The sequence below is a fragment of the Dromaius novaehollandiae genome, chromosome 2, assembly GCF_036370855.1.
Source record: "Dromaius novaehollandiae isolate bDroNov1 chromosome 2, bDroNov1.hap1, whole genome shotgun sequence".
Classification (NCBI taxonomy): domain Eukaryota; kingdom Metazoa; phylum Chordata; class Aves; order Casuariiformes; family Dromaiidae; genus Dromaius; species Dromaius novaehollandiae.
The window spans coordinates 91,548,678-91,971,280 of record NC_088099.1 but is presented as its reverse complement, the minus strand read 5'-3'; the positions used below and the strand labels follow the sequence as shown (position 1 = coordinate 91,971,280).

The following is a 422,603-nucleotide window of genomic DNA, read 5'->3' as shown; positions in this document are numbered from 1 at the left end:
TTTGCAAGCTGTGTAAATGCTTCAGACTATGTATGTGAGAGTGCGCTGAGACAAGCAGGACTGGTACACTGTGAGACTGTTGCTGTAAGACAGTTGCTTTTAGCCGACCTCAGTGCAGACTGCTGCCTCTGGCTGCTCTCCTGCTGTCTCTTGTGCCAGCAGTAACGGTTGAGCAGGCTGAGCAGTAAACCAGATCAAGTAATTGATCCAGTTGAACGTGAACCTGATGAAAGAATAGTAAGACAGTGTTCAGACAGACCGTTTCCCTGGGCCAGCTCATGGGTGAGTGCAGGCAGGAGGGCAGGGACTGATTGTGTCAGTGGCAGCTGAGAGGTAGATCAGCATAAACAGGTCATGAAACTGAGACCAGAGTGGGTGGTTTGCATAGAGTGATACCCATGCTGCCACTCAGAGGCTTTTCCTTTTGTTAACATTTGTGTTCTGCTCCTGATTGCAAGTGTCAGCCTGTGTAATGGCTGTGCTGTGAGACAAACACAAATCTCCAGGTTCTGTGTGAATTACGAGTGAGGGCAGAGAGCGCTGTGACACCTATAGGCTCTGCTGCTGTGGATGCTTTTGGGGACCCAGTAACTGTAAATACATTGTATGAGGCTCTGAGATAGCCTTGCAACTTCATAGCCTCTCCAAGGGCAAGTGTCAGCTTCCCTACCAATAGCCCAAAATCTGCAGAGTGGGTGCAGCACAAACTGTAGCACGTACTTGTGGTTCAATGCTTCATTGCTCCTGAAGTCATCTGTTTTTAAAAATTAAGCAAAAATTGTATCTCCTGCTCACCAGGAGCCCTGCACAGAGCTACCTATCCTGCCTTTAAAACAGGTTTTTGCATTCACACTATCAGTTAGAAGAGCCTTTGAAGTGGATTGTTTTGCTCAGTGAAGAAAGTGAGTCAAAAAACCACTTTTTTCACTCTTCACCATGTGTGATGGCATCATTGACAAATCATGCTAAGTCCCATGTCACACTCCATCTTCTAGCCAGTCCTTCCTATCCAAGAGCTGTTAAGTACAGTGCATGGTGCTGGCAGCCAAGGCTAGACATTCGTCATGAGGGCAGCTCCAATACTCGGTTTCCAGCCATCTGGCATTTGGTTGTGGTCACACGGCTGTTTAATGCTCTGGAAACCAGTCATCCCTGCCGGAAATTTGGCTGTGAGAAACAGTCACAAACCTCCATCTGCTTGTTGAGTGCTGGTAAACATTGCATTATGGGCCTACAGTCACCCATGCGACCTCAGAGTGCCTCTTGTGAGCATCTGATCACTGGAGAAGGAGTCATTCTTCCACTAGGTAGTGGGCTGGTGACCCTTGTGAGCATGTTGGTAGCACAGCTAGCCACAGTCACAGAAGATGTTGCATGTATAGCCTGTAACAAATGTGAAGACTTGCGTTGGAAGGTGGGCACATGCCAACTGCTGATAGTTGTGCTATACAAGGAGCAACCATGAGCAGGTAGAAAGCTGAGGCCACAGCAAAGACTATGTCTAGGCATAGCAATCTACTGAACACGTTCTCCGCAGCTCCAGTGAGCCCTCACTGTGGAGAACTGTCCTCAGCTCGGTCCTATGCTATGTGGCCCCAAGCTATAAAGGTACTGAACCATCAGCTTTGTGTGACCTAACTGATCTCTGGATGACCTCTGTCCACAGCTCTGTTACTTCAGCGCACCCAGCTATAGGCAGCTGTACCACTGAGCATCCCAGCCTCTGTCGCCAGGGTGATGCTCTTTGCAAAGCTGCTGTTTGTAGAGCAAATTCACTGATGGGAGCAGCTGAACAGCTGCCTTTGCTTTATGTGACATGAAGGAACTGACTCAAAAAGTAGGAATGTAGGACCCACAGGGCTGCTGCCCTGAAGGCAGATCTTCTGCACACGTGTCAAAAATGCTAGTTATCTATGACAGGGCCAAGTGGATGTACTACCTATCAAATGAAAACGCTGGAGGTACGTACTGTCTATTGCTGTAGGCTCCCTGGGAGAATGCACAGAAGCTGAAGCCCGATGTTGTCTTCTATTGCCATAGGGGGCTGGTAATAAAACGTTGGCTAACCCTGCTGTATATGGTGCTGCTAATATATGATAGTAGGAATAATCAATGTACTCTGTCATACAGGCAAGTGAAAGTGGCTGTCCAAAATAGGAACCCACAACAATTATCCTTTCTGCTTATGGCTTCCATAGCGTTTCCTTCCACAAAGTAGGTTCTGTTTTTTGCATCCATTCCTGTAAGAACAAAAGCAGGATGATAAGCATGGGGAGCCATCACAACATGCATATCAGTTTTTCACCAGTGCTTCTGTGAAAGAACCTGTTCTTGTTTGCCATTTGCCCTGACTGGGCTGTAGCGGTAGCAGCCTTAGCTGACCTTTTCCCTTCCCCTGCCAATCCCTTGTATCTCTGCGCTGTTTGCAAATGCTGTTCCTAGCATGCGCCACAGGAGTCTTGGAGAGCAGCTCTTGCAGAAAGGCCGATTGGCTGTGCTATTCCTGTATCTCCCCAGGGGAGGCTCTTGCTGGAGTCTTGGCCTGCACATTTGGGTTTACTCCAGCACAGGGAGGTGTCAAAAATTCTCCCTCTTGGCTACTTTTTACAGCCCAATGGGCTATGTGGCAAAGTAGACGCTTCCCTCCTACTGATGTGTGTTCCCTTCCTTCCCAGGAACAAATGTCATCTGCAATAAAAAGTCCTCCACAACCTTAAAAGCTAAGGTAGCTAATAAAATGTACTCAGCTGATTTTAGGCTTTCTGTTGTTCTACTTGTGAATCTAAAGCATCATCCCTCTTCATGAGCGGGGCTCTGGGCACATAAGCAGGGATGCAGGACAGTGCAGGTATCAGGTAGCTCTTGTGTTTTCTCCTAAGGGTATGAAGGCATAATTACCCCAAGCCCTCCTACCTTCCTTCTTTCACCTGCAGCAGAGTTTCAGACTCTCTGACTCCTACAGCTGGGGAGGCTCCAGACAGTGAAAACCTCAAGCAGGGAAATGCAGGTAGATTGACATCATTATCTTTGCCTGGGGCTACACTCTTCTTTTTTTAAAAAAAAAAACAAAAAGTCTATTAGTAGCATAAAAAAACACTGCAAAGCTTAAATTTGCTAGCTTTCAGACCCATGGATCCCTGAAGATATAGCCATAAACCTGGAGTACCCACCAGGAGTTGCAAGGCAAGAGAAGCTGTGCTGAAGAGCCAGTGTTATAAAGATCTTGTATTCACCTGTTCTAGAAACTGTTCTCTGCTATTGTATTTTCAAGACTGTTGATATAATTCCAGGGAGTGAGCTGTTTCTTCAGAGATGATGAAGCTTAGATTGTATCAAGGTCTCTCATGACTCAAGCTAAGTGACTTCCCCCTTCCTCCCCACAGAATAAATCAGATTTTACAAGCTTTGGCAATTTCAATGTATGCCATAGCTGTTTGTTGTAAATGCAGCTACAGCCTTCATATTCTTGAATGAGAATGAGGATATGAATGAACTTTCACAGTTTTACTAAAACCTTGCTCTCTAGCATCACCCTTGAACTCCACTGTCTGGTTTGGCCAAGCTGTGCTACAAGTGTGATTTCAGCTCCTATCTCCTAATCTGCAAGGGCTTATTGGCAAAAAGATGGGTTATGGATGGTTCTTTAAAATTTTCTGTCCACCTGAATCCTGTGGTCCCTTTTTCTGTGCCTTCCCCTTTGGGGTCATGAGGGTTACTTCTCTTGAAAGGCTTTGGGAAAGAGGATGGGTGTATGGAGGCTGAATGGGGTGCTGGGAACAGGAGACAGCTGGGCAACATATCTCAGGAAGCTACAGTAGTGGTGGGGAAGGTAGAAAGTCTGTCTCGCACCTGTCCTGGGCTGTGCTCTCTATCATTGTGGCTGGGAAGCTCTGGGCACTGCTCTGTCTCCATCCTGACAGGTCTTCATTCAGCCTTAAGGCAAGGGACTTTGCCTTTTTTCCCTTGTGCCCTCTGACTGCCTTAGAGCAGCTGCCCTGTGAATTGCTGTGGCCAGGGGAGGCTGGGTAACACATCTCGTTAATGGGAAAGTGCTTGCGGCAAGCTGTGGCCTGGGTGCTCGGGACTGACCATGACAGCTACTGGTAGTCACCATACTGATTATAGAGATGCTGCTGTTGCAGCTATCTCCTCAGAGAGAAGAGTCTTAGTGTCTGGTTACATCAGTAGGGATGGGTTGAATCCAGTTCACCTGTTAAAAAGTCCTGAATTCAGCTGCTTTCCGTGAGGGCTCCTCTCTTGGACCCTGGGGCAGGGCTCAGTGTTTGAGCTCCCAGCCCACAAAGAGGAGGGCTGAAAAGTGGAAGGAAAAAGCTGCAAGTGCGGTGCTTGCCCTGTTCCCATAACCTTTGAAATCAAGCTGGTCGATACGTTCTTCATTTGTTTATTTATTGACTTGTGTTTGGCAGCAAGCTTCCTAACTTTCTAACTCTCAACATGGATAACATCAAGCAGAAATAAAACACACCTTATTTGCTTGCATTTTATTTTCCAGGCAAGCTGTAACAGCAAATGTGTGGGGGGTTTTTTCCCCTTTAACATTATATAAGGTGAAGCTGACATAGATTTAGCTTTCACTTGGATCATTACTACTGACAGACCTGTTAATGGCTGGATATCACCCAGTGAATTAAGAGAGAGAGAGAGGAAAAAAACAGGAGACAAGCAGTGACGGAGCTCCCATTCCGCTCTGAATTTCTTGCCCTCTGCAGCTCTGCCTCTCAGGGGTCACCTCCCCCCAGATGAGGTGGTCCTGGCCTGGGTTATCCTGCGAGCCTCCTGTAACAGGCTGCCAAGTTCTGCATCCCGGTGCGCCAGCGAGTGGTTAAGCAAGGGAAGGATGATGGAGAATTAAGCCTTGGGACCTGAAATTTAAATCACTCCCAAATGCAAGCATAACTGGGTCCAACATTTCAGCCCCATAGCAAGGCAGGAGGATAAACATGGGGAAGTTGTGCATCACTAGCACAGCTCTTCTCTGTTCTTGCCACCTCCTCTGGGGTTTGCGGCTTTGCTCCAGTGGTACCTGCTCAAGTCCGCCTCCAAGTTTCAGCAACTGTGAGCTGAGTGAAAGAATGTGTGTTTGGTAATAAATGTTGCAAAACTGACATTTAGGTCTGGGGAAATATCTGACCGAGACCTAAACTCCTCTAATTAAACTTGGCTTATTGCTCTTGCACAAACACTAAAGGACAAAGCATTCTGAGTGCAGTTCTCATATTGACTTTCTGTGAAATAACCTTTATATATCTCCCCAGACATGGCCTTTTTGTGCTGGAGATTGTTTTTCTGCCTTTTGGTGTGTGAGATAGTCTAAGAAAAAACTGCAGAGTAATTTCAGCCTCGGCTTTGTGGTGTGAGTCCCAGTGAGCACATGGGGAGAGATGGGCTTCAGAAATATTGCTATTCTATTTTTGTATCAATTTCCATATTAAGTTAAGAGACACTAGGACTTACTGTACAAAACATTGCTATCTGGAGTTATATTTAGCTACTTGCGTGTTTGTATCTCCATCTCACCAGATCTCCAAAAATGAGTGGATATTTTCCATCATGGGCTTTGAAGAGGAAGCCTGTTATATCTGACCTACTGTGAAAGGAAAATATCCATATAGCCACCATGCATTTTTTATACAAGCAGTCTCTTGCTGCTTCTCCTCTAGCCTATATTAAGACATTATAGTTCACCTAAAATGTAACAAATTTACTTACTTTAATATAACTTTAACATATAATTGACAGGCATTTGCTGCAGCAGGTAGAAAATAAATGTTCATGATCTTTTGAAAAAATTAAATAATGAAAGAAAACCTGCTTGGTTCCATGCAATAATTACTTTTTGCATGTGTTTTTTTCGGGGATGAGAGCCAAACCTTTCTCTGTGACCTAAATTGAACACAAGATTTCTAAAACGTCCCAAACTCCTCTCTTTCCAGGGACTTTATTTCACCACCAAGTCCCAAACCACGATGCAGTGAACTCTGCCTCATCTTCTTCCCTGCATGGTGGCTTCCCTCGAGGGTCTCGCCTGCCTGTGCTCTCTCCTGGCATAATTCCCGGCGCTCTGCCTCTGCGTGGGGCTGCGCTGCGGGGCCCCGCTGCCAGCCTGGCTCGGCAGCAGATGCTCGGGAGCTTAGACCATTTAGCTGAACCCCGCACGGGTCAGGAGACGGGGTTTGTCCTCTTGGGGCAGATAATTATGGCAACTAGTCTGTCACAGTGGAGTGTGTTTGTTTGGTTTGGCTCTTATGTTTGTTTGCTTTAGGATTTTTTTTTTTAATGATTCATAAAGCATGTTTTTTTCAATTAGTGAAAGGAAGACCAGCTAGGCAGCGTTAATTCATTTTAACATGACTCAATAATGAGGAGTGCTCTAACTTCCTCGTAGTGGCTGAATGCATTTTTTTCAGGCAGTTCGCTTGACAGAAAATACAATTTTACAAAAATTGTTCTACAGAGCAGGAGAGCAGCTTTTGTCATTTTCCCTTCCTGGTACTCCTTTCTTGCAGAAATACATGACATTTGGGGAACAGCAGCCTTTTCATTAGTGGATGCATGGAAGGCCCCACAGGCATGAACACAGAATAACCAGATCTGCAGTCTACGGAAGTGCCACTGATTGTATTTTAAGGGTCTGTATTTCAGCAGAGCACTAGTGCTACCTATCATTCAAATATTGCAACAGAATGGCAGTAACAATATTTTCTCTCTTCGTGGCAATTTGAATTCCTTGTGAAAAAGGAGTCATGGGAGTTGAGAGCTCTCTGAATAGGAAGTGACCCAGCTAAGGCAAGTGGAGATGACCTTCCCCCACAGTCCACAGCAACTAACCTCAGCAAGAGGGAAAAAATGTTAAAATGGCCACTTCTGTTTGTGAAAATTATTTTAAGATACCTTGCAAATACCCTTGCTGTAGGCCATTGTTTAACTTAATCTGTGCCACAGTTGGGCAAACATGCTCATCAAGAGACAGCTTGTTCCCGTTCCTCCTCTTTGAGTTGTGGTGGGTATAAGATGAATAGCTTTACATGCTTGTAAAGGGAAAATGGGTGATACTTGTAAGATTAGTTCTAAATAGCATTATTTATTTGGATGTTTATTTTGCAAGTCTGTGAACGCGCTTCACTATTAAGAATAGGAACACAGTAATGATCCTATTTAATTAACAGAGAAGGAACTTTCTTGCCCGTTCTAACTGCTGTTTGATCTATGTGAAATGTCACAAGACTGGCGAACTCTTGTAAAAGGCTGAGAAAGCATTATTTGTGTTTGGTGCATGGAGCTTTATGAAAGCAATTTACATATTTGCACACTGAAGCATAGCTAACAGAACATAAGCAGGGTGAGAAATGATTAACTCTAAAAGATTGACACTTTGGGCAAAAATCCAGCAAAGCACTTAAGCATGTGCTTAACTTCAAGCAACCTGGCTCTGTTGCCTGCAGTGGACCAGAGTCAGGTCCTTTCTTAAGTTGAAGAAACTGCTCATGCACTTTAAATTAAACATGTGCTCAAGTGACCTGGAGAACCAAGGCTCTGGCTAAAAGATCTTATAATATGGAAACATTTTCCCTTCTAACCCTTAAATCAGGATGGCAGCAGTAAGTAGGACTGTAAATAGATCAAAGCTTGCCATGGATGGAGCATCCACAGCTGCTATTGATAAAGTGGGAGTTGTCGGTTGTCTAATTTTTCTCAGATTTAAGACAAAAAGTAGAGGTATTTCAGTAAAAGATTAATCTAGTCTGTCTGTTTCAGTACGGTGTTTTATTTTATCTTAATTTAGGGAACACAAACATACTGAACATTTTATTGCTGTTCAGTGAAAATCTCATTTCGCTTTGGCCAAATATTGCATTCACTGAATGGCTTAATTGGAAATGGAACTTGGCCAAACGTAAAAAAAAAAAAAAAATCCCTGTTTTCAAATTGCAGTAACTAGAACTTTTTCCCCACCATTCATCCTGCATCGGCCTCACACTACCTACCAGTAGTAGCTTTGCTACCAGTAGTAGCTTTGCTTGGTCACAAGCCACTTTCTTTCAGTGTAGCTGGAAATTTGTGAAGCTGGAGGAGGAAGGAGCTGCTCTGAGCTAGAAGTGTTAAGCAAAAGCTGACGTTCCAAACTCCGCTGGGATTCACAGGGTTGTTCTGGTAAAGCTGTTTTTGGACTCTGTGTGACAAACGTTCTTCAAGCTCTGCAGGAATGATTTCATGTGCCAAAATGAACTAGAACTACAACTGAAGTCCATCACTTTCTGCTTTTAACCCTTTTGAAGGGGAATATTTGGGCTGATATCGCTGTCAGAAACACCTTGCTCCTCAGGTTACTACTTTCATCTCCAGCAGATGTCTGAAAGACATGGATACTCTATATTCATCAGGCATTCATTCAGCTTGTCAGCAATGATGAAGTCTTTCATTCAGGAGACATGCAAGAAGCTAATAATCTCCTTTCTTGGAATAAAAATGGAATGAATAGATTCATTGCCCAAAACTTAGGCCCTGAGTGTGATTAACCAGAAACAGAAAAAGGTGGTGAAAGGATTTTTCTGGGGCCTGAATTCAGACCTAAGCAATAAAATAGTTTCTGGAGTGTATATGTCCAGAGTAGCCAGGAAACAGGTAGAAAAAAAGGAGTTAGAAAGCCCTGGGGACAGGCAGAAAAAAGTTAGATATATGATCCTGAAAGAATGGCTGACAAGTCTCTTTATAGGCCTGAGTGCTGGCTAGAAATTAATAAAGAAATTATCTTTGATTTGATTCCTACTATCTTCAAAGCTTTTGTACTTTTTTTTTTTTTGAGATCAACAGGATTGCACAAACATACCTGATTCCATCAGCAATTTCTCCTGCTAATGGAAACAGCTTGAAAGACAGTGAACGCTGATCAAACAGCACAGCACAGAACTACTTATGAAAGTAGTTATGTTTTTGTAGTCAGGAAAGGAGACGGCAGGGAGATGAGAACTTTCTCCATATCCACTTCATAGCACGAAAATAGACATTATGCTCCGGTAATATTTGGACCATAGAGAAAAGTTAACAACCACCAAAGTCAGTAGAAATTTCCCAAAGCCTATGAAGTCAACATATCATGTCCCAAGAGTTTAACTTACAGGTTGATTGTTACAGAATTCAAGCACTGTAGTATCCAAACCATATTTTTCATAAGCCTATTATCATTTCTTTTTAAGCAAGATTTGATATACTGGACAGATATGCAGGTTAGCGCTTCCTGATGTACAGGGAATATGCATGTAGTGTTACAGGTGCTACGCTGTCATAACTTTTCCGTGGTCTCAGATTCGAAATACTGAGCTTCATTCAAAACTCTTTGTGTATTGATGAAGCCTTGTAGGAAGAGCGATGCCTGATGAGCTGTGAAGAGGGAAAAATCTCTAGCATTAATTTGCTTAATCAATCCTGATTCTTTGTGCTGAGGCCTAACTTGGGGTGGGTTATATCACCAGTAAATTAATTTGGGAGTGAATGAGGGGGTTTGGAAGAGGAACTCACAACTCTTCCATTAGCATTATGGAAAGGTTTGATTTTGCCTCTGTTACTAACAGAAACAATAAATATATATCTACTTTTCTGGACTCTGACATTTCAGAAATCAGTAAATTAGATGAAATCATACCAGGAGAGGGAGGTTTTATTTTTATTTATTTATTTTTTAATCAGTTCCTATATGTTTAGTCTTGCCTGCAAAATCTTTCTTGCTTCCAAAACGCAAGATAACGTAGGCAGGCAGGCAGCATTTCTAATGTAAGCCAAAAAAGAGGTAATGATAAATGTTTAACTATGGTTCTCCATTTCTTATGCTGAAAATAAGAAAAGGAAAAAGGTAGACATGTTAATGATGTCCTATCACAATCATATCCTCTTCAGGTAACATGGGAGGAAGATGTATAATTACCTGGACAGAGACTAAGTATATTGACTTCAGCTATTCCTCAGCTGAAGCTGTTTCTCGGCATGTGAGTGCAAAAAGCTTTAAGGAATAATGCATACAGATGCTATCGTCTTTGGAGAAAGCAATATTCAGTTGGCCTGGCCATTATGTAGGTGAAAGCATGATGTGAACCAAGAATGTGGAGTACCTTTGCATGAGATTAGTTAAATCATCTAAGCAAAATGTCCCCCCTATCTGTTTCGCCCTATGCTCAGATGTTGTGAAGCTTGAAAGAAAAAGTATCAATGAAAATGCAACACTGCATGAGCAATTACATTATTTTTCTGGTAAAAGAAGATGCACAAAAAGGTGGAAGGAGGCTGATTAGTCCTCAGAAACACTGGTCTGGAAACTGGCAGCCTAGGCCTCAGTTCTGGGCTCTGTCACACCATGCAACCTTGAACAAATTGATTAAGTGTCCAGGACCACTTTTTTGCACTTGATTTGATCTTGAATAATACTTCATGGCAGCAAAATTCCCATGGAAATCTATAGTATTAAGTAGAAGGAACAACATACTTTAGTTCTTTACCTGTGATTTGGGAATCATTTTACACAATGACCCACATTTAGCCCTTCTCTGAAAGGTTAATAGCCTAACTAGACAGCAGTGGCAATTTCCTAATGTTATTTTTGTACTGTATGCAGTAGGATCCTCATCTTGATTGAGATCTCTGGGAACTGCAGTAAACCAAATAATTACCTGCACAGCATCAGCTAAATGCCATTTCCCTGGTTTTGATTGCCTGGTGCTGATACAGTGTAATGGTATTTGGTGGAACTGAGACTGGCATTGGCCTTTCCAGCATAGCACTAGTACACGCTTGCCAGGATGGATGGGGTCTTTTTGTGGGCTGGTTTTGTGTTGTTCCAAAGCCTTGATAGGCAATTTAGAGAATATGTCCCCAGGACATTGTGCTTTGGAAAACAGGCATAGGGATTGGGGTGTGTTAGCTCAGCTGCAATTTTATTGGCAATATGGGACATGAAATAACACAAAGTTTTCATCTGGCCATACAAATGACTAAACAGAAGTACTTTATGACTTTGGGAATGTTATGTTTTTGTCATGTTTCAGTATTTGCAGATACAACAGATGAAGTAAATTAAATTATGCATGCACTAAAGGAACACATTGTTAGCCAGAGTCTTCATTAACTTGGCTGCAGAGAAATGAATACAAATAACTAGAAGATATATCCTGTAGAGCTGGTGAATTGTTGGGCTTTTTTGCTGTGTATGTATATGCATGCGTGCGTGTGTGTGTGTGTGTGTGTTGGTGTGTATCTATGGGTTGCCTGTCAGCCATTCCTGCTGCACTTGTTACCTGGTGGGTCTCACGATGTAGGAGAAGCCGCAGGGCTGCACATCCCTCATTGGCATTCCAGCTGCATACAGCTTTGGCGATTTGTTTATGCAACTAAATATATGCAATCATCAATAATACAGTGTGCAATAAGTTCCAATTAATGTTGCCACAGGAACCTTCCTTCATGTTTGTGCTCACTTCTATAGATTTAAATGCTCAACCTTAATGATGCATTAACGTTGTTTCCTGAGATTTTTTTTTTAACGCTATGTTTGCAGTATAAGGTCCGCAATTTATTTTGTTCTGTTTGCCCAGCAGGCATGCTTTTCCACTGACTGTTTATTAAGAAGCCTTCATGAGTACGAAAGCCATTTATCTTTATTAGTTGTATATTTTTGCTCATCACCTCTCTCACATTTATGAATTAAATATTTATTGGGTTTTTTTGCAAAGAAAAATGCTCCATTGCTCAGTAAGAATAAAAGAAATTAGCACAACCTATGTACAGGAACAAGAACTGTACGCAAAACAAACAAGTTACTTCTGTAAGTTAAGTCAGAAATGACAGGAAGATGGGGTTGTCTTCTACTGGAGAACCTTATTTGCTGTTTTTGAAGGAATCTGTAAAGTGCGCTATGAAAGAAGGACTTGCATCCTTTTCCTTGCTGTTTTCCTTTTCTCCCTTTTCATGTTTGCTTTGTGATGCATAGAAGACAGGTAGAGGAATTTTTGTTCTCTTCTCTCCTTTTTGCTTGTAATCTCATCTATAGACTAAGATAACTGATGAACATACAAGTATCTGTCTGATACCATGTGAAGCCTAGTTAATTAGAACTGAAAGTAATTAATTTATCCACATTTTTTGATGAACTGATTTTAAGGCCCAAAGGACCTGCGTGGTCATCTAGCAGGTATTCCTGCATCAAGCCCATAGCTCTAATTGGAAGTCAGTGAAGAAAGACATGCTACCCTGAGCAAAATACTTTGCGTCATGTAGAATATCAGCACCTCTGATAAATTACAATCACCTCTGAAAATATGTACCTTATTTTCAATATAAATTATGTATCTTCAAATTGCAGCTATGGAATTTGATTTTATTTTGAGTCTGCATCTACAGTGTGGAAACCCCTTGCCCAGCCCCCAGGTCATGTCTGTCACTTTGGTATCTCACATGAACTACCAATGTGCTTAAGTGTATGTGTATAAATATAGGACTGGCTCCTGAAGTTTCATTTCTGAACGGCTGTTCAGAAAACAGACAAAGAAAAAATTAAAAAAAACTGTTTCCCCTCCCCAGGATTATTCTGTTCAGTTTGACATTATCCTGCCAGGTATTATATTGTTGTAAGATCAGTTTTTCTTTTTCTTCCCTCTATGCATAATTCAAAGGCAATCCTATATGCTTCAAGTTTGACATATATGGTCTGTGAATGTTATCTTTTATTTCTTTAATTGCCAAAGGTACCTCAACAAAATGCTTTGGTTCACCACATCCTGTCAGGGTTGATGCTTTCACACTCACTAGTATCTAGTCTAATCCTTTTTCCTCTCTGTAATGTGGAGAAGAAAGAGCTACCTGGGCTCACAGCATTTCCTGTTGAGGTTGGACGCATTACACAGACTGTTGTATTCATCGGGGGAAATGGCTCAGTGCAAAGACATTTCACCCTTAGATGGATGGCCAGGGAAAAGGTGGATGCTGTGATTCATTTTCGTTGTGAGAGTGCCTGGCAGCCTGGTCTTGGCTGCCTGCTTTTCCCTGGAACGCTAACAGGGATCTCTTATTCTCTCTGCTGCTATTTCTTATCGAGCTCATAGGAGTTCAGTTATTTTTGAGACTTATCCCTCTGAGACTCTGTTGAATTTAGTTGAAGTTGGCCAGTAGCTTCAAGAAGTACTTAGGAAGAGAGGCAGAGTGTGAGTGAATAAATCTTTTCCCCTTAGGACATGGGATAAAAATTCTGGCCTCTCTCTACCCATCTTTCCCCCTCCCTCCCTTACAGCAGCTCTTGGTAGTCAGTCAGAGATTAAAGAATTCATGCCCACTAATAGAAATCATCTGTGCGGATCGACTGTTTTTCAGGCAGACGCTGTCCCTGTGGATGCAGTACTCTGAACCTTGATCAAATGGGCCAAAACTAAGCTGATCCCTCTATTCATTAATGGCCTCCTTGAAGTTGGCAGGATGCCCTGAAGACCTTGACTTCAGCGTGTATTTTCAGGACTGAGAGAGCTTGAAAAAGAAATGGAGTTTCTCTCCCCTGGAGGCTTGACTGCTGTGAGAGGTTCCTCCAGCTGGACTGAGTGAACCGCTTTGAACTCAGTTCATCACAGGGAAGGTGCTACCCCTATATGTATAGCTCCTGAATGCTCAGTTATAATTATTATTTTCTTTAAGGAAGTCATGATTAATAGTTCTTAGGTGTGGATGACTGCCAATGGCACCTTCTATGGGATGATTTCTCTGCCCATGAAGACGAAAGCGTGGGCCTTCAGCAGCAATGCAGGACCTTCCTCTAAAAATTTTGCCTCAAAGGTAGGAAATAAATTTTTCCTTTTTAATTGGGTAGCAATAAATTCTGCAAGAAGGACATTGACTGAACACAGCTGGGCTGATGCAACAAATGAAGGGTGATCACCCTAAGGAAGGACAGAGAGGAAAATGCAGGAAAAAAGGCCTTTTTACCCAGTGATATCTTGTGTTGCTGGATAGCTTTGTTGAGGGACACCTCAGCTGTAATGCTTGAAGAGCAAGCAAGTTCAACAGGCTTCATGGTGGATGCATGTTTCAGTAGGCTGCTATGAAAAACACCTTTTGCCCATGGTTTGGGGTTTGTTTTGGTTTTAGAGAAACAGAAAAGCAAGGAGGAGAAATCTTTCCTCAGCTGCCCTGTTTACACATTTGCAGTTCTCATTATCTGCACTTTTTCTCTGTAACAGCAATAATGTCACCTCCCTCTGACCTCTCTGGGCACTTCTGACACGTCAGTCAAATGCCCACAGCAAGTTCATCATGAAATGTCTTTTGACAGGAATGGCAGCTTGTGGCCCATGGCTATGAAGGCTGTTACGAAGATCATCATGAGGACAGTACATGGAGTAAATGCTGAGGTAACGTCAGACATCAGGGCTTACATAATATTCTTCAGAATACTCATTAATCAGCTCTTCTTGTGGGACTTCTCCAGCTTCAGTCCTGATGTATGAATTTTTCCTTGGGGTTTGCAGCTGTGTTTTTGCTGTTCTCTCTCTCCTGTGAAACACCTCTGTAATGATCATTTGCTCATCACTGGAGACATGCTTCTTGGGAAACTATAAGGTAGAAACTTTGGGATTTTCTGTGTGTCCTGGTAGATAAGCCTGGGTTAACTCTTTCTTTCCAGACACAGGCCATCCAAAGCTCTGATTAGTCATACTGCTGTATTTAAGCTTTACACAATGGAAAGGAGTAAACTGATATTTCATCTACATTTCATTGTTTCTATGGCATGTAACCACTTTCTTTATCATATACTTTCCTCTAGTTCAGAGTAGGTAATGCTCCATGGAGGTGAGCAGCTGCTGGGAGACACACTCATGAGGGATGGGAAAGCCTTTGGAGCCAGCAGAGCCCAGCACCATCTCCAAGGAGTAGGGTCCAGCCGCAATCCCTGTTGGATAAATCTCTCCAAACTGAGCTGCTCTGGGTACATGTCCAGCTGGAAGCTTGTATGATATGGTATGGTGAGTGATACTGTAACAGAGAGGCTGACAGAGTTGTGTCAGCTCTTGCATAAATATGCATGACCTTTCTCTCTGTCCTACCCCACTGGATTTTCTAGTACAACTAATTGCAATGGCAAGATCCAGTCCTTTAGCTGCCAGGATGCTGCAATGCACTGAAGTACAGGGAGGATGGAGGAGTCCATGGCTGTGTGCTTTGCTGCTACGCTCCCCCAGGCAAAAACACTGATGTGCTCCAGGAGCAGCTTGGTCCCCACCTGGCCAGGGAGCAGGGCAGGGCTCTGCAGCAAGTTTGTTGCTGCTGGCTGGAAATGGCCCTGCTCAGTGTGAAGGTCAGTGATATATTCTCCTGCGGCTTGGTATCAGTCAAGTCACAGCCTCACCGGTGTCAGATCTGCAATGAAAGATATTCTCCTTTGCCTTCTCCTCCTTCTCCCTGGGTTTAATTCTTTGAAAACTGTAGCTGGTTTTCAGATGGTGGCAGTTAAAAGAGATAACAATGTGCCTGTCATGGAAACTAGCTGTCTTGAATGAGCTCACAAGAAAATTGAATCTAACCTGTCTGTCTGAGCAGTATTTATAAAATACTCTACTGTCCATGGATTAGGCTGCCCAGCCCAGCTGCATTGATGTAGTCAATGAAAGCAGCTGTTCATATTTTGAACTTTCTGATGTAATGGGATTTTACTGGCCTTATAAAAAGTCACAGGGTCACACCACTACTGGTTTTTGTTTGTTTGTTTGTTTGTTTGTTTTGGCAAAGCCGCTAGAGGAGCAAGTGGTACTTCAAAATGCTGCTGCCTCCATTTATTTAAACGTTTTAGGATGTTGTTTGTGTCTGCCCCCCATCCCAAACCTCAGGAAATATTGAGATTTCTCTTTTGAGCTTCAAAGGAAATTGGGATTAATTTTATGGACCAGAGCCTTGCCAGATGTAAATCCCTATAGCTGCACCAGTGTCAGGGAGGCTAAGCTGATTTACACCAGCTGATGAGCTTTAACTGGAAGGGGAAGTCACCACTTCACAGCCGCTCACATGTCAGAGCAGGGACTGGAGCCCTGCTCCAAGCGCCCTGCAAATACTGGCCTCCAACGTGTGTGGCAAGCCAAGTGAGACACTGAAGTGCCTGCTAGCATGGTGGGAGTTAAGCAGTCCCACTGGTTTCCCTGGATCTGCTTTACAGTTCTTGAAAGTAGGAGAGTGAAAACTCCATGTGCTTAACAGGACCCATGCAGAAATCCCTGGGGTTGCTCCTCATGGGAATAAAACAAAGCATGCACAAAGCTGTGCATAAGACTGGGACTTTAAATCAGGCTGGCCAAAATATGGCTGTAGTAATGCTCAGGGTCATGAGCAGTTCAAATGAGGTGCCCCTGGGCTATGGGATTCAGGTGATCTATTTAGGCACAGGGGTTGGAGGATGATGGGAGGCAGCTGGAGGATGAGGGTTTGCCTCAGACCTAGCTTTATGCCAAGCCCAGGGGGTGATTGCTGAGGGTGCCTCTTGGGACTCTCTTCATCCATGGCTGCAGGTGTTCCTCATTGCATCCTGGGCTCCTGAGGTACATTCCTTGGGCTCTTGCTGTGTGGAGATTTTGATATGTGGCTTTTATTGTGAGTCAGAGAGGCATTAAAAGTACTTTTGTTTGCTGGAGGCCATCTGGGCTTGGGGATGGTCCTGCTATCTTGCTGCAGGACAGAGGGCCTCCTGTGCCCAGCTGACCATTAGAGGACAATTATTCCTCTCAGCAGTAGCAGAGCAGCTAAGTGGAGGTCCATGCTGCTACTTGCATGCTAAACTGGGAATATTTTTTTCAGCTTATGTTTATTGGAAAAGCATGCTAATCCTCTGATTCCACCCTGGGAGGAATGGAAATCGTTGTTGTTTCATGTTACTGAAGAGTCAGCTTCATCACTAGATGAGCTTGAAGGATAAAAGGGTGTTCACTTAGGAATGTAGACTTATGATACTTCAATAAAGTTAATAGAAGATAAGAGAAAATGACTATTAAGATTGTAGTTTATTTTTTTGGTTACTCCTTCAACACAGCTAGTTTTTGAGGGCAGTTCCCCCTAGAGGTGGCATATTCTGAAGTGTTTTCTGCTGCCTCTTCCTTTGCTCTTACAGTTGGCTGCTGGAGAAACTGCTCCGGTCGCCCTGTTTTTTCTGTCCTCTGTGTGGGATAACTTTGTTTTCTTCCTGTTTGATTGCCCTGTGGTGCCTTTGACTTATCCCTGGGACCTTATATGGCTGTGTAAGGGCTTGTATCACTTCTGTCTCCCCTCCCCTTTCAGGTTACTGGATTTACATTTCTACTGTATAACTTAATTACCTCATTTCTGGCTTCAGGTGGCATCCTTTTGCTTATGCAAATGTTGTGGTATGACTCTATAAATGATATATTATGAGAAATGTTAACAGTGCAAACTCCTTTTATGATTTATAATTGATAACTTGCCACGGACTTTGCATACAGCCTAAATGCATAAACACAACAAAAGGGTGATCTGAGGAAGTGGTTGTCAACACAGTGTGACTCTTGGCTTCCACTTTATTAGATTTCTGGACTTCATTCCAACCAGCTATGGAAGAGATCCTGGCATACCCATAGCCAATAACACAAATCCCATACCCATTGCCATGCCCTCTGTAGTAGATTGCTGCTTTTGCAGGGCTTTTTTACATCATTACCTTTGGCAGATGCATATCCACAGAAGTGAAGGACCTCCAGCACCAGCTGGTGCTTGAAGCATTGAGAAGAGGAGGGGCTTCTCTAGTCCTGCAGCCTTTTTGGACCCAGTGGTCCCTGCTTCCTGCAAAGATGGTGTTTTTCTGCTGTTTTAGAGAGAGCATGGGCTGATGGTGCCTCCTGAGGCAGCTGGAGCTTGCCGTGTTTGCCAAGACTACCTCTTGGGCTTTGAATACAGATAGGTGGGAAAATTCGCATCGACTCTCTTCTTCCCTCTCTCTCATGCACACAGCAGGATCTGCAGCATCTGCATAGGTGCTCTGAATGGTCTTATGGATGTGCCAGCTTCTCTCCGCTGAGGCCACAGAGAATTACTGTTTCCAACTTTATTGCTTTGAATAATCCCTTACACTAGATGGGAGATGCCTACAGGCATCTTCCTTATTTCCTATGCTGCCCCCTGTGAAACCAAGTAGCAAAGTGCTGCTTACGATCAAAAAAACCCATGAGTTGCAAAAATCACATTGAAACAACTGAGATCAGATCTGGGCTCCAAACAGATGAATAAAAGTAGTAGTTTTAGTAACTTAAAGCATGTCTTTTTCAAAAACACTTTTAAGGAATGTAAAGAACATATAAACTAATCATTTTCCCCCCTCCTCCCCCAACCTATTTTGGATTAGAAAAGAGATGGCCGTGAAGGTGGTAGAAGTGCAAGGGGCTTTTCCTTGAGAAGTTTTCTTACGCACTTCTTTGTTTAAAAACAAATCAAATAAAGAGACTTGCCCCTCCCCAAAAGTTCAACCTTTCCAGATTTCCCTTTCTCATTTTTAAAAAGTTATTTTGGAAAAACCTTTTTAATGGAAAAGCAAGGCTAAAGAGAAAATGTTTTACTGAAAAGTGATTTATATCTTAAAAGGTAGCTCTCCTCTGCTTAGTTTCTATATTTACATTTTTAACAGAGAAAAAGCTATTTTTGGAGGGAAGATTCAGTGCGAAAATCTGTGGATTAGTTCTGTGCAGGAGTCAAAATTTCAACAGAGAGTAATTCTTCACTGAGTTGTAGTTCAAAACATGCCACCAGTTAATTTCCTTTAAACTTAAAATACTCTCCTTGGCTTGCAGAGTGCACCTGGCAAATTTCAGGGTAACAGTTCTCTACAGCAAAGCTGTACTGGGGCTACAGTAGGGCTTTACACTGGAAGGTGACCCTCTGCTCATTTTCTACTGCATCCTTATAATGAACACAAATCCCTCAGATTAGTTATGAAGCTGGATATGAAGGACTCAGCATTTGTCCTGTTCCTAAATATATTGATGTTTGCTCTTCTCAAGTAGATGTGATATTTGTAATTTGCAGCCAAAATTTCATTCACAGGTGACAATACTGCACTGAAATGTGCATGTTTTCCTGACCTAATCCTTCTAAAAATAATTCACCAGATTAAAAATCTGCATCAGAAAGCCAATAAAATGGTAAAGTTAATAATCTCTGCCAGAGCCCCAGGCATAGGTTGGTTTTGTGGACCTTTAGGAGCAGCAGCCTACTGTACAACTCATGGGTTAGTAAGACCATGATGCAAGGTAGCCGCACTTTCCTTTGTGAGGGTAATCCTACTTTTCTTTTTCTATTTTATAATTAACAAGCAAATTTCCATTAGAAATCACACAGCACTCCTTCCCCATAATCTCAAGGCTGAAAATGCACTTTCTTCACCCTATAAAATGAAGGCTTTCAAATGGATCTGTGTGTTCTGGAGCAGTGAGAAAGGCCCGTCCTGGGCATAGACTAGGTCCTTCGTAAGAGTTGACTGCTTTCCTGGTCATTATAAATTAGATGGGTTTGAGGGCTGCAAGAAGGTCCAGGCCTCCCACACACTCCCTGTGAGATCCAAGTCACAGCAAAAGAAGGGCTGCAAAGTCTCTCTAGATTTACTGTTTCCCTGTTGGGCACAAACTGGACCAATGGTAGTAGCTGACCCCTGACTGCTGACAGTCTGAGTGCTGCTGGTGCGTGGGCTGTGTCACCTCTGCAGTGAGGGAGTGAGCGTGCTGACAGTCCTCATGTAGCATGCCCTGGCGTTTCTGTAGCCGTGATTTGGGGATCAGGCTGGGCAACCATCACAGATCAGACTTCTTCACACAAGATAGCAGAGGCTGAGCTTGCATGGGAAAGCTGGGAAGAAGGAGAAGAGCTACCAGTCATGATAAATGTGGTCAGATGTGGGAAAGGAACAGCTGTGGCTGGGAGCAGGGCAAGTTCTTACAGATGGTGGGGGAACCAGCTGTGATTTCAGTAGCTGGTAGCCATTTCAGCCTACTAACATGGACTAACATGTTTCCCACCAAGGCCTGCTCCAAAGCCCTCTCACAGCTCACTGGGAAGGAAGTGTAGACCAGAGCATGAAGGACCTTGTGATGTGACCCCAGACACCTCACCTGTGTACTCTGTGGAGAATGGTGCTGGAGAGGGGGACGTGATAATCCAACCATGATTTTCCTGCATAATTGCTCAGATCCAGAATAGATAACAAGACTGCTTGGATCAGCTCGAAGGCACTATTATAGGCATCCTGGAGTCAAAGAGAAGGAGCCAGAGCAGGTCTGGGAGTCTTGACTGAGGACGGCACAGTGGAGGTCTAACTGGCAGGCTGCTGTAAAGGTGGGACTGCAGCAAATTAGACCCATTTCTAGCTCTTGTCATTTTTGTTGGCACTGGGGATAGCCTGCATTTGGAAGGGTGCAAAGATAAAGTATAAAACCCCTTTCCCTCCTGGAAGTCCAGTAGAAAAACTGAATGTTCATCTTGCAGAATGCTCTGAGAGGGAATTTTCTTGTCCTCTCTCTTGATCAAAGAGTTTCCTTCTTTGATCCAGTTGCTGGATGATAGCATTAGAAATAAATTGTTGCCCCTTTCATCCTCACAGGTCAAAGTCTTTTAAATCTAACACAATCTGCTGCCTGGTAGGAAGCATGTTTTATTATAGCAGTTCTTACAGGTCTTTTCAGAAACATCAGCTCCATGGATATCTGTCTATTTGAGGTTTTAAAATATTCTTAAACCAAAAAAGACCAAACGAACAGGCCTTAAACCTGCTGTAAGTTCAGAAGAAAAATGAAAATAGGAAAATGCATTCAAAACCTTTGTATTGCAACATATTTCTTGATTCTTAGTATTAAGAAAACAAATGGAATTCACAGTTTTTGCTGCTGTGATTTGGGGGGAATAACTCCTGGAAAAGCTGGGAGAAGGGACCTGAAGGAAGGTTTTGATTTTAGTTGTTCACCTGCTGTTCATCTAGCACCAGGTCTGCAGCTGAAGAAGCAGTATGCAGTCTGTAATCTTCTGGTCTGTTGTTTTTTTTTGCTGGGGAAACAGTCTTAATAAAGGGTCAGATTTATTATAACACTTAAACAAATGCTAAGAATCATCAGTGTCCTGTGATGCTCCATCTTAATGCAAACATGAAAACACAAAGGCTTTTTGTGCTGGGCTTGACTGCTCTAGACTATTTTCTCTCTCCTCCTCCCCCCACTTCTCTCCCAGAATCACTGATGCATCTCTAATAGGAAAAATACAAAGTGTGCAAGTTGTCTTGGCACTGTGGCTCAACATCTTGTCATGTTGCACTATTATGTTGACTATTCTACACAGAGAGAGTGCATGAAAAAAATCCCAGAAGCACTATTCTGGTTCAGGCAACTGCAAAAGCAACTCCCCTTTTTTGTTGGCAGTGGGAAAAGAGATTCTATGGAGATGGGCATCTCAGAGCTAATCAGCTAGTTTGACTCAAAGGGAACCGTATGAAGGAAAGCCAGTGGCATATTGCAGACCTAACTATGCACAGACTTAGCTATTGTTTCTCTGGCCCGCTTTTTGGATGAAGACAGAAAAGAGAAGAAGCTGCAGAATTCTGCTTCCAAAAACTGAATATATTCATTGACCATAATTATCTTATAAAATAGGAGAGGATGAATTGGGGAGACTGGACACAATTATTTTCAAGACTTCTGAGCGAAGAATTTAATTATTTCAATATATTGTGGTTATGCCCATTGAAGTATGAAGTCCTTCAGCTACATGTGTCTGTCCATGTGTTTTTATTTAAGATATTTATAGAGCTCCACTACTGTGGTATCTTTGTCTTTCACAATCCCTAATTGAGAACATCACTCTGAAATAAGATTGGCGATGAAGACACTTTGCAGTTGGGGAACTAAGGCAAAGAAGGTGTGTGCATTTGTTTTCTTCCCCATTTAAAGCAGCAGATTTGTTTTAGTAAATCTTTCATTATTATATTTAATCTATTTAGCCAAGTCTTGAAGAATCTTGACACAACAATCTCAAACAGTAAACTCTGTCCCAGATGACTGAGCTGATGCTCTCGTGCTTGTACTTCACACCTACCTCATACTCAGGTAACACAGCCTCAAGTGCAGGCTGCGGTAGTAAAGAAATGGGACCCAGTCCTTTCCAGAAGCAAGGACTCTTCAGCAAAAGGAGAGAGAAAGGCTCAGCAATAAAGCAAACACCTTCATCCCCCTCTTTTATTTGCTTACAGAAGGGGTTACAGGGTGTGGGCAGACCTCAGGCCGAACTCTCTGATCAGAACCAAGACTTCCTAACGCTTTCTTGTTGGCTGTTTTTTGTAGCAGCGCTTTACAAAAACAAGGGTGCTCTCTCCGTTCTGCTTAAAGAGTGGCAGCAACTCATGAGCTTGTTAAATTGTTGGTTTGCTCACATGTTCTTTACCTACTGAAAATGCTACCTCAGGTCAAAATAAAACTGAACAATAAACCATCTATTAGAGAATCATATGACTACTAATGGAGAGAAAGGGCATGAAGAGCAATGCAGTAGCATATCAGAAAACAATTATTATAGGCTTGACTGGAAAAGTATTGCAGTTAACGGCAATATCACCTTCAGCAAGTTTTAGATCAGGCTCTTGCAGAAAAGCATTCAGGTTCATTACATGGTTGCTTCATACATAACAAAAGAGGTCTGTGATCTGATGATTGTGGTGGAGAGCTGCCTGATAGGGTTTTACATTACTTACTTTTGCATGCAGAGAAGTCTAGCTCTGGCAGTATGAAGCCCTGTTTCAAAGCAAGGGCCTGGGACGATGAACTCGTGCAGTTTCCTTTCTTTTGCTCTGAAATCTTGCTTCAGCAGTTCTGGTACTGCAGTGATTAGATTTACTTAGAAATTTGTATAGTTAGAGTTGTTTTAAGCCTTGATGTTGACATAGTTATTTCACTACAAGGGTTTGTACTGGAGCAATTGGCCCTCCTTTATCTGAAAGGTGTACCAGGTAATGAAAGGATCTAGATAATTTAGAAACAGGATCTAAGGGTACCCAGCCCTTTTCCATGACTTGGGCATCTCTGCAATAAGTTGATTATATGGAGATTTTGATGACTGGCTCTAATGATCAGGCAGAAAAGTCTTCAAAGCCATTCTTACATATTTGCTGGAAACCATTTGGGTTCAGGTGTGCTACCATTATTGTGGTGGTGGAAGCCTCATGTTAGCAGGCTTCCCATGCCTGGCTGGTTATTAGAGGTGAATCCTTCCTCCCAGAGCCTTGCAGTAGCGTCTCTTGGTCCAGGTGAGAGTGTCAGCTCTGGGCACAGCTCTTGATCACAGCTCAGCACCACACACAGGGTCCCTTTGAGATCTACTGCGCTTAGGAGTGCAGCGCATAGGCACCCGAGGGGCTCTGCTAAAGTGCCTGTGGGTCCAGTCAGACCTACTATGTTGTTGGGCACAGGCTGGCTCTGTGCATAGCCATCCTGTGTACATGATACTCCTCATCTGCCCAGCAGTGGGAAAGTGGAGGGAAATAACCCCTTTATCTCTGCTTAGGGTCAGGTTGGCTGACTAGCTCAGGCTCCCTGCTACACAAAAGTGGGCAAATTCCTTCTGGAGCTGAGCTACCTTGGAGCCTATCTTAGCTATGTGCCTGCATCAGGGCAGATAAGTATCTAGGCTCGAGCTGAGTTTTCATAGTGCCATCTTTGCATTCAGAGTAGCATTAATTTGCTACTGAGATAAGCCATCCCTGGATAACCGAATATTGTCTCTAGATATGTATACCCAGCTATGACAATACATGCATTTTAGTACTGATGTGACAGTGTCCACATGAGCATGTTCTCCCACTTACTGCATATTGCCTTACAACATTGCTGGTTTAGCAGTACATAAGCTAGGAGTGGCTGGTCCTTCACTTCATGTCCTTTGCCTGTACTTCGGAAAGATGGATGAGGTAGTGTATTCAATTTTCAGTGAAGAAAAAATAAGAACTAGCTTAATGTTCATATTGTTAGCTGAGATCACTTTGCTTCTGCTAGGGTCACACCGAGACCTGTCTTGAAGTAGCATACTTCTTTTGCAGTGAAAACAGAGCTTCTGTGGCATTTTGAGTCCTCATACTGCAGCACCTCATAACTCCTCTCCATTCCGTTCTCATTTTGTAAGTGGGAAATTCTACCCCATAAAGTCTGGTAGCTGTTCCTCTGAAATATTTAATTCCCCAGTGGGTTAAACTTGTCCCTTTAGAGGCAGCCATTAAATCTAGATAACATGACTTTTGTGATGCTGAGGTGATATACAAGCCTTTTGCTGGCTGACAGTACAAAGGTAGATTACACCCTAGTGTTAGCAAAGCATTTAGAAATTCTCTGAGGAAGGCACTTTAGATGCATAATTCAATTTAAGAATTTAAGGCCAGAAGGGCCATAGATCATTAGATCATGTTAGATCATCTAGTCTGACCTGCATAATGCAAGTCATAGCGTTTTGCTGAATAATTTCTGCTTCAGTCCTGGAACTTCTGTTTCAGCTATGGTGTACCTTATAGAGGAACATCTAGCATTAATTAAATAAATCCAAAAATGAAGATTTCACTTTATTCAGTGGTAGTTTAGTCTAGCAGTTAATTGCTTTTAATATTTTTTGAGGAATAAATTGTATCTTGTTTCTAAGCTAAATTTCCAGACATTAGATCTCACTACACTTTCACCTCCTAGAATAAAGATCCATCTACTATCAGAAATATCTTTTTAATGTTTTAGCCCTTTTTAATGTGTAGGTTTTAGTTATTAATTAAAAAATCCTGAAGTTCAGTGTCTTGATCACTTCATCTGGACACTTAATGAAAAAAGAGAAATGCTGTGCTCCTTAGATGGATCATGCTTTTTTCCATACGTTTATTATGCCTATAGAAGGGACTTGGCATTTGTTAAAATTAATGAAGCAAATCCCTTCTAATACATTAGCAAATACAGCTTAAAGTCTGTACTTCAGTCAGGTGGAGGAATCAACTCCTGCCTTGGAGAAGACTCAGCTGAAACAAAAATTGGTATTAGTGCTATGCAAAGCATTTCATCAGACCTCAGACTCACTTGAACTTAGCCTACATAACTATTTGGGAGTTTAAATTTCCTGTAACAGATGGTTAGATGGTATCTTCTCAGATAGCTTTCCATTTCTGCCACGTGCCCTAATTTCCCTTTTATTTTTGAAATTCTTCAGCTATGTCTATATTGGAGAAACATGCTCTGATAGATTTGTTTCTGCAGTGTATAGTACAATAGTAAGCTGGTCAGGAGTGAAGCACCTGTGTGTTATTGGGATAATACCAATAGTGCATCTTCAGTCTGCCATGTCCTACTGTTCCCGTTCCATGAGGCCAAAGGGATGGTGAGAGATCTGTTTAAAAACATACCCTTTAGTTAGCATGCTGCTGGCCCTAGAGTAGAGGAGCCTTCGGCAGCTCTTTTGAACATAACCAGTGCTCTCCCAACTGAAGTGCCATTAGCAGATTAGTCCCCATCTGCAGCCCTCGAATAGCACAATTTCTTCTTCTTTTGATCCAGCCTAACTAGCCCTTCTGAGAGAAATAAAATCAAATAAAAGCTGGAGAGAAGGGAAGTTACATGTACATGATATTGGAGTTCATAGAAGTGTTATAAGGTAGAAGGGAAAGTGAATAGCAGGCTTGGCTGAAAATAAAAACCTTAAGCCATAGTTTCACAAACAGCCAGCATAAAGGAAATACGCTTCTCTTCCCTGGCCCTTGTTCCTGTGCCCTTCTTCATTTTGGCACAAAAGATGATGCAGCTGCAGGTTAGGGAGCTGATTTCACGGTTGCACTGAAAATAAATACAGCAAACCAAAAATGGCTTAGAATTTTGTGAAGGAGGTGGGGGAAGGAAGGTGAGCTTGGATTGCTATGTATTTATGAGGTTTAACAGAGTTGAGAAGCAGCATTTTGCTAAGCTGTCTGCAAGCTGTGAGCAATCTGAAGAGAGCTTATTAAGAAGGTGCAAAACCCAGTGTCAAATCTGGGAGTGAAGAACAGTTGTTACCTATCCCTCTGGCCACATTTCTTTCCCTGGTGACTATGTGCAGGAAAGCAAACTAAGCTATTGAGTCCATAAATGTTTTGATAAACCAGATGGATCCCTTGCAAGGCCATTTGATTTTTTTTGGTTTTATTTCCACATTTATTTTACAGCCAATTGCTATTGCATGTCTAATGCATGGTACTGCTACTATCTGCATTCGTAATTGTCTTTCCCTGCACATTGACTGGCATGTTGGCAGATGATCAATGGCCTCAGGCTGCTGTGTAAAAGACCCAACAGTGGCAATGCTTGCAGGACTGTAGCAGATGCTTTGATGTTGCTAGCATGAAGTGCTGGGTTAACGTTAGACTGTAATGCACACAAATATAAGTGGCTTTGATTTCACCGAGATAGCTGGCCTGTAGTCATCACTCAGGTTTGAATGCTTCATAGCATTACATCAGGCCTTTCCTTTATCCCGCTTGTAACAATTTCTTTGCAATGCAGAGTGCTAGCCTGCGCAGCACTTGCAAAAGGGTGTTTTATATGGATATTTGTTTTCCATAAGTATATAAAGAGATATCTATCTAGATGTATAATAAACACCCCATAAAACAGCTTGACTTTGCATGGAGATTTGCAGCTGTGTTTACGTGGCTTGACACAGCAATATACATACATCATCTCTTCCTCAAGGAAGTCTTGTTTCTTTTATCTCCTCTTGCCTTTTAAAGACTCTGAGTGAAAATTTGCTTTGCTTCCACATGACCAAAGTTTACCATCACCCCATTGCGTCTGCTTCTTAGCAGATGTTATGGAAAAATGACAGCATAATAAAATGTCATGCTAACTTGATCCAAATGCACTTGGAAGAGGTACACTTGAACTTCAGCACCACTGGTGGGAATGTGACTTGAATTAATGAACATCTAGGTCAGGTTCAGACCTCATTTTCCTCACACCAGCAGGCTGCTGATCTCACAGTCTTCTTGGCTGGAACCATGCTTATACGAGATCATTAACATGCTCTTCCCCATACCTCTCCAAAGATGCTAACAGATTAACAAAAGCATTGTTCTTTTGTGCTTTACCTTGTTATCAAGGAATGGATTCCACAAAATTTATCAGTGGAAAATAATTCCTTGTCTCTGCAGGTGGCTCAACACTGAAGGTGCAGAGCTTAGACCTTGCGAAGGAATTCCCACCTTCTAATTTGATTAGCAAGTATTTGACTTGCTGGGGCTTTCTGAATGCACTCCAAGAACTTAGCTAGGCAGATCTGCCTTATTACTCTGTCCTGCTCTCTTGTGTGAGGTCTAAGTAGGGTTTAATTTGTTCCTTTCTAGAAATCACACAGAGCCCGTAGAGCCTGTCATTGTAGTTGTCTCTAGAAATACCTATAGAAATAACACAATGTAGAAATAATATAATAGTTTTATTTAACACTATTGGACTGCACATACATGTGTGTGTATGCATGCACATACACAGAAACACATACATATGTGCACACAGACACACTGCTCTAATATTAGAAGGTTCTTGTAGGTGGTAGGAAAATCTACAGCTAAGTTTACTGCTCATTATTACAATTCGTGGTGCAGTAGCAGTTAGGTAGAAGCTCTCATCTTCTTGTGCTGGGCAATTTATACACTTGATGGCCTAAACAATTATTTTGCAAAGAGCTGGTGTGGAATTTCTTCAACAGTGATTTTGGAAGGTCATCTTATTTCCATGTTGTTTTTAGGAAGTAGCACTGCTCCCTATTTTCAGAGCTGCACTGAGGCAGAAGCGACACACAGGCTGAGGGAGGAACACCAGTATAGGTTTGCTGGGTCTACAGCTCCTTTCTCCTCTTTTGGCAGCTTGTTTCTGCTTGGATTTCAGTTGTCTGGAGATCAGTGACTTCAGTTTCACCGCACATCACTTTGAGATGGTCCTGGAGAGGGCAACCTGAGCCACAGAAGAGGATTTACTGCTGGTTTAGCTAGTGATCATTTCCAGAAAATCTACATGGAGTGCGTTACAGAGAGCAGGTTCTGTACTCTGCTTCCCAGCCACCATCCCTGCGAGCTGTGAAACCCTGGGTCACACATGGGGCTCACAGACAAGAAAGCAATCGAGCTGCTTCTTGGTGTGCCTGATTTTCCTATCCTTTGCATTGCACGTTCAAACTTGATACACAGGCCTAAAGCTTTGAATGAGTCACGATAGAAAAGCCAAGCTTATTTGCTGACAATTCTCTGGTGCAGGGTTACACTGTATGCTTCATCTAGACATCTCAAAATATTTTACAAATCTTATTAGCCTCATTTTCACAGACAGAGATGCTGCAGTGAGGGAGGGGACACTTCCCTCACAGGTGGATAAAACAACATCAAGGACTGTCCAAAAAGAGAGGGCTGTTTGCTGAGATTTAAATCCTCAGCAATGTTATACAGACTGAAAGCATAAACTTGCTATTAGCCTAATGTAAATAGCTCTTCCATATGTTTGGTCTACTCATCGGCATGTTTTAAGTTACGCCCGTCATGCTGCTAATGCTTGGAAATGTTTGCAAAGAAAGCTCAGAAGAAAAACAGTGCTTCCCTCCTCAATCAGGCCAAAGACTTTTCTTTCACATTCCTCAGAATTGCTCATAGACTTTTATGAATTTAACTTTGATTCTTCATCCTGTTCAGGAAATGCCCTGTTTGGAACTATAAGATGGATTGTCTGGCAAAAATGGTTTATACCCCATGGTACAAGTCACAAGGGTCCTCTCTCAAATTGTTTTATTCCAGATGTTCAGGTCTGACTTCCTGATAAACTTGTATTTGATAGTAGTTCCCAGTGTGCCCTGCAGGTGAAGGTGAAGGTTTCTGGGTCAGCTGCAGAGCAGAATTATGAAAAAGAACCACAGTCAGGAGGTAGCTTCCACTGCAGTATAGCTAGTCGCCGTAGGCTGTCACTGCTGTTAATATGGGGTCATGTTCAAATTAGTGAAGTTTTAACAGTGGTATTTTGCAATGTGGACAGGATGCCTCAGTAATTCTGGGCAATGAACTACTCTCAAATCTCTGTATGACTATCAGAGTCTATCAGTGTGCATAGTGCTCAGATTTCATGTTCTTTCTCTTCCTTGCTGAGGCTTTATAGGATAGTTGCCCTCATTTTACCAGAAAGCATCCTTTGAAAGACAGTTGGGCATTATGCAAGTTATGAAAAATGTTGTAGAAAATTTCCACTGAGAATTCCCAGCAAAATCCTTCTTCTGTGTTTGCTCTCTAACTATAGATCCAATTGTCAGCATAAGAACAATTTTAAAGCTTTTTTTCTAATGGCTTTCCACCACTTGTTTTAAACCAGATGCTCTTGTGACCATTTATATACATGCTTTCAGTGCATGGCAGACAGGGCTCTAATGTCATTTGCTACTTGCAAAACAGAGGTGTATGCCTGTTATGCTGCTTTCAGTAACAGAAGGGTGATCTTTGTTTGCGTTGATCTGACGGGGATTCTCTCATCACTATTTGTGGTGTGCTCTTCCTTCCTCCCCTTCTCCCATCTCCTCAGCAGACCTGTGTGACTCCTGCTTCACACTATACTATACTAAACTGTACTGCAGCTGCCGACCGACCGGCTAATCGCCCTGAACTTGCTTGCACAGCTAGGACCTGACTTGCAAATTCCAACTGACTTTGCTTGAGCAATGGCAGGCTGGCAGCTCTCCAGTCTTCCTACTGGATCTGCTCCAGCTATTTATTGTGAAACTTCTGCTCCTCTTGGACTTTGCAGCAATTTTCATCCCCCTGGGTGACTTGCCTGGTACTGTGTAGAGAAATCCAATAGAAAGCTCTGGGAATTTGTTCTGTGCTCAGCAACATGTAGATGCTTCTGACCTGAGTTCTGTTTCTTCTATAGCAATATACAAGAGTCTGTAAAACCAATAAAAGCTACTTTTACCTGTGACTACAAATATTTTGGTGGGATTGTGTGGCAGGAAAAAAATCCTTCATATGCTGGGAATTGAGCCAGGGTCCAGATCTGAGCATCAGTAAGAAACCTTAGAAGACATGCAAAGGAGCATTGATTTTACTCTCTGCTTCACTTTTGGAGCAAGACTGAACTTTTTTGTTTCCCATGCATTGCTAGGACTCTTCCTCTTTATATATATCTATTTAAACAAACCAAACAAGCTAAGTTTCTCTGTAGTTCACACTATAGGTGTGACTCTCCACTGCTGCACAGTATGCACATCCTGCCTAAACAGAATGGGGCCATGTTGCATGTTCTTTGCATACTCTTTGTGTTGGTGCAAATGATTTCAGAGGGGTTCCTCAGTGACTAATCCCCAAGGCGATGATAGCCAGCAGTCTAGACGCATGTCAGTTAAATAAGTGCCATACACCAGGTTACAGAAGCCATTGTTTTCTTCACACAAGGGAGAAACATCCATCTTAATATAGCTGTTCTGACAGAAGAAGCAAGAGTGTGTATGAGGTAGTTCTGCTAATGGAAATGGAAACTGCTGCTGCTGATCTATGTCACCTCCCACACAAGCCACCACTTGCTCATATATATTTCAATGCAGAAAGTGGGAAATCAATCAGAGACTGAGGTAAAATGCAAACCTCTGAAGGCAGCAGGTCAGCTGGAAAAACAGCTGTCTCCTACATTCCTCAATTGCCATTTAAGGTGGATAGCTACAGCGGGGAAGGTAGACAGCCCAGCAACTTCACAGCACTAACCACTCACCCTTGCAAACCTGCATTCATTTGTAGGTTGGAAACAACGATTCACCTGATTGCCACAGCTCTGTATATTTAGGCCTGTGGCTGAGCAGTTTGGCAGGTTTGGGGGTGCTGCTTGACCTCCTGTTTAATAGACACCAAAGATCAACACTAAGGAGTAATGTCTGCTGCAGAGCTATCCTGAATTCTAAGCAAGAGGTTTGCTGAGAGCCCTTCCTCCTCTCTTCATCCCACGGCTTTGGCATGGTACCTCCTGCTTGCTTACCGGCAGCTTGGCACTGAGGCCACTCCTGCAGCAGGGCCCCCTTGCCAGGAGCAGCCGCTCAGCTAGGCCTGATGTGTAGGGTCCCAAGTGGGGAGAATCCCCAGTATTGTGTTCCCTCTTGTGCCAACTGGTAGTGCTTCAGGCAGCCTTCTGCACTGCACAGCATGGGCCCCATCAGATGTGCATGATGGGGCTGGGGCTCCTGAGGGCTGCTGTGCCTGCTCTCACTGGGTGTGCAAAGTAAGTGCTGCTGCAAATGTTCAGATTTGTTGGGCAACATCTCTCTCTGGGCTGCTCTGGGCAGGAATATGAGGACAGCCGTGCTCGAAGGCACAGTCCCCTGCCGCAGCTTTGCACTGCAAGCATTGGGGTAGGTCTTCATAAAGTTTTGGCATTTGTAGTGTCAAAGAAGCATGACGGTGTTTGGCTGTTGACTCCTCTTGTGAAGCACTAATTTGGAATTTTTAAGGCATCCTATGGCACCTCAGTCTCATTGAGCTTCCACAGTAAGGAGTAGCAAATTTGCTGCTACTTCTTATTGTGACTGTATTTCCACTCTAACCCTGAAAGCTGCTTGCAGGGGAAAGAGTTCCTGAACCTCTGTTGGTTTTGCACCTGTAGTGTAGTTGTGAGATTTCATAAGGGACAGAGCACTATCACTTAAGAAGGAGAGCTGGGAATCATTGCAGTGCTGTCCTTCTTGATCATATTATGCCATGACCTCTGATGAAGTCATGAAATGAAAGGTAGTAATTACTACTTCCATTATACTTGATAATCTTTTACTAGCAATTGCTGTGATCACCTATAATTGCCTGTGTTAATAGTGTGCTGTGACTGGGAAGGTTCAGTGTAAGGCTGATTTCTGCTTTGTAGAATTATTTGTGGGGCGAAAAAAGGCTGTTTAGTTTGTCACTGCCATCTTTCATAATAATGTATTTCAAGTTAACTAAAGCTACTGCTTAGGACAAGTTAGTTGCATTTAGGATATTGGACTAAATTTGCCTCTCTGAATAAGGTTTAATGTCTCTTTTAAGCCAATTCCAGGCTACAGAGAACTTCAAGAGGTATTTGGGACCTCCAGGGAGTACGTGCTGCATTATTCAGGCATCCTTTGAAGAAATGAATTGTGTCCAAGAACATGCCCATCACTAGCTGTGAGCTGAATTCAGTAATAGCCAAGAATTAGAAAACTTGCCTCACCTGCACAGAGAAACAGTTGGTTCCTTGTTCCTTCTTCTGCTTGACATTTTAATAGAAACAGCCACAATGTCATTCTAAACTAGGATTTTCTCTTTCAGAAAGCCTAGACACAGATAGGGCAACCATGCAACTGGAGTGGCTGTTTATTACAGTGCAGGATAGAAGAACCTCCGTTGCAAAAGGAGACTCCATGAATTGGTTCTCTGAAAGAAAACATTGTCTCCCCAAGACCCCCAAACATTATGAGAATTGAAAAAGTTGCTACGCAAATATTTGCTAGAGGTATTTCTGGATCAAAACCCTGTGTCTAGCTCCCACAGCCTCCCTTGAGCTCAAGAAGTTTCAGATTCAGGCTTTGGTTCTCACCCTTGCATTTCTCAGCCAGGCTGAACCTTGTACTTCAATACTGCTGGAGGGTTGTGGATGTTGGAAGGAGTTTTTGGGAGATGAACATAAAAGCTGTGTGGGAAAGGAGTGTGAAAAATTGCATAGATACTGATGTGATTTACGACATACCTCTCCAGTTCATCACTTTGGTCCATATTACTTCCCTTATGTAGATCGAATCTAGGACTTTGTAATAATTCAGCATGTATGATGGATGTGTACGCAATATATGCTACTTCAGAATATCCTTTCACAGTCTGATGGGCACTTTTACTGTATGCAAACCCATGTGCCTTTCAAAGCTCTGCAGATTTTCCTCCCAGGTTATTGGAATAGGGGACCTCTGCAGTTACTAATGGGAGGTGGGTGATCTGCTTACTAATGGGATCCACAGGTGAAGCCAACATGCTGTCAAATGTGAGAGTGGGACCTGGGCTAACTAGTTTAAAGATGCATTGATGGGAGCTTTTATTTTCTGCCTGATCTGATGCAGAGATTTGGGAACAGTCTCTACCAGTTCTATGTAGTCTGGTGTATGCTGACATTAATAGCTATATCCTGTCTTACTGAAGACTGGAGGCAACACAAAGCTATTCTTTCAGGAAATGGCCTTGTGAAGCCAGGTATAAACACCACAATGCACATTATTTTGGAACAGATACCACTGGCTTAAAATATTTTTTTTAATCTTTTTCCTGTGTTTTTAGAAGTGTCATGGCTTATTGCAAATGAAGAAATTGTGGGAGAGTTGAATTTTTTGTGTATGTATTCGCTGGTCGTCTTATATGTTTGCTTTTAATTCGTTTTGGGGTTATTCAATGAAGTGTGGCTTCCCTTTGCTTTCGACCCATTCTGTAGCTCGCTTCACTTTTAGGCACGAGGGCAGCAAGGTGAATTTTAAAATATTTCCCTTTATACTGTTTCTTGGGGATTGAGAAAAGAACCCAAAGCAGAGATATTAGGGATATTTTTGCTTTTATGTATACTTGTGTATATATCTGTTGTTTGTAAAATATTTATTTTACCAACCAAGTTTGCATCTCTAGTGTCTCTTTCATCCTCGTCAGTCAAATCCTTTTGTTCTGGATTCTTCATATGTATGTGAAAAAAAAATCCCTGTAGCTGGACACCTATACCACAATTTCACATGCCTTTGGGTCCTTCTGTGATAATGGGCTAAGTCAAAGACACTGTAAAGGAGGTCTAGTAATTTGAAAATGTGCTGAGAATCCTCTCTTTGAAAAGCAGGCCACTTACATAAAGATGGGTCAGATCTGATGCTCAGGAACTAATGAGTCCCTCCTGCTGTAGATCTCAAAAACTCTGGCTTTCCATCCATGATGTGCTCACCCCTAATGACAGAGAGATGAAACCTGAGTTAATGACATAGGAGCCAATTAAGGTTACAAACTTGTGTGTTTTATTTAGATAATTGTAGAAGATACAATATGCTTGCTAAGAAATGCAAAGGTTAGATTTACAGGCGTGCTTTACATTCATCTAAAGAAAAAATCTTGGGGTATGATGTTTAGTTTCCTGAGAATGAGCACATGGGAGCTGGGAGCTTGATCATCTCAGTAGCTCATGCAGGATCTCGAAAGGGAAAACAAGTGCCCTAAGGAACAAATATCCCATATATATCTCTCTCATTTTTTTCTTCAGTATTGCTTTTATTTAAGTCTGTCTTTGGATTCTAGCTTCTTCGTTCAGCAACTCTGGGGTAGATTTTAAATTGATACTCTCTTATGATAATGTCCACCTTAACATTACTCAGAGCAATTAAAATATATATATATATCCCCTGGTGTTCTTTGATGTATAAAGCACCAGCCTTTTGGGTAACGTTTCTCCCTCAGTGCAGCAGAAGACAAAGAAAGCAGTAAGAAAGCCTTTGGCTTAAAACAGCTCTCCAAATCCAGGGCGGCAAAGCCCGTATCGCCCAACCTTTGGCCAGCACAGCATGGCTCCTGAGGCAGTCTTGCCCCCAGGAGGGGGAGAGCGTCCTGCGGTGATTTAAAAATAAAAATAAAAAATAAACCTGCTCCACTGCCCCTGCCATGTGATTTTTTTCCCCCCGTTTCCTGGGTTCCTAGTGAGCTGCTGGGTTTGGGCGATGCCTGAGGCATCGCGGAGGCGGCTCCAGTGTCAGGCTCGATGGAGCCTTTCCAGGCCAGGGTGCCATCCTGCCACCTCTCTGTGCTCCAAGTGTTTCCCCCACTCTCTTAAACTCAACCTGCTGCCCTGCCATGGCTCCCCTCATCCCAGGCGCTACCGGTGCTGTGTTAGGTGACGGCAGTGAAATCGCTTAGTGGTGTTATGTCATGGGAGCAAGGGCGCGTTACTGCTGTTGCACCGGTGACCGGTGCTGGCCCTGCTTCCCCCGCAGACCTAAAATGGCCTCTGCACTGCCATTTCCCCAGGCAGCCAACATCAGGGCCATTCTGCTGCCCGGTGTCTATCATGCTGGCACAGCACGTGAGCCAGCTCCCACTGAGGTATGGCACGTGCTGCAAGTAGCTGCGAGCCCGGGTTTATCAAGGTTAATAAGCTAATTGTGCAGTTGTTAGCTGCTGTTCGGAGCTCTGCCCTGCCGCCCGTGTGGGGGTGTGACACGGTGGGCGTGATGGCAGCCACACGGCCTTGTGGCACGTGGCAAACACCATGCACACCGGTCTCAGCGTGTCCTGCCCCTGGACACCACCGGTATCCATGCAAGGAAGACTTTGGCCCTTACGTTTGAGCCAGGTCCTTAGCTGAAGAAAAACGGAGTTGTTCCTCGGTGCTGAGGGCTGATGGGGGAGGGGAGGGAACAGTCCTTATCCCCACTAGTAAATTCAGGGTTGGGTGGAAAGCTTACTGTTCTTAGTGCTGTCTCCCTTGATGTCCTGAGTTTTAAGGGAGTCAGACCAAATAGTAATTATAGAAAGTATCAAAAATTACTTCTTCCAACAGCAGAGCAAGGGGACGTTCCTTTCTCAGGCGGACATGAGGATGGCAAGTCACCTTCTTGCAGTGTGCTCCAGCCTAGACTAAACTGCTGCACGTATTTTCCTGGTCATCTTACCAAGGCCCTCAGATAACACTGACTCTTTCAGCAAGAATAATAATAAATAGCTTTGTTGTTGCTGGACATCTTATCAATCTCTTCAGCAAGCTCTTTCCGAGACAATAATAGCATTATTATTATTTTTTTAAGCCTTCTTCTGTAACGTATTTGGAGCTGTAGCTTTGGTTCAGAGCATTACAGAAGGAAGCAGTCACTAAAAGTGGGGCCAGATAAAAATGGAAATGCTACCTTTTCATGTAGAATTTGTAGGTAAAGAAATTATGAGAATAAGCTGAGACCCTGTCATTGGGACAGAGCGTTATGAGCCCGGGCCTCATAAATACTCTGCCTTTGACACTCTTTTTGGCCTTGGGCAAGTCATTTATCCTTTTTGGCTCTGCCTCCTATCTCTAAAGAGATAGCATAATAACACCTTACTTACCTCACAGGCCTTTGTGTGGGCTCATTAGTTAGTGTCTATAAAATACCTTGTAGATGAAAAATGCGATTGACAGCAAAGGCCAAATTCCCTTCTCATTTATACCAGCCCAACCCCTATTAAAGTGAATTGAAGTTGAGCCAGCGAAACCTGAAGGAGAATTTTTGGCCATAGATGTAAAGTAAAACTATCGATTTGTCTGTGCGGAGTTGTCTGAGGCAGCTCCACCCCGAGCTCTCTGTGCTGGGCTGGGACTGAAGCCCAGTCCTTGTTTTATTTTGCTGCCACTTCTTTTTTAAATTAGCTACAGAGGACCCGGTATCACTCCTGCAGAAGCCAAGAGAAGCCGACTATGGCTTGGGCTGGTTTGGTGAATTATAGGTAACTCAGACGGAGGCAGCTCTTTCTGAAGCGTTCCTGTTTTTGAATGGCAGATTCTTCGGTGCAGCAGACGTTGCTTGGGGGCAGGTGATGCAAAAGTGGCTGGGAGCCATGCGCAGCGCACCCAAACTGAAGGGAGGGATTAGCTTGTGAAAACAAGCCCCCCCAAAGCCCTATGAGGCTCTGAGGGCCAGGACTGGGTGCTGAGCACATCAGGCTCAAGTGCCCCTCTCTCTATATACCCACTGCATGGATTTAGGTTCAGGTGTCCGAAATCCCAAGGGAGTCATAAAAGGGAGCACGCTCCTTCGGAGGGGTGAAGGATGACCTTTGAGGCTATCCTCCCACTGCTTTGGTGATGGTGGCACTGGGTCAGACAAGGCAAGGGAAGGAGCCTTGTGCTCTGGCCAGCCAGAAGGGTCTGCAGGGACCTTGCAGCGACAAGCCACAAGCGGCTAGGCCACGCAGCTATAGTGACAGCGGAGTTGAAAGTATGCCAGGCAGGCCCCACCTCCATTTTTGTGAATACTTGACACAGCCAAAAGGCTGCCAGAACTGCAGAGAAGAAAAGCTTGCTCTAGGTTAAATTGCTATTTGAGTTGTGAAATGGTTCGAATAAACGGCATCTCAGGGAGGTGCTTTATTTGGCTGATCCTGAATAGGGTAATATCCTACAACATGCCCCCATCTGAGCATAAGCCATACTGAATCAGCCTCATTACATGGCAATGCTTATCCAGAGTTTATTGAAGTTTGATGGGTGGAGCCCAGATGCTCTTTGCTGCTAGAGCACCTGTGTTCCTTGATTTCCTTTTCTCCCACTTCAAATGCAGCCTGATGCTTCCTGTAACATATTCCTTAATTGCAAGCAAGAGCTTGAAACTTTCTTATGATCAAAGACTACATTTTGACAGTGTAGGTGGAATTAAATGTGAGTATCGAGTAGTGTGTCTGCAATTTAATATTAAATCCATGCTCTACTGTGGGCATAAAACTAGGGCCACAGCACCTTCTTGAAGACCGAGTACTTAGATATCTAAATGGGTGCACTTGCAGACAACAGTAGGTTGTGCTTAAGTTATTGCAGGCTTGGATGAAGCCCAGCCAGAAACGTCTTTAATCGTGGACCAGATATAAAGCAGCCAGAAAGCTACTGGCATAAAAGTAGTTTTGAATCAAGAACATTTGCAGTATCCTCCTTATTTACACTTAAAGGCTTTTCTCAGAACAAAATACCTGCCTGAGCACAGAAAAGCAAGACCACAAGTAACACATCTAGCGGGATCTAGACAAGATGACTACCAGAAACCTCCTTAAACATTTCTAAGGTAGAGAAGGAAAGTACGGGAAAAGTAGCTGTTCTCTAATATCCCAAACTCTGGAAAAAAAATCCCTCTCAGCCTCTCTTCTTCTTTAATTAGAGATGTTGAGGGCTCTTTAGCATGCTCAACTGCAAAAGCCAGAACTGCTGAAAACTCCTTGAATCCAGGTTCATTATTTCTATGGGTTTTAGATGGGAAGTACTTGGACACTAGAGTGACAGCTAAGGTTCCCTCTGAAAGAAATACTCAGTCTGCTCCAAGGCCATCCACTGTTGTCCCTACTTGTCTCCCATCAGAAAATAATAATTTGTACTTTTCTCTTGTGGAAGTAATGAAAATCTTTCCTGTTTTGCTGCCATCTCTTTTATTGCTGGATCAATGAGTATTACGGACACTACTGATGTATCATCTGAGGCTAAAACTCAATAACAAGCTCAAATTAGATTTAAGGAAATGAGTCAATAAGCAGAACAGGAAGGAAACAGACCAATTTAAGCCTAGAAAACCACATACCATAGTGCAAGAGTTTAATGCCTTTGTTTTTACTATGAAACTGGGGATGTGAACTTTCAGCTGCTGTGTCTGTGTGGAGTGACATTCCTACTCTTTCTCAGGTCAAAACATATTAATTACAAACAAAAAAATCAATTGGCACAAGTCATTTGCTTTTGATGAGGCAAAACAAGTGTTAAAACACCCCAAGAAAACCTGAATGAAAAATGTTCTGAGAACATTCTGCAAAGACCAGAGAAAAAAAGTGAAGAAAAGATTTAATCAGGACTGAGAGCCTTTTGGAGACCCTGCACAGATTGAAATGCCAACCCTGCTTAGAGACCGCTCACTGGATGAATACAGGGAAGCTGGCATGAGTTTGGTCCAGCATTGGAAGTTTTCATCTGAAGTTAAAAAGAATAGTGTGTGCTGGAAGGTATTAAATACAAATTCCTGTTCAGTGTGTTGCCCAAGCAGTGAGACACTGCCTATAAATATTGAAACATAAATTGCCTGGATGGGCCGGCTGAATTGCTGTTGCCTGAGTACTGTGAGCAATGTATTTGTCAACATTATTGCAGGGTAAAGTAAGCCAATCTAACAGCAACTGCCCAGAAATAGACCAAAAAGGTATACTTGCCCATATGTGTCAGCAGCTGACTCAAGGCAAGGTCCTGTCAGGATGTGAAGGGAAATGTGTCCAAAGGCAGGACAGTCGCCCTGACCAAGCCTTCATTTCCTGTTCTTAGTATTTTATTGCATTTACATTTAGCCAAGCACAGAGGGATAGTTATAGTCCATTTCTTCATGGAACAAGGAGGAAGACAAAACTGCTGGAAAAAATCTGTAACTTTGATTGTAGGCCTGGAAGCCACTCCATCTTCTTAAGGTCTCAGAATCAGCCATGGAAGCAGAGGGAAGCCTCACTGTACGTCGCACCTCAGCAGTGCCTTCAACTCAGGGGTCAAAAAAATTTTAAAAGACTATAATCAGGTTTTAGAATGTGCCAGGAGGTAGCTTTTATTCACTCTGGTTTGCCTGTTGTGAAACTGGGCCACTGAAAAGCTGATTTTCACAGTTTCCTGATGTTTGACACCTGCATGAGAAGGTCTGAGTTTCAGAAGTGCAATAGGGACATGAGAGGAACCAAGGGGAACTGTTCTTTCTCACAACTTTGAATAGCAGCCACTTCTTTACTGAATTTCCTAGCATGCAAATGCTGGTGAAAGTCAGCACTGAAGTTGACATCCGCGTTTTGAGTACCTTTCCTCTAAGTGCTAGATAATACTTCTCATCATCACTGTGGTTTTACCCTGCGCAGTGATTACTACACTAGGAATAAATCAATGACATGCAATCTGGCACAACTTTTGGCAAACGCAATTGCCCATGAAATTTGTATCGTTTTTTTCTTTCTGCCTAACCTGCCAACTTCAACAATCTTCCTCTTTCCCTAAAGAAACTGATCCTATCCTTAGTTTAGAGAGTCATTTGCAGTTTTGGTAAATGGCTCAAAAGAAGCATTATGGATAAAGATGACTAAAAAGGCCAATTTCATCCCTCGGTCTATGAATAGGAGCTTTAGTTCTTGGGAATCAGATCCCTGTTATCTGCACAGCTTGGTGTTCTTCTGTCCCACGAAGGCTCTGGGTGAGATAAAGCAGTGCTTCTTTGACAAGTGGGCATGTTGCAATAAAAAACTACGAAAGGCTAGGGCCAGACATATCCCAGATATAATTTAAGAGTTGGAGCCACAGCTACTGAGAAGCCGATGGTATGGAATTTCACCTAATGTATCTGGTAACATTTTAGAACCAAGGGCCCAAATTCAATTATATAAACTGTTATGGACTTCTTACATAAACATACATCGCTCTCTCTAATTTTTGGATAGCTGCATTACACTGTGCACTGCCGCTGTAACTTTGACAGTGTTAGCTCAGTGAAACTGCTAAATGCACTTGAAGTGCTGAAGATAATAAAGCCATATGTGTAACTGTGTATTTCATAAATGAAATGGCATCACCATAAGCTGTGAAAATAATGCAGCTGTATGAAATTACAGTGACGAATGTGCACTTCTATTAGTAAAAGCCAATGCATGACAATGCCGGCACCAAACCATTCCCTCAGAAACATGAGCATTAAAATGCTTTGTAGGAGGCAATTGCTTAACATGTCCTTTGTTTATGTGCAGAATACAACACTGGCATTTTCTTTTCCTCCTAGTCCTTGTAGATATCCTTGGGTTTTGGTGAGAATAGGAATGTTAACTACAGACATTTATGTTAGGATGCTTACCATTCAAGGTCGGTAGGCTTGGCTTCAGCTTTGGAGAAAATCATCAATTCTGGCCTTTGACCAGCTGCTGTGGTGTGGAGGAAAGACAAGAAATGGGACAAAGCAGAGTACAGTAATGGAGAGTGCTGTCTGCACTGTATTGTTCCCTACTTCTCTCTAAGGCCAGAGAAAACTCTCAGCTTAGCAGGTCATCATGATCAGTGCGTATCTGCATGCAGCTCCCCAGGAAATTCCCCAACTCAGATTGGGAAAACAAAGGACAAGTTAGAACAAGGGACCAAACAAAAACTTAAGCCATTAAGAGTTGATGGTGAAAGACAAGGAACAGGATTACAGCCAAAAGACACTCAAATAAGGAGATGAAGGACAGTGAGTAAATCCCAATGACTCATAGAGGATGGAGAGACAAAGACCATAATTGTTATCAGCTCCTAAATGATACAAAAAGCACATCCTAAACCCTCGCATGGGTACACCCAGAGAAGAGGCCAGGACAGCTGCTGAGGACTGGTTAGTGAGTGTCCCTTGTCCTCCTCATGATCACAGGGAAACCTAGACTGCTAGGACACACACGTCTTGATTAGCTGGGAAAAACAGTGTTGGTGTGAGCAAGTGAAGTCAGTTTTGTTATAAAATAAAATCATCTGCAGCTGCTACAACATTGCAACACCAAAGATGAAGGTTTAGAAGCAATTAAATCTCTTTCAGTCAGTCTGACTACACTGCTGGATGTTTCCTGAAAGAAACACCCTGGGATAAGAGTAGTTGAGCCATCAGCAGATAAGCCAAAATTTGGAAGCTTCCACATCCTGAGCAATTGGTGTGCAGGTGTGTGTGCATCACCCGGAAGTGACTGTTGCTGTTCGTTGATCTTGATAAGTATGCAGAAACCTTTGTGGAGAAATAGCAGCCATGCCTCTTATCACCAGGGCCATAAACTGAGCCTCTCCTTTGAACTCACTCACTCACTCAAAAAAAATCCTAAAAGGGATTGTCAGTGTGTGAAGTACCTGTAGAAAATACTACTGGGTAAATGGTCAGCTGTATATCTTAGGTAGCTCATTGCTCTTACCTAATGAACTACAAGCAGCTGAATGAGATGAGACAGTGCCTTACATGTACACAGCAGATGAAGTCCACACCTCATAGTGACAGCCAAAATAACCCAACTCTCTTAACATGCACTGTTCTTCCTTCCATTTTTCAGCTGTTGTGGCAAGACCATGCCCCCCAAAATCCCATAAAACACAGTGCCAACAAGAACTAACCCACTGGTGAGGCTGCGATGGTGCTTCAGCTGCAGACAGGACTACACAGCATGAGCTCTAGAGAGAGGTTTGTCATGCTGCCATCAGCACTTGTTAAATGGGATGTCTGGACAGGTAGAAATATAAGGCTCTGGCAAGCAGCAACTTGCAACCGTAGCTGTTTTTGCAGCTCAGAAATAATCCAGTGTGAGGCAAAGATTGGCTACTCAGAGCAGCAGGAGCGAGGGACCAGAGGTGAGTTCCCTCCTCACCTCAGATTTACAGTTTGGTCCTCCTTTGTTTTATCGTTTCCCCCCAGCTGCCTAGCAGCCTCCTGGAGCCACTGTCACACCTCAGAGAAGTTTTTCTCATAAAGTAAAGGATAGAGCAAGCCAACTAGGGCTAGATCTGGCTGGAGCAGGGTGCTGTATTTATAACACATTGAAGATGAAGAAGGTGGTTACAAGAAGTCAGGTCAAATAATATACTTCATAGCAGGGAAGGAATTATTGGGCATGAGGTGAAAAGATAAAAAATCCTGGTATCGTAAAAGGTGTTGCTTGATCTGACTCTGATAAAGCAATGGCTGCACAAGATCAAAACTCCCTGGGCCAGTGAGCCTCTCAATGAGACCAGCTGGATTTGCTCAAGACATCTACGGTGCATAGGAAAGGTAAAATCCAGAGCAGAGTAAGGGTTTTGTGGAGCTGGTCTTTATCTCATGACTATGTTTGGTCATTTACCTAAAATATGCTGATCTGGAGTTCAGAGCCTGCTGACTATTGGATTTTTCCAGGCCTGTCATAGATTATCATGTAGGGTAGAAAAATCTGTGTCTTCTGTTATCTGTCATTAGCAAGAACACAAAAATCAACGTAAAACCACATTAAGACAAACACAACCCTCATGACTTCAAGATGCCACGTTTAAGTGAATCCTGCTTTGGAATGCTCTACCCGCAAAAGTCCTCTTCATATTCATTTGCCATATTTTCCTTAGGGACCTGAGTCACATAATTCAAAAGGGCCAGAGTCTACAGACTTCATCCAGGCTCATAGTCCAAGACCTTTAGCAACGAGTTTCCTAATGTGCATTGAATACTACAGTTGTAAATTAGCCAGTAATATCCTTAGTCACTACAACTTTGGACACATCTGATCTAAGCATGGAGGTGATTTTTTTCCCTTTCCTCCTAGAGGACCTTCACCACAAAGATACATCTCTCCTTAGCTGGATTCCTTTCCTTGGGTCTGTGGTAAGCAGCTGGCGACTTCCAGAAAAGGTTAGCTACAGTTGTGAAACCTGAGTGTAAGCAGTCGTTTGGAGTCAAAGGCTTCTCTTTGTTAAAAGTTGGGAAGATGGCAATGAAAGGAAACACTGAGTGAGAAGAGAAGAAGATAAAAGAGGCTCCAGGGGTCCACAAAGTATTGTGGAGATATGTAGATAAGATGGTTTTAAAAGAAGTCTGAAAGAGAGACAGAGTAGAAAAATAGGCAATGGAGAGGGAAGAAGTGTGAATAAGATGAAAACTGAAGCCTAGGACCTAGGAGAAGAGAGTCAGGGAGAGAATAACCTCAAGAAAAAGTAAAAAAAAAAAAAAAAAAAGAAAGACAATGGAATATGTTGAGAACAAGTGAATGCACCATGGAAAAGAAAGAATTGGAGGACAGGGAATGCTGCTCTTTAAAGAAGAAGGGAGGAGAGAAATATGAAAGAGAAAAGATAATAAAAGGAACAGGGAAGGCTGTAGGCAGAAGCTGGCAGAGAGAGTGAAAGTGGTTGGAAGAGAAATTAAATGTTAGAGGGAGAGCATGAAGAAAGGTGTGTAATATTAAGACTAACAAAATGAATCTTACTTATTCATGTTCCTTCTGGATTATTTTTCCCTGGCAGCTTCTGAGGCGAGGGTCCAGCTGCCATGCATTCCCCTCCCTCCATGGAGAGCAGCCAAGCACTTCTCTTTGAGGATGATGAATGTGCAAAACATTCTTGAGCACTTCAACTTCAAAGTGCTCTTTCGAAAGCCCCCCTTCTGCCTTGGGCAGCATCCTGCACAGCCACCCTGGTGGAAAATTGGAAGCTTTGTTAAAACCCACATGTAGACTCCCATGAGCTCCTTTTGCAGGATTGTCTGTTATTAATGTTGAAATATGTATTTTGGGGTAAAATAACTGGAATCAGGCTGACCTTCCATACAAAGGGATGTAGTCTACTCCCTCCTCCCCATCTTTCCTTGTCATTGGTGTGCATGGTAAGTGCACACTCCTTACACACAGATGGGCTGTACTGTCTGCCTGTAGCAATTTATTTAGCAACTTATTTATGGCACAGTCCAAATACTATTGCATTCAATGGAAGTTCTTCCGCTAGTTTAAATGGGAATTGGTGTGGCCCTGTAAGGCCCACACCTGTGAGACTCACACCCAGCCATACCCTTCGGACGGACTGCTCTTAGGAGTTGATTTATTGAGCAATTTAATCAGTGTGAAAGTTGGGAAGTTTAGAAAGGCAAGATAAGGTCCTTAATCCTTTTCTTTCTTCCCCTGAAGGAAGAAATGCCTTTTCCCAACTGCTTTAAATCACCTTTTCCAACCCTGAAGTGATGTTTAAAAGAAAAGCCTTTCTTACAGGTAATTTTTATTTGTCCAGAGAGTGACACAGTAATTTTTTCAAAAGCTTGCTAGTGATTTAAGGGTGTAAGTCCCATTTGACTTCAGAAGTGAGGCTTGGGCTCTTTTTTCAGCCCTGTCTTCCTTGTTTTCAGCCAGATCTTTAAGGAAGTGCCCTCCTTTGAGGAAGGAATGAACAAGATATTTTAAACAACTCTTTATATCAGAGACATGTATAAGAGCTGTCACATCACAATATTGACATTAGACACATGGAAGGTGCTTAAACCAGGTAGGTCTCAAGGCCCAGGGCTCTAAACTAGGACCTTCTGTACCCATTTTCCAGCAGCAATGTTAAATGTGATAAAAGTGGCACTATGTTAGAAAACATGTACAAACTTGAGTGGCGTATATGAGCTCTAGGAGAGTATTAATGAGATGGATCTATTAGCTTAATAAAAAGCTTATTCCCTCTTGGACCATACGCAGGTTGTTTGGAAGAATGTGTATTAACCAAGTGAGGCTGGGAAGACAGAGTATTTTAGAGAACCACCACTGCAGAACAGAAACAGCTCTGCTGGGTTAGTGGTGCCTCTAATGGTAGGACCCCTGTCAGAGGGTATCTGCACTGGTACAGCAGCAATGTCTTTACTGGTGAGGTTTGAAATGCTGTCAGCATTGTCTTGTTTTGACCATGTTCAGGAGATAGAAAAAACATAAAGACATACAGCAATACTGCAGGCAACCATACTCTGTACAGGCTGGCATAGGTCTGAATGCTTCTGTGTTGCTCAATGTGATCCTGAAGGCTTTCTGCTCACACAAGCAGTCCTGTTGTCTTCAAAGAAGACACCACTGAAATTCCTCAAGCTTCTTCCAGGGGTGAAGGGATTGTAGGATTTGGCCCTGAATGAAAGATTGCTGTGCAAGAATTGCCCCAGCCAGAAAAGTCTCATCAGACCTCTCTTACACGGCCAGGATTTTCTGTAATGTACTTCCTTAACACAAGCAGTGTCATCTCCTATGCTGATACATGTGCTAGGTTCTCTCATTTTCAGAAGCCCCAGTTAAAAAAAAAAATTACTTCATATTCAGGTAGGTAATTAGTCTTACTGTCTATCCCAGGGAATCAATGTGACTTCCTAAAGAGCCTTGTTATTTAATGCACTTTAAATCAGAAGTTGGTGGTGAATTTGCAGCTGTAGTGTTAATTATAAATGATGTCATATGCAGGAAGTGTCAGAGTGAAGAACATTCTCTGCCATGATAGTGCTGAGCACATAAACATCCCAGCATGCTTGTTTTTCTTTGCATGCTTCAGACTTTGACATCAAAATCCCAGCCCTTGGTCCCGATCCTGTTAACACGGAACTGTAAGTAAAGTGACTCAACTGAGTATACTTGACTGTAGGTACTCATACATGTAAGACCTGGCAAGATGAAACAATAGCTTGCAAGTGTGTAGGGTGAACAAATCGAGGGAAGCAACTGCATAAACATACTGACTGTCACACCTCATTTTCTTTTCCCTGCTGAACTATGCTGTGGGACCAGTCTTATTCCCTTGAAAATCACTGCAGTTTTATTGCTGGACATGAGCCGGGTCTTGTACGTGCAGTAGCCATAGATTTTATGACACCAATCAAGGTGTATAAAACACCCTAAGCTAACTGGATTGTTTGGTCATAATGAACTATGTTTAGAGTGTTTGCACACAGTGAATTCATCTTCTCAAGGCCTGTAATGTGAACTGTGGACTCATACTACCCTACGGGTTATATATGTGGTACTCGTATTAGGGTAGAGAAAATAACCTTTCTCCTTCTCAGTTTGCTTTAATTAAAGGCTGAGGTGAGTTGCACCACTTTTTGCACAATCTCTAACTTGTTTAAACTTTAACCTTTTGGGCTAACATTTTCTGTGCCGGATGTCTACCTCAGTCTGATAGTGCAGGAATGTTTTTAAGCTGTTCAGCTCTTTCTAGGAAATTCTTTCCCAGAGCATTTTCTTGTAGAAGATGTAGCATCATTCATTGTACTTTGGAAAAGGAAAACTGAGATCTGGTAGCGATAAGGTTATGTGGAAAATCTATTTTCAAGGGTGTGCCTTTTTGCCTCCTGTGAAATATATCCAGATTTGGCCAAGTTATAAGCTCTTGGAGAACTGCAGCTTGCACACACCAGGTAGAGGCATGTAAGTTTGGCAGCGACATTCTTTGATGTTTCTGTCTGCCCAGAATGTGCTCCAGTCTATGGCTGCAGGGACTGAATGCAATGTTTCTGGCAACAATCTTCTTAATGCCTCTTAGCACAGGCATGGAAGCTTGTGCTCAGCATCGTTTAACTCCGGGACCCCAAAAGGGAGGTGAAAGGGTCCAGGCCTTTAGAAAGGCAGTGTAAACAGGAGGCCTAAAGCAGCCTAGAGAGGAAGCTCAGGGTTGGGGACTTGGGGTGGGGAAGATACTGGGCCTGGCTGTAAGAAACCTGGTCTGGGAGCTGGGTTGGGGAACTGGAGCTGGAGAGTGAGGGGTTGATTTTACCAAAGAGTGGGAAAGGTCCAGCAGGGCTCGATACCAGGGTGTGAGGGCACAGGAAGCCAGGGACAAGAAGTCAGGGTGGTGGCATAGGGGTGGCACACAGAGAGGTGACAGGGGAGCTGGGCTGAAGGGGTTATGCTGCCTACACCCCAAGCAGCTTGCGGTGAGCCTAGCATCACGTGAAAAACAGCATGTGTTCACGTAACTGAAGAGTATTCCAGGATGAATATGCCATGGGAGGCTTGCAGAATCAACCTTAATTTGGGCACTTCCTAATTTTGAATGCTTGCTTTCACAGCCTTAATGTTCTTTTTAATTGAACTTTTTGTCAGCAATAGGACTATATATATGTAGTTATATACTATATAGGACTATATACATATTAGTTATTTGGTAGTGAGTTTGTGCCAAAGGACAATCATAATGCTATAGTCTGCAAGTCATGAACAGTGAGTGAAGCAGTTGTTGCATTTAGTAAATTATCATGAAATATTTCCATGTCGTTTATGTGTGCTGTGTTTGTGTATGAGGATTGTAAATCCATTAAACCTCAGCTACCTCAGAGGAGGACAGTGCATTAACATGGATGAATGAGAAGTTGTCTAACTAATGGACTTCCAATAGACCTCATGCCCGGCAAGAAATTCAACATTGCTTTGAATAACGGAAAAGGTTTGTTTGTTTTTTTTAAATAATCAAGCTTTGGTAATTGAAATTCATTGACGTGAGAATATTTTTCACATAGATATGTACTCTTTTGTTTAATATACAGTGCAGTATTAATTATCAAAAGCATAGTTATGACTATTGATGTTCAGTAAAAAATGAAAGATCAAGATTTGATTCATGTCAGTATATTTTTCTAAACCTCATCTAGTGACGGTGTAATGGGAAATGAGAATGCAGCTCTGCAGATAATTGCTAGTGCTCTTAAGATTTTTTTTTTTCATTTCCTGACAACTGCAGCAGGGACAATATCCCGAACTGTACAGAAAGTAGCTACTTCCATAGCACCACTGGTGTGTTTATCCAGCACTGGGCACTGGCAGCAAAAAATCCTACCTATTGCCTTACCTATGGACTCACATTACGTGTAGCAATTGGATTTGGTGGATGTGAGTGGTTTAGGGCTGCCTCAATAAAGTGCCTGCAGCGTGGAGTTTCCCAAATGCCGTCCTCACATGGGCAGCAGTGACCACATGATGGGGTAAGGTTGGCTCCATGGCCTTGTGCAGACTTTCTGCACTGAGGGTGAATTTTAATAGTGCTGCTGGAGCCAGGAAACTCCCTCACTGGGAGTTTCCACAAGAAGGCTCAGATTCACTGGGGTGCTTGGACATGGCTCATCCTTGCAGCACGTGAACAGGGTGTACTTACGCTATCGGGAAGGGGCAGCCCCAATATTACGCTCCGGACTTGACTTACCCTCACCCTGAGCTGGCAAGAGCAGCCTGGCAGGGGAAGCTCTTTACATGCACAGGGACCATTTAAACATAAGAAAAAGCCTTTTTATGGTGAGGGTAGTCAAGCACTGAAACAGGTTGCCCTGAGAGGTTGTAGAGTCTCCAACCTTGGAGATATTCAAAACCCAACTGGACACGGCCCTGAGCAACATGCACTAGCTGACCCTGCTTTAGCAGGGGTTGGACTAGATGATCTCCAGAGGTCCTGTCCAAACCCAACTATTCTGCGATTCTGTGGGGTGCAGTTCCCCTGGTGTGCCAGGGAGGCACATTGGCCCGCATGTCCGCACAGGCCGCCCAGAAGTGGGACCTAGGGTTGGAGTGACACAGAGTTTGTGGCCACTCCAAGGCAGCTCGCTCAAATTAGTTTGGACAGGGCCATCGCTTTCAAGGAGACAACTGATGTATTACCACTCCCGAGTGCTCTCCTTGATTGGGAGCCTAAGGGGGCTATTTATGCTGCCTATCTTTTAGCACTAAAATTCAGTTCAGGAAGCATTTTTTCCCTATCTTGTCAGTGGAAAGAGATAAGCCCAGACAGAGGTGACTCAGCGTATCTAAGCCGGACTCTTGCTCTGAATCACCTACTGGAGCATCCCTCCTGTGATTACAGAGGCAGCTGGGAACACCGAAGCAGTAATTTCCCTGACTAAATTTTGTACCTAAACACACTTGCCCAGAGAGGTTGTAGAGTCTCCATCCTTGGAGATACTCAAAATGTCAATGCACCTTTGTTTTTAAGGATATAGATAACAGATCAGTATTTACAAGCTCCAGCACAAGAGAAGAGTATTGGTCAAATTTCTGAACCTAGCCCAAGAACAAAAAGTGAGTTGAACAGGATACAGGTGAACACAGAATACATATTTGTTGCCTTTCTATGATAAGCAGATGAACCATTTTCTCCAGCTTTAAGCCTTTAATGTTAGTGGAGTGAAGAAGGCTCTCCAGTCAATTGCTGAGAAGTTTCTTTTCTTTTTTTTTTTTTTTTTTTACTTTTTTTGTGAGGGAGAGGGGGGTAAGCAATTCTTTAAGCTGAGTTTCATGTGGCCTTTTTACATGCCCATTTTCAGGTTAGCAGTCTGTAAGAATAGTCATTCTGCCGAATATTTTAAAGCATGCAATAAAACAGTGTTTTATGTAAGAGAACAAGGGAATGTGTATGAGCCTGTCAGACTTTAATGAGCCAAAACGTTCATCATAATTTCATCACAGGGCATCAATATGAGGAGTGACAATTACATGTAACCAGTGGGGCCTGCACCTCCTTTCATGGATAGAAGACTTTTTATTCTCCATGGACTGTATTTTTGCTGCACAATTTTAGGCAATGGCCCTCAGTAAAGCTTTCGTGCAAGGCATGAGGCTTGACAGGCCCTGATTCAGTAATGGTTTTATGGCGAATATAAGGTTTTTTCCATTGGCCCCAGAGTTCTGTGACCATAAAAACCTTAATTTTTCCATGAAAAGATGTTGTTATTTGAGCAGTGAATATTACGAAGTTTGGTTACTTAATTGCTAACAAAGGCACAGGCACTCCCTAGCTGCCAGCTGGAATGGAAAACAGCTGAATTCTCTCTGGCTTTTGCTCAGGAGATTCAAACAGGTTTCTTTCCTCTGCCCTGTTGGTGATTAAAAAAAAATGTAGGGACATTATTAACCCTGATTTCTCTGTCTCTGTCAGATTGGCCAATGGGTTTAAAAGCTGCTGGAGGAAAAAAGGAAGATATATGGACAATGTGATGATACAAACCTTGTTTCTCTAGGAAACTAGGGTTAAAAAAACCAAAAGTTTCTAGGCCTCTTAGTAACAGACTAAAGCTTGGGAATATGATTTAAGTCTATCCTGAGGGCTCAAAAATTAGAATGAATGAATCCCATATGTACTGATTATTGTTAAGATGCTTGTAAACTAAAATTTGGTTTTATGATTATTTGGTAAATTGCTCCTGGAGCTGAAAGTTTGACACTGAGGTCTTACTGGCAGTATATGACTTACTAGAGGTCCCTCAGGTGATCACTGACACAGGGATCAGGAGTGGTTATCTTTGTAAGTGGATCCCAGCACTTCTGGGGATGACTCGTATTATTATTCCTGTGAATAATATTTTCTCAGGACCCCAGCTTACCAGTATGTGCTGTGCTTGAGCGAACAAGTCCAAGTGCCATTTTCTAGAATTTATTATTATACATAATATGTTTAAAAAAATTGCTAGAAATATCTAAATGAAAAATAAGAGAGGGCCCTCAACCCAACCAAAATGGTGAGAATATTAAACAACAGCAGAACACAACTATCATCATGTGGCACAATACAGGACCATGACCACTTTCAATCTGTCCTTTCACACCCACTGCTGATGATCCTTTTTGTGCAGTTTTGTATTTGGTACACACTGAATGCACACCCTTGCATTGCTAAAAAACTTGCCACCTTTTAAGAACCTGAATATTTGTGAACAAAGTTTTAGAAAAATAAACGATAGGGAGCAATCTAAACCTGAAATCTCTTTCCTTTCCTTTATTCTAAGCCTATTGCTGGGAACTTTTCAAGATTTCTTCCCTGGAGATTTAAAAACTCTTATTCTCATAACAGGTGCAGCCTGGGGGATGACAACAGCAATGCACGAATCCTCCTGGGAGTAATTATACTTCCTTTCTCCTTTCGTTTGTCTGTTGTATCTGTTTGGCAGTGCTTCTGCGAGGGGTTACGCATGTACGCACCTTTAATGCCTGCGTATTTCCATTCAGCAGAGGGAGTCAGATGCTAAATCTAAGCATGCAGACTAGCCGCGCCAGGATCAGGACCCTCATGTTTTCATGTAGGAGCAGAAATATTTATTTCCTTGCTGCGTGCTTAAGCCCCATGGGAGTGTATGCTGGACTATCTACGCTCTGCTGCAATGATACAACCACAACAGCAACAATAGTAATATAACTAACAAAGTCATGGTAGCAACAATGCCTTGCAGGATACTTCTCTGCTAGCAGTTTATCTTTCTCTACATGTGTATAATCCCCGGCCTCGTTGGTGGACATTGTTTGCAACAGTGCTGGCCAGTGCTTAGTGGGAAAGAGATTGTTTCCATTTTTGTAATTTCCATTTGTTCTGTTCTTCCTCTGTTGTGTCCATGGAGATATGGTACTGTAGTACTGCTTGTGGGCATTAGCTACCACTTGGTTTCTAAAGAGGGAAGGGGGAACTGACTGAAGGAATGATACGGACTCAGTGCACGAGGGGATGTGAAGTGTGCCTCCCAGACTTGAATGCGTTTTAAAAACAGGATGTTACACAAATACTTGATGTGAATTCCGTGTAAGGACCTCCTTAAATTGTAAAAACAAAACCCGCCTGATACTCAAGGGCTTTTCCTGAACAAAGCCTGGGGAGCCTTGACGGCCTGGGGTGGGAATCCTTGGGTCCCGCTGGGAGCGGGGCCGACCCTGAGAACAAAAGGAGGAGGCGGCTCCCGGCCCCCAGCTAAAGGACGTCTCCTGAGAAGCAAGCCTCCACAGCAGCAACCTGAATGGAGCAGCACTTTCCCTGCTGTGGGAGCAAAAGACTGCTGTGCCCAGAGTTAGCCATATCATTTTTGGTAGACTTGCCAGCAAGACCACTTTCAGCCAAGGCCTTAGTTGTGTGTTCACGCTGTTAAAACACAGGCTGGAGGGCAGCTTCCCTCCTCATTCGCACTGTTTGCACTCAGACATGCGCTTAGGGGGAGATGAGCGGGGAAAGGCTGACCACACTCAGTGCCACGGTCCGGAACCGAGCCTCCTTCCCGTGGGCTGGGTGAACGCAGGCAGGTATGAGGGCACACAGAAAGTACATGTGTCATGGGGCTCGGTGAGCTTCTGCAAGTCCACTTTTATATAACCTTTTTTTGTAAAAAACACTTCTTGTGCTCACAGGCCCAAGTGATCGCCACCCTGCACCATGTGTCCGGCGTCCAAGGTGGTTTCATGCAGCCAAGTGAAAGGACTTGTGTGTTTGCTCTTAAGCAGATTAAGCAGCTGCAATGTGAGGGAGAAGGGGGGAGAACAGTGAAACATTTTGCACAGTCCTTCTAGCTTCTCAGTGGAGAAATGAAAGTCTGTATGTGTTAAAATGATGTTTGTGGTATCATAAAATATGTCATAAGAAGTTGAGACTAATCTGTTGGAGGTAGACACGACGCAGGAACCAGACCCAAACTGGTGGATGAATTCAGCCTGCTGTACGTCAGCCTTTTCTCAATTACTTTGTTAAAAAGCTTCAAACAAAGAAATGCTCTAGGACCCAAAAATCTGCTTTGAATGTTCATTCTGAGGGTGGTAATTGAGTTTTAAATATTTATGGCAAAACGTTAACCTGTACTAGTGAAGGCACTATAGACTTTGTCTAGTAAAAGCGACAAGCCTGGCTTGTTTGAGTCCTCGCTCTGCAATTAGCCCGTTGCAGAGGAGAGGGGGGAGAAGGAAGGGGAAGAAACGGAGCAGACTTCTGTGCGAATGACTCATTTTGCTGATTATTAAGGTTTTAGTCCTCCACAGCCAATGCCTTCAGTGTGGAGCTGTAGGAGCTGGGGATGAGACAAAACCCAACACCCAGGTAATCTGCAGATCTGCTTTCACAGCACTTTTGTGTGGTTTGCCCCAAAACAGCACTGGCTCTGGAGAAAGCCTGTAGCCCATGGCAATGAGGGCCTTCAGCAGGCAGTGGGGAGACGCTTGTCTGCTGTTTCTGGTAGCTTTTTCTGTTTTGCTTTTACTGATCCCATGTGAGACACTAGGAGGTATATATGTGTTTGTTTTGTACTGCTGATGTAAATAGGATCGTTTTCTCTGCAAGCAGTGTGGGAATGAGTCCGTGGTCCCATGCTATGTAGCAGGCACAGGCCTTGGCGCAGAAAATGAAATGGAAGCCTTATTCCCTTGCCCAGATCTGGGTCTGGTATGATAAGAACCTGTCCCTGCCTATATGTATCAATTACTTAGATTAGTGTCCATCAGTAATACATGTCTAAGCCTCAAACTGGGGTTGAATGTCTTCAAGGCTAAAGGCAGTAGTCACTGGAGGGTGGGAACCTTCTTTGCGGGAGGTGTTTGACAGATGCACACACCTTGTGGATCCACTATCGGAGGGAGCACGGGACATAACTGTAGGCTACACCAATATTTAAGTGCAGTGACCCTTCCCCAGGCAGTAAAAGGCGAAACAAACTGCGTTTTAAAATCACAGAGCATTTCCCAACCGCTCCAGGGCCCCCCGCGGTGCTTCCTGCTCGTTCTCCTCCCTCCCACCGTGCCCGGGCCGAGCGGGGCAGAGCGTCCCGGGCCGGCCAGGGGCTCCCGAGCGGCCGCCGGGGCTCCCGGCTGCGCGGCGGCCCTGCGGCGGCCCGGCCCCCGCGCCCCGGGCGGCCGGCGGAGCGCGGCAGCGTGGGAACCCCGCGTTCGCAGCCGCCTCCGCGCCGCCCCGGGCGGCGGCTCCGCCCGCCCCCTGCGCGCCCCCCGCTGCCGCCGCCGCTACTCGCGGCGGTCGCAGCAGTGAGACTAGTGACAGCCACTGCTGATAATAAAGGCAGATGTTGGCAAGGTCAGTGGTCCGCGCTCTGCGATACGGCCCCCCCGCTGCAGCACCCGGAGTGCCCCCTGCACCGAGCCTCCAGCGTGGCTGCTTTTTTCTTCCTTCCCCCTCCCTTTTTTTTTAAATTTTAATTCATTTTCGGCTTTCGCGCTTGCAGGCCCCGGGCGGCCGCGCTAGCTGCGGAGCTGCGCGGGGGGCGCGGCGCGGGGCGGAGCGGCGCGGAGCAGCGCGGGCGGCGGCGGGCGCGGAGGCAGGGCGGGCGCCGCCGCCTGTGTGCGCGGGGGCGGCTGCGGGAGCGTGTGGCCCCCCCGGGCCGGGGGAGCTCTGCGTTTCGTAACGCGCTGCCCGCCCAGCGCCGGCTGCGCGGTCTCACTGCGGGCAGAGCAGAGCTCGGCGGCGGCTGCGCTCGCCGGACGCCTGCAGCCCCCGCGGTATCGTCGCCGAGGAGGGAGCCAGGTAAAATCCAGCGAAATAGGCGGGGGTTGGTGGCTCTCGCTCCCGGCTCCGGAGGGTTGCGGTGCACAAAGAGTACTTCGGGAGCTGGCGGGGTCGTGTCTGCAGCCGCATCAGCGCTGTTGGAGTGGAGTACGCTCGTCCGTGTAGTTTCCTAGCAAGTAAATCCAGATAACTTGTAGACTGGGTGGGTTTTTCTTTCCTTCTTATGCTGGCAGTTAGAGGAGAAGATGTCCAGCAACTCTGATAGTATCACGTTGCGCTAGACATCTTGCTAGGCTTTTTAGGAAATGTTTCATTTTCTTAAATAGACAGGAGGGGAGTAAACTACTCTATGTAGGTATGTTCCAGCTCTGCAGAGTGACAGAACTGTGAGTTTGTGGTAGCTTTGGATGCTGGATGCTGGCTGGGGTCGCGCCGCAAAAATATGTGGTTTACAAACGTTACCAGCATCTATCACCGAAGTGCTTTGTTTCAGCATGCCGTCTGGTGGAGCGACTTCGGAAGCAGTACTGTGTTCGCCTTTTTTAAAATGTGGACAGGATTAAGATGTGTGCACGAAGTTGTTAGCTGGGGAGGCACGAAGGGTGTGTGTATGTGTAATATACGTCTGAAAGAGAAAGAACAAAGAAAACAGTCTTCTGATAACGTCCCATTAATTCAACTATAAACACTGTAATTCCTCAGTTCTTGTTTACTCAGTAAAACTCTTTTCCTCCTTCTCACAGATATGGCCCATGATTTGTTTGTTTTTTATACTCCCTTTTGTAGATCTCATCTTCTGATACGGATTTGCTCAGGTTTTGGTTCTGAGTGAGGCTGCTTGGAAAATATTTGTAGCCTTCTAACTTCTGATGCATATGAAGGTCTTCTCTTTAGCCTTTTTGCATCCAGGCTGAGGTCACAGGCCTTTCAGAAAGGCCCGCTGAGTCTGAAGTAATGCAGAACTCACGGGATGATAATAGTAATTTAGATTGTTAAAAAAACCTTCCAAAAATGCTATTATTGGCCGTGTAACAATGCGTGATTGGATTTGAGCTTCTTGTTGATTGAATGAAAGGTAAAATGTAAGAACCATGGCCGAGGACTCCAGAGTTAGAACAATTTTGTGCTGTTGCTGTGTCTGTGGCACTGGCGCGTCGTCAGCACAGGCTTTTGCAGAAAATTCCCTACGTGCTCACGCTTTTGTTGGCAGTACAGTTAAAAAGCCCAGATCTCTGGTTCAGACCTGTAATGTCTGTCTGCCGGAGGTTTTGGACAGCTTGCCAGGTATGAGAAGACAAAGGAGAAAGGTGTTTGTTTTCTGCTTCTTGTCTGGGGGAAAGTTGGTTGGGCCACACCTGATCAAAGTTTTGTGTGCGTGTTATGAAGTCTCCCTGGAAGCACTGGCCAGTGCTGTGGGGTATCCAGATAAAAAGGCCAGTAGGACAAGAAGTATTCAGCCTTAATGTAGCGTGTTTAAATTATACATGTGAATGCGATAACTCAGAAGGAGTTGCTCATCCTAAGAGCTGCTGTGGCTTAGTGGGGTGCGCAGGGGCCTGGCAGGTAGAGCCCTCTGGGTACTGGTCTTCATCCTGCAACTGACTCACTTGGGCATCCCGCTCTGCCAAAATCCCTGTGTGTTTTTTCCCTATGCCTGTCTCTGCTTTCAGTTCTGGCTTCTCACCTTGACCCTCTGATGAAGTGGAACAGGAGCTCCATCAGCCGCAGTCAGACGGAGGCTTCATCACCGTTTTAACTTTAGTCTCACGTGTTGCCCCAGTGAAATCAGAGGGATACACACAAGCAAGCGCTCGAGCAAGGGCTTTAAGGTCAAGGCTTCTTATTGTAAGCTTTCTACAGTGTGAACTGCACTTCTTTTTCACTTGTGTAGTGCTTAGAACAAATGCCATATTGTGTTCAGGTTCAGCCTGAAAGAACTGACCTTACTCGGGGACCAATACCTACGAAAATATGAGCAGTGGTGCTTCTCTGCCAGAGTTTTCTGGAGAATTAGTTTGCACTTGGGATCTGAAGTCTTGCTGGAAGCTGATGATATTTAGACTCTTAAATTCTCCAGTCATCTTTTCAAGTGGAGTTTAGTTTTCTAAGTCACATACTTTTCAGAATATGACCCCAGTCAGTTGGTACATGGAGAATATGGGTCTAAAGTCTTCCTCGTGGCCTAGATGATGCCCCGCTCAGCTGGTGTGACTCTATCAAAGGCCTGGGAGCTGCTGGGTGATTTGTGTTTCTGACCATATGGCCATTGACTTTGGGCTCTAATGTTAGGGCACTGACCTTTTAAAATGGTGGGTTTGTGTTGCCTTCTGTATATTTGTATTTATTTGTCAGCCAGTTCTGCAGCTCTTCTATGCCTCAAGTAGCAGTTACTCAACGCAAGTAGTTCCACTGGCCTGAGTGTGGTTATTCAGCTGAGTAAATGATGTGTGGTCTGACTAAAAGGTGGTAGATTTGGGGCACGAGTGCTCTCTTTTTGTGGAGAATGTAGGGAATGAATTCCAAAAACCTGGGATCCCAGCATACCTTAAATTCTGGCCTGTTCTTATGCTTTGCCTCCAGCTCCTGGGTGGGCTGGAAGTGAGCTTTGAGCCTGGTCTTTTCCTCCCCTTTGCAGTATGTGGGTCTTCTAGAGAAATTCCACAGCTGTTTCTGAGTCTGTCCAGAGTTGCCTGCTTGCTTTGCTGATGCAATTTTCTACACAAATAGCTTTGCTGCTGCTGTGCTGGGTTCTGTGGAGGGAGCAGAGAAGCCCTTGAAACTAATGCAGCTCTGTAGCGCAGTCTGTCAGGATAAACAGTGTTAGAGGAAACCCTTCCAGCTCTCATCTCTGCAAGTTAATTGCGCAAAATCTCCCCGAGTCCTGAGCAGGCAAGGGCTTTGCCCCCTTCCTTTCAGCATTTGCTATTCTCACTGCAGCACAGTTGACCCCTGTTTCAAAGGCACCTGCTTGCTGCATGTCACTGAAAGCCAGTGGTAGCCATCCTAGGGACTGAAAACCCCACCGGATGCCTTGGAGCAGGCCTGAACCATCCCAGGGGAGGTGGGCAGAAACCTTGACATTTCCCTCTCCTGGCCAAACACCTCTTTGGGAATTAATTCAGTGGTGTTTCCTCTGAGTCCCTGTCGGTGAAGTAAGGGCGATGAGGCCAGCTGGCACAGCATGGGGCGAGGCTCCATAAATCCCGACCAGGAAGCAGCAGAGGAGAGAGGAGCTGAAATCTCTGGGATGAGATCAGCTTCATGCCTGGAACTTCTGAGGAACTGACAGTAATGAAAATGGTTGTGAAGGAGACAGGAGCCCTAGCAGCTTCAACAGTTAAACTTCAGTAATAGTCCCCCAGCCCTGACAAGGCACTTCACCCCTTTCAGATGCAAAAGACTTTACCATCTTTCTCTCTCTCTTCCTGCTGCAAAAATTACCTCTTGCAAGTAACCTTAAAATGTAAATGATTTTGTAATTTGCCCCTTACTGCTCCAGATGCATAAAATCTGGGAAGTTACAGAGCTGACTGCAATATATGCTGTGCAGCTCAGATGCTTGATTAGGCAAGAGTGTGTTAAAGTCCTGTTTCCTGGGATGTAACAGAACATGGAATTGTCACTAATCAAATGGACCATAGGTTTTTTTCTTCTTCTTTTTTTTTTATTTAACCTAGTTTCCTGAGGAAATGAGTACTATCTGTCTCCTGCCGTTTACATTTGGCCAGTTTCATTCAGATTTGACCAACGGGTGGCAGTCTTGAGGATCATTAGTTTCCCACGTGTTTTTCTTAAGATTAGTGGCTGGATAGATGGGAAATCTTGAAGTAGCGCTGTCTTTAGTTGTTATTTGTTCTGCCTGATAGCAGTTGACTGGCCAGTCATCACATGGGTAGTGCTTGAACATCCAGCACATTCGTAGCCCTGGCAAGTCACAAGGTGTGTGTGGTCTCCAGCATAGTGGTTGATGTGAAAACAACTTTGGTAGGAGCTGCAGTTGCTGTGATGGAGAGGCAGGAGGGTAGGTGCAGATGACCTGCATCTGTAGCAGACTAGGTCTATTTGTTACACTTCTTACAGCGTAGCTACTCTTATTTTTAAAGCTAAAGCAACTTGAGATTTAGGGAGAATGGCAGGCTGACAGTCATAGCTTGGAGCCTGCTTTTCTTGTCCTCCAGGACACCTTGGGCCTGAATGGAGGTGAAGATTGGAACAAAAAGGAACGTGCAGTGTTGGTGGGACTTATGCAGAGGTTTGTGTGTGCACAAACACACATGTGCGATTGCGGTGTGATTATCTGGGTGATCACATACATCTTCCCTGTGGAATTCAGTGGTAGTTTGTGTGCTGAAAAGATGAGATTCAGTGCTGTACGTTTCTCCCAAAATATAATCTGTGAGAGAATACAGTCTTAAATGCCCATGCAGCCCCCTCCCTGGAGTTACGGTAAGCCAGGTGTGCTTCAGCTGATGCAATGCTGTGAGATTTCAGCCACACATTTCTGCATGGCTAAGAGCCCCGGTGTAGATGCGGCTATTCTGATGTAGGTCTCTTAGGTGATCTGTCTTGGGAATCTGATGAAAACAATACTAGGGAAAGCAGTCTTACCCCGATCCAGGTTGTGCCTGTTCTGGAAGGATTTTCAGTATACCTGTGCTGGACACAGTGGGCAAATCTTTTGTAGACCTGGGCTAAGTAAAAAGTGAGGCATCTTTTCAGACAGAGGCATAAGAAACAGAGATGTCGAGATGTCATGAATAAATACACATATTTTGTCAGCCTGTGCATGTTATGCTACCCTCTCTGTTGCTGCTGATCTTGAGAGAATATCTGTCTACCTGTTGTCCTCAAGCACAGTGTGGGGCTTTTTCAGAGCTCTTCAGTGTCAATCTCTAGTGTCAAAATAGTAAGCGTCACCATCTAGGACTGAGCTGAATCTGAAACACCCATGTGTCACTTGTCACTCCTCTTAAGACAGCTTGTGAAGCAACTAAGAACAAATACATCTGTCAAGGTGATATGAAGGGAGAAACTGTGTGGCTGGTCCCCCCATCACAGGATAGAGCATGTGGCACACCAAGCTGTGCAAACAGGGTAAAGGGGGCTGCTGTTCCCTCTTTGCCTTTGCAAAATCTGCCCATTAGCGACTGGGTTGGAGACCTCTGGAAGTAAAAGCATGAGTAAAAGAACCAGGTTCTTGGGCAGAGGCTGTGCTACCCTTATTTTCTGGGTCTTGAGTGTGGTCAGGGTAGCTTGATTCACACTGGCTGTTGGGACGCATGTGTTAGAGCCACGGCACTTATAAAGGAGGATTTTGCTGTCCTTGCTTTCCTTCCCATGTGTACCAACCACTACCACTGGTAGTGCAGCACGGTAGCTTATTGTGGTGGTTAGAAACGGCCTCTTGGGCTCGGACCAGACATCTTAAGCAGTTTGCTCTCTGATAGTGCCGTATGCTGGAGCCTCAGAGAAGGGTGCGAGAAATACTGAAAGAGGCAGTTTTGGAGTAATCTGCTTAGAGAGCGCCGATTCCTTACCCCCTCCCTGGGAGAGGTGGCTCTGTTACCAGAGGCAGAAAGACTCCTTCTGAACTCCAGCTTTAATAAAAGAAACAAAACATTGCTGCAGTAATGTTCCTGCCTGTTCTTGCTAGCCATATATGGCTAACACGATACAGCTAGCACTGTGCATTTAGTGCTGGTAGTACCATATTGCTCTACTATGTTTTGAAGGAAACGGAGTGACTTGCATGCCGAAAGCCAAAGATTACAATGCTATCATCAAGGCAGACTTTTCCGCAATGGAGCTTTTATGAAATAGGTGACCTGGAGAGAGATGCTGTGGTTAGAGTGCTTGGGACGCTCTGCAGGCTCTGACTGGTGGAACCTGAGGGACTTGGTAGCTCCGGGTTTTGCAGGCTGTGCTCTTTGGTGATGGGGAAGGATGGAAGTGAAACTTGTTCCATTAGGAAGGAGACAGTGTGTAAAGCTTGTGACAGTAGCTGCCAGCAGCTGTTAAACAAGGTAAAAGTACTGCTTAAAAAAAGAAGGGGGAGGGGTTACAAATGGGGACATACAAAGACCAATAGACTTTTTTTTTTTAAGCGTAAAAAAGCCTATACAGTGAGTACACCATCAGGCACAGCGCCTCTTGCCAGCTAATATCTGGCAATATCTAATAAATAAAGCAAGTCAGGTTGTTGCTGTTGCAGCTGCTTTCCCTCATGAGGTAGGGTGAGCCAGACTCATCTGACTCTGAGAAACATGTTGGCAATTTGCCTGAAGTCCGCGGCGCACAGGGTAATTTACTTAAAAAAACCCAATATAACAATTATCTTTCAGAATGTACACATACAACCATAACATTTGCTTGCAGTTTTATTTTCTATGACACACTCTTAGAAGTTGCTTGTTGGCTGCCTTCGCCAGCAAACGCAGCCTGGAGGTGATTGGCTTCATCCCTGACCTGCAGTTAACAGCAATAATTATGCTTTAAACAAGTTTTGATATGGGAGGTAGGAGGGATTCAGTGGCTTGGACTGCCGGTTGGGTTATCTGGGATCCAGGCCGTGGGAGCTTTCATTCTGACCTTGGGCAAAGCTCATCATCTGCTCTGTGCCTCTGCTTTTAAAATCTGATCTGTTACAATTCACTTCAGAGTAATTAATATTGGTCCTGGTTTCCTCATCTGAAACAACCCAAAATTCCCCAAATCTTTGTACATGAAATTGAAGCTCAAATATAAAATCTCCCTCTCTCCTCCCTGCTCCTTACCTCTGATAAAGGTGGAAGAAAAAGAGAATCATTCGTAGCCATCTGCTGGAGGCATCAATCACACTGGGAGCAGAGTCTGCTGGTTGTTCCGCGCATTATTAATGATGAAAAGATACAAACATATGAGCTCATAATTATGTTGCATTTAAATTACTTACAAAATAATGACATTAGGAGAACAATGAGGTTACAAAATCAAGCAGACAGAACCAAGAGAGTGCCAGAACTAACATTGCATAGCTCCCCTTTGCATCTGCATTATGATACAATCTTTAATTCTATAATTGCATCATTTTTTCCCTTTCAGAGAGCCCCTTTTTCAGTGGATAGGTGATTACTGAATAATTCATTTTCTCTTCGCCATTTACTTTCCCTGTGTGCCTCCCCAAACCCCGCCTAAACCTTGAACTGAGCGGTGGTGTTAGTTCCTTCCCAGGGGCTTTGCAAATGGGGAAGTTTTTATTCTTGCAACGTCTCAGATGCAGTACTGTATTCATTTTCGTAGCTGAGGAATGGAGGCAAAGAGCAAATACAGCTCACACTGTTGAAATCCCTTCAATTTTGGCTGCCTAAAAGAGATAATTGGGGATGATTTTATTTTTCACTCGCCCCAGAATACCCAGCATGATATAGCAGTTCCTATCGGAAGCACGAGGACGACTGGCCTGAGCTGTAAGCCTCAGCACTGCTGCAGGTTAGTCCTGGATGTCCTAGATTTGCAGAGAGTGGGGACTGCACTATTAGGGGTCACCTGAGGAAAAGCTGATTTCAGTGATTGCTGGACATCTTACAAAGACTGGAGCAGAGAGAGAGGGAACTCCGTTCTGCAGGTGGTACGTCCCACTTCCTTAGGGGATGTGGTTGTCTCTTTTTCTTTCTATGTTGCCTCATTCACTGCTCATCTTTCTGATCTCCGCTGAATGAGGCAGCAGGGTCTGAGACAACCTGTCTCATTCCTGAAGCAATTGATTTCCGCGGCACGAAGGATTTGTGATGATCGAGTTGGAGACAGAATCAGTGCAGATGCATGGGGGAGCTGGATGAATGTTGTTCAGGCAGTCTTCATTATGGTACCTCTTTAATTTTGAGTACTCCCATTTGCAGTCTTTGTACTAGAAATTAAACATAGCTGGGTTTTAATGTAATTTTCTAACTATACAAATGGAAGAGGGGGGAGATAAATACAAATTACTCCTGTCACATGAAACTGTAGTGATTTGGGTCATCCCCGGCTTTAGACCTTTGAGCTGCAGCATGAATTGCTATCCCGAGAGCGAGCGGCCTGGCTAGTAGCAGTAGTAGGCTGTGGTTGCCAGAGATGTTGCCAGAGCAGGGTGACATGTGTCCTTAACTTTGGTAGGGAATTTCACAACCTGGAGCCAGTGTCGTGGGGAACTTTAGGTCCCCATCCAGGGTGGGGAGGGAAGTGCTCTCTGGTGGGTCCCGATGCCTGTGCAAGTCACTGGTGTTGGTGGTACTCTTCTCTCCATTGCAGGCAAGTTTTCCCCTTAAGCTCACCCTGCGCGGTTCTGAATCCATTCCCTCTGCCCCTGTGCACCTCTGATAGTACCATCTGCTTCTTCCCTGGCTTTCTGGTACTATCGCTCTGACCGATGCCCTTCTGTTGGTACTGCCAGCACCACCTATAAATTTTCAGAGGTACCAGATCTAGACATCCTGTTAGCTTTGTGTGGAAGCTTGATTCAAATTTAGATCTAAAAGTTTTGCTTCTTCAAACTGAGGATAAAGGCCAGCCCAGTACCTTTGAATTAAGCATCTTTGGGGGTCATCTTCCTTACTTTTAGTTGAGAGCCTTTATTGTATGCGTTCTCTGAGCTCAGGGAATGGGTAAATGGCTGCTTTAGACCAACTCTATAAAAATGGTTTACACCTAAAGAACATGCTGTGTTCTGCCCTGTTTCTCAATGTTTCTTTTTGTGCTTGATCCCGCTTACCTTGTTCTACAGTTAAGTCTAGGTGGACATACCATTTTAGGGGGCTGAATGTGAGATTTAAATTACGCAAGTTCATAGAAAAGTGGGGCAGACTGGCCACTCATGTTCTTTTGGGTTTGGGGTATGAATTAAAACATTACAGTGCTACCAAAGGTATGCAGGTTCTGGAGACTGGGCTTCCCACCAAAATGCAAACTGGTGCAATTCTGCTGCTTCCTTGAGAAATAATGTGTGTCATTCCAAGCGAGCATTCAGATGCGCTCTGCCTGCACTTCAATTTTCTGACCAATTTATGGTGAGTTTCTTCCTAAAGCCCCATTAGCCCAAAGGAGAGGAGGGGAAGGAAAGTTAATACTAGACCCACACTACAGTAAGAGGGAAAGGGGCAGAAATTTCTGATTATGCTCAAATAAGCATACCAGTTGGCTTTTTTAAAATGCTTTGTACTTTTTTGTTTCATTAAAATACATAAGGAAAAGTGGATGATACAAGCTGGAGAAAACAGAGTTGCCAGCAAAACCTGATCTTGGAACAGACCAGACTGACCTGCAACAAAGTGATCGGCATGAAAATGATTTTAAACTCAGACTTGTTCTCGGGAATTTGTGATATAAATCAGGGCCTTGATGGATATAAATCATGTCAAATTAGAATCATAAAATCATGACAGAATGAAGTGTCTTAATGTTTTGGATGACTCAACAAATTGTACACCTTTATAAAATAAATAATAAGCCACATACTAAAAACTTGCATCAACCAATTCTCACTGCATTATCACAGTGTATGAATAAGTCCAGGGGCTAGTACTTAACTACTGAACTCCATGTATTTTTAAAGGAGAGAGTTACCAAGAGGAACATGGGACTGGTTTTCAGCTCTGATCTGTAGGTGCTTGAGGGGCCAAGAACATTGTCTAATGGATCTGTGAAGGGTAACTGGGAAAAATGAATTGTATCAGTATAGAGATCTACACTTTTTTTTGGGGGGGGGGGGGAACGGTTCTGTGAATCAAAAAAGATTGTGTATTGCTGACCTAGTCAACTCTAGCTGGGAAGCCAGCAGTAAGTCTGTTTACCTAGGATTTGGGCTGAGTTTGGATAAGGGTTGTGTTTTGGCTTCAGTTAATCTCTGATACACACTTTTTCTGTATAGTCTGTGTGCGTGTTTTTCTTTTGAGGTAAACTTATTTAGGCAGATCTTCAGGCACTGTAAGCTGTCATAGTGCCCCAGGGACAGAATCTGCTCCTTGGTAGGGTGGCTCCAGTGCTGCCCCCAGCGCTGCACTGGCATCTCTCCATCTTCATCAGTTCTGCCTCCCCCTCTCTTCTTCCTCTCAGCATCTGTGGTTGGACACTGAAAGGCAGGGACAGGACTTAGAAAAAGCTGGCTCAGCAGAAGAGGTGGAGAGCCAGCTGATGCCAGTATTAATATTCTTTCAAAATTGATGGATGAGACGATTATAAAATTGCAGAGGGAAGTGAAACTTAACAGAATCCATGTTTTAATTGTATTCTGGATTTTTTTCATCACCCAGCTTCTAAGGTGCAAGACAGATTGAGCAATTTTTAGAGATGTTCATGTAGACTGTACAATGTATTATTTAAAAAAAAATATCTCAGGCCAGTCTTTTTCTACACTTTGCTCTCTGTCTTGTTCAGTTGCACTGTGTGGTAGTATGCTGTATGTAGACAGTAAATCAGATCTAAAATACTACGCTAATGCAGCTAGAGGAAAGAGGAATATATCACAAGCAGCTCCAGCTTTACCCATGGTGTTAAAATGCCCAAGCCTGCGAGGTCTACCAGGGTTTGGACTTTGAATTTCCACTGTATGCCCTTCATCTCTGCTGAGAGGACTGAGGACGTCGGAGCTATCAGTCTTCCAGTCATACAGCTTGAGATATCTTGTATCCTCCTCTCTGCATGCCTGCCATCTAGCACTCACACCGGCTTGCCTCTAACCTAGAGAAGATCCCTATTCAGCTGACAAGCCTGTGGCTCAGTCTGTGAGTAGCACTTCTGAATTGATGGCTCCCCTCCCCTCCCCTCCCCTCCCCTCCCCTCCCTCCACTTCGTGGAGTCTTAATGGCCACTGCGCCAATGTTTTGCTCTAAGCGGAAGAAGTATATTTAGATGGTCTAAACAGAAAATGGGATGGCTGTAATCCCAGGAAAATGATGATCATCATTACCAATGTTGCTGAACTGGAGGCAGTAGAAAACTAATTTCTGCATTTTATTTTGAAAATGTGATTCAGATAGTTGTGTCTTGCCTAAAGTTTTCTAAGGGACAGGAGTTTGGCTGGAGTATACTTCATTTATAACTAGACTGAAACCTTCTCCATTCAAATCTGATTTTCTTCAAGCTCTAACAAAAACAGTATTTTCTTAGTAGTAATTTTTCCTAGCAGTAATTTTTCCTAGCCCTTTTTACCTCTTTGGCTGAAAACTTTCCTGTGTAATCTCCTCAGCCCAAACATGATTTGCCCTAACCGCGCTTATTTTTAAAAAGCACATGTGTAGGTGTTTTGGTTAAGAGGAGTAATCATCAGTTTTTTCTCTTGCCTCTTTCTGCCTTCTCCCAAGTCAAAAGCTGAGAAGGAGACACCTTTCAAGATATTCCTGTTTAGGAGTGGTCTCTTAGTTAAAGTCCCAGTCTTACAAAGTGCTGACATCTTCAGCAATGTGCCTTTTGCTCCCATCGGCTGCAGGTGGAGTTGCATAGGAGGTATGCTCAGGTGCATGGAGGACTGCTCTGTTTCTGAAAGTGAGTAATTTTGGGTGGAGACAGTCTTCTCTAAGTGTGTTAGAGTGCCCATTTCCAAGCTTAGTGCCCTCTACCTCTCTCAGTTTTTTGGAAGGACTTCTGGGGTCTGACCAAGGTGTAACAAGCTCCCCCTTTTTCCCTTGCTTATCTCCCTGGGGCAGTTGCTCATAATCCAAGTGGTGAGAATAGATCGTCTCCCTATATAATTTTAGTTCCTCTTTCTGTGTTTCCTGTTCTAATGTTTGTTGGTTATTTTAATGTCTTCAAGCTAAAACTGGAGAAAATAATACACTGAGGAAACTGACTGCTTCGAGAGGAAGAGTTTCTTATAGAAGAGTTTCTTATATTCTCAAAGCTGGTGTATTCACGTTTAATAAAAATGGCCGTGTAATGTGATTGTGATTGGAGTTACAGAAGCTTCTAGCTGAATAAGCACTAAGTCCTGAAGGTGAGTGGCCGTTTGCTGTGGCCTTCTGACATCCTAAATGATGAAAATCTTTGTGTTGTTTACTCTGAAAATATTCTCTCTGTCTCTCCAGAAGTGTACTGTTTACACACACACAAACGTTAAGATTTTGCTGTGCACTTGCGGTTGCTGTGCTTTGGGCACAGCTGGTAACGCTGATAGGAGGATTTCTATTATACAAACACTTGCTGCTTAGAAAGTAAAAATTTGCTGATAGTGGCGTTTGAAGTCCAGTAATTATCCCATCAGCTAAGAAAGGAAATGCTCGCAGGTGATCTATGCTAGGAAATGTGTACGCGTATGGCAGCCATTCTTGCTTACAGCAGGATAAGGGATGGTGTAGTGTTCATGTTGTTACTTGGAATATTTAAATTCTTCAAGCTTAGTTTCCTAATAATACTTTCTAAATATAATTATTTAAAAATAAACCTCATTATGCTGTTTTCTAGACACTTGGAAGCGTATTTTCTTCATTCCACCACAGTAGATCTGTTAACGTCAGTGACTACAGCTACAAATTGCTTGTCCTCTTGTAGCTTGTCTTGGCTTTTGTGGGATCAAGGACTACTCATTATTTTGTCCTGATTCTCACAGGACTTTCCTTTCATTTGCTACACTGGTCTGTCTACCAGTTTTCCCATAACTTTCATGAGACTTGGCAATATGGAACTGATGTCAAGGGTAAGGGGCTAACCTAGATATAATTTATATGTCTGATGTTTCTTTTTACCTTGGAAGATCTTGTGATCTTCACTAACACAGCAATAATAATGCTTCATGAAACACAATGCTGTTTTCAGCATTTGATCTCAAAGCACACTAAGAGAAGGTTAGATCGTGATACCTGTCTGTAACATGGGAAATCTGGAGAGTGAAAATCACACACACACACTCACATACGAGCTGTATTGGAGAGCAGCAGGAGCGGTGCTGGGCTGCTCCATGAGGGACGGTGAGCAGGGAGCCAAGGGTGGCCCCAGTGTGGGCAGTACCCTCACTGCTAGGTACTGTCCCATGGGGTCCAACCATGGCAGGCAGAGCTGGAGGCGGGTAACGGGGACCATCGAGGGCCCCAGGCATGGTGAGGGGTGACCAGGTCCAGGGCCCATCGAGGGGGCCTAGTTGGGAGCAGCAGGAGACAAGGCCAGAGCCTGGGCTGGAGACACAGCTACAATGAGGGCCTTGTCCATCCGGGAGATGGGGCTGGAGCCAGCACCACTTGGTGTCGTGGAGTGGGGACTGATGGCCCCAGGCTGGGCTGAAATGGGGGCCTGGGGCTGATTGAGGCCAATGGGGTAGGCAGGGACTGGTGGGGCTGGAGGCGCCCCCAGGGACCTCACAGGCACAGAGCAAAACTAGGGATAGAAACCTTTTTTCTTCTTTGTTTTTATGTGCCAACCCATGACTTTATTCATCATGCGATGCTGCTTATTCAGCATTTATTTTTAGGAGGCCCGAAGGTACTTTGTTATAGCTGAACATTGCCTCAGCCATGAGCTCGCTGCATTTCCAGTATCTGGCTGTCTTTTGTTTGCTTAGCTAGGGACAGAGGGCTTGGGAAGTGCTCGTGAGCTGTTATGGTAGCTGGCGATCTCTTAGGCTTAAAATATGTGGCTGTATTCAGTAGACTGCTGTCAGCTGCCACAAAGCATGAAATACACAGTGTTATCACACTGAGCTAATTTCGGAGGGTCACGGCAGCTTTTGCACATAGGGCTTTGCAATCTAAAGGCTCATTGTTTAAGTCTTAGAGATACTTGATGAGAGGCCAAGATGGTTATTTGCATTAGTGATGAGATGATTAGTAGACTGTTCATGTTTCTCATTAGAGACCTATGGAAGATTGTGATCAAACAAAAGATTTTTTTTGTGTGTAATTTATGAGACTTGCTGATCAAACCTTCATTAATACTCTCATTTATTATCTTCAAAACTGGCAGTGGGGAAGGAAAACTGGAAAATGCTAATTGTATTTTGCGCTGTCAAATAGAAACAAAGACGGCTATTGCATCAGGGTAATTTCACTTCCCATAGAGCCTCAGATGCTCCTGAATGCTGGTGTCAGTGTTGATCAGTACGGTACCATAGAGCTAGTGTGATGGAAGATGGCACAGGGATCAGATTTTTGTATCTGAATATATCCTCTGAACAGCTATTCAGAGCTGATGGTTTGTAAATGGCATCTTTATTTTTACAGGTGAAATCAAAGGGTCCAAAACTGTCTGTTCTCGATGTTTGTCACATGTTCAGTTGAATGAATTATTTCAAATGGAAAATGGCTTTTCCAAGACCAGAGACCCTTTCCAAAAAGCTTTTAATTCACCTTTTTTTTTTTTTTTAATTTTAAAAGCAAAGTGTGAGAAGACCCCTCTTGTCTGCTACTTCTCTCACTCCTCTTTCTCCTTCTATGTTTCTCTCAATGGTAAAATGAGAACAGTGGAAGGTTGAAGAAAGTTTTGTGTGTACACTCATGCACATATTTATGGAGGGAAAATGAAATAATAATAAAAAAGAATGTTTTTGGCTTACCAGGAAACTGTCAGAGAGAATCAGTGATTTGTGAAAACCTACTTTTATGGGAAAAGGCACTCTTTTAGCAACTTAAAATAGCTTTGTAAGTTATTCTGCCATGTAGCCTGGTGGTGTATAAATGTGGGCTTCATTCTCCACTTTTTTGCCTTAACTTACTCTTTTCTACCCACAGCACAGTTGTATTGGTTTAAAACTACTCTAGGGTATTGGATAGCCACGGCCAATTCTTCTTCTAAAGCCAAATGTTCACTTTTTAAAAATACCGTATAGTACCACAGGTGGTAGCAACTCCTAGCTCTGTACTGTGCTGTGCACCTCTTTGAGCGAATTGCCTGCTGTGTAGCTGTCCCTGGGTGACAGTCTGGGAGTCTCTTTTCTTCCTTTCTTTAATGTTGCACAGGTCTGAGCAAAAGCCAACCACAGCTATCGAAGAGTCTGAAGTATATCACTGGTGTGATGATACTAGGTACTCTCGAGATGTAGCAGGTTCCCTCTTTCACAAAATCAAACAGGGTTGCATGCAGTAACGTTAGCTGGGCACGGCTTGCTTATGCAGTGGAGAGGACACTGGAAAATGCATGCAAGCATTTAGGTTGATAAAACCACCTTTGAATGTTCCGCTATGTTAAACACAACAGAAAAGCTGGACTTCTGTGTTAAATAAATGCACCTTTCCCAAGAGAGAAAATCCCTGATAGTACTTATAAAAGCTATTGGGAAATTGTGGATTAAACAACTACATCTATGACCACACTAACGTTTATTTTCTGTTCTTGCCACTTCTCTGATTTTGCCATTGCAGTGCAGGGAAGAAGCACAAAAGGGGTGAGAGGAGGGAATGGTTAGTTTGTTCAGGTTTTTGTTTGTTGTACTTCTTTAACGCATCTTTCTCGTCTGCCTCTGATTCCTGGCAGTGTTTTATGGCCTCCTCTCTGCAGGACGCTGGTGATAAAAAGTGATCCAAACCAGTGAATCCCATCAGTACCCTCTGTTGAGAAGTTCCTGAGCGCGGAGGAGCCTGCAAGCCGGTGTCCTGAAAGCCCTGACCTGCATGAAGGCAACAGCATGTTCAATCAACTCTTGCTCTTTTCTCTCATGCTGGTGAACATAGGAGGGAACTGTTTAAACCAGCGGACTGGTGCTATTGTATAAACAAAAACAAAAGTTCAACCCTTATTAAAAGAAGTAATATAAATGGTTACAAAAAAGGATTGAGCACTACTGTTCTTCCTCAGGAAACTCCTACTTGCATAGTTGGCATTATTTTAATAACTTTTTTAAACTTATTGAAGACTAGCTTCATCTGAAAAGAGTACTGTAACTTGGTGTCGTGTACCTGGGAAGTGTGGATTATTCTCTTGTGTCCGATTATATTTGCTTAGACTCTTTGGAGCTTGAGCGAATACTCTTGAAGTGAAAACTGGAAGCATTTAAACACTAGTTGAGGAGGAAAACATCTTAGGCCACTGAAGGACTGCAAAAATCATAAGCAGAAGAAATACAAGTTGCAGTTCTTTAGTGCTACATAGTAGGAAACTACTAACCATGTTTCCTTGGTAAGCAAACAAATATTTGTGAACTGTATTCTATTATTACTTTTATAAATTTCGCCATGTCATCGGCTCTTGTTCTCAGGTAGATTGCTGGCACCCTTTGCATCTAAAAAGCTAGAAGAAACTACTTTGTGGGAGTAGCAATTTCAGGAGATTGCTTAGAATCTCAAACTTGTTTATTAGATTTCTTTGAATTACTGGGTGATTTATTTAGTACCTGGTATTTTTTTCAGAAGTACATAATGTAAATAAATTTGATTAGACAAGTGCTTGTATACTTTCCCTCAGTCTTTTGGCTGGATTTCTCTAGCCTGTGAAAGCACCAAACTCCAGGTAGCATTGGCAAGTTCTCTTCCTGTGAATACCCTTCCAGTGGAAAGCTGGTGTGGAAAAGCAGAAGGATAGACTAGTAGGTGTGCTGCACCTCCCAAATCTGTACAGGTCTGCGTGCCGTTTTGAGAATGTGTGCATGTGATGCAGCCGTCCCAGCATCACAGGTCAAGGAGCGTCCTTTTACTATGCCTCGGTCACAACTATATGGCCTGCTTATGAACCTCGCACCGGTACAGGCAGGTAAATGTAGCATCTGCCTGCCCTTACCTGTTCAGAAAAGCTGCTTGGTATCTGGGAGACATAGACATTGCCTTGCAATGTGTCCTCTCCCTAGGAAGCTGATGCAAGTCAGAAAGAACTAGAGAAACAGGGTCTTAAAATCATTGTTGTCTTCCTAAGTGTTCAGAGTGCCGTGGATGTTCAGAAGCAATGAAAGCAGATGGCCATGTGCCCAATGCAAGAAATGATTAACTCCACTGCATTTATTTTTATAGTGGAATTGCATTTTCACATCTCCACAAGGGATTCTTTACCAGAATACTAACCCGGCAAAGCTTTTTTTTTTTTTTTTCTTTTTTTTTTTTTGGTGGGCATAGTGATTTTGGCACAGATGTTCTAAAACCACCTACTCTTTTGATGAAAACACACTCAGTTGGTAAAACTGCAATTTTGCAAGTATAACTGAATCCTCTCTAAGGAAATTTGGCAATGTAACCATAGCGGTTTGAGGTCATATTTCTTCATGCTCCAGGTTGACGCTGCTGTGCAAGAAAAGGTATGTTATGCATAGCTTTAGCCAAGTTAAATGATGGTGTTTTTAGAGCCCAACATAGGATTAGTAACTACCTGGAGCATTATTTGATGGAAATGTGATTTCACTTTTCAGTGATTCAGTACTGTGAATATTTGAGACTTATGACTCATGTTTTCAAAGGTGTTTTAACAGGACTTTCAAAGTTACAGGTACATTTTATTGCATTGAACTTTATATACATGTACAAGCTTGTGAGAACTAAATCTGTTTGTGCTTGTGAATTGGACAGTTACTTGCTTCGCCACCTGCAGTTTGTATTTGCATGCAAAATAATTTGCATTAGCAGTAGAACATTACATGTGCATATAGCATATGTTATAACAAATCTGCATGCAGGTGAAGTAGACCTGGGAAATATAAGTAGAGGCCACGTAGGAAAGACTGGATCTTTGCGGGAGGTTGCCAGACTGTGCCTTGTCTTAAAAACTAAAGGAGGGAAGGGAAAAAAAAACAACAAAAAACCCCAGCAGAGGGTGGGGATTACCTGGTTATTAGGATCCAGCCTACTTCAATCAGTGCAGTGCACCCTTGATGTCAGAGGATTATGCAGGGCTCTATTTCAACGGGTTTCCAAAATGACTCAATATAAGAACAGACAATGAGGTCGTGGATTTTTTTTAAAGGACCTGTTGTACTAATTAAGGTATGTTATGTGGCTTCGTATTAGTTAAGCATGCCCGGAGTTATTGGTAAGGGTTCAACCTTTAATTTTGTGCTGGAAGCAATTTCCCTTCAAGTTTCAGAGATGTACAGCAGTTGTCATTAAAGATTGTAACATATTAAACCCCAAAGCACTATGTAAATAGTGGGGGAGGAGAGTAGCTGCAGAAAGCAGGAAGGAGAATTAATTGCATAATGGGGGCCATACTGAACGAGTGGACTGTTTAATACTCAGTGTCACAGAAAGAAGATATGTCATATTGGTGTTTAATACCTACTTATGTTGAGTCTGTTCGTGTGCATATAACATATATAAATAAGTGGCTTCCACGATTACATATAATGGCTTGTTATGTAATTGTTTGAGTGAGGCAACAAAGGAAGACATACTTCCAGACCGTATTTCTTTTGCTGTTGCAAACAGAAGTTCTTCCTGCTCCAGCTTCAGGCACTCCAGACTGCTCACATTCATTTTTTTTTAATCTTTGTTTGCCCTTACTTCCTGCTGCTTCTCTCCCCACTGCCACTCGGTTTCCTCTTGCTCCTGCCTTGGCCTTCAGCTCCTGTAGTGAGTCTAGTGTCTTTGCTTGTGCTGCTTTCTGCATCCTGTCTGTACTCTCCCTAATCTTCAGATTGTAAATCAGACAGACTGTTTTCCCCTTAATTTCTGTAGCAAATACGAAAAAAAAAATCTTTTAAAAACATCTTTGTTCAGTGTTAGTCTTCAGATACTGTAAAGGATGGATGGAGACCTTAGGAAAAGAATATTGCTACAGTGGAGGTAAGTTAAACTCTTTATCCATAAAAATCTCACCGAAATTCACATGGCTGAAAAAATCTTTGTCCCCTGATCTCTAATTCCAATGAGGTAACTGACAAAGTTCAGACTCAAGGTTTTATATCCTAGGAAGTTTGTTTCCACTAAAGCCACACTGTTGGCTGTTTGACATCCAGACGTGAAATTCAAGCCTCTAAGTGAGGCCTTGTGCCTGTGGGAGAGTTAGGCCACAGCTCTTTCTCTACCAATACCAGGGCTTTGTACTGCCGGATTGGGTGGCTGTATGACCACATTCAGGCTGAATTAGCCAGAACATGCAATGTAGTATTTGTACTGGTTTTCTGCTGATTGTGAGAGGAGAGGGGACTACCTGATTGGGTGCACAGTCTGCTGGGCAAATGCATTTTACCAGTGAAATGAGCTTGAAGAGATGTCGTGTGGCATGTCTGTGGCATTTCTGAATGGGTGGTGGGAACCTCGGGACCAGCTTTGTTTTCTTGTGACGTGATGGCCTCACATTGGCAAAAATTAAGGGGTGGCATTGGCAAGTCCAGTTGTCTCAGCATCACATTTGGCCTAGTGTTGTTCTTCCAATACAAGCCAATTGGCTTGTTTTTCTGGGTGGTTTTTATCCAGGCCAGGTACGTCCATCATCAATGAGTAAGTATAACATGCATGTCCTAGAGGACACATCCCATGAACATAACATACCCTGCTTATCAGTGGTTGCCATGAAGCTGTCAAATTTGGGTTCTTTCCGTTCGAGCTGTGTCTGATGTTGGCACAGTCTAAGCTAAACTTAAGCCATTTGGATACCGCTTTAGCTACCTTGTTATTCTTTGGGACTACTCATTCTTCCCAGTCCAGGCAAACCTTGCTCCGTTCCCCCTCCCCAAAGGCTGCCGTTACCCATTGCTTTCTGTTGCAGGACGAACAACTCTGTGGCACCTCCAGTAATGCTTCATTGCCATGCAAAAGGAAGAAAGCACTTTGTCAGCAGCCTAATTCAGGCAGAGAAATTTGTATCAGTGAGAAGCATATGTAGAGAACGCCAATTACTCAGATCATCAATATTTATACAACAGATAATAGTCATCACAGACAAGATGAATATTGACACAACAGCAGTAGCTGCTGTGGGGGGGAATACAAAATATAATTGCTAGGTTTCTTTAAACAGGATAATTATTTAACTTCTAAGTGATTGGTGCAAACAGCTTAGGGGTTGAATTAAATTTTCAGCAGGGGCTCACCTTCTAGATTCCAGAAATTAATAGAAATGCCCCTCCTTTCTCTCTAGCCTTGTGTCCCACAGCAAAAACTGCCTGGGAAATCATCCTTTACGCGTGGCTTTTGCTGAAGCTGGTGAGGGTGTGAGTCACTGAACAAAGAATCATAAACTGCCCACCCCCCAAAAAAACAAAACCTAAGCAACTTGTTTTGAAAATGAGTGTTTTGTCCATCATCTACGGACAGGCACATGTTTGTGGATGAGATGGAGTCACGGCTGCACATGCTTTGTTTTCAAACGATGTAATCCAGTGTCCAGGAAAGGCGGCCTGGCCTGCCTTTGGGCAGCCGTTTTACTAGGGCTTTGTAGCAGCGTTGCCTCGGCTTCCTCACCGCCTGCGGCTGCCGCTGCCATCGCCTGGGCCGTGCTGGGCTGCACGGTGGCTGGGGCAGAGCGACTCCCCTTCCCGAGGCTGCTCAGCCAGGCGGAGGGAAAGTCTGGGTGGTGGCTTCCTGTTTGCCTATGAAATGCAATTCTGATTTCTCTAGAGAGAACAGTTCCTTCCACCCACCCTTTTTAACCTTTTTGTGGCGACGTGATTATTCAAAGGACGCATCTGCAGTGACAACAAACTGCTAAGTTGTTATGTTTTAAAAAAAGCATTAAACCTGAAACTACCCCGCACGTGAGCCATTTGCAACAGATAATTTACTTGCTGATGTTTTTTTGTCCTGCTTATGAAGTGCCTGCGAATAGTTCAGTTTCCTTGTATTTGTTGACACTTCAAATCTATTTGAGCCTTTTAACCCTGCCTCCCCACCAAAAGAAGAAAAAAATCCTTTCCAATTCATTGGGAACAGTATGCTTTAGTGTGCCATACTCGGTATTGAGGATTTGAGCTCTGCTGGGTTGGTTGTCATTTGTAAGATAAATCACACAGCCTGAAGTTTTTGAGACACTGAAGTAATTCAAGCACATTTTCAACAGAGTAGATCCACAAAAGACCTTAAGTACTGCAGTATCAAGCACCCAGGTGCCTTGTCCTATGGGATACGGATAATGAGGCTCCCTGTGCACTGCCAGGAGAAAAGTAGGCCAAAGAATGGTGTTTGCAAAAGCTGAGATCTCAAAGATGAAACCACATAATCTGCCTATAACAAGGCAGGATCAAGAACTGGTCTTTTAAGTCTGCTGCCCTTTTTGTTGCAGGGAAACAGGTGGAACAGCTCGCTTTGTTTATTCCTGCCTGGAATTAGGTACCTTCTTCTGAGATGTAAGCAGCAGTGGAGCTAGTGGTTGCTCTCTATGACTTAGGCCTGATACTCACCCCGGAGAAGGCTAGGATTGTGCTCCTTTCTTTGTCTGAGGAATTTGATCATGGATCTTCCTCTTTGTAGGTAAACCCATTAGATTGCTTGGATTCCAGCCCTTTTGTAAATGAATTTTTAATATAAAATAATTAAACATTCATTGGAGCAGGGGCAGGCACCCAGGTCTTTGCCTTCTGCTCATAGTCACTTTTCCTTTCTGACCTGAATATTGAATTATGTACTTCAAACTAGAATAGTTTCAGCCAGAGGGACTGGCAGAGCTCTGCTGAGCTACTGAAATTACTGGTACTTAAAGCATTCATCTTGGAGATGGGAAAAGAACATTATTATTTTGTCACATTCACCCTTAGCGAATGAACATTTTCTTCTGCAGTGATTATACCCAGGTTCTTATGTGAGTTCACTGAATTTGTCTGTGGTATGTGGTTTGGAGGAGTCTTGACCGTTGCTGCATGAAGATTAACTTGGACTGAATGCATGTCTGAAGCTAAATTGTTCAGTTTAGATTTTGCTGGTGCCGGTGAAACTGAAATAACAGCAGTGTTAGTGCTGAAGATGATTGTCACCAGACTGCAGATGCTTTCTAAATTAGAGATCACAGACCCAGTATTGTACCTGTGTCTTTCAACTTTTTCTTAGGTAGTGACCCCTAACTTTTTTACTGATGTGGTATGATCTTTACACAGAACTTAAGCTTGCTGACAGATTTACTTAATCGCCTTCCCCAGATCCTGTTGAGGCAGTCACTGCATGAAGAGATCATTACTATTAAGACTGTTGCAGGATTATCTGCAAAGGCGTTAATCCAAGCGTTGATTGCTCCTGTTGGGGAACTTGGTACTGGTGTCCAGTCAGGAAGGGCAGCAGGACAAATACCTTCCCAGATTCCTCTGGGCAAGGAAGACTAAGCTGAAGGGGAGATTGGTGCTGTTGAAGGGTGCAGTTGTGTTCTGCTTGAGGTCCTGCAAGTACTGGTCACCTCACGGAGAGATGGCTGTGATTTATAAGCCTGCCCCTTAAGTGAGAGAGCCAGCCCTGAGACAGACCCGTGCTCGACACTGATTGCTCCATCAGTTATATTGAAGCTCTAGATAGCTTTTTGTTTTTCAGAGTAAGGAAAAGAACAAGGGACCATTGAAGAGAGCTGCGAGTCAGCACTACTGATATTCCAGATTATTGAATTGTGTTGAAATAATGAGGTTTCTCATTAGGCAAGATTGTTTGCACATAATTTTCTGAATCTTCTTTTCATTATGGATGGTTGTACTAGGATCTGGAGAGTATGAAAGGGATCATTTCTCTTTCCACTCCCCTCACTCATTTAATAGGGTATTGTTTGGTCTTCTTGTCTCCTGTCTAAACCCTGACCCATTTATATTTCGTGATTCCAGAAGGAGATACAAACAATGAGAAGAAACGGGCTGCTTACAGCGTCCAGAACCCCCAAGCCCCTCTAAATCTGCTCCTCTTCAATGCCAAGCACTGGAGCACCACTGTAAAGACGGTAGATCAAAATAATTCTGCCGTGCTGGTGCGACCTAGCTAAAGCCTTCAGGGGTTTTGATGCATACGAATTTAAAGATTCCGTCCTATCTAGCAGTGTTCTTTTTAAACTAGATGTGGGAAGAATTGTATGGCAAAGGATGAAGTCAGGGATATGTTGCTATGTAGTTTAGATATGCTCCGGAGCAGAGAAAAAAACACCTTCTTTGTTCCTGAACTGTGAAAAGGTGAAGCTGTTTGCCTCTTTAGTTGGTTTTATAGCTGGCTTGAAAAGTCATCCTGCATTTCCTTCTGGCAGTTTTTTCTGGATCCCAATTTTGTCGAAGAATTCAGTGGGATTTTTTTGTTAGGTGTCATGGAGGGCAAAAAAAAAGTCTCCTTTCGCTGAAAAGTCAAAATGAACAGTTAGGTTTAGGAATGCTAGCACAATCTCCTGTGGGAACTGTGCTTAGCATACTTTGTTTTCCCGTTCTTCCCTTGGGGCTTGACTTTATGGCTGACTCACATCTCTTCTTTTCATGTTGAGTTGCTGTTGTGGTTATGGGAGATGTAATCTAGCTGGGAAATCCAATCTGGGTTGGTGAATGGGAACATGGGTCAGCTTATATGTAAGTACCTCAAGTTAGCATGGGCGGTATTTCAAGACTCTAAAATTAGGCTGCCAAATTCCCAGTTTTTGATAAAAAGGCGACACTTCCCTTAGCACAGGCAACATAGCTGTGTAAGGTGTTCATTTGAAAACCCAAATTTCAACTGAAGTACAGTTTTGATTAATTTAATTTTAAATCAGCATCTTGGCTTAATTTGACAAGAATAAAATACCAGGTTTTTAGGGGCTTGGCTTGCAATAATTGAGTGAGTCTAGGGTGTTGGAATTTGTTGGAATTTATTGGAAGGCCAGAGTGCAGGAAGGAGGAAATGGTGATTTGAGTTGCATGAAGAGATCTCTCTTGCTTGTCTGGAGTAAGTATTTCTGAAGTGGAGAATGGAACTAGACTGGGAAAGGAAATGGGCATAAAATTCACTTCAGACTTCAGATTTTACTTTTTTAATCAGATTAACTTGTTAAAATAGAAATCAACAGAAATGTTGGGATTGTATTGACTGAGGCAGACTGATTACATAGTCAGACTGTTGGGGGAGGAAACATGCCAGTTGATGAAGTTAAAGTATGTCTAGAAATAAAAGCTATTCAGAAATAGCAAGTTGGTGAGAATTAGTGAAGTAGCATTGCTCTCAAATTAGAATTTAATGAGCAATCAGCTATTTTTATGAAGACATTGTTGCTGCTGTTACAGTTGGCTAATTAGCAACCCCCCTTCAGAAAAAAACTGACCTTCTCAAAAGTCTTCAGTTGTACAGAAGCTCATTCCTTTTATTCTCTCAGTTTCACTTGGTCTTCTCTCTTTCTCTGTCTTTTTGTTTATGACCTCTTGGAAGCTGCCACTCTCTGTATTTGTGTGACTTCCACAGAAAACATAAGTAACAGCAGTTGAAAGGGAATTTTAAAATAGATCAGAAAATCTAGGGCATGTCAGGATGATTTTGAGGTGGTCTTAAAAAAATCCAGCGGCTGCTGTTTTTGAAAGGTTTTGCTGAATAATTTGAGACTTAGCCTCCATCTTTATCCAGTGGTCAGGAAGAGTGAGGCTTTCTTCTCTCTCAAACAGTGTATTGCCTACATTTACATTTGCAGCGAGTGGGACTGCGTGTGGAATGACCTGACCTATTCCTCACTGGAAGGATTTGTGGGGATAATCTGGCTGAAATCCACTTGTGAAAACAATTATCATGAAAGAGGCTTCACCCAGCTCAATGAAACTGCTTCACGTAGGAATCACTGATGCAAAGAAATACTGGAAGGCCTGGACCCAAGTTGTCTTTGAGGCCTCAAAGCAATGAGTCTTTAAAGAAATTGTTTATCCATCTGCAAAGTCCACATGGTTATTTGTCATATAGAAATTTCTAATTATTTTCATATGTAAAATAAACAAATTCATGCTATCATACTGGTGCTCCTCAGTGTCCTTGCAAAAGGGCAGCAGATGCTGGTGGGAAGCATTTTGATAAGGAAATGTGGATTTTAGGAGAATATTATGCTCATGGTCAAAAATAGTTTGGGGAAAAAACTCACACTTTGATTTCCATCTCAGAGTCCTGATCTGCAGTCCTGGTATTCTCTCTTCTGATGCAGCCAGATCTGTGACACAAGAAGCTGTGAGAGCTAGAAGGCTGTTTATGGTCTCATCTTGGTAATGAACAGTTATTTAAATGAAATTTGCAGTTTATGACATGTTTGCTTTCTTCCATATGTCCAGTCGTTTGGAACCAGCACGACACAAAAATGAGTGCTGGTGTTTGGTGAACGGCAATGGAAATATGTCTCCTCTGCTACAGGAACTGTTGGAGAATCCTGTTATAGTTCAATTGGCTGCCATCATCATGATTTCTGTGTTTTTCTTTCCTCCCCGCCCCCCTGCCCCCAAGCCTGTGTGTCCATAATCATAAGATTCTGCAAGAACCTCAGATCGTTTTATAAGACAAAACTTAAATTCTAAGCATCAAGATTGTGGAGAAAATTTTGAAAACATGACTGCTGAAAAATCAGCAAGAGGATTTAGCCCCCCCCCTTTAAAAAAGCTCCCTCCCTACCAGTCATATTTTGAGGAATCTGACTCTTTTCCAATGCTTAGGTTTTCGTTCCTGCACTGCCACCTTCTCTGCTGGCTGAAATTCCTCTCTGTGGTCCATGGGAGAAATTCTTATCTTTTTACCTTAATGGGTGATTATGAAACATGAACAAAAGAAATTAAAGATCATGTGCTGGCAATTTAATGAAATGATAAGAATCTACAGCTTTGTCCTTTAAACATTAAGATGATAAAACTGTTGCATTTTCAAATGGAGAGATAGAGAGGTGACAGTAACCTCTACAGGTACGATTTTAAATCAGACAGTGAATCAGAGCTGGAATTTTCAGTTCACTTCTTCAGAGGTCTTATTTTCTGGCACTTGTGCTCATTTCTTTGGTGTAATTTTTAAACAATTTACAACAGCATTTTTTCATCTGCGTAGGCCTGTGCGTTTCCATGACCTTTACTGCATTCTTTAGAGGGGTTATGCAGTCAGATGTAAGGGAATGAAAATACTTAATGGTGTGTTTTTAGAAAAAAAGTCTTTGGTTTATGCCCATGTAGAATATGGTTGTATTACTCACATTTAAGCACCTGTGTTTTGCACCTGCACTCTTATTTTGAGGAGCCTGAAAGTCCACTTGCAAAAGCTGAGCTAATTTTTGAAAATCAAACTAAAAAAAGAATATAGGTAGATAAAATGATCGACTTTAAAGAAGGAAGCTTTCATTCTAATATTCCATCACTTTTTGGTCTCACACCCCCATTTAATATATGATTTTTTTTCTCTTTGTAAGTACAGAATTCAAGTTTAGATCAACTCTTTTTATCTGGGCAGAGCAGTTGATGGCAGAGAATTTTGTGTGTTTTTGTGAATCCACTTACCAGCACTGGCCTACGTTTTGCTGCTTGGGAGCGGGAGTCCACATTAATTGCAGTCTCCTGTATCAAGAGGGGTTGCTTGTTGGAGAAGTAAATTTGTTTTACTAAACAGAGATAGGAGAATATTGAAGTCTCTACACCCATTAGTTCTGTTTCTGTGTGCGGTAGATGGAATATCAAGCAGAGTATGTATCTGTTAAGGGAGATCCATGGAAACGGGAAATTCAAATAGTTTTTACACCAGCAGCTGCATAACCTGCTAACTTGGAAATATTTCTGATGTCTCATGATAATCACCATTTACACACTTCATTGCTGCTCAGTGTTAAAATTGGTATGGGTTACAGTTATGCCTCATGACTTGCTTTTCCACATATGAATTTTTTATGAACCAAATCCACATTGGGGCAGCTGCTAAAAAGGCAGAGTAAGCGGGAACAATTGCCCCATTCCTGTTTCCGTGCCATCAGCCCATTTTGTGTACTAAAAGATATTTACTCTGAAAATGTGTGTTGAACAAACATTCTTCTGCGCAGCGTGTGTCGTGCAGTAACCTTCAGCTGAACTGTGCTCCTTTCAGTAGGTAATGGTGGAGGGTCATCAAGAAAAAAGGTACGTGTCCATTGCTTGTTAGGAAATGAGTTTTGAATTCCAGATATAAGCGTATTTTCTAAAAAAAAAAAAAAAAAAAAAACCCCAAAAAACAACGAATATCATGTGGCAGTCATTGTTAACCCCCTTCTCCAAGAGGGGCATGTTGCTTTGCCTCATTTTGTTTAGGTTGTGTGTGTTGTTCATATCCATGGAGATGACCTCAGTCTTTTCCAAATTTGTGTCTATTTGTGTGTGGTGTCAATTAGGAGGGAAAATAATGCAGGTGATATACTGAAGGATACATGAGTGGAAAGGTAATTACTTTCTGACGTATCTTTTCTGGTAGTTCCACGTCAGCAGGTATCCCATGGTACGGGTTTGCCTCTGAGGAGAGTTTAAGCAGTAAATACTTCTGCTTGTTTGCAAGAGGGATGGTTATTTTCAGTATTTGTGTGGTTTTTAGGTAATTCATAAGGACTTATGATAAAAATGCACTTTTTTTTTCCCAATCAGTTATATGACCTTTAACGTTTCAAGCTGCGAACTTTTCCGGGAGAGAATAGCACAGGATTATCATTTTTGTCAGCTGAGCTGATTCGTTACCTCTCTAAATGTTTGATGGCTGTGCTTAGAATCGAGAGTTGGACAAAACAACTGACCTCCATAGCTCATCTTTAAAATTTCACTTTCTAAGAAAACAGCACAATCTTCCTAGATAAAAGGTGGCCTCCTCCTATCTCCCCCAAGCTGCACGGTGTTTTAAAGCACTTTGTTTTGGAGACAAAGGGACTGGGAGGTTTTCAAACAGGAGCATAACAAGAAATTGCTGTTACAGTTAGATAAGAGTTGCAAAGAGTAGGTGAGCCACAGCTCTTAGAGTTAGATTTATTTCTTCTGGCTGATGTAGAGGTTTTCCTGACGGTCAGTGTTTAGCTGGGAGATGTGTCAGTTTGACTGAACCTGAAAGCTTTGGGGTGAGGCAAGAAGCTTCGGAAGAAGGTGGGAAACTCCACCATGGCTTCGATAAACAGACAGTAGTGATGCTTTGTAACTGTGCGAGCGAGTGCTGTACTTTTTTATGAACATATAGGGTATTGCTAAAAATAGAAGGGAAACTGGTTTCTTAATCTTTAGGGCGTGTTTTTCGTTGCTGTTGTTTTAAAGCAGTACAAGGCAGCATTATTACAGCTTTATCCCAGCCCGCTCCTTGTTTGGAGAAGCATAGGAGAATGGAGGGAGGCAGTGAAACGCTGCCATCTCTCCATGCAAAATGTGGAAGGTAACTCTACCTGCCCTGCAGGAGCTCTCCCCTTAGTCAGGAAGCGAATCACGAGCTAAGCGCTTTGGGATGCAGTCAACAGACCTGCTAGTGCCCTGTTCTCTTTTAGAAATACCTGAGCAAGGTGCATCTCACCTTGCTGGTGCATCTCATTTGGCATCAACATAGCATTATGGTGATAAAAGGTAGGACTGGTAGCTTCTGTCCCTACTGTGGGAAAGTGGAGACAGTTGTCTTAAACCAAACCAAACCTCCCGAGGGGTGCTAATGCAAGGTAGTGGCACGGCACAAGTTGAACGAGCTTTATTGGTCCTGCAAGCCTTGGTGCTTAATGCGTTATATTCTGGAGTGCCACCTGCTGGCACTTGCTCTATTAGCTCTCTCCTTTCCAGAGAAGATGAGAGTTCAAACCAAAGCTCATAGATGTTAGTAATAATAATATTAATAAAAATAGTATTATTAATAATATTAACAATTTTATTGATCATTACATTATTTTTTATTGTCATAGCACGTAAGTGCCCTGTTCATTGACAGAATTCGCTCTGGCAGGTGGTCTGCAACTCGGTGTGAAAGAAACTGTCACAAGCTTCATATCTTTAAAAATATAGAGCACAGTATGAAGGAATGGTTTAAAGTATAGAAAAGTTTTTTTTTTCCAATCTATGCTGTCTTTTGGCAAAATATAAAATATTGTCTTGACTTCATAAAATATTTTGGATTATTTCTGTGGTTGACAAAAAATGAAATCACCTTTCAAAAAAAGGGGTTTTGTTTGCTTGCTTTTTAAGTGGTAGTAGTTCACCTGACAGTGAAGTCACTTAGACAAAAATTAGTAAAACATTGACCCAACTCTAAATAGTAACAATGATGTCTGTAAAAAAATATTTCTGAAAACTTTTTGGCTAGAAAGCACTGGGTGTTGTAGTTTGTGGCACAATGAAAATCTGGTTCCAGAGCTGAGACACTCATCCTAATCGAGAACTTGTTTTGGTGGTAATGAAGAGGTGTATTTCGAATCTGTCTTGTCACGTTTATTTTCTATTTGTGGGCCAAATCCTCAATGGCTGGAAGTCAGTAAGTATGGTTCCTTTGGCATGAGTTTGGCTGGATGCATTGATACTTGCTGTGTCCAGTGCACTACTGTAAGGCACACAAATATTACTGCAACAAAAATGGAATAAAGATCTTGACTTGCTAGAATCTGATTAAGTCCTACATAGATACTGAAAGCTACCTAAACCCCATGTCGTCTTAGATGGTATCTTCCAGTCCAACAGTTTCTAGATTTGCAGCACAGACTTTTTTTTCCCTTCCTTTCCTTTGTAAAACACCTTTTTGATTCATAACTGCTATTTTGTGTGATGCTGCATGTAATATAATTGGAAATAGGTGATGAACCTCATATGAAGTTAAGTCTTCAGAAGTTACTATTGACTTTGGGGATGTACTCTTGAGATCCTAGGGATGAGGGTGATTTTTCAGAAAGTACTAAACTACTTGTCCTTTCAAAATAAGATTCTATACATGCTTAGCAAGAAGCACCTCTGAAAACTCAGAATCACATCAACCACATAGTCCTTTTCAGGCTTTGATCACACCATGGGATTTGACTTCTCCAATGAAAATTTCACAGCAATCAAAGGGGCTGAGAGATTGTCTTTGTAAAAGTGCTGGTATGAATCTGTTGCTGATAATTTTGGTGTATTTATCTCATTTGCTTTCGCTAGGCTGGGAAAGAAAAAGTGATGTATTGCTAGATCCAAGCATTACAAATTCAGCAGTAGAGCCATGTAAGTAAGAGATACTTCTGGCTTAGTCAATGGCTGACCAAATCAGAAAAAAAATTATTCCAGAATTGGTACAAAAAGCTTTGCACTTTGCTTTACCTTTTTATAAATTTCTCCTGAAAATAAATAGTTAAATTGAAATGCAAGTTGAAATGACTTGAAATTTTAATGCAGATGACCATTTTTGCCTAGGGAGAAACTATTTCCTTCATTTGGTCTGAAATTGGTAGTGAATTTTATCCCCTCAAAACTACATTACTTTAGTTAGAGCTAACTCAGAGATTCAGAGTTGCAAGAAATCATGACACTGGCTTGCAAATTAGAGGCTAAAAATTACAGTGTTATATCCAACTGTGGGATTTGAGGCTTCTGAGATTTCATGTTTTCAAGCTTTTCTGCTGAAAAATGGGGCTAGAAGCTGTTTTTAATGAATACTGAATTGATTCTTCATAAGCACGTGAGCTTAGGATCCACCGTGGCCATATACGATCAGGATTGTGATGAAATCTGGAGCATTAGCAATCCTGTGTTAGTCATTTTTTATAAGTTAGTTCTGCTGTTACATTGCAAGGACTGCAGGATCAGGCCCAAAATTAAGCGGTAAGGCAGTTTGCTTCGTTTTGAGCTCTTGCTTGAATGTAGTATAGCACAGTCCTCTCCCAGCATTTGCACTCCCTCATACAGCAAAAATGCTATAGGCTTTGGGTAAGTGCTGACAAGTGAAGGATATTTAACATGAGGATGTTTCAAAACCAGCCAGGTTTTGACTGGCAGAAGTATGATGGGTGATGTCTGACCTAAATTTTGAAATGCACCGTAAAGAATGAAATACAACTTCACAAATCTTGGCAGGTCTGATAAACTCCTTGTAGCTACAGAAGGTGAATGGCTCTTGGAAGTGAATACAGTCTCCGTGAAGGAAAAAAAACATAGATTTCAAGTAATGAGGACAAAAATAGTTTATCTTCCCATGCCTAAGCGTTTGAGCGGCCGATTGCGTGGCAGCCAGAGCAGAGAGGCTATCGGCCAGCAGCTTTGAGCTCAGTTTCGGGGGCTGTAATTTGTCTCAGCCTACCAGAGAGAGTTGTGGTGATGTGCCCCAGCAGGCCCAGTTGTTAACCCTGGGTTGTGGCTGCCAGCCATGAGAACACTATTGCTTAGCTGCGAGATGACATTGGTCTGCCAACTGTGCTGGTTCGTTTGAGGAAAAGAGAGACTTGATGAAAATTCCCTCACCCTTTTCTACGCTTCGTTTGAAGACCACCGAAGCTAATGGGAATTGTTGCGTTGCCCTCTGCTCCATGGACTGACAATGAGAGTTGAGGACCCCTCCTTACATCAAGTTGTTTGTTGCCTCTCTACTAGTATGAAATGTCTCCCAGCGATGCAGGGGCTTCCAGTCCCGATGTGCAGCCCGTCGGGGTAGTTGCAGCTGTGTTGGGAAGGTTGGGTTGCGTTCCGCAGGGCGCGTGTTTTCAGGGTGGCGCAGGGGGAGCAAAGGGGAGCTTGTCTGCAACTACTGACTTGCTTGATCTGCCCGTGGCTGTTGTGATCAGGTTCTGCATTAGTTGTATTGATTGATAGTGTTTTAAGTATGTAAATGTGCAACCAACTTCACGAGTGTGTGTTGTGCCATTAACTTCAATGGCTGATGTCAGGCCACGTGCTTAATTCCATTTGACTGAACTGGGACCTCATGGAATGTTTATCATCATGGGTAGAAACATAAGCTTTGGAAAAGTGTTGGAAGAAGTTATTTATTCAGTACAGTCTAAGTCTTTTTAAAGGATTTTACTGCTGTAAAAACAGTGGTATAAATCAGGACAACTGATCACTTAGAAATAGGAAATCATCAATATGTATGCAGTTCAGGCTTGGTTTAACTCTGCTTGTGATCCATATTTGCAGCGGGAGTTGGACTGTTCCCAAAATATCCAGGAAGCAAGCGTGGTATTAATATTACTAGCTGCCAGAGGTATTACAAGGTGAATGATTACTTTCCAATAAGAAAGGAGCTTTTGGGTCAGTGCCAGTTCCTTTTGGGGTTGTCTGCAAACCAGCATGACCAGTGCTGTGACCTGGAGCAGCTGTAGTGCTTATCAGGGACTGAAAATGCACGAAGATCACGATTTGTCTGCATTAGGAAATGACATAGTTAGCAGTTGAGCTTGAAGAGCTGTATTATTTGGCTATTTGCTGCTCTCTTGTGAAGATAAGCTCTTGGAAGTGGTTCTTGTGTGTTATGGCATCAGTTACACTTTTTCTCTTGACGAACAGGGGACTTTAATCTATTGTGCTGCCCATTTAGAAAATTTCATGAGAAAGGTAAAAAAGATCAAAACGCTTCCCCCCCCCCCCCCTTCTTACTCAACTTCCTTATGGTCCAGGAAAGAAGAGCATTTCTTTATTTATTATTATGAGGCCTCTAATATAATACTTTCTACTTTCTTAATACCATCTAATTCAATGTAAAATGGATGTTTTACTTTGGTTTCCTGAGGTTTGTTGCTTTTTTTTTTTTTTAAGGAGCTGAAACAAAAAGAAACAACCCCTCCCCACACCCAAACAAAACAAAACCCAAACCAGCCCAGCCCTTGATGTCAATGCTGTGAGTGTAGCTGCTTAGTGATGTGGGTCTCAGCATCGCTTCCTCAGGAAGTCGTGTTTTGTGAGAGCAGAGCAAGTTGAGCAGGCTGCTTGTCTGAGACAGGAAAACAGAACACAGTCGCAACCATTAAAACCCTGATTTGAGGGATTCCTGTTTCCTGCGGTAAGTGTGCAATTGAATTTTCAGTTTGTGGATTATATAGGCAATATATGAAATGTGTTACTATTGATTCCTTTCTCCCTTCCTCTGTTTGGGCTTAATGCAGGTAGAATTTGACCTAGTTTTATCAAAAACCATTCCATGACCCCAGAGAGCTGTAGTATTCTCTCTTGTAATAGACTGGCTGTCTTAATACAGTAATTCAAGCTGATTCCCACTCAGTCACCCACTGACCTATATTAGTGAGAAGCTTCTGCATTTGAGATGTATTTAAAATTAGTGGGTTTTTTTTTTTTTTTTTTTGATGGTGGTATTTTGTAAGTCTAATACCAGATTCTCAGGGAAGGGAGGGAAGAATCTTTTAATTAAGTTTCTTTTCAGGTATCAGGCAAATTCCGTCAGTGGCAGATTAAGCATAAAGCTCTAATGGAAGAGCAAAATTTGTCATTTAACTGATAAGGTGCTTCATGTCACCTCAGTCAAAAAGGGAGAGAATTTTCTCCTTCTCTCTCTCTCAGCATTTTCAATAACATAAAATTCTGTTATATTGCGGTAAATGAAAATCTATTTTGCAAAGAAGATGCTGCATTGCAATTAAAAGCTCTTACTGTGCAAGTCTAATGACCAAAACTTTTATTCTGTGCACAGGCAAAGCTCCTCCTGTATGTAAGGTTGCACGATTTTGGCCTTACTAATTTGAGACGTCAGTTTAATTAGGCAAGCAACTTCTAAATCTGTCCCTTTGCCATTCACCTGCTCCTTATGTTCTGATCAGGAATGACTACTGGTGCTGCTTATTTTTAGCATATGAGAGGTAGACTTCTTCATCTCCTCTCCCCTCCGCCCCCACCTTGTTCCCCTGGATAGGAACTTGAATAGCAAATGGCTTTTTTACATGGTAGTGGAGAGACCTGTGCTTTTTTAATTCTTCTCACTCTGGAGTTTAGGAGCGAGTCAGGCGTAATTAAGAGCAGCCAACAAAATGGAAGAAATGCCAATGGTACTGTAAGAGTTCTACTTTTGTACTTAGAGCAGGTTGTAAAAATGAGCATTGTCCCTTGGGATGTTCTGAACACCGGAGATCTTATTTCCAAGCTGGAAGGGAGCCTTGGAGTTTCATTAGAGGGGAAATGTTCAAATTTGGGAATATCTTAGCACTATTGTCAAGTCTCTCATCCTGTCAGGGCACCCCTTATTCAGAAAGAGAAACTCTGGGGCTTACGGACAACACGGAAATGGTACCTTCTGACTCATAACAGGCCAAGACCGGGACATGGGGTCCCTTGTAACCTGCCAGGTTGCTATGAGCCTGGGAGCCTGAAAGATTCAGACACGTCTAGCTCCAGGGCACCTTGGCAAGTGAACTGTAAAAAAAGTCGGGCCGGTAAGGAGCAGGGTCAGGGCTTCCAAACCCTGGGCTCCATGTTCACCTGCACAGAGGGCTGTCGAGGGGCTGAGCAGGCAGATTAGCAGGAAAGCTGTCTGCTTTCTGTCTCGATCTGATTGAAATTGGCACATTTCTGTGGAATATTTTGATTTCAAATAGCATTTCCCACTGGTGAAGCATGCCACATGAAACTTTCTGATGAGATGTAGTTTTACTGTTTTGACTCAGCAGTAAGAAACTGAATCAGTCGTTTGCTCTTTATGGGTGATTAGTAGTGTTTGCTGTTGGAACAAAGTGCAGCTGATCCTGATCATGTATTTGACCAAAATAAGTTCTTTGGAACTGGGGAATGTGGATGTGTCAAAATTTGCACATAAAAGGAAGGAACAACACAGCTGGTGAGGAGAAATGGAACAACATGCAGCATGTGAGTGTCTCTCTCTGTTTTCTATAAACACCTAAGTTTGGTGTTTGCACCTGAGCTATTTTTTCAGTCCAAAAATGTAAATTTTTTTACATTCGGTTACATTCTTAGGCCTCCCTTTATCCATCTGGCTCTTGTTGCTAGGGCTGGTGGGTGACAATTTCTAATGTACATGCTCTGGGTTAATACGTTGCAACCAGACTCCCTTCTCATGATCACACCTCGGATTGCTAGGCTGCCAAAGCAGCAGGAGAGAGACCACCTTCTGTCTCATTTGATCTGTGCAGCTGAGATCTTCCAGAGCTGATTCGCCAACCGCCCATCAGCATGGTTCCTCTGGCTGTGGTTCGTAGGATGTTTTAGGCTCATATATTACAATTTCACTCGGCTTTATTTTCCATGGCTTTATGCTTCCGCGGGTGTGTACACCTGGTTCTCATCTTGGCAAATGCTTGACTGAAGGTGAAGGAACAGTGCCAGCTTGCACTGGCTAAGGAGCTGGCCAACTCAAAATGCTTTTGTTTTGCAATATTTTTGTGCAAATGTGGATAACTTTATGGGGAAGGTGTAGGCTGACTGGCCTAGAGGAAGGTGCCTGGCAAATATATAAGTTCAGAGAGAGGAATGGATTACCTTTACTGTCTTATTGTTAGCTTTATGTCCCTGAAAATGCATAGCATCTCTCAGTTGTAGTCTGATGGATGGACTATGTCCATTGAGATATTTTGTTAAGCTCTGGATCCCAGGCTCTCACGGCTTTCATGGCTGAGGGAAAAGGTAATGTGTGCAATGAAAGCCACAGAAGATCTCAGTCATACCATGGAGATCCTGTCACCTGGGAGAGATGAGGAGAAATGCGTGGTTTTCTGTCCTTTGTTGATTCTCTGTTGGAAATAAGAATCTGTCCAGAAACTTTCACCCCTGCCTGGTAGCTCATGAGATGAAAAGTAGAGTTTTGCTGAAGTAATTGTCCAGGAGCTTTGAGGGACTCTGGATGGTGCTTGCATGACCTTGGACCAACTATTTCATCTTTCAGCGCTTCTTTTCTTAGATGATGAAAGGATGTAATGATAATACTTCTCTCTTAACAAGAGTGTTGCAGTGAATAAATTAATTAATCTTTGTGCTGTTCTCAGTTACTATGGTAATTAGTGCTACAGAACAGCCTAAAAATAAATAGGATCATTTAGTGAAGGATATTCAGGGTGGCACATCAGGTGGCACATCCTGGGCATTTGCAACAACCCCAATACGTTGTTTTTCAAGCATAAATTTGTTGGAAACATGCATGGATACTGAATTTCATAGTGGAAATGCTTCCAAATATTTAATATATTCCTTATTCCTTGCTATCAATTTGAAGCAACTCTTGCAGGCATTTCCTTTCATATCTGCGGGCAGATGATTCTTGCAATTAGTTCCCCTTTTGAGAACAGTCGTCTCTTTCCCCTCATATCTCCTTTCCAGCCTAAGGGCACCCAAAACGAATGGATCTTTCTCCATCATAAATCATATATACTCTGTAACACTGTCAAAGAATGCTTAATGTGTTTGGGGAGTTTATGTAATGAACCTTCCTTTAGAAAGGTGACGTATCATCAGTGCACTGCCTTGCTAAAAGTTATTAACCTTGCCATAACAGCAAGTACAGCATAAGTATATACATAAGCCTCTGCAAAGTTTTTGAAGTTTTCAATGATCTGCTGACTACATCAGCCTACCCCTAAGCCAGCCTCTAAAAATGTGGTATGATATTTAGTCTTCTGTGAATTGTATTAAATTCCACAAGCATCATTAAAAATAAATTTTGGAGACTTCAACATTGTTATAGTTTTGGACCCTACTAAGTTAGGAAGTATGTGTGAAGATCACTCTTAGTTCTGCAGTGGAGGCAGAACCCCTTGAAGTCTGTGGTTTCCACTGCTTAGGATCACTGGGGCTATCCTTATGTAGCAGAATGATTTGTTAATAGGCAATGATTTGCCATTATTCTGGTCCCGGACTTGTTGTCCAGCTCTCATCACTCATCCATGGATGTTTAATGTCTGTCTTTCTGCTGTACTGACACGATTCTATTTTTTCTGACCTGGCCAATTTGGGACCACTTTATAGTTACGGTTTGTGCAGAGCTTTCTCTGAAGCAAACCTAATTTCAATCTAACTCCTTTGCTTTCTTCTTCCTCTTAGTGTCGGTGTTATACTAGCTGCAGCAACCCTCTTCTGTTCACCTCAGGCAGCATCTTCCTGCACTGGACTGTGCTGGGAAGCTAGGAATTGCAAGAGAGCAAGAAATACCATTTCCCCTTTCTCTTTGCCTGGGAATAGGAAGCTGCCACCTTGGCGTGCCGAGCCTCGTGCTCACCCCAAGAGTGAAGCTGGAAGCCCTGCCGAGGCCTCTGGCAAGGTGCTTGCAGCGCAGGTAGCATGACTAACTGTTGAAATACCTGGTTTATTCCTCACAGAGATTTGTGTCTTTCACTGCTCTTGAATCACACAGTCAGAGAGCAGGCCAAGTGCACCAGGAGGAACTCTGTCATGCTCTCGGTCATCTGGCTTTACCGTGATGTCCCTCCCGCTGCAGGATTCATCCGCTGTGCGTGTTGCTCTCTGGCTCTGCTCTCCCGAGAGCTGCCCCGTCTCCTCCAGTGAATCTCTTGTTCCACTCACTAACCACGGCGGGGTAACTGGTGTGCGAGCCGCAGTGAGTGGAAGGGGCTGCGGTGAGGGGAAGGGAGGCAGAGAGGTTTCCTGGTGCTTCCTTGGCAGATCTGTCCCTTCTCGCTTCCTTTGCTGCTGCAGCACCTTTCTGACACTTGTGTTTTGTAGCTTGTGGATTTTCATACCCTGTTAGTTTTTATTAATATTACTAGTTAGATCTCAGCCCTGAAGAGCTTTCAGATGCTGTCAGATTTATGCCAAGCAGAGTTATTAATCACAATTTCAGATGCTTCTGTCTGTGTATGGTTTCATTGTCATGTTCCCCAGCCCTCCCTTCCATGTGCATGCACATATCCACACTCATGCTGTCTCTCCTACAGAGTCCTAAAGATATCCCTGACTGTCTTTTGTTTCTTTTTTTCTCTCTTTTCTTTTTTTTCTCCCTGTCAACAATCCCCCCCCCCCCCCAGCTGCCACTGGCTGATGAGCACAAATAATAACAAAACAATGTTTTCGACTGATGCTGAAGTCAGCAGTGCCCGCCTGTGCAGCCTGGCTGCCTCCTGGTCTTTGCGCTCTGTGCGCTAAGAGTCCGGTTTAATTCTGCTTTGAACGCATGTTTGTCCGTGATAGCTTAGTCCCTTCTGCTGGTGTGGGAGGTGCGTTGGGTCACAAACTCTTCGAGAGTGCAATCTCCTGTCAAAGATGTTGTCTGCTGGAGCATGAACTCTCAACATAGCTATTAAACTAAAGTGCTAGCAAAATGCCATGAGAACTCCTGTGATTTTTGTTTTCTTCCAAACTATGTACAACGAAATGAATTAAACAGATATTGTGCAGTTAAATTCTAACAGTAGCTGACAGATTTCCCCCCCCACCCCCTTCTTCCCTTCTTTCTTTCAATGGAGGCATGTTGTAGGGCTTTCAATATGGTTGGAAGTAAAATTATATTGCAGCCATAAACCTAGGTACCGAACCTTTGAACCAGGCAAGCTCATCATTGTCAGTAAAGGCCGAGCGGTTAGTGGCTGTGGCTACTCTTTAACTTGTCCTTTGATATATTCTGAAGGAACCATACTAGCCCTTCTGCTTACAGGATGTTACCACTGCTCTGTCAAAATACATCTCCAATTGTAATTTGAGGCCTTTTGGGAAAGTAAGAAATGTTGCAATTTGGTATAGGTATATGAACAATGCACCCTTGTTATTCTAAATAATGTATGTAGCTGTTCTTTAAAACAAGGAAAGAAAAAAAGTCACTTCAAGATGCACAGCTGGAAAGGACAGTTTTGAGGATTCAGCACCAAAATAAGACTGTCACTAGAACAGCCTCTGCGCTAGCCTGAACACTGTATGTCATGCATGTGATAAGTCTCATCATGCCTTGGCAAACGTTTTAATTTGGCTCCATAAGTAAATAAATCTGGCTCTCTCTTCCTTTTTCTTCCCTTAGATTACATTAGCACTGTAAAAACATCAGCTTGTTGGAGAAGTACTTCAGAGACCTATATAGCATTCAGACCAGCTGAGATCACCTTGTTGTGATCAATTTTTTCTTTCTCCTAGCACTGATCTACTGTAAGGCTGTCACTGCGTCAGGGATGAGGGGCTTGATAGCCACCTGTGTGTGACTCCTGAACAAGGATATGAGGTCAGAAAAATGAGCTTGATCCCGATCACATTCACATTGATACAAATTGCTTTAACTTTAGCACTGTACGTGGAGAGAGAGGGTTATAAATGACAACTAAATGAGGTCAGAGAACTTCACCAGTCACCGGCATTCAAAATGCAGAGGCAGACCTTCCATGCAGAGATACTGATTTATACTGACTCAAGGACTACCTCCACTCTGTTTTTAAACTTACGCCTCATCTTTTGAATTTCCAGCCATTGGGGCTTTTCCTGATAATTATACTGCAATATTGTTGTACCTATATATATATATTTTTAAATAGGTGTGCAGAAACCTATGACCATCTGTAGCAAGTCAGAGTTGCATCTTTTAATGTGTGAGCTGGGGGGCATGCATGGGGGGGATGCATGGCTGTGAAGCAGGTGTTGTATGAATATTTCTGTGCAAAACATAAGATTCCTTGATTGCATGTGGTTGATGACTGGCAACTGAATCTGATTACTTGAATGATCCCTTCCTGAGTTCCTATAACTCATTTCTAATCTGGCCTGTGTCTTGAATATTTTTTAGCCGGGAGTTGCATTGCTTGTGGATAGCTCTTTCTTCCATTTTTCTCTCTGTTGAACACCAGTCTTTCAGTGATCCTTTCTGTCAGTTGTCTTTGCGCTTGACTATCGCAGAGATGTGAAGATGGTAATAGGAAGGAGAAGATAAGGGGAAGATAAAACCTTTCCTCATTTTCTGCTGCTTTCCCTTGTGTGGCCTGTGCACAGGCTGTGAATGTAGACCCCCCTCCGCAGCAGCGTTAGACTCCGTCCACAAGCGGAGTGTGCGTGTTCCCTCATGCTTCCTAAAATACAAAGTTGGTGCCTCAGCGCCATGCCCCAGCACCCTGTGCAGAGGACGTGCCACACAGACCCAGGCAGGGTTCCCGCTGGCAGGGTCTCTCTTGGTTGCGGCCACTGCGCTGTGTTTAGACGCAGCAGCCCCAATGTCCTGTTCTACGGCTGCAACATGCCCTTTCCTTCTACAGCGATCACCATGTTTCACGGGCTCCCACTTTCCTAACTTCTGCTCCTGCTTAGTTCAGAGTCGGTATTGTCACTGTGTGCTTGTTGAAAAGCCCTGCGAGCTGAAATCTGCTGCTCTTACAAAATCAGCAGCAAAGCCTGTTCTGCCAAAGTCAGTGATATCAGTCATTAACATCTGAAGAACTGATGTGTATTTTGTTTTCCTTACACAAATATTGGTAACTGCCAGAAGCAGAGTATGGGACAGTGTGGTCCAGAGGCCTCTCTGCATTGCAGACCCCACATCTGTGCCTGCCTTTTCTTCTTGAGCCACGCTTTTTCTGTTCTACTAACCTCACCTATTCATTAGCGTGTTGCAGCCTAGTTGCTGTGATCTGGGAAGGAGAGCAAGAAATAATTCTATGGAAATGAAGAAGTCTTCCAACAGCTACAGCCTTCAGGTGTTAGCTCTGTTTTGGGAATAACATTACTATAAGAGAAATTCAAAGGTCATCATGCAAATATTTTGGGTTGTCTTTATTGTATTGTTTGGAGACAAATTGGGACTGCTACTTCTTCAAATATACCATGGAACACAAAGTGGAAAGTTGTGAAAATATTTCACCCCTTCGAATTTATTGTGCACTGGAGTGGCAAAATCAAACAGAGCTAAACACCCCCCATGGAAGCAAATACAACTGCCTTTTTGCATAGCTATAAGAAATCAGTGGGTAAATGTGAAGAATCTTCTTATGACTAGCATGGAATAGGATTAGTAACAGTCTGCCTTTAATTCTGTGCATTAATAGTTGTTTCTCATGGTGTTCTGCGGTCCTAGGTCTAAGTAGTGTCTTTTATCTTGGATGAGACTTCCACCGATGACAGAGTTTATGTTTCAGAGAGCCATGTCCATAAATGGCATAATGAGGCAAACAGTTAATTTTATTGGAAAACATGCCATCCCTTTTCATTGTGTACAAATGTGGGTTTTTCAGTATAGTTACTTGGTTGCCCATTCATGCACGTATTTACAGGCATAACTTCAGGAACCTGTGGAAATGCATCTTTTTTTCTTTTTTCTTTCTTTTTTCCCCCCCCTACCTTGCACACATGCACACGGACTTAGTGGTTGAGCCAAATAGCTAAAAATCCTTAGGGGTTTAAAGGATTAAATGAGAACAATTGCTAAGGTGCAGAAAGGGTTGAAAAGCTCTGAAAATATGACAAGAGGTAGATACTGAGGGACCTGCTTCATGAACTGTAGCCTCTGATTTTATGGGTATAAACAACTGCAGGTGGAAGACAGGTGATGTTAGTGATTTTGTAACTGCAAAAAAGAAGAGAGATCTAGTGAAGGCTGCTGTGAAAGTTTGACACTAAATAATTTTGCAATGCTAGTAGAGTAATGCATACTTGTGAGTTGCAAATGTAATCTTTCGGCTACATTATGAAGACAATTCTAGCTTTTATTTCCTATCAGCTAGACTTTTATTTTCTTTAGTTCCTTTAAGTAACCTGTTCACTTATATTTTTCTGTTCATCTCAGATACTGGAAGATTGAAGTCAGAGGTTTTCCTGAAGTTTTCCTAACCGTTGCCCTTCTCTGGTGGGGGAAGTAGTTGTGGAAAGAAGAGAGCTGCCCCCCAGATTCTGGGCCCCGTGGTGAAACTTGTTGCAAGGCTTGGGGTGTCTGCCTGCACGGGCCGCAATGGAGACGCTGTCACAGGACTCTCTGCTGGAATGTCAGATCTGTTTCAATTATTACAGCCCCCGCCGGCGGCCCAAGTTGCTGGACTGCAAGCACACCTGCTGCTCAGTGTGCCTGCAGCAGATGAGGACCAGCCAGAAGGACCTGCGATGTCCCTGGTGCCGCGGGATCACGAAGCTGCCACCGGGGTATTCTGTGTCGCAGCTGCCTGATGATCCCGAGGTCATTGCTGTAATTGCAATCCCCCACACCTCAGAGCACACGCCGGTCTTCATCAAACTCCCGAGCAATGGGTGCTACATGTTGCCCTTGCCCCTCTCCAAGGAGAGAGCGCTCTTGCCAGGAGACATTGGTTGCCGCCTCCTGCCCGGCAGCCAGCAGAAGTCCCTGACGGTGGTGACAATCCCAGCAGAGCAGCAGCCCCTGCAGGGCGACATCCCCCCGGAGGTCGGTGCTGAGGAGCAAGACAGGAGAGGCGTTGTGAAAAGCTCCACCTGGTCAGGGGTGTGCACTGTGATCCTGGTGGCCTGCGTCTTGGTCTTTCTCCTGGGCATCGTCCTCCACAACATGTCGTGCATTTCCAAGCGCTTCACAGTGATTTCGTGCGGCTGAGGAGGGGCTGCTCTCAGAGTACTCTTCGTGGGCCAATCCAGGGGTTGGGTAGGTGATGGTGGTGAGATCAAGTGAGACAATTCGCTGCAGCTTTGACCAATTACTACAGAACGCTTGACACAGGGACAGCTCTTTGTTAGTCCAGTGGCAATCCCAAAAGGTGGAATGTGAGGCCTCTCAGCAATGTGTGGAGAAAATCGTGTCGGGTGTCTGATGGTAACAGCACTGAGGAGGACTATATGCATCACCATAATCATTTATCAAAGGGACTGTAATTTACAATGATTTTTGTCATATTACAAAATTAAAGACATCTATGTAGCTGGTTATACTGTAAAGTATATGGTATGAGCTCTTCTCTAAACACAGTAGATTAAAATCAAAATTGCTCTATGTAGAATTAAAGAGAGAATTGGTGTGTGACTCAGTAAAAGGTGTTCAGTAGCAATCCACACGGACACTATTTTTTAATGGGGGGGAGGGAGACTTGTAAAAACAAGAAATCATTTAGTTGGTAAGGGATTTTATATGTTTTAAATTGCATATTAATTAGACTAAGTTAGAAAGTTGTACAATAGTTTTTAAAAGGAAATACTTTACAAGCAATCATTTTGTTCCGTGGTGTGTTTTTGCCTTTCTCTGTCTCTCTCTGTTTTCTTTTTTCCATTTTTTTCTCACCTATAGGGAAGCGGCACTTCCAAATTGTTTTATTTGATGGAGGATCGAAGCAGGGAAGCAAAGTGAGCTAGGAGGAACACCTAAAAATGCAGCCAAAACATTTCTGCCTACCTGGCTTCGCATGAAGGATGCCTTTGAATGGTAAACGTTGGACATGCTGTTTTACCTCTGATCTGTCAGCAGGCCTTCCCAAGGATCTGGCCTTCACAGGGATTAGTGAAGATGTGGGTCATGAGAAGTCCTAGGATTCCTTCCTGCGAGGACGTGATAGCAAATTGTTCTTCATTTTCTTTTCTTTCCAGAGGTCGATTTTGTTTTGTTTTAAGAACTTCAGACCTGTTTTACCTCCCTCTCTCCTAAGAGGTGCAACTGTGTACCCATGGATGGTGTAAAAGAGAGGTTACCCTGAGGAAGGCTCACCATCTGGACAGAGACCGAGGTCTGTTCTGTGCCATCATTTAATAGCAGGTGGTGACAAAGCTGGGAGCAGAGGCCAGGCCAACCTAAGCCTCTCCTTGGGTTGTGCTACCCCTCCTAAATCACTGTGGCTGTCCTGGTGTCAAAATGTGTACGTGAGCATAACTGAGCCCTTTTCACATTTCAGTGATGTAAATCTTGGGATGTATGGACAGATATGCACATATGGACTGATGTGAAAGAGGACAGCAAAATATTCCCCTTCACCTGTGAATGCCAATAAGCCCTCAGTAATTTGCAGTTCATTGCTTGGAAAGAGCCAAATTCCTGTACTTCAGTTCAGTAGCGCCTCATGCCATAAGCAGTCCCACTAGCTTTCGTAGAACTGCTTGTGAAGTAAAGTAGAGCTCAATGTGAATTTGACTATCTGGCAAGTCTGAAAGCTCAAATTTGTGAGATTTAAGGATCAGATCAAGGGGCACATGACACAGATCTTTAATGAGGCAGAAAAAGCTACTGATTTGCACTGATTCTTTTGCAAGTACAAAGTGTGAATAGTTGCTTGGGCATAACCTGCCTGAAGAATGTTCTCTTTTCTGCTGCTAGTGCTCCTTCTGAATTGATTTGAGATTGCTCAATGCCATGTTATAACACCAGGAAACAATTTTGACCGTACAGTGTCCAAGTTAGTCCTGTAGAAGTTGGTGGTTTTGTGATTATGTCACCAAATCAAATTTTTGGTTCACAATAAACATTATTCTCAACTAGAACTCCCTGTTGAGAACATACCTCTTCCTTAGTGCTAGATTTCTCCTCCTCCTTCTGCGAAACCACCATTTTCTTCCTTGTTTTCTGTTAACTGAAGAATAGCATATATGGTGCTTAATCCTCATGGGGTATGTAAGGTCATGTATGGAGAGGAAATTAAGTACATTATGCTGATTTTTATCTACTGTCATTTGTATGCATAGCACAGCAAAAAAACCAACTATCCTCAGATAACATATGTTCAATGCCTTTTTCGTGTAAGGCCCATGTGCAGTATGCCTTGAACCTGACTTATAAGTATTGTAATACACTGACACCTCTCAGCAGCATGTTTGATTTGGTTGCGGTAGGGAACAACAGTAATTCCAAAAGCGTGTGTTTTGACCTTGTTAATCTCTTGTCACCACTAGGTAGCCAGATTTCTGTTGACATCCATACTACACTGCTTGTTGTATAAAGGAAGGCCAGTTCACGAAAAAATCTTGCCTTTATAAGACTCTTAAGACAAGTGACCAGGTACAGGATTCAACCCTCTACTGCCTTATCCCCTAGTGGTAACTTGTACCAGGAGGGTGGAGCATAGCTGAAAGATGCTCTGAGAACAACACTGAAGCATTTTACACCAACTTCTGCATTTGTCAGAGTCGTGAATGACTGCAGGAAAATGCAAGGCGGTCAAAGAGCAGGTCCCAGGAGTACAGTATTAATTGCGTTAACCTCATCCTGGCTGTGCAATGCCTGCCGTGAGCTCTTGAGGTGGAGGGTTCCCTTTGGTGTCGCAGAGAATGGCTGTCCGGAAGGCTGCTGCTGTCTGTGCCTATGCGGAGAGGGCAGTACGAAAGAGAAATCAGAAATTAGGTTAAAATACCACACTGCATAATGTATTACGCAACAGGCAGACCTGGAGTTTATCTGGTATTAATGACATAAGTATTATATTAGCAGAATACCATCCTGTATTACGTAGCAGAGTGCATTGTTTTGTTAGTATGAATATCCTGTACTTTTAGTGCCTGCTGAAATGCATGTTTGACCTAATTTCTGATCCAGACACTTGCCTGCTCACAGACTTGTGTAAGAGCAATAAGTAAAACCTCAAGATTTTCGCCTGTGTGGGCGCGTGTGCGTGCGTGTATGTTAAATTCCTTTTTAATAGGAGTTCTGGAGATGTTTTTGTTTTTGCTTTAGACTGTGACTCTCATTTTAAATTTGCAACTGCCATGTCATGTGGGATCACCTCGCTTTTTGCTGACTTGTGTAGAAGTGAGCTAAATAGTTTGTTGTAATGTACAGTGTTAAAATGTTTCTCAAGTATGTTGATTGTCATGCTACTTTAAAAATGCAGTGCAGTCTATCCCATTCCTCAGTCTAGTACCTGGCATTAAAAAGTGATACTGCTGTATACGCATCTAACTTTTTTTTAAACCCTTGTCTGTGTAGTTTTTCCCAGGACAAAATCTGAACCTGAAGGAAATCCCAGGTGTACACCGCGTGTACACCAGTTCTGTATCAAAATCATCACGTCCTGGGGTAGCTTTTGTTCCCTGGTGTCTAATAGGCAATCACAACCCAGTTCTACCAAAAAAACAAGGAAACTTACTGTGACTCTGTACTGTTTGAGCAACCAAAACTTATGCTAAATACTGTTGTGGGAAATTAATAATGCACCTGCATTTTTAGAACAAATTTACTCTGTATGAATGTGTATTTATTTGCTTGTTTAATGGGAAGGGTGTGTGTGTAGGGGTCCAGGGTTTTTTTCCTTTTTTTTCTTTTTTTTTTTTTTTTTTTTTTTCCTTTGGAAGATCCCAGCTTCCATTTTTCTGCTTGTGCTTTCCTGGCAAACAGACTTTAGGATTCACTTTGTGAAATTTTGTTTAGTGAATTTTAAAAATTCAAAATATGCAATTTGGGTATGCAGGATTTTTTTAGGAAATTGTGTGTTCAGTGATTGTTCATGCTTAACCAAGATGTAAAGGAACCTGGATGTTTTGTAAACATGGAGCAATCATGAGTCCAAAGTTTCATCTTTATTAATGAAACTCAATCTGAATAAAACATTAGCAGGAAAAGAATGCTATGAAGTGAATTATGGTACCTGTGTTACTTTGCCATGAAATGAAGAGCATGGAAGGGAATTCAGCAGAATTGGTCTGTATTTTTCGAGGGGGTGACTGAAATTTGACTGATAGTGTTTTAAGGCAAAGTGTAAGTGGGGGTTGTGGTAAATCTTGAAAGGTTTTTCATGGTTTAACTGCCTTGGTATACAGAATTACAGCTGATGACTACTGAGCCACACAGCAGATTTTTTTCTTCTTTTTTTAATCAGGCTATTTAAAAGTTTTAAGTGAACATTTTGCTTATGGAAGTGGGGGATTATTGGCCTTGGTTTAAGCATGTGTTGTACAGACTGGCACACTGCCTCCCCCTTCCCCCTTGAGCCCCTCCTCCCAGTCTGTTAGGTATGTTGAAGCCCGGGGCAGCCAGTCTCCGTGATTTTACAAGCACTTTTTTGGAGCAGAGATGGGTGACCTTGCACTGGGTTTGTTACATCCACCACAGGGCTAAAATGCAACCAAACAATTCAGATGTGATTTGCGTTCTGCTGTAGGTGTCCAGGCAGAAAAAGCTCCTGGCACCGATCTACTGCATGAGCTGCTTCAAGCCTCTCTGTTCTCTGGGTCTTTTCACATAAATGCTGACGAGCTGAGGACGTTGCCTCCTCCCAGCCATGGAAAAGGGCCCTACCTGCCACCCACAGCTAAAGGCCCCCAGGAGCATGGCCTGCCTGCACACAAGACACTTGTGTGAGTTCTGCAGGAGACATTCACGTGTTAAGTGAACACATCTCCAGTTGGGTTTGAAATGCTTCCTTATCGCAGTTGCACCAAAAGCCTGGCTTGAAATTTTTTTATTTTTCAGGCTTTTTTAGGGGTAGAGGCGAAGGGAGGGAGAAGGTGCATGGCAGCAGATGAGTCCCAGCAGCACCCAGGAGGCTGTTGAACGGATCTGCTGGCCCTGAAAATGTAGGCTCTTGTGTGAGGCCCTCAGTAGGGCAAGGTTGTATTGAGATGCTGCCATGGATTTACAGCTTGCTGATGACCTTTCCGATGCAGTACGCTGTCCGTAGGCCTGACAGCTGGGACCGTTTTGTTCTCTTTGTCACTTTACCTCTTGCATGCTCATGTCAACAAACAAAGCTGCTTGCTTCATCATGGTGAGCAGTTTTGCAGACATTTCTTGTCCTGGGCATCTGTCATTGAAAGCTCTTACCTTCTAAGTTCAGTAAAATTTAATGCTTAATACGTGTTCAGAAAATGCATTTTTTTCTTCAAGCATTTCCTTATTCTTCAATAAATTTTATTTTAGTTCTAAGGAATTCCGATAATTTTTGTGCTAAGCACGTTCCTGAACATCAGAGGCAGTTCTGAGGGATTAGGTAAGAACCACAGCCAGAAGAAAATATTTCCTACCTCCTGTCCATTCCGCAGTGCCCTTCAGACGTACACAAGCCTGTGCTTATTCCCCTCAGCTATACCACGCTGGAGCACCTATGCATGGGGGTGAAATGGGGATGCGTGGGTATGCATGGAGCTCCTACGTGTGTGAGCACAGAGGTGTTTCCACATGCACACAACGCAGTCTCATGTGTAGCAGAGTGATGCTGACAGGCTTAGTACGAGGGCCCCGGGCTGTTATATCTCAGGAAGGTGGCAGGCTGTCTGGCTCCGAGAGGCGTGCTAAGGCAGCTTTGGAGCATGAAGCCTGCATTTCCCATGTGATGAGTTGCCCCTCTCCCTCTCTGAGCTACCCTCTGCAACCCGGATCGAGACCAACTCCTGGCAATGCTGCACAGGATGGACTGCTCCAGGGTTGACACCTTGTCTGAGTTCAGGTGAGGAGCCGTTATGTTGCCATGTGCCTCCAGCTGGGGATGTCTGCCCCACAGGAGAACAGCTGGATGCCCGGGCTTTCAGCGGATCGGGGGTTTGTATAAGTTCAAGTGAAGGTCTTTTGACACAGAGCTATATAAAGTGCTCCTGAAAGCCAAACCAACTGGGACTGAGCTGGTTTGAGAGAGTGAAGAAAGGGTGCGGAGGGGGAAGGACAACCAGAAATGAGCAGGTGATTAGGCAGTAGCCTAGAATTTGAGCTCTGTGATATGTGAAAACATCTATCGGCCATGTTTTGCAGTGATCTGCATTTGTCATTTCTGTCCAATTGTATCTCAAGAATACCTTGGCTGTGGAACTTGAGATTTTGTTTTTCCTTCCAACTCCTTTGAGCTGGGAAGCTGCCTGTTTCAAAAGAGCAGTTTTCCGCCTAACTGAAAAAGAACTGTTTGGGAATGTTTTAGGATGCTAAAGCATCACAGAAGCTCAGGACTTGTAAGAGATACAAGCTGAACAGAAGCTCAGCAGGAAGAAGTTGTTTGGATTAAAAAAAAACTTATTGAACTCTCTGTGTGTGCAGATGTGTCACGTTTAAAATAAAAACTTGTTTTATTTGCATACATATTGACTGAACATACAAAAAGCAGGTGGCCATCTCCTAGGATAAATAATGAAAGTGACTGCCAAAGCTGGTGGTGACGCCAAACAGCTAAAGACAAGATTTGTTGAGCTTACTAGATCTGAGAGGCTGGGGTGGGGTGAGGGAGGTTGGTTATTTAGTACAGATATTGTATTTAGTTTACAAGAAATAAAACAGTAGGATTAAAATAAGGGTCTGTAGCTTTCTGGTATGGTTTTCAAGGTGGAGTAAATGGAAGAACTGAGGAATCTGGGCAGTTTGATGCTCAAGGTTATTTGTTTGTCCATCTTGAGGCTTATGAAAAGTTGCGTTTGCTGTCACTGTACTGATCAGTCTTGGAAACATTGACCTGTAGGCCCCTGCTGGCACTGACTAGATCTGAATTGCTGTGGTTTGTATCTGTTTAAGAGAAATCTGAATCTGCCTCAAGATCTGAAAAAATCGTCACCCTGCAAGACTGTTGGAATTCAGGTTGACATTTTGTATCCGAGTTCCCCCATCTGACCTGCCTAGCCTCTAGTAGTTGAATGGTCTGTTGCTATGAATAACCCTATTCTATTCATTTCATCTCTCTGAAATCATAGTTTTCAGTAATATTCAAATATTTTAGCTAGTTCTTTTTTAACCTGAAATGAGACTAAAGACTATCAGCTGTTACTTATTGTAAAGTATGTGATCTCACTCTAAAGCGTATAAGTAAGGTGGTAGGTCTTACAACACTTTCAAAGCAGTTTGTCACGTGGTAGAAGCATGTGGCTGACTGAGAATAAGAGGAAGCTCAGTTCCCAAGCATGGCCAGTTTGCTAACTGAACTGCAAATTAATAATTTCTTGCTTAAATTATTTGGAAGAAAGGTCACAGATGTTTCTCAAAGGTTTGCTTAAGAAATATGTTTAAGTATTTGGGACATGATCCAGGAAAATATGCTAACTGAGAAAGCACTTAAGCATTAGCTGTCTAAGAAAGCTGAAGGGATTTGGCTGTACATGATTAGATACTTATTCAAATAGAGATGGACTTTACACTTAGATGTTCATTTCTAGATATGTGGCTAGTCTGCATGATTCTTAAAGCACATGTGAAATAATAAGCTTTGCTTTGGGAAAGATTTTATATTGCAATTTGAAAACAGATCAACTAGGAGATGCTCTGTAATCTCCCAAGACAGCTGTTTTCAAGTATTTGAATGTAGAAATTCGGTATTTCTATAACTCCTATTTTTAATTGCTCATTGCACATAGCTGAGAATTCTTAACTCATGGCCGGGGGGGAGGTGTGCAGTCCAAATCCACACCAAGCATACTCTGAGAGTCCAGAATGATAATGATTTAAAAAAACTCAGGAGAAATAAATTGAATTCTATTCGCCTTTTCTTTCCGTGTTGAAATGCCGAGGGATTTGCTAAACCTACAGGTTGATATAACTGAATCCCTGGTTAATGATTATATTTGCTGAACTGGCTAGCTGCAACGGATACATACACTGTTCTTTCTTTTTCTTCCTCCCCTCATCTGGTTTAGAGAAGACAAGATTTGGACAGTTGTAGCTGGATTGAACGGAGTGATAAGAGTTGTAAAATGTTACCAGCAGGAAGTGTAGTTTTGTGATAAACAAGGAATTGCAACACTGAATGTCTTTGGGCAGCCATCCAGGCAGAACAAGCAGGCAGCAACTCCAGCAGACCCATGGGATCTAGAGAAACCTTGTCAAGAGTAGTGGATACATGGGGATATTTTTTAATACCCTAGGTACTCTCTGTGTTTGCTGTTGCTGGTGCCTGACATCTTTGGGTTTGGGTTCTTTCTTCCGTCCTCTATAACAAGAAGGAACAAAGCCTAAAAAGCCCTTTGTATTGTTCCCTTACTGGGGTGCCATCTCCTGTTCCCTTTTCTTCTGCCCGTTATTTAGCTGTTCTATCTCCTGCAGATTTGCGTAAGTCAGAAGAAACTATCTTTGTACAAATGAGCAATTACAAATTTCTGCTACATTTTCATTGATGAATATGCTTATAAGTTTCTACAGAATAAGGAACATCTCTAGGCCTCCATGCAAAGTCTGATTTGCAATATCCCTTTGTCTGCTGTCATTACTGTCAGTCTTTTTAAAATATATGCTGGGTTATTATACCTTTCAAAATATTATAGCCCTAACATTTTTGAAAAGGGCAGAAGCAAAACAAACTGGAGACTAGAAATTATTTCTGCAATTTATTGTAGTGTATCAGTGACATTAATTCTGTGATTCCGTTTTCTTTGGGAGGAGGGAGAGAAGGAAGAAGAAAATCCATATTCATGGTTTGGATTAGGTCTGCTGAGTTTCAATATGTATGTATGTGCTTCTGTTTTGTAATACCTCGTAAACCTTCTAACAGCTGAAAACTGCAATAGCACCAAAATCTTAATGAAATGTCACATGCTGCCTATTAGATTTAAAATGCCTGCTGAAATGTGCAAAGCCTGGACTTTCTGGATTTTGAGCACACAGAGTACTATACGTGGCATTAGTTTTGATTGTCACTTCTCCGAGATCAAAATCAGGTCTTATGCTTTATTTAAAGCAGTTAGTGGACTCAGCCTATGAGGATCTTTGTGACATGTACTACATGCAGTGGCAGCTCTCGTTTCATAAATCTGCAACAAGTAGCCTTTGATAAAGAGAGATTTACTAATTTTTGAGGGTAAATCATCTGTCTCCTTAAGAGAGTGTTAAATCTTTGCCTTGAGTTAGTGACTTGCATTTTGCTAAAGGAAGACAGAATTTGGTTAAATAACATCTGCACAGTATGGCCCCAACATTCGCTTACATGGCCCAAGGGGAGGAGTTGCTCTGGGGCAGGTGTTGAACTGCCTGAAAAACAAATATGACCTACTGCAAATTTTTCAGCTCTGTTGGAGCAGTGACTTTATAAGGACACACTGTAAACGTCCTTGTGGCTGCAATAGTCAGACATGACATCTCCAGTTAGAGCTTGGAGTCTTGTGATTTCTTTGCTATAAATATGATCCCAAGGAAACATTTAAAAGAAATGTGAGAACCTTCCTATAAGATTCCTTCAGCTTTCTAAGTCATCGCAAATGTAGAGCTTTCCTGCTGTTCTGTACTTTTATTCAGCTTCATGTAAAAAGGTAGTCCAAAAGGAGGCTGTCTCATGCAGGCTGCTGCTTCTGTTGCTTATCTGAGGTTTGTCATACTGCTTAGATATTCTTTTGTGGCAGGCTCTAAGAAGTGCTTCTGATCCCCCCCCCCCCCCTTTATCTTCCTTATAATTGTTTCGGAAGAACAAAACCAGGCACTAGGAAAAAACAAAATGAAGAGTAAAGCTGTTCTTAATTCAGGCCACGTTTACACCATCTGTTCTGTATCTATTTAAACACTGTCAGGAGAAAGCAGAGGTGCCCCTGAAATTCAGCTGTCCTCCAAATGACTCCAAGTAGGCTTCCTGTTGTGGAGGCTAAACCTTGCTAAGTAGAGGGGCTTTGAGAACAAAAATATTTTTAAGCCCTGGGAGTAAGGAGATGAGATCCGTAGCTGCTAGAAATGTAGAGGGATCAGTTGCATAACTTCCACTGAAGAGTTTCTCCTTTCTGTAGTCCCAGGTGGTCCCTGTGGGCTGGTGTGTATGGGACTGCAATGGGGAGGGTAGGACTGCCTGTGCACACACACATGTTCTCCAGGGGAGCTGCTTGTCACCTTCCCAACATGTATTTCAAGCTCCTTGCAGTTGATATTAGTTTCTATTACTTCAGCCATAGTATTTCTAATTGCTCCAAAAGCATTGCCAGTGAGCTATAACTTAAAGCAGATCTAAAAAGTCCCTGCCAAAGGGTCTATCTTTGCACTCTGAACAAACTCTAGTAAAGGCTGCTGTATTACTGATGGACATAGGAAGGAGTGGGAATGGCTTTTCTGGTGAAGGCAAATAAACTTTGACAGGTGTTAAAAAGGAAAAGGAAAAATACTGAATACTCTTTATGTCATCTGAAGAGTTCTTGGTTCAACTTTGAAGTGAGAGCTAGTTCTCTGTCTCAGTGCCGATGTGAAGATGTGTGTATGTAGTCATACACGCAGTACATTAATTAAAACAGGAGATGATGGAGGGCTTGGCTTTTGCTTTAAGAATCAAAGGCAGAAATGCCTATTTTTATGTCAGTAGCGCCGATGTCCTCTTCCCTCCCCCTCTGGACCTTCAGGCTTGTTAATAGCTCCACCAGAAGCTGTGAAGGTTGAGTTAAGCCTCAGGCACACAGGTGTTACATGGCTCTCTTACAACTCCACCACCCTCTCTGCTCCTTGGCATACACTCATGTTCGACATGTTCCCGTGCCCTCTGCAGGCTCCCTCCCCACCCCTCGTTAATTATATTCTAGCCAAGCAAGCTGGCACTGTTCAGGGACTGCAAACTGAAGTCCTTGACGTTTCAGAAGCAAGAACGTACATAACTTAGTTTTAGGGGCGTTATCTTTCTTCTTTTCTTATAAAGCGCTAACTAGCCTGTACAGATACTTGAGCTGCTGGGCTGTTGTGTCAAAATGTTGCCAAATATTGACTTTATAAAGGTGAAATCAAAGTGCTGTTGATAAATCTGAATGCCCGTTGAAGCATTCTTTGTTTGCTTTGTCTGCCCTAGAAGACGTCTAAACCCTCGCACAGTTTCTACCTTCCCCCTTACACTGCCTCTTCTCCCCATTTTAATATACAGTATTTTTGTAGGCCAGTCTCTGGAGTCTTGTCCTCTGTATATGTGGAAGTGCTGATTTTATGAGAAATGTGTGGATGTATTTGCTATGATTAAAATTCTTTAAAATGATTTTCAATAGACTAGTGTGTGCTTTTCTTTTTTAATACAAGAAAATAAAATTGGCTGGGACATTCACTCATCGGTTCCACTGAGAGCTTTAATCGAGTTGTGCAGTAATAAAGGAAAACTGAGATCCTCAGCCAAGTTTCAGATGTGTGGAGGTGACTTTCAAGTGGTCCGTCAGAAAGCTACTTTTATGCGCTTGTGAAAAAGATGGAAAAAAACATCTTTTGAATGGGCTGCGCTTCCCTTCTTTTCTGGGTGGTTCTGCCTCTACAAGTTTGGTACCGCTTTGGCCTTGTCTGACTTGGATGCAAATTCCAGCAGCTGTTCCTCTGCAACAGGTGCTGTTATGACATCTCCCTGTGCAAGGTCTGTAATACTTGAGCATACATGTGCTCGTACGCATGCATGCCCACATTGATGTGTGCATGCAGAGACACTGCTTTACCTCCTAAATGGGCACCCACCCTTATAATCATGAGGTTAAAGGTATAAAGAGTCTTGGTATAAATGAATGTAAATCTGATGACTTCAGAGGAGCTCTGAGGATTTACAACACAACACCCAGGGTGAGGACCTATATGTACGTATAGATAACTTCTGATGTTCAGCAATCTTCAGTGTTTCACATGAATCTATTCCCTGTGCAAAACTGCAGCTAATTTTTCTTGTAAATCTTTCATTTTAAGCCTGCTTTCCTATGAACAAGAGACGTGCACACTCATGCTCTGTGTCTGTGTGTTCCTTGCTGCTGACCTTTCAAACCAAATTTAACACAGTGATAGCCAACTAAAAGATAATTAAATTTCTGTTTTGATGACATGTGGATAGGAGAAGAGGGAACAGAGAGAGAGAGAGAGAGAGAGAGAGAGAGAGAGACTATGTAAGTGCCAAACCTGTGAAAAAGTTACAGTGTGGACTTGCATCTTATTAGAAATTAGATTCCACATGGGATGCACTCCCTATTAAATGACTCAACCAAAGGAAAAACTTAAACTGGAGCTTGCAGTCAACAGTGAGACAACCACCCATAGGCAATTAGATTTTATTAACACCTCTCTGTGGATTTCCTTTTCTTTTGAAATGCAGCCTGTTTCAGCATTTTGTATATATGTATTTCAGTCTTGAGTGATGAATTATGATGATACATAGCCAGTACATAGCCTACGGTAAGCTGAGTTGTGCAATCACAAGGTAAGAGGTTGAATCCCTTCTTTAGCAGTGCCATGACACAACTTTTATGATGCCACTTTACATCTAGTGACTTTGTACAATTAAGCTTGGATTGCCAAATTTCACCATGATGGGGCAAACACTAATTGACAGAAGTGTAAAGGAGCATCATAAAGGAAGGGAAATACCTGATGATGGTGTGTGTTTTTTTCTTTCTTTCTCTCTCTCTCTCTTTTTTTTTAATATCAATAGCAAAGCAAAAAAAAGGTAGTGCTCTGTCACTTATGATTGCTTAGTAAGTATGGTTGTTTCAGCTGGGATGAGCTGAGAGTATAAATTAGATTTGTCGGCTGAGGTAAGACGTTTTATTAGATGGAGTGATAAGCTGAGGGAAAATCACAAATTTTTGTGCCCACAAGCCCTTCTTTTTCAAGCCTAAAATCGAATCAGCCCACATGAAAGCTAAATACAGGCCGATGACAATTGTCCTGAATTTAGCTTAGTTATGCCACTTGCTTGGAGTATTTGAGAGAATAAGGCAGTTGTTCCCTGTAGAAGAGAGAAGATGTTTCACTAAGAGAAGAGGCAGGAAAACTTTTAGGTGAACTGACCAGGCAGAGAATGAAAGAGATAATTTCATCAGTGAAAAAATCAGGAGGTTAAGGGATAGAAGACCTGAAGGAGATTTATAATGTGGCATGAAGTAATTATATGCAGTAGATCCCAGTCTAATGGATGAGGAAATGTCAGGACCCAGTACAGCTGTTAATTCCCAGCGTAGGTGGAAACATTCTTAAATGGCAACGTGTCTCTTTCCCTCTGCCATCAGCAGGCAGTCGTAAGGATATTTGGAGTGTCTTTAAGCTCAGTGGAGCCAAATAGGGCTCCTGAGGAAGGCTAAGAAAGAGAATTGATGCCTTTTAATGGTATAAATCCTACATAAATGAGGTTTACTCAAAGACTTTGCTCAAGACTTTGCTTCAGTGAGTAGAAGCCTTTCACACGCTACTGTGCTGACTGGAATAGCTTAAAGAGTGCTAAGCACTGAAAATACGTGTCAGGAGAGCAAAGTTGTGTTTCAGCAGATGTAACTTCAAACAGATGGAGAATGAGAAGAGAAAGAGAAGTGAAAAGACTTAGCTAGGCTGACCTGGGGGTCAGAGAACCCTTAGGAAATCCAGATTCCCCTGACTCCTGCGCTTGTGCCTGCCCTAGGCCATATTGCTGTGATCAAGAGAAAAGGAGCTGCACCCATCACGGGAGAGCCATCTAGGGCACCCAAAGATATGAAAGATACTGTCTCTTCTAAACCACCCCTTCACCAATAACTGAAGGCATTGTAAAATGTTGCTGGTAGCTGCAGTTGTTTAGAGGAAGAGGTGCTAAATTGCCACGGGGCTCCTTGTGGCCTCCTGGCAATGAACCTCTGAAGCAGTGAAGTGAGTTGCTGCTTTCACCATGGGGAATTCATCGCTGCAGCCAAGTTAATGACTGTTTTTGGAAGTTTCTCCTGCTACCTGAAGGACTGCTTTGCAGCCTGCTGTTTGTTATCTGTGGCATTTTAAAGCTTCACCCAGGTGAGTGTGGTGCTTTGTGTGTTTAACACTTGGATATGGTGTTACTAACCTTTCTGCTGTCCATTGCTTTTCTCTCTTCTTTTGCTGGGTGTGATGATGATATTTTAACAACTTACTTAGCTAAAGCCTATTATTTATTTCTGTTGAGGCTATGCTAGAGAGCTCCCTTTGCTCCTTTGAGGGGGCATGCTTGCAAGTAGACCTTGTGGTAGAAGCAGTGGGATGGCAGCATTTCATTGGTATTTTAGGCTGTGCAGTCACCATTTTAAGATGTAATGTGAGGTTTTGTATGGTGCCAGAGTACTGGGGCAGGGCGAAGAGAGGAATGAAGCAAACAGGACAGAGAGGCTTTAAATGAGTTTGCAAAGCTGTAACTGCAAGGCGTAGGTATATTTGCTTTGCTGTCAGTGTTGTGCGAATACACACCCTCACCTGGGTTTAGTCAATACAAATTATTGCCAATGCTATGCTGATCTAAGGTTATTGCTTAAAAATTTTTTTCTATGGGCTTCCATGGCCTGTAATGAATTGAGAGCTATGGAGCAACAATGAGAAGGCTAGTAGCTATGGGAATGGGCTGATTACAAAATGTAATAGGATAAATTAATCCTTGAGGAAATCTCACTGACAGGAGGGTGCTGGTTTGGCTTGGTACTTCCCCAGCACATCTGAAAAAGGCAGTTAGAATAAATACACTGGCATGTCCGACAATGAATACGTAATGTTTTTCACCTTGACACTATCTTTTACTTCAGAGCCTCAAGTCTCCTACCTAATATGAATTAATTTAAGCCTTCTGTCATTATATACATGTTTTGCTGCTGGGGCTTCTGAACACTCAGTGCTGACTTCCGGTTTGGTGTAGACCAGATAGACCAGAATCGCCAGATGTCAATGAATTAGACATCCTTAAATTCCAGGTTTCAGAGTCAGCTGGTCAGTTCTGTGTCTTACTTTTATTTTGGAGGAAATAAAAAAAATGAAAAGCTGTGATTTAGGATGTATTCGGGGGAATCAAAACACAAATAACAACAACAACAACAAAAATCAATGTTTTTATTAATTGCTGCACTGGTTAGAAGGCCGCTACAATTGTCTGCAGCATGCAAACAGCTCCCAAGCCGCTGTTCAGCTCAGCGGTGTCCCCAGCCTAATTAATTGGTCACAGGTGCAGACAGACACATTAATTGCGACAATGCATCACTTGTGACCAGTCCCAGTCAAGCCTATCTAACAGGAACAATGCGACGCGCACAGCCTTTTGTGGTGGCTGTACCGAGAGGTGGATAAATCATGACGGCCCAGTTCTGCCACCTTGACTCTCCTGGAGCGAGATCCCTCGTGAGGAGAGCTGTTCAAACCACCAGGACTAATGGCGAGTAAAACACCCTCAGTGTGTGTGAGTGTTACCGATTGGCAGATTAACACACGAGGCCAAGCACTTATCTAAAATTAAGTGTTTTCCTCTACTAATGCCCTGAGATTCTTGTCTCCGATTATGTTTGTTTTGTTTGTTTTCTCTTGTTTCTGGGTGTATTCAAGTATCGATAAGAGTAAAATCCACACAGAGACCAAGGGATGGATAAAGCCCGTGTAGCATGGTAAAATAAAAACACCTTGGGTGGAGCTCATCCGTTAAATCTTAAGGCAGTACTTAACATATTATTCTCTTCATCTGGGTTTGAAGTATTAATGTAGCTAGGCAAGGAAGCAGATTTACAATGAGTTAGTTAGGAGTTACCTCTCCAGAAAGAGCTCCAGTAAGCAAAATGTCATCTGAAACAAGGCCAGATTGCCCTGGGAGTATTGAAAGGGGCCTTGTGGAAATTAAAACACCTGTGTGTTACTAAATTAACACAGCTCCCCTTTGGCTTGGGGTTGCTGAAGCTAGCCCCCAGACAGCCACAGGGTCCCAGCATGCATGACAACACACCATGCAGAGGAGGCTCTAATTTACCTTTCCTTCCAAAACTGGGAAGGGCTGTGTCTGCTGGCCATGTGCTTGAATTAAAGAAGCAGAGCAGGAACTTTGGGAATGCTGCAGGCTAGGAGGTGCCACTGCAGTACCTCTTACCAAAACTTCCTCTTCCTCCTTAGCAGCCAGCTGGGTTTTCCAGGCATCTGGTGGGAGCAAAGCAAGAAACAGAGTTGTAGGTGTTCTGCTCTAACTGACAATCCGCTGCCCTAAAAAACTGATTACTTTGCCTATGCTGAGAGCTAGCCCTGAGGAGAGGGTAAAGATTTCAGCTCCCTTAGTTGACCTATTTGGAGGTCAGGAGGTGGCTTCACTGGTGTGTGCAGGCACTTGCACGTGGTAGGGATGATGAGATTGTAGATCTGCTCTTTTGACCTCAATGATAAATGCATGGGATATTTTAGCACTTGTGGACAGGATATTGACTGAGCAGTGTCATGCTCACTGCTGGCACAGGCAGTCCTCTGAGATGCCTCATGACAATGTCCTGCTCATATGCTTCGGGCCATGCTAATCACCACACTGGAGGTCAGTGAGAAAATCTCCCTCCAGTCTCAGCTGGGTGTTTCAGCTTTTTCCAAATTACAGAGTGGTTAAAGAGCTGGGGTCACCTGCACGTGTCTGCCAAACTGAGGCTTGGACAACAGAGTGCCCTGAGGCAGTGCTAATCCTTCCTGCTCTTTGGAAGTGCCCCATAATTTGGCTTTTGGAGGACTGATACATACCTGTAGCATCAAGATATTTGGATGAAACTGTGAAATGAGATGGGGTAAGACTAGATGCTCTAATGATCCCTGCTAGCTTTAAGGTCTGTAATGCTGTACCTTTTGAGATGTAGCAGACCACATCTGCAAGTCTGAAAGAAAAAATCTACCAACCCTCTAGATTAGACCTCTTGCAGATCTTGTACAGCAACCATCCTAAAATATCTTTTTAAAAATATGTTCAGGTCTTGTTTTTAAATGAAGGCTCTGACCTTGATCATTTGAGAATACATGGCTGAATTCAAAATGAACTGCTTAACACTGTTTAAAATATTCCCATGCATTATTTAATGCAGAGAGACATTTCAGGATATGGTTTATATGAAAAGCGCTATGAAATTGAATTGTATATTAATGTATCAAAATCAAAACTGTATATTAATGTAATTAAAACAAGCATCTCATTGCTTTGGAAATTATCTAATGCTTGATGAGATCAAAGACAAACCAAAGCAAAAAAGTCAGGCAAACGATGATTTTGCCATTTCCTTTGGTAATGCAGGTGTCAGTGTTAATGAACTGTTTCTCTTGTATGCCCGTGTGGTTTTAGATTGACAGGAAGTATGATGGAGGCATCATGTCAGAATCAGATAAGCTTGTTATGAACAATTATCCCTCAAAAATTTATGTGTGGAATTAAAAAATAGGCACAGTCAGTTGTTCCTTCACATTTACTGATAACCCATGTGTAAACTGAGAACAAGTACAGCAAGCTGAAGCCTGTTTTATAAATGTATGTATATACATGTGTACATATACATGTGTACAACTGTATGTATTTGTATATATACATACATATACATATGTGTGTGTGTTTATATATTAATATATATGCTGTAAAATTCCACATGGCATTTCCTGAGAAGCTTCAAGAGCATAGAATATATTTTGGTGAGGATACAGAAAGCTCATTGGGAAAACCTTGCAAAAATCTTTCATCTAAAATAATAATAAGGTTGGAGATTTTACTCTTCAGTGCAACTCACCTCAACACAAAGCTTTTCAGTTTTTCAAGAAATGTTCTCTTTCTGCTCTTTCTCTTTCATACACACACGCATATAGAAACCCTTTCTCATATGCTGAGGCTCTAAATTACTAGATAACAGTACTATACTTTTAAAAGACTATCTCTTTATCTCTTTCATCTTGCAAATAATTTAATATGAATGTGATATGCAAATTCATTTGTATTATACACTGACGTAACATATGCATTTGAAAAATTGGAGGAATGCTTCACAACAAGAAATGGATGGGCATTTCAGCATTCTAGAAATTGTCTGTGAGCACCCCAAGGTTTTTTCAACTGTGCTTTTTGTATAGCAGTCATAAGGAGATTATTCAGGGGTAAGTGAAAGCCAAAAGTATGTTGTGCTCTGGATCGAAAGGCGATCATATGAATCTAGTTCCTTTTGTTGACTGAGTTTGAATTCAAAATAAAGAATGCATTTGCTGCAACTGCACTCCTGAAATGGTTGCTTATGCAACTATTCGTTTCATTAAATATTTGAGAAAAGCAAACACAAATAGACACTCCTGAACTCACTATACAGTTAACAAAGCACCTGTGGGATTTTTTTTTCCAATGTGTTTTCACTGCCAGCTGAATTCTTACCCATCACTGGTTATCCCATAGATCAGTGTGACCTTCCAGTTTTGCTGCAACACTTCTTGGATATTTTTCTCTCAGGCTTATCCAAAGTGCTGCTGCTGCTAGAGCACCATATTTTCACATTTATAATACATTACTTTAAGAGAACTGGAAATGAATAATTTGTGCGCTCAGATAACTTGCGTAACTTGAGCGGGATCTTGAGAAGTGCAAAATGGCCTGTGGGAGATGAAATGCTGGGGGTCCTACCAGGGAAAAGAATTTGGTTGTGGGCCTCAGAGGCAGGGATGCTGTTGGGGGAAAGGACAGTGGAATAAATGTCCATTGCATTACCCGCATGTGCGCGTACCCTATACTAATGCTGAACTGCTGGGATTTCTTACAGACTAGCACGTTATGTGTCATAACTTTCCTCTTCTACTTCTCTGACCATGCCATTCCTTCACTGTCCCATCTGTGGGTCTTTCAATATTTTTTTCCTCACCTGCAACACTGCAGTTCATTTTTCTATGCTTACGGTTGCCACCTCATGCAGCTGTGGCTGAGAAGGAAACATGTCATTGCCAGTGTAATCCTGCCCATGGAGTTTCAGCATCTGTGCTGAATGGTCCAGGTCCAGGCTGAAAGACATCCCTAAGCTGAAGATGAGCTTCCTTGCATTGCTGTTTCCCAGAACAGAGGACATCATTTGGGAAAAGAAGTTCCTCAGGAAGGAACCTGAAGCATTCAGGGGCATGGGAAGGGAGAGGTGGTGGGAACGAACGTTGGGCTTCTCAAAAGTGCCACGGTGCCCCAGGGCTTATTTTGTCTGTGTTTGTGGTCTACATGGTTTCTCCCAGTGCCAGCCTGAGCTTGGTGCTGGAGGCAGCACAGGTTGTTTTCAGCCACAGGTATCAAAGCTCTGTTGCTTCTGTAGTTTGCACAAACTGAGCTATGCTAACAGCCTGTCCGGAAAGCCCAAGGATCAGATAACATCTCTCATTCTGGACTTGTAAATCATCGAGGAAAGATAACGTTTACTTCCAGATTTAAGAACTGTTCTTATTACAGTGTCTGCAGATCAGACTGACTGCAAAAATAAGCTGAATTTGGAAAAAAACAAAGACACTCCTCTGGTCTTTTAAAGCAGCAGAGAAGCTGCCACCTAGAAACCATTGGGGATGTGCACTTTTCTCTCCTGTTTCAAGCCGAAGGGCAGTTACTTTCCTATTAGCTCTTTCGTGAGCTTTCTGTGTATTGATTTTATCATCTTTCAAACACTGTCAGTCTTCTGCACCGACAGCTTTATGAGGATCAGTTGTATGGTCAGATCTCAGAAAATCTTTGTGTCTTTTGTTCTTTTAAAGTCAGATGCATTCACAAAATCCTCTGGGTTGGATGCTGACGTCATTTCTTACCTCCAACAGCACTGTACTTCGCAGGTCAAATCCATGCGGCTGCTCAGAGAACCTGAAGAATTCAGGACCTCAGAATTTAGTGTCCAGTTCTGCTCTCAGTGAAGTTACTGGGAAAATCTTACAGAGTTGCAGTAGCTACTTGTGTGCACACATTCACTTGTGCATACGTGTACTGCAAATCTGACCTTATGTCACTAATGTTGAATTTTGCATCTAAAAATAGCTTTCTTTGCGGAAGCGAATGTTTGCTTTGCCCATGTTTGTTGTCCCTGATTGATTGTTTCTGTGTGTCAGCAGCAATAAAGCCTTATTGTTCTGGTGCTTTGTCTGAGACACATTAAATGGATCTTATTTTCAGAAAGTGCTGAGCATCCAAGCCTTTGAACCATCTGCCCATTAGAGTCTCTCATGGTGGATAGCCCAGAATGGAGGGAGTTCGTTACACCCTCCCACATAATAATATTGGACTGGATTGCAGCTTTCCACAGTTTAATAATTTAAGCTCACCCAGTTTGTGATTGTCAGGTAAGTAGAGATAGCAGGCAGCTCTTTAGAAGTTCATCTTGGTTTTTTTTTTGTAGAAAATAATGCCACTTCTTTGCCAAGTGATCTCTTACTTCTGTTTGTTTTCCTTCTGCTGACCATTCATTCTCCACTCACCAGGCTTGCAAACAACCTCATTTTTCATACCTACTTCTCCATTTGTTGACACTTCAGGATCCTGCCCATTGCTTTCCCTCAGTAACAAGCTCATTCACATTCCATATTCAAAGCCCACAACATGATTCATTGAACAAAAAAGTGCTTTTGCTTTGCACCGTTTGTTTGAGACCGACCTGGAGGATGACATTATAAATGAGCTTCTATATCTGAATAGCTTTGTCCTGCTTCGCTAAGTCAATAGAAAATGGCAGGGAGCTTTTGGTTCTGAGGGGGATTGGCTGCTGCCCCAAAGGAACTTTTCTCGCTGAGCTTATCTCTTTCCTCCCCTCTCTTATATAGAGGTACCAGTTTCAGCTTTTACGTTCATGAAGGAGATTTTGGGAAGGAGGGTTTACTACAGTGTGAACAAAAGAAATAAAGGGTGGTCCTGAGATATGAAAAGAGAGGAATGAACTGGTTGAACTACAGTCATGACTCATATGGCAATAAACTTTTCTCTGTTTTTGAAGGTCAAAGTGTGGTTAACTTTTCAAATGTCTTGTACCAGTTTTGCTTGCTTCAGCTGCATTGGAGTGCTGAAATGGTGTATCACTAGAAAGGCTGTTGTCGAAGTATCTCCAGCCTGGCTAGACACAGGAAGTGTTAAAAGTCACGAGAAGCCTACCACTCTTATTTTGTTGATTCAAGAAGTTCCAAATAATGCATTATTCAGGTATTTTAAATTAATGGGAAAATTTGCTTCTCAGTGGTGGAGAATTGGACTTATAAACTTTTCATAATTATCTAATGTCTTTGTTTTTCATTCAGATCAAAATTCCAAATCCAGAGATGTCATTGGCTTTTACCCACCTCATCAAATGGGACCAATTTAAGGTGAGTCTGATTTTTGTCATCCAAATGTTAATACAAAGATAGTGTCCCAATATGCTATCCATTTTTTCCGATTTTACTTGTCTCTCTTTTAAGTCCACTCATATTCTATATCCACTTAATCAAAGTTTGAGTCAAACTCATTGACTGCTGCTGATGTGAATATCAAGATTTATAGAGTTGGAAAATACTGTTATCAAGAGTAAAGCTTTATTTTGAGGCATAATGAGTTTCAATATTTATTGTAACAGAGTTTATCATGAACTTTTATTACATACATTAGTTATTCTAGTCCTTCAGAATATCGCAGCTTGTGACATAAAAATGACATTTCTTAACCTATCCTTAACATATTATTCAGGGAAAGCAGATTAAATTAGAGATGTAGAAGAAAACTGTTGTCCTCAGATGTGTGATCCTGGCTTTCTTAGCATCCAGCATAGTTCATTAGCACAAGGTTGTTCTGCATGTGTTGATGAGGAGGTGGTTTTCTGTATGCCCAGCACCACTCAGCTTGCAGCGAGTCAGCACTGCAGCTTACTCGCCAGTCAGGAGGGAGAGTTTTTCATGCAAACAGCCATAATAATTGTTTCTTATGGTGTGGCTGACAGCGTATAGAGAGCTAAAAGGTGTATGTGGTTAAAATGAACAAGAATGTTCTGGAACAGCAATTTAGGACGGCTTTCTAAATATATTAAAAAATGACTTAATTTAAGATATGTTTAAGATTTGTGGCCTGAAGTAATTAAATGCTGTTCTCATTTATACCAATGCAAGTCTAGAAAAAAGCTATTGGTAGAGAAGGAATAAAAATTGGTCTGCTATAGAGAAAGGTCACAGATGGGAGTGGAAGTGGCTAACAAACACAAATGTACGTGAAGCAGGTATCAAACTTCTGGTGTCTTAACACTGTTGAAAATCAGGAGTTCCCTTTTTGTTTTTGCTAAGTTACAGTTACAGGTATAAACAGGCTTTGGTGAAGTGGACTACTAGTCTCAAAATGTCCACTGGGGTTCAGAAATTAGAACTATGTTTTAAAGCAAGAGGAAAGAGAGAGAAACAAGACTACTAAAGAATAAAGAGTGTTTTTTCTTTAGGAGTGGTGAAATAGATAATAGGTGTGACTAATTTACTGGTTTGGTAATAGTTTGTGACTTATGCTGTATATGGCCATAATGAAATTGTTACATATTCTTCTGGTGTCTGCCTTTAAAAAAAAAAAAAGTTGGAAAGTTGAAGAGGAAAGACAAAGAAAGTGAGAGTGATTTTCAAGTGCTTGAGAACCTGATGTTGAAACAAGAGTTAAGTACCTCAGCTTATTTTATCAGAAATGAGAATCAAGAGGTGACAGGTTTATAGAGCTTAAGTTCTTTCAAGGAGAGAGAGTAGTAAGGTCTAGAGAAGTGTGTGACATGATCCTGTAGCTGGAAGCTGAAACTGCACTAGCTGAAACAGAAAAAAAGGCACAGATTTTCAACGAGGAGTTCTGCATAACAATATAACAAAGAAAAGCAATGTATTCTCCATCTCCTAATGAACAGGTTACTTCTCTGGAAAGCATGCTTTAACTAATGCAACATACTGGTTCCAATACAAGACTAGGTGGGTGAGCATTAATCACTTTTAAAATACGGAGAGCCTTACTGGATTGATTAATTAATGTTTCTTTATGGCCTTAAGCTCTGTGAATCTGTTACACTCAGTCCTATCAATCATAGAAGTATTCAGAGATCAGGAATATTTTGTATTATTTGTTCAGATGTAATATCCTTCCTCTGTGTGATGATCGTAGGATATAAAAGTGATAGATAACCTCCTGGTTCTTTTAGCATGCAGGTCCTTCTCCCATAAGCTCAGAGTTTAGCACTGAGATTGCGGGCGCTGCTTTGTCATGCAGTCTATAACTTCTGCTGCCGTCTTACTGCTGAAATGTAGGATTTCAGTTTCAGATGTGGATGTTATCATAGGATTTGGACATAATGCCATCATTGCTGTCATGCAGACACAGGCTGCATGTTAAATAATGCTTAACTTAGTGTGGTCTTTCTCATGGCTTGCACATTTTCTCTCACCCAAACTGTAAACTCCTAGACCTTCAGGCATCATTGTCCTGTAGTTAATGAATATAATGTGGTCGTTTCTGTCATGAGTCACACTCCATACAACACAGCCTGATTTCTATATTACAGTTTCTCTTAAAGGAGAAAAAAGGATCTCAGTTCAGTTTAGTTTACTGTTATTTGCTGCAGAACCGTCTTCATCCATAGGTATTCTTTACTTGTTTATGAGGAGCAATACGGTGAAGACTGTGAAAAATTGTTTGAAATCCCAAATATAAGGTAACAAGAAACAAACAGAGGCTAAAATTATAAAAGGAGCACAAAGCAGATATTACACACATTTAGCTGCTCTTTGGTCTTGGCATCTGAAGTGGAGTCTAGGAAGTTTTTCTCATAGATGAATTTGGGATGGAGCTGCTCTTTCCCTGGCTATGTAGGAAGTAGATCATAGGGTCAAAGGTGTCCTAGGCTCAGGCTTGGTTGCTTATCACAGAATCTACCTATGAAATGCCCCAAGGCGAAAACCAGTAATTTCATCCTGGTAGAGGAGGATGCTGAGGAATTAGTGGAGCAGGGTTACTAACAGGGATGCCACTGGGGAAGCCTTGGCCAGAGGCAGGTAGAGCAAAATGAGGTATTTTGGCAGGGAAACAAGATTCAGCTGTGTAGAGAAAGACAAGTAAGGAAGGAAGGTAGAAGTGGGGAAGGCCGATTGGGAGAGGTGAGGATGTTTCTCATGATGCTTCCTTTTGCCTGCTAGGCTGAACCTGATGGCTGGCTGTGTACAGAAGGTAAAGGGCTGCAAAGGCCATGGGAGTAGTGTCTGCATGAGGAAGGTGGCCAGGCTGCGCGGCCGTTGGGCTCTCAGTGGCTGCTCGCAGTGGGAGGTGCAGGCAGGCTCAGACTGCTGGGGTCTGGCCCCTGGACTGGAAGTGTAGGGAAAGAGTGGGCAGAGACATCCTGGCTGCGTGGGCTGAGCCAGCCCCAGGCAGGGTGCAGGGCAGCTGTGTGACCAGGGTGGCACCTGAGCTCGCAAAGCCCACTGCATCAGCAAAGCCCCCAGCACTCTTAATTCTGTCCTTTGCTGTTTTACAGCCTAACAGCAGTTCTTTTAAGACAAGTTTGTCTATGTGGGATACACATGGTTTCTCCAGTTCTATGTGCCCTTTTCCCAGAAAATAGTTATCTTTTACTGTATGGCACTATACTGCTTGAGTCAGATCACTTCCATCTCCATACTTTAAAACTGGAAGCTACAGTGACAGCTGGAACAACACTGATATGTTTTTCCTTAGAGATTTCTGATGTACTGGGGAGGAGGTGGCAATTTCTGCACGTGTCCTGATATAAAGCCATTTGAAACCCAAAGGAAAGATTTCCATTGATTATACCACAATCCAAATCTGGTCTGGAATGCTTACTAAACAAATCATGTTGTGATCCTTTGCAGTTATCACTGTTATATAAATCCAGGGGAATTATTCCTATTTATTATCCTTTCTATTTAAACCTTTTGGGGATAGAAATGCATTCAGTTTTAGTGATAAAGCAAATACCGAGATTAATGGCTTTGGAAAACTGCTAGAAAAAAGAGTTTGCATACAGGCTTGACTCAGCTCCTCTCCTGCTGACTGGCTATTGTGGAACAGGAGTAATTTACAGAAAAGTTGTGGAGAAAAACAGATCACAGCAAGCTGTTGGCATTTTGTAGCTATATCACGGAGAAAAAGGTTTAAAAAAAGACAGTGATGTTAGAGGCTTTGTATACCTGGTAGGATTTTCCTCACTAGAAACTCAATTTCAATGTGAACATAATTATCTGTGATAGACCCTTCGGGGGAGTAGAGGGACAAATCCTTTTGTGTATAAACTGTCCCATGTGCGGCTTTGGGGAGATGTTACTCTAGAAAGTTAGAGGATATTTTCACAGATGTTTTCAAAATGGGTGTCTAAAGAAAGGTAACTGTGCTATATCTGTGGCTGAAGCTTCTTTTTTCTTCAAGCCTAGATTTTATTTTCTCCAGTAAGACTATGATATACGTGAGGCTGGTACTCTGCAGGCTCATTCCTCATTGGCATCTTGATTGCCTTAAACTGCCTCCAACATTTGAATAAAGAAACACAGGAACAAATCACATAGCAGAGTTTCTCATATCTTATATGTTTATTTTTAGTATACACTACTATCTGAAAGTGTGTTACTCGTAGAAATGTACATTGTGTTACAGATACTGCCCGGTATAGTTACAAAAACAAACTAACCTGCATATTTCAGAACAGAGGAATCATCTTATGGTATGCAGGCCTTGGTCATTTGTCCTCAGTCTTGCAGGATAGCTTGGGTGTAGATGACCAACTGAACTTTTTTTTCAAATAGTATTGTTTGAAACCCAGAGGAGTTTGAAATACTGAGATTACTGCGGTCAGCCTCTCTATCTGGGCCTCACAGCCACAGTAGCTAAACACTGTGTGTTTTTTCCCAAGAAGTCTGTTTGCTCTTTGTGACAGACCTGGAACTGCCTGCTCACCCTCGTGGAGATGGGGGTACCCTGTGCAAGTCAGCCTAGAAACTCCCAGGCAAACCTACTGTCCCTGGGCTACCCTTTCTCTCTCCACTGGCTAAATGCAGACTTGTATCTTGATTTTTTGCTCCAAAATAGAGTAGAAAGCATGCTCTGGATAGATATTTGTTTTTTGGGGACAGTAGGAATACACTTCTCAGCAGGCAGAAGTGTCCTACTGTGTTTTCTGAATTCAATGTACAGAAAGTGCCTCCCAGTTCAGTAGCAGCCTGGATCAGCTCCACCAAGCCCTGGGAGTCAGCGCAGTTAGGGAGGCAACCAGCACTTTCGCTAATGCAAACAAACCCTTCTGACACATGGAAAGATAGCACTGCAGCTAATTTTTTGGTAGGTTCATTAAAAATGATTTCATTATTTTACATATACACATACAGTCTGTAAATCATAAGTCTTTTTTTTTTTTTTAGCATAAACATATATAATTGGGAGGGGAGTGGGTGAACAAGCACCTTTTCTTTCCTTTAAGTGGCTGCTTCCTAATTTCTCTGTGGATAAAGGCGAAAATATCTGTGCTCACACACACTGACCACATCTGGTAGATACCTCCTTTTGGCCGCTCAGAGATTGCCTTGAGGGGACACCACAGCTAATTCTGGTGGTGAGTGGGAGAGGGTTTTAAATCTGTCCTGGGTTGTGGTGTGGCTGAATGACTGTGGTGTGGCTGAATGTACGACTCTGTCGTACAAACCATCTGCCCGCAGACAAATCCACTGTCCTCAGCAGACACTGTTTACTGTTGCAAGTGATTATGTTTTAAAGGTCTTCCATGAAAGCAGCAACCCCACATTGCTAGTGTGCGAACACTCCTTAAAAATTACCTTCCAAAACAAAGTTTGAAAATGGTACTATGGTGAAGAAGAGTCTTACAACCAGGGTGAAGTTTGTATTCTGACTATAGAGACTCCACTCAGTGTGCAGATACATCCCTCAAATCACCTTGCTTACGCCTTGCTCAGAAACCTCCTGATATTCATACCTCAGAGTTGCACTGACTCACTGTATCCCAGGCCTTTACTGCCTGAGGGGTGGGCAATATTTTACCATTACAACCCAATCTTGAAAACTTCAAGGCAGAACTAAGGCAAAATATTTTATTTTGCCTGACTAAGGGACCAGGACCTTAATATAAGCAATCTTTTAAGATGGCTCAGGCTTTAATACTCGCAGAACTGAAGTGCCTTATGAATTACAGGCTGACATCTCCTTTATCAAATGAAATGACTAAGTTGGAGTCATTCATGGAATGTTTCCCAGCACAAAACTCACTCTGCTTTATACTTCCTTCAAGAGAGATCCACAGTATTATGATTCATACTCACTGGTAGCCATTTCACTCTTTCGGTAATAAAAACTTTACATGTTGCCATGTGTGGCTCAGTAGAAACATTCTTCCCTGGGCTACAGTGATAGCTTTAAGACAAATAATAGTATTTTCAAAATGCTTTATTTTTGTTGATAGCTTCATCTACCACTTCAGCAGTAATTCACAGTGCTTTAAGAAACATAAAATTATCTTTAGGTTCCTGGAGGCAGAAATATCGAGAATACTTAGAAAACTCATTTGACAGGCAGATTTACTAGTGGCAAGAAAGTAAAGCTGATAAAAACTGTCATAAGAAAATCCAGCCTTCCATTAAGGAGGTTCATCTTTCAAACCCTTTTGACAAATCATTGCATAGACCTTCAGTCAAAATTCCACTGGTATAAGTTATCATCTTTCTATTGATACCCAAGGAGATGCACCATTTTATACCAACTTTATTCCCAGATATCAGTTGCATAGTCTTTCTTCAGTGCATGCATATGTAATTCCATTAACTTCGGAGAGCAACACTTGCAGCTCCTCATCAGAAATAACATCTCCAAATCTTGATCAGAAATATGGCTCATCAGGAGCAAATGGGGTTCAATGTGGTACCTCTCTCCAGTTCATCAAAGGTCATTGAACTCTGAGCCCTTCCCAATTACCAAATAAATATATTAGCCTGCAACACTCCTAGATGCATACAGATCTCATCTGAACTAGACCTGACTTGGAACCAAAATGTCCATAAGATTTCACCACATTTTAATTTCCAGGATTTTATGCATAACATAACTAATCTCAGTGCTCATTTGAAGAAAAAAGTTCCTTGCTTTTTGGCTTTTGACTGCTACTAAAAGTACAGCCTTCTTTGAACCAAAGAAAAATTTGTCATCGTGGTTCTTGTTTAAAGTCACTTTCTGTAACTCCTAGAGCTAGCCAGGAAAAGGTTTGTGAAACCTATGCCTATCAGTCCCTCACTTTTTCGAAGGCCTCCGAAGAAATCCCAGATTGTGGAATCAGTGGATACAGTCAATGGCATAAAAAATTTGCTGTACAAGTGCCAGTGAGGAAGGGGCCTGGTAGTTCAGAGCTGTGTTTCAGCTCCCCCTCAGCAGCTCATACATTTTTTTTCCCGTATTTGGGCTCAGACATTTTGGGAAGGGTTCTGTTCAGCTTGTCTGAATCCCAGGAACTCATACCCAAACAAAGAAAATAACCTTCCTTTCAATGTCTTTTCCCACCTGCACCTCAGAATTTTTTTCATTGCAGGCAAAGATATAACTCAAATTTGCAAGAGCAATTTTTTTCCATGCTTGGTCTGTTTTGTGACAATAAGAGCCAGAAACAGAAGGCACTGATGGGCTGAACACAATCTCCTGCCAGTCCAGCACCTGCAGCCAATAATTCCAACCACAAGTTTTTCAATTTCCACAGCAGACCATTAAGAGATAAATCCTTAAGTAAATTGGTTCAGCAGGTAGGCATTGAAAATGGAAAATTGTCTTAATCCAGTAGCTCCAGTTCAATTACAGTGTGAATTGCTGAGATACTTTCATATGATTATGAAAAATCTCACTAACAATGAAACAAAGCATAGGATTACTCATAAAAGTCACATGGCTGTATTTTGCCTTGTGAATGCTGGACTACACTGTAATCAGAAGTATTTTTAAAGCAAATAAAAATGTTTCTTCTGCAAACATAGAAGCCCAAATATTAATCAGAGCTCTACTGCAGCCCTGCTGAAAAACCTAATGATTTTCTAGCTGTCACTCACTGTAATTCTGACAGTAGTAATGAAATGCTGGTATCAACTGCTCTCACCAGTGACTCAGGAGACTGCAGCAGGTGTTGCTCCCTTTTAAAGATGACTTACACACTGTCAACCAAATTCTTCCCATCTGGAAGCGTGGAGAGCCATATGTAAGTGCAAAGAGCAAGATGCAAAGAGCAAGATACAAAGAGCCAACATGACCTATGCTTTGCTGGCACTGCCTGTAACCCCTGCTCTCCTTCTGCTCAAGAAAGCCACTAGAAATGCTGCAGTGGGGTCTAAAGCTGCCTCTCAAAGCCACAGCCACAGCTGTAAGAGCCTAGTTTGAGAATATCTAATTTCTGAACTCTGGGATTTTCTCTTGCAGCTAAATGGAGGGGTCACAGAATACAACTACTCTGGATAGGAAGTGTATATTTTCTGCAGTTAAATGACATTTGAATGTAATAGATTCTGCAGCTCACCTAGAGTTATTGCAAAGTGTACAAACCATTTTTTAGCCCTGAAACCTTATCTAGAGATCATTTTAAAGACTTGCCAGAGATGAGCAGCTCCCTGAAGCTGTTTGCTTTTTCCATTTTCCCTTCTTTCCTCCAGAAGTATCAGCAGTGGTTCAGCCCTCTATGCAGCCCTGTGCCCCATTTCTCCACTTTTCCTCCCCTTCTCTCCCACCACCCAGGAGAAGCCCTTGCCCCTCCACTTTCCCGTGCAAGCAAGGGCAGGCCCCTGCCCAAAGCCCTGCTAGCCCCTCTCCTTCCCTCTCACCCTGTGCAAATCTCCACTAACTCCCATTCCCTTTTAGTTCCTCGTTACCTGCTAGTTTCACCCTCTGCCACCCACCCTGTCACCTCTCCTCCAGTTACAGCTGAGAAGCTCACGCTGCCACCAGCTGAGGAGCTTTTACTGAGCTCTGGCTTAAAGCATAGGACAATTGGTATAATGAGAAACAAGGCAAGAAGATTTTTTCACGCCATTCAGAGCCTTCACTCACACTGCATTTAACAGTCTCTTCAGAAAACCCCTTTGGTTGGATGCTGAGAAATGTTGAGGGCCAGCAAAAAGCTGTTTCTTTTCCTTTCAGAAAACTCTACCTAGAAATTGATGCAGAAAATGAACTTTCAGTAACACTTTAGTTATTGAAATTAAGAGTTTTTAATTTTTGTAGGAGTGTGAAAGGTGTCATCTATAATTTAGTTAGCACATGGATTCTATGTTTTAATGTATTTATGAAATATGAAATAATGTTTGAAACAACAAATTAAGTTAATGCAAATGTACATAGGGCTGCAGATGGAGCTGAACTGCAGACTAAGGTATATTTGTGCATTTTTTTGTCTGTTAATATAGCTCTAAAATGTGCAGAAAAATGAAATCTTGAAATTAGAATTAATATATTGTTATTCTGTAAAGAAGACGATATAAACTTGAGGATCAGAAATGGTATACAGGCATACTGGAACTATGAAAGAAATACATATTTCTATGGAAAGAAACTTTGGAAAATAAATACGGCATGACTATATATTTTAATTTTAATGCACTAACAATATTATGTTCAGGAACAGAAATTATCTTGGATATATGTTCAAGTTTAACAATAAACACCTGCCTTAGGAATTATAATTTGCTGATATTTTAACATCTTGTATAAAGCAAGTTTATTTGAAATACTTGTTAGTTATACATGTACTATAAAGTACATATAAAGATTATATGCTTTATTAGTTACAGAAAATGTTTTCCCTACTCAATCTGAGAGAAATTGTGCCAAATAAAAATCTTTCTATTTTCAATTAAACCTGAAAGTTCAAATTTTTTTCAATGCCATATTTCAGAAAACAGAGTAAAACAGATTTTTCTGAGTAACCTGATTCTTCTTGCCTCTGCCCTGCCCCACTTTTCAGATCTCTGTGAGGTGAGAGGTATCATGGTTGCACCAAGAAGATGATGCTCAAGATGAGAAAATAAGGGGCTCAGATGAGGCTGGTATTGCTGGGGGAGAGGTGGAAAGCCTTAGCAGATAGGGAGCTGAGCACACCTTGATTTGCTGAAGCTGACTGGTAGGGATCATTCCTCTGGTCCCTGTGGGTTGTGGTGAATATGGATTTCCCCATGGAAAGACCAGGACCAATAATGGTGTGTTACCCAAATCTGGGAATGGTAGAGTCTGAGGCAATGCTTGAAGGTGTGTTGGTTAACATGGGGCTCCATCTCTGGACCTCCTGGCTTATGAACAGCACTATTAAGCTTTTCAGAACGAGAGGGGTAAAAAGTCTTTTAGCTTTACCACCATGGATGTTCACCATTTACTAGTCACTGCCACGGGTAGTACTTCCTTTGAGCTTCGTGGAAAGTGTAGCCCTGAGTCTCCGATCTTGAGCTTTCAGAAAAGGGGAGAAATCCTCAGGGCTTCCTTCTTGAGGGGGAAGCAGAAGCACAAGTGGTCAGGCTGTGGGGCAGTGTGAGCAGGCTGTTGCAACATGGAGAGGGAGATGGTCTCAAAATCCAGATTTGATCCTCAGGACTGCAGATTTGATGCATACTGGCTTTGTAGCACTGTTAGCAGGAAGAGGAAAGGAGGAGCACGGCCTGTTACTTGCGTGGCCTTCTCCAAGCTGGGAGTAGAGGTGTGGAAAGTCCTGAGGCATTTCTTAGCAATACCATGAACTCCCAACAGCCTTGTGCTGAGGTGGAGCCTCATCAGAAAGCTGAGGTGCTGCAAAACCGGTTGTCTCGTGCAGGGGAGGCCTGGAGTCATGGATGAGTGGTGGAAAGAGAAGAGTCAGGAAAAACCACGGATACACCTTGAGGTAGGTGGTTGCCTGAGAATGGGGCATTTTTCACCATCTCCATGTGCTGGATGGTCTCTGCTTCTGCCCCGCATGCTCCCTGCCTCAGCTGGGGTGTGAGAGACAGGGCAGCAGTGGGGAGGGGAAAGCACCTCTTTGCTCTTTGTGTGGGAGCTCTGTCGTCGCCACAAAAGTGACTTCCACATACTCTGCAAAGAAAACGTGAGCCAGATCTGGTGGGACCCGCTGGCTAGACTACTGAGCTAAGCCTCCCTTCACGTATATAAAATAGCTGCCATTTTCAAAAAATAAAAGTTTTGTAGTCTTTTTTATTATTTGAGATTAGGGAAAGAAAACAATAACAAAAGCAGGGATGCACTGAAGATTTCAATGAGAGAGAAGACAGTTTGTCTCCCAACTATGTGTTCTGCTCTTTCGTGAGTGCTTCACTGCTGTTTCAGAAGACAGGCTGAGTTCTTAGATTTAAAGAGAAGGAGTACAAGAAGGAGGCTGATAGCTTCATTTCTTAGGCAGTATCGTATTTTTGGACAATGACAGGTTTTAACATGAAGTATTGTCATCTAAATTCACTGGTGGTTTGAATTGTTTTGCCCACCCCAAATGTCCCTTAAAGGTACTTGTTACACAAGATTCTTCACCCAGCACCAGTATGATAACAAAATCTCTGTCATGCCCTATTTGTTTGCGGTTAAGACTTGGTACTGCTGTTAGTTATCAGTTTGGCTTTTGCATAGCTTTTGGTATGCTCAGGAAGGAGTTTTCCCAAGGTGCACCTGAGCCAAGAAATACAACAATGAGAAATATTGTTACATATATCAATTGCCTACCTGCACTGGGGAAGTGATTGCAATGCTCTTGCATCATATTAGTCAATATTTATCTACAGAGACAGTCAAAACAAAACAGAAAAGCCTCACGTTTTTTAATCAGGCTATTTTTTCTGTTGTTCTGCCTTTTGGCTATTTTTGTTTGTGTGGATTGACCGTGCTTTATCATAGATCTGTTTGAAATACTGCTAAGACATCTGAGTTTTATTTTAGAAATAGCATTTCCTTTTAATGTGAGATCTGTCCTTTGGTGCTGACAGACTGCTGCTCTAACTTGCCAGCATTCTGTTTGGTGAAAGTAGGAGGCAAATCAGACCAGATCTGTCTGGCTTGCCATTTTCTGCTGGATGAGCTTTTCTTTTGTGTGTTTGCTTAGTATTAAAGTGGTGTTTAGCTTAAATCAGATGAGATGGGAGTGGTGATTTTGTTTAAGAGTCTGTTGTGGTGTGTGCCATTTGCAGGAAGATATTTCTTTGCAAAAGGGACATGACTAAATAATTCATTAAATGATGATTAATTTTTTTTCAGGCAGCTGGAGAAGCAGTTCAGTAGGGTAAACACTCAGAGTAGTTCTCATTAATTCAGAATTCACTTTTGTGAGAACAATAAAGAAATTGTTTGTCAGAAGATAATCCAAAGTTAGCTAGGCCTTGAAGCTGTAGTGACGGATTTGCAGCCTCTGGTGGTTTATATTATGTCTTTAGACTAGCAGGGTTTTCTTTAAAGTTTGGTCTTGGAGTTTGATCATGTAAGAATTAAACTTTAAAAACAAAGAAGCAGCTTTTGAATTCTAGAGAAGAACTTGAAATTGTCGCCTGAGCCAATTGTGATTTAGATGAGGTTACTTTGTAGGGGAATTGAAGGGGCCTAAGGAGAATTTGTAGCATAGATAATCCGCTGTAGACTGCTGGTAGCGATCCACGTAGGCATGCAGATGCTTGGCGCAACCAGCATTTGAACATACAAGAGGTGCTGCAGCATGAACAAAGGCGCCGTCTGCACCCAAATTGTTGCCCTTGTTGCCTGATGATTCCGCTGTCCTCACGCCCCTGTTGTGTTGCCTTTGTGCTGTTAGATGGCAGAAACCTGTATGCTGAAAAATAATGGGCGGGTTTATGTGTGGACACGAGTTGTATTATATTAAATTAGCTCTGTATTTAACCTGGTGGGAAGACGTTACAACCCTTTTTCTGTGTTATTGACCATAAATGATAGCATGTTCTCCATCTGTTACTCTGATTTGTTTGCTGTTGCCCTGTGAGAAGTCTGCCTGGACACTGGAACTGCAAACTTTGATATTAGCTTTGTTGCTAAAGAGGTCAATTTTTTTTCCCAGTGGATAGCTAACATGGGATATTTATCATGCTATAAAAGCCTAGTTGAAACAAGACCTCTGTATTTCTTACCCTGTGGTAGCAAGATGAGCTCAGCACCTTATCCCATACCTGTGGCTAAAACTTCTACCTCACCTAGAAGTGAAAACTACAGGAGCTTTGTCGCCACTAAAATTTTACTGAGGATAGCAAATGCTAGATTTTAAAGTGAATCTTCTTTAGCGTTGAAGGTAATACCAGTCTTTCAGTATTATCTTGATACCCTACATATTCTTTTGCTCTGTGGTGACCATATCCTTCCCTAAGCAGCTCTGTGGTAAGTCAGTGCTCCTATGCTAGTACCACCAGTAAGAAAGACAGTACTTATCTTAAGACCACACCACAGTGTGAGAAAGGGGGGAAACTTATATCCTTGAGGAAACTAGGAGAATTCATGTCTGTGTAGGAATTCGTTGAAGAATTTACATCACTGCTAGCATGTGAAAGTAGGGAAGGGGAGTAAAGGCGGGGAATTCCTCTCACAATGGGAAGCAATTCACAGCAGAAACAGGGATTTGCAATATGTGCCTAATGAGAATAGCAAAAAAAGTTATGAGAAACACTGCCTGACAGGGAACATCTTCCCTCTCATTTGAGGAGGTTTTTAGAATAAACAAAGGCAAGGTGCATCCATGAACATTATCATTTCTCAAGTGGGGATGTAGTGAGTAGGGGGGAAAGGGGATAGAAAATGGAGGGCTGTGAGAATCTAGGGTTCCACTGAGATTGGGAGTTTTCTACCCAGATGCCCTGTTGCTCCCTGCTAATTATGTACACTTGACTTTATAATTCTAAAATACCTTTACCTCTGTGGTAAGAAATTTCAGTCAGTCTCTGCCTTTCCAAGCAGGGCTTTAATTCAATCCCCAAATATGCAAATAAAAAGTCATATCCACTCCCACTAAGAGGTAGAACTTGTGGTTATCTGCTTCTTATGGTTTCCCTCATATGACTATGAACAAAATAACAAACAAAGACAAATATTTAGGCAGTGAGTTAAAAAAGCATAAAAAGATAAACTAACAGTTACTTTGAAAATGGATATTTATAGTTAGATTAATCTCTGGCCTATGCCGATTGCACGCCATGGAATTCAGTGCAATTATACTCTCTCATAGCAGTGGTGAATATGACCTAAGAGCAAAAAGAACAGAAATAAAAACATTTCTCACATCTTTGAATCAGGTTTATTTTGGTGATGAGTTCTTGCTCAGCTGTGCACAACAAAACAAAGCTATTGTTATGCTCTCAGCGAGAGTTGTATTTATACGCCATGACACTACCAGTACTGAATCTTGGTGTTCTTCCATCTCTCCCAAAAACAACAGTGTGCCTAAAGGTATTTAAGAAAATACAGCTATTATTGTTTTCTTACATGTATTCATACACTGAATATGGGAAGACCAAAAACACAGCCAGAGTCTTGCTGACATTTTTTGTTTTCATACAAGTAAAATTTACTGTAATTTGCTTCGAAAACAGGGTCACTCTCCCATCACAGAATATCAGAGGCATCTCGGGAATATTAGAAGAAAATAAGATTTCTACTCTTGTCATCAGTTGGTGGTTTGAGGGGGTTTTGGGCTTGCTTGGAAAGATATTCAAGACTGTGATTTGCTATCTGCTTCTCACAGTAAAACAGTTAGCAGCGTGCTGTGTTCCCTGCAGGGCTTTCACTGAGTTCCGCCTCCACCAGAGACATCTCTGGATGCTTTCCTCACTGCTTTCATGTGACCTTATAGCTTTCCTGATCCATCAGAACTTATTTCATGTCAAGAGACCACTTTCTCTGGCATCTAGCCTGTGTTGGAATAACTCCTCTCAAGGCCTTGTCAGAGTACTTTAGGGATATGACATTTTTGTTTGTGACCTCTCTTTGGATATATATGCATCTCTGTATTTTAGTCAACTAAAGGCTGTTCTTTAAATCTGTCCTTTCTTCTGCCTGTATCTGCTTCCCCAGTAGATGTGCAAGCCCCATGGCTCCCTCCCCCATTAGTCCAAAGATGCATTTTAACCATCCTCTGGCAAAGTAGTTGAGGTCCCTCTCCCCTTCTCTTCCTGGACTTCATTGCTTACAAAGCAGAATTATGCCATTGATGATCTCAACCACTAGTCTGGATCCAGCTTCCGCTGTAGTGGTGCAGGCATTACACAGAAGGGTCTGATTTTTGCACTGTATGCTTTTGTCAAAGTCTCCTGTTTCCTATCCATTTTAATGGCTCAGAGTGCAGCATGGAACATCTGTTTGCTGTGCTGGCTGATGGCCTGTACTGATGATCATCCTGAGGTGTAATAGGTAGCTCTACCCACCAACATTTCAGATACAATTTCTCTCTACCTTTCAGAGGAAGCTTGCTGTACTTTGAGACCGATGTGAACTGGTGGTGTTTAGAGGTGCTGAATCAAAGCAACAGCTGGGTAGCAAAAAAGTCCAGCTATAAGCTTGCAGTGGGTGGTTAGTATTAAGTCCTCACCTGCGCTGACCATTGGTATATGCAGACAGAGCTTTGTAACCGGTTAACAGGCCAGAAGAGATTGTTTTGGAGAAAACATGAGCAAATGTGCAGTGGTGAGTGAGGGTGAAATAACTCTGTGGGCTACAATGCAGTGTATAAATCACTGGACAAAGGTTGTGAGGCATGTCTGCTCAGTGGGAAACTGCTCGGACACCACAGATACTCTGACTGCTGCTACCAGACAAGGATGCCACAGCAACATACTGAGAAGAATACCTATAGGGACAATATCAGCTCCAGCTAATGAGGTGCTAATCATTGTTAATATATGATTTATATTCTGAAGAACTGAAGGTAGTGGCAAGAGCTTCTGTGGCTTGTTCTTTGAAGCCAGATAATTTAAGACAGCTGTTGTTCTGGGGGTGGGATGCGGTATATAGCAGAGAAGATTCACAGAATGTGTAACCCATGGGTTTCACTTTTAAATAGTAATAGTGACTGGGGAAGTGGAACAGTTCACTCTCTAAGTGTGAAAGCTAGAAGCCATCTTTCCCATTTGTTCATCCTTCTTTGATGAGAAGAGATTGACTTTTTGTCACAGCTAACTCAGCAGCTCAGTCTTGCTGTGCTTTGCATAAAACAATCTTGTTTTATTGAACTTTATAAGTGGAGGCAGATGTTTCCATCTCTTGTGGGATCTCTCTGGCCCCTCGCTTGTACACGGTGGCAAGCGACTTATTTTGGGGGCATTAAGAAAGCAGCAGCTGTCCCGATCCAATATCGGGAGGGTTTCATTACGATCCCAAGGACGAGATTAAGACGCTAAAACCGGTCAAATATCGTACAACCTTTTAAATTTATTTTCCACAGAGTGGGGAGAAAAGGTGGGGAAAGGCAAAGGGGAGGAGAGAGAGAAAGAGATACCACCATCCCTGGATCCAGCGGTGTCCCGTTGGTCCTCTTCACCCTGGGTGTAAATTTTAGCGATGTGCGTGCAGTAATTACAACTCGAGCAGGGTCCGACCCTAGGTTCCCGCTGAAAAGTTCGGAGCCAAATCAAGGCAAATTAAATAAATAAATTGTAATGACACGCGTGCAATAGTTACAGCTCGAGTTGGGTGCCTCCAAAGAGGGACCCTGAACAAAGAAATCCCTGGGCAATTATAGCTTTTTCAAATTAACTTTCCCACCCCTCACGCGGTAGTTCAGACCAATAGTAATTTTTGGGTCTGGGGTCTCCTGCTCCCTATTGGGTCTCATCGTTGTTCCCAGGCAGGCTGCTTTTCTCCCTTATCTTTACTGTTGCGGTTTCTGCTGACAAATGTGTTTTGATTCCTCGGGTTCTGCCCTTCTTTCTCAGGGCCCTGACCAACAGGTGTTGTTCCAGCAATTAGCACTGCCCCAGCAGTGACAGTAGGTGTTATCTTCCAAGGTCCCGACGAAGAGGATATAATCCAGACCCCCCCTAATTAACACTGTTTCAGCAGTGAGGGGAGGCTTTGTTTCCCAGGGTCCTGGCGCCCAAGCAGGCCTTATTTCAAAGCCTTGACATCCTCCCTCCCGGAGTGTGAAGCATAGGGATGCAAACTGCTTGTAACTCCCTTATCTTTCCAGCCTGCACCAGCTCTGGGGCCCTTTCTCACTGCCTAAGGCTTTAGCAAATTTAGCTACTCATGCTAAGCAAGTTTTATAAAAGTTGTGCTAAGCGGCAATAATTTACAGTCCAGGTCCCAAAGTCTCTGCCCGATCGTGCCCTGTTTTGGCGCAGGCTCAGTGTGTCCCAGGTGGTCGCAGGGAGACCATTTCAGGGGTCGCAGCAGCTCAGTCCTGTTTCTGCCGGGAACAGATGGCTTGTTCGGGGTTATGGTGTGCTTGCACCTTATGTACCAAGAAATGTTTAAGGCAAAAGTTCACTAATCTGTCCACCACAGCAGCCCAAGTCTAGGCTTTCAGATTTATTCTCTGTGTGAAGGGGAGAGCAACTTGCCCCACTGAGATCCACAGAATGGGCTCATATTGTACATCTTTCCTGCAGATATTGATGTACTGATGACATTTATGTATAACTCACTCTACTCTCCTTCAGAAGGCATTTTTTGACTGAAGAGAGGAAGTGTTGAGATGTATGTCAGAGATTTTGAATCCATTCATGCTGGCACAGGAAGGAGTGTTTTAGCAGGAAAACACAGAGCCTGTCAGCAATGTGTTTTGCTCAAGTGTTTCTGACAAGAAAGTAATAGAAACTAAAGCAGAAAATCCCCTAGCATAAGGGTCAGCCCAGTCCCATGAGCCTGTCTCTGGAGCTTGACCTTCCCAGCAGCACTCTCCTACCACTTGGTTACTCCATTAGCTCATCTGAACACAATACAAGTGGAAGGGATATCAGGGCTATATTTAACCCTTTGTTCCTGGCTGAGCATATATGCGATCACAAGCTATTATTGCTGTGTCGGTCTTGGGTTTTGTGGCTTGGCAGCTCTGTGTTGTAATATAGAGCTCTCAAATTCCTTTCCAGTCCCTGCAGCTTAAACCACCCAGGATCACAGGCTACTCCTCCTGGCCCAGGCTATCAAGTCCTGCTTTTGGGTGCAAACACATCATACAGTCCCTTCCATAGTCTAATCAATTTCCATTTAAAAGTAGTTAGATCTTCCTGCTCTCTTTCCTCTGTCTCCTATTAGAAGACTGGTGTAGAATCAGATTGTATCAACAGGCCTAATTTGCAGTCTAAGTTTATTCATTTATACTGTTTACACCCTTTGGCTCTTGAGTTGTTCTTTGGCTCAAATAGTTCTTTTCCCTATCTTGTGCTCAAGCCATTTCATGTATTCATAAAAAACAGCCCTGAGCCCCACCAACTTTTTTTTTTCTTCTCTTCTGTGCTTAATAAGTCAGTCTTGGTCTTCTCTGGTAAAGTAGTCTTCCACTTTCACTGATAATTTTGGTAGCCCACCTCTGAATGTCTATCTTGTACATCACTGCTGCTTGGTTCCTTAACTTGCCATATATTTAGCTCAGAATTCACCAGCCTCAGATCCTGTTCCTGACCACATTCATCCAGCTGTGTTCAGGGACTGTCTAAGGACAGTTTAACACTGTACAGAAAGCTGGCTTTTGCTGAGTAGTACTACAGGTACTGTGAATTAAAAAAGTTGTTCTCTCTTTTGATGGTAAGGTTATTGGATGTCATCCAAAATCATAGCCTCCGAAGAGCAATGTCAGTTTTGGTACTGATGGCTAAACATGACTATGGGTAATACAACAGACCAGCACAAATAGCTTAATTTATGTCAGCCAAAGAGCTATTAAAAAGCTGTTAAAGAGTCTTCAGATGTGTCAAGCATAGAGACACTGTTCACAAAGAATTTCTGTTACTTGTGTGGGTAATCAGATGCAATTTGTAGGCTGACATCTGAAAGTGTGCATGTGGAAATGCTAATTTGGAAGAAAGTGTGCATGTGGAAATGCTAATTTGGAAGCATTAAGCCTTGCATGATAGTCAGTAAAATGACCTGTGGGCTCTCCACACATGATTACTACTAGTCTGTGTGCATGCTGAAGCCTGCTATGTGAGACATAGATCTCAGGTGGTATCTCTTTGAAGTTAGATTAAATCTCAAGGGGAGGGACTTTCTCCTTTATTTGTGTGTAAAGTGTTATACATATTTTTGACACCTTGTAAATAATATATCAGAGCTCTGCTTGTTTTCTTCCATGCTTATATATTAACAGTCTCTGTCACAGCAATAGCCAAGGATGAACTCAACAGTATGTGAAGACCGGATGTGGGAAATTGGATATGGGAGGGGTTGTCTGATTCAGGCCTTTTATTCTGAGAAATCCCTGAGCTGGGGCTTGGAGGTGAAGCAGCTATTCTGCACTCTGAAAATGCTTCCCTGCTTTTATTTGTTATTCTCACCCACAAGAAGTCATATAAAAGAAGATGGTAGATGGAACACACACACACGCTAAAACACACACACACTAAAAAACCCCACAGCTACCTGAGAAAATACAGATGAATCTTGTTCAGGGTGGAGGAAAAGATACTGAATGATAATTGGAGTGTTATCTTTGAAGGCCAATTGCTTTCTCATTGCAGGGCCAGCTCTCCAAGCATTCTTCCTACACTGTAGTGCCCGATGGCTGGAGACATAAATCTTTCTGTGGAGCTCTTGCTGTTCTTCTTAGCTTTTTCCATTGATAAGGACTGAGTAGCCTACCAACCTTTATTACTCACCCTAGGAATACTGACTATGGCATTATAGAAATCCTCAAGAAACAGAATTTTAGGGCCCCTGCGACCTGTTTTCTTCTCTAGTGGATTTGACCCTTGGGGTAGTTATGATGTATGACGCTGATGTACTGGGCACAGCTGTTACCTCAGCATGTTGTTAGCTACACTCTGTGAGGAGTTTAAGATTTTCTCTTATCTGCAGTGTCAGATTGTGTCTTCTCTTCTAATTTCATGGCATTTAGGTTTTTTATCAACCATGGACCTGTGGCTGAATAAACCAATTGCGCGAGGACAAGGGTGCTTCTCTCTGCCTCTTTCAACTGGTGATCCTCAACTAGCGTGGTGCGATGAGTTGCTGTGCTCCAGCACTTTTAACTGCAGAACTGCTGGTTATAGGGGAGTGCTTAACATCTGACTGGTCTTCTTTTGTGTCATTTACATTGATTTTGCTTTTAACCTGTTTTATTCTTTCTTGTATACTGTAGCAGAAGTAAAAACCAGGATAGAGAAAAAAACCTATGAATGTAAAGGACCTAGTCTGTCAGGCAGGATATAGCGTTGTCTCCATTGCTGCCCCAACTTCATGAAGTTTATTTCCATTCGGATGAAATGCAGAGACTCTCTGTCAGAATGAACCAACCTCATCAGAGGGTGCTGTGGGAAGGGCAGGGGAGAGAGTGCCACCATTTGTTATAACACTGGGAGCAGCTGTGTTGAATCAGAAGAAAAGTCCACATGGTCAGTGTCTGGCAGTGGCCAGTGGCGGATTCTCAGGGAAGGATTGTAAAAAATAGGGCAGGCGCAGAGGAATACCTCCATAAGAAGGCTGCCCTGCTTCCGGCCTTAGGAACTTGCGAGTTGGAGCTGATACTGGCCTCTGTGTTTTATAAATGACTGAGATGCACCAATTTTAAACACAGCAAGAGCTGTCACAGATTCTGCTGTCAGATTACAAAGGGGTTTTGAACTGGAGCCTCCTGCTTTTTCTATGTCTTGTCTCCTGCTTCTCGGCTCTGCAGCAGTTACATGTACTGTCTGTAGGGGTTCCCCCAGCTTCAAGATCTGACTTCTACTGTCTAACAGATAAAGTACTGCCTGTGCCAGGCATGCAAGCTATGCTGGCACATTTGCAACACTAACCACACATCAGATGCTGTCCTTAGGGGGTTGTGGGAGGGGGAATTCATTAGAGAGACTGGAAGTCTGCAGCAAAGATCAGTGGAAACCTTTTCCAGCAGCTTTAAGCTTCCCTTAGGTGAACCTTGTCTTCATGGTCTCTGTTGCCATGTCTCTGTTAGCAGTGGTACTGATGGTACAAGTGCAGGGGAGATAAAAATAAGGATGGAAGAAGAAATGATAGATTGATTGGCCCTTGGTCAGCCATTTATCTTCATTGGCATGAAGATATTTCCCTCCTAAGTAAAATGAGATGCTTTTAAAAGGGTCATTTGATCTCAGTGTATCTTCAGTGACGAAAGCAATCCAACCACTGATTACCTAGATTCTGCTGCCTTTCCATAACCCCAAACTGCTAATCTGTAAATTGCATGGACATGCACAGTAAGCCACACTCTTCATGTGTCGGGTGCAAGGCAGAATAGCACCTCTACTTTAGCATTTAATCAGGACCAGTGACCTAGCACAGCAACTTAGTTGTTCTTATGTAAGTGAGTCAGGTCATCACAAAGTAGTACCTGATATCTGGCTGCTTCCTATACAGAAATGTGCTCTGGCTAGGATTTTTATGAACTGCTGCTAAAATGAAATCCAAGAGAGGGATCCTGGCTAATGCTGTGCTGTAGTTCCTCTTTTTCTTTAGCATATTTAAGATACTCCTTCCCACCTACTGCTTTTTCCCATCAAGATCTGTCACATGATAAATCTACCAAAAGTCTTGCATTAATCATGCCTTTGTGAATTATCCAGCAACGTATTTCCTCTGTCAGTCAGCCTCCCATTTGAAATGATAAAGCCTGCTAGCTTGTGACTACTGTGTTATCACCAGTTGCCTTCTTACTGGCTTTAGTGGTAGAATAAATGGATTTAGAATGATTTATTTGTAAATCCACAGCATTTATCTCCTCCTTTCTGTAATTCTTGAAACTTGGAAGTCCAGATGAAGCACAGGCAAAATTTTCCAAGAACTAATTTAGAAAAGGCTGTTTTTGGCTGTAGTTCTGCAGCAGTGTCCTGCTCTCAGGATCACTCAGGATCCAGAGGAAGTTCAGCCTTACAGTGTGATGTTCGTACTATAATATTCTTACTAAAGAATCACAGAGATGGTGTTTTGAGAAAACTGTTCCCAACTGTTTTTCATTGGAGAAATAACACACCAGCTGTGTTGCATGTGCAGGAAATTCAGCTGTTAGCTCAATTAGTTTGCCTTTATAAAGAAAAAGTGGAATGCATAGCCTTTAAGTGAAGAAGAAATATGATAAGGATAAAGAGGAAAAGAAAAAAAGTCAGGAAATAGAGTATTTTCATGAAAATGCTGTTTTGTATGTGGATGGAGGCAGTAATTTAGGTTCTCGGATACCCTGGTGCATGATGCCAGATTAAAAAAATCACATTTCTGTCTGCATGTCTGTGCCTAATAATGTTACAGACTATCCATGAGATTGAAAATCCCTTTTTTTTATTACATTACTTTTGTGTATTTTAAAGCAGTTTTGCATGAAGTAATTTCACTCTTTCCCTAGCATACTGTCAACCATTTCCCTTGTTGCTTATGTGGATCTTTCCCAGAGCAGTGAAGGAAGAAAAGATCTTTAAAGGCAAATGTAATTCTGAAAACCATAGACATTGCCAGGGGATCTGGGGTGAGGGCAGTCCTACAGTCTTCTCTTTGATGGACTGAAGATGATAAGTGCCTTTACTATCCCATTACAAATCTCTCTCCTCTCCCTCTTCTCTCCATCAAAGTAGGAAATACTTCTATCCACCTTAGAAAAAAGAGCTATACCTAAAGTTTAACTTCTGAAAGAACACTCAAATACAGCTATGAGAAGTAATCTATATTTTCCTATATATGGGATTGATGCATACTCTCTGGAAGTGAAAGGTCTCCTGTTTCCTTCAAAGGCCAATGCCCTACAAGTGCTAGTCATGGGCCTGTCTCTGAACACAGTCAGCCTGAGAGAGTGGAAGAAAACCTAGGTCACCTGGTGGTGAGTTGTGCAGAAATACTGAATACCATGAAGTATTTAGAAGGCAATGTCCTTGGACTCTGACAAGTGCATTAGCTTTTTCAAATACTGAGAGGTTTCTGTTTAGAAGGTGTAAGAAATGAAACCTCATAAGAGTCAGCCAGCAATACAGCTGCAGAAAAAAAATCAAAGTTTTGTTTGTCTGCTTGGGACTCTGTCATTTAGTGGATGGCACTATAAAATTTCTAATAGTTTTTGCTCTCACTGAGATCAGATGGAGAGGAGTACCTTGTAGAAGTCCACAGTACCTGGAAGCACTGAACTTCACTATGAAAAAACATTTAAGAAACGAGTTCACAGTGAAAGCCAGTGGATACAAGCCCAGATTCATCTTTAGCAATACCATATATTGTTTTCAATTGCTTCTGCTTCATATTTCTGAGATACCCTGCCATAGTGATACTAGATGAGAGGTTACTTTCTGCTAGTCATGTATATTTTTCAAAGCCTGAAATGGAAAGCGTAGTAATAATGACCTGACACTCTGCTTAATTATTTTCACATTGATCTTAGAACTAAAAGAGAACATTTATTCCCCTCACCACTGCCTTGCTAATAGCAAGCTACTGTTTTCTCTTATTCAATTCATTCTCATAAAAATTTTGATACCACAGATCAGGATTTTTTCTGACATTCCATTTGCTTGTGCACTGTGCCAAATTTTGAAACTAGTAAATATGCCTTTTGCTTCTAAATGGACAGCTCAATCATCTTCTGTTACTCTGCTCTCACTGCTTTGTAGAAAGCTTTTCACTTCAGTAGCAGTACCATTAGCAGACTTCTTGTCCACACTGGACACAAACTACTACCGTTTCAATCTGATTATGATCTGCCATAGTTCTTATTTCTTTTTCCAAATCCTGATCCTTGCCTTGATTCTTTTGTTACTCTAAGTGTAGTTTCATAGTGCTGTGGGAATTTTCTTTTTTCTTGATTTTGCGTGTTTTCACTAAGCTGTGTGTGACCTTTGTTTTTCAGTTTCATTTTGAGTTGTATCTTGTTATTTCTGTCAGGTCCATAGTGTCAAACCATTGTCCATGTTCTCTAAGCTTCAGTTTGGTTTGGTTGAGGTCCTTTGTTTTGACAATTCCAATAGCCCTAGCACAGATTCATTTTGACTCTTCCAGAAGTTCATTTCCACATGCAATTTTTTGAGAGGCAAGCACAACCCAAAGTCCTGTCAGGAATTCAGTCTCTTAAAATTGCTCTTCATCTTTGCATTAGAATGTGCACAAAGCTTTCTGTCATTTGGTTTCAAAGCATCTCTGCCAGGTATTTTATACGGTTTGCAGGCCTTCTCCAACTTTTATAATTGCATTTCATAACCTCTTGGACCTGAAATAACTAAAAGCTCTTTAAAATGTCAAATGACCAGAGTCAAAGACTGTTGGGAAGATAGCTTGTCAGAGACAAAGCTATCTTCTGATTGCCCTCCACTTTGCTGGCACCTATTTCTTGTTGGTACGGAATGAAGCTCTGTTTAAATCCTTGGTGGTAGCCTCCTATCTTTCTTTCCATTTCCCATGAGTTTCAGCTCTGGCTAGAATTTGAACTGCTCCATTCTCTTAAGTATTTTCCAGTTTGTTTTACCCGCAGAACCATGCATTCCTCAGTAATCTCTTACAGCTGAGGAGGCCAACAAACAGTCTGCTTTATTCAGGGTGTGAATTTATTATCACAAGCTTGTAAATGACTTAACACCTCCTGCTGGCTGCCTTATTCCAGAGCATGCTAAACATACTGTTCCTCACAGTCTGACTGCTTCTGCTGAAGAAGACAGGTGGTTATCAGAAATGTCACCTATAGGATCTGCTAAGAGTAGGTTGACCTTTAACTCTTTCATTTACCTGTGCATATAAGTTACTTCTGTATCATTCCAGCAGCTCATTTCTCTTTCTATTGCTTAAAAACAAAAATTCATCTTATCTTTCTTGCTTCCTTGGCCTTGGTTTTCTAAGTAACACCAGTTTTACGCCAGTGCAATTTCTTTGCTGGTTTTACATGTGAGTTTACACAGGTGAAGATAAGATGCGAATCTGACTTAAGAGTGCCTTCCCATAAGTTTCTCTACACCTCTGGGAAAGTAATTTCTGGGTCACTCTGAGCATGAAACCCTTTCTTTATGCCTCTGATAAAAGCAAGAGGCAGCTTGAGCTCTACAAGATCAAATAAGAGATAACACCCACTATCAATCATTTTCCTTTTCCAAGAAATAACAAATCATCTAACCCACCTAGGGCTTTCTAAAAGTCATAAAGGTTGTGAGGAACAGACCCAGCTTCTGTCCAAATCCCAAGAAAAACTACACATGATGCTGATAAACGTTTCAAAACTTGGTGTCTCATTCAGGATTGCTCTATTGGCTGTTCCTGTGTAGTGTGATAATATGTACATCTTTGCAATATTTTGACTGGGACTTTTTATTGTAAGAAATTTCGTGCCCTTTGCAAGCCAAAATTTTTGGAGGGCCTGTGTCCTGCTAGTCAGCACTGCCCTCTTCAGGGAATGACAGCAGGCCTTTTCAGTGGGAATGGTAGTCTTTCTCAAGCATCACCTTCATCTAGGACCTGTCCCTGAGTAAGCAAACTACTTATGCAACTTGTATATGTAATGTAAAGCATGTGAGTAGTTTTTCTAGTTAGGTTCTTAAAGTCATCAACACATCAAATGGAAAACATAATAATCTGACATTATGGAAATATTCATGTCTATAAAATCACATGTTTATAGCTTACTGAACTGAGGCTCTGAATCTTAAGTGCCGGGAGCAGCTTCTCAGTGGATGGACTCTGCAAGAGGGTCAAGATTTCATTAATCTGCCATAATTTGCCCACACTGAGCATTTGCTCTTCAGTTGCCTTATACTCACACCACCTCAAATCAAAAAGTGCCTATAAATGTTTCATAAACCTTACTTCTTCCTGGCAGAGGTCCTTTTCACTGATGGGAAAATGAACTTATGGCTGCTAGACAAGAAGGCTATGAATCTTGGCGCAGGTGGCCACAGTGTCTATGCCTGTTACATGTGGGATGGACACACACTGTAAGGGGCTTGAGTGTCCTGGCCTCTCAGCTGCTCCCACGAGGAGCAGGGTGTGCCTGGGATGTGCATGTGGACCTGACAGCCATTGGGAAGTGCTGCAAGTTGCACAGTCAAATGCACGGCCAATACTTTCTGTAAGCTGTGCTCGTGAAGGCCTTGAATTCCTAAGTTACCAATCAAATTGCATAGGCTTTCTGAGGGCATAGTTTATCTTATGGGTTTTGATGTGCTCAAGTGGTTGTAAAGGCTGAGAAGCAGAGCTAGATTAACTTTATGACTGTCACCAAGCCCAGATTTCACTTTAAATATTTTATGTGGTGCATTTGCAGCCCGGAGAAGTTGGTACCTTCCTGACTGTGCTGAGTTCCCTGGAAAATGTGATGTAAGGAATGGAAAAGGAAACCCCAAACCAAAACTCAGTCAAGTGAAATGAAAAGTACAGTGCTTTGTCACTCTATAGCAATTTCAGCCAAGAATTAGAAAGTGCTTTTGAAGACTCAATAACAAATGATTTAGAAAATCCTTGCAACATCTTTTGTATTTTGTAATGACACAGCCATGCTAAGTGACTTACATAGAGTCATTTAGCACTTCATCAGGATACTTGATGTCCAATTGTATCAGACAATATGGTTGTTTTTGGTATGATTGTCTATCAGAATTACTAACCAAATCTGAACTAAATTTTGTTGGTGTTCAATAGCTTTTGAATTAGATATTTTGCATCCTTTCTTTCTGTGAACTTTCTAAATTTAGTCATGACAAGAAGCAAAAAAAAAAAAAAAAAAAATTTGAGTGGACTGATTGATGTTATTATGCCACTGGCATAGGAAAATCTCCTGACAAAGACTTTCTCTGTGAGCTTTCCTTCCTGATTTGTAACATTTGAGAATTCTGAGGAGTTATACAAAAAGTTGAGAGTGGATATTTATCTGCACCATGATTCCATGTTCTGCACATTTCAGTTGCTTTCACTAATGATCGCTAACTCTTTGTCAAACAAGACCTTGGCATTGGTATATTTTGATCTTTTCCATTTGAGTTGGCCACATTTTTCGAAGAGAAGGATATCTCACAATATGTTTCAGAAATATTCAGCCTGATGTGATTGCCCTTTTGATTTTCCCACAACCAACAAATGTTGATTTGTATTTTTGCTTATCTCTTGTGTGAAAAGACATGCAGAAGGCTTCTCACATTCAGCCACAGAAATCTCTTATGCCAGTTTAAATTAGGAGTAACTCAGTCAAAAGCTATGCCTAGTGTGAAACTGCTCTGAAGAACTGATTCAAGGGCAATTGGAGTTAATGAGAAACTTCCCATTGCCTTCCATGTGCTTTGAAGTATGTTGTATGTAGTATACGACTTAGGCTTGTAGGTTGAAGGCAGTGGTGAGGAGTAAGGGAGTGTAGAGAGGAAATTCTCAGAGGTTAATTTTAGCACAGGAAGGGTGGTTATCCTTAGTCTTCCTGTAGAGTCACTGGCGAGATGGTGGTTTCTCCTCTGAACTGCTCTACAGAATAATCTCATTTTAGATGCCCTGAATCAATACTGCATGTTGCTCCCTTGCCTTATACACTCATTGAGCAGTTTCTCTGGATATGTCATTTAAAGTCCTGAAATAAAACTGCTGCTACATTAGTTGCTCAGTTATTCTCTGTTCTGCTGTTAGGTTTTTTTCCTTGAACACACAAACCTTTCTGAAACAGCCAAGGAGATCTCTGTGCTCTGTCTTGTCTGGAAGGATGGGTCTGGCAGATCTTCTTTGCCAGAGCTCTTTGGTTCGCTCATTTACATTCACTTCTGCTCCAGTCCTACCTGTTCGATGCCTTCAAAACTCCATTGTATCAGTAATTCCCCACCCTTATTAGAGTGTTGATCAGTTTGAATCATGGCTTTTGCTGGGAATAGTTTAACTGAAATGACTGAAAATCCCATATGAATAGTACCGAAGTATGTTTCATCTAGAAATGGTCATAACTAGATGAGATGGTCTAATCAAGCATGCATTTCTTACAGTAGAGTCAACAATATTTTCAGTAGAATTTTCAGTATTTAGGGGTTTGAAAATGCTATAAACATGCACAAGGATTTGAGGACAATCTTTCAGAGCACATAGACTTTTCTTGCTGAGATACCTGCAAAAGCAATAGATTTTGAAAGAAAATAAGGTCTCTCGGGATTGGAGGCCCCTTTTTTTACCTTTGCTCAACAATAGTCAGTCTGGAAAAGTCTCTAACAAGCTTCAGCCATAAAATGGCTGCTCAACTCCACAATAAGGGGGACTTCTTGGAAAAAAAAGGATGTGACGATGCATCATGGAGTCTGTGTTTTGCAGCTCTGCTCTGCTTTAGCAGGTTTTTGTGTTGTGATTTGTCATTCTGCATCTTTCTTTTCAATTGACAGAATAACGTTAATTTGTCCTGCAGTACCGTGTTGGAAGATTAAAAGTTTTTCGGCTACTGTGCAGGCTGTTATAATATAGGCAAAAGCTCTGCAGGTTTTTAAAATTATCTTTGGCCTTCATTATGTCAAGATTTCATCGTGTTTCATAGAGATTTTATAATATTTCTGTAGTTATTACAAGCAGGAAATTACTATGGAAATTATAGACTGTGCTTGAATGTTTGGAGTGAGAAATTATAGTTAATTTCTGGTATGCTGGTCCAGTTTCTATGGTAATCTGAATAAGTGTGAATTAATTGGCTGTTGTTGCCATGGTTCTTTATGGTATTTTCAGACTGTTAATGTTTGAAATATACCAGGTTACATTTTATTCATGTCTTTAGTACTTGTTAACATGCCTCTTAGGACATTCCAAAGATTACTGTCATCTCATTTCCCCTATTTTTGACTTTCTGAGGATGTTAACATGAGGAGCTGGAAGATAATTTTCTTTAAGAAAATCCCTCTAGCCAGATTGGCTCTTTCTTTACGACCCAATCAGAAGACTATTACGGCTGATTTCCATCGCTCCTGTAGCCTCTGGATGGGGCCCACTGTCTTTCCTGTTCAGCAGTGATGGGCAGACTGTTGTTCTTTACTCATCTTTGTCTCCTGCTGTTAACAGATGAAACCATTACTAGCTCTAAAACAGAGACCTATGTCTTGAGCAAATTAATGACCAGTCTCTGCAAAAGCAAAATTCAGACTCTTCTAAACAGGAATTTGCAGAAAAATGAAAACACCAAGGAATCAGAAGACATTCATGCCAAAAAGAAATTTATTTTGCTACCAGTGTCTGGTGGATTTATTTTGCTACCAGTATCTGACCTCATGGCTTGTGGATAAATCCTGGTGGATGATGGTAAAGAATGACTGCATCATGAACTCAGTCATAGCTGTGAAAAATTGCAACGCTCTCTTAGAGGGCAATCACAGCATCCAACACAAGAATTCATGGGGAGTGCAGGGTATCATCAAGGGGTGGAATCTGTATTCCTTTTTGCATTTTGAAGTGTGTTGGGTAGGTATGTGCTACTGTGTAAATTACAGCAACACATAGACTACTATCCAACATATCATAAACTCCAAGGCCTGTGGGCTTCAAACCAGACTCACTCTCACCTCTATTTGTTATTCAGATGAAATTATGTGAAAAACTTGGCTATCTAGGCATTTTTCTCTTCGACCTCCTCTCCTTAGATGATTACAGTTTTGTCATATTAGTCATCATTAGTTGCATACAACCCCTAAATTAATTAATGTTATTCAGATTGCAAAGTCAAGTGCTCAGGAAATGCCTGTTGAGTGTGTAAATGACACAATTAAGGTATTTGCCTTTTCAGGCTTAACTCAGTCCTCTTGTGCATGAGCTTTGTGATCCAGCCTTGATTACATGATCACATACTGTTTTTCCCACATTCAGTGCCAGGATGGCCAGTGCTGTCTTTATAAGCCAGCTAGTTGATATTTTGCACTCATACTTTCTTAGTAGGTGGTGCCAGGATTATTTTGATATTCCAGTCAAACACCGTGGACATGTTAAATTTCCTATTACCTACAAAAAAGTGAGGATACTTACCCCAGCACATTTTCAGAAAAATGACATTTAGTGGAACAAAAAGAAATTGGAAATTTCAGAATTTCACTACAGTCTTATCTTCCAAATCTCTGATATTCTGAAAAATGCAGAGCAAGGGGAAATTAAAAAATGTTAAAATATCCCATTTCAGCATTCTGCAAATACTGAAACAGATTGGTCTAACATTTCAAAACAAACTTTTTAATCATTTCGTTTGAAAATTCTTCAAAGAATGTCTTAAAAACAACCAAAAAACCCCCAAACTCAGAAAAACATTGAAATAGTTAAATAACATACACACACACACACGCTTAAAAATTGCACCAAAAGGTTATCATGGATTCAACAAAATGGTTCGGTTAACCTTAAATAAAATGTGTTGATGCTTTTGATTGCCTCGAAAATATCTGTTTTGACTACATCTGAAAAACTTTTTCATTGACTTCCCTGTTTTAGCTTGTGTGTTTAAAAAATCCCTTATTTTTGCAGTAAAATGTGAGAGTAACTGATAGCAGTAGTAGCTTCTCTATTAAACAAAAAGAATTTGCAAAGTGATCTTATCAGTAGGCGTAGGTACTTATACATTGGAAATAGCTCATCTCAGGGTGGGAGAGCTTTTCAACTTTGCTAACAACGGTGTAAATAGATCCAAAGCCTGGAAGATGAAATTAGGTAAGTTCTGTCTTGAAGTAAAAGACAAATTGCTTAGCAGTGAGCCTTAGAAAATATAAAAGCTCTCAAGGGAAGTGGTGGATTCACTATTTCTTGTGGCTCTTCAAAGTGAAGCTGTGGTTTTTTTAAACATCATTTAATGACATTCAGGGAAAAAAAAATATCTGGCTAGTACACGTATTTGGGGAGAGTGCTGGGGTGGCTGGATGCAGGGGTCCTGGCTGGCTTTACAGTTTGCAAATCTCCCATATTCACTCTTTTCTTCTTGTGTTTGGGGGAGAACATGATGCCTGCATTATCTTAAACATAGTCCTAACACTTGCAGGTCTCCTCCGAGGCTCTGATTCCAATCACTTTTCATGTTTCATTGATGCAGTTTTTCACCTGCATTGGTCAGGAAGGATTTCTGTCTTCCCTGTGCATAGCCAGGCAGCTCTCTCCTTTCCTTTTGAATCAGTAGGAAGATTGGGTAGGCTGGCACAGAGCACTTCTTCCCTAAGCTATCTGGTTAATGTGTCTTGCTTGCATACTTGGGGTCATAGTTTGCTGTGTTTTGGGCAAGACAAATTGCTCTGTGTCAGGTGGTTTGAGAACTTGGGGGTTTTAATCTCTCCCCAACGTGCTTGGTTAGACAGGATCATCTCATAGAAGCCTCAAGCACATTTAGTACTTTAACTTGCTAGTAGCAGTAAACTTGGTCTCCAGGGGAGGCATAAATGCACCAGTGATCACTGACTGATCCCTTCTTCTGTCTTCTTGCTCCTTTTCCTCAAATTTGTCCTAAAGAAGAGCCAACTAGTGCTTGATACAATAAGCAGAATCAAAGGACCAAGCTCTGGGAGTGATCTGTGTATCTGTGATCTGTGACAGTCTCCAGGCATCCTGTGGGGAAACTTTGGGGTCTGCATAGCAGCTTTCTGGATCCTCAGGTCATAAAGATGTGGAGGTCTCTGACTTCCGTAGCCTGAGGTGTTATCTTGTGTGACCACTACTACAACAAGACCTCTCCTGTACTTCCTTGGCTCTGTCTGATGTTTGGTTCATAAAGGAAACAAGAATTTAAAATTATTGTCACCTGAGGGATTTTCCCAAACAAGATGTATGCTTACAGCCAGCATCACACAATTCAAGTTCTGTTGTGTTTCTTCACACTTCCTTAGCTTTGGGTGTTTTAATCTGAAAATAGGGATCCATTAAACATGTTGTACTAAAAAAATGCTCTTAATTTCTTCTTTGTTTCTTATCCCCTATGTCTTCTCTAAGTTTTTCTCTGTCAGCCATCTTAAAAGATAACACAAATTAATAGGATGTTTTCAGATTATGATGTCTCATCACATGACACATTAAGTTATTATGACAGCTTACAACATGTCATGTCATTATGTATCATTTCTCCTGACATAATAGAATAAAGACAAAGTAATAAAAGTGAAATTAAGCTGTACAGAGAAATAACACAGTATTTTGAAATTCTGTAGCACAAACAGGAAAAAAAATCTTCAGAAAATAAAATCAATAGGAAATGATAAAATGATAAAAATGATATCATAATGGAAAAGCACTTGTAAAAAATATTCTAGCAGTCCTGCTCAGGTCTTAGGTGGCCAGGGTAGGGATCCTCAGAGAGTCAGGGCTGAAGGATCATATTAGAAGGCCTACTGCAGGACAGGACTCATCACAGAGAGGATGAACTGGCTTTTAGCAGCCAAATCCAGCTCTGCTTATCTCTGAGGCTTGCCCACGGTGAGACTAAAGAATTGCCCCACTTCTATGGGACAAAAAAGAAGAGTGAGGAAAAGAGGTGGAGGCGAAAGGGAGCAAAGGAAAAAAACAGGAGCTCTCCAAATGGTATTGGTGACTCTGAAAGGAAAAGGCCAGAAGGAAATGAACCATTCCCAGTTTCACCCAGTATTTTTTGTGCCCAAAGACCTACTGGTGGCTGAAGAATGCAATCAGCAGTTTCCAAACCTCCACTGAAGCTCATATATTCTGTGTGGTGGAAGCCTGTTCTCTACCAAAATCCATCCCTGTAAACAGGTAGGCTCCTGGGAGACATCTTTGCTGATCTGCTGTGTGAATTCGCAAGGGCTGCAAATCTGTTGAGGAAAGCTCATGACAAGGAGGTGTGTAACAAGGTCACAGCTGCCTCTGGGATTTCTTCTGTTCTGGGCTTCTGGCCTCTGTGTATCATCTGCGGCCCTCTCTCAGGCTACCAAGTACCAACCACATTTTCCAATAGGGTGAGATTCTGCAAAAAGATGTTTGTTGAAGTCCTTGCTACACCCACCTCTCCCTTGCAAGAGAAATGTCCTCACTCTGGCTGCTTTTTTTGATTTTTCAAGCCAATAATATACAGTTAACTAACACGCATAGTCCTTAAAGTCATCTAGTCCTGATAATTTTGAGAGAAAAATCAAATGTTTTCTTGCCATCATTATAAAACAGCAACAACAACAAATCTTGTACCTAATTTCTTGTTTAAATTTGTTTGTCTTCAGCTTCTGGCCATAATTTTGCCTTTCTATTCTCCTTTGAGGGTTAGCCAATACTTTCTTTTTGGGAGGCCTCTCCTACATGATAGCAATTACTTCTCAATCTGTTATTAAAGAGATTGAGCTCATTACCTTTGTTCCTGGGCAGCCCTCAGATTTTTTCATAATTTTTATTTTTTGCGCCCCTTTTTCAGCATTCTTCAAGAAAACTGGCCAACAGAGCTGCATGTATTTGTCTGGGATTAGCTTCAAGTGCCTGAAATACAGAGACAACGTCACCTCCTTTTTCTACGAATGACTATATTTTCTGTGGGTCCAGGCACCTCATCAAATCCTTTTATTACAGCATGAGAGTCTACATGGAATTGTTTGTTCACTGTGGCCATGAGGGCATTTTTTTTTTAATGGTTCTTCCGTTGCATGAAGCTAGCCTATCTCCTGTGTGCCTACGCATGTGACATTGCTTTTGACAATATTAAAATACAGTTTGCTGAAACATGCCCAGATATTGCATCTACATAGATTGCTCAGAAAGAATTCCTTGCCTTTGTTGTACTTTATTTTATTGTGCCACTCACCAAATTTTATACTCAGCAACTGTTTTATATTTATTTCTGGATAATTGAAAAAAGTCTTTGTGAGTGAAGATGGTTCCTAAGAGGACACTGAGACTGCAAGTACTACAAATATTGCAGATTCTTCATTGCAGGTTGGGAAAGGCCTGCTCTCCTGTGCATCTGCAGCTCAGAAGGTGTGTACACTCAGGAACTCTGTTAGTCTGGGGATCTAAGCTGTGTCTAAAACCTTGCAAATTCATTTCAAATTTGCAGTGTAAACAGTCACCATATCACTATATTGCATTGCTCTGTCCTCTGAAATAGAGAAAATAAGTTTAGCTTTGATGATTTCTATTTTATATTTCATATCAAGGGGAAACTGAATCCAATAAAAATAGAGTGACTTGAAAACATTCTTACAGTGGCACAGTGCCAAAGCCATGAGAAGTGCAGGCCTTTTGAGTTCTAATCCCAGGAACCATTGCCTGGTCTTCCTTTCCTCAATTTTCTACCTTCAGACACAATTCAGCTAGAAATTTCTGCCTTTCCTTTCATCTCCTGTCATCAAAGGGAGAATTTTCTGCGATCTGCTGCCTGTGACGTTTGTCACAGTCTGTCTGAGCCTCCCTAGTGGATGGTCACCAGATTGTGCTATTTGGACCCAATGTTTAAGTTCTGTAGCATCCAAGCTGTCTTCTTCAAGTTGAATTCACTCCTCTCTTCATGATGTGGAGCTCCTCAAATGCTCTTTCCGGGACACATCTTTTTCCTAGTCCCTTTCCTGCATCTCCAAGATAGTGTTGAAACACCCTAAACTGTGTACGTCCTGGCTGGTGATTTAACCCCTTTTGGAGCTTCATGGCAGTTGAAACAAGGAACACAAGCTTTGCAAAGGAACTTTTCAAGCACACAGACACAACTTGAAACAGCATGGGAGAGCTACAGCGCCAGGTGAATCAATAGCTATCTGGATGCAGCTCTCTTCAGCCTCCTGGAAAATTTCTCCTGACAATCAGTAGATTAAATCAGTGTCCTTAAGATCTTTGTCTGAGACTTCACTTTCCTTAGTGAGTTACTTTTAACAGTTAGTGCTACCTTTTCTCTTTCTCAGCATTTTCTGGAGATTTTTTTTCATGCCTCAAATCACTGTGGGATTACTATAGCAAAAAGTCATTAAAAGTCAATGATTTTGTCACAACAGCTTGCTATCTGATAGGCTAATACTGTTCCAGTCTGATGACCCCACGAGGACCCTGCAGTTTTCTGGACACAGTTTATTCTGATCACAAAACTGAGTCTAAATGACACTGAAGGTTGAAATCATAAAATTACTGTATTTACTTGAAAAAATCCTCATTCCAGGAATGGCCATACCCATGGACTGTTAGCAAGTGGTAGATTTACCTCAGTTATGAATAGCTAATTTTGAAGGAAAATCCAGAAAAGAAATTCCGGGTTATTGTTTGAATAGAGTCAATACATGAAAGTCATAATCATAATCTGATGTATATTCTGCAATCTGACACAGATGTTTTTCCTAGACATGCTATAGTTCAATCAAATGTTATATGCTCAACTGAGAAATGACATCTTCCTCCTTTTCTGCAGCCCAGCAGTCACAAAGGGCTCAGTGGAGTCTTCCCATTCTTGTGACCTTACAATCACTTAGATGATGTATATCTGAGGCGTTTTAGCTCAGACTTATCAGAGAGTTATATATTTGGCTGCAGAACAGCAACAAATAATCCTGAAAAAACATTCCACTCTTACTAAAAGACAAACAAGTAAATAAACCTGCACTCCCATCAAACTAAACAAATTGCAGTATTAAACCAGCAAAACCTCCCCAGGGTGGTGGAGAGCTTGTGAGCCATACACTGCAGTCAGTTTGCTGCAGATTCCCGCTGACACTAATGGGAATTGTGTGTCTGGCAGGAGGGCAGATGTGTGGTCCTAACAAATAACTCTTAGAACAAGATACTATTCTTGAGCATACTATTCTTTGCTTTGCTGTGCAAAGTTATATTGTGGTTTGGGAGACGGAAGAAAGCATCAGAGAGGTTGTATAGAAGTGGAAGATGAGAAACAAAGAATGGTCCTAATGGTCATGATGAAGGTGAAAACAAGAAAATCTTTTAATAACTTTTGTCAGGAGAGAAAAGAGATGTTCAGTAATGCTTGCCTCACCATGTATACAGCCCTGAAAAATACCACTATTCTGGAACCAGAAATGAAGGTGCCTATGAAAGAAAACTCCCTGCTTCTCTTCAGAGGGTGAGCAAAAGCTGAGAGGTTTTTTTGGTCAAAGTAGGTAGATTCTGAAACTCCTTAGCAGCAGTATCTGATTGATCTGACTGACCCTATGCAGCACAAGCCCTGATGGGTGCTATCGTGGCATCCGTGAGTAGTTCTGCATTGTCCATTCTCAGGATTTCCTCTGTAACTGGATAATTTCAATGATATTCATGGTGTAGGTTCATGGCTCAAAACAGGGAGGGGCTGGGAGCATAAGGATGACTGAGAGGAAAAAGATCATCAGTCTCCACCACACCTTAAGACGATCTGCTCAGAAGCTAACCCAGCTAATACAGGGGTTTCTGGGGGCAGTCACTCCCAGAAGAGTGAGTATTCTTAGCATGGTACTGTGGCGTGGCAGGAACACGAGAAATGTCATGTCATAAACACTGATAGAGGGGTACACAAAATGGGAGAATTCATTGTAGCAAAGTTAATTATTTGTCCCCATAAAGACAGAGAAGGACAATGACTAACTGCTGTTCCTCTCATAAAAACTGGAATATCTTGTTTTTCTGTTTCGGATATTCAGATGTGACATTACAGATTTTAAATACCATCCAAGGATGAAAGTGGAACTGAGTCACCAGCACTTTACTTTTAAACCAAAAATGTTGTTACAGAAAGTGATTGCTCACCTTTGATTTTTCAAGATTTATGCTTTCTTTAGACTGCTCTGTTTTTTTTTTTTAATGAGATTACCTCAAAAATTTAGATTAGAAGTAGTTAAAGACCTCTGTTGTTGGCATATGGATGATGGTTACGGTGGCATAAAGACTAAGAACAAATTGATTAGTGGAAAGCTTGCTGATGCTGAAAAATGCCTAATGAGAGACAGGATGGGAAACTATAGACTGAGCATAATTTTTTTGAGCAAATAGTCTTTCCTAAAATCGTTTTTGCATTTAATCTGTGGATGCTGGCACAGAATTGTTGCTGCCGTTTTACTTGTGTGAGAACATGTGTAACATATCACTGACATTTGTGCTTCTCTGGGAGGAAGCTGGGCAAGTTCTACAGAAACCAGCGGAGAATATTTGGCCCCAAATAAATGGATGAAAGAAGCAATGCAAACTGGGCCACTCTGAAAAGAAGGTGGGTCTGCAGGGATAGTGTGCACTCCTAGTGCCTGTGCTGTAACGAATAATGACAGTTCAGGCTTCTGATCACGCTGCGCTGTCAAGTTATTAGAGCTTCTTTCCTTCTGAATACTCTTTCAAGCTGATCAGTGGTTTGAAAGTGTTTCCTTTAGGGTACCAGGGACCAGCAAGAATGAGGATGAGAGGCCAGCAATAGCTTCTTTCTTCCTTCTCTGGACAGCATTCGTAGGTAGTTAGAAGGAAGTCCTGCCAATTCATCTGAGCTTTTCGTAGAGATTTACCTCTTGGACAGCTGGGAAGAGGCAGCTTCAAATACCTATCTGCTTATTCCCAGGAGTCCTCAAAGACGATTTGCCATTTTCAGTTAAAGGAGGGAACGGGTGCATCCAGACCTCTGTTAGTTCTCTATAGGACAAGACAACCGAAATGAAAAGAAAGCCAAGCTTCCCAAATGCTGGAATGGGCAGGGTGCCTCAGAGCCCTCTTCTAACTCCACACTGTGGCAGAGCTAATTAACACAGCTGAGTCAGCACAGGAAGATCCAGCCACTTTGAAGCAGGTGATAAGTTTCTCATCCTGCAGCAGAGTTTTAACCTCTGCTAACCATGTTTGATTTTTTGGCTATTCGCTCCAGCCACCCTTTCACCTGTTCGAATGAACATGATAGAGTGGTCTATACGGGCTTCCTTGAAGAAGGAGAAAAAAAGCATTTGAATTATGTCATTGTTAGCCTTTTTTATTTTGTCACTACACTATATTCTGCATTAAAGTGACAGGATACTTATTTGCTGTGAGCAAAAGAACATCTCTGGGATAAAATAATCCGTAATCCCTGGTAGATCAGACTATAGCTGAATGACATGAAATGATTTTAAAAAGATAGCATTAAAGATACAAAGTCAAATACACAGAAGCTAGGAAATTCTGGAATTCGTGCTCAGGTGAAGCCTTAATTTATTCCCTTTCCAGATAGTATGCCTTTCCACCACTATTTGATCATGGTGTTTCCACAGACCTCCTGTCTCGCTGAGCATACAGGATATTTGGTGCTCATTTGCTAATCATCTTCTAAAATATTTCTTTTCCATCCTTCCTCAGTATGGGCTCCTATACTCTCCCCTAAACACAGACGACTTCATTTACTCTTGGGCTTTTCTATGGGGCTTGTACTGGGTTAACCTACTCATTTTAAATACTAAGGAGTTCACAACATGGACCTTTTCAAGTAGAGAGAATAATATTTTACATATTTTGCTAACTGCAGACTGAGACATGAAAATTAAAGCCAGTAGGAGAGGACTGGGTATTATTTTCCAGGTTGACTTTCAGTTTCCTTAGTTGTGAAATCTTTTTGCTCCTCCTCCAATTTCCTGCCTCCCTCAGTGTTAAACCTGCCAATGTCATTAACAGATGCAAGGGAGTCTTACAAACAGCCTTTCCACCACAGAATCCCAGTTCGTCCCCAGAACATGTTCAGTCTGCAAAATGAACAGAAAAAATAGTTGATGATTAAATATCTAAAGTCTTTTATAATACATAGGCATATATACAGGCATAATAGATATTGCCTAATGTAGACACATAATGTACATGCAGATATATACTGTATATCTAATGCAGATATATACAGTATATCTATGTATCTATTTGCATAATATGCACCACTAATATACATCCAGACCTGGGCATTAAATTTGCACAGGTCACTTATTTCTGACTTCTAATCTGAACTTTTCTTAACACAGATTTAAAGAAGTATTTTCCTCCCTACTCACCCCCTTCACAAAATAAAAACTAGAAAACATTATCCATCACGTAGCCTCTCCTTGACTTCCCAAATGACTCACAGGTAGCATTAGCTGCACAGTGCAGTTTTCAATCACCTGAAGCAATAGTGAGTTGTACCCCTGTGTGGCTCAGTTTTTAGTACTGGTACATACAAATGTTAATGGTCTCATAGCTACTTGTGTACAGCAAAATAACATCGATGCTTGGAAATAAATGGACTAGTTCTAAACTTTACTTTTAAAATGGAATGGAAAAAAGATTTCTTCAAACTTTCTTACAGAAAGGAAAAGAGGGCTTTTTTTCCTCCGGCTTTTTATATCACAGTAAAGCCCTTGTCTTGTTTTCTTAAAGAAAGTCTCCCTGGCAGGCTGGGAATGGGAGAATAGGACTTCGGGGAGGGGAAATGTCCCTGTAGGTGGAAGATGCGGAGGAACCAGACAGCCGGAGCAGGCTGTCGGCCCCCTCCCCGTCTCCTGTGGAGTTTTTGTTGAAATCATCAAATTCTTGTGGAATGGGAGCAAATCAGTGTTTTGTCATGGAAAGTGTTCTGTCAGCTCTTGCTGCTACCCGGAGTGTTGCTTTAATGGCTGAGCCTGTGCTGCCAGCTTCCCACTCTCCTTTGGTTTCAGGGCCTGGCAGAGTTTTAGAAGCAAGGACGAGTGCGGGAAATGGCTTGAGGAACAGTTCTGTGCCCCAAAGAAGAAAATGGATAGCAACATCAATGACCTGGCACCTAGGGAAACATGTGGTTGGTTGCTGCGCAGATAAGCATTTAAAAGGAAAGCTAAAATTTGTTGCTCTTGAAATCCAAGACAGGTTTTGATAGAAGTGGGTGGAAACAGTAACTGAATCTGTGAGCCTCATAGAATATTGGTCACTGCACTGGTAGATACCTGTAATTTATATAATATTCTCTCATATTTGAAATAAAATATTTGACACCTATGTCCATTGGGAAAGGAACAGTGATATACAGAAATGAACAAATAAAAAATTTGAATGTGAATGCAAAGGCAGTGTAGTGAATTAACAGGCTCTGAGGACCTTATCTAGAAGTAGCTGACAAAATGATTCTTCTTTAGGTTTTTTACAGTGTTTTATTCTGTGCTCAAAATGTAGGTTTTCTTCTCTGATGTTGCTGAGGCCTGAAGTCCCCTTTTCCACAGGTGTGCTCCTACTGTTGACAATATGGGATTTGCACACGACTGACTCTAGCTGGCTGATGTCTCAGAGCAATGAGAGGTGTCAGTCTTCACAAAAACACAGTGAGCAGATGTAGATTCCCCAAGGACTCCACCATCCCAATGTGGGTCAAGGTGGTTATATGAGGAATTACTGATCAGGTAAATGGGAAACAGGAAATAGCAGTTAAGGTGAAAGTACAGTCATAAGGAAAAATAAGAGAACAATCCTGGCAATCATAAGAAAAGAGGAAGAAGTAAAGCTCAACTTGGAAGTAGATGTAGAAATAGAGACACTGGAGGTGTAGCATTGAAGAAAGCGAATTGTGAAGGTGATAGCCAAAGAAGGTTCCAACTAGCCACTGCCGAGTTTGGAAACCCTGTGGGATGTGGGATGCTGCAGATCTTTTGGAAATTAGCAACTAGCGCATTTGAGAGAAATGTCGTGTCATGGCCCTCACATGACCTGGTGGCTCCAGAATGAGGAAAACCAATGAAGGCAAGATAAAATCTGTAGAAATGAGGTGATTAGCTGGAACAGTGAGAGCTTCAAAACTGCAGAAAATCTCTGAGTAGGACCTGAAAAGGAAATGGCTAGTATGAGGTCATTAGGGGATATTCAAGAAGGACTGCTGGGATGGCTTAGCTGTGTATCAGGAATGGACCCAGAAAAGAGAGCCATGATATATGTCCAAATAGAAGCAGTGAAAAGCAAAGGAAATCCTAAGGATGTATTAGTGAAAACTGGTATGAAGCAGAGAAGCTTAAAGATGTAAAAAGCTGTGAAGTGACCACAAGACAGAAAGCAGCTGACCTACTTCCTTTCAAAGCTGGAAACAGAATTAAGCAATTCCATGGGAAGATCAGGCATGCAAGGCTTCTGCAGCCCCTTTGTATAAGCCTGGAGCTGGGGGTAGCGCAGTGTGCTAGGACAGACTGTAAGTTCTCAAACACTTTGAAATTTATCTGTGGCAAGAAAATTAAAATGGGTTTAATGGTCTTGCAGGTCTTTGCAGTCATCTGAGAGGTATAGATTTCTCTGTAAATGTCATGGGAGTAGAAACCTTCTGTTTCCGAAGGTGGAAACAAGAGCTCTCCACATTAAGGGATAGGGAATGGCAGTCCCCTTCTACCATGATGCCTCATCTCCACCTCCATGTTACAACAAAGTGGATAGGGAAAAAGAAACAAATGCTAGATTTCCAGGTGACCTGCACAATAGGAAAGCAAATTGCAGAAAATTTACAAATATATGTATGATTTTCCCTTCCCACTGTCCCTTTCTCTCCAAGCTAAATAGGTTGAGCAAATCAATACTTCAAGAAGACTTTTCAGGCTTCAGATCCTTTGCTATCCATGGACACCAAAGCTCTATATTTGGTTATCGCCTGTTAGGGTGAGCTCTCAGAGCCTTTCTGATGTGAAGTTTAGCTCAGCATAGCTTCTTGACAGAGCGCAAAACCTATTAATGAAAACTGCTTCTAAAACACAGCCTTCAATCTGAAACCTCTTCTTTACTGTCACACACACAGGCACACACATCCATCCTACAAGCATACATGTAACTATTTGGGTATGGTATGCTTCTAACTCTTTAAGAATATTCAGAACACGTTAGTAGCTTTTGCAGTTGGTTACTATGTTTTTGTAGGTCACCTTGTAATGAAATGCTGTAAAACCATTTGCTTCATTTTCTTATCATTGGATTACAGAATTGCAGTTCAGCTGAGCCTTAACCATTTTAAGGACAATATATAGCACTAGCCAAAAGCCATATAACCAGCTGCCTTTTAGTACATAGATAGGTGTAATGTTCTGAAACACTGCCATCTTTTGGTAGCTTGGAAATGTAGTGTACAAATCATTTTAGATTCCTCACAGGTGATCGCGAAGAGAGAGAGGTGTTTATAGGCCTCTGATGATTTTATCCCATGCAGCAGTGCATTACATTACAGAAGCCCATGGAATCACAGCTCCATATTTTGATGGGAATTTCATTATTTGGAAAGTGCTGTATTATTTTCCTTCCCACTCCTATATGTAAGTGCAGGAAATGCACATACAACTCTCCCCATAGGCAAAAGCATGAACTACACATGGCAAAACTGTTTACTGTTCTGCTGAAAAAATGCTAATGTAGTCCATTAATGATGGTTTTATGAGCCCCTATACAGAACAGAACATGGGTATTGAGATCCTTTAGGACGTGAAGCTGAGGTAAACATGCTCTGAACATCGCAATCTAGAACATAAATCATTAGGAAATGCAGTCTCTAATTCCCTCTTTGAAGTTACCCAAACCCTTTAATCCAGAAGATTTCCCTGTTTCTTCTATTTATTGTACATTTATGAAGAGTTGTGGGGCCTGCTTAGCTTTCTGTCCAAAATATTTTTCAGTACTGCTAGGGATCTTTGACTTTGCTTTAGACTGGGCAGTTTAGGAATGAAACCTTGGAAACAGGGAGACTGGAGAGGGAAGCTCCAGCTCTATCACAGGCAACAGGTCCTTGGTGTGCTAAGACCAGGCAACAGAATTTGCAGACCGCCCTCTCCATGCAGGTGTGGGTGAATACCCTCGTTAGGGCTTTGCTGTGTATTTACCTGGCTGCCTTACCTGATAATTGTGATGTTTTGGGGGATGAGTAAGGTGATTATAAAATGGGATTGTAATCAGGAAAAAAGAGATAAGGTATCAGAGGTTAGATTCACTAGGCTTGACTCTCTTTTCCTGTATGAAGCTTTTGTCTGGGTTTAACTCTATTACTGAAGCATTACATTAGTGCAAGGAAAAGAAGAATTAGTCTCACTCTCTCTCTCTCTGGTGCAGATGCCAAATAATTCAATAGCACTGCTTCAGTACAAGACTGGAATAAGTGAAAGAAGAATTAGATGCCCAGACTTACTACTAATAGATGCTTATTGATACGTGATTGTATGAGAATACAAGTTGGTACAATTGGCAGAGAGCCAGAAGAAATTGTCACATTAAATTAGGAGGATCTATTTTAATTTTCTCCTTCTGACTTCCTGCTATTGATTTTGTCCAAGTGCTTTTATTCAATAATTCTACTAAATGAATAACAAGCAGTCTAGCTGCTTAAATAGCATTTATTTATCAATACAGGCTTTAAGATACAAAATTTCAGTCCATTAGAACCCAGCTTATTTAGGAAAGTGTGTGATTAAAAAAAAGAAAAAAATACAGAAGTGTACTTTATCAGGTAGCCTAAGCAGCGATTAGCTGTAGCACAGAAACCTTCTGTTCTCAGGACCAGCCAGATTGCAGCTCTTCAGTAACGGTACTGTCAGACATACATCAGCTTTCAGACAGCACCTACCTACTTGACTATTTGGTATAAAAGAAATAAAATAAATAGACATTATATAGCATCAGGGGACTGTTACTCTATGACAACATTCTAGTCTGATGGCATTGTCACTTAACCACATAAATAATTAGAAATGAAGTGGTCATTTGTGAAATTGTTTGGAGGCACCATGTCAAGAAAATTGAGTGACATGAATAATTTCTGAGTGGCTTGACATCATGTCTAAATCTGCTGTGGTGCAGGAAAGTTTTATCTGATATTCTCTTTGAGGATTGATTGCAACATCAGCAAAGCTTTTGTATGTCTGTTTTATTGCTCTTTGTTAGTAGATTGGGAAAATACAATTGTGAATTTAATATCTTCTTTGTAGGAGAAGCAAAACTGAAGTCCTGATAATCTGTGCCACTGAGTTTCTGGAGAAGGTAAGAGTGGGAGGTTAATCCTCCTCCCAACCTGGTCAAATTCTGTTTTGTGGAATAACATTGTATCTGCTTCAACTCCTCTGATATAGCCAATGGTCAATGGCACTTTTGTTCACTTTTTGGTATTATGGTATGGCTTTTGTTACTTTTCTCTCCTTGCACAGTTTGTAAAAGCAGTGGAAAAAGCATTTCAGGGCTTGCTGTATCTATGTGTATGTAAACATAATTATTTTTCTTATCACAGAGCCTTGTGGAATTGGAAATAAATTCATTCAGCTTGCTCACACTGCATCAGTTTTGCTGGTTCAGTTTCTTTGCCCCTGTAGAAAAGAATTGGTGCAAATATACATGGCATATATGTGAATGTATAATAATTACTGCTGGGCCTGAGGTTTGTGGAAGTTTGTCTAATCAATGAATAATTTAAGTGGTACAATATTGATACTATCCAGAAAGCTGGCCATTAAGTATTCATCATTAAGCTGCCTAGTATACAGAGATGTGCATGTGGAAAGGAATTTTTCTATGAAAATATGGAACAATAAAGTGAAACACTAGCAGAGTTCAAAGAAATGTGCTCTCTTTTGTCTAGTTCAGATACTTTCTTGCACAAACATTATTCTGTCCAACTGACTTCAGAAGAAAACCTCTAGCTTGGCCAGCTAGACACCAGAAGACATTGTGTGAGGAACTTAACGATGAAGTTGAAGACTAACTAGCTCTTCTGTTACCTTAGTAGTGCTAATTCATTTGAATGGGTATGAGGAAATACCATTTGATCAAGCAAGGATCAGAGAGAGGCAGTCATTGATGACGTCTGATGCGGGGAGAAGACGTCAGATTTGTTCTTTTCTCCCCCCACCCTGTTCCTGATGGCTCTCTGAGAATTACTGTGAGTAACAACATCAGGTGTCAGAAGCGCCTTGCTGCAGTAGCTAACTTATGGTCCTGATTAATTTTCTATAACTCAGTAAATTGTAAATTGTAAATAAAGGGATTAAAGAGTCATTTGATCTTCAAGAAGAGGTTTAAAGTGGCTTTGATGACTAAGTACCTGGAGGAATACAATGGATTATCATGGATAATGGATTAAAGAAGAAAGGACATTAGACTGATGTATATGTAAATAAATATAATGTACAGTTTGTGCATGTGATTTATGTGTTTGTATGTGCATGTGTAAATGCAGACACATAAATGAGACAGTAGAGTGGGTGCATATAAGAATACATGTTGCTATTTATTTATTATGTGTGCTTTCTAGGTAGGAAATGAAAGATGAGATGCTATGCGGTTAAACATTAGCTGTATTTGGAGATATTTTTATCAGACACGCTAACATATTGAAGCTGCCTGAATGTAAAGGGCAGGACCATGACTATTAGCATAAGTGAGCTGAAGTGTTCAGTCTTGTTTGAGAGAGTGGAAGAGTGCTGTAAGTGTTGTGGAAATACCTTAGAAATAGTCTCCCCATAGTTAAGAGCACCAGCCAGGATGTTTGCTCATGCTGCCTTCCCCAGTGTGTCTCGGTGTAGATACCATCAACTGTTTCTGGGGAGACTATGTGCCTAAAAAAGGAAAGTTTAAAAACATGTGGGACAAACAGTAAGGGGATGAAAAGATCAAGGAACTGTGCCCTCCAGATTTCTTGATGAAAGAACCTGAAGACTTGTCTCAGCTTTTAAAAGATGATATTTTAAAGTCAGAGGTACCCAGAAATGAAAATAATGTAAGGTAACCCTTGGTGACTAGTTTTATGACCTCTTCAGACTAAACAATTGGCTCCCCTACTTTGTAAACTGGATTTCAGTCTGGAGTATGTTAAGTCAGCAGAGCTGTATAAACCCGCTAAAAATAAGAAGTGAAATGGAAACAACAGTTCAGCCTTGACCTTATCTCTGTGAAGGCCGGGTTACAGGGACTTAAGTAAATGTATATATTATTTGCTCTTGATTTCTCTCTTTCTCTTGGATGAAATATGTTTAATTTTTACAGATTTCCTTTCCTTTCCCTTCATTTTAGTAAGGGCTTTGATGGATAGGGAAGGGTGAATTTGTCTTGAGAAGATGAAGAGGGAGGTATTATTTTTACCTTGGGGCAGTTTTTTTGTTGTAGTATTATGACCTTTTTAGCTTTAACAATTTTGTAGTTTAAATGACGACTTTACAGATAATACAGAAGCAGAATGATATAAAACAATCCATTTCTTGCTTTTGCTCCTCTCCCCCATATATTTCCTGCCCAACTGTAGTTGCTTTTTAAAATTAAGTGGAGAGAGAAGGATTTATTTTGCACTGGGGCTTTGGGAAATCTAGAAAGCAGCTGTTCACTTCCACTAGAGCAACAGAGACGGCACAGACTGTCCTCTGGGAACTGACATAGAGCATAGTACTGCATTATAAATACCATTTCCTAAATACAGACTAGGCTCCCTGCAGCTGATGAATAGACCCATGCTGTCTTTGTACTGGGAGTTAAAGAACAACATTTTCTTCGCTCACTTTCAGAGCAGGGGGAGGTGTCTCTCAGCATTTCTTTTACTCCACTGATTGTGTTTGCGGTTGGATGGACCTTTAACAATCATTTATGGACTGACCTTCGCATTGGCTCTGGCATCTTCATCTCCCACTGAAGTGAAATGCATTTAGGGGTGCGAAACCCTTCTGAACAGAGCATTATTAAAGAACAATTGTTAGAGTGAGAAAAGAGCTGAGAGTTAGGACCTGTCTGCGCTTACCTATAGGCTCAGCTGCTGATCTGATGTGTAGCCTTTGGTAAATGGCTTCATGATGTCTTTGTATTTCGTTGCTGATTTGTGAACTGGAGCCTAAACTTTCTCATAGTACTGTAGGGATGTTTAGATATTTAGTCCATTCATGGTTCTTCAAATAAGCCGCACTAAATGTCTGTAAGCCTCACTGAGTGCCTACCTTTTCTTACTCATCTGAAATAACTTTCTACCGTCATTAGGAAAGTTAAATGCCTCTCATGTAATATGAAGGAATTAACTTTGTTTGAATAACGCAGTCTGAAAGAGACACTGAGCAACTGGATAATGTTCCCATTGAATAACAGCTGGAGAACTGTCCCAATAGAAGCTGCTCCTCATTATCTAATGCCCATCTTTTTGGGGACATTCTCTTCTATGCATGAAGATGTGCCCCTGCCTATATTTCATATTACCATGCTCCTTTCAGCCACAAGGTGTTCTCTGCAGAGACAAGGAAATGAAGCAGAAAGCGATCTGCAGCACCCTACAGCAGCTGTTAAGAGAGTCTCCTATGAAATATAATTGTATACAGACATCCTCTCTTCCTTAAAGAAAGCAGTCTACAAAATGACTATTCTTGTAGGCAACAGACAAGCTACAGTGAGGCTTGATTTTTTTTGAATACTTCTTCAGTGAGTGTTTACTGCTCTGAGGGCTTCTTAATTAATCACCACAGCTTCAATGACAGTCAGCACTCAGTATGCTCGGTTGCATATGATCATTTTGTCTCTTAATAATTGAAATTGCAGTAGCTGCTAATGTCTTAACCCCCATTGGAGCTAAACTGCAACCTCCTTAAGAACCTGCTGTCAACATAACTTCCACACTGTGACACCACCCGGCTTCCAAAGAGAGGGCCAGAGTCAACCATTCACAGTGGTGATACTAGTGGCAGTATGTCACAAATAAGGGGGAATTCTGATTTGCCATGGCATGAAAACGAAAGGTAGCTGGAACATGTAAATACGTTTTTCACAGGATGGAATGGGAAGGAAGGAAGACATTGTTTTGGAAATGGAAGAAGACTTTCATGTTCTCTTGATACATTCCCTCGGTTAAAGCTCAACAAACAAATGCTCAGAGTTCATTCTCTTTATCTTATTTTTCAGTCAGTTGCCTAGTTATCAAAAAAACAGTACCTAGCAGCTGCTATTGAAGTCAATGAAAGCATTCATGGTGCTTGCTTTTTATTAATTGCTTCTTCGCAGGGGATTCTCCCCTGTGAATCTGTCACTTTGTTTTTGATTAGAAAACCAGATATTTAGAGCAGTGCTATTTGCACATACTGTAGGAACGAGCCAACCAAGTTAAACTTGTGTTTAAAAGATGATTCCTAACACTGAGGAAACTGTAGTGTAGATGAAACATTGGTAGGAAACAGCTGGAAAATGGATGAGGTTTTTCTCACAGAGAATTTAAATAATTTTTAATAATTTGTCAAAATGTTCAGCAGAAAATCTCAGCTTTTCATCGAAAAAGTGAGTAGTTCAGTTTTTCCAATCAAGACAAAACAGTATTCAAGGAAAGAAGACACCTTCTTTAATGATAACATTGTAATAATGATAATAATAATACTAGCATTTTCAGCTGAAGTGGGATGCAGAAGAGGCTGAAGGAGGAGTCAATGCAAAATTGCTGGGCAGCTTTGTGCGTGGAGGTGACAAGGGCCCGTGTTGCCAGGTTGTGCTGCCACCCCACGCATGGGGCACAGCATGCTCGGTCACTTCTCATTAGGGAGGGACCCCAAACTGAATGCAAATTGCTATTCTTTTTCAGGTCAATGTAAAGATACATGAAACTGCAGCAAATTTCTGGAGTCACACCGTATTCACTGTGGCTGGGTAGTTGTGCTCCCCCAAACCTGCATAACTGCTCTTAGACAGTAAGGAGGACTTTTCTTTGGCTAGGTATTAAGCTGTGAAGTGTAAATGTCAGGATAAAGAAGTACTCTACTATGTAGTGATTAAATTTGGGAAAGCTCTATTTTTTTCATTCTTTGTTTTTTAATTAAAAGAACCACAGAACTTTGCCCTTTTCTCTTTCCTTCATTTGCAGATGATGCCTCTTCTCACTGTGTACAACCAGGCTTCTTATGCTCTCTGATTAGTAAACTAGTTATTCTAGGGTATCAATACCATGCTTTCCTTCCGAGTGTAGTCAGCTGAGCTAATGCAAAACAAAACTAGCTGTATGTCTAGATCCAGTAAGGTCACTTGAACTGTTATTGAACATGAATTTTTCAGGTACTAGTATCCATGTTCCCTGTATGAGTGTGTTGTGTTTAATGCATTGTAGCCATTTGCCTTGGAAATAAAACCAGAAATCATGATTCACACAAATGAGAATCTATGTTTAAAAAATACTGGTTGCGTATTTGTGTATTTGCTTTCCTACTTCCCTTGAGTGCAGGTAGAGCTGAGTTCTTGACTTAGTGGATTGTGGCACAGACATATCACACAGCATGAGCTATGACTTGCCCCAAGGCAAATTACAGGCAAGGAAGCCTGAGTGCTGAATTTCCTCTCTTGTGTGTGCCCTGTCTCTTTAGAGCAAAAGTATTTCTGGTGTAATAATGACACCAAATGAAAGTAAACAGCACTGATGGTCAACTTGGAAAGAGTTTAGCTCAGCTAAGCATTTCAGTGTTGTTGCTTGTTAATTATTGAGGGCAGCAGTGCACTTGAAATGGTTCAATACACAGAAGATAGCACGAACCAGAGAACACACTTTATTGTGTTAAGCCACTTTATTGTTCTTCTTCTAAATACATTTTCCTGGGGGAGGAGAAACAGTTTTAGAGTCATTCTACCTGTGGGTCAATCATGTGTACACATGGTGACTTTTGGGAGTGTCCAGGGCATACACTTAGGATCAATTCTTACATCAAAAAACATGTGCTTTCCTACCCTGGGTAACATCTGCCTGTCAGCCGGCATGGAGAACTACATGTTCATCCCGGCTCCTCCTATGCCCAGTCCACCTGCTGTTAGTAGTGCTCTTGATAATTTGCTGAAGGAAAATTTGTTCTAAATTATATTGTTTTCCAGTCCATTCTAGCACAAAGCCCAGAGTGTGAGAAATAGATATTTAGGACTGGGCCATGCCATCCTTTCTCATAGGGACTATTGAGATCTATTGGGTAGGAATAACTAGTTGCTAAGCTGAATAAGATTCCAGCTGATGACTTAAAAGGGAAAAGCATATAGGTCATTGGCAATCTCATGTGGCAGCAAGCACTTTAAGCGCCTGTCAGAATGAATCTTTTAAGGATTTTTGTTGGGAAAGCAGGGGATGAAATCAACCTTTCTTTCTTAGGTGAGTCAAAAATCTTATTGCAGACCTGTTTCATCTGGACTAAAAATTGCCTTAGGACAAAATCAGGGCATATGATGCAAAATTACACATCCAGCAGCATGCAAATGTGCTCTACTAAATTGCACTTGAAAAGACGTTTAAAAGGAGGAGACTGGTACCCAGTTCCCAAAGCAGAGAGATCTTAGTGCCATTTTAGATGCCTTCCATCTCCTAGACTCAGCTGCTACTCCAGAAAAACGTGGATTTGCAGTCTCGTGTCATATCTGTCAGTCCCATGTGGATGTCAGGCATATGTTATGGCACCTAAAATGGCACTTGATACCTATGTTCAGGCAACCAATTCCCCTTTGAATGACTTTTCTAGAAAGTACTTGGGTGGATTTGTGGGGCCTGATCCTGCTTTTTGCTCTGTAATAGTGAGTCCTATTGACATTTGGTCATTCTTTGTCACTGTCGAGAGTTAAAATGAAGTGACAGTGGCATTTATCATGGGGTATTGTATACTCTTTTCTGCCACACTGTGGGGCAGAGGTAGAAGCAGTAACCTCTCCTAGCTGGTGTTCAAAACGTGAATGATACTATGACCAAACTAAAAGCAGATGTTTTTACTCTCTGATTAAACCACTGATTAGAACTTTTGTCTGAATCAAAGGATAATGTCATTTATTTTGCTAAACTAGGCTTCGGAAAGATCCAAAAGTGAATGCTCCACGATGAACATAGTATTTTCAATGATTAAAATCTTGTCCAGATAGTTAAAAAAAAGCTGTATTAACTAGCTGCGTACAAATTAGTAGCTACCTAAAACATAGAACTCTTTAATGTTGCCAGAAACCCTTGATAATTCTTGCACTTTAATCTGAGTACTGAAACATGCACATACTATACTTACAAGGTCCCATTCTCTCTGTCTTTTTCTTTTCTTCACAAGACAATAAATTCAGTTCCTTGAGAACTGTTCCACTGCTTTTCTTCCAGAACTGTCCAGGTTCCTGTCTGGGAATAACAATTGCTTTTTAAAGCAGTTGTGTGTGCAATGGAAAGCAATACTTTGTGTTTGGAGAATCCAAGGCTTTCAAATAATTATTTGAAATCTAATAGAATGTAATTAGGTTGAGAGAGGGATATTGTCTTTTTTCCATGTCTGTAAAGCAGCCAGCACATAGTTATTCTATTCTATACAGGGTCTTATGTCATTTTGGCATCCGAGTGCCTTCTGATACTCTGTTAAGCAGTGTGGTTAGTATTTTGTGGTCTCTAAATTCCTCTAGACCAAAAGCAGAACCAGAGACTGCATTTCCTTTGTTTTCCCAGTTATGCTAGGGAGCAGTGAGCACACTTTGTATTTGATACTAGCACCTGACCTTGGAAACATCAGAGTGATAAAAACTTCTTTACGTTGGCTTTACAGTACTCTGTGTTTCCTTGAAGCCGAAACAATCCCAATTTTGCAAATGATTTGGATGCACTCTGAGATTTTAATGTAATTTAGCTTTCCCTGTAACAAAGTAACGATATCTTCCGGGTGTTTTAAGGACTCCTTCTTCCAGCTAGATGAGCTAATCTAATAATGCCTGTGTGGCTAGTGTTTGCTGGTGATCCAAAATTTGCAGGTTTACGTACAGAACTATCTGTTTGCTGAGGGAGCTAGTGTATCTTGAGCTGTGAGAGCTGCCAGCTAGTCTCTGTATCTTTCACTTGTGCAGCTGAAAGATGAATTCCTCCTTTTAGATTGTGAACAGTTCCATGGGAATCTTTTCTTTTTAATATGTGTGAAGTAGTGTCCACAAAATAATAGAAAATACCCTAATATCACAGTGCAAGCACTTTGGGGTAGGAAAACAATGGCCTTCACACTTGTATTTCTTTCAACCAGCCCTGGTGCAGCATCAAAAATGTTATTGAGGACTGTCTTTTGAATTCTTGAAATGTCCCTGTACTCTGTTAAACTGCAGCAGTGATGAATCAAATGAAACTTGGCCCTGTGCACCATGCTTTGCAGTGCTTTGTGAAAGGCAGGCCTACGAGTCTTGTCATGCTTTGACTATTTGGAGAGAAGAAAGAGCTTCTGCAAAGATTGCTTGTACCATAAGTCGTCATACTGATGTTCTTATGAGGGCATGTTGCCAGGGCAAGAAGGCACTTCAGAGATCTCCAATTAACAAGTTACAATGTGTGGATAGCATGTTTTGCTCAGTTTTCCTGAGCCTTCTTGTGAAAAAGTTTCAATGAAGCAGCTGTCATTTTTGGTCTCTTCAGCCAGCCAGCTTCAGCATGATGTATCTGCTGCTGTATCTCTAGCTGGCTCTCCTTCTGTATTAGTCCTTGTAGGTCCTCTTACGTCCCAATGAAAGCTGAGACTGGAACATGACACCTCCCAGAAAAGCGTCACTGCCCCATTTACAGTGGTCACTGAGGGGACATTTGATAGCTCAAGTAGTTTGCTATATCTGCCTGCTGCTGTCTAAAACCTGTGGAGTCTGCTTTTCAATTCGATAGCATTCGTCTGTGTCTTTGACATCAGATGTTGGGAATACATCTGCAGTATTTCTTCCTTTGTTAAGCTTTGATAGTAATAACTCTTTAAAACTTTTAGTTTGCTGAGGCTGTACAAGCCCAGCTTGTCCATGATTACCATGTTGATTACTGCCACTTGCCTTCTCCATGCCTTCTTCATTTTGTTTACTTTGTTGTTTCTACTGTTTTCTCTTAGCACTCAGTAGGCATGTGCTGTACTGGCCGAATTGTTTTTATGTATGTGATCTTCTAGGATATCGTCGTTATTTAAAAACATCAGTTTTGCTTTAGGGGTTCCTGTACTGCAGGCAGCCCTGGATAGGTGCTTTCCAGTATTCTTAGTTTCTTATTTCATTTACCTGCAGGGCATGATTGCCTTCTGGCATGCTGTTCAGCTTTCAAGAATAAAAAGAGGTAAAGAGAAGACAGTATAACATCCAGGCTTTTTATTCTTTATGCCCATATATTATTCTCTGTTACTAACTCTTCCAGAAAGCAGATCTCTCTTAATTCCTGGCTATGATCATACTGTAGCGTTCCCCCTACATGAGAGCTCACTTTGTAATCTAGATCACCTTAATTTTTCCTCATTCTCTGAACATAACCTATGAAAATCATTCTTTTTTTTCCTCCCTAATTTGTGAATCCCAATTATAATTTGTGGGAGGGTCATGATCAAAGTGTACAGAATACAAGATGTCGCGTTACTAAGGTTTTACTGACACCCATTTAGGGTGACCTACATAAGTCACTGGTGGCGTCATGCCTTAGAAAATTAGAAAGAATTAATTCATAAATGAAATTAATGGAAAAATGACCATGAATTTTAATAGAAGTGTAATATTAACAAAAATGGAACTCATTAAACTTTGAAATATGAGGCAGCTTCTTCATCCACTAGACTCCACAGCTGTGATTATAACTGATGGGGATTCAGGGGTATTAAATTGGTTGCATGAGGGCTTTCTAATTGGCCCATGAATAGCATAAGAATATGGGGGGGGGGGAGGGAAGAAGAAGAACAGCAGGGGAACAGCAAAGAAGATAAAGAGTGAGGGCAAAAGCCATCCAATTTATACCATGCCTACTCTCCAGTTCATGGTGACGTACAAAGTTCATCAGCTGAGCCATCTGGGGACTGTTCCAGTAGGAAAGTTGGAATATTTTTTTCTTACCTCTTGCATCCTTGCTTGTGTGTGATTTCCAGTTACAAGCATTTTTCTGCTCTGAGGGTGTTCTCTATTCCTCTCCTGCTCATAAGCAGCAGCATCTGTGTGACCTGACGCTGCAAATGCAGCTCTGTGAGCATGAGGAAGAAATGATGGACCCTGTTCCAAATGCTTACCCATGATGAGTGTCCTTCACAGTCACACATACCTACGGAAGCCCTGCTGGCATCGGTGCTCTTGGTCACCTGCCCTTCATGAAGCTGGTGATACAAGATCCCTTTAATCACATTTATATCGTGAGTGATCTCACATCATGTGGCAAGGGCTCTTTGGTAAATCTCAGAGTCCTGCACAGTCACTGGCTTTGTATGAGCTTTATAGCCTCCACCCTTCACACCCCCAGAGCTCTAGACTCTCAGCCCAGCCCTTGCTACAACACTCATCTCTGACTACAAAGGATTCACATCACTGAGAGCAGATACAGAAGATACTAAACTCTTTTCAAAATTTTGATTGCTTCAGACTGAAACACAGGTCTGTCCCTTGTCTCTCTCGCTTTCTCTCCATTTCCTTCCTGCCAGGCAATGCAAATGTGTCCCATTAGTTCCAGATTACTTTCCAAATATGTTCTCCTAGGTAAAAAAGCATTTTTCTGTTGGTCGATGCTACTTTATACAGGCAACTGAAAGGTGTGTGCATTTGTTGTCTGTCTGCCTATCTATCTAGTCATTATTAATTCTCTTGATCTTTGGAAAATTAAAGCTCATTGACTTTGGCCAATTCCTCTGGCTTGATATCTAAAGTTAATTTCTTTTCTGCCTGTGTTTTTCTTGTATAGCTGATTGGTGTTTAGTTCTGGTTCATTTAATATGCATTTATACACCTTACTTTTCAATTGAACTTTTAGCTGTCATGGGCTGAGAGGCAAGTTATATTGCCAGGCCTTAGTTAATTACTAGTGCCATTAATTTTTTATTTGTGGTGCCTGAGTGAGCAGGAAAACAGCAGGTTAAGTCACATTTGCAAAGAGATCATGACTCTATTAGTGTTTCTGAATTAAAAAAAAGATGAAAAAAATTAAGGGTATGGCAGTAACAGTCTTATATGCCTGCTCAAATGCTAAAGAACCTGCTCAAAATAGAAACCTGATAAAAGAACTAAGCATTAGAAAGGATGTTTATAAAACCTGAATGCAACAGGAAATTTATCTGCGAGACTCCTCACACAGAGGAGTTAGAGTCAGAGGAGTTAGAGTCAGAGGAGTTTATTAGAGCAGGACACAAAATCTTGGCTCTGGCTTTGCAAAATCCATGAACCCAAATGACTTGGTTTGGAGGATTTGCTATGTGGCTAGTTTAATTTTGTTTTTTGGAGGGGAAAAAAAGCACCAGACATTCAAGATTGTCCCTGTCCAGTACAATCAGAAAGGCACAAAGTGTTAAAGATTCACTTCTAAGCTCTGCTCCCTCACTAGGAAAGTTGTTATTCCCTTTAGATTCAGCTATGCATCTCTTCCTCCAGCAATTTACTATTATTATTATATAATTATTATATTTAATTATTATAGAATTATATATAATTGTAATTATATAATTATATTTAATTATTAGTCATACTAATTCACACAATTGTTAACTACTTGCCTCAAATAATGCTAAAATGCCCAAATAATGCTCAAGGACTGAATGGACCACTGCATGGGATTTGCCCCTCTTACTTCCTGAACATGTTCTTCACTGGATGTACTTTTTATAAGCTTGTGGTGCTGACAGTCCAGACTGTGATAGAAAACTAACTAGGAGCAAAGAGGTGTAGCTCCCACTGAAGTGGAAGAGCTACAGCAGTTTAAGCTAGCTGAAGAGATACCTAATTGGATTGAGTGCCTGAGAACAAACTGAGGAACATATTGTGTGCTGTATTTGTTAGCTGTGTGAAACATTTCTGAAAAAGTGGCAGTTGAAGGATTATTTTAAGCAATCCTGGAGAAAAGATGTAGTACACAGAAGCAGGGGTATTCAATGAAAGCTTCTCTTTTCTCTGCTGCTATGAGAGTCAAAATCCTCTAGTTTTATAGCTTTTAAAATTTAGGGTCCAAACTTGTGCCATTGAAGCCAGTATGTTGATTTCAGCAGGAGCTGGGGCATCATCCCATCCCCTCAGGGCACTTGGTTACTGTGTCTTACAGTCTTTAAGAGACCCAAGTAAAGTCCTTGCCTTGCTGGGCTTACAAGGCCTTCCAATAAAGAAAGAATCCCTCCAAAACTGCAGTCCTCTTTGTCCACTGAACATGCTGCTCTGGCTTGTTCTTGACTTCTGAGCTGGGAAGAAGCAGCCCCACTGGCTGCAGCTTGCTCCTTCTTACACTACGTATTTGTCTTCCAAGTCCGTCATTGTCACTCATAGGGACAATCTCCCCCTTTGCTCAATGTACAGCTGGTCTGCTTGCCTTTCCTATGGGCTGCTTTCCAGGAAGATGAGATGTCCTAGCACAAAGGGAATCCAGCCACTCTCAAAGCTGGATGCCTTTGGCTCACTTAGTTGTGACATTGCTTTACCTTTCCTTCTTAGTTTTTTTTAAAAACCTCTGTACAACCCCTGTGATATGACTCTGGGCAATCAGGCTGGCAGCAATACACTGTTGGACAGGGAAGCTGAGCTGCACATCCAGAGCAGTAAAAAATAATACTGGCCTCACCCCAGTTTCTGGCAAAGGCTAGATGGTCATTTCTTTTAAGCGTGGATACATTACAGTGACAGATCATCACAGAAAGCAGATGATAGTGAATATGGTTTTTTTGTTGAATGACAGATCCACTCAATGATAAGCCCCTAGAGGGAGTTAATTCTGCAGTGGGGAATGGCCACTCTGCTACTGCCATTTGAATATATAATTGCCAGTGTGGCATATTTTTACCTCGCAATGCCATGGTAGTATGCCTAGGCTAGCTCATTTAGCTAGCTTACTTACCGGAAGGAGTACAGCTCGGCATAGTGGTGTTGTGCCCTAGCACTGCTATAAAGCAGGGGTCCCTATTTTGAGCAAAGTGGCATTTTAATGCATGTAGACTGCAGCTTATTAGTATGTGGGCCATTTGTATGGGACATAAGTACCAAGCAACCTATGGGGCCTCTGAAAGCATGTGCCTGGGAAAGATTCCCAAATAACTCTTTTTTTGGGGAGGGAGTGGTATCGTGAGAAGAGAAGTAAAACAGCGTGTATGTCTTTTCAAATATTTTAAAGTTGCTGAATCTGGAAAACTAGCTAGGAAGCATGTTCATTCACCGGGCCTGCGACCCTCCTGCAGGGGCCACGTGAGCTCTGGCCATTCTTAACCAGCTGAGTGCTGAGGTGGCTGCATTCAGTGCAGACATCTCATGCAGAGCTGAACAGGCCTGAGGGTTTCATTACATTTGCTTTTCTTATAGAAACGTTGGCATCAATCTCTCCCCTGACGGATAAAACAGACGTTGACTAGCCATACACAGAATTTGCCTTTGTTCAATGTAGGACAAATGCTAGAAGGTAGTGTATTTTCTAAAGGGCAGTGTCCTGAGTGAGTGGGGAATGAGTGTGATCTTTCCTCTGGTATGTATGTTAATAGATGAGGAAAAAGAATTTTGTTTAGTGTATGAAGGAACTACAATGCAGAGTCCTCTAGCAAGAGTGCTGGAAAGTGTGCCTTACCTCATAGTTTGTTCCTTTAAGTGAGCAGCAGGGTGTTCCTATGCCTCCTAGGTCTTCTTTGATAGAGAAAAAGTCTTAAAATTAAAGAGAAAAGGAAGAGTATTAGTTTCCTAGAGTGATGGTATGCATGGTAGAGGGCCCTGTCAGAAAAGTTCACTCACAGAAATCAGGTAATGAGGTGGCAGACACTGCTTTGCCCATTACTCCAGAAGAGCAGGAATCTGTTGACCTTCAGAGTCAGGTTGTCACGTTATTTGTGCTCCTTTGCCCTTGGGATGCAGGTTAAGAGCTTGGAGATTTATGTCTTCAAGGGACTAGGTAGGTTAGCTAGCTTTTGTTACTTGTATGAGAGGTTGTACCAAGGGCGTGTTCATGACCAGAACATTAGGGGTTAATAGAGGACTAAGAGATGTTTTAATATACGGTTAATTAATTTTCATGCTGGCTGATTGATTGCCTATCTCTTAAGTCTTCTGTTGATGGACTTAGAACATGTATTACTCATCTGTAAAATGGTTATAATACCTATAAATCATTTATGAATCCTTATAATTCATTTATAAACTTACTTTTTAGAGTAAAGTGGGATTGATCTTCATCTTCTTGCCTTGTTTTTTTTTGTTACACATATGACGATAGCATCTCACAAGAGCATGTCTGCATGTTTGGGCAATTGAATAGAAATGGTCCCATGAGCTTCTGTGTGGTTGCTTTTTTTCTTCTCCAAGTTTTGGTCCTTGTCTTTGGGATAGCGGTTTCCCTGCTTTTTAAGATGATCCACAAGATTTGTTGCAAAATATTATAAATCTGTTGGAGCTGACTGAAACCCAGCCACTTCCTTAATCTGTGGGAAGTACTGTGTTTTGGGCCTTTACCCCATCATGAGAACCAAAGAGTGTCTGCTGAACCTAGGTTTGCCTTTCCAATGGAAGCTGGTGGGCTTCTCAATGACTCACAAGGAATAATGTAAGCCCTTGGCCAGTGTTGTTTAGGCTTGGTCATGGTCATGGGTAGACTGGTTTAACCTGGTAGCACTTTAGAGCATTTCAGAACATACCTGTGGCACTGAGGAACTGCTCCAGGGAGTGTGGAAACTTGGGAGTGCAATTCATTCCCAAACCCACTTTTTCCCAATAAAATTCTGTCTGTCTGATTGTGTGAGGGATGTTCTCACTTTGGGACATCCAGAAATTTCCTTGCTTTTGTAGAAACCCTTTGGAGAATTTGCAGAGCCTTTCACCTGACTTAGAAGGTGCATGGCTGGGCTAATGGTACAACTCAGGCTATTTTTACAGCCGCAGCTTCTGACACAATTTAGTGCTTCATGCATGCACTGAGAACATTAATCTCTACCAGAGTTATCACATGTTGAACATCATGTAGTCACAGAGTAAACACAAGAGGGTTTTCTCTTGGATTACCTATCCACAGCTCTCTCAGTAAGTGCTGCTTTTTTTCCCCCTCCAAATTTACTACTGTTCTGTGTGTGGCTTTAGCAATTTGGGTGAGGCAGTGGAGCAGTGCGTTGGCTCTTGCCTGCTCAGAACAGCCACTGCGGAAAACTCCATCATTAACCTAAGAACTGATGCTCTGGGCACCACTGAAACCATATGGTGGCATTCTTCAAAGCTAATTCACCATGGATTTTTTTTTTTTTTTTTTTTTAAACATCCCCACAATACTGTCTTACCAGCTTGCACAAATAAAGATGCGTTAGTTACCTGGTGCTCTATAAATGCATTGCTGGTGAAAGCCTGAAGAAATGATTCACCAATGTAAGCCACTCTGCTGGCAGGATGAGTGTCGGTTCCCTCCTATTTATTTCAGTGGCAAGTCTGCAAGCACCATGCGGCAACCTCCCTTGGGCTAACTGCCCCTACCCTTAGTCCAGGACCTGACATCTAGAAATGAGGCTGACTGGCCACTAGGTGCCAGTGTGGCTTAGTAAGAATCATATTTAAAACACACATACCTGGCATTTCAAAAATGCGCTGCGATCTGAAGCTTGGCCGTGAATACAGATGGCTCCACAGTGACAGTTTTGGGTAATCGAGCACAATTTAAACTTGCTGAGGATTTTTTCCCCCCTGATTCAGCTACACATGTGTTATGCAGCTGACCTCTGCTGCTGGGAAGAGACTGCCACAGCATCTTTTAAAATGAAATTTTAAAGCATTTCCCTTCCACCCTCCTTACTTTTTATATCGGCCTTTTGGAAATGTGAAAGTGAAATCTGTTTCCTCCTTGAGTTTTTTTTCTCTCCCTTACATTGCTTGTGCATTTGACAGCTGCTCTTTAAAGGCAGCCTCTAAGTTCACTAAACCAAACAATACTGTATAGAGAGGGAGAGGACTCTAAATACTAACACAGTTTGTGGAAGGGTTGTGCAGATTTGAGACACAGCGAGGAAAGGGAGGATGCTATAGGTGACATTAGCATGGACTGCATCCCACAAATACCTGTGCTGCTATAGCACAGATGCAGGTAGCCTATAAGCCCTTGGCCAGATGCCTGTGTCTGTAGCCCCTGTATAATTCCATGGAAGCTGCTATGCTGTGTGAAGAGGGAGATATTTATAGACACTGGAGAGCCTAATGTCCAGTGTGTCTTTCAGGAGGTGATTCACCGGTCTGTTCTGCGTCCTGCAGACCTCGCTTGCGTGCAGCACAATTAAAGAGTCCCAGCGGAAACATGTCTCATTACGGCAAATACTACCTTCTGCCTCTGGGCATGTCTGGGAAGCTGAACCTCAGACCCCTGGTCCTGTAAATGATGCCAATTCCTCTCTGTATCATGACTGCACGGTGCGGTGTGATGTCATGCAGCCGTCCAGAGGTGACATGGGCTCCTCCTCGGCTCCCTGGCACAATTCGCAGTGGGAGCTCCTGGTTTGCAGGGATGCACCTGTACTGCAAAGTGGACAAGGAGCCTGTGGCTCTTGGTCTGCTTCCACGGGCTCTTCTCTCCTATGAAGGGATTTACTTTAGGTGTAAAAATTTCTTTTCTAATAAAAGCCTTTACTGTAGGAGTCCTGGCAAGGGTGTTGCTGGCTTTGGGGATTTAATCATAAAATTCAAGCAATTTGAGTGTTTTCATGAAAAAACAGTCTTCTGAGAGTGAAGTTTGTCTTTTCATTTATTTATAGAGGCGAAGTTTTCATGACTGGCCAACCTTTGGGACCTGAGCCCCAAAGTTGCCAATGTTGGAGGCAAATTGTTAAAAACTCAATTTGAGGCATTTGTTAAAAAGAGAATCATCTTATGATGAGGCATAGAAAATTTCATAGTTTGGGGGTATCTGACTTGTGTTTTTTGCATATTTGTAATTGATATAGCTTCTCCTCCCCTCTCCAATGCCAGTCGTAAGAGGTGCAGCAGAATTAACTGCCCTTGCCATATCACCTTCTAATTCCAGCAGTGACTGACTTACCTTTCAGCTGGATACTTTGCATTAGTGGCACTAAAAGTATAAATGAAGGATTTTTTTGTTCTTGTTGTCATGCAGCTTTTAGCTTTACTATTGAGAAGGGCTCCTAGAAATGTTCAAATTAGCAAGTACAGACAAAAGTGTAGTGCCTGGGCTGTCACCCTCCCCATGTGCAACCAGCACGTGGAGGCCTATGCACCGGAGCACAGCTACTGGGAGAGGCTGGTTGCGTCTGATGACAGTCTGGGGTACGCACGGCCCCCATGGGGTTAGCGGCCAGCCACCTCCGATGTCCATGTTTCTAGATGTAGCCCACCCACTCCAGCGCAAGCCTGAGGAATTAATTACCCTTTGCCAGAGCTATTATGAATGCAAACTAGTTATTATTCACAGTGAACTCTGCCTTGCCTGGCTCCTGCACAGCATGGTCCCCTTATCAGTCATGCTTGAAACAGCTCAGCAGTGAGGAAAAGCCGGAGCACACTTAAAACAAACAAACGAGACCTGAAGGCAGGAGCTTCCAGCCACAAAAGGCTTCAGTTATAAACTCATCTCATCCAAATACCTTAAAAATGTCACCAGGCTGCACAAACACTGCTGCACTGTGCCAACTCTGCTCATTGCAGGGAAAGCAGGGCTTTTTCCATTTTCAGAGTGGTGCCATCTGAGCTGTTATAGTATCAGTGCAGACTTCATCAGCTATGCAGAGCACCAGGGAAGTCAAAGGGGATGAGGGGAACAGGACGCTGGTGTGTGCAACGGTGCAGTCGGCAGGCAAGAAGTTGCAGCTTTAGAGCCTGACTGTGCTGTGGCTTCTGATCCATTGCCTCATTTTCAGCTAAGGGAGATGCTCCAGCTGTTACAGTGTATTGATTAGCATGGAAAATAATGTGTGTGGTGATACTGTCTGTGGTATCTCTCCATGAAACTTTCCAGCCAAAACTAGGTCAGATTGAAAAACTTAATGTGGGCACTGAAGCACAAAGGCAGCACAAGAGATGCCTTGTTTCCAATAATGATATCTTCAACAAAAGGAAAAGCTGGCATTCTGTTTGTTTAATGGCTGCAAGCTGATCAGATATTTCATTACAGCTATGTTTTGCTTTTAGATGCTATCACAGTATTTACTTGCAGAGACAGGACAATGAGTTGCAGTAAGGCTCTCAGGAACAATGTTACAGCAAAAGTAGCTAAATAACGTAATTTTTATTTTTATAATTCTGATATTTTGCAGAAGCCATTATCCACACACAAAATGAAAGATGCTCCCCTGGCCTTACCCGCAGCATGGCTAACCTGGAGGAGACCATTGTCTCTCTTTTGTAGACGGGGATCTGATATGAACAGAATGAATGACTTGTCCCAGGTCTAAAGAAAGTCTTTACCACAACTCTGCATCAAGCCAATGCCATATTCTTGCATCCTATTTGAAGTACAAAGCATCTTTATTTTAAAAGGGAGGTTGGCCAACTTGTTTTCACCACATGTCACCATGAGTAGACATGGTGGTAATTTGTGATGACAGTGAGTGTATCCATAGGCAGTGTCAGGTCTCACCTCTGTTCTGGACTGTACACCCCTATGCAGTAGCATTTGTAGCATTACTGGTACCCAACCCAACAATTTGAGGTTCTACTCTCTAAGATTTTACTCTCCACTAATGTCCCTTGCACTGACGTATGCATGAAACCCCTCTTCAACCCTGTGGGAGACGTGCAGCAAGAGGTCAGGCTGTCACAGCAGTCCTTGCATAGCCACAGGAGGGAGAAACGCTCCTCCAGGGACCACCTTTGCCTCTCCTGAGATGGGTGTCTGAGACAGGTGGGGTGACTTGCTTGCCGGGGAACCTTGTCTTTCTCTATTGTTTAGACACTCATTTTTAGATCCTATTTTCCTTTTTTCTGGAAAAGCTGGAGCTGGTCTGTTATTGGTCTGAAATCCTGCTGGGTCGCAGGATTTTTCTTTAGCAATCCTATCAACTGATATTACTCTCCAAGGGTTGCTGATAGCAGACTTACCATACATATCAGAGGGATGTTGCGTTGCTTCAATAATTCAAATTTACCACGTGCTTTGAGGTTCTTGGAAGGAAGGTTTGACAAAAAAGCAAAATATTAGGACTACAGCTGATAAAATGAGACAAAAGGAATAGGAACTGGCTTGCTACTGTATTTTGCTGTAGATCAGCTCTAGGGGGACCTGCATTGCTACAATCTCCGAGTGCCTTCCAGTAGTGTGTTAAGAGATGCTACCAACATCTGCTGCTTGTGAGTCATTCTTCTTTTATCTTTTTCCCAAGGCTAAAGGATATATGCTATTTGAAAAGAAATATGCAGCTTTATATCCTATCTAGCATATGACCGGGGTCCTAAAAATGCTTAGCAGTCTGCTTCAATAAATAACAACACTCTTCACATTGGTTCACTACTTTAAAGGGGGTAGCAAAGATGGTTATGCCTGTGATATGCCAGGTGGGGAGCCAAGGCACAGAGATGCTGTGTAGATTTGCTGCAGTCACACAGAGGGTCAACGGCAGAGTCAAAACCAGACACCAAGTCTCCTGGTGCCTCAGCGCTGGCCAGTGCCTGCTGGTTCGCAACGAGCTGGTAACACACATTTGGCAATATGTGGCTGATATAGGGGTTATGGCTGTTTGCCAGGGTGTTGGTTGGAGACGCCTTGCTTTCAGTGAGCTTGTAAATAAAAATATGATACTGGGGTCCGTATGGAAGGTTTCCAGCCTTTTCTTCTCAGAGCTCCAGCCAGCCAGATTACTGGGTTGGCTGCAGTGCTGGTTTATGCAATTTAACTTGCTCTGTGGCATGGAGACTTTTTTCTTGCTGACATTAGTTTTTCTTGTGCCAGCCTGAAAATTAAGTCAAAGCTGGCAAGGAACTGGCTCTAATCCTCGTTGGAAAATGCTGACAGAAAAATGCTTGTTTTACTTGCTCTTCTTCTAAGCAAAGTCAATAGTTTACTGCATCTTTGAATGTGCTGTTCATTTATAAAACAGATCCATGAGTTGGCTGAAATTTTTAAGGGAAGATGAAGGAGGCTCAGCGTCTTATACATTGGTCAGTTTGGAGCTCTCACTATGAGTGATGGTTCTAAAACACTACCATCAACTCTAATTTCTCAAAATTACACATAATTTAAGTTGTGGTTGTTCACTACTCCATCAGTTTAGGAAAACACTTTACAATTAACTCTGGATGATAAGATTTAATAAGAACTGTCACACATTTTTATCCAGCTCATCTGTTTTGGGTTATAAATGCAACATTGACTTTTGATTTCTTTAGTGGTTGGACAGCTGGCTGAATACTAGTTAAGAGGTTCAGATGTACAGCAATCACTGAAATGAAGTTTCCTGGGATCAATAGTAAAGTTAATTTTCTGCCATAGGATTATATTTCTTATTTTAGCCATAGACATTTACTTTACTAGTTAAAAAATAGCTATGCATTTCAGCTATAGCTCATTGCCTACCTGCCACCTATGCTATTGACATACTTTACTAAAGTGATATGAGGAGGTATCCTTAATTAGATCAACAGACTATTAGGACTGGTTACCATTTCAATGATTTCCTCTGAAATCTTAAGCAATTTTTTGAACTTCACTTCCATTTACTTGCCTGTAAAAATATATGATTATTCCATACCAGATATTATGGTCTTACTTAACTGAGATTTGCAAAACACTTGGCAATCCCAGGACAAGAACATACAATCTAAATGCAACATATGAGCATTTTTCCTTACTCCTGGTGAGCATCTCAAATGCAAGACACTTCTCCATGGTCAGAGAGCACAAGACCAAGTCTGTCAAAAGTAATCGGGTGCCTCAGCTCATGAGTTCTCATCTTGAGAACTTGGCTCTAAATCAAAAGTAAACAAGAACTTTCTAAAAGATGCTCTGCGGTTGCAAGGGCTCATATGCAGGCTGGGACTCTGCGTCTGTTGCCACTGGAAGGTTACTTGATGGCTTGGAACCTCCTTTTTTCTGCCTTTCCCATCTGTGCCACTTACGGCTTTACAGAATAGGGTGAGGTCCTTCAGAAAGAGCACTGCTGGGCAGGGTGGATTTGGAGCGAGTTTGCAGATTGTCTCTCTCCAAGTGTTATGAAAGAATCCATGCAAAAAGAAAAAAACAAACCCAGATGACCCATCCTGTGTTAGCACTACTGTTTGGGAGAAGAGGAATAGCTTTTCTTCTCTGGGCTCTGAAACACTTTTGCTGTAGGTGCATGGCTATGCATGTTATCTGTCAAGAAGGCAACATGAAGGTTATGAGGCTGTAGAAATTCTCCTGTTGTGAATTGCATCACAGGCTGCCCAGGGGCAAATGCCCACACAATTTTAGGAAGAAGGGGATTCATGCTGCTCTCCTTTTTGCTAACTGATTAGGATAAGGACCAAATTAAGACAATCTGGGGCATTTAGAGCATTAGGGACCAGCACTGGCTCTGACAGTGTCTGAAGTGATCATGACAGTAAACCCTCTTCCCATCATAAAGGGGGAGCAAGACAGGCAAGGAGGTCTTGCTGTACCTGTAAAAGTGGCAGCAGAGTGGGAGCAAGAGGGAGGACATGCTCCCTTGGCCATGGGTTATCTTATCTTCATTACTGGCTTCAAGGGAGACAGGATTTCATCCCTCTTTCCTGGAACACTGTTTCCCATCTAAGAGGGGCTCTTTGTCTGGTGCTAGTGGAGCCCCAGAGCACTAAGCCTCGATGGTATCACTGCACTGTGCACACTGCTCCAGGGTCTCTGCACAAGTAGCACAGTGTGCATCTGAATGACATTTTCAAGGTTGTTTTTTTCCTGGACTTGGTGGAAAAGGTGAAATCCCCTATTTTACGCTCATCATGGGACTCAGGAAGCTGAAGTCCTAGCTAAAGGCTTATAATTTCCAGGCTTTCATCCTGCCAAGCAGACATGGGTAAGTCAGAATACAGTGTGATCTTCCTCCAGTTGGTTGTTCCCAAATCACAGTATGCAACATACTGGAACTCTCACCATTACCACAAAACTGGAACAAAAGCTGAACCTCAGTAAAGACAGACATGTGGAGGACTGGCTTGAGGGCAGAGGTCATGTGAAGATTGAACAACTAAAGGAAGCAGAACTAAGTGCATATCGCACACAGTTGATGTGAACCAAGTCCCGTATGAGAGTAAAAACAGCTAGAGCCAAGGACACATTGTCCTTGGCTCCAAGGTGTTATCAATGATTAGTCCTGGGAACTTGCGGGTGATGTAATGCAGAAGTTGCTGGGTAAACCAAATTGCTGTTACCAATAAGGAGCTCAGCTTTTGCAATATGTATGAGCCTGATTAGTCCTATGCTATATAAAGAAAGACCACACCTAATAAAGTTGAAGTACACTGATCACTCATATTGAGCGTCTGGGTCTTCCCTCTGTCGGCTCCTCCCGTGCAAGTTTCCAACACAGACATTGTCATTATTATTATTATTATTATTTTATATGTCATGACAAGCACTTCTGCCTCTACTATTAAATGTTTTAGCTCATGCACCTTTCAGAAAAAATTATATGATCAGTCATTGTGGGACTGGCCTATAGCTATTAAGAAGCTATTTTGAAAATTCATATTCCCCAAGAGGCCCATTTAATGGTGGGCCTAATGACAAAGGAAGTCTGCAAATGGTATTCTGACAATGTGCTTGCTTCTACATTAGCTCTTGAAAAAAACTTACATGATTTTTTAAAGTAAGTCATTGTAAAGTGACTTTCTTCCACCTCCTCCACCATATTACTTTAGTGTCTCTTGGGAAACAGAGTACGAGCATCACACTGCTTTTCTTGCTCAGAACCAGTGCGTGCAAGTGGCCTGATTCTGCCACCACTGAGGCCAAAAGTACAATGTTCTTGCATTTCAGTGGGGGTAGGATCTTTAGAGGGTTGATAAAAGAAAGCAAAAGTGAGAATCTGCCTCTAAAGCCTTGGTTCGGCAGGGAAACTCTCCAGTCTTTACTGCCTTCTTTGGTCCATAGCTCAGACTCCACTCCAGATTCATTGCTGTCCTGACTAATTTTCCTCTGTGTGTCTATAGAGAATGCATTGGTCCAGATTATTACTGTATTAGAGTCCAAATGAGAGGCAATTCACGCCTGACCTCTGTGCATGAGAATGAATCCCTTACGTGATGCAGCTGTTTGGTAGCAGTGGCTCTCTTGGATGGAGCACTCTGATGGCATATGCAGTGCCCTAAGGGAGACAAAGCTCTACAGAGCGAAAGATAGCTCCTCCTCTTCTGAATGTTGCAAGTCTCAGCAGGTATAAATTAGGTTGTCTTGGACAAACCTGCTCCCTGCTTACATCAGCTAAAAGTGGGGCGAATGCATGAAGGGCTATTTCTTGAGCAGTGTGCAATGAACTGCCTCACATCCTGATGGACAGGAGCAAGGAGAGAGCAGCAACATACTTATCTTACAGCAGTATGGAGTGCCTCACATGTTATCCTTGCTCATTACTGATCCAGTCATCTCTCCTGGGGAGCAGCAAACTCTCCTGGGTTTGATCTAACTGGTAGCTAAGCTAGCAGAAACCAAAGGGATGCAGCATTTCAGTAATAAAGTTCTGGCAGCATGAAGCCAGAAGCAACTGAATCTCCCCAACTTTGAATTTGTCCAGGTCAGCACTTATCTGGAGTCTCTCGATATTACTTGAACCTCTCTTAAATGCTTCTTTTCTTTTATGAACAGCCACCATAGGTATAATGTGGTGTGTATAGCTGACAGATCTCTGGGATCTGTCCCCTGTGGGTTTAACGGACTCTTTGCATGCATACTTGAGCTCTGCATTTTTCTTGGGAAAGATCTGGGATCTTGACAGACAGCTTAAAGAAAGCTTCTACTCAGTGCTTAGATGTGATGATCAATCATCACCATAATCGCAGCATAAGAGATGGAAAGTCATGCAATCCACATAGACAAGGCAGAGATGAGTGGGAGGATGGAATAAAGGAAAACATGACATGAAGTGTCCACCCATGGTCACTTACAAAGCCAATGTAGAGTAGAGGGCTTAAAAATGCCATGCCTGGCACCACACTCTGAACTGCAAGTGTAAATCCCCACATGACAGACCATTTACTGAGAGAAAAATATTGTCCGAAGGCAGGCCATTGCATTGTAAGGATGTTCAAGATGGGGAGAATGAATCATTCTTTGTCTAGTCCTGTTGGTTAGAAGGAGAGCTTAGATGGATTGCTTAGGCCATATGTTCCACTTTAAGGTGGCTGGAATTGGTAAAATGGCTTATACCTTTTGTTATTTCTTTCCCTGAATGATTTGTTTTCAGCCACAGCTGAGACTAGGCAATTGTTCCTAGACAGTATTTCCTTTTTTTTTTTCCCCCCAGGAAACTGCCTGGTGTGGAAAAAAATGTCATCAAGACTAAAGGAACAAAATTACACCAAGAGTGGTATAAGCTTTACGCACTCAGACCAGTCTTCAAGCAGCAGAGGGCTGGGGATGCTGGTTATGGGATGTGAAATCTTGTCCTGGCCCTCTGACATTTCTGCCCTCACACCAGAGCAGTGGGTAGAGTGCGGGTCCAATGCAGGACTGTGGCTATCACTTGGAGGTCTCTGCTAGCGAGGAAGCTGAGCCTGGCCCAAAGTAGAAGAATGGAGAAGACCCGCAGCCCAGAGGCCAGGCCCATTGATCACTGATGTGTCCATAAATGGATCCTTTCTATATCTCACCAGTAAATACAGAGAGTCCTTCAGATTTGTTTGTAGGCAGATGCAAGCGTTGATGGTATGCACAGAGATTTCACACTCTGCAAACAGTGCACTATGTCACCTGTTTCATAGAAGGGGAAAAAAAAAGAAACAGGCTGCCAAATGTCTACAAAACACCATCTGGTAAGTGTCACAGCATCAAACTGTGGAAGTATTGATTGGGCTCACAAGTTTAGGCAAAACAAAGGGATGATGATATAGCCTAACTGACGTGCAGCTTAGGAAGCCAGGTTCAGAGCCCAGTGTCCCTGTGGGCTCCTTACATGTGAGACCAAGCGTGTAACAGAAGTGCCATTAGTGCTTCCCTACAGTGTGACACACAACCCAGGAAGCTGGTCTGAGTCATTCGCTGGCCTCTCCAGCACAGGCCACTGCCAACAACTTCTGTGGGGCAAAAATAGACCTTTGAGCAGCTATTCCTGTGAACCTCCCTCAGTACCTGTGGTAAATGTCTTGTAGTGCAAGGCATACATGATGTTGGACTGCATTTCCACTCTCCTTCCTCTCACTCTGCTGTACAACGGGAGAATTAAATCATTCTGGTATCAGGAAATGAAGAATTATCCAGCGACCTGTTGTTACTGTAAGATGTGACTGAAAGGAGAGTCACTGATGGCCTGTAAATACCTAAATATGGCTATATATATAGAGAGAAACATCTATATTCATTGTGGGATTGCATGGCAAGAAGGGATTATATTCTGCGATTCCTGTGGTGTCAGGAGACGAAGATCACAAAAGTCTCTTAACAGTGTTCATAAACATATGGAGGCATTCTACTAGTCCCTCAAATGAATATTGTACCTAATCAGGAATGTCTTGTCTCTGCAGGGATGCAGGCTGGGACCAAGTGCATCACTGGGACTATGTATGCATGTAACAGCTTGAACCAAAGATCTCTCCACTTCATTCCTCTGTCACAAATTTCTCAATTAAAATGAATACACTGTATGTATTTAGAGTAACAAAATCATTATCTTAGCATGGAAACAGGTCTTCCCTGAAACTCCTTGCAAAACCAGTCCCTGAAGCCATACAGGGGCCAGTAGCAGATGCTTACAAAAGAATATAAGCACTGAGGCAAGCTTATAGTGATATTTTCTCGAATACTCTCCCAGCTTCCAGGAATCTCAGCTCAGAGACACCCTGAGATCCTGAGAAGTTTGATAGCTCCTGATGGATTTTTCTTCCATAAACTTTTGTAGTCACTTTTTGAACCCATGGAAGCTTAGCATCCACAGGAGAGCCTGTCCTGATTCTCAGAGAAGAGCAGGAGAGGCCAAGCATTACAGCCATGAGGGAGAGTTTTGCCTGTGAACTTTATTTACCACTACTCAAATATGCAAAGGCAGACAAGAACAACAACATCCCTTTAAAGATTTTAAAGTATCTGAATTCTTGAATCTGTTGGTGAATTTGAAGCTGCTTCAGATTCTGAATTATCCTTCTGCAGTGTAAACATGCATGTAATGTGTTAAACACATGTAACATGTTAAATCAGTTTTATGCAAGCAGATAGAGATGGGGGTAGGGAGTGAAGAGGTGCAGGGGCTTTAGTTTGTCTAGTAGCCCCTGCCTCCTGCTTCAGCAGAGCATCCCTAGCGACCCAGGCATTTCCAGCCCAGCGCGCTGGCCCCTGAACCCCATACGGTAGATGCAGCAGCCTGCTTCGCTCAGATTCACTGGCCAGTTGCAGGGGCTTCCAGTGCCAGAGGGAATTCTGGGAAAGGAACCGTTGCTCTCTGCAGCTGTACTGCTGGCTTGTGGCATGTGAGCCTTAGTGGGGAAACGAGGCTGGGAGCCCAGTCCTCCCACTTCACACCAGGGCTGTGTTTGTCCCCAGCGAGTGGCTCTGCCCCATTTACCAAGGCAAGAAACTGATACAAAACCACCATAACACACCTGAGCATTTTTTGCATCATATATTTTTCAGCACTCTTTCTCCAATGGTGCAGAGCTCTGGTTCAAGTGATAAACAGAACCCATGGCATATACATTTACTAAAGTTCAGATTTGTATCACAACAGAGGAGCAAATGTTTGAGAAGTCACCAAAACTCTTTTCCTTGCTGGCTACCTGCCTCTGCAGGATTGCATGACTTTGCATGAGTCACTGGAAACAAGGCTCCTGTCTTCAGTTGGTGCAGTCTAAGATTAGGCAAAATACAGGCAAAGGGGTGTGCATATCTGCAACAGAAACTGAACACAATAGGCACGTGGAAGAAGTGTGGTAGCTGGGTGCTTGTGTCTGCGCATGTGCTTTCTGGGCAATTTTAGAAGGGGAGAGTCTTTAGCTAAAAACAAACCTGCAAATGTCATTGCAGTCAGCTTTCAGAAGCTTTTTCCCATCTTCAGTGATGGGAAGTGTAATTTTCTTGGCACCTCCCCGTTTTACACATGCAAATGAGATACGACTCAAAACGTTGCTTGCAGTGTAAAATTGACCACAAATGGATATTGCAGCTTGTACATATCATGTTTTTGAAGACACGAGATTCTGTCAGCGCTGTGTAACAGTTTTTCAAACTTCTGAATGCCTCAGCTGCAATGTTTCAAAATGATTAATCGAGACTTTCTTTTGACTTCAACACAGTTGGAACAGAGAAGTAATTCTATTCTGATGGACTGTACACGGATTTACTGCTAAGGATAATGTCCAAATGAACACAGATTAAAGAAGCAGAAAATCTGCTTGAACCTGCAGACTGAAGGCTTGTCTCCTTGGCGCAGTGCTGATTAACCATTTCTTCTGATGCCCAAGGCATGTGGCAATAAAGCCATAGCTAAGCACTAACTGTTGTGTGCATCATAACCAATAAATTGTCATCAGACTTTCCCTTCCATTTAACTTTTATTAAAAGAGGTGCTAAGGTACTGTACTGTATGCAGTACATCATATTTATTACCAAAATTAACAAATATACAAAACTTATACATGTAATTTTCTTACATCCATTTATTGGTCTATAATACTGCATTTGTTCAAGTAGGTTATCTACAGTATGTAAACATCCCTTGGATTGACCTCACACAGATTAAGAAAGCCCATCTAACCCATGTAGTTACCAAATACAGCTTTTTCTTTTTTAAAAATTTTATTTGGCTTTCATTGGTAGAATCTAATCTTCACATTTGGCACGTGGAAGAGACATCTACAGTGCAAAAGAGGCAGATTTTCTGGTTTTGTTCTGAGCAGTTTAGCAGTGTCATGGTTTTAAAGAGCTGAGAGGACAATAAATTTACACTAACTTGGTAGGAGATGGATTAGTATTAACGTCAATGGCTCATAGATCAGCCATTAAACTAAGGCAGAAATTCAAAGCCTCTTCCCCAGTCCTCTCTGCGAGGTGGAAAAAAACTCAGCCTTGTTTCTAAAGGATTAAAAAAGGACTCTGTTAGCAACAGAGAAAGGAGGTTTAGTTTATGAAGAGCCCTCTCAGATTCCAGTTTCAATTTTCTGTTTGGTGTTTTCTCTCTTTTATTATCAAACAATTTTTTTTCTTTCTAACGGGGCAAAAGTAACCAGTTGGGAACCACTTTTTTTGTGCTGGCAATTTCTCAGTGAGTTGGAGACTGCAATTGGAGTTTACAGATCTTTGTACCCGGATGTATAGAACTCAGTAAGCTGCCATGTATAAAAGGGAGAGAAAGCGAGAGAGACAGAGAGAGAGAGAGAGTAATGTCATTATATTCCAGGAATGGAGCTTTCAAATTTTGCCGCAAAAACCAGGAAAAATGTTCTTCCTTTTGTTTCTCCTTGTTTCAAAATGTGACTTAATTTAACTGAGTAAAGCTGATCCACAGAGACCTTCTTTCACAGCCTTCTTCCCATTCTCATTCAAGCACCATATTGCTATTTTAGGAAGCCTCACCAATGTCCATGGAAGCATCTGATGAGAATGGACCTAATTGGGCATTCTTTCTCATAGAAACCCCGCTATAATTCCTTGTTTGTTACCACAGAGCCCCACTGCTGTCTGTGGCACCGTACATCTCAGCCAGCTTTTTAAAGCGTGGCCCCCAGTCTGTCAGGTAGTCGTAGCTCTGGTCCGAGTCTGTTGTGACCGACTGTAGGGAACTGAGCGACTCTGCCACTGACCCATTCCCTTCAAACATGTACGTCTGAAGGGAGTCGAAGGGAGGAGCCCAGAGGTCCATGTCAGCTTCATACAGCTTGGCAAGCACATAGTTGTGGACGTTGTTGTCCATCATGCATGTCTGAGGCACGTATCTGGAGAGGCTCTCTATTTCAGGGAGCATGTCCTGCCTGTTTTTCACCATGAGCTGGGCCTCTCGTGGGTTCCACATGGCAGCGATATCGAAGGCCTCCGTGTCCTCTTCCCCACCACCTTCGTCATCATACCTGACGACGTTCTCGTGGATATTCTCCTCCTCATCGATGATGTATGGCTGCTTCCGGTGCCGCCTCATGGAGAGGATGAGGAGCACCAGCACTGTGGGAGGAAACCAAGACACAAGATCATTCGTGAGAGGGCAGATCTTGCTCTGCTCAGTGAAGCGGGATGGGGCTACCAGAATGCACTCTAGCAATGGGTTTAAACTGTCTGCTGCTCTGTTTTCCCCTGGTGAGCCCCTTGGATTTGAAGAGCTGTGGTGTTCGCAGGGGAAGGGATGTAGAAATCTAGACTCCTCCAAGCTAAAATTAGTACCTTGAGGTCCTGCTGATCTGTCCCTTTTCTCACCATAATTCTTAAATCCTGGTGACACTTAGGACATGTCTAGCCAGGATTGCTTGCTGTGAACTGTAGAGATACTTGAACTACTTTTAAACCAGACAGATCAGGTATCAGTAGGAATTTATCTACAGTGGCACACAGCTCTATAGAGGTCATTATTTTCCTGCTTTGTAGCTGGCTTTTGCAGCCTGCTTTGGGAATGTGTCTTGCACTGGGCGCTGCACCTGGAGGAATGCTGAGATGGTGATGGATGGTGCCTAGGCATCATGGTGATAGGTCTGTCTACACTGCAAAATGCAAAGCTAGCTCCTTTAACTGCTCCAAAGCAGTTCTTGTTTATCTGCAAGGCACTGCCTTGGGATGAGTAGACCTACTGCCAGTTGCTCAGCACTATCAAGATGAAGATGCTTAGCATGCAAAGAACTGATCATACAGATACCAAGAAGCCTTTACTATTGGAAATGTAAAGTCACCTGGTGACTGTATATTCAGGGCTAGAACTCAGCAAGAGTTTTAAATGCTGAAATTTTGGACTGAGGTATCTAAGCTTCTTCATTGAGCCAGAATTGAGGTACTTTTAAAGCAATTATTCTCCACTGCTCCTGAAACTGGATCCTCTGAAATTTAAGGGAATGTGTCTTTTGAAATAATATCTCATGAATCAAGAGTGTGAACAAAGGAGCTGAGGTTCTTTTGATACTGACAGCTATCAGAGAAAATAGAAGGTATGGGAAAGGAAAGGATGAGATATATTTGAGGAGAAGGAACACCTGCAAGATGCTCAGCTCCTCTGATATTTTTGAAAATAAGAATGATGATATATTATGGAGATGGGACCATATAATGAACTAGATAATACAAATGTGAATAAAACAATGGAACTGGGAGAGTTCAATAACACCCATAAGGGAACTTGTAAATTAAGCTCCAGAGCAACTGAATTCAAGAACTTTGAAGAGTTTTGCTCCAATTTGTGTTTGTGTCAAAAACCCAACCAACAGAAAGCCCTCTTGTGCCCCACAGTACAAAGTTTCCTTCTTCCTCCTCTAAAGAAAGTCAGGGAAAATGTAGGATTCAATAAAGAAAAGGGTCCATATAAGGCAAACTCAGAGAGGTTTGCCTTTAGTTCTGTCTGGTGTTGATTTCCTGCAAACACTTTTAGAAGGTATCATTTAAATGTATTTTCTCAAGCAAAAAAAGACGGGGGGGGGGGGGGGGGAGTGTATATCTCTTGCCAAAAGGAGTCAAGAGGGAGAACAGGATTTACCATTGCTGTTTCCTGTGAGAGGGTAGGGTCAGAAAGTGCTGCTTGTGAGAGGGTAACCTGTCCCCAGAAATAGCTCTCAATAGCTTTCATTGCCTCCTCCCAACATACCCCTTCCCAGACAGCACTGCTGCACCGTGTGGCTTTGCACTTCAGGGCTCTGGCAGAAATATTTGCAAATCATATTTGTCACCCCTTCCCATGTCCCACAGTCTGAAGTCATTGGCAGCTGACTACCTCCTCTGTTCCTTGGTCTGGTCCTGTATGTATGTGTGTGTCTATATACACATATGCATATATTTATGCATATGTGTGTGTGTATATATATATTTATGTATATGTATACACACACACACATATATATATACATACACACGTGTATGCACAGCCTTCACCTTCTGTGGATCAGAAAAGTCCTGGCCCAAATAGAAGAGGTTGTCCCCTCTTGAGAAGAAGACAGGGGTTTACCTAACAGCACAAAGATGCAGGCAAGGATTGCAATGAGTGCCCCTCTGCTAAGACTGACAGGGAGGACATAGGCTTCGGCAGTGCAGGACATCACCATGCCATCGTCATCACAGCTGCACACGTGCACGGTCAGCGTGCCTGTACTGCTCAGCATGGGGCGGCCGTTGTCGCTAATCAGGATGGGGAGGTAAAATGTGTTCTGCTCATGTTGTCTGAAGCCAGATCGCCTTGTTAAAATCCACGCCGTATTGTCTAGGGGTGGAAAATAAATAGAGAGACTAGCTTATTTACAGGGTAAATACATTCAGCAGAAAAGGAAGGTCAAAAAAATCAGCCCTAGACCCACATCCATTTGTCCTCTCTCTTTTTTCCTTTGCTTTTCATCATTTTGTCACTAACCAGCATTTTGCCTCTGCCTCCCCTGTTCCAATATCTTCTCAAGCCATAGCTGTGAGACCTGCAAGGCATACACACCTTATGAGTTGCCTTTAGCCTTTGTGACATAAAGTACCCAGAGCAAACTCACACCCTTCAGATTTAGCTAAAATAGCTTTCAGAAGGCAAGACAGGAATTAACAATTAAAGGCAACTTGTCCCTGTTTGTTCCTGCTCAGCAGCTTTTCTAGACCTCACTCTTAAGTGCTGCCACTATTTTGGAGATGTTTGTGTATAACCCTTGGGGACATGTTAAGGTTCTCTTTATGTTTTTTGATGCCTGGCTTGTTTTTACCATGTTCATGAAGGCAGGCTGACCAGATCTTTCTGAGCCCATCTGCTTGAGGCAACAAGAAGACAAAGAAAATAATCAGCTTGTTATCTTAAAACAGCAGCGAGTTGAAAATCTGCAACTAAACGTTTTTCAGTCCAACACATGCAATTTCACTGGCCATTTTGCCACTGAAAAAGTCAGAATGCTTCATTCCATTATTGTCAGAATTATTCTGCTTGGATTTGACCATTCCACTTCATTTAGTGTGGCCATCTGTTTAACATAAGAACGTGAACCAAAATGATTCAAAACAGTGCTGCTGAAACAAAGTATTAAGAGAGTAACCAAACAACAAATTACTTTGAAATTTCATTTCAAAGGAAACTCCTACCTTTGGGGCTTTTCCTCCATGATCAACATGTGTTTTTAAATGCCAGAATTCCCTAGTGGCATCTAAATTCCTGTCTACCCACTCCCTCAAACTCCTCAGTGCAGACTAGGCACTGAGTTTCCCAATTAGAAAAAAGTTGGATTTAGGAATTTGTTCTCCTCAATTTTCATCTCATAAATGCCAGGAAAAATCCTTTGGAGATCAGTGACAATTTTACCAGTGCTGACTTTCAAGCTTTGTGGCCTCAGAGACTTTTAGAAGGTGCAAGGTTGAAATAGAAACATAAGGCTGAATGTCTCCTATGTGATCTGTGCCACTAGTGGTAAGAAGGAGCCTTAAGGAATGTGCACAAAAGTTGGCCTTCCTCACAGACATTTTTGCAGGTCTTGGGACAGCAAAGATAAATGGGAAACAAAGGTGATTTTTTTCTCTTTGGCGGACCTACAAGCTCTGATCCTGTGCAGTGATGCTCTGGGATTTTTGTGAGTTGAACTTCATGGAGTTTCTTTTACTACTTAATTTTGTTTCCTGTTTTCTTGGTTCAAAAGAGGTCACAGTCTGGCCACCTGCACCTTCAGGTTCTTAAGAATGTGCATTTACTGTGCTTAGGAATGCAGGAAAACATCAGCTACTCCTGGGTGGTGTGGCACAATGGAGCTGCTACCTGGAAATGGCAAGAAACCTGATCACAAGTAGATCATGAAAAAAACCCCAAATAATTGCAAGGAATCATTCCATTTTCCATAATATTTCCATGTCAGTTCACTGCTAAAATTTAGAACCTAAGTGAGTTTCTTCAGTGCAGAGACTCAGGCTGCTTGCAGGGTGAATCAGCTTTATTAGTTGCTGTAGTCTGAACATCAGAAAATATTTGATGGCCTTTAGGAGTGAAATGGTCAGGAATGTTATATACGGCCAGCTATGGAATATATGCAAAGACAAGCTAGACTTGCTAGACTTGCCTGCTAGACTTAAATTATGCTGCAAGTTCCACACTTCTCGATGCAAATCTTATGGCATCAGACAGTACTGGCACTTGTAAGTACTGAGATATCAATCTACACAATTCATGAGATTGGTTTGAATTTGTGACATGATTTTTTTAAAGCAATCTCAGGCTCTTTTCTTTCTTGCACTTAGATGAGATTTCAAGCTTTTACTCTGAAAGCATAAAATTCTGAAGTGAGTATCTGTGTCTATATGAGAATATATAATGATATTGTAGCATTTCATCAAGTCATGTGATCCCAGAAGCTAGGGCTTTGAGGAAAACCAGATAACACCAGATGCAGGATGAGATCCCCACGTTTGATTAAAACTGATTATGTGTCAGTGTTTACTGATTTCATCACCCTCTGATATACCATGCAGCTCTGAAAATGTGCAGCAGGGGTAGACAGAAGTAGGTGATTTTCATGAACAGGTCCCAAGACCCACTGGAGAAAAACCCTTTTGGGCTCTCCATGGGTCCTGGGTGTGCTGCAGACGCGGAGCCCTTGCCTCCTGCAAATGCCCCCTCTCCTCTCTTCTGTGCACCCACAAGTCCATTCTCACCTGCAGGCTACTTACATGCCTTCTAGTCTGTGCTCCTTAGCAATTAAAACCACATCTTTTCAGTGCTGGGCCTGTTTTAGCACATGAAAAAGCAGCCCAAAGGGCAGGAAATAGCAAAGTGGCTGGATTTATGCTGTGTCAATGGAAATGTCTGAGTCACCTTGTCCAAAAGGTAAACCATGAGGTAGTTTGATTGCATTTCTCTTTCCTGGGTGAAAAAACTCTCTCTCTTTAAACTGATTTATAATAAAAGCCACAAATTCCATTCAGGTGTCAGAAAACCTTCATTTTATGTGAAATTGCTCTTTATGAGGGAAAAAGTCTTCATTATTCTGAGCTGGTCATACTTTGCTTGTAAAAGAAGTCACAGGCAGTGAATCTGACTGAAGTTGTGCGAAATCAGTTAGTAGGAAATCTCAAGTGTTTTTAACCTTAATTCTTCTTTAGGCTGAAGTTTCTATAATAAAATGTTGGATGTTTTCTTTTTTTTCTGTGATGGGCTGACAATATCACCCAAATCTTAACTCTTCTTGCTGATACAATTCGCCCTGGTGGCTCTTGGCATTACATTTCCACTCCTTCGTTTTTGTTTTGCTTTGTCCTAGGCAGGCATCCAAATTATCCCTAAACAATGACTCTATCTGTTACTCTGCCACTGCAATATGTTGCTGCCAAATCTTCTTGTGTGACTCTTCAAAAGCCAATGAGATTTGATGTAGTACTGCAGTGCAAGGGACATGCTGGAATGTGATGAGGCATGGCAGAAACCTGGACACACAATTTCTTCCAGACTTGATATCTTGATATCTGCTAAGCCCCAGCCATCAAGAGAGGAGGGCTTGTGAGCATGTGAGAGCCCTATTACATAAGAATACACAATATTTTTGCATCATAGATTTCCATGCAGTGTCTTTGGGTCACAGAGGAGGAGATGGTAGCCTTCAGCTACAGCGCTGAGCAGAGACACTAAGGACCCATGGTGGCTGGTCCTACACCCCTGTGGTCAGAAGGAGCGTGAAAGCCAAACTTCCCCTTGGCATGCAGGCTGATGTGTTCATGTGGTTGGGAGAGGAAGCCATGGAGCATCTCCTTCCTGCCATTTTCTGCCCCGTTGGAAGTGATTTGCCTCTCTGGAGAGGTCGGGGAAGTAATCACTGTGTAGGTTGAAATGCAGAGAAAAGAGCTAACCTATGCTTCTGCCAAAAGAAAGGTTTTGTTTCTTTTGCATTAGTCTATACAAGAATTGGTGATGATATTTCGCACAACTTCTGTTAGCTTTTTAAAATCAATTGTAATAATTATGATTAATAGAAAGCAATATTTTACCAGAAGTGGGAGAAAGGGTACAGGGAAGCAGACATTCCAGACACCACCAGCTTGAGGAAGGGAATTTATTTTTTCTTAGAGATTATCAGCTCATTATTTTTGTTCTCTGTCATGTCAAAGTGCGAGGTAGACCTCAGTTTAAAGAAAAGGAAGAAATAACTAACAATTTTTGTAGGAGAAATTTAAATACAATAGGAAAAACCACCAGGGAGTTGCAATGATATGCCTGACAGTGATATGACACTGACATTTGCACCCATTAATATAGCCACACTTTCCACTTACTCTTTTTCCCCAAAGATGGAGGCCAGCAGTTTAGGGGTCAGCAGAAGATCAGGTCAGAATTTATTTTGGAAATGCCGTAAGTTTAGCTTGTTGTTCATCCCATTCTTACAGAAAAACTGTTGTGCCAATTCTTTCCCAGCAAAATCTCACCTGGATTTAGAAGGGGGAGAAGGCAGCTCTGCCAAAGCCTAGATCAGCAACCTAAGAGCTGGGAGACCCCAGCTCATATCCCATATGGCCTTGGGAAGTCATTTAGCCCCAGATCTTTGCAGCTACTTTCATGTTTATCTTCCACTGATTTTACTGAACTCAGAGGGAATCAGGGATCTAAGTAGCTTAATTTCTCCTTTCCCCATGTTCTCATCTATAAAGTGGAGACAATAGGATTTCTCTGTCTGCCACAGATATGGGGAGAATGAATAGACTAAAGAAGTTTTCAGAGACTATAATGACAAGGGCCAAAGAAATATGTAAAACAGCTCATCAGAATGCAAACTGTGATCTATCTGTTGCTTAGTATAAATCAAGGTTTTAATTGCTGCCAGGAAGGCTGCATGTCTTGCAGTTTCTCTTACTGCTGTATTGGGCAACCAAGTAACCAGCATGATTGCTAATCTTAACAGTGCCTTCCCACAATTTGGGAAACATTGCTTTCTCGTGTTCAGATGCACAAGCTGTGACTAGCAAGGTGGGTTCTGTTCCCTGTCTTGCCATCCTGTGGCATTTGATATATATCTATCCCCTCTGTGGCTAACTCTTGTAATTTATATAGTACTTAGTGGTCCCTAGATGAAAATATAAACATAAATTATTGTTACTGAACTGACTACTGCACTCCAAATTGCTAAGGCAGTAAAATAATCCTTAATGTCTATATTTCAAATAGTCGGTGGTTTGATACTTAACATTTCTGTTTCAGATTTGTAACCAACAGTACCCTAAGCTTCTTGTGATATATTTCTCTGGAAAACTGGTATTTTAGAGAGAGTGGGAGGCACAGCCATTCAGTCACTGCTGTCACTATAAATTATAGCAAGTATGGCCTTAGACAGAAAAAGTGCATCTGATGCTGGAAATTTTGTGAGCTGCTTTTTTTAGTGCAATGCCTTGAGGATGAAATGAGCCCAGTTTGCCAAATGTTTTAGCAATGGTTGCATTTTATTTGTTTATGTATTTAGGCTATATATATATTTATATACATATATAAAGAGAATGAGGATGAGAGAAAGATAAAATCACAAGAAATTGTGTGGGGAGACTTCAGAAGCCCTATGCAAAAAATTGCTTCGGGATGATTAAGCAATAGCATGCTGTGGAAGAGACTCCAGGCTCTGCAAGTGGCATCTTTTAAGACACTTGGTTAGTGAAGGTAAGGTCTTCTGTATTAGCCTATATGCTGTTCTCTCATATGGGCGCAGAGGCATGGATAGGGGATCATGGCAGCAAGTGCAGCAGGCAGGCACGTGTGTTTACGTGGGACCATGGTAGGCACTCCACGTAGAGGCTGGCCACAGATATTCTTCCCGTTTATTCCAGATTAGCGGTACTTCACATTCTGGAATAAAGTCCTACTGAAATACTACCCCTTTATATTGACTTTCATAAATGAAGCAGTTCAGCCAAGGTCCTCCCTCTTTCCCACTGAAGGCTGTTGCAGATCTGACCTCAGCATCGTCATCTGCCCACAGTGACCCTCTATCGGCAGCCATCATGTCTGCCAACAGAGAGGCTTTCGTGCAGGCTCTAAAACCACCAAAGCTTCCCCAAAAGAAGTAAATTACACAGATTAGGATACTCAAAGGCCAACACTTTGCTGCGAGTCTCCCCACTGGTATTTCAGTTTCTGCTTAGCCCATCTTACGTGGACTTTTAGCTGTACATCATGTTACTCCCTAAGGCTTTATAAACTATCCCCTGCATCTTCTCCCTGTCTCCCTCCTTCCCTCCCTTTCCTAGGCAATAAATGAGGATACGTAAAGAGGAAGAAGAAAAGAGTTTTGAGAAAAATATTGGAACAATACAGGAATCTTCCCTTCTGTGCTTGGAAGGAAACACGAAGGGTACATAGAAGAGCAATGTAATTCCCCTCAGATTTGTCTCCTACTTCCAGTTTCTATCCTACCTTTAAGCAAGCATCTCCTTTTGAATGAATGCAATTTCCACTCTGGTAATCTGAGATGCCTGCAGCATGACCACAAGAACTGAATTTGCACGAAGCACTGGCATATTTCCTTGAAGAAGAAAAATGGGCCTATTTCTAGAGAATATTTATAGCAAAGCAAATATCATATAACCTTCAAGTGTATTAAGTAATATGTCATTTTATCACTGCCTTTAAGGAGCAGGTGTCACTTGGTATTATTTGAAATGGCAGTCTTATCACACACTGTAAGTTGGAACCTCTCAAGACCAACTGAGGCACTAGAAATTAGAGTAGCTAACTGTCTGTGTCCATTTGGATTACCTTGATTGTCCCTTAGTGTAAAGTTGGGGTTGTTGGCTGCCTCGGGAGCCAGGCTGTAGTAGAAGTGCTGACCCTCCTGTGGGTCATCCCGGTCGGTGGCGCTCACTGTCTGAATCAGCTGCAGAATGCGAGAACAAAGCAGAAGCAGATGAGTAGCAATCCCAACACTGCCCAACAATTGAGCTTTATATATAAGTATATACAGAAGCAGCTGCAGCATTTGAACAAAGTTGTCTTACAGAAGGACAAGAAGTGACTCCAGAACAGGCTCAAAACCTTCTAGGCTTCATTTTATTTTGCCGTGATCATGCAAATCACTTTTAAACAAAGCAGGACATAGTTTCATTAAAATAACAACACTTTTCTCCCATGCGTCTCCATCTCCTCTCACATATTTTTCTTTTCTTTTGAGGCCCCAGGGTGTTCAGAAAAGAAAATGTGTACTGGAGAGCTTGTATGAAAGCCCATACTTATTTTCAGCTTCATTTTGTAGGTAGAAAAGGACTCCACATTGATTTTTTTATCACTCTCTTAATTTTAAATCAATTAAGCTATTCCTAAGAAGTCAGTGGAAACAAAGAAAGAAAACACAACCAAGCAAACACTCCCCATATGCAACAAATAACACTGTGGAAAGAAACTAAGACAATACTAAATCCAGAAAGAGATTTGTCACCTCACTAAGGAGGTTTAGCAAAGTAGGTCTAATGACTTCAGCCACAGTGAGCTATAGCTCTGTCTGAGTAAACATTCTGATACATTTTTAGACAAGAAATAAATCTTCACCTGTATTTTTTCATTCAAAGTTATTTTTGGATTGAGCAGCAATAGACCCATAAAGTCTGATTTAGCAAATTAAAACTGACTTCAGAACTTTTCAAGATGTGGCAACAGTATTGGCTTTCTTCAGCAAAAGAAGCAGTCCAAATTAGTGTGCATTTCTTGAAAAGCTTAGTATTTAGAACATGTTCCCTTCAAAACCTGAAAAAAACAGACAATGATTTCTTTTCCATGTACTGTTAAGGCACTCCTTCAATTAGTGGGATGAAATTATCCTGTATATGAATGATCTCAGGACAGCTGTGCCAGCAGTGAATTTGCTATTTCGTTCTGCTTCACAGCAAGCCTGGAGAAGCTTCAGTGAAGTCAGGAGCTGGACCGTGATATTGCTAGTATAGTTTTTCCTTCTCAAATCATGAGTTGTGCACCTGCCTGTTTAAGCTATGCTAGCCAACTGTATGTTTGGAGACCAAGTCCGCACTGTGGACGCTGGGTGGCGAAGTGCCAGGTTGGGTCCCCGCCAAGCGATCAGTGATAGAGCTCCCACTGACTTCATTGAGGCAGAGCTCATGTCTGTCTGTGGCAGAGGCAGACCTTATCCAAGGGCTTTTATGGGGCTTTGGAAGAGAGAGGAGCACAGAGGCACTGATTTACAGTATGTGAAGCTGGAAGTCCTGTGTTATCTATGACTCTGTAATCCTTGGTTCACATCCCAGCAGAACAGATTCAGCTCGTCACCCGTTTGAAGCTGCTGTAGTATGTTATGTCCAGCTCCCATAAGTCAGGGGTGTTTAAAGCACTTATAAATAGGGTCTTTTAAAAGTAAACCTTGTCTGTCACACATGGACCCAAATGACTCCATGGCACTTCTTGAAACATTTTTCTTCTCTTTGTTGCTGCTACAGAACGTACTGGGTGTTTGCCTGCTGGCACCTTCCCAAAGGAGGGCTTTTTTTCAGCAATGGTGTGCATTGTACAGTGAGTTTGGAAACTGCTGTGGGAGAAAAAAAGGTGCTATATATGATAATACTGGCACGATGTGCTTGCCTCTGCAAAGCAGCACAGGCCTCAGAAGGGGCATTCACAGGCAGCTGCTGAAGAGAGTCCAGATGAAATGTTTGGTTAGCCGAGTCCTGTTTCAAATGCTCGCCCTTTCCAAAGCAGTATCTCCATATAAGACAACATTCACCCCTCACGCGCGCATTACCAGCATTTCTCACCTGGCCAGCTTTTGCATTTTCACAAACAAAAGCTTCATAGAACCTCACAAACTCTGGCGCGTTGTCGTTCACGTCTAGGACTTTCACCGTCACTGAGACTCTGCCCACCTGCGAGGGATTGTCTAGAAGGAAGAGCAAAGTAAAGAAAGGGAATTTCTGACAAGGGCAAGGGGCTGCTCTTCACTCTACTGAAGAGGTAAAGCAGCTTTATTGCTACTGACTCGCATTAAATGACATTCTTTCACCTGGAACTGCGGTCCTTTGCAGATAGTATGACTGAGAATTACATCCCAAATGCCCTCCTATCTACCCTTGCTTTCCATCTTTCGGAAACAAATTCCTTCAGATATGAATGTCTTCAGCCTGGTTTAGTCCAATGAGTTTATTTCTGTAACAAAGGTTTTAGACAGTGCCCCACAGTTACAGCTTGATTGGGACATATTGTTTGTTGAGCCTTGGTATTGGCAGGAGTTAGGAACAGACTCTTTCTAAGGATAGATTTGCTATCTAGAGCTTGCTGAAAATGATACTTCTGCAGTTTAGATATATTTTTCCTCAGATTTTATATACCTTGAATATAAAAATATTGTTTTCAGCTCTTTAATACTTTATACAGGGGGTTAAAACATAAGAACACATGAAATTGCTCAGAAAAGCTTTCATTGAAGCTTAAAATTGCAAGGAAAATTTTACATTCTGCATGACATTTGTGATATTCTGTCCTACTGGTTCATCATTAGCTCTCTCCTCCAGTAAATCCAGACATCATTTTACGTATCTTCACAATTTCTAATCTTAGTGTTCACTGAATAAATACAATTCTTTTTTCTATCTATGTTTATCTGCCCCAGAACTCCTTTCTCCCTCATAAATGATAAAATGAAGCTCTAAGCACAAAGAAAAAAAAAAAGAAATTCATGATTAGGAGGTCAGAAAAGTATTGAAAATCCAGAAAATTCTTAAAAATTAAGCTTTTCCTCTTCTCTTTAGCAATACCACCTTGGGCATTTATCCCAAAATACATCTCTCTTTATAGCAAGAAATGATATGTTCATATGAACAATAGAGAGTTTTCTTACACCCTGGATTTCTCTTAAAGGCTTAATTTGCTGTATCAAAGCATGTATCATGCTGTATCACTGAGATACTTACTCTTAAACTTTATTGTTTCTCACTAACTAATAATTTAATCCTTCATTTTCCCACACATGCACACATATCTTGCTAAGGCACTTGTCACTGTGGCATATGAATGCCTACGTTTATACTTTTAGTAGTATTGATCTAACTTCTGAAACTAAAAGCTTTATTCAAGAATGCACTATGCAACTATGGCATTTAAAAAAATTCACTAAATTAAAATATTGTACTGTACATGTACAAAGCAAAACTGACTGAGGATTGATGGAGGATGAGTCAATGAATGGCATGTATGAATATATGCCTTCATATTGCTCTCACCCTGGAGTGCTGCTACAGGGATAGCTTTTACACACTCAGCATATGCAAAGACACATACAGTTGCAATGACTCTTCATGGCTGAAAATAAAACTAGCATCAAAACAGATGGGGTTAGATTATACCATGTCATGAACACCTTTCACTCCTGAAAAGGGGGCAGGAAGGCTCTTCATGCTGGAACAGTCTACACATAGGTGGCAGATCACCTGCACGCTTGAGGTATGTTCCCCCTGCTAACTTCAAGTTGGCTGACTGGGTTTTGGGCAAGCGTCCCGAAAAATCTTTCCCTTGAAAGTACAAGTGTGTGTTCCACAGTTCAGCACTGCAGATTTTCAATGCGGCGGCGATGAGAAGTAGTACTACGTATGAAGTTCTTCTGTAGCACTTTTAGTCTGGGTACAAAGCTTCTTCAAACTGCCCCATATCTCTGGTACAACCTGGGTGTCTAGCAAGCTCCCTCCGATGTGGAGGATTGCTCAGCTACTGGCAGCAAGCTCCTGAAAAGCTGCTGCCCCTCAGCAGATGAACCGAGATCCTGAACAAAACTGTGAGGAACAAAGAGATTTCAGGTGAAGCTCGGGTGAACTTTTTATTTTATTTGCTCATATATCCTGAGCTCCTTTATGAAGCTCACGTTTGTTAGTATTTCAAACTCTGATAAATTTTTCATAGCTTCACCATGAAATGATCAGCATCTCCCTGATCTCATAGCCTTAGTAAATATCTGGCATAGATGAACCGAGCTGCAGTGAAACCTGAAAGCCTAACAAATTTCAGTTGCTTTGGGCTTTTCATGCAAGCGGATCCCAAAGCACCCTGGCCCAAATCATTTCTGCAGCAAGCAGATGATGACAACATTCACTCATTACTGATGCAGACCAGATTTAAACAGGAGACCTAGGAATGAAAGGCTCTTTGCCGCCTGTCATTCCCTGAGCTATGTAACTCTCCCAGGTAGTGCTGGCTACCCTGGCAGCTGTGCGGCCTTTGCAGTGTCTGCTTTTGTTGCCTAGTTCTTCTGGAGAGATAGAGCTCCTGCTGAAACATATTTCAGGAAGAGTTTTAAAGAAATCCCTGGAATACTAATGAACTGAAAAAGCAGCACTCTGCATTTAATTGCCAGCCTCTACTCCTCCCACTACCCTGCAAGCAGGAGCATAAAAAATAAATAAAATGCAGTATTTGCTTGTTCATATCAGAAGACTAATTCAGTTAATATGACTTCCCACTCAGTGCATAAGAACATGTGAATTGCTGAATTCAGGTCTCTTGGTCCGCTTTGTCTATTATATCTCTTTAATCGATCTACAGTCTGCATTCTCCTTACTCAGCTCCATGGCCAGCACAGTGATATTGTGCCAAGAAACGTCTTCCCGGTCAAGAGGTCTTGCAGTCATCAGTGCTCCTGATGTAATGTCGACATAAAAGAAACGCCCTGGATCACTGCTCCTGTCAATTGAGTATCTGCAAAAGCACATATTAAAAATATTATGCAACCCTTGTGAAAACTGTGTGTTATAGCCAATAAAGTACTCCAGCAATGGGAATACTGTCGTATACAGCAGATCCATATTCATCCACAAAACCTAGTTGTGTGCTCTATTCACTTCTGTAGGTACAGAACAAGGAGCTTGAAAATCTGGGAGTTCACATGCCTGTGAGCACTACTCAGATGGAAGATGGAAAGATTTAAAGCAAGAAGCCTCCAAGCAAGGCAGGGCTCAGCCCAGGAACATCTGCTTTACAGAAGAAAGTCTGTCAGTGAGGAGTGCAATTTCTTTTTCTAAGCAAAATAATTATACCCTTTCCTTGGGCACAATTCAGACACTATGAAAATGACTTTACATCAGCTCATTCTCTCTGCACTTAGGCTGATGAGGAGGAACTGTTCCCTTCCTTGTGCTTTTTGCGTTCCCTCTTCTTTTACAGGAATAAAGTCCACCTGCATCCTGGACTGCTCCACCGATAAAGCAGTGCCCACACAGTGGGGCGAGGCACAGATTTCTCTTACCATCCAGCCAGAAAAAGCACTTTCCTCTCTGAGGCTGATTCATCTTAATTACTGAACCTGCCTGGCCAATACTGTGTCAATTTAACGCTGGGAGCAAGCTTGCACCTGTGAGCAGGGGAGCGTGGCATTACCTGCAGGCCAGAAAGCTCAGGCAGGCAGGCAGTGGATGGAGGGCTGCCAGCACTGTGCTCCTCGGCCAGAGGGTCACCTTGCCCAGCGCCAGTGCTGCTTGCTGGGTGGTGGCAAGGAGAGGGTCCCAGAAAGGGGCTGCTGCCAGTTTTGCCCCTGCTTTTTCCCAAAGGAAAGAAGCAATTTGAGCTGTGCGTGTTACCTGAAAGTCCAAACTCTGCCTGCCAGCGACACAGCTGGACTTTCTGCTGCCAGTGCTGCCCCGCAAGATGGGAGATGTCTCGTTATTGCTGGGAGGGCTGCCCTGTGCAGCGGCGGGTCCCTCGCCGCCCCTCCCTCCCACAGCAAGCCGGGTGCGCCAGGGTTGAATATGATCCTCACTGTCTAACTAAATATAGTCCTCACTGCTGAGAAGCCTCAAGTCATCCCTGAGACTCCTTATTTACATGAAAAAAGGTTAAGCATGCTCATACTTAGTTCATAGGAGGGGTGAATTCCCTTTTAAGCTCCCCTGTGTGAGATCCAGCCATTGCCACTTGCAGGAAAAGCTGCAGACTAAGTTGGACCACAGACTGGGGCTGGAGGTGAGCAAGCACTGCCCCAGCTCGCAGGGCTCCTGCAGGCACTTTGCTTCTGCCCTGAGCCTCCTTCACATGCTGAACCAAATCTGACTGCATTTTATATCTCCCTATTTTTCCTGTCTAATCCCTAATGGACTCCTAGTTTCAGCGGTGATGTCCTGCAGAAGAGAGTTTCACTCATTCCATATGTGCTGTGTTTGCCACTGGAAGGGTGTGGATGTGTTTCTTGCATCTGATATGTCATAAATGCTCTCAGTTTTCATATCAATCAACAGCTTGCACAAACCATGTTCATTCATTTTTTTTCCTCAGCAGGTGGCTAGATCAGTGGCATATGCACTTTTTGCAGGGATCAAATACTCAATACCCTTCATATGCATCACCTTGCTCTGAACAGCAATTTGTACAAATTCCCTTCCTAGCTAGTCACCTTAGCATGGGAAGAGATCCTCTGGCAAAAGTCACACATGTGCTAATGTAAATACCACAGCTTAGAACAGAGCTCGGACTTTCTCTCATTTTTGTTGGTTCTTTCTTCAAAGTTGATGGGAATTTAGGGCATGAGTCACAACAGATGCTGAACAAGGCATATTGTTCTGAATTTTCTCCTTTCAGCACAAAAGCACTCACTCAAACAAGCATGCCAGCCTGATCTTTATATAGGGACATATTAAACTGGGGATATAAAATACTATTGAGCTATGTCATGGGGAAACAAACAACACTCTTTTACACATTTTTTAAGAGACATGAAAGAAGGTGGAAAGGCAGGTTTGCTTCCCTTCCCCTCTCAATCCCTCTCATCTCTTCATAAATAAAGAGATTTCTGAGGCATTTGATTTATTTAGGAAATTAGTACGAGTGTTACTATATTTTGCTATAATAATTATTCTTGTATGAGGGCTGTAAAAAGAATTTCTCTCTGACAGTTTAAGGCCAACGAGTATCTGAAATTGAATATGGCCTTGTGATTAGTGGTGCAGTATTAATCACTGGTGTCAAGAGGCACAGGTGGAGTCTTTGTCTGGATTCTCCACATACTTTCTCCTGTTAATAATATCTGCTCCTTCACCCTCATTTCCACTGTACTGTTTAGCTGATCTTCCTTAGTCACTTAACAGTAATGCAGGTATATTTCCTGCAATCAGAATTTCACAGTGTAGGGGTCCAGCTACCCGGAGCTGAGGAAATAAGGATTTGAGAGTTCCCCTGTGTTTAGTGAGTCCTTCTGAAGTGTGTTCTGGCTTTCCATACTTGAAAAAAAAAAAAAGTCAAAAGGCAGGATCAGACCACAGTTTTAATTTCAGATGGAATTCATCTTGGATAACAAAATATATGGGATTTTATTTTTTTTGTCTTGCCTTGCCCTGTGTACCTGTGCAAAGTGAATGCAGAACAAATCTAAAACATTGCCAGACTGATGCTGCACAGGGTTGGCATGGATGAAGGTGACCATGTAAGAGGCAGAGTAGAAGAACCAATGCTTAACATTTGTATTTTAGTTAGTATTACAAATAGTATTTATTCTTTTTTTTTTCCTTTACCCTAATCATGTATAATATATGTGTACAATGTGCAGGAAGAGGAGGGAGGGAAGGAAGAAAGGAAGAAATGTGAGAAGGAAGGACTATGGGAGAGAGGGGAAGAAGGCAGGAAGGAGCAAAATTACAAAGAAATTTGTGCATATTCATAACTGCTTCCTTATTAAAATATAACTGCAGTGATACATTTCATGCTTTCTAAAGTGCTGTTTCATCAAGAGTAGTCAGTGGAAAGCTCTGAAGAAAACTAAGAAAGACCTCATTATAAATAGTAATGAACACTTCTACCCTCTGATAGTCCACAGAATTATTTTCATACTATTTTAAGCAGAATAATACAAAGCTGTTTGCTTTGCATCCAAAACTGCTGTGTTTGGATGATGCTAGACAGCAACCAGCAAAATAAGATGCTAGTAGAAAAAACTTTAGGATAATGAAATTGTGATGAAGACACAGTGTAATAGTTAAGTTTGGTTGAACAATTGGAGATAACACCATGAAAAGTATGATAACATTATAATGTAGGTAGAAAAGGTAGCTATGTTAAGATAGGAGAGAGAGAAAAAAAAATAGAGCAGTTACACAGAAAGCAACAGCATTAAGAAGAATAGGAATTACGTCTGCTCAGATGTCCTAGCTGAAGCCCACAGAGCTGCTCGTATAGATTTCCCTCTCTTCAAAACTCAGTGTTTTGACTCCTCCCATATGTCTCAGTGCTGGTCCTGAACCCAGACAATTCAGAAGCCGGACTGACGCAAGCTTAGGAAAACAGCAGGACAACAACTTGTGTTTCACAGGTGAAAGAAACTTTTTAACAGCTGACCTGTTGGGGTTATTACCTTGCAGTTACCCAGAGCTTCTGCAAGTTGTGAAAATTAGTATGTGGGATGGCCTCAGAGAAAAACAGCCTTCTCTGGTAAACCGGGCTGACTTGGCAGCTGCTGTGGAAATGAGCGCTGCGATCACACAAATCTGCTCCTTTGGCTCCTGGCTGAGTTGCAGCTACGAAGCTCCCATGACTGTAAATGCACCTCTTACCTTTCTTAACTCCTTATGGGAATATCTAGCTCTGCAGCTTTGACCAGACACTATATAATTTAGCAGTTCATGCATATTTATTAGCATGCACTCAGTCTCCTCCAAACATAGTTGTGTACCTGAGCTGTTGACAAAGACAGGTCACACAAAACTATCTCTTTGAAAAAGAAGGGGGAAAGAGGAGAAGCAAGCTGATTGCCTTCCCCTCGGTACTACAGCAGGTTCTCAGTAAAGCCAGCAACACCTTCGGGTTGTGCCAGCCAAGGCTCCTAGGTCACCTCACTGGCCCACCTGCCACACATACCAGAAAACACTCTGGAGGACCACATGAAGACAGGACAGACCTGATTGAGTTGTTGGTCAAATCCGGGTCCTTGGCAGAAATTATCTGTATGGTGGTCCCAATCTCCACGTCCTCAGGCACTTCCACAAAATAAAAGCTGGGCTCAAACACAGGAGGTTCGTCCACATCTTCCACACTGATGTGGACGGTGGTGGTGTCTCGGAAGGGACCCAGGTTCAGGAACCTCATTTCCAGATGTGGGTTAGCACCCTCTACTTTCAAAGTATAGCTTTTCTTGCTTTCAAAACTTAAAGGCTGAGGAGAAAAAATAGATCTAGCATTATGGACAGTGAGACATATGCTTTAAGCCCTTTCCTTCTAATTTTCAGAAGTAAAAGATGTGCTCTACTACAAACTGATTCTTCTTTTCTTAAACAAATCTCTACTACCATTTTTAAGTATAAGGGTATATATTTATCATAACATAAACATTTGCAGATGGAAGCAAAGCACAGAGCTGTGGCAGTATTAGGAATGACACTGTCTACCTTTTTTTTTAATTTGACAGCTGAACTGAAAAAACAGGGAGATATATTTGCAGATCACACCAAAATACATATTCTTTCATCCTTCTTGCTGAAATGAAAATAAAAGCAGCCATATCATCATTGTGCTGTGATTCATACAGCATGTTTTATTCCACTCGGGGCGGGGTGGGGGAAGGAAGGAAACATTTCACTTACACTTTGGGAGCACCTGAAAAGAAGGTGAAGATATGAAGAGCTGCTTCCTCAAAACTGGCCATGGTGGCAGTGGTAGGCCAGTAACGAGGCATTCACACATGAGGTGGAGATCCCAAATAGGATCCCTTTTTCTCCCTGATGAGATCTGAGTGCGTATCTCGAGAAAGCCCTGTCTACCCAGCCACTAAATGGCTCGAATGGATGTAAGGGGACATGGCCGACCTCTCTTGAGGGATGCTGCTCCAGCATAAGTAATTCATCCTTTTTGGAAGTGGGACCTTTCACTTCCTCAGTAAGTGTCCTAAACACAGGTTCGAAATGCAGGTGTGGTCTGCCTAGAGAATATTTTAACTTCAGAGTGTTATGCGCTATCCCTGACCTCTTGCTGTTGAAGCTCTCCCACTTCATATGAAATATTTAAGTATTATTTGAAACAGGAAGTGGGAATGGCTCTGTTTATTACTGGGCTAATGGATAAATAGGGACCAGTTTCCTCTGCTAGCAGCTTCATGAATTCATTTTTCTACCTAGATAAAGCTATTTATTTGGTGAACAAGGATTTACATTTGTAAATGGGGATTGTAAATGGGGATGTAATTTGGGGATGCCAACACTGAACTTTTCAATAAACAAATCTCTGCCCCCTTCTTTTCACAGATCTCTGAAGAAAACAGAGCCTTTCCAAAAGCTGCTGAGATCTGAATGTAAAATTCCATATTTAATGTGCAATTTACCAATCTTAATAGGAGATAACAAAAAAGATCTGACAACCAGACTGACAGTATAGAAGGCTCAGCCTGAAACACGTGATAGTCTTTCACCAAATCAAATATATCTTACAGGGGACACAGTCATACTTTCCAAGTTGCAGTTAGATGTTATAAGCAATCCTGCTGCATCTCTTAGCATTGTAACAGTTAAGTGTTCACAACTCTTTACTTCTACAGTCTGGGGAGTTTTAATGCTAAAAACCAGCACAACTGGATCCCATGAACTGGCACAGATCCTGAGGCAAGGCAAATGTTGTACCATAAAAGAAATGGTCCAGTTCTCAGAGGTGTAGGGTGGGCTAGGAGATATTTCTTTTTATTACATAAATGGCTTTTAAAATGTGTGGATTTGTATATACGGATTTGAGCATGCTGTATAGAACTGCCATGTACCAACTCTGAGTGCATTCATTCTCCTATAAGACCACCGTTGTCTCCATCCTACAGCTCTGTTATTCCTATTCAGCTGATTCTTTTTGAAGACTTACTGCCAGACAGGGGGAAGCAGATGGGCAGGAGGATGGAGAAGAGGGAAGGTGGTGAGGCAAGTGGAAGATATGCGTGCAAAGCTCATTACTGCAGCACTGAAGTCCTCCTTGGCCAATCATAACCCATCTCTTTCCACTCCTGAGCAATGGTGCAGCTGGGCATTTCTGCACCCATTAGAAGTACATTAGTTTGATGAACAAAGCAAGTTTCATGTGCTCAGGCATTGCAGGAATATATACTACGGGCCTCAAAACGTCCCCTGAATTTAGTGGAGGCTTCAGTTCTTGTCTCCTGCCACAGCAGCTTCTTTCTTTAGAGGTGGAAACATGTCAGTAACATACAAAGGCTCATGTTTTCTCAGTAAAATTACCAGTACTAGGAGGTTCTCTGTGTGAAGGCCTGACCAAAGAACTAAATCTGGGACTAAAACTCTTTCGGTATTTAATACATGGGGGTGAGAAATGAAGACTGGAATGGGAACTGCTTTTTTTTTGTGTTGGGGCTCAGGCAGGTCCAACATAACTGAAGAATCCGTGCAGCGACACAGCATCAACTGTGCAACTGGTGGCAGCAGGTACAAAGGACCTGAAGCTTGCTCTTTCTCCCCTTTGTTCCACCTGGTAAATCAGTGACTACTGCATGCACTGTACTTGTCAGCAAGGATTTAACTAGCTCTACAAATATATTACACATTACTACAAAGTCATTATGGTCTACCAGTTGCATATTTACGCATTGTAAAAAATAGCAATAAAATATATTCACAAGACCAAGCAATAGTTATTATCTATCTAGTAAGGAGAGTGCAATACAAAGCTGCTTAAACATATAGTAAGAAAAAAGACCATTATATCTCCCGGAACACTGCACATATAAAAAGAGCAGTTAAATCACAGAAACACTTAATAGCTGTAAGAACCAACTATGTTAGGAAATGACTTAATCACTTAAAATACTTAAGCTGGAAAAAGGAGAAAATCAAACAAGTGTGATAGGCCTTCACACTTGTGATGCTCTTGGGCTCAGACACCCTCAGTTTGCTTGGACTCCTTCCTCTTTGAGCGTGGCTCCCTTTCTACTATTTGCTTCCCCTCCCAATCCTTTCATGTGCTGTGCCTCAACACCACTTTTGTGCTCATCAGATTTCTCCTCTGCTGCTGCATTCAAACCTCTTTTCAACACTAGCCCCATGAGGAGGTCAAGGAGGCTGCCCTTCTGCAAATGGAGCATGCTGCAGGTCATGGCTGAGAGATGGGCATGGCAGAAAGCACCAGGCACCCCGCAAAACTCCTCCTCCTCTCAACCAGACCCCCGGGGCCAAGAAGGGACCAAGAGATGTACCGAGCAGGCGCGATTTTGGAGGAGCCGCTGGGAGAGAGGGTTTCACCAGGCAGCCATGCAAAAGGAGGCAGGTGTGGAGCGCTCTCCTGGGCAGCAGGGTGCTGCCTCATGTATAACCCATCATTTCCTATGGGCGGCGTGAAAACAAGGGCAGGGAGAAGTAAGCAGCAATCACTAGTGTGAGTAAAACAGCCTCACAGATAGCGAGTTTTAAAGGAACTGTTACTCCTTAGGTAAGGATAGCGAGTTTTAAAGGAACTGTTACTCCTTAGGAGGTACTCAGCATTTTGCAGGATTGTTTTGCTGAAATAACCACATTTAAAGAACTGGCAATTTTATCTGTAACTGTAAATTCCAACTTATAGATGTCCATGAGAGAAGCAGGATTAGCAATAGCTATTGTATCTGGGAAATCTCTCTAGAAAAATAAAAGGGAAAGTTTTTCTTTCAGAGAAGATTTCATTATGGTTTTAGAAATGCGTATATACACATATTTGCATTTTCACCGTCATATGCTTTTCTATCAATTTAATTAAACAGGTTTTTTGGCTAAATGAAACTGAAATCTGGATCTAAGGACAATTTTCCTAATGTTTGGCTACTGATAATAATAACACTACAATAAGTCACAGTCATATAGAGAATTTTACAAACATTAATATACAGTAGCTGGATTGAGCAGTGTCACTGCTCAACTGATGTCAGTAAATATCTCTTATGATCAATGCCAGATATATTTTTAATCTCCTCCACCTGACATACATGAACATCTACTAAAACTGTATTTACAGTAAGCAAAGGTAAGCTTATTGACATTTTTGCTGCAAAGAAATGATTTCTTTTCCTCAATAAATGAGTGAAAAATTATATCAAAGTTTTCATTCAACATCAGTTTCATTCCACCAAAGCACTTAGGCACATGCTTTACTTTAGAGAGTAGTGCCCATAAACAAGAATTGGAGAGAGCTGATCATAAATACATGCTTAAATGCTTTGCTGTAGGGCATAGAGACTTGCAGGGTCAAATCTATCCCACGTGTTGTTCCATTTTAGTAGTTAATTTTGTCTCAGGCCTATTTAAATGGAGAATATATTTCCGTATGAGTACACTAGATACACCTAGGCAGAAATACAATTACAGTTTCAAAACCTAGAAAGAGGTTTCAACTTCCAGCATTTATGTAAGACTGTAGAATAAATATCTTATAGCAGGCAGCCTAAGCAAAATATTCTATCCCTTTCTGCATAGCCTGTGGTACAAAGTATTAGGAGTTTCACAGCTGCCATTTTAGAGACAACTTCTTCTAGCCTAATTAGCATTTATGAAGCTTCAAGCAGCAATTAAAAAAAAAACTGCCTGGGTTTTATTGGTTTATAAATAATTCTAAGGCTTGCTTTGGCATTGTTTGTGGGACACTGGAGTGAAAAAGTATATGGAGTGAACTGTGTACAGTTCAAATGCAAATATTGATCTAATTTCTTCCATTGTGGGATAATGAAGCTACAGAGAATATTTAAATAGATAAATAGTGAATCAGAACATTCCTCTGGTGGGAAGGACATGTTTATGATAATGCTGTGCCTACTTTTTAGGGCTGCTCCTAAGAACACAGTCTGTTTTCATATTTCAGCAATGAATGTTAAAGAAATTGTGTTTTATAGCAGGAAAGGAGCTACTGTCATGCAATGGGAACCAAGCTGCTGTAGCCATAAGGGAATATGGCACATATAAAACATAAGAGGATGGTTAGCCATATAAATTACTATAAAAAGGAAACTTTACTACCTTTCTCACAGTTATGATGCCAACTTGGTAATTAGGATCAGTGTTAATATCAAAGACGTCCAGTCCATCTCCATCCACAAGGCTGTATTTCATCTCTGCGTTAATGCCTTCATCCAGGTCTTTAGCAACCACGCGGCCCACAGTGGAGCTGACGGGAGCAGACTCCAGCACGCTCATCTGATAGTGTTCTGGCACAAGCAGCAGAGAGAGAAAGGGGAGCAAAAAACAAGCAATGAAAAGGAACCAAAAAGTGCCCAACAATTCAAAGAGCAGGTCAGGGCAGGCCATAAATAATACTGCATAGTCTACAGGGAATCTCAAGCACCTTTCTGAAGGTGGAAACAGCAGTGTTATTTCCATTTAAAAGCCAAAGCCCACACCAAATTACCTGGGAAAGTTCTATTTAGATATCTGTCATATGAACAGGTTTCTTTTCTAAACAGCAATATACATGAAAATGGTAACTTCAGCTGGAAAAAGAGGGCAATTAGCATTAGAGTTGTTGCAGCCTTGGTGCAAGCCAGGATGTGAAGCAGATTTAACAGGATAGGTGTCTTTTAGTAGATTAGCTTGTATGGTTGGAATAAACATACAAGTTTTGAAGCACCACAAATCCTTCCTCAGGTCTGTACAAGCTTCTTTTTCAGGCTAGAACAAAGCTTTGTGAGCTCAGAAGCTTGCCTGTTTCTTCCAAATTTACCAGTTTCTCTATTAAAATGTACTACCTCTCCCTACAAACCTTATCCTGAGCACAACTGGTGCATCACTAATTTGCTGAGTGGCAAGCCAGGGGAAAGAGAGAGCTGCTATTTAAAAATATGTTTTTTTAAAACATGCATGCTCTATCTGTAATACTTTCTGCCATCATGCTTTATGTTCAGATCTTCCTTGGTGCACTCACTCTGTTAATTCTGCCATTAATTTAACTTCACATGGCAGAACAACATCAAGGATAAGGTTTGATCTGTTACCAATTTTTCGTAATTCAGAGATTGATATCAAACACTTACAATTCACGCAACTTTAAAAACAGGATTGGCAATGATACATTCAACAAGTTGCTTTGAAAGGAGAAGAAAAACAGAAGTTAATGCTTCTTGCTGATTTTAGTGCACTGCTTTGATTTAGCAATACAGCATGCAGAAACAGATAGAGAAGACGACTAGCAACAGAAAGAATTGTAGAAGTTTTCAGTTCTCTGCCAGGTGAAAAAGATGGCAAAACAAAATTTGCTTGAGATTGATCTGTACCAGTAAAGTTTGGCTTTCTTTTTTTTTAAAAAAGTAGAGCCTTGAAAGATACAGTTCCATCAAATCAGAGATGTGTTGCTTTCCAATTTTTAATGGTAACATAGTAGCATGATAACATGTAGGCAAATACGATCTACACAATTTGCAAAAGAAAAGGCAAAACATTGCATATCTTGTATTGAGATACACTTCTGAATACACAACGTAATTTTTCTGATACCAGTGGAGATACTTGTTTTTATATTGCTTACTTAGGTTTGAACTGCTATTGCCAAGGTATAGATGAACCTTTACTGGAGAGGAGTTGGTACGACGAGGTACTCTACCCTGACAGCACAGCTACCAGATGCTACCCTGCAGCAGCCTGGCTGCAGTGTTGGCTGAATTATCTGTCATCTTCCAGCACTGCCACGTGTCCCTTATTTGACAGACATCCTTTTTGTGACAGGATGAAAAGAGAAATAGGGCAGCAATTAGCAACCAAAGGCAATGGCCACTAGCTGCCTAGGAACACAAAGCATCTCCTGCTTTCCTTTTTCTGTAAATTAATTTCCCACACTTTAAAAAAGCATCTCTTTTGATGACTTTGATGCTCAGAAACCTTTTCTGAAAGACAAGCTGTTGAATGACCCATTTTGACATTTTTGAAGGAAAGTTCCCTTCTTTGATCCAAAATTTTGCCTGTCTCTAGGCATCAGTAGAATCAGTTGGAAAATGGCTGTAATTAGAGCAAACAGCAGTTGTGCAACTAGGCCACCCGTTTTTGCCCATCCAGTAACGCCCTGATGCAGCAGATACTCACTCTGTGGAAATCTGGGTGGATTGTCATTGACATCAGACAGGGTGATGTTGACTGTGGTTGTTCCAGCTAATCCTCCCAGCTGTCCACCCATATCCTTGGCTTGGATAATCACTTCGTAATATTCTTTTGCTTCTCTGTCCATGTTCATTAGCGCTGTCCTAATTAAGCCTGTGACATTGATGGGGGAAAGGGGTTTCAGAAACAAAAGAAAAGAGCACGCAAAACAAGGCAGAGCTGTCTTATTACTGTACCGTGCTCCCAGTGTAGGGAATGAGATCAGCCTCTGCATTCAGTCTCACCTTTGCTGGCATAGAGAAACTCACCCAGACTAAAACTAGATTAACAGAAGGTGTGAATTTTAAAGGAGCCCAGTTAAAATGCATCAGCTGTGGGGCAGGCTGTTCTGTTCAAAATCAAAATGTTGTCTTCCAAGGGAACTGGAAAAGTACTTCAGGAACAGTGTGCTAAAATGAATTAAGGTGCCCCACCCAAGGCTAAAAACATCTGTGCAAAATCTGGGTGAAATATGACTAGTCAAAAAAAAAAAAAATCCAGATGAGTTTTCCAGAGTGTCCCCAAACACGTAGTCCTGGAGGCAACCTGAATGAAGCTCACGGGCTTTGCTGAGGTCCTTGGGGACATACGCTGGAGTCAGCAAGAGAAGAATTTGGGGTGAGCTGTGAAAGACAGGTAGTTTGTGCAGATTGTTCCTGCAAGCCAGGAAAGAGAGCGAGGAGGGGAGGGGGTGGGGGGGATAGCTACCTCACTACCCCTGCTACCTTCCACTCTGCGCAGATGACCCTTACTTTTGGGGTAACACTACTGCAAGAGGACATGAGGTGGCAGCAGCACTTCTCTTATGAAAGCTGCAAAGAGCTGGCCAAGGTGAGTGCCAGCTTTGCTGACTCATGAAAGCAGGCTCTTGCTTTTGGTTAGAAGCAGAAATTTGGAGAGCCAAAGCTGCCCAGACTCCTTGGTGGTCCTTCCTCCTCTCTCTCTGCATCTGCAGCCCCTGGGGTCCTGGCTGGGTTGCTGAGCTCTCCTTATTCAAGCTTCTTGCATGCCTGTCTCAGAACATGCAACTTGGATGCTTTCTTTTTCTTTGGCAGTTGGTCTGTTGGCTAATGCACTCATTTCCTCTCCTTTCCACTCAGCTGCCCTCTTGAATCCTACCCTTCCCCATGTTTGGCTGCTGGGATGGAGGGACATAGGCATATGTTTACAGAGCTGGCAGACCTCAAGTGCTCCAAGTGCGGTTCGTTCCTCAGGCTCTGCGTGCATCCTTGCCCGCTGCATGCTGGCAACTTGTGGCTTTGCAGCATGGGGCCTCTGCTTCTCCCCGGCTCCGTGTGCCCCTCATGGCTGCTCAACAGGCTGCCAGGCTGCACAAGGGTCCCCGAGCAGGGAAGAAGCAGCAGTGCAGTGATACAACCCAGGGACATGCTCTGAAGGGACAATTTCTTTTGTGGCAGCCAGGCAGTAGGGGACCTCTCTGAACACAGGCTGTGATGCATTTGGAGTGTCTCATTACATGGACTCCTGTCGGGGGAAAACATGTCACACCCCCAGGCACCTGTCCGAGTCACATGGCTCAACAGGCAATATTTGTGCACCAGGACTCTACAAACTTGTGCGATCTGCATTTAGTCTTTATTTTTAGCAGACACACAATGTATGGGTTTCATAAATGAGCAGTAAAAAGGTATTGCTTTTGCAATTATCACTGTATGCAAAAGGAAAGAAATAGTGACCAGTACTGAACAGTTCACAGTGCACTATTTTATTCTTGCTACCTGCAGCCCTTAAGAGTCTCATCCTGCAAAGTGCTGAGCAACTCCCAGGGAGTGCCATGGCTCCAAAAATCCCGTGTATATAAATAAAATATAAAAGGACTTACCATTTTGGGAAATATTTTCTCCATACGAATAACTTGTAAGGAATTTCCCCTCTTGGCTTGTCCTTAATACGGTATGAGCTAAATCTAACAAAAGATACCAGTGCCTAATAGCCAGGCTCTGCCATGCCTACATTTGGGCCCTAAAGGAGGGCCAGTGAATGGTCCCAGAGCAGCTGCCACACTAAGCAGGGAGCCTCCTATGCTGGTACACACAGCAGGTCAGCAAAGAAATGCTGAGAATGGTGATGGCCTTAAAACCCTCCTTAGGGCTGTGGCGAAGGAGCAGATCCTCTTATCTTCTGAAATTAGGTGCTGGTGCCATTTCTTTTACCAAACTGAATGAGGCTCACTCTCTTTTAAAAACAAATAATAGCAAAGACCAGAGGTGATGCTCCTTTTCCAAAACATCCAGATAGTTTCTGAGGAAGTGGAAGCTGCAGAGGCCATTCCCTATTCCTCCTGAGGATATTTAAATCCACCTTTTTTTAACTTCTAGGAGAATGAGATCATGGACAGGTTGTAAAAGTATTCTGGGGAAAGGGAAGAGCCAGTTCTCCACCCTTCCTGTGAAATTATTCCTTTATGCATACATTAATTTAGGATTTGTGAGGCAAGAGAGAACAAGACCAGTAACATGATTCTGTAGCTAAAAGGTTATGTTGGGAGGTAAAAATTTTCCAGCAGAAGAGTGTTTTGAAATGGGTTGTCCACTCTTGAGTGCTTTAATCACCAGCCACTGTTACAAAGGAGTTGGCAAGCAGTTATGCTCTGGCTCTGTTTTAAAGGAATGTGACAGCCGCAACTGCATTTTGTGTATTACCAGATCCTGCAGGTGGGTTTGTGCTGAGAAAGCTGGTTAGAGTCCTGGGCTTGTGATGGAGAAACAGTTACCAGATCACAACTGCACTTAGCCTAAATGGGTGCCCAGCTGCCAATTGTGAAGGCTGATGCTGCTCTGGACACATTCAGGGATGCAATTACAAGCAACTGGGAGAACTCTTCATGGAGAAAGATGACCTTTTCTGGGTTACACAGCAATCAAGTACAGGATCACCAGTTTGGACTTAGGGGCTTGTATTCTGCCTAAGTTGTACTTTAGTGGTTAAATCTGTACTGGATCTGGCCGTGAATATTGGCTCCTTGCTGCCTTAGGAAACATTAGCAAAACTATGACTATGCCCTTAATTAGTCTGTGGTTGATAACCTTATTACAAAATGAACAGTTCTGTTCTGCTTATTTTGTGCAGAGCTGAGGAAATAACAACCTGCACCCAAGTTTCTACCTGGATAATGCATGTATTCCATAAACTGGTAACTTTCAGAAGTGGATTATGCAGCATTTCATTCTATTTTGTCCCTCTAGGGTTCAGCAGTAACTATCCTCTCATGAGTTTCTGACCTTAACACTAGAGATGCCCTTTAGAAACTGTCAAAACCTGTCAGATTCCTCTTTTGGATATATGCATTGGATATATACAGAAAAAAAGAGAGAGAGAGAAAGCAAAACAGAGAGGATGTCCTGTAGAGAAACTGAAGGTTATTAACAAGTACACCCTTAGGGACTGCATCCTTTTACTTGTACTTTCCAGTCCTGGTTGGTTCGTATGTACATATATGTATTTTTTTCTCATTAAGCCTTGTGACCAACTAGAGCCCCTGAAGACATCATTGAAATGATAGACGCCAATAAGAATATTTACAGTACCAAATAAACCTGACTCCCCAACTGCAGCATTTGGTCATTCAAATGAATATATTACTGCTGAGGGCACGTCCTTTCTCTGGAGTGCATTACTATAGTATTGCTTTAGCCCTCACATAGTGCTGCTGTCTTGGCTCTTAGACATCGAAACAGGTTTCTATGATCACAGTCGTGATGCACTACCTTTTCTTTCTGCTTGAAACTGTTTCTTTCAGTGTTCACACTGTCTGATCCCCTGATGAAGTAACATACCTGTCCTAGAGTCCACGGAGAAATATGGTTGTCCTTGGAGAATACTGTAGACTACTCTTGCGCTATTCCCATAAGTTGGGTCATCAGCATCTGTAGCTGTCACCTGGATAACAGAAGTGCCTGACAAAAAAAGACATCAGGTAAGACCTTGTGGGATTAAGAGCTCAGAGGAAAAGTATATTGTTCCAACCAGATTGAAATGCCTAACAAGAACTCTCTCACACTGTACTTCTCCATTTCATGCTGGTAGTGCTTGTACTTACTACTCATACTTGTATCTCATTAGCACTGAAGGAACTAATAGGCATAAATTCATCATGCCTCTGTAAGAAGATATAAAACAGCAAGTACTCCATGGACCACGGTTACAGTATTGCCAATCTAACAGTGCATTCATGGTGGTAGTCATATGTTGCTGGCTTCTTTTCCACATTCCTTGCTCTTAAATGTTATTTAAAGGCAGCTAAAATAACACCTACAAATACACAGATATAAATCAAGAATTGCTGCAGCAGGCCTGTGGATACTAAATGATGACTAAGGGATGGAAACTGTACACAAACTGTAAGCAGGAAGGGAGGTATCTATGAGATAATATCTCAGTGACATTACAGTTTACATTGCATGGCCTAGAGATTATATCCCACTGAAGTGCTTTTTGTAACCTGCACAGATCCATATACATTTCTTTTCCTCAATTAGTTTTCACTTCCTCTGAAGCTAATTATGGCTTGTAGATGATGCAGTTTATCAAGAACAAGGAGAAGGTAAAACATAACTGTTTGAAATGTACGTGAGTTTTGACTCCTTAAAATATCAGACAATGCCTTTATGAATGCATCTAGCCTTCTATATAATGTTTTGTGTTCCAAAACAAATCTGCTGTTAATAAATATTGCCTGGTAAATAAATCTGAGTTCAAGTTACCCACTACCATTAAGAAACATTTTTTCTCAATGGAACTTTTGTATCTGATGCTTCTCTCTAGCTTTATGTCGACATTATGTTGAAGAACGAGAAGCTGAAGTATATCTGTAAATTTGCAACATGTGATTTAGCTGGAAGTATCTCTCTTATAATGTCACAGAGCCAAAAAGCAATCAGTTTCTCCAAAAGAAATAAAAAAACCCATAAAAATAGTATTTTATGTGGTTATTGGAAGTTTTAGGTGGAAATAGTTTCTCCTGACTTGTGGAAGAAGGCTGCTATTTGCCTTCTGCCTGCACTGCAAGAACAGCACTGTTTTTGACACGATCCCACTTTCTAAAAGTGTGGAACAAATGAAATCAGATCTTTGGGATCAGCTGCACTGTGCTCAGTGCAGACTTAAAGGGATTAGAAGGAGTGAATTCGCTAAAAATCGTCACGTTTCCATGATTTCAAGGGCTCCTGGACAGCATTTCAGCTCTCAGCATGAACCACAATAGGTTCCTAGGATTGTTTTAACCTTTTCTGGCTTGTAATGGATGTCTGATTGTCATTACCACCACTACCATCTGAGGGCAGGGGAGAAGGGATGCTACATTATTGCAAGCTGTATGAGGATGGCATGTTCAAATTACACCTTTTTTCAGCTCTCTTTCTTCTTTGATATGCTCTTTTTTGGAGGAGGCGAGCCACCAGTGGTGTAAAGTCTACTATCCTTCTTCTGCAGCAGCCAGGCACACCCTAGGAACCTCTCCCACCCTACTGAATTGCTCCTGGAGCACAAGGGGAAAAAACTAAGTCCAAGGAATCAGGGAATTTATGTTTTGGTGACCATCTCTAATTTGCTGAGAGGGTAAAAGACTTTGCAAAGTCTGCCTTACCCACAGGTGACATTTCTGGAACTGAGGCTACATAAGGTCCATCCAGGAACTTGGGTTCATTGTCATTGATGTCTTGTATCTTAATGATGAACTCCGACTCTGGTTCCATCGGTCTGCCTGTTCGCCTGTCTAGAGCCTGTGCCCTCAGAGTATACTGGGACCTTTCTTCTCGGTCCAGCCTCTGAATGGCATGAATGTCCCCCGTGGTATCATCAATAGTAAATACAATGCCAGCTCCTTCTCCCGACAGGATGTATTTGATCGAACCATCTCCTCTATCCATGTCAGAATGGAGCTGTAAAATGGAACAGGATTCAATTAGACCAAGAACTGGGCAAACAGCTGGTGAGCACATTACTGTTCTGAGCATTTTGGTCTCATTGTTGGGACTCACAAGCTGGTTTTAATGAACTTATTTTACTGAAACAGGCAAATATTCATTAAAGTCTGTAAGAAAGAAGGAGGTGCAATTAAAAACTCTCTCCTGTCTTCCCATTTCTGTACCCACAGCTGTGCCAGACAGGAAAAGGCAGCAACACCCAAACAAGAATAGGGTCTGTGACTTTTTTAGATCTCGATGATGAAAAGAATTATCTTTTGACTGGTTGCAACAGCCATTGAGAAGGACTCACTGCCAGGCTTGGGATAAGGTGAGGTCAGCAAAAGTGCAGAATGACTGTGCTTGCTCATGTGGTTTAAGATGTATTAGATATTCAAAGGGTAGCACAGTGCCAGAGTACATGAAGTAAATCTGTTTAAGATCAAGGGGAAGGAAGGATGGAAGAGCTACTTAGTAGCTTTTATGATTAAGAAATCTTTTTAAAATTTCTGCCTGAAAATTTTAGCAAGAAAAATTAGGCTAGACCATTACTTCATCAGGAAAAAAACTGTTGTCAAATAGGAGGTGAGGCAAGCAGTGAGGAACATTTGATTGTGTCCATGGCAGGCTATACAGATGAGAGACATCCCAGGATTTCCTAGGGAATTAGCAAATGGATTTACCGCATGACTGCTAATTAGTTCTGAGAAACCACAGATAGCCGGAAATGTAACAGAACATAGAAGAAAAGTAAATGCAGTGCTAATTATCATCTAAAATAGAGAAACAAATCATTCTGGGGACTACCATTCTGTTAAACACCTGGTTCCTGTGAAATATTGGAATGACTATCAAAAGACAAACAAATCACTTAATTTCATTGAGACTACCAAGATGCTTAACAATGTGCTCATACTGTCATGCTTTTGAGGAACAGAGCTTAATGGCCTTATCAATAACCAGAAAGGCAGTGCATGGTACTGATTCAGTCTTAAAGGACAGGAAGGTAATAGAATTGGGCTGCAATAATCAAAATGGGATGGTAAAGAATGCTTCCCATGTGAATTCTGTTTCTCAGTGTGATTATGATATTGGGGGATGAATAAGTAATGAATAAAAAAACCAGTGGTCAAAATGGCCCAGATTCAGTTAAGCACATTTTAAAATGTATATATGAGCAATTATCTTAAAAGATATATTCAGATTTAAATGTGCGTTTAATACTTTGATGAGTTCATGGGACATATGGGAAAATTGTGGAGGAGGGGGCCAAAACATAGCTAAATATTCATACTAGAGAGGAAAGCCTTAGAATAGTAAACTGGATATATGAATACAGGATTGGTAGGATTTGGCTAAGAAACAGATAATTTATCTAGAAAAGCAGAAGTCAAACCTGATGCATTTGGTTATGGGATATTCTCTCAAGGAATAAAGAAATGTCATCTCTGGGTTATTTAAAAACACACAGAAAGCTATGTAACAAATTTATCATATAGGAAAAATGGTTTTAGGGAGGTGGAGAAATTGTCTTATGTGACCTAAGCATTTCTAATGCCAGAGGACAGATGTTCAGCTCTTGCAGGGCATGTGGTCCCGTTGACTTGGTAGTTGAAAGTCTGTTTCCCCCTGTGGGGGGACTGGCTTGAAGTGGCTCATTCCTTGGAGGTCGTTTTGCTTACTCTGAGTGTCAGAGGACAGCACATGACCTACACAAAACTTCAGTCTACTCCTGATTTTAGGGTCGAACTGATTTCAGCTAAGATGGGCTCTACATTGTTTTCTACAGCAGGACTCCTGTGGTGGCATGTGGAGAAGTGACACTGACATCCCCTCAGGCAGGCTGGACCTAGGTGGCCCTTCAATTCTAACCACCAATCACTGTGACAAAGGAGTGTTAAAGGCATGTAACCAGCTCTTGCAGTAACAACACAAAATGGCTGCAAGAGCTAAAGGTACAGATTGTGACAATTAACTTGTCAGGTAACTTGTATTTCATTTCGTCTCTTGGCTACTGGTCTCTGCAGTGGCTACCGTGTCTAGGGAACACTCGTCCTTCAGATCAATGCTGGCAGCTCTCAGGTGATATCAGCTAAATGGGGGAAGAACAGACCCAGATTAATTTGGCAGTGGCAAACAGTTAAATTTAAATGATTGCCATGTGTATTAATTTACACAGAGGTGCCAGGACTCCAGACTGGTGTATCTTCAGGAAACAGCATCTTGTGATTAATTTACAAAAAGACACTGGTTGTCATCATTTGCCCTAAACACCCATAACTCAGAGATTATCATTGTAGGAGCTAGTAAACAGAATGCTTCCAGAAGGAGGACACTATTGTAGCTTTGCGAATTGATTCAGAACCACTAAGCTACATCTTGGGCATTTGCTCTAGTGCATCAGTGAGAGGATGCAGCTGCTCAGCTAGATACAGATGTTAGACCTGACTGGGGAATTAGAGCTGGGCCTGAAGATGGAAAATGTGTATCAACAAGTCTTCATTAAATAGGAAAAATGAAAGGAAATGAAAGAAAAAGGCAAAGGCAAAGAAAAGGAAAAGGAAAAGGAAAAAGAAAAGAGAAAGGAAAAAGGAAAAAGAAACAGGAAAGAGAGCATATTTTAAAACAGCAGAAGGTGTTCTGGAAAATTCAAAAGACTTAGAAGAAGATACTGAGTCAAACTCATGGGTTAAATTACACCTTCTGTCCACAGCCCTATTTGGAATGAATGCAGTTGTGTAAGGAGCAAACAAGGAATGAACGTGGCACACTAATAGGAATTTTGGAGTACAAAAGGATCTCTGTCTAACTGTGATTTGTTAAAAGCATTGGACCTCAACCAAGCCGAGGTAGTAAGGAATGCTAACAACACTTTTGCAGTTTCTCCCATAGCCTGCTCTTTCCAGACAAAGCAATGAAGAGCATAAAAGGTTTTATAATTCCAATCTATAATAAATCTGAAAGAAGTTGGTATCCAAAGAGACTGAAGCTCACACCATTGCAATGACAAACCAAGTATGAGGATGTTGCAGGTTGGGGTATATGTAGGATTCACTGTAAAGTTTTCTGCTGTACTGGAAAGGTGATCCAGATTCAAGCTGGCTTTGTTTTATGGGTGAGGCAATAAATTGTGCTGCCTTGTGGCTTACTCAGAAGTAGGAGGAACTCACTTGTACTTTTCTCTCCCTAGTAAAGGATAGACTACGGGAGGAATGAGGCAGATAACCCCAGAGAAATTAACTACGCCAATCTGGGTTGCTTCTTTTGATGAGGATAGGATGAAAGATTAAGAAGGCTATATCTGCATCTGAATGACACATTTCATGGAAAGGGGCGCTTGGAAGAGAGCAGTACTGCTGGCAGGCAGCTCACTGAAGGAGTCATGCAGCTTCACTAAATTTAGCTGTGACTCCATCCTCAGCTTGCTCTCCCGTCTCTCCAAGAAGGTAGCACCTGCAGGGGATTTTGCGAGGCTGCATGAGCCTGTTTGGTTGATCTGCAGTGATAGCCTGTAGAAAGGCTGCATTTTATTTACTCATTCAGCTGCTGTGGTTAAAATGCCCCCTTCCTTTGAAACAGGATTAGGGAGTTTCAGACACTGAAAAGTGGGGAGGTGTCTCTGGTTCAAACACCGAAGCAGTTTAGGCTGCTGGATGAATGTGGAAAACACCTGCTGCAGCAAATGTGGGGGCTTTGATTTCCCTAGCTCATCCTCTCAGCCAATAATGGGTACCTCTAAGAAGGTTGAAGCCTAGCATTTACAGGACCAGGGAACCCTCTGAAGCTAAAACGCTCTAAATTGGATTTGTGAGCAGTGGATAAAAGCAGAAATTGTACTGACTTCATCTCAGGAAGCTCCTTTTCCTTCCCCTGTACAGAAGTTATTTTGCCCCATGCTTTACAGTTATGTGGAAAAGTACATTTTACTTTTCATAGCAGCCTTGAAAATCCTACTATGCAAGGCTGGATACATGGTTCAAGTCACAGTTATTTTGGGGTTGTTCCAGTATTATACAGCTGGCCTAAAACAGCTGTAAAAGAAAGTCCCTTCTCTTATGGAAAGTATAATGTAACTATAACTGAATCGACACTATGTACTCTTCCTCCTTCTGGAACAGGATTCAACAATGCAGATGAATAAAAGCAAGGCCTGGGTGGCAAGATGTTTCAGGGTCTTGGGGATGGTGTCAGTCAGAGAGGCTCTACCCAAGCATGGAACCCAGGACTGATTCAAGGGCTGGTGCTAGGGCTGAGGCAGAAGACTTGGAGGCTGCATTTCCACATAGCTCTGTGCAGGAGGTTCCAGTGCTATTTCTGAGTAAGCCTGCAGTGATTTGGATTGAAAAATTTCTGGCCTGCCAGAACAATTAATTCAGCCCACAACCTATTCCCGGCTGACCCCTTTCCTAAGGATCCCTAAGATAGAGACAGCACAAACACAGCTTGGATGAAGAAATTGTGGCAGGCTGCTACTTTTTCTGAGTGCCTCAGGACAAGGTGGGAAGTTCTTCTCTCTCATGTCAGCTGCCAGTGCTTTCATCACCCTACTTGGATGGCTGCTCTGCACCCAGTTTGGGAATGGGAAAAGATGAACTCTTTGACCTTCAGAGACCCACTTTGGCAGAAGATTTCCCCAGTGTTTGGTGCCCATGGAGCACTGCAGAGTTAGCAGGTCCTCAGAGCAATCTAGCCATGTCAGCTAAGCAGTGTGTGGGGCTAATTGGTGCTGTTAACAGTGAGAGCTAATTAGCCCTTGCACACCCCTGTGCTGACATAGCCATAACACACACGATCCTGGAGGTAGCTCTCTAAGCATGAGCTGAGGGATCTTGGCAGCTTGGGCCATGGTGCGGTGAACACAGACCACAAACAAAGACCATCTCTGCTTTTCCCCTTTCAGCTGAGCTGAGCGAGCTGGAGAGCCCTGTTGACCACTCCAACTTTTTGTGCTCCCAGTGACACAATCAAGTCCAAACCAAAGATGAGCCGGTTTCTTGCAGTACTTGTTTTAGCTAAAATTCAGCTCACAGTGCAAGCTTGGAATCATTTCAAGTGCAATTGAGTACGTGTAATAATACGTCTGGGCCCTTGTGCCAAAGCTGGGAATTGCATGAAAATAAATACTAATTTCTTTAATCAATAGAGATATAAAGAACTGAAGTGTTAGGTGTAGAGATGAATCAAGACTAATGAGGTCTCATTTGATGGCAATCACTAGTAATGCCACTGCTGTGGGAGGAAGGAGGGACTGCACATCTTGCTGTCAATAACACAGGGATAAATCAGGAAGAAGTCCTTTGAAACCAATAGATTCATTTTGATTTATACTAGTGTGACTGAGGGCTCAGTTTAGCTCTATGGAGTTGTAGAGTGATAAATAAAAGTCCAAAAGGGGCTTCTGGATTTATGATTTTTTTTTTTCTGCAGATGGATAGATTGGAAGGAAAGAATGAACCAGAGCAGCACAGTTTTCAATAGGTCCCTAAAAAGAGCATTTCTAACTTGACCATATAAAAAGGTAGTCTGATCTAAATAAATGAAATCTGATGGAATTTTTTTCTGACATCCTTTCTTAATTTGTTCTTAATTTGTCATATCTACCTTTATGTATTCTGTGCTCATCACTGTCGTGTCTGGTCATCTAGATGTGTAAAACTTTAACTGTATCACTCAAACACTTAAACACACTGCCTCTCCCCCATTCATCCCCTTGGTGGTGGTTACACAGTTTAATTACAGTTGCAATTGGTGTAGACTAGAAGCAAACCTATTGCTGCCCACAAGCCTTTGAATAGCAGTGTCAATATGTTAAAATTCTAGAGTCTTAAAAAAAAAAGTGGGAAAATAGCATATGAAGGATGGGTATCGAGGGATAAAAGGTAGACTGTGATGGCAGACATCACCAATCTGATTTCCCATCAGCTTGTTCCTCAAGAAGGTACAGAAAAGTGAATGGAAAATACTACCAGGTAAATGGGGTAAGCTTAGCAATCCACTTTACACTTATTTGTACTGGTGTGTAGGTTCTTGGGGTGTAAGGGATCTGAGAATAGGACCCTGCATGTTGAATTTAATGAGCCATCCTTCTACTCTTCTAGATTTGGAGCAACTTCTCTGCAGTCCACAGAATTAAACTGGGGTCAAACTGTGGTAAGTAAGAAGAAACTCTGACCCTTGAGATTTACAGAAAACAAAAAATGAAATGTCAGTTTTCAAAGGATACTGGTTATTTCATTTGATTGTGAACTTCAACTTTCATCTGACTTGATCACAGACAGAAGTATGATCACAAGCTCTGCCTTTCTTTCCTAATCCTCATATATCAATATAACCTTGCTTTGCTTTGACATTGAAGGAGTCCCTGGAAAGATCACTGCAGATTTTCTAACACTACCCCAATTACAGCTGATGATTGTAACAGCAGATCTCTTTGAAACAGGAAAATATATTGACAGCCCCTTGAAACAGAAATTCTTCCCAACTCAAGGTGGCACTGGTCAAAAGCTCTTGGGAGCTGAAGTGAAATTAATGTAGATAGATTCACTGCCAGAAATAAGGTAGAGAAAAGGCACTTAGAGAAACTTCCTGTGTTTTGCCATGGTCTGTAGGTACACAGACGCATGTGTTCTGCTGGACATCTCTCTCCTCTCCCCTCCTGCTGCGGTTCTTACCTTGCCGACGTACAGCGGGTCAGTCCCAGTGTATTCCTCCAGGACAAAAAACTGGTTCCATACCCAGCTCCTCTTCATACGCTGGTGCTGCTTGTCTGACAGATGATAATCTTGCCTTTCAGAGAGGGGACCAGCACTCCCCGACAGTACACTTGTAGTAAGGTCCATCAGTCCCCAAAAATACAAGGACACACCAAGTCCAAGCAAGTTCTTTGCATTGCTCATTCTACCTGCAGTCCACATCCGTATACTAGGGCTGACTTAAAAGTCAAAACATAGTATCTTAGGTCCGTTGAGAAGAAAAAAGGTCCAGTGAACGGTCCTTTGAAGTGTCCGATAGAGATCCTGGCTTTGAGAATGAGAGTCTCCTGTAAAGTTAAAGGAAATTCATAATAGAGAGTTCTGGGTTTTGTTTTTCTCAAGATAAAAGAGTTTTCTTAACAGGTAAATATGCTATAAACTATTCAATCATCTGTATAAAAAGAAAACAACAGGATGCATATGACCTGGAACTAGGAATACTATTACTTTATAAGCTGCAGCATTGAAGCCTTAAATAAAAGCACCATCAGTGTTTAGTCAATAACCAAGAGTTCTCTACTTTGCTAATCTAGCTGGCGAGTTGCTTTATGGTATTGATTGGCATGAGTTAAGTGCATATGGTTTAGAAATATTTATGACCAGAAATCCTTAGAGAACATTTAAATAACAGTTCACCTTGGAGAGCTGTAATAACTGGTGAACACTTTTTGGCAAGTATTTTTCTCCTTCTGTTTGGAAACCATGTTATTGTCATTACACATACATGTGTGCACACAGGTCTACATAAATACAGATATTGTTATTGCTATATTACAAACCTTAAATTTCATTTCTAGCAGCTGCAAGTTATTTCTCTTTTTAATTATTCTTTCAATCTCCCCCTGTTGCTTGAATTCAGGTTTCACACTCTGCTGCCTCCTCTCTGAGGAGCTGATTGCTGCTACAGATGTGACATTTCTAGAATTTGAATGGTCAGTTAATCATTATATAATCCACAAAAGGTCTCAGAATGCTGATGGTAACATGCTATTGTGGGATATGTCCAAGCAAGTCAAGCTAATATATTTTTCTTCCACAAGCCTGAAAGACCCGTTTAGACAGAGGAATGCTGACCTCTATCAGAGGACACTTTCTCATCAGTCTAGCATCTTTTGTTGTCATGAAGTCAGATTAGCTGGTGACCTCCCTCCAGGCTATGGATTGTAGCAACCTTTTCTTTCACTGTCTTTCTAGGTTTAATGATGTGGTGCAGCACTCAAGTTGCTCTGTCAAAACACTCCATACATCCTTTGTGGGCTTAATATTTTTGCTGTTCTTTTTGAGAACTCTACTTTCTCTTCTCTTCAGGACAAACGGACTCATTAGCAAAGGCACATTGGGCTCTGAGGTTTAAGCAAGTGCTACAAATTTCATTTTACTGCTGTTCTATGGGTCTTTAGGCTTACTTAATTATTTTATCCTGTGGAAATAAAAAGAAGCAGGAGATATCTCTCAAATATTCCTAATTGAAATCCCTCAAAGATTTCAAAATCTTAAAAAATATTTTGCACAGTTCCATGGTAATGTTTTGAAGCAAGGACTGAGACAATGAAATGTTTTCAACAGTGAAGAAGAGAATTTGAAAATCCCCCAGCGTCTAAGCTGGTATAACTGAAGGCCTGTGAACACTTACAAATCTACCAAAATAGCAATTCAGAATTCAAATCAAAAGTTAGCTGAAATCTCAAAAAGGCAGCTTAAGTCTGGAATAAATGTCCACAAGGTGAGTAAACCCAAAATAATTATCTTAGACTCAGTTCTACACAAAATAATCTCTCCAAGTATAAAGCCCAAGAGGAATATGATTCCACAGTGCTATTAGTCTATATAGTGGTGAAGTGTAGCAAATAAATAACAGGCCTGCAAAGTTTACAACTTAACTCAATAGGTACAACAAAGAAAGGACAAACTGTAAGCACAGAACACTGTAAATCTCTTCTAATCAGAGCAATTTGCAGCATTGCTAGTTGTTTAGACATTGGCAACTTAATGTGCTTGGCCTCATTGTCTGAAAAGCCAAAGAACAGGGATTCATGTCAGCAGTACAAACCCGAAAAGACCACAGTAAACTCTGTGTATCTGTCACTCAGTGAAGAAGCTGGTAGCTCTGCGTGAGAGACACACGGCTTGCAGGTTTAGCTTGTTCAGCGTGGCTCAGCTTGCAGGATGGCTGAAGAGTTCAACAGCAGTATGCAGAGCACTTGCCTGTCTCTGCCCTGCAGAGTCTTTAGTTCCCAACACCCAATACACATTTACACTTGCGAAAGGTAGATGAACTCTACTTCACATCATAGGTACATCTGCCTAGCTCCTGGAGCATTGCCAACAGCAAGTTTTTCTCAGCAAAGTTAGGGAGATATTATTCACAACCAATATTTTGCTGGCAAGTACAGGTGGAGAAGGGCACCTACCACCCACCTGCACGGTTTGCTGGAACCCGTCACTGTCTCTGCCATGCGACACAGAGAGAACCTGGAGGCAGCCAGCACCAAGGTCCTGTCTGAAGTTTTTACTTTAAGAAATTCCACTGACTATATAAAGTTACATTTTTGTCCATATGAAAAAGAAATGCCACAACATGAGGAACCAGTTCCTGTGGCAATGAGCATCATGTTTGTAGGTGAACTCCTAAACCATGGATTCAAAACTAATGGTGCTGGTTGCCTCCTGCAATTAAAGTCAGCCAACAAGGGTGAATTGCTCTCAGCCAAAGTAGTGCCAAAGTATGGTTAAATAGACTTCAGAATTAACATTGTGCCTGTAATAAGGAAATAGCAAAAGGAATCTGATCATCATGATCCTTTTCCTGTGCATGTGTCATTATATCAGCAGAAAGCAATGAAAGTAGAAGAAGTGAAATAAAGGTTAAGAGTAGGGGCATATATGCTTCAGGCTCTCTCTGATAATAGCCTTTGTCATTTGAATGTCACTGCGTGGTACTGCAATTCCCTGAGGAACCTTTCTTGAAAACAGAGTGTGCAACAAGAGGAACATTCTTAAGAGCATTTCCTTTCCTCAGTGAAATCTCTTTTTAAAGTAGCAACTCTGCAACCACCAGGAAACTTGCCATTAAGTAAAGTGTTACTCCTTCCCTGAGTAAGAGCAATATGTTTCTCCATTTAATGCCAGCCCACAGTGACAGGGTCATATATTTTTGCTGGCACAGAAGAAAGCACTAGTGCTGAGGAGGTACAGATTTTTTTATGCTAATACCAGGGTTTCTCGTGTCTCATGCCTTTCCAAAACTGTGAGCAAGCAGGCTGAAAATTGTCACATTTTGTTTCTTATTTATAGGCAGTTTATTACTACTAATATCAGTGTTTAATCAAGAATGGCTGCACCTTCTCTGAGGCTGAAGGGGAATAGGAATTCTTTTTTTTTTTTTTTTCCTGTCTCTGGTCCTGAAGCTGGTATTAAAAGAACTGAAAAGGCCCCTACTATCTTCTTGCCTGTGGTACTGTTCATCTGTCTGGGGCTTCTTTCCCTCTGGTTCACCAACCTCAGGTGTGTGTTATTGGGCTCTGGAGCTGCAAGGGGGGCTATTTGTCAAGCAAGGTATTGCTCAGAAGTGTAAAAGGCAATCATGTACATGTAGGGTTTGAATTGTGTGGTAGCACAAGAGACAGCTAAGGTCATGGCTGAATAGGTCTTTCACAGGACTTGTGCAGATGGCTACTTCACTAGCTGAGTATGATGGATGAGTATGAGGTCACTTGGACTGGGGACATAACATTTGGCTAGGATGGTAGCCATATGCTTTGAGTGTGCTAGCTTGGTGGGGCCTCTAGCCGTAAGTGGACCTTAGTGCTTTTTGCCACAGATGGATGATGCAGACTTTAAGGCAGAGTCTGTCCTCCTGCCTCAGTCTGGGTAGTTCCTTGCAAGGAGATCAGGGAGACAAGTCATAGAGGAAGGCATTTGTTGGCATGACTGAGTGAGGCAGAACTGAACCTTTAATGTTCTCTTAATGCAAGTTGTTTCTTCAGTCTCTCCAAAGCAAGTTCTTAAGAGCCTTGGACATCTGCAGAGATGGAATTGATGAGCCTCTGCTTGTCATATGAAATACATTATAGAAAATTGTTTTTCATGGTTCAGCATGGGGATGTGCAAAGGATTTGAAAGCAGTAAAGGGAGAGAAATCTTGTTTTCCTTGCTCACACAAATAACCAGTTAACCCCAAGAAGACTGTTTGTGTGACCACAATGAGTGGGATTTTTGCAGAGGGTGTTTTATTTCACAAGAACAATTTAAACATATGTTTCAAAACCCAATTTGTTACCCACCGTTGACTACCCCATTGTAATAGGTTTAGCTGCATCTGTGCAGTTTAGATCTCTGACCCAAAGTGAAGTTTTTTTGCCCCTGCTTTTGTGATGAATATTTGATTACCAGTTCAGTTGTTTAAGTTACTTTCTTTTCCTACTTCTGCATTGCAGACTTTGCTGAAACCCCTTTTTCTTCTTGTCACTCAGCAGTTACAAATATGGCTTTTGACTTCATGAAGACCTATGAAAATCGAACTCTTTGCAACTGCTGATCTATACACAACGCAAAGGAACTCTCTAATTGTTCTACACAAAAGAGTCACAGTAATGCACCTTCCAGCATTTCAAATACAATTTGGTCTTTTTTTCCATAGTTTGAAATTAAAATAGGCATATAAATGTAAGCTAATGTTAATGCCCCATTTTTAAAGCCCCACCCCCCAACCCTGTATTTGTACTATAATTAAACTTTTCTTAACTGAATAGCTAATTCTGGGCAAAAGATGAAAAGGAAAAAGAAATATCTGCCAGAACCATCTTCTAGCATTTCTTACATGTGAGCCATTTATCATGTTAATTCTGAAGAGAACATCACTTCCAAGGAAAACATAAAAATATTAATAGTTTGGATGACCATATAGGCACCCAGAATGTTCCACTGGGATTGAAATGTATTGCTCTAAATACGTATTAACGTGAACATCAAGGATTTTATAGTCAAAAAGATCAGACTTGAAAGGGTTTATACACATGCTTATTGTATTTTTCATGTTGCGCTGCAGATGATGAGGTTGTCCCTCTGAAAGTCGCTGTACTATTTGCATTTATAAAATTAATCATACACTTAAAACTCTTTCCAACAGATCTTGATATAGGGATCACCTATCCACTCATGTGGAAAGCTATAGACTTTATTGGCTTCCATGCAGGCACATCAGCTGAGCTGAGGTTATTCATTTGTAGGAAACACATCACACTGAAAAAGTGGGGCAATAAGTTTTAAACTCTATTCTCCACTGTTTCCATATGTAAGTACACAAATACACATGGTATTTTTATTATATTTTTAATGCAGGTATACAAACGTTTCTTAGCAGCATATACACTGCACTAAGATTCTGTTAGTGGAAAAAGATTTCTGTGTCTAATGACATCTTTTAAAGAGTTTTCCTCCATTATTTTGCTGAAAGAAACCAAACAACTCAGTAATGAACACAGTGGGAAGAAATTAAAGTTGAGGGAGTAGAATTTCCAAGTGAACTATTTACTTTGTTCCTTGAACTTCTTGTGATATTTTAAACCAAAGGTGGGGGTTTAACTACTGCTTGTTCCCTTCCTCCTCCCATTAAATGGATTATTCTTTTATATTTTCATAAATTACTTTTAAGGATTTGTGTACCCTTAGCTGTTCACAGCTCTGTTGTAAAATGCCTTTGCAATAACCCCACAGGAGCACCAGCCAGTAATAAACTCTAGGCTGTATTCTGCACTTGGCAGAGCACCTGCAAAAGGTGCCTAACACCAGTCTCTAAGACCATTCTTCTCCACTGAGACAGGATCTAAAATCTCTTCGGCAATTTATGTAAGCTGAGTCTCAGTTTAGAGATCATAATGTCTGCAGTACCTAAGTTAGATACCTTTAAGTAGGCGGTCTGATTATGGCCCTAAATGACTCTGTACTGCTCCCAGAACTGTGCATGTTCTCTCTCTGGCCCAGGCTAGTCCTATTGTTGCAGGTTATTATTACCTATTATTATAGTTATGGGGAAAGTTTAAATTAAAAGTAATAATCTGGAGGCATTTGTTACTGTTCTTGAAAATAGACTGGGCCTGAACATGTGTTTTTATTTTTACTTTTTTTTTTAATTGAGATCTTCATAAATACAATGAAACTTGACAACATACCATATGGTGCATAAACATTAACTCACAATACAATCCATTGTCATAAAATTACATCCACAGACCAGTCAACAGTCTCTCCTGGGACACATCACTGAACTAATTTTACTCGAGATCTGAAGTCCTTCAAAGCTATGGAGTGCCTGCAGAGCGAAAACTCCCACAGAATGACAGAGGGAGTCCCATCGTATAAATCCCAACACAGCAATTATAAGCCCATAAACAGATCAAAAAGAATGAAACATACCTACAATCACAAAGTAAACATTTCCAGATATAATGATGCTGATAACTTAGATCAGTAGAGGAGCTGATCTCCAGCTTTTACTCAGTATGAGGTAATGTAAATACGATAGTAAAAAAGCAGAAGAGAAGGAAGAGAGGGTTTCAAAAGCTCTGTGCTGGTCTAACCAGCTCTACTGAAGTCAACCTCGATAGGAACTAAGTTAGGCATTGCAAATACACTGGAAAATCCAAATAAATGCAAAATTAAACAACTCCTGTGCAATCAAGGATGTGCAAAACTATGTAACACATATGAAAATCTTACTAATTAAAGTTTCATTATAAGGGAAAAAATCCTTTTAGTTCCCACAGTCTGGACTACTTTTGCAACCCTGTCAAGAGAAACCTGCATAAGTGACTCTAAATTGCTTATGTACACTTTGCCAACCTCTCAAGCAGGCATCTTTTTTTTTTTAAAACACATCCTTCTCCCCTTCTCCCCCCAAAAATGTGACTTTTCATTCTTGTCTTGCAGCTGAAACAAGAGCCTTAGCTTAGAGCTGCTCCAAGGCTTCCAAGCAATATAGGCAGAACTGTAGTTTCCTGTGAAAGAATGAGAGGCCTGGGTGGGAAGGGTGGAATTTCCTATGCTATCAAAACAGAAGAAGGAAAAGGATGGGTCAGGTGTGGGGTGAAGAGCTGGTGCCTTTTAGAGAGACAGGGTTTCTGTGAAGGGAATGAGAAAGTGAGAAGGTAATGCTGGGTGAATCTGCCCTTGCTTGGTAAAAACCACAGTGCCCACCTGAATTTGATAAGCTGAGAGGGCAGCAGGGATTTAGCCCAGGGATATAGTCTGGTGCCCTACAAAGTGAAGTGCTTCTGCCAAGAACAGGACCTACTCGCAACTGTTATATCTGCCTTTGGGAAAAATTTACTACCTCCATTCCCTCTTTTTTTCCTCATTTGCTTCCTTCTGCCCATGTCCCTCCTACCTTCCAGGTCCTGAGCAGATGCCTTGCCTGATCTGCCATTCACTAGTAATGGGATAAAACCAGACCCTGTTGTACAACTGGAATGCATTTTGAACCTGAGATGTCCCAGACTGTGAGGCATAGTGGCTGTGGTAACAAATCATATTCTCTAGCTGCTAAAAATTGCATTTTGGTTGTGGTAGTCCTAAGAATATGACAGACTTCCACTCAGCAAACTAAAATGGACTCTCTCTTGTCCCACTGCTGCTGAATGGATGACCAAGCTCAATATTACCCACTAAGTGACAGAGATAGAAACAGTGTTGCTCTTACAGAATAGCCTATCTGGAGACAAGTAGGAGAAGCAGCTGCCTGGCTAGAGCAGATAGAGGTATTTCAGGTAATATTTCTTTCCATGTATGGAGATCAAAAGGAACTGCAGGTAAGGGCCTATGTAATGTCATTGGTGAAGAAAACCTTCTAGTTTTGTTATGAATGTGTTCCTGGTTATCTTAGTATTTCATTAGTACTTCATAAGCATTTTGACCTATTAAAAATGGACCCCCCAAAAATCCAAACTGAAAAGTAGCTGGTGAAGACCAAGAAGAGAATGAGTAATTTCTTTTTCCAACTAGAAGACAATATTTAGCCATCTATCAAAGCAAAAGCACACAGCCATTGGTACATTTTTTTAACTTAAAATTGTCTCAGTATTAATAGGGAAATGACAGTCTCTAAGCTTCAAGATAGCTGTAGGTGCTGCAAGAGCTGAAAATCTTTCTATTCTTGGATCTGACACTGATGTAGCTGTCCAACGCTGACACCTATATCTTGTCTTGACCACACTGTTTGCCTTACCTGAGCATGAAGACATGTTACTACCCAGCAGAATGAACATTTTCAAGCCAACTTCAAGCTGCTGTCTATGAAATCAAACCAGTGAAAGAAATAGAAGTCTTACAGCTTGTACCAGTATCTGAACTGCTATCTACCTTGTTCTTATCACCCAGCTTCAAAGTGCTTCTAGGAATACAGAATACAGGTGCTTGGCCTTCACAGGACCCTTTCAAGCTAAGAGAACAAAGCAATAAGGAACAAAGACATACTGATCTCATTTGTCCTAGAACTGTCCTAATATGGCCAGAATAATGTTCCTAAAGCCTGAAAAACAACCTCAGATGTTTTGAATGCTAACCTCTAGATTTTGGTTTTCAAACCCAATTGTTGCAGTCTCCACAGGGAGTGTATGTGAAGTATTATCTAATTGGCCTCTGTAAATGTGACATGCATTAATAATAGCCCTAAAGGAGAGGATTCCGTTATCTATTTTCCTTCTTCTTCATACTCCACTGCTGGGACAAGTTCCCAGCTTTCCCAGTGCACTCCCATTTCAGAAGAACTCCACCTGTCTTAATATTGACTATGCAGTGTAGTAGCAGCAACTTTTATAGAACAGAGGTATATATAAAAAAGAGGTATTATAAAATTCCCATCCTTGCATTATCTGCTATGAGCTAATTGTTTGCTGTCCTTTTCCCCCGAGGAGGATCTTTTGCCTCTACTTTTAGTCTGGTTTCCCAAGGAAATGAGCTTATGCAATCATATCATTTGTCATACCATTAATATTTTTGAATGACTGGCCAATTTCAAAAAAATTGTGAAAGAGAGATGTAGATCCCAAAGACTATTACATTTCTATCTTTGCCCTGGAAATTTGCAGGCACAGGAGGGAAGAGAGATCCAAATTAATGTCCCCACTGAGGAAAGGATGGACTATCTCTATATACAATCACTTTTGCTGAGTGATCATCCTTCATGCAGTTCCAGATTAGTAACTGATCTGAGGTGGAAGGAGCTGGTATTCCAAGGGAGCTGGAAGGAGCTGGGATTACTTTGTGCATGCAGGAAGAGTTTCAGGGAAAAGACACAAACCCCCAAGAAACGAGGCTTTGTAGCCCTACTGCTCTTGGCTTGTTTGTTAATAGTTTTAGAAGAAAATGTAATTTGTATATAAAGTAAAATAATACTCCTGATTATCCTGAAACATTGAAGCTGTGGATTGTATGCCTTGCCTTCTGGAATCTAAGGCCTAGGCCTACACACTTGAATTTCAGTTTCCAGGGACTGGCCCCCGGCTGAAGGCTGTTTTAAGTGGTCCAGCAATGCACATACTGCAAACTCTCAGCATGGCGTATAGCTTCCACTCACTATTCTTTACTGATAGTCACTAGCACTTCAGTTGGGGGTCTCTTTAATACCTAAGCATACCTCCTCACTTTCCTAAGTAGGCAGACATCAGCCACTGAATGAAGAATTAATGAATTTGACTGCAGCACATAAGCATGGGGAGATCCTACTGACAGCAACTGCATGGGGCATCAAGGCCCATCCCCTCCTACTGCAAGCAGTCACTTTCTGTAATCCCTTGAATAGTTTCAAGATCCCTTCCTAATTCTCAAGATTTCAGATCCAGAATCGCAAATATGTAGCCAAAAGAGAACTACGAAAATGTAGAAAATGCAGGAGGGCTTGAAGAAAAGCAAAACTAAAATACATTGAAGAAGTATCTTCAAGAACTTCAGAAATGAAATTGCAGCTTTTCTGTTAGCTCATCTGTGTGTACTCTGCAGCAAAAAATAGTCTTCTTTTATTCCTGCTAAATATATTATTTCTTACTTGTAAATTTTATTTTTATTAGCAATGCATAAGTACTGTACCTTTTGAAGACATCAGAATTGCGCTACCAAGCCAGATCTTTGCTCCTAATGTTAAGATTTTTGCCTTTGGAAATTGCCAGTAACTGGTATTTCTAAATAGTTAAACTCTCTCTCAGTATGCTTTGGAGGTGATAGTTCACAAGTGAAGAAAATTCTGACAAAAGAAACTTGGCATCAGAATGGCTGTGATTAATAGCAGCAAAGAGGATTATACCAAGAAGCTGGAAAGATAGTACCTCCCAAGTAGAAATGGAGTACGCTTCTGGCCTGACACAAGTGGAATCCTAATCAGAGAAGGAGTTAGGAAAGGAGAAAAAGTGGTATTTTTCTGAGATACCGAGTAATGGGTTGCTGGGAAAATGTATGAGACCTGAAAGATATGCGCATGCAAACTTAAATAATTTGCCTGAAAGGAAACCCAAGGAAACTTTGCTTCCAGGTAAAGCTGAAACATCCAGTCTTGATGTCGTTTTGTTTTGTTCTCTTTGTGGGAGAAGTCTGATTAATTATATCTTGTGTTTGAAGTTTCAGCGCTGAGAAGGAGGAGAAGTGGAAAATAAAGAACAATGGCAGCACGAACCAGTGCTCAATGCTGAGGTCAATATTACGATACTGTTTGATAACATCATCTTCAGTTAGTAATAGTGAAAAAGAAGACAGTACTAATAGTATTGCGAGATGATGGAAATGGTGAGAGTAATTCCTTGCTGACCCTTGTGATCAGTTTATTTACTGAAGCATGAGTTTTGATTTATTCCTTCTGAATGAAAAGTGATTCTGTCTTTTTAAAAAATCTAACAGTTTATAAATATCACCTTCAATTTCTTCCACATTTCCCAGCCTTTTACTCCATCTTTCCTTTTTAAATTTGAGGGCAGCATGAAGAAAAAGGATATATCCATTTTTACTCTATCAGCTCAGTTCGATCTCAGCTGAAAGTCTGATCTAGTGCCCAGTGAAAATCAATGGTATATTTTAGATATTATGTTCCATCTTTTTTTCAAACTGCCTATCCTACATTTTGCAATCTCTTGCCAAATCAGTCAGACCAGATAGAATTTACCCTTGGGTACTTTAGAAACCAGCTAAAGCAATAGCCAAACCATTAGTGATTATCTTCAAGAGCTAATAGAAGATGAATGAGTTCCTACAGGACTGGAGGAGGAAAAACATTTTACCTTTATCTAAATGGAGGGAGGAAGAGGATCCAGTGAATTATTGAGCCATTGGCACAACTTCGGTACCTGGAAAGTTACTAGAACAAACAAGCAATTTGTCAGCATCTAGAGGATAATGAGGTGCTAAGAAACACCCAACATGGATTTGTAAAGAACAAATCATATCCAACCAGCTTGATTTTCCTTTCTTTGGTAGGATAACTGGCTTAATGGACACAAGATGAAAAAAATGCAAAACATCTTGACTTTCATGTTTCACACAGTTCCACAAGTCATTCTCAAGGGCAAGACAGCCCAGATGAAAAGACAGTAAGATGATAGACTGGAAATCAGCTCAAAGAATGGTTATTAATAGCTCACTGTCAAACTGAGAGTCCACGTCAAGTGACATCCTGCAGGGTTTTGCTTCGTGCCCAGTACTATTCAATATTTTCACTAACAGCCTGGATGATGCAGTACAGTTATAAAATGTGAGGACGACATCAGGCTGGGAGATGTTGTAAGCGCTTGAGAAGATGGGGTTAGAATTCAAAATGTTCTTGATAAATTGGAGAAATGGTAGGAAATCAATACAAGAAAATGCAATACGGACAAGTGGAAAGCACAAGCCTTAGAATGGCAAAATCAAATGCCCACATATACAGAGGCAAATAACGACTTAGGAAACAGTATTGTAGGAAAGAAGCTGACCACAGACTGAATAGCAGCCAGCACCCTGATGTTGCTGCAAAGGAGGAAAATGCCATTTGGGGCTGTATCAAGAGGATGGTGCGCATGGCACACATGTGAAACATGTCTACTGACTGGTGTCCTCAGCTCAGAAAGGCAGCACAGCACACCTTAAAGAAGATGTGGGCAAACTCCCAAACTGATGTCAGGAAGACAGAAACAAATTTGAACAGGGGTCTGGAAAAACACGACTCTTGAAAAATTGTATTTGCTGAGTCTAGAAAAAGAAGATTTGGAGGAGGACATAAAAATAGACTTTAAAAAAGTGTAATAAACACGAACAGGTGTAATAAGAAGAATGATGATCTGTGTTTTTTCTTAGTTCCCAGGGACGGGTGGAGAAGCAATGAGCCCAATCTGAAGCAAGAGGAATTCAGTTTACAAGGAAATCAAACCTCTGAGTATAAGGTGGTTAAGTACTGGAACAGATGGGTGATAGAAACTGTGGAATCTCCACTTTTATAGCTTTATACAAAAAGCTAGAGAGTAATCTATCAGGAATTGTTTAGGTGACCCTTGATCTTGCCTCAGTAGGAACAAAAGACAGAAGGAATTTAGAGAAGTCCTACATTTCTATGACCCTCAAATACATATAAAATCACATCTAACAATGTAAAACAAAAAGTTTGAGTGCTCATTTTGTCTAGTCTTCTCCATCTTTTCTTTGGGTCTTTCCACCCATTCCTGTCTTCTCCTATTAGGCTGAATCCACAGATGGTGTGAATTGCCTTTCCTATGTAAGTACTCAAATAAACAATTGATATTAGCAGGACGAAGAGAGAAACCTCACCAGATGTGGTTAATATTTGTAAGTACATGTGAAGATACCAGATGAACCCCAGGACGATCACTGCTTCTCATAACTAGGAAAAAAAAAGGAAAAAAATCCCTCATGCTTTACTTAACTATCATAACAAATTGGTCTTTCAAGGAGGGGAAATGAACAAAAGATGCTTGACTGATTGCTGTACATTGGGGCTAACTGGGAACAGTGTACTCATTACAGGTGGTTCTGATTGCCCCCACAAATCCCCACTTTTATAATAACAATAATTTCACAACAGGTAAATCAGGTCCAGAGCCTTCTATGCTTAAATGGCATTCTTTAAGATTATCCCTTCATCTAGGAGGTTGTACCTTGATCCTAGTGCAACAGTTTTTGCAGTGCAGACTACTCAGTAATCTGTCTAGCCACACTAAAATGTCACCTCACTACATAAAATGACCATCTTTTCAGAAAGAATGTTGTGTTGATTCAGAAGTGGCTTCTGTTTCTGTATTTGTTAATTGGTACTTTACTAAAGTCTAAGTTAAGGAAAATACTTCCTTACTGTGAGGGTTGTTGAACACTGGAGCAGGTTGCCCAGAGAGGTTGTGGAGTCTCCATCCTTGCAGATACTCAAAACCCAACTGGAGATGGTCTTGGACAACCTGCTGTAGTTGAACCTGCTTGAATGAAGTTGTTGGACTAGATGATCTCCAGAGGTCTGTTCCAACCCAAACGATTCTGTGATTACCTTTCAAACTTCTATACGAGCAGATGAGGACTACTCCCCCAACTTTCACATTGATTCCTACCTGGGAGTACACATGCACACTCTATGTATCCAAATGAAAACAATTAAACGACCCTTCCTATTAAGCACAACCTATTTTCAAAATGACAAACAAAGTTCGAGCTCAGGTGACTTAATCATATCTTTCTTTATGATTTCATGAGGCACAGTATGGAATTCCTCTTTCCATTAGTTAGTCAAGTTATAAGGGATCCAGGCTATTTCTGCTCCTTAAAAATTCATTGGAACTTACTGTAATAGTAAAAGTGTTCATTATCACTCCTACAAGCTCACTTTTCTATTTATCTAAATCCACCTACAGTTTACACTGATTCTCTTTACTATTTTCTTCTGTGCAGTCTGATCGCAATGCTCTACATTATTGCATTTGATCTTGGATGCGCCATGTTTCAATGCCAAATGAAGTGTTTCTATGTGCTTAAGTCCAAATTTTCTCAAAAAGCCTCTGGCCTACTCTCTAGGTTTGTACAGATTTTGCAAAGGGCAAATCTTACTGGCTTTGGTCAATCAACTTCAATAAGAATATTCAGGTGAATAGACCCATTAAGATATGACCTGCAATTTTGCAAAGGCACATAAAAGAATCACAACACCTAACTATATACTTTGTAGGAGCAAATGTAGCTTTGGCATTCAGATGGCAGAGTTAAATGCCTATATTATATCATGTGTGCCCATTAACCTATTAATTGTCTCATTAGCATCAAAGAATAACTGCAGGCACAAAATAGATCCAGAAAAATTAAAAACGTATTCAGATACTATTTATATTACTTTGATAGTCTTTGGGATAGAAGTGCAATATAAACTCATAGCATTACCTGTCAAAAATCTTTTACCTGCTCTTCTCCAGCCACCAGAATATCTTTCCTTCTAGAAATATTTTTCCTGCCAATCACATGATAATAAGCAAAATACAGCTTAAATGAAATTTTCCATTTTTTTAAATGTAAGCATGATCTCCATGTCCATAATAGAAGGGGTTTAGGCTTCTTAACCAGTATTTCACTCACTTGAAATATAGTAGTATAATATAATATAATAATGTAATATAATGTGATATAATACAATGTAATATGGTACATATGGAAAGTATGGAGTCCATTTTGTCTAGAAGATATGATATGTCATCATTTGATAATAATGGGAAAATCCAAAATATGTAGCTCACATCCATAAATACTTGGGTAGCTCTGATGCAGGGCGAATGCAAGCTGCCTATGAGATGCAGTGAGGAAATGATCAGGTTTGAGTAAAGACAGTTGCTGCTAATTTGTAGATAAATATTGAAGGTAGAGTAATAAACCAGTGAATGTGATTGACTCAGGAAGCCCCAGTGAATAGCTGCATTTTCAAGAGGATTTAAATAGGGAAGTGGTATTTTGCTAAACTAATATAGGAAGCCTTGCAGACATAAGGAGTGACACGGAGGCCTGGTGGACTTGGCTGTCCCCATTCTGCACAGAGAGGCTCAAGCACCAAGGGGCCAAGCCTACTACAGCAAGGCCTTTAGCTTATCCTGTGCTTATCTAGTGGGCAGAGATCTGGGAGCCCAGCTTTCTGAGCAGTGCCTACAACAGGCCATGAGCAATCAGTGGGTGCCTGGGTCACCCTGTTCTCCAACCATTTTGAAACAGAGATGAGAGACCCTTGAGGCCTCCTGCTCCAAGCTGCCCTCGGCAAAGGTTGGCACCCTGAGGAATTCATAACACAAAAAAAGTCTTCCTCACCAGGAGCCGTCCCAGGAGCTGCAGGCCTCCACCGCAGGTCCCTAGCAGCTAGCCCCTGGCAGGGCTCACAGCCTCCTGCGAAACAGCTGCCCCACAAGGTGGGGGATGTAGCTAGCAAGACCCACACTGAGCAGGCAGGGTAAAATAATCCTTGTTCATTGGCCTGCGTGACACCGATCGCCAACCTAGGGCATCAGAGGAGGAGGGAGGCATGAGAGAACTTCCTCATGTGCAGGAACTGGCCTGCTCCCCTTGCGAGGGCTTTTAATAAACCTGTCTCTACAGCTTTTGTTAAAAAATGTGGGAGTTTTCCTTTAATGATAATCCACACACACCATTAATTTCAGCAGGTGGACACTGTAGCAGTAGTTCCTAATTCATTTTACTATGAAGAACTGAATAAGCAGGAAATACGTGAACAGTGAATTGGAAAGAAATATGTCAAGGACAATAAAACTTTTGATTTTTGGTTCAACATTCATTCAGTATTTCAAGAATAGCTGTAGTGTCTCTCCAGTGCTATTAATTAGCATAACTGAGCTTTGTTCACTGGAACTCTTCTTTCTCTTCAAAGAAACACATATTTTATTATATATCCACCATTTTGTTTTCCCCAAGGCACATTTCAAAACAACATGTGCTGTTTCCGATGCAATATCATATCAATTTGATTATACTGTACATAATAAGATATGCCCTAAGATAAAGCACTGCACAGATATTTGTTTAGAAGGACACCTTTGATCTTATATGAACTAAAGAAATCTTTAAATTCTACAGAAATGAAAGAGAAATTCTGTGTCATTGTAATCAATCTTGATCCACTGTAGAACTCGGTGCTCCATACAAGTGCCTTTGTAATATACTTCCAAATATAAGCACCCAACCAGACAGGACACCCGGATCAGTTCTTTGAACAGGAATTTTCTGAAAGCACAAATAGAAACGTATGTGCCTAATGCCTATTTTATAAATCAACTTTTCAATTTGAAGAGTTTACAACTTGTTTAAGAATTACATGTCCATGTCATTGTCATTCCTAAGTAATGGAAAGGTTTAAAATTAGAGCTACATTGAACAGACTTTCAAGAGCAAATAATGGAATTATTCCTCAACCTTTTATATTGACACTAATGACTGCAATGGACAGCTACCTGATATTTCTAAAGAACTGTTTCAGACAGCTTGTCCAGATCTTAGAGAACACAGCAGATTCATTTGTTTCTTACCAAAATAAAAATACAATGCTTTCCAAATCTTTGCTGTTTTTGAACAATCCACCATATTCAGCAAGAAGCAATATAGAAAATATCATTCATACCACAGGAAAAAACAAACAGACGAACACACAGCAGTGTTACAACTTACCCTTCTTTTTCTTGTAAAGATGTTACTATTTTTGAATTTCTCTGTGCTTCTGTCATTTGCTACAGCAGCTCAGTTAGTACACTGCCTCTCTCTTGTGCCCTTCTGGGCAGTATGTACAACAGACACCTCAGCAGCTCTGGCCTCTTTTTAACACAACCAGCTCTAAAGCAAAAGTTTCATTTCTATTATAGCATGTGGCAACTTTCAGGGAAAAAGACATTGTCGCAAACCAATCAGAATACTCTTTGTCTGGAGATCTAGCCTCCCTCTCAGCTGATGCACTAGTCTATGAATGAGTCCAGTAATCCATGAGGTGAGGTATACAGAAGCCATTCACGAGAAAAGATGCTGACAGAACATAAGCTACATGGGTGGACGGTGGGAACAATAGCAAACATTTCATGTTGAGGTGCCTGGGAATGAATAATGCATGTGTTGGGGAAACAGTTGCCCCATTCTGGTGTGGAGAGGATGGAAAGGGTGGGTGCTGCAGCTTTTTCCTGATCAAGTTAGCATTTCCAATTAAAATCATCATATGCACAGAGCCAGAAAACACTGTGTGATGCTAAAACAATGTGCAAATATCCTAAGGGGAACCAATTTCCATTATATGGACTGATAAAGAAAGCAGCTCAGATGCAAAAATAATATTTTGTGTAGGCAGGCAGGCATGCAGACACATACGCAAAAGAAACCAAAGGACCAAGAGAAATGTTAGCAGGCTACATGTTCTTTTGATCTGATATTGTTTAGATATATCATAAATGAATGCTTCATCACAGCTGAACCACCCTTTCAAATTATTGTTAATTAAGTAATAATCCCTGAGAAATCTGTCATTACCAACAGTTAGGAATTGTTTTATTGTGTTTGCCCCAGGCTATTAAACAAACACAATGGCCACTAATTGCAGTAAGAACTAATTTTACTAAAACTCCACATGTATTTTCTAACTATCTGACTGCGTATTTTTTTGCTTTTAAACTTTGCTTTTTAACTTGTATAGCTAGAACATTGGTCATTCAGAAAAACTATTCTGTAATGTTCCCTCACAAAAAACACCATTAGCACAAAGAAAACAGATTTTTGTTAGCTTTGTACATTACTAAATTTTTGTTGCAGACAACAACAAGGGAGGTTATAAACCCTATAAGCAATGCATCAGCTCCAAACCCAACAAAGCCAGCAAAAGCATTTTTAATCAATGTAATGAGCTTTGGATCAGTCTCAATATTTCCTTTAAATACAAGTTGTTGTCATTGTTTTCTAAGTTCACATTATGGGTTTTCTCTTGCAACATATGTTATTAAAGTAATGAGAAATCATTTCTGGGATGTCAGTGACTGAACTGTGAATTTTTTTCCTGTCAGCTATTTTCAGGGTAGACAAGTCAGGTAGCCATAAGCATTATCATTAAGTATTGTTAAAAGGGATAAACTGAGAAAATTAATCCAGAGGCAGGGAAAATTCTACCTGGAATTTAAAGTGATTTGCTCCACAAACACTCTTCCCCTTTGCTCAGGAGCAGAGTACAAGGGAAAAGCCTTAAAGAAAAGCTACCATTGTCATTGCATTTTAAAAGCATCCACATGACAATTTAAAAAGAACTGCCATTTCAGCTATTTCTTAAATAACCTTTTTCTTCCTCCATAATCATGTAATATATTTCTTTCACCTTTTGACTAGCACTTTGGTTTTTTAATAAACTTACACACTCATTTTGCAGGAAATTATATTTTAAAATGCTTCTCAGAGGTATTTTATCCTAACAGTTTATTTGAGTTGAATTAATGTGGAACCCTAATTTGCAGAAAGAGAGAGAGAGAAAAAGAGAGGGAGTGAAAGGGAAAAGAAGGAAGCTTAGCTTGCACCCCAGGTCTAAAACACACTTCTCTTTAATTCACATTTCCAAATCAAACTTACAGTAACCTTTATCTGCAATAACAGAATTATTCTGATAGTGCTAAAACACATATAGCAGCACTGTAGTTATCTGCTGCACTAGATAGTCAAAATAGTTTCCTCCTCTCTTCACCAGTTCACAATTTGTTTTCATGCCCTCAATGTCGGTCCTCAGTTGATAGTTTTTATTCTTTTCTTTTTTCAGGCTCTTGTCTCTCTTTCTTCCCCATTAAGATGCGAATGGGCTGGTACCTCAGCCAATATGTCTACACATGCCTGAATACACTTGTAGAAAAGCGGGGACTCCTTTTGTCTGGGTCCGTATGGCTTTATGTCATTCTGCACCGATAGGCAATGGCTTCTCTCTCTGTGGGAGATTTCCAATAATTGCCAGAACAAATTAAACTGGGGCTTATCTGTTCCTTTCTCTTTTCAGCTTGAAAATGGAGGGAACTGAGGAACAAGACCAATTTTAACTGGTGACAATGCAGTGTAGAAATAGATTGGATACAGCTTGTGTGAAGTCATGTTGTAGACAGCAGTGGCAGGACATTTACTTTGAGGAGTGAAGTGATGTTGTGCTACGTGGACTCAGCTGATCCTCCTGATCTGACAGAATAAAAAATGACTTGGGAGGTTAAGAGCAGTCCATCTAGTCACCATTGTGACAGACAGAAGAATAAAGGAATATTTCTGATCACACTTGAGTGGACTGGACAGTCCAGAAAAGTAGAGTGGACTGAAGTGTGTAGCAAGGACAGATTTGGCATGTTTTGAAAAAGATGTACAAAGAGGTTTCGGTATTTTTCTACACACACCTTCCCCACCACCCATATGCAAACTTTGTGCCTTAGTCTATGGGCAAGCATGAAATACACTCTTAACCTTTGACAGAGCAGTGGTGACTTCTTCCCTGCCTCTGTGGTGAGTATTTGGAGGTCTGGATCTGAAAAAAGTATTTTAAGAGATAATATAGTTATCAGCTATATATATTCTATAGCAAAGAGCTGTCATCACCTTTTGCAGATGAGATAAAGTGAGTTCAAAGTGCTTTCTCCAGGGATAGAAAGACTCAAAGCAGTGAAAAGGAAATGAATTCTTTGACAGTGTCTGACAGACAGAAATGTGAACTATTAGTTTTGAAATGGACCCTTAATTCTTGGGGCTGTTGAATGCCAATGAGAAACATTAGTACCTTCTTTGACCAACATCATTAATGCTATCAAACAAGAAAATATGTCAAACACCTTTCAATACACCGTTGTCAGTCAGGGTCTGACAAAAAAGCCATCACTCACTGCAAATTCTCTTCTCAGCTACCACTCTGCCTCAGTCAGGCTCTTCCCAGTCACAAGTCAACGACAAACTAATAGTGAAGAAAATCCCAGCAGTAATTAGTGGTGTCAGCTTTTCTTCTCTTTCTCTCAAGCTTTCATGTTCCTGGTGCAAATGAGAAAATCAAGAATGAAATTGTGATACGGTCATTGATAAAGACCAGAGGATGTAACTTCAGGTAACTGGAATCAAATGCAACACCTAATTGGTAAGGTCACCCTACAATTTCCAGGATAAGACTTGGATTAACGCATTTAAAACATTGCCAGAATAGAACCATCTGAACTAAAAAGTTTCCATTTTAGTTGAATGGTTAGTTCAGTACTTCTGCAAATTTTCCTTCGAAAAGGCTCATCCGTGTTCAGAAAAGAAGCTAACGAATAATATGCTCCTTGCCCATTTTAAAGAAACATGGCAATTTTTTTCTGAAAATCTGTAAAATCTCCTTGCTTTTAAGCAAGGACTTCATATTTGGTAAGAAATGACATATCTGTCTGGAATGTGTGCCATGAACACAAGCTATATGGTCAAGCCATATGCCTTTTAAAGAAGCAGTGTCTGCACATACTTGGTGGGGACGTATGCTTCACTTGCCTAAATCCCTCAACAGGTTCCACCTGCACAGGACCTTCTCCAACCTCTAGCTAAAGTTGATATTCTCAAAACTGCATCTCCAGGCTGCTGTGGGTCGGGATCCAGGTTTGGATATGGACAGTCATCCCACAAACAGCTACCGTCCTGTTGGACACTCTCTGTGCTCTCAAGCAGCGCACCTCTAATGCCTAGCAATCTGAGGGAGGAAGTTACCTAAACTGAAAGGAAAGTGGCAAACGCTAGATCTACAAGCGATAAGAAAACAAGGAGCAAATTGGAGACTGGCGTGATGCACAAAAAGGGACTGAGGGATGAATGTGGGAAGAGGTGTTGTGGGAGACTGCAACAGGCTAGAGCAATGCCCTCTTCTGAGAGCAGAGAGAGAGGCTGGTCTGTAGAGCATCTACTCCATTCATAGCAGATTTGGAAGATGTGGGGGGGGATGAGCAGCTGAAAGGAAGTGCAAGAACAGCTTTATGACTAACCCAGCTACATACTGCCCTTCAGAACTTGTTTTTATCCGATTTTGGCCACAGAGTTCCTCTGTGATGGTGCTACTGTCCCTTCACCCAGCCTTTTCACAGGCAGCTTCTAACTGCTCATCATTATCTGTGTTTAAGATTCATGACTCTCTGGTCTGATCTGCCAACCAGCTGAGCATTTGCTGCTTACGGAAGATGTATTCTGAACACACACAGTGTTACAAACTACCAAAAACTCTGAAGCGTCTTGAATGAGGCATCCAAAATCAATGACCTCTGTGCCTCAGTTCCTTATTTGTAATGCAGGAGTAATGTGATAAGAGCTCCTCATCTCACTGGGGCACAGAAAAGATAGACCTAAAATGGTGGTACTAAAATCACCAGTCAGTTTTGTCTGTTCTTTTGTAAAAGTAGGCAGTAGCAGAAGAATTTGAAAACAATTACCTACAGCTCGATAAGATGGTAAAAAACCCAGAAGACTAGGCAGGTCAGCTCAAGAGCCATATCACATTTATCAGGATTATTAAGGCAAATCATATTTTTGGGGATTCTTTTTTTTAAGGGGAGCAGAGAAGTGAAGCGTCCATATTATTGTGGTTTTGTGGGCTTCGGAGACCATTTATAACTGCAGCTAATTGCACTACAGAATGAGTTACAACACTGGCTTGAGGCGAAATCCATCTATACTCTTTACAAAACCTTTCCACTATCGTATTTGATGTAGAATTTGGGACAAGTGTTAGCCTAAAACACTAAAGCACTAGGACTTTTGTGTTTATCTTTTATACAGATGTGTTTATCCTAACATCAGACAAAAAAGCAAAAATATAGTAAAAGAAATGAAAACATCAGAAAAAAACAGAGGGATTGAAAAAAAGTAAAATACAAAGTCCCATCTTCAGTATGGAATGCCAACCCCTGAGAACAGTCCTTTGACCTTAATAACACCCATGACTTTTGAATCTCAAATAAGCAATTGTGTTTCTTAAACAGCCCATAACTAAACTAATTACCTAAAGAGATGCTATAATTTTAGATCATTTTTAAATGTCTCTGGAGGAAGCTAAGCAAAATTCATAATAGGTTGATTTTCCATTAGGTACTCAAGAAAAAAAAATCAGCAAAGTGCAAGTTTTGCAGCATGATCTCCAGTTCTTCTAAAAATTGTGAACAGTCAGCAAAACCACAATGGCAAATCCATTCGGAAAAAGACCTTTTTTACAGTCATAAGCCTGTGAATTCAGCTTTTTTCAAAAGCACACACTTCAGAGACTATCTGCTATTTTATCTCCATACACTCTTGTTCCTAGATGTTCCTTCTGATCAGGGCAGATATGGGCCAGTCACAGTCCAATGGGCAAATGCTCATATTGGAGATGGGTATTTTTAAGAGCCCAACAGAACGCAACTCCCCAGTTTTCATCCTGAAAACTCAGTGCAGTCAGTAAAACCTATATGCCTGCAAACAGTAGAAGAAATGAGGCTTTTAGACCAATTTCAGCTGTTAGGTATATTGAAGAAACCTCCCCTACTTAGGAGGAGTCCATAAGGGAGACTCCTTCATATTTATAAAATGGGCTAGATTGTCATTGGCTTTACTGTGATGCTGAAGAAATAAGAATATGGAATAATTTTTTTCTCTTTTTAAATAGACAAATGTATATATAGAAAATGAACTTTGACAGAAAAAAAGAAAAAAAGGTGGCTTTGCAATTGCGTATCAGGGCAGAATTAGGAATGACATTTAAAGTGATTGCCAATATAGAGGGATGAACAGGCCGAAGCTGGAGGAACTGGCACTGAGCCGTCTGTCCACTGAAGACCTCTCTTCAGGGCCTCAGGGCCGGAGGACTGACTTTGCTCATTGTGTCATTGAATCCGTCTGCCATATGACTTGAAACAGGAGCAAATCCAACCACTTCAAAAGGTGCAAGACACCTTCCCAACGGGCCCTTCGACTGGGAAAAGGCCAAAGCATCCCCAAACCGCTGAAGTGTCCGGTGTGCCTTGCAGAATTGAAGCCCCTTAGTGCTTTATCACCCCACCATGGCTGTCGTTACCAGCTCCAAGCGCCTCATTGTGTTCAGAGCCAGGGCAGCAGCTTGGGGCAAACGGGGCAATAGCTGCCCTCCATCCTCAAACACGGTGGGTCCCTGGGAGCCAGCAGCCCCTCGGGGGGCCTGCCCTCCCTCAGGCCCCCGGCCACAGCGCAGCACCGCCGACTCCGCAGGAGGAGACGAGGGCGAGATGAGCCCGCACCCAGTCCCACCCTTCCCCTTGTCACTCATGGGCCAGGTTGCTTCTCGCACAGCCTTTCCCCTCAGAAACCGGGGGACGTGGCACATGCACAGGTAGCTGCATTTGCGCCGTATTGGAGGGAGAGCGCTGACTGGTTCAAGCGCCCCCAATTTTTGGTGAGAGACAGGTTGCTGCCTAAGGGCGGAAGCTCCCCTGCTCCTATGACTTTGCTACTTCTCTCAGTCGGCTGCTCCAGGCAACTACCTAATTTATCAGCACTTTGGACTGGCCTCAGTTGCACACGAATCCAAAATCCCCTTCCCCTCCACAGCTCTAAATTAATTATTTTGAACACCAGGCCAAAGAGGCTTGGCTTTCTCTTAATTGGACAACATAATCCCCTCTCCCGCCTGTTGAGGTCCTCCTGTTTTGATGTTTATGGTACTGAGGCAAGAAATGACAGCCTCTGCAGCTGCTAACCTTGTGCTCAGAGCACAGAGCTCTCCAAATGCCGCTTCAGCTGTTCAAGTTTTCTCTTCATACATTCTCAACAATTTTTTTTCCTGATTCAGCAAACCTGCAGTGCCCAAGTAGAAATAGACCCCTTTCTAGATGTTTTCAGGTATACTGTGGCAGTATTTGAGCACTCATGTCACTCTGCATTGTGATTCCCGGGGCTTTTAAAAGCTAAAGAAGGGCTGGAAAATGTTGTGTTTGGGAAATCTCTAAGGAAGACCCACTGGCTACAGACTCGTCTGGCTACTTCTGCACTTTGTTCTGCCTTCCAAACGGGACACTAAAATGTGAGGCTATTAAAAGATGCAGTAGTCCTTTTTACAAGAGCAGTGCTGAAGTCTTCTGTGTCCTTTCAGCTCCAACTCATAATTACATATGTAAAGCACTGTGTAAAGCTCCATCACTAGATGCTTGATTCCTCTTAATACTTTCCGCCTACCTAAATTCCCGCTGTCGTTTCATCTGTCTGTAGCAGTCTTCTCCTCCTGTCCTGGACCATTTTAGAGTGCACATCCTGCTTAACTGCTGCTCTGTTTTATTCCAGATGTGATCTTGGGACAGATGAACTGATTCTTGCATATATAAAATCCATAAAGATGAAAGGTGTTATAAATGTATGTTAATTATTCATCAGTGGTTGTACTACCCATACTAATGTTTTCCTCAAACTCCAATATACCCCACTGAGCTGTAAACATGTTAAAGAGCTGTTGTTTTTCATTTAAATTTGGCACAAAGCTCAAATGAATTTCACCAGAGAAGTAGGATCAAGATCAGAGTTTGTGAATATAATATCCCTTCCTCACCTAGGGATGAGTTTGGAGAAGGAAGGAACAAAGATTTCAAATAACATGCCTTGCTGATAGCTGACAGTGCACCATGAAGTCTTTGCATAAGATAGAGCACAATTCAAAGCCAGCCACTAGAGCACATCACCGCACGGACGGCAAGGATACTAAAATCTCTGCTGAGCACAGAACTGCTTAGCAGTGGCTCACAATTACCCTGTAGGCTGTTCAATTTGATTAACTACTGATGTCAACAAAAACAGTGACTGGAAATTCCTGCAGCTAAATATATTTTTTTCCTATAAAGCTGCGTTGGGTCCAAATACAAAGATCTCTGCATGACTGTGTGAAGCTATCAGATACCAGCACTAATGCTTAATGGCTCTGTTCGATGCAAACTGTGGACTTAGGAGTGATCATGGTATAATTATAGAAAAATGCATTAACAAATAAAGCTTTAAAGAAAAAAAGCACTCAAAATCAGATAGTAAGCTGGAAATGAGGTTGTGAATCTCAGGTAAATTCAACACAAACTGCAGTCATTCTAGATAGCAATAGCAATAAAAAAAACATTGGTATTATATTGTTTACAAATGAGTTGATGAGAGTTCTGTTGTTGTTTCACTTTTGCTATATTCTACCATCAGATGCTGTTAAAAGGAAAAAAATTAAGTTGTGAAAAGGAATCTTCTGCAGTGGTAATCAAAACAGACAAAATGATTAAGTGTTCCCAGATTTAAACATGAGGCAGCTAGGAGCTTTCTAGTTAATAAGGGGTTATTAATGCTGGATTTTTTTTATGTTGCAAGTCTGACAAAGTCCAAGGTTGAAGTAAAATGATGGGCTATAGGCTGTTGAGCAGCTGAGAAAGCTGTTGAGGTGAGAAAGGACATTGAATGTGATCCTATTGCTAGATGGAAACATGTGGGTTTATGCACATGTATGTTTGCGTATCTAGATTTATATGCATAAATATTTTTAGCTAGCCTAACATCAGTAGAAAAAAAATGTATTTCTGCTGTATAATATAATCCAGTTATATAAAAGAAAGACACATAATAAGCACCATAATAAGCACCCACAGATTTTGGAAAGAAAGTGAGCGAGTCAGTGTTAGGACATTTGGGCCAAGTTCTGTCTTTGGAAGTAAACAGCCACATGCAACCCCCAGCTGAAGTCAGAGGCTCGAATTCAAGGCTACAAAGTCTCCTCCAGAACACAGACCTCCCAAATACTCACTTTCTAGCAAACAGGAAACAGCAGTTTCCCAAACACACTTGGCAGAAAAGGCATAGCAGGAAGCTGCTACAAGCCAACCTGGAAGTCTTACCTAGATTACCCTATATAAACCCAACATTTACTTTGCTGCCTTTTCTTTAACAGTGAAGGGAAAATACAGTGATCATTGCCAGCAAGAAGATGAGTCCAGGAAGTTCAAAACCATTTTATGTTCTGTATGTGACATTGCATTAACGTGAAGAAAATCAGAGGAGATCATGCTCAATTATTTAGATTTGTCTCATCTGTCCAGACGGAAGAACTATGTAGGGTCACAAAGCTGTTATCTCATGTCTTTTATGTCAACAGATGACAGGATTTCTGTTACACTGGAAAACTGGAGATGTCTGTATCTGCTAGGGTTTGATCACTACGCAGCCTGACTGCGCTCTCCAGCAGTACATGAAATATGCAGCCATTGTCAGCTTCTCAAAAGCCACATTCCTGGTAGTTCTTTCGAGCTCCAGTCTTGTCAGAAGACAAAATGATGGGCATCATTAAATCAGCACCAATCATCCACCTATAACTATAACTGCTACAGGAGGAAAGCCCATTCAACAAACATTCCCAGTAGGGAATAATTCTTGATTTGATTTGAAGATTTCAAGATTTTTTTCTTTTTTTTTTCTTCTTCACTTTTGTGGGAGGTTGGAGTAATACAGGGCAAGGGCAGGGAAAGGTTAAACAGCAACAGATTTCTCAAGCTATGCTGCAAACACTAGACATAGCCTACTCTGATCTGTGCAAACACACAGTCACTGTTCTGAAGAGCTAACCATGTGGAAAATTTCTGTCTTTGACCAAGGAGACTCTATGCTAATCTGGCACCCTCTGGGACCACCTCAGGCCCTCACTCACCATCATCATCTCACTATGGCAGACTCCTGCATCTTGTCCTTGACGTTCTCCAAACCTCCCTTGAATTCTCATTCCAAGCAAGACGAAGTTTTTGTGCACAGGGATCACTCCTTGCCCAGCTTTCTTGCACCTTCCTCTGGACTCCCAAACCTTCGGCACCTCTTCAGCACAGCCATGTGCATTTCTTCCTTTTGCCTTTTGTGAGCCTCAGGACTCACTTGACTTACTGTGCAATGCGGCCACTGATGTCTGACTATAGGATAACATACAAGGTTTGTTGGCACCCATCCTATTCAACCTCCCTAGGGTCTGCAGATGTTCAGGGGGCACAGGGATGCCCAGGACCTGCTCAACCAGAAGGAGAGCAGCCTCTGATAGACAACTGCTGTGTAGCCTGCTGTTTTTTGTAGTTTTGCAGTCTCAAAATACAGATGCAAATCACATTGCTACAAGTATTAACACTTGTATCAACAATATTGAGAATAAAGGTTCTTTTAGCTGGATTTCCTCACGAAATGGGTGTATAGTAGTTTCTTTCTGCCTGTCAGTCCTCATCTAATAAATCCGGAACTCATTTAGCCCATTCAAACCCTGTTTGACAGAGAAAATACTATAGTGGAAAAGGAAGAGGATTATATGTGATATACCCGAAGGACATTTTCATGGAAACTTTGACTATGCATGTGTTTGGGTCGAAAGCAAGGTGTTCTACAAGTATATCTGCTTCTTTAATGTGCCACATATATGTTGCTTGCATGGTTGTGTAATGGATGTCATCTTTTTAATGAGTATTTACAAGACAGTTTAAAATATGCACTGGGATCTTAATTTGGAATAAGACTGATAATAGGCAATTAAAATCTGAAATGAAATATAGCAAGAACATTGTAGATTGTAATTACAATTATTAGCAGTAAAAAGTTGACATGTCTGAGATATGGTTTGTCTATCATTTTGTGAGTAAAAGTTCTTCAGGGCAAGAACTGCTATTTGTTATGAGGTCACACACTGCCAAACACAATGGTCATCTTGATCCTCTCTGCTAACATCATAAAAATGATATGATATGAAATGAAATGAAATAAAATAAAAACAGTATTACAGATGACCATGAGTGACATTGTAGTACTTCTCCTAGCTTTAGAAGAGGGCGCCAACACTGCATCTCAGCAATCCTTGTGTGGTAAAAGTTAGTGACCTTTTAATGGTGACAGTTATATGAAGTGGTTTGAATAATTACCCATGAAAAGATCCTTTAATGTATCTTTACAGACATCCTGCAATGAGATGCTCTTTTGTGGCATTTTCATTTCCATTCTAAACTATATTAATGATTCACTGAGTTGGAGAATCGGATGGGGAAAAAAAAAAAAAAAAAGCGATTTGCCACTTTCAGTGCTATTGCCTGGAGGCTCTGTCTCACAAGAAGCTGAGCAACCTCTGCTGCCATGGTGGGCACGGGGCCCTCCAACAGGGCACGAAATTCAGGCGCTCCACCTCCCCTGGTGCCTGTTCACCACCCTGCAACCTTTCCCAGGGGGATGATGGGGAAGGACCACCTCAAATACCTAGTAAACAAGCTGCAGACTAACCTACTTACAGAAATTCTTATTTGGTGTTGCTGGCTTTGTCACCTGCAATAACAGCACTTAAAAATCTGCAAATTGTTGCTTCTAGTTAATCCAGCATATACCATACTGCAACAGAAAAACAAAATGGGGGAGGAAGAAGGAGGGAAAAATTGGAGAAAAAGAGACCTTGTAGCAGACAAAAGGAGAGTCCTTAAAGCCAAAAAGCATTTTAAAACATTATTTTTTTTTTACATTGCAGCTGTTTTCTTTTTCTTCACAGATGTTCAAGGCAGTATCTACAGAATAAGAAATATCCTTCTCACACAGGAGAGGAATATGAACTTAATTATATCTGTGTGCTTTTGGAGAAAATCACTGAGGTGATGGACCCGCTTGTTTTAATTTCATGAAACTCTTTGCATTATTACCGTCCTGCAGTAAAGTTAAGCCTGCATAGATCTAAACCCCTTCATTCAAAATACAGATTCCAAATCAATATATCTTTTCTGTTTTGCCTTTTCAGTATGATAGACAGAACAAAAAATATGTTTAGAGAATGGAAACAGACTCCACAATGGCCACACAGACTTACACAGGATATGAAAAGGAATTCAGAAGCATTTTAGGTCAAATGACTCTCTTCTCTGTCAGAGAAACTTAAAACAGTGGTGATGACAACTGATAACAAATATCAATATTCCTCTTTTCAGGGAAAAGTAACCTCAGATCATTATGAAGCTGATGCTGAAACTCAGTTTTGCGAAATTCAGATGTGGCATCCTCAGAAGACTGAAGCAGTCTCAATCAACCATAATTTTTCTCTGCAGTTTGTTCATGGCTACATATTATTAGATAAATCTCTACTCTGTTGCAGGTGGAGATAATTCCACTTTCTTGAGGGTGCTTACGTAAAGCGGTGAAGGGCACCTCAGAAATAAACCTAAATAGCAATCAAACAATCATAGCTTTCCTAAGAGTTGAAATGCTCATTTAAAAAACACCCTGAGTGAGAACAGTACTTCAACATCAACTTTGCTAATATTTCAGTTGGCTCATTCTCATGAAAAACAAACAGGCGGGTAGAAGGAGGCAAGGCCATTTTTTTCCATGATAAAAGTAGCTGTTCTAGAGAAGATGAGAAACATGGAGTTTAGGAGTTTGTAAGGAAAGCATATTGTTCTTTTCTGCTGTATTTTGTCCCTGTTGATATTTTCACAATTTGACTTGATAAGATACCTTTCTGCCTTTAATTAAGATACTGGCAGGTACAGTTCGCTTGAATTTATGCCAAAGGATTTATTCTAAGCTCCTCCTTTTCTGACAGTCCAGAGAGGCAGAAAAAAATATTTCCTCAGTTTTTGTGAAGGGGACCCTGATTCTCCCACAGTTGTGTTGGAAATCCCTGTGAGTCTGGGCAGAAGAGAAACATCACTCAGACACGTCACCTCTGGAAGAATCAGTGCTCACTGTCTACAGCAAGCTTTACTCACAGTGAGTGGGAAGTCAGTGCTGCCATAGCTTGAACTGAGTGAGATTTCTTTGGAAGGTCTGAGTCAAGAGAGTAGAACTGGTCTGTAAGTCACGGGTCATATTCATCAGAAAGTCAGAGATGGAAAAAAGCCGTAGTCTAGACCATTCCTAACACAGCTACTCAACCAGGACCAAATTCACCGTTGATGCATATTAAGAAAGTACTTCCTGAATAGCTCACAGAATAAGGTAGTCCTCAGCATGAATACATGTATTACGAACAGGCCACAAGCAGAGAATAGTGCCGCTTAAACAATATCCAGTGAATAAGCTATTCACTTGATTTGTTTGGCTGTTGTTAAAAAACAAACAAACAAAAAATAACAAATACTCCCCCCGCTCCCTTCGCACTATTCAGTTTGCTCTGTTAACCAGAAATGGGGCAATATGTCTTCACTATTGTAAGCAACCAGCAGACCAGCCCACGCTGACTGTACATCTGGGGCACAGCACGTGGTATAACGAAGGACTCCCAGTGTCGGTGTTACTGCTTTCAGTGCTCTTTGTACCGGCCGGGAGTACAATGGACTCATCCCTAGAGGAGAGTCTCCTCTCCTCCACCTAGCTCTCTACCTTTCTTGCTTCATGCCCTGCTCTCCATTGCCCTTTTGACCAGATCACAGAGTCATTCAGGATTTTTCTTGTACATTTTGACTGCCGCAGCATTTTCCTGCCCTCCTCTCCTCTGCTCCAGTTCTATAGGCCATTTGTTAGCAGCCTGGTTTATCTCTGCAAGCTAAATGGAAGGCGCGTTTGATGCATTCAGCTGGGGATGGGCAGAAAGAGCCTCGTCTAACAGCGCGGACTTTGTGCATGAAGCAGGTTCGAGGGGATGCTCATCACCCCCTAACAGTCTCAGGACTGAAATACCTGCCTTTATCAGAAGCTGTGAAAATGTTTTGCTTTAATTAAGTCCAACAAAGATATGGCTGGGCTCAGCAGACATGTATTTTAGATGCTAAGTTAGGAAGGTAAAGCATCGTTCCATTCTGTGCATTAAAATGAGGATTCAGCATGAACTGCATAATTAAGAGCTGAAAGGAGAAAATAATGCAATTGAATTAAACCTGACAGCATAATGCAAGGAATCAATAGCTTTATTTGCTGTTTAATGATGATGATACTGTTTTCATTTCATTATATGTGAATCACAACCAGCTTTGTGTTGGCTTAATTGTATTCCTTACTGAGTAAACTGAGGCATGCAATTTGCAGCATAACACCTGTTAAAGAAAGCTTATTTAAGACTGTCATAAATTGGTCCTGAGTAATGAAATCAATTTGCTTCCAATCCAGTGCACCAGAGTATCTAAACTCGATATACTAAACTTTGCTTTTAAAATGAAGAATAATATAATGAAGATTTCTCTTGATTGGCAGGACAAAAAAACCAAATGGGCTGTAGCAACACATGTGATCTGAGCCCCACAATGACCTGTTTCAGCACTCGCATGTTGAAGATTACACAGTAAACCCTAGATTCCTCTGTCTCTGAAGTGACTTCAGCTTTTGGCAATGGTTGAACACGCTGTATTTATTGCCTTTCCTTTTCATGGCCTCTCTACCGAAAATATCACATAAAAGAAGCAGAAAGGAGGACAGAAGTGGGTGAGAGAAGAACTCAAAGGAGTCAGCTCTGAAGTCATTGTAGGTGTTTTTTAAGCAAAATAGTGAAGGGGAACACTTTACTCATTCATTTTTCCTGAAATCTTACCATGTGGTTCAGCCTCAAAGAGGCTTGGCTATGGTATAACTGGGAAGGGACAGAGCTGTGAATGTGTTTTGGTAGACTACAGACGCAAGGAAACACTGGCAAAATGGGAAATAAATCTGTGATTCCCATCTGTGACTGTTCCCTAGTTGTTATTTGTCCTTTGCTTGTGGTCTGTTTTGCCTGCGGTCCCTCTTTCTCCTCATCATGTGCCTCTCTCTCTGTTGGTCTGGGTCTTTTTAGCAGCCTCCCTTTTTCCCTGGCATTCTGGTAAACTCCAAGCCAGGCGGTGTTTGTCCCGGCCCAGGATGGAGTTCGATGCTTGTGCCAGTTCAGAGGTGTGGACCTCCCCAGGTATGGGTAGGCCACCGCCGTTAATATCTGGGGTGCTCCTTCGTGGACATAGCTGAACATCCCGGGGAGCAGGGAGGGTGCAGGCACGGTGAAGTCTGTCCCAGGAAGAGCCGATCCCTGACATCCAGGGTAAAACGGAGACGTGCCAGGGAGCATTCTGGCACTCGTCTTGCCCCACTCGAGTGATATTTCTGCTCCTCAGCTTTGGCCTGAAGTGGTAGCTCTCTCAGATTGAAATATATTTATTTTGCTCTTGTCCGAATACTTTCTCACCTCCCTCTTCATCCAGCAATGGCTGTGCCACTGCTGGACCTTCAGTAGTTCATGTTTCAGGGAAGGGGGGGGGGGGGTTGTAATTATTTTTGCCATTCCTGAGCTGCCTTCTCTGAAAAGTTGCTTTAAGGCTCTGCCCTTAATTCTGCTCTCAATTACCAGGGATTGCACATTCTAATACTACTCTGAATTGCTGAAGTGAGGAGCTTTAAACAGCTCAACAGTTACGTCACAGCTGAGGCCTACTATTGTTTTCCCCTAATAATGGGATGTTAACTGTAGAGTGTGTTGAGGTGGGTCTGACAGTAGGGTGTCTGAATGGAAAAGGCAGATTTTCATGACTTTGTGTAGAACCTGCAGATTTCCTTAAGGACCTAATAAATTAAACATTAAGCCTACATATACTATGGTAGATATTATTCAATGATTAAATCCAGAAAGAAAAAAAGTAAAATTGCATCCACATGTGAAGACCTCCAAGACCTCTATGTCCCACAGCCTAATTAGGAGGATTAAAACGCAACGTTATCCTAAGAAAATTCTTTTGCAAGAAAAATCACATTGTGGGTATCTAGATTTATTATTTCACATTGACTTCTGGACAAAACACATTCAGCTTGAAAATAAAATGCATATTTGTTTCCTAACTGCCGACTTTGCAAACTGTATCTAGACCTGGAACCGCAATGTCTTTTACACAGTTACCAAGCATGAAGCCAGTTGGCCAAACTGTGCTGCTGTTGAACCTCATGTAGTTCTACTGGCCTCACTGCAATTAGACGGGTTGCAACTAATTAGCTCTCTGTAAACAGTTCTGAGGATGATATGTATGATGGAATAGAAACCTCAGCTTTTGTTTGCCTATCTGCATTGAGACTGCAGGGTGAAATGAAGGAAAAAGCAGTAAAAGAAACTCAGAATTTTGTTAGACCCCTTGAGCAAGAAGGTGTTCTTTTTATGTGGTAATTTTTCAGAGTAAAGTTACATACAAATGGAAAAAAATCCCCCACTCTACCCACCCTTGCGCTACTGAATGCCTTATTAGATGCTTTTCTCCCAGTTGAAGAGGAAGCCTTGACAGACGGCGGTCAGCCTCTTGGAATGATAATTCTCGATCTCCACTTCAAGTGTTCAGGAGCCCTTTCCTCAGGTGACAGAGCTGAGGCTGACTGTGTAACACAAGGCAGGGAAGAATTTTAAGGGAAGTGCAGGTTAAAATGAGTTGCCTGATTCTTCCCATGATAGTTTCTGAGAGCAACCAAGGAAAGTGCTTTGTAAGCAATTGGCTGCCATTCCCCTCATTTCCCACATATTGGGAAGAACATGTACGGCTTGAAGATAAGAACAGAACATGGCCATAGAGACCTTTCAAAAATAACGTGCCTTCTTTTCAAGCTGCTCATGGCTAATGTTTGTTACTTTCCTTATATGAAGGCAGACTGAAAGTTCTGGTGGTGGCTCTTGTGTAAGATTTGGGAAACTTAATTTTACTGACTACCAGACTGACTACCAGATCTTGGACAAACTATGTGGACTCCCCTGCCTCAGCTTCTAATGGGAAAATGGGGCTAAGGGCACAACTCAAATTCCCAAGGAGGCTGTGAGGATAAATACAGCCACAGATTGCCAACAGCTTGAGATATTTTGGAGATAGAGGAGGTAGGAAGCACACACCATTATTCTATATCTGCTCTTGCTCCAAACACATTAGAAATCGGAGGCATTAGAAATATGAGGCAACTTGGGTAACAACAAAGAGAGAAGTAATTTATGTGAATTCTTTGCCATCTAGGTGCTCCGCAGTTTCTGGCTATTTACCCAGAGACACTACTTAGGTGCTGGCACATGGCAACCTTTATCTGCACAGAGGACACCTGACTCTTCAACAGCTGGGATTTTTTTTTTTTTTTTTGAGGCCCTGCATAGTTCAGAGAATCACAGATATTTTCTTCTAAGTGGAGGCTTAATGTCTGAATAAGTAATATGGCAGGATTGGTTTCAGAGGGATTTCTTTTTTGCAGGCTATATTGCTTTAAAACCAACAGAAAAGTAAGGTTGGTTTTGCTTTGTTTTGGGTGGTTTTCTGGTTTTGTTTTTTCCCCTTCTGAACTTTAAATAAACAAAGAAGGAACTGCAGACTTAGAAAGAACCTTTATGCTCAAAACAAAAGATTAGACTGATTTTGAATATATAACACAACTTTCCTGTGCTTAAAGATCCATTAAGTGAAATCAAGTTGCAAGGTCCTGATTGTGATCAGATAGCTGCAGTATGTTAATAGCCTTCATCTGTATGTGAGTGGGAGTACAGAGAAGGAAGATCTTTCATGGAGAATAAAGCAAACAGCACTGTTGTGTTTGTAAGAATATTAGGGGTCTGCAGATAAGTGAGGTAAACAATTGATTTTATTAATAGCAGTAGCTCAATGCCACTCATTTAGCAGAAACTCTGAGAACAAAGCAGAAAAAGAGAAAAACATCTCTGCCTAGTTATACCCTCTCCCTCCTCTCTTCAGCACGAGCCATAGTTATGAATAGTAGCAGCCATGCACCTTGCTAAGTGTGTGCTCAAATTTAAGACTTGATACAAATTTCCCCAAACTGAAAACCTCAACTGAAACGTAGCCATCTGCCCACACCAAGGAAGGGCACATATCTGTGCTGATGTAAGAGCATATGAAGGAGTAAATGATGGATCAGAGAGGAGTATAGCTCCTCTTTGGCTCTCCACTTTGTTTTCTAGGGAGAATAAACTAATTGAGCCCAAGAGAGGTTGGCTTTTTGTCTCGTCTTGGCCAGCTAATAACCGTGCGGCTCTGTCTGCTTCACCCATCCTCGTGGAGGGAGGCTGTAGGTGGGAGTCAGGAGCTCTGGCTCTTCCCAAGCTGGAGGCAGGATAGGATCAGAGCAGAGTGGGAAGCAAAGGTGTGGAGGCAAGAAACGTGGCTGGGAGTTTCAAAGGGGTCCTGAGAGCTAATTACAAGGCTGATTCTCATTGAAGGTCAGCGAGAGTGCAAGTATCTTTGGGCTTGTCCCCTCATAAGGGTCGGAGAGCTTTAACTCACACAGGCTAGAAAAGGCTGTACGAGCACCATCCCTTCTGCCAGTGCAGAGCCAGGCGCTTCAGTAAAAAGCTTCCACTCAGAAAGTACAACAAATGCTACCTGTGTAAAAAGTTTAATATCAACACAGTTGTGGCTGCACCAGAACTTTTGCCAACATATCTACCCAGGAGAATCTTGGCTGGTTACACAATTCTGTCACTTAGAAAACTAAGGTGCAATTCAGCCAGTTCTTTACTGACATTTGAAAATTTCAGACCCAGGTATTGACGGCAATTTTGCTTTGACTGCCTATGGAATTAGCAGCAAGAATCAAATCCAGAAATTATAAAAAAATAAATGAATGATATTGCTTCTTCTAAAAGTTGTAATACAAGATATTTAACTAATAATTAGCAAATTACTCTCCCCTTAGTCACTCCACTACATTTTGAAATTTTGATTTTTAGTCTCAGCATCTATCATGAGTTTAATATATCGGAGAATTTCCATTTGTTATTCCATATGCCATTGTTGTACCAGTGACAAAGCCTTTGCTCACGACTGGGTCAAGACATTAATTTAATGATTCAATATATTTCTATTGTTTACTTTCCTAGAGGATCAATAATCAGCAACTCTGGAGCAAAGTTAACTAGTCAAATCACTTATTTCTATAAGACTATTTCTGAATTCTGTGAAAATTGCAAAAGGGAAGTCATTCTGGTTTCTGTTTTGCAAATCCACACGTGACTACATTTCTTGATACTGAAATATGTTGTCATGAAATTCTATATTACTGAGACTTCAGTACAGAATGGTACTATGAGATGATTTGATTTGCTATTGTAATAAATAATGGAAGCTAAATTACACTTAGCAAATGAATGAACAAGAGTTCTTTATGTGATACATTATCCTCTTTATATGATCCTGTGATGTATTACAAAATTCAACAAAATTCAATCATTCAAATTGGGTAACCCATTTCTTATTTTACCCTGTATGTAATTTGGGAGGGACAGGGTAAGGTACTGTACTTGCTCTAAGTTAATTACCATTCATGTCTGGGGGCAGGGAGGGAAGGGAAATATTTCACAACTTGCAGTTCTTGGGAAAAAGCAGGAACAGGACTCAGAAGTTTCTTCCTGGCACAAGAAAAGGAAATACCATACTGGGATGCATGAACAGGGAAACAGCAAGACGTCTGAAACAGCCCTTCTTATTGCAGTCTGCACTGAGAAGGCTTCACTTGGGGTTGTGTCTAGGTTTGAGCACTACTTGTGCCTAGCTTGAGCACTTCAATGCAGATGTGGCTCAGGTGGAGAAAGTCCAGAGCCAAGCAAGGAGAAGGATCAGAGTGTAGAACAGCATGACTTCAGAGGAAACGAACTGGAGTTAGCCTGAAGAAGAAAGGACCAAGGAGGCAGCATGATAACACTTATCAAATACTGAAAAGGGTGTTTTGCAGAAGAAAGGCATGATCTTCTCTGCATGCCCACGGCGGATGGCCTAAGGAGGAGGCTGCTGTTCCAGCACAGAAGGACCAGGTTAGACAAGGGAAATCTTGCCAGGATAAGGCTAGTCAAGCACTGTGGCAGGCTGTTGTATCTCCCTTCCCAGACATCTTCAGAAACACATTCAGCCATAGGTAGAATGAATCCTGTGTTAGGGAAGGAAGGACCTCTTGGCCTTGCAGCCCCCCTTTCTTTCAGTTATAGAGATGTTCAAATGCTGCTAAACCAGCTCAGAGCAGCGCTACTCCTCACCCATGCCTTTTCCAGTGCCTGGTAATAGAGGTTTCTGAGAAAGTGCGAAAAACTGTAACATACAACAGTGGGATAAACTGCACGTCAAAATCATTTTAGTGTTTGGCCTCCTCTTGGAAGAATACGACTTTATGACCCATTATAATTTCAAGCTGATCTAGGGTAACAACAGACATTCTTGATATACATATAAATATCCAACCTTTTAAAATTTTTTACTGAACTCCTGGCCTCAGTGGTAGCTAGTGGCACTGAATTTCACAAGTAATTGTACTTTTGGGTAAAAGTATCTCTCCTTTTAGCAGTCAGTTATGTGTTGTAAAAAAGGGTAATTAGGAGTTGCCCAGTTATTTCCTCTACAGTATTCATTATTTTGTATACTTCTATCATGCTCCATGTTATTTGTTTAATCTGTATAGTCTAAAGATTTTTAACATCTCTTCATAAAGAAGTCTTTTTGTATCTCTAATAATTTTCATCAGCTGTCCCTGAATCATCTCTGCTGGACTAAACAGCATGTGCAAATCCCTTTTTTATTGACTGAGCCAAGGGATGTAAATGCACTTTTTTTTTTTTTTTTTTTTTTTTGGCAGCAGGGGAGAATTTTATGTTCATATTTGTTTCTTGGAACATTTGTTGCACAGCAAATTTTCTACACCTTTCAAAATGTATGACTACAGACTGTTCTTAGGATTTTGTTCTGAACTTATGAAACAGTGCATGCAAAGCACACTGATTTCTTTGTCTATATTGATCTTTCTTCATTACTTAACTCTCAACCTCATAAAATCTGATGGTCAGGAAAAAAAGTAATAAAGTTATTAGCTTATTATTTATAATTTGGTGGCATACGGTTTTCCATTTTAAAAGAATAACAAAAATATTGGTTTCAAGATTAGTCCTTTTCGAGATTAGTCTTTTTGCTCATAAAAGGAAAAGCTGGCACTGTTCTAAGTAAATGTAAATAAATAAGGAAAAGCATTGTAGGCTCTGTTCTGCTTGTCTCATACATATGAATACGGGCCTCATATTTCTCATCCTTGCTCAGTCTTTTCAAGCACTGTGTAGATCTTTCAACCAATATGTGGTTTGTGGTGATAATTCGGGCATCTGCTTCAACACTGCTTCAAAGTAAATTGCTAGTGTAAGCACAGCCTTGGAGCTCCTAACACAGCAAGACAGAGCCTGAGAAGACGCGACTGCAACCCAAACTCAACACCACTTCCATACACTTCCTACAGCAGCTGACTGGCAATGTAAGGAGTAAAAAGCTGCTTCCCCATCAGGAGAAGTAATAGGAGCAGAAGCATTTGATAATGTTGAGGAGGTGAGGAAGGTTCCTGCAAGGCTGAATGTCCCAAGGACATCTTCAGGAGGGAAGTGAACCTCTAGCTTTCTTGGCCCAAGGATGCATCTCCAAGAGGTACCAAACTTTGCCTTATGAGATAACAGATCATGGTATTTCAAAAAATATTTCAATGACAATGTTATTGTTGTGAAAAACGATCAGCTGGGCATACGCACTTTGTCTGCCTTCAGGTCCTTTTGTCACAGAATTACAGCATAAAGGATAACATTTTGTTGGAACTTTTTACTGATTTACATTATAACTAGAGGTAGACATAGAATTCTAATATTGTCTATGTGTTGCTTGGCATTTGAGGGCTTATGTCAGATCTTTTGGGTTATATGAATATTTCCTTTGATGTAATGATATTCTTTATTCCTAAAAGAGCTATCTAAAAGCCAAGAAAAATCTCTTTTCAAAATGTATAGTTGATGAAATAACAGTCCACATCACCTAACACATTGTGCATTTCATAAGTGTATACTGCAAGTTAGGACAGACACCAGACACCTTTTAACATTTCCCTTGCTCATCTCAATCTAAGTCTTTGAGATCTTCTAGGGTGCTGTTGATTTCTTTGAGAAATATGGACCTAACAGCAGATCTGCCTTTTGGCTCTCATGTTAATGCAGATAACCCAGAAAGAGAGTATGCATACTGAAAGCTCCAAATATTTGCGCAGTTCTCAAGTATGTTTTATTTACTTGATAACATACATCTCAAACTGCAGTTTAGAACAGATTCATGTATGGCTGGATGTTCCTTCAAAATCTCTATAGAGCCAATCTAACTGTATGTAAGTTGGACTGCAACCTGTGAATATTCAGTGTGCCAACAGATCTGCTAAGGATGGCTTTTTTCACTTTATGATCTTTTATTCAATAATTGTGCAGCTGTAAGAAAGAAACTACTTTTCTAAAGTAACATGTATCCAACATAAATCTGTTGCATAAAATTGACCACAAATGTCAGAAAAAGTCATGGAGAACAATGACGTTGTTCTACTGATGAGACCAGGAAATCTGTTGGAGTCTGAGCAAGAGACACAAGAAATAAGACTAGAAATCAATGGTCTAAAAATGGTGTGCTGAGAAATAACCTAGTGCAGCAGAGAGGACATGCTATTCCACCTACCACACCCTTTGGGAGCACTGTATTTAGCAAGCCAATTGGAAGGAAGTATGATTAAACACTGAGGCCAGGATGCAAGGTAGCAGACCATAGTGTGTGTGATGGGGACATCTCCTCCAACTGCAGGATGCACCCTAACACTGTAGGACCTTACTTTCCCTGCTCCTGCAAAATGACCAGATTGAGTGAAGGAAGACAGAGGGATCTACAGGACATCAACAGCTCTTTTGCCTCAGGACAAGTTCTGGTTAAGATGTGGAGTGTTATGCATGAATTTCTAGCTCTCCCTCTTTCTTCCATGCTCTTTTCCATCTCCAACACTTTCTTTTACCTAGCTCTCCTTTTGCTTTTTGCAAAACTGGATGTGCTTACACACATTTGTGTGCTTTTTGACATGCCTGAGTGTTTCTGTGTGAATCTGATGTGCTTGGCTAAGAAGGCAGCTTTTGCAGCTACATTGAGCATACCTTCAAGAGGGGAGTTATCAGCAAGTCAGTCCGATGCTGGTCCAAAAAGGCTGTGTGTTGTGCCTGCCATTCTCTTGAAGCACTGTTGCAAGTAAGAGCCAGTCTCAGAAACTGAAGCCATTTTTCTGTCTTTGATGTTCTCTGCTCTTTCTTTGGTGCACACTTTCCCTTTTTTTCTTGTCTTCAAGATGTGACAAAACAGTTCCAGCCCAGCTCAGCTGACATTTTATCTTTTCCTTAACAAGAACAAGCATTACCATCTTTAGTATCAACCAAATGGTGGCCAAATGGTCTCTCTACAGCTAAAGTTTAAGGGAAGATGGGATATTGTTAAAAAAAAGTTACTTCACTGTTTATAGGTCAGACACATTAATCTTTTTTTCTTTCTTATTCTGCATCTTTAATAAAGGATCATGGATTTTTTTAAGCTAGTTGTTTACCACAGTGTTAAGCAGACTGAGATTTCTCTGTCAAAACCATGAACGTATTTAATTGTTTAATGTTCTGCAGTGACAAGGTCATGTTAACACCATTGAGCCTCTAGACCCATTAACCCATTGAAACTAACACAGAAATTCAGTTGTTTTTTCCCTTCACGCCAGGCTGTGTCCCAGGAGACACAAAGAGTATTTAACATAAAACCAAACAGTGATTTGTTAGCAAATTTTCCATTTTCTGAATTCTCACAGTGCTTACACTGAAGTAACTTTCCCTATCTCCCTTCAGGCTACATCTTAATTAAGTGTTCCTACAGGTGGGTTGAGTATTGCCATACTTCTCTCCAGCAAACCAGACTTTAGGCATGAACCTAAGACTACCCTGCCTCATCGAATCCCAAACAGAGCTTCCAACTGCTGCCTTTTTTTGCCAGAGAGAGAGACCTCCCATCTTTATAAGACCAGTCCAGCCTGCCCACACATTCCTGGGCCATCCTCTGCTCCTTTGTTTCCTGGGTGCACCTGGAAGGTCCACTTTTGGCACTGCAGAGTTGGCTCCCCATCAGCTTCCAACACAGGGAACTGACACTGAAAAGTAAGGCCATGTCTGCACCCTGGATGAGTTAAGCTCCTCCTGTGCATGACAACCTGGAAGCCTGGGGTGCGGGACAGTGCAGTGCAGAGGCACCTGAGGGTCGCTGCAGGAAAGCTAGCTGGGACCAGGGGTTGCACGGCTGCATTCTTGAGGTAGGGTACTGCAGAATGGTGGCTAATCACCTGAGCCTTTTTGCTGCTTCGGGAAAGAAAGCAGGTAAACCTGTATGGCACCATGTGGTGCTGTTAGAGTTATCTGCCTGGGGGCTGTGCTTCACTGTGCTAACGGGTTGTGCCCTGAGAAAGCTACCTCTGTACGTGAACTGCTAGGTTATCCTTACCTTAGTAAATTAAACAATGATAGTAATACTAGGCACTGGGAGGTGGTCATCTACCTTTTTAGATGGTTAGGGTAGTCAGTCCCCTGCACTGTTTCATGCCCATCAGCTGCAGTGCCAGAGAGCAGTCCTGGAGATGTTTAATTACCTAGCCTAGATGTAGCCTCAGGCTACTCTTTTCACTTATCCAGATCCTGACGGGCCACATTTCTCACCCTCCTCCCAGCTTCTGCTACTACTCAACACCTGAGTACTTTCCTTGGGGTTGGTTCTGTTGTCCCTTACAGGAAAATACCACTCAATAGTACCTGAACTGGCCATAGATTAGAAGTCCTACTGATAGAAAGAAATTGAAACAATGCTGTAAATGTGACATAGGAACATATTCAATGCGGGGGGGAGGGGGGGGAGAGAGAGAGAGAGTGTGTGTGTGTAGCATCTTCCAGTACCCTCTAAACTCTTGATAAATCCATGCAAAAATCCATGCAATCATTTTCTGCTACCTATGGTTTTGTTATAGTGTACCTTTAAGTAAAATGTGTCTGATATTGTAATCCTGAGTTTATGCAAATCTAGAAAGTTATGCAAATGTGAAACCTATTTGTTATTTTTACAGATGATGTTGGCAGTTACACATAACCTATCAATTCTTAATGTGAAGCCACTGTGGTGATAATACATTCATGTGTATTAAATAGTTCTGAAATGAAAGCAGCTAATATGTGTTCACTGGCCAACATTCAGATGTTCACAACACAGAAATTTTAATTTGAAAGGAACGAAAAAAGAAAGAGCTCATCTGCATCACCAGCTAATGGTATGCAACATTTCATTTTGAAGAACAAAACTATTTTAAAGTTACAGGAGTCTTGAAAAATAGCCAAAACATTAAAATTTCTGCTTTCATACATTATAACCAACTTGAGAAGTAGTTTATCTGATCTTGTTTTGCTTTCCATTGCAATGGTTTAACAGTACCTGCAAAATTACTGCTCTCTGAAGGACAGGAAATAACTGCTATGAGGACCCAACTTACTAAAAAACACCACCAACATTGCAAGCAGTCATCTGACAATACCCTAACCTTTCTTGTCTTAGTACTCACTAAGGCTACCAGATCTGTAACAAGAGAAACAAAACACCTCTGCTCATTTATATGAACGAGACAACAACAAAATTGGCTTTCCCAAGCTGCCATTCAAATGCATCACCCCTGCATCAAATTGCAAATGTCTTTGTAAACATTCAGTACTTTGTCTCTCTCAAAAGATTACAAAGAAATCCACACCGACTGTAAAACAAGAAATCTTGTTTTTCAAATTTTATGTAGAAAAGCATCTACAAAATATTAGTCTTCATGAGAAGGTTTTTTTCAACATAACAGCTAAACCAAAACAAAAAGAGATGAACTACTTCAAACTACATTTATTTTTCCATTCCCCACCACTGAAATGGACAAAAATTAATCAGAATATCCCACTTCACTTTTCCTCCTCCCATTCCCCTCACTTCCATCAAAGAGAGATTACAGTTCTACTTGAGTTTTTCAGGAAAAAAAGCAAAGTAATCAAAATTAAGGCTCTAATAACATACTTTGGAGCATTTTACATGTACTTGAGGAAGTAGGAAAACAGGCTTCAAATCTCCGCTTTGAAAAAGGGAAAGAAGAAATTTCAGATTGGAATTCCAAAGCCAGAGGGTGACAAGGCATTTGCTTGTGTGTTTCCTTTAATCTCTTATGTTTATTTTATGCCAATTTGCATAAATAATTAAGCATCCATGAGTGCAAAAGAGAAATGAGAGGGATTTTATAGCTCTGTGGTTAGGATACTCACCTGAGAGTTTGGAAACCTGCTTACAACCTCTGCTCCAAATAATATTTTTTTCCCTCCAAACTGGAGCAACGACACTAGGGAAGACCATGGATGCTGCATCCTGAAGTACCCAGCATCAGTTAAGGCCCTTTTTCATGGCTGAGGATATGCAGGGTCTCTCCTCCTCACGTGGAGGAAAGAAGTGACTGAGATTGCCAGGATCCTCTTACTGGACATCAATGATGATTGCACAGCCTCTTCCCTTTGGATTTAGTGAATACACCACTACCTTCCATTTCTTTCTGTCCAGGCTATTCCACAAATACAACCCAGATTCAGAGTTATGTTTGGAAACTACATATTTTGGAAAGGAGGACGTTATTTTATACATCTAAAATGGACAGAAAGATAGATGGATAGATTTTCATCCAACTTTTCAACAAACATTTTTGAAGACAAAAATACGTTCCTGAGATTAGCTGTTCTATCTATCTAGGTCTACATATCATGTTCGGCACAGGATAGTGGACTGCCGTTTTATAAGTCATATGCTAGACTTAGTTAAAATGTAGCCAAATTGCGAACAGCCATATTTAGCAGCGGGAAGGGGGGATGATGACTTACTTTCAAATTGCTGACACACTGTGAACTGTAAAACTACCAGAAAAGAAAATTATCACTTCTCAATACAAGTCTCTAAAACACACACATAGTTTAAAATACATTGACTGAATATTTAAACCTGCTTAATTTTGGAATCAATTCCACATTTGAAATAATCTACAAGTTGAACCAGCTGAAGCATAAAATGTGTTTGAAACCGAACAAGTTTAAATATTGAATCAATTTTGACATAAATGTGTTTGCATATTAAGGCATTAAAAATGAATCCAGTTTAAATATTAAGTTGATGAGAGAAAGAGCTGTGCTAGGGAAAAAAGATTAAGAATGACCACTAAAATTACAACACACTCAAATACTAGAAAATCCTGGAGTTCGTTATTTAATCTTAGTGAAGCGACTATGCCTAAAGAAAAAAAAAATCCTGTAAGCATCACTATGAAAAAGAGTTAGTACAGAAAAATAAAAATCCTGTAAGCATCACTATGAAAAAGAGTTAGTAAGGCATTTGAGGGCATAGAGTGGTGATGGGTGAATAGTTTCTTATTCAGGTTTTACTCAGTGTTTTGATCTTTATCTGATTTCAAGGGCCATCCTAAGAGATCTGCTTCTCCTCACAGCTCTAGTCTACTTTTTTCCTTTAGCTTTCCTGAGGAGTGAAGGAAGGGCCCACAAATCTCATGCTTCCACCCCAGACAGACTGTGTCTTTCTGCCTCTTTTCTTCTGCCCAATTCCACTGCACTCACGTGCCATAATCTTTTGAAATGAGTTAGCTGCAATTAATTGAGACTCAAAAGAAGGCTTTCTTAGTATATTCAAACATGTCATATAACCCTCTCCAGAGTGTGCTGAATTCCCCCTCTGCCCCCTTTTCCAGTAGAGAATAAAATGCAGGTCATGGCATGGTCTCTGGTCACCTCCCAGCTATACTAGTGCATGCAGGATGCCCACCGGGGCACACAGGAGGGGAAGGAAAGGGAAGGAACAGTAGGATACAAAATTTTGCTTGTAAAAAGGAAATAAAGTAGTGGGGCAAATTTGCACAGGGAAAAGAAATCACATGCTGACATAGGCATTTCCCTAGGCATAAGAAGTCAGGGTAGATTAGGGCCCTCTGCCTCGGACCCATCACTGCATCGCGTTGCAGCTGGCTGGTAAGCCTGGCATGAGGAAAAGCATGTTATGGCTCCCAGCTTAGCACTACTGCTGTGAGCACCAGCAGGTTCAGTAACTCAGCCTACGTTTTTCACCTGAATTCAGACGACTGAATATTGCCAGATTTGATGCTATTTAGCCAATTACTCACTTGGGTCGCTCATCCTCTGTTCAGAAAGCTGCACTCGCTTTACTCTGTGTGGTGTTGTGGAAGTCCACATGGCTGGAAATGCTTCTTGCCCTCATTCAGCATTCAGCTGCATGCGACTGTAAGCTGCTGATGTCTCCCAATGGCAGCCGACAGACACTTGAAATCTAAGACTTCCTTCATGACTCTTGCAACAGGCTGGCTCAGGTTCAAAATTCATCAACCAGTTTACATTCTGCTTCCAATATTGATTTCACAGCCAGGGGGAGACATTTATTGCTTAACGATTTTAACTGTGAAATCGTCCTTTTCTCCACCTAACTGCCTGGCATTGTTTCTGCTACAGGGATAACCAGAGCACAAATAGCAAGGGTGCTCCAGGTGAGGATTACAGACAACAGCACAGCATTTGGGAAAACACCCTGTAATCATTAGCCAAGAGCTATGCTGCCACCATTGTGAGTTTTGATACTCGCATCCAAAGTTACAGAAGGATCAGTCTCTTCAAGCCTGGTTGTCATTTCTGTTAGGCTTCAGAGCATCAACGTTAACTAACCGTAGCAGCAAAATCATACACCACTTCAACAATCTCCCCCGCCACTCCTCGTATAAGAAGACAGTACTTTTATAAGAATGAATGAAAGCTGGGTCTGAAGTCTTGTTTGCATCATGAAGACTTAAAACATCTGGAATGTTCAGATCCATAGTTACCAAAATAGCCATCACTCTATATACTAGCAACCTACGGGCTAAGCCATTCTTTAAGGAGAATGTTACACACTTAGACCTCTGGAACTGAACCTTCCTGCTGTTAAAGTTTCAAAGAGGATGGTAATTTTAGTTCTTTGTCCTCTCTGAGTGGAAATCGCACAGAAAATTTTTTTATTCAGGAATTTATTTTAATAATAGAAAAATTTATGCATGAAAAGAGCTATTGTCTGACCACATGATTCTGAAGACTATTAAGATGTGGTTATCAAACAATAATGTTACAGAAGTGTTGCCTGTTGTTGTGCAATGTGCATTAAAAATGTATTCTTCAGAGAAAAACAAATGGTGATGCCTGATGATAGTAGGTACAGAATCAAGGCCCTGGTCATCCTCCTGCCTCATTTTACATTTCAGAAGCAGCTGTGAAATTCCACATCACTTGAAGAGTAAGACACACAGATGCTATCTCACCCTCTGTATTTTCCCACATCTCAAAAATCATAGTAGAACCATGAATACACAGCATCTCCCACGAGTCATCTCTTTGACTCCGCTTGTATAGATTCTTGCCCATGAGGAGGGCAGACAATTTTATTCCGTGACAGATTATATGTCCCTTGAATATTCCAGCCAGAATTTATTCACTTAAACAGCTTTACTAGTTTCAGAGTAACAACTCATAGAGGTAAACATTAAGGAATGTGAATAGCAGTCAAGAATCTTATCAGCTTCTGTGTCAGTCTTTTTTTTTTTTAATTATCCATGATCCCTGAAGTTGCTCCTGAAGTCTTATGAATATATTTGCATCACTTAACATGATAGTAAAAACTGAAAATGTCCGACTACCTTGGATGCACAGGAATATAGCTAGTCCAGTAGAAGGTGAGTTGCATCTGTTTTGGATAACAGATAGCAGATGTGGATTTGCTGAAGAACACTTCTTTCCTCCTGAGAGGAAGACCTTGCTGAGCCATAGGCCAGTGAGCTATATCCCTCCAAACACTTATCTGAGAGAACTCCCTTACAGAGCTCATCTTGGTGATGTAAAGTGAAATATTTTCTCCTTTCAAGACAGAGGGCTTTTTATCACTGACTTTACTGAGGGCAATATCTAAAGCAGCCTGTTTGTCAGCCCGAGCTGTGAGGACCAGCTGAGTGGGGGAACCTCTGCAGGATCCATGCAACACAGGACATCCCTCTGCCTCGTGGATTTCATTTAATTTCCTGCATTCATTTGCTGACAACTTTTGCTTCATCCCTTATCGTACATGAAGTATTTTCTGCATAAAAGGAGAGAAGGAAATCTATCCTGGTTCTTCCTGTCTCAGTCTGAATAGGTTAAATTGCCATGGTTACCTCTCCCATGCTGCTAGACCTTGAAATACATCTCTATTTCACTTCAGCTTTCCAAGCTCAAACCTGAGCTATAGACAAATTTAGGAAGACTTTTCTTCAGGATATTAGCTCCCCTCCCCAGAAGTCCCCTTTTGGGTTTTGTTCATGCCTCCAGCTTCCTTCTGTGCCTGCTTAAACCAACAGTTGCAGCAAACCTCCAAATCAACAGCCTTGTCAGGATGAATAATCTAAAATTAATGTGCACTTGTCGACATGCATTACTGTTCCTGACAGAGATGCGTTGCCTGCACTGGCTACAAACTGACAATCCTTCAGAAGAAGTTTGTTCAGTGCAGTCTAGTGGCTGATAGGGAGCAGGGATAAGGCTGGGAGTCTGATTTCAGATGATAAGTACAATGGTTCCTGACACATAAGACTCAAAGTGAATTCACTAAAGACCAGGCTGCTTACTTTTTTCCTGCTGTTTGCTTTATTCTCACTGGTGATGGTTATCACATTTATACAGCACCCTCTGAGAAATCATCCAGATCAGTTTTGAACATCTTGTTTTTAACACCCTCAATTTCAAGTTGTGGAGAAGGAGCATGAATAATCCAAACCACCACAGATAAATTCCAAAAAACACACTTTAACTTCTAACTTTGTGCCTGGCACTCCCACCTTGCTTTTTTCTATGTTTAGCTCTTAAAATCCTTTCTCAGCAACAGAGTGTACTCTTTTGCAGTGCTGTGAGCAAACTGTAGAGAGAGAAGGTGGCTTAGGAGATACACACAGAACCGAGTTAATAAGAACAGTATAGGGTTACAATTGTTAGCACTGTGCCCACTGAAGTAACGAAATCAACTTGGAATGAAAATAACAGAATAAAGTATTTCTCTGATTTTTTTTTCCTTTTTACACAGCTCAGTAATCAGCATTCAGCATATTGCCACATTTTTAAAGTTAACTGTTATGGAATTCATGAATTCTTCTTCATGAATACCAAAGGATTCAGTCTTTTGCAATTTAATAGGTAACAGAGAGTCGCTTTAAATAAATTGTTGCTGTGCTTTTGTATGTGAACTCAGTTATATGAAAATTGAGAGGCTTTTATTTTTGTTTTCGCTTGAACTTCAGTTGAGATCATCACTCCCTCACCTTCTCTTCTCAGTCACAACTTGGTCCAGGCTTCTCTGTCTCTGAATTGCCCTATTTCAAATGACCTGAAAACCAGGTCTGCACAGCGCCTCTCCTCACGGTGGGAGGGACCCAAAGCACTTCCAGAAACTTGTTGACAAATGGTGCGGGGGGCCCTTTTCCCATGCACTTCCCATCCTGGAGGCTCCCTCTGAGCAACACTGTCTAAAAGTAAAGTTGCAGTGTGCCAAGGCTCACCCCATTAGTACCCTGGGCCACCCAAATCAAGGCCAATCCTAAATCCTTTGAACAACCCGGTGATTTATGGAAACCAGAGAGCTTCAGTCCTCATCTACCTACCTTACCTTGGCTCCCACCCAGCTCCTGTCTCCTGGCCAGGCCACTGCATGGCACAGCGAAGCTGGTGTCTCCTCCATGCTGGCATGCACTGGGGAGACAGCACGGATGACAGTGTACGGCTGCCCATAGCACTGATGCTTTTGCCCTGGGAAATACCAGCCAACTGCCCCAATCTGGCTAGATGAATTTTCAGTGTAGAAAAGCCTGCCCTCAGGAAACGCTGCCTTGCTTCACCAGCACCACTCCTGAAGTGATGCGGCAGGCTGCCTCCAACTCCTGTCCAGCCACAGGCAGGCTGGAAGCGCATCTCTCGGGGCACCCAATCCGGGGGCAGCGGCAAGGGGAAACACAGGAGGGAAGCTTCTGGCAGTCAGAGAGAGGACCTGCCTGATCCCTGGAAAAGTGTAGTCTGCATACAGGAGAGACATGACTGAAGGAAGCCGCGAGAGGGTGAGTAGCTACTGAGATGGCAGGGTCTGGGGCAAAGGGCAAGGATGCCACGGGGCAGCAGCAGCATGGACATGGCTTTGCAGGCGGAAGCAGGAACAGCATCCCCTGATGCATCAAGAGATGATTCTAGGTCACCTCTGGGGAATCACAGATTATCTTTACTGTTTTCCCCTACTCTCTTTCTATTTTTCTAAGAAGAAAATTACCTAGAATTTACTAAGCTGCACAAACAGCTGGTTGGCAGCTTTCAGCATATTTGGAAAACATTTCCTTGGCAGAGCAGTGTACAGGTTTGCAACTCTGGGATGATATTGTCACAATACTGCATGGGGCTCAGAGAAGCATCCCAATGAATTAAACATAAAAGAGATACTAGCAAGGTTTTTTTCACAAGGGACTTATTGCCTTAGAAATACATGTCCCTGGCTGGTGCTGAAGAGCGTACACCTCAGGAGCCCTTGGCTAATTCTGCATGGCCCATGTATTCATCCTTTGCTGACTGCAGACAAAACTGCGGTCTGGGTGTGGGGCATGCCTTTATCTTTTGTTCTTGGTTTTGGATTCTAGCCACAGAGGAGCATGCTGAAAGAGATCTGAATTTGAGTTAGAAGGACTTTGGGGTGTGGATGAAGGAGAGGATATGTATGAGGGAAACAGGGGCAACGAATGAAACTACAGGAATTAACTCTTGGTATAAGGTGCAGTTTTATGGATGGGCATGCTCCTTTCTATTGCATGTGTTCCTACAGAAGTGCTTTAAAGTAGAAAGGCATCTACATTTTAACAGTGAAAAAAAAATCAACTTATACAGTGGGGAGAACTTTTATCTTTAAGGTTTCAGCTGAGGGACCACACACAGTAAATTTCACGGAGCCTTGTTTATCGAAAAAGAAAAAAGAGTCGATTTAAACCCAGATGGAGTTTCAGCGCTGGCAGTAGACTGCTTTTGAGCCTCCAAACCATCGTCTCAAGCACTCAGTTAACGTTCACTGCTGAAGAGGAAGGCTCTTGGCAAGCAGTAGTGACAGCCGGCTCTCAGATCATGCCCTTTGCTCTGCATCTATTCACTGTGCTGCAGGTACTGGGGACACATTAAAAGAGGAACATTTTGAAAGTAAAAGTGGTCTCTGACAATTACTTTCCCTAGGGAGCCTCGGGCCCTTAACAACATATACCTCACCAGAGGTAGTGCTGGCTTTGCACGCCTCTTCATGGGGGCTAGGTGAGCCGACCTGCCTTTTTCTTTCCTCTTGCAAGGCTTTCTCAAGACAGGCTGCTGGGAGGCATCATCAGCGCATTGACTCCCTGCTGCCTATTACAGCGCAGAGTACATCTCATCAGGTTATACTATGGCATGTATCTACAGAGACAACAGGAGGTGAGATCATGCCATGGAAATTAACAATGCAGAAAGACATTTCCTTGATTCACAGTGTGGCATCAACTTACACATCTGAGCAGTGGATTAAGGGCTTCCAGCTGTGAGGTGGGGAGGAAGTAGGAGAACAAGCTGCCAACTGGTAAATATCCACACTAATTTTGCAAATGCAGGTATTTCACGTCTTTCCTAATCTAATCGTGAAAGCAAACTGGATTACTGCATCTGACATGACAAGAATAAAACAGCACCAACAGACTCTTGAAATTAGCTGAGTGAGTTTGCTGAAGGAATTACATTGCTGATACAAGTCTCTTTCATAATAAAGGATGCTCCTAAAAGTGGGAAAAAGAGAAGGGGGAAGGGCAGCAAAAAGCATAAGTAGACAGCCTTTTACCTAAATCAGAGGCAGAATTAAGAAAATAACTCTAGGCTGGCATTGAGAACAAAATATTTTCCTCTCTGATCTACATTGCCTGATGCTCAGGCAGTACAGAAATTAGTAAGACCACTTATGCTCACCTGATAGGAGAATTTTCTTCCATAAACAGACTTCAGGGAATGATGTAGCAAAAAGCAATAGCAATGGTAGCACGTTCACAGGGAATAGCAAAGACTTAGCTGTGGAGATGCCTGGAGGTTCAGGAAAGACATCTGTGAAAGTGAAGAGGGCAAGAAGACAAGCTGTAACCAGACACATCTGCTCTGAAAGGTACTTAAAGGGTTCTGGTCTATTTTTCTGGTGCCCTCAGGCTTGGTCAGTAGTTTAAAGTAGTGCAAAAATCCAGTGAAGAAAAAGCACTCAAGACCATTTTCATTTCTGATATCAGGGACTGTACAGGAGTGCAAAGCAGCAGAGAATCAAGCTCTGAAACTTGATTCTTTTCTGTGTCACTTTTTGGTAATGATTAAAAGAGCCCTTATAACTGGCAAAGCTGCACTGTTTCCCATCTCCTTTCTGTAGTATGGTTTGAGATAAACTGGCTGGATCTCATGTCCAGAAGAAGGAGAGAATTAAGGGAGAGGAAGAAACTAAATGGGCAGAAATCCTCCTGAGGATAAAGAGGAGGTGGAGAGGTATTTTATGATTTTTTTTCCCATGCAGAAAGAAGAAAATTCAAAAGAAATTGTCTTTTTTTCAAAACAAAACAAAACAAAACATGTCTTCAAGTGTTTAAAACCCACTGTAAGTCACAGGATGTTTTCTGGTTGCTTCATGTGTCAAGGGAGACAAAAAAGCAAAAACATGCTAAAAGAATAGCTGCAAAAAGAAAAACTCTAACACAGGGAGCAAAAAGAAAAACAAGCAGGTCAAAGAAAATTAAAATAATAACAAAATAAAGCTCCATTTACAGGTGTCTTCTGTAGAGAAGCTGGGCTGAAAGCCAAAATGAAAAAGCTGCCACAGCAAGGAGGAGCAGATCCCACAGAGACAAAATGGGAGAGGGGACTGTCTCTGCAGGAGCAGTGAGAAGAACAACAAACCATTAACATTGCTTTGGAAAAGACAAAAATAAAGTGAAGAATTAAAGGAGCAGAAGTTATTTTTCATAGGCACTGGAGTTAATGGTTCTCATATTCATCCCTGTCCCCTCACCCCATCCCATGGGGTGGGAAGAAGCTTCATCTTTGCTGATAAATGAGCATGGCTGAGATGGAGAAGCTGCTTTTAGGGAGCTCTATGCCATATCAAGACTTGCTATGGAAAGTTACCCTCCGTCCTCCCCCATCTGAGGTGGCAGGGGACAAATCGTCCCAGACCTAGCATTACCTAAGAAGACTGCTTATACAAGAGTGAAGGCACTGCCTAGGAGCCCTTCCACCAGGGAAGATGGGACCAACCCCTTACAGGAGAGGAAAAGAAAATGGGAGGACACAGTGCTCAGTCTGCGGAGCTTAGGGACAGGGAGCAGCAGCAACAGAGGATTTGGAGATGGGAAGCATAGAGGGGTTAAAATGACGAAATTACCACCCCCATCTGCTCCACATCCCTGAGCTGAGAAAAAGCCACAGTCAAAGAGAAGGAAATGGTGAAGACCAAACCTCAAGTCAGAAATGAATAAGATTAAAGATAGAGAAGAAAAAAGAATTAAGACAGGAAAAAGTAAAGCACGGTACGTAATGAGAGAGCCACGTGGCTACAAAGGCAGGCTAATTTGTGTTCAGCTTAGCTGGTCTTCAATACAGTTTACCAGGAGGCCCAGCAGGATACTTCAGTGTTAAGGACTCTTTCTAGAATTAAAAAGCAAAGATGTTTTGAGGAGAAGGCCAAAGAGTTAATGCTGGCTGTCTTACTACACCCAGAGGCTGTTCTGGCCATCTCCCACGTTATCCTTGATAAAAGGTTTACCTCTGTTGCATCTGTCCCTGCCTCTCTGCATCAGAACACAACAGCACTGAGCTGGAATAGGTATTCTCATGTTCCAGAATCAGGAGAGCTAATTTGCCTCCACTGAAAACATTACTACTTACTTCTAGTTCTCTCTCCACTAGCAATTGCCTAAGTAACTGCATTTTCGGCTTGGCTGCAGCAAGCCTCCAGGTAGACGCTTCCCATCCTAATATGTCATTGGCATTAATAATGTCTCTACTACTCTGATGAGTAAAGATTATACTATTATATAGTGTATATATATATATATATATACTAAAGATTATATTATTTTTGGCATTTTTTTCTCAGAAATAAAGCCTTAACCCACTTCATTTCCGTCACGCAGTTTATTTTTAAATCTTCCCCCTCTGATCCCTTCTATCAAACTGGTACCTTGTTTTGGGGGGACACACGGGAAGCCAGGGTTGCCGTTTTGGTCCCTCATTTTCCTAACAGGAGAGGTCTAACTTAACTAGTGAGAGGACTAAAAGAACAAAGTACAGGGATATAATAAAGCAATCACAACATGAATGTAAAATAACCTGACTTTCTTCATTTTAATGAGAACAAAAGTTGCCCCTAAGCTTCCAAAGTATTGCATAGGCTCAAGACACAAATCTCCCCTGAGTTTTATAGACATTAATGGAGCTACGACTTGGCCTGCTTAGGAATTGAAGATGCAAGAGGCAGAAGGATGCTTGAGCAGTAATGGAGCTTTAATTCCTGTATATCAAATGCTATTTTTGTTGGTGCTCAAACAATCACAGAAAGCAGCCTTACTTAAATCCTAGGAGCATACAAAAGCAACAACAAAATGGGTTTGCCTACCTATGCAGAAAATACTTCCTAGTCCATACCTGCTGCCCCAGAACTGGTCTAAAGAATTGCTGAATGCCCTCCAGAATAAATCTTCCCAAATGGTGCCATGAGGAGGCATCAAGCAAATGTGTGTCACCCTCCCACTCGCAGAGAATAAACCAGGCTTCTCCCTTCATCTCTTTCCTTCTGGATTGATGAGTAGCCAGACTTGGCCAGTATCACAAAGAAGCTGGCAAGTAGACCTTGGAGTCTGTCCTATGGGCTGATGTTTTGTTTTACTCTACAGAAGATGGTCCTGCTTTCCTACACAGTGCCTGTACACTTCATCCTCACAGTGAGTGAGAAGCTAGTTCAGCCAGCTGAATTCAGTTCACTCTCCACTAATGAGAAAACTAATGACAAAACGCATCACACAGGCTTCCACAGCTTCCTGACCTTTGCATAGTCTGTGTTTGAACCCCTGGTCATAAGGTGAAAGTCTTTATGTCCTACGCCAGCAATCTCTAAAATAATTTAATTGCTCATATAGATGGACTGAATACTCCGTTTTGTCTTATGGAGGAAAAAAGATAAAGAAAGGCAAGGCAAAGCAAGGACTTCAATCTAAAGCAACCAAGCTAAAGTTTGTTGGCTGGAGTCTGCACTCTGAAAATGTGCACAGTGTGGTAAGATGATTTCATGCTGCCATCTTAATATGAATTTACAATACTGTTTCAGAAAAGCCCTAAGCTCAGGGCTTAGTACCCGTCTCTGTAACAGAACTCCATAGCTCTGCACCTGTCTCTGGCTAAATCCAGCTATTTGGCTTGAGAGTCCATTCCTAAAGAAGGGGAAGGAGAAGGACAATCACATGTCTTTCCAGCTGGCTTCTTCTCTCCATCTGCATGCTGGGTTTGTAACCCTGGCATTTTATAAAGCAGTATTGCCTGATGATGCCAGATGGAAACATCATGATGGGAGGATGTATCTCATGTTGGGGTTGCCTAATAGTGTTGGCTGTAATCCAAACACAAGCACTGTCCAGCTAACTTGCTCATCCTTAATTAAAGGTCAAGGCCTTACATGGCACTGTCCCCACGGGTATGTGCGTCGCATATTCACCAGGGGCAGACAGTCAGCTCACACAACAGTCCTTGAAGAAGCACTGGTGCAGAAGAAGCTCCTCTGATAAAACTTAAAGGAGACTAAGAAAGACATATCTGATTAGACAGAGCAAGTTAATAGAACTGATTTAAAACATTCATAATTGTATTATTTCTGGCTAATTATTTTTTCCAGTAGGAAAGAGAAAAAAAAAAAGTCAACCAGCTGGAACTAATGAAGAAATATTTTATGGTAATTGTTTGCATTAATAATAATACGGAGTGTTATGATTAATCAGAAAGGTACAAACACAGCCAGTTAATTGCAGGTTGCTGATTACAGATTTTAAGACTCAGACTAATGCTGTAAGTGGACACAGAGCCAAATCTAAACATGAAGTAGCATTACTGATTACTCTGAAATTTTCATCAGTATAACTCAGATCCAAATCTTATCCATGATCTTCCTTTTCTGTTTAGTTTCCCCTGTTTGGACAGGTAATTAGATTAACTGAATACACTATTATTTGGCTTAAGTGTATAAATGGACATGCTTTGTTCACTAGCTCATTGTGAGCCCAGCCCCACTGAAGTGAATAAGCATTCGGTCATAGACTCCTGAGAAGTTAATGACTCACCCCTATATTTTCTGGAGAGAAAACTTGGCTGTTTATCTGAGGGGCAAGGCAAGTCTGTAAAAAGAAGAAAAATGATGGTTACTAAAAGGGACAGGCTAAGGTGAGCAGTCTGAAAAATTTTCTGTCATTTTTGGATTATGGGCATTACGTGGGTTGCAGCATTTCTAGGACACAGAAACAACTGCTATTTAAACAAACAGTAAATCCAAGTCAGGGACTTTGGGTTTCATCTCCAGGCCTATCAATTAATTACCAGGGGGTTAGAAAGAATTTCTTCTTCTCCTTCCACACCTCCACCAGAGTATTTCGTAATTGAACAAGCCCATTGCAGAGGTTTTGTTTTTCTGTTTAGTATTTTGCTGGTTGTTGGAGAAGGTACTAGATACAAGAGGGCTGTTCAGCTTTTGACAATACATATATATTCTTTCATTACAAAAACTTTTCCAGCACCATCAATGCATAGCACAATGATAATCAGCACAGACTTTAATTACAGGTAAGTATTAATTATATTGTTATCCAATAGTTATTAATAAATTATTAAATAATAGTTATTATCCTGTAAACTGCATAACAAATCTACTAAATAGCTATAATGAAATGCACAGTTCAATGCACTTTCATTCCGATGCAGATGTCTTTGTACTTGAGACGATCATCTGCTTCAGGAGTTGATTACAGCAGGTACTTACGGACTTTCTAAAAGTTAAGCCAGTACTTAACTACTGTCCTGCAGTGGGATGGACTTCAGTGCCATTAAATTCACCAAGCCAGAAACATGTATCTTTTCTTAAGCATGTCCTTAACTGAACAAAGAGAGTGCCAGAGGATGGGCTGCTAGTGAAGGACAGAGCCAGACTTTTGTCTCAGTTTTACTGCATATGAAAGACTTGCATCACATTCATTTTTAAACTGGACAGTCCCAAATTCATTTCATTTTACCTGCTTTTTGAAAGAAGAGGAATATTCACCTGCCATTTAGGCAGGGTTTATCCTGCCTTGCTAAAGTATCTCTGCTCTTTCATCCTTCTGGGAATATAAGCCCTTTCAGTGATGGCACCATTTTAAGCACAGTCTCATAAAGAAACAATACAATTTTATCATCACTGTCTGTCTGCAGAGCCACTGAATAAATGTTGAAGGACAACACTGACGGAGGACCTCAACAGTTCTGGATAAATACATGTTACACGAGCATAATGGCCCTCCAGTGCATGGGGAGCAGGGTCTGAGCAGACATTCCCCACGTGAGGTAGAGCCTCTGTGCAGAAGCAGTCTATACATCAGAATTGCAGCCCACGTCTGACTTATCTGCAGGTGAACAGCAGACAATTTCTGGACATGCAGCAGTCTGGGGTGCTGAGCATCTGTAAAAGCAGCCTGCTGCCACAAAAATACAGAAAAAGCTATCCCCCTGAAAGGCTGCCCATATGAGATCTGGAATTAGATCATCTACATAGGACTATATAATATCGGGTCATCTACATCATAAAGCACAATTCTAGCACTGACTGGTGTGTCTCTGGGGCGCTTTCAAAGTTGGGGCCCTGGAAACCTGTGCACCCATAGCCCTTTCCTTAGGACAGGACTCTGTACAGGTCTCTCTGTCCAGGCTGCCCATAATAAGTTTGAAACCTGTTGGCTTATTTCAGTTACCTTTAGCAGAGAGCTGACAGTACCAGAAAAAATTAAGGTCCCACACATATTATAGTGACTAAGAAAAGAGAGATCCAAAGGAATGTCCCATTGAAAGAAAACCTATAGCAAGGTCTGTGGCTATCTGTGTTTTTGGACTTGGCCCACACCAGGCTGCCTGCGGACGCGGCTGGCTGACTAGCATGTGGTTAGCTTGGGTCTTGTCACTCAGCACATCCCTGGGGACCTTGAAAAAGTCTGGAGTGTTGTGTGGAAGCTGACGGGGCATGGGGGTGGTAAACGAGACGTGGTGTGGGGATAGCCGAGATTACAGTAGCCAGAATAGAGACAGTAGTGCTACTGCAGAAGAGGGACAGGCAGGTATGAGTGTAGAAAAAAATCTATAGGACTTGAGACTTTCTTAATTGCATGGCGCCTGGAGCAACTTGTTTCTAAGTTTTGGAACTGGCCATTTCTCTGTCTCTTTCTTACTTGAAAGTTATACGAAATAAATTCCAGGAAAGCTATCACATCTCATCATAGGATAGCCCTCAGCATCTAAGAGACAGGAATTTATTTTACCTGTGCAGTTCCTAATGATTTCATGCAGTATTTGTGTGAGTCTGATCTCTTCTGCCTAAAATATTCCATGGTGTTTTGTCACCATTATCTATTGTTTTTCTAATGCTACTTGGGTAAATTATTATAATCTCAGTAAAATATTTAAGTTTTTCCTTTACAACTTTTTTCAAAGTAGTCTAACCAGAATTAGATTAATAAAACATCTGTCTTTCAATGTAGTTCAAAGTATCCTAGAAAGATATACGCATGTCCATTAATTCTGCATTAACAAGCAAAATTTTAAGAGGCTGCTTTTAGCAATCAGGACGACTAGCCACATCCTGTATTTTTCTTTAAAATTTATCTATAATGTAGCCCCCAAATCAAGTATTTTGGACTCACTGAACATATTTCGCTAAGCAAAGATACCAACACTCGAGTCATATTGGGAACAAGAATCTAATTTTGCCTTACAGATCCTAAAGTGTTCTGTTTACCTCTATAAGTTCCCATTTTCTGTGCCTGCACCGCTCCAGACTATTTCTCCTGCTAGACTTGGGCCTCACGTGTTCTGTTTCCCTCAGCTGTCTCCATGGTCCGCAAACAAAATGCCTTCCTTAAGATGATCCTCTAGTTCACAGTCAGTAACTCCTGAAGGCTCGCTTCCTCTTTTTGTTCACTGGCATCTAATAACACTGAGGTTAATGGGCAACTAAGCATATTCTATTTATTCTCTGCTGCCTGTCTTCAAGAAAAACCCATTATGTTATCAAGAAGTACATTACCAATATTACAATACCATTACCATGACCTACCGCTGCCTTAACTGTTTTGTTTCCCATATATTCCTTGTCCAAAGATAATATCCACTTAGGTTCTAAGCTCGTAAGAATATCAGCCTTGCTTTTTTTGTTTGTCCCTCCAGCACCCATAGCATTCTGAATGTAGCCAAATTTAATAACAATAACGCAGCACTGCAATGAATAACTAAGTGCAGCTACACAAATAAGAATGTGCCTTCTACTGCAATTCAAAAGCAGTGTTACTTAAATACTATTTTAAATACTACTACTGCTATTTGCTAAACACACTTCCTATGTCTTTACTAAAAACAAAATAATATAATGCACAATAATGCCAATTTAAACAAAATTTAATGTCAGTTGTGTAAAAAAAGTCTGGGGACAAAAAAAACATACTACATTCTGTCTACTCTATACTTGGGATATTGAGCATAGGGAAAAAAGAAAGAATGTACCACATCTACCTCCAGTGACACATGATGGATCCTAACAAAAGGATCTCTGACAATTTGCTGGCCAGGTCAAATATGAGGAGAAAAAAGAAGCTCACAATTTTTTGCACAAGCTGTCTACAAGGACCTACAGCTGGCAGCTCTCTGCTACAGGTGTTGGATCTTCCTACATATTTCTACAGTTTATCATCATCGGGCCCAGTATGCTTTGGGGGATGCTAAGTGCTTAATAAAAATATTAAATAATAATAGTATTGTAGGATCTAAGGTAGCTAATTTTCCTCCAGGATCCGATGATATTATCTACCCTTTTCTTTATATATTGGATGGGCCTAATATTCCGAAGGAATTCAGTGCTAAAATACCCATCAAGCTGAGTGCAGTTAGATTCAGGCCTGATGCTTAAGATGGGTTTGATTATTTTCAATCCTACCTTTATTAGCAAATATTTTACGTTCAAAGACCGGCAGCAACAGTGACTGAAGTCTCTGTACTTCCTTTGTAACAGCCTTTCCTCATAACCTTTTCATGACATTCTCAATCCAGAGCAGGGAAGAGGCAAAGGGCACTGAGAAGGAGAAGCACGATTGCTACAGGCTTCCACTTTTATCCTTCTGAGGAAAATATTGCCCATTGGTCTGAATTGCAATAGGTTAGCTGTGCTGGTAAAACATACGAAATAGGGTATCTATCTACCTATCTATGTATCTCATTTAGGCAGACTAGAAAAAGTCTAGAAAGGTCTTTTTTTCCCTTGCAGTCTACCAATCATTTCTATGAAATTATTGGTTTTACTTGCATCCAGTGGGAATGGACTCTCATAACTTGTGAAGAAATACACCTGAATACTTGAAGCAATGCTGAATAAAATTTTAGAGACCTTTTTTCATAAGTGAAGTCAACAATCCATGCTAGGCTATTATTCGAAGTGCAAGATGGAATTTCTATCCTGGAAAAACTATATCCTGGAAAAACTATATTTTGAACACTCTAGATTCAAAGCCAGCAACTCATCTCTGAGCAGAAAAAGGCCCACATCACTTTAAAGACCCCTAGCTTCTCTGTTTTCCTAATTTATATTTTTTGCAGCTCTGCCCTATTTTCCCATCCTAACCCTGACACATCTATACTGGCTCCCCACAGAGGTATCTCAGTGTTATTGCATGAACTCGTCAGAAGAGTGCAGTGTATAGTAAGAGAGAGTAGCACTGGTGTCATGCCACAAGTCTTGTGAGCAGAATTAATATCCTTTATTAGATCAGCTAATATAGTTGAATGAAAGTTATGGGTCCAAACGCTTACTCACCTATATCACCTGGTCCAACAGTAGTTGTTACATTTTCTTACAAATCTTGCTTTCCTAGTTAGAGATACAGTAAGCATCTTCCAAATGGAGGCCGGACTAGGTATCCTCTGTGATGCACAGTGTACAGATTGCTTCGAATGAACGATGATATCACACCTCATAAAATTACCTCCATCTTAAGAACTCTGCAGAAATTTTATAGTAGGGTACATTGTATGGATGTTAGTAAAAACAAACCCTACTTTTTCTGAGGCAAGAAGTGAATGAGGTCAGAACTTCTCACACTGTATTTAGGTACCTGTGTGCTGACCTAATTCTAAATTAATGTACTTATATTCTACAATTCTGCAAACAAGAAGTGTACTAGAATTCAATGTACTACTGCATAATACTTTTCATACTACACACTGTAGCCAGACAGACTTTTACAATTAGTGTTCTTTTTTTTTAGTGAAGTAATACATATATAGTCATTAATAACTGCAATGTAATACACAGGATCCCCATAGTTTCCTTGTTCCTTTTTTTTCTGCATTAAGAAAAAAGCAAAGATATCACTTAGTGTCACTAGAAGATGCATGCAAAGCTAAGAATGAATACAGACTGTGTGCTCAGAAAAAGTATTAAAGCATTAGAGCAGGCATTAGTAATCTCACACTACGTAATTTGGAACAACTCACTAGTAGAAAGAAAGATAACCAAGATAAAAGTAAAATAAAACAAACAAAAAAGCAAAAAATTATAAGAAATCATAAAATTTCCTCATACAAGCTAACTGAAGTATTTGTAGCGACAATATCGGGATGTTTCAGGCAGTCACAAAACAGCCTGATTGAATGATAATCAAATTAATTATCTACATTAACTGAATAGTAGCGAGCCCAGGTTGAAATTTAATAAAGCACGCTGCGTGAATATGCTTAAAGATAAATCATAGCTTGTGACTCCGCAAGCATCATTTATTTTAAAACACTGCACTGTTTCTGCAAATTGTATTTGTTAAAGCTATGCAAAAGTTTCCAGCATTTTCAAAGGTGATACATTTCTGTTGTGGTGGTTCATAGAAGTTAAGATCTGCTTATCCTTCTAGCTGTGGCTCCAGTCTCATTTCTCCATCTACACCCAGAAATTCTTTGTCATGTGTTTGGCATGGATTTGGTGCAGGTAGTAATATGGGTACAGCTGTTTGCCAGAGCTCGTTCCTGCCTTTCCCTGTCTTCTCTCTTCACTTCATGGGCCCATGGTTCATGGGCACTGGTTGTTCACTCGATAGCTATGCCAGTGTCCCTGATACATGACCCTCTGCATGTACAGATACTCCTCATTTTTATTTGCATGCTGCCTTCCCTACCCCAAGGAGTCCAGAGACACCCAGCTCCTGTTGCAAGTATTGGAAGGCAAGTGCCAAAACCCCATAATAAACCTGGTGCTACCAGCCCTTCAGGAACCTTGGCAAAGGGAGGGAACTCAAAGCACACAAGAAATTAAGCCTGAGCAGGACCTCAACACAACTTCTCTCTCCCCTCCCAACCTGTGAGACTTGGGGCACCGGGATCACGTGATAGGAAAGTGGGAGGTTGCTGGGTGTTAGAAAGCAAATTCCCAACGGTTATTTAAGAAGGGGTTGTTGGAGTGCAGAATACCATTCGCTAAGCACAGCCTTGCAGCAGGGGGGCCGCCCTGCGGTCACGGCCGGCGGGCTGGAGCGCGGCCCCCAGCTGCCTCGGGTGCGTGGGCCCATGTGGCGGAGTGCTGCGGCCGGCAGCTCATCCGTGGGGAAGGGTGGCCTGGGGGCAATGGGGCAGCCTCACCCTGCGGCAGGAGACCAACAGGGCTGTGCTGACGCTGAGGGTGGTCGTACAGCTCGCGGTGGTGCTGGGACAGGAACCGCGCTCCTGTAGCGCATCCAGAGCGTGCACGCATGCACACTCAGCGGAAGTGTGCACCAAGGACCCACAAGGTTAATTATAATGCCACCTGTAGGAGGTACTTCTCCTCAAATATTAATCTTCTGTTTTTTCCATATGCTCTCATATGGTCCAATTTTTCTTCATAAGCAGAGCCGTACACGAGCTAAGAAATGACAGCTAAGCTTTGCTTTTGTGCCTGTACAGAAGTTACCTGACTTTGATAAATCCAGTTTTTTTTATAATCTTAATTTAAATATATTTCACCTTTTCCTCCCCTAACGTAATTTCTTAGGAATAATTTGCATTGACAAGATAAACGCAATTTGATAGCATTTGTCATGAAATATTTTCATCTATGCCTGGTAGTAGCTCAGATTGCCTTATCTCAGTGCTCTTTCTGCAGCCTTCTCACTCTGCATCCTTTTCGCAGTCCAAATATGCCCAGATCTAAATATGTAGAAAGCTTTACAGAATCCAGATACAATATCTATTAATCTTCGGAGGAGCAGAAGAACCACCTGGACTGTGGTGTAATGCAGAATATGTTATTAATCATTCACATAATAGGTGAAATAAGGAATAAGCACACATGGTCATATTCGATTCCCAATAATTCTTATCAAGAATAAAAGAATCGGACAATAAAAATGCTTAAACTTTCACAGGTTTCTCTGCATGCTGTCTGAAAACAGACTTTGTTAGCAGAGTGACTAAAACCTTACCAATAGTAGAAATGTGCAAACGGTTGTGAGAGGGATGCCCGAAACAATTCACTTTAAGAGGAGCTGTAAATAAAGTGCCTCTGTTTCCCAGTGAATTGCACATATGCACACAAACGTTCATCCATAATGTGAATTTAAAATAATCCTGATGGGAGTGAGGGAAGGGGAGGGACAGGACAAATGGAAATAACAAGACAGACTTTGACCCTTTGTGTCAGAAAACAAAGCTTTCTAGTTCAACTCGGAGATACCAGCTCCCACTTGACATGGTTTCAAGAAACATACGCACATTCTGGCTTCAGCCTGTCCCTGAAGGATGCGAAGACCAAGCACAGCTTGCTTACAAGTCACCCAAGTGCAACATGATGATTTTAAGTGGAAACAATGAATAGGATGGGTGTAATTAAAAATCCAAAATGATTTGGGCAAAATTGCTACAGCTTTACTTTACAAAGTCAGGGAAGGACGGGAACAGAGGATCTGAAATACAGTTATTTGGCATCGGGTCACTATAAAGATGAATTAGGGTTAATTTTCTACCTGAGTGTAGGTCAGGCACTGTGCTGTGGCAGAATGCTCATTTTACTGAATATGTTTTGGCCTACTTACAATTTTAGAAAATAAATATTACAATGTTAAATTAAATATGCTCTGTGACAAGGACTTGCAAGAGTGGGAGAATGTGATTTATATGCAATTGGCTCATATATACCATCTAATATGATATGCACATTGTAACAAAAGCTCAAGGGTCTGATCTGCAGTGCAGAAATGCTTTACAATCCTCTTTCAGGTTGCATGTTGTTTTTTCCTTCCTCTTCTTCTTCTTCATCTTTTTTTTTTAATGACTACATGAGTTAATTAGTGGTTATGTACTCTGTCTCTTTGCCTGGCCTAGCTTATCCCTACTGCAATAAATCTCTTTTCTTTCCCACTCCCAAGGATCATTACAACGTTAGCCAGCACTGTCAACAAAACTAATTGAAAGCCACCTGCTTTTAGGATCACCCGAATGAAAAACAGCAAAGTTAAGAAACAAAATTCAATCAACTTTCTAATAGTCTGTAATTTCCTATTAATTCACACAAATGCAGAGGTAGAAAAACAACCAAGATCCTTTTTTTTCACTGCTGGCCTTATCGTCCACTCCTCCTTACAGCTGTACAATTAGAAATAATTATTTTTGTAACCTAGCTCTCTCATCGCTCCTTAAAGTGGAACTAACAGTATTAAATTTTGTCTTTTCAACTAGAGCTTTGTAAAAAAGAAAAGCACCTGCAAATAGCCTTCCTATTACAAGCATCCATTCTCTTTGCTAAACATTTGGGCCCTTTATAATCAAGTAGGCCCAGATTCAGCAAAAGTTTTAAAGATGTCTAAGTCCACTTAAGCACTTATACAAACAAGCTAAGCCCCATTGTCTTTGATGAAATTCAAGCACCACCAAAACACCTGGGCAAAAGCTCAATGTGCTGGATTGAGTAGGTAGAGGTTTCTGAAAGGGGGCCTGGCCTTGCTCCCAAAATCTGCAAAGCTCTTCAGCATGTGTTGAACCTCAAGCAGATGCTGAAGTGCTATTGAAGTCAATAGGAAATAAGCACATGCTTCAAGATAAGTACTTTGTTACCATTGCACAGGAGCACACCATTTAGTCAAGTGAGCATGAGTAAAGGAAACATTCTTGAGCTAACTTGAGGCTAAATTGTTTCCCATAAATAGCTCCCCAGCTCCCCCTTAATCGTGCAGAAATAAGCCTGGAAAAGGATAAAAGTGACTGTTTTATTTCCATTAGGCCAGCTGAAGAAAAATGCTGAGAAAAGAAAAGGAAAGAAAAAAAGGCAAAACAGAGGACAGACGGTACTAATGACTGTTTGTGTTACAGTAGGGCTTAGATGTCCCCGTAAGGCTAGACACTGTGCAAACATGTCAGTGAGGCTGTTCTGTAAAGGAGTGCTGCCTGTAAACACGACATGTGGAAATCCCTTTGAAGTCACTTAGAATCCAAACATGCAGTTTGTGTGATTAGGCCATAAATTTAAGCTATATCGTTAATTGCTATCAAGTGCGCGGAAGCACAAGACAAGTCTCTCATATTACGGCCACCGAAGACATAAACAGCTGGGGAAGAAAAAATAGGGTCACAGATAATATACTGGCTGTATTTAATGGACCACTGTTTACTTCCTGGGACTGTAAACATATCATTATTTTTACTACTTCAAAAGAATAAAAACATTTGAATGAAATAAATTTAAAACAATGCAAGTGATATGCAGTATGAGATAAATTCTATCTTTGTGCAAATGCATGCATGTCTCATCGATTGTAGTAATGAGATATGCAAAGAGAGGTCGGAGGAAAATAATTTGATCCTCTGAAATACATGCTGGATATAGCGCTTGTGCATGCACGAAAGAGTGAGGAGTATTACTGAGGAGCCTTCCCGAAGAGGGCAGATTCCCACTGCTTCAGAAAGCAGACTGACACCTACAGAAAGTCCGGGGATCTAGAAACAAGGTGAGCTCCCTAATTTGTGCACCCACAGTCTCGATGCTGTAATCATTAGTACAACAAGCAGAAATGACTTAAAAATAAAGGAGTACAGAGAACGAAAGGAAGGCAAAAATATCAGTCAGGAATAATTATCACAGTGTATAAAACTTTCTGCTCCTTTATTATCATAAATTGCAAAGTTTTATTGATGCATATTTTATCACAGCACTCTTGCCATATGTGATCTGAAGATTCAGAGCCTGTCCCCAGGGACAACGGTACCGATAGAGATAATCAAGAATTCCTTTTATGCTTCTCTCAACACAGCCACAGCTCCGATTGAAATTAACATCTTTTACAATGAAACACCAGTTTGCTGCCACAACTAGACATCACAGCTGGAGAGAAAGGCCTGCTCATCCAGTTATTCCTTCAAGTCTCCGCTCCATTATGGCCTGTGACGATGTAAAGTATGTACAAAGCAATGGTCACTGCACACCAGAAAAATGAATCTGCTTGCAACCTGCCTCATGAAGAAACGGGGGAGAAAGTGTTCAAAACAATCCAGGGATGAAAAGCAAGGATCAGACGCAGCCCCTGAAAAAGCAATGAAGAGGAACCCGAGAGCTTTGAACTTTTGTGGTTTGTCTGGGTTAGATAGGGTGCTGTTCACTCACCCACGCATGTGCCTATACATGGAGGGGAATTCATGCCCGGGAAGAAAACTAGCACAGGGCTATATCCCATTTACATCCTCCAAAGCAAGGATTTTACCCAGTGCCCTATGTAACAGGGAGGCTAGGGTCATACAAGCACTGTGGAAACAGCAAGGCTGCTTCCTATGGGAGGCACTCACTCCTGGTGGTCTTTTTATACAGGCTGCTTCCACTAGTAGATCAGCCCCATTTCTCACGCTGGTGAGAAGAGGGGCATGAAAGTTATTTTACTGCCTTTCCCACAGGTCTGCATGTCACCCTCATCACCATAGCATCTGATCACCTTCCCATAGAGCATTAAACAACCAACATCTGTCATGTGCAGTTCATTCTCCCTCTCATCCTCTTCCCAGGGGAGAACGGGATATGCAGTGTAGTGTTTTGTTTTGGCAGGGCTTTGTTTTTGTTGTTTTAAAACTACATGCTGCCATATGTTAGGGGGGGAAAATGCACCTTGCTCGTGAAGGAGAAAGTGGTTGGGTTTGTGACGGTCACTAATTTCTGAGGGAGTCGGTGCCAGGGTCTCAGCTTGGCCTTCAACAGGCACAGCTCCATTCTGGCTGCTATAAAGGTGCAAACTGCAGCTGTAACGTGGAGCTGGAGTACATAACAGCACTGGGATCATATCTCTTTCATGTAAAGCAGTGATTCAAGTCCAGCTTTGAGCACGTGTCTACCTACCACAATATTTCAAAAGAGCCTGTTGTTTTGTCACACTGCATGCTGGGACAATATATAGTAAAGCCTATTCTATTGATCACTGGCATTATTCTTTTTCCTGAGAAAAGTCATGTCATCTAGAGATTATCTCCGGTCACTAGAGAAGCATCGAAAAAGGATATCAATTTAAGTTTTGAACCATGTAAGTGGGCAAATGTGCTGTTAGAGGTGCAAAGACCTTCAGGAAGCATTTAAAGCACATTGCATGCCTTCAGTATAGATCAGGAAATGAAGCACACAAAGGAAGGCTGATCCAATGCCACTTTACTATCCTTCAGTCCTTGTCTTGCTACAGATTGCACAAAATAGTACTTCCACAGTTTAATATTATGGACGAGCTCAGGCTAAAAACACATGCAACAGCAAGCCCATTAAGGGTCATTATCAAGTAACACAGGGAAACAGTTACTTAGATCACAGAGGCTACGAAAAGGAGATGGACGTGTAGCAGAACGGCAGTGTAAGGACCTAATTTATTTCGGCGGCAGAAAGAATAGCACTAAGGTAACTCAGAAGAGCTTTCAGTGGATAAGACGGACAGGACAGGACCTGCCATCCTACATGCAGGGACTGTCATTTTCACTTTTCTATAGGCTAAGGAGTTTGGGAATTTCCTACTCCTCACCTCACTGGATGGGCAAATCTCTTTGGGAAGGGCTGGTTCCCAAGCCTTTAAAACAGTGCATTCATGAAGAGAGTCATCTGAGGGTCACTCACTCTCTCTTCTATCTTATTATTAATTGACACATTTCCCAGAATACGCTTTTATAAGAAGCTAATATGGCAGAGATTTAATATTGAAGACATTAGTCTGCACCCTAAGGAAACTTGGGAACAGTTTTAGATGACCAGGATCTCTTCAGGCTTGCACATACACAGTGATAGCTGCAAACTCACTCAGACTATGAAATTTAGACTAATTAATTCAGGATGATTTGAAGAGAAATGCTGCAATATCCATTATTTTTATTTTCACAAGAGATTTAAAAAAAGTTATCTACTATGAGCATGCACTTTTTATATCAGATGGAAAACAAAATTTTCATCTTGCAAGAAATTATAATATTTGACACTTCCCCCTGAATCAGGCTACAAAACCAAAATAAAGTTACTGCTTTCCCTATAAACATTTTTCAATTCAGTTTAGCAATGCAAAAATGCTAGCTTTTACGTTAAGAAATGAAATATTTTGAAAGTTTCTGAAATAAAACATTTACTGTTGGGGAGTGTTGGAGGCATTGCTCCTTGATTCCACCTAAATGGCCACAGCTGTAATACACTTGGCCCCTTTGCCTCTATCTGCCTCATGGATCTTTCTCCCCACCAGGCATGATGGTCTCACCGTGCTGGAATTGTCAGGATGCTTCACATGAGTGCAAAATCCCATCTCAAATCCAAAATATGTATTTCAGTCAAATTTTGCTCCGTGGAGCATTTTGCCAAAAGATCTATTTTCCCCATGAATATTTTCAAATTCAATGAACTCTCTTTATCAACAGGAAAATACTTAGTTTGACACTTTGGGGATCTAACGTAGTTTTTTTATGATAGCTTGCCTTCTCAATCCTTTGAGAGGGATCACCAAGGTGGAATACCAGGTAGGATCACTAGTATCAAGCCAGTGCCTCAGTGTGGTGTCTAGATAAAGAAGGACTTTGAAAACCATTTTAGATTCATCCTTCACAACAGCAAGTTTTAAAAGTACTGTTTATAAGCAACTCTTTATGTCATTCTTTTCAGGACAATGTTGATTTTAAAAGTTATTTTACCCCTGAGAACAGGAAACACAGCAGGCAGAAACATTTTTCCTGCAAAACTCTCAGTAAGGTAGAGATTTCATCAGGTATCTATGAAAGGTCTACTATGACAGATGGAAACGCCACGCCAATTGGGGTCAGTGTAATACAAGGATAAGAGTATATTAATTAAAAAAAATCACAGATCATCAATGAAGCAAAAATCAGTTGGTTATTATGAACTAAAATAATACCTTCTTTGAGTCAAACTTCATTCTCATTTCACCAGCATAATTCCATGGAAACCAGTGAGCTTGTGTTGGTATATTAAAGAGCAAAATAACATAGGGACATGTCAGGTTGTAGAGAATTTTTACATCATCCTCAGAAATACCCAAAATGAGTTATTTTCCCAGACAAGACACTGAACCTATTAGGCCATCAGCCTATTCTGAGACAATAAATCCTGAATCTATAAGATAAATAGCGCGTAATTAAACTGGAATATGGCCTATGGGGCTAAATTTGTCCCCAGTTAAATCATACTGTTTTCATTACTGTACTGGTGTAAATGGTAGTTTTATGTGTGTGTCCAGAAAAGAATTCATCTGCAATACTTCTTTTCTATTGCTGAAACATTAGCATTAAAAAAGCAATATTTTAGAAAAGTCATATAAACATAGTGCCTATAATACAATCAATTTTGTTAGAATTATTTTATACCAGAACCTTCATCCTTGAAACAATATCCCTTGCTCTGTGGAACGTCTTAAAACTTAAAAATGTTATTTGAAGTGAGACTCGACAGTACATTAACTGGTAAAAAATCAAAGTACTTCTTTTTTCCCAAGCCCAGAAGAATTAATTTTATTGCCAATAAGAAGTACAGACACCCAACTTTTGAACAGGAACTGATCTAATATTTCTGAAAACCCTGCATGCAATTAGCTTCATGTAGGGGCCATCTTTCAAGTACAATCTTTTTCTACCTCTGAGCTCCGAAAGCTACTCATCAGATCCAGCAAAATTAGGATATTAATACAGAACCATTTATCAAGCCTGATAGGTTTGTTAGAGGCATACTTGTCTAGTTAACCAACATTGTAAAAGTTTCTTTTGAGGTGGAATGCTCTTCTCAGCAATCTTAAAGATACTGTTAAGGTCTACCTGATTTATTTATGTCTACTCCATGTTTCCCACAGCAGCATTTCTCCAGCTGCAGGTGGCACGCAGTGCTGCCCTAGGAGGTGGTGCGCTGGTGGCAGAGGATCTCCCCAGATGGGGAACCCTCCTTGGCCACAGTGCAGTGCCACGGCCTCATCCCAGCCCTGAGAGCCAAGATGCCAAAGGTGTCCCTTGTGACACCACCCCCCTTAGCGCTTTGTGCACAAAGCCTTATCGGTGGGAGTCGAAAGCAAACAGTGCTACCGTCCCTGCTGATCCTGCGTTTGTGACCCATGGCTCCAAAATTCTAGGGCAGGTTGAGATGCTGAAGACAGACCTGTCTGGTGGATGTGGTCCTGGACTGGGAATCCCGAGGCTGACTCTGCTAGCTGGCTTTACCACCACCTCGCTCCTTGAGAGCCCCCTTTGTTCTCTGGGCTTCTTACCCTACCTTTGCTCTGCCTTGTGTTTTTGGTGGGCTGGTCAGAACATGTTCAGCAACATTTTGATTTTTTTCATATATTCTCCTTGAACTTCAAAACACACGCTGCCATCAGACCATGAACTGGCTTTGGCATTGTAAGTGTGTAACAGCAGCAGAACTTGTGCTAAGGCTGGACCCTTTTGGATCCTGTCCTGGCCTCCTTTTTCCCCCAGCCTTGCTTAGCTCTGTTTGCAGCTCTCATTTATTGGTACCACCACAGTACAAGTTTCAGATGGGGCAGCACCATTCTTTCCCCACCTTTTACCCAAACATTTAACATATCATGTCTGTGATTTGTCTAGTTCCAAGGGTTTGTGAGGCAGGAAAACAGAGGGTACCTTACAGGTATTGATAATACCTGACACGTGGCAGAGGATGAGGCTATAAAACAGTGATAAAAATGGTTTGGCATCTGACTCTTCCTCCTCTCCCTCTTTTTTTACATCCTGCAAACGTTACTAGAAAAGATTGTACTGCAAAGTCATAAATAAAGTATACTTGTCAGAAAGCTACAGTCTTAAAATATTCCAATGGTTTGTTTCTGTTTTCTCCATAAATTGTTTATTGGTCAATATGGCTAGAACTTTCAAATGTATTCTGCTTTGCAGGTTACTGATATTATCTTTGTTCTAAATACTTTCATGTGGTATCGAGCCTTCAAGAAAAACAGATTCAACTTTTTCTTCATTGATGAGACATTTTTCCAATGATGATCATTCAGGTTGAGCAGCATTACATTACCCTGTATTTCTTATACAACAGAGATTGTTAGTATCTTCATTGAAGGAGAGCTGTATTATTATTACTAAAGTTAATACAGGCAATGGGGTTATGCAGCAGGTAGAAGCTTTTCAAGTGGTCTCTGCCTATGCAGTAAAGCAAATCAGGAAAGAAAAATCTCTGATTAAAAAATCACTCTAATTTGTATTCTACTTCACTATGTCATGTAAATGTTCTTCAAGTAACAGTTTGACATGGTGAAATGGTACCCTGATGAGTAAATTATCGTAGAAAGAAATTCATCAAAGCCACGATTTCAGACATGTGTCTGAATAGTCTATGCACACACAGAACCCAAGCTATCTCTTTAGCCAGAGATGACACCAATCATTGACATATGAGAAAACAGATTTTCTTCTAAGTCTCCTGGAGCCCTGCAATGCAGGGGGTCTTTTAAAAAAACAATTATCCTGCAGAAAGATGCATGGGATGATGCTTTAAATCAGAAGTTAGGAGGTTTAATCTCCTCTTGATAGTTCCTAAAGATGCTAAAGACAGACCAATGGACTTAAAAAAAAAAAAAGTTTAAATGCACATAATGGCTGGTAGATCGGATAATTACTGCAATAGAAGTCAAATAAGCTATAACATTTGATAACTGCTTTTTCAATAAATAACTTGATAAGCTCGTGGAGAAAGAAAGAAGATAATTTGTTTCAGAATAAACAGTTTTGGTCCTCCAACACTTTGAGGACAATTTGGATATCTGGCTGTCATTTAAAAATAGTGGGAACTTAATGTCCAGATCCCATAGGTAGATTTGAAAATCTCAGCCATGCACTCCTGGGGCAGTCACATTAGCTAAAAAGAAGTGCGCACTGCAATGATATTAACACTGAAGCACTCATATCAAAAAGAGAGAGCAATGTGGATAAAAAAGTATATCAAATGGTTATCTAGGACAAATTTACTGGAGTTTTGTTAAATTGACATGTGAAGAAGAAAGCAAATAAATCAACATCTAAGTTATTTTTGATATTATAGTTATTGATGTTTCAACAAAAAAAGACTGCATAATCAAAGGAATAAAAATGGCAAAAGATTTTAATGAAAATGCATTCTCAAGGCTGAGAATTTGCATTAAAAAATAGACAGCTACCTGCCACACATTGTTATATATGTTTATTCTACATAAACACCTATACAACTGAGTCAGGGATGAGACAGGCAATACAGCGGAGCTCCTTCTCCCAGGGGTGAGAAATAAAATGAATGGGATGGAGACAGAGAATAGTTAATAGTTATACTGGTATCACTATCACTAACCTCAGTGTATTAATTGCCTAGCTAACAGTCAAGTATTTAGCAGTCATTACAACACAAATGAGTCTTCATGGGAGATCCTCCCAGTCCCTCAGAGCAGCATGAGGAGAAGCAAGAAGACACTTGAGGAGCATATGGGGCAAACTAGCAAGGAAAACAGTTAGGCAGAGGCTGACAACTCATTAGTGTACTGCTGCTGGGTTTTTTGTGTGTGGTTTTTTTTTTTTTTTGCCATTATTTTCTCTTTATATTTGAATCTAACATCTTGTTCCTCACTCCAGGACTTAATGTTGAGAGGTATCATGTGCATGAAACAGCATAACTAGTCCACCTAAAACTAGTGGATCCTCTACCATAGCGTATTTAGTACAGCACAGTTCCATTATGCCCCTAATAATGCCCCTAAACTCACCCTAATGAGGATTAGTTTTCCTGAGGGCCAGAAAACATTTCGTCATGATTCAATCCAGAATTTCTATGTAACAGTTCCAGCTCTAATTTATATAACCCCAATATCTACAACATGTTGCTGACAGATGTCTTTGTCTTAACTTGAGGAGCTGTTACCCAAAACTCTACAAACAAAATTACAAACCTGATTTTTTTATAAACTCCCCTCCAATATCCTGTACTCACCCCAGAGAATTCCTGGGGGATCTAGGTGTTGTCATTCCAGCCTATACCTGTAAGCATAAACTATCTGCTTTCTGCCATGCTCACATGCAAGCCTGCTATTTGTCTTCCTTCTGTATTAGCCCCTACCAAGCTGCAGCCAAATTCTGTACCTGCCACTGATGCAATCTGTCCTTTTTTGTCCCTGTTCTTTTAACATTTGTCATTTCTGTCTCTCTGTTTCACTGTTCAAATCCTCTGTTTTCTTGCTTTCCTGTAGCTTCTTCCTCTGTTCAGTCTCTGCAAGGTCTTGTCACTATTAGTGTTATTTTCTCTCAACTCTCCCTGTCCTCTGGAAGGCTGGTTTGACAGATTCTTGCTTGTCAGCTGCTCGAATGCTGATTTCAGCTCTTCCTCCGAGCACCTTGCCTCAGTGTCTCCTGTGCTACAAGTGCTGCGCTACGACACTGGCTCAGCTCATGTCCTTCCAGGGCAATTTGCCTGCTCCTCATGGCCCTTCCTGCCGAGGAGGGTCAGGAGGATGTAAGGCGCAGGGCTGTGGGCCGCAGGCATTAGTCTGATAGTGTCAGCAGTTCACCACTGCCTTTCCAACAGGCCTGGTAGCTCTTCCCGTTGTCATATCGAGAATGTGCACTAGCCACTTGACAGCATCTCCCTGGGTGTCCATGGTACACCCAGAAAAGATGGTGCTTGGGAGCAAGCTTGCCACCAGAACAATATTACTGGCTTGTGCTCACTCCCTTTTGCCTTGGAGAGAGAGATGTTCATGAGGATCAGGCAACCCTAAGTGCTTGCACACTGGCTGCACATCTCCATTTCACTGTCTTTCTGAAGGAGACCCAGGAGTACAGCAAATCCATGTGGAAAGCACTGACCCAACTGGCAAGAGAAGTGGGCCCCCTCAAGGCATGCGGTCCTCCTCTGAAACCGCAAGGAACCGAGAGGCCATCTGAAAAGAGATGCATCACTGTTCCACACTCCTCCCAAACTTCCCTTTCTGGTGGGGGCTACATGCCACACATGGCCCCAAGGGTCCTTCATGAGGCACGTGGGTTTCTTCACTCTGTTCCCCAAAAACACACTTTTGCCGAGAAGCCTTAAAATATTATACCTGCAAGTCAAGCTCTGTGTAGCATACATCTGAAGGATGAATATCCTCCATATCACACTTGGACTGGATGATGTTTGGGGCAAAACTTCAAATTTTCTTCAGGGAAATGCTTCTAAACCATTTAGAAATCTCCATTTTCCAGAAGTCAGGCTCCTAATTCTCACTGAGAGTCAGTGGAGCCTACGCCATTAAAACACCTCTCTCCTTTCCAAAAGGATCTTAAAATTAAAAAATAGACTATTTTCAGCAGAGGGCTAAGCACACAGAAGGCACTCAATATATAATAACCTAGTGAGGCACCTATACTCTTCTTGTCTGTCTTAAGAGATTTGCCAAGCAGTGATCTACTACTGCTATTTTAATTTATGTTACACATCATGATTGCAATTCTAAATTAAACCCATACAAGCAAGGAAATTTATAGTTAAGCTTTTCGCTCAATCCTTAACTTGCTCTGCTGTAACTAAGTTACATATTGCAAGAGTTCTTAACTATGTGTCACAATACCTTGGCATAATTATAGAGACTCATTTTTTGCCTTTGAATTGCTTCTGTAGTAGTCTTTAAGGAATCACATAATTCAGCCCCTCTGTGCCACCAACTTGAAAACCGTTAGACCCTCTTGGGCTGCATTATCGGGTGTCTTATGGTTCAGCTGGGCAAACCCTACAGTTTGGCAAATCCCTACTGGCTTTAGTCCATCTGCACAGAAGCTTCAGAAGCATGGATAAGTCCCTTGCAATAAGGCTCTCAGTCCTTCTGGAGAAAAAGCAAAATAAGTTGCTCAGAAACAAATCCACATGTGCTCGTTAGAGGCCATAGAGCAGTCCTAACCAGCCCTATTGCCTCCCTCTTTGGTGAGGACATGGACTTGAACTAATGGCATGAGCCCAACCAGCAGCACCTCAATGCTGTCACCATGAGAAAAGTCAGTAGTCCCCAATTCAAATGGTAAAAGGAGAAAATCAAAAGAGAAATTCAGAAGATAGTCTTGTAACCTGAGGACTAAGGTGTTTCACTGATGCCAGTCTAAGTGTGGACTGGTTACGGGCTGCGATATCAGGCCGTGCATACTCAGACTTCTGAAGAGCTATTATGAAAACAACAGAGGCAACCATTTTAAGCATACAAAATGCATTTGACATTGTACCTTAATCCTGAATATCTGAAATCTCTTTAACATATTTCTTAGCATACGAGCTATATTTATGCTTTTTAAAATAAAACAACAGTAGTTTAAAAAATAGATCCTCCTGTCAGTGTATGAAATGCTGCTTTCATCCATACATTCTTCAAATGAAGACCCAAATTAATTCCTTCACAGCAGTTACAGTTTCTTATACGGCTTCTTCTTTCTATACTTTTCAAAGGTGGTCTCTACCAGTGGAACACCATCCTGACATGCCTGGTAGTCAGAGTCAGAGATGGTGAATTTTAAATGTTTAATTTTCAGATGAAATGCACATATGTGAAAATGTAGGTCTTACACATGCATTACAGCCATTTTTTATAGTTCTATCCCTTTTTAATTACCCAAGGCATTCTGATTACAGAGCTAAAAAGTAGTTTATTTAAAGTTGGGTTTTACAGTGATTTAATGGGCACAAAAAGCATAATGGAATAGAAAACATTTACTTTCCTTCCTCTTCTTATATTGACAAATATATTTAAATCAAACTTGTTTCAAAAACAAATATTCCCAGGCTAACTCAGGACTTTCATATCAACCTTCAGTTTCAGACAAGTTGTTACTGCTGAATTAGAAACCTCTGGCAATTTTTCCCGATGAAATGTAAATGATGACATATCATTAACTAGAAGCATTACACCACTAAAATACTGAGACGTGCCTTGCGTGCCTCAAACTTCCCTTTCCTTAAGTACAATGCTTTAGAGGCAGCAGTGTTTAAATGGTACGAAGTACTCTACTACCACCAGCCCGAATCTTTATTTAGGAGAACAAGCTTCACATTCTTTCCTTCTCATGCAGTATATGGGCATGTTCAACTCCTCCATAAAACACACTCGTACACTATTACTGTCCAAAACAAGGTACAGTGCTGACATGACAGATTCATGTTCCCAGCTGTGACATAAGGGCTCTTTGACAATACCCCACTGAAAGCCCTATTAAGAAAACATGTGCCGGACCATGCATCTGATGCAGTTAAATGCTATAAAAGATTTTCCAGGTGTTAATGAGTTACATGTGTAGAATGGAAATGAGATAGGTCTGTGCACTTGGAAATTCTCAAGACACAGAACTCAGACTCTCTGAGAGACACACAAACAGTGCTTTATATATGCATCACTGGCCAAACTCTGCACCTGACCGCACGAGGTGATGAGCAACCCTGACTATTCATTGAAAGAACTGTTCATTCAGGAAGGTTTGCATGGGAAAAGACAGACTTTCATGTCTTCCTGCAGTTTACTCCATCCTTTTTGCTTTGCTTCATTTGTGAAAAAGCGCTAGCTATTTTCTCCGTCTTTTTGCTTTTCTTAAGAGAAGGCAAACATTATGTCTCTTACTTCACTTCTGGTTCTTCCTAGTTTTACAAGTGATACAGCTTGACCTAGTAGAGATCAGAATCTGTAATTTATCCAGTGTCACGATACTGCTAGCTATGGCTCATGCTTTTAAAGGACAGAAATACACACTCTTTTGCATACTATGAAACAGCAGTGGTTGAAATTTTTCAAGGCGACATTGGAGATTTAGATACTATATTCCATTAAAATCAGAGAAAACTAAAAAAGCTATCTATAAAATCCATAGATTGCCTTGAAAGTTTCAACCACTGATGTTTCAGAGTATATGCGTACTTTATCTTGTACATCAGGTACCCACAATAGAATTGTTTATTTGTATCATCTGTTAACTTGATGAAAGATTGTTTCGTTTCTTTAGCATGCGTGAATTTTATGGTTACTGTCCTTTGGGAGCTAAGCTTTGTCTACAGATGACAGGTACAGCGTGGGAAGGCTGCAATGCAGATTTTTTGCATGCTATTGTGACCACAACCTCAGCCTTAATCCTGGCATACAATTGTATCTTGGCGGGGGGGGGGGGGAATAATTTAGTCTCCATGCTAATTCCAGCCTGGTTGGTTTTTTTGTTCATTTTTTTTTTTAAAGGAGAAGCTGCCAGTAATGCTAGTGAAGAGAACCAATGGAGAGTCTCCTCCAGGAAATGAACTACGACCACCCAGTTTATTTCCCATAATGAGAAGAAGTCAGTAGTATTTTATCTTTCTTTTTCCAACCTAATATCCCAAGTCCTCTTCCTCTACACTAAGAGATGCACTCATTTAACTTTGAGAACTAAATTTTCTTTAAGGTGTAAGATGACTAGGTGAAGAGGATGAACAAACAAATCTAATAGCACATTGACACAGATTCTTGAAATTAATATCTTTAGGGTTAAAATTCTGCTGGCTTGCCAGGTGTTGTGTGCGAATGCTGCATTCACACAACGTAGTATCTGACCATTTAACCATATGTCAAACAAACTCTGCTATGACAAACAGATGTAGACATTGCCATGGAATGAAATTATCATTTTATTAATTACCCTTTAATTAGTTGATACAGTAGAGAACATGCAGTAATTTAGTCATAATTGGCCTGACTAAGACTCAATACTTACAGGGATGGAATATGTTTGTGAGACTACTTGTTATGAATAACAATTATGTCTGTGACAATGCAATTTTATTATGAAGATGTACTATGCATTTCAAACAACTTTTATATATAAGATAGTATTCAGCATTTAGCTACAACTCAACAGCAAATGTTTTCCCTAAATAGAAGTGTGTAATCCTCTGTCTATTTTGCTAAACATACTCTAACAAAGCAAGAAAGACCTCTTCCCAAACTTACTATGATGCCTGAGACGTGTTTTCGATGCCTTTTATTATAGAAATGAGGAGCCATTTGGTAAATTTTGTATTTGGAAATGCAAGGAAAATACTTCAGATTTCTCCTCAAATCTTATTACTGGTCTTCAAACTATTCTGGAATTTAACACACTATTTATGTAAGAGATACACTATGCAGATTTTTAGAAACATTCTCTGCATGAACATAACAAGCAAAAAGTTGAAGCAGCAGTGCCTCTTACGTGCTTACTACACTTCTTGAATTTCTAAAAGAGATGAACAGAACATTCTTAGGTGTCTCAGACAGGACACACTCAATTACAGTTGGCAACATCCCCCTCCAGACCACTCTAGTAAGCAAAATGCCTTGAAGACTCTCTCTCAATACAGCTTGCAATTAAATTAGGAATATTCTCTTCATATACAGAGTACTGGGTATCACTGTGGCAGGACAAAGCCCATCTAACAGCTTAAGAAAAATGCTTGTACAGTGAATTTTAGCTTTGGCCCTCTCATATCCATTTCATATGTTTGGGGTTCTTTTACCACCACTGTGGACCCAGCTCTGGAGTCACCATTCTGTCCCTGCAGTGGGAAAGTCTTCTTCAGCAAAGACAGCAGCATCTTCTGTTAGTTTTACAGTGCTAGCTCAACAGTGTACCTCCCGTTTTCTCCACCTTTCTTCCCACAAATATCTCATAAAGTGCAGCTCAAAATCTTCAACAAACTCAGAAAATAAAACAAACCATTGTACCTTTCAGAGCTGAAAGAAAGCTCCTTTTATGTTTTTCTGTAATGGGCAGCCCCTTGATATCTGCATGTGCAGTGACGGAAGATCGTACGTGCTCAATTTCTTTTTAAACCTTGCCCAATTCCAGAACTTTTATTTATCTATTTATGATAGAGGGGCATGCTATACGGATGTCTCTGAGCCAAATGAATCTTTCATATAACTTCTTTGAAGTCAAGGAAGTTATAAGAAGGATGAATCTGCTTCCTTTACAATTAGACTTCAAATCATCCTTTTGCTTTGCTCCAATGACTATGGACTACTTTATAAGTTTTCTTTGCTTTACGCACAACATTGTTCCATTCTTTCTGATCTTTATACCACTTTTATACTTCTTTATCTATATTCACATATATGGAAAAGCCTACTATCTATGAAAGAAAAATAACATTCTCTGCCTATGGTGGCATCTTTCAGTTAATATCAGTAAGTCATGTTCTACTGCCTGGAAGTGCATCTTGCTTGACAACTCATAACCACCTCCAGTACAAATGCACACAGGTTGTATTTTCCTGCTGTGTTACAGGGAATAGCTAACATAGTGTAACAAGAGATCATTTCATTAGACTTACATGAAAGAGTTACCACTGCAAGGAACTTGATTTGAACTGGGACACAATTATAGTATTAAAAACTTAAAACAGTCTACCATTAAAACCTTGTGTGCCTGCTTGAAAAATGTCTTAGAGCAGCACAAAAGCTGGCACCATTAGCTTTCATCCCCGCTGAGTTGGCAATAAAGCGTACACATAAGTAAAATGCATTAACTGGTATTAGTCAATCTAGTTAAGATGTTCATTCTCCAGGCATCTTCAGATTTCATTTCCATAAAACGGGATTTCTTTAAGTCTCATAATTTGATTTTGTCCAACCCGAAACGATGTTGACACAGTGGCACCAAAAGCACAATTACATCCTGGTTTTACAAAGGTCTTCTCTATCTAAATAGACTAGGACCCACGTGTTCCCAGGCTAAAAAAAAAAAAAAAAAAAAAAGGGCAGAAGAGGAAAAAGTGATACATTTTCCTATAGCTATTTTTCGTCCCTTTCCCTCATATTTTTCCTACTGTGCACTACTGATTACTGCACTTTAAGATCAGAATGAACAATTAACTGCCTAATTATTCCAGTCACACCAAGCCACAATGAAATCTTTATTCAGTGTTTACAGCAATCTTTGGCAGAGACTGTTTTGCTGTTTTTAAACCAAGAAGAACTGCTCCCTTTGGCTCCCCTCAGCATCAGCTGCCTTGGTTTCAGAGCTGGATGCCAATAATCAGCCTCCTTTTTCTCTTCCAAAGTGGCTATTTTTTTCTAGAAGGGTGAAAAGACCTATTCTCATCAACTCCCCATATATTCCGCCTGATTTATGTCCCAGCCACTGGGTCTCTTCCTTCCGTATCTTTTACCGCTCGCGTTCCCCGCACCCCCCCGCCGAGCCCCGGAGCCCCCCGAGCTCCCGGCCCCGCCGGCGGCCGCCCGCCCTCGGGCAGCGCCTCCGGGGCAGCCACGGCGGGCCGGGCCAGGCCGGGCCGGGGGGGGGGGGGGGGGGCCGACGCGGTGAGGGGAGAGGGCACGGGAGCAGGCGGCAGTTTGCAGTCTTCTGCTGCGCTGCAGCCCGAACACACGCACCTGTTTCTAGCGGGTCTCCCCTTTTCTGCACCCCCCCCCCGGCGGCTCGCCCCGGGCCTTGCGCCCCACCACACCGCGCCGCAGACCCCTTCCGTCCCCCGCCGCCCCCCGCCCCGCGAAAGTTGAAGGGAGCCGCTCCGTGCCCCGGGCGCCTCCTTCTCCCTCGGGCCCCGACGGCGACCGCACCGCCGCGGCGGCAGCCCCCCCCGGCCCGGCCCGGCGCACTGCACCTGCAGGGGGGCGAGCTGTCCCGGGCAAACTCCCGAGCAGCCCCGTGCGGGGTCGGTCTGTCTGTCCCCCACTCATCCTCCGGTCGCAGCCAGGAAGCGAGGGAGCCGGGGGGAAAAAAAATAAGAAGGAAAAGAAAAAAAGAATCGAAAGAGGAGGGGGAAAAAAGAAAGAAAAAGGCAATATAAAAGAGAAAAGAAAAAATAAAAAGCAAGGAGAAAGAAGAAGTCGCGCAGGTTAGAAGGCGTTACCTTGCTCTGTGGCAGGAGCTCCCGGGCTGCCTCCCCGCGCCAGGACTCCCCTCCGCGCCGGCGGTGCCTCGAGCCGAACCAAGCCGGGCGGCCGCGCCGCGGCTCGCTGCTGGGTCTGCTGTCGGGGGCGGCGGCGGCGGCGGCGCCGCCGCGCGGGGCTGCGCGGGGCCCCGCGACGGGCAGGGCGCGGTGCTGGCGGTGCCCCGGCCCCGCTGCGCTGCGCGGCGCTGCGCTGGGGGCGGCGGAGCGAGCCCGGCAGCGCCCCGCTGCTTGCAGCTGCCCCGCTGGAAGTGGGTGCTGCCCGCCGCCGCCGCCGCTAGCCGCTCCGCTGCTCATGAATATTGAGAGGGGCTAATGCTGCCCGAGCGCACTGCGCCCGGCGATTGGTGCCGCGGCGCTGCGCGCCTGCCTGCGCGGGCGCTGCGCGCAGCCCCGCGGGAGGGAGCGCGGCCCGGCGGCTGCCCCGGCGAGGGCAGCGCAGTGCCGCCGGGCTGCCGCGGCTTTTGGGTCCCGGGGGGGTGTAAGGGGGCAGCGCATAGGTGAGGCGCGGGGCCCGGAGGAAGTGGGCTGCGGAGCTAGGCTAAAAGTGGTACTGGAGGAAAGAGGCTTTGCTTTATTAAAAAGAAAAGAGAAAAAAGAGAAAAGAAGAGGAGGAAAGCTGTTTTTCTTTAGGAGGGTCCGTTCCAGTTAGTGAACGTTCCCAGACTAATGTCAGAGCTACTTTTACGAGAGTAAACAGTATAGTCTCCTGGAGGCTTTGTGTAATGCTTTGGAGAAACAACCAAATAATAAAGGGGGTTTAAATCCACTTTTAAAGATGATTTTAGTGTTCATAAAAGACGCCACTGAAGTACTCCCTCCCCGCAGAACAGCAACAGTAGAGGCAGCACCAGGACCAGGCACCACTGCCTACCAGTTGTCTTTAATTTTGGCCTGAAGTAGCGAGGAGAGGGGACATTTCTTACTCTGCTCTTGTGCTAGCCTTCCTCTTTCTGCAGAGAGTGTAGGGAGGTAACAAACTTGTGCCAACTTTCACGGTATGTATGGGTGAAAGAGAGATACAGAAACTTGTCCACTTGGGTACTAGAAGGTTATTACCTCCGTAATAGCTCCCTGTGGCAATAACTTCTTGTCGCTAGCAGCACAGTGCCCATTTCCAGTCACAGTTAAATCGGGTAAATCTTGGGAACTCTGCGAAGCTCAGGGCACAGTTGTGTCCCGGCAGTCTCTGTGCAAATGAATGACTGGCAGTGGGAGACTCTAAATCTCATTATCAATTCCTTGGGAAACTGCCAGTCCCTTAGCAATTAAATCTTGAGATGAAGATTCAGATTATACAGTCTAGATTTTTTTTTCCTCCAGATTTGCACTGACAATTATTTACGGAGCAAAGGTCACCCTGGCTAGTTTTCTGGCCATGCATTTTTCATATTGATCCTAACATCATCATTTCAGCATTACAAAAGAAAGAGGGAAAAAAATAAAAAGGGCATTCAAATCTCTTGGTAGTAGTCACTGGAAGTTTGGATGCTGGCATAGTGCCCAAAACAAATGATGAATTACGGCTATGGTGAATGTATATGTTGATATGTTGGGAAACAATATTATGTTCTCCCGGTTTCCCCCATTGCATGTTCATCTTTGGGCCCCTCCGGCTGATTGAGCATTTTTAGTGTAACAGTCCAAGGAGGCAGAAATGGCTCTCTTGTCAACATTGTCTGTCAGCCTCTGGGACTCAGTATGCTTCTAATAATAAGGCAAAACACACCACTCCGTACCTCAGTATTAGGACAGAGTACGTTTAATAATGCTCCAGAAAGTTATCAGTACACCGTTACTGTTGAGACTTGGATTAAAAGGGCAATGACCTCTTGCTAGAATCAAGGTTGTTATTGAATTAACGTGTAATTTTTTTCAGCATAGGTTTTACTCGCAACACCATGCTTATATCTTGAAGAGTATACGCACACATACCTCTATTTCTCTATTTCAGTACAGTGTATTAAGAAAACGTCTGATTGTAATTAAAAATACTAAACAGATGCCACTTCTTTGAAAAGTTTGGATCTCAGTTTGAATGCAGTCTGTGAGTTTGTTCATTTTTTTCCCAAATTGGACTGCAGCAAGGGAAAAAAAAAATCAGATTAAAATATGTATGACAGCTTTAATGGAATGGGGGCTGCATTCTTTGTAGAACATCCTTTGATTATGCTATATGCAACGGCACCGTGCAAATAAATGCAGATACTATCTGTTGTTTAAGGTTATAATTTAGGATTAATATATGGTGCATAATGCAGTACTCATATTTATAGGACACAGAAAACCCAAGAGAATTCTAAAATATACAGTGTGAGCACTGGAAAAAATAACACACATTTAATACATGAGCCCCTCAATTTCACGTATACAGCAGAATTTGATATCCAACTAAAACTAAAACTAAAACAGATATGGCTGCATACTTATGCATACAACAGATATGGTATGCATACTACTGCATACAATTTTGGCCTTGCACGTTGTCTTCTTTCATAGGAGCACATTTCAGTAATGTGCCTGTGACTATCTTTTTTAAGAGTGTTGTGTGATGTACAGTAAAATAAGAGGAGGAACTTACATTTTCACTGAATGTCTCATGCTACCGACTAATACAGGTCTGAATCATGCCAACTAAAGAGTGCTCCCATGTGCTACTGAAATCAGAGTTGAGAGTACATTGCAGAGAGCATGTCTGTCAGCTCACCTGTCTCGAGATTATCTGCATGATTTCAACCATCAGGCTTTTTCAGGAGAAGAGGTTTCAAATATTCACACACAAAATGCACACATAATGTACAGAACAGGTGAGTGTAGCTATATCTCAACTTCTTCCTCCAACAAAATCTAAAATACAATGGCAATTTTAAATTAAAAAACCCAACTCTCCAATCTTACATGAACTATAAAAATCAATTCTTGAAAATAGAGCATTTTGTTAAGTACAGCTATGATTAAATGTGCTTACATGAAAGGACTGGATCTTTCTCTCCAATACTTGATGGTCTCCCTGCTGCCGTACTACACATAATGCAGAACAGAGTAAAAAATACTAAAAAATGCAGTATTCTGAGTAGTTTTAAAATTTAGAGGCTTTGGGAGAGATGAAAGAAACATTATTTTGCTATCACTGTTTGAACAAGAGAATTTTGTATGCTGCAAGCTATTTACACATTCTCCTACAATGAAAACTTGGAAGAAATGGCATTATATATGGATATTGCTTATCTGCTCATATACTTTTCTGTCTTGCAGGACTGAAGCAGGAATGAGCTACAAGTTATCTGAATGACAGAGCGGAAGAAACAATAGAGGAGAAAGCTCAAAACTGACCGTTTTCAACTTTTGTGTTGTCATTTCATGTCTTATAACAGCTTTTATGTGTCTAACTTATACCTTTGCTTCACTTTATCCAGCTCTGTTTGTGATTTCTCCAGCAAAAAAGTTTTTGTATTTGGTAAAAGAGGGCTGTGCTGCAGTATCACTTTACAGGTGGCTAACGTGAATTGCCCATTCCTTAGAAACCCAAGAACTGGATATTTGCATCGATAAGTACTGGAGGAATTAAGTACTTTCATTACTTTTTTCAAATACTTGATTTTCATTTAACTATTAATTTTCTTTTGAAATTAATCATGACCTAAGTTGTATTGATTTTTATTGTGCAATAAATCATGACTTTTCAAAAAACAACAAATTTTTAAAGGTGCTACAGAATCTTTTTGAGAAAGGGAGAAGGCAAATACTCACTAAAAAGAATGCTTTATCTCAAATGATAAAATGAGACCATCACCCAAAAGCGAGAAGGTTCCAAAGTAATAAACCAAAACTACACATAGCTGAAGAAGTGACCTATAAAGACAACACATATAAAACAAGAATGGTGAAAGGAAGATACATGGTCATAAAACCACATCCACCTTCATAAGATGCCACTAAACCAGTAATAGGAATAGCTTTCAAGCTGTCATGTCCACAGGCGAGAATACCAGTACCACTTCTATCCGAGGAAATACAAAATGTCACATACCGCAGTACTGAAACTCCTGAACCCTACACAGTCCATTTAAAACGTCTGTTTGCACACAAAATCCAGTGGAGAACTTGAAATGACAACCACATAGTGGAAGCAAAGACACACGTATATGCAGGTATCTACTCATTCAGCAGGCCCTGAGTCACTCACTGCTCCATTACATGCCTTTTTGCCTCCACTCTCCCTTTCTTCAATGTGATTGATTTCTTCAATGTGATTACTCCCCAGCCGCAGCTCAGAACCTAGCTCAGAGTCTAATTTTCATCCTTTTTAAAGGGTTAACCATGTTCAACGCTGTCGAGCAAGATCTTCTTTCTGAAGGTTTCCTCCCTCAGAAATGTGCATCTTTGCTGTGCTTTTCTCCTTGTTTTGCATTACTCAGCCACTTCATGCAGTGGGTTGCCTTTTACATTGCTCACTGTAAGTAGGGCAAGTCCTACAAGGCTTTCTTCCTAGTTGCCTTCTATCTTAGTTAAAGACAGCCTTATTCAAACATATATTCACATTTACTGGCCATTTGGCAGCACAGCCTTATTTTGGACTGTCTCCTGCTCTGTAAAACAAAGCCTTTGTTTGTCTCTTACACCTCTCCTTAAATCTAATATTCAGCTTATGATTTTAGTCTACCATCTCTCTTTGGAGGGCTGCAGGATTCAACTTCTTTCTGAATCAGTGTCTTTAGGAAAGACACTGAACTGAACATTGTCCTCTCTTTCTGCCTTTTGAGAAAAGATCATCACCATGCTGTGTTCCACCAGTATCTTCAGGAGAGTAATCTGCTACCCCCATATGTCTGGAACCACTGAGAAAAACACTGCCGTTTCTCCCACTGACAGATGCATTAGCTTTTCCTTCACTCTGAGGCTTTAAAACTCCACAGCGGTGGCAGGAAAACGCAACGAGAGGAGTCAGCTTAAAGCCAGTCTGGGCCTTATTGTTTTTTTGGCTTCGAGATAGCAGCCGAAATTTCAGAGAGTCCTACCCACATCAGAAAATGTTACCCCAAGCAGAAGGGGCCTCAGGCCTGGTCTCTCCTGAAGGTCTCAGAGGCAAGCTGCCAAGGAATTGCCATGGCACCTTGGTCTTGTCCTGGCCTTCTGTGCACAGGTGAAACTCCTCTCCCTGAACAGCACCTGCCCTTTCCGGTACTTCAGTTTGCTTATATTTATCATCTGGCATGCAGAATTTTTAAAAGCCATATTTACACTTTATTATTACTGTTTTATTTAGTTTTAAAAACTTTTCTCAAGCAACATTTCTTATGAAATGCTGATGAGCAGCTTTCCTGTTCTTCCAGCCACTTAATAAAACACTTACGAATATCTCTAACTGCACCACTCTGGTAAAAGGATTGCATTGTTTGCCATGGTACATCTACTACAGGACAGGATGGGTCTACTATGGACAAAACACAGGTAGCATGTTGGCCAGCATACATGCAATTGGCAAACTGCTGGCTACATCCTTGTCTGCAGTGAGAGAACTGTAGGTAGTGAAAGCTTGTCTCCTCCCCATGCCTGATGACAGGGGGTAATGGGAAAAGAATAAAAGTAATGAAAGAAAAAGAGCTCACATCTCACAGTATGAATATTAAAAGAAACAGTCTTCCATTGTCAGAATTTAAGTCAGCGGCATCTGCACTTGGGCTGCGTTTCATGATTGCACTGAATATCACAATACAAAATGCAGCTTAACTCTGATTGCCCAGCACTGTTCATGTCCTCTCTATGGGAACTGGGTGGTGATTTTTCCTTGAATACATCATTTACAACTTGCTACAGTGATTCTACAAAGTCAATACATATCCTTAACACAAAGCAAAGAATGAAGGGCATTATGGAGAATGAAGGAAAGAAATACTATAGTACCAGAGAAAGAGGAATTCTATTGCACAAACACATTACAGGTTCCATTCATAGTAAGAAAATGACCTTTTCCCCACCAAAAAAGTATTTTTTTCAAAATGCAGGTAATATTATTTATATTTGAAGATATCTTGTGTGCAGCCTACATGTCACGACTGCCATAACCTTTCTGGCAGTGAATTATGATGTTCTTATCCATGGTGCAAAGAAGATCTAATCTATTTATTGATTCAGGTCACATATATTTGCAAGGAATGTTTTGTAGACACAGGTAATATTTTTATAAGACCAGCTGGTTTGATTGGAAAGATGAACCAGGCCCACAAGCCCTTCTCAGAGCAAAAACTGATTTGTTTTCTTCCCAGATACTAAAGCTGGCCTAATAAAAGATGTTCTTTCTCCTCGCAAACTTTGCTTCTCTTACAGTGTTAGATCACCGTGACTGTTACAATACTACTACTTATGTAACTATAAAATACCTATCTGGGAACCTGCTACTCCCCTACAATATTAATAGTGTCTGACATGTTTTCACTACTGTATTGGGAGTATACTTAGGCAGAATCCTACTGACCACATGAGGTAATCAAATTGCAGCCTATGGGTGCTGGAGGAGTTTCTGCAAAGCGATCTTCAGCCACAGGATTTTAGCAGCTAGAAAGCTGTTACATCCCTTGGACCTGCCATAGGTATGCCCTGTCATTCCTGCTTCTTGTCTCCACAGATGAAAGAAGGAGTTAGCAGCTGGTCTGCTGATTTTGTATTTGCCTCTTCCTTGAGATAACTCCTGTTGCAGTGTATGGTTTGGAGGCCATGCTTTCTGAGTGGACTTTGGGACTAAATAGGAAATAAATGAGAAGTAAGCCAGATAGGGTTCTCAGTTTCTTGTCCTGCTTCAGGTGAGACTTACGGATTTTCAGTGGGAGCTTGGCTTGAGCAACAGCTTCAGGAAATCAGCCTCATTTTTAGAGAAATGTAATGTCTTTTCCCTCTTGAAATCTAGAAAGTAACTTCAAAGTGATTTTTTGTGGTTTAGGGAGATCTCATTAACTGTGCTCCTTCCCTGTTTTTCACGTGTGCTGCCTTCGGCCTTTGATTCTGCTCAGACACAGAGCTGAGGAGCCTGGGCATCTCCTAAACGGAGCCGCATGCAAACCCTGCCTGGCTCAGGGTGGATGTTCTTGTAGTTTGGACACATCTCGGTGAAGCATGCAAGTGTCCCTCCATGCACCTGGAGCTAAATTCTGCCCCTGAGCTGGTAAAGTTTCGCTGAGTAGGGATCAGAGCACAAAAGATCCCCAGGGGAACAAAAATGGGCACGTTGGACTATGCTGAAGAAATCCCACTAGGTATTTTGAAGAACGTGCAGCAGGTATTTTGAAGAATGTGTAAGCAGTGTAGTGCAAACAATGCCAAATACGTTAATAAGGAGAAGTTTTATTTTCATCTCACCCCTTCACTATCCGCTCTGACAGCCAAAAATTGAACATGCTCTTAACACTAGAATAGAGGAATCTATTTTGTAGTGAGCTATAAGCATGATCTAGACAAATTGCACCTATATTTTCTTTGAACCCATCACAATACAACATAACAAGGCACTTCAATTACCTCAACAAGCTACCAATACAACTTTATTATTTCAATTTTTCATCCCTTTTCTCTGACTCAGTGTTTGTTCTATATATCACCGTAAATTTCAATCCCAGTCCAGTTTAGGCTAATAAATTTCAGTCACTATCTCAAACCTAATGAAAAGAGGAAGCTCGCAATGGAGAAAGCTGATGGCCCCAGTTACTGTCTTGGGCCTTGCACTCAGCCATCTGTACGGCGAGGTGGACACGATCATTCATCTCAGCTAGTTGAGAGATGTTTGGAGCCCAGAGGGAGGCAGAGCTGCTAAGTCTCATTGTGGAAAGCAAGACTCTAGCTTCACAGTACCCTGCAGGAACAAACCCATGTGTCTCCTTGAAATTAAATTTAGACAACAGTTTGAAATGTGTTGTGCCAGAGCACATTCTTGCTTAACATAGTTCTCAAGGACGTATCAGAGCTGTGCTCACCTCACAGGTCAGGGGGCAACAAATTAAACACAGTAAGTTTTCCGGTCTCCTGGCATACTATTCCTGTCTCCAGGGAAGGGGACAAGTGAAGCAGGAAAGCATTTATTTGCATATTGCTTAGAAATACACTGAGATCCCAGCAGACAAAGAGAGAGAGAAAATCAATTTTGTGCCATGACTGTGTTTTTTCTAAGAAACAGTGATAAGGCCTAAGGATTTCAAAGATTTTATGTATACACAGCAGAGGCAAACAAGATAAAATAATACTGCAAATCAACATACTTATATGTTTATTAATTCTGACTAAAATTTGCCATCTGTGACTGAGTGCTTTACTAAATAAACTCCACAAATTATAGATTATTGTAGCTAAGGATCTTCATGGCACTCTTTCTTGAACTCTGATACTAAAACAGCTCCACTGTAAAATGAATATTTACAATTAAATTATGTTCATAAAGTTCCAAAGCATTTTCAAGTGACAGTCGGTTCAACTATTTAGTCATTCAAAAGAAAACTCTTCAAGAAATGCTCCGTATCAGTGCAGCATATAAAATATAGAAATGTATGAAAAATGACAAAGGCAATATGTTACTGTTGAGGTGCCTCTAAGTTGATTGCTAAGGTAATTGAAGTAGCTTCTCATAAATGAAATGTGTCTTCAGTTTTCTTAGAACACATATAAGAAGAGCAAAGTCAACAAAAGGTCTCTTTGTTTTCCTTTTAAGATGCTACTTTCTCTGGAATGCAGTAAAAATCTAAGTTCAGGGAACATTAGATGATCCTGGGGCGTGTTCACAAACGGACACATGAGAGGCTAATTTGTGTGCTTAAACGCAACTGGAATTTCATTTTGCATATGTAAAAGTACCTGCCGAGGGTAAGAAGTGGGCTTTCCACTATGCCCATGTGTTAGCTGGGTTTACAGGCCCAAGGGAAAAAAAGTCTGATCCGCTATTGCTGTCACCATAGTTGTCATCACAACACAACTCAGGCAGAAAACCTCAAGACACCTATCAGACCAAATCCTGTGGACCTTACTCAAGCAAAAAATCCTGTTGATGTCAACAAACATTTTCTCCAAAGAATTTATACACAATCAAGCCTTTCTGATACATTCATATTTTCGTATCATTAAATATCTACAACAGCAACAACAAAAAAGACTTTCTTCTTTAACTCGGGGATCAAGGCACTTGGGAATAAAAAAGTAAAAAATGCCCTCTAGATCCAGGATGGGGACTAATTTTATTATTTTGGGATACCTTGGAAGGGTCTGAGTTCTTAGATAGGCAGAGAGCTGTCTGAAGATCAAATTCCTTTGAAGGCAAATCATGGTGGTCAGCTACATGTGTATTAACCACTCAGAACCAGGCTGTTTGGAAAGGGTGACCCTCGTCCCCTTTCCTATCAAGCAAAAATTGTAATATGAGGCCTTTAATATTTAATATGAGAAGGACACACCTGACACCCAGTGGGTTCAATATTCAAAATAGTAACCTGCAGTCAACAAGCCTTCATGTCATGAGCTTTTCTATTTTTACTTTTATTATTTTTCCTGCTTTCTTTAATAATAATGAAAATAGATAAATCACGAAGAAGTTGTTCTGTATAATAATGGCTTCAGCTGTGCCCACCTCACTCTTGCTACTCATGGGAAGGAACACAGGAGAAGGAAATAAGTCCTGCAGTGTCTGTCATTTGCTATTCACTTGTTCATAGTAGAGCTAGCCAGGGGAATAGGCTTTGAGGTTTAACCACAGGTCTAGTGGATCCTAGGAGCTATGAGAGAGACAGATCTCTGTCTCATTCCTGGGCTCTGAGAGAAACCCCAGTGAGCCATCCAGTATTGCTTAGGACACCCACTAGATCAGGGCCCATTCTATGAAAGATAATATGTCCTTAGACTAATTTTAGTTGTTGTCTGCCAGCTGGAAAGGACATATGCTTCAGCTTCCAGGTCCAGCCACCTCCCTACGATGGACTCCAACTGTAGGGTTTAAAGATAAGCAAACTACGAAAAACTGGCATGGTATAGAGAGTTTTGCCTTTGATAGTACCTTTGGGTCCAAGAGTTGGGGAGAGGAGCTCGAGAGAGGACCAGTCACCTTCTGTGCAGGATCTGTGCAGGAAGGGTACCTGCTAGAGATAAATCTAGGAAGAGCAAAGGGAACATTTTCAGGAAGTATCTTAGTGGCTGTCAAAGCTAGAGCCTAGCTGAAAACTAATAAAAAAAAGGAAGAGTTTCCAGAGAGCTCAACCTACTTTCAAATTCAGCAGACATTTTTAGCAACAATAAAGAGGAGACAGGCCTGGACATTTTCAAACAGTTTCAGAAATGCTGCAATAGTCTCCAGTTCAAAACAGAACTACACATTTTGAAGGTAACATTTGTCTTTGCTTGTCTGAAAATGACCTAAATTAAAAGACGAAAGGTTAAAAACTCCCCATAACTCAAAAATGAAATAAAAAAATAGTTTTAAAATATGTGTAAAAAAGACATCACTCTACTAAACTCTGCTGGCTATTAATTTATTATAATACAAGTGGTTTAATTAGTATTTAAAGATATAGAAACTTCTATAGCAACTGATCTCAAAATACACAGCTTTAGAAAAGGGATATGATACCCTGAGAACCACATTTGTCATAAGATGGGCCAAGTCTATGGTTCATGTAAATTATTTTAGTTTCAAAGAACTCCAGAGAACTATGTTGGTTTGCACAATTTTGCTACCTGAAAATATTATTTCAGATGACATATATTATCTCGGTTCTTATCACATATGTTTGCATATATATGTTTTGGTAGCTCTTTTAGTTTTCTGATGACATAAATTGACTTTGTGGAGTCACTGCACCACATTGCTTGAGAAAAGTACTTGTAAAAATAGTTTTAGTAGCTGTAAAGTACTGTGAAATGTATGCAGTGCTACCCTCTCATACTATACACTCTGACGGCAAGCATTACCAGCCTAGGAGTTGCTAAGTTATGTAGCAACATTTGCAGTAGATAAAATGAAGTGAGTATTTGAAAACTCACAGCACTCAACTAAGGTAACCCCATTACTTAATACGGTAACTTATCAAAGTAACCCCCAAATTCCAACTGCTAAGCTCCCTATGGACACATGAAGAGGAAATTCAAAGTTATGTGAAATGTTCATATCAAGACAGAAGATCTGTTCCAGTCTCTTCCAGTTGTACAGTATTACAATCATTAAATGTAGCACAGAAACCAAATGAAAGCTTTGAATAATATTTACAGCTTTTCTTGCTTGATTTGGTATTTTTCCTTCTCTCAGATGATATTTCAAGTTGTTTTCTTCCATACAATAAGGAAACAAAAGAAAACAAAGACATTTTTATTTCTAAAGTTCTCCAGAAGTGCAGAGTTTCAAACAGATGATATTATTTTCCAAGTGCTTCGGAGCCTGTGTCAGTCACAGGGCTATTCTTGGTATAGCCACTGGCAATACAAGAGAAAAGCAGAGTGACTTCTGGAGCAAGAGGAAGACCAAATACCTCCAAGTCAAATTCTTACCAGAGAGAATTATCTGTAGGAAAGAATTACTAAATCAAACTATAATAGTGTTTGGCACTGGGCTGTCTGGCAAGTGGAGGGATGTAAATTAAGCTAGGTGCTAGGATTTTATTTTCTTGAGATGTACGTTTAAATATCAAGAGTTTCTGTCTTTTGACATTGTTCTTTCTGATTTTCTTTGCTTTTGGAAATGTAAGGAATGTCGTTTTCAGCTACAGTGAATTTGCTGCTCCTACAGCCTTAGCTCAGCCCTTGGCTATATATCAAGACTATTGCAATTCAACAAAACTCCGAAGTTCGACATCAGCTTAACTGTTTGCTGAATTAGATACCTGTATGCAGACTTCTAATTTGCTTTCAATTTCTTCACTGGTTCCATCACATGGTACATGTACTTCAGACAACTTAAGCTAACTCAGCCAGTTTCTCTCCTGCAATGAAGGGCCCATTTCCTTCAGTGACAATTTATGTAAATGATAATCAGATGCTTTTTTAATTAACATTGACCTACAAGCATCCTGTTATCTTTCTCTCTTTTCCTGATGGTAGTATTTACAAGACCATGTTGCTCCATTTCATTTGAAACTTGAGGAATCTTATATTTGTTCAGACAGCACAAGGTCCCACAGCCCCTTCATTCTTGCTTTCACAGCATTTATGTTCATATTTCCTTGTCAGTGTGTGTAATTCTAGAAATGGTAGCACAGTGGGTGGGGGGAGCTGTATTGCTCCAGCACTGTTGCATTGATCTTTGCACGCACAACAACTCTGAAACTGCCAAGATTCGCTAGACTTACCACACATTTTTAGAGTGGCTCCGTATTATACTTATATGAGCCCCCTTGCCCTGGACATGCAATCAAAATGGAAAGGTTATATGCTATCAGAAACAGCCAGGATATAGAAGATAGTCAGTAAAAATAGGCAGTAGAGTGTAGGCATATATACACAAAAGATGACAGTGTAAAATGTAAATTCCTTTTATTCTATGCATTATTTATTTCTAGGAAATAAAATTATTTGTAAATTGCTGCACTGTGGAAAGATATAGTCCCTAATCTTGCTTATTCCACAGGGAAAAGAAAAAATAGCTGGTTTTATAGTTGTTCAGAACTGTAATAGTTTGCTTTTCAGAGCCTTCTCCTTTGCGTTTGCTGTCAGGGCTATTGCTACCCAAGAGACAGCAGAGGACAGCAGACTGCAAGGGGCAGCAAAAATGCTCTCGTATCTCTGCTGTCCCATGTCATACTCTGTCATGTTAATACAAATCTGCTTTCCTCATTGACTTGTGCTAATAATGCAGGAATGTGACTTGTGAGGCTGAGGCAGGTTTTGTTCCCTGCCTTCCCTGTTACAAATCTAACAGCATCCAGCAGAGAACAGGACACATGTCTGAGTAACAGAACTGAACTTTGGACGTTAAAATGTTCCCTGCTATGGTTCAGCAGCATCTAGCAGAGACCTGGCATCTTTTTATGCTGTCTGATCAGAGCCTGATCGCTCCACTATAGGTCCTGTCCTAAAGTTGCTTGAACACATTTTCCCAGTTGGTGCTATGGTCCAAGTGACGGCTAGGTGGATGCAACTATTTTCGTTCAGTAACACGGAAAGGGATGTGAAATCATCCATGCCCTAAGGCACTTTTTAACGGGAGAAAGGGTGACAGAACTGGATACTATAGTACGCTGATAACTCCAAATTCAAAAGGGTCAATACTCTTTTCAAATCCATGTATCCTTATTCTAGCCTGTAGATATTAAATATTGTTTTTAGGGGTTTGGATTGCTGTTCAGATAACTGGGACTCTTTCAATATCAGTCCAGTAAATTAGATTAACGATAATAAAGTTACCAGCGGTTATGTCCTACAATCCTTGCCATGGTGGTTATAATGGAAAAAACTTTATTTAGCAGGGAGATTTTGCAATATTTCCAGATGCGGTCAGACTCTGAAGGCATCAGAAAGCTGAATTTTGTGCCCAGTGGAGCTGATGCATCGCTTTTGATACAGGGAAATACGGTAAGCAGATGCGAACTGGTAAACACCTGGTATGGGTCACTGGAACCAGATACTGAATCAGGAGAAAGGATCAAAATTTCACTGAAATCTAAAACTGAAATAAATTGTGTGCAGGGGGTTGTTTTGTTTTGTAATCACTGGCACTAGCTGATCATCCAAGCTTAGCTCGGGGTTCAGCTACTACCCCAAGGTTTTATCCCATTTTGACAAATTCAGCGGTATTCTTCACAGACTAGTGAGGGTATATTATCCTTTTTTTTTTCTTTTAATTTTCCTTGGCAGTCATGGACCAGCTTGCATAATTTGTGAATTTGTAGATAAGAATCTTCTTTTATTTTTTTAAAGGAAAGGTACACAAACACAGACTTAATGTACCAGTCTGGCAATAATTTTCTATGAAGCATATCAGAAACTCAGATTATGGAATATGGGCTGTAATACAAACAGAATTACTGAAGGTAAATCCTGGTATTAAGAGTCAGGAGGAGGTATTAAGAAGCAGAGACAGGCATTCAGAGAACCATACGGGCCGAAGATTAAGGACTTCAGACCAGCAAACGGATGTGCTAACTGATGTGTTAACGTTTATTCTGAGTGTTGGGCTGCTGTATGACATGAATAGACCATAGATTTTTCTCTTTATCTTAAATCAGCCGAGAAATATTTTCCCAAATCAGAATGATTCAATCTGTTTTCACTCGTTTTCTCCCAGTTTTATTACATGAAACCTGCATAAAATAAAGCCATTCCTCAAGAAAGATCTGGGTGCTAGACAGATGCTAGAAACTTCGGTGTTTGTTTCTTAGCACCCATCTAGCACGTCTAGCACTACAAGCACTGTTTGCCTATCAGCCTGCAGGCTAGATGCTGCTGATGAGGAAGGGAATGAGACTATGGACAGGCAGTTCTGAGAAGGAAAAGAGGAAATCCAGCAAATCACAGTGCAGATTTTGCTGGAGCTCCACCCCAGACAGAACACAAGATCTATGGATGGATTTATTTACCCTCATCATGATATTGGCCTTCTCTTTCTGCTTGAGTTTAGCTCTGAAGGAAGCAAGTACAGAGGAAGACATGGGGATGGAGGCTGAAAGCAGCTTGATTTTGCCTTCATATTTTTCTTTGGACTGTGCAGAGGATGCTAGCAGCATTTAGAGACTTGCATGGGCTGGAAGTATTTAACCTTTTAAATACATTCTCTAGATTTTCCTAAAGCTCATCTTTATCCTATTCAATTTTCGAATTTTCACTTCAGCTCCATTAAAAAAAAAAAAAAAAAAGAAGGCTCATGAGTGTGAGTTCTGTTTGGACAGAAGGTGCCAGACTGGATGAACCAGATAAAAGTGTCCTTCATGCATTTAAACTTCCCCAGCCACAAACAGTATGGTATGGCCATCAAAACTGTGTTTCAGTTTGAAAGTGCCAGAACCTCTTCATGGCAGAAGGGGTCCTCTTAATTCCTCATATTCATTCATGCTCAAATCACTCAGGGCTTAACATATCCTAACCACAGACTTAACTGCTTTCCTGAACAGCGATACTTCACTGAATTGAGATGTCAATTTATGGCCATCAGGAGTCTTAATGGTGTTGGCAATGGTTGTTTTTGTCACAATAATAATAAAGTGTATTAAGGGTACTAAAACAAGCAAATCGAATCCTGCTAGGCAGGTAAATATTATCAACCAGTCTACAGGACACAAGGAATATGAAGGTGAAGAAAATAGCTGTAACATGATATTACTGCTTAGTCTAAACTCCAACACAACAACACTAATGAGAAGCTTCTTTGATGTGGGAACTGGAAAAGTTTTTCTTTCCCTTTCCTCATGACAATCAAAAGCAAATCATACCCGTATATATTTCAGCCTTTTTTCTTCCACTCTTGCAAAAATGTTTGCAAACTAGAGATTCTAGGAAGCACCACTGACCCTCTCCTTTTATCATAGCATTCTTTTATGGAGATCAATTTGCAGTTATACAGCAATTTACAGGATCTGATCCTCAATAGACATAGCAAAAGGTCTTTTTCCCTTTTACGTTTTCATATTTCTCTCCTTTAAGAGAAATGTGAAGTTTTCAAAAACTTATCAAAATGATTTTATTTGGTATTACTATTTTTCCTACTCAGAAGTAACAAATATTACTCAGTGTTTCCCAAGGGCCCTTACCATGAAATACTTCTCTACTCACAAATACCAAATCTGCTTACAAGACTGAGAAAACCACAAGCAGAAGGGAACCCTCAAGGTAGAAAAATTGGGTATTATTATATTTGCCTGAATGATCAGTGACTCTCACCCCCACAGTAACTCTGCCTGTAGTCTGCTGCCTTGTTTCTCATGTGCTGGTGTGCATATACAGCAGGATAATTTATTGTATCAGGTCTCAATTCCCATGCACTAAATGCTATTCATGGCTAGGTGACAGTAGGTAACGTGGTGCACCCTCCTCCCTTGGGAAGTATTATTCAGTTTTCCTTTGAGGGTCTTGCAGTTAACACATTTCCGATGATTTCTGTTTTACTGCATGAATAGGCAGGAGGAGAATTCACTAAGCTCTGCTTTGTGAATTTGCTCTGTAGTTTGCTATGTGCCTCACTGAGAGGACAATTTAAGTCATCCTATACTGAGGAGCTGCCCTTGGTCATCTTACACTGAACAGAGCTCCCAGCAGTTCAAGATCTTTCGATGGGAAGCAGGCAGGCAATCAGGAAGTTAGTCCTGCCTGGAGAATAGAAGTCTTTCCCTTGCTCTCAGTTTGGCTCAATTCCCCATCCAATACTGATTTTGTTTGTAGCAGTGATGGCTCCCACAGTGTCTCCAGCAGATATGCAGAAGGGGGTTGATATAGAGGAAACTCTTTCTCTATTGACTTCTCTCATCTCTGAAAAAGAATGAGTAATGTATTCCTTCGTTCCTGAAGTTTCTGCTCATTTGCAATTCTTGGTAAGTAAGCTGAGTAACCAGCTCTCTGTATATTCTTTCACCTGTCCTGCAATACAGAGGAGCAGAGATCCTTGCCCTTCAAGTCTCATTTATACGTGGTGTCCTGAAGGTCACAGAGCTAGGAGAAAACAAGTGACCAAGAAATGCAGCTCCCATTTTTGAGGGTCCTATGAATCTAACAGTTGTCCACGGATGTAAAAATGTTATTTAAGGTGCAGTGTCCACCAACATAGTCTTACTGTGTTTTTTAACTCTCTTCTGGCATCTTCTGAGCTCTGTTCCTTCCACAGTATGAGCTATGTCTACATTAGCAAATAACACTGCACAATAGGAGTGGATCTGTAGAGTGAAACAGCTGACACAGAGGATCTGATATCAACACTATACACATTTTGGAAACAGTTTACTTTGGACTTGGTCTAGTCTGGTCCTGCGAACTGAATGCACATTAGTGGTTAGAGCATATTAGAAGCACTCCCAGAGCCTATCTTTCAATTTAGTTTCATCCAAAAGTTAGCATGTTTTCAAGACAAATATGAAACAGCAGAGCAAGGGTGACAACAGGGAAGTTCATTTAAAAAGCTCACTCCTGATCTGGTCTAAAACATGTAGAAGCATCTTAGAGACCAATTGTGTTTTCACATAGGAAATCAAAAGAAAACTTACCAGATCCAAATAATTCCTATTACAGGGCCTTAGTTGATTGGTTTAATGCTGAAAACAAATGACCAGCTCTCCACTGACAAAGAAATTCCCATGGTAATTTTAGGATATGTTGCACGTGACTGTGTCTGCGCTCATCTCTGGTATTCTGATGTGTACCTTTTGGAAGGAAAGGCAGGAAGGGAGCTGTGGCAATTAGTGTGGATGATAGGAAAACTGGGACTGTGCGATGCAAGTCAGAGCACACCTCACAGCTTATGCTTAGAGAGGGCAGATCTAGTCAAGGACAAACTGCTTCATGAGGAAGAGAGAAATCAGGACGTAACACTGATCATGTCAGCTTCATAGGCTGTAAGTAAGGACAGGCTGTGACTTTCTGTCTAAATGAGATATTCTAACTTAAACTTCTGAATAGGTGAGAGCTACCTGAAATCTTCCAGTTTGTGAAGCATTTGGAATTTGGCTGATAGACTGCAGGGAATAAAACTTTTCAAAAATGTAGCACAAAAGGAGGAGAAAATAAAAATGCTCTTAATCATTCCCTGGAGCACAAACAGTTATTCAAACAGTGTTCTGAGTAAAGATGAGATTTAAAGCTCAATGCACAGGGCAGACATTGTAAAAATTAAGGAGAAATTCCCATTGCCAGTTATTTCTGTTGTTAGAGACTGGCTGTTGACTGGCATAAAACCTCATCAGCAGAGAATAACTGAGACTCAGTTTTCTGGAGACTCAGGCATAAATAAAGTTTAATAGATGTAATAAAACATACCACTTTTATAGGAACATTGGAACTGACATACTCGGTCAGTTCATTTCTGAAGTGGACATCACCAGAACCAGAGATAATACTGAAGGTTAAGGCATGCTACCAATATCTGTAAGAGCTGTAAAGTATTTTCAGGTGTATTCCCTTGAACTTTCTTAATGCGGTCAGATTTTTTTTTATGCTTTTTTATCTTGTGTGCTTATTTTTTGGCTGAGGTTTTTCACTCAGCAGATGTTTTCACTGGGCTGGCCACAGTGACACAAAGATTTCTAAGATTCATTTATCTAGAGTCCAGCAGAGCGTGTGTGTTGTACGAATTGTATCCTCTGCATCCAGTTTCATTTGACAACGCATTATTACCCAAACGGCCAAATGCTTAGCTCTGGCTTGTTTTAGCTTCTTCAGATTTGTGCTTAGATCTCTACAAAGAGCCTGCAGCTCTGGACTCTCAAGTCCAGTTTTCCTGAAGGACTCTCTTGTTGTATTATTGTGAAGAGCAACATGAAGGCCTGATCCAAAGACAATGGGACTCTTTACTTTGGTTCATAAACCAAGGAATAAATTCTTGCCAGGCCTAAGCTACATCAAGCACATCGTGTGAGCCTGATGTAAGCACACAAAGCTACAAGGTGTAGTCCACAAGTCTACAAGTCCACAAGTTTCAAGGTGCCTTCTGGGGAGACAGACTTGTTTAACCCACCTAACACAAAGGTGTAGCAAAAAGGACACAAAATAAAACAGCCAAATGCAGGTTTCCTCACTCTCTAGTGGTAGAACGGGAGAAAAAGAGCTATAAAAACAAGTACCAGTTGCATCACATAAAGCACTGCTTATCATACTCCAGGAGTGAGATATTGTGTGGCTGAACATAGCCATGATGAGGATCAGAGGAGGAATCTACAGAATATCTCCCACAACACCAGAATTGGAGCATTCAGCCCCTCAGGCAGTGCTAATGGCAATGCCACCTTATTCCTCTAGCTAAAGCCACCACAGAGCAGAAGAACACTAACTAGAATTGGTAGCCCCAGAGTCCACATTTGTGGTCTTGTGCTGACCTTCTGGCTCACAGCATGTAGATGCTCCTACCATGCCTGCAACATGGAAAAACCAATGCAACACACTGCTGTCAGCTATGCTGGAGCTAACTCCAGATTAACTCTTGCAAGTTGATATAGTTACTTCCAGTGTATAACATCTTGGCTAAGAACAATATCTGACCTGCACTTTCTGTCAAAAAGAACACAACTATAGCCACTTCAGTTACCCAGATAGACCAAAAAGGAGAGGTTTTTCACAGACACCCGTGCTGCCAGTGTTATTGTTGGCTCAGACCCTTACGTTGTAACCTCATAGCCTAAATACCGAAGCTTTCAATTACTCCTTTGTCGACTGAATCTATGTTGAGCTGATTTGCTACTCACTGAAAATGTCATATTCTTGATCTTCCATTTCACTGAATTTGCACCTTTGTTCCATCTCTTCCCCATTATTAATTTTGTCTGATGACTTCACAGACATGGAGGTCTTCATTCTGACCTTTTCAGCACTTGACATCAGGGGCGCTAAGTTATTTGTAAAAATGAACTGTTGAGTTACATTAAATAAAACAAAGAAAAACAGACAAGAAAACAGGCAAAACTGCTGACAGATTAACTTTGAGAACCCAGAGCAGCTTTCTCACCTTTTTCTGCATCATTCTGTGACTTAAAGGTGACTCTGAAGAAAATAGGTGAGAGCTGGTATCTAAAATGGTATGCCTTGTTATGTAGCTCCTGCTTGACTGAAGTCCTGCTCCTTGGCCTTTGACATTTGCAAATGCCTCTCTCTCTTCCCACGCAAGGCAACCTGTCTCCTTTGACTCCTGGTTAGTGTTCAATACCTGTAAAATTTGATGGTTAGGTAGAGTTGCACATCTTTTTCTTTCAGTCCCTAAACAGCAGATTTTGTGTGGTCTGCGATCTCCTTATACATGTGTTTATAGGCTGCTCTTCCTTTCTCTGCTCCAACCCCTGCACCTCCTATGCAGCCCCCTCAGCATCTGAGTGCTGCACAGTGTGCCTCCTCCCTTCTCTGCAGAGGTGGAGGGGGCACTGTGGCCTGGCATCTTGGAGCAGGGTACGGCGGTTAGCAATCATTCAGCATTTAAGGTTTTTGAGAGAGCAGATGCTTGGGACTGTGGCCAGTATCCAACTGCTTTGCATAGCTTCCAGAGTGCCCTAGTGCTCTGTTTAAGCTCTGTGTCTTGGGAGCTGAGCACACCCCTGGTTTTCCTTCCCTTCCAACAACATGACTTACCATTATTATGCCAGTTTTAAATAATTGTAGCCAGATTAACACCTACAGCTACTCCAGAGGTGCAAGTAATGGGCTGCACGGCTGCTCAGGCTTGCAGACTTTTCCTGCAGCCTCAGCACTGCTTGCCTAAGGAGGCAGTAAGTCTCATGGTATCACTCTTCCTTCTATGTCCTGGATGTCCCCACTGTCTCAGCCTGCCAGGCTTGCTGCCTGCTCAGTCCCCTTCAGAAAGAGCCGGCTGACCCCAAGCAGTCCCAATGTTTCTTCTGTCTGAGACTCTGCGAAGGTGACACTCCTGTCTGGGCTGACAAGTTCAGACAACTGCAGATAATCACTATTGCTTGTGATACCATGGCAATTTGCAGCCAGTGTCCCCTGACTTGGAGAGGCAAGGTTTCTTCTTGTGAAATGGTGGTGGCCCTAGGGGCCTCAATTCACATCAATCAGGGGTTTTGTTTTGCCTTAACTGTCGCTTTGTATATATGTAAATCCCCAGAGACTCTGCCATCTGTTCCTAACAGTCCAGGCATCCTTGTTTTCATCAGGAAAAAATGTATGCTTATGGACTAGCCACTGTCAGAACCGGTTACTTTCTGAATGTTTCCCTTTTTAATGTACCTGTGGATGCTGTTTGCAGATACAGAATCAAATACTCACTTTCTTCCCCTTGCTTTCCAAAATTCCAGTCTAAAGACTCTCACTTTTTGCTCCTTCCTCTTCCACTCAGCACAACCTTTATTGTGTGTTCCTTTTACTTCTGACACCACGGGGTTCTCAAAGCCCACTTGGTGCTCAAACAGCTTCCAGATATTGGGCTTTATCCTGTGCTATTTAGATTACTCGTTATATCAGCAAAAATTTATGAGTTCCTGGTTCAGCCTCGCAGGATTCATCCTGCTTCACTGAAACAACTTCAGGAGGAACTTCATCTTTTTACACTTCTTCCTATAGCTAATGGGGAAAGAGAGGATAATCAAAATTGTTCTCTGGAGTTGCCTCTCGGATTGTGTCCCCACTCCACAGCCTATAGGAGAGAGTGTATGGAGACAAGGTTCCTCCTGCAGGTATCTCAGAGAAGCGAGATGGATCTGGGCCTGTGAGCAATCCAGACCTTAGATTGCTTTATTTTCTAGAACTTCTGCTCTATTGAGCAAACGTGGCTGGAAATAAGTTGACCCTCACTGACACAGTGAAATAACTTGCTGCATCAACCTTTTATAAAAAACTTTATTATGTGATGGAATTACTGAGGGTGGGGGGATAAGAGGTGTTTTTTCAGTTTCTCAGGAACAGTCAGATCTTTCCCAAGGAAAAAGCTGTTAATCACAGTGACTACACGGGGTCTCTTATCTTAGCAAGCATATTGCTTCCTTCAGTTAGGCTAGGCAATGTATCAGAGGTAACTTATGAAAAAAAAAACCAACAAATTTTTGAAAAAAGCTTTTTGAAAACAGACAAGATGGAGACAATTTCAAAGAGCTATGCATTCCCCTCAGTAGAGAGGACTAACACTCAATTACAGTGTAATTTATTGTTACGCCTGATGTCTTAAGAGAGCAAGAATCTGGCATATGGAACCTCCTCTCACCTTTGCAATATAGCAGAACAATTGGAGAGGAGAGAGAGACATCCAATTAGCTATGTCAGCATCAGAACAGTGCAAAACCGGAACACTGACCACTAGTAAATCCTTGAATTTTATAAAGAACAAGAAACTCCTCCCAAGAAACATATCAGATTTCCATAGATAATTTGATACAACAAGCAGCTTTTTCTTCCATGGTTGACTACAGTCAACAAGCCTTGGAGCACAGTGGGGCCATTTCCTGCTATGAGATTCAGAATGTTTCGCCTGCCTATAAAATATATGTATATAATGTACACATATATGTAATTCAAGTATACATGTGGATGCATACATATGACTTAGTTATGTGATTCAAAAAAGCTGGTTATCTTTCGTAAACCTCTTGTTTGCTTAGGGAACTAACAGATATTGCTTCTCTCTTCCAAACTAACCCATTTTTGGGGTTAGTTGGTCAGACCCCCCCAGCTCTTATAAACTCAGAAAGTTGCATTTGACTTGGCTCATACAAACACATTTGTATACATTTCAGTTTGTAATCATGAAGAAAGACGCCTTGAGAAGTAGCTCTTCAGTTAGAAGCCAAATCGACATGAAGTACCCATCTTCTTTTTACTGACTACTTAGGTAGCTCAAGGATTATTTGATCCACTAAAGACATTCAGTTAAATCTTTTATTTTGAGATATCAATTATTATTCAAGATCATATGATCTCTGGAAACTGCAAATGGAATGCTCATACTTTTACACTGACTCTTTTGTCAACAACCCATATTCCTGAACTGTTATTTTTATCTACAGTTTAGCTGCGTAGAATTTAGAGACGGAAAAAATTTATTAGCTAACTCAGTACATTTCCTGTAAATGTGTCGTTGTTCCCTGAAGTATCTTGTCTAGGCTTTTTTCTCTTTAAACACATACAAAATATAGAACCATTTTTAGTATGAACAGTTGAGTATTCAGACAGTTCAATGCTTTTAGTGGGATTTGTTTTTTCCCTGGGGCAGATTGCTCAAAAATGTTTTTTGCCCGATGCCCATTTGTTCTAGGTAACACCTAAACTGCAGATAAGATGCACTTCACGTCATGCTCCAGGCTTCTGCTTTCCCAGTTGTCTAGGCTGGGCCCTGTTTAGAGACTACAGCAGCTTTCTGCATTCCTGGGTTTTCTTCCTTGAGTGGTTCACACCGGGTCTCATTCTTCTGGAGTCAATGCAGAGCAGCAATGTACCACAGAAAATGAGAAGCATGACAGGGCCCAGAGATTAGAGACAGTCCTAGTGGGCTTAGGATCCAGCCCTTTATATCCTATTTAAAAGTATTTGTCTGATTTTTCAGTGCCAAGATCTAACCCTTTTTAGGCTCATGATCACTTGAAGGATGAAGGGAGCATCTAAATGTACAAAAATATTGTCCCTTTTTATGCACAAATAAGATGAGTTACTTTTTTCTTAAAATCATTGGTTATCTTTCTTTTTTTCAGTTGAAAAATACAGCAAGAATTAAGGCTCACAATATCTGCTTGAAAACTGAGAATGCTGATGTGCAGCATACTCTTATTTTTCATGCTTAAACTGCTGCAATTCTGTTTTAACTGGTCTTCCCACTAGGCAAATTTAACGCCTTCAAACTGCACAAAACTGTGCAGCTCATCTTCCCATTGGGAGTAAGCCAAATCTACATATTTTTCCTTCATGGCAGTAAAGTTCTGCAGTGATTTCAAAATGTTATCACTCACATTTTTTAAGGCTCTCTGCAGTCTGTCTTCAGGACCTGCTGATAGCATATTCCCAACAGTTCAAGCAAGAAGAACCTCTTAAGTATCCTCAGACTTAATCAGAAAGACTTGTCAAAGCTTCTTCATTTGATGCTCAGACACAGGAATATTTTTTAAACCATAGACTATTTGAAAGTCAATTTCCTCTTTGCATTCCACACTTAGATGAAAGGACTTTTTTGTTATTGTTATATAGCCTTGAGTATTTTAACTTATAAGTGGCCTAACATATTTTTTAATGTGGTTTAAAATATATTTTAAGGCTGAGAACCTCTCTGCCAACTTTCAGCCCAGATTAAATTTTTATGGCCTGGTGGGGTTTATAATAGAAATGCTGACACAGTCTTAACTTGGTAGCACAAACAAGCCTCTTATTTCTTCCCCCTGCAAAAGTGAATTTGGAGCTTAAGAAAAGATACTGGATTGAAAACATAGGAAAATTCTGCCTTCTCTTTATTCACAGGAAGGAGCAAACTGCAAGCACTAACACTGCCGTGTTCCTCACACTGCCCGAATAATCTGTTTTATCCCTGTTTTGGAAGGACCAACTATAGTCCTTTCATAAGAGATTAATTCCACTTCTGTGCCCAGTCTGTCTTTGGCTTCTACATGGAGGCTTATGTGAAGAATGCCAAATGTAATGATGGGATTTTTTTGATGGCACCGACATCTGTCAACTAGAAATTAGGCTAGAACTACCATTCGTTTCACATAGGTGACCCAAAGGTAATAACTCTGCTAGTATTGATTTGGAATACATTCGAACCCTTGACCTCTGAGATGATAGTCTTCATACCAAATCCCTACCCGCTTAGGTGTCTATTCAATCATCTATAAAATGAGACAGCTTGACTATTTTTAACCATGATATTGATGCCATGTGTAGTATAGGGATGTATTATTTGTAAACAGCGTACACAAATGTCTTAGAAATACTGGAAGCTTAAACTAAAGTCAAGAGCACTGAGAGTTTAAGCAATTTCGTCCTTACATTCAGTGCAAAGATAAATCACTACAGCAGATGGAATGACTCCCTCAATGCCTGTCTCTACTGAAAGAGATTACCTTGTTTTAATCAAGTTAGTCTAAATAAGTAAAGATGAGTTCACTAGATGCTACATCCTTGTAGATGGATCTGTACCACTGTAGATGTCTGCAACACATTTTCTTTAGTACTGAGGCTGGCAGAAGGAGCTCTCTCTTTCCCTTCTCCTTCCCCAAGGCTTTTGCTCCCACTTACACACCGCTACAGGTCTCTGCCTTTTCCAGTCACGCTGACAAACATTCTTGGGATTAAATTACAAGCATAATCATCAAAATGATATAGATTTAAAAATACTACTTAAAAAAATCACGTTTGAAAAAATTATGCGTTCTTGTTTAGATTACGAGGAACAGATGAGGGTGGGATAGTGCAGGAATGAGGGACAGTGAGAAAGGGAGGGGCAAAATTTCTTAAATGAAAACATTTGAATGTGGCATTGAATAAAACATGTATCTTTCAAAGGAAAATTTATAAACACCTTTGGTCTCCCTTATGTAGTCTCAACCTATCTAAAGCAAATAATGGAGCAAGAAATTTGAATAGATGTTAAGCAAAGCCCTGTGAAATCTGGATCTTCATTCCTTTAAGAATTATAAGCTGAGACATTTCTGTCTTAAATTATAACATAATTCTCCAAAATGTAATTTTGAAGACAAAGGAAGTGAAATAAAATAAAATAAAATAAAATAAAGCTCTTGGAAAAGCTGGAATGACTGATTTTATAGTGCTCGAATGCTGTATTCCAATCTTCCTTTAAAAGAGACTATAAAATTATTATAATTAAAAGAAACACCATGCTGATAATGTTCATAAACACTTCAAAATAGAATGTTTTGATACCACTAAAAGGATTCATTTACTGCTACCACCCATCCCCCAATTTTGTCATGATTGACATATTCCTGCAGAGATTGTTTTGTTCTGATGAAATAGCATTTTCTGATAGGAAATGTTGCAGTAAAAGTTTCCTGACCAGCTCTAAAATTGAGAGGAAAAAGTCTATGAACATTTAAGTTTCATTTATCTTTTAATTTTCAGTTCACCTGAGCTATTTTTTTACTGGTTTGTTGTCCATACTTATTTTTAAATAACTCATTTAAAATTAAACAAGTACTCTGAGAAAAAAAGTGATGCAATTTAATTTAATTAGCTTTGCCTTTTTTCCAGCCCATTACTGACTTTCATAATGTTGTATTTAAAAGTAATTATTTTAAGCAAACTACCTGAATAGCCAGGTTCTTAATTTTTAATGAGAAATACCACAGAACCAGATGAGATGTTCTAAAATCTCAGGCATGGGTGACTAGGATGACTTTTTCTTACACAAATGGTTCAGTTAAGTCTTAGCTTGAGTTTGTGGGATAATACTAATACCAATGACTAGACACGAGGAAAAATTTTGTGACACATGATGATTTAACAGGAGATTAGATATAGTGCACAGATCTTCTCCTTACTATATAACTTCTAAACGATACCAGAGAACAAAGCTAACTGCCTTTTGGGTTCATTTTGGAATGCTGTGCAAACCTGCATTCATGCAGATGAGCATGTTGTTGCACACATTGGCTTCTTATGTGCTAACTTTGGCACCTGCTTGCTGCCTCATTGGCTTTCCTGGAATTTTGCACAGTCAGAGACGTCCTCCTTGCATCCTCTTTGGCCACCTCTCCTGTCTTAGCAGGAGTCTTCTCATCGCTGGATAAAAAGGGCTTCACAGACATCAGAAAAAAAAATGAGCTGCTAGTCCAAGAATCAAAGGTCATTGCTTCATCTGAGCTGAGGAGAACTTCCACGAACCATATATCTAACTATAACATCTTATTAGGGTCTGCAGGGTCACACTCCAGGAAAGAGGAAAAAAAAAAAGGTATTTTACAGACAGGTTAAACAGGTCTGAGATTCTAAATCATGTCTTGTTCTAGGTTCACTGAGGCTATTTGGGATATGGTTGGGAGGAAGAAATCAGATGAAGTCTTTTGCCCAAGCCCCATTTTGAAAGGCAAGTAATGGCCCAGATGTATGACCTTGCCATACTTATGGAGAGACATGCACTCCCAGTTTTTGCCAATAGCCCTGAGGAACCTCTAAGGACTCTTCCATAGTCATGGCATGCATATGGCTAAACAGGCTGCATTCAGCAAGATCCAGGCTAGCATTTCTGGTGCTGCATTTCCCACCTGTTGGGCAGAGAACCCAGGTTTGGAGCAGGAGACATGAGAGAGGCTCATAGGGGAGTGCCATGTGCAGGTCACAAAATACGAACATACTGACTGCCATGGTGAGGGAAGGAGGGAGAAAAGGCTCCAATGACACTGGTTCCCTGGAAGAGAAGGACAAAGCAGATTGAGGCGACATTGCTTATGTGTACTTGGTTTTAAGCAAGCCCCTCCGTAGTTACTGTTTTGCTGACAGATTTAAGGAAACAAAGCGTGACCATGATTTCAGTACCATAGATTTTATTTTCCAGACTAAACTGGCAAGTTGCTTCATATAGATGTTATGGTGGAGTGTTTTATCTTTGTTCTGGAGGAAATGTTCCCTAATCTCCCCAAATAAGGTCCAGCATCTGATGGCTCTTCCCTGAAGGAGTACAGCTAACTCTTCACTATCCAGGCTAATGGGGGAGGGAAAATGGCAGTTTGGTAACTTGTATAAAGCAAAATCCTGAACAACGCATATGTAAATGAGGTTTGAGGTATACGATGAAGGAACAAGAGAAACAAGGAAGTGTAGTGATGTTGCTGCCATGGAGCATAAAGGTCTTTAGACCAGCAATGACTTAAGCCAGTTAGCCCACTTAGTCTGCCTAATTCTGCCTGCAGACTTAGCTTGGCCTGGGTTGAGACATCTTGGGCTCATAGAGCTTGGAGCATAGACAATCTGCATTGTGAATAATCTCTCTTCTTAGAGAATTCACAGGTAATGGACAGACCAATTGATTCTACTTTTTTTTTTTTTTTTTTTTTGGATTCTTCCCATCTTCAGACAAACTCCCCAGTTCTGCCTGTCTGGAAGCTTTTGAAAGATCTGTGGGACATTTTGTGCTGCTGGTCAGCATGGGCGCATATAAAAATAAGTTCTACCTTTCCTCTTCCATCTTGAGTCTGATTTTATCATAAATTGTTAGACTTTAGTTCTTTCCTCTTGAAAGTCTGTGGAAGACTTTAAGGCAAGCAAACATAAAGAAAACTTGCGGATGGGCTTCATTTTCCAAATGGCCTTTAAATGGTAGGCATAAATAAGGACAGTAGATATCTATCTGATTTGTAGATGCAAACAAGAATTTTGTTGATGAATCAGACATTTAAATCCTATCATCATTTGCTTCTGCAACTCACTGTGCCAGCATAATTGGAGCCTATTTAAAAATCCGCTTCAAAAGGTACAGTAATAATGAAGGCATATCGGAAATCTATTGTGATACTTTTTTTGCTCATTTTTTAAAAACACCTTTCAATAGATCTGCCTTTAAATTGGTTCTACATAATACAGTTATCTTGGGCTGATTAGCTCTAGGAAGGTTGCTAATAAACAAAATCCTGACTCTTACAATTTATACGATGTGCACTGGTATCGGTAAGGACTTGTGCATTCTTCCTTTTTTAAAATGTCAGATATCTCTGGGGATAAAATCTGTGGCTTTTGTAGACATTGACTAAAGGAAAGCAATACACAGACATGCTTCTTTAGGACCCATTTTGGGAATGTTCCCAACAGGCTGAATAAAGACTACCTATAACCAACAAGATGTGGTTTGACAGGACTAGGAATCTTTTGATCATCTTTCTGTGCTCATTGAAAAATACTCCTGCTACAAAACACCACTGATGATATTTGCATCATTGCAGCAAACATATAGCTTTGCATACAGAAGTTACTCATCAAACTTTGTTCAAGTTCTTGTAACTTGGCTGTATTTGTAGCTATGCTTTCTTTTTCACCACTTCCAAATATTATTTCCCATCTAGCCATCCAGCCACAGAAAACAGTCTAACCCTTCTGCCTCAAGTAAGGTATGCAAGGGCACCTTTAACTCATACAAAATCTTGGATGAATCCCAGTCCCTAAAATAAAGGACTAAATACCTCCCTGCCCACCTCTCTTTACAAAAAGTCCTGAGGGTATTAACTAAACTTGGAAAAGCCCAAGCCCTCTCACAGTTGGATCCTTCTGTTTTAAACACTTGCCCAGTTACTAGAGGGAATCATCTGCACACAATTTCCTTTGAAAATTAAACTATTGAGCAAAAAGCATAATATCGATAGCTGATGGATTTATATAGTGCCATTTCCTCCCTTGCTAGTGCCTCAGCAGGCTTTATACACATTGATTTTTGAGAACATGACACACACGGCCTTCTTCCCCAAAAAGGCAGTCATCTCCGGAGAAAAAACTGGTCACTCCATAGCTGGCCGCAGAGCACTGGAAAACCACGTTGGGCCTGGAAGCGGGAGGGGATTGTCAGTGAGCAGAATGATTTGTCTGCTGAGGGCTCAGGGGCGATTGTCACGAGCCCCGAGGGAAACAGAGACAGACTGGCATGAGCTGGAATCACAGAGGGGCAGAGCCTGACCTCATCCTCCCCACTGCCTCGCAGCATCCGTGCGTGCCACCCATCTTCCCGGAGGCTCGCGGGGGAAGCCAAGCCTCCCGACCATCCCCAGAGCTGCCTGGCCCTCTGCCCTCCCCGGCAAGCACGTTGTGGGAGGCACGGTCACACAGTCAGTCCAGCACGTGCCTGCATCCCGCTCGGAAAAGCCACAAGGAAACCATTTTCACAGGTGCCCAAACACACAGAGCATGTTTCAGCCAGCTGTAGTAGTGCTGTGGTGTTTCATTTGCTTTTTCCAACCTTAATAGTCAATTCTTGTTGCTGATCGAAACCGTATCACCTTTCTCGGTAACTTTCACCGAGTCACTTGAGACAGAGCCCATGGCACACTGGAGTTTCACTGGCCTTACAGCAAGCAAGTACAGGGGAACGGCCTGGCCTTGGCTGACCACTTGCTGGCGGCTATGGCTATGGCTTTTTAAAAAGCTATGGCTTTTAAAAACATGGTAGCCCTCTGCGTAAGCTGGTGAGTGAAGTCTGCTCTGCAAGTCTGTAATAGAACAAAATCAGCTTGTGACCCTGTAGCTGCTAATGTTGCTGCAGTCTTTGTTCTATCGTCCTCTTGCATCCAATAAATAATATGCAAGGAGGTGATTAGCATTAATTTCACACTGTTATCAGTTTATTTAACAAATGACTGAAATTCTGCTTTGGAGAAAGGTTAGGAAAACAGCCTCCCGTTCAATATTACCTGCCGCTTTGTAATTCACCATTTTAATGAGAAAGGCAGAGCTTTCACATTAAAAACACATTGATAATTCCATAATTTCACATAGGAGACAAATGGGCTTAAAATGAGGACACAAGCGAGAACTACAGAAAACATAGAATACTCTCATAATTAGTCTGATGGCAAATATTGCTGAGAAAGAGGCTGAGGAAAAAGAAACCCTATAAGGGAAAACCTTTCCAGATAACACTCCCCTTCACCTTGCTCTTCCTCAGTCATCTGATTTTCTCAAATTTGGCACAAACAGAAAAATGCTGTTATTCTAGGAGGTGATGCTGGTAACCTTAATACATCATCTTTTTTAGGCTGAAGGTACAATTGTTACTTTTATGTTCCTTTTACAACAAATAGGAGTTAACTTTTCACCAAACATTGTCTGAGAACATTAAACCACCTGCCTGCCTTTACCATGCCTAGTTAACTCAAACCAGACACTCAGAAAGTTACTAACATCTAATGCAGTCTTAGATTTTTATGTCATATCCATCCAAAAGTGAAGATGGTCAGAATAAATTTATAATACATATACTTACAGCATAAACACTCTGTGTGTGTGTGTGTCTCTGTGTGTGTGTGTGCGCGCGTGTGCCTAACACAGGTTTTCTTTTGGCCTACTTGTAGGCCATGAAAATGAAAAAGATATAATTTACTTTTGTTTGCAAAAGTATTTATTCAACTGTTAGCTGATTTATGAGGATAATTCAATAAGCACGTTAAAAAGAAAAATATCAATGCTTTCGTTTTGTGTCTGGATAAAGAAAAGTCAGTGATAAATAATCACACACTGTTTGCAGGAAATGTCCAATACTGGATGAAACCAGACCAAAGTCGGAATGATCTGGACCACTGCTTCCCCTTGAAATGAACAACAAAAATCTTAACGCAGAGCATTGTGCTCTGCTGCAATTAATATGAGACTGAGCGAAGTCAATATTGCACTTGTTTCAATATTGGCTTGCTTTTTGTGGAGCATGATTAAAAGGTTCCTTCTAATACACAGCACTTTTCACTCCAAATGATTGCATAAGATCGGTAAAATGATCTCCACCAACTTTATATCGCTTTTTCTTTGCTTTGGGTACTTCTGGCACATAACGTTTTGTTTGTACCACTCATCTTACTATGAGAGAAACAAGAGACAGGAGAAAGCCATTAATTCCACTTCATCTCAAATCCTGTGGGTGTAAATTGCATGGTAAATGAGTTGAAGATGGCTGTGACTTGGCAAATGCAGCAACATCTTTCAAATTGCAGAAGCAAGCATGGTAGTTACTATAGACGATGTTCACCACTGACTGCCCTAATTGTTAACTAGAAGGTAAAACTACAGCACTCTGGTGTAGCAGGAGACACAGGCACCCTGCTGGCTGTCATTATTTGTAAAAGGACAGAACTTCCATAAACTGTCATTTGCAGGGATCAGAGCAGCCTGGATTGTCAAAGCCACATAAAAGCCAAAAAAAAAAAAAAGATCTTAGTACAAAAACTCTGCTAGGAAAAATGACTGCTTTTACTGTATTAGACAACACTTAGGTGTCCATCCTCATCAGTCTGACTACTGATGTACATAAGTTCTTCCCTATGCTTTAGTCATTTCAGGATCAAAGAAACTTGGTTAAAAGGTAAGATTAAACATGCAGAAGAACTTCAGTTTGAAAACTTCAGGGATTACTCTGCAAGACACATGGGCTTAAATGGCAACAAAGGAGATTCAAGTTAGAGGTTATGAAAATATTTCTAGCAGTAAGGATTGGAATTGATTTTTCTGGGGGAGTAATTGTCAACACTGGAGGTTTACAAGAAGTCAGAGGGACTTCTTTTAGGAATGGCTGCAACATTGCTTGTTTTGTCTTGGGAAGCACAGATGTACAAGAGAACTTTTTGAGGTTTCTTTCAGCCCAATTTTCTCCAGTTCTGTTGCACTAAAGCACCACCCCATCAACAGGAAAAAAATCACACAGAAGACTGATAAACATTAAGGGGAAACATCTCAGAGGAGTTCATTATGCACCTCACTAACCGCTTTAATTATGCATTAATTTATTATTGATGAAAAAATCAGGATTATATCTCAGCATCTTTTCTGACAGAGAGTGCTTTATAAAATGCCTCCACGCCTAACCTAAATGGTATAACTAGCTCTTTTTTTCTCAGCAAAGATAAAGCAGCTCATCATTATCAATTAAAGAACTGGGGAAGTCTTTGAAAAGAGGACTTGTTTGCTTTAAGTGTGTGAAGGTCATATTCACCCTGTAATAGTCAATGAAGAGTAGTCATTTGTTATTTTTAAGCAGCCTGTCATTTAGCCATTATGAAGATGAATAACATTTGTTATTACCTAATAATCCTCCTGTTGATTATAGAGGAAAGACACTTGCAGACACCTTATGTGCTTTGCTTGGGTTTCTAGATTATTAATGTATTTTGATTAAACTTTGTAAACAAAACATTATGATCTCAGTTCTCAGGATATAGTGACTGACGTGTAATGCAAGATACAAGAACATATCCAGTCCCTTGCATTTTGCATTGCATATGTTGTTGGCCTAATACTCATGTAACATAGCAAAAATAAAGTTCATTTTTTAATATCAAACAGATTGTCAATGGATCATATGCTGTTCTATTAAGTCTAGTTTTTGGATGCCTGCCTTCTGGAGGAGAGTTAATGAAGCTATAAGTTACCTGTGTGGCTTCATTTGGAGTCAGGCCTAATTATCTGGATCATGGCCACATTTTGGAAAGTCCGAGCCTCGTTTCCAAAGCAGATGGAGTCACTCAGGAATGACTTCATTTGTATTAATCTGTTACACTGTCTTCTGCTATTCATCTCAGGGAATGTTGCTGCCTTTGCAGTCCAGCAGCAACAGAATTTAAAAGTTTTAATTTGGGAATCTTTTATTGTATTTTTTTAAAATAAATCCATTATCTTACAATTACTGATGGTGAAGCACAAAGGCAATTAACTTGGGTCCAACCCATGACTGTCAGATGCTGCAAGGTGCTGGTTATGTCACCCAAGATTTATGAGGCTTTCACTTCTTGGAACAAGTCAACTGACCAAAACAGTGACCCAGCAGCTTTATCAAGACAGCCAGTGGGGCACTTCTGTTTGGGCTTTATAAGTGGAAGGTTTTTGATGTCAACCTTACCTTAGCAAGAAAATCAAAAGAGAAAAGTAAGAGAAATGGTTAAGAGCTTAGGAAAGAGAATAGTTTTAAGGACATTTAATATATTTGTCTAAAAGAAAGGTTAAATTATTCCAGTAGGACAACTGTACTGGGATTTCTGATTTGATACAGTTGCTTTTGCATTGAGCAATGGTATTACAGGAGATACACATCGGATGATTCTGAAGTCCCTGTGCTACATTTCTGAGATTAGGAACATAATGCAGGCTAAAGCCAAGGGAGTTTAAAGGTGTCTCTGGCACGATTACTGTGCTGTATCATAGCTGACATATCCTGGCCTATCCCATTATTAAATGAGGGCAATACTCAGCACTGTTAATCCTCAAAATAGTTTACCAAAAAGTGTTACTATTACCATTTTGTGCAATCTGTAAAGAGCAAAAAGAGCAAGGGCGAATGAAAAAGGAATGTCAAAGAGAAAAATAAAGACACTGTGTTTGTATCCTATCATGACATCTTTATCACAGCACATTATCTAATCAAATTATTATCTGCCCGTTATTTTCTGCAGAGAACATCAATGCTAGTCTACTTTCCTTAAGCTTAGAAAGTGGACAGGGACATTTATATGCAGTAAATTGTGGCCAAATCATTTTAAATGAGGTTTCTCTCATTCTGGCCTCATGGCAACTTCTATTGATTATGTGTGATTGAAGACCCAGAGGTATGTGAGATGCTCCCAGGTGATAACAGGCTGCTGCTACCAGCTAAAGACCTACCTGCATGATTCACACCCTCAGCTCTGCTAGATGTCAGCGGAGCGACTTTGGTGGCTGCGCTGAGTTGTGATGGAGGAACTCACTCAGAGAAAAAGCAAATATCCAAGGCCTTCAAGTTTGTCACTTCCAGGTTCCTTTGAACCTGGGGAGGGATGGCAGAATGGAGACTGCCCTACGTGGCACTGAAAGCTGTGGGAAAGGAAAGGCAGGAGAGGAGGAATAACATCCTCTTCATCAGAAGGAATTCTGGTAGAAAGAAGGGATGAAATTTCTAACAGAAAACTAAAAATTTCACTGATTAAAAATTACATTCTGGCTGTGATGCAGTAACATGAAGCAAGGCAGGCCAGAGGATGGGATCAAAAAAAGATGGAGTCATGGGGTAGGAAGAGGAAAAAGGCACTTGCAGGGAAATTGAGCCCCAAAGTTGTCACAGGCTCATTTGTGTCTCCAGGAAAGGTCAGTTGTCACTTCTACTCCCTTACAACATAAACATCCTGTGCTTATTGGCATTAAGTACCTCCTGCAGGTTTTTAGTCACACAGAAACAGAGTTATAAGCCTCCAGCTCTTTGTGTTTGCACATCAATAATATTATTCATGTTTCTGACTATCAAGGCAATGAGCAGAGGGCATTCCTTTGGTCTGGCATCTTCTTTATGAAATGAAATATTAAAGCTTTGATTTCCATAGGAAGTAAAACCATATGTCTTTTCCAGTTTCTGACAGTGTTAATTACACACACACACCAGGTTGTTGACTACTGCAAGTAATAGCAACCCAGGATGAAATTATGATAAGCTGCATTCCAAATACTTGCATGAGACTCACCCAGTAAAAGAAGTTATATCTGACCTTCTCCGAAGAAACTAAACCTACCTTTTTAAAAGTACAAGGATTTATTTTTTCTTTTTTAAGGTCACTTTCTTAATATTCTTTTTATTTTATAAATTGATATGCTGAAGTCTCAGACGATTCCAAAAGGACAACTTCATTTTACTGAGTGTTATATAACTTAGGATACTACTTATACTACATAGGCACTACTTATTTATAGTCTAAGAGCTTGATTCTGCAAAGAATTTATAGAAGTACTTCTGCCCTGTGAATAGACCTCCTGGCCAAGGACTGATGTCTAAATAAGGGTAAGATATTAAAAAAGGTATAGAGTACACTTGTTTCTGAGAATAGTGGAAGAAGATGAAAGTAATAGTAACGTGAACACATAAGTTTCATCAGGTTTTACTGAAATGAATAAATTAAATGTCTACAGCATTTTAAGATTTTTTTTAATTGCGTGAAAATGACAGACTCATAGCAAAAGAAATCTGGTGGAGGAATTAGAAAAATTCTATTTTTAAATGTGTTCAGAAAAATTGTTTTAATGTTGGGCTGATGTCCCAACATTAGGATTTTTATGTAGCCAGGCCAATCTATAGCTGTTTTGGAACTTCAGACTTGTTTGTACATGAGTTACTCGTCTAGAACTTTGATCATACAGATCAACATACAGTTGATCAGGGACTTTTCAATGGAAAAGTTTGTTGACACACTTCTTAGTATCCAAAACAAAAAAGCAAAAGTGAATGAATGAGTGGGTTGGCCATCTAGTGTAGTATCTGCTTTACCATTGTCTTAATGATAAGTTCTAGTTTTGGATTTTTGAAAAAAAATAGAAACTTATGATGATTTCTGCTAAAGAGCAGCCAAACATAAAATTAACTTCAAAATGGCCAAAAATAACCTAAACATTTCACAGCATTAAAAAAATCATTTCAATTTCATTTAAAAAATTTTATTAGACTTTTCAGTTATAGATGATGTCAATTTTTGACATTTTGTAGAGATTCAAGAGATGAAACATCTCCTCAGGGTAGCAAAACTGCCTCACCGAATTCAAACTGCAAAATATATGCAGAAGAGGATCATTCTGCAACTAGAAAAGCAAGTTTCTATTCTATATGGACATGAAATAGTTCAATAATTTTATTTTTTTCAGATGAATAAAAGAATATAGTTCTTGAGGGGTGGGAGGCTAGATTTTGTTATCTAATACTTTTCATGGTGAAAAAAAGTTATCTGATCTTAACCTACATGTTAGAAGTTCCTTGTAATATATTTTTTCGAGTTCTCTCAAAGCAGAATTGAGTAATGTGGACTAGGTAAAAGGAGAATGGGAATGAACTCTTTCAGAAATGTGACCTTTGATATCAAGGAAGACGGCGGTTGGCGGTGTTTTGGCCATCACAGGTTGAGGAATAGGCTGGGACGTGACCAGCTGGTTCCACCAAACTGAAGTGACTCACTTCTAGCACAGACTGGCCTCCACCTGCCACTAAGGACCTGAGATGATTAGATAGCAACATCCTCAATACAGTAAAGTTTTTTGATGTGCATAAAGTTCTGCCTCTGGCTCCATCCACAAAGAGTGGAGATACAGCAGTGGCTGTATCAGCCTGGCCACCAGGCTGCTGCAATTTGCAGGCAATCATTTGAGATTCATTGGGGTACAGAAGGGAAGCGTGACTGAAGCCTAGCTGTCAGGGTGTCACTGAAGACAGGCTGTTCTGGCCTTTGCTCTGACAACACATACAGGCTCTTACCTAGTTAGGGCTTGCAGCCTAAGTGCTTGCCCCAGCTACTAGGCTGAAGTGCGAAATTCTGTGTCTCAGGCTCATTGATTCTTTCGTTGCTTTCTACATGGCAAGATAAGACAGAGCACTGCAGGAGTGTCACAGCCCTTGCATTTAGGACTTTGCATGGTAACTGGCATATTATAGCTCTTTATTACAGGTTTAGTGTTCCTTCCTCCAGCCCCTGCACACATGGTTCTGTCCCCCAGAGCGTGGCCACATAAACAGTTATTTGGCATGTTTTTATTATTTGAGTGACAGAAGGAGTGAGAACGAATGGATAAGGAGAGGGGAGGTGGCAGGACCTTTCTAAAGCACATGTGTTGATGATGGAGTGGAAACTCCCCTCCTTTGTCACAGCGGGACTGCTGGCAGTTCCCACTCGCTGATGACACAGCCAGCTGTCCTGTTGCACCCACCCCAGTTTCTGCCAATGGAGATTTCTACATCTTTATTGGCAAATGCCCGACCAGCTGTTGGTACGTGAAAATGCTCTAAATAAGCAGCAATTTCCTGAAGCGGCTGGATTGGAGTGACAGTCATATTAAATCTTTTTCTTTTTCCCCTAAATTGATTACTGGTTGCCCTTGCAAGGCAAAATTAACATCTGTACCCCTATCATCACAAGTAATTTTAGAGCCTAAACTTTGTGAACGTTCAGACAGAGGGTAAATTCACACAAGTACAGAAAAATTGTGTTTGCTCCAGGCAGGGCAGAAGTGAACTATTTCCATCTGGAAGTAACATAGCCATTTTATCATGGTGTTGGGCCCAAACCTAATAAAAAAGTTTAGGTCCAGTATCTTGTTTAAACAGTTACATGAGTTTTGAACCAGAACTGATGGTTTACTGACTCAGAGTACAGTTTCTTCCAGCTCTTAGGGGTCCGAGTTACTTCTTAAAAGATGATGTAAGTTCTTATGATGTTTTTAAAAATTGAACCCATTTTGTTCATTGTGGACACTGAAAATAGACAGAAAAAAAATATCCTAAGTTAATGTCTATGTGTGCAATTCTTGTGTTCGAGGTTTGTATCTCAATTGTGCACAACAGTCTCTGAAATAGAGAGAATCTTTCTGCATCTAAGTTTTTGCTGCGCTACTTTTATCTACTTGAATTTTTGGAGAACTGTTTCTGCAGTAATGTTTTACATAGATAAAGTCACTATTTCTGGAGACTTGCTTAGGTGACTAATTACATTACCATTAAGTTTATAGGAAACCAATACAGCCCAGAGACATTTTAATTTTTACTCACCTATTCACCTCAAAACTTACTGCAAAAATTCCTGTAATTTTAGAATCTGCTCTGGGGCGGGGGGGAAATGATTCCTCTAATTTTTATATTCTATAGTTTCTGAATAAGCATCTTTACAAAGTTGATGTTTGAAATGAGCGTTTCATATAAATCAAGAGGGATAATAGGTACTAAATTGCTTTTTAACTGTTTTTGGATTATGGAGCCCTTTCTTATGTATGGTATACCCAAGGGGCAAAAAACACATTATCTTTGAGGAATATTCCCTCAGTGATATACATATATAGATATATACAGCTAATATGCATTTGTACAGCAGAAACTGCAAGAGAAACCAATGTTGTATTGGTTGACAAGGTCTTTCCGGGTAATTAGGAAACTGGACATAAAAAGCCCCTCATTCATACTTATTTTACAGTCCTTTGTTCATCTTTCTTCATGCTGCTTTCACACACAAAGCTATTTGGGCACTCACGATGAATGAGGATTAAACAGATTTTGTACAGCGCCTTTTCAGGCATTTCCTAATTGCTTAAGGATACTGAGTAGCATTGCTATGACAATTGCTATGAAGTACCAAATGTTGTATTTACAGTGGGAGCACTCTGTAAATACCCAATAATTTGCCATGGCTCTTTCATCAAACTGCATACCTGATTGTTTGTTATGCTGCATTTTTATCAAGGTACAGTATAATTGTTCCTGCAATTCAGCAAAAAGATATAAACACGCCCATCATCAGACTAGTCTATAAAAGTCGAGAAAAGTAACTATCATCGGACCAGACTAAATCCCTCCCATCTAGCCTGCTGTCTCAGGTAATGTCCAGCACTAGGTGTTTCAGGAGGAGGTACTTGACATTTATGGCTTAACATGCTCTGAGCTCAAGTTGCTTCCTACATGTGTTAGGTTGAACTTGGCACACACCTTGAAGCATGATGCTGTGTTTCCCTAATATAATGTTATCTTATCTAATATTGGATTATGAGAGTTTTTAAAAGCTCAGGACAAGCTCTGGTTCACAGAACTATACTGCAAATAGTTGACATGGTTCTGCAAATATTAGACACTGTGGAAAGCAAACGGTATTTCGAGCTCTGACAGATGGACTCTGCCTACTTGAGTCGCAGTGGCTTACAGAGTTATTACTCAGACCCCCCTTGGCTAGAGACTACTGTCCCTTCAGCAACATAGGACGTGTAGTGGCATGCCAGCTGCCCCAGGTCACTGACTGCTTCCTTAGCACAAACCACATCTGCAAAACCCTGGTCTTCTAAGCCGTTATGCTAGACTGTGATGTGAAATGTTCTGCTGATTCCTTTACTGGGGCTGTAACATGTAATGAAGGAAGGGTAGAAAATGGAGTGATAACTTAAACTACCGACATGAAAAACCCTGGAGCTTATCAATAGGAACTCTTAAGTTTCTGTGACTCAGCATGCTTAATAAAGAAGATCCTAAGCCAAAAATCAAATTTCAGATAATCTTTATGATTTGCAGGTCTCAATGTCTAAGGAAATGACTGGCAAATTGTGGACATTTTATTTCCTGTCTGGCATAGAAATGCATGGAACGACTGTGCTTATGGATATATTATGTCAGAGATATGGCAGGACTGGCATAATAACAGCTGCATAATGGTGTCACCTGCTCACTCAACAGCCAGTGCTCTCTCCACCATCTCCAGCTTTTACATCCCAGTTCTTGGGTCCCAGGTTGCCTGGCACAATTGTGTCTCCTGCACATCAGAGCTACTGCCCCTTGTTGTTCTGTGGTTGCACCATGCCTTTACCATAAGGTGGTTCTCAGATATAGCAGGGGCTCCTAAATGCTCCTGCAGTGCATATCATAAAAAAAAATATGCTACCAGCAGTGTTATACACATAAGGAAGCCAGAGTTTGAGATTCTTGCAGGAAAGGCTTTTGCAAGAGCCTTCCAATTTTTAAATAACTATTTTCATTTTGAAGAAAGAGTCACTTGGTTTCTAGTCTAGAGAACCTAGGCCTTACATAGGTCATGAATATTACTTCCAGTTAGCTGTTCCAGCTTTCTCTTTTTACATGCATTTAACCTCTGTTAATGGCATATAAGCGCTAGTAATGCCGTCGATGGAGATCCACTTGCAATGTTTTTGGTGGTCTAGGCCGAAGTTTTCTCCAGCTGGCTACTGCACACAGACTGTCTGCCAAATAAGTGTGGATCACTTGAAAGCCATATTGACTTTAATATAGACAAAAAGTGTTGACTATGGGCATAGTGTTTCCCCTCAACTAGAGGCAGACTAATTCTGAATATGCTTCCTAAAGAGGAAAGAGAATTTTGAGACCCCATCATGCAGGAGCTACAAGCATCAATCTGCTAAACCATCCTCTGGCACAGTTACGATGGTTATGTTGTCTATGGTTATTTCTTCTGATATGTACATTTTACTAGGGTTTTCCTTGGTTCAGAATTAAGGAATTCTGCAATATGCAAAGTAAAATGTGTAGCCCTGGAGAATGCAATATCTGTATTACTGTCTTTTTCATATTGCTCAGAAGTGTGTTAGTCACACTGCAGGAGCACATAGAAGATATGCCCTTCTTTGGAGAACTTTTAACTCAGCTGAAGATCAGAACAAATAAATGTGGGTAGAGGAAGAAGTGGAATACAAGAAGAAGGATGGAGTCTAGATAGACAGATAGAAAGGCAAGTATTTTGTAACACAGGCATAGGCTAGAACCTCTCCTGCTATTAGCTGGTGGAGTTTTATAGGTAAGATCATACAAATCATAAGAAAAACCCTACTGGGCCAGATCAATGGTCCATTTAGTGTTCTGTTCCAACAGTGGGAATACCAGATGCTATTCAGAGAAAACGAGTAGCCTGGCCACTTTCTGCAGTCTATGTAAAACCACAGGGGACCACAAATGCTCTCCCAGCCTGACCTACATGACCATAAGACTACAGAGCTTTGCTGGATTAATTTGTCTTTGAACTAGAACATAACGTCACACACCTCGCTGACACTCTGCTACTTAATGCCAGCTGTGGATTTACTCAGATGTATTTGTGACTTTGTTTTCCCTTCATTTAATGTGTTTGAAATGTTAATATGTTTCTTTTTTGTGTTTCTTTTTATTAATAAGTCACCACCAACATCGGCAACATTTCCTTTTTTTTTGTCTTGCTAGCTTTCACAACCCAGCAATAGAAAGAAGAAAAACAGTTACCAGAAAACTCCATATATCAAATGATGGAGGCTAGCTGGCCTAGTAGTGAAAGCTGAGAGAGAGAAATGCACAGATTCCCTATCGCTGGAACATTTTCCTAATACCAGAGGTTAAAATCATTCTTATCTGTCAGTTTGGAACAGGGTAGTTTCACCCAGAGTTCTGCATGTCCAGTTTTTGTGTATTTTATATTTCAATTTTTGAATCTGTGCATATGTTTGTGCTTGTTCCTCTTTATATATATATTTTTTAATCAGTGTTTTATGCCAACAGTTACTTAAATTCCTATGTGGTGGTTTGACAACAAAAGCGCGTAATCTTTAGGGAAGTTTTCTGCTTCTATTAACCCTACAGAAAAGGGATATGCACTACTTAAAAAACTCTGAGAATTCTATGCCAGATCCTCTTTCGATGTAAACTGGCTTAGCTCCCCTGGGGTAAATGAAGCCTGTTGAATAACGGCAGCTGAGGCACTTAAAACATATCAAATGAAGTGTTATGTGCAAATGCACAGAGCACAGAAGCATTGCAATCCCCATACAAAAGGGTAATAAACATCTGCAAGGGTTTTCTGCAGGTATTTGTGATTATCTCTAGGAAATTCTTCGCCCTGCAGTTTGCAGAACTTCTTAAGTTTTCGCTGTATTTTTTTACTTAATACTGGATATAGGCACTAGACAGAAGGGAGGACATTTTTAAACAAATTCCTCATCAAACTGTGAAGCAAGTAAAAGGTAACATAACCTCTGCTGTCTTGACAACTTTCTTAAACATCAGCGTTGCATAAACAACTCGGCAAATATTATTTTGTCCACAACAAAGTAAATCATCCAACATGAGACACTGCTATAATATTTCAGCTCTGTCATGATTTACTAGATGCAAACCCAAAATATTTATAGTTTGCTTGATGGTTTTACATTTCTTTCTTGATGCTAGGGGGAAAACTCCCTGTAAATAATACTGTTTAAACTCCTGTTCAGATATATTTGAACATGATTGCTCAGAATTTCCAACATTCTTTGCACTTTGCATAGATGCTTTTATTTACACCCTGACATGAAGGGATATATTTCTAAATTGTGCAATATGTTAGGTTCACTTTTGTTATATTTTTACTTCTCATATTTTCAACATGTTCACTGTAAAAATATCTACATATTTATTACATTTCATAATGGAAGTTCTTAGATGCCATGCAAAGGATAAAGCTATCATGTTATACTTCATACACAAAACTGTCAGAGTTTCCAGTCTAAACAGAAACTACTCACATACTTGATTTTGAACAGATACTTCAGCATTTTCTTAAAGGGAGAACAAGATTTATCAGCGTTGCACAGTGAGCCTCTGAGCATGACTCAAATCTGCTTGGGCCTCCTTCACCTTGGAAAGGGCCATTGCAGAAGCAGGTAATGAGGGGTTGCTACATGGAGTGCTCTATGGAAAAGTGGTGGAGGGGGGACAAAGATGGGGCAAATATCCCTGAGCCCTGACAACAGCTGCTTTCCTACCTCTGCCAAGGAGAGAGTCTCAAAGCTCATGGACAAAATCCCATTTGGAAAGAGGAGGTTCAAGTGCCAAAGTGTCTTTCTATGGCTCAGACAACCCAGAGTACTTTTCCTTAAGTAAGAGAACATCTGGATGGTTTAATTAGAAATGTTTGTGTATACAGGGGAGGGGTCTGTTTATCATTTTACAAAGTAGTAGCACTTGTATGAGGTCCCACTATTAGTTTTACAATAGGTGTCATCCCCATATTTATAGCTGCTGAATCTGGAACATTTCACTGTTCAGATTTTACCCTTCTGTTCAAAATAAAATAGACATTGGGGGCTCTAGCTCAGTTTTTACATAATCTCTGCTAACTGAAAAATTGCTCTGACTTCAGGGCTTGGATCTTTGCAGCTGTGTCTTTCATGGGGAGGGCGTACCCAGTTATTAGCTCTTGCCTGTTGCAAGGCTGCAATGTATCATCTGGGTTCCTGTGCCATGGTCCTTCAGGTTCAGCATTACATGTCTAGTTCTTGTGGAAACCCATTAATAACCAGTAGGGCTCTCCACTTATCTGCAAGCCAGGCTGGTGCATTTTAACTCAGTCTTCTCTCATGCGGTGGCAGTGGAGACATTCCAGTCACACGATTAATCTACAAACAGAAAGGCTATAAAAAGCAGTTGGACTGTAAATTCCAAATGAAAATACCGCAATCTGTTATTCATGGGTAAGTCTGCATACGGGTGGCATCCTAAGGCAAGACCCTGCTGCACACAGCAGTATGACTCACAGCCAAGAAGGAAACCGTGAGAAAGAGTCCTTGAATCTTTCCTGTTCCTAGAAATACGTGTGGCGTGGGCTCCTGATGGGGCCAGTTTAGGCCAGAACAACTTCAAGGTGCCTCAAGGACAGCCAGCAACCAGTGGGGCTGGAGGAAGCTCCTGACATGCCCCTTAAACCAGGAGCATGACACAGTGGCTGATATATGGCCTCTTGGCTTCAGGAGAATACCTTGGCAGCGATGCTTCTTTGACTGGAAAAGATACGTTTCTCAGCAGAATCTGCTTGCAGTGCAATGGAAAATAGCCACCCTCTGCTGCTGGATCTGGTCCTACTTTTAAACTGAATTTCATCTGTGGCCAAATGTCTTCTCTGTTGACCAGAGCACGATAAAATTTCTCTAATGAGAATATATTAATGTTAGCAAATTCCCATCTAGTCAGTCATGCTCAGAAATTGGCTATTAGCTTTTTATTTAGATTTCTTTTAGAAAAAGTGAAAATGCAATACCCCGTCTAAAACTCAGGGCATGGACAAACAAGATGTTTTAATAAGTGTGCTAATGTTCTTATTGCAAGTCTCTCAGTGTACCAAAACTAAAGCCTTTCCTCGCAGCTCAATTATTTCCATTCACTCCATCTGCACAGAAAGCCAAGAGAAAGAGATGAGCTTAAGCACGTTCGGAAAATCAGCGATTCTGAGTTCTGTCAGATCAGGGTTGGGGGAGTGAATCTCTAAAGACATCTCATAGATAATGCCTTCCACGGTCTGTCCCAGCCCTCTTTTTAAACCTCAGGCTGTTAGTTAAAGCAGCTCTGCTGATTTCATTTCCAACAGCCGTAGACAAAAGAAGAGAGAGAAGGTCTCTAAGACATCCAGGATTCAGGCAAGTCAGACCTGTATGCATTTATTTGCTGTATGGAAGAGTGCTGAACCCAGAAACAAAATGGAAGTCAAAGAAAGATCCATGTCTGATGACAGCTTTATTGCTTTTCTCCCCTAGAGGCATTACAACACTTATTGTAGCATTTTTGGGAGACTTTGAAGTTCCTTTACTTCTAATTGCAGAACTTGTGCCATTTGGGGAATTTCAAAATAACCTCTTTTCATCTTTTCCAACAGTCAAATGTTACATGTTAACATTTTATTCTGCACATTATGAATTCACAGATATAGAGATGACTGGCATTTTGCTTTACATCTTGTCTTGAATTTTCTCAACTTAAAAATGTCTATTCCAATCCAGCTATCGTTACTCTGTCAGGAGATATTTATTAGAGGAGGGACCTTTGCAGTCAAAATTGCCTCCCCCACCACGGTGTCACACAGGTTCCAGTGCTGCATTTGGATCCCTGCACCTGCGTGTGCTCCCGGTGCCAGGCATTTACAGGAACGGAGCCTAGCGGAGGTTCAGGGAAAAAAATTAATGGTGGACGTTGGATTTGACACCAAACAAAGCACGGACTAAATCACAGTAGCTGGGGTGATATCTCTGGGGCAGTGGTTCTTGTCTTCTGCTGTGTTTGGACCGCAACAGAGCAAAACATGGGTATCAGTAGAATGTAAATAATAAAAGGAATAATAAATTGCAAAATCAAGCCCTGTAATGAAAAAATAAATAATCTAGATAGAATGTCTTAGAATGTCTCACCCTGATTTATTAGCAGTTCTGGCTGACCGTTATTATTATTAGGTGAGAAAGCTGCGGTGATTTTTCACCTGATGCTCTGCAAATTAACTATGCTACTGGATGAATGCAGGAGATTTGTGTTTATTGTTTTATGAAATTATACAGTAGGTAAAAATTCGCTTGGAACATCACCATCATCACTTTGCAGTTTTATGATCTATAGCACATCTGACATACAGTAGTACTACTGCTCAACACAGATTAACAACAACATCAGTATCACTGGTCATCTGGAACAGCGAGTAATAGCAACAGGACCAGAGCCAAAGCTTGTTTCAGGCTGGCACAGAAATCCACTCACCTGCAGGTTATTCTCATGTTTATTCCATGTGAGGGAGCAGAGGGAGACTTCAGCTTTTCTGACACATTATGTGCTGAAGTTTTCCAGGCCAAACTCTGTGCCAGGTATCCCAGTTACATACAAATTCCCTGCCATCCACCCCCTTTACAGTGACAGGTGAATCACTGTCTGTATTTATATGCCCTCCTCAAACAGAGTGTAGCTATGACCCCGAGGGAAAAAAATGTATTTACATATGCACAAGAAGCCGGGGCAATTTGTATTCTAGTTTAGCTCTTATTGTAGTAAATGACATTACTGTAGAGCCCAAATATTTCTTTTATGTCAGATTCCACTTACTAGTTTCCATTTCCTAGAGTCAATACAGAAATCAATCACGTCAAAAGGAAAATTCAATAAGAAAATCCTTTATGGTATAAACTTAATTATGGATATGTTTTCTTTTGTAAGAATAGAAGAAATCCAAGCACCAGAGCCCTTTATACATCCTTCTACACAATATGAAGTAGCTGTATTTATATATAAAAAATTATGAGTGAACTTTTACTATTCCTTACATAAAAAACCCAAGATGAAAGGCCTGAACACATTTTGTTCTTGACTAAATCACTGCAAGATGTCATCTTAACTGTGCTGACAGGAAAGGAAAAAGCATCGCAAATTAAGTATGACACAGCAATATTTTAAAATCTTGATGTCCTTCCTGCAACACATTGATTCAATCATTCAGGCCCACAGATAGAAACTGGTTGAGAAAATATTGGGAACTGAGCTCTCCCTGATGTCCTCAGATCTATAGAAACTAAATTTTCAGTCTTAATTGTCTAGTTAACAAACCGTTTTTTCAGAATAATGTTTCATATGAATTCTGCTGGAACTTACTGCAAGTGTTGGTGGTTTTTATTTAAGGACGGATATGGTGCTCACCTTGAGCTCGATTATGGTATCCTATTACCATACAAGTAGATTTGCATTTCCTAGTGAACCCATTGCATGTGAACTATTACTAGTATGAGGCAGAGCATCAGAATCCAGCCCAACATGAGATACATATTTTATGTGATGCTCAGATAACCTCCCTTGGTACTTAGTTCTCAAGAAAAATAAACAGAAGTGATGCAACTTAATATGCTGTATAAGAGCAGAATGGCAGATTTTGATAGCTAAAAATAAAAACTTTACAACAGATCAAAACCTCATATATACATATTTTTAGAAAGTTATATTAATCTTTGCTTTTGAAAATGTCAGAAAGTCTGGATTTAATTTAATCTCAAGAACAATCCATACTATGTGGATCTCTCTACATCTTTTCCCCTCATTTTAGTAAGATTATAATGTTCAGAATTCTCTCTACCATTTTCAAAGAAATAACCAAAACTAAATAATTTCATCCTCGTAGCATCTAAATAGCGTATCACTAGGTTGGAGTATGGAATTGATCTCAGCTCTTTTGCCTTGGCCCTGGTAGGTTTCTATGTGGGATAGCTAGTTCAGTGCAAAAGCACATTTTCCCTTTTCAGTGAAGACACAGTGCAAGATTTTAATATCTTTATTTCACAACTGCACATACCTCCTAGAAAAAGTACAGAATGGACTCTGTGCCTGCTGTGTGCAGATCCATGCTCGAGGCAGTCAGTCAGAGCCAGTAGAACAAGCTCTTAGTATTATAGCTTGTTCCCAGACTAGTGCTTAATTTTTCCCTCCAGCAAATCCTGTCACTGATGCCTAGCTGTGCCCCAGGGTCCACCTCCTCCCTTCTCTGCTTGCTCAGACTTGGAGCATGAAGTTGTCACCCCAAACGTCACCCCTAGGTACTAACTGTTACTGAATTAGCAGCACAGCTGTGGACAAATTACAGACAAATATATTCCAGATTTATTTGGTTAATCCCACTTGAGAGATCAGGGTCAGAAATAAGGCAAATGCAGTAGCCCTTTGTTATCTTCTACACAACATTATTGTCAGTAAGGAAGAAAGCAAAAATCAATGATTTTCCTTAAAGGAAATTGGAGGAACTCGATACCTAATTAATTTGTGTCTTTCAGTTCCTCTAATTGCTAACAATACTGGATGAAACATTCCCAGAGTCTGAAGTGTGCTACTCCACCTTTTTGCCTGTGTCTCTGGTCTCCCACATCACATCATTCTGATCTTTCTGATCTTTCTGATATTCATCATCTTTCTGATATTTCTTTCTTTCAGTTAAGGTTTTCCCCTACGTGCCTTTCTGATGAACCTCCAGAGACATTTCCCAGAGGACAAAACACCACCAAGCTTTATATCAGCTAATAATCACCCTGACTTCATGCAAACTATGAAACTATCAGTCAAATCTATGCCCATATGCAGTTTAGCCACTACCCTTAGAGAGACCTTTGGTGAAAAAAGCCATGACAGCATTTCTGAAAAGGCAAACAAGCTCTCTGAGATCAAAACATAGGAGTATATTATTCAGGGTATTATCAAGAGTGGTTTTTTTTCTCCTGTTTCCATCTTGGAAACAGGACACATGCATTGGTATATACAGTACTATTTTAAATTATTGCCTTGCATCTAAAAACATTATGTCTTTAGCTCAAAAGTGTTTGCAGTTGTACAATTCTATGAATTCACCTGGTGAACTCTATAGAGTAATCTATGAAGGTCTATTGAAAACCCATTAACTTCATCAATATCGTTCCGGGTCCCTCACTGTGAGCTGGTGATCTTCAATGCTGTTTGCTTGACTCTACTTTAAATATCGCTTTAGTCCTGAATTTGAAACACAATAGTAAACATTTTATTCCTTAACACAGATGGGGTCAGTTTTCTTCCCATAAAAATGAGCTAAGAAATTCCCTCCAAGAAGCTTGGATTGAGTGTGACTTAATTTTTTAATATTTGTAGTGCACTAGATAGGTTCCTTAATCATTTTTTTCTGATAAACTAGGTTGGCCAGTGTTTCTAGGAGCTTGAAAAACAGAATTTTGTCCATATATCTATCTGCATACACATACCCCCCCCACACACAAAGCAAGACTGAATTTGTGCATTTGCATATTACTGAATGAGACACTTCCTTGACAACCAATTTAAGGCTCGGCAGAAAAAGTTTGACTGATCCAATCAAAATCCAATAAAGAAGCTTCCAGAAACTAAAAAAAGAGAACTGTCTGATGGAAAAGGCAAATACTGCTCTTTCAAAAATGATAAAGCACAAATGAAAAGAAAAATAATAAGGCACAGAAGTAAATCCTTTGCTGGACAACCTGTCTACTAACATTCGCACAGCTCTAACACCTGCTGAAGCAAGTTGAAATGTGACAACAGTATTGAACAGTGCTACTAACGCATGTCACATATCTTTACTAAAGATAATGCATGTATGTGTGGAATTCATCGTTAATATTCTTTTAAAGTCTTGTCAAGAACAAATATTAACTAACATAGAGTATTTAACTGGAACCACTGCATTATCACTTTTAGACATTCAGGTAAGTGAGAAAGAACATGGTTTTTAGTGCTCTGGACTGCCCAAGCTGCAGCTGCCCCAGCGCTGTGTAGGATAATGCAGGTAGCAGTGCCATTGCAATACAAGCCTTTTCCAACTCTTGGACACAGTTTGCATCCTGAAATAGGATGCAAAGTCAGAACAGAGACTGAAAACAGAAGTGTAGAACCCTGCAAGTTTTCTCTCATTTAGATATGTCAGAGAATTCTGCTTTTGCACGGAGCAACAGCTGTGCTCATTTGAGTTCTCACTGTGCTTTCTGTAATTTCTAAATGACGTAATCCTATTCGCTCCCACGGGTTGGACTCTCTGGATTGACTAAATCTCCCACACTACATTTTAGCCAAGGGTTGTGCTGATTCACTATAGTGGGAAAATGGATTAATGCAGAGGGAATCGTAGCTGTTCAGTGTTGAGATGAATTGAAACTGAATGGTCTAATTTGGCTTAAGCATATAGTAGAATCAGGTAACTGCAATACAGTTTCATTGATTTACAGAAACCACTCAGAGCCCTGTTTACCAGAAGGGTGGTGGTGGGGGAATCACCCAAGAGGCAACAGTTCGCAGTTTGGAGCTCCTTTGGGATAGTGCTGCATCCAACAAAAACTCTGCAGATTTTCCTTGGACTTCTGCAACTAGACTGTGTTCAGGGTGGTTTTGTCCGCCTTCCATGTATCTGCTTCTATGATCGTCTCTTACTGACAGCTCTTCCACTTCCTTTCTCCTGCTCCACACATTCAGTTCCTGTCCACCCAGAACAGTACACATGGGAATTCCCTTGCCTGCATGTAATTCCTTCTTGGATGCTGAAGTGGTGGAAGCTGCCTCTCTGCCATTCAGGAGCTTAACTTTTTCTTGTAGCTATGTAAAAAGAAGAAATGCCAACAGTTGATGCTTTGTTTGAGTCATAAACACTTAGAGATGGCAATATGTACTCTACATCATTATGTATTTTTTTTTTTAAAATGCTTTGAAAGAAAGAAAAAAAAGAGAAAGTATAAAGGAAAGGAGAGGTGAAAATCCAGTGAAGTGAAGTAATTTGGGAGCTGGCTGTAAGCACTCACAGAAATCTATAATGGAGTCTAAAAAGCTCATTCCTGTCACTCCAGCAGCAGGAGGCTCAGCTGTGCAACCCCAGCAGTGCTACAGTGACACTTGATGCACAGTTGGTCCCTTCCTGATTTGAGTGATCAGACTCCAGGGAGGATGGAGCAATTTCCTTCACAGCCACTTAGACTGTGCTGTTGCAAAAGCATTGTGGGAGCCACAGTGGGTAAATAGAAGGAAACAGAAGGGAAAGCTTGGCAGCCCTCTGCCTTTGACCGAAAAAAGGGAGGTGCCCCAAACATCTAGCTTGGGCCAAGGTGGCCAGGGGTGCGGGCTGAAAATCTGGGTTGTGGCACCACCATGGCTCTTCCAGCTTAGAAAGAGAGACTCCGTATGGAGTAAGAAAATCAGCCACTGGATTAGAAGCTTTTGGGAAGATTCTTGGAGGAGCTACTTTACAGTTACAGCCCATCGGGGAACTAAATTTTAGCTCAAGAAAATATTAAGTTCAAATGCCTGGTGGTTTCCTGGCCAGAGATAGCAACTGGGATAAACTTTCAGAAGAACTTGAGAAAACTGAGCTCAGGCAAATTCTGGACTCTAGGGGAAAAAAAAAAAAAAAAAAAAAAAAAGGAAAATTAAGGAATTAAGGCCATACCTCGGGGCTGATGGTATCAGCGAGCAAGGAGGCCAGACCTCAAACAACAGGGGAATAGGCTGAGATGCAGCTGAGTATCAGTGGAGATATGAAAAAGATTTTGAGACGTGAGAAGCAGGAGGAGAGAACCAGGGAGTGAATGAGATGGAGAGCTGTCCAGAACACATACGCCATCAAGAGCTTGAAATTTTCCAGACAGGCTTTCTTTTCTTAGGACAGAGTGCTGTTGAGAGATGGGCTGACATAAAAATGTTTTGCGGAGAGCGGTACATTACTCATTTCTAAATCACAAGCGTTCTTTATTACTAACAGTCTGCTATGGAAAATGGTATGATTTCTGTTACATCTTAACACTGTTATATTTTGCTTAGCATAACTTTATTGATTTGCACTTTGTTCCAAGCAACATGGGCTTTACTCACTTTTTGAGAAAGAGGAGAAAAGTTGTTTCTTTCTCAATTATTGCAGTTGTATGAATACAGTACTTGAGTCCCAGATAATTGCATAGGGCAGGCACATATGGCTATGTCTGTACTAGTAAATTAAACACGTTCTGCATTGTTCCTAGGAACTGAATCCAACTACATGACATGTTACAGATTTATGCTACTAAATTCTCTTCATTTCTGTGATGTATGGACCACAAATTGCCTACTGGGAATAGTTTCTGGTCAATTCAAACTCCCTGTACTTGGCTGGGAATTGTTGGGAGAAAACTATTTGGCCTGGGCCAAAAGTTGGTAAGGCATATAACTGGACAATTGAAGAGTTCAGATGATTGCTTTTCAATGCTTAGAAACATCCCAGGGCAGTATTTTACTGATAGAAGTGTGGACTGTGATACTTCTTTTCCAGGTCAATGAAGTAGACTCCACTACTACTGAATCTTTCATCATTTATGCAGATTTAAGTCTGTTCAGAACAGGACAAGGATCTGTTATATTCCTTGCAGTCTTAACATGCTAATCTCTTGCAGTATGATCCTTGTTGTTGGTATCCTAAAATAAGCATTATATAGTTTATTTAATGTGTTTATTAAAGTTAAATATGAGCCAACAGAGTGCTGTCATTGCAAATCAAGCAAACCAGGCACTGGGCTGTGTTAGGAAGAGCATGGGCAGCAGACAGAGGAAAGCTATTATGCCCCCAGCTCAGCACTGGTGAGGCTGCCCTGGGATGCTGCATCCGGTCCTGAGCTCCTGGTTCAAATGAGAGGTGGAAAACCTGGAGATTGTCCTTCAGAGAGCTACCATGATAGGCAGGGTGTAGGAAACATGCCTATGAGTAGTGGCTGAGAAAGCTGGAGCAAAGTGTGGTGAAGAGGCTAAGAAGAAATATAACAGGAGCCTACAAGTACTTAAAACAAAGCACCAAACTTTTCTCAGTATCAGCAGATGGTGTAACAAGAACTGGCAGTCACAAACTATGTCTGGGAGTATCAGATTAGGAAAACGCAGAAAAGAAACCTTTTTCACTAGGAGGGTAGTATAGCACAGGAGCAGAGAGGCTGTCGAATCTCTGTCTTTAGAGGTCTGTGGGGTGTCTGTAGACAAAACCTTGGCTGACGTAGTCTAGTGTTGGCAATATTCTTGCACTGAGCAGAAGCAAGCTGGGTGGACTAGATGACCTCCAGATCTCCTTTCAAGCCAGCATAGCTGTTTCTGTGAGGCAGACCCCATGTATCTTGATTCTAGGCAACTGCCTGGTCCAGAGGAGAGTCATGTTTCCCACAGGTTAGGCGGGAGATACAACTGATATTCTAATTCAGTGTATATTTTTGGAAAACCAGAGTAATTATTCTCATAACTACTTTTTCTTCTCTGGTTTATACTCTGCCTTGGCAAAACAACACTGGTGCTTGCAGAATGCCAAATTATACTGTGATTATTAGTAGAGCTGATTTCTCTCACATGGAAGTAAGTTTACTTAATCTGAAGTCTAGATACTGGAGGTCATCATATATTTTAGCTATTTCTTCTTTCTAAGAAGTGGTATGCAATTGCAGTTTTCATCTTAACAGGCTTTTTTTACACTCTTATTATGAAATGTGAATATGACCTCAAAGAGACCCAAATTTTGCCTATGTGCACAGAAAGTACTTGAATCTGCTGACAAATATATGCCAGTACTTTATGAGAATGTGGTGTACACTGATGGTAGGATATATTTGACAACATTAATCAGAGACCAGCACAGGGAGATATTAGCCAGGCTGTACAAGTACAGATGAAAACCACTCAAACCCAAATGAACTTAACAGAAACGCTATCTCCAACACAACACAGCATACTAAGGCTAAAATACAGTGTCTGGTCAAGGAGGAGAGTATAGCTAAGCATTCAGTCCATTAACTGTGCAACTGTCTGGTTGCACAGCGAGACAGTCAATGATGGCTTGTACGTGTGAAACACCGGTACAACAGCATGGTCCACTGCCAAAACCACAGTCTTGTTTTGCTGAAGACTTGTGCAACTAGTGCTGAGTATACAACAAGGCCTGCAAAAATTATTGACTATTATTAGATTGAAAAGGCACGGCAGGATGTTAGCTTGCTGTTCCTGATGCGTTCCAGGAGACAATGTTCAGCCCTGCTGAATATCAGGCAAGTTAATGAACTGCCTCAGCAATAAACATGACATCAGTTAAGAAAACTGATACACACAAATGCATTTAACTTATTACACACCTTTTTCAGAAGTCTCTTTACATGCAGACATTTGCATAGCAGAGGATAATCCTCACCACTACCTTGTTCCCAAACTGGTCTGTGGGCATAAAGTTACTTTATTCTGCATACCAGCCTCTCTGATACAGCTGTTCTAGAAAATCCTAAATTCCTTTTAGGATCATTTTAAAGCATGCTCAGATTTAGTCTCTCTGCTCCTATTTCAATCAATGTTAAAATAAGAACTGATTGGGAGTTATTTTTCATATTTGTGAAAATATTCCTATTTTCTCTTAATTTTTTTGCCTTTTAATTAAAAATAATATTTTTAAAAAATTGTTCAAGTGGAAAAATTCTCTCCACTAAAGTTTTTGGCCACTAAAATCTGAACATTTGGGAAGTCTCAAAAAACTAGTTTGAACTGATTAAAATGTTGTTGACACAGTCATCATCTTTCCTTAAAAAAAAAAAAATTAAGAAACAAGTTTAATTAGAAAAAACACCAAAACATGTCAGTGGAAAATATTTCACTGGCTCTACAGCTTTCATTTGCTTAAAAAGGAGCAGCAATAGGCCAAAGCTGAGCAATTCTGGAAAACGGGAGAAATCTGTGTTTTATTTCATTGTTGTTGCATGAAATTCTGCAGGTTTGTTGCATTCTGCCTTATGTGAGCTAATACTTTTGTTTTAGAAATAACAACTTTGTTATTTTAAACATGCTTCTTAGCTCATTTCCCAATGGAAAGTCAGGTTATGCGATCGCTTGTATGTGTGCCGAACACATTTTGAAACCTCTGGTCTGTCAAATCAAGTTGAAACTGCCCTCAGAGATGTTAAGCTCCTGAAAGTTATGTTAAAACAGGTAGCTGGGACAAGAACGATCCTATTAGCATCCCCACAGAGGGGAAAGTTGTGAGATAACTTCACCTTTTATTCAACACTGGAATTCAACAAGGGAGAAAAAAAACCATTTCATTGAAAAATAGCTCCTTCCATTGAAGAGACATCTTCAAGTGGCACCCACACCTTATTAGATGCTGGGGAACCTGACCAGAAGATCTGACACCACGGGAAAAGAGGCTGCACTTGGTTCATGGAGTATCTTATTAAGGGATGCATTTCTTTCACAGCGTTGCTCTTTGTCTAACCTCTCTATATGTTCAGAAACACTGAGACACGGAGCAGTGCGACTGCATCAAACAGCTTTTGGAAGAAAAGCGACAACCAAATACCCAAAATTCTAGACAGCCTTGGCTGTGGGGAAACAACTATAAAGCAAAGAAGGAAGTCCTGGCAGAAACCATGTAGATATGACACCGCAACTCCTTTTGGGTGTGCTAAGCAGACAATTGCCCTGAGCAGCAAAACAGCCTTGGTGAGAGTGGTCATCACTGTGCTGCCTACTCTGCTGATGCTGGGCAGCCTCTGGAAAATAGGTTTGTACCACTGTGACAGCCAAGGCCGTTGGTGTACGTGGGGCAGCTCCTCTTGGAAACAGCATGACTTTCTCCCTTTCCTCCTATGCCAGAGGTAGGAGCCTTGCTTGCCCCGGCCCCAGGTCGCCAAACCACTGCCATCTCACCACCTTCACTTCACGTGCATGCAGCAGCTCAGACTGCAGCAGCAAAACTGATTTTTCCCCACATGGCTGAAAAGCCTTGAGCCAGCTTGGGACACGGTAGAGAGGAGACAATCCCATTTCAGAGGGTGAAGTATGGCTCATGGGGAATACCAGGAGCTCTTAATTCTCCTGACAGATCAGACTGAAATGCTTAAATGCCCCTTTTAACGATCCTAAGGTAGTGCTAGCTCCTGCAACAGGATTAAAACAGAGGACCGGATCCTACATCATTAACATCAGAGAAAGTTTTGCCACTGGATTGAATAGAGACTGTTTAAAAGCATACATGTTTAAGACAGATTATGCTTTGCAACTTCAGACTGTAAATACATAAACTCTATGGGCATTTTACTTCATTTCTTGCACTGATTGTAACATAAAGGCTTCAGTAGTTGAGACTATTATTATTTGTTTTTGTTACTAGAGTCCTCCAAGTTTTATGACCTGATATTTGTGCAAAAGTTGAACAGAGTTATTGCAAAATGTTATCTGTTAAATGAAGGAAGCATTTTGATTATACTTAAAACATCCATTCTCATCCTAGAGATGCTACTGGTGCTAGTGGCACTCCAATTTTATGCATCGGTACCTTCAGCAGAATCAGTCATCTCTCTGAAACTGGAACATGCTATGTCCATAATCCCTGTGGGAGAAATTTGCAGTAATATGGCCTTGGGGAAAAACTGCAGAGGCGAACCAGCCAGATTTCACCCAGTATGAGCAGTCTGCCGAACTGGAGCATCCACCCCAAAAAGGCAGGATTAAAACAAAGTCCCTCCAAAGGAGACTCCCCATCGCTTTGTCTTCCACAGATGGGCACGGGGGAGATCCACCACTATGGCGAGAGGGGCTTTCTCCTGCCGAAAACAAGCAGTCGTAGGATGAGGCTGCGGAGGGGAGCAAGCCAGGAGCCCAGCTGGTGGGGACAGCTGGGGAGGCCGTGAGAGCAGGAGCCCTGGGTACTTGGAGAACTTTCTTCAGTCCAACAAGCCCATCTCTGCCTTGCACCCTCGATCCAAGCCATTCATTTCCGGTCTCTTCCTCCCGCCCCATGCCTGTGCCAGAGCCATATAGAGACACGCAAACCTTTGACAGCAAAACGTCTTTTGGACTGAGAGATGGACCTGCAGATGTATTCATTTCTTTGCAGGAAGGTCATGCTTTATGTGGAAAAGTGAGTTTTCTCTGAAAAGACAAAACTTCTTGGCTAAAAGTCAGAACTATTACATTTTACCTCTTCAGTGGAAATGCAAAGTGTCTGGGGGAGGGGGATGATAGGAGGGTGGCAGTATGTGAGAAAAACCTATTTCTTGTCCAGCCTGGAATATGATCTTTAATTTCAAACTCCAAGACAGAAAATGTTTTAAATATAGAAAGACTGATTGTCTTTCCTAATTACAGTATGCACCAGAATCACTACCTTGTAACAATTCTGTTTATGAAGTGTGAAAAATTGATAGAATTAGGCGATCTGTTTTCCAGAGTCTTGCCTATATGCATAGCTGGATATGAGATATACGCAAGGTATATATTATCAAATAATGCATATAAGACTGGTTATTATCGACAACTAATAACACACTCATTTAATGAACCCAAGCAAATTCTGAGTGTGCTAATGTTACATCAAACCAGTCATTAAAGGCTGTAATGACCAGTTTTGTAGGGGTTACTGGTACCACCCTGAGAACCATATTTAATGGTTTAACAGTGTTATTTTTTACAGGAAAAAAGACTGCTTCTGCAATGGCTGCGCCATAAAAGAGCAATCGAGATTTATTTTACTTTTCTGTATGAAATATGGGGTTTTTACTTTTCTCAAAAAAAGTTATAATCTACAATGTATAATTTCCTATCAGTTCATTTATATCAGTATACCGACAGGATGTGGGTAGCCACTTCGTGGAGCTACAAATTCTCTTTTACTAATAAAAAGGGAAGAAAAGAAAAAATACTTCCCCTGCTGTAACTGAAGTGAAGCCAAATTTTATTTTTAATTTAATAATACAGCTTACTCATTTGCTCACACAGAGAATTACGGAACACAGGATGGCTGAGTGCCGTAAAGATGTTTATATTCATCTTCATGAGTGCGCAAAGTGATAACTCATAAGTGGTGCAGTCAAGAGTGAGTTATTAGATCTCTCCTCACAGAGCTAAAGGTTAGAGCAGATTGCAGCCATCAGGTCTTTGAATGTCTCTGTGTACACTGAACACCGAATATGAAAATGTAGGCCAACTTTTTAGGCTTCATATTCTGAAAAACCTCTCTGCAATTTTTCCCCAACTACCTTTGGTTTTCCCTGCATTTCCCATCCAAGCTGCACTGACTTCGCAGCTCCGAGTTTTGTCTTTTATATCTCCATATCTGTATGAACTAGTTATTCAAATGAGCAGAAGATCAACAGCTGTTTTGTCAGAGACAGATTAATAGTTTGATTTTTAGTGGCATCAAAGCACACACATCTCCTATGGAAATTTCTTTCTGGATTAAGCTTGTTTTCAAGAAAAGGGTAATTTACACATATATTTAGCCTTAACCTTTCACTCTGGTGTGACCCTTTTATTTCAGCTGCATGGTGGCTCTTGAATAAAGGCAGCCAAGCAAAGTTATTTTTGTCGCATAACATAGTGGCTGTGAGCACCCACTGGACTCAGGGCACTCAAACAGGACTGAATAGCCCAGCAGGGTACAAATTTGCAGCATCTATATTAAATGGACAAATTCATTTGCTGTTCTGCCTAAAGTCATGGGTTTGATTATAAATGTCTAAAAATAATGTCAAAGATGCAGACACTTGTGGTAGTTGTTATTTTGGCTGGCTTGCCACAGGCAGACCAAATGGAAAAGCAAAACTTGCTACAGCCGAACCTAAAGAAACACACTTTTCTTGTAGGCACTGCAAAAAACTCCTCTTTGTTGTCCTGGAGATCAGACACTGATAAGGATCTGATGCACTCATAAATGCATTACACAATCGAGAAATAGCTCATTGTTGCAGATCTTATTATATCTTATTAAATGAATTGTTTATAGTTAGTTATTTGTTATATTTTTAAATTATGGAATGTATTACTGCAGCATGTGCAATGCTACCAGTAAGTCCAGCTCTGTTATTTGCAAGTGTTGTATTAATGCATTTATGTATGTATTTATCAACTTTGATTAATATAAGGAAGCTTTCTCAGGGTTTAAAGGAGGGGACTGAGAACACAGACTCCTGATTTACAGCTAGTGATGATTAACACAGCTGGATTGATTGCATCTATATTGATTTCTACCAGTGGGCTTTAAACCACACAAGGTAATCCCCAAACTTGTCCAGACTCATGCTGGCTATAGCCTGAGCAGCAGTTAGACATAATTGGGTCTATCTGTTCTTTACGAAAAGGAACAATCTACTTTTGAAAACATTTGTGTATATATGAAAAAATAGGCTTTGGTTTCCTCTTTTGAAAACAGGGCGGTGTTTTATATTAGAGCTTTCCTGGAAAAAGAAAAACAGTATATACTGTAAATTAAGAAAGTAGTGATAGAAGTACATTTCACCTTTCTGCAAGTGATGCATGTATATGCACTTCCCATCAAGGGCTTTCCGTTGTTAAGTTAAAAATACAGGAAGAATGAGAAAGGGGAGAATAGGTGAGATTAAAAACAAAACCAAAATACACTATAAGATATGATGAGAAGAAGAGGCAGGGTTGACAAGGTTTATTAACTATCAGCCTTCCTGCAACAATACTTCAGCCCCAAAGGCTTTTGCCAGAATTTCTTAAGGAGAGGTGGGGGAGGGAGTCTCATTTTCAGGAACTGCCGACACGCGCAACTTTAACGGGAGCTGCCAGTGCTCAGAAAATGAAATCCATGGTCTAGTAGGTTCCAGCGGCCTCTGTTCCTGTCTGCAGGCCATGCTGTAAACTTACAGCATTTGTGCTTAGCAGGTATAACGCTCAGAGGAATTGACAGTGGAGCACAATAGCTGTCCAGGGTTAGAGACCCAAATAGGTCTCTGTAAAGCTCCAGATTACCTGCTATTCACAATGAAAAATGAAAGGAGAGAGGATATCTTATCTCCAGGATTTGGCATCAGTCAATAAGAAGCCTTAAATTGGAACACAAAGACTCAACGCTGAATAAACGGTTAGCAGACTTATTACACATATCTATTCTGCGTAGGTTTTTTGTACCCAGAACCAAAGCAACCCATTTCTTCTTTTCTGCTCTTCTATAATGCAATATATTGGCCCTAAACCCTGCAAGGGAACTTGAGGGGAGGGGGACGAGATTTCAAATCTATTTGTTTACAGATCTCTGGGAGGATTTACTGAATTATTTTTTTCCACCATGATGATCTGCACAGTGGCCAATAGTTACAGCCCTACCCACTTGAGACTGGCATTTAGTATTAAAAACTTGAACTACAGCAGTAAGAAGTTTAAAACCTTCTACCACAGAAGGAATACAACAGATCCTGAGAAATGCAAGGGAGTTTGGTGTTACTTTTGGATTTGGGAGATGAGTGTTCAATCCTTACTCTTCTGAACGGGGAGCAGAACCAGCCAGGAAATCATTGATTTTTTTTAAATGCTGTAAACTTTTGTTCTTTTTAAATGTTTTATTTCTTAAGTGTTCTAAATGCTTTTTTTTTTTAAAAAAAAAAAGTGTTAAGAGGAAAGATTTTTCAGACCCAATATAGAATTCCTGTGCCATGAAAGATGGTACCTTTTTGTCTCTTCCAAAAATAGCCAGTAACTTGGTCGTTGGTTAATGAATACACTTAAGAGCTAAAACAAACCATTGTTCTTTCTGGTTCAGGTCAGAGATTGGAACTGAGGCCTCAGATTTCCAAGATGAATGTCTAAGTCATCCTATTATGATGTCCAAGTCATCTTCTCGAGGTGGGTGCTTCTGAACTTTTCACGATAGAGCTGTGGCACTTTTTACATTGTAGAATCCTGATAGCTTGGCTTTCTTTGTCCCAGTGCACAGGATAAGCACTGGGCTGAAGAGCTGGTCTCTGGTTTACTGAGAGTTTCAGTAATACAAAGCGAAGGAGCCTCTACGGTGCAAACCAAGTCCTTCTCACTGCTCAGCAGTCAATAGCCTGATTGCTGGGACCCTCTGTAAGCCAAGGTTCAAACGTCGGTATGATTCAGGCAGAGCCAATATCTCTCTCCGTACAGAGGAGCAACCACCTGACAAGGTTATCCTGTAGTGTTTGCATTCAAAACATTTTGAAAGTCTTGGATTTGTTCCTAAAGGGACCGGAAACTTGAATGAAAATATCAACAACTGTTTCCTTCTCAGTACCGATGAGTGAACGACCACCTAAAAGAACATATCTTTCTTCTCCCATCTGAGAAACTGAAATAAAGAGCTTCTTTATCTGACAGTGGTGGGTATTAGGATAAATGCACATAAGTTTGGAAGATGATTAGGAAGGTGACTATCCACATATGAAGTTGAAATTATTTTTAAAGTAATAGTGTCATCAAGATGCAGATATAAAGCAGTGTACTGCCCAAAACCTAGCTGAAAATCTATGGCAGCAGCTGCGTTGTGCATGAACAAGAACCTGCTGCTCAATTAGCAGAGAATAGAGCAAACAGAATTACTATAATCAAACTTTGAGGTCACAGAGCATGAAATCTAATCTCTAAATTAGCATTTTTTAAAGACTATATTCTACCAGTATTGCTAAATGGTAGAAAGAATACCTTGTAGATGTTCATCCAAGAGTCTAAAGTGACAGTAGGGCCCCAGTTTTGCTTTTATACCAATTATCTGCCAATGCAAAACCAATGACTTCAACAATATTACTCCTGATTTACCCTGGTAAAAAGATGATCAGCACCCTGAAAGAGGAGGCTGTCACATTATCATAGTTATCAAGAAGAAAATGGGAAAACAGTTGCGAATTTTTCAATGAGACAGGTTTGCGTCAGAAATTGTCAATTCTTTGAAACAAAAATATCTCTCAGAAATATTATTTAATGAGCTGCCCATGAGCCACAGAAAGGAGTTCTATCAGAAATCTGCCCGATTTCCTGCCAGCTCATCTGAGTCGTTGCTGGGAAGCCTGGGTTTCTTGGGTTTGCAAATGCAGGACAGCTCTTTTGTGCAGTGTCATAAATTTATGGACCTTGGGCTTACAACTCAGAGCATGAAAGTGCTGAGAAGGCCACCTCTAGCTCCTCTCGAAGCTCAAAGCCTCTGGAGAAGGTATGTTGCTGCACATTTTGCCTGCAAACATTTGGAAACTGGATTCCTAGAATACCTTGCTATCATGGCTAAAGAAAAGACCCTCTTAACTTGGGCTGCCAAAATTTCGTTTTGATATTTTTGAAGTAAGGGTACTTTTCTCCCCAATTCTTAACTTGGGCTGCCAAAATTTCATTTTGATATTTTTGAAGTAAGGATACTTTTCTCCCCACTCTGACTACAGTTTAATTTCTGCTTCTTGCTCCATAAAGAGAACCATTTGCCCCTTCTTTCCCACAGTTTCCCTGGATTTCTGGCAAGCTGAAGAAAACTCATCAGAAATGTTAAGCTCAGACACCTCTGTACTATTAAATCTACCTTCCATGCAAGGCAAAAGAAATACCAAGTCCTATACATAAATGTGTGTCTGTGTGTAGCTACATAAACTGTATACACACACACAATACCTCCCAATATCAAGCAGATACTATGATGTTTTCATTTGAAATTTAGTTTGTTGCTGGATCTAGAGCAAGAAGTAATTGAAGAAAGAGCACTGTAAGCAAGGGCACGCTCTTGCCATCGTTGCCATCCTCTTTCAGCATTCACACTGCAATTCCCAGAGATGACACTTTAGCTAACCAACTGATGGGTAGATTTGGAGTCTAGTCACCTACCAGAAATAAGACTCATGCCATTTCTCCCACATGTTTTGCACACCTACACATAGAGGTTGTTGTCTTCAGCGGGTCCTCTCTTCCCCAGGGAGTTCATTTACAAGAACTTGTGGCTGAGTATGTTGCTGAAGGAACCAAACAGTGCTGGAGTTAACTTAGCTGGCTATCATATGCTTCCTCATTTGTAGCTACAGACCATCATTAAGGAATTTAAATGTGCATTGTTCAATAGCTGTGATGATGTGCTATTTCATTTCTGAAGTAGATACGTATCAGTGTTGGGTAAATGGATCCCTATATTACCTAATTCGCAGTACCTCTATGAGATATTTTGGGACTTAATAGATAAATGCTTGTAAATACACATGTCCTTTGGTAAGGATAGAGTGGTTGACAATATATGATCAGTATTTACTGGGGTCCATAATGGCTATTTTTTTTTGTTTATACTCAGCTGTAATTTGTGCATGATCTCTGCAATGTCTCTGCTGAGAGAAATCCCGGGCCTCAGTCTGTCACTGAGGTTGTATTGTCAGCCAGAGGAAGAATAAGTTTGAGCTATAGCTGCATAGCACTCACATGAGAAAGCGTAACAATTTATAACCCCCCCCAAACAGTATATTTAAGGCTATTAAACAGCATGGGACCCAAGAATACAGTAGATGCCTACCCCAAAGAGTTTAAATAGCAACAGCAACAACATTCCCAAAAGCACAAACCTTTAGAAAAAAACATGATTGAGGAGGCTGACATCCAAAAACCCATCAAAAGCAGCATCAGATCTGCATGAGTCACCAAATGATCTAGCAGAACTTGCCCAGCCATAGTTTCAAAAGCAGTGGAGAAGTCCACGAGACATATAGGGGAGAAACCACTGCAGCCCTCCAATGCAGTTGAAATGGCTGGCAAAGCAGTTTCAGGGCTGGGGAAGGCTTCTAAAGCCTTCTCTGAAATGGATTGAAGCTGACATTCCCACTGAGGTGTCACTGCAACTAAAGTACAATTTTCCAGGGTCTTGGATGGAAACAGTAAATTAGGCTTAGACTTAAGGTTGTGTTTTTGAGACCTTCTGAAGAGGTATGGGGAGGAAATGATCTTCAAACTTCGAGTAACAGTACTGTGCAAGAAGAGGAGGGGCAATCTCTCTCACACAGAAGAACATTACGTTAAAATAATATGAAGAGGAAAAGTGAAACACTGAAAAAGTTTTAGAATGCCAGAAGTAAGATTCAAAACACTAACCAGCTGCTCACCTAGGGGGGAATTTTCATTGTTTGCTTTGAACAAGCAGGGCTCTGCAGGAAAAGGAGCATGCAATCTTGTGATCTCAAAGACTGTCTCGAAGTCCCTCCTCCCATCTATGTTGAAATAAGGGGGCACCCACAAACTTTACTTCATTGTAGAACTTCTTGATTTGAGTGTATGACCTAGAAACCTCAATTTGGTGATAGCTGGTGGTTTTTTAATGCAATGGCTTTCCCCCCTGTGTACTTCATTACATGAAGACTAAAAGAGAAACACAAAAGGGTTTGGTACCTGAAAGCCTATCTAAACCTAAGAGTCGTAATAATAAAAAGGTATGTTTTGTCTCCACAGCACTAGTCATGACAGCTCCAGAATGTAGACTAGACAAAAGCAGTACAGGTATTAATACTCTAATATTCATAACACAGCATAACTTACTGATACGTAAAACCCCCCACACTGTGGTCATCAAAAAATTTTGCAGCAGTTGCCACTGATGATGGCACAGTTGTGAATCCAGAACTTGCAACTAAACAATTCAAAGACAAAATGCAATTTTAGATTCCCTTCTTCTATTTATGTGATTGTTCTGCTCAGCTAAATCTTCTGCTCAGTGAGCTGGATAAACTGTGCTGCTCCTTTTCTTCATCATAAGTAAATACCAGACACAACATTGGCTGCTCTGCTAAAGTGCAGAATGGTCTTTTGTCCCAAAAATGGGCAAATAGGCTCCCTCCATTCAGGAACCTGTGTTTTCCCCTCTCATCCTGTCACCTTTGCTAGGATGCAGGATTTTGCAATGTGTAGACCAGGTAACTTTCTACTGTGCCTCAGGCCTTTCAGGAAATCCTAGGCTGGCCTTTGCAAAGACAAGAGTTCCTTTATGTTAGCTAATACTTGATCTAACTCTAGGGAATATAGGGACATCATCCCAGTATGCAGGGATGGGACTAGGAAGGCCAAGGCCCATCTGGAATTTAATCCAGCAAGGGATGTCCAGGACAGCAATGAGGGCTTCTTCAAATACATCAGTAACAGAAGGAAGACTAGGGAAAATGTGGGCCCACTACAGAATGGAGCAAGGGCCCTGGTGATGAAGGACACAGAAAAGGCAGAGCTACTGAATGCCTTCTTTGCTTCAGTCTTTACTGCTAAGGCCAGACCTCAGGAATACCAGATCCCAGAGACCAGGGAGAAAGTCTGCAGAAAGGAAGACTTTTCCTTGGTTGACGAGGATCGGGTGAGAGATCGTTCAGGCAAACCTGACATCTAAAAGTCCACGGGCCCTGATGGGATGCACCCATGAGTGCTGATGGAGCTGGCAGATGTCATTGCTAGGCCACTCTCAATCATCTTTGAAAGGTCACAGTGATCAGGAGAGGTGCCTGAGGACCGGAAGAAAGCAAAAGTCCCTCCAGTCTTCAGAAAGGGCAAGAAGGAGGACCCAGGGAACTACAGACCAGTCAGCCTCACCTTGATCCCTGGAACGGTGATGGAACAGCTCCACCTGGATGTCCTCTCTAAGCATGTGAAGGATAAGGTGATCAGGAGCAGTCAGCATGGATTCACCAAGGGGAAACCATGCTTAATCAACCTAATGGCTTTCTCTGATGGGATGGCTGGCTGGGTAGATGAGGGGAGAGCAGTGGATGTTGTCTGCCTTGACTTCAGGAAGGCTTTTGACACTGTCTCCCATAACATCCTCATAGGCAAGCTGAGGAAGTGTGGGTTAGATGAGTGGACAGTGAGGTGGATTAAAAACTGGCTGAATGACAGAGCTTGGAGGGTAGCGATCAGTGGCGCAAAGTAGGAGTTGGAGGCCAATAACTAGCAGTATACCCCCCCCAGGGGCTCAGGACTGGGTTTGGACTGTTCAACTTATTCATCAATGACCTGGACGAAGGGACAGAGTGCACCCTCAGTCAGTTTGCTGGTGATACAAAACTGGAAGGAGTGGTTGATACACCAGGGGGACCTGGACAGACTGGAGAGCTGGGGAGAGGGGAACCTCATGAAGTTCAACAAAAGCAAGTGCAGGGTCCTGCACCTAGGGAGGAAGAACCCACTGCACCAGGACAGGCTGGGGGCTGCCCTGCTGGAAAGCAGCTCTGCAGAGAAAGACTTGGGGGTCCTGGTGGACAACAAGTTGACCAAGAGTCAGGAATGTGCCCTTGTGGCCAAGAAGGCCAATGGTCTCCTGGGCTGCATTAGGCAGAGCATTGCCAGCAGGTGGAGGGAGGTGACCCTTTCCCTCTACTCAGGCCTGGTAAGGCCACATCTGGAGTGCTGTGTCCATTTCTGGACTCCCCAATTCAAGAGACACATGAAGCTTCTAGAGTGAGTCTAGCGAAAGGCTGCTAAGATGAAGAAGGGACTGGAGTATCTCTCACATGAGGAAAGGCTGAGAGAGCTGGGCCTGTTCAGCCTGGAGAAGACTGAGGGGGGGGATGTTATCAATATTTTTAAATACCTGAAAGGCGGGTGTCAAGAGGATGGGGCCAGACTCTTTTCAGTGGTGCCCAGTGATAGGACAAGAGGCAACAGGCACAAACTGAAACACAGGAAATTCTGTCTGAGCGTGAGAAAAATCTTCTTTACTGTGAGGGTGACAGAGCACTGGAACAGGTTGCCCAGAGAGGTGGTAGAGATATTCTTCCTTAGAGACATTTAAAAGCCATCTGGACTGGGTCCTGGGCAACATGCTCTAAATGACCCTGCTTGAGTAGGGGTGTTGGACTAGATGATCCCCAGAGGTCCCTTCCAACCTCAACAATTCTGTGGTTCACAGATCTTTGATCAGAAAGGCATAAACTCTAATTTCAAGTAATAAGTATTAAAAAAGAATCATTATCATCAGTTTGGAAACACTAATTGAACAGCAGGCCCTATTCACACAGCCTTTTTCTTAAGGCTGGAATCCTCCTGGGAAGGTTCTGATTTCTGTGTATGTCCATGGTATGTCCCCTACAGAAGACATGACTGAGAGTAAAAGCAGCTCCTGAATGCCAGCTGCATATGTCTGAGCGTCCACAGCAGGGTATGTCACTTACCTAGGTAGGAAAAGCAAAAGAAAGGTCATCATGTTTTATGGCACTTCCAAACTTCTAGGTCTGGCTTGTATAGCATAGAGTAAACAAAGCCTGAGTCACACCTTGTAATCTATTTGGTTTCTGTCTATGGTGTCTGAAAGCTAAGGACGAGAAAGGTCATATAACGGTCGCCTCACTCAGTACGCCCCATCTGTCACGTGCACCAGGTGAGATAACAGAACTAGGGAAGAGGCAGCAGGTGCCTGATCAGTGAGGAACAACTTCTCTCACTCGACATATTTCATCACAGCAGATGGCCCCACAGCACTTTGATAGCAGCCGCTCATGCCCAACTGTTGCTCAGCACCACCTTACCATTATGATATCAGGTACCAAAAAAGGCAGGTGCACTTGGTAAGAGCTTGCCTAAGCTTGTTCCAAAACTGCGTCAGAGTCCACAAGGAAAGGTATGCAGAGAAAGATGAACATAGCAGCAGGGAACGGGACCATGGGGAAGGCTGTCCTTGGCAGCTGTCCTTCTTCCTGCCCCCCTCAGCCACTGACAAGGAGATCAGTGAGGACCAGCACAAAGGATAGGTGAAGAAGGTCATGAGGTCTCATACTAAGTTGTAAAGAATGAGGAGGAGGAAACTCCCAGCAGGAGTCTGGGGAGCAAGATGACTGTGAAGGAGAAATTCTGCCAGAATAAAGATTTGGAGCAAAGACAGGCTTGAGAGGCTAGTCCTGACTGGTGAGGACAGCCACCGAGGTAATGCTAAGAGACCAAAGAGAACAAGAGGAGGGCTGTTTGGTGGACACCAACAAAGGAAGATAGCTTGAAGGGTTTCTTAAAGTGAAGGTTTCCTTGTGGAGCGCAAATTAAGGATGAATGAGTCACAAGAAGGAAGATGATGCAGGGTTGGACTTTAAGAGGTGAGAATGAACATGCTATAGAATGACTGAGCACAGAAATGGTGAAGGGAAGGCAAGATTTCCAAACAGAAGATAGGGAACAGACCTTCCTAAGAGGCACATGCAGCTGTTCTCTTTTTTTGTGTAGTAAACATGAAGTACTTCAGGCTTCATGGGCTAAGGAAGGATGAAGACTTATTCCCTGTCACTGATGTCACAGTTGGTGTGAATAATGACATTTCCTAGTGTGGGGGCCAGGGATTCTTCTTGTGCTCTTCCTTTGCCAGCCTGGGGCATTATTTTGCCCTAGTGAGTAGGCTCCTCTGCTATGTCACTTCTAAAAGAAAATGCACTGAAGACTGCCTCTTTCAGCTGTGGCTTCATAGGCAATTCCCTCTTTGGGTTTTACAGAGGTGTTTTCTTTCTCAGGTGCTAAAATTTATTTTGCATACACTAATCCAGAGGATCCATGCTGAAGAACCTCTCCATGCTCCTGAACATCGTTGCCCTTTTCTGTGCATAGTGGTAGCTGTACATCCCTTACCCTCTCCTGGTCAATGCCTACCTTGCAACTGTAAAGTGAAATGTAAGTAGGGGGGGAAAGTCTTTATGGAGTGTAAATTGTACTGGATATAACCCTTTTCTTGTGATCTTATTTGTAAAAAATCCATCCTTAAAGGAGAATAATGGCAAAGAGGGAATATTGATATTTCTAAAATATTTTCCATCCTAGATCATAACTAAATGTTTTAATATCACCATTCTTTGTAAATCATAAATTTTCAGAAATGCCAGTTGATGAATCATTTCAATGTTCCTTCAGCAAAATGTTTCAGTATGGCCTGTTTCCACAAACTAGTCTTCTCTTGCTTTTTCCTCACTTCTCAGAAAAAAAAAAAAAAAAGAAAACCTTACCTACAGTACTTGCCTATGTTAAACGGTATTTCCCTGCAGTAGTTTGCTCTCTCATGAGAATCATGCTCAAGTTCTACACCTCCTGAATAAGTGATATTTTCCATGGTACACTCTATGCTACTGGATCTCATAATGCAACATCATACTCTGGCAGAAAGAAAACTACGTTGTATTACTGGATAGGTGATCTGGCCTGACAACCCAATTCTCGTGGCTACATTTATACTAATAGAACAGCTGTGCCCAGGGTTACTGTCTATTACTGAGGCCAACATACACCGGATGGCACACAACCATGCAGTTAAACTCTTATCTTTCAAAACAGGATGGCCATATCCTAACTGCCTACTAGGGGTGGTACGTAGCCCACGTTAATGCCTGAACCATGCCCAGGAATTGTTTGGGAAGAGGCTTAGGGAATTGGCTTAGGTCAAAGTCACGCCAAGAAATGTTTTAACAATTTTATGATATGGACAATAGCATTTTAGTGTCTGGGAACATTCCCTGGAACTACTTAATTTATTAGTATAGGACCATATGCAGCCCCAAATTGCAACTCCTTTAAGACAGTATTCCTAATTATGCAGTTTAAAGCTGAAGAAAAATATTGCTTCGATTTTCCCTGAGAAACAATTGAAAAATGTTGAAGTAATGAATATTTTCTTATGGAGAACACAGATATGCAGATGCTGCACTTTTGGTTGGAAAATCGTGAATGAGCAACTTGTACTTTGCATGAAGCCCAAATATTAATTGAACAATGAGTTCTTTAAGTCTTTATGTCAGCAGTTACAGATTTTTTTTAGCATTTCATAAATAATTCTCAACACTTCTGTGAGTGCAGAGTAGTATTTCATAAGTGGGAAAATGAGGTACAAAGAGATCAAAGTAAGAAGCATGTAGTGTCATGCAGGCTAACATGGCATTCAGCCAGACAGCAGCTATAAATGCTTAGCTTTTCTACTGATAAGATTCCAGGACCAAAATTTAAAATATCACCATACCACAAAAAAGAGAAACATATCAGGAGAGATAAATAATTCTGGTGACTTGCCAAATGCCACACTGGGACTCTGGATAGAAGTGGGAATACATTCAAATCTCTAGGTGCCCTTCAGCTTCCTTAATCACAAGACTGTCTCCTCTTTCTTTGGTTCCCTATTTCATTTAGCTTATATCTACCATTCCACACAACAAATGAGCAAGGACACTGAGAGAAAAGAGACAATTCTATCATGTGATTCCAATTTCCAGAGCACTGTGTAGTCTATATGCAAGTGAAGCAGGAGTCCTATGGAACCTCTGGATGGTGATAATGATGTGAGAGGATATTACTGCACAAAGCAATTAATTCATAGAAATAAGTAAAGTTGAGGGCAGCTTAATTTTTGGTACTTCTTCAGTTTTGAGCAACATTAACATTCCTTTAGCATATTTTTATGCCTATAAAATATTTTGTGTGAATATGTAAGAAGCATTTAGCATACCAATGCAGATTTTTTCTCTTAAGAAAGGTGAGTAATAAACTCTGTGGCCAAAGGTTCTAAACAGAATAAAATAGATAAAGCATATAAAAAAAGAATAAGACTAAAGTAAGTTAAGGGAAACAAGGTTATCAAGTTGAGACATTGTCTGAAAAGCACAATGAAGCAGACATAGCTAATGATACAAAGGTTACTGGAGCAGGGATAACTGGACAAGACTTCTGATATAACAATAATATGCATTTCATCTTCAAACTCTACACAGCAGAGCTGACCATATAACCCAAAATACCACTGACTTGCTATGAAGATTCTGAATCTTCTTCACAGCCATTAGCAAGACAGAACGCTTGTTTCTTTCAATTAAAAGTTGTTTGTAACACTCAGAAATACTCATCTAAAGCTTAGAAAGAACAGACACTGATGTTTAAATACGTGACTTGCAGGCATCCTCAAGTCTCCAAGAGTCAGCAAGCAAGATATGGAATTTGTGATTAGTACCTGCAATGAAATCTTGACTCCAATCAAAGCGAGTTTTACCAATGAATTACATGGAGTTTAGATTCCTCTTTAATGCTCACCCATACACTGCACAAAATGCAGGTTTGTGAAAGCAGCTTCATACGTAGCCATGGGCTAAGGGTCAACTTAGCATTTACTGCCACATTTGCGAGTCTTGAGTTTCAGAAATGGGGTCTCAGGTTTACCTTGTTGAGAGGAGACTTAAACAAAACAAAACAAACAAACAAATAAAATGTCTCCCTTAAGTTTAGGAAAACACCTGCAGAGAGCCTGAGCAGAGTTTGGGCCTAGTCCTGCAACTGAAAGTGTTTAGGAGACAGACTGTACTGTACAGAATCCTACTGACTTGTAGCTGTTGGCAGTACAGAGGAAGCAGTCTGTCCACAGAGATCCAAGATCAGAAACATGAGAGCTCTGCCTTTCCATTACTCAAACTGAAATTTTGTTTTTAAAATATTTATAGTAGAAGACACTGTTTTTTGGCTGTTTTGCACTTAAATTATAAACAATCACTAAAGAAATTTTTTTTTACTATATGGTTATTTTTGCAAATATGGCAACTATTAGGAGTGTGAAAAATGCAAGAGAAGGACATGCTGGTATTAAGTTTGATTTTTCATCCAGCTGCCAGCACACATGTTGTCCAAGATGCTCCACAATGTGCAAAAGGAGTGGACCATTCACAGGTGAGGATAAAATGAATAAGTATTAATTTTACAATTGATATTAAAATTACTCATAATTTTCCAGGTTTCTTAATGTGTCTCAAATGGATCAGAAAAGTATACATTTGGTCTAGTCTATTTTAAGAAGTCCCTCTTTATTAGAAAGTCTTTGCCACTTGAGGAGGGACTTCATATTTTGCTTTTCTCTGTTAGCTTATTTTTCACATTTAAGAGGTATATAAAGATTGCTAAAATATGTGATTTTTTAAAAAAATTCCTATTTACATGGTTTTGACATTACACTGCTCAAGAGGGAGAAGAAGGGAGGAAAATCTTATGTCAATGAAGTTTGCATGCTGCTTCATCTACTTTCAGAAACCCATAAATACAGATAGAGCAAACTAGGATTGATTTTTAAATCAGTAGGACTTTGTCCATTTTGTCTTTTTTCCCCATGGTAGAGTGGAAATGAAATGTGAATTGAATTTGGATACGATGAACTCCAAAATCCCTGGGTTCTGGAAAGGGATGAAAGCTGGTGATAGTTCCTGTTTGGAAGTATTTATCTGTAAGTAATCTACCTCAAATGCTCACCAGCTGTAGACAGCTAGCAGTGTACTAATTTGCATACCAAGGGCATAGACAGAGAAGAAACTCTCTCTTATAGACTGGCAGAGCCAGTTAACCATACACAGCGTGGAGTACTATTACACCTGAGTACCCTAACTTGAAATCCAGAAGCTCAAATGGTCATGTAGCTCTGCCAAAGCTCCCATCTGAAATGAAAGGTGCTGAACAGAAGAGAGAGGTAATGGGATGGACTCAGCCATGAAGCGTCTATGCTGTATACTTGCCCTGAATGCCCACTTTAGGAGAATACCCTAGCCCTGCAAGGGGAACCCTCGCTATGAAGAAAGCCTCTCAGAGATAGGGAATCCCTTATTTTATTTAACATATGCACATTTGCACATTTATAAGCAAAAATGATTTATGTTTATTATTCAGCTGTAAGAGAAATACATGTGATTATGTTGCTTTTCTCTTTTTCATTTCCATTTCTTCCATACTCTCCCTGCCATGTATTAGAGACAGCTTTTCAATCTTGCTTCCTGTTCTTGCTTTCTGCTCTACTTCTTGCTGCCCTGAGTAGGTTTAACTACCTTCCTGCTTCCCATAGTCTCATTATCTTTCTGCCTCTCCTATTTCTATTGCCGAGGTTCTTCCTCATTCCTGTTTTTCCATCAGAGCTCTCAGGACATCACTCTTCACTCACAATACTCCAGACTTTCTCCCCATCCCACAAACACCCCTGTCACCCGTTGTAGTCTCTGATTTAGTACCAAATGCTATTATACTCAGTTGCACATTTATCTGAGATTGTAAGTAGCTGCATTCCTTGCTGTTCCCAATATTTCAAAGAGAAACCCATCACCCAGCCTAAGTCCCTCTCTTTCCCCCGATCACAACCTAGAGAAGAAATAGGCTAATCTAAAGTTTGTTTGTTTGTTTGAAGATATAGGCATGCGAGAGTGAGTGTACGCTTCCTGAAGGAAAGTGGGAGCAAAAAAATGTTTTGTTTTCAACATAGAAGCTGGTCCCATCTGGCACTCTGCTCTCTCTGGGACTATACACATGGCATGCTGGTGGAAGCTCGTTACTAAACAAGTCTTTTCTCATCTGCTTCATGTTTCTCCAGGAAAAAGTGCAATGATCTCTCCTTTCGCCAGTTCCCAATCATCAGGGCAAGCTCACAGAGCTCCGTGATTGCTGGACACAGACTGCAAAGCCTGCAGAGAGCCAAGGCAGGAGGCAAAGCACTGGGGCCATGTGACAACCATGGCCATGGGGCCACTGACCTCACGTTGGTGAGACAAACCACTGAAGATTTCTTTGTTCAGTAAATCCAGATCTTTGCTCAGACCAGCATAGTGCAAATTAAGAGACTAGGATTCTGTTGATACAACTTTTGCCTGTATTGGCATAAATATTTATTATAAAATTCATGAAGTTGCTCTATCCTGCCCCATTATTTAGTAGGACAAGCTTTTCTGATCATAATACCTGCTGACCAGAATATGCAGCTTAAACACTGTTCAGCTGTTTGGCTTACTGTACTTGCAGCACTGCAGTTCAGTAAAATGTACTTTATCCTTTGTATTAGGGGACAGAATGAAGAATCAGGACTGATTAATTTTTACAGGGACCTTATTAATTTTCAGTACTTCATCCAAGTCTTCTGTCCCTTTTTCCTTCTCTGGCTAGCCCATCTGAGGCTATTTTTCATGACATGTAAATCCCACCAGCTCTCTGGAGAGAACTCATGGAAAGCACAACAGCATCACTTGTGTACTAATCCAAACCTTTTCCCAGAGGGGCTGAACATATTTTTGGCAGATTAGCACTAGTTATTGCTTAGTTTTGCATTCCATCGTTCTCTCCCTTTTCCTTGCCTTTTGGCAGGTTGTCAGATATCATTAAGATGACCTTGGTGATGTAGCATTGTACGTTTAGTTTTGCTTTTTCTTTGCTGAAGAATATAGTCACATCAAGGCATAAGATACGCATGGAAAGGACTCAAGAGCAGTAGCCTTTTCTCCTCTTTTCAATGAAGTGGTATTTTCTGTGTGTACCTGTGACGTACAAAGATCCATGAATGCATGTGCCAGCACCAAGGTGGAAATACCTGGGGAATCCTGAGGTACCTTTGGATCCTCCTAACTCTTTGGCTGTTTGTGCTGGGGAAGCTCCAAGAAGTCTGCTAGCAAAATAGAAAGGTCTTAGTTTCAAGCAAATGAATCCACTTCTAATTTCTGTGGCACTGTTTTTACAGGAAGGTAACTACTTCTGTAGGACTTACCTTGTTCAGAAACAGAAACATACAACCTCCCCTTGTGTTAAGCATGTACTCTTACAGTCTGTTAAGAAGGCTAGGAGTGCTTCAAAGAAAAGCTATAGCTAACGTAGTTAATTGTAGTAAATACGTTTTAGGTTTATTGGAATAATGCTGAGAAGTTGAAATAATTTGCTTTAGCATGTGATTGTGAATTTTACAATTTATTTTTAGGCAAATAGAAGTGTTCAAAAATATTCGGATGAAATTAAAGATTTAATTTGAAACAACACATTCCCTTCACCCTCCTATATTTTAACATTTAAAATACACTTGGAAGTTTTATGATGGCAGTGAAAGAAAATATGAAAAATTAGCTATTTTAAACATAAACTATTTGTTTATAAAGTGCCAGAATAAAGGATTCTTTCATTTTCTGCCATAGTTTAAAAGTGTTCTTTAATGAACAGTTGAAAAAAACAGACAAACTCCACCATGACTTAACTTCAAAAGGTTTTAGCATCACAAAATCCACACTTTTTTGGCCCCAAACTTTAGTAATTTGCAAAGGTTTGCCTTTAAGTAGACAGAAGACTGCAGTTATCTTCTGACTGTCTAACCCACATCCATTTCCCCTGCAGAGGAGCTCAGACTGTGCCTAAGTTTTTTTTTTTTTTTTTTTTTGACTGCTAATTAATTATGCACACATTTAAAAACTTTTTGCTTCTCCTTGAATTTCATCACCCACATTACACTATAAGACCTTTACAATAGGCTTAGTTTGAGGACCTCTGCCCATTGTCAGCTCACAGGCAGCATGATGTCACTGACTTATTGCCTGCTTTCAAGTTTATTGACAAATGAAGTGACCCTTGCAATTAAACCATGACACTACAAAACAGCTCTGTCAGAGGGGATCCCTATGCCACCACTGCGCTCCCATGAAGGTTACAGATACTATGGTGTAGGCAGCCTAGATCTGAACACAATTAAAGGACAATCCTTTCTACTATGTAAAAGAAGCCTCAACATATTCCCAAATCATGCTATAACCTTGAATAAAGAGGCTTTAGCATGGTTGAAGGCAGAATTTAGGTCCCTTATACAACATAGAAGTGGAGTCATGCTTTAATTTTATTGCAGCGATAAAGATATTGTAATTGGGTCCCTTGGAATATATTTTCTTTACATATAGCTAAATGTAAGGACTTAAATCTCTCAAGGACAAGAGATGTCATCATTCTGTCTTTTTCAGTTCTGGTATGAGACTAAAGGATTGCAAAAAAGGAAGGGGAAAGGGACAAGAATGACTACAAAGAAGTATGTTGATTTATACAAGTTGAAAATTTGACCCTAGAATAGTTCCCACAAAACATTCTTTTTTTTTTAGAAAAATTATTTTTCCTTAAGCTTTAAGATTCATGTTTCTCCTTCACCTTCAGACAACTACAGGAACAAGTATATTTGCATATATATGTATTTACAAAACCAAAAAATTTAACTTAGGCTATATCCTAGCTCTTTGTACCTAATACAGAGGGCTTGTCACCTTTGGACTATGAGGAATCTGCTTTAATATTTTTTTTCCAGATTTCCATAGTATCTCCAGCTGATCTTCCTAACTAAGGCTTTTTGCTCTCCAGCTTGTTGAAATCTGTCCTAACAGACAATTCTTTCTGGTGTCTTTGTACGTCATCACAAAGACTGCACAGGACTTCTGCGTCCCACCCACCACCTCAGCATCAGACCAAGCAGAGAAATACATCCAATATCTTGATTTTTCTCTTACACAAAAGGTAGTGAAACAAAAATTTGAAGACCACCCATGTATCTATTTCAAAAGTCTTCTCTGTTTCACAGGAAACATTTTTATTGCTGCCTACCCAACAGAAAGAAATCCAGGGAGGTATAAATTGAATTATGCTCTATGCTTCTGGCTAACAATGGGACTCGTCTCACCCAATCTTAGGCATCCAGAAACTAGACATTTTGTTTAATCTAGTTGTCAGGCCTCCTGTTATTGCCAGAGGACAGAGACAGACACTCTCTAGAAATTAATCATCTACCTAACCTAGACACTTACCCTAAAATGGGAAGAAGTGCCTTTTGGAGTTGCTGTTCACTCCAATGCGACTATAGAGGGAGCTTGGATTACTGGCTTATACTAGATGCCTTTTTAAGGCACCTCAGTTAGGCTAGAAGAATCCTGTCCCAGAAGTCTATAATTGGGCCATTTTTCTAAAAACAAGCTTTTCTTGAGCATGTCCCTATTAAAAGCAGAGCCAGAAACAAGAACAAGAGTCTTCTGATGTTTCTTCATTTCGCAACAGGAATACTTTTTCCCACAGAGCTGAAAATAGGAATGATCTTCTCAGTCTCTTCACCTTGTCCTCCTACCCACCCAAATGTAGCAACAACCAAAAAGTTACATCAGCTAAATGAGCAGCTAGAACTTAAGAAACAGAAGGGAGATAATGGAGGTAATGTTTTCAAAAAGTAACTTTTCTACTCATAGTGTATCACACCCTTCACTTCAGTACCATGCTTTTTTAATCTGATTTTTTGTTTTACTTCCCTACTTACTACAAATGTAACGGACTGTTCTTTTTTCCTCTTTTCCATTTCGCTTCTGATTTTCATTTTGGTATTGTAGACAAGTCACACCTCTGTGAATCTCTGCAGTCCTGAGGTGGCTTTTTACTCCTTCCCACAGGCAGCAAAATGTCTGGTGACGGTTTATATTGAGCGCCAGACTGTGAGGGATGTATCATCTTCAGCTTGCCTAGAGTATAAACATGAAACAAAGCATACCAGAGCTGATGCTGTCAAATAAAGCCAATTGAGCCATAATCAGCTGTACTGCGTATTTCCACAGCAGGACCAAGGAAAGACTTTAAATGGGAAAAAATACAATGGGGACGAATCTGCACTGACAGTCACATATATACTACTTCCTGCTGTTGCATTAAGACAGACATGTTATTGTGTGATTTTGCTCCCCCCTCCTCTAACTCAAACTAGTTAAGCTCTCTAGTGGCTGGCAAAAGTTTCCCATCTGCCCTCCAGACGACAAAGTTGTCACATACGTTTCCATATAACATTACAGGAAGATTCCTGGCAAGCACTGAAGACTCTGGTGCATGCCAGCACTCCAGATACCAGCAGCACTACACCTCAAGTGCCAAGAGAGAATCTATTCATCCAGCAGTGACTGTGTCTGCTTGCAAATTAATTTACTTGAATATATTCCCATTACCCAAAGAAAACAAATTCGCAGAGAAATGTGTGCCTTGCAGATAATCCAAACAAAGCGTGATGGGAGATTAGCTAACAAAATATGAGATAATGCTGTCTCAGCTTAGTGCTAGATTACTTGTATACATCCCCTTCTTACAAATTAAGAAGGAAACAATTATAAGATTTAAAACTCTGCCTCCTTTTTCCACACTGTCTTTGACAGATTTTGTAAATCAGCTTTTTGGCAAGTGTAAATCTGTGTATCTTCACTAAGGACAGTTATGATTACTTCTGTTCTCTGAGGAGCTCAGTATGTTTTTTAATAAAGTCTTAATTGTAGAGGTACTTACAGAATTGTAAAACACTCTACAAGAAGAGGCCTAGTTAAGTGGTCAAAGCACAAAGCTGACTATCAGGAAGCCAAGTCTCCATCCTAACACAAACTTGAGTGCATCACTTGATCTTATTGTGCCTCATTTCCTATCTGAAAACTGAAACTAATTTTAACTTGCAATACTCATTTCACAGATTTTTAAAGCCCAAAAGAGATCTGACAGAAGTAATAGAACCTCTTCTGCAATCATACAAGAAAGTCTGCACTAAAAAAGCTGCATCAAATACTTAACTTTCAGCTGAGTAGTATTTCATCTTTTTCAAAGATGTCCAATCTTGATTTTAAAATGTAATTAGTAGAGGATCCAATGCATCAGTCATTTCATTATTTAGTTACTCTCCCTAAAAAATCCATACCTCTTGTGATCTGAGTTGTCTTATATCAGCTTCCTATCATCAGACCTCATTGAGTACTTGGGAAATCAATTTCTGCTCTTTAATCCATCACACAGGTGTGAATATAAAGCATGAATAAATACATCTCTTTGATAAGTAAATTGGTTAAGTGTCTTAGAGTATTTCTGGAGAGGAAGATTCAATCACATTTGCTCACATGCCCTCTACTTTACCCGCTGAGAAGGATATGATTGCTTCAATTCAATGTCTTCACAACATGGCTACCAGAGCACACCCAGCTGACTTGAAATATGACAGTCTGCATCCATCCTCACAGATGAAATCTTAACCTCCTGAAGTAATATTGGCTTTCTAGAACTAAGCTGGTCTTTGCCTTTTTTTCTGAAATATATCTCATTTTTCAACATCCTTGCAACATGCTTCCAGGAAAAACACAAGGCAATTTCATTAACCTAAGATAATCATCCAGGTCTTGGTTTCTACCAAGTGCTGCTACAGGCTGGTTCAACCGTAACTTAGGCATAAGAGCCCTCTCCTTCTCCCTCTCTCATCAATAACATGCCATACTCCTGCTAATAACGGCCATTCTACATCAGTCCAGCAGTCCACCCAGCCCACTTTATTTACCACAGAAGCCAAAAGCAGATCCTTTGAGTATAGAGACAGGGAACCTATACATGCTACTCTAAAATACCATTTTGGCTTCCAACTACTGACAGCTATGGATTTCCTGAGAAAAATGTAGTTTTACATATATATAAAATTTCTCTTTCCATGAATTTTTACTCTCCTTGAGCCCATGCAGACTTTCAGCTACCACAATTGCTGTTGCAAGGAATTCCACAGCTAACTTCACACCTTGAGAAGAACCACCTCCTGAACAAAAAAGTTTGGAATTTAGATGGACAAGGCATGTACCAGGAGGCAACATGAGGCTTAGTTCATGAAGTAAGTTCCAAGATATAAAATAGTGAGCACTTCAGGAACAGATATGGGGACTGATTTCTATTCTTATTCATGCCAGTGTGCGTCTGTTTTTCCCCTAAGATGTCAGTGGTGTTGCATTGCCATAAATAACTGCTGAATCAGGATCATAAAGTTTATATTTTACAACCTTGCAAGAACATGCATGCTTAAGTCCCAATGCCATAAACATTTCTAGAAAGCATGCTTTGAAATGTGTTTGAGCTTCCTAACTCCTTCCCTCTAGCTGATAGCACTACATGATGCGTATGTACAGAGTCCCGTCAGCCAAGCCCTTCCTGCCATCTTTGTGTACTTGGAGGACATGTCTACACAGATGACCTTTCTCAGATTCAGGCCCTTCTCCCCCACCCACCTCCTAAGTTGCCTGGGCACAAGCCAATTCCTGTCCAAGGGTCTCATAGCAATATTAGTGCAGTGCTGAACATAGGCCAATAAACCCTTTTTTCAGGGCATATTATCTGTCTCTCAACTGAACCTAGCCATTGAACCATCCAGAGATTTAAGGAAGTGCAAGGTTTACAGAATAATTTTGAAGAGCTTGTAAATACATCTGACTTGGTAAAATCTTGGTTCTGCTTGAAATAAGAGATGTTTTGCCATCAAGTCTTCTGTGGCAAAGATTCAACCAGCAGTTTCCAGAGAAGAATCCAGAAATTATTTTTCTAAATGTAGACACCATGTCATAGACACAAAGAAGACAGTTTCAAAGGGGGGGGGGGTAGAAATTAAGAAAACACAGAATGCTAGCAGAAGGAAAGAAGCCAAAATAATAGTTCAGATTGCTTAGATTATTTAAAGAGAAATTTGCATTGCTGTGGTAAAGGACATGCACACAAAATCCAACAAAAGGTAAGAACTAGGATTACACTATGGCAGAACCAGAAAGTTGTTAAATATACACGCATTGTATATTCTAAAGATATTAAACATTGCTCAATGTGCCAGGTGATTTAATCTGTTCCTCTGGCTTCCAGCCACTGCTGTCTTGCCTGGACCATGACTAAGGGGAAAGTGTTAGAAGCAGGCAAAAAAAGTGGTAGAAACATTTCAATGTATCACCTTCCCAATGAGACAGCTATAGAGGTGGCCATAGACACAGCTATATCAGATCCACGGGTAGAAGTCAGCTAGCTCCTGTAAAATGGGTCTGCTCAGGCCTAGTTCAACTCAATTCTGGAAGCGAACAAGCGTAAACTAATCGTAAACCAAGTGTAAATTAATATCCATCCCTTTCTGAAATCCTCACATACTGTGTCAGAGGCCAAAAAAATAAAGTTACTTGCATTCAGAATTTCCTTCTGCTACTATTTTCTCCTTGTTTTCTTGAACATTAATTAAACCTTGGCACTGACTGTGTGATAACTGGTATAAAGGATGATAAGGTCTTTGAGGAGGAAAGTATCTAATGCACAATGCCCTACGTAAATGTTTTTGGTAGACAGGTTTTTTTTTGTTTTTGTTTTTGTTTTTTTTTTAAAGGATGTACACTATTTGATTACTGTAATCTAGTAAGTGTGTGTCTTGGCTATGTTAAAAGATACAATTAACATTTCTATTTTCTTTTCTGGTTGATGGCCTAAAGCACACATCTGCAGCAATATTTACTGAAGCTCAGGAGTTAAAGTGGGCTGAAACTTTACCCAAGCGAGTTCCGTTGTCAAATACTATAGGTAAATAAACATTTTAGTTCAATAGATTGCTGTATTAGTACTTTATTAAATAGCATAAGATTTGTATTCTTGAGAGAGCTTGTGAATATTATGTGACTGAAAATTTATTTAAAAAGTTTTGACAAATAAATTAGGTGCAGAAAAACCTATCAGTGGTGGCAACTTTTTAGTGAAAAATATATTTCTAATTATAAATATGTATTAAATTTCCTTTTCTGAAACCAGTGGGATATAGTTTACTGAGCTTTTTTCCCCTTCTAAATCCTCAAATGAAATATCACTCTAGAATTTTTTCATTGATTTTTATTTCTTAACCAATTCTAGTCTTTGCACAAGCCTCTATAGCATCAGACAAGTATGAATACTGGAAATCACATCTGCTGAAACATATTGGTTCAGAAGGAAGATTTGATACTTTCCAGGAAAAACAAAACAAAACAAAAAACTCCAATCACTGTTTTATTTTCATACCAAGTACATGCTCTCCCTATATAATCCCTATATAATCCTCTGAATACACCACATAAATGTTCTTCAGTTTCTACTGCTTGTTGTCTCCTTGCCCTACTAACAGTATTAGGTTTACATAGAAAAAGGCCTCAAGCTAATATAAATCAGTAAATTACATTTCAAGCCATCCTCCTTTATCTTTCCACACTGGGCATACACAGTGAGGACAGCTCAAAAGGCTGGTTAATTGCCTTAGGAACTGCAAGTTCAAAGTCAGGCTCAGGGGAACACAGTGCTGTAGGAAGAACAAAATCAGTATTTGAAAGGCAAGACACCTTTTGCAAAACCCATGACTACTACCCTAGGCTGAGGTTTCTCATATGGTCTACCTTCACTGTCACAGCACTGTTGCAAGCAGCAAGAGATGAAATTCTGACATAATCCAGGGTTTTTATCCCAGGGCCACCTTCAATATTTTGTCCAGGGCCAGAAAATGTAGACTTAAAAATGCCAACACTTTATTTAAACTGGACATTGACAAACCCATAGAATAATTGAGCTTGGAAGGGACAGCTGAAGATCACTAGTCTAACCCTCTGATCAAAAGCAGGGGTATCTTCAAAACCAGATAAGATTGCCATGGCCTTTTCCAGCTGAGTTTTGAATATTTCTGAGGATGGAGATCCCATGACCCCTCAGGACAGCTGTTCTAATGCTTAACTACCCTCAGCAGGATTATTTTTCCCTTTATCCAGTTAGAGTTTCCCCTGCTGCAGCTTGTGAGCATTACTTCCTGTCCTTTTGCTGTTCACCTGAGGGGAGTCTAGCTCACTCTTCTCTATAATGTCCCTTAAGCTAGTAGAAAGCTGAAGGGAGATTCCCTACCGGTTCTCACTATAAGGCTAAGCAAACCCAGCCACCTCTCCAGGGGACCCAAAATTGCACAGTACTCCAGATGTGGCCTCCCAAGTGCCTAGTGAAGGAGAACAGCCCCTTCGCATGACCTTGTCAAGAAGGGATCCAGTGCTGCTGGCTCCTGCTTGAGCAGGCCTCCTTTTCCCCCAAAGTTGGGCTGAAACCAGTCTGCCCCTAGCCTGCACTGTAGGGGATTGGGCTGCTCCAAGTGCAGCATTTCACCTTTGACTTTGTTGAATGTTATGAAGTACAGGAAGGGGTCCTGAAGCTTCCCATGAATCTTCTGGCATGCATCTGGCATCTACTGCCAAGACTCAGAGCAAGGCATTTCACAGCTACAATCAACCCAAATGTACAGAGAACAACATTGTTAATATTCATCAAGAGCACCTCTTCTGCACACAGACGAACTTTATATATATGCAATCTCTGGGAAGCTCAAATAAGCAAATCAAAAGCTCAGCCTGTTCTGTACCTATGAAAAAAGCTGTTAACCAAAGCTTTAATATTTTTCTTGTCATCAGCAAGAAACTGCATAAATCCAGTTAATGAACTCATCAAATTTATCCCTGACATTAATAGGAAGTGAAAATTACCTCTAGACCTACCAACATTTACAATAGAGCACTATGAATCTTAAGTATTGTTAATGATCATTTCTTTACACAGAAGAACAGTGTAAGCATCAGCTTTATAGCTGGCATCATGAAACAGCGGAGTCTCACAGACAAGGGTCTGCATCAATAAGCAAACGTCACTCCAAAGAACAGGTGGTGGGCATCTCTCCGCACTGCCTGAGACTAGAGCACCGTCTGCATGAATATTAATGTTATTGATATTCACAGCCATATTGCAAAGTCCATTCAGATCTCTCAGGGCTTGGGCAAGATTCCCAGGGTTGACACAGTGTTGCTACAAGACGACAATGCAAATATACAGTAATAAGCGCAATAAGCTCTTGAGCGCAGGGCAGGGTGGAGATGTGCAGTGCTGCAAAAGAAATGGCAGTGAAGCACTCAGACTGTAAAATCTTAGCAAACCAACTGCTTCGAGGAAATTGCAAGGTGAGAAAGAAGTTCTGTATGGTCTCATTGCAGCAGCAAGTCCCTTTTGGGTAGTCCCGTTCCTGTTTCTCAACAGAGCAATACAAAGCAAAGCAGTCTCATATTCACGGATGCATTTAGACAGACCACTGAGGCATCCTGGCACTAGGAATCCTTCCTCTCACAACACAGTGATAGCAGTTAGTCATCACTGCATTGTTTGCAGAAATCAGTTTTCCCTCAGTGTACAGCTGATAACTGTTCATGAATAAAATGTGCTCTTGGAAACTTTTATTTTTTTAAACAGGGAAGTAAGATTTGGAAATAAGAAAGCATTGCAGCTACTCCCTGTCATTATGTTCTTGCCCTCACAACCACAGTTTAGTCTGGCAGAAAGCAGGTGTGCCTGGGGCCAGCTCCTCAATAAATGGGACTCAGGAGAGCTTCACGCAAGTCAGCTTACACTAGCTACAGGCAAAGACCTGGTTTAAGGAATCTTTCCAGCAAGCAGAGCAATGATCATCCTTAGTAATTAATACATGCAAATCAAAATAGTGAGGTCTGTAACCGTGTAAATAAAGGTTAAAGGCACTCAAATATTAAAGGCATATTTACCACAGGAAACATTCTCCTGGGAAACCAAAGGGATATTCAAGCAATTGCACTGCAGTAGCAGATATAGAGCTTGTGGCTTAAGCTGAATGTCACAGGCCTAATCACATTACTGAATTGCATGCTGAGCAGCAAGCCCTTCAGCATTATTAGCCCTTTCTATATACTATATCTTATTTGTGTAGCCTATAAGATTTTTTTCCATGACCTTTGAGTTATGACAAACAAGAAAGATATCTCAACTCCTGTGAGCCCACAGAGTGGGTCACCAAGCCAGTGGATTTCAATATTCATCCATTTGCATGACCCTAAAAATTGCCATATGATTGTAGAGACCTATAAGCCTACCTACAACCTGCTTACAAGTAGGGCATTGGTAGAAAACAGATGAGGCAGGATAAATCTCTCATAAGGGTGGGGATGGGGGAATCTACTGAATAATATCTTGCCTGCTGAAACATGTTTAAAATGATTTTCAAAAACTAAACATTTCCAAGACAATGTGAAATCTTAGACAAAGCTACAACTGAGGTTGTGCACCTACAAGTAGACTTGCCGTACTCCAATGAGCTAGCCATTGCAAAGCAGAACAGGCACATGAGGAAGAGGAGAAACAGTGCCACGTGTTCAAGAGCTCTCAGAGCATCAGTTGCAGCAGCAGCAGCCCTGGCAGAAGGCTGTTCACACGGCACTGCTCCAGCAGCTTGCCTATAGTGTTTATATTTGTAAGTTCCTGGCTGCAAGCAGCAGTCGTCTTTTGTGATTAAAAAGGTGAGCATTAGGATACAAGTGCCATGTCACATCCTATATAGTTGCTTCCAAGAAAGGGGATTTTCTGTTAAAGGATTCATTATTCTTATACACATCCCTCTCTGCACCCCCACATCATGGGAGTTCAAGATATGTAACCCTACAGGCCTCACAGCAGGCTGTTTTGATGCTTGATGGATGTTGTGACTTTTGGCACCGTGGGAACCAATTTTCTCTCCCTGTGGATAATCTCCCAAGCAGACCTGGTGTGAAGAATGTTTCTCATAGCAGCGGGAACATGGCAAATGGGCCCAGTCTGAGAGATAAATGACTTTTGTTTTACTTTTCCAACATGCTTATTTTATCTCAGAACCCCCTCCCTTTATAGTCTAGGCTCAGCTTTGACATCTCAAACACAAGCATTTGTAGGGGGAGCACTGCAATGAGATCCTCAGATGTTCAACTTAGTTGTTAGGCGGTTAAAGTGATCAGCTGCCTGAAATTTCTCACAGGGCTCCTGTTCCACTGTAACTCTCATGGGGGGAAAAGAAAGCACAATTAAAAGACATTTGCAGTCTTAAAATAGTTTTTTTTAAGTTCTTCAGAGACATTTAATGCTACTCCCTATAAGGGATTGAGAAGATGAAGCTTTATTTCAGGCTTTGCTTTTACAGAACTGATAATACTATTTTTTAACACTATACTCTTGGGACCAAGTTTTCTAGCCAAAAAGGTCAATAGCCTATAAATCAGGAATGGCTACAAATCAGGACTGTAGCTCAATTGAAATCAGTGGGCTTTATGACAGTTTTCACTGCATTGGAATCCAGCCCAAAGTCATGAATATGCAGCCCAAACACACTTGCCTTCATGCAGAGGAGAAGGGTGACTATGGAAGAACCCAAACTGAACATGAAGGGAGGAGGAGTAGCAAGACTTCTGCTCGTCAGTGGGGTATGTATGCTCATAGTTATTTTTTCCAATCCATTGACTCAAGGACCGTGCTTAATGGGTTAAATAAGGACACACCAACCCATAATAGCACTTTGAATTAAAGGCCTTTACTTTGTAGAAAGCGACTAGGGTAACTGCAGAACAGATGAGGATTTTAATATCTATTTCTCAACATGAATAAACTATGCACAGAGTGGCTCTGACCCACATTTGCTAATGTGAATTCAGATTTAGGACACCTCACTCAAGCATACAGCATGACTTTTTCAAAGATGTTGGCCTCTCCACACCTACCCCATCCTCTGCCAGTTACTCCAGAAAAATCAGAGCTTCTGCTTCCAAAGTCATGTACCAATAATTAGAAGATAAATTTTGAAAACTGGGCACAGTTCAAATTACCAAAGATACTGCAATGAGCTCATAGCTCCTTAACCTCTATATTTCCAGGATAGCAATAAGAGGAGGCAAAAGAAAATGATTAAGATAGCAATAGGACATAAATTAAGAGTAATGAGATGCTGTAAAAAAGGCTACACTTAAGTAGGAAAAGGAGCAGGATTCATTAAGACAGGAGTTATTTCCCAGGAAATTCCACAGCTTGATAAAGTCAAAATTTAGAGTAGGTAAAGTTTTGGAAAAGGTACCATAGAGACCATCTTTCATTGTTCTGAGAAGGAGGCTTGCAGTATACACTTACAATTTTTAAATCTTTTATATTTACAGCTATAATATGAGTGCATGAATGTTTGTTTTTACTGCTAGACTAGGCAACAGCACTTTTTTGTTTTGGGGGGAAAAAGACCCCATGAGATGATGACACTTCTTGATGGACAGGGTCACTATACATAGATTTCTTTTTTTTCCCCCCTCAGGAAACTGAGAAATAGGCCAGTGAGAAATAGCAAAAACAATGCACTGCTAGTTCAGTTGAAAGAAATTCAAGAAAATTCTGCTAGAAGCTACCGATAGGAAAAATGGTAGAAAGAAAGAGAGCAGGAACCAGTATGGTAAGGCAGAAAGATAAAGGTGCCCACTTAATCGATCTTATTTTATTACACTGGCAGCCTAAAAAGAAAGGGAAACTGTCTTTTGGGGGTAGTTGGACTGTATCCTCTCTGCAAGGAAGAAAAAACCCTTGTCTTTTTACAGCAATATAGCTAATGTGCATTAGCCATATCTGGCAGTAAATATCCCAGTAAAGACAGCATACTGGCAGGTTGTACTGTGATGTAATCTAGGCAAAAGGAACCTAGAAGGGAAGGGAATATAATATTGCATTGAGTTTATGGTAGAAACTACGGGGGGCTTGTTTGTGTAGGATTTTACAGCCGGATAGCTAATACAAACTGGTTATGCTGGGATAAGCACACACACCATTTTGTCCTGCCTCTTTCTGGCACTGAAGACAAAGCCTCAGTCTGACTCTGCCCTCAGTTCTAGCAGCTCTTGTAGACTTAAAATTCAAGCCCTTGGCTCCCTTCCACCTTGCTACCTTGCAGCTGCTCCTCAACCCGCTGGCTCAGCCCTGCTCCTCCAGCCCTGTGTGCTGGGTTGGATACGCTGGGTTCAGCATCCTCGCAATCCCATGCTCTGCAGGCATGCCAGGACTATCTTGAAACTGTTTCCTAACCCCCTGCTGTGTGCCCTGCCCCAAGTAAAATATGCTTAATCCCACACTTAATGGGGTCAAGAGGAAGACTCTCACTGATGGAAAATCCTGGCTGTCATGGTGGCTATCTGCATTTTTAAACCACTGCACCAAAAAAGCCTAGAAAGTAGGCTGGCATCAGACATTTCCAGATTATAAACAAAGCCTAACTCATTAACCATATACATATGGAGCCATAGATGTTACAATACCTTTACATTAAGTAAAATAATCTATCTAGATCATGCCTTGCTTCCACTTAAAGATAGAAGGCATTCTTGAATAAAATGATTGCCATCTAACTCTAGACTACTACCAAGAACTGCTTTCTTAAAATGAGGCATTTTACTGAAACATATAGATGCCATATGCTAAATCAGAGCTCCCATATTACAAAAAACATTTAGAACAAGATCACAATGCTGTGATCGAATTTGCGGATCTGACATTTAGTTATTGTACCTCTGCTGACTTAACTCTTCTGCGTTCACATCCCTAAAAATTCAGAAGAGTGAATTTTGCACATTTGCCCAAGATTTGCTCTTTACAAGAACTATTTGCAAATAGTTCATTGACAAAAAAAGGAAAAAAGATTCTCCTACATTGGCATTCATTCCATAGAGAGGCAATTTGGAAAAAAACAAACAAACAAAACCACCACAGCTTTGGGGCGGAGGGGAAAACACAACTATTTTCCGTGGATAGACAACAGAAGTTCATGGCATCGTTCAGAACAAAAAAGACTGTCCTGAATACTCAAGTTTCCACCTGAACTGGCTATTTTATAAACAGATGAAAAATCAGTTACTTTCTTCCAATTTGGATGAATCTACACTGAAATGTTATTATGTAAGTCACAACTCTTTTTTGGTGTTATTTTGAAAAGAATAGAGACTACATTATCTTATGTTTCCATGATCAATAGAGATGACTGCATATTTCTAAAGAAGCCTTGGTATTAAAACCAAACAAATCAGAAGAGTTGGAAAAGGGAATTTAAGCCCCATCTGTAACTAGCTTTCTTTATAAAGAAACACATCCACATTTATATCCAGATTTTTCCTTTAAAGGACAACATATATTTTCAAAACCATTTTAATCAAACTTCATAACTTACATTTTACAAACTGTCGAATTATGGCTATATTTTATAGTTATGGCATCCATTCAAACACTGGCTTGGAAGAGCAGCATGTAACTCAAATACTCTTGCCATTTATGTAGCTCCCACTCTTTCTGCATGTATAACACTATAAATACTAGCTTCCTGGATCAGATCTTACAGTACCCTTTCTCTCCAAATCACAGAAGTCAAAGGAAAATCTCCCATTAATTTGAATCAACATTAGAGCAATCTATGGTGTACAGTTCTATTTATAACCTGTGCCAGAAACAGCTGCACAGTATAATTTCTGTGCCAGGCTTGTAAAACTCCTCTTCCTTCCCTGTTCATAACAAACCTTTTTTTTGACCAGTGACAAAAGCATCACTGGGCTTTTGTTTTCCCAGCTCTGAATGACTTCAAGAAAGGTAAGAGTAGTGAGGAAATGAATGATACATTTTCCTGCTGGCACTGCACAGATTGCTTCAGCTTGCTTACGTATTTTGGAGTCTACTCAAAGGACAAGAATAGAATCTATTCTGAAACGTTCATTCGGTGAAGTCGGAGACAGCCTGGTGCAGAATGTGTTTCCACAGTATAGGGCTAAGGAGGATTACCCACCTTTCCAGCAAAATCTCCTCTTTCCTTTTTCACAGACATCTCAAACATGTTTCCCTAGCATTTAAAGTTCTCCCGTCCACCATAATTAAATAAAACAAACCCTGGCGTTTTGCTGCCACTTTTTGCTTCTCCTCCGCTTTAGTTGGTTGTCAGAAGGCCCATATACTAGCTGCTTTATGGGGACTAGGGGATGCTCCCAGCAGCAGGCGGGTCAGCAATTGGCTGGATCCACAAGCAGCTGTGTCGATGGCTGGTATCCAGTCAATCCAAAGCGGTTAGCTTGTTCTCTGAGAAGTCATTTCCTTTGGATCTGTTTTTAGGGAACTGGCACACAAGCCCTCTATTTAAGAGTTATGCTCCAAGAAGAGTCAGCTGGTGCACTGATGCAAGCCCTATTTGCCACAGGTTTCTTTTCTTACTTCTGCTCAGGAGCATTACTTTGTTTTGTGAGAGTTATTGGGAAGTGCTATCTGCAAGGTGGTCTCTTGGTCTTTAGAATAAAATTCTTACTCAGTAAGTAAATAAATGCACTGGGTAATTTTTTGGTCAAATTGTTGCGTAAAACTGAATCACCCTGTATTAGAAACTGTTACTAATAAAAAAAAAGTTCTCAGGCTTCCTTCCTGTGCAGTAAACTCAGTCTTTAGGCAATGCCTGCATCTTCCTTAAGCTATCATCTTTCCTTTCCAAACCTACTGATGCTGGTCCTTAGCTGGCCAGCAAAACACCAAGTCTTCAAGTACAGACCCCTCCTTTTAAAACTTCATCACTTTGTGAAGATCTCACACGGCTTGCAGTATACATACACCTTTCCTTATAAAAATTTGAAAGTAAGAGGTTGCTAAAAGAGTAAATGTGAGCCACATACTGAACTGCTGACTAACACAGAGAACTTATTGAAAAAAACGCAAGGAAAAATAGGATCAATTGGTAGTATGCACATATGCATGTGCACATGCGTGAGACGGGGCGGGGGGGGAAGGGATGCCAATTTTGGGGAGGGGGGGTACTATGTTAACTGTGACCTTTTCCCCACAAAAGTTGTTTGTTGCCTGTTCATACCAGTGTTAGAAAAGAAACAAACAAACCAACACAAAAACCCACAAAAACCTAGGGACTCTTCTGTGCAGTTGATACACTGAACTGGGAAGGAAAAGAATCTGAACTGAATTTTTGTATTGACTTTGTAAGAACGGTAGCTATGCCCAGGGCAGTGTTTTATAGATGAGTTTATAGGCACAATGGATAGTTTCCTTTACAGTCATGCACTTTTCCCTATTCATACCAATGTCATTCAAATAAATAGGGCAAAACTTTCCCAATAATGAAAGAGAGTGGAAAACTTATGTCATTATTCTTACTTTAACAGCTTGGAAATTGACTTTATTATACATGCTCATTGGGTGATAGTGAGGAGATTACAGATGACTAGAATGTCTGATAAAAATCTTGTCAACATTAAAATATTTGATTTATATGGCTCTTTCCATAACAGTTATACAATTTTTAAATTAACTACATTTCCCTACCAAGCAGACTGAAATCTTTTTTAGTCTTCTTCCATATCATTTTTCTCTAGTGTCTGTTTTTGTAATGTGTCGATCATTAGAATAATGCATATTTGATGAAAACTTGGAATAAACATTTCGGACAGTTTCCAGTCATTGATTGATGTGCATATTATTTTGTCTACTGTATTTAACTGATATATTTTAACTGATGTGTCTCAATTTTTCCAATATCCAAGGGGCACATACAGTATAGTAACAGAATTCAGATGACCTATTTTCAGTTTCTCCTGCAGAAATAAAAGATTCAGTAAATTACAATTCTATACAAGGAAAAACAGAGTGTAATTCACCTGCAAGTGCAAGCTCTCCAGTTTCCAGGCATGCTCACAATGACAAGCATACATAGTACAGCAACCAAGAGTCAGGGCATCTTTCATAGTTTTACAAATATCTCAATTTATGGGTGCACATAAGATATTTGATAACAGCATCACTTCACTTGCAGTGGTGTATGCATACTTGTACACAGTGTCTTGCAGATTTATTGGTCACCAAGAGCTTTAGCCTCATCCTAGGGGTATTTGATTCCTCGCCAGCAGAACCAGCCTCATTATTCTGTACATAAGGACAGGTGAAAGTTAGATATCTTCACTTCTATTTACTGTGGAGATGACTGTAGTTGGGTTTCCTCCTAGATGAATATAAGTGTAAGTCTGTGACTAAGGCTGGTAAATAAGATGCTCCCTAACATTACCCTGTATGAGCTCAGAGTAACAAACTGTAGCCAAAGAGGAGGAGACCTTTTGCAACTTCAATTCCCTCCAAGTTTATGCTGGCAAGATGATTTATTTTGAAGAGCGACTTGCAACTGAGTGAGACGGGCTTGTCCCTCAATGGCACAGAAAACAGGGGGGGAAGGGAGTAGAACTTTGTACCTGTTGTGTTCTGCAGGAGGAAAGAAATTAGGAAGAGAGGAAAGGAAGAATGGTGGACAAAATAGTTTTTTTATGACAGGAGCTCTATGCTCCTGCCTACTTTGCATCTACTGTCACAAGTTGGCTAAAGGAGATGACCAATTGCAATCTTTCCCCAATCCAGTTCATTTAAAAATAGTGACTCTATTTTTCAATATAGTAACTTTTCCAATTCACACTGATGCATAAGCAAGAGGAATTTAAAGCAGACTGCCTGATTTATCCCTCTAGCCACCACCTAGAGCAGCTACAGTATCCTACTGCTGCACCAGATCTTTCCTAGAGAACTCTTGTAACAAAAAAAATAAACAAACCAAAGAAAGAGACAAGCCAAACCTTTCCACCCCACACAAGCCAGGCAAGAAGCACCCTTCAAGCTACATATTACCTTTTTTTTTTTGCCATCAGTCTAATATTTCAGACCTGATTACTTTTGCATGGGCTTTTATTACAAGTCAATCCTGACAAACCTTTGAACATGCACTAAATGACTCAGTTGATCACTGAACATGCCAGCCCCCACCCCCTTCCCCTTTTTCTTTTTTTTAAATGGCTAAGGCCTCTCTTATTCAACAGGATGGAGAGTGCCTGGATTAAGAGCATGAATAAATTACATTTATTTTGTTGTACCCTGAATTGGCTTTGTAGAGCAAACTTCAAAGGCTTAATGGACATGCTCCAGTTTTAGGAGTTTGTATATTAAAAATGTAATGCTTCTGGATATTACATTAACTTCCCAACTTGCAAAAGCACACAAATGAACTATAGTATACACTTTCAAAAAGTGTTAATTCTTAGAAAGCTCCCATTTACCCAGACACTGCAAATATGAGTCAGAAGCAACTCTTCAATAATAAAGCATAGGGGAAAGAAGAGACATAAGAATGCTTTGTTTGAAAGTAAAAGGGGAAAAAAATAGATGCTTTTTCACTAGAAGGAAGTAAAATTGTCTGTTTTGGCATCAAAAGCCATGATGTCTGAACATCCTGTTATAGATGCTTAAGCAAGTCTCAAACATGATCCCACATCTGAAGAGCTGCAAGAAAAATTGGGTAGCCCCTACTTACACAGTTGAAGTGGGCCCTGAGGTTACAGAGTTTTATAAGGTCATCTTGATGGAAAGATAATTTTCCAATGGGTGTGAAGCATAGGTGGCAAGAAGAAAAGTTGGCTCCACTTCTCTGGTGAGCGTTAAGGAACTGATACATTAGTAGTATCTCACAGACCCACTCAATTCATACTAGTATGGGCAATTCATCTAGGACCCCCATGAAAAACAAACTTGAGATGTCAAGTGTCCGAGGGGCATATCTTCAAGTCATTACAACACAGTGTAGTAACAGCTTTCTCTCAGCCTCTCTGCCCCTAGATCAGTTTCATTAGGTCATTGATTGATGACTGTCAGGAAAGTTTCCAATTCCTTGGCTAGTTACACCAAGGCACTGTCAAAAATATATAAATCTTTATTATCTTAGTCCATTAGATTTCAGTGCACACACATGCAAAGTGAGTCCCTAAAACTGGACTGTGGAAACCAAGCCTCTGATGTTCTCTTAAAGAATATTTTGGAAGAGTGATGACAATTGTTATCTCTTCAATAAACATAACACTCCAGACTGCTGGACAGTATTGAGGGAACAGTGCAAGAAAGACTAGTTTTGATCAAATTCTGTCATTGCCCCCAGTAGCAGAGGTTTTAAAGCAAAGCAAAGGATAGCATGCAGGTATGGCCATTATGAAACACTGCACCTCAAGCTGCTGTGAGCCACAAAACCTCAGCTGAGGTTATGATCCTCCAGGGTGCACCTATGGAGCACAGATTTGTTAACTCATGTTACAATAACCGTTACTTGGAAGAATTTGATTTCTAGTAATAAGAGACTATAGAAGATAGAAAAAAAAAAAAAAGAGGTAAGTGTGCATATGTATGTGGCTATACTCACACTATGTATATATATATATATATACACACATACATACACACACATATATATATGAAGAAAAATTAAATTATTTTGAAACAGTATAAAGGATATTAATCTCTTGCTTTATACTGTTTATTAGCCAAAAGAGCTCTGCTAATAGGAAAAGATTAAAGCTGTTTATTAATTGCTGCATATTGGTCTCCACATGACAAAATATGCTTAGCATCTGGCTTTAGAAATTCCTCAGATATATTTGAACACTCGTACTAGATACATATTCCTGGTTTGCTGTGGGTACAAGGAGCTAATATTTCTTTCAGGCCATCCACCAGGTGCCCAATCATCCAAAAGGAGGTTGGAGGTGGAGGCAGGGGGAGGAGGGATAGAGACACCTTGAAAGCAAATATCTGTGATGAGCATCTCTCAGTGCCCCGATGGTGCGTCTTGTGCAATGTTGCCCCTATCTCACAATAGTAAGTGCTCAAGTCAAAGCACAATGGATTGAAGCCTAAAACCCTCACACAGAACCTGTTCAAGGAAAACACTGGATTTACATTATAGCAATAGAAGGTTTCTTCCCCCCCTCCCCATGCCCTCCTCTCGGTAAGGCAGAATAACCTTACAAAAATGGTTTCTAGCTCGAATAACAGAGCTGAGTTTGGGGAGAGGGTGTGGAGACTGGTTGGAAATAATCAGCCCACTGCTGTCAAACTCCATATGGCCTGCCTGATTTAATATGGCATGCGGTTTCCCTCACTCCAGGTCGGTGCTTTGATTATTCAGCTATTGAGGGAGCTGGGGGCAAGGATAAGCAGGAGAAGATGCAAGGAGCACTCCTCTTCTGTCTGTGAAGAACTTAAACATTTTTTGAAATCTTGAAAAAGTTTTCCAGGACAGAAGATTGCTTTGAGCACTAGTCCACACCTCAATTCTCCATTTGTTGGGTTATCTTACTGCAATCAAGGCTCAAGAAAGAAGCATTTTACTTTGCAGCCAAAGAAACATTTAGAAATTGGGCTATTGGATTTTTTTTTAGGATTGCTTTCTTTTAGACTAGTTTGAGTTTCTGTGTAGATCTTCAATTTGTGTAATAAATTCAGAGCTATGTGAAAAATAAGGATTTATTCAGGTTACAAAAATGTTTTCCTCTGGGGAATTTAGCAGACCTGATATTTAGCTCTTTGGGAGAACTTTTATAGCAATGGATTTTAGGTCAAAACTATGCAACAACATAAAGGCTAGTTTTGTAGCACATTTCAAAACATGTTAGAAATGGAATAGTGGTTTTCTTTGATTATGGAAAGAAAGAGACAGACAAAGGAGTAGTGAAGAACAATGGTCAGAAGCATAGCAAGAGTACCTAGTATAAAAATATTTAATCATAAATAAAGGATATCTTGCATTACATTCAAAGCACAGAATTTGAGAAGCTTATCAGCCATGGTTTGGTTCCGAGCATTAAGCACCAGAACAAAATGAATGCATACCTTCAAAGCATTTTTGAGAAGGTGTGTACCTTCAGTACTGATGATGCATCAGATTCAAAATGCCTGCTAGCCTGGACTTGATCTTTACCAAGTGGATAAGGTATTAGTATATATGACTTTTGCAGGATGAGCTTTGCATGCATGCTGTCAAAGGGCTGAAGACTTTCGAGCAAAGATTTAAGATATATTATTGGACAAGGCTAACAAATTTAACACTTTTAGCACAAAATGCCACAGATATTTCTGAACATTCTTGAGACATCATGCATTTATCAGTCACCCTCACCACACCTCCCCCTAATAATTCTAGATAGAAGCATGCAACAAAATCCCAACATTTTGTAGGCTGGGGCTTTCAGTATAAGGGTTGTTGAGTACTTTGTACTTTCAAGTTTCCCCTGCAGAACAGTGAACCATAAAACAAAGTAATACCTTTCCTTCTCTCTCAAAGAACTTCCTATCCTGCTGTTTCAGCTAGAAGTGGAATAAAATATTTAAACGAACAAATGAACACGAGTAGGAAACCCAACAAGGCTAAATGCAAGAGCTCTTCTTACAGCAATTTCCCCTTTCCCAGATTGTCCAGACTTCCTGGTGCATCAGAGTTCTCCACTGCATATCAGCCTACCTGCACAGTGTGATAAACATATGAAACCAAGAGGCATTGGCTTTATAGGAATGAAAACTAGAATGAAAACTGAACTAAGCTCATGAGACAGAGGTATAAAGCAATGCAGGTACTAAACAGGAAAACACCCAGCATCAGGAAAATGGTGCTTTATAGTTACATATCAATATTCCTTTTGAGCAGTGCAAAAGCACTTGAGAAATAGCAACATTAAAGGTATTATATTTCTCAGTTTACAATGAGGGGTGGGGGGAAGTATAGGTGCAAAAGATTACATGACCATCACAATGCTGTGCAGAGACTCATCTAAATATAAATCTGTATAAAGCACCAGCGAGGGACTCTAAGAAGAGCATTTCAAAGGCACCCCGGGTTCTGCATTAGCTAGTACTAGCTAAACCTGCATGGCTGCAAGCCACTAGAAGCAGGCATATTCCACTTCCTCGAGTGAACCCTCCTCTCCCTATATCAACAATTACACCAGCTCCATATTACTTCTTTGATTAGAGGCTTCCTCGCCCTCTCCCCCCCCAGTTTAGTAGCATTGTCACCAAATAGTTATTTCTTCCTGGGTCATGAAAATACAAGAACAGGAGGGAAGAAAAATATTCTCCCACTCAAAATCCCAGTCCAGTCAATAACCCCTTTATAAAAGGCACATTGGAACTATTTTTTCTTTAACAATCTCAGCACTCATTTCCACCCTTTACACACAGAAATCATACAGGTATAAACATTTGCTTGTCAGGATGGATCTACATCCTTCTAAACCTCCATTGCTCAGAGGAAAAACAGGCAGATTCATACAGCCCCTCTGAATCCAGGAGGGCAGAAGAAACCACACAAAGCTTGCTCTAACAGACTTCACAGTATGCTTCAGCAGAAAACAGTGGGAATATGACAGAAAGAAAGATGTGCTCCGCACTGGGAAAAATTTCTGCTGACACCTGTATTTTATCAAAAAGATCTGTGATCATTGAAAAGGACGAGTTTTTAGTACTTTCAGTTTCATCCTGAATATGTCAAAGACTGTGCTTAATAATGCCTACACCGGGCGTTTTCTTCCTGAGAAATACAGGCTTCGAATTGGAGATACCAATCAGCACTGCCCCTTCAGCACAGGAAGATTTCTGCTGCGTTGGCAGCATCCAAACCAGAATGGCCTAAAGGAAGACGTGATGATGCACCTGGTCAAAATTCAGGCTGATGGGGCATGCGTGGGTGAATCTGAGTTTCTACCTTGAAACCAGTGAATTAAGAACTTTCCAGATGCTCTTGGGAAGGAGGAGGAAAAAAAAAAATTAAGGACCAGATGCATTAATGCATTGGGAACAGTACTCAAAACCTTTCACCTCTGCTTAGGTCCCTCCGCTGCTGATAGGGTCTGAAGAATACTTTTAGGCCTTTGACTTCACACAAAGCACAGGTTTTGGCTAAACCTACAGCTGAACTATCTGCCCAGCTGATATTTGCCTTTTGCACATTCTGGCAGCAGTATCTAGCAGCGCTATGCAAGCTTGCAGTATCTTTGCTATCTTTTCACTTATGCAATGCTAGCTTCTCCTGAAAAAATTAATAGGACTCCATTCTTCAGCACTGTCATTTCAGCACCTTTTATAGAGGTCATTTGCACTTAGAAGTGAGACATTTAGAAAACAGTTAAGCATCTCTGGCAGAATGACTTTTAGGTCACAGGATGCAGAGGGCCTCAGCTCTGGTATGTTGTTGCTGTCACAGATTAGTAGTTTACAGATAACCAAATTGGTATAATATAATTCCATGTATGAAAGTTAAATAGAAAACAGAAGTATTTTAAAAGAATTACATCCATTATTACAACACCATATATGCCTGAGACACAGCCGACAGGTTTTATGAGCTTTTTTCCTTAGTCATTGTGAAGATATGTTTTTTCAACTATGAAAAGGAAAATGTTTAAGTCCAGTTTTAATATTAAGAAATTAGCAGAGATTTAACACTTTAGTCAAGTTAAAAAAAGCCATTGAACAGCTATAAACAGTTTCTGATCTGTGCCTCATTATTTCCTTCCACACAACTAGAAAGTGTGTGAAGCAAAGACAGCATCTAGCAACAAGTGCTTTTGTGTGGCAATTTATTTTTTTGTTGTTATTTTTAATGCAGATATGAATGGAAGCCATGGAACCAGAATCCCAATAATTTGTCTAACCTGAGTTTTCTCCTGGAAAATAAAAGCTTACTGTCCAAAGAGAAACACAACAGTGTGACACAAAGTGCACAGGAAGTGGACAGACCAATTGACTGGGATAACTTAACCTTTCCTTATCTTTGGAACATCACGTTGATGTCATTCACAAGCAAACAGTATAAAATTGTTGAGGAGAGAAATTGCCTTGTTCACACTGAATTGTCATTTACAACTATAAACTTGACAGTTCTGTATTCTTATCTGTCAGCTGAATGAGTTATGCCAAGGCACAGCTTTAGGCTTTAGCTTCACACCCTCACAATCCATTGAGAAAGTAGGTAGCTCCTTCCCAGGAGTGCAGCAAAATATCCTTTAAGGAGTGTGATATGGGGATTTCTGCCTTGAAGGTCACAGGATTTCTGAAAGTAGCCATGCCATTGTAACTGCATGGAGCAACTGCAGAATTGGTCATTGCCTGCATAGCTATTACAATTAGGATTTCCAGATTTGTTAGAAGATAGGACCCCAACTGGGCCTCTGGACATGTAGAAATTTGGACCATTGTACCATATCCCTTGAGCCCCTCTGTAGATGGGAGGATCAGAAAGAAGGGGTGTTTGCAAGTCCAGTATCTGCATAGGAAGACACTAGTGCCTTCCTCTACAGCCTCTGGATGTATAGCCCCCCCAGAAATGAGACATTAATTTACATCTTTCAGCAGTCAGTCATATTTATGCATACACTCTCTGTGGTTCTGGATAAACAAAGGCATGAAAAGATTCAGGCCAGTCAAGCTTCCTTCTTGACCATTCCAGCTGTGACACACTATACTAGAACTTACCTTAAGCTGATATCGTAATGATGCTACTTTTAGTTCAGTGTCAAAGAGGTGCTTAAGTGCACCAGCATTCTTCTATCCTTAGACAAAAATTGATTCATTGGTGGACAGGGTGGGGAAAGAAGATGACATTTCCTTTGGATCACATTTCTAACAATAAGAAACCTAGCACAGAAGGAACCATGAGCACAGAGGCTCCCTCAGAAAGTTTCATCAGCTTCCAATTGGATTTTTAGAGCAAAGCATAAGGGCAAAAATGCTCAGCTTGATGTCCTTGCCTGACTCCAAGCAGGGCATTTAACCCCAGCCTCCCCAAGCTTACTGCCTGCTTTAACAAGGGCACCTTCATTGTTTATGTGGAAATTTTTAGAGAGAAGCACAGCAGTTAGGCGGTTCAACATCCCTCTGAGCTACAGGATGATGACTACAGATGGATTTATCTACTCCAATCTTTTACATCCCAAGTGATTAATACAAGCTATAGGCTGACAGATATTTCAACGTATGCACTTCTGTGTTCATCAGCCTTGTTTTACAGATTTTTAAGAACTCTGATCACTGTGCTGTTTTAAGACTCTAACTTTACTGTAGAGATTTAAAGTTATGCATATATATGTTGCCACTGTGCTATGGAATTGATAAATAGGAAGACTTACACACTTGGATATTGTGGTAGATACCCTTCGTAATGTGCTTTCTTTCTGTCTAAGCACTTCACGCAAGAGTATGTCTAACAGGACACACAACTGCAAAAATGATAGATTTATTTAATTATGCTTATGTTCTTAAACTAGATTAAAACACAGTTCAGCAGATTCTTATCATGGACCTCAGTGGTTTAAAGTATAGCCAGGTCAGTTCCCTGATGCTGTACTTTCCCCCATCATTGATTTCTTTCAGAGAAGAGTGAAATATTAGAATACAGTACTTGAACTGAGTTCTTAGTGTGCTTGCTGTGTAATAGCAGAACAGAATGAGCACAGGGAGTGCAAGGAGGCACCAGAGAGGAGGGAAACAAAGAAAGGCCAGGATGAAAATTAAGGAGAGCAGTTATGGAGTGAGTAACACGCAAAGCTACAAGTTATTTTGTTGTTTAGCATGGCTTAAACACTTCCAGTTCTGAAATCCACTTCTGTATAGCACTGCCAGTAAATTGAATCAAATGTTTGCACAAGAGGGATGTATGAAAGAACTGAAAACATCAGCAGTCATAAATGCAGACATTCTAAGCATAGACAAAGAATATTTTTCCCCTATTGTTTGCCCAGTCCTGATAGGATATCAGCAGCAGTTCTACGAGAAGGCTTCACATCAGCCTTTATCTTTCAAAACAAATGCTATGGGTCAGACACTGAGTAATTAAAGTGCTGTAAATCCTCAAATAAGCCCACAATATTTTGTGCCCCTCTTCACAGAGCACAGATCATGAATTACAAAGATTAATGGCTAAAAGTTTCAAAAGCCTTCCAAAAAAACCCAAAAAACCAAAACCACAAAAACTAAGCAAGCAAAAAACCCTCAACCCAACCTGAAGAGCCATACTGAGGCATTGTGAAGTTTGAATTCCAGTTTTCAGAGGCTAGATAGTCAAGATTTTCTGAGGATATAGCCCACTCACATAGTCACTAGTTATTTTAGAATTTCTCCACTGGGACACTGTTATCAGCAAGGCTGTGCCATAAACACCTGAGATTAGTCAAGTCAAAGCTCAGCTGATTCTTGGACTGCCTGTTACAGCTTGATCTCAGTGCACCCCACCCTCCAAGCCACTACCTCCAGGGAACCCTGCTAGCCAAAGGCCCTCCAGCCTGCTACTACCTAATCTCTCCTCAGACCTACAACAACAGCATCCAGCTTTGCAGAAAGATTTTCCCTCTCCACACCATTCAGTCTCCAACTCAGCAGTCTGGGCCCAGACTCCTCAGCTCACTACCAGCTCTGTGCTGCTTGCTTCCTACACTGGAGGATTTTGAAAGGACAAGACAACCAGGGGTGCCAGTCCCACACTGCTGTGAAAAACTCAGATAGTACTAACAAGTTCTTGGAGATGTTCTGTCAGTGCCTTTGTAAGAACAGCATGCCAAGGTAGAAATGAATGCCCTGGAGAGATAATATATCCATACAGGAGTACTACAGTACTGAGTTCTTTGGAGTATTTCAAACATTATTTGAGGAAATAGAATAGATTACATCAAGAGTCATTAAAAGAAACTACATTTCCATATATGACTTAACCGACAACCAGCTTTTTCACAAGTTCATACTTTTGAAAGATCAAGCAGAACAGCTAACGGTTTCAGCTTATGCTAGCTCTGTAAGCCTATAGTAGCTCACTGAGACTATTCTGCCTTCAGCACTTTGCCAGGAACTGCAGGGGATTTTTGTAGAGCAATTCTAGCAAATCCATGTATTGCAGGTAACAGACACAGCTACACCTGTCTCATTCACATAGACACACTAGAAGGTATGATAGATGAACCTCTGGTACAACATATATCCTAGACTTCCATCAAGTCCATGCTAGGATCTCTCTCAGACAACAACATCAGGGGGTCTTTCATCATATCCCCAGAGTAGCCACTGAAATACAATATACCCCTCTGCAACAGATACAAAGTTAGCATTACTAATGCTCTATCCTGAGGAAAGTGTTCCTTCTGCCCCCTTTTCCTCAGTAGGGGAAAAGTTCAGCAATCCTGATCTTCTTTATCTGCCACTTTTCATTCTTTATGAAGTCTTCCATATATACTGCCAGTTAAAAGACAGGACATGTTACTTATCAAAAACCTCCAGGAATATATCTCATTACCTCACTGAGCAGAAAATATACATATTTTTAAAACAAACAAACAGACAAGCCAAATCCATTTGAAACACTTACTACAACCATGAAGACCCAACCTTCTCCCAAATGATATTTGTTGCTGCTTTACCTCAGATAGTCTACTACTCTTAAACATTCACAGCAGACCTATGACATTACTTCTTAGTCAGCCCTTAGTCTCCCCTGCAGCAGGGATAATATAGCCAGAAGCAGGTGAGTAGTCTGATTGTGATTTTGAACAGCTGCCTTTAGCAGAAAAGAGCAGCTTGGATTGTAGAGAAGAGGAAAGACATAAAAGGGGTGGCAAAGTACTTGCTTTCTATAATTAAGGGAGAAAATATAACCTTTCAGGGTACAGTTTGCACTGATAAGCAAAAGTTGTTTGAGGGATGAGGAGGAGATGAATATGAAGCCCCTTCATGTACAGAAAACGAGGGCTGACTTTAACACAGTACAAATAGCTGCTTTTACAGTGCCAAAAGGCAAGCCTTGAAAGGTGTGCTGTGCTTCTTGGGGGTCTTGAGGGCAACAGGCAGGACAGCCCAAGTATGACCACAGGGTCAAACAGGAGATGTACCAGCAGCACCATGGATGTGCAGTTAGGTTGTCTGAGCTACCTGGGTAATACGTTCTGCCCTAGATTGTGATCTTGTAAAGACTTAGGCAGTACTTGGAGTGTACACAGAGCGCCGTTGCTTTCAATAGAGCTATTCATGTGTTTAAAGAAGCTTTAGAACGCTGATTCCTCGGGTCTGGGATTAGCTAAAATTTATAGCACCAGTAATTCTCAAGAAAGGCACAATCACTTGTCTGGTCTTATTTATACCAACATTTCCTCAAGGTGGAGGGAATTCTTTTAGAACAGAAATTACTAAAATTGAAAAGCCAAATGATCTTTCCATTGTGCTGCTATGGCCTGCAACCAAAATAGACTCTTGAGCTGACAAAAGACCAGGACTACTGACATAAAATTGGATTAACATGAAAGAATATTGGGTTGGTTTCATTTTCCCATTCCTTTCCACAGTAGCCCATTATAACCAATCATTTAAAAGGATGGTTAGCTATGCTAACAGGAACAACACACAACAAATATAAAACAGAAACATTTATTTCCAACGTGGTAAGGACTTCAGTGAAAAGATTACTTCAATAGTTTTCTCCTTTACTGTGCTATCTATAGCAGTATTGACATCTGTTACTGGAGACATGGGAGGTAAAAGGACACAAATCCATCTATTTATTCTTTTGTACTTCATTTTAGTGAGCTTGAAACTCAAAGGAAGTTCTATCACCTGCTGAGCTGCTTGAAAATGAACAAGGTTTTTTTGAAGTAAACTTCTCTAATTTGGGGGGAACATCTGGGAGGCATTTAACATTAACCAGGTTTGCTGCTCTTTTCCTTCCACCCTCAAGATGTTGCTAATTTTAGGGGCTGGGGTGCTGCTGTTCATGCAGGTCTCTATACTGTTACTCTATCTCTATGGCTAAAAGTGGGGCCATATGTCAGCTATTTCCACGCTGGGACATGCAATTTTATATCCCATAGCAGTTATCTACTGAAACCTCATAGAGTAAGCCGGACTGTGAAAACATGTATGTTGTTGGTATCATTTTTACTCTTTCTGGACTGACTGCAAGGATTGCTGAATACAATAAAAATTTTGCTTGGGTAAGGTCTACAGCCTTCCAGTTCCTTGGACCCATATGTGTCAATTCATGTGGCGATATGATAAAGATATGGTGTTTAGTATTTTACCCCAACCACAGCAAAAAACAAAGTACATTAACAATTTCTATGGATAATTCATTTTTCATCTGGTGCTCTAGCAGAAATACATCAGATAACTGGGGAGAAGAGATTGACTTCTGCCCATTCTATTTTCCAATATCTTTAATATTTCCGTTAAAAATAAACCTGAGGTAAGAATTACTTTATAAGCAAATGCCAAGTCACACAAAACAACAATACTGCACAAGTTGTGCTGATAAGGTCTGGCAGTAGTTTATTGATTCCAGAAGGCTTCATCATGAAAATTAACATTTAATTCTCTGAGGACAAAGAATTTCTCATTTCTCAAAATATCTCCTTTTACACTTTAACATGAAGAAACCAATCCCAAAACTCTGCTCTCAGCAACTTTTGTGTCAGAGACAAAGTGATAGCTGTTGAAAGCTTCATCCCTGGATCTAACAAGGTTAATCACTTTAATAACTTCCATGACATTTGCCATTTCTAGTACCTTCCTGCATGGGACTTTTTGGTACTTCATTCATTGAAAAGGTAGGAAGTTCACTCCATATTTCTTTTTAAGTAAACCGATAAAACTGTTGACTCCCCCACACACAGCTGGAGAACCGTCAGTCACCACAGCTGTTATTTTGTCAAAGCCACCAAAGCAATGCACAGTGCCCTTCACAGGATTAAAAATAAAATCCTTTTTATAGTGCCGTGCAGGGATAACAGCCTCAGTCATTCCTCATGAACCTTAAAATCCTTGTTAATCATATAAAAATATCAACAGTTGTTTTAAAGTACAGCAGTTACCTCTGCACTTTTCACCAAGTGCCAAAAAATAAACAACTCCATTACCCATTTCTACTTTCAGATTTTCAGGCAAAATCGTACATATAGCTAACTCAGGTGACATTTGTCATGAGAGGGACACAGATTCAATTTCTGTTGTTCTTACTAGCACTTTCTCATCTTCAGATGCTGTGACAGATGCTATAGCATTGCTATATGACAAATTCTGCTTCAGCTAAGTCTGTTCTTTGGCTATGTGACCGATACATTTTGCGGCATTAGACACAGTAGTCTTCTGGCATGAAATCCTGGCTTCATTGAAGTCAAAGGCAAAAATCCCATATACTTCAAATCTTCAACGGAGCCAGCATTTCACTTCTGGCTTATACCATCTCCATATTGTCAAGGCCTCCACTATCAGAGCAAGAATATCTATGTCACTCACAAACATGCTCCACCTACTCTACCTTCATTAGATTTCTCCAGTCTTAATGAGAATAACCTGGCGCAGAGTGCTGGGACCTTCTGCCAACAAATAACAGGTCCAGTAGATCTGTGCTACAGCACAGCAGCTCAAGATATGTGTTTTTTTCCTTTCCTGTCACTACAGCTGTCTAAAAGCTCTTATTTTACTTTATGCGTTTGATTGCTGTGACTCATTCCACCCCTTCTATTATAACTTTGCTCTTTAATAAGGCAATGATGGCCATTCGGCTGTTAAATGACCTTGCCCACAGCTAGTCTGTATTAGGTTATTAGAAACCAACCTTAGGAGCAAACCTACATTTCCCTCAAATTTGACTGGGCGAATGATGGCTGAGTTATTAGACTGCCTAAAATATTACTGCAACGTGGAAAATGCCAGTACACCCTTCTTAATATCTACCATAACAGTAGACCTCTTAATGAGCTAAGGAACTGAGCTCTACAGTAAACACTCTCTTGCTGAATTTTGCCCACCCCTGTCAAAATTTATTTAAAAATATGCCAACATTTTGGGCAAGGTTATAAAGATTTCCCCTGTGAACAGAAATAATGTACTGGATGAAACTATAAGTGCCACTTTCCTCCTTCCCCAATCTTTTTGGCCTATGGCTCACTTCTGAGGAAGCTGGAGAAAAGAAGGAAAGGTCACCAGAATGGCAATAGGTTAGAAAAAGACGGAAGCAGCATGAGGCACTGCACACCAGCAGCCAGAAAAAGATGCAAAAGAGACTGAGGAGTTTCTTTGAGACTGGACCTGCACTGCAAATCCTTGAACCTTGTTTGACTAAGAAATGCCTAGGCAGTATAGTTTAAAGAAACAGAATAGAGGAAAAGCTTTCCTCTCTGTTCCAAATATAACTTACAGACAAAAATCAATAAAAAAAAACCTCAGTGCATTCCTTTTTATTATTTTAGTGGTGATTAAAATAAACAAATACGCTGCACCCTCAGCTGTAGCACTTACAATTCAAACTTTGACAGTAAAATGAAAACCTGGAGTGAGAAATGAGCTAGATATAAATAGAATGTTATAGAATATTTTTAAGAATATGTATAAAAAAAACAATTTTTATTGGCCAGCATAAAGCAAAGAAAAATAAGTAAAAGAGAAAAAGCACAAATGAAATGAAGTTGATTCTTATAATTATTAAGCAATCTAAGGTGTGCATAGTAGCATAAATAAGAACATTTTGTTTTTAGCAATACAATTTTTTCAACCTGAGACTGTAACTTTTTCCTCAGAACAGTACTTTGAAATATCAAAAGATGAGAGGGACACCTTTCAGCATTAATAAGCTGAGGAATATTTATGAGAATTAGCCTGGCATCTTCTTTGAAACACCAGACCTCTGAGATAAATACGCTAGGTGCAAAGAGTACCTATTATCAATGAGAGGGAGGCTTCAGAATTTGTGATGTGGCATAATTCCAAGGCTACACTGGGACACGGGAAAGCACTAACTCACTACGGTTCAAGATATGCCTGACATTAATCCTCATGGCCAGACTAGCCCAAACAAGGGTGCTGAAGTTTGGGCAGAAAGGCACATATTGTGGTTTGATGGCTTTATAGTGCTCCAGCAAAGGAAGCAGAATGAAACAAAAACTCACCTTTTAGCAAGTGCGAGAGATAAAGAATGAGAATAAAGTATATAATTTAACCTGATTAAAAATGATTACTTTTCCATTCCATTATGCATAATAATAAGAATGAAAACAGAAAATAGAGGAAGTGCTATGAATACTGCCTGCCATTAAGGAGGAAAATGGACTGTCCTTGTCTGACTTCCATTTAGTATGAGATTTGTTCTGTTTGGCTTGTCACAGAGTGGGCTCTCTCTCTGTACCATGCCACGGAGTGCTAAGAACACGAAGAAGAAATCTAAATAACCTCCTCGTAAGAAAAAGAAAAAAAGAGTTCTGATGACCTTTCAGTATTTGTTGGGAATGAACTGTAAGCAGCAGCTTAAAGATGAAAAGTAATTGGTATTAAGCCTTCTTAATCATTTTTCCAGTTCCAGGCCTTTAATATAGTTCTGGCTCTTGGTGACACTTCTAAATGAGGTTTGCAGAACCCAGAGCTGTGAATTCTGTGCTCATGAATGGAGAGGAAACAGGACAAAGGCTGCAGGTATTTTTTTGCTTTTGCCTGGTTTAAGTCACCACCTGCCCATGATTTAGGCTTCTCGCATGCAGATGAGCCACTGAAGCGAACTTCCTTTACTGCAGCTCCAGGTGAACGTGGGGCTGGCAGAAAGAAGGGAGGCAGCCCCTCCCGTCCCGTCCCGTCCCGTCCCCCCCCCCCCCCCAAAACCATACCAAGTAACCAATATGTTAAGCTGCAACCTCAAAATCCAACAGAACGTGATAATTTTATCCACCAGCAGAAGAAAACTAACAATGCCATTTTCAGGAGGGAAAAAAATAAACACCACAGAAATCAGAGAGCCAGGCCAGTCCTTTGAGCTATGTGCTTACAGACCTGGACTGCCTTTGTGTGGAGCATGAAAAAAGAGAACCTGTGTAAAAAACAACTGTGGGAAAATGAACTGCCTTAACTGAGGACAGGAACAATAAAGGCAATCAGGAGCAGTGGAAGGATGCATGCTTCTATCCATTATTTAAAGTTGCTGGAGATTAATCATCACCTTCTGCATTTCTAATACTGCAGTAGAATCCTTAGCCTGTCCCCAAAGGTGCTTCTGCTGCTGGGAAAGGAGATAGCTTCATCTCCAGAAGCAGCAGGGTTTTGGAGGAACCTCGGGAAGGTATTTGTAGTGCCTTGGCATGGGCATGCACAGTGCCTCTGCTAGGAGGGCAGCCTCACAACCAAGCTGAGCTGAGCTGAGCTGAGCTGAGCTGAGGTCCTGGCCAAAATCAGCAGAGCAGCTTCTCATAGTTGACTACATGGGGGACTCAGGGGAATTAGCCTCAGCTGGGTACCTAAATGAGCTCAACTACTTGAACTAGTTCCTACAATTAGGCTGTGCAAGTGCCTCCCTCTCCCTCTCCCTCTCCCTCTCCCTCTCCCTCTCCCTCTCCCTCTCCCTCTCCCTCTCCCTCTCCCTCTCCCTCTCCCTCTCCGTCCCTGGCAGGATATTGCAACACATGTAGGTATATCCAAAGGTTAGTTTAATCAGTCTGGATACTAGTGATGTTGCACCCAGGACAGCAGAGACTTCAGCACTGGCTATCCAATGTAGCACTGAAAACCCTGATACATAACCCAGTGGTTAACTCAAGACAGTGTTCAATTGCTGCAGTTTCACTGCTGCTTGTGCCTGAGTGAGCCGGACTACCCCTTGCTCAGGTATAAAGGAACAGGAGACCATCATATCTTCAGCTACAGTGTGGATGTATTATCACTGCCTTTCACAGGCACAGTGGCCCAGTGATGGGCAGCGAGCAGATCTGAGCCCACCCAGGGGTAGCAAACACCCCAGTAGTGTTGGAGAAGTGTGGAGGAGAGCAGAACAGGGCTGTCAGCTGTGGCAACAGGAACAAGTAGGACATCTTGGTGTAGCAAGTATGTGAGAATAACAACTCTTAGGTGTTATCTAACTTTTCCTAAATTTTCCATCCGTTTCTGAGGAAGCAACAGATGAAGTCTTACTGCCACTCGTGTTAGAGAGCTCAGGGTACACCATACCCTTCTTTGATGAAGTGCTCAACTCTAGTCTGGGTGTGCTGGAAGAAATCTCTATCTGAACAGGCAGAAAGGTGTCTCAGGCTAAAATTAAATAGGTCTGGGGTATGATAGGGCTGTGACAGTAAAATACAAGTCCTTAAATCCAGTTTCTTATTCTTATCCTCACCCTAAATACTTGAATGATACATAAGAAGGGCCTGGGAAATAGTCATAATAGTCACATTACAGTCATAATCTGCAACAAGATGGTAATAGATGCAGTGCTAAAAGAAAGAATATGGTTAAGATATTTCAGAAAAGAAAAAGCAGGGTTTCCTATCAGCAAAATACAAAACTGATGGGTAACAAAGGTTTGAATTCCCTTCAATTTTGTGTTCCTACTCTATTCATTAATGGCACTGGGGAGAGCACAGCAGGAAAATCATATGCAGCAGGCAGCCTTCAAAACTTTTGTATTTTGAATGCCTACTGGTGCAGAATATGCTAGAAAAATGTCACAAGAGTTTGCATGATCAGCTAAACTCTTTCACAGCAGTTATGACAAAAATATAGTGTGTATACCAGAAGGAAATAATGTCGAATATACTCCACTTGGTTGGATGCTCCAGTATATTCTCATTCGCGGAAAATGACCGGGAACAACTGGCATCTCACTACATCTTGCCAAAACCCCAAAGGGCATTTCTGGAATGAAATCCCTGCCATTAGCTTTCCTTGGGATTGAAATGTCCATGCTGAAAGTGCTATTGCAACAGCAAATGCAGGAATAGCATCATCCAAGAAGATGGGAGGCATTATTTGGAAGGAGTCTATGTTCATATGCAAAAAAAAAAAAAAAAAAAAAACCTAAACTAAGAGCCAGTGTGCTGACACCTGGATGCTCCTGTGCTCTGTAACACAAACCTGCCATTGGCCAAATCTGTTTGGGCAGATTTGGGAAGAATTCTGCCTTGGAGCCCTAGCAGTTTTGTAGCGTGAACTGGCAGAATGGAGTTTCATTCTTTTATTCCCCTCCCTGTGTGAAAAATTAGAGAAGAGGGAAAGCAAAAGATAATAAAGGATAAACACTATTTTTCCTTCTTGTTATCATTACTTGTTTGGCTATGTGAATATAGTGTGAGCCACAGCTGTGACAGGCCACTGGAGCAAAGCTGACTATGTGGTTAAATGCCAGCAGCTGGCTGGTTACTGACACACACGGTCGGTTTTTGGGCCCTTGTTGTTTGCGAGGGATGTAAAACACAGGCAACATGGGATTCCTGCTGCATGCGCTGCAGAACACCCTGTCCTTACAGAGTCAGTGGCTGAGAGGCACCCTTCAACCTTAAAACAGGAGATACTGGTGGACTTGTGCAGAGACCACTTTTAGTGTGACCCACTGAAAGAGTGAGGACAGGAGCCGTGACAGCCCAGCAGGGGAGAGGTCTCAAGGCAAGGGTGAATGCTCCTCTCCTACTTGAGTCCAAGAAGGTAAATATGTATTCTAAAAATCTGAATCTACCTTAGCTTGTCAAGGACTTATTTGCTTGCTTTCCTTGTACTATTTCTTTAGAGATGATTCCTAGGAAAAGTGAAACTGAATGAACTACATTGCTTTGGTATACATTGCCATCATCCCTGACAGAGAAAGATCTCGTACAGTGCCAAAGACCATACATTTATTTTTCCTTTATTTAATGTCTACACTAGTGCTACATCTTAAAAAGCATGCTGCTAAGCTGTGCAGCCTGTAAAACAGGCACCAGGAGTTATGCACATAGTGTGAAATATCCCACAATTTAATTTGCATTTGCACCATTACTGAGGCACTTTAGCAATTTGTGTTGCATTACATTTTTAACTGTAGCACAGAGATGAAAGGAATGGTTGTTTCAAAAATACACATAGATGAACCAAGGTCTTCAAAAACTGATTAGCTACTGAAGATCCTTAACTTCAGAGCCTTGAAAGGACTCATAAGGAAGCAGGGAAAGAGGGAAAAGGAAAGATGTGTTCAGCACCTTCTGAAAGCTAGCTCTTTAAAGTTATCTCAGGTTGGGCATCCTCAAGTAATAGGCGCTTCTGAGAGTTAGGGCTCCCAGAAAGATATAGTCCTCAGTCTGCCCAGGGACCTTGCCATGACCCCGAAGAAGGGGTCATGCCTGCCCTGCAGCCAGAGCCGACCACAGGGCAGACAAAGCCTGGTGCCCAGCCCTGTCCAGCTCTCCAGGAAGGCAGGGGACCCGGCGCACCCGTGGAGGTGGCTCTTCTCCGGAGGCTGTCCACCACGATTGCTGCAGGTGACACAAAGGAACAAGAGGAGCATCTAACATTTTAGCCTGTTGTACCCCTTTGCAAACCAGGCCACAGAGCGGCCCTTAATTTGAGTCATCCCTTTCTAATATGTTCCTATTTTCCCTCAGTAATATACAGTAGTGATTTTTCTTTTCTTTTCTTTTTTTTTTTTAATATTAAAAGGACTATACTGTTTATCCTGTGAGGGGAGGAGAAAGGTTTAGGTGCAGGGGAAGGACATTTAACTCTCACGACTGGGACAGCCTTTTCTATTACAGTATCATTTTGTTGGAACTGTGGGGCCAGAGTGCAGCAAAAAGATATCTGCTGCTGCTTGACTGACAAACAGCTGGCGTAAAAAACACCCAGTGTGACGGGAATGATCATTCCTTCTAAGGGCAATGTGGACTCTCTCTCTCTGACTCAGTTTTATCTCTGAAGGTGAATGCCTACTCACCTGCAATATATTCTGCCTGCAAATTGGTGAGTGCCATTGTAATGGTTCTCATTTTATCTGTTTCTATTAAGCCTAAGGAAAGAAGTTATGAAAGAGAGAGAGAGACATTTTTGTTTTCTCTTCAGAATCTCCTATATAGGCAAGACTTAGCAAAGGGCACTATTCATCATTTGATTTGGAAATAATTTTATCTTTCAACATCCTCTGCGTATGTCAAGAGGAATAGAGGCTTACAGGAAAAAGAGATAATATATCCTCTTATTTATTGATTTTGTACAGCTCAGCATGGAAGCTTCGTATAACAAAAATGACAGCATAAGAAAGATGACCAAGTCGTCAAGAAACATTCAGATGCACAACTGCCAAAATAAAAAATTACAAAAAGGGTATCGCCAGTGGGAGGAATATGTTCATGCGTGCACAGGCACGCGTACTTCTGTGGAAGGGATGAGCAGCCTTGACAAGCTGAAATTACCCTGTGACATGATAGCAGCCACAGCTGGGCAGTCTGTGGGAGTTTTATATAGGCCTCTGAAACGGCAGAAATCATAGCTATTCTCCTCAAGTGTTTCAAGACAGCAGGATGCAAATAATCACAGATTTGGTATTGCCCCCTGCAGTTCTTACGCAGATCCTACTGGGCCATACCAGACCCAGACACTTCACCACAACATGCAGAGAGTGAGGAGGAACCTCTTTTTTGTCAAAGTATGCATGCCTGTATGGGCTGTTCACATGCTAAGCCTTAGCTGGTTCTGCTTCACTCTTCAGTGTTAAAATCAGAATGTGACAGAAACCCACAGCGAAGGGAATCGAAAACAAAGCAAAGAGAGTTTGGTCCTGGTCTGTATTGCATTGTAGGTCATATTCTTTAACACGGGCTTCAGAAACACAACATTCAGACACATTTCCTTCTGATGCTTGTATTGACTATACATATCTTTTCCTTGTGAGATATTTTAAACACATAATGAAATTAAAACAAAATCCATACAGGTTTGAATTTAGTTTAGGTAACTGGATAAAGCTACATTGAAAAACTCCCCCCAAAAAACCCTGAGCCCAAAAATGAAAAGCAAAACACTCCTATCCCAAGAGCAGAAAAGTGGCAATAGTACCATCATGTTGTTTTACTCAGCAGTAATACGGTTGCTTCATCAAGATAAACTACTCAGCCTTCAGCCTTGTAGTTTATTTGCTCAGGAACTGGATTACTGCCTCATAAAACAGTGCAATGGTGCAATTATCACTTTAGTATTAGATAGGTACTGCAAGGTGCTCACATTCTGTGTTAGGTGGGACACTTTATGGTAGCCATAAAGCCAATGTAGCTTCAAGTATTTGCTACAATGTTAAATTAATGAATCATACTGCGGGTTGTGTCTTTAACAATGTGGAATAGTTTATATTCTTGCAACAGGCTCTGGAGGCATGCCAGGTTGCATGCAACTGGTATGAACACCACACCATGGAGGAGAGGGAGAAGGGGATGAGATGAGGTGGTAGCTGTGAACAAGTGTCAGCAATTATATGTGCTATAAGATGCTGTGAACAGAGGCACAGCTCCTTGCAGAGCATATGTTTGAGACTTCACTAAAATGCAGTTCCACTGAACTCAACATCTCAAAATATCATCACTGGAAATACAGTACTTTTATCCCTGGGTTTCCTCTAGCCCTTCATCTCGGTAATGACCATGTGCTAACTTTTGTAAAACGTGGGACTGTTTAGGCAGGGGACAACTATTCGATTTTCTGCATAAAGATGTTCATAGGTAGTAGGAGCAGATCTGTCAGGAGAGCAAGCCAGGGCTTCCCACACCCTTCAAGGCTGGTCAGAGCAGCAGCTTGGGAAGAGAGAAAAAGAGAAGGAAAGCAATAGTTGCTGTACTTGGGAGCCAAACACAAACACATTTCTATGCAAGAACTGCTTTTTGGAAAAAGGAGCCGTGCTTACTGAAAACAACAAACAAACAAACAAACAATATTGGTCCTTATATTGGAGGGATGCAGAGGGATGAGGATGTGCTATGAAGAATATCTCCCACTTATAATATTTTCAAAGACTGGAAGTGGTTATGATGGAGACCTTTACTGTGTGTAGGTTGGCTAGTTGCTTCAGTGGAAAAAATTCCACTGCTGCAGATTAAAATGTTTCTGGGGTGACATGTAACAACATCACATGCCAAAGATAGAGGTAAAATAGTTTCAAAGCAAGTAAGTGGAAAGTAGACAGAGGCAAACTAGAAATTTCCCTCATACTTGTGGTTTGTTCTCAAGGACAGGGACTACTTTCACGGAAATACAGAGAGTGATTATTTGGGATTCAAAATTTTCCTGTCTCACAATTGTGAAATATTCTGGATGTAAAAATGTTATTTTTCAAAAAAGAAATTTCAGGTGAAAATGAATCATAATCATCCATTTTTTAAATTTTACTTAAGAATTCATTTTTAATCTCAGACTATCTGAATGGGCCTTGATAAAGCATTTATCCAGACTTGGGGTTTGTTCAAGGGTAAATAGAAAACAAAACCAAATAAACTGGCAATCATTTTAAGAATTTTCCTGATTAAATTGAGAAAAAATGATCAAAAATACCCTGAAGATTTTTAAGCAATCATAAAAAGATCAATTCTTAATAGCCGAAAGCAAGAAAATTCAATATTTCATATGTTTTCAATAAGCTTTTCTATTTTAATAAATTAAAAGAACTCTGAGAGAGAAGTGCAGGTGTTTCAGATGAGTGAATAACTAAGCAGTCTTTGAGCTGTGGCCTTCACAATCATACTTTAAAACTTATGCTTGTCAACTTTGTATGATCACTTAACTTGGGACTTGTTCAAACACTCCCCATCTCTTAGCTGCAACAGGCATAAAGATTTTAATAGCATTTATTGATCCTAGATACATTAAACCTAGAGATGTCACTAGTCATCAGGAACATAACAAGATACTGTAAATATGCAAAATACAAGCATATCAGACAGGGCTGGCTCGAAGCTTCTCAGTAATGTAAGCAAATGCAGTTTCGTTGCCCAGAGGGTGAGGAGGAGATGGGACCAGGCTGAAAATAGGCTGTTGCTGCCAAAAGGCAAGGAGATATGATGGCAAAGGGTTGGATCTGGGATGGGGTATTGTTCTTGAAGAGCTGGATCTTTTGTTCTGGCTGCTGTCTGAGGAATGGTGCCGAGACAGCAGCTACCATTTTGGGAAGACCACTCTTCTCCCACGCACGCACTCACCCCACCATGGGACCACCTCCAATGCAGTTCCCGGCTCCTGCTCAGCCAAGACAGCCTGGCTTTGCTGGGACCTGTCAGGACAAGGGCAGCGGGGCCTTTTTGCCACCCCCCCATGCACTCTGCTCCTCCAGACCTCACTCTGGGCCTTGCTCTGGCCGCAACATGAAACACATAAACAAAATATATAGCCCTTTCAGCAGCCAAAGGACTAGGCTAGTATTTTGAAAGATGAAGAATTCTGTATAGCATTTGAGTAGAAACAAATTAGTTTCACAATTTTCTTTTCCATTTTCTTTTGTAGGACACAGGCAAGTGATCTCTCAAGCTGTCCTAATACCCTATTACCCACAAGCTGAAATATACTCAGCCATTTGACAGACCTCCCATTAGTTTTAAACACCTTATAAGCTTCTCTTCTCTCCATAGTTCTTAGGTACAAATCCTCTGAGAGGAAACATGCTGCTCAGGTATTTTAAAAATCACAGTGAACTTGACCCTGGGATCTGATTGGTATGATTCCCACACATGTAACTACTTGCAGCACTTAGATCAGATTTTTAAACTGCTTAAAACACTTCGTAAAATTAAGTTTTAGAAGACAATTATTGATTCCTTTCACATATAAGCTTCTACTTGGACACAGGTTTCTGCCTGCACATGGTGTCTTGTCCTCAGCTAGTCAGAGGGAAATGGGACAAAGGCAGGATACCTACGCAGCTGGTTAACATATCTTCACCTTCCTCCGTGGTGTCCAAGCAGCATTGTAGTGGCACTAAGAGATGGGCTGATGGCAGCTTGGGGAACCTTGCAGAGCAGAAGGTACCCACTACACTGTGGAAATTACTGTCCTCCACATTAGAAATGGAGAAGCAGCAGCAATGGAACATTCTTCTGATTGATTTTTTTTTTCAACAGCAGATAGTTATCCTAGAAATTGCTCTTGGATTTGTTCTTTTAGTCATTTGAAAAATTGGCGGCTCTTTCTGCATTCATCATTTCCAAGAAATGGACTTTTGTAATTA

The 422,603-nt window shown here is 41.3% G+C and overlaps 2 protein-coding genes and 1 long non-coding RNA gene across 16 annotated transcripts; 2 read left to right on the top strand and 1 right to left on the bottom strand.

Annotated features, from left to right (window-relative positions):
• Nucleotides 1-12,352: 12,352 nt before the first annotated feature.
• LOC135327527 (uncharacterized) lies at nucleotides 12,353-17,401 on the top strand. The gene is made up of 3 exons (XR_010387792.1): nucleotides 12,353-13,824; nucleotides 14,321-14,399; nucleotides 14,813-17,401. It is a non-coding gene; the product is annotated as an uncharacterized LOC135327527 (long non-coding RNA).
• Nucleotides 17,402-53,753: 36,352 nt separating this feature from the next.
• RNF152 (ring finger protein 152) lies at nucleotides 53,754-259,731 on the top strand. 12 transcript variants are annotated; one of them, XR_003261546.2, is made up of 7 exons: nucleotides 54,065-54,503; nucleotides 117,728-117,793; nucleotides 161,276-161,327; nucleotides 219,182-219,358; nucleotides 227,444-227,495; nucleotides 256,602-256,701; nucleotides 257,032-259,731. XR_003261546.2 is itself a non-coding variant. In XM_064506889.1 (3 exons), exon 3 carries the CDS (start codon nucleotides 95,951-95,953, stop codon nucleotides 96,560-96,562), a length of 612 nt encoding a protein of 203 aa, XP_064362959.1. In that variant the 5' UTR covers nucleotides 53,946-54,056; nucleotides 86,887-87,130; nucleotides 95,789-95,950; the 3' UTR covers nucleotides 96,563-107,772. The 12 variants fall into 12 exon arrangements, 6 of the variants coding, with proteins under 6 accessions (XP_025971442.1, XP_064362959.1, XP_025971443.1 ...); XR_010387790.1 differs by lacking the exons at nucleotides 54,065-54,503; nucleotides 256,602-256,701; nucleotides 257,032-259,731 and adding exons at nucleotides 53,754-54,056; nucleotides 253,998-255,686; XR_010387789.1 differs by lacking the exon at nucleotides 257,032-259,731 and having other exon boundaries at nucleotides 256,602-257,018.
• Nucleotides 189,124-308,729, bottom strand: CDH20 (cadherin 20). 3 transcript variants are annotated; one of them, XM_026115648.2, is made up of 13 exons: nucleotides 308,611-308,690; nucleotides 283,337-283,390; nucleotides 228,017-228,384; nucleotides 221,027-221,321; nucleotides 219,219-219,338; nucleotides 215,368-215,535; nucleotides 213,316-213,503; nucleotides 208,248-208,501; nucleotides 203,931-204,067; nucleotides 201,142-201,263; nucleotides 199,142-199,259; nucleotides 192,413-192,664; nucleotides 189,124-190,437 (listed from the first exon to the last, which is right to left on the bottom strand). In XM_026115648.2, the coding sequence occupies exons 3-13, from the start codon at nucleotides 228,257-228,259 to the stop codon at nucleotides 189,938-189,940; spliced, it is 2,397 nt and encodes a 798-aa protein (XP_025971433.2). In that variant the 5' UTR covers nucleotides 228,260-228,384; nucleotides 283,337-283,390; nucleotides 308,611-308,690; the 3' UTR covers nucleotides 189,124-189,937. The 3 variants fall into 3 exon arrangements, with proteins under 3 accessions (XP_025971433.2, XP_025971432.2, XP_025971434.2); XM_026115647.2 differs by lacking the exon at nucleotides 283,337-283,390 and having other exon boundaries at nucleotides 308,611-308,729; XM_026115649.2 differs by lacking the exons at nucleotides 283,337-283,390; nucleotides 308,611-308,690 and adding an exon at nucleotides 278,946-279,071.
• Nucleotides 308,730-422,603: the final 113,874 nt, after the last annotated feature.

Excerpts from the sequence above, each read along its gene's own strand:
- RNF152 (XM_026115657.2), top strand. The coding sequence starts at position 95,951 with ATGGAGACGCTGTCACAGGACTCTCTGCTGGAATGTCAGATCTGTTTC.
- CDH20 (XM_026115647.2), bottom strand. The coding sequence starts at position 228,259 with ATGTGGACTGCAGGTAGAATGAGCAATGCAAAGAACTTGCTTGGACTT. Across the intron at positions 201,264-203,930 it reads TGTGCTGGCCATGGAGCTGA|ACAATCCCTCGCAGGTGGGC; the intron begins GTAAGGAGAATG and ends TCTTCCTTCTAG. Across the intron at positions 199,260-201,141 it reads AAAATGCAAAAGCTGGCCAG|CTGATTCAGACAGTGAGCGC; the intron begins GTGAGAAATGCT and ends CGCATTCTGCAG.